Source organism: Panthera tigris, chromosome B1 (assembly GCF_018350195.1).
Source record: "Panthera tigris isolate Pti1 chromosome B1, P.tigris_Pti1_mat1.1, whole genome shotgun sequence".
NCBI lineage: Eukaryota > Metazoa > Chordata > Mammalia > Carnivora > Felidae > Panthera > Panthera tigris.
The window spans coordinates 164,462,706-164,895,898 of NC_056663.1; the positions used below are offsets into that span (position 1 = coordinate 164,462,706).

Consider the following 433,193-nt stretch of genomic DNA (forward strand, 5'->3'; position numbering starts at 1 on the left):
TTCCAGTGACCCTCAGTTTGTTTTCTGTACCAAATCTCTTCTTTGAATAATAGCCTCCCCTTATCTGCGGGGGGATATGTTCTGGGCTCCCCAGGAAATGCCTGGAAGGGCAGATAGTATTGAACCCTATATATACTATGTTTTTTCCAATATATACAGTCCTACAATAAAGCTTAATTTATAACATAGGAACAGTAAGAGGTTAACAACCATAACTAATAATAAAAATAGAATTATACTGTAAAACAAGTTATGTGAACGTGGTCTCTCTCTCTCATAATATCATTGCACTGTACTCACCCTTCTTCTTCCTGTGTTGATGTAAGATGACAAAATGTCTATGTGATGAGATGAAGTGAGGTGAATGACAGAGGCACTATGACATAGCGTTAGGCTACTAGTGACCTTCTGACCATACATCAGAAGGAGGAGCTTCTGCTACCGGACCATGGTTGACTGCAGGTAACTGACACCATGGAAAGCAAATCTCAGTTAAGGGGTAATTATTGTGCCAGGAAACAAATCACAATAGAAAGTCAGCATGACCAGAGAGGAGCACACAGTGGACTTCAAAGGTGCTGGGGATGTTTATTATCAAGCTCTATGGTGGTATAATATAGTCAGGATTCTACAGAGAACAGAACCAATATGATGGTATAAATATATATTGGGAGAGAGAAATTTTAAGGAAACAGCTCACACAATTGGGGGTGGGGGGTGGGGTGGTGGTGGAGATCCAAAACCTGCAGCAGCAGGCTGGAGACCAATGGAAGAATTGATTTTGCAGTGTGAGTGCAAAGGTTATCTGCTGCCAGAATTCTCCCTCAGTCTTTTTCTGTTAAGGCTTTCAGCTGATTGAATGAGATCCACCTTCATTTCTTTGAATCAAGATCTGCTGATTTAAAGTTAACCTTATTTTAAAAATACTTTTGCAGAAACATGTAGAATAATGCTTGACCAAATATCTGGGTGCTGTGGCCTAGTCAGATTGGCACATAAAATTAGCCATCACAACTTCCTTTTATCATTGTTTTTAAACTGTTAAGATACATTAAAAATTAAAAAAAAAAAGATCAATGTCTTCATCTTGGAAGCTGAGAGTACAATTTGGAATATAAGATCCCAAGGTCAGCTAAAACAGTTGTGAAAGCTCTGGTAAGCAAATAATAATAAAATAGACTTAAAAAAAAAAAAAAAAAAAAACAAACAAACCCCAGCCAAACCAGGGCCCTTTGGAATCCAAGGGAATCATCTTTGTTAACAAGGACTACCAAAACAGAAGGGCAAGGTATAGGCAGGCCTTTCCTGTTCTCACTTACTTGGTCCCAGGCCACATTAAAAATCTCCCACTGATTTGGAAGCTTCCAATTGGAAATTCAGGGCATTTGCTGAATCATTAGTTGAGACCTGAAGGGAAGAATCTAGAAAATATCTTGCCCTTGTCAATCAGATAGAATTGAGAGGTGGGAAAGAGGGCTGGTTAGACCTCCAACGAGCTGAGTCCCTTGCTGTGCCCAAAACTGTTTCTGCTACCACATGCTGGCATTGACTATTCCTCTGAAAACTGTTATTGCTTAAATCTACCCAGGGTATAATGTTTAATGTTCAGATTAATTGGGACCATCTGTCATCTAGGAGACACATTTACTCAACCCACAGTGAGTATGGAGCAAGATAAATATTTATTTCTCTGTTTACCAAAGTGATGTTCCTCTTTTTTAATTATTTTTTAATAAATGTTTATTTATTTTTGAGAGAGAGAGACACACACACACAGCATGAGCAGGGGAGGGGTAGAGAGAGAGGGAGACACAGAATCTGAAGCAGGCTCCAGGCTCTGGCTGTCAGCACAGAACCCAACGCAGGGCTCCAACTCATAAACTGCAAGATCATGACTGAGCTGAAGTCAGAGGCTTTACCGACTGAACCACCCAGGTGCCCTCAAAGTGATGTTTCCTAAACATTATGTCTTTGTCAAAGTTCCATAAATCAAATTTTATTTCAAATGCCCTAGAGAAATTCTTTATTAAAGGAGTCTGGTAGAGCATCCTTTTATAATTTCAAATTTTGTTATGTTTGTTTTTCTTGAAAGAGGGCACTAATGATGTTTAATGTTCTATGCAGTCCTGCTAGTTTCTGAGTGGTCCTTCACGAGGCCCCTCAATATTAATGGTTGCATAAAACTGACTTGCTATCATTGCCATAGGGATTTTATAAGAATTCTTAACAATATTTTTTGTGTGTATACATTCCGTTAAGCCAGCTTTTACAGATGCTAAGACAGAGGTCTTATGCTATTCTTTTATATGCTCTCAATTTACATAGTTTAATCCATGCTAAAATTTCTTTGGTTTTTTAAAATAATCTTTATTTGCATAAAAGTAGATTAAAATAAAACAGATTTAACAAAAGTGAATTTAGGAAAGTATCAGCTTTACCTGTAAATTTTAAAAACACTGTCTAGAGCAGACATTATAATTTCTATGTATCATTCTTCTTACATTTCAGCATGTGAAGTAGATAAATGTTTTACTACAGTAGAAAAACAAGACATGACTAGTATTATTGAATTGTGTTCTGATGACATTGGCATTATAGTCAGAGTCTGGATTGGATTTGACCAATGGTGACTTTAACTTCTGGGCCTCCATTTCCTCTTTTGTAAGAGGAAGTTAGATTAGATGCTTTCTAAGTTTGGCTTCTACCATGGTAACTATCTGACCGAGTTCTTGTTTCCTCTTGCTCTGTTACATAACAATACCAACAGAAGAGCTATCTTAGAGAAATATACTCACTTCACTATGATCTGAATATTGCTCACAATGCTATATATAGAAATTTCTTCATTCTTGGCCTCAGATTTTGATTTAAAAATGTACTTATTTTGGATATATTCTGACATTGAATTTTATTATCTGCCTTTTTGGTTTGTGTGATTCCTTCCAATTAAATTGCTATGCTCATTCATTTCTGCCTATGAATATTCAACCCAACTCCCAAATCCTTCTTATTCCCTTAATAGAATGACTCTGATCACCCTGATAGTTCTCTTTCTTCTTAACTCCTGGCTTGTACCTGTCATGGACCTTATTATTGCTTTGTTTTTGTAATTTTAAATGATCTAGACAAGTAAAAAGAACATAAAACAAACTTACAATATTCTATTTTTCAGAATTATAGTTATCATTTTGGATTATGGGCCTCTAATTTCTTATTTTTTAATGAAATATTAAAGATATCACTAAAGTCACCTTCAATACTACTCCAAGTCCTGCTTCTAGAAGCTATATGTTTATGTTGTATAACCTTCCAAGATCCTTTCATAAAAAATACACATTTATATGATGCTCTGCTACTTTTTGTATTTTAACTAATGTACACGACTATTATATGGTGTGCCAATATTTAGTTCCACATCTTGTTTTTTAACTGAACATTATGTGTATATTTTTATTTTAATTCCAGTATAATTAACATACAGTATTATATTAATTTCAGGGGTACCATATAGTGATTCAACAGTTCCATATATTATTCAATGCTCATCAAGATAAGTATGCTCTTTTTTTTTAATGTTTATTTATTTATTTGGAGAAAGAGAGAGGGAGAGCCTGAGATGGGGAGGGGCAGAGAAAGAGCAAGATAAAGAATTCCAAGCAGGCTCTGCACTGTCAGCATAAAGCCCAACACAGGGCTTGATCTCTGTTCCTGAGATCATGACCTGAGCCTAAATCAAGAGTTGGACGCTTAACTGACTGGGCCACCCAGATGCCCCAAGATAAGTGTACTCTTAATCCCCTTCCCCTATTTCACCCACCTCCCCTCTGGTAAGCATCTATTCCTTCTCTATAGTTAAGAGTATGTTTCTTGGTTTGTCTCTCTCTTTTTTTCCCTTTGTTCATTTGTTTTGTTTCTTAAAGTTCACTTATAAGTGAAATAATCTGGTACTTGTCTTTCTCTGGCTTATTTCACTTACCATCATGCTCTCTAGATCCATCCATGTTGTTGCAAATGGAAATATTTTGTTCTTCCAAATATTTTGGAAATATTTGTTCTTTTATTTCTTTGTGCACATATGCCATATCTTCTTTATCCATTCATCAGTTGATGGATACTTGGGCTGCTTCCACAGTTTAGCTATTGTAAATAATGTTGGAATAAACATCAGGGTGCATAAATCCCTTTGAATTATTGTTTTTGTATTCTTCGGATAAACACCCAGTAGTGCAGCTACGGATCACAGGATAGTTCTACTTTAACTTTTTGAGGAAGCTCCATACTGTCTGCCTCACCAGTTTGCATTCCCACCAACAGTGCACAAGGGGTCCCCTTTCTCTGGCCAACACTGTTGTTTCTTTGAACATTATATTTTTAAGATCTAGTTCTATTCTCACTGATATAGTAAGTAAGTTCATTTAAAAGCAGCGTTTTATAGTGTTCCATTACATGACCGTACCTTATTTCATTTATAATTCTTTTATTGATGGAATGCTATCATATGGATGCCCTTCATATTGTGGTAACTGGTTCACAAAATATATCTCCCCTATGACATTATAATTCCTTGAGTTTCAAAGATATTTTTAAAATGACTTTTGCCCAGGAAGAACCACAAAAATAGAATAAATACAATGAGAAAATATCTTTAAATGCCAATGAAAAGAATGGTAAATTGGCAGAAACCGGAAAATATATACCTGAAGACACAGATCTGAGGTTAAGACTTGCTGAGTCAAGCTGATTAAAGGTAAAAACTCAAGTGCTGAAGCAGAAAGAGTGGAAACCATGAGGGAGGGGAAGCTGCCAGATAGAAGGTGGAAAAGAACCATAATATGCAGAAAAGAAAAAAGTACTCCTGTGATTCCAGGGCAAAACCAAAAGAAACCTCCCCCAATTCCAGCAAGTTGTAACTCACACTCCTTGCTGGAACCAGCGCAGGGTAAATGTCTCTGTGCCTTCCTCTACTGTTGTAACAGGCTTGGGATGATAATACATTCACAGGGTAGAGAGCCAGAAGTTGCATTCAAATGGACCTCCCCCAATAGACGGATCAGGGGGTTAAAAGGACCTTTTCAGGCCAGTTGGGGATTGCAGCTGCGGGCATTTTCCTCAGTCGCTGAAGGGTAGGGTGGTATACGGACCTGAGCGTTCCTTCAGGAAGAAGAGTGTGCTGAAGGATGCACTTCCATCTCATTTGCTGGATACCAACCAGGCTATGCAGGGAAAGCTGCAAAATATTCTACTCATCTCCAGAAATTCCTCAAGCCCTTTGCTGGCTTTCCTCTTTGGTTCTTCTGCATATCCAATCCCCTTATGCTAAACTTCGCTACTGAATGAAAACTCTTTGCTGAGGCATTTCTTTGGCAGCTCTTCTGGACCTGACTTTATTTACCAGTCTCAGGGGTTCAAAGTTATCTATTTATTTTGACTTTGACCATGACTATTTTAACATTTTCCAGCTTGACTAAACGTTATAGAGAGGCTTCTTCCTGACTGAACTCCTGACTTCCACTTTCCTAGAACATTCTCTTTGGGAAAACTTGTAATTATAATTACTTTTCCCCTTTGAGATGGAAATCTTTTGAAAAGTCTCTTGCCAGTTTTACACTTTAGGAATATCTTTCTCAAGAATTTGTGATTTATGTTTCTGAAATGTAATCACCAAAGGATAGCCCTATCTCTGTTTCCATGAAAGGGTAGATGCAGGGCCCGGACTCACAAACTGTGAGATCCTGACCTGAAGTCGGACCCTTAGCAGATTGAGCCACCCAGGTGCCCCCTCATTCTTGAGACTCTTAAGGGCTTTGTAATATTTTAAACAGATATTTGTTAAGCCACATGTATTTCTGAGCTCTTTTCAGTCAATGTAACAGCAAATAATTTATATATTTTAGACAATGGGGCAGAGATATTTTTGGTCAAAGAGGTAATTTTGGACCATCCTCTAAGGCTTTAAGCTCATGGTTCTCAAGTTCAGCTACACATTGGAAAAAAAAATATTGCTGGGTTCTATCCCTGGAAATTCTGACTTCATTGTTCTAGGTGTGATTTGATCGGTTGTAGGGATTCTGCAAAACTCCTCAGTTGACTCTAATTTGTAGTCAAGGTTGTGAACCATTACCTATGCTCCCTACAGTGTTTTTTGTTTTTTTTTTTAATTACTTTCTTCTTTTCTGAACTCAATAAACAGTTATGGGGAACCTCCTTCCTGCCAGATGCTGTCCAGAATACTAAAATGAATGTGTCATGGCCTCTGCTTTTCAAGGAGGTCTCAGAAAAATGGGAGAGGCAGAATATAAACCAATAGCTGCCATGCAATGCAATAAGGACTGTGATAGTTTGTTCAGAGTTATGGAAACACAAGTGAGGCAGTAATGAAAATTCTCTGAGGGATGCGTTTGAATTCATTAGGCCAACTAAGTGTACATGGAGCAAGCTGCAGGAGAAAGGAGAGCAGATTCTACTCAAAGTTAGAAAAATCTATTCTAAACAATAGGAATAGCAGAGTGATCAAAAACCCACCATTCTCTAAATGTGCTAAAGGTCTTTCTTATCGTGCTGTTGTTGTGACAACATTGGTCTAGACTGACCAGATCTCTTGGTTACTAAGGGTTTACATCTTCACTTTCCAAATCTTCACCTTTTCTACAAAATTTTTTTCCAAATCAGTGGATCTCAATACTGGTTTACATTAAATCACACGGGATGTTTTGTCAAACAAAATAATACTGTGCTTTACCTGCAGTAACATTCTTTTATTATTGGCAGAAGGGGTGAGGTCTGGATATTATTTTTTTTAAAGCTCCCACATGATTGTCTACAGACAGACACAATGGACATTTTGCAGGACCATGGTAGTTTCTCAAGCTAAATTGTGGGAATGGTCGTACAGCTGTATAAATTCAGTAAACCTTCCTGAACTGTTCTTCAAATGGTGGGGCTTTTTGGTATGTAAGTTACAAGCTATTTCAAAAACAAAACAAAATAAAATTGGACACATTTTAAGTGAAAAATCAATCACTCAAAAATTCCCTGGAGTGACCCTAATGTGCTATCTTGATTAAGAAGCACTGGCTAAAATTCTAAGAGCTCACAGACGTGGAGAATTTTCGTACAGTGATTAAAGGAGGTGCCAACTGAGAAATGAGAGGTCTTATAGGCATAGAATCTTCATCAGAAAGACTAATTGAGCACTTGACATGCCATTCTAAAAGACTGCCACTCCTAAGGATGTAGTGTGGATTACAATGCATTCCATCTGAGGTCCAAAATTGCAGTTCAACCAGGTATTTCACTTTCACAGAGCAATTTCAGAGCTTTTAATATATTGTATCTTTTAGTGCTATACTGAAATAACTTATGTATGATCTCTATTGCCCTTTTTAAATCAAAATGTCTATTTGTTTCAAAGATCATTTTAATGGAGAACTCAGATACCTTAAGCTACAAGAATATTTTTTGATAAAGAATAATGGAATAAGGAGATATTAAAAGCATTTCTTAACTATGTACAAAGCTCAAAAAACTAAAGACCTTCAGTTCATTATGTTTATTCACCAGGATGGGGCATTTATCCAGTGACCTCTAAGACACTGTTTCTCTAGGCAGCCAAATCTGAGTTGATACAGACAAGACTGAACCCAGACCCCCCCAAATCTTTACAAATTAGCTATTCATAACTTTTTCTAATGCAATAGAATCAATGCCAATATAACATTTAAATATTTCCTGTACAGTTATAATAATTAAAGTCATTTAAACTTGGAAGGCCCTTTCCTCTCAACAATTTATGGACAGGAATAATTTTAAATAGATTGCAATGCAAATCACTAAGCACATCTGCATTGCAACACATCTAATTATGATGAACAAATTAGTCAACTTCAAGTCAGAGGATAACTGGAAAAGCAGGTTTGAACTGGGAAAATAGATATGGAAAGCTACAGACAATTTTTTTTTTATTATTAAAGGGTGCCATAAATTCTGAATAATGAGTTAATAGCTTTTGATTCCTAGAACATTTGTCAGAAATTGTACTTACTGAAGCTAATGTTGTCAGTTCATGGGTAGTAAAAGTAGGGAGCCCCAGAATTTAGGGACAATGAAAAAGTAATCATTTGAAATTAACTAGGAAGACAACCCACAATGATGGGGAATAGGAATTCCCAGGGTAACCCTCTGGAACAGAAGTATTTCTTAAATCTTGGACAAGAGTCTGTATAAAGCAACTACAAGGGTACGGTATCTAGTCAAAGAAACAAGTTTTTTCTTTAGTCAAGAGGAAAGGATGCTTTGTTTTCACCCTACCCATTCCTGGAATGAAAAAAGACTAGAGTTCATTACAATTTTAAGGAAGTATTTTAGATGTATTCCATTTTCATTCATTTAGTCTTACATTCACTAAGCATCTTTCTAATCCACGATTTGGTTAAAGAACTTGTGGGTCAAGAAAGAGTGCCCTAAGGAGAAACAATTCTTATCCCGGGACATTCTGGTTTATCAGTCTCTTGGGATGGGGGGCTTAAACAAGAGATTTATTCTCACAGATCTAAAGACTAGAAATTAAGGGGTGCCTGGGTGGCTCAGTCAGTTAAGTGTCCGACTTCAGCTCAGGTCATGATCTCGCGGTCCATGAGTGCGAGCCCCGTGTCAGGCTCTGTTCTGACAGCTCAGAGCCTGGAGCCTGTTTCAGATTCTGTGTCTCTCTCTCTCTCTCTGACCCTCCCCCCATTCATGCTCTGTCTCTCTGTCTCAAAAATAAATAAACATTAAAAAATTTAAAGACTAGAAATTAAAAATTCAAGTGTTCGCAGGGTTGGTTCATTCTAACAGCTGTTAGAGAAGGATCTGTCCAGCCCTCTCTCCTCAGCTTGGAGAACCAAGCTATCTCCCTGTGTCTCTTCACATAGCCTTCCCTCGATTTGTATCTGTGTCCAAATTTCCCCTTTTCATAAGGCATTAGTCATATTGGATTGTGATGCACCATAACAACCTCAGTTTAACTTGATTATCTCTATAGAGACCTATCTCCAAATAGTCACATTCTGAGATGGGTCTTACGACTTCAACAGATGAATTTTAAGGGGGACAATTTAACTCATAAAAGAGAAGATACATACTGGGGGGAAAGCAGCAGTCTCTGCCATAATGCCTACCTTGTGTCTGAATGATCGGCACAATCTATGTCCACCCTTGCCAGAGTCAGTTACTTATGGGAATTCACAGGATGAATCAACTCCAGTTTTCTCTGGAACTTTCCTTATCTGGGCCCCTCACCAGACCCATTAGCACAGGGCATGTGTGTACATGTGTGAATGTATCTCACTTTGTTCCCAGGACTGCATACTACTTGCACTCCAAGTAACACTAGTATTGGCAAAAGATAATAGGTAATCTTTACTATGGGTGAACTACATTCTACATGCTATGCTAAACACATTGTATGCATTATTTCATTAAAAATTTTTTAAACGTGTATTTGTTTTTGAAAGGGGGGGAGAGAAGAGACAGAGTGCAAGCAGGGGAGGGGCAGAGAGATGGAGACACAGAATCTGAAGCAGGCTCCAGGCTCTGAGCTGTCAGCACAGAAGCGACGCGGGGCTCGAATTCACGGACCGCGAGATTGGGGCCTGAGCCGAAGTTGGACGCTTAAGCGACTGAGCCACACAGGCACCCCTGCATTATTTCATTGTAAATTCACAGACACTTTATTATGTGGGTAGTAGTTTTATTCCTATCTTCAGTCAAGGAAACTGAGGTACAGAGAATTTAAGCACTTTACGCAAAGTCATGCAGCTGTTAAGTGACAGGGATATAAATGGACTCTGACTCTAGAGCCACTGTTCCACACCGTTCCTCAAAAAGTTTCACTAACACAGTAGCTATAGCTTATGACTCTATCTCTTGGTCAGAGCCCCCAGCCTCCAGCTGGCTGAGAGGACAGATGCTTTACCCTGTCATATAGTTTGCATTTTACTTCTACATCCTCTTTCTCTTTCCAAAGCATCCAGCCCACCATAAATTCCATAGATCTTAGTTCCAAAAATATCTTTTTTTTTTGAGATTTTAAATGTTTCTTTTTTTTTCTTGTTTTAGTGAAGTGTAATTAACATTCTGTTATATTAGTCTGAGGTGTACAATACAAGGATTCAACAATTCTATGCATTACCCAAAATATCTTTTGAGTCTTTCCATTTGTATGTGGTTCCTACCACTCATCATCGAAGCCCCTAGATTTCTATAGTCTGTGCGTGCAAATTAGGTCATATCAACTTAAATGCCTACATTAGTTAGGATTAGTCTGGAGGCACCCAGGTGGCTCAGTTGGTTGAGTGTCTGACTCTTGATTTTGGCTCAGGTCATTCATGATCTCATTGTTTGTTCGTGGGATAGAGCCCCACGTTAGGCTCTGTGCTGACGGTGTGGGATTCCCTCTCTCTGCCCCTACCCATCTCATGCTCTCTCTGTCTCAAAGTACATAAATAAACATCAAAAAAAAAAAAGGAATATCCTCCGAACTGATTCTCCTGCTTTCACTCTTGCACCCGAGAGCTGGTTTTCCAAAGTCTAAATGCTTTCCAGAGTATAACCATTTAAAAACGCAGACTAGTTCACGTCAATTTGCTGATTAAAAATCTCTGACATCATCTCCATTACGCTCCCCTTGCTTACTGCGTATGGTCTGGCTATACAGGCTTTGGTTATTATCTTTTTATTTTAATTAATTTATTTATTTTGGGAGAGAGAGAGAGAGAGAGAGAGAGAGAGAGAGAGAGAGAGAAAGTGTCAGCAAGGGAGGGGCAGAGAAAGAGGGAGAGAGAATCCCAAGCAGACCCCTCACTATCAGCGCAAGGCCTGATGTGGGGCTTGAACTCCTGAACCATGAGATCGCGACCTGAGCCAAAGTCAGACACTTAACCAACTGAACCACCCAGGCACCCCTGTTTATTATCTTAAATAAGGCAGGTTTTCTCCTGCTTCAGGGCCTCTACATTGTAATAGCAACTCTCATTTCCCAGATGTTTGCCTTCATGTCTCCTCCTCTTTTATGCCTGCATGTACATGCCACTTCTTGGCAACGTACTCCTTGACCAATGGAAAGTGTATTTCCACCATCCCTCTCTGTTACATCACTCTGTTTCATTTTCTTTAAGATGCTTCTCCAGGGCACCTGGGTGGCTCAGGTGGTTGACTGACGCTTGGTTTCGGCTCAGGTCATGATCCCAGGGTGGAGGGATCGGGCCCCACATGGGGCTCTACACCGACAGCACAGAGCCTGCTTGGGATTCTCTCTCTTTCTTGAAATAAATAAATACACATTTTAAAAAAGAGAGAGAGAGATGCTTCTCCATAGCTCACATGATCTTATTTGCTTACTTGTTCAGTATCTGAGGTCCCGCCATACACAACTAGAAGGTAAGTTATTGTTCACACTGCCTGCAATACCAGAGCCATTAGAATATCTAATGCATGGTATGTGTTTAACCAATAATTGTTAGAGTGAGTGAATGAATAAATATCCCAGGGCATGGTGCACAAAATTCTTTCTTGCTCCTTCCACTTCAAAATGAAAAGATCCCAATTACAAATAACCTCTAGCAACAAATTAACTCTTCGATAAACAGCTTGAATTCCAATTTCAGGTCAGTAAGCACACCCAGTGAGGTTTATCTGAGATCTTTAGATCTTTTTTTTATATGTGTCCGAGCTGTGACCACTGACCTGCACTGCCTATACTGCACTATATAACAGCCTAGGTGGGTTTTAGACGCAGATCACATTCCCAAGGCAGAGACTCTCCAACACTATATCTAGGAGGGTAAAGAAGAGGGAGATACACCCTGCTTTCTGGAACCCACTAAACTTTGGCTAGATAACAGGGGAGAAAAGAAGGCCACTTATAAGGGAATCTAATAATGTTTTTTATGTTCCAGGCTAGACCTCATTTCAAGAACTTTACATATATGAACTTATGACTCTATAAATTCTGTGCTAACATAACCAATTACAGATGAAGAACCATAAACACAGGTAAGTGAACGCTACTTGCCTAATATTCCACAGACTAATTTGCCGAATTGGGGTTTAAATTTAAGAAGTTTAACTCCAGAGTCCCATGTGTCTAACTATCACTACAAGTAAGATTTGTAAATTTAGAACTAGAGCACAGTTAGTAAAAATGGGACTGTAAGAAACAGAAATGTTTTGAAAACCTCCTGGATTATACATATAAGAACATCCTCTTATCAAAAGGCAAATATTAAGTACTCTAACTGAATTTTGGGCCCTGTTCTATGTGCCTCTTTCCCTTATTTATTAATCTGTTATATGGCCTTGGGAAGTCATATCACCTCAGAATGCCTTTCTTTCCTCTTTAGGGCCAGTGAAACACACAGACAGCCCAGTGACTTTGCAACTAACCATGACCTTGGACAAAGTTGATACTTCACCAAATTTGTTTTTCCTCACCTTGGAAAGTTGGGGTAACTCCCACAACACAATGTTATAGGGAAGATTAGTAAGACAAAATATAGAAACTGGCATATAGTAGATGCTTAATAAATATTTTTACCCCAACTTTTACCATATACAAAATCTAGCCTTTTCTTAGAAAACAGTCTCTACCCTCAGTAGACTTACTAAACACGCACATATTAGGTAGGAGATTTCCAGACTCCTTGTTCATTAACTGTTAGTTGAGGGGCTCTTCTGCACAAAGTCGAAGTGTCTTAAGATAATTATGTTTCAGTTGGGGCAATGATTGTTGTACATAACTATGTATATTAAGAACTGGAAAGCGCTAAATATTTTAAGTGAGGGAGAGTCATGAAAATTTAGAGGAGGAGGAAATTGCTTTTACCTCCAAGAGATGGGGCACAGAGTAGAGAAAGGGCATCCCAGCTAAACATCGAAGGGTGTCACTAATATGTAGTTTTTCTTTGCATAGCCCACAGAATAAAATAATTTCTTTCTCCTCTGTGGTATGCTTCATCACTTTTCACTACTTTTATTATTAAATTTATATTAGACTGTCATTTCTGTTTCTGTCTCCCACTTACTGTGTACTTCTAGTTACCAGGAACTGTCTTATCCTTCGAAATTCTCCAGCATCTGATTAAAGTAACAGCTATAGTGAGAGAAATCACGGAAAATGTTTTTTGGTTAGTTCGACGTTAACCGTGTGGCTGTAGGGTCTGACGTTGCTTAACTTTAGGCTGTGCCTCCTAGCTCTTGTGACTTTTACGGTTGCTGTAAAACACGGAATGCCCAGTTGACTTTGACTTACAGATAAACTGGGAATAATTTTTGGTATAAGTACGCCCCATGCAATATTTAGAGCAGACTTAAAAGAACACATTGTTCATTGCTTATCTGAAATTCCAGATTTAACCAGGCACTCTATTTTTATTTGCTAAATCTGACTATCCTAGTGACTGATCTTATTTGTTATTTGGAAATGGGGATGAAAATAGTACCGGATAATCTATATAAAGTATCTTGCACACAGGTAAACCCTCACTTAACCTTCCAATTAGAATACTTTAGTAAAAAGAGACACATGCCAAGCCTCGGGGACAATGGCCCTGAGCTCAAAACAGGGTTACTCTTATTAGACGGCTTTCTAAGGAGTGCAGAGAAAGTTCGACAGAACTCTGAACAAAGTTGCAACGTGCTTGCGAGATTTGCAAATTTGCTTTCAATATAATAAGTGTGTTTAGCAAACTTACTCCAGGCGGAAAAGGGATTTTCCTTAGTTACAGGGAAAGCGCCGGCTGTGTCTCTGCGCACGCGCACGAGAGCCCCTGCGTCTCCACGCTCGGCCCCCGCCCACCCGAGAGAGTCACGTGGCTGAGCAGTCGCTCGTGAGGCGCGACCGGGCCTTGTCATGTGACCTAGGTTCCTACTTGGTACTGGGATGGAGCCGGAAGAGGGGACGCCCTTGTGGCAGCTGCAGAAGCTTCCAGCCGAGCTGGGCCCGCAGGTGAGGAGAGCGCGGGCGGCGTGGCAGGCGGGGCCCCGGGACGCCCCGGGGTGCAGGTCTGGCCCGGTCTGATCGAGACGCGCTGGCTGGGCTCGCCCGGGCTGCCCAGGGCTGGGACTGGGAAGGGGCGTCAAGTCGGGTGCACGGCCCCCTGCTGCCCCTGGAGAGCTGAGACGGCCGACGCTTTGGGCGCCACCTCCACGCCCCCGCTTGAAGCTGCCCCTCGAGGGGCTTTGCGAGCTGACTCCTCGGCTTTGCTCGCACCTGGGTGGGGGTGGCCCGTCAGCTCCCCGGCGCGGCCCAGGACCCGCTGACTCTGGGCTGGGGAGCGGAGTCCCCACCGTAGTGTTTGAAAAACTTACAACGTGGAGCCGGTGGTGTGCAGCATCTCATTTCATTCATTTGTACACCACGCACGCCGGAATGCTGCCTGTGCACCAGGCACAGTGCTAGGTGCCGAGGATAGGCTGGGGACTTGGGGACGTAGAGAAGCACACCCTGCCCCCTGGAGGGCTGCACAAAACAAATTGGTAAGTACTCCCAATAACTGGGCAACTTACTTTCGGTAGGGTGGTCCAAGGTGGCCTTTCTCTCAGGAGGTGACATATACAGTGAAACGTTGGGCCTGAGAAGTAACCTGGCTGTAAGGGATCTGGCAAGAGCCTCGTTCGTTTGTTCGGCCAGCTTTTCACTTAAGTGGGCCTTGTGCTGAGTGCCCAAATGGGATAAGGTAAAACGGTGAGTGAGATACAGCCCGTACTCTGCTGGAGCTTGTATCTAACAAGGAAACCAAACTGAATTATCCAGTAACCAGCTTGTGGGACAGGTAGCAACCCAGATTTGAAGGGGCAAGAAGAGGCGTTCCGGAAAAGGAACGTGTCAATTTCTAGGTTGAGTTCCAGAGGACGAGTCGGACTAGACAGGCTAGAAGGGAGAGAATGCTTTAGGCAGAGGAATAGCAGCTACAAGGCTAGAAAAAGGAAACCAGCCTCTGCGGGCTTTGAGGACCTGCTCGAATTCTTGGAGGCTGAAATTCAGAGTGAGAAGCAGGGCAGGGAGACTAAGGCTAGGCAGGCGAGTAGAAAGTCAGGTGGCTCGAGTCTATATGCCACGCTTGTTATTTAGCCTTAATACCAAAGGCATTGGCAGTTTTGAGTGTGAAAAATGAAATGTGGAGGCAGTAATTGCATTTATGTAATTACTGTGAGCTGTGAAAGGAAGAGAAAACCCAGTGGTTGCTGTAAGAGGAAAATCTGACTGAGAAGTGAGACTTTCCCCCTTGATCTTTCAAGCAGAAAAACTTAGACCTGAAGGAAATTTGCCCATCCCTGAAAGAAAGCAATATATGCAGAATTGAGCTGCAGCATCTGGGAGCGGAGGTTGTTTGTCCTCAGAAGTCAACCAATTAAGGGGCGCCTGGGTGGCTCAGTCGGTTGAGCAGCCGACTTCGGCTGAGGTCATGATCTCGCGGTCCGTGAGTTCGAGCCCTGTGTCGGGCTCTGTGCTGACAGCTCGGAGCCTGGAGCCTGTTTCAGATTCTGTGTCTCCTTCTCTCTCTGACCCTCCCCCATTCATGCTCTGTCTCTCTCTGTCCCAAAAATAAACTTAAAAAAAAAATTAAAAAAAGAAGTCAAACAATTAATACATTGAATTGTAATCAATATATAAGTATGTTTATTTCCATCTCCTCTGTCGCCCAACAATTCGGGCACTTACACAACTTCTTGACCAGTTGGCTTGACTCTGGTCTCTCTTATTCTGAACTCCTTCAGGGTAGATAACTTTCTTTTACATTCCCAGTTCTTCAGATTTGTGTTCTGGCTCAAGGTGGGTTCTTGATCAGTGTCCGCTGAGGGAAGGAATTAATGCATACTGAACTCTGCTTAATCATGGGGGGCAGTTGTCTGGATTCCAAGCTTTGATGGACTGGCCTTAAGTGTAAATGATTGGCAATTCGGAGTAAGTCCCTATTGTGTTCCATTTATAATGGGTGACGGGTGGGAGTGGGGGCTTACCCTACGTAGTGTGATAGAGGCGTGTGGGGTAGGCAGCCTTAAAAGCCCCTCATTTAAGACTTCTTTCTTCCTCTGTTCCATTTGCAATGGGGAAAGTGTGGGGGGGGAGGGGGAGGTGGAAGGGAACAAACTTAATTAATTCTTATCAGGACCAGGAAAAACCATCTTAACTCTCCTGTGATTTTACAAGTGAGGAAACCAAAATGTCAGCAGAGAGAGTTGGAGTACCGTGCCCAAGGTTGTCAAACTAGTAAGTGGCAAAGGTGAAACATATGTTCAGATCTGTTGGTTGTGAGTCTTTGTATTAGCTTCCTGCTCCTATCGTCCTTCTACCTGCTTCTTAGTAAGGCCCATAACCTTTCTCATCATGTAGGTTGATGACGCCCAGATCCCTGCATCCAGCAAAGAATCTCTTCCTTGGGTGTCAGACTCCTGCGTAGACACACCCCAGGTACCTCAAATTCAGTGTGTCCTTGGCTGAACTCCTTGTCTTTCCCCCTGGAACTATTCTTCCTGTGATTATAGCCTCATTTTTGGTTTGGAGCACCACTGTTTACCCAGTCACTCAGCCTAAAATTCTGAGTATCATCTTTGGTCCTTCCTCCTTTTCAGTCTCTTTTACCTAGTACTGCCCCCATTTTGAGTGTCCTCAACTATTTAGCCGTCCGCTCTTCCCTCCCCCCCATCTAATTTCTTCCTGGTAAAGAGAAGGCAAGGGGCCTTTGGTCTCACCATCTCTCTTTTCCTTTTCTCTCCTTGCATCTCCCAACTTGTTGGGAAATTTATGGAAACATAATGCAAATATGTGAACAGGTTGCTTCCCTGTTGAGACAATTAAAGTCTGGACCTTGTATACAAGGCCCTTTATGATTTGGCCTCCACTCACCTCTCCAGCCCTGTATCCTTTTTTCAAATTGAACATGTGATTGTTCACTTTATTCTATTATGCATATGCAGTTGCTGGTGACTAGAAATGCCCTTCTCTCCCCTTAAATGGCCAAGTACTACAACAACATAATGTGGGTAGGTGATATCCTCATTTTATTCTTTTAAAAGCAGCCCTTTCTCTTCTTCTCTGTGCTTCTTTGTACTTTCTATAAATTTATAATACAGTTCCTCTCATTCTAAATTGCATTTATGTATTTATGTTTGTCTTTCTCTAATGGACTAAAGATCTGATATGGTAGCACCTTAATCTTGTTTATCCTCAGTTTTTTCATTTGCAAAACGGGGATAATAACAAGACTTACCCCCTGTATAGGGTTGTAGTGAGGATGAACGCAATGCTTGGTACTCAGTCAGGGCTCCATATGTGGTATCCATTACAGTTATATTTGCTTTGTATTTCCATTAACTTGTTTAACAAATGGAGTGAAGTGCTCATTACCTGTTTTGTACATGTGAATACAAAACATGAATGAATGAATGACTAGAAACATTTATATTCCAAAAGATAGTACTTTATCAGTTTGAGCTCTGTGTTTTGCTTTAGCGTGGGGGCAGTTTGGGATAACATGGGATATGTGTAGAGAATTTGGAATGAATTTCAAATTGAGACTGTTGGTGGATGTATGGTAAATAAAAGGTCTGTTCATAGAGGGCATTAGCCATCATTTGGAAGTGGAGTTACCAGTTGCTCATTTCTGTTCTGATATGTGTGGTGTTACAAGGGGAAGAGTTACTGCTTAAAATGAAGTGGACTATGGTCCAGGGGAAAAGATTTGGAAGACTTGTTTAAAATAATTTTCCAGATTATTTGGGTTCAGATACTCTTAACAAGACACAAATATCCCCTGGGAAAGAAAGCCATGTTAATCATTTATCTCGAATAGTGCTGACATAGTAGGCAATCAGTTAATGTATGTTAAAGACGTGGAACGTAATACCGGTAGTGGTGGGGGTGGTGGTAGTAATAGTGATAATAACAATAATAAGAAGAATGGTAACAATGGCTAGCAGTGTGTAAGTGTTTTATACATGCTAGGAATGTGCCAAGTAATTTGCATGTACTCCTTACAACAGCATAATGTAGCTACGTGATCTCCTCATTTTACACACGGAACAGGCACAGAACATCGAAATGACTTGATAAGACTAGTTAAGTAGTGGAACTAGGATTGAAACTAGACAGTTTTATTCAAAAATTCAGTCTTAGTCACTATGTTCAGTTATATATATGTTAGGATTTCTATTGCTGATACTAAGGTAGGGTACAGGGAGAGGAATGTAAAAAAAGAAGATAAAGGCACTGACGACTTTCTTGGAGTGGACCAAAACAAGTGAGTGTGAATGCTGTGAAAATGGAGGCAAGGGGAAATGAAATTTATAGATCTACAGTAAAAAACTTTGATCTAAAAGTCATACTCTATTATTATTATTGGTATAAATACAATGTCTAAGGAATCCCAAGGTGAAACTTTTATATTCACCATCATCCTTTCAGGATTATTGGAGAAACAACAATGTGTCTATGAAATTACTTCAGCTTCTGAAGGTGGACAGAATTCTAGATAGTCTGGGATTTTTATTGGAGCTTCAATTTTTAATAAGAGTAATGTTAAAAATAGTTACATTTCAATCTTCAGCTGCTCTTGCGGGTAACATGAGCTGCTCCCAACAGCATTTGTTTCCTACAAGGAAGATAAGTCTGTTTTGTAAGTTTACTTATAATTCACTTTCTTTCTTTTCTCTCTAGCTGCTTCATAAAATAATTGATGGCATTTGTGGCCGAGCTTATCCTCTCTACCAGGATTATCACAGTGTTTGGGATTCGACAGAATGGAAGAATGTTCTAGAAGATATTACCAAATTTTTCAAAGCTGTAGTTGGTAAAAATTTACCTGATGAAGAGGTAACTTCACTCCAAATTTCTATATCTCATGATAAATAATAAGTACTGTTAACGTTTTTCTCAAGTTGGTTTTAGGGCACTATATCATACAGGAGCCATCATCAGTAAGTATATGTTATATTAACAAAAACATCATAATTTTGAGTAGGCAAATCTGATTGTGGAAGTTCTGGTTCTCTTGTTTTGGTTGTTTATGTTTTTAGAATTGTGATACATTTAAATCATGTAGAAGAAAACCAGAAGTTAGGTAACTGACACCTACATTCGCATTATCACAATTAAACAGTTGTTAACATTTTACTTTATGTATTACAGGTTTGTGTGTTTGTTTTAGAAACAAGGTATTATAAATATACCCAAATACCACCTGGCATGCCACCCTTCCCCAAGAGATCACAGCTTGTTGGTATACATGTTTTGTATTCCATGTTGTAGGAATGTTTATGTCTTTAAACAATGTATACAATTATTTGAGCTGTTTGAATGTGTAACTTGTAAATGATAACATATGTATCCATTTGTAATTTTTTTATGGGATATTGTTTTAGACTTGTCAGTATTGGTAAATGTAGATCTGGTTCTTATATTTTAATTTCTTATAGTATTTGATGATAGGATTAGCAGGACTTCTTTTTCCGGCCTCCTGATGAACCATTAGATCCTTGCCTCTTTCATTATTATGTATAGTGCTTCTACTGATATCTTGTGTGTGTCTCCTTATACACATACTGTTTACCCAAGGGATACAGGAGTGCTGATGCATAAGGGCACTTGTACCCCAATGTTTATAGCAGCACTTTCAACAATAGCCAAATTATGGAAAGAGCCTAAATGTCCATCAACTGACAAATGGATAAAGAAGATGTGGTTTATATATACAATGGAATACTACTTGGCAAAGAGAAAGAATGAAATCTGGCCACTTGTAGCAATGTGGATGGAACTGGAGAGAGTTATGCTAAGTGAAATAAGTCAGGCAGAGAAAGACAGATACCATGTTTTCACTCACATGTGGATTCTGAGAAACTCAATGGAAGATCAGGGGGGAGGGGAAGGGGGAAAAAAAAGTTACAGAGAGGGAAGGAGTCAAACCATAAGAGACTCTTAAATACTGAGGGTTGATGGGGGGTGGGGGAGAGGGGAAAGTGGGTGATGGGCATTGAAGAGGGCACCTGTTGGGATGAGCACTGGGTGTTGTATGGAAACCAATTTGACAATAAATTTCATATTTAAAAAAAAATGTAAAAAAAAATAGCATATTGGCCACCTTTTCTAGGATAGATATCTTGAAGTGAAATTAATGGGGTGTCCTTCCATTGAATGGCTTTTGTACTTGGTAAAAAGTTATTTTGGCATGTTTGTGTAGGTTGCTCGCTTATAAAAAATGTAGTTTATGTATATTCATTTTGATTTGGATGAGATATTCTGGGTGGGAGTTCTTTGTTAGAGCTATGTATTTTAAACATCTTCTTCCATTATGTGGCTTGCCTTTTCACTCTTAATGGTGTCTTTTTGTCAACAGAAGTTCTGAATTTTAATCAAGTCCAGTTTTGTCAACATTTCTTTTGATTGTTAGTGCTATTAAAGTCCTGTTTAACAAATACTTGTGCCAAGTCATGAAGATTTTTTTGTTAGTTTTCTTGTAGAAGTTCTCACATTTATGTTACTGGTGCATTTTGAATTAATATTTGTGTGTGGGTTAAGGGTCGAGTTCGCATTTTTTCATATCAATAGCCAATTGACCCAGTACCATTTATTGAAATGACCATCCTTGCCCCATAGAGTTTCTGTGCAGCCTTTGTTGTAAATCAGGTAGCTGTATATGTGTTGGTCTGTATCTGGACTCTTTATTCTACTCCATTAGTCTAGTCTATATTTCCCAATACTACACTGTCTTAATTACTGTAGAATTAAAGCTATGTTACATAGTCTTGATAATAGAAGACTTTCAATTTCATGCTTCTTCAAGATTGCTTTGGCTCTTCTAGGTCCTCTGTATTTTCATGTACATTTTAAAGTCAGTTTGTCAATTTCAACAACAACAAAAAAAACCCTGGGATTTTGATGAATATTAGTCAACTTGGGCTGCCATAACAAAATACCATAGACTGAGTAACTTAAACAACAAGAATTTATTTCTCACAATTCTAGAGTCTGGTAAGTTAGTCCAAAGTAAAGGTGCTGGCTGATTTGATTCCCTGTCAAGAACCCTTTTCCTGGCTGCAGACTGCCTTCTTGCTGTGTTTCTCATATAGCAAAGGGAGAGGGAAGCATTCTTTCTTATGTTTCTTTTTATAAGGGCACTAACCCCATCATGAAGGCCCTACCCTTATGACCTATTAAACCTAATTACCTCTCAGAAGGCCCCATCTTTGAATATCATCACAGTGAAGGTTTGAATTTCAACATAAGAATTTTGAAGTGACATCATTCGGTTTGCAGCATGGAGATTGCACTGAATCTCTAAAATCATTTGGGAAAGAATTTATGTCTTAATATTAATCTTCCCAATCCACGAACATGGAATAACATTCCATTTATTTGGAGTACTTCAATTTCTCTATTATTTTGCAGTTTTCAGTATAGAGATCTTGCAAATATTTTTTTAGATTTATTTTTAAGTAATTGATACTTTTGGTGTTAATTTTGTTCTCCACTTGTTTATTGCTGGTATATAGAAGCAATTTTTATATCTTTACCCCATATCCAACAATTTAAAAAAATTTAATGGCTTATAAAACATTTTTCTGGATTTATTTCTTTTGTGTGTACAATCCTTTTCTTTTTAGATTTTAATACCCATTTTTTTTCTTACCTTATTGCAGTGCCTAACACCTTTAAGACAGTGTTGAAACAAAAAGCAGTGTCTTATTCCTGATCTTAGGGATTCACAATTTTATCATTTATTGTGTTAGCTGTGTGGTTTTATAGATGTATACTATAAGATTAAAGAAGTTTCCTACAGTTCCTACTTTGCTGAGAATTGTTATCATTAATGGGTATTGAATTTTATTTAATTTTTTTTTCCTAAATTTGTTATTTTTTTCTTCTTTATTTTGCTGATGTGGTGTCTTTCATTGGATATTTAAATGCTAGATTAACCTTGCATTGCCAAAATAAACACCACTTGGTCATCACGTATTATGTTTTTATGTATTTCTTGATTTGATTTGCCAATATCTTATTTAGGACTTTTGAATCTGTTTTTGAGTGATATTGGCCCATAGTTTTTCTCTTTGTAATGTCCTTGTCAGGGTGTCAAGTTTTATTCTGGTCTAATAAAATGAATTAGGAAGTATTTTTTCTCTTTTCTTATTCTCTGAAAGAGTTTATGCAAGATTGACTTTCTATCTTCCTTAGTACTGTGTTACTATGTTGTATAATTTTCAAGTATTTGGAGATTTTTTGTAATCAGTTATGATTTAATTATACCATGGTAAAAAATATATATATAATTTGATTGCAGTCCTTTGAAATCTGTTGTGATTTGCTACATGTCTTGTCTTATGGTTCCTTTTGGTGAATGTTCCACATATATTTGAAAATAGTATGTTCTGTAGTTGTTGAGTAATGTTCTGAGTGTCAATTAGGTTAAAGAAGATAGTATTTTTTTGATTCTAATCTTTATGATTGTTTTGTGTGTTTTCCTGTCAGTTACTGGGAGATGTGTTAACATTCTAATTATAAATCTAATAAATCTAATTAGACTTACCGATTTCTCTTTTTAGTTCTGCCCAGTTTTGCTACTTTATATATTTTGAAGCTCTTTTATTGGGTGCACACAAATTTATGATTGTTCTTTCTGTTGAATGGTCCTTTTGCCATTCTTTATTTCTTGTAATACTTCTTAAAGGCTACATTGTCTGATATTAATCTAGCTATGCCAGCGTTTGTGGTCTTTGCTTTCATGCTACTTCATCAGTCAGCCCTTTACCTTTTTGTTTTGCAAAAATCTCGTTTGTCAGTTACACATTCTCATCTTATTCTAGGTACAGAAGTCTTTTTTTTTTTTTTTTTTTCCTTTTACTATCATTTTAAAGGGGTTGTGAAAGGGGAGTGGAGCTATATGTTTACATTTTAAACAGAAAGGCCCTTTCACTTACTTTCTGTTTATTTTCATAGATATTTCAGCAGTTGAATCAGTTGAATTCATTTCATCAAGAAGCTATCATGAAATGCTTGAAAAGTAGGAAAGAGGAAATCAAGAAGGCTCTGTTAGAAGAAATAGTTGATATTTCTTCTGCACAGCTACAGGATTTTGACTGGCAGTTGAAGGTGAGAATCTGTTTATAGGCATGTATTTTTTTATCTCATTTTTTGAATGGAAAGAAATATTTATTCTTTTTCATAATATATATCTAAAATTTCTGTTATTTTAAGAATACAGTGTCAAAAATTACATTTTTTTTACATTATTTATGCATAAGTACAGTACAGACATCCAAAAATATGTAATAAAATTACATTGATAATAAATTTAATTAACTAGAGCTGTGAATCATTAAATATCTTAAATAGTGGAGTAGTATGTATTCAACGTATATTTTTGGCTAGAACTTTCTAGCCTTTATTATAGTCTTCCTGAGATTGGTAAATGTGATTCTGTCTCCAGAGGAAAATCTATGTATTATTAAAAGTTAACTTTAATGAACATTTTGAAAAAGAGACTCATGATCAGTAGGATTCATAAAAATTTCAGACTAACTTTCCATGCTGTATAGGATACGTAGACCTCAATGAGGAGGTTGTGTTGAAACACGTTGTGTTGAAACATACTGCATTTCCTCATTTCAGCATGATCCTGGATAAAGTGTCTCATACTGTCTTTGTGGATAAAGTGGAGAAAAATGTGGAACAATTACATAGTTACTTGGGTCATAGCTGGATAAACAACCAAAGCCAGATGTATTTGTGTTATCCAGGGAGGAGGTCTCTGTGATTCTGGTTTTGGCCCAGTCTTTTATGAATATTATGCTTATCAAATCTAAGATACATTATATTAATATAATACAAAGTTTAAAATTATTTTGTAGCAAATTACAGCGATGGGCCAAATGAAGCACAATAAATTAAGCAGAGATAACCTAGATAGAGGATTTTTATATAAATAAAACCAACTTAATATAAAAGATATGAGAGGTAGACCAAAAGTAATATGTATGAGAATATTTAGTTGTTTTGATTTACCAAATGTGGCTTGAGTCAGCAGTATGATGATTCAGTCTTATGTTTTGTTGATAGAAATGCAGTGTTTCAAGCAGTGGGTAGTTCTAATTCTGTTTTTATTCATTTCACTTTTTAGTTAATTTAGTTATTAATGCTTTTAGTTCTGGTTGCCAAATTTAAGAGATACTTAAACAAATTAGTGCCAAACCAGAAAAGAATGAACAGGAACTTAAAATCATGAAGGTTTTTTCAAACATTTGGGGAAAGGAGAAAACTTAGTAGAAAAATGATAGTTCTCTTTAGAGGACTAAAAATCATCTCTATGGATGAGGGACTTGATATACGCTCTGTGGCTACAGTGGCTAAGACAAGGGTTAAGGTTTAAGGTACATAGTTTGAAATAAGATGAGTTCACATTCAACCTAAGGAAAATGTTTTAACACCTATCAGTATCTAAAGATTATTTTAACCTCTTGAGGTAGCACGTTCATCATTGGTGGTATTCAAGCATAGACTGAGAAACCACTTATTGGACACACTGAAGAAGACAATTATCTATAATGTAGACCATCTTTGATACTTCTAAATTAAAAAAAATTTTTTTTAACGTTTATTTATTACTGAGAGACAGAGAGACACAGAGTGTGAGCAGGGGAGGGGTAGAGAGAGGGGGAGACACAGAATCTGAAGTAGGATCCAGGCTCTGAGCTGTCAGCACAGAGCCCGACGTGGGGTCGAACTCACGAACTGTGAGATCATGACCTGAGCTGAAGTCGGTCGCCTAACCGACTGAGCCACCCAGGCGCCTCATCTTTGATACTTCTAAATCTCAGATATAATGAGCCCTGGTTTTTGAAGAGAAAACGGAGGAGGTATGTGAGGATTCAATTCTACAGTGTGTGCATGCCGAGGGTGGACTTAGAGGTTGTTCGTTAGGGAAGTAGTTCCTTACCATTCATTGCATAAGTAAATTTTTGCAAGTAGTAGCACTTCAAAGATTCACTTATTGTGGGGTTTTCTAGTGCAGATTCCAGGAAAATTTGATTTTTCCTTTGCCATCTGCCAATGAAGCCATGGCACTTGTTTCAAAAAGTATTAGTATCATAAATATTTGGTTCTTCTGTTTCTTCTAGGATTCTCTGTAGACAGAAAATAAGAAGTAGGGAAAATGAGTGTTTTTGCTGAGTGACTAATTGAAAGTGGTATCTTGATAATGTGTTTAACAATAATTTGGTAGAGAATTGGCTGATTGTGAATCAAGTGTCTTAATTTCACAGGCTTTTACCAGTGTTTTTGGTTGTATCCTTGTACATGGGCTTTCATCCTCTTGGTTTCTTCACACGTCTTTAAGAATTCTCAGTTTCTTGGGGCGCCTGGGTGGCTTGGTCGGTTAAGCGTCTGACTTCGGCTCAGGTCATAATCTCATGGTCCGTGAGTTCGAGCCCCGTGTCGGGCTCTGTGCTGACCGCTCAGAGCCTGCAGCCTGTTTCAGATTCTGTGTCTCCCTCTCTCTCTGCCCCTCCCCTGTTCATGCTCTGTCTCTCTCTATCTCAAAAATAAATAAACATTAAAAAAAAAATTTAAAAAAAAAAAGAATTCTCAGTTTCTTGATGCATTGGACCCATTCAGTCCTTCCTGGCCATAACTCTGCGCTGGATTGCTGCTTATGCTACAAAATTCGGACTGGTTGTCCTTTTTTCCCAGTCCGCATCCTCTCTATTCATCCTCCTTTCTCTTTCTGTTCTTCATGTATGTGTTGGTTTGGCGGGGGTTTCTTTGTTTCTTCCTCCTTTTCCTGTATTTGATAGCAAACAGGAGTGTTCTTGTATTGTTAATAAGCTCTGATGTATATTTAATATATTCTTTTTTTTACTACTTATTAATTACTATTTTCCTCATTTTAAACAGCTTGCACTGTCTAGTGACAAGATTGCTACGTTACAAATGCCACTTTTAAACCTTACTCTAGACGTAAAAGAAAATGGTGAAGTCAAACCGTATTCTGTCGAAATGAGTAAAGAAGAGCTGCAGAATCTAATAAATTCCTTGGAAGCAGCTAATAAGGTATTTGTTTTAATTGTGCTGTGTGGTTTAAAATGTTTAAGTGTTGACTGATAGATACCCTTAGAGCAATAGAAGAAAAACTCATAATTGACTTTTAATATTTCTTTTGTTTCTGATCTTTTATGTCAAGCACAGAAAATACCTTGTTGATCTGTTCTGCATCTCTAGTTTTAGACATTAAACAAATTACAACTTGTAATTTTGACTGCTTAGTTTTGAGCCTAACTTATCAAGTAGTCATTTTTGATAGAATAGTAGTGCTATTCTCACAGCTAGATTTTTTTTGCCGTGCTCAGTAATGATAAAAATAAATTTTTACCTTGGGGCTGTGATTCTAAAGAGTTTTTATGATTTTAAATAGCTGTGATCCTAAAGAAAAGAGTGTCTTATTTAACTGGACAAATAAAATTGCTTTTATAATCCTCTAAGAGACAAAATATGGCTTGTAGTTATTATGACAAAATCAGGTAGGGATAAGGTATGACTAATGAATGAGTAAAAATTTTGCATTTACAAAGGGTTGGCTAAATTACAGGAACAATTCCCAGTGTTTATTTAATGAGAAAAATACTTAAACAGTACAAACTGCTGCTGTCAGAAAATGTCTTTGTATATGTATGTTCCTTTCATTATTGCTCAGCTTTTTCTGTGTGATCTGAAATCCATGATTAATGTCAGATACTCTAACCACCTTTTCTTGCCACTGACTAGCCTTCTTAGCCTTACCTCTTTTAAACTCTGCTATCCTCAGTTTTCCTCTATACTCTGCAGATGCCGATTTTAGTGCCATGGTGACTGGTCCACATGCCCAGTAACCACACTGGCAGCCTGGCTTGCTTTCGTATGGGGCTGTCTGAAAGGGTGTGTGGTGCAGCCCAATGTAAATGTTAATTGATTCAGAGCCATGAATCCTGGCAGGCGTGCACCGTCTGCTCCTGTGCATTGTGCTTGCTTGTTATCAGTTCTCCAGGCCCTTCTTCAGAGATTTCAAAGCATTTCATTAAGCAGAGATTGGCATCATTTTGGAATAACCTGATTTTTCCCCCCTGACTTTGTGTTTTAAGGTGGTCCTGCAGTTGAAATAACTGGAAATGATGAATACCAACACTATCAGATTTCACTGCTACACCTGATAACAGCCGAGTGAATACTGTGTGTTCAGAAAACCTGCAATATACGGACTCTTACGCTGTGCTGAGAAAGCAACAGTGTTGAGATTGCAAAGATAAAAATTTATCAGCTTCCCTAAAGAACAGGAAATGACATGGTTGACTGGAAATGCATAAAAATGATAGATGAAAAAGCTATAATAGCAGTTTATATTTTCGTAATGGCTGTTTTGCCCCATTTATTAAATATTTGAGAAATCTTTATAGATATACAGTTTTATTGAAAGTTGAAAATAGGTTCTAAAGTAATGTAAACATACAAAGCACAAATATACTTGAATGTTGCTTAAAGGAATATATGAATAGCAAGGATGTGTATTATGGATATATATGATTAATTTGTAATATTTTAAAAAATAACTTTTAAAGAATGTATAAGCTGCATATATAACTCAGGAGATTCCATATCTTTCTTATATTTCAAAGGAAAGATTATAAAATGTAAATTTCTTAGAGAAAGAAGCTCTTCAGACATGAACAAGAAAAAGTAATTAAAATTGTGTGAACAGTTTTGAGTTTATGAATTATTAAAATATTACTAGAATAGGAAAAAATGAAAATAACACTGTTACTTCTGCATTTCTGTGTCTGGGAGGGTGTGCTGTGATAAAGAGAGTAGATGTCATTGTATAGTGTGTATATAACTATTCAAATATTAGCTAATATTAAATATAAGTCCATTTTTGTTATAAACCCTTAATATTGAAGTTAATAGTTTTCACTGGAAAACAAGCCATTTTTAATTTCAGTTAACTTTAAAAACAAGCATTCTGGGGGCGCCTGGATAGCTCAGTCAGTTAATCATCCAGCTGTTTATTTCAGCTCAGGTCATGATCTCAGTCTGTGGGATGGAGCCCCCTGCGTTGGGCTCCATGCTGGCAGTGCGGAGCCTGCTTGGGATTCTCTCTTTCCCTTTCTCTCTGCCCCTACCTCACTCTTGCGCGCATGCGCTCTCTCTCTCAAAATAAATATTAAAAAACAACACAAGTGTTCCGAACAAATAAAATGACATTTCATTTTTACATATGGCTTTATTTCAAAACACTGTCTACATAAAGCAGTGGCCCATAATTGATCAGAACCTGCTATCTGCAAGCTTTGTAGCTCATCAGAGCAGTTATCTCATCATACAGATGAAGATAGGCTTAGAGAGGTTAAAAGAACATCTGTGTGTGACCTAGGCAGCGCTACTCAAAATGTGTCCCTAAACTAATGCCAGTCTGTGGACTATTTGTTACAGGTCAGTGATTACATGAGGAGCTTAAGCTAGAGCGTTCATCAGCATATTGCTTTTTTCATTGAGAAACGTTAATTTTGGAAAAAAATCAGCTGAACTAAACAGTGTGCTTGGGAGGTAGGTGACTTCCTTCCTGTGCAAGTTCCTTGTGTCGTTAAGGACCAGAGGCAGTTTGCAGGCTAGCACTTTAAATAGTACAGATGGTCCCTGATATACGATCATTTGACTTAAGATTTTTCGACTTGACTGTGGTGCGAAAGCAATATGCATTTGGTAGAAATCATACTTTGATTTTTTTTTTTTCATTTTGAATTTTGATTTTTTCCTGGCCTAGTAATATCCAGGACACCATTCTTTCCTGACGTTGGGCAGTGGCTGTGCTGCAGCTACCAGGGAACCATGCAGTCATGAGAATAAACAACCGATACACTGACAGCCATCCTGTACCCATATAATCATTGTTTTTCACTTTGAGTACAGTATTCAGTAAATTGCATGAGGTGTTCAACACTTTATTAAAGAATAGGCTTTGTGTTAAGATGATTTTGCCTAACTGTAGGCTAGCATAAGTGTTCTGAGCACACTGAAGGTAGGCTAGGCTAAGTTATGATGTTTGCTAGGTGAGGTGTATTAAATGCATTTTTGACTTACGGTATTTCCGGTTTATGGTGGGTTTTTTGGGATGTAAGCCCATCATCAGTTGAGGAAGATGTGTACTTATCTAAGGGCCTTCTGAATTTCAGCCCTCCATGCAGTATTTCCATTGAGAAGCAGAAAATCTTGCTCTACTTATTCCTCTCACTACCTTATTTATCACTCCATTAGTATGTTTAACTACCTTATTGAGATCTGACTGATATACTATAAACTCATTTATTTAAAGTGTACAGTCAGGTAAATTTTGACATACATACACCATGAAAGAATCACCTCTATCAAGATTGTGAACATGGCAATCCTGAAAGTTTCCTCCTATTCCTTTGTAATCCCTACTCTTCCACTCCCCCACCCCCGCCGCAACCTCTGATCTGCTTCCTGCCACTTGTAGAGTACTTCACACTTTCAAGAGTTTAATATCAGTGGAATCATATAGTATGTACCTTTTCTTTTAATCTGGCTTCCTTCAGTATTGGGTTCATCCATGTTGTTGCATATATCAATAGTTCATTTCTTTGTATTGTTGAGAAGTAGTCAATTGTAGAGTTTTACCATATGTTTTTATTCACGTGTTAAAGGATATTTTGGTTGTTTAAAACTTTACGTATATTACATAACACAGAATCCTGTGAACATTCTTATGTATACCTTGGTATGGATATATGCTTCCTTTAGAGTGAATACTTAGAGGAATGAGATATTTCCAAAGTCTGGAAGAGTTCATTCACCTCCATTTGCTTCCTAACACATACTTTGGTCAATCTTAATTCCAGCTACTGTAATACATGTGCAGTGGTATCTCATTGTGGTTTTAATAATTTTTATTTCTGTAATGACATGATGTTCATTGTCACATGTGCTGTTGGCCATCTGTATATCTTCTTTGGTGAAGTGTCTATTCAGATCTGTTGCCCATTTCTAAATTGGGTTGTTTCCTTAGTGTTGAGTTTTGGGAGTTCTTGGTAGCCTGGATACAAGTCTTTATCACATATATGCCCTGCAGGTATTTTCTCCCAAACTGTGACTCTTTTTTCTTCTCTAAATGGACCTTTTTTTTTTTTTTTTTAGTTTAGTTTTAGTTCTAGATTCACATAAAAATTGGATAGAAAGATCCCATATACCCCACATCCAGTTTCCCCTGTTATTAACATATTAGTATGTACATTTGTTATAACTAATGAACTGATGCCAATACATTGTTATCAACTAAATTCCATAGTTTATTCAGATTTCCTAAGTTTTCACCTGATGTCCTTTTTCTGTTCTAGGATTCCATATTTAGTTGTCATGTCTCCTTAGCTTCTCTTGCTGTGATAGTTTCCCATCCTTTCTTTGTTTTTGATGACCTTTACAGTTTGAGAAGTGTGGGTGAAGTATTTTGTAGGGTGGCCCTCTGTTGGAATTTAATGTTTTTCTCATGCTTAAGCTGGGGTTATGGGTTTGGGGGAGAAAAATCACAGAGGTAAAGTGCCATTTGCAACACACCATATTGAGGGTACATACTATTAACAGGATTTGTGACTTGACATTGACTTTACTTACCTAGCTGAGGTAGTTTGTCAGGTTTCTTACTGTAAAGTTACTCTTTATTTCTATTTTTCCATATTGTACTCTTTGGAAGGAAGTCACTATGTGTGGCTCATATTTAAGAAATGGGAAGTTGTGCACTCCCTTCTTAAGGTCAGAGCACTTACATAAACCTTTTGGAGATCTGCACAGATTTGTCTCTTCTATTAATTTAATCCTTTATTTATATAATATGGACTCATGGGTATTTATACTTATGGTTATAATCCAATACTATTTACTATTCAAATTGTTCCAGGTTTGGCCATTGGGAGCTCTTTCAGTTGGCTCTTTTATATTATTTCCTTAACTTTCTGGCAGTATGTTCCAGGCTCATTTTGCCTATTTCCTGCCCAGTCCTAGAATCAACCATTTCTCCAAGAATCCCTGGTTCATTTTATTGAGGAATGGTAATAGAAATCAAGCTAGATGTGCTCATTGTTATTGGGGTATTGTTTACCCTCAGTTGACAACAAAGAAATATGTGTATGTAAACTAAGCTGTGTATATATACCTATCTGTAAATATTTCTTTACATAATCAACTATATATTAAGCTACACAAGTTCATCCTGATGTCTTCAACTCTAATCCATTACCACAAGGATCACATTCTCACCTGCTACCCTTCCTTATCTGTAAATTCACAGTACAGCTGTAAGAAACCTGACTCCCAAGTGCCTGGGTGGCTCAGTCAGTTAAGCGTCCGACTCTTGATTTCAGCTCAGGTCATTATCTCACAGTTTGTGAGTTCGAGCCCTGCATTGATGCTTGGAATTCTCTCCCTCTTTCTCTCCACCCCTCTTTATGTCCCCCCTCCCCCCCCCCGGCCAAATAAATAAACACTAAAAAAAAAAAGAAACCTTACTCTTACCATTCACTATACATTTGCTTAATTGTTCAATTCTAGTGTGTGTGTGTGTGTACATATATATACATACATTTACATATATATCTATATATATATAATTGTTAATATATGGGAAACAACATTATCTTCCTGGAAGGAATCATATGCAGTTCTTTTTGCCTTTAGTCTTACTTCACACATTTCCAGAGTTACTTAGGTCAGTACCAGCTGCTCCCCACCCCCCCTTCGGTGAGGTGGTTTCATACATTTGTAATACAGTTTAATCTTTTTGCCATAGTCTGTATTCCTTGCTGGGATTTCTTGACTACCTAAGTGATTTTTAAATTTGCATACATTTTTACTTAGTTGAATAGCTCTGTTTTGTCAAACACCTACTGTCATGAATCCACTTTACAGAATAGTTCACCCTGAAAATCCTTTGTGCTTTACTAATTCTTTCCTCCACCTTCCTCTGGACCCCACCATCAGTGATTTTTTCATAATGTGTTTATAGTTTTGCCTTTTCCAGAATGTTATATAATTAGGATCATACAATATGAGTCTCTCCAGACTGGGTTCTTGCACTTGGTAATATGCATTTAAGGTTCTTCCATGTCTTTTTGTGGCTTGATAAGTTATTTTTTTTATCCCTGAATAATATTTCATTGAGTAGATACATCAGTTTGTCCATTCACCTATTGAAGGAAATTGGTGATGCCTAGGAGTGTGATTGCTGGATCATTTTATATGACAAGTTTAACTTTGTAAGAAACTACCACATTTTTTCAAAGTGGCTATACCACTTGATATCTTTTTTCTTCTATCAATTATGGCAAAAAACACATGACTTGAAATCTCTCCTCTTGACAATTTTTGAAGTGTGTAGCACAGATTTGTTAATTCACTGCACATTGTTGGGCAGCAGATCTCTGGAACTTTTTCATCTTCTATCACTGAAACTCTACCCATTGAACAGCAATTCCTCATTTCCTTATCCTCCAGTTCCTGGCAGTTACCATTGTGCTTTCTTCTTCAAGTTTGACTGCTTTAGATACTTCATAGAAGTGGAATCATGCAGTATTTGTCCTTCTGTGACTAGCTTGTTTCGCTTTGCCATAATGTCCTCAAGGTTCATTCATGTCTTAACATATGACAGTTTCCTTTTGGGGGGCTGAATAATATTCCATTGCATGTATATGCCACATTTTCTTTGTCCATTAATCCATCAATGGACATTCAGGTTGTTTCCGCCTCTTGGCCATTGTGGTTAATGCTGCAATGAACATCGGAGTGCAAATATCTCTTCAAGATCCTGCTTTCAGTTCTTTTGGTTAAATACCTGGAAGTGGGGTTGCTGGATCATATGGCAATTCTATTTTTAATGTTTTTGAGGAGCTCTATACTGTTTTCCATAGCGACTACACCATTTGAGTCCCACCAACAGTGCACGGGGTTCCAATTTCTCCATGTCCTTGGCTGATACCAGTTACATCACAGATACACAAATACCTATCTTGTGTTGGCTTCATCTATAGTTCTTATAGCAAATCCTAAACATGTTATATATATGGTTGTTATTTTTCTAAAAAAGCTGGTTGTCCATTTATTTTTTCCATTCCATAACATAGTCTTCTGGAAATAGTAACCAGGGTAGGATGTCTCTACAATTCTTGGCAGCTCTGCAGGCCAAAGGTCTGCTGATGAAGAGCTGATCCCAAGTATTTTGCTGGATGGGTGTTAATGTCGTCTCTAGGCTGGAATTTAGACTCTCGCTGAAAAGCTATTCTGCTAACCAATTAATGGATATATGAACTTCACACCTTCAGTCTGTTCATTATTTTATTATCAACATATTATTTCTGAAGGGACACAATGAGTTTGGAGGTTGGAGGTCTTCAAATTAGGAAAGACTGACAAATCGGCCAACTCTAATATTCATATTTACAGTGGAGGTTTTAAAAGAAATTTGACATAATGCACCTCACAAATGGATGCTATTAAAGTCCATTTTAGGCATCGCTTTTGAATACAAGAAGATTTAATTTCTTCTTTTTTTCCTAATGTATAAACACTCCATGTGTCCAAATGTTTGTAAGGTATGTCATCTTAAAGAATTTTTTTTCCCCCCAAAATCAAAGTGGTACAGAAATAAGCTTCTGGAAAAGTGCTGGTATTTTTCCCCCAATTGTTGGATAATACTGCAAAGAATTTCTTCCAAATAAAGGGATTTTGCTTTGTATTAAATTTTACAATGAAGACTCTCAAATGGTAGATTCAGAATTCTAAACTTTTTTAAGGATTATAAAAAGATATGCCTGAAATCTTGCATGTTTTTGAACATAGTACAAACTAAGCTTTTTATATGTAGGCATTTTTAATAAAAAAAAGTTTTATTTGTGTTTTAGGAATAAACAAGCTAACATAAATTGTACATATTTACAGCATTCAACCACATTTCAGAAGCTGCACAACGGCTTTTGTGAGTAGAGCTGGTGGTTTTTGACACCAACCTTCAAATGTGTTTTCTTTCACTTGCTGAAACATTTAAAATCCTGTAGTACCAGAACAAAGAAAACAGCAACTTATTTTGTAGCAGAGCCACACTACTAACAAAAAATACTGAGTGAACTACAGTCCTGTGACTGCTAGAGTATCTGTGAGTCCTGATATTGAGAGCACAAGCGTTTCTTGTGTCCGTACCTGATTGTATGTAAGTTGATTTTCTATTTTACAAGAATACATGATTACTCAATGAATGATTAGGGATAGAAAAAAGGCCATGAAAGGTAAAAGGGTCAGGAATCAGAGGACACTGAACAGTTTCTTATTCACTGATTCACTGCTTAGAGGGAACTCTGCTGCTTTCATGTGTATAAATCACAGTCTACAGGCTTCATGGATTTTTGTCCACAGATAGTTTTTGAGATAGCAAAGTCATAACATCACATACTTTAAGCACTTAAAAAGGAATTAATGAGATGGTTAGGATATTTTAATCAAATCCCTAACAAAAAGATTACAGTCAAACACTGTATGAAAGTTTGATTTCAAATGTAAAAAGCAACCACAGAAAATCTCGTTTCAATAAACACAACAGTAGTTTCAGTCAGAAAATGCAGCATATATTGATACAAAATAGAAACTGGAATTATAAAAGCAAGGAGTCCACCTTTCTTTTCTTGGCATTTTTAAAACCTATCCCATTTCATTAAAATGTATTTGGTTTCCAGAAATACTTATTCTTGCCATATAGCTTTTCTAGTGGTCTGGTAGGTATACAAAAGTATTATCTGCTTATGTAAGAAAGCAAATGCTTATGTCGAAAGAACAAAAGAACATTAATATGTTGTAATTTATGTCTCTTTCCAATTAAAGAAGTTCTGCCTGCTGAAAAATAGGGAGAAAGGGATTATTTTATTTACAAGAACTGTGTACTACCAGTCAGGACATAAATTAGCTAACTCATGTTTGGTAGGAGGGTAAATAGACGATTCAGCAAACTGATTAGTGGGGACTTAAAAACACAAGGAGTAAAACATTTAACATATTGTAACATATTTGGTGAGTTAAGCATAACAGGTTTTGAGAGGCAACATAAGGTATGAATTTTTGTGTGTATGTAGCACCTGCTTTTGAAAGCCCCGGCTATTTAGGACAGGGTGCTATGAATTAAAATAGCAGGAGACTGGTTTGGAAAGTGTAGCTAATTTTTGGATTCAGTCAGGTTTTAGGTGAGGTGGTGCCGAAGAGGTGTTCCATTGCTGGCAGGAATGGAGATTTTCCCATTCTTTAACCTAATGAGCCCTGCTTTCCCAAACCTCATGAATCACTGTGAAAAGATCTTTGCCTCAGGTTGAGTGTCCTTGGGTAAAGTCACAGGAGATGATGGACAGCCAAGAGAATTTTTCAAGCAAGCCACCCTAACCCAGATGTGTTTCTCTCAAAAACAGTTTTATTTGTATTTACACAATGTTAAAGTTTCCCGTTTACATTTTCATTACCCTTTTAAATGACACAACAACATTATTTCACATTAGCCAGTAGGTTCCCATCACAATGGCACAAAATGCTGCCTGGTGGTCAAAAATAAAAAGCTTCTTTAAAGATGTCAAAAAATTTTTAGTCCTTGTAAACATTTAGAATTTCTGAAAACCTCATGCAATCTTCACTTTGGAATAATGCCGCATGGTAGTTTGTATCAAGAGGGTTCATGGCCCTCTCTAAAATAAGGAGTTGAAACAACACAGTCAATAAATATATGCATATCTAATCACGAGCATTCCCTACCTAGTAGTGGATGTTCTGAATATGAAATATCACTGTATTTAATAATTCTGCTTTCCATGACACTGCAGTGAGTTAGAATAATCAAGGGGCTTCCCTAAAAATGTCTCAGGAGCATTGTCGCAAAATATAAAATATTTCAAGCTTTATCCAGTGAGTATTTTAAAAAGATGTAGGAAACAGATTAACATGAATTGATTTAGCTTAAAAAAAGAAAAAGCAGGTACACTGCAATTCAATGTATTTGGGGGAATATCAAGTAGAAAAATACGTTATCTCATAAAACTGGGGTGGCTGGTTGCCACTCTGAGGTAAGGCTTGCAAACGATATATTTCTTTTATGCAAATTTGTAAATAATATATAGAACAGGAGAACAGGAAAGTTAACAATTGAAAGAAGGGCTGCAGAAAAGGTATTTCTCTGCACATCTATCTTATGCAGTCTTGAGGGACCGTGAAGAACTGCCCATCTCTCTTAGTTCTAAACCTTCTGTTCATTTCTTGGCAGAAGTGAAATCTGGTGTGCAGTACCCTCTGGAAATGTCCTCTTATAATTCATGCTGCAGTGTTCCAATTAGGCAATACAGTCCCTACTTTGAGAGTAAACACCCCATACAACCTAGATGCAGAAGGCTTTGAATAAGGCAAAGGGGAGTATATGGGGGGGAAAAATGAAACTTCCAGTGAAGAATTTCCTGTTTCCATAAAGTTAAAGCAGTCGGAATCAGCATGGAAAGTTCAGTTATGCCAGCACTGGTAGAATTTAGAATGGTGTTATTAAGATTCAGCCTGTTTAAGTCCTAAGCAATGAGGAAAATCTCAATGGCCACTTTGCACAGACCCAAGCCTGGTTTCAACTGTAAGTTTGACTGTATTTTTTATCTGTTTAGAGATTGTAGACCTAGGCTCTATGGAAGTAAAATAAGTTGGGGGAGGGTGTGGGTGGCTCCTGTTTCACAAGTTATTATCTGTAATCCTGAAGTACTGTCCCTAGGAAATCTTTCTTTTCCCACATTTACCAGTGTAGGTCATTCAATCAGTACTTACAGACTCTCTACCAGGGACAGAACAGCAAATGCTTTGGGCAATAGAAAAGAATTAGAAAATGGGGCATTTACCCTTAAGGACCTTATTTCGGGAAGCAGAGAGTGTATTTTTCAAAACTACCAGAAGATATACAAATTCAATATCTATTATTATTGATTAAGTGGCCACAAGAACCGAGGGGGTGCTAGCAGGAGAGTAAACAGAATGAGGAAAGGTTGGCTGCTCATGGATGGCTTTTTGGATGATGTTGCCTTGATTTTTAATCCAGCGTTGGGGAGGGGCAAGGGAAGAGGAGAATCTGGGCAGTGGAAAAGAAATGTAAAACTTCCAACAGCAGCGAGCACACTTTGGGATGATATGTGGCTGTTTCTGCAGTAGATATGTGAGGATTAGTTTGCTTGAAGCTGGGTAAGGGGAACAATGAGAAATAAAGTGAGTGTGAGTAATGGAGAGACTGAGGTTGGGTTTAAATGATTCACAGGGAGCCAAGGCATATATTTTCTCCAAGGTGTTAATATTAGCTTATTAATATTTCCCATACCCGCCAGGGATGAGAATTATGAGACTCATAACTAGTGTGACTATATAATCGTTATCTAAATGGACAGATTTGAGAGTGAATTGTGGTTGTCTTGGGGAAACTGGGGCATGTGGTCCCCTAACAGTAATGTTATCAAAAAAGAACTGGACACACCTCAGGCTATTCAATTGTTGCTGGAGCTATTCCTTCTACACTTTCCCTCAAGAGAATAATGAAAGGCTTTTGTACGTCTTAGCTGGGGGTGGGGGGGGTGGTGGGGGGGGTGCGGTTGCCGGGGAGGGAGTGTGCAAGATGAAGGAGAAGGATAAAAAAAGAACAAGAGTATTTGGAAATTGTTCTCTTTCTTCCTACTCTCCTCTTATCTTTGAACCACCCAAAACCTGGATCATCAAAGTACAAAGCATTAGATCTAGGCAGTGTGGTTAGAATAGACATAGCTTTGCCTTTACAGTCAGGAAAAAGAAAAAAAAAATCTCAGATTGAATAGTAACTCTGTCACTAACTAATTATCATTATCAGATTTGGGGTAAATCATTTAACCTATTTAGCCTCCATTACCAGATATTGGTAGTGTCATCATAATTTTCATAGGGTTGTAGGGTAATGATTTCAAGATCAAATCATGAAATTATGTGTGACAAAGTCTTTTCTGATACCTTAGACCAATGTGTGACAGTCGTGTTTGGATATCTACCCCAAAGCCATTCTTCCTTCTTTTTGTTAACATATTCCATCTTTTATTCCCCCTGGGCAACTCACTGGATCAATGTTGTAAACCCATCATGATAATTTCATTCCTTTTATCAGTGACTGGTTCAGGAATGGTTGTGTAATCCAACCTTGGCCAATGGAACAAGAAAGATGGCTGGGAGAGTTTTGTGGGGAAAGATTTCCTTGCTTTTAAAAAGAGACCTAAGGCAGGACTTTCCCTTGTTTCTGCCACTTGATACGAGTATGTGAGTGTAGCCATCTTGCAACCACAATGCGTGCTGATAACATACAGAGTTAGGAAGAACTGGCCCTGGGAGGGATCTCAGGTCCTGGATGACATCATTGTGCTATTGAAATAACCCAGGAACCACCCTGCTTCTGCGCTTACTGTTACATAAGCTATCATTTTGGTTAAAGTTACTTTTAGTTGCATCTTTTGTTACTTATACCTGAATGAATCCTAGTGGATATATATATTAATAAGTATTAATCTCAATTTGGTGAGAATTTGAAGACTTATAAATGCTTCCTCTGTTTTTAAAAAGATGACATTAGCTATGAATGCATCTCAAAAGTGTAAAGTATGAAAACCTGAAAAAGAGAACTATTAGTTCTCTACTTTAAGAGCACACCTGCATATAGGAACGTTGGAACTGTGAGAGGTCAAGCAGCAGAATATTAGGCTAACTTTACAAAAAAGAGGCCATCTCATTCGTAGACTGACCCAAAATGGAAGGGAGGAATTTTTAGGCACTCTCCTAACAATTCTGAACGGTCAGGGGGCTCTCAGGAGAATCATGGGAGCTTAGAGTTGGAAGGTATCTTCTGAAAAGGGGGAAAAGTTAAGAATATCTGTGTGCAGGAATCACACTGGGGGTCATGTTCAGAGATTGGAGTGGGGACGGTGCATGCTTTAAAAATATGAATAGCTAGAAATGTTAATCAAAATTTAATAAGTAAACTTTCAGTTTTGTCACGGTTGTGCCTAAAACAATTGGCAGATTGAACTAGTTAAGAGGGGAATAGGAGGGTGGTTGGGAAAGTGGGGCAGGGAGAGCAGATAACAGAGATTCTGAAGACCTGGGATCTTTTCCAACTAGATGGGAGGGCTCCCCTTGTCTGAGAGCTCAACCCTATCTGGCTACTCCGCCTACAGAACCCAGACAGTGACGCGGTCTCACACTGGGGAGAACACTGAAGGGGACTGTGGCAGCATTTCTGCTCAGATGCTGCCTCGAGATAGGCTCTTCCACTATGGAGGGGGCATTTCAGGGCTTTTCCTGACCGAGTTGCAGAGAATGGCCTAAGGGATCTACATCTTCCAGAGATCTAAAAACAGGGACCACACTGATTTATGTTATCTGAGACTCTCCGGTGCTCTTGAAGGGAAATATTTGTAGTGTAGACCATTATTAAAATTGTTTAAAAAAAAAATTTTTTTTTTTTTTTTTGCCATCTGCCTGTAAATTTAAACTTCTAAACATTTTAGCTTCAATGTAATTTTAAAGGAATATGGACAGGTGTAGGATTTGATTCACTTGACACCAGATGGCCTACCCTGATGACTTACTCCCAAAGATATACAACAAAGAATATTTATGGGACTGTTTTAGCAGAAACTACCGTGCTCCTATATCTTTCTGGTAACTTCCTGCACAAACCTGTCTAAAATGCCCTTTGAAATTTTTTGGGCAATTTGGTTTCCAACTAGTTGAAGTTTGGAAGGGAATGTGGAAGTCATCGGATGGCCGGTCTTCAGTCATACGACCAGGCAGTGGTAGAGGCAACATAAAGGCCAGGTCATGCAATTCTAAGTCCGGGTGTTTTCCGCCCACTGTCATCTCCCTCTCTCCAGCACGCAGCTCATTTACTGTTAACTTTTTAAGTTATTCTGTACATTGCTTGGTATATGTTTGGAGAACTCTCTGTTCTCCAAGTATAGGAATGCTGTTTGGAGGCAAAAGATGTTCTACATACTTGGGAAGGGCAATTTGGACAAGTTTGCATTATAACTTGTCTTAACTACATTTCATGTCTGCTAGAAGGCTCAGGGGGAGTCGGTGGGAGATGCATGGACGTGGAATCTGTAACAGGAATAAGCAACTGAAAAGGTAGTGGGTCAGGTTCCCAGAGGATGGTCTGTAACCAGTGGTGTACTCCATGAATGAGAAACCATTCTGGAAGGAATAAAGGTTTATAAAAGGTGTGCAATTAAGGCTAAAGGAGGGCATGAGAAAACAAGTTTGATGGAAAAGAGCTGATACAGTGTGAACTCACCATATTGCAACTAGAATGTACAGGGCCGTTCTTATCATCAAACTTTGGTGTAGATAATGTGAATTTTCCTAGGTTTGAGCTAAAGACTTTTATTTCCACTTGATTTTAAATTAGGCCGGGAGAGACAAGGTTTATGTAAACAGGTACTCTTTCCAGAAAGGACAGAAAAGCAGAAAAGAAAAATAACCCAAGGCAGTTTCAGAGGAGGCTACCATGACGACACAAGCTACCTCCGAAGACCTGCTAAAGGCAATAGGAATAAGAATTTGGGGAAATTATTAAAGTTCGTTGTTTTCACGAATTCAATTGAAGATACGCAAGGTAAGTTCAAAGCTGGAGCTTTCAGCTACGCATGGGCAAGATAACTTAGGAGGTCTGAATGAGAAAGAGGAAAAATGAATTGGTTTCATTGGGTTAAGGCATAAGGTTGGATGGCATACAGCACTGGGAAGGAACGAACACAAGAGAGGTAATCTGTTTTACACGGCCACACGCACACAATGCACACACATAACACATTTTAATGATTTTCACCTATAAAAAAGTTATATTGGAAAATGTCCCCCCTTTTCTGTTTCTCTTCAAAAGGAAACCCAGGGAGAGATGAAAGCCAGACAGCAATACTGATTGCTTTTATTCATCCTTTGGCTTCTAACATGAGCTGTTTTAAGCAAGTGAATCTGTGACCCTGTGTACCTAAGGCAAATGCATCATGTTATTTGGCCTCTCTTTTTATTGATTTATGTTTCTATTGTCTTCAGAACAGGAGATGCAGGTAGAATCATTCATGAGAATGGTTTTATTTCCAGCTGGTTAAAAAATATACTTATTTCCCCCACACTGAATTCCTACTGAAGTCTGTGATGAGTGCTGGTTGCTCCAGGACCTGCAAGGTCTCTAGGGGCCAGTCAGGAATGACCGTGAGACCCTTAATATACCAAAGACTTTTTGATTAGGAAAAACGAAACAAAACAAACAACTGTTAGGCCTCTACAGTTGAAATAAGGAAGTTCTTGCTATCAGGTAAAAATAAACTCAAAACTCTTTATCCTTACCCTTCTAGGAACTTAGCATTTTCTGGTTTGCAATTCTTCTATTAAAAAGGATTTCCTTGCAAACGTTGCTTGTGAAATTACAACCTTTAACAATTAGGTTTCTGTCAGTTTAGTTGATTTCAGTTATATAGAAAAAGCATGATTCACGTAAAAGCACAATGGGTTCTAGACCTAGAAATTGACTAACCTTGTTAGTTCCATCGCTGGTGGACACTGATTGGGACATTTTGGAGCCAGAATAAGTCTCCAAGCACATAGAATCTTTACACAAAAAACTCTGCCTTGCTAAATTCCTAACTCCAAGAAAGATGCTGTGTACCCTAAAATGTTACTAAGAAACCAATCTATGTCCCAGCTTGCTAGGCTATTCCAAATTTCTGCAGACACTATCACCATCTCTGGGACTGCCAGCTTGCATGGAAACACATGTTATGGCTGAATATCCCACCATTCTGAAGTCTTTTTCAAGAATACTAGGACTTGGGAGACATATATATGAAAATATTTAATCACCAGATTCTAAGTTTAACTAGCACATATCAAACACATCCCGGACTCCCAGTTGAAAAATACTTGCTTTAATTCCCAATATTTCTCTTTACCTTTTAGAAATGTGACATGGTTACTTCTGAATCTTTGCAGGATGAATCGGCCAGTTGGTGTTATCAGTGTCATTCACTGTCTCTTCCTTTTTTCCTTCCCATCATTTGGACATTTCACTGTTTGTTTACCCTGGTCAAACCCATCCATTCACTTCCTGTCTTATTCAAAGTTCTGGGAAACATCGTGGAAGGAAAAAAGGTAGAAACTAAAGCTATTGGTGCAAATGATGCTTTGGATTGCCTGTGGATTTTGAACATCCCTTCCATTCCTGACGCCTCAACAAGCATGGATGATTTGGTATTTCACTATATGAGTAGCCACGAATGACTGATAGAAACACCCCTGATTTTTCATGATACAGTTCCAGGAGCAGCTCGCTACAGTTCCTGTCTCTGCTGGTGTGCCGTCCCTAAGCCCCAAGGGAGTACAGCCTTCTCCTCAGCTACCGTCCCTTTCTGTGGGGGTGGGGCATGAGGCAGAGTGACGCAACTGCGCACGCACAATGGCAGAGAGAGAGCAAGAGCTAAAAAGATTCTGGTTTGGGCCCACATCACTAGTTGCTTCACTTCGTGAATAAAAGCAAGTGCCTCATAAGCTTATGTTATTTACAATGCTCGGATTGTTCAAACATCCACCCAAAGCCGAGGACCACCACACAACAAGGAACAATTCAATGAACTATGTACAGAATTTACAAGGAAGTTTACATAATATTCTACATTCCGTTAACAAGTTTACCTTTGTTTGCTTTCCTGAAACTGAGATATTTGTTCGTTTTTCTGTCTTTTTCATCCCAGTAATTGCTGATTGAACCAACACGAACAAACGCTTGCACATTCCTTTTTCCTCCCTCCTGGGATATAGGATTACATTTAGTTTAGGAAAAAAAAAAAAAAAAGTGGCTCATCACCCTTTGGTGAGATACTATTCAAAACTGTCCGTATGAGAATTCGTGGAGGTCGTTTCCTTCTAGCATGATAAATATATTTTGCTTGTTTGTTTAACTTGGCGAATTTCAATTGAGCTCTTTCTTAAAGAAGTATTCGTGAAGGAGTCAACTGATTTTGGAAAGATGGCATTTACTCAACATTTCTGTAGATTGTACATAATGTTTGTTGGCTATCCTTGGATCCATAAACCAAACTTTATTCTCTGCACCACATTTTTCTCTTTGCATTTTCAAGATCTTTCATTGATTGTAATGCACAATGAAGATGGTATATATGATATGAAAACACATATCATTTAATCAGCAGAATTACCAACCAGTCTGCTGTTCCTGTTTGGCAATATAGAGGATTGAGGCAATAATCCTGGATAATTTAAGCCAAAAATGTGTCTTTATCTGGGTCTGCCTCACAAAGCTGGTAAGCGTAACACACGTGTCACCTCTATTTTAAGCCAAGGAACATGAGTAGAAAAAAATGTGTAGTCGTCATTGTCAAATGAAAGATGAGGTTCTGCTGGGTCTACACAGGTTAAATCTATGACACAGTTTATGAACTGCGAGCATGGGGTCCCCTGAATATGACTGTGGCAAAGGAGAGTGAGTCTGTGCAATTTTCTGTCTCTGCTGCCACTTCAGTAATGCAGGAGATTATGGCTATTTTCATGGCAAAGATAAAACAACCCAGTAATAGCAGGAGAGTAACCCCTCGATAATGTACTGATCTGAATCTTTCAGAAGTGGGGACCGGTTTGAGGGCACTTAGGAATGTCTAACAATTTTTATGTATTATGTACATCATTTAGAGCAAGACAAGGGAGAGAGGCAGAGAAGGAAGCAGTTTTTTTTCCCTGCACTGTTAAGCCTGGAGGGAGTTTGGGTGGGGGCCACAGAGGAGGGGATTTGGCTGAGAGGTGTCCTAAAGAAGGAAGTGGGGACAAAGGTCATTAACCAGAAATACATCAGCTTCTCCATTTTTCAGGCTACCATTACCTCTAAGTCAGAGCTATTAACAGAATTTGCACAATCCTGTGGCTGTGCCCTCTCTAAGCCTACGAAGACATACAATGATACCATTTTGTGCCTGATGGTAGATTCAGGCTTACTAATTTTGCAATTTACAAAGGCTAAGATATAAGATTTAAAAATGTTCTATTTTTTCTCAGAGATGCTTTACATCTGAACTACAAGCATCAAATTCTTTAGACTTTTAAGGCAAGATAAAAAAATTAGTAAAGATATAAATTACCTCAATCTTTTCCAAGGAGAATGATCTAAACAGGTGAATAAGGAAAAATTGTTTTGTTAAGGAACATAGATCATAGATACTTCCTTTCTAATTTAGCATTTCATCCTTAAAAGCTTTTTTAAAAACTTTGACATCAGATGATTCATTCCTGTTGAGCATCAGCCCAAAGTCTACCTTCCTGTGTTTAAAATACACAGTATTTCCTGAGTGGTCATTGGGAATATTAACCTTACAGTCACCGGCATGGGCACCTTCCATTCTATTTGGGCATTTCATGATGGCAAAGCCTCTTTCCATGCCAAGAAGTAGTCAGTTTCAAAATGGATCCCTTCATCCCCAGAGGCTGGAGATTTCCTTGACCATGGAACTGTGATTATGCAATTGAAAATCTAAATGAGAATTTGGCCCCCATACCCTACTAATTGGTTATGAAACCATTGAGATAATTTTTCCAGTAAAAGCACAGTTTTTATATTCTTACTAACGTATATTGTCTTTGGCTATAACCATTCATTTATTTTAGGTTTCTCTTTTCTTTTTGCTTTCTAAAAAGAGTATCTCAAAACTCTGTCCCCTTGGGCTCATCAGCAGGAATTTGGCCTTATCTTTCCAATTAAGACTATAATTTCTAGCAGCTGATGCTACTGTCAACACGGACCCTCATCACAGCCTTAGGGAGAAAGCCAGATCATCAAATGATGCAATCGTCCTTATTATTACCTAAACCCATATTTGACAGCGAGGGGTCAGATCCCCAATTGCCTCCATCACTGGTTGGTTGTTTTAGGGTTTCGCTCAACCTTGTGAATGAACATACAGAATTCTTAAGATACTCAGGGTGAAAAAAAATTAATGAGGCTTTCATGACATAAAATGGGATAAACCTCAACTGTAGCTGGTTAGACGTGTTTAGAATTGTGTGTTGGGCTACTGAGGGATGCCCCTTCTATGACGATCATGACCACAGTAATCCGTGAGCAGAGATAAGGCAGAGCAGTAATGACTGCTGATTAATGATTAATGAGTGCAGATGTGTTCTATGCTTTAGGGGCTGGTATAAATGTTTGAAGGCCCAGTGATTTTGTCACGGTTGTTGTTGATATCTGTGGTTTTCCTATTTTGAGATTTTTCTTTAAAAAGGTAATCTGGCCTCAGATGAGAGTGACAGCAAAATGGGTGTATGTGCATTTCCGGAAGCATTCATTTCCTACTTTGGAATGCAGAGCTCAGAGAGGTGAGCGCTAAGGTTATTAGCCGGGGCCTGTGCAACAAGGCCTGTCACCATTAGGTGCTCTCTGGAAGGCTAAGAAATATATACTATTTGATTTAAGATTTGGCAGTTTAGGTAACTGCCCAGGCACCCTTTTCACAGCACATAAGTCTTGCCTTCCTCGTGGAAAGGGCAATGTGTTTTACATGCAAAAAATGCTCACCAGCCCATTATTAAAGCCCTCCTCCCCCATTCCCTTCCTCTCACTCTCTCTGGAGCAGGAACTAAGGAGATGTGAAGGCATGGCTTCAGGGCACAGAGGCAAGTGATTCCAGGGTAATAAAATGAGTTCAGGGCTGCTCATTTGAGATAGTCCGTTAAATAAATCTCCATTGCCCTGAGACTCCTTATTCTCAACAAGAAGAGAGAAATGTTCTCAATGGCCACCAGGATGGATTTGAGTGTTAATTTTAAATCTGCCTGCAAGTCTGAGAAAGAAGCGGGTTTTTTTTGTTTGTTTGTTTTGTTCTGTTGTTGTTTTTCAGAATATCCAGCTTAATGGTGAGGTGAAGATGGCAGGTTTGGTTTGCACAACCTCCATCAGCCCTTGTCCATCCCTCCCTCCTCGCCCGTGGAGCTGGGACCCCTTCTGCAAGGGCGCTGGGGGGGCTTGAGGTTGGAGGGGAGACTTCCTTCCTCTTCTAGGCTCCTCTTATCCCCCCTTCTTCCTGGAAATCTGTAACTTGTCAATGGCTTTGTTTTTTCTTCTGAGATCCTGGAAATTGTGTTGGTTTTTTTTTGTTTTGTTTTTTGTTTTTTGTTTTTTTTTTTTGGCAGCATGAGATTGTTACAGTTTACCAGGAAGCAGTTCGCGCGGAGAGCTAGGTCCTGTTTTCCTTCTCATTTTAAAAAACAGATAAAAAAAATCCAGGGCCAAAAGATAGGACTGCTAAAGATCTACCTATATAACTTCTCTCTTCGTGTGTGTTTGTTCTTTGTTTGTAAACACGGCAATTAATAGAGCTCTGACAGAGCTGATAACCTGGACCACAGTAGACTGGAAAAAAACAGAGTTTTCTTTGTGGCGTGTGTGTGTGTGTGTGTGTGTGTGTGTGTGTGTGTGTGTTGTTTTTGGAAGTAAACATGGTGCAGTAATAAAATTGATATGCAAGACCTCAAACCAATCGGATGGCTGAATCTCTTACCTCAAAAAAGCACAGCAGTGGCGCTGCGGGGGGCCTGTGGGGTCAAAAATCAAAAGAGGAAAGTAGTCGTTTACGAACCCTTAGGACAGACCTTAGTGTACATAGTAAAGCCAATAAACGACGTTAAAAAGAGAAAAGGTGATGGGGAAGAACATTCGGGACCACTTGTCTATGGAGTTCACATCAGTCAAGTCGGGGATCTTGACTTTGAGCTGCGAGGCGCGCCTGCGGATGCGCCCCTTGCTGTGCGCGCCGTGCCGCTCGAGCGCTCGCCCGTACGCCTCCCCGCGGCTGCTCAGGGGCTTGCGGTACTGGATGCTGGCGCTGTCGTACGAGTACATGCTGCTGGCCTTGGGCTCGCTCACGCCCGTGAGCACTTCCGAGCCGCTCGTCTCGTTCTTGATCTCCAGGGTGCTGAGGAGGATGTTGCCGTGGACGTCCACCTGACGGGAAAGGACACGCTCAGGCCCAACTGCCGGGGCACGGTCTGTGCTCGTGACCCTGTAACTGATGACACCGCAGCCCACTCTTTAAAGACTGTCGCTGGACGTCCGGCTCTGCGTGCCTCCTGCAACCGGATCTGGCATCTATGTATCTATCCTTGGCTGTTTACCTAACCTACCGCTGTCTAATCCATCATCTGTCTGTGTCTGTTTGTGTATGTATCTAGTCCATCACCCATCTATATCCGTCTCTGTCTCATCCGTCATGTAGCTGTCTAATCTGTCTGCCTATTTAATCCACCATCTTTTTGTCTGGCTAATTCTACCACCTACCTAATCCTATCTATATCTTTCTATCTAATCCTTCATCTATCCGTCTACCACTTATCTAGTCTCCTTATCCAAACTGCCACCTATTTATCTATCATCTATTTCTTTATTTATCGTCTATCGAATTACCATCTGTCTAATCTACCGTCTATATAATCTACAATCATCTATCAATCCATACATCATTTTTATGTATATGTATATGGCATTTTTTCGTGTTACAAAAGTGGCACATGGAAATATGTAAAACTAGAAACAAACAGGAAACAAACAAATAAGAAATAGAAATTTGTAATTTCACTCTTAGAGTTCATTATTTTTAGTATCCTGCTAGCCGCCTTCTGTTTTTTCTACTTACAGACATGGACTCACCTGGTATGTTTTGGTCTACAATACACTTTGTCACTTAATAGTGTAGCATGGTCCTATTTCCATGTTCATAATTATTCCTCTGTGATATCACTTATTAACAGCTTATATGGATAGAGCATAACTGGGTTGATCTATTGTGAGATGTGAAGGCTTGTTTTACTTTTGCGGTATTATATAAACAAGGGACATCTTTTACGTAAATCTTTGTCCATCTCCCCAATTATTTCCTCAGGCTAAATTGCCAAAAGTAGGATTCAGGGCTCAAAAGGATATGACTAGCTGTACTTTGACTTTTGCGTCTCCCCCATTATTTCTTGTTGCTTCGTGCCGTTCCAGTAGTACCTATCTCAGATTTCCTGGTTTTTGTCTGTGCTATGCCCACACACATTTACGGAACTCCATACGTGAGCACATTTGGCCTATAAAGTGGCTTTGTTTAACTTCAAGCTGATGCACTTTGCAAACTGATTTACCTTGAGAGGACATGATCCTTCATACAAAGGAGTTTGAAATACTTCCAAGGTCAGTACAGGCAGCTGTGTTTAACTCCAGTGTTATTAACACAAGTGCCTGAGTTACAGTAAGTGGTCTATAAATGCTTTCAAACGAAATTAATCTCAGTAAACACTTTTGAGTGTCAAAGGTATAGGTAAGGAGACAAAAAAAATGGGTAACAAAGAAAGAGTAAAGTGTAGGAGGAGGCAAAGACAGACAAGGAAGGAAAATAGAAGGAAAGGTGCAGAGAGTGGTGGGGTGTGAGGCTGGTACATGACAGATGAGAGAAGTAAGATTTATTGAGTGTCCACCCAAAGCCTAGCATTATGGTAGCTGCTTTGTATACCTTGTTTATCACTTGCAACAGGAAACTGCCTCAAGTTTACTCCACTGGGAGAGCTGAGATTACAACCTGTGTCTTGTCTGTTTCAAAGCTTATGTGCTTTTTACTGAGAAAGGACCGCTTCATAGTCCTTGGCCTTCACCACATCCCGCAGTGAACTTAATGATGCATTTGATAGCTTTAAGCTCAGAGGTAGTTGGAGAGAGAGAGAGAGAGAGAGAGAGAGAGAGAGACTCAATCTAGCCTCTCCCTCCACTCCCATCAATCATTTCTTTCTGTAAAGTATTTGGCTCTAGCCTAATTGAGCTACCTATTATGCCCTCACTGGCACCTTTACTGGCTTATTTATTCGGGGAGTTATTATTAATTTTGTTGTTAAAAACTACTCTTTATTGAATCCTACTACATAATTTATCTCACTTATTTCTTATAACAACCCTGTGGAATATATAATATTATTCTAGTTCAACAGATAGGGAAATAGAGACCCAGAGAGCTTAATGGCCTGCAATTAAACAAGGAATAAGTGCCTAATATGGGATTAAAATACAGGATATTCTTTGTCTCAAATATATAACTTTCCCTCCTATTTGCGTGTTAATCAATGTATTTTCTTTAAGGCTCAATTTAATCCTAATCCTTGTGTGTACCTGTGTACCTTCCCTGATTATAGTAACTTCAAAAATCAACTTCCTCTCCCTCTCTCAGGAAAGCATTGTTGAGTACTTACTCTGTGCCAGGCACAGTGCAAGGTGTCAGGTGTGTGTGTGTGTGTGTGCGTGTGTGTATGTCTATAGATGAAAAGTCATGCATATGAAAGTTTACTTTATGAAAGAGGATGGTGGGGTTGAAGTGACATGGAACAAAGTGTTGAATCCATTAGAAAAGGGACTAGAACCTTAGAAGATAATCATGGTGTCCATAATTCTGTTAGGTACTATGGTGTTTCAGTCAAGAGTATCATAAAACATGGATTTTGTCCTTGAGATAATAATCTCCTTTGAGGGGTGCCCGGGTGGTTCAGTCAGTTAAGCATCTGACTCTTGATTTCGGCTCAGGTCATGATCTCACAGTTTCGTGAGTTTGAGCCCTGCATCCGACCCTGTGCTGACAGGATGGAGCCTGCTTGGGATTCTCCCTCTCTTTCTGTCCCTCCCCCACTTGTACTTTCTCTCTCTCAAAATAAATAAACTTAAAAAAAAGTCTCCTGAGAGATACAAGAGTATCTTGTAATACAAGATAAAATATACAAGAGTAAGTTATACGAGAGTAAGATATAATTTTGGGAGTGATAAATGGTACAGTATAGACCATGATTAGGGGTTCATAAAAGTCTGAAGGTCAAGGAAGGCTTCATGAAGGAGATGCAACTTATACTAGGCCTTAAAGACAGAACAAAGGATTGAGAGGTGAAAACTGTATTCTTATCCTGGGTTTGTTATTAAATCCATTTCTTCATCTATAAATAAAAGGTTTTCACTAGGTAATCTCAAGGGTTTGCTTCTGATTTTTGGCAGTCTTTGATTACAAATAATATTCCAGGCAGAAGACACAGCATACTAAAAACCAAACCAAACAAACAAAAAAAACTTATAAAATTGAATCACTTCTTCTGTACTGTATGCATCATTAAGTTCCATTATTATGAAATCTCCCTAAGTAAACAAGTTGCTAGAATTTAGAATCTGCCAGTGAAACATAGAGATGCTCCTCATTAAACAGAGGTCATGCAAAACTACATTTTATTAAGATATTTTGGTTAACTTTGGTACAGATTCTAATGCACCTATAAATTGCATGATGCTTATTTACTGGTTTGTTCAAATCCCTCAAAATATTTTGTCATTGGGCTAGAAATCAGAGCTGTAAGTGATTTGACATATAAAGTAATGAATCTGGTTCTATAACTACCCATGAAAGCTGACTGCATTACTGTATAGTTGAATCAACATTACTGTGTCCCTTATTAGGAAAATTTAAGAGGTTTCATATAACGCTTATGACCTATCTCCAGTCTTTCTCCTACACAGTCTAGAACTTATCCTAAAAGCCAGTGTTACAAACTGTGTGTGTGTGTGTGTGTGTGTGTGTGTGTGTGTGTGATGGGTGCTTGTGCATTTCTCCTGAAGTGCATTTTCATTCCCTACCTTTTAAGCTTTTTGCTTCTCAGTAAAGTGATTATGTGGTCAGAATACCACTGGTGACACCAGCAGGTTTCTGGTTGGCTCTGGCCTAACCCCTGTCCTTTGGAGAAGAGTGGCTTTCATTTTACCTCAACAGTATAAAAACACTCAAGGTATCTTTATATCCACAGCTGACACAGCTTTCCAAAAATAATGTCCAGGGGGAAAGTGGTCTTTTCACATCCTCAGAAACAATAAGGAGCCATGTCATAGATCACCTCAACATTTGCAATGGTTAAATGCTGCCTAGTTAATAAGAGATCAGATCAACATCTGCATTGGGCATGGTCTAAGCATCAAGGATTTTTAAACCTTGAAACAGAAGGAAGTGAGGCAAATGAAAATGTCATTACAGTGGATTTCCAGGGCATATACAGACAGATTTCCTAAAGCATTCATTGCTAATGTTGAAATAGCTGTTCGTTTGGATAATCACTCCTCATGCCTCATGATGCCATAAAGGAAGAGACTTTCCACTCCAGTCCCTGGGAAAGAAACTAAGGGGTCAGTACTTCCAGCTTATTTTCCCTTTCTCCTCTCCCACTGCTCCCCACTGGGCATATTTGGGAGAAGGAGGCAGGCATACTTGGCTCCTTGTCTTCTGAATATTGTTCCCCTTCTGATCTGCTTGCAGAGAAGGTACAGTCCAGTTAGGGATGTGCGTGTTGAACTTGCTGCATTGGTGAGTAAGGCCTGTAATTGTCAGGTGGTTCCAGTGATTGGGGAGATAAACCTAATAGTGGGGTGAATTACTTACTGCATTATATTAACTATATATTCCTCAGACCAACATCACTGATTTTTTTTAAGTTTAGATCTATCATTAAGCCTAAACTTAGAGCAAATGAATAAAGTCATAATTAAGACTTCAGGAGGACCGGGGCGCCTGGGTGGCTCAGTCGGTTGAGTGTCTGACTTCAGCTCAGGTCATGATTGTAACTTAGAAATTCTGCCTGAACTTCCAGCCTGCCCTGCAGATTTCACACACAAGTGTATGAGCTAAGTCCTTAAAATAAAGTCTGTTCTGTTCCTATTGGTTCTGTTTCTCTGGAGAACTCTGGCTGATAGAAAGGGTATGACAAAAATCATGAGAGTCGTTTTTAAATGACTCAAGTCCGGAACACATTGATGTGATGGCTGTATTTCTTCCCTCAATAGAACCCTGAGCAAATGTACAAATTCATATTCTAGCTTGGGGCTAGCCTTTCTCCCACCCTTTCCAACTCACTCCCTCTCTCCTCTCATTCCCAACATACGCAAACAGTGCCGTAGGCTGTGAAAAATGTTCCCACTCACTGAATCGAACTGTTCTGGATATTTTCAATATGTAAATAGAGCAGAACTCATTGCAGTGTAATTGGAATAAAATATAATCTTGTTTCCAGTGGCAGTTTTAAAGCCCTGTTGAGAAATACCTTCCGGGCTCAATCTACTTTGCAAACAGGAAGTTATTTCCTTCTTGCTAGCTAATTCAATCGGATTCACATTTACTGAGTGGTTCTGAAGTACAGTGCAGGAAGCCAAGTGAAGTGGTGCTCGCCACATAAGGAGCTGCCTTCCAGAAGCCTACAGTCTATTTAACTGAGTTTGTCCAGTGCGAATGGCTGCCTTCACCTGTAGGGAGCAGAGAGCCACATAGCCACATGTCACGTCTGCCCATCCTGCTCCTAGAATGTACCACATCCGGGCTGTTGCTGTCAGTCATTAGCTCTCACCAGGGCTGTGCTGAACGCCAATTCCCTAGGTCTCAAATTCCTGAAACCTTTTGGTTTAGGGGGTGGGGTGGGGGGTGGGGTGTGTGGGGGTGGAAATAGGAGGCTTTGCTGGAGGTGATTTGCATGTCTCTTTGCAAACTTCCTGACAACTTGTTTCAAGACGCTATAGAAGGTTGAGTACAAACCTACATAAATCTAAACAAATCCACACTCTGTTATTTAAGAAATAGAAATGGAAGAATGACAAATGAAACAACTGGCAATTTTCCAGCGTGTTACTCAGGTAGATAAATTTATCCTGGACCCCTTTCTTTGCCTTCTTTCTCCCATACATTGGTATGGGCAGATCCTAATGGCTTTACTTTTGAATAAATCTTGATTCTGACCAGCTTTCCCCCACCATCATGTCTTGCTGCATAATTGGTCTTCCTCTTTCCAGGAAGGAACTCTGGTCTTTTCTCTACATAGCAGCTGGAGTGACGCTTAAAAAATGTAAAACAGACCAATGTCTCCTCTGTTTAAATCAAATGACTTCCTAAGACATAGAATAAAATCCAGATTTCTCATCCAAATCCACAGAGTACCATGTGATTTAGCTCCTACAAGGACCTCTGCCCTCACTCTGCCCCTTGAGCTCTCTGCTCCAGCCACACTTGTCATTTGTTGACTGTCTCCCCTGATGCTCCTAAGTCCTCAGGACATTGTCAACTGCTGTTCCTCTCTCTTGGAATGATCTTGCTCAGATGGTTACCTGACTAGCTCCTCACCATTTTCTTCACCATAATTATCATCATCTGCCATTATAGCGTATATTTATTTACACACTTGTTTTATTTTATTATTATTATTTTTAATGTTTATTTTTGAGAGAGAGACAGAGAGAGCACAAATGGCAGAGGAGCAGAGAGAGGGACACAGAATCCAAAGCAGGCTCCAGGTTCTGAGCTGTCAGCACAGAGCCCCACGCGGGGCTGGAACCCAGGAACCATGAGATCATGACCTGAGCTGAAGTCAGACACAATTGGCTGAGCCACCCAGGTGCCCTTATTTACATATTGTTAATTATTCAACTGAAATGTAAGCTCCAGGAGCACAGCTGCTCTGATGTTACTGTGTTTTTCATCACTGTATATCCCCCTTGCTCTTCCAGAAAAGAGACTGATACTCCTAAGGAGGGGCTGAGTAAATGTCTATAGAATGAGGAACTCTGAAACTCTGACGGAGTCATCTCTCTAAGCTCTGTTTGAGTTTCAATGGCTAAGGGACACATAAGTGGCTAGACTCTAGAGTGGTGGTTCTCAGACATTATTGTGCATCTGAATCTATTGGGAAGCTTGTTAAAAATACAGGTTTGAGCTCATTTCATACTAGATTCAGGTCTTCCCAGTCTGCATTTTACACAAGCTTTCCAAGGGTCCTAGCTGATTTTGGTGTACCTAAAATGCACAAAGTGGTTAGCTTATTTCAGAGAGCTAAGAATTAATTACAAATATGCACTGTTCAAGCCTGAGATACGTGACATGAAGGTTAGGGAGTAATTTCTTAAGTTGATGTTAGTGGGAATTTATTGAGCTTTGAACAGAGAATGATAGAAACAAGAAACCAGAAACTATCTTATGCATAGGAGCATTTTATACATAGACTTAGGGAGACCCAATATGTGAGATGAGTGCTTTTTACAATTAAATATAACATGCATTATAACCAGCAAATTCACTGAATTCTAAATGATGCAAATAAGGGTCAGTTTTCAGATTCATCTTCAGTGAATCCCCTTAAAAAGTCATCCAAAAACTCTTCAGTAATGTTTTGCTCTTCAGGAAAATAAAAAAGTGATTTTGGTCAAAGTAACCATTACTTTTTGGATGTTTGAAAAGGAGGTATTCAAAGTGTGTGATGTCGGGGCACTTGGGTGGCCGAGTCGGTTAAGCGTCTGACTCTTGATTTCTGCTCAGGTCATGGTCTCAGGCTCCATGATGGACATGGAGCCTGCTTAAGGTTCTCTCTCCCTCTGCCCCTCTCCTAAGGTAATCAACAAAGCACTTCTACACTTTCTTCCTCCCCACTGGAGAATATCATGAAGTAACGGCAGAGTAGAGTTATCAATCACTTTAGATTCTAACATAGAGATTTCAGGAGAAGGAATTGCTGAGAAAAGAAAAGTATCAACACCGTTTGAAAGCAGTCTAGGGGCACCTGGGTGGCTCAGTTGGTTAAGCGTCTGACTCTTGATTGTGGCTCAGGTCATGATCTCACAGTTTGTGAGATCGAGCCTGGCATCAGACTCTGCTCTGACAGCACAGAGCCTGCTTGGGATTCTCTCTCTGCCTCTCTCTCTGCCCTTTCCCTGCTTATGCTCTCTCTCTCAAAAAACAAACAAACAAACAAAAAAAAACAACCTGAAAGCAATCTATTAATAGCACACATCTATTATTACCATCGACTGTCCCTAATCAAAATATATGTCCTTCATTAGGAAAGATTTATTATATATATATATATATATATATATATATATATATATATATGTTTTAAATTTGGACAGGTACCAAACAGTTTTCACTGTAGGAGAGGCTTAAAAAAAAAAAAAAAAAGAGAGAGACTTAAATATTTTATTTTTGTAACAATAGAAATATAATAGAAAAAAAGTTTCCAATTATACATGAATTTAAAGAGCATTCTGCTTGGTTTTGTAATTAATTCATTAGTTCACTTATTGTTTTAAAAGTCATTTAAGTGCCTGATTTGTGCCGGGCTCTTTGGCAGGCATTGGAAAACCCAAAGTGGAAGATAAAGTGTTTGCATTCAAGTCCTACTCTGTTTTTCTTTACAGTGTATATTATTGCCTGGCATTATATGTGTGTTTGTGGGTGTCATTTTGATTGTGTGTGATGTATTTATATGTATAATGTTCATCTTTCTCTCCCATCCAAATGAAAGGTTTTTTTTTTTTTATTCATTGCTGACTATACCTAGTGCATACAGAGTATTTTTATAGTATACCCTCATTAAATATTTGTTAAAGTTAAATATTAAATATTAAACAAAATTTGTTTATGTTTATTCATTTTTGAAAGACAGAGAGAGACAGAGCACAAGCAGGGGTGGGGCTGAGAGAGGGCGGGGGCGGACACAGAATCTGAAGCAGGCTCCAGGCTCTGAGCTGTCAGCACAGAGCCCCACGCGGGGCTCGAACTCACAAACCGCGAGATCATGACCTCAGCCGAAGTCGGATGCTCAACCGACTGAGCCACCCAGGTGCCCCAATATTAAATATTTTTAAGTGACTTTTATTTTTTGAGAGAGAGAAAGAGAGAGTGCAAGTAAGGGAGGGGCAGAGGAAGAGGAAGAGAGAGAATCTTAAGCAGACTCCATGCTCAGCATGGGGCCTGACACTGGGCTCAATCTTACAACTGTGAGATCATGACCTGAGCCAAAATCAAGAATTGGACACTTAACTGACTGAGCCACCCAGGCACCCCTTAAATATTTTTTAAGTTAAAAAAAAAAAACGGTAAGCATAGTGTGCAATGGAGAGCTCTAGGAGAAGCACCTGATGAGTGAGGGCAGACATCAGGCAAGAGGTGAATTTTGGGGAACAAGCCAAGCTAAGTTAGCAAAGAGTGAAACCATGGCAAATTTGGGAAAACTGTGAGTTGAACTTCTAGAGCAAAGTGTGTGTCGGTGAAGGGGAGAGGGAGGAGGAATGAGGCAGAAGAGGAAAGCAGCATGAGATCACAGTGGGTGCTGGATGTAGCATTAAAGATTCTTCTAGGCAGAGTCTAGGGTGAGTTTTGGTGGATGCCTATTGGTTTGACCTGTCTGATTCCATTCCACCTTCTTCTGATAACATTACCTGACTTTCCTTGGTGCACGTGGTAGAAGTGGACCTACTTGCATCTTTAAGGCTCCAGGGACAGGCATGTGATGCAGACCTGTGCATTTATTGTTTCCCAACTTCCTAGTCAGAGAGATTGATTTCTGCGTGAGAATATGACTCAAGCTGATCCAGAAGACTCAATCCTAAGACTTTTTTTGTTGTAACTATTGGTGATAAGAAAGTACTTTTGGGTTAAGGTTGCAGAGCTTGGAACATATAAACTTCGGCGTTTTGGAACACCATGAAGGAAGGGTTTAATGAACGTAAAGCCATTATAAAGGAAAGCAGAGTTAACAGATGAAGAGAGATGCTTTCTGATGACAATGTTTAAATATATGGATATAGCCACATAGGAAATTAGAACCACTCATGGACCGTCTAGTTGTGTGTGCCAAAATATATCCCCCACCTTTTTCTTAAGCCTGTTAAGTGAATTTGATTTCTTCCTCATTTACAAAAGAATCCTAGATGTTTGGGTATAGAAGGAAATGAGAGGGAGAGAGGGAAGGAGGGAGGAGGGAGGCAGAGAGAGAGGAAGAGAGAGAGAGAGAGGGAAAAAGAGCTGTTGAAGCATCTGGAGATTAGCTACATTAAGCCAAGACTAGAGAACAAAGCATGAACCGAGCCAGATTTGGGCACGGATTTAAGGGCTAAAGAAGTCCATGAATTGCTAACACAGGCTATCCACAGAAATCAAAGGTCCTGCCTGAATTTCTCCAGAATCCAAGATGCTAAGTCATAAAGGTTAAAATTTCATCAAAGGCTGAGAGAAGTGTCTTAGTTGGCCCGATGACAAGGCAGTGATGTGGGGTACGTCCTAGGCTCAAAGGCTCATGTAGGTATCCATCTGTTTCAAGCTAGTTTTAAGGAAAAGCTGTTGACTGTTAGGATGCCTGCTTTCACATGCATTATGGATCCTGGAATTAATCACAGTACAGAGCTGATTTCCATTTAGCAAGTTGTCTGAAAGTGTAGATGTCTAAAAGTGTCTGAAAATGTAGATAACACACCGCAGAGAATAGGAATGAGAGGAAAGAGGCCAGATTACAGCATCAATATCTGAATCTGAATGGAAATTCTATGTCTTAATTGTTGGGGTTGCAAGGTGTCCCGCATGACTTCAAGTGATTTCAAATCAGTACCTGACTATAGACTGCCCATGCGACCAATCCATCCTAGGTGGATCTATTTGCAAGTGGGCAGGCATGTGGCCAACAGACACAACCACGTATATTCCAGGTTAGTGTAAAAGGGGCCCAGAAGTAGCATACTTACAGCCTACTAGTACTGTGAAATCTATCTTTCAAAACTCTAAATACCATCTCTAGTTTCAAATGATGCCTGAGGGGTACATGAATCTACAGTCTTTATCACCTCAGAGGTTGAAACTCTCCTAATGTCTGGATTCAGCATCTGTACTCCTACAGAAGAGATGCTTCACTGCAGCTGGTGGTAATATAAATCAAGACAAAGCAAGCACTTCTAACTTCGGTACAAATGACCCTTGACATGACTGCCCAGCCAAGGCTATCAAGAGTAATGTGTAATAAATGAATGATGCCATGCTATGCTCTAGGGTACCAAGGCAAATATTAGGGTCCCTCAAATGAAAATTGTCTGGGACCACAGCACATGTATCATTTGAATTCAACTGTTTACAAGGATCTAAAAGGAAAGGGGAAGACCACCCAAACTTTTATATGAAAGGAAAAAATCTGATATTATTTTCTATTTTTTAAATTTCACCAGGGGATAGCATTTTTAAATACCACACAGGTTGCATTATTATCTTAACTGCTGGAGATAATACACTGAAAAGACGAAGTAATACACTTGCTTTGTTATTGAAGATTGTATCTATCTGTTGTTATATGACACTGTGATTCGGAGAGAATAGCAGGGGTTGATATAAATCATGCTTTAGAAAATATTAAAAATCAAAGTGATAGTAAGAAAATTTGGAGCAAAAACTGAAGTGGACTACAGTCTCTTTTTCTTACTTATTATGAATGTATATGAGTTTTATAAAACATGATGTAGCATTCAGGACCTTGGGTTATGGTAGCTAAGAACTCAACCTGAATGGAGAAGTCCTCTCTAAATTTATTCATTCGGCAAATACTTATTTGTTTTTTCCTCTGTTCTAGCCACTGATGAACAATAAACATAATAGACGAGGACCTTGATCCCAATCCTTGGGAAACTTATAGTTTAGTAGAGAGATAGACATTAAAAAAAAATTACTTAAGTAAACATATATTCACTATTGTGGTAAATCCTATGGTGGAAAAGCACAGAAAGCCATGAGAACAAATAACAATGGTACAAAATACAATCCACCGTTGGGGGTGTCAGTTAAGCCTTCTTTGAGGTAGTAACATTTATGATAAGAACCAGTGTAATGGAAAAATTGAGAGATGGCCAATATTAACTTTAATTTCACTAACCCTTTCTTATGTTTTATAAAATCTGATGCTGATTCATCTAATGCATTTTTCTTTTTTTTAAATATATAAGCAATTTTTATTCAAAAGGATATATGTAATATATAATGGATATTCTTTCATCTATCTGAAAGGGGGGGGCAGGGGATCTGATTTATGCATTGCTTTGCTAAGGATGCAGTAATCTAAATAGAAAAATTGAAGTGTATGTAATCTTTTTAAAAAATTAATTTATTTAAATTGAAGTTAGTCAACATACATCATAGTATTGGCTTCAGGAGTAGAACCCAGTGATGCATCACTTACATATAATACCCAGTCTAATGAATTTTTCAATTCTATGATTTCCATTGGTTCTTTTTCAGTTTCAAGTCTTTTTTTGAAACTCCCCATCTCTACCTATATTAATCTGTTCCTATGGACATTATTTAAAAATTTTTCTTTTGAAATTATTGTAGATTCCTAGAAAGTTGCAAAGATAGCACAGAGAGCTCTCATGTACCCTTCACCCAGTTTCTCCTATTGACATCTTACTTAACTACTGTACAATATCACCCAGGAAAGTGACATTGGTATAAAGTATGTGTAGTTCTATGTAGTTTTATTACATGTGATGATTCACATAACCACCACTGCAAGCTACAGAATTATTCCACCACTAGTGCTACCTTGTGCTACCCCTTTCTAATTAATCACACTCAATCCCTCCACCCATCACTGACTCCTGGTAACCACTGGTCTGTTCTTTAATCTTTATAATTTTATTATTTCAGGTATATTATATAACTGGAATCAGACAATGTATAATCTTTTAAGATGGACTTTTTTCCCATTCATCATAATGCCTTGAGATCCATTCAAGTTGTTGTATGTATCAATAGTTCATTACTTTTTATTGGACTGGTATTCCATGGTATGAACCTACCATGGTTTGTTTCACCATTTGCCTATTACAGGATATTTCAGCTCCTTTTAGTTTTGGGCTATTTTCTACGAACTTCTACATATATTAATTACTGTTATTATTTTTAATTATTGTCCTTATCTTTTAAGCCAACATGTGAGACTTTTGCAGTTCTGTTTCTAGTGACTTTTCTCTTTTTAAGTCTTTTCTCTTAAGTATGGGTATGTTTTCCTGCTTTTTTCTCATGTCTAGTGATTTTTTTATTATATAGTAGCTGTTGATGCTGCTCTGTAGAGACTTTGGATTCTGTTATTTTCCCTAACAAATGTTGGGTTTTGTTTTAATAGGCAGTTAAGGGGCACCTGGGAGGCTTAGTTGGTTGAGTGTCTGACTCTTGATTTCGACTTAGGTCGTGATCTCAGAGTGATTTGATCAAGTCCTGTTTTGGGCTCTGTGCTGACAGTGGAGCCTACTTAAGATTCTCTCTCTCTCTCTCTCTCTCTCTCTCTCTCTCTCTCCCTCTCTTCCTCTGTCCCTTTCCCTTGCTCTCTCTCTCTTTCCAAAATAAAAAAAAATTAATAATAATAAAAGGCAGTTAAATTACTAATAGGTCACCTAGAATGGGTAGTGAGTGGGTTTTATGTGTAGTTACGGTGAATCTATTTTAATTTTTCCCTTAACTCAAGGAGAATCCCTTATTTTTGTTCTTTTTTTTTCAGTCTTTCAGCTGTTTCCCCCTTCCAGATTTCCTAGCATTTTATACTTTTGTAGTTCAGAGGTCAACCAAGGATTTGTGGGAAGTTTATATTCAGGTTTTTTTTTTTTAAAGCTTCCTTTTTTAAAAAAGAAATGTATATTTTTGAGAGAGAGGAGAGAGACACACAGACAGAGACAGAGTATGAGCAGGATAGGGACAGAGAGAGAGGGTGAGACAAAATCTGAAGCAGGCTCCAGGCTCTGAGCTGTCAGTATAGAGCCCGATGAATGGCTCAAACTCACAGATCGGGAGATCATGACCTGAGCTGAAGTCAGATGCTTAACTGACTGAGCCACCCAGGCGCCCCAAATTCAGATTTTGCATTTCTCTTGTGACTCACTTCTTTCTAGGATTTCTTGAAACTCTGGAAGTATCAAACTCCATGTTCTGACTCATCAGACTGATAAAACTGCAGGTTTTTTGGCTGAAGTTCTGCAGACTGGGGAGTGGCCTCGGGACAAAGCTATATAAATACTGATTTAAGAGAATGTCATTCCCTTCATTTGAGGGTTGATTCTCCTTTAGTTTTTGTTTGTTTTCAGTTAGTCTCATGTCTTCAAGCAGATTTAAAATTTTTTTTTGCTCAGGAGGCACCTGAATGGCTCAGTCGGTTGAGTGTCTGACTCTTGATTTTGGCTCAGGTCATGATCTCACAGAGATCAAGCCCCACCTTGGGCTCCATGCTGAGTGTGGAGGCTGCTTAAGATTCTTTCTCTCTCCCTCTGCCTCTTTCCCCTGCTCAAGCTGTCTCTCTCTCAAATATATATATATATATATATATATATATATATATATATTTTTTTTTTTTTTTTTTTTTTTTTTTTTTTTTTGCTCGGGGTTTATAATTTTTAATCCATAAGAGAGTTAGTCCAACATAAACTACTCTTTCATGTCTTAACATGATTTTTAAATTAATTTGGGCATGATTTTGTCTGTGTTTTTCTGAAAAGCATTTGTGAAGTTTCTAATCTAACTTTCCATGGATAAAAGCACATTTTTATCTTCTTTAAAAATCCCTGGATGAGCACTGGGTGTTGTGTGGAAACCAATTTGACAATAAATTTCATAAGAAAAAAAAAAACCCTGATAATTGAGGGATTTTTCTATCCTATCTACTGGAATTCAAATTTAAAACATCAATTCATCTGGCATAAAAAGTTCCTGATTTGAGATCCAGTGAAACCTTACTATGTTTGAGCCCAATGTTACTCAAACACAAAGATCAGTTAGATAGAAACATTTTACTTATTTATTAGTCACTAAGCCCTCTTGAGGGCAATATGTATTATACATCTAGATATGATGTGGCATACAAGGCTTTCATTTGGCCTTTATTTGTCCCTTAACATCTTAGAAAAATTCTCTGATATCCTGGGGTGGAATCAAGGTAAATGACCAAAGAGTGTGGTTAAAGTTTGTTTTATGATGTTTTTAAGTTATCTGAATGCATTGATTTCAGTTTGCTGAAGGTGTGACAGTTCCATTTAATTACCTTTCTAGAGAACACTGCTTTTCTAGCCAATTCAGAGGCCCTATTTTCTCCTTTACCTTTCCAAATTCTACTTATCTTTGACATCCATCCAGTCCATGGCTTCAGATTTTCCTACCAGTGAACCTATGCCATTTTATTTATGTAGGGCTTTCCCTCATGATACATCCATTAATACACATTCCAAGCTATGCAGAGGCTTAGAAGGCAACTGAGATGAGAGTGGGAACAGAAAAGAGGTGGCCTTAAAATCTGCTAACGTACTTTTAAAGCTAGTAGGTCAGAATCAGCCTTTTCCTTTCAGAAACACTCCTCAAGGTAGGTGCTGTCCTGTTTCATTTTATAACCTAATCACCTCATCTGAATATAATCTTCTTTCCCACAAAGATCGGAAGATTATTCAGGGCGAGTATCATGCTTCCTCCTAGAATCCAGCATAATATTTCACATAAGAGTGAAAATTTCCTGGGGCACCTGGGTCGGTCAGTTGGTTAAGCTTCCAACTCTTGATTTCAGCTCAAGTCATGATCTCACGGTTCGTGAGATCGAGCCCTGCATCAGGCCAGAGATGACAGCATGGAGCCTGCTCGGGATTCTCTCCCTTTCTTTCTGCTGCTCCCTCACGCGTGCTCATCCTCTCTCTCTTTCTCTCTTTCTCTCTCTCAAAAAAAAATTAAACTTAAAAGAAGGAACTTTAAAAAAAAGAGTAAAATATTATTTGAATGAGTTACTTTGAATTTTGACCATTTGGCTGAATCTGTTTGGTATTTTGCTTATAATTTTCTAATTACCTGACAGTGTTTGGTTTTGATATCCCACCAAAGAGCATGAAGATACATACACTGAAGATTTATAGTTTGGCTTCTGCCTGATTCTCCAGCCACCTCTAATACTACATATTCTCCCTCACTTGCTATGGTCTTGCCACATTGGTGTCCTCTTAGTACTTTCATACCTCAAGCAATTCCTTCCTCCGAGCCACTGCACTGTCGTGTCCTCTGCCTCGAATGGGCATGGTGTGGTTAGTGCTTCTCATCACTTAGGTCTCAGATCAAATGGTCATGTCTCAGAGAAGTCTTCCTGATCTACCTTCCTTGTTCCCTTGAAGCTGATCCAAATCATTCTCTTACCCATCGCTCTGTTTTACTTTCTTCAGAACTTACTACAACCTGAAATTATCCTCTTAATCCGTGCTTACATGTTTATGGTCTGTCTTCCCGCATTAGAGTCTAAACTCTATGAGAGCCAGGAGCTTTGTCTCCTTCAGGGAAGTATCCCTAATGCTCAGAATGGTGGCTAAATGAGCGAATCTTTTGAGCTGTCACCCTGGGTGCCATCTGAAAACAATTTATAGTGGATGCAGTATTTCAATGTTCACAACTTTAATTTGATTTCAGTGAAACATGGCATAGAAGTAGAGGCTAAAGAGATGTTCTTAAAGAATAAAGAAAGCACTAGTGAAAGCACAAGTCATAAGATCTACCAACGAAAAGCAAAAGAAAAATAGTGACAGTGTCTTACATCCAAGGGTAATAGCTAGCTAGCTATAATGATAATGAGTACCTATCATGCTCCAGGTATTGTTACAAATATTAGACTTAAAAAAAAAACCTTATTTAGTCCTTATAACAACTCTATAAGTATACATGATGACATTGAGAACAGAGACTAGATGAGACGTTGTGTAGGTTGATATGTCTGGGGTTATAAAGCCAGTAAGTAGCAGAGCTGGGACTCAAACCCGAGCAGTTTAATTCCAGTCTGTGGTTGTAGCTACTGGGCCATATCTTTTCATTTCCACCGAGTACAGAACTGATTTATTTTAGTTGTCTCATTCATTTATCAAGCAAATCTGGCATTATTCTTCTGCCTATAGTTTTACAACTATTTGGTTTAGAATAAAGAATAATGGATTTAGGGTTGAGTTTTAGGTCCAGGTATATTACTAATCTATGGTAACTTCAACCTAACTTCTTCAATCCCCAATTCTCAAATATGTAAAAGGGAGGTGTGTTTGAGCCATATTAAAGATAAACTAATATACTTTTTTTCCCCCCTGTTATGGGGGCCCTGAGCACCATGCTGCTGATACATTTTGGAAGAATATTGTAAGGAATATTTAATACGTTACCTGAACTTTATTCATCTCCAGTTTGTTCTTCTCATTGGCACTCTGGTCTTGTTTGCTAGCTCCCTTTTTCTGAGGGCCTTTTCCAAAGAAGATGTAATTTACAAAGGCATATTCCAGGAGAGCCAGGAACACAAACACAAAGCAACCCATCAGGTAAATATCAATCGCTTTGACATAAGGGATCTTCGGCAAAGTCTCCCTGAGGTGAGTGCTGATGGTTGTCATTGTCAGCACGGTGGTGATTCCTATGAAACAGAAAGACACATCTTAGCTGAACGCACTTGTTAAGCTGCCCTTGAAAGACTAAGACAGATGCTATTTCCTTATTGGTGTCCCAGAATGATGGCAGCAATGTGATAAACCACTAGGCAAAAGGAGCAGATATTTGGAAGGACAAAGCTTCAGACTCCCCATACAGGCCATGAACAAATCGTAAAACAGGATGTACCATTAATGGAGGGTTGGAAACCATTTTTTAAAAAATAATACACATAGAAGAAAGAAAAACAAATGGGCCTGCATATCAAAATCCCATTGATATGCTCACTGTTCCTACTAAATCTGTCCTTGTGACACTAACGCCCACAACAGCCACTACCAAACTGAAAGTTGGTAACCATCGTGAGGAGACCTACTTCATTCCATAAGTCTATAATATATACAAGGTCAGTATTACACGTTAAAATAGTAATGCATCATTCATAGTGAAACAACACTAAAAGAAGATATACGTAAGAAAGTTCGCGATTTGCATCAAACATTTGATTTATGTATTTTTTAAATAAAACCTTGTTGCTTTGATTTTTCAAATATTACCTCTGGTTCTTGATTCCAGAGCTTAGAATGAATTAGTTCCCTAGAGTCAAGAGAAGATTTCCTGAAAAATTCAACTTGGATTTGTTAAAGAAGGTTAAGACTGTAAACTCTTAAAAGGAAAATTATGTTTTGTCTATTTTGTTAAGCACAAGCTTTCTTAACCATATAATCTTTGCATGAGTGTAATAAATATTTGGTGTTGATGATGGCAATGATGAAATGTAATTGGGAAAAACAAAACTGAAGAGGAAATTGGAATCTTACATAGATAATTTGTGCTATAATACTAATATTACATATTTATATAGCATATTACAGTTTTATTTTATTTTTTAAGTTTGTTTATTTATTTTTGAGAGAGAGAGAGAGACTGGGTTAGGGACAGAGAGAGAGAGAGAGACAGGGAGAGAGAAAGAATCCCAGGCAGGCTCCAACATGGGGCTTGATCTCACGAATAGTGAAATCATGACCTGAGCCAAAATCAAGAGTCCGATGCTTAACTGACTGAGCCACCCAGGTGCCCCAATATTACAGTTTAAACACAGTTATGAATTATCTTATATGACTGCCATAACAGCTTGCTGAGTATGATAAGGCAGCTTTATGATTTCTGTTTTATGGATGCATAAACAGAAATTCTGAGATTAGTTATTTTCCATAGATCACCCAGCTAGGGGCAAAAAAGCAAGGAAGTGTTAAACAAAAGGCACTTAAAATGAAAACAGAAAGATGAGAAGATAAAACTTGAAACTTGATGACAGTCCTTAAAAATAAAGACAGGAAATGTTAAAATGGGTGTTAAAAACAAAGGACATCCGGCAAAGAGAATAGAAGGTAGAAACTGAAAAGGGGGAACAATAGTTTAGCACTCATTTGCCCATGAGATTATTCTGGATAAATTCCCTGATTTGACTATTCAACTTTAAGAGAACAGATAAAATAGGAAGTCGGAGTTAGCATATAAAAAGTTAAAATGGTTCAGATCAGTGATGAATTCAAAAGTGCTGCACTGATCTGAAATGCCATCATGAACTTATTTCTTTGAATAAAATTTTAAAGTTCACCCAATATAATTCTAGCTAATATCCTCAGCAGAAATAAACAGTTCATTTACAAATCCACTAATTACTTTTTGGTTTCTACTCGTTGATTTAAATTTTTAAGCAAGAAGGGTTAGTAAACAAATGCCTTTTTTACTTAGTTAAGTTTTAAAATGTCACAGATTTTACATTTCAAAGAGAAGATTAAGTCAGCATTTTATGTGCTAACATCTTTAATCAAAATACCGTTAGCTTTGGGGATAGATGGGTAAGGAGAACCACAATTTATGACCTTGATAGTTGTATTCCCTGCTGTTGACATCATCCACTGTTTTTTCCTTAACCATAGTATACACATACTCATGTTCACATTCATATAATATATGCAGATTCATACCTATGATGTGATCAACTATTTGTTGCCTTTCCTTAGTTTTGGAATGTTCAAAGGTTGATAAGGGGCTACCAGCATTTGACGGTGAGCCATTAGAAATTAGTCATTAGAAATAAGTTATAGGGATGACAATTACTTTGAGTGTGAAGGGGATGCTGAACATCTAACCCAGTTGAGCAATCTCAAAAGAAGTGATGTGTATGTCAGCTTAACTGGAAATGATGCTGTTACATATTTGGTGTGTGTGTGTGAGAGTGTGTGTGTGTGTGCGTGTGCACGCACACATGTGCACACATGTATGAGAATAAGCCCCAGAATATGATAACTGAAAGGGGTCTAGGATCAAATAATGAGGCACACCCATACATGCTCAGATTCATCAAAAGGACCTTATATATTCTAACTTTCCAAAGAATCCTTTAAAGTCTCAAATATAGCCTTTCAGCTTGCTGCAATTACTCAACCATGGCAAGATTAATTTTGAATTTTGTTCCTCCAGGAAGGAAACCATTTTTATTCTGTGCTGATCACAGGTCATTAATATAGCTGATGAATGTCTGTGCCCTATTCAAATGCGATGGGCTTCATTTAAGGAAAACTCAGATCGATACAACTTAACTTTAGTTAATGTTCGAAAAATAGTATTTTTTAACAATTGACATATCTTGTTAACAGTCACAAGGTTTAGCTTTCTCCAAATCCATTTGAGAATAATGCATTGTATGAGAAAGAATGAAATAATGCCATTCACAGCAACGTAAATGGAACCAGAAGGTATTATGCTGAGTGAAATAAATCAGTCAGAGAAGGACAGGTATCATATGTTTCCACTCATATGTGGATCTTGAGAAACTTAACAGAAGACCATGGGGGAAGGGAAAAATAATTACAAAGGGAGGGAGGCAAACCATAAAAGACTCTTAAGTACAGAGAACAAACTGAGGGTGGATGAGGGGTGGGGGAGAAGGGAAAATGGGTGATGAGCATTGAGGAGGGCACTTGCTGGGATGAGCACTGGGGGTTGTATGTAAGCCAATTTGACAATAAATTATATTACAAAAAAAAAGAATACAACATACAAAAAAAAAGAGAATAATGCATTGTAAATGTTCTTCACTGTAAAAAGCAGAGACCAAAGAGGAAATCATCACAAAGTTAGTAAAAATTAGTGTAATGAAAATTTAAAAATAGACTCTAAGAAGCACTAATATAGCTAGTATTAATTATATTTCAAGATTATTTTGGTAAAATGCTAAGAAGATATTGCATTGTAAAACATTCATCCTGAAAATGCTTACCCTTTGATATTTTACTATAAGGACTCTTATGGTAATCTCATTCTTTGACTTGCTCTGAGAGAAAGCCATTGCTTATAATTTCTAACAATGGTTGGTTGGTTGAAGCTAAATCCTACCAGCTCTTTTCAGTGCTGGGAATGCCTTACCTAGTGCAACTCTGGCTGCAGATGCATCATAGTTGATCCAAAAAGACACCCAGGACAGAATTGTAATCAATGTGGAAGGCATGTAGGTTTGCAAAATGAAGTAGCCAATATTTCTCTTTAGACGAAAACTTAGTGACAGTCGTGGATATGCCCCTGAATTAAAAAAGAAAAATAGAAAAAAAAAAAATCAGATCTCCATTTGGTAGGAATCATCTTCTTTCTTTCACAGTGCCCCGAGTTCATTTGGAGGGAAATAACCTCACCAGTTGTGAACTCCACTTTCTTGGAGACCATCTTGTAGTCGACAATTGAAAACTGAGGAAGCTCAATTTTATTAACTCCAGTTACCGCTCCCTCTCCTCCATTCCAGTAAAACTCAATGTCATCAGTGGTATAGCCATCTGAAACCAAGAAATACAGCATGGTTAAATAGAGTTAGGTTGGTCTAGAAATTCATTTTGAAGAGTCTTGGAACTGGAGAGAAAATTCCCAGCAAGTGGTGGTAAGACAACAATGCTTTAAATAGGATGGCATATAGGTCTCATGATGAGCACTATTCTTGCATTGAGAAGGCGGATGCATCTGCTTTAGTGGACATAAACTCTGTGCTCATTCAGTGATGTCTGATATCACTGCTCCTTATTTATTTTCTTTGCATCTACTAATGGGAATTCTTTGGTTAGATAAGGCAATAGCGGGATTCTAGTACCTGAACATAGATTTTTACTATGCATCCTTTAACAATAATACATAATAATAATTGAACGCGTATTTGTTAAAAGGGATATGGAAAAGATAAAATGGTGGAGTATAATGAAAACCAAATTTGTACATACTGATTATATGATCAAGACATTTAAAAAAGAAATACACATTTATTTTAGAAAATAGGTAAACTTCCATTCATATGTACATATATATTTATTATTCATTTATTTTGGGGAAAGCCCAAGTGGAGCAGGGGCAGAGAGAGAGAGACAGAAGATCCGAAGGGGGCTCCATGCTGACAGGCTGACATCAGTGAGCCCTATGTGAGGCTTGAACCCATGAACTGTGAGATCATGACCTGAGCTGAAGTCAGATGCTCAACTGACTGAGCCACCCAGGTCCCCCTCATATATTTTTATTATATCTAATATACAGGTGAAAAATTAAGGACTATATGAATTTTTAAATTAAAATTTTAAATTGAAGTATAATTACATGTAACATTATATTAGTTTCAGGTATACAGCATAGTGATCAATAATTCTATACCTTATGCTTGCTCCCTGTGATAAGTGTAAAGAACTTTATGAATTTTTGTTTAACGTTTATTTATTTTTGAGAGACAGAGAGAGAAAGAGAGACAGACCATGAGTGGGGGAGGGGAAGAGAGAGAGGGAGACATAGAATCAAAAGCAGGCTCCAGGCTCTGAGCTGTCAACACAGAGTCCAATGTGGGGCTTGAACCCACAGACAGCGAGATCATGAGCTGAGCTGAAGTCAGATGCTTAACCAACCGAGCCACCCAGGTGCCCCCTATGAATTCTTGATAATACATTTATAGCTTAATATTCATGAGGGTGAGCTTTTGTTAATTTAAGAGTAATGTATAGAGGATTGTAGATTGCATTATTAGGGTCTACCCTGAAGTCTATTGTCTTCTCTTTTCTACTTCTGATTCCCCTTATCAGTGGTCTAGCTGGGTTATAGTCGCATAAAAAATTAACTTCTATAAAAACAATGTATGGGTATATTTAAAAATCTAAAAATCAGTTCCGGCATATAGAAGGCTATAGTTGTCTCTTTCTACCTGGTAGACATAAAGAAGATATTTCTGAGTTCATTTTGTCTTTATATTCATCTCAGATAAAAAAAAAACCCATCAAATCCTTTATTTCCATTAGAATTACTAAGGCTTGTGTTTCGAAGATAACCATATAATATAGTAGATATGATGCTGACCTACTTTTGATTAAAGCCAGTAATATTTTCCAAGAGATTAAAAAAAAGAATATATTTAAAATTTAGAAGAGTGCCAAGTCTTCAGTCAGGCTCACTGAAAACATACCAGTGCAAGGATGTAGGAAATTTTAATCTATTCTTTTTTTTTTTTTTTTGAGGGGAAATAAACCTGTCTCAATTTTATTGCTTTACACATTTCTAACTTATCTTCACAAAGAGCTCTTTTTTGAATTCTTATTCTTAAACTCATTGAACCCACAACCTTTTTATGTTTGTTACTTTTGCCCCTCTATAGAGGTTATTATTTACTGTGTGATAGGTTTCAATTTAGCTTATTTTATTTCTCTTTAAACCATTTCCTTCTAGGTCTAAGAACTTGCCTTTTCTTCAAAGGGTAATCTTCCATATTCAGTAACCCATTTTACAATGACTCAAGTGTAGCCATAGAAACAGAAGATATTTATTTTAGCTATGATCCCTGGTGTCCAAGAAGCTGTGAGACCCTCTTTACCTATTGGATTTAGAGTGATCTACATCTTCTTGGCTTATTGACTTACTGGCCTATTGGGGATTTATGATGTGTCCATGTAGGTTCAGCAGTTGTAACAAACGTACTACTCTGGTGGGGGATGTTGATAACAGAGGAGTCCATGTATGTGGAAGCTTGTAGCATATTGGAAATCTCTGTATCTTCCTCTCAATTTTGCTGTGAACATAAAACTGCTCTAAAAAAGTAAAATTCTTTAAAAAATAACTTCTAGGGGCACCTGGGTGGCTCAGTTGGTTGAGCGTCCAACCTGACTTCAGCTCAGGTCATGAACTCGTAGTCAGTGAGTTCCAGCCCTGTATTGAGCTCTGTGCTGACAGCTCGGAACCTGGAGCCTGCTTCGGATTTTGTGTCTCCCTCTCTCTCTGCCCCTCCTCCACTCACACACTGTCTCTTTCTCTCAAAAACAAATAAACATTAAAAAAAGTTAAAAATTAAAAAATAACTTCTAAAAAAACTCCACAGAAACATATTCATGCGTATACATATATAGATAAATGAATGAATGAATGAATGAGTGAATAAATAAATACATAAATAAATAAAATTTGATGGTAATTTCAGAGGATCATGGATCCCTGTGGAGCCTATTTATGGTTCTAGAATGAGAAAATGGCTAGTGGCACTATGATAGCTTAAATTCAACCCTGATGCTCTCCCCTCCATTTTCAATTCAGCTATGAACTATTTCAAAGCCCAGCATGAAGTACCATCTGGGGAATGTGAGGTCTCGGCTCTGTCTGGATCTAGGGGACAATTGTGTCGTGGGTTTTTTCCCCCACTCTGGGGAGTAGTGGCATGGAGTTCTTGAATGGGGATTGGGACAGTGAGATTGATGAAGAAAGCTGAATGCAGGGGCTTTTTGGACCCGCTAAATAAAGGGCACGAACACTTGGGTAACTGGAGGAATTGTTTTGAGTGGTGGGAGAGTTGAAAAGGTAGGCTGCCTCAGAGACAGAGACTACCTCCTGGTCTACCAGCAGGAGAATGACATTTTACCAGGAACTCGTACTTTTCACCATAAAACATTGTTTCCATTTTCAGTGGTCTGGCAGCTGGGTCCAAACCACAAGGTATATGTAAGAAAAAAACAACAATGCTTATAAGAGAATCCAATAGTCCTAGAGAAGAAAAGCAAGCAGAACATCCAGAGTATATGGCCCCTTGTGAAAATAACTAGTGGAAGAGGAAGACAATAGTTTGAACTCTTCAATTCCCATCCTTATTAAAAATATAGGAAAACCTAAAATATATATATATATATGTGTACATATATATATGTACATATATATATACACATATATATATATATGTACATATATATATATGTACATATATATAGGAACACTTAAGTATATTTGATTAGAGCACAGAAATCTTCCTTCTACTAAAACCCATAGATTTTAATAAAAGATGTTTTAAATAAATTGAGGAGATGGTCACTGGTGAGGCCAGATTAACATTTTAAGAGACAGCTTGAAAGAAATATCTCAAAAGAAAACAAAATTACAGAGATTTGGAAAGTATGAAGAAAACATAATGGCTTTGAAGGACTCATCTAAAAGATCTAATATATAAATAAATAGTAGGCAGTCTTGAAAGAAGATGAACCATAATAAGTAAAAAGAAAACACAAGTTCTCTTGAGCTTAGTAAATATTTTGCAAATTGAAAGGCTCATTATATTAGGTAATTGTGATAGCATTCCTGAACTCCAAGAGTAAAAGGATAATCTTAGGATTTCCTAGACAGAAAGTATAAGGTATTTTCAAAGGAAAACATATTGGACTTCTTGTATGGAAAGGAAAAGCTTATGGAATAATATCCACAGAATATCTAGAGTATAGGCAAAAAGGACAGCAAATCTGAGACCCAAGGGTCCCATTCCCTGCCAAAATATTGCTTCTTTCCAGAGATGATATACAAAGCTACAAAGATTAGAGAACATATCACCCAGGGACCTATTTGAGGAAACTATTCTACAGAGAAGTCTAATCAAATAAATGAATCAGGACGGATAATTAACACATAAAAAGGGAAATCACCTTGGAAACAGGGGGCTTGTAAAGAATCATAAGACTACTTTGTTCAAATCTATGCAAACAAATTAGAAAATCTGAATGAAATGGATAATTTTTTCATAAGAAAAGCATTTGTCCAAATCAGGAGAGATAGGATATCAAACAGCTTGATTTCATTTCCTATAAACAAACACCCACGGGACTCAAATATTTAAGAACTTATAAGTCTATTACTAGTTAAACAGTTCCAAAGTAAAGGCTAAAATTGAACACTTCCAAATTATTTTCATTAAGTAAGTAGAACATATTAGTGAACAAATTCCAGCAGTACACTAATTAATAAGGAATAACTAGTGGAGTTTATTCAGAGTGTGAATTGTTCAATATTAGAAAAATGTAGTAATATAATCTAATATATTAATAGATTTAAAGAGAAGGAAAGCATATGATTATTTACAGAGGTGCCAAAGGGGCATTTGACAAAATGTAATAGCCATTTAGTCTTTTGACAAAACAATACCCAATAAATATGAATAGATACTTCCTTACATAGCAAGATATAGCTGAGTCTCAAAGCCAGCATCATATTTATTGTGGAAACACTAAAACATTCCTACAAAGTTAACCAGGTAAAGGTGTTCACTACCATTGCTCTTATTTAACAGTGGTCTGGAAATACTAACCAATGAATTAGGCAAGGGAAAGAAAATTGAAGTATAAAGTTGTAAAGCTGCTGGTTAAGCTAATTTACAAATCATACAATTGCATACTCAGTGAACCCCAAACGGTGAACTTAATAACAATTAGAAATAATAGGATTAGACATGATAATGGGGTACAAAATTACTGTATAGAAATGGGTAGTTTCAGATGTAAAGACAACAATTTATAATGTGTAATGGAAGAATATTTAAAAATAGATACAAAAATATATAGCAATAAACTGAAAAATATGCAAGACATATGCAGCATTGAAAACATTCTTGAAAGGCACAAAAGAAGCCTTAAATAAACAAAAAGGCATCTCATGTTTTTGAGTAGAAAGACTCAACATCATAGGTTCATTTGTAAATTAACATGAATAGTACACCAATAGGTTTTTATTTTGGAAACTGAACAAAATAATCCCAAAATGAAAATAAACAAATTAGAAGTTCCAAGAAAACTCCAAAATATAAGAGAGATAAAGGATACCTATTTTTATTAGGTAGTAAAATGTACTAAAAATCTTCAATAACGACAAGTGTTGTTCTAATGCTGGTATAGACAGAGAGCTTAATGGGCCGCACTTGAAAATTCAGAACTAGAGCCAAAAGAACAGAGGAATTTAGTATATAATAGAATTGGCACCTGGAAAAATTGGGAAGAAGACAGTTTCATAAATTATGTAGAAAAAATTGGGGAGCTACTGGAAAAAATTTGTTTGGACCTATATGTCATTCCGTGTATTATTATAAACGTCAAATTAATTGTAGTTTTATCTAGAAAATAAAACTATGTATGTACTAGAAGAAAACAAGGGAGAGTTCTTTTATAATTTTGGCATCAAGGAGACTTTTGTTGTTGTTGTTTATTTATTTATTTTGAGGGAATGAGAAAGTACAATGGGGTGGGGGGCGTGCCTGGGTGGCTCAGTCAGTTAGCCTCTGACTTTTGCTCAGGTCATGATCTCGCAGTTTGTGAGTTCAAGCCCCACGTCGGGATCTGTGCTGACAGCTCAGAGCCTGGAGCCTGCTTCAGATTCTGTGTCTCCCTCTCTCTGCTCCTCCCCTGCTCATGCTCTGTCTCTCTCTTTCTCAAAAATAAATAAACATTAAAAAAATTAAAAAAAAAAAAAAGAAGAAGAAAGTACAAATGGGGAAGGGGCAGAGAGAAGGAGATACAGAACTCCAAGCAGGCTCTGCACTGTCAGCACAGAGCCTGATGCGTGACTCAAACTCATGAACTGTGAGATCATGACCTGAGCTGAGATCAGGGGTTGTACACTTAACTAACTGAGCTACGCCGGCGCCCCCTTGAGGAGCCTTTCTAACTGTAATACAAAAAGCAGAAGTCACTTAAAAAAATGACAGATTTGTGCATATTAAAAAAAAAAAAAGGTGTGGCATAACCCCATAAACAACATCAAAAAAAAATAATAAACAAAAAATAATTATAGTGCATATTGCAGGTAATAACTACATTTCTTAATATATAGACTTTTCTACAAACAACAATAAAAGAAAATAACCAAAAACCTAATAACAAAATGGAAAAACGATATTCAAAAGCAGTTCATTAAAAAGGGAAAAATACCCAATTCAATCATAATAAAAAGAGATACAAATTAAAATTAAGACTATATCAAAATACCTTTTTTTTTTTTTTAAACCTGACAATCTGGTAAGAATCCACAAATTGATAACACAGTATGTTGCTGAGCATGTGGAGAAGCAGACACTGTTATGTGGTGCTGGTGTGAGTGTAGTTTGATGTAACCCGTACAGGATGCAGTTTGGCTTTATCTAGCAAAAATACAAATGTATATATCCTTTGACTCAGAAATTCCTATTCTAGAAATTCGTCCCATAGATTGAAGAGGGTATGCATAGGATTATTCATTGCAGCACTTTTTCTAATAACAAAATATTTGAAACAATATAAATGTCTCTCAATAGAGGAGTGGTTGACTAAATTATGGTACATTAATGCACTATTATAAAGCTGTAAAAAAGAATGAGGAAATTCTTACATGTAATATGAAAAACTCTCCAAAACTTTTTTTTTAATGTTTATTTTTGAGACAGAGAGAGACAGAGCATGAACAGGGGAGGGGCAGAGAGAGAGGGAGACACAGAATCTGAAGCAGGCTCCAGGCTCTGAGCTGTCAGCACAGAGCCTGACGTGGGGCTCGAACTCACGGACCGCGAGATCATGACCTGAGCCGAAGTCCAACGCTTAACTGACCGAGCCACCCAGGCGCCCCTCTCCAAAACTACTTTTAATGAAAAGAAACCCCCACAAAGTTCAGCTATAACATTGTAATATGTGTGAGAAAAATATGGGAAAAGCAACAACATAATTGTCTATACTTTTATATGTATAAAAGAACCTTGGGGGGGGTCAGATAACAAATTGGTAATTATTTCCTTTGGGGGGGACTAAGTAGATGGGCGATAGGGATGGGAGGGAAAATTGCACTATATTTATCTTAATATTTTTTGATTTTTGAATCCTGTGTATCTGTTAAAACATGAAAACACTGAATTAAAAAAAAAGATGTCCTAGAATCCTGTATATTTTCAACATGTGAGCAATATGGTTTCAAATACACATGACCAGTGTGACCTGGAAAAGATACAGAATGGGGTTGAGTTTCAAAATCTATCCAGCAGAGATATAGTGGAGTGCAAATTTCCCCAAATTCCTTTGCTCTTAGGCTCATCAGAGGTAGACTGAGGGCCCTGTAGCCAAGATTCCGGTAGAGAGGAGCCCTGCCTTGTAACGCTGTACTTTTTAAAGGACTGGCTGGACATTTGTATATGACTACGTGACTGTGTGACAATGGCGGGTCCCAGTGGTGGAGGTGGATCGGTCATAAAGGCATAGCCTTAGGAACTTGGCAGCTGGGACCAGCCCTTGCTTGTCAAGTTCACTTAGATCTGCTGAGTCTGCTGTCCGCCAGGAAGGAGGAAATGAGCTTCCAGGATCATCCAGACCTGTATCTCTTCAGAGCCATAAAAGTGCCTTCCATCAACACAAAATCAGACCAGTTTAAAAATTCACAATGCCCCTGAGATGAAAACAAACCAATTGGCTTGGAAAAAAACAAAGTGCTGATGCTAGGCCTGGGGAAAATTTCTCCCATGCACCTTTTTTATGTGATGATAAATACCTCAGCCACATCCATTCAGGAAGATGGTGTGAAAGGTAAACTTTTCCAAAATGATAGATGGAATCAAAATAAATACAATTTAGTTTAAAAATCCTTTAAAGAAGCCAAGACAATATACTTCACATTTAAAGCTGCCTTCTTGTCACACTTGAACGGAGTGTGGGGTTTAGACTAGCATGTCTCATACCCTTTGCTCACCTTTATATGGGGTTGGAGTGGTTTTCATCCAGGCAGGCTCTTGTTTGTCTCGTCACGTTTCACAAAGAGATACTGTCCTATTCTAAGCTAGATTACACATGATTTTGCTTTTAGCTGGCAACATAGAGTATTTAAACTGTAAGTATTTGTTAGGGAGGAAGTTCTAAAACCTAGTATCTAGAGACTCTCTGTGGAGAGACATAGTATTTATAGACCAAAGCCTGAGTACAAACCCTTGACCTTGTCCCAGTTTGGGGATGGTTTCACCTACAGCTTTTGACCTCATTAAGCCTCTATCATTACTTTGTGGCCCTGGGTGGCCTGTTTCTAGTAGGCGGTAAAAACAGGGATGATCAAGCACAGCTTCTACGTTAGCTTCTATGTGCTGCTTATCAGGGGCACCTGCTTGCTCACTTCCCCTTCCCGAGTGCTCTAATACAAGGTCTTTGCTGACTCTTCTCCCCTGCCATGGGCAACTCTGGATTCACCCTCTCATCTTCCTGGATACCCATCAGGACCTCTGCTGAAGCACAAATACCAACTACCTCTAAATTGGCAAAGACAGATCAATGGAAATTATATTTAACATTCTAATACACATATTTTGAGTGCCTACTATGTATCGAACACTATGCCGGGAACTAAGGATATACAGTGGGTCACACATGACACTGCTTTTCAGGATCTAATGGTCTAATAACAGGTTGAGCAAATTGGCCAGAGTGGTGGAGCATCTATTATTACTTCCAGAGAGAATAATATGTACAGTGAATAAACATATAGAGGGGATAACATAAGATTAGGAAGATGTCGGCGGGAGACTGTGGTTTACTTCATAGAAGTTACCCAGTAAGCAACCCAATTTTATCAGGAAAACTGAAATTTAAGGGGCAAAGTTAAATACATACAAACATTATAAAATCTTCAAAGATTCCAGTATGCGAAGGTAAGAGTGGGCTGACAAGGGGACAGTGGTTGGTAGCCATGACTGAGTGTAGGAAGAAGTATAGGCAGATACCTAAGGCACTTGTCACAGCTCTTCTGCCCCCAAGTGACTTTTATCAACTCAACTATGCGCTTGCCTTGAACAAAGCACAAAACAATGTTGAATTTTACTTGGCTTCTTTGTCTTCCACCGGGCTCTGAGCCCTTGAGGTCAGGAACCAGTTTTCCTTCCTTTTGGTACCTCAGGAGCATATGTATCAAGCTCCTAGCATACAATCAGTATCCAATAAAAGTTTGTAGAATATTGAATTTTTGCTCCTTGTCATTAGGACTCCTGGTTCTGTGTTACCAACCTTAACCTGACAACCAGGCACGAACCTGTGTACGTGTCTCTACTCATTTATTGTGTAGATATTTATTGAGTGCTGACTATATGCCAGGTGGTGGAAAAGTACTGGAGGTATAATGGTAAATAAAGTTGACATGGCTCTTGTCCTCTGGGAGCTTGTAAATGTCATCTAAAATGCTACATCTTTCACCATAGAATTCCTTCTATGTCAGGTATTACGTGTATTGGCTTTCTTTAGCATGTGTTCTAATCTCCTTCAGGAAAGACAACTACATTTCCCAGATTTCCTTGCAACCAAGGGTGTGGATATGATTTAGGCTCCCTGGATTAGATGGAGTTAAGTGATGTCAGAGATGGTATTTGAGGTACTCATTTTTTTTTTTTTTTTTACACAGCTCATAGAGTATAGATGGCTGTGGAACCAGAAATTCTGGTTTTAGCTCGAATCAACATGGTGGTGGAAGCTACCTGATGACCAGCTTCCTGATTGTGGTGGTGCTATCAGTTCCCTTGAAGGGCCAGTTTGCACTGTCACTCTGGGAGTCATGTCCAGTGGCTCAGCCTAGAGCCCACACTTTCAATCCTTTAATTTTGTAAGCACCACTTTCCTCTATTAAATCTCTTTCTGCTTAAGCTAGCCAAATGGGCCTCTGTTGTCTGCAATAGAAACTGGATTGATACATTCTCTTTCTCTTCTAGGGCAGAATTATTTGCTCCAGGTTTGGGATTACCAGCGCTTTTCATTAGAACCTCCCTTGTGGGGGTGCCTGGGTGGCTTAGTCAGTTGGGCATCTGACTCTTGATCTCAGCTCGGGTGTTGATCTTGGGGTCCATGAGTTCAGGCCCTGTGTTGGGCTCCACTCTGGGAGTGAAGCCTACTTGAAAAAAAATAATAAAAACAAACCTCTGTTATGGCTCGTGCCAGCCTTTCATTTGGTGTTTCTGTGCCTCATGTCCCGCTTTCTACACACTGTACTGCTGAGGCTGGGTTCCCTGTCTCTTTGGCTTCATGTTAGATGCTGCCCCTCAGAAGAACTGGCTGAAGCTTAGAAGATAGAAGGGGAGGGAAAGTTCTGGATTCTGGCTCTAGCAGTGTAGTTGTGTTGCAGTTGCTGGTGATTGCTCCTGGAGCAGTAGGGTGATGCCAGATCTTTGAAGATGAGCAAGAGGCAGCATCTCTTTGGGCAACTCTACACTTCGAACACCATCTCTGACAGGATCTCAGCAGATTCAGACTCATGGGCTCCATCCAGCACAGGAGTATTAGCCATTTCTGTCTTTTGCTCCTTCAGCATCCCATCCTCCTTCTCCCTTTCGCTTTTCCAGCCCTTCCAGTTTCTATAACCAATTCTCTCTATTGAATTACCTTTTTGAACAAACTTGAGCAGTTTCTGCTTTCCTGATGGAATCCTGTCAGTTACATAGTACATCGTATCATGTAAATATTTCATCTGTTTATGTAGCTTTGTGTTTATCTCTGCCATTTGTGTCCTTTGTCCCTCTCTATATACCTTATGAAAGCAAGACCTTCTTTGATTCATTTTTTAAAAATTCCTGATGCTTAGAACAGATTCTGTCTACAGTCAGCATCCAATACATATTTTTGAATAAATGGATTAGTGAATATTGTTTGCAGCTTAGAGTTCTAAATTTATTGTCTCAGCCAGGTAACTTGATATAGGTAATTGTATGGTAGTATTCTTGAGCTGGATTTACTCCTTGATTCAGATGATTCTGGTCATCAGGGACTTGCAGGTGGGTCCGGGCATCAAGGATGTGGAAAACCCTGCTTGTTAATTTTAGACATACTGAGTAATGAGGTGATAAGTTACAACCTCAAGCCAGTTTTTGAATAATAGGATCTTATGGGAGAAATGGTAGCAATAATTAGAATTGTGAGACCGGAGACAGTCTGCAGCTTGGGGTTGAGAGAGGAGAAGGCAGTGAATGAGTCAAAACAACACCTCTCATTGTCTCCTACTTCTGAAGTCTCCCACTCCTGAAGTAGAACACTTCAATGCCATACACAGAAAAAGGGCTGGAATATGGCCATCAACCAATACAGATTTTAATAGTATTCAACTGCTCATACGCTCAGTGGTCTGGGTCTTTATTTCCAAGCTCACTTATGCTTTGTTTAACTAAAACCCATTAGACTTAGCGTTCAAGGCACTGAGATAATTACACATGATTTGGGGGAAAAAGAAAATGCTCACTCCATTTCAGGTAGAAGTTTGAGTTCTCCTGAGAGCAATAATGGCAGCTGGATCCAAAGGAAAGAATAGAGGCTTAGAAATACACTATTATTCAAAGGTTACACAAGAACATTTTGCCACAGAGAGCGAACAGCAATTTACTCACACCTCAACAACCTATTTACCAAAGGCTTTCCTTTATGAACCAGTGACTTCACACCGTGCCTCAAAGCCTGAACACTTGGATACCAAGGATATTGTTTCCTAGCAACAATAACTACACAGAAGCTCTCAAAATTTCCTCTCTGTCCCTGGGGACTTCTTGGTGCAGAAAGTACAGATAAAATTAAGTTGATGTCAATGGATAAAGATGCATGGGACTAGTACAAATGTAGAAGTATCTGGATGTTAGTGTTTCTCTTTATTATTTGAAACACTCTGTTTTGGATCCATTTTCTAATCTGAAAATAAAAATCACTCCCCACTGTGCTTAATAGACCCAAGAGGATGGTCTAAAATTGTATTTAAATTGTGTCTTAGATCCTGTAGATATTTAAGCTTCTAACCCATGAGTGGGCAGAAGTAAATGTATTTCCCTTTGTGGAGCAGCCATAGCCTCATCTTAAGTTTCACAGTGTGGAGCTTGATTGGCTTAGGTCACTTGCTAAAATATCACCCCCTTTGCTGTAGTGACTGGCTCAGGATTAGGCAATAATCTAGGTTTAAAACAATCAGCTCATTGTAATCCCTCGGTCAGATTATTTCTTGGAAATAAGCAGGTGATCCAAGTTCACTCCTAGAGAAACCTGGGACTTTTGTTCGAAAGTTGGAGGAGAGATTTCCCTTTTTTTTAGCTGTCAGCAAACAAAAAGTGTTTAGTGGAAAGTGGCTGGTCCAGTTACAAGAGCCAATATGTTCCCTTCCTATTTTCATCAGTTCCTACTTGCCTTTGTTTGAAGGGTCCTAAATCACACTCATGATCAGCATTTCAACTGTTGTTAGAAAACGATCTATTGAAATACACTTAGTAGTCCACCACTCCCCGGTTCTTCCTTCTCCTTCCACACGAGGGCAGAAATATTGGGAGTTTATCAGTATCTCTGTTCTTATAACTGTGTAGATACTTCATGTTACAAGATTATCGGGTATTTGTAATCGTGCATCTCAGCAGCAGCTAAGGAAGCCAACGGGGCGTAATCCTTCCAGTGGCTCCAAATGTGTTACAACATTTATTCTAAGAGCTACTTTGGATTCCTTTCTCACTCACATCTGTATCTCTGTGATATCCCAAGAAGCAGTAAACAAACTATGGAAGGCATATTTTTAAAGTATTGTCACAGTATTAAAAAGCCTTAAGTACAGATCCGTGCGGTGATCCACTTAGTGTTTGACTCCTATCTGATAAGGTACTGTTTGAGTGGTCATCCAGTCCCTAGGGATGGCTGTCATTTTTTTTTTCTCAGTCAACTCAATTGTTAATTAGGTTTATAAGTAAACATTAGAAAATATGTCCTTATAATAAGTAAAAATTCATCTTCTTAGAGAGTATTCATTATCTAATCCTTGTCTACCTGTCGTGTTAGTAGGAAGACAAACCCAGTACCTTTTCTACGTGAGAGCACCTCCCATTTTTTGAGTATACCTCTCAGGATCCCTTTCAGTCTTTCATTCTCCCAGCTCTGATCTTTCCCAGGATATCCTGTCTGTGAAACTTTTCTCTGCTCAGTAGTATCCAGTTTGCTGGTATGCCCCTTGAAGCGTGGAATCCCAAACTGAGAGGTGGCTATAACACCCTTGTCTCTTCCACCTCTCTGAGTTATCTGGCTCCTTTCCCTGACTCCCAAGGTTAATTCTGTCCTGGTCATTGAGCCACTCCTGACGGATTTAGGAATTAGGCAGTGGCAGATCTGGAATTATATCATGTCCTTCAGGTTTGGAATCTTACAGCCCAGGCATGTTTTCTAGTTTCTACCCACTCCAGTCAAGCCTTGGCATCTCCTATGTTTGCCCAATATGTAAATTCCCAGAATGACTTTTCAAGAGTCTTGCTCCTCCATATCTGATTGCTTAATACTGCCTAGTCTATTAATCCTTGTATGCACTAGATTATCTCCATTTAAAGATTTTTAGACCCCAGGCACTTCTGCTTTTAGAGACAACTTCTCGCATTATATTAACTACATTAAAATGCATTAACATCCCATGTTAAACATAATTTACATGTCACTATAAAAGCACTGAATTTTAGCTGACTTGTTAACGCTATATTTGTTTTAAGATTATAGTTCTCTTTATGTATCTTCGAGCCAATAATTTAAGACCCTTGAGAAACTCATAGCATATAAGACATTTTGCCTATAGTGCTTGATGGCAAAATGGCTTGGCTGGATCCCAGATACCAATAGGGCTTTAGTGTATTGCCTAACATCTCCCAAGGTTTCTTTATTTGGAATACATCCAGTTCCTCTTAAATCTCCCACTGATGGGAATCCTGCTATGATCATCAGATCTCCTGACCCTAATCGTTGGCCCTTCCTGAATTCTAAATTAGCTAGCCACCCGTAATTTCCCAGGATGAAGTTGCCTGCCAGGTTGGACTGCTTGCAATCACTCTACCCTTGGGCTGTCCAGGTGCAGTCTCGGAGACCGAAAGTCTGTCTGACTCTGTTCTGCCCTTCTCTATCATTTTTCTGGCCCCATGCTGATGAGATTCTTACATGCTTTATGCCATGCCTGTCTAACTCATGATACTCTCAGTGTGGGTGGCTAACAAAGAACACGACTTTTAAATATATACACATATATATGTATATTTTATATATCTATATATTTATTATGTATTTATATATTTAATACTTCTTAACATATCTATAATATATGTATATATTATATGTATATATTATATGTATATATAATATACGTGTATATATTATATGTATATATTATATGTATATATATAAATATATATGCATTTAAGTAGTGTGTAGCTCAAAGCAGGGCCTTGAACTCACGACCCTGAGACCAAGACTTGAGCTGAGATCAAGAGTCAGGTGCTTAATTGACGGAGCCACCAGGTGCCTCAGAGCAAGACTTTTAAGTTCTAGTTGCTAGTCTTACTGGTCTTCTATTACAGGAGCACAAGTTCAAATTAGCATTTTGACAGTCACATTTTTCCCCTCTTCAGACTCAAATATAGGATTTATATTGTCCCCTTAAATGTTATCTAATTCAATGTGACTTGCCTTTCTAGCCTGTTGAGGGTTTTTTTTTTTTTAATCCTTATTTGCTCACCCTCTTAGTTTCATGTTATCTTCAAATTTGATAAACATGCCTTTTATCATTATTCCCTTGATTGAGACAAATGTGGAATGGCATAGACAAAAATAGAGCCCTGTAACATTCTCTTGGCAATATCCCTCTAGGTTGCTATCAAAAGTCTTTGATCAGCACTTTACGGGGTGGCGCCATCATTTATCCACTTAATATTTGCCTAACTGTTTTAGCTTTGAGCCTTTATCTCTGTATTTATCGCATTTTCCTGATTTGCTGATTTTGCAATCCTATCAAATCAGAAAGTGAGGTCTGTTTTGACTTGTGTTTAGAGAAATCAAGCTGCCTCCATAGTTTACAGATTCCCCTTTTATGGGATCCAGGGCTGGAATCTCACTCGGACTTATCAGTCTTATCAGCTTCAGCGTCTTACTATTTTCCTTTCTTGCCCTCTGGAACAATGGAATGGGGTATTCCATTCTATTCCCACCAATAACCATTTGGTGTACTAATGTAAGTCTATAGGCTCATGATAATAACGTTCCCTTCACAATATCTAGTTTCTTGTAATAAGTGCTAAATAATTTATGTAGGTGCATATGTTTTAGGAGACATTATTGGTCACAGATAAGAACTATTGCCAAAATCAGTGATGGGGTAAAAGATAATCACATCTGGAAATCCTAAAATCTTATTATGAAATGTTTGTCTTACATGTTTGTTACCAATAAAATTTTGTCAAAACAAATAGCCACCAGCTATATTTCATTTGCCTTAATAGTCAAAGGGAGAATATTTTATGCCTCAGGAAAAAATTCTTATCCATCTCCTTCCAATTTACATTAACAATCACAAAATAGATTTTTCTGGGATAATTATGGTCAATGTTTTTATAGTCTTAAAACGCTCTTACACTGTGTATATATTTAATGAACATCCCAACTTTGTGCACACTCTCTTAAAAAATGATTTGGGCAAAAGATGAAAATAAATTGTGATTATTAATTCTTGTTTCTAAGTTCTGCCAAGATCTAGGTGCACCTTGTCTTAAAGATGAATTTCACAGCAACCAAATAAAACTTGTACTCTTTGTAAAGTTCTGTGAGAACTCTCTGTTCCAAAATTGAGACAGTTTGCTTAATACTGCTGTCACAGAATGGAGAGGGCCTTGCTTGTTCAACTCACCTCATAGGAGGTCTTAGAGTTATTGTGATTAGATGTCACCACCTCTGCCAGCAATTTCTGCTCTGGATAAAAAAGAAGATTAAAACCTCTCTGCTTTGAAACAGTTGTTTGGTTGTGGTCCTAATGCTCATGGAATGACCACATTCACTTGAACATGTGAAAAAAGACCTTAAGCAGAGACTCTAATAGGTTAATATCAGAATGTCATTTAAAATTGTTTTGAAATCCTATTTAAGATTGTTTAAGAATGCCTGATCTAGGGGCGCCTGTGTGGCTCAGTGGGTTAAGCATCCAACTCTTGCTTTCAGCTCAGGTCCTGATCTCATAGCTGTGGGATCAAGCCCCACGTTGGGCTCTGTGCACAGTGCAGATCCTGCTTGGGATTCTCTCTGTTCCTCTCTCTTTTCTCCTCCCCCCTGCCCCCCTCTCAAAAGAAAAACAAAGAAAGAAAGAAAAGGAAAGAAAAGAAAAAAAAGAATACCTGATCTATTTGGCATCCTTAATAGTGTACATTATTGTTTTATTTAAAAGAAAAAAATTAAAATCATGCCTAGAGAAAGAAGTCACCTCTGATTTTGATAAGCACCCAATATGATACATGTAGCTTTATTTCTGAAGTGTAAACTATCTTTGAAGATAAGAGCGGGAACAAGTAAAGTAGAAACCAGGGCAATTACCCAGCTAATCTAACTGCAGTATTACCTTAACCTTACTTCTCTGCCAATGTTACTGCTGGCACTGGCCTAAAGCCCTCGATTAATAGTTGAGATGATAACCCCAGTTACGTAGTTTAATTTTTATGACCACTTTATATCCAAAATGTGGAAAATTATTCAGAATATCTTTATGGCACTTTTATTTTGAAGATTCATATGCATCCTAGTTTTATTGCTTGCGAACCCACCCTTGAATGGTTGCTGAAAAATTCTTTCCTTTTTTTATGGAGTGTCACTTTTCACTGAGAAATTCTGACCATACGAAATGGTGATTTGTCAATAAAACACATTTTGGGAGAATCCATTAAATATTACATTTATACAACTAAAAAACTTGTGGTAAATTTATAAAACCTAAACAACTTATAGTAAAATATTTGCAGCATGCTATTAAGAGAAGAAAAACATCATAAAAACGTACACACATGTGTATATATAATCAAGAATAAGTATAGAAATAGTTAATACTGGTTATTTACAGATGTTAGGATTATGGGTGATTTTTTTTTAATTCCAAAAATTTTATGTGGTAAACATTTAATACTTTTAAAAATAAAACCCCAATATATTGTTTTTGTGTTCTGAAATTGCCCAAATATATTATTTTGGGACAGTGAACTTCAAATCTGTGACTATTATTTAAGTAACCTGTAGAGGGCACTCAAGACCTTCCAAATTCATAGGCAGAGCAGGGATAGTCTCTGAAAATTTTATTTTCTTGTTGCAGGAGTTTTAGGTATTTTCCTGATGGTTTCAGCTTTGGATCACTGATTCTTACGAGGTTTTATTTTAAAATTCATTTATGTTAAATAACACTAGAAAAATGGTGATTAATATATCTTGTCACAAATTCAGATTTTCAGCTAGAAATATCTGTTTACATTTAAATACATGCAACTCTAATTGATTGCTATAGTAACTATAATAAATTACCTGTTTTGCTATATTTAATGCTTAAGTTATAATCTTTTTAGTACTGTTTTGAAAAGGATAGTCTATACTATTTTAGCTATGCATATGAGTTAACAAATATCTATGTGCAGCAAATGATATGGACTTATTTTTCATATCTCTCAATTATTATGCTTTTGTAGCTGGTAGCAATAAAGCACAGTAAATTAAAAATTACCATTCCAGGAGGTCAGAGTTTATTTTCAATTTATACTAATTATTTGCCTTGTTCTTGATTTCCTTTAGGTATGTTTTTAGTCTCATATCTTTTTCTCATTCACACTCTGATGATATTTACTGAGACTCACTCAATTTAATTTCTAAATTAATTTCCAAATTTCTAAATTTCCCCATTTGTGGACGTGAAGTATGTAATCTGTGCCCTGGGTTTTCACAGATGTATTGCACACAGCCTATCATAGTCATATAGTGGCAAGCTCTTGTATCCAAGTCAAGTAAATTGTTTCCAACAAGATAGATTTCTCCTGCAATTCCCAGCCATCTTCAAATACCTCATATTTTTTTGGCTTCCCTCCAGGATCAGGTTGGCAACCAGGAAGCCATGTATTTTTGCGTTTCTTGTGTAATTTCTTGGCTTTGGAAATCCATGTAAACAGAATGTTGTAGAGCTGACAGTTCACAGTTGCTTGTATCTATAGTTTATCTGCACTCATTTCCAAGTGCTGGATTGGTGTCACGGAGGTTATTGTGGTAGGCATGTTGGGCACATTAATATCTGTGTTTTAAAAATTGCATTGTGTCTGGGCATGACAGAAAAAAACCCAATCTGATTATGACTGGTTTTGCTGGAATGGAATTGATTTTTTACTCCGTGTAGTTTGGCAGTTACAGTGATGAAACATGTGGCTTGCTGCCATTTTATTTATGTTGAGGGCTCTATTTCTGATGCCCACGAAATAGAAGGACAGGCAAACGTAAATTTATCTTTGAAGCTGCTTGGTGTGGAGGTTTGGGAACAGTAGTTAGGGAAGGGCGTTGCTCTGTGGTTATTGCCTGATCTCAGGCTGGGAAGAAAAGCGGTGATTACCCTTTTCACTTTTCAGAGGGGGAAAATGAAAGTACAGACTTCCATGACCTGATTGGGAAAGCTGAATGCTTCCAAGTTTCTAACTGTGGAAACGGGGCCAGTAATCTGTGCTACCTGACTCATAGGGAGGATAAAAAAGGTCATTTTGCAAAGTTACAGCTACAGAGTGCTTCTTAGAAGCATTCTATCATCAGAATACTTGGAAACATTACACAGGCATCTCCAAGATCAGTCTATAGCAGCAGTTCTCAAATGAGAGTCGTTTACCCTGCCCAGGGGACATTTGGCAACATCTGGAGACATTTTTCGTTGTCACAATTTGGGATGGATGCTACCAGTTTCTAGTGAGTAGAGGCCCTGCGGAATGTCCTGTTATGATCAGGATAGTCTTCCACCAGAATTATCCATCTCAACATGTCAATAGTGCCAATGTTGAAAAACCCTGGCTATAGAAAGCTGTGGTTGGTAAAAGTGTTCATGTTAAAAGTATTTGTATTGGTGATATGATAAATGGTTCCTAATGATACCTAGGTCTTATTCTAAGCAGACAGAACTTGTAGGAAAGGAAGATTCAGAATTATTATGTAATCAAATCCCAAACAGAATTTCTTCACTTAAAATCCAAGAACCTCATCCCCACTGCTGGTCTAGACAATAAAATTGTGATCATACACTACTGGAGAGGGATAGAAGGGGAAGGGGTTCTTGGGGAACCTGAGCAATAAACATGGCAAGTTCTTGGTTCTTCAGTTTGAAAGATCCTGAAAGTCAGCTGGATGTCTACACATGCAAACTCTTTGAAGAATTCTCTTCATCCTGAACTCCCCCAGTGCATGCAATAATTTAAGGCTTCAAGGGAAGGGTGAGGGGGAAGAGCAGTAGAGAGGAAAGAGTCAGATGGGAATTGGGGAAGCCCTGTGCTTGCCTCTGCCTCTTCAAGCTGGATTCTGGGGGACTCTAGAGAGCCTCTTCAATGTCCAGGATATGAGCTGAGCCTCTGCCTTATGCTGAAGATGATTGTAGAGGCTTTTTGTTTTACCATTTGGGAGAATGGGAAGTATACACAGCCAGAGACAGCTGTGTCTGAGTTTCTTGTGGATTCACAACAGTGAGGGAGGAGTCCAGAAGGTTTCTGGTTGCAGACACACACTGGGAGAGAACTCATGGTCCTCTAAGAGCTCTCAGGCTTGCTTCATTGAAAGGATGCAGCATGCACAGGGATCAAAAACCCAGTTCCGTCTTGGGCATATTACTAGTGCTAGAGAGTGGCAGCTGAGTGAACACCCACAGAATGTCTAATCACCATGGGAGCAAGATCTGATTTCGCCTGTGCTGGGCCCCAGACAGGACAAGTTCTCTCTGAGGTCACTTGAGGCCAGTCAGACTCCCAGGACCCAACAGACTGAGCAGGAAAGGTGAGTATCCCTTCCCTGCCCCAAGGGTGATGTGTCTATAAGCACCTCCAGAGTTTAGAATCAACCCTAGAGGAAGAAGTGTCACAATTGAAGTATGAATTGACTAAAGTATATCCTGTCTGCTGTCCTGATGCCATTTACCCCTGTGTCCTCTGAGCTTACTGTCAATACCAGGCATAAGAGCAGGAAGAAAAGGGCAGTCCTGGTGCTCCTGCATTTACACCTAAAGTGTCCGAGCAATGGCTGTATTTAAAAGAGTATATGGAAGTTACTAGACTGATCCATACATATAAAATTAAATTGTAGAAAATAAAGAATGTGGGGCGCCTGGGTGGCTTGGTCGGTTAAGCGTCCGACTTCAGCTCAGGTCATGATCTCACGGTCCGTGAGTTCAAGCCCCGCGTCGGGCTCTGTGCTGACAGCTCAGAGCCTGGAGCCTGTTTCAGATTCTGTGTCTCCCTCTCTCTCTGCCCCTCCCCTGTTCATGCTCTGTCTCTCTCTGTCTCAAAAATAAATAAATGTTAAAAAAAAAAATTAAAAAAAAAAAAAAGAAAATAAAGAATGTATTTTGACATATTTTAGTTTGTAGACTGAAATTCTTACCCATTTTGCTATATCTATGGGAAAAAGTTAAAGAGATTATAGTCTAGTGTCTCATACCCAATTTCCATAGAATATCCAAAGACCGTATTATAATTTCATCAAGAAGATATACAGTTAGATTCCCATGAAACAACATGGCTGGGACTTTAAGAGTAGATTGAATTACTTTCTCTCCCTGAAGAATCTCTAATTTGATCTTTCAGTTATATAGATGGGTGCTCAATTTCCAGAAGTTCGTGTTACTAAAATATGGATTTTAATTTTTTAAATGTTTTATTTATTTTGAGGAAAAGAGAGGGAGTGGGTGTGTGGAGGGGCAGAGAGAGAGGGAGACAGAAAATCCCAAGCAGGCTCCATGCTATCATCAGAGGTCAATGCGAGGTTCGATCTCATGAATCTCAAGATCATGACTTGAGCCAAAATCAAGAGTTGGATGCTTAACTGACTGAACCACCCAGACACCCCTAAAATGTGGAATTTCAAATAAAATTCTGCTAAAAGAGTCCTATTGCATAGTCTTTTTGTGGTATATTTTCAGACTTTTTCAGAATAATTTGGTTAATCCACATACTGCCGACCAAAAGACCCTGGAAGTGAAGATAATACTAGCCATTTTTCTAGAACGTTTTTGGAACAACCACTTCTCATCATTAATTTTCATTTCAAAAACAAGATTATGACTGGATTACTTTTCTAGAGCTTAGAATAGCCAATGTTTCCAAGAATTCTTTGAGAAACTCCATATAAATATTTATCTTAAAAAACCTACTGTTGGGCTACATCTTCCCTGTTGAAGATTGCCTTTTATTAAAAGGTATTACTTTACTGGGATCTCATCAAAATAAAAAGCTTCTGCACAGTGAAGGAAACAATCAGCAAAATTAAAAGGCAATCAACAGAATGGGAGAAGATATTTGCAAATGACATATCAGATAAAAGGTTAGTATCCAAAACCTATGAAGAACTTATAAAACTCAACGCCCAAAAAGCAAATAATCTGATGAAGAAATGGGCCAAAGACATGAATAGACACTTCTCCAAAGAAGACATCCAGATGGCCAACTGACCCATGAAAAAATGCTCAACATCACTCATCATCAGGGAAGTAAAACTACAATGAGATACCACCTTACACCTGTCAGATGGTTCACATTAACAACTCAGACAAAAACATGTTGGCGAGGATGCGGAGAAAGAGGATCTCTTTTGCACTGCTGGAGGGAATGCAAACTGGTATAGCCACTCTGGAAAAAAGTATGGAGGTTCCTCAAAAAACTAAAAATAGAACTACCCTACAACCCAGCAATTGCACTACTAGGCATTTATCCTAGGGATACAGGTGTGCTGTTTTGAAGGGACACATGCACCCCCATGTTTATAGCAGCACTATCAACAATAGCCAAAGTATGGAAAGAGCCCAAATATGCATCGATGGATGAATGGATAAAGAAGACGTGGTATATATATACAGTGGAGAATTACTTGGCAATCAAAAAGAATGAAATCTTGCCATTTGCAACTACGTGGATGGAACTGGAGGGTATTATACTAAGTGAAATTAGTCAGAGAAAGACAAAAATCATTTGACTTCACTCATACAAGGATTTTAAGAGACAAAACAGATGAACATAAGGGAAGGGAAGCAAAAACAATATAAAAACATGGAGGGGGACAAAACATAAGAGACTCATAAATATGGAGAATAAACAGAGGGTTACTGAAGGGGTTGTGGGAGGGGGATCGGCTAAATGGGTAAGGGGCACTAAGGAATCTACTCCTGAAATCATTGTTGCACCATATGCTAACTAACTTGGAAGTAAACTAAAAAAAAAATTAGGGGTGCCTGGGTGGCTCAGTTGGTTAAGCGTCTGACTTCAGCTCAGGTCATGATCTCACAGATCATGAGTTTGAGCCGTGCGTCAGGACCCGTGCTGACAGCTCAGAGCCCGGAGCCTCCTTCGGATTCTGTGTCTCCCTCTCCCTCTGCCCTCTCCCACTCGTGCTCTGTGTCTGTCTCTGTCTCTCTCTCTCAAAAATAAATAAACATTTAAAAAAATTAATAAAAATAAAATTAAAAGGTATTACTTGGCAGACAACTGTTTGTGACACCTGGTTAGACTCCATATAGTGGACTTTTCAATACTAAGGCAAGTGATACGCATTATCACAAGAAATTCCAAAGAAGTTATATACAAAATATGTCCAGCAAGTTAGAAATTGTGCTCCGGAATAAATTCTGGAAATAAATAAACACCCTATAGCAAAAGCATCCACGTGCTTTTGTGATCATAATTTTAGCTGCCATTGATTTAACGCCCTTAATGGGTCATGTCTAGAGCTAGATATTTTACATACATGACCACGTCATTCAATTTTTATAACAGTCATTTTGGGAAGAAATAATCTTCATTTGAATGATTGAAAACCAGAGGTTTAGAAAGTTTAAGTAACATGGTTATAAACCTTGTTAGACGGTTTCTAAAATCACACTGCCTACTTTCATACTAATGAATTTATACTGCTACTTCATACTTTTAGTTTCATACCATAGAAGGAATTACTCTATATCCTATTAGGTTGAACGATATGACAGTGCTGATATTCGACCCTTTTTGAACCTAAAACAGCAATTTCATATGGTTACTCCTACTATATAGTATGGTATGCAGTGACCCAGCTCAGTCATGACTATGGGTTTGGGCACTATGGGAATCCACAGACTGGTTTTGATCTATTGAGCTACCCCCACCTCAGATTGCATTGTTAATCTGTAATCTTGAATACAATGAACTATTTGAAAAGCAATGCAGAAGTCCTTTTGAATCCATCACCCTCAACACCCTCAGAGAAAAGATGTCAAAGCAATTCTGGTGTGATGGAGTAGCAGACATGGAATCAAAAGCTTGGATTCTGGTTTCAGCTCTGCCACTTACTGCTTGTGACTTCTGGTAATTTGTAGCTGCCCCAAGTCTCAGCTAGCTCTTCTGGGGAATGAAGCTAATGATAACCGCCGCCTTCTGTGTGAGGATTAAATAATTTAATTTAAAAAATTTATTCCATGCCCAGACATTGTGATGAGCTTTCGGTATAAACAGATCAATAAAATCTTTACCCTGTCTTTATCCTGAAGGAGCTCATTGTCTTAAGAAATACAATATACTGTTAAAAGTGCTAAAGTAAAGGAATCTACAAAATGTTACAGGAACAGCAAGGGGGAAATACAGTATACAGCCACTAGAGCAGAATATTAAGAGCAGAAAACTCATGTGTCATGTTTATATTCTAATAAGGCTTTACTAAGTATTGGTAAATAAATAAGTGATTCATGGGGTTGAAGAATAAAACTTCACTTTCTTTGTCTCTTCCACTTCCTCATTGCTCTCTCACTATCCAAATCATAACTTGTGCCTTGACTCTTCTCATAAACGTTTTTCTGTAATAGCTTCTTCTCCTTCTCCTCCTCCTCCTCCTTCTTCTTTGCAATTCAACAAAGAAGAAAACATATTTCTGGTGTGATTTTAAACTGGCAAGACTAATAATCAGACACAAAAAAGAAAAGAAAAGAAATAAAATGCTTCCAAATTGGTAAGGAAGAAGTAAACCTTTCACTATTTGCAGACAAGATAATAATACATATAGAAAACCCTAAAGACTCCAACAAAAAACTACTAGAACTGATAAATGAATTCAGTCTGGTCACAGGATACAGAATTGATGTACAGAAATCTGTTGCATTTCTATACACTAATAATGAAGTAGCAGAAAGGGAAATTAAGGAAATAGTCTCATTTACAATTGCACCAAAATAATAAAATCCTGAGGAATACGGTTAACCAAGGAGGTGAGAGACCCCTACTCTGAAAACTATAAAACACTGATAAAAGAAATTGAAGATGGTACAAATAGAAAGATATTCCATGCTCATGGATTGATACAACAAATATTGTTTAAATGTCCATACTACCCAAAGTAATCAACAGATTCCATGAAATCCCTATCAAAATACCAATAGCATTTTTCACAGAACTGGAACAAATAATCCATACAATATGGAACCACAAAAGTCCCCGAATAGCCAAAGCAATTGGAAAAAGAACAAAACTGGAGGTATCATAATCCCAGATTTCAAGATATGCTACAAAGCTGTAGCAATAAAAATGGTATGGTACTGGCACAAAAATAGACATAGATTAGCGAAACAGAATAGAGAGCCCAGAAATAAACCCACAATTACATACTCAATTAATCTTTAGCAAAGGAGGAAAGAATATATAACGGGAAAAAAGACAGTCTCTTCAACAAATGGTGTTAGGAAAACTAGACATCTACATGCGAAAGAATTAAAATGGACCACTTTCTTACACTATACACAAAAATAAACTCGAAATAGATTAAAGACCTAAGTGTGAGACCTGAATCCATAAGAAACCTAGCAGAGAGCAGGCAGTAATTTCTCTGACATTGGCTCCAGCAATACCTTTCTAGATCTGTCTCCTAAGGCAAGGAAACAAAAGCAAAAATAAACTGTTGGGATAACATCAAAATAAAAAGCTACTGCACAGCAAAGTAAACAATCAACAAAACTAAAAGACAGGGTACAGAATGGGAGAAGATATTTGCAAATGACATATCTGATAAAGGGTTAGTATCCAAAATCTGTATAATATATAATCTACATAAATAACTTACACAACCTAACACCAAAAAACCAAATAACCTAATTGCAAAATGGACAGAAGACATGAACAGACATTTCCCCAAAGAAGACATACAGATGGACAACAGACACATGAAAAGATGCTCAGCATCACTCATTATCAGGGAAACAAAAATCAAAACCATGATGAGATATCACCCCACACCTGTCAGATGGCTAAAATAAAAACACACAAGCAACAGTAAGTGTTGGTTAGGATGTGGAGAACAAGAAACCCTTGTCACTGTTGGTAGGAAAGCAAACTGGTGCAGCCACAGTGGAAAAGAGTATGGAGAGTCCTCAAAAAGTTAAAAATAGAACCACCCTATGATCCAGTAATTCCACTACTGGGTATTTACCCAAATAATATGAAGACAGTAATCTGAAAAGATATATACACCCATATGCTTTCTGAAGCATTATTTACAGTAGCCAAATTATGGAAGCAGCCCAAGTGTCTATCAATAGATAAATGGATAAAGAAGATGTGGAATATATATATATATGTATATATATATATATATATATATATACATATATATATATATTATTTATCCAAAAAAAGAATGAAATCTTGCCATTTGCAACAACATGGATGGATCTGGAGAGTATAAATCAGTCAGAGAAAGTCAAATGCCATTTGATTTCACTCATACATGGAATTAACGAAACAAAATAAGTGAACAAAGAAAAAAAAGATAAACCAAAAAACAGACACTTAACTCTAGAGAACTAACTGATGGTTACCAGAGGGGAGGTAGATAGAGGTATGGGTGAAATAGATGAAGAGATTAAGAGTACGCTTACCACAGTGACCACTGAATAATGTATAGAATTGTTGAATGACTATATTGTACCTGAAACTAATATAACACTGTATATTAACTATACTGGGATCAAAATTTAAAGAAAAGGGAAGACTAAGAAATATTTCAAGTGTACAAAAAATTGAATGGGAGAAAACATTTGCAAACCATACATCTGAAAATGGGTTAATATCCAAAATATACAAGGAACTCCTAAAACTCAAGAGCAAAAAACCAAATAACCCAATTAAAGAATGTACAAAGGGCCTAATTACACTTTTTCCCAAAGAAGATATAGAAATGACAAACAGGTAAGTGAAAAGGTGCTGAACATCACTGATTATGAATCAGGGAAACATCAAGGAAATGCACATTAAAACCACAATGAGATTATCACTTAATACCTACTAGAATGGCTATCCTCAAAAAGACAAAAGATAAGTTGCTGGTGAGGGTGTGGACAAAAAGGAATCCTTGTGCATCGCTAAATGGGAATGTAAATTGGTACAGCCACTATGGAAAACAGTGTGGAGGTTCCTCCAAAAATTAAAAAGAGAAATACTTTATGATTTAGCAATTGCACTTCTGGGTATATATCCAAAGGAAATGAAATCAAGATTTTAAAGAGATATTAGCAGTCCCACGTTTGTTGCAGCATTATTCACAATCGCCAAGATATGAAAACAGCCTACATGTTTGTTGATCATTGAATGGATAAAGACAATGAATGGATAAAATGTCTTTATCCATTCAATGTCATATATATTATATGACATAAATATGACATATATATTATATGTCATAAATATATAATATATATGACATTGAATGGATAAAGACAATGATTATACACACACACACATACACACACACACATATATATACATATATAATGCACACATACACACACACATGCTGGAATATTATTCAGCTTGAAAGATGAAGGAAATCCTTCCATATGTGACAACATGAATGAGCCTGGAAGACATTATACTAAATGAAATAAGTCAGACACAGAGAGACAAATAGTGCATGATCTCACTTACATGTAAAATCAATGGCTTCTTAACTCCCAAATCAACTGGGCCCTTTTTAGCCTCCCTATCACCTGATCTTTTAGTTCTGTTTGTTGTTGCTGATTACTTTCTCTCATAAACCCTCACCACCTTTCACTTTTTTGAAATGACACTTCTGGGTTTTCTCCTTGTCTGCCTTTGACAGCTTTTTTCTCTTTTTCTTCAGGTTTTCTCTCAAATCAAAAACTCTGATGGTCCTTAGGGAACATCTTACTCTCCTTAGATAGTACTTCCACTCTTGGTTTCAATGACTGATGATGATTCCTAAATCTTATTTCCAGTATTTAACTCTCCTTTGACAGTTAGACTTTAAATTTCTGACAGTCTATCTGTCATCCTCAAAGGAAAATTCCTTCAGCACATAAAATTCAAAATGCTCAGAGTGGGAGTTCTCACCTATTTCATTTCCCTAACATTTCATCTCTCTTGTGGTACCCTCACGCTCCCAGTTCAGGGCATTATCATTTACCTTGTTATCAGTGGGAGGCATCCTTGAATCTTTCTTCCTCACTTACTGTGAATGGTTATTACCTATACCTGGTTTTTATACCATCCCTGGGCACATGGGCCATCACATTTCCCAGGTCCATTGCAATTAGTCTGAGCCCTGTGACTAATCACTTGGCTGTAACCAAAAGTGACAGGTGTTACTTGAGGCCAGAGCCAAAGTATGAATGTCTATGTTCTTTCCCCTTTTTAGAATGACTCAAGGAGCTCTCTTTTCCAGATGGTGCTGCTATCTGAGTGTGGAATCTTTATCAATTGGATCCCTGAATGATTCTGTGGAGCAGGACCCCCTCCCTGTATCAACTTATGATAGGCATTTAGTGTAAACAGGGTTGAAACCTTTGTTATGGAAAGTCATTGAGATTTTGGCGTGTATTTCTGACTGTAGGATGACCTAACTCTCCCACTGATACATAAACTTCATTTAATAATAAAAGCTTCTTTCGAATTTCACTTTTTCTTGTCCCTACTATCTTACTTCTATTCATGATTGCTTTCCTGGATTGCTTCCACGGCCTCCTGGCTGGGATCACTAAATACTCTTTTATCCTTTCAGATTCATCTTCTACACATGTACCAGAATGCTTAATTTAAAATACAAACATGACAATGTCACTCCCAGCTTGAATCTTTTAATGATCCCTTGTTACCTATAACAGTAATTGTTAAACTTTGTTCTTTGGAACAGTTAATTGGTGTTCTGGAAAAAAAAATTCCTAAAAGACTAATGTCCTCAGGTTCAAGAAGATTGTGCAGTAATGCACACTGTCTTGGAGAATTACAAATGTATATTGGTAGAATATTCATGCGGTAGAGAAATTAGTAACTTGTTTTAAATAACCCTTCTTCCAATTATTGGACTTCTAACCATTTTTAGAAGAATTCTTTTAACATCAGCATATCAGAGAATTGTCTAAGCTCCTTGCCTGGCCTCAAGGCTCTTTATACACCTTCTTTATAGACCTGCTGTCTATTCTTCCAGCTTCTACCATATTCTACTTCACAGTTTATGCTTCAGTAACATTAAATGTGTACAGATCTTACATAGGTTGTGCAGGAAGAATTTAGCTTTCGGCAGTGGAATTTACTTCAGCTGGAATGTCATGACCCCAACCCATATCAGTCACTCATATAACATATGGTTAATCTTTCAGACCAAGTTCAGATGGTGTTTGCTGCAGGACGCTGTTGTAAGACCTAACACTAAAGCTCAATAGTACGTGCTAAATTGATGTCTGGTGAGATCAGGAGGGCCGTCAATGACCTGCAAGATCCCCTGTCTACTCTGCTTCTGTCCCTTAGATATACATCCCTTAGCATGAGGACCAGACACAGGTTCTACTTATCCCTGAGTTATGGGTTTCATTTCTCTGTCAGCCTGTGGAGTTATTCAAATAAGCCAATCATACCACCCCCCGACCTTGGGAACCAGGGGAACCTGCCTCACATAGCCCCTGATTATTCACTCTATTCCTGAGTACAACCCTCCTCCTCTATGTGACTAATAAACTGCTCTGATGTGTTCTGTCCACTGTCAGGTGTTACATGTTCAGCCATCCCAGAACCCAGGCAGGAATCCCTCTCTTGCCAACAGGATGAAGAGAAGGCAATTAAAACCGAGATCTTCCTAGCCCCCTTGCCTCACGGTTCCCCTGGTTCATTCTGACCCCATAAGCACTCGAGATGTATCTTTCTTTGAACCCGCCACATTTTATTGTAGTGATGTCTTTATGTGTCAATCTCTGTGTTAGATTGTGAACCCCTTGATATCACCCTTACTTAGAGAGTTTCTTGCACATTCTTGTCACAATGTTGCTTGTCAATCTGATGGAAATATTAAATAGTGTGTCTTATTGAGCACTTTTATAAATCAGAGCCCAAGGTTCCACAGGGTTGATGTTGTTCCTATTCTAGAGATGAGGAACTTGAGCCCCAATTGAGCAATTTGCCTTAACGCGACATTAAGAGGCAGAGCTGGATCTGGAGCCCAGGTATGTCTCTTAAGACTTGCCATTTGCAACTACGTGGATGGAACTGGAAGGTATTATGCTAAGTGAACTCAGTCAGTCAGGGAAAGACAAAAATCATATGACTTCACTCATATGAGGATTTTAAGAGACAAAACAGATGAACATAAGTGAAGGGAAACAAAAATAATACAAAAACAGGGAGGGGGAAGAACAGAAGAGACTCATAAATATGGGGAACAAACTGAGGGTTACTGGAGAGGTTGTGGGCGGGGGGACGGGCTAAATGGGTAAGGGGCACTAAGGACTATAGTCCTGAAATCATTGTTTCACCATCTAATTTGGATGTAAATTAAAAAAAAAAAGACTGTCATTTTTATATGGGATGGAGGTACTGCTCTCAGTCATTGAGCCTTGATGTACCGGATGACTTGGTGACAGGAGAGTGAAATTCATGCAGGTGTCACTTTCCCTTTTTCCCCAGATTGGGTGGAATCCACAACAGGGGCGAATGAGGTACAAGGTACCTCACGCTCTGAAGATCACCACAAACGGGTGGGACTAGCTGTCCCTTCCTGGGCGAATTGAGAGGCAGCAGACACTGTCATTTGAATCACCATTCCCACCCTAGTCCAAATAAAAGTAATGGAAAGACGAAGAGAGAAAAGGGGATATGGAGTGAGAGAGAATAAGAAAGAGCGCATTGAGAAAATTGCCAGGGTGCGATTTATCAGCTAGTAGAGCATGTTATGGCTTTCTCTTCAACTCTTCCCAGGGAGAAAGGGACAAACCACTTGAAGATTGGGAATACCCGCAGGAAAGAGACACTTGGTACCTCATTCCTGCAGCGATTGTTTACTTAGGCACAGACTTCTGACATGTCCCTGTCCCCACAGGGACAAGGATGTGAGACACTACTATGCAGGGCAGAAAGAAAGAGAGGCAGCAGGGGGCACGTGCTATGTGGCAAGATTCAGTTTCCGGTGGCTCCAGTTACAGGATCAGGGCATGAGTGTGTGTATGGGGACAGTGGGTGGGATAGGGTGGTACCTAGTGGTGAAGGCTGTTTATTTTCATATGAGGTAAGTGTGTAGCCAGGAGGCCCCACACCTCCCCGGAACTCATTCAGATACTCAAAGAGACGTCTAGGCGGTTTTTTGAAGCCTGTTGTACAGAGGTCGTGTTTGGCCAGATGGGGTTAGCTACAGGAGCTTCAACACCTGACAACACTTAGTTATTAAGCGAACACTATTGTCTTCCTTTATGTACATTCCTTCTCCCAGTATCTATTCTCAGAGGCAAGATGACAGAACAGACCTTCTCCCTTCCCTTCTTATTGTAGTTTCTGGAACTGCAGGGTAGGGAGGAGTGGTAGATAGGAGGAGATTGGGATACTTACTTTCTTTTAAGTTTTATTTATTTATTTATTAAAAATTTTAATTTTATTTATTTTGAGAGAGAGAGAGAGAGAGTGAGAGTGCAGGGGAAGGGCAGAGAGAGAGGGAGGGAATCCCAAGCAGGCTCCTCATTGTCAGGGCAGAGCCTGACGCGGGCTTGAACCCGTGAAATGTGAGATCGTGACCTGAGCCGAAACCAAGTAACTGACTGAGCCACCCAGGCGCCCCAAGACTAGGATTTTAAACAGGACTGAGATTTTTGTTCTTTGGCTTTCAGGGTTTTTTTGGGTAAATAACTGAAGGTGGTCACAAAGATATGGAACTTGCTTGAGATGTTTGCAAAGATGACAAAGAGATTCATTGGTGCATCAGGAGCCATGATTGGGAAAAAAAATCAAACCTCTGCCTGTTTGTATCGAACCAGTTCTGACTGTTCAGTTCACCAGTCATCAAAGCAGATTGTTAAAAGTAATAGCCTCGATTTCTTCACACAAGAGAATTTAATTCAGGCAGTAGAAGGTGAAGAAAGCTTTCTCCTCTTCTTAGGGGAATGCCTGAGTACTCATTCCTGTTCAGTAGTTGTGACCCACTTTCAAGCAGTTTTCTCGTATCCCTGGGATGTCAAACCTCAGGGTTTAGAGGCAACTACTTGCTTCTACTGGAAGGGAGACCCTGGAAAGACAAGCAGCTAGGTACTGTTCTCTGCCTCTAATGTTCCAGATCGTTAGCTGCATTGGAAAACAGGACCCATCTGCCCATCATCTGGTGCACAGAGCAACTTCCCAGACACCCAGAAGTCACAAATATTGTGACTTTTTCATCATGAACTTTAACTTTAGCCACTCGAAACTTAGCTTGATCAATATCCTAATCCTGTTCCCATGATATATCCTTAAACTAAAGGTGAATTGCCAGGATGCAGAAAGATGTACTTACCAAATTCTAAATAGTCTTTTTTTGCAACGTTTGGGACAAAAATAAAATTGTATGTGTACCTTTTTTTTTTTAATGATATAGAAAATCAGGTTGGGCAAGTTACTTAGGAAATTGAAGAGAAGCATCTCGCTGATATGTCTATATTTAAACTTGATGTTTTGCTCTGTCTTTTAGTTTGGGCTGTAAAATACAGTAAAAAAAAAAAAAGAAAACACTGTATGAAGTCATAAAATAACCACCCTTTTTTGTATGTTCATGGTCAGTCATGATTCTAAACATTTTTCCTACTGCCATTTTAGGAACGTTGATGTCTTCACTTATAAGTGTTACTGTATTTTCATGATACCAATCATCACACAGGCTTAGGGGGTGTAAGGTTAGGTTAGAGAAGGTTCTGGGTAGGCATAGTGTATCAGAACTGGAAGGGAATTGAGAAATTAACTCTTACTTTGCCAAGTGGAAGCTAAGACCCAGAGAGATTAAGGCTTGGACGAGCTCACACATTCAAGTTGAGAAGTGGTAAGTTTGAAATTAGAAAAAATAATTAGATGGGAATATAGAAAGATTTGCCTGTTGGCTTAATAATAGTTATTGCAAACTACTACTGGTTTAATTCTAGGAAATATAAACTTAACTGAGGAAATCACCTCTTTTACAGAAATGTGTATGTATGTGTGCGCACGTCGGGGGTGGATGTGTGTGTTTGTGTAAACAAATTAAAAAAAAAGAGATGTGAAGAGGTAATTATTGCAACTGGGGACCAGACACAACAAGAATGATTTAGCGACTAAATGAGTCCCACTGTTCATTTCACTGAAAGGGAAAACTACAGCTCACAAGGACTATAATTTGCTCACGATCAAGGTCAAGAACCTGTTCCCTGGGCCTACGCTCTTCCCACTAAGCTAAGTGCCTGTGTTCATTCTTTGTTAGAACTGAGAACAAATCTTTAATGCTCCCTAAAAGATAATAAAGTTTTATTTCACTAGAAAAGACTGACTTCAACAATGTTAGTGGTCACAGACTACTGAGACTATTAGTTTTTAAGGAACCTAGATCAAGGGTCTGAAACAATGGATAGTGAGAAAGCAGGCCAAAGCATGGGTAAAAAGCACAGTGCCAATCATAAGAATCTACTGTGCTAAGAGCTCGACCCTGGATCCTTGTTAAGATTTCTGAGAGGAAGCAGAGCTGTCCAAGAGAAAGGTTTCTCAGAATTGCTAATATTCTATTTTGTGCTGGATACTTGCTTGTCATAGAGGACTATCCTGTGTATGGTGGGAGGGTTAGCAGCACCCCTGGCCTCTGCCCACTGGATACTTGTAGTACCTCAGGCCCCCTTCAGTTATGGCAACCACAAATGTCTTCAGACATTACCAAATATTCCCAGGGGGGCCAGGAGGAAGTGACTGAGTTGAAGAATCGTTGGCTTAGATGTTAGGCCTGAGCTCATGGATGCTGGGGAGTAGACAATACTAGTCAGGTGCAGGAATGGGAGACTGGAGAAAGGAAGCATGGCGGTTCTTGATCCCCTTCGATTACAGAGTCTTTATTTATTAACTCACATGTAGGCTGCATATACATTCATGCTGGGGATGAGATGCTAATCATGGGACACACTTTTGGGTGTCTACAACCAAAGGCTTCAGGTTTCTGGGTAGTGGTAGTAGTATGACATGGGGCTTGAAGCCTCCACTCCCAGAACACGACTTACCTCCCCAGTGCCAATATGTAATTATGGCTGGCAACCTAGGGCTTTAGGGTCTTAGTTAAGACAAGAGCCTTACGTGGTGGGACAGAGACTGCCCAAAGGAAATTGGTTGCCCTCTGCTTCCTTTTGCCCACTTCCTGTGAGCTAGAATGTGGATATGATCAGCCAGCCTTGACCATGTGGACATGGGCAAGTGCTCAGGGGCTGGCATAGCCAAAAGATGAGAGGTCTTTAGACATGCTTTTGGAGCAGAGCTACTTACTCATCCTGGACCACCACCTACCTCTGGACAGATAACCAAGAGAGAAGCAAATGTCTTGTTTGAGCCAGTAAATTGCAGGGTTTATTTGTTCTTGAAAGCTAGTTTGTGTCCTACCTAATACACAGCAACATGACTGAGGAGATAAAGGATGAAGACAGGATGGAGACTATAATGAGTCACCCAATGAGACAGCAAAGGGATTCGTTGGAAAGAAGAGTCCACAAAAAATTCTAGGGAACACATAATGTTTGCCTGATTTAAAAAAAAATTTTTTTAAAACATTTTTTCATTTTTGAAAGGCAGAGAGAGAGCACGGACAGGGGAGGGGCAGAGAGAGAGGGAGACACAGAAACAGAAGCAGGCTCCAGGCTCCGAGCTGTCAGCACAGAGCCCAACGCAGGGCTTGAACTCACGGACCGTGAGATCACAACCTGAGCTGAATTCGGCCCCTTAACCGACTGAGCCACCCAGGTGCCCCACGTTTGCCTGATTAAACTTTTCCTGGAATCATTGACTCTGTTCAGGTAGAGGGTCAGTTATCAATACTTTCCTTTTGGGGATAGTTTAAGGTCTATATGAGAACATAAAAGAAGTAAAGTAAAATTTCCCTTTTCTGTCAGGTTGTCTCCCTCCTTAGATCTGCCTTTGGTAGATAAAATAAGCTTTGACTTCAGCTAGACATGTTTTTTCTTCTCTTTTCTTTCAATTCCTGGGATGGTGTGCTAATGTGGGTACAAAGATATGGGAGCTTCCTAAAGGTACTTACAGTCTAATCGGGGAGACCTGACCTATATTAAGAGACACATGCTATAAAGAAGCATATGACAAATTCACTGGTAAACAATGAGGTCTCTTCAGAATAGTGCTTGAAATGAATTTTGAGTGGCAGGGTAATAATAATGGTAAGGCCTACTAATTAGTTAGCACAGGACATGTGCCAGCAGTATTTGGATAACCAGAGAGGAAGATAAAAGACATTTCAGGTAAGGGAATAATGAAGCTTGGAAGGAAGTCAGAATGTACATGATGGGTATGTCCAGGTTTTGCTGAAGGAAGGCTTTATGCACCATTGGGAATGGAAGGCACCACATACCCTCGATACCTCAAGTTAGAACCTACTTACAATCTTGCAACCTAATGTCACAAAATCTCAGAACACATTTTAATAGTCTAAAAAGCAACAGAAGTTGAAGCTCAAGAGCACATGAAGTCAGTTAAGTACATTGTGAAGCATAAGTCACGGTACGATTTTTGTATGGCTGGGTAAACTTTGCCACTTTTCATCATGACAGAAACTAAAGTCAAGGAAAAATTATGAGCTGCTCTCTCATGGAGGAGTCCACCCCTGCCTCATGACGTTGTTCTTCTGTTATTGAAGAATACAAGAAGAAAATATTTTTGGAAAATCGGAGTGGTGTTGAGATTATTTCCCCTTTCCACCTTATGCTAGTCCCCTAATGCTAGACTTATATGCCACTTGGAGCCAGACTGTGGATCTTAAATGGCTGAATTTATCCCATGGACAGTGAGAAGCAACTGAGGCTTTTAAAATCTGTGGGTAGCATAATGAGAATGTATTTATAGAGAAATTAATCTGGTTGCAGTACTTCGAATATATGGGTGGAGAACAAAACTGGAGGAAGAGATGCTAGTAAGATTTTTTTCTTTCTGCAATAATTCATGCTGTTGTTATTTGAAGGCCATTAGGAAACATTTTCCGACCTGCATGAGAGACAATTCATTTCCTGGCAGAGATTGGTTATGGGAATTCACTTCCATGCACATTGAAGAGACCTGCATCTTGGGAAAATGGCTTACTATGCAGATAAGTTTAGATGGAAAAGGAAGCCAGACACATTCTAGATAACCATGGCTTTATGAATCCTAGAGGTATGTCAAAATGGGGATCTACAGGCAGCCCATGGGCAGGATGAGGGTACTGCATGTTAGGGTGGAGAATGCCAAAGTTAAATTTGCCTACGACATACTTTTACCTACTGTGTCAATCAAGGTCCTGGCAGGAAACAGATGGCACACTCAATATTGAGGAGTTAATGAAAGGGCTATTTACAACGCTGAAGACAAGGCTAGGAGAAACTAACAAGGGATGGCTAAATGTCCCAGAACTATCTACTTCCAGGGAGCTAGATATCAACCACTCCCAGGATTGAAGGGACAGGAGGAGAAAGCAGACTATCTGTGCTCACAGTCTAGAGGGAATAGCTACAGGAGAAGTCCATCAGACAGGAGCTATGGCCTTGATAAAGAGATGGAGTCAATCTATAGCAGTGAGGGAACCCAGATATAAATACCTTAGTCTCACTCTCCTCTTATTCTCTGATATCCTGCCCATGTTTCCAACTGGTAAAATCAACCAGAAGACTGTGAGTAAGCAGGCCCATGGACACAGTCTATAAATCAACCTCCCAAAACACAGACAGGGTGGACAAGGGTGGAACGGTATGGTTGGGGGTGGAGCAAAGGGATGACATCTAACGTGAATCTTCCTGGTGTTGCTAATTACTAAAACCCAGGGAGGGAAGAAATGATCTCTATCCAAAATACCTCTCCAATGGACTTCCTTTTAAAAGGAAAGTTACTCTGGAAATGGTAGAATTAGATTAATTCAAACTAAGTGGTAATTAACTAATGAATGAATAAGAGATTAAATGGTAGAAGCATATTGGAAGGACAAGCAAACGGATTTAAAAAATGAAACAAACTCTGTATCATTTGCAATTTTACACTTGTACCTAAGGCTCATTGTACCTAAGCTGTGGAAGTCTGTTCCTTACTGTAAGCAGTTGTGGAGGTTGGCCTGGGATGAGAGAAAAATAGTATTTTATTTATTTTATTTTTTCCAGATGAGGACTGGAGAGGTGGGAGAATGGACAGACACCAAGGATGCATTTTCAGAGTGTGGCTTACTAGGAGCTCATCTCTTTCTCCTCTTTGGCCTATTGTTGTTTCCTTATTGCATCGAGAACATATGCTGGGGTACAAATCAGCATCTCAGCATTATGTTAGAATTTCTTGTTGCCGTGGTGTATGTTGACTACTTAAATTTTCCCTATTTCTATTTCAGTTTGTTCTGCTTAATTCTTTAGGATTCTTGTTTCTTCCTTGTCTTCACTTTCTATCTCAAATTCCCTCTTTCTATTCTATTTTAAGGAAAGAGTGAATTTTAAACAGTTTTTTAAAATAATTTCATGCTCAACTTCTAAGTATTGCTTTTAGCTTGGATTTTCTTGTTTTAGCTTTTATCTTTTATCCCTCTGACTTTCATGTTTCCAGCTTTTTATCTCACTGGTTATAGCACTTTTATATTTTTTATTTATCCTGGTTTAATCTTTCATCCCTCTTATTTTCATGTTTTAATTTTTTTAAAATTTCACTTGTTTTTCCTTCTCTTTTCTGCTATTCTTTAGGTTTTGCCTTTATTAAACATTATAGTTTTTAGGCTAAAAGTTTACTGTATTTTATTATCTTTTATTTTCATCCTTAGTCTTAGTTTTATGCTTTGATTTTCCCTTAAATTTCTTCTCTGCCTTTATCATTTGACATAAGTTTCTTGCCTCTCTCCTGTCTCTTCTTCCTCTCCTTCCTTCTCTCTCCCTCCTCCTCTGACTTCTCCGTTTCCACCTGCTCTGATTCCTTTTCTTATTTCTCTTCCACTTCCACCTCCACTTCCACTTCTGCATCTACTTCTCCTATTTCTTTATTTTGTAATTTGTTTTTGTCATTACAAGAAGGTAAGGAACTTGGCAACATGAAAAAAAAAAACCCATCAAGTCGATTGAACAGTTTGGAAGCCTTCTTCTGCCCACTTATCCCTGCAGCTACTTTTCTACTAGCACCTTAATGACCTCTCAGTTCATGGAAGGGCAATCTTCCCCCAAATCCTTACACCAAAATTCTTAAAATAGTCTATAGCAATACCAGCTTCTTCTAGTCCCTCCTTTCTTGGTTGAGGTCTTGTCTCAGTCTGTCCAGATAGCTGTAAGAGAACACCATAGAATGGGAAGGTTATGAACAACAGAAATTTATTGCTCATCATTTTGGAGGCTGGGAAGTCCAAGGTCAGGGTACTAGCAGATTTGGTATCTGGTAAGAGCATTCTTCCCAGTTCATAGACAGCCATCTTCTTGCTGGTTATTCACATGGAAAAAGAGGCAAGGAAATTCTCTGGGCTCTCTTTTAAAAGGACACTAATCTCATTTGTGAGGTCTCTGCCCTGATGACCTAATCACCTCCCTAAGTCTCCACCTCCAAATACCATCATATTGGGGATTAGATTTCAATATATGAATTTGGGGGGACATAAATACCAGTCTTTGCAGGTTCTAAGGATAAATCTTTCCTTATGTTGCTTTTCTGATGCAGGCAGTTTGTACTGCGTGATTGTAGACCATCTCTATTCTCAGTGGTTAGATAAGAGTATCGTTGGTGAGAAGTCAATTAGCCTCTTTCTTCCCTTGATCTCACTACTGTTGCTGGGGTCCCCAGTTCATAAGACAAAATTTTCTTCTGTCCTGATACAGTGTTCTGGAAGCTAGCCATGATTAATCCTAAAGTCCATCTGCCCCTGTCAAGGTTAAACTGTTTCTCCTTTAAGATCTGTTTGTTCTTTATAGCCCAGAGTGGAATCAATCACCAATGGTTTCCTAAGTGCCACAACTGCCAGGTGGTGTGATGGAGCCTAACTTGAGCCATTTTTTTTTTTTCAAATGAACTTATTAACTTAAATAGAAACTTGTCCTCCAGGTCATCCTTACTAAATTTTACTTTAAAATGGACAGAACCTGTTATTAATTCTATTTCTATTCTATATTGGTAACTTGGGGACCAGAATCTAGACAATCTTACAATAAGCTCCTTTCTGCTTACTGATGTCCTAACCTGGGAAAGTGGCTATGCCTCCTCTTTTTACTCCTGGGATAAAACATCCTACAGCCAGACTGAGATTAGAAAACAAAGAAAAATAAGATGGACTAATTTTCAGGCCTGGGATGTGCCCTTCCTGCCCCAATTACCAACATGTACAAAGCTTGCCTAATGTCTAATTGTCTGTCATGGTATATGGTGGTTCCTGGTATATGGTATGTAACATGGCAGTCCAGAAGACTGGCTCTGGGGGGAGACTGGGTTTGGATCCCAACCCTAACACTTGATTATGCTGCCATGGACAAGCTACTTAAACTCCTTCTACCTCTATTTCTTTATTTCTATAATGGGTGTAATAAATTGGTTAAGATATAAATTGCTTACCACTTTATAATTTCTTAATAAACAATTTCTTAATAAATGATTCTTAATAAGAAATAAATAATTTCTTAATAAATAATTTCTTAATTATAATTTCTTAATAAATATAAACTATCAATATTATTTAAGACTCAGTTCAGGGGTTCCTGTCTCCATGAAACATTCCATGATTGAGCCCCATGGTTGTGTGTGTGTTTGTGTGTGTGTGTGTGTGTGTGCGTGTGTAGGTTCATGTGCCTAGACACATACCCTCTTTGTTCAATCTGGCACTTCATATACCCCTTCTATGTAGCATCCTGTGAATATTTTTTTATGGCATTTTACAATGTCCTAGTGGTATCTGTTTACATGTACATTTTCTGTTGTTATTTGATAAACATCTTAAGCTCAGGTATTATGTCTTAGACACCTTTGTATTCTCAACATCTAACATAATAGCTGGTATGCAGTACGTGTTTAATAAGTATTTGATAAAAATGATGATGAATAGTGGATGCCTAAGGACTTTTAATGACTACATCTTTGAAGCTTTAAGGGAAAGGGTCTTCCTTTTACATCTGTGCAACAGATGGACAATCACGTAAACATCTACATGTCCCCTGTTCTGTTCTCTGAGTCTAGATGGATAAGGCTTCTCTGTAGTTAAAATTGTGACAAGGTTAATGGATCACTACAGAAAGAAAAAGAACTCTTAGGACTCAATAAAAATTTATGGTCAATTATAAACTACTCATTCTTTTGAAAATGTTCAAATATTACAATCTTCTGTGTGTTTAATAGTCTAGAAATGTGGGCAGATTCTGAGATACTATCATCGGAGATTTGAATTTTATGGCTGAGGTCATTTTCTTCATCTCATTTTGTCTCTCTTGCTGCCACTTTAATCCCTCTCCCCAATTCATAGCCAACTTTCTACTGAGTTGTCCACAGTGGTTGTGTTCCTTCACTACCCATTTATGCTGCTCTCGTCTACTTTCACTCCCATCACCTCCAAACAGTTTATGCCAATATGGCCATTTTGCTATATTCAGCTTTTCAGTCCTCATTTTACTTGACCTGTCAGCAGCATTTGACTCTATTATCTTTGCCTTCCTTCTTGAAACTCTACTCCTTTGGCCTCACTGACACCATTTTCTTTTTGTCATGCTCCTACTTACCTGGAAGCTCTGTTTTATAATTTTTGGCAAGCTTATGTTCTCCCCAGCTGGGTCTCAGGCCTTCCTCTCTTCTTACTCATTTTCTCCCTAGGTAAGTTGTGCATGCTGTTGGCTTTTACAACTATCTCTACCTTGGTAACTTCTGAATGTATATATATGTCCAGCCTAGACCTGTCTTTTGAGCTTTAGATTCACAGTCACACCGTGAACTTGACAACTTCAGTTGACAGCTAGAGCCACTTCAAGTTCAATATCTTCAACATGACCTCTTGATTTCCTCATCTAAACCTATCATCTCTAGTTGCACTAGTCAGAAATTGAAGAATCATCTTTGACACCTTCTTCCTTATCTCCAATATCTAATTTGTCATCACTTAAAAAATTTCAACACTGGAGTATCTCTTGAATCTGTTCAGTTTTCTCCATCTCCACTGATATAATTGCTTTCATGATTTTTGGGTAATGCTACTGCAATATTTTCTAAACTGGTGTAATGGTTTTCACAATGTACCTCTCAAAATTGTTTTTGGTTTTACAGAGTGGCAGCCAGGTGATAAATTTGTTCATGTATTTTTTCCCCTTCCCCCTGACCCCCTCCCCCACCAATTCTCTTAATGTTTTCCCATTTCTCTTAGGACACAGATCAAGACCTTTAACACAGCTCACGAAGCCCTGAGTGGAATGCTCCCTTTCTTCTCTAACTTCTTCTCCCTCAGTCAGACTCCACTCACTCTGATTCTAGATACTCCGGCTTTAACTTTAGTCTCTCAAACACCCATGTTTCTTTTTGCCACAGGTCCTTTGCATATGCTGTTGTTTTTGCCTGAATCTGGAATAATTTAAAAAAATTTTTTTTAAGTTTATTTATTTTTTAAAGAGAGAGAGAGCATGCACAAGTCGGGGAGGGGCAGAGATGATTAACTGACTGAACAACCCAGGTGCCCTGGAGTACTTTTTACCCCTGTTCCTTTGACTACTTTACTATCAGTCTGTAAGATATTTTCATAAGCATGTTTTCAATTAAGTCCCCAGGAAAAATTTCTTTGGATATTAAGACCAAAAAAAAATCATTGGAGTTCTCTTGACCTCTTTATTTTATTTCATTTTGTTTTAATCTGACAGACACAATAAGCCATTTAAAATGTACCATTTTTCCTTCTTGTCACTAGCTTCTCAAGTGTCCACACTGTATAATAGTTACTGGCCTGGGCTCTAGAGCCAAATTAATTGGATTTGAATTCTAGCTCCTATATTCATTAGCCGTTTGATCTTTGTCAAGCTACTTAACATTTCTGTGACTTCATTTTCTCATTTATAAAACTGAAATAGTAATAATAATTATTCTCTAAGTGTTGTGAAAAGAAAATGAATTAACATGCACAAAAACATTTAGAACCGTGTCTGGGGCATAACAAGTACTTAATAAAAATTGGCATTATTATTATTTCTTATCTCATCAAAGTCTAAATTGCCAGGGTGCTTCATGTTAAGTTACTTCTGGATCTTAGTTGTGTGGATTCTTGACCCAATGCTCCATTTTACTTTGCATGTAATAACGTAGTATTTGAAGAATAGTTTTGATTATTCAAAATCAGATTATATAGAAATGGAGACTCTCCATTGTAATGATAGACATTTTATATTAAAATAGGAAAGACATTATTTGTAAGACTAACTGTAAGGGCATTGTGATTTGCTCCATAGAACTGTATAATCAAATCAACAGCAGAAAGTATCTTTGAAGCAAGGTTTTATCTAAACTCCCACCTCAACAGAAATATGGCTGCACACCATAATTAGAACCCAGGATTAGAGGCATGTTATATTATCAACACAGGCAATACCTTCCACACTTGTTGTATGAAATTAGCTATTTCCTTACATGGTTTAGGAGGTTGGATTCCATTTTTATTTTCTAACACCAAATAAATGGGGAAAAAATCAACTCTGAATCGCAGTGATCCTGCAATCAATCATTTAAAAAACATATGGGCAAAGAATAAGGTTATTCCTTAGGTTTTAAATCCTAAAAGTGATCTTTCTACTTGCTGTACCCTTTGTATTTCAGAAAAGCGATCTTCCTTATCCCACATCACAGATGTCTCCGTAGCTACAGACTCCACCAGCAGAATAACAAGAGGATTCTCAAGATTATGCTGCGTCTGTTCATTTTTTTTTTTTTTTAAAGCTTGCCTGCAGAGAGTTGAAACAGCCAATGCCTTTGTTGTACAGCGTGTGATTATACTTGGACAAATTAGGTGATTCTCCCCCTCCCCCCAACAATGTTGGTCAATGTAACAGGCTCCCAGAGTGAAACAAAATAAAAATTCATTTTTAATTCATGTCTGATGCAGAAGGCACACAGGCAGAAACACAGATCACTATTTTGTTTAAAAAAGAAATCACCATCTGCTTTGTGTAGGGAGAAATATTCAGGCCCTATCTAATTACAGCAAGTATTTTCAGTTTAGGATCTTTTGACCACAAATTACCCTCAGTTTTCCTTTAAAGGGAATGTGTAGGTTTGCCTATTAACAGAATAGAAAAATGGTAATAGAGGCGTGTTTTTGTCTAAAATTTTTAATAAGGTAAAATTGGATTTAAGAGCTAGCCCTACAGAAAATGTTGTTAAAAACAAAGTAAATAGTAAAGGACTGAAAATCTTTGCATAATCCCCACAATTCCCTTAAGGGTTTAACTCAGTAGCTTTACTATTTGTGAATTTGTATAATAATGGTGCCTTGATTTTACAGAACGATTTCAGAGAAATTTCCTTACTTTGGGTCATGTTTTTTTGGCTCATAAAGTGCTCTCTAAGATTGTTAGACACATTGGGAAGGCAGATCTAACTTTTAGGCCAATCAAGGACCATTGAGATGAAATGAACTAATGGCGTGTGCAAGCACTTTGAAAAGTATAAAGCACTCCACAAATGCAAAAAGGTTTTGCTGCTATTAAATAACTGATGGAAGAGTTAAGGTAGCTTTTCCAAACACTTACCTTCACTTGCAACCACTGAATAAGAAATCTCTAGACGAAAAACATGACAAATGTTCCTATCATGATGTTCATTGCTAAGAGGTGTACTTCAGACTTCACAAAGCTGTCTGACCCCCTCACGGTTTGAAACCTTTGCAAGAACTATGAAATTACAGCTAAAAGCGATCAGTCCTTGAACAACAGGATATTTTGAGTAGCTGTTTAACTGTGCCATAATGCAGTTTATTTCATTTGATTCTCCCAATGGGTTTAAGTACTAGGAAACTAGTGCAACTCGTTTTTGTACTTCTCGGGGAAAACACAATCTAAAACTCCCATATAGCTGGGTATTATCATCCCTAAGGAACTAAATTAGAACATAGGAGACCTTGGTTACTAATAATATTAAGGTTAACATTTTGCTAATGGCTATGGGCAGGACTGGTCTTTTAAAAACTGAGGGGACCTATAAACAAACTGCAGATGTATCACTCAAACTCAGAAAATCTGTGAGGTTACATTTATATTAAATGCTATCCAAAATGTCGCATTGAAATTTACTACAGTTATAGGATGAATTGTGTCCCCTCCAAAATTCATATGTTGCGGTCCTAACCCCAGTACCTCGGCATGTGACCGTGTTTGGAGATAGGGTCTTAACCGAGATAATCAAGTTAAAATGAAGTCATTAGTGTGGATCCTAATCCAATATGACTGATGTCCTTATAAGAAGAGTGAATTTGACATATATCACTGATGAGGCGGGGGTGGAGAGGAAAATGGGTGATGGGCATTGAGGAGGGCACTTGCTGGGATGAGCACTGGGTGTTGTATGTAAGTGATGAATCGTGGTAATTTACTCCCGAAGCCAAGAGCACACTGTATACACTCTATGTTAGCTAACTTGACAAAAAATTATACTTAAACCATTAAAAAAAAAGGAAGAGGGAATTTGGATATAGACACCTACAGAGGGAATTCTGCCCTCAGACTGCTTCTGGACTTGAGCTGTAACATTAATTCTTCCCTGGGTCTCTGGCCTGCTCTCCTGTCCTGCAGAGTTGAGACTTGCCAGCCGTTGAAATTTTGTAAGCTCACTCTTTAAGATGAATCTCTCTGTATATACATAAACACACACCCTATTCTGCTTCTCTGGAGAAGCTTGGCCAATACAATTACCTATAGCCACTTACACCCCCAAAACTATGAATACAAACTACCCCTAAATTATATATTCAAAGTTAGTGGCTGAGTGAATAGTTTTGGAGTCAAAATGATGGTTCAAAATTTGCCTCTGCCACTTTCTGGCAATATGTCTTTCAGCATGCCATTTAACCTCTCAGTTTCCTCATTTGTAAAATGGAAACAATTGGGTTGCAGTGAGAATTTAATGAATAAAATGCTGTTAAAGCATTTATCAGAATATTTTATCAAGTCATAGGCTCTCAAGATATGCTGGTTATAATGATCATTATTGCTATTATTTATATATCGTGACAGTCATGATTCTTAGTTATGGGCCATAGACTTGACTGAAGTTAGTTTAAATAGAAAGGAATTTATTAAAAGGTATTAGGAAGCTCACAGGTTGCTTGAGACTACCAGAGGACCAGGCTGTGAGGTGGCAAAGCCAGGAACCATTGCCAAAATAGATGCCATAGAACTGGTCCCATGACACCCTATTGCTACTGCCCTGGATGTTGCTTCTATCAACACCATTGAAGCTGGAGACCAGAGAAAGCCACTAAAACCATTCTAGAAGCTGCTGTGATGAGGTCATTCCTGTCATGGTGGCTTCTCTGTGCTCCTTTCCTCTTTATGTCAAGAACTTCTGATTTGATATTTGCAACGAGTATGAGTGAATGATAGTACCTAGGTCTGTCTCGTGCCCATATGCAGGGTGGCTGGAACAATTAATATCATGGATTTTCAGGTTTTATAGTTAGAGACAAGTTTTGCCTTACAGGATGTGGGAGGTGGATGGGGGTGGGCATACAAGATAGAAATGTTGAGTATTCAAAAAGTGGCCAGCATTTACCATATATATGAAACTCACAGAAACTCTTCTCTTTACTAGTATTTTATTTTATTTTTTACAATTCTTTTCTTCTTTCCTTCTCTGGCATTGCTTATGATAACTCCCAAACTCCTATACCTAAACTTCTTAACCTTTTTGTAAATGTTGAGTTGGTTTAGGAAATTTAGTGTGACAAGTGTCACATGATGGGTCTAACATTATTTCATTGTCTATGAAGATACCTCATTGTGATTTCTAGGAAAAACATCTCATTACAAGAGAGAAAGGTATTGAGAAACATGAATTTTGGAATCTGAAAGAACATGGTTTGTATCCTGCCTTTCTGCTTAACATTCTAGTGATCATTGACATATTTTTTTATGTGGGGTCTCCATTTCTCCATTTGTAAAATAGGAATAACAATAAATTGATGACCCTGAAGAATATTTGTGAGAACTGGATGTAACGTATGTCCTGTAGTGTGGGACTAGGCAAAAATGGGACCTATTGTAATCATTTCTCAGCCTTCATGGGCATCGAAAAGATCAAAGAAACTATTTTAAATCTCATCTTATCAGATTTTTATTCACAAAGCAACAACAAATAAATGTAAATTGTTTTGAATGGTTCCTTTTTTTCTGGGTGACATTATTAATGTCCATTACATGATGGAGATTTTTGGATAAAAAACCTAGAGTTTTAAAAAATGCCTCTTCCAAGGCATTTTTACTAAGGTCTATGACCTATTCTGTTCTGCTAAATCAAACCAGCACCCTCATCACACAAGGAGCACAAACACCATCTTACCTGTGACAAATGCTTTTCAAATACTAAACACAGAATTTTCCCATTTCTCCTTTAGTCTTTAGTACAAGTGCGGCTAGAGAGGGCACTGCAGACAAGACTGAGTGAGTACCTGATTGCTCACGGTTGGTCAAGAAATCTTTGTCTAAAATTTGCACCTTGGAAGAGTGTTTGGAGCCTCAAATTTGAATAATAGAGGATATTCCTTTAATAACAAATTGACTTTCCTAAATACATGTACCCAATAATTTTCTTAAAAAAATTTTTGTTTTTGCATCCTGAAAATTAATGTAGGTAAAACATATCTATTTGCTCCTTCCTTTATTGGAAGATTCATTTGTCAGTTTCTGCTGTGAGCCAGGCAGTGGTTTATAGGCTAGCCAAGCAGCTAGCCTTAGATACTTCTCTGGTATATTTGGTCTTTCCAAAGTGACTGGTTCACAGCTCCCAAACCATTGGAATTTCCTGAGAGATAAGAACAATGGGAGTATCTTTTGTCATGATATTTGGTCTTTTGTCCTCAGTTCCTAAAATTCTTCAGAGCCATAAAGGTGAAATGGGTGTCCTGTTATTCATAACAAACCCCTTTCCAACACTACTAGGTTTCTGTTGAGGTGACTTTGGGAAAGCACCTAAGGATGGGGGCTGGTTGCCAGTGGAGCCAACCATGTGATTAGAGGTTTGGAACTTTCACTCCTACCCCTTAACCTCTAGGGAGAGGAGAATGGCTACAGGTTGATTTGTTCACCAGCGGCCAGTGATTTAATCAACCATGCCTATGTAATGAAGACTCTATAAAATCACAAAATGATGAGGTCCAGAGAGCTTCTGGATTGGTGAACAGGTGGAGATTCAGGGAGGTTGGCACCCTCTGAAGCCATGAAACCTATATGCCCTTTTCCCATACTGTGCTCTATGAATCTCTTCCATCTGGCTGTTTCTGAGTTATATCCTTTTATAATAAACTGGTCATCTCGCAAGCAAAATATTTCTCTGAGTAATGTGAGCTGTTCTAGCAAATTAAAACTCAAGGGGCAGGGGATCATTGGAACCTCTTTTTTATAGCTGGCTAATTAGAAGTGCAGATGATAATCTGAACTCGTGACTGGCATCTGAAGTGGGGTGGGGTGCAGTCTTGTGGGACTGAGCCCTTCACCTGTGGAGTCTGACATTATCTCCACGTAGTGTCAGAACCGAGTTGATTGTAGGACGCCCAGCAGGTGACGGAGAATTGTTGACTGGGGAGAGGAGGAGGAGATTTGCCACCCCCACCCCCACCCCCGTGCCCCAGAACACACACACTGGAACTGGTGAGCTGAACCTTTTACACACTTTAATCGGATTCAGTATTTTTGTTAAAAGGAAGTGTTCATTCCTCCATTCAGTTATCCATTCAACAATTATTTCTCAAATGCCTACTAGGTACCAAGTAGTTTGCTATGGGCTAGTCAATAATAGCCACATTCATCGCATGCTGATTATATCCCAGGCCCTGTACTAGTTGCTTTACATGTATTTAATCTTCACACAAACCTATGAGGAGTACGTTATTTTGTAGATAGGGAAAACACAGGTTTAGAGGGGTTAAGTAACTTGCTTAAGGTGACATAACTAGAAAGTGGGAGAGCTGTGGGATCTGTCTGACTGCAGGGCCCAAACTCAACTGCTGCTCTATAACCTCTCAGGAGAGGTCCATCTTGTGACTTACACAGTTGATGAGCCAAATGACTATATCAATTTAAGTGTACAGCAGGAGAATTACTGCTCCCTCAGGGCCTTTGATATATCTGCAGTAATGGTGCTAACAATTTCTATAAATTAGGAAAACAGTAATTAGACCTACTGAGTTGAAATCCAGGGACAGAAATGGTACTGTAATAGTTACAGCCACAGATAGGGAGGCAAAAGCCATAGAAAGCAATTTATTGGCTTGCCGAATGACCCTAGGAAGTCTTTGGAACATACTGTTTCTTTGTTTTAGTCTCTAAAAAAGTAAACAATTTCCTCCCCTACCTTTGAATTCTCTCTAAGGTTATTTTCATTTGTGAAAACTGAGTCTCTTCCTTCTGAAAGGATGTGATCAAAGTCTGGAAAAGTACAGTGAGTGGAAATATACAAGATAAGAACAAACTTAGTCACATACATCTAGACAATCAAGGATATATTCCTTGAGTTTGAAGATGATTCTGATATGCTATGAAGTGTTGCACTAAAGAAACTCTGGAAGCTAGAAAGCAGATGGTCAAGTGGAAACTGTCTTAGCACATTTAAGCAAACCAGAATCTAAGCTGGCAATGGGGGAAAGCTAAGAAGCACCCAATTTTCATTATGGAGACTCAGAAAATCTCAGCAATTTCTGAGTACCAGGTACCTTTGAAAGTCAGGGTGATAAATGTTCAGCCACAGGGAAGTTCTTAATTTAACTATGGTACATCCCCACAATGGAACATGATGTAGCTATATAAAACAATGGGGAAGATCACTATGCTTGATATGGAGGGATGCCCAAGAAATGTTACGTGGAAAAGCAAAGTGTGGAATGATATATATAGGCTTTCACTCTTGTTAATAAGTGGGAAAAATAAAAATATATATTTGTATACATTTGTATTTGCATAAAGAGACAGTAGAAAGAGTAATAAAAAACTAATACAAATGGTGAAGAATGAGTGAATTTGGCAGGGAGTGTGGGTGAGGCTTCCCAATATTTGCCTTTTAATTTTGTTTTTTTTTTAAATATTTTAGTTTTGTAAATGCATTGCTATTAAAACAATTTAAAAATAAGGTGGCAAAAAGCATCTATCTGAAAGAGGACTGGTACCCAAAATATATAAGGAACTCTTAAAAACTCAACACTATGATGACAAATAACCCAATTGAAAATTAGGCAAAAGATCTGCACAGACACCTCACCAAAGTAAAAACATAAGTGGCTTTATATCATGCCATTAAGGAATTGTAAAATAAAACAACAATGAATTACACTTATATACCTATTGAAATGGCTAACATCCAAAACACTGACAACACTCCAATTCTAGCAAGGATGTGGAGCAAAGGAACGCTCATTCATTGCTGGTGAGAATCCAAAATGGCACAGCCACTTTGGAAGACAGTTTGGCAGTTTCTTACAAAACTAAACATATTCTTATCATACTGTCCAGCAATAGTGCTCTTTGGTATTTACTGAAATGAGTATAAAACTAATGTCTACACAAAAACTTGCACATGAATGTTTATAGTGGCTTTATTTGTAATTGCCAAAACATGGAAGAAACCAAGATGTCCTTCAATATTTAAATGGCACGAATGGAGTATTGTTCAGTGCCAAAAAGAAATGAACAATCAAGCCATGAAAAGACATAGAAACCTTTAAATGAATATTGGTAAGTGAAAGAAGCCAATTTGAAAAGCCTACTTGCCATACTGCTATAGGCTGAATTTTAGTGTGCCCACCCAATCCATATGTTGAAACCCTAATGCTCAATATGATGGTACCAGAAGGTGGAGCCTTTGTTAAGTGATTAGACCATGAGAGCAGAGCTCTCATAAATGGGATTAGTGCCCTTACAGAAAACCCTAGAAAGATTCCTTACCTTCAGCCATGTGAGAACACAATGAGAGGATGACCATCTATGAACCAGGAAGCAGGTGCTCACTAGAAGCCAAATCAGCTGGTGTTATGATCTTGGACTTCTTTGCTTTGAGAACTGCGAGAAATTTCTGCTGTTTATAAGCTATCCAATCTATGGTATTTTGTTAAAGCAGTCCAAATGGACTAAGACACTTAAGATTCCAACTATATGTCATTATAGGTGTTTCCAGATTAGAAGACCAATCTGATCCTTACCATGATCACATAGCTTCCCAAAGTCCTCATCATTATGAAATTTAGAATATTCAAAAACAAAGGAAATATCCTAAAATGCTGCAGAGGAAAAATCTATCCATATACAAAGATTCCAGAATCAGAATGGCATTGACGTTCTTAATAGAATATTGGAAGGTAGACACTGGAATATTGCCTTAAAAATCTGAGGGAAATTGATCTCTTACATAGGAGTCTATATACATAAAAATTCAATCAATTGTCAGGAGAGAATAAAGGCATTGCCAGACACACAAATTCTCAAAAAGTTAATCTTCCCTCAGCTACTCTCAGGAAGCTACAGGGAAAAGATCCACCAGGATGTAAATTAAGGAAGAAGATGACGTGGAAGTTGGGAAACAGACTCCCATACAAAAGACAGACAAAAAATCCCTAGGATGATGGGAAAGAAGATTGTAATATGGTAAAAGTGCAGGGAGGTCTGGAGAGCAATTAGTTCAGATGCAAGCAAGAGAACACAGAGTTCTAGGAGAGATGTCTCTAGGAAGATTAATTTGATAGATCACTTGTGTGTTTGAGAAGAGATGTACACGTAGAGCAAAGAGTTTACAGATGGTTTAATAATGGAAAAGAGGCTAAATAGTACAAGACAGTGAGTTTAGTCATAGTATAGTCATAATCATAGTATACTATGTTCACATTATTACAATTCTGTGAGCATTATTTACTCAGCTGTAAATAATACTCACAGAATTGTAATAATGTGAACATTGAATATCAGTATAACTAAAATTATAATATAGCCAGGGATAATATATTAAAACTATTAAGTATTTACCAACTTGTCTGGTATGAACCACAAACTGAGGTATAATGGACACTGGGTAATGCTGAGGGAAGCTGCTGGGCCAGGCATCACTCCCTTCACTGTTAGATTTTAGGTGGGGAAGATCTAGGAGGGGTCTATGCATAAGGCTGGGTTAATAGAGTGGAGGTGGGTCACTTGATAGTTACAGAGCAGTAGCTATTTTTCAACCTATAAGAAGCATTTCAATATTTTGCTATTAGTGGATCATCAGACATTAATATTAGGGAGATAAAGGGAAATGTGTGTATCAGTGCTGGGTGAGGCTATGGGAATGTACAAAAAAGGTATGTATAAAAAAAAGTGAGAAGCCAAGAACTCACAGCACAAGTGATGTTATTTAGAAATCTGAAGGAAAATTAAAAAAAAAAAATTAAAATGCGGACGTCCACTATTGCTGGTTAATGGAAAGGGGGAAGGTGGTGTGCAGATGGGGACAGAGGACTGCTGCTTTTATAATAGGTCTTGGAAAAGTTATTGAAATCTTAAACCACTTACATGTGTTACTGACAAAAACAAAAATAGAAAACGAATACCTACTGTGTATCAGGCCCAGTGATATTGCAAGACAGATGCGATCATACCCATTTTTATAAGGAACTGGTAGAGTTGGTGTCTTTTCTCCTATACCATTTAATCTATCAAGTTGGGAGAGGGAATTTTTTTTTATATATTAGAAAACAAATTCAAGGAATTTATGTCAAGAAGACTTCCATACCATTAACTTAAATGAATTAAAAATTGATCTTGATTCGCCTTAAAAATAAGTTAGCAATAATTATGGACCTGTGATGGAAATATCAAAGGAATTACTTAGCATGAATTCCCCCCAAAGATGGCTTGACCTCACTGTCAGAGAAAATACTATAGTGGAAGGACCTTTGATGGAATTCATTATTACATTTTTATGTTTTTAGTATTCTTTGCTTAATTAAAAAACATTGCAAAGCTACTGGATTTAGAAGTATACCAGGAAACATCTCTGAGACTTCTATACTTTCTTCTCATGAAACCTGCATTGCTATGAGGAAATAAAATATCCAAAATAAGCAAATCCAAATGTTTAATTTTTTTAAAAATTTTTTTTAACGTTTATTTATTTTTGAGACAGAGAGAGACAGAGCATGAATGGGGGAGGGACAGAGAGAGGGAGACACAGAATCTGAAACAGGCTCCAGGCTCTGAGCTGCCAGCACAGAGCCCGACGCGGGACTCAAACTCACAGACCGCGAGATCATGACCTGAGCCCAAGTCGGCAGCTCAACCGACTGAGCCACCCAGGCGCCCCCCAAATGTTTAATTTTTAAACTAAAAAGATGTGGCTGTTAAAATATCAATCAGGCAATAGGCCAATTAGAATACACCTCTATGCTCAGGATCAGAAGGAAACAATATCCTAAAGAAGACAAAATTGTAGCATGAAGTTAAAAGAAACAATGTCATCGATTTATCTTGGCTTTTGGTTTGGTTAGACTGGATATTGTTTTGTTGGGGGAAACAAGATAGACACACTTGGCCTAACGTGGAAAGATTAGATGAAAATTAGATGAGAGGGCTACTCTATTTGGCTGGCTTTGGAATAATCTTGTGATTACCTGGTCCATGATTTTCCTATCTGACACAAGGGCAGAGACCTACTGATGTGATTCTTTTTTTGACCGTCATGGAACCTAATAGAGTAGCAACATGGTAGAGCACCATATCTGTTGAGTAAATGAATGACTAAAGAACCCAGCACAGCACTCACTAATTTTTCTACAGAGCGCTAAGTCTGCAAAACTAGTGTAATCTCTAATTTCTATACATTTCATAGAATATGCATATAAACTTTTATCTCATTCCCTTTCCCTTTAGTCATTCACTCAGCAAATCATTATCGAAGAAATTCTCTTCAATAAGAGCCCATAAAAGATGGGCACCTTTTAGTGAAAACTAGTACAGGAGAAACCATCACTTTCTTCTCTCACATCATAGGGAAGTTAAGTGTCCATACTGTCCAGGACCATGAAACATTTCAATTCATAGACTATGAGATGACCTTAAACCCAGAGTTGGTCTGTTATCATCATGTCATCAGGGTTCATAGCACCCTGAATATATTCACGTGATTATCTTTCTGTAAGACATGAATGCTAGAATACAGTCATAATTTTTCAGGTGTCAATTCTTGCTCTTTCTGGAGGCTGCTATCCTGATGTAGTATCATTGTGATGTCAAGCCGATGTTTAATGAATGCTTATATGTGGTAGGCATTTCCTTGGAGCAACCCCATGGGGTAAGCATTATTGTACCTATCTCACAGGTGAAGCAAATGAGGCACAATGTGGTGTAATGGAGATCTGCACAGGTAGCGAATCTGGCATCAAACCCAGAGATGCTTGAGTTCACACCATTCCTTCCCTATTACGCTACAGAGGAGTTGGCCAGTAGGGCTTGTTATCTTCATAATGAATTAAGGCCAACTATATTAACATGATATACATAAGTTCAAATTTCTCAAGAAAATGTATATTGAAAATCCAGTCTTTAATAGATTTAGATATATATTCACTAATGAATACCTTTAAATCTCATTATATATGTATGTATGTGTATATATATATATGTATATATATATATGTATATATATATTTTTAAATAATGAGAAAATAAGAACCGATGTAACGTTCTTTTAATCAAGTGAAATCTATTTTTTTCAGACATTAAGTTAGATGAGACCAAGAGAGCATATTAAAGTCATCTTGCAAAAGAGCGTCTTGAGCTCTGAAAAGTGTAGATTATGATATTCCATGCTTAGCATTTTCATGTGCACAAAGTCAGAAAGTATTTTTCTTTCTTACTTTTTTTTTTTCCCCAGAAAGTATTTCTAAAATGGAGAAACAACTAACAGAAGCAAATACCACTACATGTGAGAGGGCTCTAACCTGTGTGTATGTGTAAATATATTTTGACATATTTTCATAATTTTGATGAGAGAAATATATCACAAAGACTGAACTGCCTAAGATCTGAGAATTAGTATTAGAACCAGGATTCAAAATACATGATCTTTCCTCTGTTCCATTTTGAACTTGAACTTTTTTTTTGTTGTTGTTAGGAATATAGATGTTCACTTTTTTTTTTTAATGTTTACTTATTTTTGAAAGAAAAAGAGACCGAGAGAAAGCAGGGGAAGGTCGGAGAGAGGGAGACACAGAATCTGAAGCAGGCTCCAGGCTCTGAGCTGTCAGCACAGAGCCTGGTGCAGGGCTCAAACTCATGAGCTGTAAGATCATGGCCTGAACCAAAGTTCGACACTTAACTAAATGATCCACCCAGGCACCCCAGGATGTTCACTTTTATATTAGAAAAAAATTACATGACTCCCTATCTCAAAATTTAGCACCTTTCCATTAAACATCACACAGTTCTTAACATCACACAATTCTCATCTTTGTTTTGCCCTACAAACACCCTAAATGGTGTGGAGTTTCTAATGATATTCAACAACAACAGGGTCTATAAATTTTAACTAAGAAACAGCTGCAGAAATGTGTGGTGGGCAATAATCTGTGTGTGCCACAAGAACCCGGGCTGACACATGGCTGCAATTCTGCCTCCATGGCCTGGACTCTCCCCCACACAGTCAGATGAGTAGGGTTCCTGTAGACCTTAAAATCTGCATTAACAAGCAACTCCTTTCCAGATGGAGGCTTCCAAGAGGTGAAGAAAGCAGCAGCCACTGAGGATGGAATGCCCCGCTTTTGACTAGAAGGATGTTCAATCTTACACATGAGACAAAGCTATAACTATAAATTAATATAAATATAAATATAAATATAAATATAAATATAAATATAAATATAAATATAAATATAAATCTTCAGTTAAGAGCCCACGATTTCCTTTCCTTTCCTTCCTTGGTTACTCCAACTCCATACTCTGTAATTTTCTTCTATTTCTCTGGCTATTCCTTCCTTGTCTCCTTTCCAGTCTAATTTCTATTCTGTCCTGTCATTAAATACTGCAGTTCCTTGAGCCTCCTGAACACTCTTCATTCCTCATACTGCATCCTCTCCACAGGGAAACTCACCTATGCCTACAGCTATACTTATCAAAACATTCAGATGATTCACAAATTTATATCTTCAGGGTAGATGTCTTTCTGTGCTGCAGACTTGTACCACACCCCAAGAAACCCCAAACTATACCTGTGATCTCTTCCTTGTTCCCTACTCAGAATTTAAAACATCATTCTTCTCATTTTTGTTCATCCACTAATCACTGTTCTTCCACTAATACAAACAACCCCCCAGATATTGTAGGAGTCGTTATTTATTCCTCCGTCTCTCTCTCTCTCTCTCTCTCTCTCTGTCTCTCTCAAATTAACTTCTTCACCAAGTCCCATCTGTGTTTCCCTTATTTTTTTAAAAAAATTTTAATGTCTATTTATTTTTGAGAGAGAGAGCGAGCGAGCGAGCAGGGGGAGGGGCAGAGAGAAAGGAACACACAGAATCTGAAGCAGACTACAGGCTCCGAGCTGTCAGCACAGAGCTTGACGTGGGGCTCGAACCCATGAACCATGAGATCATGACCTGAGCTGATCTAGGGGGCTTAACCGACTGAGCCACCCAGGCAACTCTGTTTTTCCCTTTTAACTCTCCTTGCATCCATCTACTCCTTCCATTGCCATCCTGGTCCAAGCTAGCATATCTCTGTGGTCCATTCTGATAGTCTCCAAAATGGTTATTTTGCCTTCTTTACCTGCATCAGTCTGTTTTCAATACTATAGCTACAGTGACTTTTCAAATACAAATTTTATCATGTTAGCCTCCTTCCCGCAGCTCAGAAATCCTCCATTGATGTACTGCTCTTAGGATAAAGACAAAATTCCTACAAGATCCTCCAGGGTAGGTTCTCTGCCTACATTTCCAGCTTTAACTCACACAATGGTCTTTTTTCTCTTGTTGCTACAACCACATTAGATTTGCTTCTGCTTCTCATGTTTGTCAAGATCCTTCCTGCCACACACAGACTCTTGAATTTGATGTTTTCTCTGCCTGGGCTGTGCTTTATTCTCCTTTTTGCCTAGTTAAATTCCTTACTCAATCTTTAGATCTCCAAACAACAAAGACACATTCTCAAGGAAATTCCGTTGCCTCCATAAGTCCAATCTTCACTGATTTGCTCTTTAATAGCATGAAGTGCCACTATTTCATAGCAGTGTTTGCCTTTATTGGTGCAAGTCTTTGATAAATGCCTGTCTCCCTCCCCTGCCTGGAAGCTCCAATAGGGAAGGTAGGTACCTTCTCTACTTTTTTTTTAAATTTTATTTTTTATTTTTTTAAAATTTACATCCAAATTAGTTAGCATATAGTGCAACAATGATTTCAGGAGTAGAGTCCTTAGTGCCCCTTACCCATTTAGCCCATCCCCCCTCCCACAACCCCTCCAGTAACCCTCAGTTTGTTCTCCATATTTGAGTCTCTTCTGTTTTGCCCCCCTCCCTGTTTTTATATTGTTTTCATTTCCCTTCCCTTATGTTCATCTGTTTTGTCTCTTAAAGTCCTCATATGAGTGAAGTCAAATGATTTTTGTCTTTCTCTGACTAATTTCACTTAGCATAATACCCTCCAGTTCCATCCACGTAGTTGCAAATGGCAAGATTTCATTCTTTTTGATTGCCGAGTAATACTCCATTGTATATATATACCACATCTTCTTTATCCATTCATCCATTGATGGACATTTGGGCTCTTTTTTTTTTTTTAATTAATTTTATTATTTATTTATTTGTTTTTTAAGTTTTTCTCCCACAAATCTTCTTTATTATTTTTTTCAATATATGAAATTTATTGTCAAATTGGTTTCCATACAACACCCTGTCCTCATCCCAAAAGGTGCCATCCTCCCTACCTATCACCCACCCTCCCCTCCCTTCCACCCCCTAACAACCCTCAGTTTGTTCTCAGTTTTTAAGAGTCTCTTATGCTTTGGCTCTCTCTCACTCTAACCTCTTTTTTTTTTTTTTTCCTTCCCCTCCCCCATGAGTTTCTGTTAAGTTTCTCAGGATCCACATAAGAGTGAAAACATATGGTATCTGTCTTTCTCTGTATGGCTTATTTCACTTAGCATCACACTCTCCAGTTCCATCCACGTTGCTACAAAGGGCCATATTGCATTCTTTCTCATTGCCACGTAGTACTCCATTGTGTATATAAACCACAATTTCTTTATCCATTCATCAGTTGATGGACATTTAGGCTCTTTCCATAATTTGGCTATTGTTGAGAGTGCTGCTATAAACATTGGGGTACAAGTGCTCCTATGCATCAGGACTCCTGTATCCCTTGGGTAAATTCCTAGCAGTGCTATTGCTGGGTCATAGGGTAGGTCTATTTTTAATTTTTTGAGGAACCTCCACACTGTTTTCCAGAGTGGCTGCACCAATTTGCATTCCCACCAACAGTGCAAGAGGGTTCCCATTTCTCCACATCCTCTCCAGCATCTATAGTCTCCTGATTTGTTCATTTTGGCCACTCTGACCGGAGTGAGGTGATATCTGAGTGTGGTTTTGATTTGTATTTCCCTGATGAGGAGCGACGTTGAGCATCTTTTCATGTGCCTGTTGGCCATCTGGATGTCTTCTTTAGAGAAGTGTCTATTCATGCTTTCTGCCCATTTCTTCCCTGGATGTTCTTTCCTGCTTTGTCAAAGACGAGTTGGCCATACGTTTGTGGGTCTAGTTCTGGGGTTTCTATTCTATTCCATTGGTCTGTGTGTCTGTTTTTGTGCCCATTTGGGCTCTTTCCATTCTTTGGCTATTGTTGATAGTGTGGCTATAAACATGGGAGTGCATGTGTCCCTTGGAAACAGCACACCTGTATCCCATGGATAAATGCCTAGTAGTGCAATTTCTGGGTCATAGGGTAGTTCTATTTTTAGTTTTTTGAGGAACCTCCATACTGTTTTCCACCGTGGCTGCACCAGCTTGCATTCCCACCAGCAGTGCAAAAGAGATCCTCTTTCTCTGCATCCTCGCCAACATCTGTTGTCTGAGTTGTTAATGTTAGCCATTCTGACAGGTGTAAGGTGGTATCTCATTGCGGTTTTGATTTGTATTTCCCTGATGATGAGTGATGTGGAGCTTTTTCTCACGTGTCGGTTGGCCATCTAGATATCTTCTCTGGAGAAGTGTCTATTCATGTGTTTTCCCCATTTCTTTACTGCATTATTTGTTTTTTGGGTGTTGAGTTTGGTGAGTTCTTTATAGATTTTGGATACTAGCCCTCTGTCCAATATGTCATTTGCAAATATCTTTTCCCATTCTGTCGGTTGTCTTTTAGTTTTGCTGATTGTTTCCTTCGCTGTGCAGAAGCTTTTTATTTTGATGAGGTCCCAGTTGTTCGTTTTTGCTTTTGTTTCCCTTGCCTCTGGAGACGTGTTGAGTAAGAAGTTGCCGCAGCCAAGATCAGAGAGGTTTTTGCCTGCTTTCTCCTCGAGGATTTTGATGGCTTCCTGTCTTACATTGAGGTCTTTCATCCATTTTGAGTTTATTTTTGTGTATGGTGTAAGAAAGTGGTCCAGGTTCATTCTTCTGCATGTCACTGTCCAGTTTTCCCAGCACCACTTGCTGAAGAGACTGTCTTTATTCCATTGGATAGTCTTTCCTGCTTTGTCAAGGATTAGTTGGCCATAGGTTTTTGGGTCCATTTCTGGGTTCTCTATTCTGTTCCATTGATCTGAGTGTCTGTTCTTGTCCCTCTCTACTTTTGGTTACCACTGTTACCTAGGAGAGTGTCAGGCACTACCCAGGCTACAATGAATGCTTGCTGGATGGATTACGGAAATAATTAACTAGTCAACCAAACATTTTTGATTCTTTGATGCCGATTCTAGAAACAGTTTATGTTTTCAAGAGAGAATATTCAATTATTCAGCGAAGGGAGGAAATCACATATTTTGGTAAGATCAGATATAAATTTTAATAGTGTAGATAAATGTTTCACTAGGCACTGAAAAGCACCATATAGATGGAGGGTCACACTCGTGATAATGCTGAGTGACAGTAATAGGCTGGAGATACCCTACTGATCCTCAAGAAGATTTCAAGAAATTTTTAATCCAACTGTGAAAATTAGCAGTTGTGCTCATATCCATTGCTAACCTCAAGGAGATGGCAGCCTGAAACAGACCATTAACTTCGATTTTAACCAGAGTTGCGTATGACTCTGTATATTCTTTGATTTTTTTCCTCTCCAAATTATCAACAATCACCTTTTAATATTCTCTGAGTCCTCAGGATATTTTCGTTAAAAAAGAAGACATCCATCTTCTGGTACTCTGACCATGTAATACCATGGTAGCACCTGATTAATTTAGTTTGCCTTTTAAACATCCAGGCTCAGTTCTTTTCTCATTCCACAACTAATTGTTGACCTGTCCCAGAGCAGACATAAGGGCAGCAGGAGTGTCAAAACACACAGTATTGTCAACTGGATGGCCTGATTCGCCTTCAACCAGCTGCAGGGCTCTCAACAGCTCAGTTTGGCATTCCTCTTTCGTATCTCATACCCAGAAGTAGAGGAGCGGGTTACTGATTCTGCAACCTTTAGTTCACCTTCAAACTCTACGGTTCTTGCAGGAATTCCCTTTTTAAATTGTGTCTCATAATAGAAACCAAAATGCTTTAGTTTCATAATTTAAAGCAACCGCCCCTAAGAGACAGAGAATCTGTATTACATAAAGGTGAAAAACATTAGCTTTTGGGTCCCAAAGATCTGGTTTCAAAGCCTGTGGTATTAACTAACTGTAACTTCGAGAAAGTCACTTAAATTTTCTGAGCCTTGGTCACCCCACCTACAGGCTAGTGATACTTCTTCCTTCACAGAGAAGTTGTGAGGATAATATGAAAAAATAATACATGTAGTGTAAAGCACAACACCTGACACATAGCCTACAATTAAATACTCATGTAATTACAATTTTTATTTATAATAAGAGATAGTCCTTACTGTTCCCTCTGACCCTATGTATGCTTTCTAGTGAAGTACAGACATCATTTCCTGGTATGTACAAGACGGGTCAGGTTGCAAATCTCTCAGCCTCATTGGGAACCGGAGTCCATCAGCCATTCGCAGCCATTCTCTGAATCAGAACAGCTGACGGAATCTTCAGTGAGGTCATTATTTTTAGCTTTGGAACTGTTAGAAAGTCTGCAGGGGATTTTCACAGCATTCAACAAATTAGCAAAGGTCATCAAAACAAATCTACTTACTGAATTCATTGGCTTGAAATTCTATCAAACCAGTGCTGTCATATTAAATTAGAGAACTTTCTACTGGCAATATTTCCATAAAAAGGATCAAGCTGAATTGTGTTTAGACATGCTCCATTGTTACTTCATTTTAAAGTCATAAATTTTGATGGCAAACTGACTTGTCTTCTATTTGCAACGCCCCCACCATTTGGTCATGTGATTTTCTGCTAGTCTAAAATTCCTCATTTCTCCTCCTTGCCTGTACAAGTTCAGGTCCCATCTCCTTCCAGAAGCCCTTCCTAAATTCCTAAGTGATTTTGACCCTATTCATCCCTGTGCAAAGATGTTAAATACGACTCAGTTAGGCTCCTACATTTTCACAGATTCCCTTAATGACACACATCTCTGCTTGGTTGATTATCCAAGCTTGTAGAACAGCCATCAATCAGCATGACAGACCATCTACACCATAGGTTCTTGCCAGATATTATGTTGAGCTCCTTGCTTCACATATTTCCATAAAAGTTTTGGAAGAAACACTTGAGAGTCAAGTAATTATCCATTTCTCTACATACTCTGCATAATGCCTTTGAATCAAGCCATATCACAAGGTTGCTGGATCCTTCAGTAACATCATTTTGGATCTAATATGATTGCTTTACTGAATTGTACTTTGGTGTTATGCCAAGGGAGCACACTGACGGATTGTGTTAAGAAAGAACTGGATGAAACTCAGGGCCCTCTTTCTAAATACCTACTGAAGAATACCACTGAACAGTAAGTTAGGTTTTGTTTTGTGGACAATATGAATATTATAAATTGATTGTGTTTACTTTGCTTGGCCATTAGAAAACTAGTGATAAATCTGGGGTCCATTTATTTCAACTGTATGGTTCACCCCTAATAGCAGATCTGGCTTTACCATTTTTATGCCTATAATTTCCCTTCACCATGGTCACCACAACTGCTTAATTTAATTCTTTTGTATTGAAAGGATTTTTATGAGGTGCCTCACATCTTTTGTAGAATGAGGCAGAAATTAAAAAAAAATTCTTAATCTATTTTTTTCAGCGAATTACAGCAATTATAGCTTATGGACCATTATTTAGGAATTATTTCTTGGCTTGTGTGCTTCTTTCATTGTTGCACGTCTTCACAACTTGATTTTAAGCCTGAGAATATTCTTTACGTTTTATGATACCCCCCACATACTGGCAGTTCCCAAGAATCTTCAAACCAGACTTCTGTTCACAGGTCTGTTTCTAAGTGATTGGCCATGTGATTTTTGACCTCAAGGTCAAAAAAATCCAAACTTCGGGGTGCCTGGGTGGCTCAGTCAGTTAAGCATCTGACTTTGACTCAGGTCATGATCTCACACTCTGTGAATTCGAGCCCCACGTCGGGCTCTGTGCTGACAGCTCAGAGCCTGGAGCCTGCTTCGGATTCCTTCTCTCTCTGCCCCTTCACCTCTCATGCTCTGTCTCTCTCTCTCTCTCAAAAATAAATAAACATTAAAAAAAAAGAAAAAAGAAAAAAGTACAAGCTCCACAGGATTTCACTCTTTTCCGTGTGAGAGAATTGGTCTAAGTAATCTTCAGTGTCCTCTCTGGTTTTAAAATTCTGTCATAAGTGCTTGTGTTCTCTAAAAGTATTTTTGCCAGATACGGATATTATAGGACAGAACTGACTTAGTAAATTCCTTAAAGATATGAATGTGACCAGGTGACCTATTTATTGCACAGAATGTTCATGAAAGAAAGAGCTCTGTCCAAGAGGCATTCGCTCATTTTTCCATTAAACAAAGAAGAGGACACTTCTAGATACTTCGAGACAATTCAGTTCAGAATTTAAACTGGAAGAACAATTACAAGTGGGCAATAAAAATGATGTAGAAGGGCAAGGCCTTCTTAATTCTATAACATCACATATAACAAGTGCTGATTCGAGTTTATTTAGTACAAAAGAGACAGTGGGATACTGTTGAAGGGCCCTAAGTTGAGAGTTAAGACCTAATTTCAAGTCTTACATTGATCATTAATTAATAAACAATTTATTGCCCTTATCTATGTTCTTGGTTTTTCATTAGTTAAAAAGAAAATTATCTGCCCATACCTGTTTTGTGAGGGTCAAACAAGTCAATGCTAGAGAATACCTTTCAATAAGTACAAAGTGCTATGCAAATGTTGAAGATTACTTTGATAATTCCCTGAGAGCATGGCCATGAATCAAGAAATGACATCTGATGACTCAGTGGGTATTTTGGACTGCTTTTATGATTAAACTGGATGATTTCTCAAAGTTGGTCATTAAGATGGCTGAAGCAATCTTAGACTCTTGATGCTCTTCAAGTCTGTGAAGACCCAACAACGTATAAATTCTCCCCCAACTTCAAATTCAATGGATTTGAAGACAAAGCCTTATCAAGAGGTAGGCACTAGAAGGGATGGAACCATGTCTGTTTTGTATCAAATATTTGTTGAATATACGGAGGGAATTTAATCATGAGGTGTTCTCCCTGGCTATGTGGCTTGCTCCTTTACTATGCCAGTTAGGATATAGGATTCCAGGGTGTGCTTCAGAAAACTTAAAGATAATAACATGGAATTCTGAGATCACTTTGTCATGCCTGTGTTAGATTGCTTGTTGTCAACTTGGAATCACCTCCCCAAATATCAATGGAAAGAAGTTGGATACAGTTTTGCCAGAATCTGCTTCCCCAGATTATGGTTTTCCAAAGAGAGGCATTGGCACCAGATTTGGATGATAGAGGAGGAGAGGCCATTATTTTCTGGGGGCAATTGCTGCCAGATGCATGGGCAGATTTTCCAATCTTTGGATATGCTCTTATTTCTCTATATTAAAACCTTTAATATCTTGAATACACTGAGTGGCTCTTCTGTTTTCTTGACAGAACCTTGATTGGCAATAGAATCACAAATGTTAAATTTGTGAATCTGTTTTTTTTTTAATGTTTTTTAAAATTCATTTTTGAGACAGAGACAGAGCATGAGCAGGGGAGGGGCAGAGAGAGAAGGGAGATGCAGAATCTGAAGCAGGCTCTAGGCTCTGAGCTGTCAGCACAGAGCCTGACGCGGGGCTTGAACTCAAGGACTGTGAAATCATGACCTGAGCTGAAGTCGGATGCCCAACCGACTGAGCCCCCCAGGTGCCCCATGTGAATCTAAGTTTTAACTAAATGCATTTATATACACAGAGTTATAATTAGCACTTTGGGAGAAACCATAGGATTGTTTTAAGCCATTTAGATTTTATTTAGCAAACTATTGCTTTTCAGCATTCAGAAATACCTTTGAGACTTAAGAAAGTCAAATGAAGTTTTCCAAAGTGTCCCATTTTGTTCTCTTAGAAGAACTAGGTTCAACAGGGCAAAGTTTCCTGTTAGTTTGGGCTATTAGTTTGGGCTATTAGTTTGGGCTCTGCCATGTTTTCACACTGTGTATTTGGCAAATTCATTTAACTTCTCTCAGGCTTGGTGACTGTATCAGCATGATGGGAGTCATGACAGCTATTTTACTTTTCCTATAGGTTGTTGTTGGACTCAAAAGAAAATGTATGAAAATATTTCATGATATGTATTTGTATATGCACATGTATACGTATGCTATTATTCTCTGGTCTTACACTCATACTTGGTCAAATGCAAATAATAATGGGGATTGATAAGGATTCAATAAAAGTAACTTCCAGAGCACTGCAGCATTTCTACTACCTTTGAGGGTAACCATGTGATTACGTGCACACTTACCTCCATGAAATCTAGCCCAGTGGGCCCTGTGGATATAAAGGGCAGTGGCTGAGAAAGACATTATGTCTCAGGGCTGAAACTCCATGGTCAAGAGTGGAAAACTTTGTTGCTCCAGTATGGACAGTTCTCCAACTGCTTGAGGCATACATAGGTCAGACCACACTGCATGGAGTTGTAAACTGCTCTCTACTTCGAAGGTCACTGTTGCAATCACATTTTACTTTGTGGTATTTGGTCAGGGATACATTAAACAAGTTTCTCAAGCCACTGAGATACCTTCTAATTCTACATACTCGTTGGCAGTGATACTATCCTTAAGTTATTGAATAAACATGGTTAGGATTTCACACATGCCATTTATTTAAAGCAAACCCTTTTTATTCATTGCACGGAGGCAAGATAGGGCTATGAACTAGAACAAGGGAAAAAGACATAAACCAGCAGTTCAGAATTGCTGACTGTCTTGGTAGCATTGAATAGATCTTTTAACACTTCAGTGCTCTGTTTCATAACTATGAAATGTAGACGTACACTGGCTTGTCCTTCCTTCAGTAGTGTTAAAATTACTGACTCTTCATAACTTTCTGATCCAAAACAGCATTACATACACTCTACACCTACTCTCTCTCTTTCTCTCTTTCTCTCTTTTTCACACACACACACACACACACACACACACACACACACACTTCTCCATCCCTCTACCCAGTTTTTCTCTTCTTCAACACATTTGTCACAGCATATCATACTCCTGCAAGAATTCTATTTTATATCAGTGACTTTGTTTTATTTTCTAATTCCCTGTAACAGATTGTAAGGTATATCTAGTTAGGGGTTTTGCTTTGTATAGAACAGTTCATGATACCTCATAAGGACTATAGACAGAATATGAGTGAATGAATAAAGTTATGTGTGTTTAAATTAATTAACCAAGATTTTAAAATATCCTGCTTCGGGGGCGCCTGGGTGGCTCAGTCGGTTGAGTGTCCGACTTCAGCTCAGGTCACGATCTCACGGTCTGTGAGTTCGAGCCCCGCGTCGGGCTCTGGGCTGATGGCCCAGAGCCTGGAGCCTGCTTCCGATTCTGTGTCTCCCTCTCTCTCTGCTCCTCCCCCGTTCATGCTCTGTCTCTCTCTGTCTCAAAAATAAATAAACGTTAAAAAAAAAATTTAAAATATCCTGCTTTGTTCTCGAAACTCTTAGGGAGAGACTGGACTGATAAATCCACAAAGTGATATTTTTTGAAAGTGTGCCGATGGATGAGCCACCCATTTTCCTTTCTTAAGGAAATGGAGGCTTTATCTATAATTGTGTAGGGGGCCATAGTTGTTCAAATGCAACAAATGGAGATTTCCTTCCTGAGAATTAGGGAAAGAAACTGTGGGCCAAATTCTTTGTCACATCACTTTCTTGCCTATAAAGTAGGCTGAACAATCATTTGTATGGTGCTTCACAGAACACACAAAAAAATGTTGAAAAGTAGTCCACTTGGCAGTGAGATACACAGGAATATGATGCAACCAGTAGCTGTATTTCAGCAGCCAAAGATAAGAGAAGTGCCTATAGAGTCTTTTCAAGTGATCCCAAGTTAATCTAAAAGGAATTGAGTCACTGGTCTGTGATCCTGACCAAATATACATATATATATGTGTGTATATATATATATATATATGTAGACTTTTTTCTATATATTTTATATATTTGTGCAAATATATAAATTTATGCAAATATATAAATTTATGCAAATATATATTTATGCAAATATATATATATATGCATTGGTCTTGAATGCCATGTTAAAATATCAATGGAATGTTTCTCTAGTTGTTGATCAATGATCTAATTTCTAATAATCTAAAACTTTTGGGAATGGCATTTGTGCATCCAGACACGTGCTACCTTAAGAATGTAGTCTTTGGGGGACTATGATATAGTCATCTTGTCATCCTAGAAGTACTGACAGTGTTGGGAATGAGATGTGCACAATAATCGCTTGTATGTGATAAAAGAATCAGAAACCTCTGGGAACCCAGAAATAGACAAAGAGAGCCAGGAAGAGTGAAACAAGTACTTGCTCCTGGCACTCTGTCATCAGTCAGCTCAAGAGTGGAGAAGAAGAGGGCGTTGATTGGATGGTGATGTCCAGAAAGATCAGCTTTTTAGGAAAAAGCTAAGAGAGATGGGAGAAAATGGTTAGAAATGAAGAGGGGAGAGCAATGATGACATTGCAGCAATAGTGGCAACAATCAGGGTGAGGACAGGTATGACAAAACTGAGGAAAAGGAGCACTCACAACTGATGTGAAAGTTGAAACTTCAGGATTCTGGGGGAGCAAACATCTGATTGCTCTGTACATCAGTGATGGTTGTGATTACCACTTACTTTACCTTAAACACTGTACCGGGCACTTTAGCTTTGTCTTAATGAGGTCTCTTAAGGACTTATACACTCTCTATTCTGCTTCTATCTTCCAAACCTCCACAATTTCCCAAATTCCTCCTCCAGTGCCCAGTGGAACGCAGTCCAGCATAAGCAAAATCTCCTCTGTCCTCAATGTCCTTGTCTTTACCACTTGCTCCCACCAAAGCCTTGCAAACACAGCTTACCCAGTAGCCCTCTCAATGTACTGGCTGTTTTTTCTGTGACATCTCTGATATTAGACTTGGGAGTTGCACTAAGTGCCTTTTTGTTCCTCATCGTCTCCTCCAGGCTATTCTCCATTCCTCCTTTCTAAAAACCTCTAACTTAGAATTTCATGTCATCTTACCATCATGGGCCAATCCAAGGTTAATTCTTTTCCTTTCTCTGTATGTTTAGCTTTTTTTCACCCACACGATCCTGTTTTAATTCTTTGGGAATCCAATATACATGTAGACTTTTTTTCTATACACCAGACTTTAAGTTTTTGATCTCTTTTGCTACACCAATAATTTCTTCCATAAGTCCTAAGAAAGAACTTACCACAGATAAGAGGCTTCCTATGTGACTTCTTTTGGACTGGTGTATAAGGCTCAGAGCTGGTGTCGTGTGTATATGCAGTCTGCATATAAATATGCATATAAATAATTAGTATTATTTTCACTGTGGGTTTAAAAGTACTAATGAATGACATACCATATCTGGGAATCTTTCACATATAAAATGGTAGACCACAAATGTTCCATACGTGGGGTACTTTACAAAATCTAAGCTGTTCCGGTTCCAGTGTTTGGAAGTTATTCAGGTCACTTGAAAATGACTTTTCTGCCTCAGTTAATTTAAAACCCGAAACTCTCTTGAATCAAGTGCTGACCCACCAGTGTGGCAAAGGCTTTTAGCTAATTATGTAAATCTCAGTAGGAAGCAAACAGGCTGGTAATGTAGATCGAGGAACACAGGTGAAACAGGGTGTTTGTTTTTTGTTTTTACTTCAGTTCTTACTACTCAGTGTGGTCCATGCACAAATAGCATAGGTATCACCAGGTAGCATGTTAAAAGTTCAGACTCTCAGACCCCAGCCTAACTCATGAAACCAGAATGCATTCTAACAAGATCCCCATATGCACATTAACGTTTGACAAGCCCCTCAGGGAGCATCAGACAGGTGAAGGGTTTCCACTCTGACAGTTTTTAAGGTAAAAGCAGAAATGCTTGGGCTCTATTCAGTGGAATTTTCTTTGTCAGAATTTCAGGTCTATGTAATCTAAGCACAGGGAATACAATCTATTTGAAGTCAATGCAGTCACCTAGTGGGAGCTCTGTGACAAATCTGCCCTTCTACACAATCAAATGAGTTCAGTTAGTGCCTATAGGACAGGTTGCAGGGAAATGAAGATAAATATAGAAATTATTATTATATTATTTTTTGTGGCTGAAACAAATAAACTATACTTGATTTCGGTTTGATAAACTATTCCCATTAAAGCCTGTTGCTGTGTGTTCAATTCAAATATAAATTTTGACTAGCTTTTTTCTTTTTTTAAAATGAAAGAAAATGTTACTAAAGCAGCCAATGTGCATACCTCTCTTTCCCAAGTAGATAACCCCATTCACCACAGAATTATTATACAAATTAATGTGTCATTGATTGCATTCATATTAATATGTGGTATATATATTGGGGCTTTAAAGATAGAGTAGCATCTTGTAACAACTTGACTTATTATTACATGGATTTGAATGTCTGGTTCAAGCACTTAATTCCAATGAAAGGCAGGGTCCATTGGTCTATCTATTTATTTCAAGGCATCCACTTTTAAGGAAAAAAAAAAAGAGCCTTCTGCCAGAGGGGATAAAGAAAAGAATAGCTTAAATTTTCTCCTTTGATCATTTCAATAATTTCTTTCTTTGAATTTCATGCTCTTTTGTGTTCTTTGCTATACTTTCTTCTCTCAGTTCTGTTTCCATTCTGTTTCCCATTTAGGGAACTGGGTCTATTAGAAAGAGAGGAGCAGAAATTCGAAGCATTATAGCCTTAATGCAGTGCCTGTCAAACTTGGCTGCATATCGAAATCATCGGGGAGCTAAATAAATGTGCAAAGGCCCACCTTCCACAAATTCTGATGTTATTGTCCAGGGTGGGGTCATGGTATCAATATTTCGCAAGCTCCCTTAACAATTTTTTTTTAGTGTTTATTTTTGAAAGAGAGAGAGTGCGAGAGGGGGAGAGGCAGAGAGAGGGAGACACAAAATCGGAAGCAGGCTCCAGGCTCTGAGCTGTCAGCACAGCACAGAGCCTGAACCGGGGCTCAAACCCACGAACCGAGATTGTGACCAGAGTCAAAGTTGGACACTTAATAGATCCAGGCGTCCCTAGCTCCTTTTTAAAATCTTTGATCTTAAAGATAAGAATAAAGCAATTTAAATGTGGAAACTGACACCTAAATAAAAACTGAATCATACATACTGTCACACAGTTTTTATATGGATGTGGTTCACAGAACAATACAAGTCCAGACCTCTCAAGAGAATATGTGCATTTCCAAGATTACAGGTGCTTGTGCATCAGAATTATGAGTAATGAATAGATTTTGAAACTATAGAACCACCGCAATCTGTCAGACCTAACACTATATGAAAATGATTTGGGAACTAGTATCTGTAGCCATTTAGAAGAGAAAGGATTTCTGACCATTGTGGGATCTGTTGCAATTATAGAAGTGACCTGGTAAAATAATGGCTATTCTTTAAATTATATCAATATTTGGTTTAGTTGGCAAGAATGTCAGAAAATAAATGCCCAAATAGGAACTCAACTGAGACAGATTCAGGAAAAAGGAAGACCAATTAAAACCTGCTTTGTTCTCAGGGGTCTACTTTGCATTCAGATATATCAGACCTAAGAACCATGCAATTCACACCCAGTGGGGAAGCTAGAGAGAAGAGTTTTCTTAAGAGGCTACAAAGAAGGGTCAAATCTCTACTTTCAAGTCAGATTTCTTGATTTCAAATCCCATTTGGACCACTATCATTTTGTGACTTGAGTCAAATTACTACCATGATGTTTTGATTCCCTCCTCTACAAAATGGGATAGAACAGTAGGGTTTTGGTGAAGATTCAATGGGAAATCTTTGTTAAGTGTGTGGCCCACAGTATAGAATGAAGAAATATTAGCTATCATTATTATTAAGTTTGGATCCCAAGTGAACCAAAGCCCTCAGTTTAGCAGGGGTATCAAGTTCTAGATCAAAGTTACATTATAAAATATGTCTCTAAGTGTTTGGTTAATACCTAAATCATTTAGGCAAAGTAATAATCTTTATTTTGACTCCCTTTTTGGAAGCTGATAGCAAAATGGTCATCCCTCACAGCAGCAAGGAAAGAGGAAATTTCTAGGAATCTAAATCTGTAAATCAGAGATATCCCCATCAATCTCCATAGCTACTCATCCAAGTATGGAAAATAAACTTAAACTGTCTCTAGGATTGAAATGAACAGTTATAAGGCTAACTTTATAGTCAGGTTGATTGCAAAACTAATTTTCATGAAAAGAACTCCATTCCTCCACTGGCTTTTATTTTATAACTTTAAAGGATCAGAGACTTTTCACAAAGAGTGCTTTTTCACAGTTTCAAAGAAGCAGCCTGGAAAAAGGAATAAATTAATTCAGAAATATTCCCTTCTTCCCTACACCCACCCCTCTGCTCATCAAAAAAGCTACAGGCACTAAAATTCATTAACATTTCTATGAACATAAATGTGAAATATTCATTTTCATTAAGTAGTCTACTGAATATGGCAAAATCAAATTTATCTAAGGAGATATCCAATGCTGCTAATTTCCTTGACAATGGGGACATAAAGCAAGGGAAGCCATGAATCATTCATGAAGTTCAATTTACTTCTGTTATTTTTGGTGTTTAGCATCCATGAATAGAAAGTGTGCGGCATGTTGTAGATGTTATTTTTAAATTATTTCAGATCAGAATTAATGATCTGGCAGGCAGCAATAAAGTAAGAGTGATTCAAAGGCTTTGCTTGTAATTATCCTATATTTCATATTTTTCTTGTGAGTATGTGTTCATGTATTCATAACATTTTTTCTATATTCTAATATCCTTTACATATCAGAATCACTTTAGAACCAATATTTTAGGAAAGCACATAAAGTAATTTACTGGTGATGTGACTAAATTAAATACACTCTCAGAGTCCTAGATTTTAGGGCTTAAAGACATCTTTAAGTTTATATAATTAACTGACCTCTCAAAGAGGAATGTCTTTTACATTAATACTGGTAAGTAGCCATTTCCAATTAATTGAAAACTCTGTGTGGGATGGGAAGTCTTTCTTTAGCAAAGACTTATTTCGTGAACGGGCACATTTGCTCATTGGAAGTATTTCTCTCAAATTCTGCATCTGCCTTCTTATAACTTTTGCCTCTCTGTGTGCTTGGTTGCTGCTATATCACCAGCATTTACTTTATACATAGAGCCACATGTGGTCACCACTTAAGAAAGGCTAGTTGAATTGAATTGAATTGAATGGGTTCAAATCTTGCATTCTGGTTGTGATAGTTTTGTGTCAACTTGAGTTGGTCAAACATTATTCTGCATGCTCTTATGAAGCTGTATTTGCATGAGAATAACATTTTAATTGGCAGACTAGGTAAAGTAGATTGCAATCCCTAATGTGGGCGGGCTACACCCAATCCATGGAAGGTCCAAAGAAAACAAAAAGACTGACCTTCCCCAGAATAAGAAAGAGTTCTTTTGGCCTATCCTTGAATGGGGACAATCAGTTTTTTCTTGTTTTCAGACTCAAATTGAAACACTGGCTCTTCCTGGGTCTCAAGCCTACTGGCCCTCAGGCTAGAACTATACCATCAGCTCTCCAGTTTGCTGACTCACCCTACAGATCTTGAGCTTATTAGCTTTCATAATTGCATGAACCAATTCTTTATAATAAATCTCTATCATCTATCTATCTATCTATCTATCTATTTGTTATGTTTCTCTAGAGAATCCTGACTAATACACTGGACAATACCAAGGATAATGTTGCTGTTCTATATGGTAGCATTTAAAACATTTGGAAATAGCTGTTATGCCTCCCTAAAATTTTCTTACCTGATATCTTGGTCTCTTCCTCTGAAGGAAATTATCTTAATATGGCATTAAGAACTGGATACATGTGGTTTTACCAGGACAGACTTTTGTAGAACTGCTTCTGTCTCATGTCTGGATACCACACTTACTTTGATTTTATTTATAGGTGTTAAATAAATCTTAGCATTTCACTTCGCAAACATCACATTTTCTCAGGGAATTTTCCATCGCTGAGTTGGGCCGCCTTATTGGGTAGACACATTTTTCTTATCACTTGCTATTTTTTGGACAAGGAAACAATTTTATTTTGGAAATAATCCAATATGACTATGGCTTGACATTCTGTGTATATGGTGTTACTACCAAGACTTTTAAATCAACACAATGACAATATTCCTAGACTAAAAGATAGATTGATAGTTCACTAAATTGAATACATTAAAGCAATGCCTAAATTAAAAGTTTCCAAATCATTTTTTAAAAAGAAACAGGTATAAAAATAACCCAGTGTCATTACATGGTACCTTTGCTTGATAAATTGATTGTGGTTTAAGTAGGAGGGACATAGTTAATGACTCAAGTCAAGCCCCACCCCCTCCACCCCACAATTGATAGTAATTGATCACATTTAGCAGCCTATCAAAGTTCCTCAAGTAAAATGTTGTCTTTCCCTAACTGGCTCTTGACTGACACATTTACAATTTAAAATTTTTAAGTTAGTCTTAAAGCATGAACATAAAAATTGTACAAATGAAAGAATATTTTATTGCACATAAAAAATCCCTGCCTTAAATTTTATCTAAGAAAATTAGAGCTAGACTTATCTTCTAAGACTCAAAAGACTTGAAAAGTTTGGACCCAAAATATTTAGCATACATACACTCCACAGATACTGTCAGGTAGGAGACTAGGTTTTAATTATTGTGTTGTGAACAAAACAATGCTCCTTTCCCTTCTGGAGTTTATAGTCCACAGAGGGGAAAAAACAATAAAGATGGAAACAAATACTACAATACTAAGTGCCATTTGGGAAACTAAGAGAGTTTTGAAAGAGAATAAGTAGGGTTTCCTAATTTAGATTGGATTCTCAGGAAAGCCTCTGATTGGAGGTGGCATCTTAGGTGGGAACTATAGGATGAGAAGAGGAAATCACCAAAATGGGGAAAAGCATTTTCAGACCGAAGGAATAAGGTGGTGAAGATAATGAGATAGAAGAAAGCTTAGTCTGCAAGACACAAAGAATCTAGGGTGTTGGAGTTAATGTAGTAAAAGAAGGGAAAGATAACTATAGATAAGAGTGGAGATATCAAGGGAGGGCAGGTCACACAGAGCTTGAAGATTAAATTAAGAAGCATGGAGAGTCTGGTGCAATGGGAAACCTTTGAATATTGTTATTCATTTTATTTTTTATTTTTTTAATGTTTATTTTTGAGAAAGAGAGAGAGAGAGAGAGAGAGAGAGAGAGAGAGAGAGAGAGAAAGTGCATGCAGGAGAGGGGTAGGGGCAGAGAGAGAGGGAGACGTGGGTTCCAAATCAGGCTCCAGGCTCTGAGCTGTCAGCACAGAACCCAATGCAGGGCTCATACCCACGTACCGTGAGATCGTGACCTGAGCCGAAGTCAAACACTTAACCAACTGAGCCCCTCAGGTGCCCCAGAATATTTTTAAAGCATTGAAGTAATATGACTTGATTTATACCATGCAAAGATCACTTTGGCTGCTGGGTATAGAATGGGCTGGAGTCAAGAGTGAAAGCAAGAAGACCAATGGAAACATGGCTACAATGATTCAGGTAAGAAGTAATGGTGGTGGCAGTAGGGCTGAAAAGAGTGAAAGAACTTGATAAATACCTTGCAAGTAGAATGGACGGTACTTGAAAATAGATTGAATAGGAGGAGTGTGAGGGAGATGTCAACAATTAATCCTAGGATGGTGGTTGGATAGTGAGATGAAGGAGACTAAAAAGGAAACTCATTTGGGAGGGAAAAATTGATAAGTTTTGAGCAAATTAAATTTAAGATGTCTTTGCAACACCAAAATAGATATGTCAAGAACAGTGCTATGTATCGATCTGGGACCTTGAAGAGATCTGAGCTGGAGTTACAAATTTGGGGATCATTGGAATAAAGATGGAATGTAAAGAGATTGTAACCTTTCTGAAAACATTGTCAGTGAAGGTGGGAGTTGGGTGGCCAGATTACAGTAGGTTAAGAAGTTGAGACAATAGACAAGAAATATAAACCAATCTTTCAAGCAGTTTGTAGAAATAGAAAGCAGAGAGATTAGGAAATGTTTAAGGAGAGATGTGGGCATAGAGTAGAGATGTTTATGATAAGAAGAGTTTTCAGCTAGTTTTTAGGCTGTGAAGAGAGATAGTAGACTGGGTGAGATTGAGGATCTAGGGAATCAGGGGTAGAAGTGTGTGTTAACTTGGGAAAATCAATTAGAGGAGAAAGCGATGGAATCCCGAACACTGGGATCAGGTCAGTGTATTCAAGGAATAGAAGCATCTCTTCCTTTGAAATACAGGGGGCTAAGTCAGAATGATGAAGACATAATGATCAGACCACTGAGAGATTCCAGGCCTGAAATGGCTTCTACTTTTTGGGGTATAGTGAGAGGTGACACTATCTGCTGATAGTCAGAGGGTAAGATTAGGATGGAGATTTTCCTCAATTGTTGCTTCTGGGAATGGGAAAAGACACCTGAAACCTCCACGACTGTTACCCCAAACCCTTTTCGTATCTTTATGAAGCTTGTGGCTATCAAGCCTTCACATGATAGCTTTATTGATTTCAAATTCCAAGTGCTCTTAATACTAAACTCCTTGATTGAATTTTCTATGTGCCATTAACTCATTTTATAGCATCCCAGGGGCAAGAAGCTATTAATGTGCTCCAAGTTCAAGTAAATTTTCAATTTAATAAGGCTTTATGGCCTTTCCAATTTTACTTGACTAGATGACATTAAAGTGAAGCAAAACACCTTTAATTTGTCTCAAAGGACCTAACCAAGGAAAACATTTCCCCATCCTTGGGACTGTGATGGGAGAGAACATAAGCCAGTAAATTTTGTAAGGTAGGTAAAGTTTCTACTCCACTGGTCACAAAAGTGTGATTGGTGCAATCTTACCTTGGCAGAATCTCTACTTTATCATTCTTATCTCCCAACTAATACTGGAGCTTCTCATTTATAATCACTTTAAAGCTCAGTTACAGTCTTCATAAATTGTCAGTTCAGGGAGAGCTGTTTCAGCAAATAATGCAACACATGTCTCTCCATGTAGAGTTAAAAAATAGATGACTGACAGATTCAGTATTTATTGATACTTAGCAACGCATCAATTATGTACTTAGGCAAGAACAAGCAAAGCTCATTCAAACTCCATATTATTGCCATATGTTACTTAGTTACTTGAAGTTTTTACTCTTAAGATTTAAAATCTCGAGGGGCGCCTGGGTGGCTCAGTTGGCTGAGCGTCCGACTTCGGCTCAGGTCATGATCTCATGGTTCTGAGTTTGAGCCCCCCATCGGGCTCTGTGCTGACACAGAGCCTGGAGCCTGCTTTGGATTCTGTGTCTCCCTCTCTCTCTGCCCCTCTCCTGCTCATGCTTTGTCTCTCTCTGTCCTCAACAATAAATAAATGTAAAAAAATAAAGATTTAAAATCTCAGGGCGCCTGGTGGCTTAGTCGGTTGAGCATCTGACTTCAGCTCGCATGCTTCATGATCTCGCAGTTCGAGAGTCTGAGCCCTGCGTCGGGCTCTGTGCTAACAGCTCGGAGCCTGGAGCCTGCTCCAGATTCTGTCTCCCTCTCTCTTGCCCTTTCCAGCTCATGCTCTCTCTGTCTCTCAAAAATGAATAAACATTAAAAAAAAAAAAATTAACAAAGATTTAAAATCTCTTTACACTGATTAATCTCTTGTTTAAAAGGGACACATTTTTAAGTAAAATAATGTTGATTTAGTAAGCAGTGTTGAGGCTTTTAATTTTTTTTTAGGTTAACGTCAATGGAATCAAGGACTACTCAGTTTCCTGCCTCCACAGACTATCCTCTCTTTCCACAGTTGCAATCATTTGACCTTTAACCTAAATGCAAAATTTTGCTTCAGCTTCTGAGATCTATTCTAACCTTTATGAGGGATAATTTTAGGAACTACAGATGAGTCTTTGGTTGACTCAGCAATCTTAGCCCAGCTGAGAGTGATTCCAATTGGTGTTATACTTTTTTTTTAACTTTTTTTTTTTTTTTAATTCTAGAGAGAGAAAGAGAGAGAGTGTGCACATGAGAGGCGGAGGGGGCAGGAGGAGAGAGAGAATCATAAGCGGGCTCCATGTTCATTGCGGAGCCGAAGCAGGGCTCGATCCTGTAACCCTGGGGTCATGACCTGAGCTGAAATCAAGAGTTGGGCCCTCTACCAACTGTGTCACCCAGGCACCCCTTTTTTTTCTTTATTTTTTTTATTAGGTGTTACACCCCTAATGATGGGTGCTCTTTGCTTCTTTGCTCACCTATTGATTGGAGGATTCTGTGAAGGAAAGTACATTACCTGGGTTTGAATCCTCTTTACCACTATCCTTGCCTGTGGTTCTGGGTTAATTATTTTACTTTTCTAAGCCTCAGGTACATACTCTCAAATGTTATTAGAAATACTTATGTTATAGAGGTGTTGTTTGGTGAGTAGAAGACAGTTTCATTCCCGCTCCTGTCCCCTTTCTCCCATGTTCCTACCTTCATAGACTCCTCATTGCACAAATTCTCCCGGCTTGAGTTTTGCTTTGCTTTAGGTAAATGCCTTTAGGGACCAGATTTCTGTGAACTGCTATTGGATCACTTTGATGATGGTTACCATCTTCCTGCATTCATACATATTAGCTGATTTTAGGGTCCTAGCTACTAGGCCTTCCACCTGTCCAGATATCTGGTTGTATTTTACTGAATGCCTCAATGATTATGACATACTTGGGTCACCACCTATTGCTTGATATCATATTTTATGATAACTTTGGACTATCAGGATGCTTGGGCTTCCCCCCATACCTGTCCCACAAAAATTGTGTTTAACTTAATACCTCATTTACAGTTTTTGTTTGAGTCATTATATGGTATGATAAATGGACCTAAAAGTCATATATTTTTTAAATATGAACAAAGAGAATCTCTGTTTAAAGAGGAGTATAAACCTATGATAACAGAAAAACTTGATGTGAATTATAAAATATATATTTTGTGAGAAAAATGCTGCTAATTTCAGGACTTGCAATTTATAACACAGAAACAATTCAAATACTTGTCAAAATTCATTGCTTCTTTAAATGAACGGTGTAAACCAGAAGATCTTGTAATTTCAAGAGCTTGTCATACCTTAATGCCAGCATAGAAGCAAAGATAACAAATCAGTAGAATCAATGGAAGAGAGGTCAAGGGTAAAAGCCAACCCATACGAATAAGCTATTCATCCTGCTCTTTCCATATCAGTTCTAAAAGCTAAGGTTTACTTGCTTAGCTAAAGTTCAGCCTTATTTATAAAACCTCATTAGCCATTAATAAACAGTTGGGTTCATATTTCATTTCTATGGTTTAATTTTGGTTGTCATTGGCATTTAAGCCAAAGTCACCATCAATACTTTTGTATATTAACATTCTTCAACCAACTTATTTATACATTGTATTTTAAAGTTAGAATATTAATTAAGGAATAACTCATGAATGTTCTTGTTCATTCCAGGTTCTAGTGGTAGTAGATCAATGTGCATGTCTAAATATATAGCTATATCTGCATAAGCATTTTTATTTATTTCCAAGCCTATATACAACAAACTAGAAAACTAATGTAATTGCTTAATAATCAGACACTGGTGAATACATTTGCTCTTTAATAATAATATAGGGTCATCTGGAATGTTCCTTTGGTATTTTGATATCTAGATCTGGGAGTATTTTAGGTTATCTAAATAAATAGCTCTCTATTTCTCACATTACATTAAGCAGTTTTAGAATGCTCTGAATTACCTCCTGCACCCATCTGTGCCTCTAAAAACCAGGAAATCACCTAGGCCTGGTATTCACAATTGATGGGCTCAACTGCCTGCATGTTGATGGCTGAGAAACTACGAAACAGAGTCAATCAGATTAAATATTAGTGACTAAGATATTCTAATTGTCAAGAAAGCAATCAATGAAACACAATCCCAGAAGACAAACAAAAGCAGTTACTAGACTTGAAAAATATCAACTCTTTGGCCCAGAGCACAAGCCTCATGAATACTATCATCCTGTTCTTCCCATGAAGAAAGCCAAATGTGCACAAGACTCTAACATAGTGTTGTTCTAAAAGACAACAATTTACAGTCATTCACATGTCCAGACTACAGAACCGAAAACAATCTCACAAGGTCTTTTCATGTTAAAATGTTTTGCCTCTCTTATTAATGCAGCTTGGGGATTAGAAGGCTTTGGGAGAAACTCTACCCTAAGGAGAAAGCATGAGTTCATACATTGTCCAGCCAAAATAAGTGGACTTTCTCTAATGGTTCAAAAGTATAACTGCATTGAAATGACCCTTGAGCCACTGATATGAGGGAAATGTCACTGGACTGTGAATCTCTTGAAAAATTGGCAGGAAAGTGTAGCTAAAAGTATCCCAGTTCCAATTACTCAGGGCAAGGTTGAATTTAATTGGGTCAAGCAAACGTCCCTCTCTCTCATTCCCCTGTCCAAGTAACTCACAACTTTCAATCTCCAGAGTGCAGTTTTGCTCATCCAGAGGATATCTTCTTAGATCCATCATACATGCAGCTGTGGTTGTGATCCTGCCGGGAGGAGAGAGAGAAAAGACAGCATCATAAAGATGATGACTTTCATTTCCAGGCTTCCCAGCCCCCAATCGTGTTTACCAGTTGGCATCAAAATTTTGTGATTACAATTTAAAAAAAAAATTTTTTTTTTAACGTTTATTTATTTTTGAGATAGAGAGAGAGACAGAGCATGAACGGGGGAGGAGCAGAGAGAGAGGGAGACACAGAATCTGAAACAGGCTCCAGGCTCTGAGCTGTCAGCACAGAGCCCGACACGGGGCTCGAACCCACGGACCATGAGATCATGACCTGAGCCGAAGTCGGACGCTCAACCGACTGAGCCACCCAGGCGCCCCTGTGATTACAATTTTTGAAGGTGGGCAGATTAAGTTCAAGTCTTTCTTTGCTGCCCACTAGCTGTGTGAGTTTGATCTAGTTTTATTTATCTCCGTAAGACTAGGCCCCCCTCATCAATCAAAATACCTCCTTCAAAGGACGGCCGTGAGGATGAAGAGAGATAATGTGTGGAAAGCTCCTAGCCTGGTGCCTCCTAGTTGGTAAGTGCTCCACAAATGATGGTCATTTTACAGCTGTTACTATCCCATGGTCCTTCCTATACTTTCTAGCATCTAGCAATGTCTGTGACAGTATCTACAGTGGGTCTGGCCTTATGAGTAAGAGGAGATCAACATTATGCATCAAAACCTATCTCCCTCTCCTGCTATAGACTAATAATAAAACAACAACAAAAATGACAAGAACAATAAAACCCGCCTTCTATGACAGTTGGGTCCTCACATTCCTCACTATTAGAAAGAGTTGTTGGATTCATCTGAGATCCTCTTCTACCTATACTCAGCAGGTAGCATATAACCAGTAAAGAAACACTATCCTAGGATTGGTGTTCAGAGAGTATTTACCAGTTTCCGCTCTCCATTGACTTTATTTGTTTATGCAAATCCCAGGACCTTGACTCTAGATATCCTACTGGGATTTCCATTATCTCTCCTTTTTCTCTTGCCTCTAAAGTTTCCTGGAATGTGGAGTGTGAGAGTACCTTAAATTCCTTTGGCTAGTCCATGCCTTCAAACATTTGGTATCACTTTGTAATTGACAAAGTACTTTTCTTTAAAAAAATTACATAATCCTTCTATACAAAGTAATGTATAATCATATTTTAATGAATTTGAAAGATTCAAATTTAGTAATATTTTCTTTCTAGCTTAATCCATAGGAGGTACAACACTGGACATTTTCCATAAATACTCTGAATGCCAAAGAAGTCAGGTATGTCTTCTTAGGGGGAAAATTCTTAGATAGCATCCTACCACGTCTCCTGTTCTGAATCTTGCTTGTTTTCATTAACAGTACATCTTGGATTTGGTCCCATGTGGTAAATAAGCTGTCTTAAAAAATTTACTACAATAGGTTCAGTTATATGGAAATATCATAATTTATTTTTCCAATCACACTTCAGTGGACATTTACATTGTTTTCTTTTTTTTTACTTTTATAAATGAAGATGCTCTGAATATACTGGTATACTCTACTATGGCTAACTGTATGTTGGTCATTTCTAGAAAGAGAATTATTAGAAAGAATGGTATGTATATTTGAAATTTTGCCACATTGCTCTTCATAGAGGTTGTGCCAACTTATACTCCCATCAACAGTGTGTTTAAATTTGACAAGGTATTTCACAAACCTATGTGTTTTGTGGCTTCTAAGATGAGTTATTGTTTTGGTCATTTGTGTTAACCTAACAGAACCTTCTTCTTAAAAACATTATTAGGAAAAATACTGGCCATTTCCAATTTCTCTTTGGTTTTCCTTATGAAAAATTAGTTTACTGAGGTGAACATTTGCATATTCCCTTTGAAACCTTCCTTAGGATGTAGGTCAATTTAATCAGATTTATTTGAGCATTAAGCAGGGGCAAAAAGAATTTTAAAATTCAATTAAAAAAATTTCTTCAAAATACTTTACAAAAAAATATGAAGACTAGTTGTATTCCAGAATTTAGCATATAAAAGGATTTTACTACATTCCTTATTGCTTCCCACTCCCATTAGCATATGAATTAATTTTTTCACTTAATAATATATCATGAAGATCTTTTGTTGCCTGAAAAGATAATTCCACAACATTATTTTTATGGCCTGTGTAGTATCTCAAATGCCCCCAATAAGGCAGCACAATGAATATTTTAAAATGCTTTAAAAATCATCTATCTACATTACTGTATTCTTGTTTAACAGCTGTTTATGAATTAAAAATTCAGGAGGATGTGAACATTCCTTAGAAATTACTAGTGTGGCCAGCCCTCTGATCCTATGACTTTATCCAGTAATTCTCAACCTGAGATAACTCTTCCATACAGGAGACATTTGGCAATATCTGGAGATGTTTTTGATCATCAGTCTGGGGGGTAGAGGCTAGATAGCAGCATCTAGTGGGTGGAGGCCAGCGATGCTGTTAAACATCCTACAATGCCCAGGATGCTGGTCACCAATAGAGAATTATCTGTCCCCAAATGTCAGTAGTGCCAAGGTTGAGTGACCTTGCCACAATGGTGGTTTTCAAACATTTTTCCTCTGAGGATATCTTTAATAAAGTGAAATCTACAGAACTTCAGCATATAAAATGCAAATGAAATGAAAGCTATATATATTTTGTTAATATGAAATTCTCTTATAAATTAACATGTTGACGTCTATTTTAATAAGCATAGAAATTTGAAAGCAGGGGTTATGATTAGAATTATGGTCTTAAATCTCTCAGCACCAATTATTTTTGTCTTGTGTTTTATTTGTATAATATCAAAAAGTCCTAGTAAGTAAGGAAACACTTGCTTCTAAAATCATACATGACTGGCCATGGGCTACCTTGAACTGGCAGGGGGATCCCCCAGGTGATCAAGTAACCTCCTCTATAGTCAATCACACCTTTGCAAATGGTTCAGATACACCCCTAGGTGGATGGACTCTAGTTGTTGTTTAATGATGGATTAAAGGGAAGCTTTATTTGGTGCTTCATGCTCTGCATAAGTTAATCTGGCAACAAAAGTTAATACTATGATGGTCTTGAATGCATTAAAATGTGGCATAAGACACATTGCAATGCACATGCTTTTTATAGTTTAAAATGGTTATAATACTTAAACTCAAATTAAAATAAAATATTTGTGGAGCTATTGAAAAACTTTAGGGATATTTGAGAGCATCATTTGAGTGTTGGTCAGCATATCTCATTTAATTGACCTCATTTTCAGAAATGTGTCATCTAGTAAGCAAACCACATCATCTCAGAGTAAGGACATGCACTGAAAGCTTATGCTGAACCACTGATTCACATATTGTGAGGCTCTGGAATTTTTACAAAGCAATTTGAAAAACCAACAAAGCACCGTCTATAAATGATTAACAAATGCTTCGAATGTATGGGTCCTAGAATTGTGAGTGTTAAAAAAAAATCTTTGTAAAGCATAACTGCATTTACTGCTGCTATTTGTTATGATCAATTCATTCAGCAATCAACAGATATAATTTTTTTTAACGTTTATTTATTTTTGAGACAGAGAGACAGAGCATGAACGGGGGAGGGTCAGAGAGAGAGAGGGAGACACAGAATCTGAAACAGGCTCCAGGTTCTGAGCTGTCAGCACAGAGCCTGACGGGGGCTTGAACTCACGAACTGTGAGATCATGACCTGAGCCAAAGTCAGACGCTTAACCGACTGAGCCACCCAGGCACCCCCCAACAGATATAATTTAATTGATAATCACCTTGGGAAACTATACATCACATCAGAGGCTTGCCCATGACCTGATGATTTTTCAACTAGTATCACCTGGACCAGTTTACTTTTGCCTCAAGTACCATTATGAACCCAAGCAGAGTTAAGTAATCACAACTCAGAAAGGGAAAGAATCAGGGCAGCTCCAGGAATCTGAGCTGTGAAAAGTGCCTGACTTTCTCTGAGGAAGACGGACATTAGTGAAATAACTTCCTTCTTGGGATCTCTCTGTTCCAAATTTCAACTTCTCAAGAGGATCTCATTGGCTCCACTTGGGTTAGGTGCCAAATCTTCCAAAATTATTTTGTAAGAGCAGGAAGGAAAGTTGCACTCATACAAATATTGTCACTGCCCCCCCCCCCCCAAGGGTCTCTTATCTAAGAAGGGAGGAATCATTGAGGCTCAGACAGGGACCTCTATGCAAGCAGTTACTCATAAATTTAGGTTGTGATCTGTAGAAATGTATGCAACCGAGTGTTGGTCTCCTCTAACTTAAGGGTTTGGCATTTCCAGATTTTGTAATACTTATGGCTAAGTGAGCTGAGGCTGAGTGCCCTTAGCCCTTTGTAAGAAAAAAATTGCTGAGCAAGAATTCCCAGGATCATCAATAAAAAGAGAGATGTCCCTGGGCAGATTTCTGCTCAGCCGTTCTGTCTTCTGGGTGCAAAGCAGCAATGAGAGTCTCTAAGAATGACTGCTCCCTATGTTTCCATTTGTTTACTTTGCTGAATGTAATTGCTCAGTAGTGGTTAGTCACCTCCACAAGTGATTAACACGTCCACACGGAAGTGGACTCACACTGTGGCTCAAGCAGCCTGATAGTCTAAATCTTCCATGGAATCAAAGGTGTCAAAGATCACGAAACTGGATGGGTTGAGGGCTTCAACATTGAAGTGTTTTTTTGAATTTTGTTTTTCACTTTTAACACCCAGGTTATTCATTCTGAATATGTGAAAACATTATTATTCCTTGATAGTAAATGAAAGTACAATAGAGTAGAACCAGCTAAACGTAAAAGCATCAACTTTTTCTGAACACAGACTTCCCAGAGGTACAGTCATGACAGCTTAACATTTACCTGTCTTTTTTCAAAGACATTTGGAGTGGCTTACATTATAATCCAATTTATTGACATTTTGAAGGTTAGGTCAGAACACTATAACAGGCTGTTAGTTAGAAACTATGGTCCCATGAGACTTTAGAGTGAATGGAAATCACGTTGCTGTAGTATTCATTTATTAAGGTGTATACTGCATGGTCACTGACCTTAAGAGTCACTGTAATTGCAAATCATGTATATTTGATATCTAAGAGCTGTATGGCTCTCATTGCTGACAAAACACAACCCAGTAAGTCCTGGCCTATAAATACGTTAAAATCCAGTCATACACACACACACACACACACACACACACACACACACAAGTGCCCACGTATACATATGAAGAGGGCACTTCTGCAAATAACAAATCAATGAACAAATTGTACATATGTACATATGATTGAGATTTTCCTGTAATCTTCAGTTCTATAGGGATGAGCTCCCAAGTTTTGAGTGTGATCTCTGTAGAGCAAAATTCTACTATTTAATAGATTCTACATGAAAAAAAAATACGAGGAAAGAGAGGGAAAAGGCAGCCTGAAAATGCTAAGTCTAAATGGTGGCCCTTAGGGTGTCTGGATGGCTCAGTGGGTTTAGTGTCCAACTCTTGATTTCAGCTCAGGTCATGATTCCAGGGATTGAGTCCTGTATCAGGCTCTGACTGGGCTCTTTCTCTCTCTCTTTCTGCCCCTCCCTTGCTCACACTCTCTTTCTTTCTCCCACAAAGGAAAAAAAAAGTCAGCCTTAAGATTGGTGAGATTGGTGGTGAGTAGCAGATATAAGGTTGATATCACTATCACTTAGTGAAGCTGGTTTGAGGAATGGTCTTTGTGATCTCTGGGCTACACCTTAATCCATGTTAGGTATATCACCCGAAGAAACTGATGAGGGAAGATGGGTGGGTTAGTCTGAGTCATGACCAGGTAGTATATAGATTTGTTTCCTTGGCTAACACTGAGTGGTGAAAAGAATATGTATTATCTTCACAGCTGGCACCAAGTTTTATTTTAGGTAGACTACCATGTTTAAGAAAATGCTTTGGTATTTGAAAATGAAATTCTGAGGGTGTGAGATATGAATGGTGAGAAAATAAAAAGAGATAAACTGCTATGTGAGATTTGAGAGTAATTTAAGCATGGGGAAGAAAAATGATGGAGTAGCAAAGTTTTAAAAAACAGTTATGTTTAATATTCAATTAAAACAGTTTTGCATTACCGAGATAATTTTTCTCTATTTACCTAAACCAATACTAACACACACACACACACACAAACACAGTAAAGTTTTATGTAAATGTTTTATTTTTATTCTTGGAAAGGGGCTGAATTCATATCTTGACAGCATTCATGGAACAGTACTCTATAAATTGAACCAATTCAGTGAGAGCCAAGATTCCAAGCCCTAGATGCTCAAATCGTGTAAAACCCTTTGAGAAGATTCAGCAATCCTGGGAAGGCACTGGACTCCCACAAATAATAGATTGTAGACTTAAGCTACTCTTACCTAGATCAAGAGGCAGGCTGATCTTAGCTAATATTATGCTGGAATCTTACATAATGGACACTGTGCTAAGCATCATGCATACTGTATTAGTTTCTGATGCATACTCTATTATTTCCTCATTACCAAACATTTAGTGGCTTAAAACAACAACAGATTTATTATTTTACAATTCTGGAGGTCAGAAGTCTTAAAATCAAGGTTTCAGCAGGGCTTTGTTCCTTCTAGAGGCTTTAGAGGAGGACCATTTTCTTGTCTTTTTCAGCTTCTAGAGGCTGCTTACACTCCTTGCCTGATGACACCTTCCTCCATCTTCAAAGACCATCATTCCAACATCTGCTTCTAGCTTCACATCCCCTCACCCTCTAACTCTCCTGCCTTCCTTTTATAAGAACCCTTCTGTGGATTACACTGTGCCCATTCGGATAATCCAGAATAATGTCATCTCAAACCCTTAAATTAATCACACCAGCAAAGTCTCCTTGACTCGTAAGGTAACATATTCACAGGTTCTGAGAATTAGGACATGGCCATCTTTGGAGAGCCATTATTTTGACTACAACACACGCATTATTTGATTTATTATTTACAATTGTCTTATTATGTTGATGTAATTCTTATGCTATTTTCAGAGATAAAGAAATGGATACCTGATGGAGTTAAGAAGTAATTCCAAGTTTGCATGATCTAAATTGTAACAGTGGGATTCACATTCAGATATGCCAGACTTAAGACCTGAGGTTTATTTTCTCTTTAGTTACTATATTCAGGGCAGATAAGTCTAAGCAGAAAACTATTGGTTCAGTGTAGGAATTATTTATTTCTTTTATAGGCAGTAAGATAAGTGTAAAAAAATATTAAGATCTGATCTTACCGTATATATGTAGTATTCATTAATTATCAGTAATTCAAGACATACTTTACCAATCAATGAGTATAAAAATGAAAGAGGATGCACAGGAATCAGGCAATCCTGTGAGCATTGAGGCTATAGCAGTTAAAAATATCCAGCTACACTTTCATCCTGTCATAATTTTTTTTTATTTTTGGAGGGTTGTTTTTAGTATACTGTCAGGTCTCAGAAGATAGAAGATAGAGCCAGTCAATTGGTTTCACAAAATAGCCATGTATGGTATGCTCACTTCTCTTTTTTTTTTTTTTTTAAATTTTTTTTTAACGTTTATTTATTTTTGAGACAGAGAGAGACAGAGCATAAATGGGGGACTGTCAGAGAGAGAGAGAGGGAGACACAGAATCTGAAACAGGCTCCAGGCTCTGAGCTGTCAGCACAGAGCCCGACGCGGGGCTTGAACTCACGAATTGCGAGATCATGACCTGAGCCGAAGTCGGACGCTTAACCGACTGAGCCACCCAGGCGCCCCAAGGTATGCTCACTTCTCATTTGGGTAAGCCATCTTCACCATTTTTCTAGAAATCCGAATAACTTACATCAGAGAAATGTTTATATTATCAAGAAAGCATGAAAATCATTCACAAGGAATAGAGCTCAATCCTATGCTTATTTTGTTGGTGGCCATTTGGACAAAAGATGCTTTAACCTGGATTTGTGACGTTCCAAGAATGGAGGTGTTATGGAAGCGGATGTGGTGTGAAACAAGGAAAGAGAAGGGGGTTATTATATGCGCATACAAGTTCAGTGATTGATACATAGTAGTCACTCAGTTAACTCTAGCTATTACTTTTAAACTGTATGCTTCTAAATAAATAAATAAATAAATACATGTAAGTTTACTGATACAAAAATATTGTATGAGTAATGTGTGGTCATAATAAAACATCTGGGAAATATAGAAAAATACAGATAAAAGAATGCAAATGACCTATAATCTTATTACCACAATCTTATTAATTTCCTTTCTTCTAAGTATATTGTTTAGCAAAGTGAAATTACACTGTATTTAAAAATTTCATTTGCGGGGCGCCTGGGTGGCTCAGTCGGTTAAGTGTCCGACTTCGGCTCAGGTCACGATCTCGCGGTCCGTGAGTTCGAGCCCCGCGTCGGGCTCTGTGCTGACAGCTCAGAGCCTGGAGCCTGTTTCCGATTCTGTGTCTCCCTCTCTCTCTGACCCTCCCCCGTTCATGCTCTGTCTCTCTCTGTCTCAAAAATAAATAAATGTTAAAAAAAAAATTTCATTTGCTGTTTTTTGGTTAACCTAAAGGTAAGAATTTTCATAATACATTTATAGTCTTCATGAACACATTTTTAATGCGTATTCAAGATTTTGAAATGTAGATATCTTGTTATAGTACTTAACCATTCCTCTTGGATGACCTCATTAAGTACTCTTTGGTTACATTTTTAAAAATCCACACTAATTAAATAGCATTCTCATTGTTACTTCTACATTTTTACTTTTTATTTTTTGATTCCAGGTTTTTGCTTTCTTTTCTCCCTTTGTTTTTTACTTTTACTGCTGAATGTTAACGACACTTTTCTCAGTGCAATCCCAAGCAGTTGTTTTTTGGTAATTAGCTATATACCAAATGTTGTGTAAATGGGTTCATTTTTATTCATTTCTGTTGGGCCAGGGTGATTCATGAACCATTTTGTGAATATGAAAAGCTGTTCATAAATCAGAGAGTCTTAGGGCAGGGGAGAAAAAAAAAAAGGTAAAAATAGGGCAATAGTGATTAATAGACCCTTGCCAAGGATGCTATGCCGACCTCAGTCTTCTTTTACTTTAGGTATCTGGCTGAGTTTAAGTCAGACTGTTTTTCCCAATTATATCACTATATGCATATAACTGTGAAGTGTAAGAGCATCTTTTAAATTTCTATTATATTTAGTATTCCTCAGCAACAATTATCTGACATCTGTGTTAAGGTGTTGAAAAAATATGGCTACCTCCCCCAAATCAGAGCATTTTTATTATCATTTTGATCATCAGGAAGTTCTGTGGTGGACAAACTGTGAAGAATTAAGATGATAACGAGCCCTTAAACAATGAGAAGGAACTTAAAAATTGAAGTCAAAGTCAGATGTTTACCTTGACTGGAATGCCATGACTTGGTAATCAGAAAGTGCACGTTAGTTAAACAAGGAGTCAGACAGAATTAGGAGGTAAAGCAAAGTTATAGATCTTCTTTTACAATTATTAATTTTTTGACTTATTTGCAAATCTGCTCTGTCACTTTGCCTCATGATGATTTCTACCAAAACAAAGGACTCAGACATTTACTGAAAGGTAATCCGAGTAATCTTGAAATGGTATTCCTGAAGGAGTGAAAGAAAGTTCAGGAGTGATAAAGCATTAAAATACTGCAGTGTCCTAGGACAATGGCTTTCTGTTGAAAAAAATACAAAAAAAAGCAAAACCAAAAATGAATATAAATAAGACAGGAGTGTAAATTATGCAAAGTTTCCAGCTCCCTATCTCAAAAGAAAAGCAGGGCTTGGGACACCATTCTTTTCCTTTTTAAATACATAATACATTTTCTAAAATATTCCGAAGTTAGTGGGTAACTATTACTTCTACCATGACAACTATAAACATTATGGTTATTTAGTTTTATCCCCCCACCACCCCCGCAATGTCCTTGGGCTTTTTGCATTCTTGTAAAACCATGTTTAGAATTCCCTTTTCTTCCCTTCAATCTTAATATTACAAACATTTTCCTCCTTGGCATCAGGACTGCAAATTTTTCATTAGGAAACAATACACTTTATGTTGGACATTTAGGTGGTTTTTAATCTAGTGAGTTTAAAATAAAGCTAAAATAAACACATGAATATATGGCTTTTCCAGATTTTGAATTATTTCTTTGGGATAGAGATACAGTAAGTAGGATTACTCTATCCAAAGATATGAAAATTTTTATGGCTTCTCACAATATATACGGCCAAAATACTTTCTTAAAGAATTGTCCTAAGTTGTAGTGCAAGAAAGTATCAATTTCCCTATACTACTGCTCAAATGGATATCGTATTCTTTTTGTTAACAGATGGAAAGTGGTACTTTAAATTTTATTTTAATTTTTTGATTACTAGCACAGTAAAATCTTTTTATATTTATTTAAAGATGTATTTGGACACATTCTTTCTTTAGAAACTAAAGTCATTAGTGTTATAGAAATTTGTGATTAAAAGAAGACCAATAATGGAATTTTACCAAATATCAAGCAGGAGTGAACAATCTGCTTATAGAGTAACTTCGCTGCTGTCTTGTTCAATTAACTAGATGAAAAAATATATGTGGAACTTAATATCTTTGTTGACATGTATTTTTATGGTTTTACTATGCACAGTTTTTGAGGGGCAAATGTAAATTATAGAAATAAAAATCTAAAATAAAGCCATGCTGCTTTTGTTGGTTCATAATTAACACCATGAAAATTAAGCTAATCGATTCTTAAGTTCCACATATGAGTGAAATCATATGGTATTGTCTTTTGCTGACTGGCCTATTTCGCTTAGCATAGTACTTTCTAGCTCTATCCATGTCTGACGAACATGGTAAGAGAAAAAAAAAGGGAGGAAAACCAAGAAACAGACTCTAAATTATAGAGAACAAACTGATGGTTACCAGAGGGAAGGTGGGTGAGGGGGGTATGGGTTAAATAGGTGATGGAGGTGAAGGAAGTCACTTACTGTGATGAGCACTGGGTATTGCATGGAAGTGTTGGATCACTCAATTCTACACCTGAAACTAATATTACACTGTTTATTAACTAACTGAAATTTAAATAAAAACGTGAAAAACAAAATAAGCTAATTGAGAGGTGATTGTATATTCTAAAAGACAAAAATAGAAAGAGGATTTAATGTTTCCAAGTTAATGATGAAGCATTCCAGATAGTGCAATCATAAAATATAATAAATAAAATAATATTATTTGTGTCCCTGTGCTTCTTTATTTTTAAAAATTTTTTTTAATGCTTATTTATTTTTGGGACTGAGAGAGACAGAGCATGAATGGGGGAGGGGCAGAGAGAGAGGGAAACACAGAATCAGAAGCAGGCTCCAGGCTCTGAGCCATCAGCCCAGAGCCCGACACGGGGCTCGAACTCACGGACCGTGAGATCGTGACCTGAACTGAAGTCGGACGCTTAACTGACTGAGCCACCCAGGCGCTCCTATGTCCCTGTGCTTCTATAAGCATAAATTCCCAAAATGGAACTATAGAATAAAATAAGGTTTCTTTCTTTTTAATTTTATTGTGAGTACAATGTTAAAGAGTTAAATTCTGGAGAGTTTAGTAAGACCCAGTCATTCTGCTTTTAGATGTCTACTCATTTGCACACAAGAGAACAAAAGTAGGGATGTTTATCAAGGACTCCGTGTAATAGCAAAAACAGGTAAACACCAAAACTGTCCGGCAAAGCAAAATGGATACACAACTCAGGTGTCTATGCTGTAGATTACCTGAGAGCAGTTGATGAATGAACTAGATCTACATGTATAAACATGGGTATATGTCACATAATGTGAAACCAGAACAGGTGCCTACAAAAAGGTACGTATGCAATGGAATATTATTCAGCCAAAGAAAGGAGTGAAATCTTGCCATTTGTAATGACATGGATGGAGAGTGTTATGTTAAGCCAAATAAGTCAGTCAGAAAAAGACAAATACCATATGATTTCACTCATATGTGGAATTTAAGAAACAAAATAAATGAACATAGGGGGAAAAAAAGAGAGGGGGGTGGAAACCAAGAAACGGACTCTGGTGGTTATCCGAAGGGAGGTGGGTGGGGGATGGGCTAAATAGGTGATGGGGACTAAGGGGTGCATGTGTTGTAATTGGCACCAAGTATTGTATGGGAGGGTCGAATCACTATATTGTATACCTGAAACTAATATTATACTGTAGGTCAACCAACTAGAATTTCAATAAAAACTTAAAATACGATTTTTCAAGAACAAATTATATGCCTTAGGAAATCACATGTGTGTACATATGTAGTAAAATTAAAAAATGTATACCTTGGATTAATAAATAGCAATTTTGGCATAGTAGGGTCTCAGCAGGGAGAGGTAGGGGAAGGAGGAGATAGGATGGGATGGAGATGGTCTTGTAGCAATCTCTGAAAGTTTGCCTACCCTTCCTCCATCTTTTCTCCTCTCCCTTCTTCCTTCCTCCCCCCCTCCCCTCCCTTTCCCTCCTTTGTCTATATACCTGAACAGATAAATCTTCAAATAACCCACTTATGCTCTTATTTTAAATGTTATTTTGAACTAGCTATGGCCACCTTCTTCTCCCTATCCTAGAATTACCATTAAAAAAGTAAAGGAACACAAAGTTTACCTTTCCCTCAACATTCTCTATACCTAACTGGCATTTAGTAGTGAATGATGATTATAATCTGAAATGAGTCCTTTCATTTAAGAGATCTATCAACTTGTACAGATTTCCTCGTGTATATATACATGAAATATATATATATACATGAAATATATATATATGTATATATACATGTATATACATGAAACATATATATACATGAAATATATATATACATGAAATATATATATATATATTTCTTCAAATTTTCATCACAATTTGCAATTATATGTCTGTTGGTTTGATTACTGGTTTTTTGTGTGTAGCTGCTTGAATAGATAGATGGTAAGTGCCACAAGAGAACTCACCTCTTAATGATTCGTTTACCAGTGTCCAGCCCAGTGTCTGGCACAGAATTGAGGGGTAAATTAATGGAATTAATATGTAACTTCAGGAAACACGCAAATCATTGCTTCTCTAGAGAAGAGGGAAAAAGACCACCATGCTGTCTTTATTAAAAGGCTGCACCAATACAGATTTGGTATACCTTGGAATACAGATTTAAAATGAAGATCCATTTCCCCTCTATTGGTTCAATTTCTTATTGAAAAATCATTTGGGTGCCTTTGCTAAGTAAACATCCAGAGGCTGTTGTCAGTTGGATAATTTCTAGGGCCACGAAGCTGCTTTGATGTATCCTTAAATTGAACCCCGTATCATAGGATGTCTCATCTGTTAGGGTTTTTAGAGGTCATGTGAGCAAAGAGTGGCCATAACATTAGTATTTGCATTAAATAGTCCAAACGTAAACATAGGTTCCCATAAGCCCCCTTCCCTTGCTACTAAGAGAACTTATGCACACTAGGGCCTCAGCAAAAAGTTGGATTTCTTTCTAGGCACAGCATAGGGACTGTCGTTATTAAATGGCTGAATGGAAGGGGACTTCCGTGGTTAATCTGTGTCAGATTTCTCTCTCGTGATTGGTGAGTGGATTAGGGGCTGGACTTTGCTATGTGAAAAGGAAGAATTTACTTGGCATGAGAAGGTTTTTGCTTTTAATCATTAAAATATTAAATTTTCATCTGTTTCATTAGAATGCCAACTTCCTAGGCAATTAATAATTAGTAAGTTTTGTTGTCTGGCTTATTTTTCAATTTAAAAACTGAAGAAAAATGAAGGAATATTTGGACAATCTAGAAGTGAAGTGTACATGGACATAAAGAAAGAAACTTAAAAATATTTTGTAACAAGAACTAACACGATGTTATTCTTATGTATGTAAATTATGTATAAATAGCATATCTGTAATTCTACTACCATCATTATTCTCCATTGAATACTGGCAATGCACATTTTACTATGTTTCTATCTATTTACACTGGAATCCTTAATTATTAGTTATACCTAGAGAAGGCTGTGATTAATTTCTTAAAGCACAAGTGCAGTCAAATTACATAATTCACAGAAGTACTTTTTCAGAGTTATCCTTTCTTTTATTTTTTTAACACTTATTTATTTTTGAGGTGGGAGACGGGCAGAGAGAGGGAGACATAGGATCCCAAGTAGGCTTCGTGCTGTGAGCACAGAGTCCCATGTGGGGCTTGAACTTATGAACTGTGAGATCATGACCTGAGCCAAAATCTACAGTCAGCTGCTTAATCGACTGAGACATCCAGGTGCCCTGCAGAGTAGTCCTTCCTTTAAAAAAAATTTTTTTTAATGTTTATTTTTGAGAGAGTGAGAGAGAGCTACAGAGCGTGAGAAGGGGAGGGGCAGAGAGAGAGAGAGAGACACACAGGATCTGAAGCAGGTTCCAGGCTCTGAGCCATCAGCACAGAGCCTGACGCAGGGCTCGAACCCATGAACCATGACATCATGACCTGAGTCAAAGCTGGGCACTCAACCGACTGAGCCACCCAGGCACCCCAGTAGTCCTTCTTTTTTAAACAAAGGAAGTATTAGTTGCTGGAAATTCAGAGTAAATAAATGTACATTTCTTCTAGTATACCGTCTCTCACCACCACCCCTCAAACTAAAAAATTAAAAAACCCCAAAACCTCTAGATATACTGGACTCAAAAAGGATACCTGCTTACATATACGGATTTTGAAGTCAAAATATTTTCTCCTAAACAAGGGAAATTATACATATAGCTTTGCTTATGTTACATTAAACATAAAGAGATTTCTCTCACCATTAACCCCAAGAGTAATAAGATTCATTAATATCATTTTTAGGTTTATGGAAACCTGAATGTTCCAGTGAAGCCTGATAACTAATTACTGTGACAAAAGACTGTTTTAGTACCTTTATTGTTTAAATGGTTCAGTCCTATAGTCGAACAACTGCCTAAATTAGAACTACATTTTAGTAGAGACCATTAGCCTGCTAGGTAAATTCAAAACGCTGTACCCAATAAATCTTATTCTTAAACTGTACGCTCAACATAGAACTAGAACTCATGACCCTGAGACCAAGAGTCGCATGCCTTTTGGACTGAGCCAGCCAGGTGCGTCACCAATAAATCGTTCTTAAATTATAATTACTTATTAAGAAAATATTTCACAATAAACATATAGAACCTAATTTTGAATATTCCACATATGTAATAATTTGAGTTTAAATAGCTTGATGCCTCATAGTAAAGGAGTCTTGAGTTTTACATATTTTAAAATATTTGAATGTAGTTTATTAGTTTAGTATTTATGAACCTTGGGCTAATAATTGCCAATAATATTATAATAAATGGTACATTGGAAATATTCATATATGAAACATTTAGGACTTATATAATATTATATATAATAATATAATATTATTAATCCTATAATTAATAATATAGTGATATATTAGCAGAAAGTGTAATTAACATCTCCCCCTTAAGAATCATTTCTCAATATTTCAAATTCAAATCTTATACAAAGAAATTGCTTTATTTAATAGAGAAATTTACATGTTGTATTTAATACTGTGCATAGAAATATGAGAAGGAAAAGCAGTATGCATTTTGCTCATATTATCTCCCCAAATCTTCATAGTATCCCTCTATGTTGGGAATTGTTTTTGGGTCAGAAGAGAAAACTCTCTTATTAGAGGAGGAACTCATATGATGACCATAGTTTTGCATTTCTTTGTTGACTCTGGACCTGTGGCAAAAGCATATATCTGAATTTACAAACATGTGTAAATTATGTGCATTTGTATATGTAATTCAAAAAGCCCTTTACCTCTTACTGTGTAGGGAAACTTATGAAAGATTTTTAAATGAATCAGAAAGATTATTAGATGTTTTGTCTAATGGTGAGGATTATCTCACTTTTCATTACCTAACAGCTATTTTGCAACTCTGTATGCTGTAGAGAAATAACAATGTGAAGAATTCTTATCCATGGAGAAACAGGAACCCTCTTGCACTGTTGGTGGGAATGCAAATTGGTGCAGCCGCTCTGGAAAGCAGTGTGGAGGTTCCTCAGAAAATTAAAAATAGACCTACCCTATGACCCAGCAATAGCACTGCTAGGAATTTATCCAAGGGATACAGGAGTACTGATGCATAGGGGCACTTGTACCCCAATGTTTATAGCAGCACTCTCAACAATAGCCAAATTATGGAAAGAGCCTAAATGTCCATCAACTGATGAATGGATAAAGAAATTGTGGTTTATATACACAATGGAATACTACGTGGCAATGAGAAAAAATGAAATATGGCCTTTTGTAGCAACATGGATGGAACTGGAGAGTGTGATGCTAAGTGAAATAAGCCATACAGAGAAAGACAGATACCATATGGTTTCACTCTTGTGTGGATCCTGAGAAACTTAACAGAAACCCATGGGGGAGGGGAAGGAAAAAAAAAAAAAAAAAGAGGTTAAAGTGGGAGAGAGCCAAAGCATAAGAGACTGTTAAAAACTGAGAACAAACTGAGGGTTGATGGGGGGTGGGAGGGAGGGCAGGGTGGGTGATGGGTATTGAGGAGGGCACCTTTTGGGATGAGCACTGGGTGTTGTATGGAAACCAATTTGACAGTAAATTTCGTATATTAAAAAATAAAAAAATTAAAAAAAAAAGAATTCTTATCCATTGAAGTGCAGTGGTAATTAATTATTGCCTGGATAATTGGCTAATTTTGCCAGTTTGCGTCTATCTGTAAATTCTTTTCAGTATGATATGTCTTTTCAGTATATTTTCTCCTTGGATTCCCCTTTGAACTACATGTAATATCTTACTAGTTCTCTCATTAATTGAGTTGTCGAAATGTTTGACACTTTTGTTTCATATTCTTATATGATTTTTTATTTTTGAAATTATTTTCCTTTAACAGTTTTGGAGGTAATCTATCAAGATGACCAGTGGATTTACCTAACAGAGCCAGGTAAAATGTGTTACCAGAAAAGTGTTATCTTATAGGTGACTTAAGCTCAGGTATGTATATTTCTTGACTAGCAGTGGTGAAATATATATTTATTGATTCATTTTAAGGTGAAATCCAAAAATTTAACTTTGCTGACTCTGATTCTCTTTTTATCCTCCATACTGGTTTTTTGTTTGTTTTTGTTTCTGGTTTGCTTACTGCCAGTTATGTTATTCCCTTGGTGATAGCAGCGATTGAGAATTTGGTTTCACAGTCTGACCTTTTAATGATTTCTGTAAATAGGTTAATGGATTATAGAGTTAGAGTTCTATACTCTGTTGGATGAGAGACACCAGAGAGTCTGGTTTATTAGCCTTTTTGTTTGTTTTATCTATTTGCCCATTTTGAGCTCAAGTTAATTAAGAATCTTGTGCCCAGTGCAACGGAAAGGAGTCTGGACCATGAATTTCTGTGTTTCTATATTCCTTATTGACCTGTGGCAAATGTATAGATCTAAATTTATAATCATCTTTGTGTTTTTGTAGGTATAATTCAGAAGGGCCTTTACCTTTTATTATAGGAAAGTATTAATAAATTAGATTATAAAGCCTTTAATATGTCCTGATTGGTTTATTTAAATAAGTGCTAATAAAAATCAAATATTCCTAAATTGCTAAAAAATAAGGAAAATGGTAATTTTACTATTTTAAATTTTAATATTTTAAATTTAATATTTTAAATTTTAGTATTTTAATATTTTAAAGATATTCATTAAATATCTTTAAATGAAATATTTTCTTTAGTAAAAAGGCAAAAGATATATACTATCTGAAGATAAACCTGAGTATAAACAAAATATATTTTTATAGACACAAACACAGGGGTGCCTGAGTGACTCAGTAAGCTGAATGTCTGACTCTTGATTTTGGCTCAGGTCAGGATCTCACGGTTGGAGAATTTGAGTCCTGCATCAGGCTCTGCACTGACAGTGTGGAGCCTACTTGAAATTCTCCCTCTCTTACTCTCTCTGCTTCTCCCACATGCTCTCTTTCTCTTTCTCAAAATAAATAAATCAACACTTTTTTAAAAAAAAAAGAAGCAAGCACAGAAACATTTTAAGGATCTAAGTTCATCTAATTAAGATAAATCTTTGGTAAATGGATTTAGCTTAATAATTTCAGTTTAATATAAAACAGCTATGCCTTTTCTGCTTTATCAATGTTAAGTAAAATGAAAGCATACTTTTTTTGTACTTTGGTTTGCTTTCCCTAAACTCATACAGGTTAACTGATCAAATATGCTAACATTCATGTTATATAATATTTAAGATTATGAAAAAAATGTAAATTTGTGCTCAAATAAATTGGATCATAATTCTGGCAAACTTTAACAGCAATTATGTTTTGTAACACGTCAGTATAAAGATAATTTTCATGATATCTGCTGTAAAGTCTTATATATTAAATTAACTAATGGATAATCATTATCAATAATTTCTAAGTAAGTAGAATACTTAAACATTGATTACTGAGCATAATTTTAAATTTATATACCTTTGCTTCTTACTTTTTTATGCTATGAACTGGCCAGAGCTTTGAGGATGTTAATGATAGTGTTTATTTTCGCGACTTTAGAAAAATATTAAAAGGATGTGTATGTCTGCAAAAATTTGTGTTATGTGTGTTCATGAGCTCTGCTACTCTGCTGAAATACTTATGTCAGATAGATAGTTTTCAATTTTCCATAGCCTAGTTTTTTTTTTCAATAAAGTACATTAGTATTTATTTATTTATTTATTTATTTTTTCAATTAATAGAGATTTTATTTGGACCAATCTTTAATATAGCTGGATTATATACACTGAGAGCAGGTTTTTTTTTTTTTTTTAATTTCTGTCTCTCTTTGTTCTCATTTTTATTTATTTATTTTTTCAATATATGAAGTTTTTTGTCAAATTGGTTTCCATACAACACCCAGTGCTCATCCCAAAAGGTGCCCTCCTTAATACCCATCACCCATCCCCCCCACACCCCATCAACCCTCAGTTTGTTCTCAGTTTTTAAGAGTCTCTTATGCTTTGAGTACATTAGTATTTTTTTATTTTTTTTATTTTTATTTTTTTATTTTTTTCAATATATGAAATTTATTGTCAAATTGGTTTCCAGTATTTTTTTTAAATAAAGTACTAGCTGAGACTATTCTGGGAGTAATAGTGGCAAAGAAATACACCTGTATTTGTGTCTTCACTATCCAAGAAAAAAAAAAAAGATAGTTTTAGCCTAAAGCCTTAAGTGATTCTCAAATATTTTGGTCTTCTGATACATTTATGCTGTTAAATGTCAATGTTTACCACATTTGAAATTAAAACTGAAAAACGATTTACTATATATTTATTGATTTATTTTAATAGAGCAATGATGAATGCATTTTAGCATCTTTTTTTTTTTAACGTTTATTTATTTTTGAGACAGAGAGACAGAGCATGAACAGGGGAGGGTCAGAGAGAGGAAGACACAGAATCTGAAACAGGCTCCAGGCTCTGAGCCATTAGCACAGAGCCTGACGCAGAGCTCGAACTCACAAACGGCGAGATCAGGGCCTGAGCCGAAGTAGGCGGCTTAACCGACTGAGCCACTCAGGCGCCCCAGCATCTTAATGTTATTATAAAAATAGTTCTGACTGCATAGACCCCCTGATAAAAAAGCATTGTACTAAAGTGAAGAGAATGTATGTTCCAAAATATGACAGAGAACCACTCGGGAAATGAATTATATTGCCTTGAGTTATAATACCTGGGTCTGACAAAGCTATGAAATGCATTAAAATTTTAGCAAAGTTTAACTAACGTACATGGGTTTGCTTATTGATTTACTGTAATGCCTTTTCCTCCAATGTGAAGATTATTCTTTGTCTTCTATGTATGTGGCTTCTTAGATAGCAAACATAATGTCTCCTCTTTTTCTGTGCTTTATATTTACTTTAATACATCCTTGATTATTTAAGAAAGAAAATAAAAACAAAGCTGGCACCCATGACCCAATCTTAATCAAACGTTCAAATCTCTGACAACTCTTTTGACTTGTTATTATTTTCTTTAAATTTTTAAAAAATGTTTATTTATATTTGAGAAAGAGAGAGACACCGTGCGAGTGGGGGAGGGGCAGAGAGAGAGAGAGAGAGAGAAGGAGACACAGAGTCCAAAGTAGGCTCCAGGGTCTGAGCTGTCAGCACGGAACCCAACATGGGGCTTGAACCCACAAACTGTGAGACCAGACCTGTGTTGAAGTCAGATGCTTAACTGAGCCACCCAGGCTCCCTTGACCTACTATTCTGAAATCAGATCACATATATTTGCATCCATATCGACACCTACACCAACACCAACACCTTTACATCTATATCTATTGTACCTTTTACATGTAAAACTATCTCTTGGTTTTCCGAGACAGCCCTTGAAAACAATCACAAAGTAATTTGTAAGAATTGCATGTGAGGAGTTATCAAGAAGATGTGCTCATTCTGCCCCAAGTAAATTTGTATAGGTAAAATGTTATTAATTTAAATATTTCAGATAGTGTGGGCTTTATGAAAAGTCTCTGGAAACTTGTAAGTGCTCTTGTTTTCCATCACATATATGAACATTAGGAAAAACACCGACTCTTACCAAGTAACTTTCTGTAGTTTTCCTATTTTATCAGAGTCCTGATTGTGCTTTACCTGGAGATATTAAGCACTAACAATAATACTATTTTCAGTCATAATTTCATTTATTATTTGAAGTGTTTACTTCCCCACAACCTCACTTCATGAATATTAATCCAGCAGCTTCTAGACAGTAAGGTCCTATTCTGGCCCCATGTGTGCTACTGAGACCTACTTCTCAGACAATACTGCAAAGTAGAGATAACAACGTTTCAGCATTTCCAACTGCTTTTGAAGACCATATACATCATTTGCTAGATTTTGCTAATCTCAGCACAGCTGAGTCCTAGTCTCTGAGCCCCATTCCCTTAAGAAGTAACATTACTTGATCTCATTCCCTAAGCTCCATTCCATGAAAACCATGCCTTGAGCCCCTTTCCCCTAGTCCCATTCTTGATCCCCATTTCCTGTGCCCTGTTCCCTGAGTCTCATTCCCTGTCACCATTCTCTGAGCCCCATTTCCTGAGTCCTGTTCCCTGAGTCCCATTCTTGTGTCCCGTTGCCTGAGTCTCATTCCTTGAGCCCCATTCCCTGAACCCTATTCCCTGAGCCCCATTCCCTGAGCCCAATTTTCTTTACCTCATTCCCTGAGCTCCATTCCCTGAGTGCCAGACCCTGAAGTTCCTTTCCCCGAGTCCCACCTCCTGGAGACCATCAATATTCATTGTTATCTCATTTCTTCTTCTGGGTAGTACAAAACTATAAAATAACTTAAATGTAGGGCCCTACAAAAGTGCCAAGGCTAGAAATAATTGAGGCAGTGGTAGGGTCAGGTGTTTGGATAGTTTGTGTCTTGTTATGATTAAACTTACCAACCTCTTCTATATAGAGAGGCAATGAGGCTAGCAAACTGTAAGGTAGCACACTTGGACTTCCACTGCTTAGCTAGTATTCATCCAGAATTTTGACAGCTGAATCTATCCATTGATAGACTAAACTCCTAAAAATAAGGCATATACTGTTTTAGGCAGAGGCCAATCTACCTTAGTGAGCATGGATAAAAGAACAATAGATAAAAGAGTTCTGGGCGGTGAAATAATTTTCCCAGAATGCAGGCTGAAGGTTGAAAGCAGAATGTGTAGGTTGTTCACCTCTATTTGGTCTGTTATAATGCATGAGAAATCTCCCCCCACCTATCACAACAATATAGCAGCAGAGTCTTTGATTTGGGATTACCATTTTGGATTTGAATTATAACTATGATGTAATAAGACTGTTGTATGTCAGTTGGATCTTATTTCAGAGAGAGGACTTTTTTTGTCCTGAATGAGCTCATTTAAAATAATAGTTTCAAAACGAAAACAAACACTGGCAGAAATAAAGGCCCTCCACAATGTGGCATTTCTCCAGTTTTCACTCAGACAGAATGGGGAATTGAAAGGGTCTCTGCGGACTGATGGTGTCGGTTTCACATCATCACAGATGATAATGGATCCTCAGGGAAGAGTCAAAGAATTCCTCCATTGCAGATGTGCATGTCCCCTTAGCTCAGAAGATAAAAACTCAGCCAGAAAAAAAAAAAAAAATCTCTGGTGTTGATTCCTTCGCTCACTCATTTACTCATTCATATTTATCGATCCTTTCTATGCAAGGTACTGTGTTTGTGCATGTGAAAAAAAAACATGTAATATGTATATAAGTTGAATATAATATTAGAAATATGAGATATGGATGTAATCTTTGTGTAAGAATGTAAGCTCTAGGTAGTTTGCTCCTGTTCATAGCCAGCCTCCTTTAGTTATTGATGTTGGGCAAGTTACCTGACTTCTCTGTGACTCAGTTTTCTCCTTCCTAGGATTGAATAAAATAATAGCTGTAAGCATTTAGAAAATTGCCTGGAGGGTCAAGGGTTCAATAATGCTTGGAATTATTATAAAGATTTAATTGATTACTACAAGGAGCTTCCAAATCACTAAACATCTTAGTCATGGAACTACTACATTCCAAGAGCTTCCAGACTCTTGGAAAACATCACTGAGATAGAAGTTCTTTTGTTTTTAATTTTTAAAAGATGTTTATTTATTTGTGAGAGAGACAGAGAAAGACACACACAGAATGCTAACAGGGGAGGGGCAGAGACAAAGGGAGACACAGAATCTGAAACAGGCTCCAGGCTCTGAGCTGTCAGCACAGAGCCTGATGAGGGGGCTCGAACCCACGAACTGTGAGATCGTGACCTGAGCCAAAGTTGGGTGCTCAACCTACTGAGCCACCCAGGTGCCCCACTAAGATAGAAGTTCTGTCTCTAAGGTGCAAACAATCTCATGGATCGTATAGACCTATTACATCAGTGCTCTGTGATTAGTACTAATATAGATGTGTGTGCAAGAAATGTACTAGCTATCTATTGCTGCACCCCACATTTAGCAGCTTAAAACAACAAACCTTTGTTATCTCATAGATTTTGTGGACCCTGATGTATTTGGTGCCTGTGCCTCAGGGCCTTTTACAAGGTTGCCGTCAAGGTGTTGGGACTATGGTCTTATCTGAAAGCTCTCGAGCTCACTCACGTGGTTGCTAATAGGATTTGGTTCCATACATGCTGCTGGACTGGTGCCACATTGCTGGCTGTTATTTGGAGCTCTCCCTCTATTCTTTGCCAAATAGGCATTTCCATAGGGCAACTTTCAAATGGCTTCCATTAGAACAAATGAGAAATAGCCAAAAAAGCCAAAAAGCAAAAGCAAAAAAGAAATAGCCAGATAAATGGAAGCAAGAGTCTTTTTGAAACCTAATCTCAGAAGTGACATCGTATCATGTTTGCTTCCATTCTATACCTTTAAAGTGAGTGTCCGGGTACAGACGCACTCAAGGGAAGAGAATTACACATGATGGGAATACCAGAAGGTAGGAATCATTGGCATCCATTTAGAAGCTACTTAACAAAGGGCACAGATAGAAAGACTTTAAGAGCAGGACAAGGGGCACCTGGGTGGCTCAGTCAGTTAAGTGTTCGACTCCGGCTCAGGTCATGATCTCATGGTTCGTGATTTGAGCTCCCCATTGGGCTCTGTGCTGACAGCTCAGAGCCTGGAGCCTGCTTCTGATTCTGTGTGTGTGTCTCTCTCCCTGCCTCTCCTAACTGGCACTCTATCTCTCTCTCAAAAATAAATAAACATCAAACAAAATTAAGAAAAATAAAAGTAGGACTAGTGTGATCTGGGTTTTAAGGCATAAGCAGTTATTCAAAGGAAAGATGTAGAGAAGTGGCATTTTAGGTATGGAGAATAAAATATATGCAAAAAGCTATGATAACTAACTTGAATGTAGATTAAAAAAATAAATTAAAAGAATAGAAATGCAAAAAAATACGTGCAAAAAACATGTGAAAGAACCTGATGTGTTTAAGTGTCATGTGAGAAATCTTGCTTCTTTGGTACATTCTAAACACACAAATAAACAAACTTCCCAGAGGTCATGGAACACAAGGTTTCACAGACCAAATCAAAATACTTAAATACTTGACATATTAAGTCAAGGTACGGTAAGGCAGTAAGGCAAAACAAATGGGGCAACCTACACTTAGAATAGGGTACAATTAAGTATAAGAATCTCATCACCTAAATTCTGGGACACACAGCGTTCATATGCCCTCTTATTTCTTTGCCGATTCAGACTTTCCAGTAACGGTGTGATTATCAGGGCTAGAGTTGAGGTTTAAGCAAGGTAGCCCACAGAAGGTACTCTGAGCCACTGAAATGTAGGGAGAGATATAAAAACAATTAGATCTAACCATAGCTGAGTCTTGATAATTAGCTCCTTGAACAGCCATGTATTTTATTTGTATTTCTTGAATAGAACATGTGTGGGGCCAGAACTGGGGCTCTTGGGTGTCACTAATGTGTGGCCAGAATTGGGGTTGTCATATATGGTTGTCAGTTGATGACCAAGACTTTGATCTTTCCCTATTTCTCTCTGTAAGTAAACATTCTTGTTTGTTCCATCATATTTTTCTATTTATTTTTTCTTTGGTTCATCATACGTGTTATTAATTTACTGTCCATATTAAGCACATCTTATGAATTCTGCCTATGTTTCACAAGCTCCTTCCTTTCTCAACACTTCCTCTGGGTTTCATATATATTGTTTGTTTTCTTGTTTTCATAGTACAATTGAATACAGTATATGCAGATTGTATCAGGGAACTTGAAAAGTTCTGCTTCAGCCAGAAGCCAAACAAGGGTAAGAGATAAATATAAAGAGAACTTTGTGTGGAAACATGGAATTTATTTTGCAGGCAATGGGAAGTTGCTGAAGGATATAAGCAGAAATAAAATTTTATTGGAAATGTCACATATGTATGTGAATAAATAAAATGAGTGCAATATATGACAATTTCCCAATGAGTGTATCAAATAAGATGATGCATATACTGCAAGGGAGGCAAAATGATGTCCCTCTGCTGTAAACTTTAAGGAAGATGCAGTGTGTTTGTTTAGTCTGTGTAGGAAGGGAATGACTAGTTGAGGATAGAACTGTCTAGGCTGAGAGAAGGATATCAATAAATGGATCTGTTCCCTGAGCCTTCTATTGATATAACCAATAGGTCAAAAAAATAAGATTACCCTCTATGCTTCATGATCAAGGTTTTCACGGATTTCATAACTTAATTTGGCTCATTTCCAGTAATGACAAGGGTTCATTTCAGCTGTTCATTTGTAATTGAGCTGAAGCACAAATTTAAATCACCTATGTTGGAAATTAAGTAGTGACGAAGACTAGTTGATTTATTTCTTCCCTTTCTCCTAGCAAATGAATCTCAGTGCAAAGTACTATTTTTTTTAATGTTTATTTATGTTTTTGAGACAGAGAGAGAGAGAGAGAACGAGAGCATGAGCAAGAGAGGGGCAGAGAGAGAGGGAGACACAGAATCTGAAGCAGGCTCCAGGCTCTGGGCTGTCAGCACAGAGCCTGATGCGGGGCTCGAACTCATGAGCTGTGAGATCATGACCTGAGCCAAAGTCGGATGCCCAACCGACTGAGCCATCCAGGCGCCCCACAAAATACTATTTTAACAGAAGTAAAGGAAAACTGTTTTGGGGGTGGGTGGGTGAAATATGGGCCTCCAAAGAAATCACACAATTATTAACTATGTATTAGGCATGTTATAATGTTGTACCTCTCATTTAGTCCTCACAACCAGCCTAAAATGTAGATTTTTTCAGACATCAGGAATTCAGGATGAATGAAAAGAGTGAACCTGCTCAGGTCACACAGTTGGGAAATGCTGGTATAGGAATTTGGACTTAGAGTTAGACTTGGAGTCCAGCCCCAAACCCCTATGCAAGCCAACCTTCCTCTGTTGGTGCTGATGAAGGAAACAAAGAGAAAGTGAGGAGGTATAAGAAGGTAATATTTTGTACCTAGAGAGTATACACTTTGGGGTTCTTTTTGTTTGTGTTTTGTTTGTATGTTTGTTTGTTTTTTGATAGTATATACTTTGGATAAACTAAAAGAGAAAAGTAGAATTAATCAGATGCTTGTAATAAGTTGTGAAATAATCTATCATATACTACATATGGAAATGTACCCATTGGTTTTAAAACCATTTTAGTGAGTTCCTAGTCAATTAAAAAAAATTGCTGCCTGAATAAAAAATAAAGCTGTTACACTCATGTTATGCATAGTAAACATGAGACTCTCATGGGAATGTGTTCTGGGGAAAAACAAGCTTCTATCTTTCCAAGAACTGGGGACCATATGCCCCTCATGAAAGTCAAGGGTCTGTGATAGTAGTGAGCATAGCATACAGGTCAGCTACAACCCTTACTCTGTACGTGTTCCCAAGTTTTACGGTACATCATTTATTTCCATAACCTCAATTTTTAAAAATTAGGCCTGTTATTTCAGAAACTAGAATGAAACCTTCTCTGTAGCTACTCTCACATTGTGTTGGAAACTATATGAGACATTCCCAGAAAAAGGCAGACCTACATGCTGACGGTAGAGACCTTTTTTTCACAGAATGTGGACTTCCAACCTCTGCCGTCCATTCTAAAATGTTACTATGTGACACATCTTACAAAGTACTGTTGTGTTACATTTTTTTGTTAATGTATTTTTGAAACCAATTATCTCTTTTCTTCACAACAGGATTAAAGTTTTATTTTGCCTCTGCTTGCTCTGAGAATACCTTTATTTAATTATGAAACTGTTTTGTACTTTTACAGTCCAATCTTTAGGACATTGAGATTCAAAGAACTGACAAGAACCAAGAGGAAATACCAAGCATGGGTTGCCCTTTAGCTTTGGTTATAGCATCTTGATGAGAGAACACAGCTAGGAAACCACTTTAGCTCTGGTCTTTAGGATTTCTTAGAAAAAACAATCTTAATGCTGCATGAAAAATTAATATACGTAACTCAGGATTATATAACACAAACTCTATTTAAAGAGAAAAATGAAAATAATTTCCTGATTAGAAGAAGGGAAATAAAAATTACAGATATTATTGCCCACATAGTAAGGTGTTGAGGACTAGTATGAATTTTGTGGACTGAATAGTTAGAAATGACTAGTGTGTAGGACACAACACCACTAAACTGAAGTTCATAAAGATATGCATTGGGTGCAGAGTTCAGCTAATAAGAAAAAAATAAATAAGTAAGAAAAAATATTTGGCCACAATAAAAGATAAAGAGTTTGTATAATACGGTGCCATTCAGAAGCTGTGTCTCCTTTTCTAAACTTTTACTCTTTTTTTTTCCCAAACATTTTTTTAATGTTTATTAATTCTTTAGAGACAGAGAGAGACAGAGCACAAGGTGAGGAGGGGCAGAGAGAGAGGGAGACACAGAATCTGAAACAGGATCCAGGCTCTGAGCTGTTAGCACAGAGCCAGACAGGGGGCTCAAACTCATGAGCCATGAGATCATGACCTGAGACAAAGTCAGACACTTAACCGAATGAGCCACCCAGGTGCCCCTCTAATCTTTTACTCTGAATTGATTCCTAGGCTTGACCCCTTATTCATAATCACTAAGATCTGCTGCATAACCATCTTCTTGTCTTAGGATCTGCCATCAAGTTCAATGTTCTCCATGAACAGATATGTATTCTATTGCTGCTGTAACAAATTGCCATAAACTTAGTGGCTTAAAACAATACATATTTGTTATCTTGTAGTTCTGGAGGCCAGAAATCTAAAATCCAATCATTGACAGAGCTGCATTCCTTCTGTGGTCTTCAAGGAACAATCTGTTCTCTTGATTTTTCTAGCTTCTAGAGATATCCTATATGTCTTGGCTCATGACCCATCCTGTGTTACTCTGACCTCTGCTTCCTTAGTCATATCTCCTACTCTTAGTCTCCTGCCTCCCTTACTAGAACACTTATGATTACATTGGGCCCATATGAATAACAGGTTATTAGTCCCATTTTAAGACTTTTAATTTAACCACATATGTAAAGTCACTATTGTCATGTAAGGCAACTTATTCATAGGTTGGAGGGATTAGGGCATGGGTAGCTTTGGGAAGGTTATAATTCAGGCTGCCACAGATGTATGACTGTCTAACCCTTCAGCTTCACAGCTGGGACCTCATAAATAATAATTGCCAACAGTCATGGAGCACTTGCTATAATATAACCCTGACACTATTTTAAGTACTCTATAGAGCTTACTTCATTTAGTTTGCAAACAACCTTTAAGTTAGGTGCTATTGTCACCTTATTTCACAAATGAAGAAATTGATGAACTTGCTCAAGACCACATAGTGAGTTGTCAAGCCGAAATTTGAACCCAAGAGATATGGCCCTAGAGTCCAGGTTTTTAAACACTATGCTAAAATACACTTCATATAAATGTCCTAGATATCATCCCTCCTCCACTCTCGTCTTACTGGATCAACTGCGAATGTGATCAAAAAACAGAAAGAGTTACAGAGAGATTGGTCATATTACCTTCATTGAGTTGTTCAGTCAGTGTCCATAGCCATCTACCTTTAGACTTCATTGTGTGAGAAATTTAGACCTCATTCAGTTTTTCTATTTCTTGCAAGCAGAATGCATCCTAACCGATCAACTGACTCCATCACAGTGAAGAACACTAATCTTGGAGTGACCAACTTGAAAATCCATCTTTATACTAAGATCAAATACTGAAGGACACTGAAGCACAATTGTCCAGGATAGTTTCACTCCAAATTCATGGTCACCAACCCCAGTCAGGCTTTGAATTCAACTTTACATTTCTTTCCATTATCTTTGGTGAATTATCTCTCCCATTAAACTCAAGCACTATTCCAAATCTTTTTTTATATTCTTTTTTTTTTTAAGTTTATTTATTTATTTTGAGAGAGACAGAGACAGCGTGGGGGGTGGGGGGAGACAGAGAGAGAGAATCCCAAGCAGGCTGTGCACTGCCATCAGCACAGAGCCTGATGTGGGCCTCAAACCCATGAAACCGTGAAATCATGACCTGAGCCAAAACCAAGAGTCAGACGCTTAGCCAACTGAGCCACCCGGGTGCCCCTCTTTTTTATTCTTCTTAAGTTCCCTAGATAATAGCAACCACGTCTGGGACATCGCTTAGCAGATAACCTCAATAAGACGGGTCACTCCTCTTCCCTTCATCTACAGTGCTTACATGTCCATCCTTAGCCTTCTGGTTGAGGAAAAACCTCAACTGTTCCTGCATCTCTATCCCTTTCCACCAAAGCCAGAATCTTAATCAGTCAATTACTTATCCTATGTTTTTTTTTTTTTTTTTTTTATGTTTTATTAGTCCTTTTCTGAAGTAGTATAGCTCAGGACATTATAGCTCATAAACATATTCCAAGCTTTGCAATACAGATACACAAACAAAAAGAACTCCACAAATAACAATAATAGCACTCTTCTCTTGGCCATGCCTCCTGCTCTGGCTGCTACCTTCTCTCTTTCCTTCCCTTCTTGGGAATGTTTACATGCTCCTCCTAGCATACAGCTCAATAACTGCACTTAGACCTTTGCGCTCAGAGGTCACCACTGACTGTCATACTGCCAGATCCAATGGCCACCCTTCAGTGCTTACCTTATGAGTATCTCTGAAGCACAGGACAGAGTTCACTTTCTGCTTTATAAAGTTCTCAGGTCTCCATTCTACCACTTTCTGGATTTCTTCCCATTTCCTCCCTTTAATGGACACCCTTTGTTTTGTTTATCCCTTTGATGACATCATTTCATTCAGTATCCTCTTTGGGCCACTTCTTTTTCCTCTATACATCTGTTCTCTAGGTAATGGTGGATTCAGCTCTGTACTTGCTCTCGCTTGCTCTGCGTTTGGTTATTCTTCCTGACTACTAGCTATATGCCACAATGGCCACAATCCCACCTCTAGATGCTTGGTCGAGGACCTGCAGAACTGATAGCTTGGCAGAGGTAATATATGTTAATAGACTTTTTCACCAGCTCCTGTTCATTGTCTCACACTGGCTGTTGAAAGCATCTACATTTTCAGATCCCCTTGTAATCTCCAATTTATCTCCTCACCATAGTGCTTCATGAGACCTCATTAGAGATTTTCATGCTCCAGCATCCCCTTCTGGACCCTAACTTCCACAGGTTCTCCCCCAAATGAGAAAGTTTGTAGTCTTTAATAAATTCCTTTAATAAATCATTCATGTTTGTACTCTGACACCACCACTTATCTGGATATTTATGTGTGAGAGAAATAAACTTGGCTTTTATTTAAGGCAGTGTGTTTTTGAGTTTATTTGATACATTAATCTGTATCTTTACTAAGTCAGAGAGGATCATTAAGTGTTCTTGTTTGGACATACTGATTTTGGGATGCCTACTGGCACTGAAGCAGAAGTTTTAAATAAGCAGGTGAGTTGTCAAATCTGGGGCTCAGGAAGAGGTCACGGTTAGAGATAGAAATTTGGGAATGACCAGAAATTGGGGGAAGAGATGATATTTCAAGCCATGGAACTGGTTGTAGGATTGAGAACAATGTTTAGGACTGAAGGGAAATCCAATATTCACATATGTGATAGAGGATGAAGAATTGGTAAAGAAAATTGAGAAAAAGCAATCAGTCAGTTAAGAAGGCATGATTAAAGGTTAGAGGCTGTGACATCCTTCGAGCAAGAGACTGTGTTTCAAGAAAAAGTTTGAGTCAACGTTTTGACTCAAGAGGTCTAGTAAGATGAATATTGATAGCTTTCCACTGAAATTAACAAGATGGAGGTTCATTGATGACCTGTAAGTTGGAATGGCAGGGAGGATATTCTACAGAAGTGGAGACAACGTCGCCTTTCAGTGACTTTGACTATAACATATGGGTGCTAGCTGGAGTTTGCAGGGGGTCAAAAAGGATAATACAGCATGTTTGTGTGCTGTAGGCCATAGTCCAATAAAAGAAAAGGATTGTAGGAACAAAGTCCTTGAGTAGTCAGACAGAATGGGAGCCAGTGCATAGGTAGAGTCCTTGGTCTTAGATAACTGAAACTGATACAGTTCATCCATTGTAACTAATGGGTGTCAGTCTGAGTGGGGATATTTTCAGAGACCTGGTAGATTTGCTGGTGGATAGATGTAGCTCTCTTCTGATTGTTCTCATTTCTTTAATTTTTAAAATATTTTTAAGCTTATTTATTTTTGAGGGTGAGGGAGAGAGCATGCACACAAGTGGGGGAGGGGCAGAGAGAGCGAGGGAGACACAGAATTGGAAGCAAGCTCCAGGCTCCAAGCTGTCAGCACAGAGCCCAACACAGGCTCCAACCCACAAACCGTGAGATCTGACCTGAGCCGAAGTTGGATGCTTAACCAACTAAGCCACCCAGGTGCCCTTGATTGTTGTAATTTCTTAACGAAATAGAGGAAAGAATGATTGCTGTAAATGGGATGGGCATTGAAGACTTGAGGAGATAAGAAAAGGTGTAAATAGTAGTCTCGGGGATCGGAAAATCAATTGTTTAAGGAAATGTAATAGGATTGGTGGACAGTGCTGAGAACTCCGTAAAGTTTGGATATAAATTCATAATTTAATTAGTTATCATTGTTAGGTTTTTCCTCTTTATCATGTTCTTCCATTCATACAGGCATAGGGCAATTGTATTTAATTAGGGTTGGAGATTTTCTAGGCAAATATTATATGACAAGAATAAGGGAGTTGAGTACATATGTAAATGAATGATCACAGTGATGGAAAATGGATTCTAAGCTCAGTAAGGAAAGAATTGAGCTTATTGTTGGGAGGAAGGTCAATGGATTTGAAGGTCAATGGGACTGATATATTACCGAAGGGTCTTGAAAAACTGAGAGGAATTACAGAGATATAAGGTAACAGATTCTGAGCTAGCAGAAAGAAACTATTGATGCCTTTCAGAAACCCTCTCAGGTAGTGGCAACTAAAAGAGAAAATCTTATTAGCTGTTTGTTGGTATAGATGCCAGTGTTTTCCAAACTATAGTTGTCTGAATACTGTCTTCACAATTTTCATCATATAATAAAAAGAATAATAATGATAATTAATATGTATTGGGTATTTGCTATATGCAGATACTATTGGAAGCATTAAATAATTGTCACAATAACACTATGAGGTAGATATTATTATTATGTCCATTTTACAGATAAAGTAACTGAGGCATAGAGAGATTAAGAGATTAAGTAATTTATCTTAAGTCACTCGATCCCAGAGAAGCTGGCTCTAAGTGTCTGTTCTAACCAGTGTACAAATGGTTTCCTAATATTTGTAACTGTGTTGTGATTTTCTCATTATTTTCCTTTAACAGACTCATCATATTAATATATTTCAAAAAATTCATACGACTACCATGAATAAAATTGACTTATTGGAAATAATGAAACCTAAGTGTGAGGTGATCACAATGAAAGTAAAATGATATTTTAAAATTCCAGCTAGTCATTGCTACATGCCAGAGGCTCAGAGAGGGTGACATGCTCTCTGTTACAAAGATTAGCAATTATTGGAAGGGGATGAAAGATTTGTGCCAGTTGGAAAAAATTAAGAAAGATTTTTAAATGAACCAAAAAAGAACTCTTCTATGTTATCTTAGCTCTTCATTGTTCCTTGAATTATTTTACAACTTGATAAGTTGTAGAAAATGATGATAATGCAAAGGATTCTTATCCTTAGAAACAGAAATTCATTGCGTCAGGTGAATTGAAACTGATCATTGCCTTGTGGATAGACCCATTTTGCATCTATGTGTAATTTCATTTCAGTATTCTTTATTTGTCTATGTGCATAGGGCCCTTTGAACCTTCCTTTGATCTCATTGCAAAATCTTACCGGTTCCCTTATTGATCAATGAGTTAAATCTTTAGTGTGTCATGTTATATTGGTATGAAAGTCATAATTTTACCTGAAAAAATTTTATCCTTTAACACACCCTAAAAATCTTTCTTCCTTTTGGAATCAGTGGGATGGGTGCGATTTGTAAGGGAATAATTTCCTCACTGTGTGATTCAATACTATTTAATGTTTTTATCATTTAATGTTCCTTAGAACTCAGTCTCCAGGTGAAAGTCGGCCAGTGTACCACTACCATCAAGAAGCATCTCACACTTTGACACTATTGAACTAGATTATTGTTTTTCAGGCTTGGCTGCTCTTCACAGTCACCTGTGGAAGTTAAAAGGTGTGGCTACAACAACCAATTATACACAGTCGTGATCTTCAAGAGCATATAGTTGAAAACATGAAAGACAAGTACACATCGGTTAAAAGGTATGTATGTGCTAGGATGCATGAGGGGCTTGTGATCTTCTAGAAGGAGACTCAACCCATACATGCAGTACACCCCCAGGTTGATGGGGTGGGTGGGAGAGTGTTCCTGGAGAAGGCTAGAAGGGGACAAAGAGCCGTGAGGCAGGCACTGGTGGAAGCGCGTGTTGTGTAAAAGGTCTAGAGCCACAGAGCTATGTGCTTTTAGAGACCAGTGCAGCATGATCAGAAAACGAATTTTGATGTGGCATTTAGAGACAGGACTGGGAGATGGGTGAAAGGTCCTTCACTGCCAGTGGCTTTCAAACTTTTTCTTCACTCCACTTTTGAACAGGAAATACATTTTACCTTTCAACTCAATACAACACACATAAAAATATTTAAGTAGTTTCACGAAGCATCATTTACCCTTAGTATTTAGAAATTACTTTGCTCTACTCTGTTCTATTCTATTCATTTATAAAAATTTGTCACTAACCACTAAATTGATTTCACCTGTTAATGAGTGGCTGTGGTTTGAACCTCACTGGATTTTATTTATTTACTAACCTAAGAAACTTGGACTTTATCCTGAAATTGACCTGATAATCAAACACTCGATATTTGTTTGTTGACTAACTGACTAAATGATTGAATCCACCCATCTATTCATCCCATCTAAACATCTCAGAGACAGAGGATGGAATAAAGACTTTTCTGTGCTCAGATCACACTTCAATGTGGTTCCCCAAGTGATTCAGAAGGGAAGATGGAAATGAGAACAATGAAAATGAGCAGTACAGTACCCAGAGCTCTGGCTCCAGGAATACAAGTACAGCTTGTGCTTGCTGACCCCCAGAGGCCATCTTTAATGAGCAGTGAGACAGTTCATCTAAGTCACGAATTGTCACTATAGCTTCTGTTTCCTTAGAAACAGGGCAACTGGTGAAGCTCTTGGCTCTAAAAACCACAGTAAAATATCCAGTAGGCAGATGGTCTGGCAATTGAAATCGTCATGCCTATGTGAGCATTTATCATGAATTGGCATCATATGAGAAAAGAAATTCTTTCAAGTCGGAATTGAGCAAGGATGGGAAGTGTGATCAGCAGGGGTCTGTTGGTAATTGGCATTGAGGGGCAGGCAAAAGGCAGAAACCTGGGGCTTGAGGCTCCACCCAGTCCACCAATTCCCCGTTCACTTCTGTTGTCATTGTTCCTCCTGCCTCTCAACCACTGAGCACAGCACTGTGAAATAAATATTGTTTCTATCCTCACAGGGTCTAGGAACAAATGGAATTTTGAGCGCTTTCAAATCCTTCTTCAAGGAAATGAATTTCTTGTATATCCCCTATAAATGGAAAATGCTAACCAGGACTAGCCAGGAGAGAGACTAATGTAAGCATTTTATATTCCCTGGCATATGTTTCAGAGATTTCTATGCATTGTCAGTGCCACTGCTATTGGCAAAATACTTACTAGACAATTACATCTGAACAGAGGCCATATTATAAAACACTAAAGCAGTAAAAATAGTAACTTCCAGTTATGAAGTGCTTAGTACGTGTCAGGTACTGTATTAAATACTTAACCTTATGAAATCCTGTATGAGCCTTGTGCTAATATTATTCTCATTTTAGAGATGAAGAAACTGAGGTTTAGAAAATTATTTAATCCGGTTAAGTAATTTGAGTGCAGGTGGAAAGGAGCCACTATACAACTTTACCACTTGTCTCCCAAAGGATAATGAGGTAAGATGAAGAAGCTTTAGAATAGAGTTTTGTAGACTTCTTGCATCATGGACCCCTTCCACAGTCAAGTTAAACTTACAGACATCTTCTCAGAAACTGTACAGATGCAAAAAAAAAAAAAAAAAAAAAAAAAAAGGATTACACAGGAAAGCAATTATTTTTGGAATAGAGTTAATGAAATTTAAGAAATATACTATAGTACTTTTGTATACTTTGGGTAAATATCTAGTAGCACAATTTCTGGATTATATGGTAGTTCTATTTTTAACTTTTTGAGGAACCTCCACACTGTTTTCCAGAGTGACTGTACCAGTTTGCATTTCCACCAATAGTGTAAGAGGGTTCCCATTTCTCCATATCCATTTCCAACATCTGTTGTTTCCTGTGTTGCTCATTTTAGCCATTCTGACAGTGAGGTGGTATCTCATTATAGTTTTGATTTGTATTTCTCTAATGTAGGTGATATTGAGCTTTTTTTCTTCTGTCTGTCAGTATGACTTATTTGGAAAAATGTCTATTCATATCTTCTGTCCATTTATTAACTGGATTATTTGTTTTCTGGGTGTTGGTTTTATAAGTTCTTTATATATATTGGATATTAACCTTTTATCCGATATGTCACTTGCAAATATCTTCTCCCCTTCCAAAGGTTGCCTTCTAGCTATAGAAATACTGATCTGAAGGGATACATGTACCTCGATGCTTATAACAGCATTATCAACAATAGCCAAATTATGGAAAAAGCACAAATGTTCATCAACTGATGAATGGATAAAGAAGATGTGGTATATATACAATGAAATATTACTCAGCCACCAGAAAGAATTAAATCTTGCCATTTTCAATGACTTGAATGGAACTAGAGGGTATGATGCTAAGCAAAATAAGTCATTCAGAGAAAGACAAATATCATATGATTTCACTCATATGTGGAATATAAGAAATAAAACAGATAAACATGCTGAGGGGGAGGGGAAAGAGAGGCAAACCAGAAAACAGACTCTTAACTATAGAGAACAAACTGAGGGTTGCTGGAAGGAAGTTTCATGGGGGGGATGGGTTAAATGGGTGATGGGTATTAAGGAGGGCACATGTTGCTATTAGCATTGGGTATTGTATATAAATGATGAATCACTAAATTCTGTGCCAGAAACTAATATTACACTGTATGTTAACTAACTGGAATTTAAATAAACACTTGAACCTACAAAAAAACCCCCATAATCATATGTATAGAAGCCTAAAAAATATAATATAGTAATATATACATACCTCTTTAGTAATGTCTTGAAGATTGGACAGTGTGTTAAGTAGCTACCATAATTTTGAAGTAGTAATTAGAGTCATTTGTTCTATTTTTCAATGATATTTTGAAGTACCTGCAATAACTGAAACTAGAAAATTTGGTACATTGATACTTTCTATTGGTTATCGGTCACAAGTACCGATAATTCTACTAAGGTCTATGGCCTACATTTATCATAGAAAGAAAGGTTCATGTTCTAACAGAGGTTAGTAAAAATAAAGATGTAAATCTTTCCCATCCAAGTTCAAGGATCAGTAGAATTCTATCCAAGGGCCCTTTTGGGGATCCACCAATACCAGATTAAGAGCCCTGATTTTAGAACTCTGGTTCTCCACCCATGGCCATTCTGTCCCCCATCCCACTCCATTGGACCTTTGGTACTGTCTAGAAACAATTTTTATTGTCATTACAGGGGTGGCATCCTACTTGCTTCTAGTAAGTGGAGGCTGAAGATGGTGTTAAACATCCTATGATCTGCAGGATAGCTCCACAGAACAAATGATTATTCATCTGAAAATATCAGTAGTGCCAAATTAAGAAACGCTGCTTTACTTCTGTTGATGAAAAAGAGTGAAATCTTGCCATTTGCAACAATGTGGATAGAACTAAAGGACATTATGCTGAGCAAAATAATTTGGTCAGAGAAAGATAAATATCATGATTTCACTCATATGTGGAATTTAAGAAACATAACAGATGAGCATAGGGGAAGGGAAGGAAAAATAAGACGAAACCAGAGGGAGGCAAATCATAAGAGACTCTTAAATACAGAGAATAAACTGAGGGCTCTTGGAGGGGAGTTGGGTGAGGGGATGGGCTAAATGGGTGATGGGTATTAAGGAGGGCACTTGTTGTGATGAGTACTGGGTGTCATATGTAAGAAATGAATCACTGGGTTCTTCTCCTGAAACCAAGACTACACTGTATGTTGACTAACTTGAGTTTAAATAAAGAAAAAAAAGACTGTTTTAGAGCAAGAAGATTTGGGTTTCGCTTCAAATACGAGCACTCATAAACTGAGTGATATTGGAAATGTTTTTCCTTCTGAATCTTGGTTTCTTGACCTGTAAAATGAAGGTGTTAAGATCTACATTACAGGACGTTTGTGAGAATAAAATAAAATAGTGTGAAAGTGTATAAAAAAGAGTAATGCATCAAAGGAATGGTTTTTAAGCTATGTTCTTTTGAGTTTTTGGATTACACAGGGTCATTAGTGGTTATTTCTGGGGACTGATGAGGAGGACACAAGGTCAGAATTTTAGACATCTAACCCACACTTTAACCAGAGAATCTCTGTTTTTTATTTGTCTTATATATTGAGCTTCTGTGAAAGATATTATTGAAACAGATAAACTCTTTGCTGTTCAATATAATGCTAGACATAATTATTATTTTAAGTATATCATGATAATCAAATATTAAAAAAGGATTCTGATCCTTTAATTTCTTAGCATTTAATCACCTGGATGCCCATATTGCAGGAGTTATGTTAACCGGCATTACTTTTGGTCAAAATTTGAACACAGCAGCTTGAAAAGAAAAATACACACTCAATTTGCTTCTACGTGTCATGTTTTGGCAATTATTTTCTCTATACGAGCATTGAAAACACATCAAATAAAAGTAGCAAGACATTCATATTTCAAAACCACCTTTCCTCCTCCTGCTGACACAGAACAGAACTTTCTCTTTCTCGGTTTCATGCATATGGTAATCAGTTTGCTTTCCTTTGAACTAGATAATTGTAAGAATCACAGAATACCCCAAGCCTGTCTATGTATATTTATGTTCACTAACACAGTTACACAAGGGATCAGCAGAAATATTACTGGTTCTGTTGGTTTAAATTAAATTCCTTAATCAATCCCCTGAGAAGTGTTATCCAGGAGGTAACCGCTGAATGTGCATGAATCTTTTATGTGCTTCATTCTACAACAGTTTCTGGGAGGCCTGCAAATGTGAATTTTGCACAACAAAAATGAGTTGCTAACATCAGACAAGGCACCTAGTGGTTTCCTGATCTTGGAAACCTAATAACACAGGCTTGGCACAGCAGAAGACAGATATGATAAAGTTTTCTTGACTTCTACTGCTCTCCATCCATCTCCCTTAAGAGTAGCAGAAACTAACATCTACTGAGTGCTTTCTTATGCCAAGACTTTATCATTATTTATTTTCCCAAAAGAACCCTGTAAAGTCAAAACTGTCATCATCATCTACTTTACCAACTAAGGAAGTCATGGCTCAGAGAGGTTGAGTAGTTTGCCTAAAGTTACTAAGCTTGTAAGTGGCTGAGGGAGGATAGGAACCTAGGTCTTTTTGATTCCACGGTCTATGGTCTTAGCCATTGCTAGAGTCTGTCTTTCCTAATCTAATCCTTTATTTCTTCCCTGCCCCAACAATAAGGTGATTATTTAAGCATTGTGTTTACAGTTGGACTGGGGGTGGGATAGGTTACAAAGAGCTAGAACACTCTGAAGTGCTCTTTTACCAAGGCAAAGATGCAGCGATGTTGGCTATAGATGTAGAGAGGAAATAAATGTAAGTTGGGGCCTATAAAGTTTTCTTTCTTCTGTGTTTCATTGAATTGTACCCTGAAGTCCTCCCTCACTCCTTTGCCAAGGTATCTGGATGTGTACCACTCAGAGGCTTAAAAGGAAGTTGTCAAAATAGATTCGGTAGAACGGCTGTCAACATTTCAGCTCTTGGACTTTTCAAAGGCTTTGTTTCAAGTATGACATGAAAATGATTTGAAAACAGACTTAACCCAACTGCTGACCAATTTCCCTAAACTGAAAAAGGGATCTCCTTCCGCTGAATGGGCACAGTCATTTGGACAGAAGCTAAGTCTGAAAGGAAGGATCTCCAAGTACTGTTGGCCAACAGCACTGGGGAGGAGATACCATAGATCTTGTCAATAGGCATAAACAAAGCCCATGCTTTCAGTTTTCCTTCTCATGGCCTATTGGTGAAAATTTCACTTGCCTATGTGCCTAAGACATTGCTCAGCTCTACATTTGGCTTACTTGTATGGGCAGCACAATTCTCTTCATGCTGGAATTGAGCACTGGGGTCATGTGACACTTATAGGGGTGGGGAATGTGTGTGGAAAAAGGAATGCTTAACCAGACAACACATGGTAATTGGAATCAGCCTGCTATATCTAACGGTTCATATATAGCCATTGAAAATAATCCCTTCCATGTGTAGATAATTTTATATTCTCTATAAGTGTTCAATAAATGTTCTCTAATAATTATAAGGTACCAGAGGGAAGGGAATAATAATGAGCTCCAAGTCTGTGGATGATTCTTATATTGACTGAGTGCTAATTGTAAAAGCAGCCAACATTAATTGAATTCTTAACTATGTACCTGGCACTATGTTGAACATTTTGTATACACTATTGTTTACAATCTGCATGAAATCCCTATGCGATTATATGGTTTTTAATTTTCATTAAGATAACCTGAGGTTTAGTGAGACTAAGTAATTTTGGAGAAGGGAAAAAAAAGGACAAGAAGTAGAATTTGGATTTGAGTCATGTAGCTTTAGTTAAGCAAGGGAAAAAAGTTATGAAGAAGAGGGCTGTAGAGTAGAGGAGAGTAGAGAAAGCCTCCCTTCATTTTTCCTAAAGGAAAAATATGTGTAGGTATGTATGTAAATGTGTATATGTATGTGTAGGGAGAGTCTATCTTCAGTGTATGTGTGCACATATATATACATATATGTGTATATGTATACCTATATATGTATCTATATCTGTATTTATCTATGAGAGAGAGAAAATCTACCTTCAGTGTGTGTGTGTGTGTGTGTGTGTGTGTGTGTGTGTCAGTGGTCTACCTTCAAAGATATTTAATCTTTTATGGGAGGTAACATGATCAATCTCATAATAATATAATAATAACTGACAGATATTCTGAGGCTGGGTGGGATGTCCTGATCTGTGTTCTTTTACATAATGATTGTTTTAATTATCTGACTCTCTCTAAACCGTAAATTTCCATGAGTACAGGGACTATAATTTGTTTATTCTTTTATCACAGAACCCAGTTCAGCCACTGACTAGCCCAGGGTCACCCAACCAGCCACTGGAATTCAAACTCAGGCAGTCTGGCACTAGAGCCAAACTCATACCACGGCTTTGCCTTGTCTCTCGCAGAACAATCCTCTCCCAAATATACTGCATTGTGATTTTAGGGCAGAGCTGCTTCCTCCTGTGTGGGTGTAAATCAAATTCTCCTTATATTCTGCACGCAGTTTGGTAGGAAGTAAACTACCCAGAGAAATATTGTCTGACTCTAAGCTTAAGAACAAAGCTGAATATCCATAGCCCCTTGCATCATCTTGCCAATTTCTTATTTAGCATGTGCATTGGAACATGAATAAATATAGCAGATTAGGGTGCCCCAGATGACGAGGAGCTGCCTGGGAGGATTTTATTCTGCAAAGCTTCTGCGTAACATGTTAGATGGAAATGTTCAAGAATACTGCACATAAATAATAGATGCATATAAAAAAAGGGGAGATTCTTAAGGCTTTTTAAAGACAATGCGCCATAAGATTTTTTTTAAATTTTTATTTTTATGAGGATGTTGTAGGTAGGTCATATAAATTATGGATACTCTGGATAATTAACTATTGAATAAGCTACAGTTCACTGCAGTGATGATTCACACCATCTAGTTTGTGGATAATCAATTGCGATGCTCTCGTCCAGTTTTTTTGGCACTGTTTTTTGCCTAAAAGCAGTCCCATAAAATTAGACTGAGACAAAGTCAGAAAGTAGGAATAAAATGTGTACAGAGGTATCATCTAGCCCTGTTTATAATAACAAAACCTGGAAACAAGCTAATCGTCCAATAACAGATTAAGAGTTAAATAGATTTTGGTGTCTCTGGATAAAGGAATATTATTATAGTAGAATAGTTTACAATGAGAAGTTAATATTATTAGATGCTTAAAATATGGTAGACAATGGAATATCTAGAGTAGTTGACATCTGGAATGAATCATTTTAAATACCCTTTCCTCCTGTATAGGACAAAATTATTTTCAGTAATAATCATGAAATGTAACAAACAGTAAGGTACACCTGGGTGGCTCAGTGGATTAAGTGACCGACTTTGGCTCAGGTCATGATCTCACGGTTCGTGGGTTCAAGCCCCGTGATGGGCTCTGCTGACAGCTTGGATCTTGGAGCCTGCTTCAGATTCTGTATTTCCCTCTCTCTCTGCCCCTCCCCTGATCACGCTCTGTCTGTCTCTCTCTCTCTCTCAAAAATAAACATTAAAAAAATAAAAAAAAAAGAAATGTAACAAACAGTAACAATAGTCAGAAAAAAAACCATGGATAGTAAAATTCTAGTCTTGAACTTTTTTATATGATTTTATGCCAAAAAAGAAAATAGACTAAAGTATATTTTAAAAATAAATATTTATGGTATAAAAAAGGAAAAATGAGTAAATTAATATTTTAAAGTACTTTTTTTTTTGTAAAGAAGGAAGAGCACAGGGAGAAATACTTTCAAAAGACTGAATTCCCCATTTCCAAAAATGATTTGTGCATAGAATGATTGAATTGAAGTAACTGAAGTTCTGTTCATTTATCTTTACAACCACTATGCTACCATTGTTTATGTCAAATTTACTGGCTAAGTCCAGAAATGTACAGGACATAGGAGCTGAATAAATGAACTGGGCCCAAAGTGAGCTTGAATAATTCTGAACCCTATGGAACTTGCTTTTGAGAAGAGAGGAACATTAATCCTCTTTGTCATGGGCCACACAGGGAGTCCTTTGAATTAACTCCCACATAGATTACAAGGTTGATTATAGTGTAAGTAATTAAGATGTGCTAATTTGAAGCTTAAATATATATTATTTTAGTAAAACCCATCAGTGTCTTCACTGATTGTTTAGAAATTAGAACAACAAAAAATATTTTGGGGAAGGAGTATTTTATTCCCAATGTTTAGACTTGCTGAAACATTGTGATACTACAAAGCACCCTGAATTTCCATTGTTTTTATTTATTAGTTATTGCTTTTACTTTCTCTAAAATGCTGTCTCTCCTCCCACCACCATCGCTTGCACCTCGGTTCAACCATTTCTACTCTCCCACTTTTGAAATAGATGATGACTCTCAGGGGGAAAGTAAATATAGAATTGTGTATAAGATATACCAATAAGGAGACTTTGAGACTGCCTTCTACTCAAGGAACGCTAAAATGGCCCAGTTAAGTTTCTGGGGTTCTGCCATTCGTGATACATGAAACTAAACTTGCAACCTGGGCGAGGATTAATAGAAAAATAGATGTTCCATGCTGGATGAAGGCCAACAGACCAATCAGAACCTCTCTCTGGGAAAATATGAACGCCAAAGCACAAATGAGGTAGGTTAATTATCTTGAATACTTGTTAAGCTATTGTTTTGGATCCTCATGAAGTTGGTCTTAGAGGCACTGCCACCCCAGTGATTATCTACTATGTATCTTCTTGTTTCTGTCTTTTTTTGCAATAAACCCTCCATTATCCAAGCTTATCTCTGTGGGTGGGTCAAGCTTAAGGAATGATTCAGTTTAAAAAATGAACTAATGAAACAGAGATATGATATAAACACTAGAAGAGGATATATAAAAATTTCAACAATGGTCAGGCTCTCTGGTTTGTGAGATAATGGATCCTTTTTTTTTTTTTTTCTTATCATTTTCTGTGAGTCCTATATTATCTACCATGAGCACGTGTTGCTGGCATTTCAGGGGCAAAATTTCATAAGAGATAACTATATTTTCTATTTTCGACTTGATTGGCTTTAAAAGGAGAGAAGAAACAACCTTTAAATCTGTAATTCCTTGCATAGAAGTAAGTTCTCTTTTCTCCAGAAAAACTAATGAGTGCACAAAGTGAATGGGCTAAAACATGCTGAGATTAAACACAGTTTATACTGGGCTAGTCATCTGAATTTTTATTCCTACACTGTAGAATAAACAGACCATTTGAAGTTTTTCCAGGGTAGTAAGAGACCAACATAATGGTCAGGTAGTTACCTTGGACTGGAGAGGTGAAGTGGGTTAGTGCTTTTAACAATCTCTTGCCTATACGGAAAGGTTATTTTTGAAGACAAGAGTACTGAATGTTCCAAGTTCCCACAGTTGTCATGGAAACCTTTTAGCTAGCTGAATAGGTTAGCAGGATTTTATGTTCTCCATTTTGACAAATACAAGAAGACATGATCCCAGCTTTGCATTACTAATCAGAAAACTTCTGTTTTCAAGTCTTCCAGCACTTGATTAGTCAAATTTTCTTATTTATTTTTTTTCTTCTCCACAACATAAAGCAACAGGCAAGGTCTCTTTCAAAAATTATTCCCACTTCAGAAGCAGAGCCAAAATCGTGACTGGGCTGACCTTGCTGTGCTTGGGAGTAATACTGCTTGCAGCTTCGAAAGGCCCCTGCAGGTTAATTTAGGCCCCTGCGGAAACTCTTCTGATTTGTACCTACTTTCAATGGTTTCCTGGAGGCAAACTCACTTGCTAATGGGCAGGAATTATTCCTCATTTTAGGAGCAACAGTCTGCCCACACCATCTTATAAAGCACAGGTAAGCTTTAGGAAAAAGGCTCCCTAAGGCTAAAACCAAAACAGTTCATGTCACATGGGTAAATTCAGATTCAGAAAATCTGACATTTTCCTTTTATTTGTCTGTAACAACACTCCACATTGCTTTGGAAGATAGATGTGGTCTAAGAATCCAAACGCAAATTGGAAAACGAACAACTGCATTGCAGGCAACAGTCTGACTGATTTGGGTGAACTAGTTGAAGCTGGAATTTTGGGGGCTTCTTTAAGAATCACTAGATGCAGAAAGCCTTGTGTATACTTGGGGGAAGGCGTTGACAAGGGCTCCTTAGAGCATCTGGCTTCTTAAGCAGTGTATCAGTAATAATTAAGAATGTAAGATTTTGTAGGTATGTGAATTTGGGGAGTTCATCTTGTGTCTCGGTTTCTTCATCAGTATGATGGCAATATTAATAACACCTATCCCATAGGGTTGTAGGGAGGATTAGAGAGTTTTCATGTATACGCTGCATATCAGCTCTGACACATAATACATGATAAAAGGGAATATTTGGAGGATAAAGGCATGGGGGAAAACAGGAGTGTTGGGAAATAAGGAAGAATAAAATGATACAAGGCAAAGAAAGAGGGAGAAAGGACCCTGAAAGAATGACGTGCATCTGGCTGTATTGGGTTAATGGCATTACCAGTTTCTCAACTGTCAAATGTTGCCGCAATTCCCACCCCAGCCCTAGACCTCACCGGGCCCCATCTCACTGGATGCAACTACCTGAGATGATTTTACAGAATTCACTGCGTTAATATACTGGTTTCATCATCTGATTATGTCCCGATGAAATTCTGCTTTCTGTTGTTAAATGTCTCAGTGTGTGTCTACGCTGATGTAGTGATGTTTGCCTGAGAAACCTCAAGTTAATAAAGAAGTGCATAATGAAAACCACTGTTTCAATGGGGAAGGAGGGGGTTTGGGATTAGGAGGTTCCAGCCCCGCCAAGGCAGAGTTATGTCTCTTCTGGGAATTTAAACAGAGAAGAAAATGCATTTGAAATTCGTTTTGCAAGCTAAAAATAATAAATTGACATTCAAATGTATAACAAAGAAACCGGCCTAAATTTCATTGAGTAAATCTTGAACAGTATGTAAGATCAAGCCAAAATCAATGATTTTGGAGACCATCAAAACGAACTGTGGCACAGATTACAACTCCAATATTAAACTAAAAAGTGATTGCCAAACGAGAAGCTAGGCACGAAGATAAAGCGTCTTGAGTTCATATTCTGTATAAAACATGCATTTCCCCATGATACATACTCACAGACTGATTTTCCACACATACTATGTAATTTTTTAGTAGTTTGATAATTTTTATGACTTTGGTATAATAATTACTGATAATATGTACAATGAAAATTGCATCCTATATTTAGTTAATCATGTTATGCCAATGTATATTATGAAAATATGCCCAGTCAAAAATGCCTATTTCTACCAGTTGATAATAATATTGATAATGAGTTTTTAAAAAATATTGTAGTACTTATTCTCTGCATTTATCCTCATGTTTTTCATGTAGCTCTTCCCAATCAAAATATGCATTCCAAAAGTATTTTTATTCCCTGCTGGGCACAGAATGTCAGATATTTAATAAAGAGGGGACAAATCAAGGTGCTAATTAATGATCACGTAATGGGCATCATAATTTGGAGAGCTTAGTGAATAATAAAATCAAATGATACTTTCACTTCCTAGAAATGAATTCATTCTTACTTAATAAAATTAATTTATGTCAATGTAATACATGAAAATGATAAAAAAAATCTAAAAGATTTTAAGGAGATAAAGCAGCACCTGCCCACTCATTTCTGCCCTTCAATTCAGCTCTCTAGAGAAAATAACTGAACCATTTTACCTTTCTTCCGGTACTAATTTTCATATTTCTGAACATTTTGTTTGACCACTGCGCTTGCAACATCCAATTCTCTGACAGCAACTTAGTGTCTCACAAATCCATTAAAGTTTGAGTTAGTACAGACCCCACAGGTTGAGGGGCTCAGTCACCCATGATTTCCTCCATTTCAGATGCCAGTTGCAAATCCTAGATGTCCCCACTCCACCTACACTTCTTCCTGGTTCACTACAAATTTGGAAGTCCTCACAAGCCCCTTTTAGGTTCAAAAGTTTGGTGGGCTACACAACTCACAGAACTTACTCAGAGCACTATACTTAAGTTACAGTTTTATTATGAAGGATACAGCTCAGGAACAGCCAAATGGGAGAGATGTATAGGGCAAGGTCTTGAGGGATGGAAGTGTGGGAAGGACCCGGAGCTTCAATGCCCTCTTCCAGTGGAATCTGGGCATGCCATCTCTCAGCACATTGATGTCACCAACCTGGAAACCCTGAGCCTAGTTGTCCAGAGTTTTTATTCAAGGTTTCCATAGACATGATTGATTACTACCTTTGGCTATATGATTGAACTCAATCTCTGGAGGTTGGGAGATGGGGCTGAAAGTTCCACTGCTCTAGTCACCTGTTTTTTTCTGCTGACCAACTCCCATCCTGAAGTTATTTAGGGTCCCATCTCATTAGTATAAAATAACACGTGTTGGAAACAAACATGTCTTTATGCATAACAAGACATACTCCTATCACTGAGAAAATTTGAAGGGGTTGAAGGTTCATGCCAGGAACCAAGAGCAAACACCAATTATGTTTATTTTTTACTAAACCAAAACCACTATTTTCTACTGCCTTCCTCTTACCATAGTTGAATATTCAGCTTTCTTATACCCACCTCCTTTATTTTACCACAAAACTTATATGTATAGATAAAATTTATATCTATCAATGCAATAATTGTTACATTAATCATATAATTATGCTATTATCATATATGTTATTTATGTAATTATATTATATATATATATATATATATATATATATATATATATATATACCTGTTTCAATTAGGGGTTAGTGTTTGTATTATTACATTTATATAAATACTGCTCACCGTGAGCCAAGTAGTGCACCATATTTGTTATTTCCTTTCTTGTACAAGTTGTGTTCTTTGATTTTATTAATTTCCTCATTTAAAAAATTTATCCTGTTTTGGGACATCTGGGTGGGTCAGTTGGTTAAGTGTCGAACTTCAGCTCAGGTCATGATCTCATGTTTTGTGAGTTTGAGCCCCTCATTGGGGTCTCTTCTGTCAGCACAGAGCCTGCTTTGGATCCTCTGTCCCCCTCTCTGTCTGCCCCTCTCCTGCTCATTCTGTCACTCTCTCTTTCTCTCAAAATAAATTAATAAAAACTTTAAAACTGCTTTCACATGTTTTTCAAATGCTATTGCTCTTTGTCACATGGATATTTGGACTGTCTTTAAATTTTTCAAACAGTGCCCCCACTCCATACCCACAGCCACGTTGTCCCCTCTCACAGCTCTTTTTGTCTCTCTCTGGGCTGGCTGCCTTCCATGTTTGGTGCACATTAGTCATCTGCAGATTTCTCACATGTCACATTTTCTTTCCCATTGGGTTCTCCTATTGTCTTACTTAGATTGCATGTGTCTCTTTATTATTATGATCATTATTGCTATTATTACTTTATTATTTCAGTTTCTTATTTCATTTTGCTGTAGCATATTCTACAGCAATTTTCTAAGAAAGCATATAAATGGTGGGGCGCCTGGGTGGCTCAGTCAGTTAAGCATCGACTTTGGCTCAGGTCACTATCTAGTGGTTTGTGGGTTTGAGCCCTGCATCCGGCTCTGTGCTGACAGCCCAGAACTGGAGCCTGCTTCAGACTCTGTGTCTCCCTCTCTCTCTGTCCCTACCCAACTTTCATTCTGTCTCTCTTTCAAAAATAGATGAGCATTATGAAATATATATATAAAAGAAAGCGTACAAATGGAGGTAAATTTTATTTGGTCTTGAATATCAAAAAATATCATTATTCTCCATGATTTATCATATATAGAATTCTAGGGTGAAATAATTTGTCCTCAGAATTTTGAAGGTACTTTCCCACTAATACCTCTAGATTCTTGTTCTGCTGCTGAGAAATCAGCTGTCATTCTAATTCCTATTCTTCGGATATGACTTACATTTCCTTCCTGGGAGCTTTCATGAATTTCATTTATCTCCTGGAGGTTGTAAATTCTTTGTGATGGTCCTTGGAATGTGTCTCTTTCATTTACTCATCTGGGGAATTTGGGGAACTCTTTCAGCCTGGAAACTTAATTTTTTCAGTCTGTGAAAATTTCCTGAGTTAATTTGAGGATTTCTTCCTTTTAACTTTTTTCATTCTTTTTTTTAAAATTAGTTTTCTTTCTTTCTTTCTTCATTTATTTATTTATTTACTTTGAGAGAAAAAGACAGCATGAGTGGGGGAGAGAAGAGAGAGAGAGAGAGAGAGAGAGAGAGAGAGAGAGAGAGAGAATCCCAAGCAGTCTCCATGTTGTTGGCACAGAGCCCAACATGGGGCTCAAACTCACAAACCGGGAGATCATGACCTGAGCCCAAATCAAGAGTCTGATGCTTAACCCACTGAGCCACCCAGGCACCACTAATTTTTTTCCTTCTTTACAAAACTGTTGCTGTGATGCTTGACCTCTTAACACTTGAATTTCCTAGGTTTTTTTTTTTTCTCTTTCATTGTCCATCTGTTTGCTTTTCATTCCACTTTCTCTGAAGTTTTCTTGCTTATTTGTTCTACTCTTTCATGGACAGTTTTTCCCCAGAGCTATAAAATTTTTACATTTGTGTATACCATTTGCATCCCATTTGTGTGTTTATGGATATAATCTTTTCTTTCTGTTTATGGATATATTTTTAAATTCTTCCCTGTTTGAAATTATTTTTTGTCCTTTGTGCTGGCTCTGTTTCTTCTAAATTCCATTCCCCCTCCTCTATGTCCCACATAGAAGGATTTCTTCAAATTGCTTTATCTTCAAATTGCTGTTGCCCTTACTATTTGCTGTTTGTTCATTTGGAGAGCTAGGCATTTAAAAGCTGTGCCTGGCTTCTCAGCTGATGGACTGAATTTAAGACTAGCTTTTTGCATTCAGGGACCATCATCTATGTTACTAATTGCAAGTTTCCTCTGAAATTTTTTTAGAGACAAATCTTCAAGCAGTAGATATACCCTGGGTTACCAATGGTCTGTGAGCAGATGTGTGGGAATGGGGCTGGGAGTTCCAGTAAGAAACTACTGAGACTTTCATTTAATTGCCTGCTGTCTCTTTAGTAACTCACCATGGCCCCATCACAGGGGGAACGTGAGTCCAAATTCTCTGGTTCATTTTCATAAGAGAATAAAACTCTTCTAGTCTTTGAAAGTTGGGGATGGATAGTTGCCTGGTAGCAAATGTTGCAGGAAGAAATCTGGGTCTAACTTCTTTTTCTTCTTTAAAAAAATTTTTTTTTATGTTTATTTATTTTTGAAAGAGAGAGAGAGAGAGAGAGAGAGACAGAATGTGAGTGGGTTAGTGGCAGAGAGAGAGGGAGACACAGAATCAGAAGCAGGCTCTAGGCCCCAAGCTGTCAGCACAGAGCCCGACGCAGGGCTCAAACTCATGAGCTGTGAGATGGTGACCTGAGCCAAAGTCAGTCACTCAACCAACTGAGCCACCCAGGCACCCCTGGGCCTAACTTCTTTTTATGAAGCCTTTCCACTTACTCTGCTATCTTCAGCCCTAAGCTCCGCCCTGACATTTCATGGAACATTGTGCCCCAAACCCGAGTCTTGAGATATCTGAGGGGTGTATTTTTTGCCTCGTCATTATTTACTATGGCACTTATATAAGAGTTTAGCTTTCTCTTCTCCACTAAGTCAGTGATCTCTCCTTCACCAACTTCCTACCTATAAAATTTTTATCTATATTCTTTCCTTCTTTTCTACCGTTGTCCCCTTTCCATTTTTTTTTTTTTTTGTATGTTTGTTTCTTTCTCTGTTTTACCATTGAGGGTTTATACTACTTTTATTTTTCCTCTTTCATTTTGGTAATGTGAAAAGTCTGGGAAGAAATAGACTTCCCAGTCTGCTATCTTCAGCCCTAAGCTCTGCCCTGACATTTCATGGAACATTGTTATTCCCAGTGTTATCCCAGTGTTTATTCCTCCATATTTAACCAGATCCCCACCTCCCAAGTTCACATTTTTGAAATGAGTTAGTGGTTGAATATTTAAGAAGCCTTCAAAGTGAAGTGCTGAGTCAAACATGCAAGTGATTGGTCTCTGCCCTTTCTGAGATAGTATTAATCACCTGACCTTCATGGTGACTTCTTTTTTTTTTTAACTTGTCTCTGTACTCATATCAGCTGCCTATGTTCCTGAGAAGGTGACTACCAATGGGTCATTTTAAGAGTTCAAAGAAATCCCCCTTGCCTCCCTTAATTAAGTCTTTCTATATGTGCTTCAAATCAGACTTAATTTTGCCTTAAAAACTCAATTCTTGGGGCGCCTGGGTGGCTCAGTTGGTTAAGCGTCCGTCTTCGGCCCAGGTCATTATCTCACAGCTTGTGGGCTCAAGCCCCACATCAGGCTCTGCACTGATAGCATGGAGCCTGGAGCCTGCTTCAGATTCTGTCTCCTGCTCTCTCTGCCCCTTCCCTGCTCACACTCTTGTCTCTCTCTCTCTCAAAAATAAATAAATATTTTAAAAAATTTAAAAACTTCAATTCTTGATAATTTTTTAAGCTCCTTCCCATTTTTAATAATTTGGAATAAATTTCAACCTTTCTGTAAGGTTTAGTAGGAGCTGGGGTTGAGAAAACTAGAAAAATGAGACACAAAGATTGATGTATTTATCACTAGAATGGGAAGTCATTATGACCTTAGCTGTGACTGGAAAAGTTTGTAATACTAAAACCAATTACCCAATGTTACCTTTCAGATGTGAGTTTGAATCCTAACTTAGCCACTTGTCATGTGACTTTATTTAACTTTCCATAGCCTCATTATAAACTGCTGTTAATAATACTTTGTAGGATGTCAAAAGAACTGAATGAAACAATAGGAATAAAAAACAGAACGTGGGATGTTGAGAGGATTGAATGAAACAGTAGATGGGGGAAAAAAAAAAACAACTAACCCACAACACTGCCTTGCTCATACAGGGTACAATACACGTTAACTATTTCTAAAACACAAATAAGCCTTACAAATATTACAGAAGAAAAAGTTAATGGTTTTAGTGACCAGGTTTGGTTTACTCATTACTTTCACAGTTTTGGTCCCCCCCCCCCATCCTCTCATTTGACACAGTTATAATTATAAACTGGTGGATCATTCACATCATTAACCCTGAAATTTTGGACCAACTGCATCATTCTTTCTAGTCTGGGAAAGCTTGCCCAAGGTGAGGGCCAGACTTGTCTGTGGCTAAAAGTAAATCGACAGCAGCATGCTGGGATTGTTAAATGTAGCTGTCTCAAAGATGGATGTCTGTTGCTGCAATGATCAGTTTGGCTGTGGGGACTGAATTGATTACATCAATGGCAGCAATGAAAGTCTCATTTAAAGGTGCAGTCCACTTAAGTCAGCTGCATATGGGTATGACCTTAAGGCCAAGGAACAAGTAGAAAGTTAATTAAAGCCAAGGGAACAAGTTGGGTAGACATATGGGAACTAAGACATTTTATTAATGGTTTCTGTGTAATTTGTTAGAATAGAAATTTACTAGATTGATAATAATCCTGGGCTTAGAGTCAAGAGATCTAGATTTTACAGTGCATTGGTATATCACTCATTTCTAATTTAATAAGATTATTTCTGGGAAAAGAAATTGAACTGTTTTGACCATATATGTATTGAATGTGATTATCACAGTGGTTTTATAGAAAATTGCATGTTATTTTGTGTACATAAATGAAATACATTTAATATTGTAATTCATTAAGAAATCAAGTCTTGATAAGTGTATTTTTCTTTTAAGTTTAAAAATTTTAAACTTCCTTTGTATTATATATATATATATATATATATATATATATATATATATTTGTGCTTTATAACTCCTGGAAAAACTAGGTTTGCTACATCTAATGACTTTTATTTGTTCTAATTTTCTCAAGTCTTTTATTATTTTCTCAGTGGTGGTCACATTACCATGTGACTTTTCACGATCTAACATTTAATTTTATAGCAACATCTCCATAACTTTTGATTTCTGGGCTAAGGAACTTATTTATTTATTTATTTATTTATTTATTTATTTATTTATTTTTAATGCTTATTTTTGCGAGAGCGAGAGAGAGAGCGAGAGAGAGAGAGAGAGAGCATGAGTGAGGGAGGGGCAGAAAGAGAGAGGGAGACACAGAATCTGAAGCAGGCTCCAGGCTCTGGGCTGTCACCACAGAGCCCGATGCGGGGCCTGAACTCACGGACCTTGAGATCTTGGCCTGAGCCAGTCAGACGCTTAACTAACTGACCCACCCAGGTGCCTCAGGAACTAATATATTTAAATGTAAAATGGTAGCTGCATGGTTAAGCTTATCTATGGTTAGGATAGCGATATGGGGCTTGTTAGGATGTTAAGGAAATCATCACAAGCTGATGGAGCTGGTATCTTGGCTATGACTATCTCTTCTCTGAACTCTGATTAACAATTCTAATCAGTTTTGGAAAGTTGAACATCCATCTGTTTTCTGAAGATTTCATGTATATTAACTTTAGTTACATATAACTGTATGTATCACTATATATGACACTCTATAATCAGGAATATGATACCACACACTGCAAGAAAATGAGTTCTTTTAACTAAACAGGATATGAATATGAGAGAATAAAAAGCTAATCTCCAGAATGGTGCTTCTCCTCCGTCACCCATTTAAAAAAAATAGTCACCTACATCATGTACAAGGTTGTTAGTTTAAACAGCCCCTTTAGAAACTTCGCAGAAGCTTTGACTCCATCCTGTCTCATTTTGCTCACCACACTATTTTAATTCCTTGTCTTGCTGATGGAAGGGGCAGGCACTGGAGTGTGATGTGAGATTGAGAAAACCAACGGTTCCCACTTAGTATCTTCATAATGATGCTACTTAAAACCCTATCTATTTTTAAACATCCTGTTGCTGTCATATAAAGATGTTGAGGGCCATGTAGAAACTCTTCTTTTCTTTCCCAATTAGGGTGAACTGGTCAAAAGGACAAGGAATAGATTTTTCACTAATCTTTTTTCGGACTCTTAGCTTTTCTTGATTTGTAGAAATCTATTTAACCAGATGGTTCTTTGCCTTTGTCTAGACTCAGTTCCAAAATACAGGAGAAGAGACACTACTGACCAATCTTTTCTCCTTCCCTCTCCCCAACTTCAGCAGACTCTAGGAACCTGGTGTCTAAAGTCAGACTGTGGGATTTTGAATCCCTGCCTCCTATACCCTTTCCCTATATTCCTTGACTGTTCAATGTGGGATAATTTAGTGATACTGTCATAAAGGGACTCATTTAAAAGTGTAAGCATTTTGCAAGAAAACTACAACAGCTAGTGTGGTACCTTGGCCATAGGAACAGAAGAGGTGTTACTACTCCTAAACCCGAAAGGAAGAGGAGAAAAATTAGTTTCTGGAACCTGGAAGGAGAAAGCTGTGTAGACAGGGCCACATTCAGAGATCTATGGCATTTTGTTGAGGAACATAGCCAGTGTGAGACAACATGTGAGGAGGGAATAAAACCTGACCTCACTCTGTTCCCTACCTCTGGTCTCCTGCCAGGTTCTCCTATTGGCTAAACCCACATGGAAGCTTGTACACACAGGTCAGCTTCCTATGGCAGAAAGCAGATAGAAAAGAATGGAGAGTGGCTTTGGAGGGGCACATGAAAGCTGTCTGAAACAGGAAATGATCTAACTTATGAGCCATGTTTCCACATCTGTAAGGTGGGGCTAATCATAGTGCCCACTCTAGAGTGTGGTGAGAATTAAGTAAAATACTGAGTGTGCAGGAGAGTTCCTAGTGCAAAGCAAGCACTAAATACACATTAACTATCATTGTGTACACACACACACACACACACACACACACACACAATTTATTATCAAATTGGTTTCCAGGCAACACCCAATGCTCATCCCAACAGGTGCCCTCCTCAATGCCCATCACCCACTTTCCCCTCTCCCCCATGCCCCATCAACCCTCAGTTTGTTCTCAGTATTTAAGAGTCTCTTGTGGTTTGCCTCCTTCCCTCTCTGTAACTCTTTTTATCCTCCTTCCCCTTCCCCCTGGCCTTCTGCTAATTTTCTCAGGATCCACATAGGAGTGAAAACATAAGGTATCTGTCTTTTCTCTGCCTGACTTATTTCACTTAGCATAATACTCTCCAGTTCAATCACGTTGCTACAAATGGCCAGATTTCATTCTTTCTCATTGCCAAGTAGTATTCCATTGTGTATATAAACCACAATTTCTTTATCCATTCATCAGTTGATGGACATTTAGGCTCTTTCCATAATTTGGCTATTATTGAAAGTGCTGCTATAAACATAGGAGTACAAGTGCCCCTATGAATCAGCACTCCTGTATCCCTTGGGTAAATTCCTAGCAGTGCTATTGCTGGGTCATAGGGTAGATCTATTTTTAATTTTTTGAGGAAACTCCACACTACTATCATTGTTATACTTTGGTAATCGTTTACTAAATGGATAGAGATTGCTAAAATGGTTGGAACATATTACATTTTTTCAAACCTGTTCTATTTTATTATGGATTTAAATATCTGGAGTAATTAAAACACAATTTCTGACATATAATTAGAACTGTTATAGTTTACATAGTTTATTATGGATTGAGTCCTTGAAGAGCATCTTCAAACCAGGCTCCTTCCATCCTTTTACCACATACATCATCAAGCTCTGTCTGTTTCATCTTTGTTCCCACGTTGACTTAACTCAAGCCCCAGCATCTCTCCCTTGGATGATTACACCAACTTCTCAACTGACCAACTAGGCCTCAGGCTTCCCACTCCCCAATCTATTCCTATAGCAGTGATCCTTCCAAATTGGGCCTTGGACTAAACTTATATCCCTCAGTAGATGTCCAAGTTGCCTCATGATCTGGGTTCTATCTGTCTCTTCTGGTCCATCTCTGGCTATGTGCTCATTGCACCACTTCATCAGCAACAAAGCACAGTCTCTGCAGTCCCCCAGTACATCATCCTATTCCAATGCTTCTCAGAATGTGGCCCCAGGCCGGTGGAATCAGAGTCAACTAGAAATCATTAGAACAATGAGTTCTTGGGCTTTATCTGAAACTTATTTAACCAGGAACTCTGGGGCTGAGGTCCAAAAATTTATGCTTTAACAAAGTCTCCTGGTCATTCTGGGACACATTCAATTTTGAGATCCATTGCTATGCCTCTTCATCTTGGGTTATGCTGGGAGTCTCTTCCTGGAATGGCAATTCTACTTATTTCATCTTCAAGACTCATTTTAAGCGGCAAAGACTCCAGGATTGACTTGCTGATTAGTTGTAACAAATTAAGTTTAGTTCCCCTGAATCTAAATAACTATTTGTTTATATGACCACCATGTTTGAAAAGAATGAAACTAATTCTCATGGTGACTTTTTGGGAAAAGTTTTTCTACAAATATTTATTCAGAAAGGTTGATGAATTTTTTAGGAGAAAGGAAGGAACTTTTATGTAATCAGATTTTTCCTGAAAATGTGCCAGACAATGATGAATAACTACTTCTTCTCCTACTAATAACAGTTAATGATTTGACTCTGTTTAATGGGCTTCATTTTGTAGACGAAGAAACCAAAACTCAAAAGCATTATGTAACTTGTTCAGGATTACAAATCTAGCAAATAGCAGAGCCAGGATTGGAACTCAGGTCTGCCTGACCTCCAAGATCAGATACTTAAACATCATATTGTCTTTGAAACACAGAGAAAGAAATTGCCTCTATTTTTCTCTCAAGGATTCCCTTTTTAATTCAAACAAAGAACAGCGAGAAAGGAGAGCATTTTTGTCTTGTAGGCAATGATGTATAATTTCAATTAGTCACTAGGCAAATGGCAGACTTACTATGACATGGTCCAGTGTCAGTTCTTTCCCACAGTGTCATGACAGACTATTTCTTTCACACTGATTAGGTATGGGTTTGCTACAAATACGGTTTAAAATACCTATAATAGGTTTTATTTATGAATTATCCTTGCATACATTGAGAAGGAATCAAGGTTATCTATATAATAATGTTTCTTTCAGATTTTGGCATTTCATTGTGCTTTGGTAAAGGGAGGAGGGGAAGGTGGGCAATATAGGTTTGGGGCAAGGAATTGTGCAAAAATTACAATCTATTTTGTGCGAATGAGAGCATCTTCCATCACATACATTCCAGCAAGAGAAAAATGTCATGCGCACTTTGTGGGACTGGTGAATGTATGATGGGGTGGGCATAAGGGATATCAGGACTCCTGAGAAAGCCTCTCCTAATTTGATCTCTCACTAAAGGTAGGGAGGTTCTGTGATAGTAGATTGTCTGGCGCAGAAATGGCAAGATTCAATCTTCTTGATCATGGACCTTAGTCACAACTCAGAAAGAAAATGATCTACCACATTTACAAAATCACCACTTTAAAGTTTCAATACTTTCCTTCTTTTTAAAATAAGATGCCCCCCCATTGTCAGTGCTATAGCCTAGATTTTAATTTGCAAGCATTGTTAGCTCATTTGCTACTCTAATCTCAATAAAGTAAGAGATACTATTCATTTTATGGATCACATTAATGATAAGTACTGGCATATTCAATAAAGTACACAATTACCAGTCCATTAGCTATTTCACTAAAGAAATTTCATTATGACATTTCTTTGGAAAACATGACTATTATGGCCTTTTCCTTATGTACTGGAAAATTGTGTCCTAAAAAAGTGAAACTCAAAAATCTCCATTAGTTTTCCTGTATGAACTTCACATAGACTACCCTAATGATTCGTTTTATATGTTTTATTTAATCATCTTAATTTCATCCTTATAGGAGTGATGGGGCCAATCAAATGAAATTGTTACTGTAATAAAGGAGGGTGGATAGTGTTCAAGTTAGTATCCCTTAAGGCATTTGAATATACTTGATCGGTGGAGGGGAACAATTTGTAAATAAGAGTAAGGAAATGGAATTAGAGATGGAGAGATATTAGATTACAAAGAAGACAGTGGTAATGGTGAAGATGGAAAGTTTAATTACTGTAATTACCCTACAGAGATATTTTTAATAATAAAGAAACCCATGTTTTCAAAGTCATCTTCCTGTTTTGCCATTCCAGAGTTTCTTCAACTGAAGTCAAGTTCTTTCAAATACTAAATTTCATTTCTTTCTGCTTTAATTAGAGCTTATGTTTTACGAATGGGGTTCTCTGTGGACCTAAACAACTAACAAACTTCCCTACCTTTTTAAATTTCTCATATGCATACAGATAAAAATCACACTATCTTTCAGCCTTCTTCCTTTAACTTAATTACTTTACGGTGTATTTGTTCAATAGCCCAGAACCTGGAGCTGCACTGCCTTGTTTTAAATCATGGTTTCCATTTGACTTGGGTCAAGTTACTTAGCCTCTTTGTACATCACTTTGCTCATCTGTAAAATGGTATGATAAGGTTATTATGAGAATTAAATGGCCAATCTCTCTCTATATATTTAAAATTCAAAAAAAAAATTTATTATTTATTTTTGAGAGGGAGAGAGACAGAGCATGAGTGGGGGAGGGGCAGAGAGAGAGGGAGACACAGAATTCCAAGCAGGATCCAGGCTCTGAGTGGTCAGTACAGAGCCTAACACAGGGCTCGAACCGTGAGATCATGACCTGAGCCAAAGTCAGACGCTTAACCAACTGAGCCACCCAGGCACCCCAAACAGCCAATCTATGTTAAGTTCTTAGAGCAGTGCCTGGTATATATCAAGCACTACAAAGGTGTTTGGTATTATTATTATTATTTTTGTTATCACCTTTTTGAATTTCTCCAAGTGATTTTAAAAAATCTCTCAATTTTGGGGCACCTGGGTGGCTCAGTCAGTTGAGCGTCCGACTTCAGCTCAGGTCATGATCTCACAGTTTGCGAGTTCAAGCCCTGTGTTGGGCTCTGTGCTGACAGCTCAGAGCCTGGAGCCTACTTTGGATTCTGTGTCTCCCTCTTTCTCTGCCCCTCACCCACTCATGCTCTCTCTCTGTCAAACATAAATAAATCATTAAAAAAAATAAAAAAAATCTCTCAATTTTATTTTTAATAAAGATAGTTTTGTAGACATGGTAAGGAATCTGAACAGTAAATAAATGTATACAATTAAAAGCAAAGGCAACCACTGGTAATAGTCTCTTAGATATTCCTTCAGAGCATTACTGTGCTGACTCGGTCTCTCTGTCTCTCTCTGTCTCTCTCTTTCAATGGAAAGACCAGAGCATGCACAATGCTCTTCATGGTGCCAAATGTAAAAATATGGTGGTGAAAACTCAACATGGTACCCTTGTGGGCCAGCTCAAGTATTTGGGAATTTTGTGCCATCATGTTTTATATCTTATCAACTACTTTCCTTGTTGCACATGTAGCTCTCTGGTCTCACGGAGCCATGTCATATTGTTGGCTATGTGTGTAGACTGCTGTCTATTGCAGCCAGCCCTCACTGCCCCGATTTTCTGGAGGTATATAAATCTTGCTCCCTCTTCTTTTCCAATCCCTTAGTAACATCCAGATTCCCTAAAAAGTTTTCCAGGGAGCAAGGAAAATTCGCAATTCCTTACGTGACTGTTTTAAATGCGGAATAATTGAACATCAGCATCTCCACATCTCTCCCTGAGTAACTGAGAACTTGGAATTAGAAAGCAAAAATGATAGGCTACCTGTAAAATGTTAATACTGGGCACTTGATCCATTTTTTATTACTTGGTTATATTAGAAAATAGTGCACTTTTACACTTTAGCATACTGGATGCGGAAAAAAAAATTAAGTGAAGATAGCCTATGAAATTTCTTACAGAGAATAGTATATTTAAAACTCTCAAAGAGGCAGGCCCATACTTTCTGTATAATCAGCGGAAATAAGATATGTGTTATACAAACATTAAAAAGTGTCTTCGTAATTCATGTTTCCTAGTCTGCAAGGGGAAGTTGGAGGTAAAAGTTTAGGAACCCTTGGGCATTCCTAGGTGGATGAGGAGGTGACCTTTCTGGGAGTTTGATTCCAGCATCTAAGAGATAAGAAGTTAAGCCAACGATTACCAACATTCCAGTAAGGGTGTTGATGGCGAGCAAAGATTGCTGGTGAAAATTTTCTACAGGGTGATGCAAGCTTGGAGCATACAGAGGGTCAAGGTGAGAGCACACCTACAGTGTGCCAGTCTGCTAACTTCACGGTCAGGTAGGCACGTGTGCGATTTTCTCCCACAGAACTGTGGGCAAGACCACATGACCTCGACATTCCTCTCATCAGTCAGTGCTAATGTATAATAATCCCTTAAGCTGGCTAACATTCTCTAACGTGGCAAAAGGAGGGAGGAATGAACATACCAACCTTATCCTACGATATTTTAGCACCTTTCCTCTGAGCCCAAATCACTTTGGAGGAAAAAGAAGAAAAAGTAATTTTCGGTATGAAAGCTGTATTGTTGCCACCCACCATAAGAAGTCACTGTACACAGATTTTCAGTTTCTTTCACTGGAAGGATGACCTGTAAAGCTACAAATGAGGCTGCACAGCTAAAACACAAGAAGCAATAGCTTTTTGAATTGCAAAAGTCTGAAACTGATCTGCAAGGGAAATGGCGAACGCTGAGGTATTACCTACAACAATAACAAAAGAAGGCTAGCGTGTAGACATCTGGGTTTTCTGTGGCTCTTTCTCATCACAGAGCCTAGCTTAATGTACAGTTTGTGGTTCTTTTACCTAGGACTTGGAGGCTGGAGGAGGAAGAACAGGAGGAGGATGAGGGAGAAGGAGAAGAAAGCAAGTACAAGAACAGGCACAATAATGATGAAAGTGGATATTAGCAAATGCCACCAAGTGCTGTGCTCCTGCAAGGCCTGATTCCACTTAATCGCCACCAGAGTCCTTTGAGATTGGTATTGCTGTCATGCTCATTTTACAGGTGAGAAGAATAAGGCATTGAATATGTAAATTACTTAGGTCCCCGGGGTGGCTCAGTCAGTTAAGCATCCGACTCTTGGTTTCAGCTCAGGTCACGATCCTTCAGCTTCATGGGTTTGAGCCCCACATATGGCTCTGCACTGGCAGCGTGGAAGCCTGCTTGGGATTCTCTCTCCCTCTCCCTCTCGGCCCCTCCCCGACTTGTGCGATTTATTTCTTGAAATAAATAAATAAACTTAAAAAAAAAAAAGCCACTGAACTTGTAAATTACTTGCCTAGCCTCTTCATATATGCAGAAGCCAGAAAGAAAAGGTGTCTTTACATTCAAGCTCTTGGTGATTTCAGATGCAGCTCTTTTCAACTGTGGAGCTGCAAAAATATCTCTGGACATGAAAGGAGCAAGGATGGTTGCACACGATTAGATCTTCCCTCCTGTTTAGCTTCCATTTGGTCTAGATGTCCAGAAAGACTGCCTCTTCTCTCGCTGTAGCTGTAGGCCAGTAGAATGCTAATTTCTACCACTCCTGAAAAACTGAATCCTCTGCTTACTAACTATGCATGCACAATGTATAGATACAGTCTACTTGAAATCACAGCTCTTATCGCATGGAGAAATATCCGCTAATCACTTTGTCAAAAATAAAGGCTTCGGGAGGAGTTCTGTGCTCAGTCAAAATTTTGACATTTAAGCCCACTATTAAAAACTTCTACCTTTTATTCTCTTGCTCCCTCTTGCTCTTTTAAAACCAGCTCAGAAAAATTTCGAATCAGGAAATGATCTCCTAGTAGCTGCCTGCAAAAGTGGGAAGAATCACCCCAAATAATAAATAATCACAAACATGCTATTCAGACAGAGCTGCAGGGTCGGATGATGGGAACGCCTAACAAGGCCAGGAACTGAATAAATTGCCTCTTGATCTCTCCACTGAGAATAAATTCATGTAAATCCGAGGAAGCTGAGCGGCTGCTAATCCACCATGTGTAGTGACTAATTTTATTAAGTGAAATACAAGAAAAGGAAAGATCCTTGTAGTAGAAATGTGCTCAAAGATGATTGCCTTGGCCCGAGCGCTGGGCCCTGTGGCCGTACGAAGTGAGCACGGCCAATTAGGCAGCTCATAAGGCAGAGCCCGGGCACAGAGCGCGAGGCTGAAGGCTGAGCGAGGAAGGCTGGAGAGCGTGGGACACTGTATACCCTGCGCGCATCGCCGGGAACGTGAAAAACGACTGCTCTTGACTTTGAAGTAACCTTTCTCCTGAGAGGATGGGTTGACTGTACTTTAACGATTCTGCCTTTCTTTGACTGAAACACTTAAAAGCCATTACCACTGGAAATTTGACGTTTATAATTTCAAATGAATCAGTGTGCTAAGTTCTTCTTCTGGCAGAGGTTGCAAATGAAAAGCCCTTCTGGACCAAGCAACACAGATAAATAAGGCTGCAGAGGTGATAGAGCCCGTTGCTAACTGCACAGGCCCATTGCTAATTCATTTTTCTCCCAAATGTGCCAGAATCTACCGAAGCAAAACACACGCCTAGCCCTCATCTCAGCCATTCTGTTCCTATGTATCTATCCAAGAGGTACAACTGTGTATGTTCACCGAAAGTCATTTAGAAGCAAATTTATTTATAACTACCAAAATCTGGGAAGTAGCGCAAAGAAATCCAGTAGTAGGAAAATGGATAATTAAAACATGGTATATTCATACAACGGAATATTACACAGCCATAAAAATGAAGTACTGATACATTCAATAACATGAATGACCCTCACAGATGTTATGCTGATTTGAAAGAAAACACATGCAAAGGATTAAAGACTGTGTGATTTGGGGCGCCTGGGTGGTTCAGTCGGTTGGGTGCCCAACTTCGGCTCAGGTCATGATCTCACAGTTTGTGAGTTCGAGCCCCACATGGAGCTCTGTACTGACATCCTGGAGCCCGCTTCTGAGTCTGCGTGTCTCTCTCTCTACCCCTCCCCTGCTCATGCTCTGTCTCTCGCTCTCTCAAAAATAAATAAACATTAAAAAAAAAATTTAAAAAGACCATGTGATTTGACTTATGTAAAGTTTGAGAACAAGCAAAACCAATAGATGATGACAGAAGTCAGAATAATGGTTATTTAATGGGCTGGGGTATTGTTTGGAAATGGTTACAAAGAATCATCTAGGATGTTGAAAATGATTCAACATCTTGATCGGGGGTAGATACATGGATGTACAGATTTGTAAAACTGCATCGAACTGAACATTTAATATTGGTTTTACTCTATGTCTGCATTTTACTGTTTTAGTCTATGTCATAATTCAATTCAAAGGTTAAAAATTACGTCATGACAGGACAAAACAAAACAATAACAAATAAAACAAAAGCTGTGCCAGAAAAATAAAATACTCTAAAGCACAATTTGGTCAATGACCGTGAACTTATGTCCCCAACTGATGTTTCTCAATCTCTTCCCACCACAGCTGAGGACTCCATGTCTGCTTAGTTTTTAGCTCATGTTTCCCCTTTTGAGAAAAGAATTAGGACAATCAAAACGTTGGTATCTGTTTGATATTTACATTGAGGCTTCTACCTCTTTAATTTTGGATATTGTTTAATCTCCACATTTTTGTGAATTTTCTAGCTTTCTTTCTGTAACTGATTTCTAGTTTCATACCATTATGGTTTAAAAGGAATGCTTGATATACTTTCAATCTTCTTAAATTTGTTAAGACTTGTGTTGTGGTTTCACGTATAATCTATCCTGGAGAATGTTCCATCTGCAGTTGAGAAAAATCTGTATTGTGTTGCTCTTGGATGGAATGTTCTGTATATGTCTGTTCATTCCGTCTGGTCTAATGAGCCTTTTACTCTTTTTTTTTTTTTTTTAACATTTATTTATTTTTGAGACAGAGAGACAGAGCATGAACGGGGGAGGGTCAGAGAGAGGGAGACACAGAATCTGAAACAGGCTTCAGGCTCTGAGCTGTGAGCACAGAGCCCGACGCGGGGCTCGAAATCATGGACCGCGAGATCATGACCTGAGCCGAAGTCGGCCGCTTAACCGACTGAGCCACCCAGGCGCCCCGAGCCTTTTACTCTTAATATAATTTTATGTTAACATTTCCTAGCACTGTCATAGCTCACATATTGATTACTTTATATGATAGCATTTTATTAATAGACTCTTTACTTAACCACTCCATTATTTTTCAGAACTTATGATGTTTTCAATTTTGCATTCAGAATAAACAAATTATTTTAGTTTTCCATTCTCAGTTTATTTTGCTGAAATGGGGCTATTCAGAGAAAGGCCATAAGTGAATTCTCAGAGCCTATTCTAATGCCATATTACTTTTAAAGGGCTGACATTATTCATTTTCAAATGACATTTATAGGACTACCTTTTCTGTTACGTCTTCACCAACACTAGGGCTTGTTAAAAATCAAAGTACAATGCTTCTAAAATCATTTAATGGAGTTAAAATTTTTTTTTGTTAGAATGGAGGTAGATTTCGCAAATACTAGCTAACTTCCTGTATTTCTCCATTTGTGTATTATTTTTTGATCATTTCTTAAACAGAATCTGTATACTGACCATATCTATTAATCTCAGTTTTCTATATATTTCAAATAGCAAGTGTTTATCTATTATGTTCATCTGTTATATTTTCCTAATTCTGCTATTTTAAGTTTACTGCATTTTGGCTTACAAAAACTTATCTTTGTATGGTCAGGCATATTTTGTCTCTAATAATCTTCATTCTTTGAATGGCCTGAATTTCTCTTTCTTCATATTTAAATGTGCTATTATGCTTCTTTTTATATTTTACATAATGTTATATGTTCTTTGATTCAGTAGTTATTGCAGTGTAAAATGTGAAATATAAGTCCAAATTCATGACTCTTCATAAGAATATCTAATTAGGCAAAAAACTATGAAAAATTACCCACCATTATGTTGTTCTTTGCTCAAATGGTCATAAAGAATAAATATATTTTAAAACCCCAATTTTTATTCCATTGAGTGTTTACTCCTGATTTTTAAAAGTCTAACAACATTTGGAGTTGTTGTGTTAAAACCTTTGTAAAATTAATAAGCAAGTCTATCATCAATCACCTGTGTGTAGCTCTGTCTGTCTGTCTGTCTATTTAGCTCTATCTTCTTCATGCTTCTTGCCTGCTGCTTATGGATTAATATATAAATGGTTTTGAAGATCTTTACCTTTAAAGTGTCTTAGAATATCCCATGAAAACTGGAATTGGTATTTTATTCCATTTATCAAATAAAGTAGTGCAGTTTAATTATATTGACTTTTAAGATAAGATGTTTATCTTCCATTATGTTCAGTCAGAATGAATTGTTCCTTTTTCCATGTTTCCAAAGACCTTACCCATAGTTCTCATTTGCACTTTCTCAATGACTGTTTGCTGCTCAAGAACAAATTGAAAATAGGGAATGTAGCAACACCAATATTTATGCCCAAATCTGGCTATGTTGATAGAATGAAAGGAGAATTTCAATTGTGTGTGTGGCAATATCAAAACCTGTTCAGATCAAAGATGTTACTAAAGGGAGAATTTTTTCTTCCTTTTAAAATGCTCTGAATTAGGTCACAAGTTTAAGCCAGCAATCTGAACATCAACAAAGTCTTACAAAACAAGGAAAGCAATAAAAATTTTTATAAAAGTAGTAGACAATAGAATTTTTTCAAATAATGAAGCCAAGGTAATACAATAGAGCATTTGTTTTTGAACTTGGGGAAGCATAACAAACCCCAAAGTGATGGAGTCCCTGCCATATTTCAGAGTGATGAAACACTGCATTATGTTTTAGAACTTTTAAGTTTTATTAAGGTCTTATGAACAACTGCATAGCTTGCATTCAAAGTAATTCATCACTCTCAAGGAAATCTTCTGTTAAAACCAGTGAAAAGAATGTTCTAGGATCATATTTTTCTTATTACTCTGTCACACCATAGGTTTCAAAAAGTGAATATTCTAAGGAAGAACACAAGACAGTGGAGTTTATTCTTCAACAGTACGTTAGTGATGTTATATGCAGTTTCGTGACTGGCAGTTAAATACTTTTCCCCAAAGTTTATAAGCTATCAATGTCTGGCATGCTTAGCATTTGCACGATTTGAAACTACAGCTTTTTAAAAAGAAAACAAAAAAGAACACCACAATATGTATTTAGCACATAATTGCTAAAATGTACGGCATATTACATTCCATTTTTTGGATTTGTCAAGAATCTTGCACATAAAAATTGATAATATAGTCTAGTGGTGTGAAATGACATAAATTGAAAAAGTATAGTACAGTACATGGTGCTTATATACATAAGATCCAAAGACTCTGAGAACAGGAGCAATTAATCAATCCTCAAAAAATAAGAAATACTTTATTTTTAAAAATATTTATTTATTTTGAGGGAATGAGAGAGACAGCATGGAGGAGAGGCACAGAGAGAGAGAAGGAGAGAGAATCCCAAACAGGCTCCATGCTGTCAGTGCAGAGCTGATGTGGGGCTTGATCTCACGAACTGTGAGATCATGACCTGAGCTGAAATCAAGTGTCAGACGCTTCACAGACTGAGCCACCCAGGTGCCCCAAATAAGAAACTATTTTATTGAGAAGTTACATACATCATGAAAAAACAATATGTTAAAAGAAGTAGAATCTTGAAAAGATTTGGATATGAGAAGGGAGTAAGGAAGCTTAATGCCAGTAGCACTAAGTGTTTGCAAAGAGAAGCAAAAGATGTTGCCAGAAAGGAGTTGGAACAAGATTGTCAACCCATTCATATCAGGGCAGAAGTGAGAATTTTATTTAAAATTATCAAAGGTTCTGGAGGCTCAGCGAAGTTTTCAAGTAAGAGAGAAATACGGTTAGTGTCATTTTGGAGGGAAGGGACTCTGGCAGCAGTATAGAGAATGGTCAAAAGGAGGGAGAGAAACAGTAGGAAGAAGAGTAGAGTTATAAAAGCACACAAAAAAGGTGGTGATAATCTGAGTTATGGCAGAGGAAGCAGGCATGGAGACAAGAAAAGGAATTAGAGAAGCATTTTTCAAAGGGGAATCTGAAGAATTTGATAACTTCTACCTCTAGAAGTAGAGTTAGTCTGATGAAGATGTTGGAATGATGTGGGGGGGAATAGTGGAAGTGCATCATGTTGAAGATGAAGCAGACTTACAAGGGAAGACTACAAGTTCCATCTTGTAGATGGAACTTAAGATCCATCTTGTAGAACTTAAGATGTGAGGTAAATGCAGGGAGTCCAGATGGGAATATGTGTAATTGAGTTTGGGGTCAGATGATGGGTCAAAGTTTTCAGCAAAAAAAAAGAAATGTTTTTTTTTCAAAGTCACAAGAGTAGGGGATCGCTGATGGGCCAAATGAGAAAAGTTGGTATAGGAACCTGGAGAAGATTAAAATTTGAAGGATCGCTAGAGGGTGAAAGACAGTCAATAAAATAAAGAGAAGATGTACGAAAGTTCTATCTCAAAAGCCAAAGAACAGGGAAAATACATAAATATGTAAATATCTAAGATGTGCCTAAATAGAATGAGAATTAAAAATAGTTATCTGAATTTGGTCTTTAGGAGTTCCTGTTGATCTCCATGAAAGAAATATCAGAAGTCAATATTATCATCCTTGAGGACCCAGCTCATGACTGCTGTGTGTGAAGCTGTGAAGAAAAGTTTAGAGTTGGACACTTGTTTAAAGCACCAGGAAGGACCTTGACCCTGACACTGTTGGAACAGGTGATACAGAAGTTAACTCTAATACCCTGGACAAAACCCCAATGTACAGTCATGTTTATAATTTGCTTCCTCTATCTGTAGGCTAGAAGGATAATAACCTACTATTTTGTAGGCAACTGTTGGAAAGAATAAGAAGCTCTACAGGAAGGGTTTAAAGATACTTGGAACTTGGATACAGTATTTTAAAAATACAATGTACTGACTGTAATTATGAGCATCATCAGTTGCCTTGGAAAACCTTTATTGAAACTCCAAGAGAGTTGAACATGGATACAATGCCAAAAATTTATAGGTAATTGTGATTTTCCTCATCATGTCTGTGTCTGGAAATAAAGGCATAACAATAGGCTTTCACAGAGGGCATGAGTACCTACCATTATGTTCCAGGCATGGTGTAAACACAGTTCATGTACTCAAAGAGCTCACAATACCTCTCTGGTCAATACAAAAAGCTAACCTCGTCCCTCAAATTCATTAGATTTGTCTGTCTCCAAGGGTCCCCACTTCCTAGGTAATGGCTGCATTGTTACTTTGTGTTTTCCAATAATAAAAAGCACCATATAATAGACTAATTTCCACTGCTATCCAGTAAATTTTGACTTCCTTCTAAGTACATTTACATCACTAAGGAAGTGATTTATCATCATAGAAGCAGAACATTTCCAGCTTTTAGTGATTGAGTCATAGGTTGCTAGACCATTGGTGATTATGACATGGCTATAATTATTTTTTTCAATCTCCTCCTTTTACAAATGAAAGAACGGAGACCCAAAGAAGTCAGATGACTAACACAGAGCATTACTGTGATTTGAGTTAAGCATATGACATTTCTATTTGCTGACAGCCATGATTCTCTTGAAATAGCTAATTTATTTTAAACTTCTCTTATGGAAAAATCAATTTTACCAAACATCATGCACTGTTGTTTTAATACAAATGCCTTAATTGTTAGTTAATTGCTATGAATTTTCCAGTAGCTTCTAAAGCCTCACCAGTGCCTGTGTGGCTTTAGGAAGGAACAAAGGATTGGGACTCAAGAATTTCTGCTTCTGGTGCAACATTTTGAACCTTATCCCTAGCCCCACAGTTTCTAACTTCAGACTGAATTGGTAGGTATGGAAGACCTTAAAGCCTCTTTACTTTATAATTCCAGCCCTGACAAGAGTCCCAGTCTGACTGAAGCCTGAAATGAGGGTCTATTATACGAAATTGGGCATCTCTTTGGCTGCCTTCCATGGGATATTCAGTATGTGTTCCTAAGACAATGAAGGCCAAATTCCATATAATGGACCCTTCTCCAATGCCATAAATGCCCAAGGTGGGTTTCACTGGAAGTTTATTCTTTCAACAAACAATTGGTGAATACTCACCAAGTTCCAGGCATTGTTTTAGATGCTAGGATTTCTTTTCTTTTCTTTCTTTTCTTTTCTTTTCTTTTCTTTTCTTTTCTTTTCTTTTCTTTTCTCTTCTCTTCTCTCTCTTCTCTTTTCTTTTTTTTGCTTCTCTTCTCTTCTCTTCTTCTCTTTCTTTTCTTTTTTTAGGTAGGATCTACACCCAGTGTAGGGCTTGAACTCATGACTCTGAGATCAAGACTGAGCTGAGATCAAGAGTCAGATGCTCAACTGACTCAGCCACCCAGGTGCCCCTAGACACTGGGATTTTTTTTTTTTTAATTTTTTTCTGTAACTTTTTTTTTTAATTTATTTTTGAGACAGAGAGAGACAGAGCATGAACGGGGGAGGGTCAGAGAGAGGGAGACACAGAATCTGAAACAGGCTCCAGGCTCTGAGCTGTCAGCACAGAGCGCAACGCGGGGCTTGAACTCACGGACCGCGAGATCATGACCTGAGCCGAAGTCGGCCGCTTAACCGACTGAGCCACCCAGGCGCCCCTACACTGGGATTTTTAATCAATGGAATGGACCCCAGTCTTCACATTATTGTGGGAGAACATAGATGCATGAGAGAAAATACACAACAAGTTCGATGTTAGGCATTGGTGTTCATGCCTTCTTTGATTTGACCCATTGAACTGTGATCCTGGTCACTTCCCTCAAAGGATATCTCTCTGGCCTGGAACCAAACCTGTCATAATCACTGAACTCTTTGCTCTTCCAAGGGGTGGGGAGTGCATTAAATATACTCTGTCTCCCCACTACCATATCTGTCAAAAAAAAAACCTGTCACTGAAATGATTAGAGTTCCTTCTTACTTCTGTGCATGGATTTGAGTGGTCTTTTTTTTTTTTTTTCCTTTAAATCATTTTCTGAGGTAATCATGGCATTGTGCTCCAAGTTGTGGTTTATGGGAAGATCCAGTGGGCATCCCCTCCAGCAGCATTTAGCTCCCAGTGACAGTGCCCACTTCCAGACTCAGCTTTCTTCCTTCCTGTCACCTAACCCTCCCCCACACCACACGCTCACATAATTCATTGGCAACACCCTCTCTCTCTTAGCTAGCTTTGAGGCTTTGGGGAAATGAAAAGTAGGTCTTCAACAAAATGTTGGGGTTCCCGTATTTTTATAACAATAATTTTTTTCTGTAGAATTCAGGCTTTATTATAGTGGCAATAATTTATTTTGCCAATTGTTTCCTTTGTTTTTTTTTTTTTTTTAAGTTTTTTTTTTCAACGTTTTTTATTTATTTTTGGGACAGAGAGAGACAGAGCATGAACGGGGGAGGGGCAGAGAGAGAGGGAGACACAGAATCGGAAACAGGCTCCAGGCTCCGAGCCATCAGCCCAGAGCCTGACGCGGGGCTCAAACTCACGGACCGCGAGATCGTGACCTGGCTGAAGTCGGACGCTTAACCGACTGCGCCACCCAGGCGCCCCATCCAATTGTTTCCTTTGAAAGCTAGTATAATCCAATAAAGTATCACTTGTAAGCACATTGTATTCATTTTCTATTGCTGTTGCAACAAATCACCACACATTTGGAGGCTTAAAACAACAGAAATTTATTCCCTACAGTTCTGGAGGCCAAATTCCTAAAACCAAGGTGTTGTGGCAGGGCCACACTCCCTCCAGAAGCCAGTGGAGAATCCCCTCCTTGTCTCTTCCAGTTTCTGGTGACTTCTGAAGATAAGCATTTTTAAACCTATGGCTGCACTGGGGCACCAGGGTGGCTCAGTCACTTGAGCCACCAACTTCAGCTCAGGTCCTGATCTCATGGTTTGCGAGTTCAAGCCCCACATTAGGCTCACTACTCTCAGCACGGTCCCACTTCAGATCCACTGTCTGCCTCTCCCCAACTCTTTCTCTCTCAAAAATAAATAGATATTTAAACTTACGGCTGCATCACTCCAATTATCTGCCCTTGTTTTCACATCACCTTTTTCTCTATGTGTGTCTATCTCAAAGTGTCCTCTGCTTCTCTCTCTTAAGGATACATGTGATTGCATTTGGGCCCACCTCTGTGCCAAGATGAGCAACTCTTATAATTTTAACTTAGTCACATTGTTTGCATTATAAAGTAATATTTACACTTTTGCCACATAAGGTAATGTACACAGGTTCTAAGGATGAGGAAGTGACTTTATCTTTGAGGGGACATTATATTCAGCATACCACAGATATGGTTATTGAAACTCCATTTTTGCTTGGACATTCTCATTTTCTTTCTAGAAATCAATATAGAATTATCTGATACTTGGATGTCACACAAGCCATTCAATAACCTTTGCATATCTAATGCATGTGGTTCAGTCAGTGACAAATATTACTTCTCTCTCTGTCTCCTATCCTTAACATACACTGGGCCTTTCTTATAACATAAACTATAAAAATACCTAGTGGGCATTCAGCATGAATTTCATTCATTTGTTCAACTTCTTTCAGCAAACATGCATTCAGCCTCATATATCTGTCACATTTGAGTCAGACACTCCAAATAATTTAGTTTACTTAATTTCCCAAAAGTCATTTGAACTAGAGTTTGGCATAGTGATTAAGATATAGAGTTCTGAAGTTGGACAGACTAGATTCCAATCCTAGCTCCACCACTTATTAGCTGTGGGAATTATTTCACCTCTCTAAGTGTCAGTTTCTTCATCTGTAAAATGGGTATATGAATAGCCACTGCACCCGCACAATGCCTGGCACTCTACAGACAACTGATGTTGTTATACCCATTTGGAGAAGAAATTGGGCTCATTTGAGGGGTAAAATAATTTGTTCCATCTCACATACATGAATCTGACTTCTAGCCTTTGCCTTGTCAATTCCATTATTCTACAAAAATCTCATTGTGACTCGGCCTCACTGATAAAGAGAGTTTCAGTGGGTTGAATCCAAGGACAGAAAGAACCAATGTTCTATAACATTATGTAATAAATATCTCTGGTCAAGGATAATTCCCTTAAAGAAACACAAGTATCAGATACTTGTTCCTGAATTAAATGCATAGTAACTTCAATTGTCTCCTTATGGGTAACATACAGGAGTTTTAAGAGACTCCTTCTACTTTTCCTTAATATGTCCTCCTTCCTCTTTCTCCACCACGCTATGAATATATACATCTATACTGACAACAAGAGAGTTCTAGTTGTGTTATCTACTTGGGTCAGGCTTGTGAGATCCATTAAACCAAAACTGATGATACCTAAGGCACAGTACAATAGAGTTAGAAAGTGTGTTTGATATTCCCATTTGCCCTTCCAGACCTACTCTCCACCCTTTATCCATTTTCCTCCATGCCCCAGGATGCTATCCTATGTGGACTATACAGAGGGCTTTGTGGTCTTTTGGCTTCCTTTTGGGTCTGGCTAATGGAAGGCAGAAGCAGAAGATTAGACGTAGGAGGATAGTGAAGTCAGGGTACCTGTTACTCCAGCTCCCTCCTGTGGGCTCCCCTTGGTTGTTGATGTCAGATGATCCTCCTATAAATCTACTCTCTCCTTTACCTCTTCTTTTAAGGGACTTCACTATTGGTAGTTCTAGGTAACACACCATGTGTCTGTTGGTTTCCCTAGACTCTATCTCACCTTTTCTGAGTCCCTTGATTAGATTTTATCCAAATAGGCTAGTTGGAATGTGCCATCTGTTTCCTATCTTGAGGGACACAGCAAGTTTGAATAGTATTGTCAGCTCCAAGGGTGGAGCAGAGTGCCTGGATTTGCAAATCACTTTTACACCTGGAGAAAGATCCTAAGATCCCTGGTGTTACATGGCTTGAAAGGCAGCTTAATAAAGCCATGTCCACCATGAGCAAACATGTTAGCTGAGCCTTAACCCTGAAACAAGGTTCTTGAGTTTGAGGTGGGAGGAGACTCTTGTGGAAAGATTCATCATGGTAAGAACACCATTTTATTGAGAATATGTGGAAATTATCCTGTTCATTTGTTTCATTAAATATCTGATACTAATCTGATATTGATTCGTTCCTTGAGAATGTGGATTAATTTCTTTTCTTTTCTTTTCTTTTCTTTTCTTTTCTTTTCTTTTCTTTCTCTCCTTTATAGGTATGATAACATCGTGGTGAGGTCATATGATAGTATGTAATATCAGATCATATGATAGCATGTGCTAATCTCCCTGATTTGATTTCAGCATTGCAACTTATTATTCTTATTGTCTGAGACAAGTTATTCAGCCTTATTTAAAAAAAGTAGTTATCTCATATTTCGTTAGGAATGAAAGCACTAATCCATATGGTAGTGGATTTTATGGTGGATGGCAAAGAACTTCCTTTAGGACCAAAAGACTCATCTACATGTCTCTTTCCAGGAATTGCTCCTCACTGAAGTCAACGGTGTGGCCCAAAGCTATGCCCCCTTACCAGAGGCATCAGATAATTGCTCACAGCTGTGGGAGGGCACAAAGTCAACCCTGAAAGCCTATACAACTCTGATCATCCTGCGGAATTCGCCGAGGCCTCTGTTGTCATTACTACGCAATTCAAATTCTCCATCTGTCCAGTCCTATTTATACCATGTTAATCAGCAATTTGGAGACTTTGGTAAGACAGTCTCCAAAGGGTGAATGGTAGACTGACAAATATCCAGGTAGCTGCTACATGAAGTTTGAAGGATCTCTTAGCCTAGAATGCAAGGGTGTGCCACTCAAAGTTAAAGGGATTGTTGTATCTCACATTTCTCACCACTGAGAAAGAAGGACAATACTTGGTAGGCTGTTTTTGCCTTCTGGAGGTAGCATATTCCACACATGTGGGACCCATGACCCTTTCTTCTTTCCAGATTCTCCTTTTTAGAATGGAAGTCTATCCTGTGCCTGTCCCACCACTGTAATTTAGAAGCAGATAACTTATCTGGCTTCAAAGGTTCACAGCTGGAGAATTTTGCCTTGTGATAAATCATGAGTTTCATCCAAACTTGATTTAGATGATATTTAGAAGAGATTTTAGCTTTAGAGTTGACACTGGGACAGGTTAAATGTTTTAGGTATTAATGTATTTTGCATGAGAGAAGGACATGAATTTCGGGGGTCCACGGGATGGAGTATTATGGACTGAGCTGTGTGACTTCCAAGCTCAAAGTGAATGGAATTAGTTCAATAACAATTCATTTGATAACTATTTATCAAGTATTTATATAATTGGGCAAGGCATCATCACATGTAGGTTGCTGGGGCTGGGGACCAAAATTTGAATACTTGGTTTTATCCTAAATAAGCTCAGAATCTGGTAGAGAAAATAAGGCAGTGGGGAATGTGATTTGGATCACACAGAGGGGAGATGTTCACAAAGTATTAAGGGAGCCCAGAGATGAGAAATGCATTTGGCTGGCAAAATCAGTGCAGCATTCATAGAAGAGACGTTGAAATATGGATGCTATTTTAACAGATAAAGAGGAGGGAAAATGAAATTTCTTTTGTAAGAAAGGAGCATCATGCATAATAGATATGCTGGAGGGGGGAGTGGGAGAAAGTTTTGGACACTGGGAAGTGTATAATGAACGTCTAGTGAAGTGGTTTCATCAAAGCTGGTAAGAGCTACCATACTCTTTAATCATTTCACATGCATGACTTCATCTCACCCTCACTACCATTTTATGAAGTAGAGTACTGATATCATTGTTTCGGAGGTGAAGCCTGAGGCTCAGAGAAACTTGCCTAGAGAGTCACAGTACTCTTCCATCTCGGAGTCCCTTCCTATTTCTCTAACAAGGCCAAGCACATTCTCGCCATTCTCGCCAATGACATTCGCACTTGCTGATCTCTCTGCTAGAATGCTCTCTGCTAGGTCTCAACCCAAGTGTCAGCTCTTGAGACAGGTTAGCCTGAACACCCTATCAAACTTTGATACTAATTATAATAATACATATTGGTATGTGTTTGCGTCATCCATTTATTTATTCATTTACTTGTATGTTTTATTCACAGCTGTATCTCCTGGAACCAGATGGTAGTAGACACTCTTGGCACACTTAACAAATACTAATTTTAAAAATGCATTAAGTTCTGAGAGAGCAGGAACCTCGGACTCTTGTTCACTTGTGTATTTCCAGCCCCCCAAATAATTTCTGGAATGTGTTAAGGTACTTAGTAAGTATTTATGGCAACAATGAAATAGTAGAGCCAAGACAGAAACCACGTTTACAGAATTCCAGAGCTGAGCATGTAACTACTATTCTGTAGTAGTTACAGTTGCATAGAGTCAAGAAAAAAAATTGAATCCTGATCATGATGAGTCTTTAATTCCATATTAAATAACTTAAATTATAATGTCTAGACAACTGATGCTTTCTGAGTGAAAGAAGCAGTCAAATCAGAGCTATGCTTTAGGTCAAAAGTTCTCTTCAGCAGCAGGATTAGATTAACTGGAGAGAGGGAATCACACGAGGGGCAGGGAGAAGAGTTAACATATTATCACAATAGCCAGATAATAGATAAAAGGGACATCAAAATCCAAAAGGAGGGCAATGATTCCACAGATATTGGAGAGATCTAATGCACAGAACTGTGGAACAAGACTAGAATTCAGAAATGAAAGATAAGCATGAGACTCTAAGCTATCTGATTATCAGACTGGTGATGTCATTAACTGAAATTGGAAAGACAGTTTTTGAGAGGAACTCAGGATCTGCTGTGGGCATGTTTATTTTTGTTTCTGGTAGAACCTCTTTGGAGAGGTAACCATAAGGAAGCAGGAAAAACAGAAGAGGCTAAGCTGGCAGTATATACTTGGGAACCATCTGCAGAGAGGTAGTTAATAAACCTGTGATGATAGATAACATTTCCACATTGAGGCAATTGCAGAAGAAGATGGAGAATATAGGTATGAAGAATGCCTTCACTGAACAGAAGGAATCAGGAGAATGCAAAGTGGAGGGATCAGGAGAGACAAGAAGAAGGAGGAAAGTGCCCAGTTGTAATCAACTATCAAGGAAAGGTTGTTTGGATGAGTAGAAGATCCTTGTAAATCATTTTTTAAAAGAAGATTTAAGATACAGAGAAAAAACTGAAGGTTGATGGAGGGAGGTGGGTAAGGGGATGGGCTAAATGGGTGATGGGCATTAAGGAGGGCACTTGTTGGGATGATGACTGGGTGTTATATGTAAGTGATGAATCACTAAATTGTATGCCTGAAATCATTGTTACACTGTATGTTAACTAGCTTGGATTTAAATACATCTTAAAGATTAAAAAAATAAAAGATTCAAGAAATCTTGCAATGGGAGGTCAGATTGAAAGAAGTTGAGGAATATTTAGTGTCTAAAGAAAAAAATGGGATGGTAGCTCAGTTGAAGAAGTTTATTTAGGAGAGGGACCCTTCGGAGCATGCTTTGAAGATGGATTTTGTGATTTGGGACAGAGGAGTTTTGAATAACATAATGGGTCCAATCACAGTTGGGAAGTGGAGGGCTGGCATGGCAAAAAATTAGAATATAAGAATTCTCTGTTCCTGACAAAAGCAATTCTGAAATGATTGACCATGAGATCTAGGCTTCCGTAAGGAAACAAATAATTCTTGAGTGGATGTGGTCCTCTGAAAGAACTGAAAGAGGTCAAGATCAAAGCACGCTGTAGATAAGAAGTAGTAGATTGAGTAAGATCAAGAAGTGAAGAAATAAAAACTATAGCTTGTGGATTGAGTTAGAGAGGAGGCTTTCATAGGTTTTGGTTTTGGAAGGTAGAGTAATTTTAGGCATATTGATATACCTAAATATAAAATAAGATGGAAATGACAGACACTGGAATGAGGAGTGTGAGGAACAGGGTTGATGTTCTCAATGGACTGTTATCAAAGAACAATGACTAAGAGGGAACTGAGAGGAGGGCCACAAAGCAAATATGAACAACATTGAGTCCAAAAGAATTTATAATGGCCCAGTTATAATGAATGAGTTCAGGCATAGTTGCTTACAAGGTTTCTAAGGCAATTAACAGAAGAATGTTAGAATATAAATAATAACAAAAAATTCTTATAGTGCTCTGTAATACATCCGTGGAGTACCTAGCTAGGCACCAGGTACTAGGCTAGGTTCAGTACTTAGCTTCTGTGGGGAGTGTCAGATCTCACATTTAATGCAATGGAAGTCTGGAAGGCAATAGGACTCTTTCATGTTGGTTTAGCTAGCTCTTTACAGAATTATGTTCAGTGAATTGAACTTTAATATTATATCATCAGATTTTGACATGGTCACCACGATTATACAACATGTCATAAGACATTTTAAAGTATATTTTTTATCAACATTTACATATTTGGTTTCATTTAATTCTCATTAGAAACCCACAAATATTAATCTTCTTTTTAAAATGAGGAAATAAGAATCAGAGTAAGAGGTTGTTAAAAGTTTTCCAGAGATCAAATGGCTCATTAATCATACATAGAACCAAGTTTTGAAACCAGTCTATTGACCATAGATTCCACTTTCTTTTAATGTTAATTTTTACAAAAGAAGAGTGCATGGTGATAGAGGTATCTCTATAAGCAGACATTTTAGGTCTATTTTTCTGCCTTTGTCCCAGATGTACAAGCTGGAACATCACTTCAGGAACACTTTGCTCTAGCCTAGCAGGATTTGGCATCTGCATTACATAGCGGGGCATCATTTTATTGTGTATTGTACATAAACTTTAGAATGAAACACACATAAAATACCATTAGCCTTGGAATAAGGAGAAAAGAGAGATTAAAAAATGAATAATACATAACCACTACTTCCTATCAAAGCAAGAGAAGCAGACATGAGAACAAGTAAGCTAGAAAAAGCAACAAGGAAATGAAAAAAGCATGGGAAAAAGTTCCTATGACTTGCTTATGGAAATAATGATTGAGCTTGAGGGCTCAAACACGGAATTTGTTCATGAGTTGCTTCAAAATCATGTTTCTGGGTCAATTCTAGAGGGTGGCATGAGTTGGTAGAAGATATCTATGGCTAGTAGACAGCTCTTCCTTTTCCTGTTGGGAGTTTTTATCTCCCAGGTAAGTGTCAGATTATACCCTGAAGAAACTCAGGCCTCAACAGGGTATAAGCGTCTGATATTAATGCTGTTTCTTGCCTTGCTAGGGTACCACAAATAATATTTATTGTTATTATTATATATAAGAAATGAAAAAAATATAGAGAATAATATAATGAGCATATAGTTACCTCCACTGTAGATCTGTAACACTAAAAATATAGTTGAAAATCCCTGTGTAGCTGTCCTCTATTACTTTGGTATTCTTTATACATTCCTAGACTCAATGGTTTTCATTTCCAAAAATGTCTTCATTCTATAAGTATACATTCATAAACTATAGTATTGCTGTCCATGTTTTAAAATTTATATGAATTGTTCCATCTTGTACGTATTCTTTATAATGAGTTTAAAAAAATATTTATCTGTATTGATGTATGCAAATCTAACTTGTTTATTTCATCTGCAGTATGGTGTTTTGTTGTGTGACTGTATCATGTTTCATTTTTTCATTTTCCTGTTAATGAAGAGTTAGGTTTCTTTCAGTTTTCTTTTACTATTAAAACAATGCTACAATAAACAGTTCTTTGCAATTCTTTTTAAACACATGTGCAAGAATATAAACTTAAGGCTGGAATTCCTGGGTTGAACCATGCACAAATTCAGTTTATTAGATATGATTTAGTTGCTCATCAAAGTGGTTGTCCCAAATGTACATTCCTTTCAGCAATGCATGAGAATTCTTAATGCCAACATATCATTGTCAAACTTTTTTTAAGCTTTGCCAGTCAAATGGATGTGAAGTGTTCTCTCCTCAATTACTAGCAGAGTTGATAATCTTATTATATGTTCATTTGTCATTGAACTTCTCTAATTCTCATTAGAAATCCATGTGTGACTTTTAGCTATTGGCCTAGATACTACTTTGACAATAGTTTTTATTAAAATGAATTATTTATATGACTGAAAATGGCAGCAAAGAGTGTCACATTACAAAGAGCCCTAATGTTGAATGATGCTCAACGTGGTTCTCCTGCAGCTCAACAATAATCCCTGAGGTTAATTCTGGGGAGAACTGCTTAAGAATGTCAGTGATTACTTTCCCATCACCTGTTTTCTATAATCACCATGATTTTTTCTTAATGGAGTATCAAACAATAGTATGGTACTTTATGGCCAAAGATACCCTTTCCTCTTCTAAAATATCAAATATAGTACAATAATATTATCAATAGTTTGAGGAAGTAGAATGAACTTTGAATGAATCAAGAGTGAAAAATGATCAAATCACTCTGAAAAGGCTGGTTTTGAACTGTAAAAAAGAGAAAAGTTTCTCATAAAATCTGGCATATTTTCTCAGCTCTCTTCTGAAAAGGTGATATTTATTCATGGTTCGTTTTTCTTACTTACTTCCATTTTTTAACTTGGAAAGCCTATTCTTTATGACTAATATATTCCACTCCCATTCGTCAATAATAGACAAGCACACTAGCCATTCATTTAAGGTAAAGGGTTTCATAGACTGTGATATCAGGCACTTGAAATAATTTATGCAGCTGCAAATCTCCTGCGTGAATAATTTGAGCAGAGCTGTGTCATCCAATATGAATAAAGAACTTGACTGAGCTGGCTTTTGAAGAGGGTGTATCCAGTCTTACTCCAAGACCATTCTAGAGTGTTTGAATATCCAGTATGAACAAAACTTCTAAAGTGGGCTTATTCCTTGTAGATAAGTTATTTTATTGACCTAAATGGATTCCAATAATTACATTGATCAGTTTATTGAAATATCCAGAGAATAAAAATCAAAATTAGTGATTCTTCTAAGGATATGATAGAATCTTATTATTCTTATTCTTCTTATCATTTATGAGAATAGAGAAACTCAATATCTTATGGTATATCAAAGTATATTAGCATTTGACTGATCCAGGGTATATCTTATTTATTTATTCGTATATTTCTTAAAGGTTTTATTTAAATTCCAGTTAGTTAGCATACAGTGTAATATTAGTTTCAGGTGTAGAATTTAGTGATTTATCACTTACATACATCAGCCAAGGCTCATCATGACAAGTGCCCTCCTTAACTGCCATTGCTCCTTTAACCAATCCCCCCACCTACCTCCCCTCCAGCAACCCCTCAGTGTGTTCTCTATAGTTAAGAGTTTGTTTTCTGGTTTGCCTTTCTCTCTTTCTCTTTTTTCCCCCTTCTCTTGTTTGTTTTATTTCTTAAATTCAAAGTGAATTTGTATGGCATTTGTCTTCCTCTGACTGACTTATTTCACTTAGCGTAACACTCTCTAGCTTCATCCACGTCATTGCAAATGGCAAGATTTCATTCTTTTTTATGGCTGAGTAATATTCCATCATATATATATCCATCTTCTTATGTTCTCCCTTCTCTACCTACCAGTCTTTAGGACTGGTCATTGCTCAGTAAATAAATAAATTTACATAAATAAGTGATGTTTATTGAATACTTCAAATGCAGAATTAGGTTGTCTGCAGGAAAACTTTTAGAATAAATATGAGAGTTCAATAAGGTATAGAGCAAGCCTATGCAAATCAACAGCAATAATAAATATAACTTATAAAATATACTAGATGAATTCATAGGAATTCATTTTCATTTGTATCATTAACTCTAAGATTATCTAAGATCAATCTTACAAAAGATGCATGAGCTTTTTTTAAAGAAATAAAGCTAGAAGAATTTATGGTAGTTATAAGTTAAAGATAATATATCAAGAGTCTTATGATACAAAATCAATTACATCAACAAGAAGATGAAGGAAATTTATATATAATGCAGACATTTCAATGCAAAGATGAAGCAACATTATTGCTGATGATTCAGAATTGAACTATATTTATATGAGCCAAAGGTGATTTTAGCCCCATATTTAGCAGCTACAGTTGATGCAGAAGCAGTTATTTATGTCTGTAGTTATCCCCAATTCCCTGCTTGCTTTTAAAATTAGGTCTGGCTGAGAATGACAGAAAATGTAAAATAACAGAAAATGTAAAATAACAGCAGCTTAAAAACCACAGATACTTGGCTTTCTGTTTTTAAAATACAATATGGATGGGAATGTAAGCTGGTGCAGGCACTCTGGAAAACAGTATGGAGGTTCCTCAAAAAACTAAAAATAAAACTACCCTACGACCCAGCAATTGCACTGCTAAGCATTTATCCAAGGGATACAGGTGTGCTGTTTAGAAGGGACACATGCACCCCCATGTTTATAGCAGCACTATCAACAACAGCAAAAGTATGGAAAGAGCCCAAATGTCCATCAATTGGTGAATGGATAAAGAAGATGTGGTATATATATAAACAATGGAATATTACTCGGCAATCAAAAAGAATGAAATCTTGCCATTTGCAACTACGTGGATGGAACTGGAGGGTATTAGGCTAAGTGAAATTAGTTAGAGAAAGACAAAAATCACATGACTTCACTCATATGAGGACTTTAAGAGACAAAATAGATGAACATAAGGGAAGGGAAACAAAAATAATATAAAAACAGGGAGGGGGACAAAACAGAAAAGACTCATAAATATGGAGAACAAACTGAGGGTTACGGGAGGGGTTGTGGGAGGGGGGATGGGCTAAATGGGTAAGGGGCACTAAAGAATCTACTCCTGAAATCACTGTTGCACTATATGCTAACTAATTTGGATGTAAATTTAAAAAATTAAATATAAATAAGTAATGCGCACACACACATACACACAAAATAAAATACAATATGGAATTCAGCATTCCTGAAATGATATGGTAGCTCCATAGTTATCAGGAACTATTTCTATTTTGTTGCTCTTCCATCTTGAACATGTGGAACTTCCTCCTCCTAGTTTAAGATGACTGAGCTCCAACCATTATGTTGGTATTCCAATCAGCAGAAATGGGAGAAGATAAATAAGGGTATACCCATTTTTTTTTTTAGAGATCCCTACAGAAGTCACAAAATGATAGTTTCGGTTATATATAACTGAACAGTACGTGTTCCATGACCATACTTTTCCGTAAGGAAAGCTAAGAAATGTAATCTTTACTTAGAACAGTTATATGCTTAACTAAAACTTAGGGTTCTGTTCCCAAAGAAGTGAAGAATAGATATTTGGTGACTTCTACTAGTCTTTACACCCAACATTAATCAGCCTTCCTCTATTATAGAGAAATTCTGTTGACTGATGACTTTGGAAATAAAATGAAGGTTAGGGAGAATACTGTTTTCAATGTGGCTGGCAGATCCATTTTGGGAGGAGTTTTATAATTTAATAATAAAAATATGAGTCAATACAATATATGATACTTGAAGACTTCTATAGCCATATTTTGCCTAAGAGAGGCTATCATTTTTTTTCAAAACACCACTGAAATTCTCATTTCCTTCTAAATACAGCTTTTTCTATGCATTCTCTAAAAGAAACCAACACAGATTCACAAGGGGAGCAGAGAAAATCGCAGATAACCTATGCCTATAGCATAACTACAAGACGGTGAACACCACAACTACAATTTGTGTGCAGGTAGAGAAATATTTCCAAACTAATGGAGCCGAGCTGCAGAGCTCATGTCGGAGCTGCAAGTCAAGTGGAAACTATGAGGAAGAGGGAAGGGGGCAGTGGGGGCAGGGGTGATAGAACACAGATAATATTCACTCCAGATAAAAAGAGTCCCACCATAAAAGGGGAAACCTTGAGGACAGGACAAGGAATTGATAGCTCAGAGGGCTGAAGGGAAGGAGATTATCTCATGAAGACACTGTTGCTGCAGATGGAGAACAACCTTGAAGTCTTGGCGATAAAGAAGGAAAAAAAAAAAAAAAGCAGTGAACATTAAGAGTGTCACCAAAACAGAAAATAATCACAGAATAAGGAGATACACCTTCTGCACAGAACAAGGGAAAATGCTTCCTGAGATGAACAGAAGCAGCTCTCTTCAACTAAGAATTGTTTAAGCCACACAAATCACCCCATGCACCTGTTATTGTTGGCCCAGAAGGACAGAAGACATTTCATACTTAACAGAAGATGGCAATCAACGTTAATATAAGATGAAAATAGAAATGATAATCATAGAATGTCGGATGATAAACAGTCTTCCCAAAACATACCACAAAGGAGAGGAAAGCAGTAAGAAAATTCCCCAGTCTTAGTTAAGTATTGTTAAATATTTTCAAATATCAGGGGTACCCGGGTGGCTCAGGTTTTGACTCAGGTCATAATCTCATGGTTCATGAGTTTGAGCCTCAGGTCGGGCTCTGTGCTGACAGTGCAGAGCCTGCTTTGGATTCTCTCTCTCTCTCTCTCTCTCCCTCTCTCTCTCTCTCTCTCCCTCTCTCAAAATAAATAAACAAATTTAAAGGAAAATTTTCAGATATCAAAATGCAGTTGAATTAGAAATTTAAAAATTAGAACATAAATCAACATGAAGAGAGAAAAAGAGAAAAGGAGAAAAAATGGGAGAGGAGAAAAAAAGGAGAGCTACTAAGCTAGAGAAAGAGAGAGAGTGCACAAATGTGCAAATATGTTAAATATTCATGTAATTCCTTGCCATGAACTTTGAACTTTTTCTGTAGATTTGGAATTTGTTTTTTAATTTTATTTTTTATTTTTTAAAATTTATATCCAAATTAGTTAGCATATAGTGCAACAATGATTTCACGAGTAGATTCCTTAGTGCCCCTTACCCATTTAGCCCATCCCCCCTCGCACAACCCGTCCAGTAATCCTCAGTTTGTTCTCCATATTTATGAGTCTCAGGGTACACACATAGACACATAATTCCTTATAGCCAACCACTGTAGTAGGGGCTGAGGATATAGAGGCTATCTGGCCTCCTAGGGCTTAGGTCCAAATCATAAGAATGGGGTATGATATACTCTCAGGATAAACCTGAAAAGGCAGGTTGACTCTGGTGATTTGGGAAAGAAATAATGCCAAAGCCCAGTCAGTGTCAGCTGTTGGTTAACTAATGTCCTAAAGCTCTTAAATGTCCAAGAAACTCATCATTCTGCCCTGCAGGATGGTTTGCTCATGTCTCTGGGCTTTTCACATGCTGTCTTTATCCAGAAAGTCCTCTTTTTTTTTTGTGCTTTGTTTCTAATTCCTACTTGTCACCTCCTCCTAGAAGCCATCCATGACCCACAGGCCGAGGTAAGTGTCCACTCTCAATGTTCCCATAACTCCTGTGGTTGTATCCATCTTTGCTAGTCAAATATTGGAAGTCTGTTTGCTTGTTGATCTCCCACCACGAAACTGAGTTCATTTAGGGAAAAACTATGTCTATTATCTTTCTATGTCTTTACCACCTGGCATAATTTATGGTTCATAGAAAAGTCTTAATAAATAATGAATCTATCATGAGTGAACCAGTGAACAATATACTGTATCTAGAGTTAAATCTACATTGTTATTGTATGAAGACAGCGCTGTTCTTAGTATTAAGTGTTATCCATTCCGGAGTTGAAATTAAAAGTTTTTAATATACCCAGCAGCCCTATTCAAGACTTTAGAACAAAAATAATGCAAGGGTAATGCCACAATATGAAAATAGTTACCTTAAATGGAACAGCCAGATATCAGAATGAAAAAATAATGCTCATATGAAATCAAAAATCCTTAGATTCCTGAGACTTCCCTTCCGCTATCTAAATTTAATGTGGATGGGGCGCCTGGGTGGCTCAGTCGATTGAGTGTCTGACTTTGACTCAGGTCATGATCTCGCAGCTCAGGTCATGATCTTGCAGTTCATGGGTTTGAGCCCTGTGTCGGGCTCTGTGCTGACAGCTCAGAGCCTGGGGCCTGCTTCGGATTCTGTGTTTACCTCTCGCTCCCCCTCCCCCGACTCACCCTCAGTCTCTCTTTCTCTCTCTCAAAAATAAATAAACATTAAAAAAATTTTAAATTTAATGTGGGTAATTTATCACAAGCACATGCCAGCTTTTGTTCATTCATGTGCTTTACAGCCTCTGTGTGCACTTCAGCTGTTGGCTTTAGTGAGTGTACAAGCTATCAGGTTAAATAACTTACATTGATTTTCTTCTGGAATTGAATCAAAAACCTGGAGTGCATATTTAATACATATGATTTCTTAGAAAATAATGACAGTATTGCCATTAACAGCCATTCTACTAGATGTTCTGCATTCTGCCCTTCCTGGTGTATATTTAATGGCACATCAGTTAAGGACAAGTTTAAGTGAGTAAACTGCACTTTGGAACTTGAAAAATGTAGTTAGTCAGATTTTGATACATTTAGGTATCAAATTATACTTATTTTGAAATTATGCTTACTCTAACAGAGCTACAACTCTTGGACTGTGTGTGTATATATATATATATATATAGCCAGTTAGGAAAGGGTATTTGTGACTACTGAGGCCATAGCAGGTGGGAAAGCATATCCACATAGGTGACTGATGACTGGCCCACTGAATATTTGACTACTCACAAAATTGGGCACTTTTTTCACTGAGATGTCTTTTTTTTTTTTTTAAATCAGTAAAGGATTTATTTTATTTACTGGGCTCTTTCAATGCCATTCACTTACTGATTTTTTTCTGTTCATTGATTCATTTAGCAAACATTTTTTCATGCATCTACTACAGGCCAGGCACTCTGGTGGAAGTGAGAAGAAAAATAGCACACGGTGCCTGCCTTTTTGAAGTTCATAGTTTATTGGGGGAGACTGACAAGTATACTAAAAATTGTGCACTGCGGTGAATACTATGAGAATATTATTGTAATTACATGGTATAGAAATATTATGATCAAAGGGAGTAGCAGGAGACGTGGTTTGCTTGGCAACAGCCACGGATTACTGAAACACTTGAGGTATAGAATCAAATCTGAGTCTAAACTTGTGAAATGTGAGATTAGATTTAACAGCTCAGGAATTTTTCCTTCTTTAGTGAAAAGACAATTACTGACTTCTTAGAATATAAAATACCTGGGAGACATGTCAGTTAGGGGGAAATGGAAAGGTCTAAGAATAGTGTAATAATTACTATCGTCAACGTTCTGAGGTGGTGGTCAACCTCATCTGTGATCTAAAGTACTGTCTGAGTAACAAAGGGGAAAGACAGGCAAATTTTAGCAATATTATCTTTGGCTAAGCACAGTCACATCCTCAGGGACAGGAGAGGCCAACATCAAGTCTGTTCCTCAACTCTCAATAACATGTTAGCTACACAGGTGATGCCAAAAGCCGAACAGAGTAGTTGGTTTAAGGAACTTTGGTTCTGTCTGTTTTCTCAGAGTGGACCCATCTCTAGGGAAGAATGAAGATGCTCGAAGCTAGAAAGCATGACCAGAAGGGAAAAGAGACAAGCCCGAGCAATTTACAGGAGCACAGCTCTCACTTGTTTACCACACTGACCTCCCCCTGTGGCCCCGAGTCCTTCCACCCCCTCACCCTTTTAGCTACTGATATCCATCTGTACCTCAGAACAATTTGTTTTTTGTTTGTTTTTAACAGCTTTAATGAGATACAGTTCATATACCATACCATTTCCACATTTACAGTGAACAATGAGTTTTGGTATATAGTATTAAATATTAATTTCTAAACATTGTGATAAAATGTATTAACACAATTTGCCATTTGGGGCATTTTTCAGCATACAAATCAGTGGCTTTAATTGTATTCACAATGTTGTACAACCATCACCACTATATGCTTTCAAAATCCTAAAATTATCCCAAACAGAATCTTTGTACATATTGAGCATTAACTCCCCGTTCTCCTTGCCCAACAGCCCTGGTAACCTCTAATCTACTTTCTATCCCTATGAATTTGCTTAAACTAGATATTTCATATAATTGGAATTATATAATATTTGTCTTTTTGTTACTGGGTTATTTTACTTAATATTATGCTTTGCAGGCTCATCCATGCTGTAGCAAATATCAAAATTTTATTCCTTTTTATGGCTGAGTAATATTTCATTATTTGTGTATACCATATGTTGTTTATCCACTCATTTGTTGATAGACATTGGGTTGTTTCCACATTTTGGCTATTGTGAATAATGCTGCTATGAACACTGGCATACAAATCAGAACAATCCATCTTTATGGTCATTATTCGATTACTCTAAGTAAATCCATAGAGTTAACATTTTAAAAGTTAAGCAATTCTTCCAAAGTCATTGAAGAAGTCATAGCCAGGAGAAGTTTCTAAAGACTGCGTTTCCATCACACTCTATTTTCCAAGATGGATTGACACCTCTAGATTAAATATATAATTACAACTAACCTGGGTACCTTTGGGGCTAAAATGAGTTTGGAGTTCCATGTGCTACAGAGGTGGGACATAGAATGGAACCTGAATAAATGTAATTGAATAGCTGGCCATATAGGTGAGGAGAAAGAACTCTTACATTAGCGTGTATAATAGGCTTCTGTGAGTGCTTTAACAATATTATGTAAAAATAGTGCGCGTTTGAAATCACTGGATGAAAACCTCAGCAATTCTTTAAATACCTACAGTATCCAGATTTTATCACAAAGGTTGACTGCTGTCTAACTTCTAGTCTCTTGTATGCAAAGCCTAGAAAGGTATTTAAGAGTATGAGAATTGTGGAAGCCACATCCAATTGTATGATACTTTCCTGAAAACTCATTTCAAAAGAGAAATCAGCTCTGATTCACCTGCTTTTCTCACTGGCATCAGATGCAGAACCTTGTGGCAAGAGTAAATAACAGGGGCCAGCTTTGGGGAATCCTTAGCATAGTTTTCAATTCCTAGAACCTAGCTAGAGTTCATAGACTAATAAGCAAACAAAATCATAAGTGGGAATTCTAAAGACAAGAGAACCAGAGAGAAGCTCAAGTTGAGTGTAACGCCACGTTAACATAAAGCTGATGGCTCAACGAGGTAGATAAATAAGCTAACCTTATATGGGATTCACACAAGTTGTGGCATGATGCTGCCAGTTTCCACATGCCCTGTCAGAGTCATTGGTATACACTTGTGAATTCTAACCATCTATTTATAAAAAATCTTGTTCCTTCCTTGCCTGTCAGGGAGCTAGGTTTGAGTTCATTTCAGAGTAACACTGATTGCCAGGAAGATGGAAAACCCACTCACAGAAGGCATTGCCACAGTGGCTTAATGTCTTTCAGACTCCTCAATAAGTTTATAAATTCAAATAACTTTTTCTGGTGTAATCTGGGAAGTAATAAACATAATTCAGTAAAATGAAATTATTCTCTAAATGTTGAATATTTGTCCCTGTGTTTATGCTTGGTGTGTGTTTGGTTGTGAGTTAGACAGTGTGGGTCATATGTTTGGCTGTTCTTTGTTAGCCCTCTGACTTTGGAGAAATTACCTCCATCCTGTAGTTTCCTCAGTCAAATGAGAAAAATCATAAATCCTAGATTTTTAATGGTGGGAGTGTTAAGTGAAGTGATAAAACTCAATGCTTGATACATAGTATGTAGTAAACCAATGTTAGCGATTACATTTATTTTTTGATTATGATATTCAATATGTTTGAAAATAAGGATTCAATAAATGTATTTTAGATATTTTATCAGTTATTATTTTGAGACCCAGTTGCAAAAGTTGAACAAGACTAGGGATACCTTTGAAAGAGGTGTGAAGTCATTGTGTATTTAAGGAGATCAAATGCCATCCAGCTCCCATGGAGAGAAATCCATTTCTACCCTTGGCATTCTTTACTAGAATTATTTATAGACTGTGACAGGGTTTAGAGCCACCGTTAATTTTAAAACAAACAATGAACAAAAACCCAGCACGAAACATTTTCACCTTCACTCTTTCACCCCCAGCAGGTTAACTAATCCTTTTTTAAGTATGTTTTTACACCAGAGAATCTGGATAAAAAAAGATGAACAAGGCCCATCCTGGCAGAGGGAAAGCCAACAGCCCTAAGGTCAACTCATGATTTGAAGGCATTCATTTTTTTTTAATCTTGTGACCCTAATGCTCAAATGTGAAGTGTTTTATTAAGAAAATCCCCATGGTTCTTGTGCAGTTAAGCCTGTAAGGTTTTACTAACTCTGGGAATATACTCTGTGCTAGTCTTTTTAAGCATTCACAGATAGTTGAGTAAAAAAAACTGGAGAATGATAAAGATATCTCTGAACAAATGAGTATAATCATTTATCTCCCCCAAATATCTTAACGTATGTTTAGCAGATTTCCTTAAAGATCTCCTTTAGAGGGGTTTGATTTAGTACTACATAGAAGATATTTTCTTCTCTTCCATTACTATTCCTTGATTCAATAATTGCAGGAACTCAAAGAGAAAAGAGGAGATGGGGAATTAAGAACAAAGGAAAATGTTCACCTCTGTTTTAGATGGTAACTGGAATTAGAAAAACTTCGAGAGGCTGTAATACCAACATTTAAGAGCATGGCCTCCAGAACCATCCCTATAAGGCATTAAAATGCCTTATTCTATAAATAGAATTTGAGAAGATATTTCAGAATATACATTCACATAAATCTTAAACTGAATTGTTTTTAAATTTTGAGGTGAAATCAAGATACGTTCAAGGATTTGCTTTGGACAAAATTAATTTAAAGAAAATAAAGTCAAGGAAAAAATGAATACAGCATCAAAGTTGTCCCATAATTCTTACAAGCCAACATATTTTATGAAGATGACATAAACCAAGTCTAGACATGTGACTTGATCATAGTTCCCTTGAACTGAATATTTCCTATAACACCGGAAAATAGACAAATTTATCTGCTCTGCCACATTTTCTCTCCATCCAGTTGTAACACCAATGCCTTTTTAAGTAAAAACAATTCTTATATAAGAATCTGGTATCTGTCAGTGTAAATTTGCATTGACTTTTTCAGGAGTATTTGGAGATTAAGCCTTGGAATTAAAAGTAAAGTCTATGACTTCAGAGATTTCATACACCTGCAGCCTCAGACCGAATTTGTAGGCCTGTGTGTATGAACACATGTGTAACTGTGTGTGGTGAAATGGTAAGTGGAGGAAAGGCAGGAAAGCCGTCTCTGAAACCCCCGACGTACTAATTTACTTCACTTATGTGTAAGGCTGTTGATTTATCAACAGATTAAAGCCCAAGATGAGCCATGAGAGTCGTGTTTGATTAGACAAACAATTTTTTTGATGGGTATGCTTGGGGACTTCTCATGGGAGATGAATGAGAAGAATTAGCTCTCAAGATCCCCATTAATCAGAAGAAAACTACCGAAACGATAATTTCTGACTATTTGACCTGTGGTCTAAAGTCCAAAAATCACTTGGACCAGGCTCCAAGCTTCAGAACCCCTGAAAACATTATGTCCAAATCAGTGCTGTTTGTCGCCATAGTTTCTGCTTGTTCTTCTGATTTTGATCTTCAAATACAGACAGAGAAATCACGATGTGTAGCCAGTTGTGAGCAGAGACACCAGACCACATGTATGCCAAGGATGTAACCACAAATCCCAGGCCCAATGTGTTAGAACATTAATTATGCAAGCATCCAGTCAGATAATGTAATCATCTCATAAAGAAGACCACAGTGATTTACCACTTACATTCAGATGCATCTGCCTCCTTTAAACCTCAAGGCCAGATTCAATTTTCTCTTTCTCAGCATCTTCCAGAGCCACAGTTTTGGAGGAGGAGAGTGCAAAGTGCACAAAAATTATTGAGCTGGTTTTAACCCAGCTGTTTTATTTTTTATTCTTCAGACTTGTCTAAGGTCCTCTGAGGTCCTTGCTTTCATTTTCTCAACCCCAGAAGGAGCAAATGGAAAAGGCTCAGAGAAGCATGGGAGTTGTTCCAAGAGCAGTGCTGTGAGCATACATTTGTCCTGCTCAGGAGCGAGGTTTCGCCTCCACCTACACTCTGAGGGGGCAGCTGTGATGTCTCGATGGGATGAGAGAAAAATCAATATGCATGGCAATCTGGTTCTGTGCCCATGGGACCATGGAGAGAAGATATGCTGTGTGCCATCAGTGTGTCACAAATGAAGGCTGCCACCAACAGCCAGGGCACCTCTGTGTTAAAACAATTACTAAAAGGAAGGAGTGATAGTTGTAACAGCAGAAGCAGATTTTCCCACTCCTTTATGTCTCTTTTTTTTCCACTTGCTTCAAAAATCCCTACTTACCCTTCTGCTCCTATGAGGGAGCATCGGTTATATGATATGTCTGGGTATTCAGCCAAGAAGTGGTTTTTGGGGTGAGAAGCTCAGTTACTGATTGAAATAATAAGAATGATAGGCACCCCTGACTCAGATTTAGGTAGAGGCAGTTGGTGGCATTTGACCACTGAAAGTGAAGCATCACAAAATGCTTTTATACATTGAACAACTCCTTACAAAGTGGAAACACACACATCAATTCCTGAGGAGGGAGGGCAGGTGGTAGATTTTAGAGTCATTGAATGCCCTGGGTGGGGAGGCGGAAGAAATAAGTTCTCATTAGCTGAAAGTGAGCGGGATTGCTTATTTTCTTAACTAACATTGTCAACCAAGGAGTGAATATGGATGACATACCTAGAAAGTCTACAGGACCAGCATTTTTCTTCAGGAAGCCCTGCACAGAGGGTGTCCACATGGGAGGTAGAGGCAGCAGAGGCCTCATTTCTTCCATCTTCCAAGTCTTGAATGCTCACTTCGCAGAGCAATGACACTGTGTCCCTTTTGAGAGTGACTGAGTGCAACAAATCTCTTCTCGGGCCTTGATATTGGATGCTGATGAACACTGTGGGCTTTTCCTGTTCACATGGGCAGACAACGAACCAGGCAGTCAGTGCCTGCTTCTCTTTTTATTTTATAACAGATGGACAATTCAAAGCATTTAAAACTTTAAAAAAAAATTATTTTGCGGGGAGGGGCAGAAGGGGAGAGAAAGAATCTTAAGTAGATTCCATGCTAGGCATGGAGCCTGACACTAGGTTTGATCCCACAATCCTGGGATCATGACCTGAGCCAAAAATCAAGACTGTTAGATGCACAACTGACTGAGTCACCCAGATGGCCCAAGAGATGGGCCACTAGTTCAAAAGAAGTAGTGTTTTTTTAGTGCTGAGAGTTCCTGGGAGATTTCTGAGATAGGATATTTCCATTCCTGGGAAAGAGTTATTCACACTGATTATGGAGGCTGTATCAACCACTCCTTGGGAATTAAGTGTCAGCCCCATACAAAGGAAATACGTCCTTGAGACAGTCATGTCAATTCTGTGCTTGTTTTCCTTTCACTAGCTCTGGTGCCACAGTACATCCCAATTGTCCCCTTTTTCCATAGGAACCAGTGGACTACCCAAAGAGTTTATATATTGGTAAAATTCAAAGTGGATTATTCACATGGGATAGAAGGGACCTCAAAATTCATGATTCCTTACCCATACACAATATTCAAAGTACTTATTAAGTGAATGAAGGCTGTGCCAAGATCTCTACCATGGAAACCAGGATGGTGAGGGTGGAAAGACGAAAGACAGGATATTTCTTGTGGAGTGAAGGTAGTACATGTTGCATTAGGATGGGAGGACCCATGTTGATTCCTTTAAGGCTATGGGGGTACTCTTCTATTCAAGTTCATCTAAAATAGGATGAAGCAACAGATGATAATGTTCTTCCAAAAGATTGGAACACACAGGACAGAAGCGACACTAGAGGCATAACCTGTTTTTATCATGCTTTGCTTTGTTGTACTTCACAGATGCAATTTTGTTTTTGTTTGTTTATTTTGGTGTGGTTTTTTTTTTTTTTACAAGTTAAAGGTTTGTGGCAACCTTGTATTCAGCAAGTCTATTTGGGCCATTTTTCTTTTTAATTAAAAAAAAAAATTTTTTTTTTCTTAACGTTTATTTATTTTTGAGACAGAGAGACAGAGCATGAATGGGGGAGGGTCAGAGAGAGAGAGGGAGACACAGAATCTGAAACAGGCTCCAGGCTCTGAGCTGTCAGCACAGAGCCCAAAGCGGGGCTTGAACTCACGAACCGCGAGGTCATGACCTGAGCCGAAGTCGGACGCTTAACCGACTGAGCCACCCAAGCGCCCTGGGCCATTTTTCTAACAGCATTTTCTCATTTACTGTTTCTGTGTCACTTTGGCAATTCTCATACTATTTCAAGCTTTTAATAATTATTCTACGTGTTATGGTGTTCTGTGATCAGTGATCTTTGACGTCACTATTGCAATTGTTCTGGGAGGCCACAAAATGTGCACATATGGTATGGAATTTAATTGATAAATGTTGTGTGTGTTCTTGCTGCCCCACCAATGACTGTTCACCTGTCTCTCCCTCTCCTTGGGCCTCCCTATTCCCTGAGTCACAACAATATTGAAACGATGCCACTTAGTAAGCTGACAGCGGCCTGTAAGTGTTCAAGTGAAAGAAAAATTTGCATGTTTCTCACTTTAAATCGAAAGTAGAAATTATTGAGCTTAGTGAGGAAGGCATGTCAAAAGCCAAGATAGGCCGAAAGCTAGACCTCTTGCAACAGTTAGCCAAGTTATGAATGCAAAGGGAAAGTTCTTGGAAGAAATTAAGAGTGCCACTCTAGTTGGACACATGAATGATAAGAAGCAAAACAGCTTTATTGCTGACATGCAGAAAGTTTGAGTGGTCTGGACAGGAGCTCAAAGCAGACACAGCAAGTCCCCCAAGCCAAGGACTAATCTGGGGCTAGACCTAAACTCTCTTCAATTCTGTGAAGGCCAAGAGAGGCAAGGAGGCTGCAGGAGAAAACTTTGAAGCTAACAGAGGTCGAGTCATGAGGTTTAAGAAAAGTAGCCATCTCTAGAACAGAAAAGGGCAAAATAAAGCAGCAAGTGCTGATTTAGAAGCTGCAACAAGTTATCCAGAAGATCTAGCTAAATTAATTAATGGAGATGGCTACACAAAACAACACATTCTTTTTTTTTTTTTTTAATTTTTTAAATTTATTTTTGGGAGACAGAGAGACAGAGCATGAATGGGGGAGGAGAAGAGAGAGAGGGAGACAGAATCCAAAGCAGGCCCCAGGGTCTGAGCTGTCAGCACAGAGCCTGACGTGGGGTTTGAACCTATCAACCATGAGATCATGACCTGAGCCGAAGTCGGATGCTTAACTGACTGAGCCACCCAGGCATCTCAACAGATTTTCAGTGTAGACAAAACAGCCATATACTGGAAGATGATACGTCTAAGATTTTCAGAGCTAGAGAAGAGAAGTCAATACCTGGCTTCAAATCTTCAAAGAACATGCTGATTCTCTTGTTACAGGCAAATGCAGCTGGTGACTTTAAGTTGAAGGCAATATACATTTGCCACTTCAAAAATCCTAGGGTCCTTAAGAATTATGCTGAATTCTGCCTGTGCTCTATAAATGTGACAACTAAGTCTAGATAATAGTACATCTGTTTACAAGATGAATATCTTAAGCCCACTATTAAGACCTACTGCTCAGAAAAAATTTCCTTTCAAAATATTGGCAATACACCTGGTCACCCAAGAGCTCTGATGCAAGATGAAATTAATGCTGTTTTCATGCTTATTAACACAACATCTATTCCCCAGCCCATGGATCAAAGAGTAATTTCAACTTTCAAGTCTTATTATTTAAGAAATACATTTCATAAGGCTATAGTTGCCATAGATAGTGATTCTTCTGATGGCAAAGTAAATTGAAAATTTTCTGAAAAAGATTCAACATTGTAGAGGCCAGTTAAGGACATTCATGGGAAAAGGTCAAAATGTCAATATTAACAGGAGTTAGGAAAAAGTTGGTCCCAACCTTCATGGATGACTTTGAGGGGTTCAAGACTTCAATGGAGGGAGTTACTGCAGATATGACAGAAATAACAAGAGAACTAAACTTACAAGTGGAGCCTGAAGATGTGAGTGAATTGCTGAAATCGCATAATAAAACTTTAATGGATGAGGAGTTGCTTCTTATGATGAGCAAAGAATGTGGTTTCTTGAGATGAACACCACTTCTGGTGAAGATGTTGTGAAGATTGTTGAAATGAAAACAAAGAATTGAGAATATTACATAAACTTAGTTGACAAACCAGTGTCAGGGTTTGAGAGGATTGACTCCAATTTGGAAAGTTCTAGTGTGGGTAAAACGTTATCAAACAGTGTTGCATGCTACAGACAAATCATTATGAAAGGAAAAGCCAATCTATGTGGCAAACCTCATTACTGTCTTATTTTAAGAAATTGCCACAGCCACCCCAACCTTCAGGAACGACAACCATGATCAGTCAGCTGCCATCAATAACAAGGCAAGACTCCAAGACCAGCAAAAAGATTATGACTTAATGAAAGCCAGGTGCTGGTTAGCATATTTTTAGCAATATAATATTTTTAAATTAAGGTGTATACTTTTTTTGACATTATGTTATGGCACACTTAATAGACGGCATTGTAGTGTAAATGTAACTTTTAAAGGCACTAGGAAACCAAAAAATTCATTCCACTTTCTTTATTGTGATGTTGACTTTATTGTGGTAATCTGGAACCAAACCCACACTATCTCCAAGGTATGCCTGTATTCCAGTGGGGGGATCATAGCTTTTACATTCTGACATTTTATAATATGCCTCAGAAAGTAGTATCTATGATAGAGTTACGAGCTCAGAGGCTATATTATAGCAATAGCACTATTGATTCTGCCTGGGGAAATGGACAATGTAGCACTATTTGCCTTCAGCAGATTCAGTTGTAAATATTAAAGAAAAGCAACAGTAGTAATGAACCACCCCATTAGGTCAACAAAAATGGGCCAGAAGATGGGGCTTATTTATTGTGCCACATTGCCATTAATGAATTGGGGGCAGAGTGGAGCGATCAGCGCCTGGAAAATGCAGGTTTTATTAATCCAGGAAATATAAAGCCCAATGAACAAATCCTCTCAAATCACACAACGAACTGTAAATTAAGCATACACACAAGAAGTTATGGGCTTTGTAGCAAAAGAAAGCTATGTAGACGATAGCACACAATTTTTCCACATGTGGTAATACCAGATGCCTCAAGGAACTCCAGCAGTTCTCAGTGATGTCTGGCCACCTCCAGAGGACACCTAGTTGTTAGGGCAGCTTATTAGAAGAACCCTGCCCTTTAGAAGAACCCAGAGGTCATGGACTTAGCTCTAATTTTGTTTGTGCCAAGTATTTGTTATCCAACGTAAGTTACTTAAACCTCACTTTGTCTCAGTTTCTTGTCAGTAACTCAACAAGTACACACTGAGAGAGTCTATGTATGAAGGACATAAGGGCCACATGCAAGAAGGAATCATAAACACTGCCCTCAAGGAGCTCACTTTAGTGGCGGTGAAGACAAGTTAACAAGAAATGTTCCATAGTATGCTTAATGTAAAGTGTACGTACCCAATACAGAAAAGAATTCAGAGCATATTTATTCTAGCTACAGCATAATCTGATGGATGAAAAGTACCTACAATTTTACTCTAAAAAAACTGCCTTGCTTATGGCAGTGTTGTTTGTTTGGTTTTTAATACTAATTCCCAGATTTTAACTCATTTGGGCATATATTTTCTGAGAATCTAACAATATGTCTGAACCTTTTTCTAGTCTCTCTATACATACCTTCCACCCCAAAATACCTCTGTCCTCTGAACCATAACTCCAGGTGTCTTTAGGGGAGTGTCTGGGTCTGTTCTAGGAGAGAGTGAAGATCCTTTTGGCTATTCTTTTTGTGCCCATCTTGTCTCCTTGTTTGCACACACACACAGAGCCCTCAATGCTCCCCTCAGTCTGCCTCTGTGGTGCCGTCCAAGATTCTGGACTGGATCTACCTGGTGCTGAATCCCCCTGTTGTTTTCACTATGGGCATGATGACTAGAGAACGAATCCCATGAAGACCCAGCCCAAGTACTTCTGACCGTATTTCCCAACTGTGACAATTCAATTATATTCCATGTATGAGTTGTTCGGGCTGACAAACTACTCTCTGCTCAAGAATTTTCTTTCAGGGGAATATGTGAGAGCTGACTGTCTCACTTCTTTAGATCCATATCCCTTGCTTTCCAAGGTTATGATTTAGCATGCGTGTGGGGACCTCAGGGGGAGGTATTATTTGGTAAATAAATAGCCATTAGTGTCATCAATTCTGTTCTGAAATCTTAAAATATTTACTCCTATTATGTATGTTCTGAGCTTTCCACACTACTAGGAATGTCTATCAACGTTTGCTTTTACTTTCCTTATTCACTCAATACCACAGAAGCAGTGTTGCATGAGGGGCCAGAGAAAAGATAGCTATAGATTTGACTTCAGATAGGCAACGTTTCTTATTGAATCACTGGTAACACTAGGCAATTATAGGTGATTTTAGTCTTAATTTCTCAAAAATAGAAATTTAAAAATCATGTTTCTTTCTGTATTATTGACAGAATTAAGTGAAATTATTCAGTAGACTCTTCAAGACAGTTTCTAGAACCTAGTAAGTGCTTAATGTTAGCGTTTTTGGAAAGAACAACAACAACAACAAAATACAGTTACACTGCATTTGGAGGCCTGTGTTCTTATGGGAATAAAATTCAATGAAAATATTAAGGTCCAGAATTGTAATCCTTATCAAGGACAGTTTAGATAGTTTTAATTTTGAGCATGAAGTGATGGGAGCATTTAAAAGCTAAGAATCATAATTTGGGATACTAATTTATGTAGGTAGGGCACAATCACCACCTGCCTCACCTGCCTCTGCCCACCTGATGTCAAGAGGCAGATTCACTGTACAACTAATGAGTCTTCAACTTCAAGGTTTCTTATTTTCATTGGATCCTTTCCAAGACTCTAGAAGGAGTCTTGCAGTTATATATCAAATTGTACAACTTTTGGGCCCCTAAATCCTAGATATGCCTCTGTTCTGGTCCCTAGCCACTTCCTCTTAGTTCGTGGCCATAGTTATTTAAGGAACTTTATATCCTTTGGATACGAAGTGCACCACATCTTGAAGAATCATGATTCAACCTCTCAATGACACCAACCTTCTCTTTAGAATGCATTCATTGAGTCCTAGAGTGACTCTTGGAAATGTCCTCATTGAGAAGGTCTTCAATAAAATATCTTATTAAATGTTTAAGAATATACTTCTATCTGGTAACTTTTGTGCATTGATGCGCTGCTTTGAATAACACCCACCCGATGATTCATCATGGGAAAAATAGTATTTGCTGTAAGAACATAGAACTCTCTGTATTATTAAAGAAAGTAAAAAGAAAATTAGAAGTTTAATACAACATTTTTGGAATGAGAAGAAGAGATAAAATAACCCCCAAATGGTAATTTTATGTATTTTCACTCATTTTAAATAACAGAAATGACAGATGGGGAAGGCAAAACAAGAAGACTGGCAGAAACAACTACTCATTCTAAATAGAGTTCAGCCAATGAAAAAATGTAAGCTTGTTAAAAAGAGTACGTATATTATTGTGTGGTCCTTAGGCTGGCTAAAGAAACACATTCCAGATTTGGAATACACAGCTCAGGCTGTTTTCTGATTCCAGGCAAGGAGACCGACCATCTGACAAAATGACGTCAATTTTATTCCACGCTGTTGAACTTATGTCCTGGTTTAATCAGTTTGACATGAATTTTGCAAGAAATAAAAGCAGTATATTAATGAGCTTGAGATGTGAGTACCAGAGTCAAAGCACAAGCCATTTTATCGTTAGCGAAACTGGTGAAAATTGAAAGAGAAGCAGAGTATAGTTAATGCTGTCATTTTCAAAATAATCATCTGTTGCATCTCATCCTTGAGTATTGTATCTGAAATAATGCATTTTGTATGGAATTTAGATGATAAAAAGGAGCTGCTGACCTTTTCTTGGCCATAAAAATGGCACCCAGATATCAATCACATTTTTCATAATCTTGCCTTATTGTCGAGTGATGAAGATTCTAACTCTTCAATGAAGAATTGTGGAATGGTGCAATAATTAAATTTAAATCACACACACACACACACACACACACACACACACTTATATAGTTGGCTCTTGAACAACATGGCGGGGTAGGGGCATCAACCCTTGAACAGTTGAAAATCTGAGTATAACTTTTGACACCCCAAAAACTTAACTACTTTTGATCCAGAGCTTTCCTGTTGACACAAGCAGTTGATTAACACATATTTTGTATATGTACTATATACTGTATTCTAATAGTAAAGTAAGCTAGAGAAAAGAAAATGTTATTAGAAAAACATGAGGAAGAGAAAGTACATTTATAATATTGGGCTGTAGTTACATAAAAACATGTACGTGTGAGTAGACTCATGCAGTTCAAACTTGTCAAGGGTCAACTGCATATATGTATACACTTTATCCTATTTCTGCAGCATCCCTTCTGCACAAAATCATTATATTGATAAAATGAGGTTAGATTCAATGCTTTCAAGGTAGACTGTTATTCCATTATGGAAAAAATTTTGATTGATTGACTTTTAAACAGGCAAGAAAGACCTTATTCCAAAACTTTACAGTAAGGGGAGAGAATGAATGTAACTCCACTGAAACCATAGATGGGAGAGTTTTTAAGCTCTTGGATGAGTTAGTAGAAAAATACTAGTGAATCTTACTGGTGAGGTTGCTCAATGTGATAATGCCACCTGTGTTTTGCTGGTTGGTACTTACACTTACCCTACTGTAGAGACTGGGAGAGAGGGCCCTGATCTTCCCTAATGATTACATTTCAAAGGAATGCCTTCCAGGTCCTTGGGAAAGACATTCCTGGGGAGACAGATTTAGGTAACACCTTCAACAAAAAGCCATTTGTGTAGAATCTATTACTTGCCACTTTACAGACATGTTTTAATTGTCCCCCCAAACTCTAAAACACACTTGATGTTAGCTTATACAAATGAGGGAATTGAGTCTTTGAGAGATTAAGTAAATTGTCAATGCTCACAGATATAAGAATCCTGACTCTAAGTCCCAATTTCTTCATTTGTAACATGGATAACACCACATATTTCACAGAGCTGTGGGAAGAATTAAAAGTTCGTGTTTTTTATACAGTGCTGGCTCCATGTGGATTGAAAACTCCCTCCATATGTGGTTAAGCATGTGGACTCTGAATACTGAGCACCTTGGTTTGAATTTCTAGCTTTTCTGCTTCATGGTTATGTAAAATGGGGATGAAAGTAGTGCTCACAGCATATGATTGTTATGATTAAATGAGTTAATACATGTTCCTTAGAACTTTAGTGTCTTAGAACAGAACTTTAATATAGGACCTGAGACCTTCATTCCATAAACATTAGCTATAATTAATATAACTAATATTATTAATGGCTCCTTTGACTACTGAATCCATTATTAGTCTTATATTCCTCAATGTTGATTTTAAAAAAAAATTACAATAAAGAAAATATATTGCAGAAGCTACCATGGGTTATATTAGAACCACTGTGGATTAGTGGGAGAGCATAATCTTTTATTCCAAGGTTTCAACCATTTAGTGGAGGGAGAAACATAACACATTCAATTATAAATGTGTAATTCAACTGCCCTATATTTTAAAAAATGATTTGTTATATTAAGATAGAATCTTTTCTGCTTTAGTTTTATAAAATGTTCAAATTTTAGTTTAATCCAGAAACTCCTTTGAATCTTTTTGGAAATAGGTAGTATGAACATCTTAATCAATGATATAATAATGAAAATACATATAATGACTAATAATTAAATTATAGACTGAAATGTATTTTTGAAATATTCTTTTCATCATTTTTACTTTATTCAAATTTGACTGGAACTAAGTCAGGTGATTGAAATGCCTTGAAGAATGGTTGCATTGGCTTTCAAAAGCTCATATAGAGGGATGATCATCAAATCATTTATGCATTTCACAAATATTTGTAAATCTTACCATGCATTTCACTCATCATGGACAGTGATGGAAATTGGTGAATAAGGAGGAAGTGGGTCCCTGCATTTGTAGAGGTAATGGGAAATTTTGGGGGAGAAATAAAGGCGGGGGATCTATTTTAGATAAGGTGGTCATTTCTGAGGGGGCGACATTGAGCTGAAAACTGACAGATGAAAACCACCATGTGATTTGGGGAAAGAATATTCCAGAAAAGGGACAGTAAACGAGGCCCTGAGGTACCAAAAAGCAGGCGTTTTAGAGGAACTGCAAGGAAAAAAAAAACTTTGGGGGGAATTTGCCTTCCTTATCCTGTTACATCTTAACATGGGTTTAGTGATGGAGCTTTCTGTGGGTCCTCTGACTCTTTGATCATCCCTTCTTTATCTCTAACTTGTCTTTTATGCGGGCATTTTCTTTCCAGGTGAGGGGACAAACATAAAGTGGATCATAAATACTTTTCTGGGAGTTTAATGTCTCAAAACAACCTGAATTTGTTCTTAAAAATCTGAAAATTCAAGTAATTAGATATATAATGCCAGGTCAAGGAAGAATGCCATGTGCCGGTTAGACCCGAGTCCAGCCCTCGCAGAGCTAAATCAGATATCTATCACAGTCATTGGCATGGACTGAGTTTTCTGTGCTCACAGTCCAGTGCAGTGGTTTACAACCATAGTGGCTGAGTATTTATACTCAAGGTATGGTCCCTGGAATCTCAGTCCCCACCTTTGACACATAACACTACTGAATCAAAATATGGGTTTTCACAAGATCCCAAGGTGATTCAAATGCACAAAAACCAGACTCTTAGAAAGAGAGAACAGATTGGTCGTTGTCAGAGGTGGAGGTGGTGGTGGGTAAGGGAAATAGGTGAAGGTGGTCAAAAAGTAGAAGCTTCCAGTTATAAAATAAAACTGTCCTGGAGATGTAATGTACAGCATGATGACTATAATTAACAATACTGCTTTGTGCAGTCGAAAGTTGCTAAAAGAGTCTATCTTAAATGTTCTCATCACTAGAAAAAAATTATAACTATATGAGGTGATGGATGCTAACCAAAGTAATTATGGTAATCATCTCACAATACATACATGTATCAAATCATTATGTTGGGTGCCTTAAACTAATACAATGTTATATGCCAATTATATCTCAATAAAACTGGGAGGGGGGAGTAAAATTTGAGAACCAAGGGGATTGGGAGTCAGAATTTAAATCCTGGTCCCACTACTTATTACCTATGTTTCCCAGCTTAACCTCTCAGAATTTTAGCTCCATATCCTTTCTCTCAAAATAATAGCTTCATTATGTTTTGGATTCAAGAGATTTAGAAGCTTTTCAACATGTTTGTGATGGCTTTCAAAAGCACATATGGCGTTAACCATGATCCGTTTTTTGGGGAAGATTAAAAAAATTGTATACAGCTATTAGCACATACTGTATGCTGATTTTCAGTGTGTGTACACAACATGGTAGTTAAACTTCTCTTGTTTGCCAAATCAGTTAAAAAAGAACCATCAATTAAACTAATTTAGATAGAGTGTGAATAGGGTTGGAAGGGAATGGGTGGGCTGTACTTATTATTACCTCAGCTATTGAGCAAGCTGCCAGAAGATGGGCCATATGACACATACAATTATTTTCTTAACTAAATTTTCCCAGTGATGGCTCCAGCCCCCTTTTCGGAGAAATCTTGTTACATTCCTTTACACTACTCACTGAACCTAGTAGAGGTAGAGGATTAAGGGAATCGGATCAAATAGGAAATCCAAGTTGCTTCTAATTGAACTGTCTGTTCTGGCTTTATCGTGCCAAGGAGGGAGAGCAAACTGAGGTGGTATGAAGTGCTTTCTTGAATTTTTCAGTGCGGTTGTCTCGGAGAGTAAATGCAAGCATAGCTGCTTCTTAGCAAAGATGGACCAGTGGATACCTGTAAAGGCTTAATAAGGATGTTTCTATCTTTGTGTTATAGTGTGTTGTACAACAGAGCCTGGAAACTCACGGCATTTAGAAAACAATGTAACGGTCTGAGTCAATTATTTATTGAGTCCCTATGGTCCCAGGAACTCTGCTAGACCCCAGGGAAAGAAAGATGATTAAGACCATGTATTCTACCTTTAGGAACTCATAATCCAGTGTGGCATAGAGTCAGATCTTTGAATATGAGCATAAAATTACCTACCTTCCTGTTACCTTCAAAATTAAGACTAGGATTATCATATGATCCAGTAATTTCACTACCGAGTATTAGCCAAAGAAAATAAAAACACTAATTCGAAAAGATATATGTACCTCTATGTTTATTGCAGTGTTATTGACAATAGCTAGGATATAGAAGCAGTCCAAATTGCTACTGATAGATGAATATATAAAGATGAATGGATATATACAATAGAATATTACTCAACCATAAAAAATAATGAAATTTTGCTGTTTGCAACAACATGGATGGACCTGAAGGGTATAATGTTGAGTGAAATCAGTCAAAGACAGACAAAGACCATATGATTGCACTGATATGTGGAAATTAAGAAACAAAACAAATGAATAAACAGAGAAAAAAGAGACATGCAAACAAACAAACAAACAAAAAGAACACCACTCTTAAATACAAAGAATAAACTGATAGTTGCCAGAGGGGCAGTGGGTGAGGGGATGGATGAAATAAAGAGGATTAAAAGTACAGCTGTCTTGATGAGCACTGAGAAATGTACAGAATTGGTGAATCATTATCATTATATTATACACCTGAAACTAATATAACAGTGCATGTTAATTATAGTTGAGTAAAAAAATAAAAAATAAAACAAACAAACAAAATACCTAGCTCCTTTTAGAAATTCACATTGGCTACCAGGAGGCCTGGGTGGCTCAGTCGGTTAAGCATCCAACTCTTGGTTTCAGCTCAGGTCATGATCTCACGGTTCCTGGGTTCAATCACTAACAGTGCAGAGCCTGCTTGGGGTTCTCTCTCTCCCTCTCTCTCTGCCTCTCCCCTGCTCTTGTTCTTTCTTACTTTCTCTCTCAAAATAAATAAATAAACTAAAAAAAAAAAAAAGAAATTCAAGTTGGCTACTAAAAATCCAACACAGCCTCACCTTCCCTGTATTTCAACCTACACATTGCTCCTAGAAAGGGACTTGCTAAAAAATAATTCCTAAATAGTCACTATCCTATTTTCTAAATTCAGGATTGATGATCTCTGCTGTAATACTCTGTATAAGGACCCCACATACCCTTCCATGCTTGACTCCTATGCTTACCCACTCAGTGTATTCTCCATCCACTCAAAGCCTTTCCAACAATTTCCACTGCCCTGATAGCTGTTTCCTTCCCCTGACCTCTTCTCTTTAACTTTTTTAGCATCCCTCACAACTGAGCGCAATTATCTCCTTCTTCATAAGTATCTACTCTTTTCATTTTTCTTTGAAGACTTAGGCTTCTGTTCCTTTGTGATCCTATTCCATTTTGGACATTTTCACTCAGGATACTTTGTACATTGTGCAGCTGCTTTTCCTTTCCCAGATTCTCTCTCTCTCTAAACTATATGTACGACTCAACTTTGTATCTCCAGAAACTTTCTGTCCTCCTGGAACATAGTTGGTGCTCCAGAAAAGTTTGTTGAATGGATAACTAGAGATCAATGACATAGGGTATTTGCCTGATATAGATTGACATTTATTGTAACCCCCCAAATCCAAAACACATTGAATTTGTATAAGCAAGGAAGTTACATACGAACTTTAGCACAAAGGAAGATTGAATATTTTATTTGGGTTCTATCAGCGATCTTCAAACATGTTAATTGATGAAATGTTATTATTTAATTAAGTCTACCTTAGTGTGAGAACATACTTTCTTTACACCTTTTAAAGACTGTTTTGGCCCAGTATTCAACGTCACACATCAAAAAGGAGGGAACAGAGGGAATGGTTTCTTGATTTTCCTACTAAAGCATATTGGATTTCTGACAAACCAGTGAACTCCTAGAGTAACAATATATTTTTTTGATATATAAGAAATTTCAGAGCGGACTATTGATTGCAGTTCAACAAGCACAGCATCATTTAACTTGGCACCCAAAATACAATTTTCCCTTTTAAAGGTCAATTAGATTTGGGGTGAAAAATCAACCATCAACACATCTGGTAAATGAAATGGGTTATTCATCTAAAAATATACCATCTTGCACTTAAAAAAAGTTCTAAAGTAACTCTAGAATAATGAAATTAACCTCATTCTGAAATAACTTTGAAGACAAATAAGGCAAGAATAATGAATATTATTCTAGAATAATGAAATTAACCTCATTCTGAACAACTTTGAAGACAAATAAGTTAGGGTGTTTGTTGTTTGTTTGTTTGTTTGTTTGTTTTAAGTGGTTAATTTGACTGGGAAGACACTCATTTAGATTTGTATTTTGTGTCATATTTACTCATTAAGTCCTTTATCTAGTTCATGCTTTTATCCAACAAATACTGTATGAGTGTGCCAACCATGATCTTGTCACTGGGATTACAGCAGTTAACAAAACAAAGCTTGTGTACTCAGGGAACAGAGAATCTGATGTTTAGAGACAGGAATCAAAGTACAAGGAAGTACATAATTTGAAAATAGTTATAATTGCTAAGGCAGTAAACAAATCAAGGCAAGAGGAGAGAATGTGATAGAGGACCTCTCTGGTCAGGTGGCACTGTGGGATCTGGGTGAAGGAGCGAACTGTGTGGCCTTCTGGAGGGGGAGGTTTCTCGGCAGAGGGAATATAAGAACAAGGGCCAGAGGCAGGAGTCAGTTTGTTGTTTACGAGCAAGAAGGCTTTTGTGACCAGAATAAATGATTGAAGGGATGAGGTAGGAAACAAGGTGCAAGAGGGTACCCTGGGGTCAGATTGTGTGGTACCTCAGGTTGGATACTTTTCTGACTGAAATGAGAAGTCTTCGGAGGGTTTTTGGTAGAGAAGTGAACTGATTTCTGTTTTAAGCATCACCAGGGCCGCTGTGCATCTAATCGACTTGGAGGAGAGGCTAAAAACTCAGAGACGGAATCTCGACTAAGGAGAGTCCATGAAATTTCATGCTCAGTTATGCATATGTCTGTATGTGTGAATATGCATGAACATTTATTTTCATGGAGGGTGATGTTCATTTCTTATACCAACTCCTCAGAAATATTCGTGATCCCATGAGCTGCAGCTGTAAAGGAACGAGAGCAGGCACGTTCAGGTAAGAAATAATGGTGGTTCCAACTAGAGAGACACAATGTTCATGACAAAATGTAGTTGGATCCAAGATTTACTGAGGATATAATTAGTTTATAGTCACCCTTCATGTATATACACAGTGGGTCCCACTAAAAGAAACATTTATTTGCCAATGTGGATTTAGTTTAATTTCTTAATAATTTTGAGTGACTTGAAGTGAAAGCCAGGCTTGGGCTCCAAGTTGTGTCACAGCAAGCTTTGTGACCTTAACACTTCTTGCCATAAACTTGCTTATCTACAAAGTAGTTTATTATGAAGATCATATGTTACCTGTAGGTTTGCATGCTTTGTAGATTAGAGAATTTGTTTAGACAGAAGCTAAATGTAGTTCTAAAAGCATGGAACCATAGATCCTACTTCTTCATAATAGTGCTTCTAATATTTACTACATGTGCAATCTTTTGAAAGTTATTTGACCATCCTTGGGCCTTTATTTCCTCATCTAAAATAAGGATATTAGTTTACCTCAGAGAGATTTTGTGAGATTGCCATAAAATAATCCATGCAAACTGGTTTTAATAGTGCCTGGCATATAGCAAGGACTCAGTAAAATCTAGCATTTTATTCAACTGTTATCTACCATGACTTCCAAGCATCTCTAAAAGCTAACCAACAACAAAGCCAAAATTGTCTCTCAGACAAGGGGACCTACTATAAATAATATGACGGAATTAATATTGTCCTGTTTAGTGGAAGGTATCATTGCTTAGTAGGATGTTATTTTTTTAATCTTCTTTATTTATTTTGAGTGCACGCATGTGCACGTGCATACGCATGCGTGTGTGTGTGCGTGCACACGCATGTGAGTGGAGGAGGGGCCGAGTGAGAGGAAGAGAGAAAATCTCAAGCAGGCTCTATGCTGTCAGCACAGAGCCTAACGTGAGGCTCGATCTCAGGACCCTGAGATCATAACCTGCATGAAAATCAAGAGATCAAGAGTCGGTCGCTTAACCGACTGAGCCACCCAGGGCCCCAATAGGATGTTATTTTTAACTTATTTTTCATGAGAGATAATTTCTGAGTTCCATGGTTATTGTCTGTGCGTGACAGCCAATTTGTGATAGGTGGAGTCCTTTGAAGATTCAGAAAAGTAAATTGGTTAAAAATATGTATAATTTCATGAGACCTCCAAATGCATGGACCATTTTCACCAATGTGTCTTGCATTGAGACACTAGATGCTCTAAACTGTTAGGCATTTTTTAATGTACATTTGAGAACAGCTAAAAGTGTTTGGACAAGTTTCCTCTACAAATTCATGTTTACACCTGCTTTTCTAACTCTAGCCAAATTAAAAATATTACAAATAGGGACCTTTTGTTTTGATTTGGGGCCCATGATCTGATGCTTAGTATGTGAGCCGGTGTGCTTAGCACACAGTTCCTGATTTTCTGACGAACAACTGAAAGACATTTAAACACAATGATTTTAAGAGCGAGCTCAGGACTGACTCCCCAGATTTGCTTTAGTGGTACTTGGAAACGTTCCTCCCACCAATTAGTTCCTTGGTTTTGTAAAATCAAAGGTGCATCCAGGAAATGTTGATCAAAAATCCTACCATTAGAATGGAATTTAATGTGTTTAAGACATTTTGAGACACATGCTTGATGTCAGAGCAATTATTAGGGATTCATGCAGTATGTGAAAAGACATTTGATTAAGCACTTTGGGGACCTTCTGGAAAAAGCTATATATAGGCCAGTCATGACCAGTTTTGAACATTGCTTGATGTTTTCACTTGATTAAGTAGAGCACAGCCATGCATGGTGCTCCGCCATGAGGCATCTGAACAAGAGGAGAGCAGCAATCTGTTGCGGTTAGCTTCAAGGGATTCTGCTCCAGCGCTTGGAGCAGAGATCTGCAGGCCAATTTTTGATCAATGTTTTCATCACAGTGGGTCCATAATTACCATTTATTGAACCCTTATTGTGCCCGTTACTTTGCACACAGTGATACCTAATATGAAAATCTTGTGAGATGTTATCAGCATCTTCAGATGAGGAAACTGAAGTGCTGGGAGATTGAATACTCCAAAGTTTCACAGCTAATAGAAAGGACTAGAAACTGAACACAGTTTTGTATGATTCCATCACTCTGCCTGACAATACAGAACACTATCTTTTACAACAAGAAGAGTGAGCAGTGGACGGTTCCATATATTTTCTGTCAGGAAGTTTTAATGTTGACCTTTAGATTTGAGGCTGAAATTTAATTCATTTTTTCATATGACTGATTTCATGTAAGCCATGACCTTTTCCTCCATGGTGGGGAGGTGGTTCGAGCAACTCCCCAAAAGCAGTAGTACTGATTTCTTCTAGGAATTTATTATGGAGGAAGGAAGGAAAAGAACTAAGAGCAGGAAGATCACCTGTTTCTGGAATAACTGGAGGAGCTTTGCAATGATCCAATTGCCTGTGAATAATCTTGAGGGACAGTGTGTCCAGTGAAAGAATTGAAGGGCTTTGTTAACCTTTATGTTCCAAAGACTGGTCATCTTTAGAAAAGCACAGAGATAAGCACAGAGAAAATGACTCATTGGCAAAGGAAAATGAAAAGAATCTAGAAAACATAAGCAGAACTTTTTTTAAAGACATGATGGAAATAAGTTAAAAAGAAGTCTAATGCCTATTTTAGAGGAGGAAAGGCAGGTATGTCAAGATTGCTGCCCTGTAACCCAAATCATGGCTCAGGAAGAAATAACAACTGAGACACATCATCTTGGTATAGCAATGTAATCATTTTGTGGTAAGAAGGTGGATCTCTAACTCCTGACCTGTTCTTCCACTACTCTGCCTAAGATATTCAGTACTCAAAAATCCTGCATTTCTGGCACTCTCTGATCTTAGGATTCCCTCCTGTGGCAAGGACCATTGAAGTCACCAAAGTTTAGTAGGTGTATCTTTGTGAATGATGAGGGAGGTGAGACCTGGGAGCCATGGCCACTTAGGCCATCTTGTTGTCCTTAAGTTTTGCTGATTGAAGAACAAACCAAGTTAAATTAACCTCAGCTGAGTGCAATTTACCATTTTACCTGAATTTTGACCTTGGATTGGCTTCTGTCGTCTGACCCAGCTCATGGGAGTACAACCAAAGTTGTTAAAAGGAAATAATTAAATTGGGGGAAAGATTGACATGAGCAGGACTTTCCATTGCTTTAGTGTAGTGCTAAAGCCACTCTACCACTGTTGTGCATAAGTTACAGTGATGTGAAGTAAGGTAAGGTGGAGCATAATAGGCTTTATTGTTTTTTGGGGGAATTCCAATCATTCCCCTATCCATGAGGCCACTCATTCATCCATCTAGTCATTCACTCATTCAAAAATTACATGTTTTCAATAAACCAATGTTTAAGGAAATAGAGAAATGTATAAAAGAGAATCTGTTCCCTTAATTTGATAATCTGGTTGGAGACACAATACATACTCACAAGGCAGATGAAAGGTCATGGAGTGTGGTGGTTATAAGATGACTAATGACTTAAAGGGTGGCTGTTTTGGTATAGCGGTGGGGTTATACAAAGAATGGATGAAAAACAGTGGCTTTCTCCCATGTTGTTCTGGTGCCCACAGATGGGAACAAAGAAAGTGGATTATGAGAGTAACCAAGGGTGGCCACTAGCTTCCTAGAGAGGGTGGATGGCTTTAAAGTATAGTGAGGAGCCACATTATACTAGCCAACCATGGTATCCTGACTGAACAGGATTCTAATGTGAGTAAATTGGGAAGGGACCATGAATTGGAGTAACTATCAGGGCAGAACCTTCAGTTGAGGGCTTTTGGAAGACTGGGTGAAGAGATTAAAGTAAAAAAGCATATAGATCAAGTGCAGACTTTCTGCCAATTTTTTTGATAAGAATGAAGCTGGAGGTAAATCCACTGAGAAGTGAAGTGGTCCATAATTTGATCTATTTGGATATAGCATGCATTGAGTTAAAGATGGAATAGGATGGAAAAGCAAAAACAAAACTGTGAGTTATGTGAGTTATATAAGAAAATAGCTATAACCTCATGTGGATGCAAAGCAACACTAGTGGGGGTTGGAAGAGGGGGGTATAGACGAATATGGAAAAAGGGGAGTGATTTAATTGTTTAGAAGCAGCATCTGAGAAGAATGAAGATATCTACGTGGCATTTCATTTCCAGAGTTCGGTAGAATGAGGAAAGGTGGGAGGTTCCATGGAAGAAATGAGTGGACTGGTCACGCTTTAAGAGTAGCAGATCACAGATCCAGCAGAGAGAGAAAGGTGCTGGTTATCCTATGTTATTCATGGAATTACCAGATATGAATTAAGAAAGGAGAACTGAGCCTAAAAAGAAAGGTGCTAAATCAGTTATATACAACAAGGCAGAAGAGCCGATAGTGTGCCAGTTAATGTGTTGGCACCGCTCTTGTAAATGTCAGCAGTTCTCTCACCATCGCAGATAGTCCTGAAGTGCTTGAGGGTCATAGAGATGTCACAGAAGCATATGATTGACACTGCTTCACCTCTTTAATACCAACGCCATGTGTTTTGGTACCTTCAATGAACCACTCGGCTGAACTACAATCACAGATGTAACTTGAGCTTTGACAAATAAGCTAATACATCCACTAGCAACAGTGGCATTGGTCCACGTGAAAGGAAAATCAGTACATAGGAGGCCTGTAATTTTCACAGCAAAAGGAAGCACCTGAGTAAATGAATAAATAAATAATTGGCATAAGAGTATCTTCAGACATAATAAAAATCGTAGATTCTTTGGAATTTATTTTTTGGTTTGCTATATAAGCTGAGGTTTTACTCCTAAAAGCAATATGTAAAAATCTCTGAACTGTAATACGAGTTTGCACCTGCTATAGCACTGGCAGAGGAGTCCTTTCATAAATATAAACTTAGATGTTATTTTACAGATATTAAGGCAACATATTTACTTTTATTTAATCATCATTATTTAATCACTCCCTATTCCTGACTTAAATCTGGTCAGGGAATATAGACGAAAAGAATCAACTTAATTCTTTGTGTCAATTTTTATATCGTGTACAAGGTAGAACATTAAAAGTTTAACAAACAAGGACCAGAGAATTATAACAAAATTCCACATTACATCTATTCACTGTGCCATGAAATAAGATTTTATCCTCTTAAAAAATTTTTTTAATGTTTATTTATTTTTGAGAGGAAGAGGGACAGAATGCAAGCAGGGGAGGGGCAGAGACAGAGAAAGACACAGAATCTGAAGCAGGCTCCAGGCTGTGAGCTGTCGGCACAGAGCCCGACACAGGGCTCGAACCCACGAACTGTGAGATCATGACCTGAGCCGAAGTAGGATGCTTAACCGACTGAGCCACCCAGGCGCCCCTAAGATTTTGTCTTCTGAGTCAAATAATGTTCCCATGCACTTAAGAAGCAAAATGTCTTCCTTTCTAAACATCAAGGGAACGATATAAAACATGATTATTACCCCTCAGTAAACAAGATTCTACAGAATATTTGCACATCAATTAAAAACATTAGGAAATATTTCTGGGGCGTACCTTGGTGGCTCAGTCAGTTGTGTCTGACTCTTGATTTCGGCTCAGGTTATGATCTCAAAGTTTGTGGGATTGAGCCCAGCTCCAGGCTCTGCACTGACAGCATGAAGCCTGCTTGGGATTCTCTCCTTCTCTCTCTCTCTCTCTGACCCTTCCCTGCTTGCACTCTCTTTCTTTCTATCTCTCTCAAAGTAAATAAATAAATTTAGAAAAACTATTAAAGAAAATATTTCTAATTCTTTATGTGAAAAATCTGAATGTCATGCTTTATTTTCTGTCGTGTGAAACCACAACATGCTTTGCTGCATCATATCATCCTGGAGTTGAAAAAGTATTGCATTAATAGTAATCAATAGCATATATGATTATGATTTCCCCTCCAACACACACACACACACACACACACACACACACACAAAATAAACAAAAACGTATTCTAGAAATCTCCCTTGCAATTTCTGTGATATCCTATGAAATTTCTCACATGTTGCCATGAACAAGTCCTTTTAGCTACTAACACAAGATCACTCACTTTTGGGGTCAAAATGACCAGTGCCTCTACTCATATGGTCTGAGCAAGTATGGGGGCTCAAACTACTACTGAGAAACAGGGTGGAACACTGGCCATACTATCAGAGTCAGACCTCTGAACTAAGTAGTCTGAGGCAACATATGGGTATAGTCACTTTCCTCTATAAATTTGGGGCTGAAGCTTTCACAAGGCAGCCTTACTGTGAGGTCACTAAAACCCAGGATGCTTGCAGGAGTAATCTCCCTTGGAAGATGAGATAATAAGTAAAATTTACCTGATACGCAGAGGAGATAAATACTCTGAAATCTTACACTTGGGCAAATAGTAATTATAATCATAATAACAGCAACCACAATAGCAGCTATTCATGAACACTAATTAGGTACCAAGCACTATACTAAATGCTTTACATATATATCCCATTATTGGTCTAAAAACACTATGAGATAGATACTGGTATTTTCCACCTCTTGTGGGTGAGGAAAGTGAAAGATGGGGATATTAAGTAACTGCTCAAGAGCGGGAAGGTAAGAAGTTATGGAGCCAGAATTACAACTCCCGCATCCAACTGCAATGTTCCTATTCCCAGCCACTGGGTTCTACTGCAATGTGAAAGGACTTCAGTTTACGTGTAATTAATATTCCTAAGTAGATAAAAGAGTAAAAAGCATAAATAAAATTATAAAATTATAAAATTATTTAGGTGGTTATAAAAAATCCATTAGAAAACATGGAAATTAAACATATGCCCGTTGAAATAAAAGTCCCAAATGATAAGCCAAGTGGTACCCTGGACACAACTGAAGACTGGAGTATTGAATTAAAAAGTTAATGATGTAATGCCCTAGAATTCAGTATATAATATTAAAATTATAAAAAATATTAAGAAAGATGAATAGAATAGAACCAGAAGCTCCAACATAAGCCTAATAGGAGCTATAAAAGGAAAGAATATGGAGGGGTGGCTGGGTGGCTCCATAGATTAAGCTCCCACTCCTGTTTTTGGCTCAGGTCATGATCTTACAGTTTGAGATTGAGCCCTGCATTAGGCTCTGTGCAGACAGCGTGGAACCTACTTGGTCTTCTCTCTGTCCCTCTCTCTGCTCCTCTCCTGCTCATGCTCACTCTCTCTCTCAAAATTAAATAGCTAAAAAATTTTTTTAAAAGGAGAGAATATGAAGAATGGTGGTAAATTAATATTTGAAGATATGATAGATGGGAACTTACCAGAATTAATAAAATATATGAGTTTTCAATTTGAATAAAATATCCCAGAATGCTGAATAAACTTTAAAAAGAAAAAAAAATCATCAAAAAAACCCCATATCAAAGGACATTATAGTCAAATCAGGTATAGGATCAATGACAGAAATTCTAAAATGAAATAGAAAGACTGAGGGTTTTTAAATTTGTAATGTAATTCAAAAGACAGTGGAGATGAACCTTCAAAGTGCTGAGTAAAAATATCTTTAAAAGTAGAATTCTATACCCAAAATCTAACTCATGAACCCAGATGAAACAAATACATTTTCTGATGTATGAACCAGACTCTTGCTGCTTAACATTTGGGCAAGAAGAAAAATAAAATAAAAAGGAAGTTGGGGAGTGTAAGAAACAAGAATGAGTAACAACAAAAATTGTTAATTCCTGCTGATAAATGCCAATGGTATTGATTCTTAAAATACCAAAGCAATAACAATAGATTTGTGTGTTCAAAAATAAGCTGTAATTAAAATTCTTGACAATAAAAATTGGAAGAAATGCAGAGGATAGTTAAAGCAGAGGATCTTGTCATATTTGTGAAGGGATTAGAGATATGGGTTTACTTTAGACTTTTCTAGAAGAAGACAAATTTAAGTATTATGTTCAAGCAGCATTTGTATAACTGTAAAATATAAATTTGTGTATATCCAGAAACTAAAAGAATATCATTTCTCAATATTTTTTAATTCTTCATAAAATTAAAAAGAAAGCTAAAGTAAAAATAAATAAATAAATAAATAAATACATAAATACATAAATACATAAAATAACACACCAGTAATCTGGATACAATCTTTAGGTGTGAAACCAGGCCAAATTTAGCATTTCAAATACGGATTATATAAAATTTGGAGGTATTCATGTCATATCTGACTTGCTCAGACTCCTATTCAGGCTAAGGACAGTATTAACTTCCTAAAAAAAAAAAAAAAAAAAAAAAAAAAAAAAAAAAAAAAGCAAAATGCTAGTTTAGAGACAATGTCTGTTAATTAATTTATCTTCAGATAAAAGGTAAATTATATTTGACTTTTTTTTCAGTTTCAGGTATAGGATTTAGTGATTCATTACTAACATACAACATCCAGTGCTCACTACAAGTACCCATCACCCATGTAGTTCATTCCCCTGACCACCACCCCTCCAGCAATCCTCAGTTTGTTCTCAGTAGTTAAGAGTCTGCTTTATGGTTTGTTCTTTCTCTCCCCCCATCATGTTCATCTGTTTTGTTTCTTAAATTCCACATATGAGTGAACTCATATGGTGTTTGTCTTTCTCTGACTTCTTTCTCTTAGCATAATCTTTGACTTAAATATCCAGGAAGTATCTATTATCTATTGATGTAGAAATATCCAGGATCCAGGAAAAACTGACTACTTCCCTTAACTGATTGACTAAATGTTTGTTTTGTTTTGTTTTCTTGAATGATTTATTTTTTGTAAGTTTCGTTTTTTATCGTCGTCATTCCTGCTGGGTTTGGAAAGAAATAAGATTCTAAGCATATAGTGAACCTGTGCTATGAACATTGTTGGCAGGTCATTCTGGATGAGCTGATCAAATAAATGAAGTTGGCTTCATTCTAGGAGGCTATTTTGGGGGTCTTGGATGGAGAGATCACACATTTAATTGGAACTTTTCTAACCTAGTAGATCCTTAACATTAAACACCTATTTTCTCCCTGGATTACTGAAAACCATCATGTCTATTTTTATCTAAGGTTTGTATACAAATTAAATAGAGTACAATGATACAAAATTACAGTGATATTTTAGATCGTGGTAGCTGCCATGCTAATGTCTCATTCACAGACATTTATAAAGTGGACTTTAGAAAATACTATTTTCATGTAGTTTCCTAAAATCAGAAAGACTTTTGATTGTCAGAGGTATTGACAGTTTGACCTATAACATATAAACTGCCTGTTGGGACACTGTTTCTTAGTTTTAGATTACATAAATCAGGATTATGAATTAAAGGGATAAGCTGAAGAAATTGCCACATGCATATATGACCAGACTCATTTTGAGTTATTGACTGCAGACAAATTCTACAAGCTGGCTAATGTCCCTCAATGAAAAGAGCTTTGCCAAAAGGGTGATAAATAATATGTAAAATCCTAATGACCTCTAATGAAAATTCTAGTCAATAGTTAAATAATCTAATAAACTAGAAACAGAAGAGCTGATATAGACACAATAAAATTATTTGTTTCTGGTCTTTCAGGCAGATACCAGCTGATTGCCAGGGAATGATGCTTCCACAGACAATGGGGAGAACTTCCAATACAAAGCCTAATACTATTCTGGTAAAGTTCATGGACTTAGTAGTAAAGTTCCCATGGGTAACTTATCTAACATCTCTGAACTCTAGTTTCCTCACTTGTTGCAAGAGAAAGTATAATGCTCTCTCCTGGAACTGATGGAAGAATTAACTAAAATTACATTTGTGCTTGGCAGTTAATATCACCTGATAAATAGTAGCGGTTATTATTGCAATAATTATTAGCTTCCATCCAAAACTATGCAAGACTTAGTAAGATACTTAGAAAGAAATCAGAAAATTCAAGTGAAGAGAAATCCCAAAAGGATAAATACATGTAACTGTCAATTTACAAATGCTAAGTTGATTCAAAGAGAATTTTCAAAAGCAGGCAAATAACTGTCTAGAGGTTTGCCTTCTCTAAATAGGAGTGGTATGAAAAGCATTTTAAGGCAAGTGATTATGTTTTATAGAGTGCTTCATATCATTTTTGCCTTGTGATGTGAGTACCTTATATTTTTATCATTGTTTTAATGTTAATATTATTTTATCAAAAATATTATTCTCCATTCAAACACATAGCATCTTTATGTGTTGCTTCAATTTTAATGTAACTCTTAACTACATCCAAAGAATAAACAATTCTAGCTAAGTAACTCAATGGGAAAATACTATGCACAGTACACATTCACTTTGGAGCAGATTTTGCTGGAATACATTTCCTCCACTAGGTGAGTGGCATCTGTGATCACATGAGCATGTCATGCAGCCTCCTTCTCTGTATAAGGAGCTTTAGACAGAAAAAGAGACTGTGGCTTATGCCTGTGCTACTGGGCTATCACCGTGTGCATCTGTGCAAAGAGCACGCTCTTAAAATGTATGTTGACCATGCTGGATCAGCAGCTGAACCCTCAGGAGAATATAAAACACCACATGGGGAGGAGTGGATTGCTCAGAGCATCAGAGTGGTTAGTGCCAGTATGAGGGTTGCTATTCATTTGCTGCATTGACAAGAGGTGATTTAGTCGCCAGGAACATGTCCCCTATGCTGCCCGGTGATGGATAGAGCTGACACTCGAAACAAGAGGCTTCACTCTTTCCCAGGTAGCAGCAGCTTTCTTTTCTTTTGTTTGGTGATCTTGAAAGGGTTTGAAATCAGGGCGCTTAGAACAGCACCTTGGGTGTAGTGGCTTCTCAACAGGATCTGTAGTGACGTAGCGAATGAATGCATGAGCTAATTGATAAGCTAATGGTTAAACTATAGCTTTAATTTCTACCGAAGAATCTTCGGATGGAGATAATCGGCCAGCTAATAAGAATGGCAATACGTATTTGTTGAATCTCTGCTAATGTGCTAGGCTCTATACTGTTTAACCTTTAATTCTCACCCTAAACTTTAAATTTCACCTTTAATTCTCAGGGAAAAAAAAAAACCCATGAAGTAGCTACTATTTTCATTTCGAAGGAAAAACTGAGATTTATAATTTGAGAACGTTGCCCAAGGACATCTAGCTGATCATCTGAACCTTGTGTCTTACTTCTGAGTGAGTGTTATCACCAGGGCCTAATGCCCCTCCCAGCTCTCGAGAGCCGGCGCATGCCAGTAGCAGGGACTTGGTGACCTCAGAGGCCCAGATAATTTCATTAGAATTGCCACAGACATTTGCCTGGCATACTGATTGACTTGGACTGGTATTCTAGTTCCAGAAGGAGTCATAGTGCCACTTTTGTTACCCTCTGATTCCTGTGATTTTGTTCCTAAAGCCCTGCTAAAACAAAGAGGACTTTCCACTCTGTTCCTACAATATTTGGAACGGAGGGAAAATACAAGATCCACAGCAGGGAGGGAATGCCTTTGCTGTGTTCCAGATGCTCATCAGTGACTCTGGCTTAGACCAGACGACTAATATCCCCTTAAATTCCAAACTTTATCTTAAATGCATGATCTTATCTTAATGTACTAATCCCAGAGTCCTAGTGGATGCATTATGATTCAGAGTGTAGGCTTGTTTGATTCCCAATCCCAATTCTTGATTCTCCCAGTAGAAGGAGGAAAAGGGAGGATGTCCAGGGAATAGAGTCAGTGCATAGAGTAGTGAACATTTAGGTGGCCCTTCTCAAATTTGTTCTTCCAGCTGCTGAAGGTCATGGGCAAAAGATTTCTCCAGCACTATTTCAGACTCTGGGGTATCCCAGAGATGACCCTGGTAGCACCACACCTGTCTGACTGGACATTAGTTTTGTATTTTCTTTAGAATATACCATATAGGCTAAATATTTTACTATTATTTCCTTTCCAGTCTTTCCCAACATTGGAAGCAAGTAAAACATCCATTTTGGAAAACGTAAATGACTTAAGAGTATGGCCCATGATTCTCACAGGCCTGAAATAGTAACATTTTAAATTCCTTGACAATAAAGATGGGGATAAAAACAGAACATGAAAGTCAAACCTGTAACAAAGAAACTCATTATACCATATTTTTTCTCTATATTAAACCATAAACGCTACACACAACTGTAGCCTTTAATTTTATTAAGCCTCTTAGCAGAAATGAAATCTCTTGGCATCTCATTTGGCATGTGTATTTCCAGCTGAAAGACACAAAGGAGGCTTATCTTCAAAGACTTTTCATCTTTATCTAAAAATGGCATTCCTCATTGCCCCTTTTATATGGGGTGAATAAAAATGACTCCATATTTTCAGCACATATGGTTTCCTTGGTACAGAATTATCCTGCGACCCAAAAGATGAAAGTACATAACACTTGAAAATAATGAGCAATAACAGAATTCCCTGCACAAAGATAATGACTTCATTCTTTTCTGGCCTCACTAATCCGATGACTCAAAAATCTAATGACTGAAAATCTAAGAATGATAGTCCTCTTCTTTGTCCAGTTTGAACAAACCTACCGAGATTCTAAAAGGTTAAGAACAGATACCATCAAAGGTAATCCAAATGATTCTATAAGGGCCATGAAAGAGACTTCCATTCAATCTTGAAAACAGCAGGACGTCCCAAGGAAGCGGAGTCACACTTTAGAGAGACAGGCTCTTAACTCACAGAGCAGCCCCTACGAATAGGAATAGCTACCATTTACTGAGTGCTTACTACCTGACAGGCACTTTGCTATACATTTTAGATGTATTTCTCATTTAATTGTCTCAACAATGAATCCCACTGGCATATCATGATCCCATTAAAGAAACTGTGGCACAGACAGGTTAATTAACATGTGCAAGGTCATAGAGCTGACATACTGGAGAATTATCTGATTATATCCAAGGACTGTCTGCCTCTAACATCCATGCTTTTCATCTCTGTGAATAAGGTTTCTGTTAGGTCTATAACAATATGGAGTTACCGTGCACCTGTTAACCCACTTAATCAACCTCACACTCAGGGCTGGGAACCCTATTTGTCGCATCTTTGACATAAATTTGTACTTATCGAAGCTCTGTCTAAGCATTGCTGGCAATGGAAAGGTCAGTGTGAGAGAAGGGTAAGAAAAAAACAAGCAAAAAAATGTTTTTCTTTTCACTTCACACACATTAGTTCTTATGAAAACCTGAAAGAAAGATGGATATCACTACAGACATTTTATGAGCAAGGAAACTGAGGTTCAGCAAATTTGAGTCAGTGATTCCTAAGACGTGCAACCAGTACATGGTGTGGCTGGTTTTTCTGATTCTAAAGCTTAACTTCTTTTTTCCACCAGCCTACCCACCTCTGGACAGACACTCGTAACAAGGCATTAATTCCACTTTTGAATGTAGGATCGATGTTTATAGTGTACTTTTTTCACCTTAGGCCCACAAAAGCAGACAAATGGAATGACATATTTTTTGAAAATCTCACATGTTGATCCTCTGTTAAAGAGCAACACAGAGTAAGTCTAAGCTTTCTTTGAAATGGCAGACTTTCAAAAATTTTAGGCGAAGCATAAGAGACTGTTAAAAACTGAGAACAAACTGAGGGTTGATGGGGGGTGGGAGGGAGGGCAGGGTGGGAGGGAGGGCAGGGTGGGTGATGGGTATTGAGGAGGGCACCTTTTGGGATGAGCACTGGGTGTTGTATGGAAACCAATTTGACAGTAAATTTCATATATTAAAAAATAAATAAATAAAAAAAATAAATAAAAAAAATTTTAGGCAAGTTATCATATGTCTCCAGCAACTAGGCTTATTTTCAGCCTAGGTAAAATGAGTTCCTTCCCTAATTCCCTCTACATTTTCCTCCTGTTTCCTTCAAATATTGCTTAAAACCATAGTTTCTGTTTTGCTTACATTTTAAAAAAAATAATCAACTACAGTGGCATCTCCTCTGCTTTGAAGATAAAAAGATCTGGGAATGTTAATCTTCAGAGCTTCTTAAGAAATTTACTTTCCGCATAGGGACAGACTTCCTTGTTCTTTGCCATCCCACCCGTGTTTCTCTGGATTGTCAATGTTGTTCTCAAGTTGTGTCATCCAGGACTGAGAAAAATAGTCTAGCCAGGACCAGACATTGCGCTAAGCTCTGTATTTCTAATAGAATAGTGGTTAAGCATTTAGGCCATGAAGTCAGATTGCTTGATTGCAAATACTGGCTCAGTCACTTTCCAGCGATATGATTTTAAATTAGCTTTTTAACTTGTTGATGCCTCAGTTTTCCTCAGAGAAAATGGGATGATTAAATACCACCACTGCATTGAGCTCTCCATCTGAGTTCATCCCCTAACTCTGCTTTCTCTCCTGTAACAATAAAAGAACTGCTCATGCTTCTATTAAAGGCTAAGCCTCCACTTTGGCAGTAGCTCCCATACCTTTTTGACTATTCAAGGACATTGCCCCAGTATCTCTTTACTCTCTTCCGAATCATGAAATTTCCCTTCTTAAATGTATTTTTCTCAACAGCACTCTTATATGCCCGTTGTTTACAATTCCAATCCTCCCTCCCTCTCTTGAATCTACTCGTTAGACTGTTTCCTCTACCACTGCAGTCAATTGGATCATGTCAAAGTCTCCAATACCCTCACGTTATTCTGCTGATCAGCAACACTTTATTATTCTCACCTTCTTGAAGGACTCTGTTTACTTGGCCTCCAGGAATCCACACGCTCTTGGCTTCCCTCTATTTTCACTAGCTGGTTCTTTTTGGTTTCCCTCCCGCTCTTTCTAACTCTGAATATTGGAGTACTTCTGTTTTTTCCTGATGTGGGTCTCATCTCCATTCGGTCTATGTTCATTCCCTCGGTGACATCATCCAGTTACATAGTTCTAAAGGCCATCTATATACTAATGATTCTGAATTCAGATCTCCCTCCTGGATCTCAAGCTTTTGCATTGAACTGCCAACCAATCTCTCCACTGGCGAGTCTGCAGGCACGTCAAATATGATATCCCCCAAAACAGAGCTTAGGTTCTCCCCAAAAGTATTTTGTCTACAGTTTCCCCAACTCTGTTCTTCCAGTTCCTCAGTTCAAAAATCTTAGAGTCATCCTTAACTACTCTATTTCTTTTACGACATGGATCCAAACTATGAGCAAATCTATCAGTGCACTGATTTAAATAAATGTCCTTTGAATAGTTAACCTCCCTCCTGTAATTTGCTAATAATCTTATTTTCAATAATTTCTAAACCGTGTTTGTTTTTAACAATGCCAGCTGGAAAATACTTCTCCTTACCCGATAGGATGGAGGTCAGATAGTAGTTGGTTGGATAGTTCTACTGACTCTGGTCTATGAACAATAGGTTATAATAAATATAGATGTGTTCACGTTCTTTAAAGTGATCCCATTGAAGATATATGAAATTATTTGATTTGTATGCTTCCTCAGCTAAAAGCATCTTTCTACTTTAATTTGGACTATGCGTTTATAGTTATTTAGCAACCTATACAGGAAAACTTGTGTGCGTGGGAGTGTCGCAATCGGTTTTTGACCAAAAATATTGTTCACAAGTTTATTTCCTACTCTTATTTTTTTCTCCCCCCACCAAGTTTTAATTTAAATTCCATTAACATACAGTGTAATATTAGTTTCAGGTGTAGAATTTAGTGGTTCATCACTTACATACAACAGCCAGCATTCATCACAGCAAGTGCCCTCCTTAATCCCTATCACTTATTTAACCCATTCCCTACCCACCTCCCCTCTGGTAACTATCAGTTGGTTCTCTATAATTAAGGTCTGTCTCTTGGTTTTCCTCTTTTTCTGCCCCATGTTCATTTGACTATGTTTCTTAAATTCCACGTGTGAGTGAAAACATGTTATTTGTCTTTCTCTGACTTATTTCGCTTAGTGTAATAGTCTCTAGCTCCATCCATGTTGTTGCAAATGGCAAGATTTCATTATTCTTGATGGCTGAGTAATATTCATACACACACACACACACACACATACATACATACAACATCTTTATCCATTCATCAGTTGTTAGACACTGGGCTGTTTCCATAGTTTGGCTGTTGTTGGTAATGTTACTATAAACATCAGGGTGCATGTAACCCTGGGAATTAGTATTTTTGTTTCCTCTGGGTAAATACCTCGTAGTAGTAGTAGCTCGGTGAGGATTTGGAGAAAGGGGCACCCTTTACACTGTTGGTGGGAATGCAAACTGGTGCAGCCACTCTTAAAAAACTGTATGGCGTTTCCTCAAAAAGTTAAACATAGAACTACCCTATGATCCAGCAACTTCACTCTTATTTATTTCTAATCATCACCTTCAAGGTAACAATTTCCAACACCTTGAATATTTAAACATGTGACCCAGGGTTTAAATGAAATTTCTAAAGAGAAGTTGTAAAGATACTTTGAAGAATAAGGACATAGTTTTCTGAAGGAGCTACTTTGAAGAGAAAGCACTTATGCACATATTTATGCATCGATAAAAATAGAAGAACTTGATCCATAACACTGTATATATTCCTCATATCTTAAAATGATTTATACTCTTAGGAAAAAGCTCCCCTGCCCATAAGCTACAGCAGAATGTTATGCATTAGAATTAACAATTTTCATTTAAGGGTTCCATTTTCATATCAGATTTATTTTCATAAAATGCATTAGCTTTCTCCTTAAAATTTAGTAAATCTGCACAAAACTCATAGTCATGGAGATATAGTTAAAACCAAGATTGAGTTTTAAAAGTAATAAGTAAAATGGCAAGCATACCATTTGCTTAGTATATGCTGAGTGTGGTATGCACTGTGGGAAAAGAAGTATGAAAAATAGACTCTATTCTCAAAAGAGGCTACAGTGTTTGGGGAGATGAGAATAACATAGTGAACAGTAGTTAACCGGAGAAGACATTTCATAATTAAATGCTATACTTGTAAGTGGTTCCAGGTTCTGTACAACGAAGGAGGGGGAGACTTATAAGGTTTAAGGTAGTTAGTTATAGGAGATCTTTAAATTGGGTCTTGGAACCTGAGAAAGGAAAAATAATTTTCATCGATGAGTTAAAAAAAAAGGGAACCACTGACAGAAGCTAGGAAATAAGAATCAGTCTAGTAATTAGGAAAAGTAAAAAGAAACCTGCACATGCAGTGTAAGGCTTCATGGTTTTGGGACAAATCTTAAATGAGGCTGTGTAACAAGGGTAGGTCTAATTGTGAAGTGTTATGAATGTCTGGAGAAAAGCTTTGACTTGATGTGGTAGGTAATTGGGAATCAATAGGTTCCTTAGCAAGAGAACGGTGTGATGAAATGGTGCTTTATTAAAACAAATCTGCTGGCAGGCTGCAGGATAGAACAAAAAGAGAAGTAAGAGAACTGGTAGAAAACCCCAAAGTAAAGAGAGCAGGAATTGGGTCTTTTTGAGCATTCTTTTAGCCTAAGGCATTCTTGAGCAAATGCAGCAAAAATAATATGAAAAATAACTTTTATGATCTTGAGTTTTATGATTTTTTTAAATCTGTGAGTGACTTGTAGATACAATGTCATATTTTGAGGCACTTAATCAATAATTCTAATTTTTATCTCACAGTTTTCTAGTTTGAAGCCGTTAAGCCTCGCTTTTCATGTCTCATTCAAAAAACATTGAAATGCTGGCAGGTCTTGGGACCTGAGACTATCAGGCTTGAGAATAAAATATTCTCGAAGAGATGAAGTTCCTTTTTCCTGGTATTGGCCATTCTTTAATTGAAAAGGTAGAAATATTCAAATCGCATAGGTATGGTCATGACACCTTAAGCAGTGCTCACAAATCTTCAGGATTTCACTTTAGTTGTCAAAGCATAATGACCTGGGTTTTCAAAGCAAACAGTTGTTTGGATTCTAGGGCAATATATTCCTCTATCTTCAGTAATCCTTTGATGTGTAGGAAGAGCAAAGAATTCTGCTTTAAGCTACTTTTTTCCAAGTTTCAAAAAACAGGGGTAAGAATGTGAGGATTTAATAAAAAATAAAACCTGTGTTTACATTATTTGTTATTGTTCTTGTTGTCAAAGTGTCTACCCCTGCTTTGCAATTAGAAGGAAATAGATCAGCAGCTCTATAAGCTTCAGCTCTTTGTGGTTTCATTACAGGCTGGCTTTACCCCACTATCTCTGTATATATTAAAGAGAAGAAAACAAGGTTTAGGAACAATAAGCCAAAATTTTTCCTAAAAGACATTGAAAAGTGAATATTAATTCATTGGACAACAAGCTGCTTCTTTGATATAACGTTTATGTCCTGGGAAGAACAAAGCATGCTCGACTTGGACTAACAGTACTTGTGAGCACTGCTTAAGGTGTCATGACCATATCTATGCAATCTGAATATTTCTATCTTTTCAATTAAAGAATGGCCAATACCAGGAAAAAGGAACTTCATCTCTTCAAGAATATTTTATTCCTGTTTCCAAACAGGAGGGAAATTGGGTCATGCAGGAAAACATTTTCCCCAAAATATGTTTTGTGGTTTGTGACACTCTGAAGGATGATGCATTAATTCTAGGAAATATGGTATTCATTGTTCCATTACTCCTTTTAGATGTAATTAAGCAATATTAGGTTTATCACAAATATGTGTCATTAACACCAGTGAGATTGCTTACATTGGTATAAAAAATAAGTTAATATTTTTCTAAAAGATCTCTCCTTAAAGACAATGTTTTCTCTTGTATTTTAATGGAATATAGTCTTCCAGAAATTCTCTAGACATTTCCGTTCTGGTCTAGGGTAGGCTACTTCTTTCATAATGGTACGGAATGCTGCATAATCTATAAGCATCGTGTTGCATTGGTCACTCCACATCTGGAAAGTTATAATATCATAATACTTAAAAATAAGAAGTGATTTGGGATGCCTGGGTGGCTCAGTTGGTTGGGTTTCCAACACTCTTGATTTCAACTCAGAGCATGATCCCAGGGTCATGGGATTGAGCCCCACGTCGGGCTCTGTGCTGAACATGCTTAAGATTCTCTGTCTCCCTCCCTCTGCTCCTTTTCCTTGCTCATGCTCTTTCTTTCTCTCTCAAATTAAGAAAAAGAAAAAAAAAAAGAAGTGACATATCAGGCATAGTATTACCTGTGATAGACAAACCAAGGTGGGATTTTAGGTTTGAGAACATCCTCTGGCTTCCCTTTGGTATTCAAAATGAGAAGCTGAATTGCAATATAGCCAGCTGGTGCTTCTGGGCTGGACATTTCATAATCTGAGACACAAACCCTGAAAGGGAAGCTAGCTTTAACTTGGTACCTCAAAAGGTTAGTAGAAAAACTTAGGCCTTTATTTTGATAATGATCATTATTATGTCAACAATATATGTTTATTATCCATGTGTACATGTGCCAAAACTTTTGAACAAGTCAGTGCTCATTAGGCCTTTACTGTGTGTCAGAGAATGTGGTAAGTTCTTTACTGTATTGACTTATTTAACCATAATAATATCCCATTAGATAAGTAATATTGTTATCTCAATTCTATAAATGAGGGAAGATCATTGTAGGTGGAATATGGATAAGAATTTTTATATTTTAATAAAATTTCCAGCTTAGATGTACTTTAATGTCTATTTTAAAATAATAGCTTTCTACATACAGACGCCATAAAAGTTTCCTTTAAAATATATATGGGGGTGCCTGGGTGACTCAGTCGGTTGAGTGTCTGACTTTGGCTCAAGTCATGATCTCCCGGCTTGTGAGTTTGAGCCCCGCGTCGGGCTCTGTGCTGACAGCTCAGAGCTGGAGCCTGCTTCAGATTCTGTGTCTCCTTCTCTCTCTCTCTCTGCCCCTCTCCCATTCGCTCTGTCTTTCTCTCAAAAGTAAATAAAAACACTAAAAAAAATAAATGTATATGCATTTATGTATATATGATATACATATATACATATGCAAAAAATGAGTCAATAATTTCAGGTGATATGGCAGAATTCATGCAAGTGGTACTAAGATACTGAAGATGGAAATGATGGCTTAATGGAATCAACTGAGGGTGCCGGAGAAGATTACTTTTAAAATTTCGCAAATTTTATTAGGTTGTCAAAACCTAATACATCTTCTTGGAAACTGTGTGTGGTGTTTTTAATACCATAACTAGGATCTAAAATTCAGAACACATCTTTAACATATTTGGTTTTCCTTTCCTTTTTTGTTCTCCCCTTCCTTCCTTCTTTCCCTTCTTTTCTTCCTTCCTTCCTGCCTTCCTGCCTTCCATCCCTCTTCTTTCCTTCTTTCTTCTTCTTACATTTTTCTCTCTCATTCTTTTCTTCTTTGCTAAGAGTTCAGATTTTGGATTATACCATAAGAGACTCAATCAAGGAGAAGAATTTCAGAAGATGCTGTTCTTTTTTAAGATATTTATGGTCACCGTTTTTACTTAATCATCTACATTAATTTCATTAAGGAGGTTTAATCATAATGACACATCCACAGATCACATGGCCAAACAATCGTTATAGTAATTGCATAATGATTTAAATTGGTCTTTTAGTACTTGAATTAGTCACATCTCCATATTTATCAAAAAAGAGACTCTGACAAACATTTAATCATAAAGAGTTTCACATGTAGATAAAGAACATTAAAAATAAAAATAAAAACTTTGAAAAGAAAAAAATAGCGGCCCTTTCACTGGAGAACATTTCAGATTGCTTTCTCTGTATGCCGCTGATGAAACTCTAAAATATGTCAACTACAGTGTGAGAGGAATACCAATACTGTGCTCTTTGGTTGGAATTGCAAAGAAGGTCTCCAGGCATTCTTCCTAATAGAGTGAACTACCTATTCTTTATGCATGGCCTCTTTTTTCTCTCTTCCATTTGAAGTAAGAAGTTTCTTTCTCTTAACAGGATGCATTTGTCAATATCAGCCAGCCTTCCTCTGCAAACACTGCGTCAGCCCACATATTTATTCTCTGCAATCAACTCAACAATATCTTTGCCCAGCATATCTCACAGTAAGCCCTGTGTGATCTGCCCAGGACTCCTGAATGTAATCATAACTGCTTCTATACACAGAAAGTCCTTAGGAGAGAGAAATAATTTTTTCAGGGTGTACAATCAGTGTAGAGAGCTAATATGAAACGGTTAGGACCCCAAACTGCTTTAAAAATCAATAGTGGTGGGGTTTTTTTTGGATCAGTATTTTCAAAATAATTGCCTCTACGTTTTACTTTACTTTATCATGAAGATGAAATGATCCTCCAAGAAATAGTGGGAAACTGTTTTTCTTTTGCATTCAATAAATGTAGCCATTCATTTTATTCTCATGCACAACTCACGGCCAAGCACTATCAAGAACATCAAAAAATCGATTCAGAGTAGAGCTAGGTAAGCAAATACGGCAAGGGAGTTCTCAAAATCCCTATCAGGCCACAGGTTTCTGGTTAACATTAAGTTCATTTCTGAAACCTAAAACTTAGAAGCGTCTCTTGCAATTTTGAGTCATTACTGTGCGTTAGAAAACCTGACAAAGTTGTGTACATTTTATAAAGCTCACACACTTGGCAGAACTATTCCCATTTATGCTGGGTACCCTCTCCAAGTATTTTCATTCCGATAATGGTGAGCAATGAAAGCATCAGACAGAGAAGACTGTCTTCTCGGAAATAACCCGCAGGGAAAGACAAGCTTAAACGGGACGGTGAAACGTTGCTCTGTGTAGGAGCTAAGAATATAGGCTGAAATGAGGAAACTTGGGTTAAAATCTGCTTTCAAAATTATGATGGCTTTGCAAAATCACTTCCCAAGGTAAAGAGTAGCAGGTACACTGTGCTGTATTCAGGCAAAGGTGGTGACAATACGTGTGTGTCTAATAGAAGGAAAATATTAAAGAAAATTAAAGTGTTACAGGGGAAGAAAATGGGAAAGCGTTGAGACCACAATGGAAGTAATACTTCTTTTGTTTCATTGTTTGACTTTAGAACTATGTCAATGTTTTATATAATTATGAAATAGAATTAAATCAAATTTATTTATTTATTTAGTTTTTAATTTTTTTTTTAACATTTATTTATTTTTGAGACAGAGAGAGACAGAGCATGAACGGGGGAGGGGCAGAGAGAGAGGGAGACACAGAATCGGAAGCAGGCTCCAGGCTCTGAGCCATCAGCCCAGAGCCTGACGTGGGGCTCAAACTCACAGACCGCGAGATCATGACCTGAGCCGAAGTCGGAGGCTTAACCGACTGAGCCACCCAGGCGCCCCAAGAATTAAATCAAATTTAAAAAATCTAAACCAAAAGCAAAATGCATTTTAAGTGGTGGCTTAACCATATAGTGCAGAACTATTCCTAAACTGAAGCTTAAAATGTAACTTTCAAAATAGTAATTCTACTCTATGTCCCTAATAGGATATGCCCTAAAGGCAAAATCACTGCAAAGAACTCTTAACCTGTTTCTAGTAATCCTATCATTAGTAACAATGATGTTGGTAGTTTTATTAAAAAATATTATTATTGTTGGTTTTAAAATGTTATATATATAAATATAATTTTTATATATAAAACAGGATAAACTAAATAAATAATCATGTTTATACATTAGGAATCAATATTTATAATAAAGATGAAAGAAACAAACATAAAATCAAAGAAGTTGAATAAAAGCCCTATAATTTTAATTTTTTTTAACGTTTATTTATTTTTGAGACAGAGAGAGACAGAGCATGGACGGGGGAGGGTCAGAGAGAGGGAGACACAGAATCCAAAACAGGCTCCAGGCTCCGAGCCATCAGCCCAGAGCCCGACGCGGGGCTCGAACTCACAGACCGCGAGATCGAGACCTGAGCTGACGTCGGACGCTTAACCGACTGAGCCACCCAGGCGCCCCTTAAAGTCTTTTTTTTTAAATTTTTTTAAAAGCCCTATAATTTTAAATTTGAATTAGAAATGTCCAAATGAACTTGTGATGTGTCTCCTCTACTTGTAGGACAGACGACGGACAAGCTGAGGTATCAGAAGACAAGGAAGCTGTCAATGACTACTGAGATCATATGTTGAAAGAACTCAGGAGCCAACTTAAAGGGATTGCCAGGCCAGTGGCCAAAGACCAGACAAAGTGAGGGTCAAACGTAACAACAGGTGGAGTGGACTGCAACAGACATACCTGTCACAACCCATGATCTCATGATAAACACACACAAAAAAACCAACAAAACGTCAAACCTCAGTGGTCACGTTTGGGAGATTCTAGGGAAACAAGTAGTTATTTTTAAAACTGCTAAATAAAGGGAAACAATCAAGCATTTATCCTGTCTTCCCTGCAACAAGTTTATTTCAGGATTACCAAACAGTTGATCAGGGGAAGTTCTTGTTTAGAGAAAAATCTAGATAAGAAATTAAGAAGGAATGATGGAATATCACCAGTTTGCAAAGTCTAAATAGGCGTAGGCAAAGATTATCAGTAGCTGCTAAACTTGTCATGGGCTGAACTGTGTTTCCCTACATTAATATGTTGAAGTTCTAACATCCAGTACCTCAGAGTGTGACCTTATTTGGAGGTAGGTTCTTAATGGAGGTAATCAATTTAAAGTGAGGTCGTTGGGGTAGGTCCTAATCCAATATGACCAGTGTCCTTTAAAAAAGAGGACACAGAGATACACATGGAAAGAAGGCAATGTGAAGAGACACAGGGAGAAACCGGTCATGCCAACATGCCAAGGAGAGAGGTCTAGAACAGATCCTTTCCTCACAGCCCCCAGTAGGAACCAACCTTGCTGACTCCAGAACTGTCAGACTACAGACTTCTGTTGTCACCCATGTTGTGGTATTTTCTTACAGCAGCCTTAGCAAACTAATATGATTACATACAAAATTAACAGGATTATTATACCATTATTACACCATTATAAGATCAAGTTGTCAATGGCTAAATCTGCTCACCAGTCTTCACCTCACAAACACAGAGACAAGCAGGCATTCTGTGTCTCCTGATAGAGGTGTACGATATGACTTACAAAGCAGTGTTGCCAAAGCACAACAAAATAATCTAAATCTGATCAAGCTTCAAATACAGGGCATAGAGAAACACATTTACAATAAGTGGATGTAATCATAAAAGATTCATGTTTTTTTTTTTAGAGCAATTTACAGGGAGGGAAATATAGGAACAGGAAGTAAAGGAGATTTTGGTATTTAGATAGTTTATTAGTTAAATGTAATGTGTGTACCTGTTTGACCTGTTTCACCTTGACAAATAATAAATTATGAGGGAAGAAAAGTTACTTTGGATTCTCTTAGTGTTGTCCTACAGTATAATAATAGTAAACAATTCATAGTGTTGTGGTAAAGATTAAATATGGAAATAGAGGTAGAGCACTTAGCATAGTATAGTTTTAACTATTTACATAGTTGGGTATTGGTTAGCACGCTTACATACTTGGGTAGTAGAATAGCACTTGTGCATAGTATAGTTGCAATTATTTATATGCTTGGTTATTTAGCTAAATCCCTTGACTTCATCGCTATAGATATTCATTTAAGTGATGTGGTATGTGTGACTTACTCTGTATGTGCTTATATGTGCACACAAGCCCACATAAACACTCAACATACTTACAAGGTCCAATGTGAGCAGTATTGGGCCAGAAAGATTTTCACTATTCAGTCCACTCCCCATTCTCACATAGCTCCTCAAAACCACCTGTCCCCATGCTCACCTTTGCTAGAAAATGCAGGAAAGAAGCATTATGAACTTTTGAAAGAAAAACCAAGGCAAGGGTTAGGAGGGAAAGGCAAAAGGAAGGGCAGTTTTAAGAAGGTTAAACATCCCACTAAATACGTCCCCAGAATTAAGTCATCCATTTCTGCCATTTTCGGGGAAAGATAAACACAGTTTTTCAGCATCCACAGGGTCAGGCCTTGGAGAGAATCAGTGTTTGCAGCCAGCTGGATCATGTTTGGACAAGAGGCAGAACACATCTGGTCATTAATAGTGATAATCGCTCTTTGGTTAAGAGCCATAATTTAGTTATAGGAAATGTTGCAGCTGACATCTATTGTGAGTCAGGTGACCACATCCTACAAATTTTCATTTCAATTTTCAAACATATATTTGGTTTGAGAGAGGAGATCAAAGGTTAAAGAAATACAGTTCACATTTTCAGTGGATATACAATCTTGTTTGTATCACAGGAAAATAACTCTAAGACAGAGAAAGATATAACATCAAAAGAGTATTACAAATCCCATGGGCTTACATGAGATTAAAGCAAAGTAAGGTATCAAATCAGAGAGAGTTTTTATCTGGTTAAAAAGATTGTGAAAGTCCTCCTAGAGAAAGTGGAATTTGAGAGAGGCTTGTAAGAAAAAGGGATAAAATGGGAGACAGTGATAGAGTGAGGGAAAGGGGGTTTGGGGATAGAGAGGGGAAGGGCATCTCAGCAGGGCTGTAAGGTTGTCAGATAAAATACAGGATACCTAGTGAAATTTGAATTTCAGGTAAATAGCAAATCATTCTTTAGTATCAATATAATCTATTTGGGTCATATATTTGGGTCATACTTGAGTTTGAAACACCCTGCATGTGTTTAGAGAAAACAAGTAAGTTGTTTTATAAAAGTTTAGGTTTCAGAGAGGAAGAAAATGGCTGATTATGTGGGCAAGTTGTTTGGTGACATATAGACAGTCTTAGATTATAGACAGAAGAATGAAAATGTAATTTTATAGGGACTGTGGAGACATTTTTTTTTCATGTGGGAGTGATTTGATCTGACGTGGGCTGTAGGAATAAGATGGCAGTGATGAGAACAAGAAAAACTGTGACAGGAAATTGGCCAGGAAGTGACAGACAGTGAGGATGTTAAGTGAGATGATGGAAATGGTTTGCAAATGGACATAGCTGAGATACAGCAGAGTGGAAGCAACAGATTGGACCTCGGGACAAAAGAGATGTACAGGCAAAACTGCCTACAAGTATATCCCTATTGACTTGGAGAATGATGGCTTTTGTTAACAGCTGTGTAAGGAGGAGAACCTGGTTTTAGGAAAAACAGATAATAGGGAAATAAGGGCCATGTCAGGAGTATCTGGCCGGGTGGGCATCCAGATACAAATGCTCAGTAAGTAATTACAAATATTTTTCTGAGCTCAATAAATTGGGATTTTAGATATCTAAGCTGTCACATCAGTGAGTTGGTCAAAACTCAAGGAATCTTTCTAGCTCACTAGAAGCAAGAGAGCAACTGGTGAGGGAATAGCAAAAAGACCAAAAGAAGAGCAATAATTAAAAACTTGGGGGCAGGTCTTGGAAGTCCTGAAGTCGAGGTCCGTCACCACTTTTAAATCATGCAGAGAAGTCAGGAGTATAGATTGAGAACCAGCAACAGTGCTGTTAATTTTGGACAGAGCTGTTTTAGGAAAGCACCATGGGCGGCAGCCAGGGTTTTGGAGACCAAGGTGTAAATGGTGAGGGAGTAGAGGAAACCAAAGAGGTGAAGTGTGAGAGGACCGATTTGAGGACAAAACCAAGGGGAAGGAACCCATGGAGAGGGAAGACTGAAGATTCGCTAAAAGCAGGGATCAAAGTCTGAAAAGAGTGTGCAGCAATAAAATTAAATGCATACGTGGAGAGACTGGCCTTCAAAAGAGGAGAAAATCTCCCTCAGAGTTAAATGGAAGGTAGGAAGACAGAAGCTTAAGGATTCGATGCATGACACTGAGGAATTTGGTTGTTTGGTCTCCACTTTTGAGTAAGAAAGGAAATGACATCATAATTTGGCTATTGTTGAAAGTGTTGCTATAAACATTGGGGTACAGGTGCCCCTATCCACCAGCACTCCTGTATCCCTTGGGTAAATTTCTAGCAGTGCTATTGCTGGGTCATAGGGTAGATCTATTTTTAACTTTTTGGGGAACCTCCACACTGTTTTCCAAAGCGGCCAAATTATGGAAAGAGCCTAAATGTCCATCAACTGATGAATGGATAAAGAAATTGTGGCTTATATACACAATGGAGTACTACGTGGCAATGAGAAAGAATGAAATATGGCCCTTTGTAGCAACATGGATGGAACTGGAGAGTGTTATGGTAAGTGAAATAAGTCATACAGAGAAAGACAGATACCATATGTTTTCACTCTTATGTGGATCCTGAGAAACTTAACAGAAGACTATGGGGGCGGGGAAGGAAAAAAAAAAGTTTGAGAGGGAGGGAGACAAACCATAAAAGACTCTTAAAAACTGAGAACACAAAATTGCACCAGCATTCTTCTCAAAGCTAGAACAAGCAGTCCTAAAATTTGTATGGAACCACAAAAGGCCCCGAATAGCCAAAGTAATTTTGAAGAAGAAGACCAAAGCAGGAGGCATCACAATCCCAGACTTTAGCCTCAACTACAAAGCTGTAATCATCAAGACAGCATGGTATTGGCACAAAAACAGACACATAGACCAATGGAACAGAATAGAAACTCCAGAATTAGATCCACATAAGTATGGCCAACTAATCTTTGACAAAGCAGGAAAGAACATTCTATGGAAAAAAGACAGTCTCTTTAACAAATGGTGCTGGGAGAACTGGACAGCAACATGCAGAAGATTGAAACTAGACCACTTTCTTACACCATTCAGAAAAACACACTCAAAATGGATAAAGGACCTGAATGTGAGACAGGAAACCATCAAAACTCTAGAGGATAAAGCAGGAAAAAACCTCTCTGACCTCAGCTGCAGCAATTTCTTACTTGACACATCTCCAAAGGCAAGGGAATTAAAAGCAAAAATGAACTATTGGGACCTCATGAAGATAAAAAGCTTCTGCACAGCAAAGGAAACAATCAACAAAACTAAAAGGCAACCAACAGAATGGGAAAAGATATTTGCAAATGACATATCGGACAAAGGGCTAGTATCCAAAAATCTATAAAGAGCTCACCAAACTCCACACCCAAAAAACAAATAATCCAGTGAAGAAATGGGCAGAAAACATGAATAGACACTTCTCTAATGAAGACATCCAGATGGCCAAGAGGCACATGAAAAGATGCTCAATGTCGCTCCTCATCAGGGAAATACAAATCAAAACCACACTCAGATATCACCTCACGCTGGTCAGAGTGGCCAAAATGAACAAATCAGGAGACTATAGATGCTGGAGAGAATGTGGAGAAACGGGAACCCTCTTGCACTGTTGGTGGGAATGCAAATTGGTGCAGCCGCTCTTGGAAAACAGTGTGGAGGTTCCTCAAAAAATTAAAAATAGACCTACCCTATGACCCAGCAGTAGCACTGCTAGGAATTTACCCAAAGGATACAGGAGTACTGATGCATAGGGGCACTTGTACCCCAATATTTATAGCAGCTCTCTCAACAACAGCCAAATTATGGAAAGAGCCTAAATGTCCATCAACTGACAAATGGATAAAAAATTGTGGTTCATATACACAATGGAATACTACGTGGCAATGAGAAAGAATGAAATATGGCCTTTTGTAGCAACGTGGATGGAACTGGAGAGTGTTATTCTAAGTGAAATAAGTCATACAGAGAAAGACAGATACCATATGTTTTCACTCTTATGTGGATCCTGAGAAACTTAACAGAAGTCCATGGGTGAGGGGAAGAAAAAAAAAAAAGAGGTTAGAGAGGGAGAGAGCCAAAGCATAAGAGACTCTTAAAAAACTGAGAACAAACTGAGGGTTGATGAGGGGTTAGGAGGGAGGGGAGGGTGGGTGATGGGTATTGAGGAGGGCACCTTTTGGGATGAGCACTGAGTGTTGTATGGAAACCAACTTGACAATAAACATATTATAAAAAAGAAAGGAAATGACATAATGTGCTTTGAAAGGAGCAGGGTGGTGATCATGGGACATAGTCATAAATTCCGGTCTCCTGCCACATCTCACAGCACATCACAGACCTCTTTTATTTAGACCCCTAGCAAAATGGAAGAGGAAGCAATAGTGACGATGGGGCTGTTGCTTGGTGTAATGCATTTTGTCACTGCAGAGGTAACCTGAGAGCAAAAAACATGAGGAATGGAGTCTCTTCAATTTGCTGAATGCCTGTTGCACTGCAGTCTGGTTCCTCCAAAAGCACTAGACTTACATCAGACACCACCCTGTTATTTTAGAGTGTTAACGCAACTGTGTGTCATTCCCTGTGTATAAAATCTGATTTGACATAGTTCACAAAAATAGAAAACAACCAACTCTATTCTTGCGGCTTCAAATACATTAAGTTTTAACATCTCATACTGAGTTTGAATATAGAAAAAATTTTATTTAGCTTAATGATATAGTCTTATGATTATGGAATACCTGGTTAAAGGGGCTTTCAGGGACATTCAGAAAATCCCATTGATCCCATCATTGCTAAAAACAACCCATTAGTATATGGTCTCATTTCATAATGACTATTAGCTGGACTTATGAAAAGGGATAAGGCAAGAAATTTCATTCTCCTGAATACCCGTATCTAAAATAAGTACAGCTATAAATATGCCAATACATATGTTGTATGATAAGGATTTTCTAGTACATGTGCTAGGGAGTGATATATGGCAGTTATTCTTGAAAAGTCAATTACAAAGAAAAAAAATACAGGTTGTCATTTCTAAGACTAGAAAATGTTATATCAGAGGGATTAAAATAAACATTCCTTAATATATAGGATAAGAGAAGCAATGGAAGTTAGATTTGGAAGGGAATTTAGGTATAATTTTATGCAATCTCTTCCCTTTAAAACTGAGGGATCCAAAGCCCAGAGGAGGAAATAGCTTACTTAAGGGCACAATCTAGTTCAGCCACAAGTCTCTTGACTCATAGTCGCTGGTGATTTCCCCTTTGCCATAATGACAAATTTCTATCAGGCTTCTGGGGAATCATTTCCAGGGCCAGAACAGTGAGTATATGAACATATACAGGTACTCAATGATTTTTTTTAATTGGATAACTGTATCTCTGTTCTGGTCACTGATATTCTTGAGAGTTAGAAAACCACCCTCCAGCACCTAATATAGCTATATAAGGCACAATGACTTTAGAAAAATACAATTTAGAATTCACCATATATTAACATATTCATTATTTAATAAGAATTTCCCAACAATGAATAAGGGGTTATTAGCCCATTATTGTAGATTCAGTAAATTTGTATAACTTGTGCAAGGTTAAACAATCAGAAATGCTGGAATTTGAGCCCGCTTTTGGTCCTCTGACTCCAGAAGTCATGCTTTCTTTGCTAGAGCTTATGGTTTCTCCAGGATGTTTATAACCTCCAGAAAAAGAAAAATAAACCTGTGAGGCAAGAAGTAGGGAAGAAGACAGGGAGGAGAAGGAGATCAGAAGTGGTGTGAGGTTCTTATGGAGAATGCTGGTGCCTAAAAGAAATCAGGGTCCGCATAATAGACAAAGGGTTTGTGTTTTCCCTTGGTAGATCTGTTTGCGGGCTCCAAGTCTGGGTTGGCTCCCAAGAGGAAAGAGCAAGGTTGGACAACTAGGAAGGAGGTGTTTTCTTCTAAGTGTGTTTGAAAGGCAGTGAAAGAGCACAACTATGGGAGTCAGGACGCCTACATTTTAGTCCCAATCCCTTAGATAGACAAGGTGCTTAGAAACGGTCCTTGCCATTTTGTGCCTCAGTTTTATTTGTTTAAAATGAGGTGTGTTCAATTTCAAGATTCTCAAATGTTTTTCTTCCTTTACATCAATTCCCATTGGTAGAGGCTGCCAATAATTTGAGAAATGCCTGAAGTGAGATTCTGTAAACTGAGATTGCAACCCACTTTCTTGCCTGTAAACACCTGATTGCCTTTTTTTAAAATCAAAAACAACTTTTTATGCATTCTTGACTAATCACATAAAGTGATCATACGTGTGATTGATTAGCTTACTAAGTTGGGTTGTGAAATTATTCTCCCAGAATACTTTAGAAGAGTGATTTGTCCCTTTTACACCTTGGCTATATCTGATAGAAGTTTCATAGGTGGCAAAAAATTACAACTGATTTCTAGGGTATATACCTTTATTAACATCACCACTGATCTTGGATTAGTAGATTTCATCAGGAGTCACTATCAATACACTCAAGGGAATTGTTGGTTTATTTTGCCATTTTTCTCAGAGACTTTTAGGCCAGAGATTAAAAAAATTTTTTTTAATGTTTATTTGTTTTTGATACAGAGAGAGAGAGAAAACATGAGTGTGGGAGGGGCAGAGAGAGAGGGAGACACAGAATCTGAAGCAGACACCAGGCTCTGAGCTGTCAGCACAGAGCCTGACGTGGGGTTTGAACTCACTAACTGTAAGATCATGACCTGAGCTGAAGTCGGACACTCAACCAACTGAGCCACCCAGGCGCCCCTAGGTCAGAGATTTTTAAACTAGAGTCAAAAGATTTTGGGGGTACTGAAAGAGTGAAGAAATTCCAAACATTATTTTTATCTGAATCTATTTTACTATGTAAATAAAGTCCAAATCTATCAACTACATAGTCAACCACTGGGTTAAGTTCAGAAGTTTTATCACACATCTAGTTTTTTTTTTTTCACTTGCATAGTGTTCTGGGGTATTTGTGAATGTACAGAAATTAGTTGTATGATTTTATCCTTTACCTAGAGTTTTAGCTTAGTGTTGGCGGTGTGTGAAGAATTTTAGGGGGCTTATAAAGACTCTAAAATAATAGGAAAATTTGGGGCATACATGAGTTTGTGGATATAGCTATCAACAGTTTCCCAAAAGGATAAGGTGACAACAAAGGTTTGTTTTCTTTTTTTTAAAGGTGACAACAAAGGTTAAAGAACCACCACTCTACATATCTTACAATAATGTCACAATTCAGGTATTTCTTTGGTAAAATGGGAAGTTGATTTGAATTTTAGTCTTAAAATTTTTAATAAACCCATAACCAAATGAGGGTTAATAATAAGTATATGATACCTCTTTTATACTTGATTCTTAAAAACAAACAAAACAAAATCCACTATGGTGCAAGTTATTGTTGATATAAATTAAAGGTAACCTAAAGAAGTGAAGATATATCATGTTCACGGATTAGAGTGTTAGATCATTTTAAGATACTGATTCTCCCCAAATTGATCTATAGAGTCAATGCAATCTCAATTATAATTCCAGCAGATGCTTTCAGGTAGAAATCAACAAGTTGATTCTACAAGTTATAGGTAGAAGCAAATGGTCTAGAATATCTATAGCAGTCTTAAAGAATAAATACAAAGTTGGAGGACTTACACTACTTCATGATTTATCATATTGTAATTAAAATAGTGTGATACTGCTGGTGAATCAACAAATAGAACAATGGAATAGAATAAAGCCTAGAATTAGACCCCCCCCCCCCCACTTATCCAGTCAAAGGCAACAACACAATCTGGTGTGAGAAGAAAAATATTTTCAATAAATTATAAAATTGGATATTCATATGGAAAAAAATTAAATCTCAACCTCTACCTTACATGAAACACAAAAATTAATTCCATATGGATCATATACCTAAATACAAACACTGAAAGAGAGACTTAAGGGAATGAAAACAGTATGAATCTTCTCAAAGTCACTACAAAATATTTTCCTCCTTCTTCAAAGTATTGTTCCCAATTCTCTTTCATAATTAAGTAGCTATACCCAATACTTAGAACACATTTCAGTTCAGCCTGTGTGGCTCTGAGGTAATCAAGCAATTTGCTAAAAAAGGATATAACTTCTACAGTAAGTTAGATATAAAATCTGGCAAACATACATTTTCTTATTCCTATGTTTATTATTTGAAGTTTAGGGCAAATAATTCACTTACCTTGATGAACAAAGTTGCCTAGACTTAGTTCAAATGATTCCAAAAGAGTTTTTTCTGGTCTTTAATATAACTTTGTTACATAGATGAAAGTGTCTATATATTCTCCTACTTGCTTATCTTCCCTCTGCCCATTTCCAAAAGTAAAAAATAAAACATAACAACAATAACAACAGCAGCAGCAACAGTGAATCATACAACACAAAGTCATTTACCGGAGTCCGTAGAGAACTGTTCCATCAGGATGCAGTCGGATCATTCGATTCTTCACTGTAACCCCATGCACAAATGATTTCTTGTCATTCAGAAAGTAGGTGTCTGGCACCCAGAGTTGGTCAGCTACCCTGTTGTCTAGCGTGAGATTTAGTGGGATTCCAGAATAAGAAAGCCTTTTGTCTTTCCAAGATTGCTGGAAATACATGGTGAGTGTATAATCCTGTGAAATAAAGGAAACAAAAAATTGGACTCTCATCGCCGTCATCAAAGGCCTTCTGTATGAAAGTGATAATACGTAGTATTGTGAAATCCCAGAGATCCACTGTCCTGCTGTCCCTGAGGAAGTTACACTTGAATACACTGAAATTTTCACCTCCAAGTATGGGACAACCAGTAGGTTACAAGTGTTGGAGTAATAATTGAATGTGTGGACAAGAATTCCCTCCAATGTAGGGTAAATCCATTTAAATGAATTTTAAGGTTTGGAGTTAAGGTCATGATCACGAGGAGGGTCACAAAGGAAAGTTGTACTGAAAGATCCATGTTCACAAAAATTAACATCTGGATATTATAGTTATGGTACCGTTTTGGAGGGGAATGTGTGCTCAATAATAACTTAAAAATGTATGCACTTAAAAGGAGAGGGTGTTTTCTAAATTGTCTCTTGAATGAATACTGCTGTTTGTCTTATAAGGGTCATCAATTACCATTATCTGGATCTTTCTAGCAAATTACAACTTGTCTATTGATACTAAAAATCACCTTTGGATGGAGACAATCATTTTGGCCTGAGAACTGAAATCAGCTGTGGAACTGCTCAGCCATTTCTCTCTTACCTCACTCTTGCTTTGCTTTAGAAATTGGGATCGCTTCTCAGCCTTTTGGCTAAGATCAAGTGTAGAAATTGGTTTGACGTCAGAGTTGGGTTTGTATTTGAGTTTGTTTCCAAACCTCTTGTACAAGATAACACTAAGGACTTCCCTTTGTGCATTTTTTTTCTGCCCAAGTTTCCCCTGGCAGTGAGAGTCAGGAAGATTTGGGTTCAATAAATAGATCAAGCTACTGGAAAGGGACTGTGATGATTATCTTAGAGTTTTAGTTGTTGTCTGTTTTTAAAGAACTTCATTACTATAAAGTGTAATTGTCCATTAAAAAATGGTAGCAGTAAAATCATGAAGTCTTTAAGATGTGAGTCTCAATATAATAAAAAGAGTTCCCTTTTTCTTTTAAAGGATATTTATCTGTCAGTAGTGATTGTGAATATTTTAGCGACAGTTAAGAAAACACTACATAACTCCTGAACAATGTCTGTGTCCTGCCATTGTTGCATATACCACTAATTGAGAAACATTGATTCACATCGGGCCTTACATCTGGGCAAACCGCACTTTATATAGATCCCTTTATGGATCTGTATGCCATTTCTGAAATATCCCAAAATATAAGACAATATTCATTCTGGATAATGAGCTCCAATGTCCTTTAACCATTATACTCAAGAACACTCACACTGTTTACTCAAGTGGCATCTTGCAATAATTCAAAGCCATTCTTTCTTGTTCAATGACAAGGACATTAGCTCTTCACTATTAATCACACAATATCCCTTAAAGCTCTAAAATCTCCTTCTACTTTACCTTCATTTAACAGAAAAGAAAATCCACAGGGTTACATACACTTCCTTTCTCAACCGCTACTATTCGCATTTGCATTCTCTTCAATTTTTTACCATAGCACCTTTTTGGAGGAAAAATGAATTGAACAGATTCTGGGCCTTAGATTTCAAAATACCTTGATTCCAAAGCCTATGACATGTGGACCTATGTAACATGAGTAACTAACTTAACCCCTTGTATCTCTGATGCCTCGTTCTTTAAAATTAATTAATTAATTAATCTTAATTTTGTTTAACATCTATTTATTTTTGAGAGACAGAGAGAGACAGAGCACAAGTGGGGGTGGGGCAGATAGAGAATGAGACAGAATCCAAAGCAGGCTCCAGGCTCCGAGCTGTCAGCACAGAGCCCGACACCGGGCTCAGAACCACAAACCATGAGATCATGACCTGAGCCGAAGTCTGATGCTTAAATGACTGAGCCACCCAGATGCCCAATCAGATGCCTCATTTTAAAGATGAAAATAATATCATTTACTAGCACTCACAATGTATTGTGAACATTACTTGGGAAATTATGGTGAAAGCTCTTTAGAAACTGTAATGTGCTAAACAAATATATGATCTTCAAAATTATTGCTATTTAAAGATTGATATCATACTTCCAAATTACTTTGAGTGTGCATATTCATTTTCATAAGCATTTCTATTTTTAAAGAGATGTTTATGAAAAAAAACTTACAGGCAGAAGGACCCCAATGACCACAAAAATAAGCAATTTTATGTGATCAATTGTAAGTCTGGGTGTTCGGTTCTTATTTGTAATTCAGCCAATGTAAGAAAAGTAATAACTATCCAAAGACATGTTATTGTAAACTTTGCCATGATGATCAGCAGAGTCAGCAGTGGAAAACATGTTTTAGTACTCATGCTGAATAGCCATTAGCTTCCAGACCTTCACAGGTGATACAAAGGATTTCCTCACAATTAGAACATGGGGCAAAATCCTTACACCAACTTTCCCTCAATAAAGTTTTAATATGTGATGGGGGAAAACTTATAAAGGATTATAATGATAATAAATGCTATAATTAAAATATGAGTTTGTGGTAAGTAAACAACGGAGAGTAGAAAGGAGAAAATAATGTAAACATGAGTAATCTCTGCATAGATTTGAGTGTGCGTGTGTGTGTATGTGTGTGTGTGTGTGAGTGTGTGTGTGTGTGTGTGTGTGTGTGTGTGTGTGTGTGCATTTGCATAGACTTTTCCCTTTCCCTTTCTGGAAACTGTTTTGTTTCCCGTAAAGAGAGAATTCTACACATGCAGTGAGATCTTTGCTCTCCACAACTCGCTCTTTTTTTTTTTTTTACTAAATAAGGACTAAACTTCACATCATGCTTCTAAATTAGAGCAGTAATTTACCCTATTTTCCAGAAGAAGTAATTCAGTGAAAATGTACTTATGCTTGTATGTTACATTTGGAAGTGGGTGATGTGGCACAAGTAGTTTTCTGCCCTTGTCTTATGTATGTCTAGCATTATTATCTTAATCCATGACATTCCCATGATAAGTGAAAATATGGACATATGAGATTGATATCCTTAATGAAAACTTTTGGAAGAGAATGGTAGTTTGGTTGTGGTGATAATGATGATTATGGAAAGACCGAAAATACAGCCGTGTCTCTTTTGTACTATCTGTATGATGGTACGAGCATCACAATAATCTCTTTCTCCTGGAGGAGGCTCTGTGGTTTTTGTAGTCTTTCCAACCCCATCACATTTTGTTCTTACAACCTCGCGAGACAGGCCAATTCTCTCTGAGAGAATTTATTATTTACAGGTCAGAGAAACGATGTACTGTATTTTAAAGAAATTATTCTTTCTATCTGCATCTTAATAGTAATATTAACAATGACATCTGAATATAGTAAAAGTCTATGACTTGTTTTTGTATACTACGTTTTTAGACAGAAAAGGAAGGCTTAAAATTGCTGCATTTTGTTGTCTTGTACACCAGATTTTCTATTATTTCTTTATGAATCAAGGTGTAAGCACTCAAGGGAGAATGGAAAATCTTGCAGAAAGAAATTAAAGGTAGCAATACGTTGAACAAGAACACTAAAGCCTTTTTTCTTCTGGGTGTATTTACAAGTGTTCAACCAGATTTCTCAAGTATGCAAGCTACTCTGAGAGAGGAAGAAGAGCAACGGATTTAAAAACTATGGGCCATCAGGGATTCTCTGACACTGAAGCAAATTAATGGGATTAACAGGTTTGAGTTGGCTAATGAAATTGGTCAGGCTAATTCAGGCATGAGAGAATGTGATTCATTGAGGAAAAGCAAGACAGATGATACCAAATCAGTAGTGCTCCATTAGACTCCAAAAGGACATATTTTTCATAAATCTAAAAACGTTAAGGGAATAAGAAATTATTTATCATAAAAAAAAACCATGGGGGAGGGGAAGGAAAAAAAAAGAGATGGAGGGAGCCAAACCATAAGAGACTCTTAAAAACTGAGAACAAACTGAGGGTTGATGGGGGGTGGGAGGGAGGGGTGGGTGGGTGATGGGTATTGAGGAGGGCACCTGTTGGGATGAGCACTGGGTGTTGTATGGAAACCAATTTGACAATAAATTTCATATTAAATAAATAAATAAATAAATAAATAAATAATTCTTGTGGAGAACAAAGGTTAAATCAGTGGTTTCAAACTCAAGGCAATGTTGCTCCCAGAGGACATATAGCAATGTCTGGAGATGGTTTTGGTTGTCACAACTGGGAGTGATGATATGTGCTACTGGCCTCTGTGGGCGGAGGCCAGGGGTGCTCCCTCTCAACACACATGTAATGCACTACCCAGCACAGACCCCACAACAAAGAATTATCTGGCTCAAAATGTTAATAGTGCCAAAGCTAAGAAACCCTTCCTTAGATGAAAATATCCTTCCTTTTAATATCAATAAAATATTTCAAAATCCTCTACCATTATTTACCATGAAAATTGTGTATATTCACTGGTCTACTTGGGCTTTTAACATATTCCTCAAAACTTTGTGCTAGGTAATTCTGACATTGGATGGTTTATAATTTGCCACTTTACCATAAGAAATCATTTGGTTAAAATGCATTATCTTGCATTGGATTAGGGAAAAAGAGTTGTGTGTTTTATTGGGGTATGCCTGTGACCAGAATGAGCTCTTAGATGTTATGCTGGGCTAAAAAAAGTGGTCTTTTATGAGCTGCCTCCACAACCAGCACATCTCAGGCTGGTTGACTTGTTAGTGAAGAGACAAAATATTGCTTTAACGTCTAGTAATATTGCATCCACACAGAAGGATCATACGAACAATCCCTTCTTTTCAAACTGTTCTCAGGAAAGGGGATGTGTATGTGTGTGTGTGTGTGTGTGTGTGTGTGTGTGTTCGTGTGTATAAAAGAACCAGTGCTCTCGCACACATTTATATTTTATCTTTCACAAGTTCGAACATACATTATAAAGCATCCCAACCACAAATCCATGTTCCCTGTAAAATATTCATGCCAGTTTAGTTGAACTCTAATATGTGCTCTTTCCAAAGCTAAGGCTGCTTTTCCTAAGAGCTGATTGTGGTAGAGCTGTGCATCATTGCCTGCCAGTTCTGTGGTCCCTTCTAGGATGGAAACTGCCCTGCCTGCTGACCGAACAAGGCCACAATGAAATCTCATGATCCTGTCCCGCCCACCACCACCCCCACCTTGGGAACAGAGAGTAGATACCTAATTTAAAAGCAGCTGATCCACAGGCAGGAAATAAACCTGTGCCTGGATCAAAAAGATGAGATGAACCAATCGGAGCCCTCTCCCAGAAATTAGCTCTTGCATAAAGAATCTGACGGGAGCTGTGGGACTAAGTGCAAAAGTCATGACATAGAACTAGGGCTGCACTGCTATTATGAGGTTATGAGAGAAGAGAGACTACGAAAAAAAGAGGAAGCCAGCCTACACATAAAGCGACCGGAGAAAGGGAAATACAGCCGTAAGAGGAAGAGTCTGACATTGTGAGAGAATGAACAACTGAGTTCATGAAGGCTTTTTACTTCTTATTTCTAGTTCTCATGAGGTCTGGACATGTGGACATGTTTAATACTTTAATCTCTTAGGAGCCCTCTTTATATCATTGCAATAAACTCTGCTTTCTTTGTGCTGGTTAACTTCATTTTTATTTTCTCCAATCAGAAAAAAGCCATAATAATGATGCTGATCAACATCCATATCAGAATATAATTAAGAAAAAATTACACATATTAAGGAAACCCAACAAAAACCTCAGTCATCTGGCCTATCTTCCTGTTTTCAAAAAAGGGAGGTATTATGAGAAATTTGAGACCCAGAGATGGAAAATGACCGAAAAACAAAAAGAGAGACATATTTGGCTTTGTTTAACTGGAAGAGCAAAGAGAGAGGAGGAAAAGATATTTAACTTTAATCAAGACGATTCCCTATCAAACGCAATGACAATTCTGAAGAAAAGTTAACCTGGAAATTTATTCAAAGGATACAGGAGTGCTTATTCATAGAGACACATGTACCCCAATGTCTATAGCAGTGATTTCAACAATAGCCAAATTATGGAAAGAGTCTAAATGTCCATCAACTGATGAATGTATAAAGAGATGTGGCTTATATATACGATGGAATACTACTTGGCAATGAGAAAGAATGAAATCATGCCATTTGCAGCAATGTGGATGGAACTGGAAGGTATTATGCTAAGTGAAATAAGTCACTCAGAGAAAGACAGATATCATATGTTTTCACTCATATGTGGATCTTGAGAAATTTAACAGAAGACCATGGGGGAAGGGAAGGGGAAAAATAGTTACAAACAGAGAGGGAGGGAGGCAAACCATAAAAGAGTCTTAAATACAGAGAACAAACTAAGGGTGGATGGGGGGTGGGGGAAGAGGAGAAAATGGGTGATGAGTATTAAGGAGGGCACTTGTTGGGATGAGCACTGGGTGTTGTATGTAAGCGATGAACCACGGAATCTACCCCCGAAACCAAGAGCATACTGTACATATTGTATATTAGCCAATTTGACAATAAATTAGATTTTAAAAAAGTAACCTGGAGACTAGGTGTGTATGCTGGCAACAAGTAGTATAGCTTATAAAGATAGGGGGAAACAACCCACACAACTTGCATCTCATGCAAACAAAATTTAGTGAAAAATGGTCTGATAAATAAACCAATTTAAGTTGTAATTGAAATGAACCGCACAACATCTGTTTCTAATGCAACCTCCTGCTTAAATGAATGTTTCTGTATCAGTGTCACCGTTAAATACATTCTGCCATGGAAATTCGTTATTGTATCTCCAGGTTTGCCGTTAATTTATAATCTTTTATCTTAACATCGTCTACTATTAAGTTAACTATTTATATATGTTTGTTGTGCTTACTCCTTAGCCATGTTTTGCTACAGTACCTTTAAAATACATGCACTGTCATTGTTTCCAAAGCCCATATTCTCATTTATTATTGATTTTTTGCCCACGCACTGGAGCCTTGCACTATGCCTCAGAGAACATAGTCTTCTTTACCTTTGCCTTATCCTAAATAGCCCCATTTGGTTTATCCATCTGGGCAGTCAGGCTTTTTGTCAGTCTTGAGTTTTGTTCTGAACAATTCTAGAGTCAATCAACCTCGTGGGAAAACAGAAACAGTGAGTTACAGCCTTGTACCAAATCAGAGGCACCTAAGAAAATCACACAGGCCGTTGTGATCATTGTGATACATGAACACACAGATGACATGGGATGTGACAGCTAGAGAATGCACTTGGGTTCTGATGCAATGAACTACGAGACTATTGGAAGTACTATTGGAGACTGAGACTGTACAATATAAGAATTTCAGCATTTGTAATCTAAATTTTTTTTAATGTTTATTTATTTTTGAGAGACAGACAGAGACAGAACATGAATGGGGGAGGGGCAGAGAAAGAGGGAAACACAGAATCCGAAGCAGGCTCCAGGCTCTGAGTTGTCAGCACAGAGCCCAACTTGGGGCTCGAACCCACAAACCGTGAGATCATGACCTGAGCCAAAGTCAGATGTGTAACCGACTAAGCCACCCAGGCACCCCTCAGCATTTGTAACTTAATATCTACTGTAGAAGGTACAAAGACATATTGCCTTTAAAAATATAAAAACATTTTTCTACACAACAAATCCAATTTCTTCAAATGGATGTGATAAAATTAATGTTTCATCCAGTGTCAGTTTAAATGTCTTTATGTTCTAAAGTTTAAATAATCAGAAGCTCAAATGGTTAGAGTTGTTTCCATGGTAAGATATATTGAAATGTTGGGCCTGCAGCAGGGATGATTTTCTAGAAACTTCTGAGGCAAAAAGATCTTAGGGTATTAGAATGACTGAGTCACTGTGTCAACATTTAATGGTTTTTTTACTATGCTTAATGAGTTGTATTATGCCAAATGCTGAGGAGAAAAAGTTGAGTAACACATTTTTCCTGCCTGCCTCCAGGAACTCATAGGTCAGTGGGCGAGACTCAGCACTATTAGTCCCAAGCTGTCCTGCTGTTCTCTGTAGTCTTCTCAGCTCTTCCTTTACCTGTGTAACCAGATTCCTGCATGAAATTCCCTCCACTTCAAATACTCTGAAGCAGAGTAGTTCCTCCCATCTTCATTGGTAGCTGCCTACTCAAGGAGACAAGATTATTGAGTAGGAGGGTGTCGGTTTAACAAGCTCTGGCATTCACCTAGGGAATAGATAGATAAGTCAGAGTTGACTTAACACAGCACTGAAGGAGAAGAGGGGAAGAGGAAAAACGTGTGCAGCAGTGAAGTTAGAAGAGAGCATCGGCTATGACCACTGGGTTTCTGACGTAAGTGAGTAAAGAGGTAACAATAAGAATTGAAGATTTGGGGCTGAGGATGACTAATGGTTTTCAGGCTGGTGTGTGTTGTGGGTGTCAGTGGCATTTGCACATTGAGATGCCAAGTAAGTAGTTATGGGCCAGAATACAGGAAGATAGGGCTCAGGGGGAAACAGAGCCATGTGAGTCATGAGTGATAGATGAAGTCATGAGAATGAATTGGCTCACCATGGAGACAGTAGAAGGTGAGAAGATAGAACCCCTGGGAAATTTGATTCTGTGATTAGTCACTCACTCCTTTGAGCTCCCACAACACTGTTCTCCCACTTTGATTGTAGCACTTGCAATTCTTTCTCAGTCCCACTGGATTTGGAGCTCCCCAAGGGCAAAAGATTTTTATTTTGTTTTTAATTTTTAGGCCCTGGCATAGTGTGCAGTGGAGAGCACAAACATGCTGGCTGAACGTGAATTAAGTAGTGTTGTGTGTCTGTAGCACTGGATATAAGCACTAAGTGTGTCAGTACAAATTCATCTTGCCACGTTCCAATTTTCTGAAAAAAAACTTGTCATCCTTAGATAACATACATGGGGACTTACAGTTAACTAAAATAATTTCTAATCCGGAGTATTTTTGCTCTAACTGTTCAAGATTAATGGGTCTATAACTCCCACTAACATACGTAACTGATAAATCTCTGGGAAATGAGAAAAGCACATGGAGTTTAAAACAAACTTACTTTTTAGGGCTGAAGTCACGGTGACTTTCTACAAAATACTAAGAGACATATTTTGAAATATATCAAATGAAATTTCATTGATAGTTTCAGTAGTAACTTCTCATTTTGGAAGCATAAGGCTATTTACACCAAAGCTTTAAAAATGGACCGTATTCAGTGAAACTTTTGAGCTCATTCACAAATTAGTCAATATTGAAAATTATCAGTAAAATACTAGATTGGTGATTCATTCATCAAGAGAATCATAAATGTTACTGATGTGTAAAACCACATAAGTAATTACATATATATGACACGCTAAGTTTTTTCAAACTTCCTTAGTTGCAGAGATCCCTAGGAAACCAGTGTTTCCATTTTCTCTAATATCTCAGTAAGAGCAGAAGTAAAAACATATGCATGGAGTGGAACATTCAGAATGTGGTAGTTTTGGCTGACTATCCTGAGTTGAACTATGATTATATGACCAGGATGGTAACCATTATGTGGTATGCCTGGCAATTCAAGAAAACTAAACTATAAAGTGATGTAAGCTTGGGAAAAAACCATGAGAATCAGAATCAAACTAAAGTTCTGTTAAAACACACACTACTTAGAAGAGATGGAAAAAACTTTGCCATCATTTTCTATCCCAGGAAGGTAGTCTTCTTTCGTGAATTGTGATCTTTTAATGTGAATAGAGCTTAAAAGGGAACAGTCAGTATAAAGTAAGGAGGGGAATTGAGGAGGGCATTTGTTGGGATGAGCACTGGGTGTTGTATGGAAAACGATTTGACAGTAAATTATATTAAAAAGATACATGTATGTATGTATATAAAGTAAGGATTCTATTATGTTTTGTGGGAGGAGAATTAGATATTAGGAACTTTTCCCCCCAAGTCAGATGGTGCATACATATTTATTTATTTATATTTAAATTCAAGTTAGTTAATTTTTTTAATGTTTATTTATTTTTTTTCTGGAGGAGGGGACAGAGAGAAAGGGAGACACAGAATCTGAAGCAGTCTCTAGACTCTGAGCTGTCATTAGAGCGTGACACAGGGCTCAAACTCATGAACCCCAAGATCATGACCTGAGCTGAAGTCGGAGGCTTAACAGATTGAGTCACCCAGGTGCTCCTCAATTCAAGTTAGTTAACATAGAGTGTAGCATTGATTTCAGGAGCAGAATTTAGTGATTCATCACTTACATATCACACCCAGTGCTCATCTCGACAAGTGCCCTCCTTAATGCCCATCACCCATTTAGCCCACCCCCCCCCACCTCCACACCAGCAACCTTCAATTTGTTCTCTGTATTTAGGAGTCCCTTATGGTTTGCCTCCCTCTCTGTTTTTATCTCATTTTATTTTTCCTTCCTTTCCCCTATGTTCCTCTGTTTTGTTTCTTAAATTCTGTATATATTGAAATCATATGATATTTGTCTTTCCCTGACTGACTTATTTCACTTAGTATAATACACTCTAATTCCATCCATGTTGTTGCAATTGGCAAGATTTCATTCTTTTTGATAACCGAGTAAGGAACTCTTAACTTTTTTTTTAATGTTTATTTATTTTTGAGAGAGAGACAGTGTGTGAGCAAGGGAGGAGCAGAGACACACACACACACACACACACACACACACACACACACACACACAGAATCTGAAGCAGGTTCCAGACTCCCAGCTGTCAGCACAGAACTCAACGCAGGGCTCAAACTCATGAATTGTGAGATCAAGACTTAGGCTGCAGTCAGATGCTCAACCGACTGAGCCACCCAGGAGCCCCAGGAACTCTTAACTTAAAACTAATAGGGTGAAAAAGAGAGACTGTTATGGGATACAATGATAGCTCTCTCAAGAGCCAAGTATTTCTGATATCTCTGAGAGCTGTCACTTACCCTTCCAGGAAGGAATCCTATAGAAACTCTCAGGAACTTTATTTTCAGACTTTCTAACAGGAAGATGGATTTCCATCAAATTATCCATCAGATTGTCATCCTAAAGAGACCATGGATAATGGTCTCTTGGGTGTCCCTGCGGGACTTTCAAAATAGAATGGGTAGCCAAATTAAATGCTCAAATGTCAACTTTATCAAAATGTTTGCCTTCTAGCTCCATTCTCTCTTGTCTGTACCGTCTTCCTTTGCTCAGTTTTCTTTTAATTTTCCTTTTAGAGATAATCACTATCAACATTTTGGTGGCTAGTTTTTCTATCTACTTAAAAAAATAAGATCACTTTATATACACTACCTTTTTATCAAGAAAATTATTACTTCTACACAGCTATTTATGTATTCATTTGCTTGTTTGTTTATTGTTTATCAAGATCTCTTTCTTCCTCTATCCTACTTTCTTTCACTAATTGGTAACTTGGTGAGCAACATTTTATATGTTTGCTCATACTCATACAATTATATAGGAACATATATATGTATAGATGGGAATTTATCATTGTTTTTTCAAAAATAGCATTATATATATTCACTTCTATGAATCTTTCTCTTATTAATGAACAGCACAGAAATTCCTCCAAATCAATGGGTAGAGATATAACATTCCATTTGGTGGTTATACAGTGTACTATAATATAGAAATTAATCATATTCTATTAATGGCCACGAAGAACATTTCAGGGTTTTTTAAACAACTAAAAACAGCATTGAAATAAATATTTTTTGATAGATAGATGATGGATAGATAGGTAGATCACAAGTACTGGTGTTTCAGTGAATCCTTTGCCTTGTGTGATGCTATGCTCTGGAGCTTAATATGGCAACTTGCTAAGACAAATAAAAATAAAACCACAGACTGCTCCTTTAGTACTATAAATTTCTAAATATTAAACTAAATTCAAATTTATAAAAAGCATTAACTAAGTAAGGTATCTTAAAGTCAAGTTTATAGAACTAAAGAGCTACATCAATATCCATACTTGTCATCCTCGGTGGCTCAAACTCGTTGAGCATCTGTTCAAACTTCTCTTGGTCTTTGACTGGATCTGGCTAAAAAGTGACTTGGCAGACCTTGCTGCAGAGAAGGACCTTGGCAATGTTATATCATTTAATGAGAAAAACAAAACAATAACGAAACTTTAAAGTCTAGGAATTTCCTTGGTAGTATAGAAAAAGTGGTTTGTGGATTGTAAAGTTACTAATTCTGATAAACTTAATAGTCCTCTAATACAATTTCATAGTCATTGGTCATATCAAACACGCATATCTAAAGAGATTTGCATTAAGGATATACACTGGACCCAACTAGGAACAAAACCTCCATGCTAACACCATGCTAAAACAAATTGACCCATCAACTAAGTCTTTGGCAAAAATAGAACTAAGATAGTTGGAATCTAGTTAAAGATTATTGCTCACTAGTCCTGTGATCTTAGAGCAAATTTGTCAATTATTCTGAAATTCAATCTCCTTGTCTGTGTGAATGGCAGAAAAACTATGAAGAAGTCTGTTGTAACAGTAAATCAAAATTATGTATGTAATAGTCCTAAAAATATTTAAAAACTATATGTGAATAAATGAGGAAAACAAAGTAGCTTTAAACATGTCACAGGACAATGAAATGCCTAATATATATTTGTACTCTCTTTAGCTGAGTTATCAATGCCCCTCTCTAAATACTTAATAAGAGCTGCCTATTACTGAACGTTTACCTGTAGTAGGTGCTTTCTATATGTTATATCGTTTAAACTTCACAGCACCTTTATGAAGTTGGAATTAGTATTCTCTTTTTATAAATGAGACTCTGAGTTTATGAAATGCCCAAAATGACTCTGCTCAAAAAACGTCAGATTTGCGATTTGAACCCACATCTGTCTGACTTTAAATTCCTAGTTCTTTCCAGTATATAACAAGCAATGGCTTAAGTATGTATCACAAGCACGAAAGGTTTTTCTCCTAGGACATGGTTTTTGTCTCCTGCCTAAGGCTGACTTCTGACTTGCTTTATTATGGATTAATCATTAACAATCAGTTCTAATGTAGACTTTTCAGTCCTCTCTGATGTTTTATCCGTGAAGTCTCCTTCATCGGCTGTTGCTGGTAAGGAACACCACTGCCATGCTCTTATCTGTGTGCAGCTGACATCCCCACAGAATGCTAAATACTATCAATTGTTCATCACTGCCCTGGATGATTCTTCAGATGTTAGCTGAGGGAAAGACAACATTTTCGTTCTACGATATCCTCAAGGAGTATAGGAAGTAGGATAAGTTTCTTTTGGTAGGATGGCTTCCCGTTCAAAAGCCTGCCAAAGTATTTTACTACTTCTAAGTGAAGGCCTTCTTAATCATTGTCTATGGTAGCAACTGTATTTTCCTTGCTGGCAGTTATTTCTAAGTAACAGTAAGATGAAAGGCAAACATGGCAAGTGCCTAGAGGTTAAGGATCTTTTAATTTAGATTATGTGTGTATGATAACACTCTAGGAGAAGAGAGCACATACATTTGTTGAGGGTGGGAGCTATTAGGCTTTACTTCTATGCCTCTGGCACCGGATGATGGAATGCTGAATGAAACAACTATTCATGGCCCCAAACAGAATCATGCCCACCCACACTTAAGTCTGCTTCTCTACCTCCACCCCCATCTCCATTCCCCATGTTGATCAAATCAGAAGCTAAAAATCTTTCTGGACTCTTTTCTCTGTCTCAATTTCCATATTAAATGAGTCAATAAAACCTGACCTTTCCATTTCATGAAAATATCTCTTTATTCCATCCACAGATGCTACGATTTAGTTTGGCATTTATCATTTCTCACCTGATTAACTGTAAGCGGCTTCTAACTAGTCCTCTACTTTTGGTCTTGTTCTTCTTCCCTAATGCATTTTGATATATGGCAGGTAAAGTGGCATTTCCATTTTTAAAAATTGCATGATGAATATGTTGCTCCCAAGGTTAAACTTTGGTGGTCCCTCCAAGTTGTGAAGATAAAAATACAAATTGCCCAAGGGCAAACAATGTGCTTCCTTTGTTCCTATTTCTCTAATTGCACTTCCTTACTCGATTCCTTTTCCACTCTATCATCCAGCCACGCTTGTCTTCTCTCAGTTCCTCAGACACACGGTATTTCCTCTTGCTGTGAAGTCCTCTTGCCCTAGAACCATCATTCTTCTTCTCTCGCCCCTGGCCACGCCCTACTGATCCAGGCCTCAGATTGGAAGCCAAATTGTACCTTTCTATCCCTAATCAGAAAAGAGAAAGTTTGGGTTTGGTCTCTCCTATTGCTCCCCCAGGACCCTCTCTTCATAACCTGTATTTCTCTGCCAGGAAAACTGGCTGGGTGTTCTTCCATTTCCTCCACCAGCCTGTGAGCTCCATGAAGACATATCTATTTTGTTACTCCCTGTGCTGAGGACGAGGCCTGCAGCCCAGAGGGTATCTAACAACTTGTTGAATGAAGCAATAAATTGTTGAGAGGAGGGGTAAATCCAGAGGGAGACAGCCCAGTTAAGATTGTAGCAGAGGTGAAACATACTAGGAATCTGAATGGCGGCAGAGTAGGAGTAGCCTAAGGAGAGGAGTAAGAAACAAAACATTGGAAGGAAAGAGAATGGATTTAAACTGGTTGCTGGGAATATGAGAAATAAAGAAAACAAGGCCATCACTAGAGGAGTACCAGAATTCAGGGAAAAGTTGATGTATTTATGCTGGACATTAACTCAAAGAGCTTGAAGTGGACATATAAGTATTGTAACTGATCATGAGATAAGTAGATAGATATCAGGGGCACATATTTAATAAGCCCTCATCAACTCTATGGGGACAGAATTAAATGAGATTATCAAAGTGAATGTATCAAAGATAGAGGCAAGACAAGGGTGTAGGACAGAAGCTTGGTGCATATCAGTCTTCACCCACCCACCACCTTGCACTGGCTAAATGCCAAAATGTTCTTTCAGTGTGTGAATGCAGGGCAATTGATCAATTATCACTCAAGAGGAGAGATGGGGTATTAGTAACTATGAACAGTCTGAATATCAAAATCTACAGATAGACTCCAAACCCATTTTTACAAAATTCTAATATTTAGCTGAGAAAACTGTTTTCTCATGTAAAGTGAAAGATGTCAAGGACAAATAAGACTCACTTCTTAAACTATATCATTTTGTTTATTTTTAGTGTGTCTTATCCACTCCTAAGGGAGGTGTATGTTTCAAAGTTGGGCATCAGCAACAAAAATGACCCAGAAAAAGAAATTGCCTTGAATAATTTACCACCCAGCCAATCAAGTTTCTAATTAAATTGTGGAGTCACACACCAACATGTTCCTTTTAAGCATATTTAAAATGTATTAATTTAGTCATATGCTAGCCTTTTCCTTGTCATAAAATTTTTCTAGATATATTACTTAAAAAATTCACATGGGGATTTGGTTTGCTAATGAGAATAAACCTAAGGATCTGGAGAAGTGGGTTTTAGATCTTTGACAAAGATGGATAATCTTTGTCAAATCAAATTCCCAGACAGTGAGCAATTTCATCTAGTAAAATGAGGGGGTTGCCCAGATCAATGATTCTCACACTCAGTGTATGTAATTAACGTCAGGACCACTTGGACTACTGAATGTGATTCTAAGGAGCACCATCTTGAAATTTACATTTTTTGGATGAAGGCTTCCAAGAACATTAGTATGCTTATTAAATTCTCGGATCATAATTCAAGAAATGGTGGCCTGGGTATTTTTCTTCAAAATCCTAAAGGATCCATGTCTATGCTTTCATTAGTCCTATAAAATCTGTATCTGTTCCTGTCTCTATCTACTTATTTATTTAGTTAGTGATGAGAGAGAGAGAGAGAGCGCACATGAGTGGGGGAGAGGGGCAGAGGCAGAGGAAGAGAGAGAATCTTAAGCAGGCTCCATGCTCAGTGTGGAGCCCGACAAGGGGATGGATCTCACTACCAAGAGATCATGACCAGAGCTGAAATCAAGAGTTGGAAGCTTAACCAATGAGCCACCCAGGTGCCCCCCTGTCTCCACTTATAATGTCATTCCCTATTTTATCAATTTCCTTTTGTGTTGTCTTTTCACTAAAGCAAAACAAATATAAGCTTTGGAAGCTTCTCTTAGTGTTGCTCTACAAGAAACACATTTTCTTGAATAACAAAAGAGGAAAAGGGAAGGATAGAGAGAAAAAGTAAAGGAGAGAAGGTCCTTTATCTTTACTTTCACGTACTGTGTATTTTCCTGCCCTTCCAACTCACTACTTTCAGCTTAGCACATTTGTTTTATTTTATTTTATTTTTTATTTTTTAAAATTTACATCCAAATTAGTTAGCATATAGTGCAACAATGATTTCAGGAGTAGAGTCTTTAGCGCCCCTCACCCATTTAGCCCACATTTGTTTTTAAAACATGTAACTCAGAAGCATACTGAAATTTGAATCCCTAGCTCAGATGTGAGTGGAAATAAAGGATCAACAAGTAATATGGCCACTGAAACAATATCTGCAAGAATAATGCAGATTTTATTTTTGAAGAGCAGCTTGAGTTCTTTCCAATTCTTCATACCTCATCTGTGGCCGTTTCTCCATCCTGGATATGGAAGAGACTGAAGGACAAGGACAAGGGAGGTCTTGTATAAAAACATCACAGAGAGCCTTAGGAAGAAAAAAACACACACTATGCTGATGTATTTTTTCATCTGCATGGAGCAATGTGTATTTTGGTTCAGTGTTAAAAATCCTCAAGCTATTTCTCTCATGTCACAAGTTTAAGGAGTTATCTATGAATGAGTCAGCCTGACAGTTGCCATGGTAACAATGCTCATCCCTTTGGAGTCTGTCCCCTTGTAACGTTGCCGCAGAAATACCTTAGTTTCAGGAGGATCTGAAGTTCCTCCTAGATTTAAATATTCATTATGTTATATATGCATTCCCTGATTTTTCAAGATTACCTGACTAGAAATCGTTTTTAGAGCTCTATAAATAGACCTGCTACGTCATCCTCCTTTCTTCCACAGATGAAAGACAAGTCCATAAAAATCCTTCCTGTGCTCATAGCACAACCAGTCTCTCTCGCTCCCCTCACCCCTTTCCTGGGCATAAATGTGGGCACATATGTGGGCAACCAGTGTCCTTCATATTTGAAATGTTTGAAGAGACCACTCTAGACAGCAATCATAAGCCCCTATTTTCAGGAGAGTGGTTGAAAATACTTGCAGACTGCCACGCTGCAACTGTGCATGAATGTAAATGATGCTGTCTTTTAGAGTGTAGTCACTATGGGCAACGTTGGTGTGGTTTCTGATTTATATTCTAGGAACAATCTATTTGACAGAATAAAATTGCTTGTAGTTGCTATACCTTCAAACAGAGAAGTCCAGACTTTTCTTTGACAAGCAAGGTTCTCAATAATCTCTCTCCATGTACTTTTCCAACACCTTTTCCTTCTTGACTACCTGCCTACTCAGGCATGTCCTACTGCAGACACAAAGGGCTACTCATTATTTCTTTAACATTTTGTATTTTCCCATACTTCAGTGTTTGGTTATACTTTTTTCTCTTCTTAAAATCAAAATCCTACTTACCTACAAGGTCAAAGATTTTGCCAATCCTCCCTCCGGGCCAAATTAACCTCCCCCCCCTACTCTGCTCTTTGTTACTTTGTCAATGTCTCTATGGAGCATTGACACATTCCACCTAGTGTGGTCATGATGTAGCTATTCAGAGGCCTGTCTCCTCACTCTATGCTTTAGAGGTTGTGCCCCATGTCTCATTCATCTTTGTGTGCCCATAATATTTAGCACATAGACACCAGCTGATGTTCACTAGACTTAAATATGTTGATGTGAATGGAATAAAATATTCACGGAAAACAGCCAAGTGAAGAGCTTTGAGATCCTGGTTGGTCACGGTATAATACAACACTCCTAGTACACATAGGCTGGCGTCTTTGCAATATGGTGTTTATGAGTACCCCATTTCTGAAGTAAGCATGATGGGCTGTTGACTATGATGGTTTCTCTGAAATCCACTGCCAAGCTGCACTTTTAGAAACTGTAGTCATGTGGTATCATGATTAGAGCATAGGCTTTAAAGTAAAAAAGATCTGAATTCAACCTCAGCTTTGTTATTTACTAGCTCTGTTACAAAGTCATTTTGCCTTTCTAAGGTCCAGTTTCCTCACCATTAGATTGGAATTAATTGAGATAATATAATAAAAGTCTTCGTGCAGCGCTTCATATACAATCATGCATTCCATAAATAGTAGTGATTACTACTGCAAGTATAACTCAGAGATACTTCAGGAGGTTAATATATCTCAATTGTTCTCATGGTACCACTGGGAATCCTCTTTGTGATTGTTATACTGCACATGAAGTAGTCTGCTGAGGGTGTACCAGGTCCACAGCTATTATTTCTGATACGAATCTGACCGTACTTTGGTCAAATAACTTTCCCAGACTAGGCGCAACTCTCTGATGCAAATAAAGTACTTCTATAGATTAGGCAGTAGGCTACAAATTGGCCTTAAATATTCACACTACACTTTATGTATGCTCTATACTCAGTGGAGACTCTCTTCCTTCTGAAGGTAAGACACACAGACAAGGACACAGTTAATAGCATGGGGCAGAAACAAAGACACAGCGAGAGGAAGCAATGTATAGAAAAAAAGGGGAGTTTAGCATGAGTTGCTGGGGAAAACAGGGGACTTGGAAGTGCTTACAGAGAAGCAAAGACAACAGGCAGCAGAGTCTCCTTAATGTTATTGCTGAGACTCTCTAGAGCTAATCCGGGATTTTGAGTCAGGTTCTATTTCCCAGTGAAGCCCCACTGTGTGGGTGCTAAGACTATTGTCAGTAATTCTAGACCCCTCCTTGTATCATCACTCAAATAACAGGAACCCCTCTATTCTTTACATCCTGAAAATGCCTACCTGATGATGTCAACAGTTTTGATTTAGAAATGTCTACCATTTGAAATTTATCCCAAGGCCATCACTTAGTCACTTACCAGCTATTTTTTGAGTAGTTACCATGTGTCAAGGACTCTGCTGGGCATTGGAACCCCAGGGAGAGTTACTTTCTCCCTCTTCTCTGCCAGTCCTACACCTTAGCATTAAACTCAGAGTCCAACATTGCATTTGTCTAGAGCTACATGTATGTATCTTTTCCTAGCCTCTTTCTTCCAGGAAGGCAGTATTTATGTGTTCTTTTTTCCCCGTATCTCGCACAAGGTCCAGAACGTAATAGGCATTCGTTAACAGTCTTGGATGTTTACAATCATGAATACATTGATCAAACAGAACTAAGGTTGATTTCATGGTGACACTGATACAAGTTTTTTGAAGAGCAGTATATAATACTGAGACCAATCTTATTTTTAACCATGAGGTTGTGAATGCTCCTCTCAAGCTTATGTTAATTGAGTTGGCATATATATAGACTTTTTCTAAGTCCTTCATTTGGAAATTTCTACATCATGCCTCTTTATTGAAGTCTTTTATCTCACTTATACACGTACTTAATTTTGCTCTAAGCAAAGTCTATTTTGTGAGATTCTTTGCGTTGTCAAAGAGCAACTTAAAAAAAAGGTAACAACTTGAGACAAGCGTTTCTGTTATTTCAGAGAGACTATTTTTTTAACACAATGTCATAGAAGGCACAATGATGTACTTATGATCTGTTTAGTTTTTTCCACTCAGTGGTACAAAGAAACAAGGGCCAAACCCCCTCATTTGTAATTCCCTCCAAATAACCAAGGACAGAAGCCTAGTTTAATTTCTAAAGGTAGTTATATTTAGCTGTAAGACCATATTATTTGATGAATTTAATTATAAAGATTGAAGATTTGTTTGAAAAGTTTGCTGAGAAGATTTCAACAAGAGAAATAGCTACTGAAATACTGTATGAGTTACAACTGGCATTCAGAAGGAAGCCTTGAACTAGGTAAGTACCTTCTCTCAAGGTGTTGACAAAGACAGGAGGAATGGAACTAACATTTCTTGAGCATTGACAGTGGACCAGATACTTTGCTCTTCATTTTGTATACGTGTTCTCGCATGGTGCACTTAGCAATTCATAAGAGCTGGTGTGATATAAAGACTGAGATTGAGAGGGATCGAAAAGGCTGCTTGTAAATGTTATGATCTGGGGTTTGAATCCAGGTATGCCGAAGTCCAAATTTGCACACTTTCTACTATACCTTTCATGCTTGCTATAGTGGGCTGAATGGTAGCCTCCCAAAAGATATGTCCATATTCTAATTCCCAGGACCTGTGAAAGTAACCCTACTTGGAATAAGGGACATTGGAACTGCAATTAAGTTAAGGATCTTGAGATAAGATCATTTGCGGTTATTCAGGTGGGCCCTAAAGCCAATGACATGTGTCTTTATAGACATATACAGAGGAGAGATACAGGGAGAAAAGAAGGTGATGTGAAGATGAAAACCAAGATTGGAGTTACATGGCACAAGTCAAGGAATGCCTGGAGCCACCAGAAGCTGAAAGAAACAAGGACAAAATCTCCCGTACAGCCTTCAGAGGAGCACAGCTCTGCTGACACCTTGATGTCAAACTTCTGGTTTCCAGAACTGAGAGAAAAAAAAAATCTGTTGTTTGAAGCCACCTGGTTGGTGGTAATTTATTACTGCAGGTGTAGGAAACAAACATACCTCCTGAAGTTGTTCTTTCAAATTTGGTATATATTTTTGGATATTCACTAACATAGTCACTCAGCCTTATAAGTAATATTTTAGTACTTTGAATTTTATGTTCTAGAATTTTAAGCCTTACGTGGAATATAAAATGTATCATGTCCCTGCCTTCAGTGTGCTCAGAGAGAAGAGAAAGATGCACATAAAACAATTAATGAGCAATATACTCAGAAATATTTATTCCACTCATATTATGCATCAAAGATAGTTTTAGGTGCTGAGGATTCAACAATGAATAAGACAGAAAACTTCTCCATTCCCAATGAGATTCCAGGGAGAAACAGCAGCTACTCTTGGTCCTACGAAGGGGAACGGGCTTGGATGGTTATGAAAAACAAGCTTGTGGAAGTTAAGAAAAATATGTAGTGGGAAATAAAAAAAAAAACAAAAACAAAAAGGAAAGCTAGCATGTATTAAGCATTTCAATAGAGATGGTCTGCTATTATTATTATTGTTATTATTACTGTTATTATTATTCACCCACTAACATCTAAATAGTATATTTAGAATTTGTTGAGCAAAAGATAATAATAGTGTTTTTTAAAAATATATATATACAAAAACCAACACCCAGCTACAGGGTCAATGGGACCCAGTGGTGATGTAGGTGAAGACTTATGGGTTCTGATAGACAAGCACCTCCAAAACGTTTGCTTCATCTATGTACCATGGAGTATCCACACTCTATCTAGAATTCTAGGGGGAACCACACTAAAAAAAAAAAATGAACATGTCAGTATTCTTGTCCCCAGTGGTTTACTCTAAAATATTTGCCTGAAAGTGTTTACATGTATGCGTGTGCTCCTCCCACAGAGACAGAGCCATCAGTAGAAACCCTTTATATATTAAAACAAGATACCCTAAAAGGTAAGGAAAATAATAAAGGCAAAGAAAATGAGAACTATCATGGAAGATATGTTTCACACAATTCTTATTTTGCCTTCACTGTTGGAAAGGCACTCACTCAACTACCAAGTTAAAAGAAGAGAGAGAAAGTGTGGAATCCTTATTTTGGTGACACCTTCCTAGCTTCCTGTTTTGACCCACCAGCCACTAGGTGGGGGCAGTGTTTTAGCTTGCTGCTCTTTTTTCCATAATAACATAGAAAAATCATAGCAGGGTACTGCTGATGAGAGTATTGGGGCAAACTATCTGAATGCAGTTCACAGCATATTTTTAGTTCATAATGAAAGATATATCTGCAGTTCTGATCCCAGCAGAAAGGTCAAAGAAATCATGCTTTCCATGAAGGCTAGGTAAATATGAAAGAGAGATGATTTTAATAGAAGAAAATTGAAAAGGAAGATATGTATCTATCCTATAATGTATGAACAGATGCTAATAAAGGGAGACTGAAAATCACTGAGTCAAGTGGTAGTTATTTACTTTTCACATCCCAGACACCATCTTGGTTTTCAGTTTATTTAGGTATCATACTTGACTTTGTCTTCTCCTCCTTACCCATGTCCTTCCCCATTCAATCAATTATCCATTTCTTCATTTATAACTTCTAAAGACTTCAAATTTATCCCCCTTTCCTACTTACTGCCATGATCTTAGTTCAGGCCACAGTCGCCTCTCTTCTGAACAACTGTACAATTCTAACTGGTTTCATTGCCTTCAATTCACCTACCCTTCCAAATCCATTTTCATATTATTGTCAGAGTAATTATATTCTAAAATGAGAATCTGATTATATCCTTGTTTTTTGCAAATGGCTCCCATTGCTCTCAGAATTAAATTCAAACTTCCTGACATGATTTCTCAGACGATTGGTGATCTCTTTCTATGCTCAGTGTCATCTCTCATTTTTCTCTCCATCTTGAGTTCTACTCTCTAGTCAGAAAATCGTATTTGTCATTTATTGAATGGACCATGTTTTTTTTTGTGTGTCCTGTCTCATTCTCTCATATCCTTACATTCAGAATATGCCTTTTAGCATTTCTATTTGTCTTTCCTTTATCCCAGCCCTGACTACACTTGCCTATGCTTCCTCTCCATCACCTAATTTCTAGTACTAATTTTATATATTATCTTAGATATACCTTCATCTGGGATCATTTCTTCACCTCATAAGCCTAGAGACACTCATAACCCCCTGTGCTTATCATCTTATTGAAGTGACCTGTTTCCTTAATGTCTTCCCTCTATAGCATAGGCTCCCCAGGGGTGAAATTATATTTTATTCATCTGTTTTTTTCTAGCATCTAGCTGTGCTTAGTTCATACTTATTGTTCTCATGATTTTCTTTGAATTAATTGGTAAATGAGTCACAAAATGGTCATTTCAAGGGGGGTATGGTTATAGAGTCTGCCTCTGTGTTACTTGAGTAATTGGCCCAGGAATATCTTTAATACATTAGTCACTTATTAACACATGGTCTTGGGATGACGCTTGGTGGGATCAGTGTTTATATTTACTTGAATTCACCTTGAAGTTAATGAGGCATGTACATCTATAGAAGAAAAAAACCCCAAGCATACAACACAATACGCCTTTTAGTCATAGATTAAAAGCCATTAATAAGGATTTCAAGTGTTTCTGAGAAATGATTCACAACTTCAGGAAAGTTATATACATATATATATATATAATATATACATATAATATAATATACATATAATATATATAATAAGATTGTATAGGGATAGAATTTAGCTGAATATACTAGTATAGTAATATCAGTTTGTTTACAACTATAATTCATTCAAATTGATTGGCACCTATAATATATTCATTTTTAAGTGTTTTCTATCTTTCAGTCCTGGTCATCCTAAAGCCATTAGTAGTAAAATCTGATTTTTCAAATATCTGTCTTACAAACACTCTGAGGATACACAATCACTGAAGGCCTATTTAAGCTCTTGGCAAAGAAGGTTGTGATTTGGGACTTGTTAAATGGTTTGAATATCACATGTGTCTCCATATCCATTAGAGAAAATATTCTCGCTCTCTCACTCTCTCTCTCTCTCTTTGGATAAGCTAGCTTAAGTTGGTTCTATTTTTTAAGAACCAAAGATCTCTTAAAGAGGAACCCTGTTACACTATTGGTGGGCAGGCAAACTGGTGCAGCCAGTCTGGAAAACAGTGTGGAAGTGTCTCAAAAAGTTAAAATAGAACTACCCAGTGATCCAGTAATTGCACTAGTAGGTATATACCCAAAGCATACACAAATACCAATTCGAAGGGATACGTGCACCCAGAAGTTTATAGCAGCATTATCCACAATAGCCAAATTATGGAAAAAGCCCAAATATCCATTGACTGATGAGTGGCTGAAGAAGATGTGGTATATATAAAATGGAATATTACTCAGCAATTAATAAGCCATGACTTATTAAAGCCATGAAATCTTGCCATTTGTAATGATGTGGATGGAACTAGAGAGTATTATGCTAAGAGAAATAAGTCAGTCAGAGAAAGATAAATGCCAAATGATTTCACTCATATGTGGAATTGAAGTACAAAACAAATGAACATGGGGGGAAAAAAGAGAATCAAGCCAAGAAACAGACTCTTAACTATAGAAAATAAACTGATAGTTACTGGAGAGGAGGTAGGCAGACTGATGGATTAAATATGTGATGGGGATTAAGGAGGGCACTTGTGATGAGCACTGGGTGCTGTATGTAAGTGATGAGTCACTAAACCCTACACCTGAAATTAATATTACACTGTATGTTAACTAATTGGAATTTAAATAAGATTTTGGAAAGAATAAAAAAGAACCAAAGAACTCTTAATTATGAAGGACAGATCAAAGAAATAATGAACAAAAGTATACATGACTCATGGTAGAGAAGGAGAGGGGGGGCTCTTTTCTCTTGGGAGAGTTAAGAAAAAAAAGAACTAGGAGGAAGCGAAGAATGTTTCCGTGATCTGATTACCCATTTTGTTTTGCATGTCATGGCCCACGTACTATTTTTACCTCATACCTGACAAATGTGATCATTGCTAAGACAATTCTGTACTTTTCCTCAAGGTAGGAAAAACATTTTAAGAGCCTTTTGAATTTTCTAAATTTCCCTGGCACTTAACTTGCTTGAAAGTCATTCCCATTCATTTGTCTAGCAATTGCAAAATTTACATTTGTACCAAGCAAAGCCACCAGAGAATTACATATTTTGATCAGAAATTCTTTGGCTCCAAGAAAACTAGTCTTTCTCAATTACATTTCCTTCCTTATTATGACCTCAGGTCTGATATAAGAGATAAAGTAAGAAATTTAGGGAGGAGCCAAGATGGCAGAACAGCATGGAAGTTTTTTGTGTGTCTCCCATCCATGAAATACAGCCAGACCAACACTAAACCATCCTGCACACTTAGAAAACTGATTGGAGGATTAACACAACAATCTGCACAACCTGAACCACAGAATTCAGCAGGTACGTGGCATGGAGAGGTGAACGTGGGCAGTGAGAAGCCGTGGGAAGGGAGTGCTTTTGCGGGTGGAGAGAGGATGGAGACGGGGCGGGGGAGAATACAGGAAAAGCACCCCTCCCCAAAAACAGTTGGAGAGAAAGTGGAAAATTGGAAACAGCCACAGGGACTAAACTAAAAAGGGAGAAAGGAGAAAGGAGAGGGTTTAAAGTCCATTAAGACTGTAAACAAGGGGAGTGCAAAGGCTGCAACTCTGCAGCTCGATACCTGGCAGTGCTCCAGTGGGAAGGGTGAATCCCCAGGAACAGAGTGGGGTCTGGGAGGTTCTTGGGCCACATGGGGAAAAGTAGTTCCACTGATGGAAGGACATTTGGTAGAGACTGTTGAAGCCACCTGGTCCCAGCAGACCCCAGAAAATGGCCACATTCGCTGGTGCTGGAACAAGGTCATTAAGGGTGAAGCCTGGTGCCAGATGTGTGTTGTGATTTTCCATAATCCCTGAAAAGCTGCTGCTACACTATCTTGTGAACTTTTTCTGGGGCGGATTGGGACCTGGCCGCAGTGTTGGGGCACTGGCAGCAGCAGGCGTTACTGCGTGCAGCCGGCATTCGGCCATTGCTTGGTGAGAACCTCCTGCACAGGGGATGAACAGGTCAAAGCTGCAGTCCTTCAGAAGTAAGGCGCCAGGAAAACAGCTGCATCTGAGACAAAACTCAGGAGAGAGGTATTGCCTGGGGCTTCGTCATGGACAGTAAAGAAGCGGGGAGTGGAGGAAAGCTGAAGACAAAGGACGGGTGCTTAATTGCTGATCCGGGAGAACAGAGTTCTGATACTAGAGACTGGCTAGCTGTGTGACGCCGTTTTCACTGCTCCAGCGCATGAGCATACACACCTATGAACGCCACAACACTCCACCCCAGAAGGCGAGCAGCGCCATCTAGTGGAGAATGGAGCCGTTACCCTGAGCCACGCCCAACTGGGCCAACCTTGCTAATCAAGAACACAAGTTTCACTGCCTACTTAGCTTATGGACTATAAAGTGTTTCATAGTCTGACTTCTACAGGAAAACAAAGTAATTTCAGCCCTATTTCAATCTGGTAGCAGGTCCATCTATTCAATTTTTTTTCTTTTTCACTAACTTTCTTTTTCTTGAATACAGAAAGAGAAAAAATTCATTTTTATTTTCAATTTTTGTTAAAAATATTTTCTTTCATTTTTTTACTATATTTTTTACTTTTGTGTAATTTTTTTCAAATTCTATTTTATTTCCATCATTTTATTTTAGTCTACTTAAGTGTATTCACTTCTTCAAATTTTCAAATGATTTCCTTTTTATTTTTCTTTTTTCTTTTTGTTTCTTTTCTTTTTCTTGAATGCAGAAACAGAATAGCTTCCTTTTTACTTTCAATTTTTATTAAAAATATTTTTCTGTAATTCTTTTTACTATATTTTTTGCTTTTATGTAATTTTTTTCAAATTCTACTTTACTTCCATCATTTTATTTTAGTCTACTACAGTGTATTCACTTCTTCAAATTTTCAAATGATTTCCTTTTTTTCTCTTTTTTTCTCTTTTTCATTTCTTTTATTTTTCTTGAATGAGGAAAGAAAAAACTCATTTTTATTTTTAATTTTTATTAAAAATAGTTTTCTTTATTTTTCTACTATATTCTTTACTTTTGTGTCAATTTTTTCAAATTCTATTTTACTCCCATCGTCTCATTTTAGTCTACTTCAGTGTATTCAGGTTTTCAAATTCTCAAACTATTTCCTTTCCCCGCCCCCCCTTTTTTTTCTCTATTCTGTCAAACTACTTTCAACACCCAGGCCAAAACACACCTAGGACCTAGCATCATTTATTTGATTTGTGTGTGTGTGTGTGTGTTTAATTTTTTAATTTTAATATTTTTTAATTTTAATTTTTCTACCTCATTAATTCCTTTTCTCACTTCAAAATGACAAAATGAAGGAATTCACCCCAAAAGAAAGAGCACGAAGAAACGACAGCGAGGGATTTAACCAACACAGATACAAGCAAGATGTCTGAAACAGAATTTAGAATCACAATAATAAGAATACTAGCTGGAGTCGAAAATAGATTAGAATCCCTTTCTGCAGAGATAAAAGAAGTAAAAAAGAGTTAGAATGAAATAAAAAAATGCTATAACTGAGCTGCAATCACAGATGGATGCTGCAGCGGCAAGGATGGATGAGGCAGAACAGACAATCAGAGATATAGAGGACAAATTTATGGAGAATAATGAAGCAGAAAAAAAGAGGGAGATTAGGGCAAAAGAGCACGGTTTACGAATTAGAGAAATCAGTGACTCATTAAAAAGGAACAACATCAGAATCATAGGGGTCTCAGAAGAAGAAGAGAGAGAAATAGGGGTAGAAGGGTTATGTGAGCAAATCATAGTGGAAAACTTTCCTAACCTGGGGAAAGACACAGACATCAAAATCCAGGAAGCACAGAGGACCCCTATTAGATTCAACAAAAACTGACCATCAACAAGGCATATCATAGTCAAATTCACAAAATACTCAGGCAAGGAGAAAATCATGAAAGCAGCAAGGGAAAAAAAAGTCCCTAACCTACAGGGGAAGACAGATCAGGTTTGCAGCAGACCTATCCACAGAAACTTGGCAGGCCAGAAAGGAGTGGCAGGATATATTCAGTGTGCTGAATCAAAAAAAAATGTGCAGCTAAGAATTCTTTATCCAGCAAGGCTGTCATTCAAAATAGAAGGAGAGAAAAAAAGTTTCCCAGACAAATGAAAATTAAAGGAGTTTGTGACCACTAAACCAGCCCTGCAAGAAATTTTAAGGGGGACTCTCTGAGGGGAGAAAAGATGAAAAAATATATATATATATATATTTATATATATATATATTTATAAAATATATATATTTATATATAAAGACCCAAAGCAACAAAGATTAGAAAGGACCAGAGAACACCACCAGAAACTCCAACTCTACAAGGATCATTATGGCAACAAATTCATATCTTTCAGTACCCACTCTAAACATCAATGGACTCAATGCTCCAATCAAAAGACACAGGGTAACAGAATGGATAAGAAAACAAGATCCATCTATATGCTGTTTACAAGAGACCCACTTCAGACCTAAATACACCTTCAGATTGAAGGTAAGGGGCTGGAGAACTATCTATCATGTTAATGGTCAACAAAAGAAAGCCGGGGTAGCCATACTTATATCAGACAATCTAGACTTTGAAATAAAGACTGTATCAAGAGATGCAGAAGGGCATTGTATCATCATTGAGGGGTCTATCCACCAAGAAGACCTGACAATTGTAAACATTTATGTGCCAAATGTGGGACACCCAAATATATAAGTCAATTAATCACAAACATAAAGAAATTCATCGATAGTAACACCATAATAGTAGGAGACTTCAACAACCCACTCACAGCAATGGACAGATCATCTAATCAAAAAATCAACAAGGAAACAATGGCTTTGAATGACACACTGGACCAAATGGACTTAACAGATACATTCAGAACATTTCATCCTAAAGCAGCAGAATATACATTCTTCTCCAGTGCACATGGAATGTTCTCCAGAATAGACCATATACTGGGACACAAATCAGCCCTAAGTAAGTACAAAAAGATCAAGATCATACTGTGCATATTTTCAGACAATATGCTATGAAACTCGAAATCAACCACAAGAAAAAATTTGGAAAGGTAACAAATACTTGGAGACTGAATAACATCCTACTAAGGAATGAATGGGCTAACCAAGAAGTTAAAGAGGAAATTAAAATGTATACGGAAGTCAATGAAAATGATAACACCACAACCCAAAACCTCTGGGATGCAGCAAAGGCGGTCATAAGAGGAAAGTATATAGCAATCTAGGCCTTCTTAAAGAAGAAAGAAAGATCTCAGATACACAACCTAACAGGCCTTAAGGAGCTGGAAAAAGAACAGCAAATAAAACCCAAAACCAGCAGAAGGAAGGAAATAATAAAGATTAGAGCAGAAATTAATGCTATCAAAACCAAAAAACCAGTAGAACAGATCAATGAAACCAGAAGCTGGTTCTTAGAAAGAATTCACAAAATTGATAAACCCCTAGCCAGTTTGATCAAAAAGAAAAAGGAAAGGACCCAAATAAATAAAATCAAGAATGAAAAAAGGAGAGATTACAACCAACACAGCAGAAATAAAAACAATAATAAGAGAATATTATGAGAAATTATATGCCAATAAAATGAGCAATCTGGAAGAAATGGACAAATTCCTAGAAACATATACACTACCAAAACTGAAACAGGAAGAAATAGAAAATTTGAACAGATCCATAACCAGTAAGGAAATTGAATTAGTAATCAAAAGTCTCCCATAAAACAAGAGTCCAAGGCCAGATGGCTTTCCAGGGGAATTCTACCAAACATTTAAGGAAGAGTTAACACCCATTCTCTTGAAACTCTTCCAAAAAATAGAAATGGAAGGAAAACTTCCAAACTTTTTCTATGAAGCTAGCATTACCCTGATTCCAAAACCAGACAGAGACCCCGCTAAGAAGGAGAATTATAGACCAATTTCCCTGATGAACATGGATGCAAAAATCCTCAACAAGATATTAGCCAACCAGATCCAACAATACATTAAAAAAATTATTCACCACGACCACGTGAGATTAATACCTGGGATGCAGGGCTGGTTCAATATCCGCAGAAAAATTAACATCATTCATCACATCACTAAAAGAAAGGACAAGAACCATAGGATCCTCTCAATAGATGCAGAAAAAGCGTTTGACAAAATAGAGCATCCTTTCTTGATAAAAACCCTCAAGAAAGTAGGTATAGAAGGAGCATACCTCAAGATCATAAAAGCCATATATGAATGACCCAATGCCAATATTGTCCTCAATGAGGAAAAACTGAGAGCTTTCCCCCTAAGGTCAGGAACAAGACAGGGATATCCGCTCTTGCCACTGTTATTCAACACAGTATTGGAAGTCTTAGCCTCTGCAATCAGACAACACAAAGAAATAAAAGGCATTCAAATTGGCGAGGAGGAGGCCAAACTTTCACTCTTCGCAGATGACATGATACTCTATATGGAAAACCCAAAGATTCCACCAAAAAACTGCTAGAATTGATTCATGAATTCAGTAAAGTTGCAGGATATAAAATCAATGCACAGAAATCGGTTGCATTCTTATACACCAAAAATGAAACTACAGAAAGAGAAATCAAGGAATCGATCCCATTTACAGTTGCACAAAAAACCATAAAATACCTAGGAATAAATCTAACCAAAGAGGTGAAAAATCTATACACTTAAAGCTATAGAAAGCTTATGAAAGAAATTGAAGAAGACACAAAAAAATGGAAAAAGATTCCATGCTTCTGGATAGAAAGAACAAATATTGTTAAAATGTTGATACTACCCAAAGCAATCTACATATTCAATACAATCCCTATCAAAATAACACTAACATTCTTCACAGAGCTAGAACAAATAATCGTAAAGTTTGTATGGAACCAGAAAAGACCCCGAATAGCCAAAGCAATCTGGAAAGTAAAACCAAAGAAGGAGGCATCACAATCCCAGACCTCAAGCTATACTATAAAGCTGTAATCATCAAGACAGTATGGTACTGGCACAAGAACAGACAGTCAGATCAATGGAACAGAATAGAGAACCCAGATATGGACCCAGAAACGTATGGCCAACTAATCTTTGACCAAGCAGGAAGGAATACCCAATGGAATAAAGACAGTCTGTTCAGCAAGTGGTGCTGGGAAAACTGGACAGCAACAGGTAGAAGAATGAACCTGGACCACTTTCTTACAGCATACAGAAAAATAAACTCAAAATGGATGAAAGACCTAAATGTAAGACAGGAAGCCATCAAAATCCTTGAAGAGAAAGCAGGCAAAAACCTCTTTGACCTTGGCTGCAGCAACTTCTTACTCAACACTTCTCCAGAGGCAAGGGAAACAAAGGCAAAAAAGAACTATTGGGACCTCCTCAAAATAAAATGCTTCTGCACAGCAAAGGAAACAATAAGCAAAACTAAAAGGCAACCAACAGAATAGGAGAAGGTATTTGCAAATGACATATCAGATGAAGGGTTAGTATCCAAAATCTATAAAGAACTTATCAAACTCAACACCCAAAAAACAAATAATCCAGTGAAGAAATGGGGAAAACACATGAATAGACACTTCTCCAGAGAAGACATCCAGATGGCCAATCGACACATGAAAAAATGCTCAACATCACTCATCATCAGGGAAATACAAATCAAAACCACAATGAGATACCACCTCACACCTGTCAGAATGGCTCATTAACAACTCAGGCAACAACAGATGTTGGCGAGGATGCGGAGAAAGAGGATCTCTTTTGCATTGTTGGTGGGAATGCAAGCTGGTGCAGCCACTCTGGAAAACAGTATGGAGGGTCCTCAAAAAACTAAAAATAGAACTACCCTACAACCCAGCAATCGCACTACTAGGTATTTACCCAAGGAATACAGGTGTTTCGAAGGGACACATGCACCCCCATGTTTATAGCAGCACTATCAACAATAGCCAAAGTATGGAAAGAGCCCAAATGTCCATCAATAGATGAATGGATAAAGAAGATGTGGTATATGTGTGTGTGTGTGTGTGTGTATGCAATGGAGTATTACTCAGCAATCAAAAAGAATGAAATCTTGCCATTGGCAACTATGTGGATGGAACTGGAGGGTATTATGCTAAGTCAAATTAGTCAGAGAAAGACAAATATCATATGACTTCACTCATATGAGTAATTTAAGAGAAAAAACAGATGAACATAAGGGAAGGGAAACAAAAATAATATAAAAACAGGGAGGGGGACAAAATAGAAGAGACTCATAAATATGGAGAACAAACTGAGGGTTACTGGAGGGGTTGTGGGAGGGGGGATGAGCTAAATGGGTAAGGGGCACTAAGGAATCTACTCCTGAAATCATTGTTGCACCATATGCTAATTTGGATGTAAATTTAAAAAAAATAAAAAATAAAATTAACAAAAAATTTAGACACATTTATTGTATGATAAAATTACAACAGCTGTTACATCTCATAGTGTTCACAGAATTTGTGCTTCTTCCTAAGACTTAATTTGCTCTTTTCACGTATCTTGGGAACCCTGTAAGAGGGTGCTTTCCCTTACGTGATTTAGTGCCTGGAAAATAGACATGTAGTCTTCCACAACTCTATAGGGTCATGAAACCTGTGCTTCTGTGTGATATTCTTATCTTTGTTGTTCTACCTTTATTTTTTCATAGCCCAGATTTACTACTTACTTACAACTTAGTTTTGTTGAGTTTTTCATATCTTTTGCAAAATGCACTAGAGGTGCCTTAATCAAAGTACGGTCTGTGAACTTATTACCTGGATGCTGATTGGAAATCCAGAATCTCAGGCCATACCTCAGATCTACTGAATGTGCATTTTAACAAGAGTCAGGTGTTTCATATTCACTATGAAGTGAGATAAAACCGGGGCACCTGGGTGGTTCAGTTGGTTAAGTGACTGACTTCAGCTCAGGTCATGATCTCCCCCCCGCATGAGTTCCAGCCCCACGTTGGGCTCTGTGCTGACAGCTCAAAGCCTGGAGCCTGCTTCAGATTCTGTGTGTGTGTGTGTGTCTCTCTCTCTCTCTGCCCTCCCCTGCTCATGTTCTCTCTCTCTCAAAAAATAAACAAACATCAAAAAAAAGTTAGATAAAATTGCCATTAGAGTATTATGAATAAGCTAACACAGGGGAGCTGTGGTGGCTCAGTTGATTGGGCGTCAGACTTCAGCAGGGGTTGTTATGATCTCCGGGTTTGTGGGTTCTAGCCCTGCACTGGGCTCTGCGCTGACAGCTTGGAGTCTGGATCCTGCTTCAGATTCTGTGTCTCTCTCTGTCCGCCCCTCCCCTGCTCATGCTCGCTCGCTCTCTCTCTCTCTGTGTCCCTCCCTCTCAAAACTTAAATATTAAAAAATAAAAATAAAAAAAGAGCAAGCTAAAACAAATTTATTTAAGTTACTGATTAAAATTATGTACTGGTTTCAATTCTGGCCATTTCAAATTATGGACTTAAACCAATTGGAGTGTTGACTAAAAATGAAAGACCTCTCACCTTCAAACTTTAATCCTGCAGGGCCAGAGTGAACCCCTGGAGTCTGTCGTTTGTCAGGTTCCCCAGGTGATTAGGAACATCAAATGACAGGCTTACGCCCTGGAAATCTTCACTTCCTCAAGGATAGGATTTCAAAATATCGGTACCTAATTCAAGCACAATAAACCTTCTTCAGTTGTTCTAAGATGGATAAATAATGTAAATTTATAAGTTGGTGGTGAGTTAAAAGCAAAATGACTGCGATGATATAGACCCTGCAAGTAATAGAGAATATTGTCTGGAGGCTGTCATTACATGTCTGCTTTGCTGAGGTCTAAAGAATATTGTAAATGATGTTTTTATTTACTGTTGGAAGCTGTTTTTGAAGCATTGCTCTCTCGAAGCCTGTCTTTTCCCGGTGTTATACTTCTAGGCCTGCAAGGATTCAGAGTCTGTGGGGAGAATGATAGATTCACAATCGTGATCAAGTTAAAAAGTTAAACTATCTTTGTAGAGAAATCATGTGCACAAGGGAATGCAGGAATAGAAATATTCTGTCAGAATGTGTAAGAAGTGAAGTGGAAGAAGGTTGACCTTTGCATTCTTATAGTTGTACTTTTACCCCAAATGCTTGGGAGCCATTAATTTAAGTCATTCATGGTGAATTACTCAGGCCTCTAATTTCTAAATTTTTTAAAAAATTTATTCATTTTTGAGAGACAGAGCACAAGCAGGGGAGGGACAGAGAGAGAGGGAGACACAGAATCCGAAGCAGGCTCCAGGCCCCGAGCTGTCAGCACAGAGCCCGACGTGGGGCTCGAACCCACGAGCTGTGAGATCATGACCTGAGTTGAAGTCGGACGCTCAACTGACTGAGCCACCCAGGCACCCCTATCAGGCCTCTAATTTCAATGTCAGAAATCCAATTCACACTCATTTAAACTAAAATCAGGGAATTCACCCATTCTCATAGCTCAGAGGGCCAAAATGGTGCATCTTTTCTATTTCGGGCTCAACTATATCCAGGTATTAAATGTCAGACCTCTGCCTTATTCCATCTCTCACCTTTGTTCTACTCTGCTTGTCTTCCTTCTCAAACGACACAGCTTTAGAGGCCTGAAAGATGGCTTCTGGAGTGCAAAGAATATCCAGCTCTTATCACTTGTGATTCCCAAAGAAGGGAATAGTATTTTTCTTGATAACTTTGGTAATAGTCCCCTAGAAGTTTCTCACTGGTCCAGCTTTGGTTATATGCTTATGTCTTAATCATTCTGATTAGGCTGATGAAGAACTCTGGTTGGGCTTGGAACATGCTCGACCTTATCAGTCCTATCAGAACTACGGACACTAAAAAGGATTACTGAGGGAAAGGGGCAGGTGATTCGCCTTGAGCAAGGAATTCTGGGCAAAAAATATGTATGTTAACTGTAGTGGTCAGGTTGAATTGGCTCAATATCTTATGATACTAATAAATAATGGCCATCCACAAGACACTGATTCCAAATTGATCTCAGGTTAACATACTTCTCTTTTACTTTTGAAACATCCATATCATTCCGGTGGCCCGAATCAGTAAATTTACTACTTCCTTTAAATGCCCAGAAGAGACTGTCTCAAAAACTGAAGACTGTAGAACCTCACCAGTTTTAGTTTGTTTCATGAAGAATCAGTGGTAAGTTGTGATATGCTGTCCATGCAGCTTTCAATACCTTCTGATCAGACACACTTTCAATATTTTTTTCTGGGCAGCTTACCTCAATACAATGGAAACAATCAATTTAATCATGACTGTTTTGATATATACGGGTATTTCTATCCCTCTAGTTCCCTGGGTCAAATTAGTTTTTGCATTCATTTGTTTATATATACATATATTGAATTGAAACAGATTGAATTAATTTTACTTGAAAAGTTCCCTAAAGGTTAACTTGCTTTACTGTTACATATTACTGCATTTTAGGAGAATTTGCAAGAAACACATGGTCGAATAACCAAATGCCTTAAATTCCTGTCATTAAGTAAGAATTGTTGACAAGCATTTGGCAGATGTCAGTCTATATTAGCCTATGTTTTGGAGTTGGGATATAAATGTTGTGGTTGCTCATTACTAGCAGTGAAAATTTTTTGTTTTGCAAACAGAAATAAATATTTCACACTAGAGAGGCAATCGTCTTTATGGCTACTTCCTGCTAATGGTACTCACTTTGTGTTTAATGGTACCCACTAATGGTAATCATCTCAACAGGACACAGGCATCTATATTAGATGAACAGATTGGTGAACAATGATAAACACCGCATTTTATTTCATCTGACAAAAACTACTACTTCTAAAATTTTTCTTAAAATATCTTACCTCCTATCTGCTCTATTCTCAGTCTTCAAGTGGTCCAGTCAGCCCACATACCGTCATACTAGAAACCCAGCAGAGGCCTGACATGAGCAATCATGAGAATCTCTGGTGCTCATCAGTCTACCTCCAAACCCCTCTTTCTTGCTGTTCCTTCTTCTCCCCTGGATCTCTTATCCACCTGAAACCTCCCCTTCCTTCATCATTTTAAAGACCATTTGAGAATGGCTTCTCAAGTTTTGACTTTCCAATTTAACTCCAGGGGAGAAGTTGGTTATAAATCAACCTTCAGGGCAAGTTAATCTCCTACATCCCCTTTCCTCCATTCTTGTGTCGGTAAAGTTAGTCCTACTCTACCTGTAATTATACTCTTTGTATAATGATTTTGGGTAACTTTTTTGTAAGTGCTTGATACGTGCAAAATTTTGTTGGAAATTTGTCCTCTACACCGTAGGCTTTGCTGTCATGGTGTCGTTCTTCGTTATATTTTGTTAGTTTCCAATTCTATAATAAAATTAAAGACCAGATATATACAATAACTCTGATATTTTAGTTTGGAGAGATAGAGCAGGTATATCTGGGTCTATAGATATCCATTTGGCTACCATGTGGATACTTAGAAGCTGTCATATTATTAACAGAATAGAAGAATCTATGCATTAAGCAACAAGATTTTGTGATGTGGCCCTATCAGAGCGATGGGGCATACTCTTATTTCCCTAGAATATGCAAACCTTTCCATTTCAGTGAAACTATTATGGTCTCCCCTGAGCCTCTAGGTGAATTCAGCAGTCATTTTGACTTGTTCTTTGCTTTTATAAGTTTTCTGTATTTTTTAGGTCTCTGTAGCATAGTTGCTTTTTGTTCATAAGCCTCCCAAGGATTGTCTTCATCCATTCTTTTTTTGTTGTTGTTTTTCTTGCTTCTTTCATTCAACAAAGTCTGCTGAGTACTATTACTTTTCAGGCTGTACAAATCACTCAAAGTGATTGTAATGTGACTGAAGTTATGACAGAAGAAAGCACATAGGAAAGACACCTGTTTCCAGGGAAAGAAAGTCTTCCTAGAGGTGGCATTTGATCTAAGTTTTTAAGAATGGGTAGGAATTATCAGGCGAGGAAGAGAGGAGTCTGTTTCAAGCAAAGTATATAACCTTTTTTAGAAGGACCATCATGTGTAATAACATAGAGGACTTGGGAATTTTGAGTAGTAAATATGTCAGTATCATAATTTAGATTTAAATATAAAGACATGAGGAATCCAGTAAAAAGAATGATCAAGAGAATGCTTTGGTTAGTTGAATATTTTATAAAGATCACTCTGATCACACAGCAGTTCAGAAAATAAATTGGGAAAGGGAGGCCAAGGAACCTAGAAGCAGAGACCACTAGCTGGCTGATTAAAGCTTGCACCCAGAAATAGGCAGTGGAGATGGAGAAAAGAGATTGAAGAGATACTAAGAAGGGAGAATCATTAGGACTTTGGTGACATATTTGTGAATGGTGCTTTTACTTATTTTTCTTCCACCCACTGAAAATCTCCAGTGCGTTTTCTTCTTTTTCTACACTTTGAATAAGCTGTGCCAAAACTGAAACCCCTGGTGCTGTGTCCCATCTCTGATTCTCCTGGGAGGCATCTGCCATATGTTCATCTGTTGAATGATGATAGCGTTAATAGCTCTGATCTCTCTGTCCCTTTAACCAATTGCTGGTAGGCTATCTTCCATGCGTATGCTGCCAATTTTTGAAGCTTACCATATTATTATGGAGCTCAACATCTTCCTCCTAAAACTAACATCTCACCATTATCATTAAAAAGTCTCCAATAGTCATTCTGTAGATTTCCCAGAATGGCAATATTTTATTGTTTTTATTATTCTCTACTTTACTTATTGTATCTATTAAGTAGTCTAGTCTTTCGCTTGTTTGTTTTATTATATAAGTTTCGGGTATACAATATTATAATTTGATATCTGAATACACTACAAAGTGATCACCCCCAAAGTATAGTTACCATCCATCACCCTACAATTGATTCCTTTTAGCTGTTTTGCCCACTCGAACCTCCTTCCCTTCTGGTAACCACCAATCTATTCCCTGCATCTATGAGTTTATTTGTTCATTTGTTCATTTGTTTTTCGATTCCATATATGAGTGAAATCATATGGAATTTGTCTTTATGCTTCTGACTTATTTCATTTAGCATAATACCCTCCAGATCCATCTATGTTGTTGTAAATGGCAAGATTTCATTCCTTTTTATGGCTGAGTAATGTTCCACTGTGTGTGTGTGTGTGTGTGTGTGTGTGTGTGTGTGTATACCACATCTTCTTTATTCATTCATCCATTGTAGACATTTATGTTATTTCCATATCTTGATATTATAAATAATGCTGAATGAACAGAGGGGTGCATGGATCATTCCAAATTTGTGTTTTCATATTTGGCAGATAAATAACCAGTAGTGGAATAGATGGATCATATGGTATTTCTACTCTTTAGTTTTTCCACTATTTTCCATAGTGGCTGCACCAGTTTGCATTCCCACCAGCAATGTATGAGGGTTCCCTTTTCTTTACGTCCTTTCCAACCCTTGTTATTTCTTGCCTATTTTGACAATAAGCATTCTAGTCTTACTTGTCCTTCATTGCATTTCCAGCCGAAGCTTTTTGCTAATGTCCCTTCCTGCCCTTTTTAACGTAGTGTGACATACATTTAGAAAACAGAAATCTTTCCTTTTTATCACTAACTACTTCAAGACTAAACTCAAATTTTCTGGTAATGTAAAGTCATACTTATTGATAAATTTGGCAGAAAATTTTTTTGTTATTGGTAATACTTTTAAGTTGGTAGTTTATTTACCTATTAAAAGAATCTAATACATTCAAGTATGCAAAATAAATCAATTTTTATATCTAGATAGATAGATAGACAGATAATATATTTTTTTGGTTCTTTTCCCAAGGTCATTTATCATTGCATTGTCACTAGTATTTGAAAATTTTATTTGTTTTGTTTTTTTCAACTTTACACATTGGTGACATTAGTTGTCTTGTTTTTATTTTCCTCCTTTTTCAACTCAAGCTAATTATGGGTGGTTTTATTGTGTATATTTCCTATGATATAACCCCACATCTAATTGTTAGCAAATAGAGGGTAAAATTATCTAGTACTTGTAGTGATAGGATAAAAAGTACTAATCCTTTCCAATGCACAGATGAAGACTGTAGCATCACCTCTATTTTCAGCTTCATAGTGAATCAGTGGAGTATGATTAGAAACAACTGATTATTAATCTATTGTTAGAAATGACCTAAATTACTAAATGTAAAAGAGGTAGCTTTTTACAAATCACAAATAGTAAAACACGTATGAATGAAATCAGCACTGCTGGTTCTAAATCTCCCTATAATTATTTTAAAGTGGTGAAATATTGACTGAAAGTTCTTTGAATACTGACATAAAAATGAAAGATTATTATTCCCTAAAACTTTCTCTCACCTTCTTACCATGTAAAATACTATATTTCCACACTAAAGTCAGTGGATAAAAATTTGATGAGAAAGAAGATATTTGTATAGTGTCAAAGAACTCTCTAGTAATTACAGAGGAAAATTCTAATTTATAATGAAAATATCTGAAGGCCTCTACCTCAACCAAATGATCAAAGATAATGTCAGAAATATTGGAACAAACCAACATGACGTGCTTCTGATGGAATGCAGTGAGAACACAGTCTTATTTCTGTGAGATCCCTGCCAAAAATGCATAACCTGAATTTAATCATGAGGAAACATCAAACAAACTCAAATTGAGAGATGGTCTATAAAACAGCTTGTCTGCCTCTTAAAAAATGTCAAGATCATGAAAGACAAAGAAAGACTGATGAACTGTTTCATGTTAAAGAGACATCATCACTAACTACAATCTGTGCTCCTGGATTGGATAGTGGAACTGGAAAAAAAAAAAATATAGCTAGCTCTAAAAGACCACTGAACTGAGGAAAAATTTAGATAACTGAAGAAATTTGAATGTGAACTTTGGAACAGATAGCAAAGTGTCAATGATATAGGTCCTGATTTTGATAATTATACTGTGATTGTATAAGGGAATGTCCTTGTTCTTAAAAAATATACACTCAAATATTTAGGGGTAAAATAACATAAAGTCTGCGATTTATTCTCAAATAATTCTGTAAAAAAAAAAGTGTGTGTGTGTGTGTGTGTGTGTGTGTGTGTGTGTGTGTGTGTTTGGAAGACAGGAGAAGAAACCATATTCCCAATGTCTTCTGACTCATGATTGGAATTCATTCTTTTTCTTTTTTTTTTGAAAAACACTGATTTTAACTTTATTTTTCTTCTTAAGGTTTTAGTTTTCTTTATTTTTATTTATATTCTACTCTTTTGACCTAATCTTAAATTCTTTCTAACTTTCAACCTTGTTTTCTTTTTTGTGACACACTCCACACCATCTCCCCAGAACACTTCTTTCCTGGAGTCCTCCATCAGCTTGATCCTATGTGGGTTGGCTCCCTTTCAGATTGCTTACAGAAATGTCTTTATAGGGTTTTGTTTTAGAGAGAAAGAGAGAACACACTAAGTGGAGAGAGGGGTACTGGGGGAGGGAGAGAATCCTAAGCAGGCTCCATGCTCAATCTGAAGCCAAAAATCATGGGCTTCATGGGTCATGGAATCATGACCTGAGCCAAAATCAAGAGTCAGTCACTCAAGTGACTGAACCACCCAGGCACCCCCCCGAATACTTATTTCTTTTTAAAATTTACTCCCTAAAGTTTCTGATAAATATCCTCAAGTGATTTTCTAAGTAAGAGTTTACCATAGATAAATTTAAGCTATTGCAAATCTTGAAATGCCTGTACTTTGCCCTTTTAATTTACTGATAGTATTTCTGGCCATTGGATTTTAGATTTCAAACTATTTCTCTCAAGACTTGAACTTAAATATCTATGTATATTAGCATTTGGTATTGCTGAAATTTATGGAAGTATGATTCTCATTCTTTAGTGGTGACCAGTTTTTTTTTAAGTTTTTATTCACATTCCAGTTGGTTAACATGTACTGTTATTGTTCCTTTGTTTTTCCACTTCACTGGGGATTTTAAGGTCTTTTCTTTATCCTCAGTGGCATATAGTTTAACGATGATATTCCTATGTGTGCTACTTTTGTCCTTTATTCTTCTTTATATTTACTAGGACTTTTGAATTTAAAGATCCATGCTTTTCTTCATTTCTAGGAAATGTTACTTTTTTTATTGAGAATCTCCGCTTCTATAATTTTTTTTTTCTTTCTGGACTTCCTAATAGTTGAAACTTGAACTTCCTAGACTGAGCCTCTTTATATCTTATTCTCTACATTGCGGGGAATTCCTTCACTTTTATTTTTTCCTTCTTTTGGCTTTCTTTTTAATTTTTACCTGGTATATTTTTAATTACTAAGGGCTCTTCATAGCATCTTGTTCTAGTGTTGAGGATGCAATATCTTCTCAAAACTCTCTAAGAATATGAATTAGATTTTGTTTAAAGTTTTCTGTTTTTAAATCATTTTCTTTGTTTTTCTAGAGTAAGGTGTTTCTGTTTGTCCTGCTTGATCTTTGTCATCCCACATGCTTTCTTCAAATGTGTGGCAAATCTTGACCGATCATTATGTTTAAGAATGAAGCAAATATGTTGACTGGAAGTTTGTGGACTTCGATGAATTAATGGGACCCCAGCCAATATACTGCCCAAAGTACCAACATCTATTCTAGCTGCTATAGTTTGCTTTTGACCCTTCATTCATTTTAGAAAAATCTACTCCTTTTCCTTACCCTTCCAAATTGGGAGAAATGTCTGGCTACTAGATATTGTAAATATTGTATTGAGGAAGTGTGAAGATGGGGTGAAGGTAACATACCCAGGTTCATATTTACATTTCAACCATTCATTCACTTATTAAGTTCACAAAATGTTGGGGCACCTGGTTGGCTCAGTGGGTTAAGCGTCTGACTTCGGCTCAGGTCATGATCTCACAATTTGTGGGTTCGAGCCCTGCATTGGGCTTTGTGCTGATAGCTCAGAGCGTGGAGCCTGCTTGAGATTCTGTGTCTCCCTCTCTCTGCCCCTCCTCTGCTCACACACACACACACACACACACACACACACACAAACACACACTCTCTCTCTCTCTCAAAAATAAACATCAAAAAAAATCCACAAATTTTTATTGATAGTCCACAAATTAGTTAACTAAACAGATAAATTTTATGCTCTTTTGAAGGTTACTTTCTTTTGCAAGAGACACATTGAACAAATTAAAGCATAAAGATATAATATGCTAGGTATAATGAAAAAAATGAAAGCAGGGTAGAATAGATATAGAGTGATGGGTTTGAGGGAAAAAGGAGAGACAGTTCTTGCCTAATAAAATGGTTCAGGAGTATCTCTTTGATAGAGTGGTATTTGAATAGGGACTTGAAAGAAATAAGGAAGAAAAACAGAGGTATTAAAAGGAAGCATGCTGGGGGCGCCTGGATGGCTCAGTTGGTTAAGTGTCTGCCTTCAGCTCGGGTCATGATCTCGCAATTCGTGAATTTGAGCCCCATATGGGCTCTGCACTGACAGTGCGGAGCCTGCTTAGGATTTTCTCTCACTCTCTTCCCCTACCCGACTTGTTTTCTCTCTCGCTCTCTCTCAAAATAAATGTAAAAAAACTTAAGGAAAAAAAAAAAGGAAGCATGCTGTAAGCAGAGGGATCAGGAATGCAAGGCAAGATGCGATTTTTCCTGAAGTAATTATAAATACTTCTCTTTCTTGCCTTCGAGACTGTCTGGGGTTCTGCAGAAATGCTGACTTCCTACCTTGCAGCAAGGTCCTCAGAACATAATCTATATAGTGTCTATTTCCATCCAGCTCCATCACACCACACTTATTCATGTACTTCCCTTCATCAAGGAAATTCATTGAGATTTCTAGTTCATTAATGACTTCATCCTTTGTTGATTGCCAGGAAAGTTTAGCTTATAACTATGAACTTCAATGAGTAGGTTCAGGTTGTTATCTTGAACAAAAAGATTTTTTAAAACCATCTTTCGAAAATGAACTCGTATGCCTTTTTAAAAGTAATTTCAATACAAACCAAAAACGGATAACTTTTTCACAGAGGTTCTAAACCAGCCTAAGAACATTGGAGTATTTTAACAGTAATGCTAACATGAGGATCTGTGTCATTATGCTATCTCGCACGTCAACAGGAAAATATCAAGACAGAAAGCTGGCACATAACAGATAAACAGTGATTCATATTGCCAAAAAGGAAACAAAATAAAACTGTAAAAAAAGGGAAAAATTAAAACTGATTGGCAGCTTCCCAATACAATCAGCCCAATGCAATGTTTTATAAATTTTTACTCGCCTTCAATATCACCATAGTTAAATATTCAAAAAATATTCAATAAACCAAAGCAAATAAAATAAACTTAAGTCCTAAATATATGAAAACTCATGAAACTTCTTCTCTTTTTGAGGCAGTAGGCAAGAGGCTGTTTGTCAAATTAAATTATAAATTTAAAAAAAAAAGGAAAGGAGAAAACATAACTAAATATGGAACTAATTCTATGAGCTATAAAAAATTGTTTTCCTTGCCAGAGAAATCAGTAATGGTTCTCATGCAGACAACCATGTCTCTTGTCATGCAGAAGACATCCAGAGTCCTTAAATCCCTTCTCAGAGTCAACCTTACCTAAGAGTTCAGTCGTTTGCACAAATTAATGGTGAGTTGGCAGCATAATAGAAATATAAACTGGGCCACCAAACTCCAGGTATTAGTCCTTTCATTGTATCATAACACGGCATGGCTCATTTGAAAATAAATAAATATTCCCTCTACTCTGGCAAATTTGACTTCTGCAATGCTAGGGAAGCAGGCAATGATAAAATCTGAAACAATGGCTACATTATATAAAACTGACTTGCACTCAGAAATAACAGGCCTCTCACAAAGGAACACTGGACTTCAGCAATCAGAAAATAGTTACTTCAGTTTTCTTCCGGAGTGAAAGACAATACAGAATGTATGTGTGAATGTGGGCATACAGAAGCTTTGAATCCTGGCGGTGTGTTATAAGTGGAAATAGTTTTGCAAATGCATAGACAGACCTTCAGTTTTGGTTTATGCCACCTGTCAGTCTGATCAGCAGTCAGTCTTCAGGAGGCCTGTTTCCTGCACTTGCATTTCAAGGACATGAAAAACTTGACTTGCAATCAGCTTTCCTGAACATAACACTGACTCTTTCAGTCCAGAAAGACCTGTTAAGCCCTACTATGTCCCAAACACAGTGCTGAGAGCTGGGGATACAGTAATGGAAAAAACACAAAAGAGTCCCTGTCCTCTTGGCCCTAAGAACATATAGGGTACCTGCGCCCATTATGTACATGACCTACGGCAGGAGACAGGCTCTATTTAACAATTATACAATTAAATATAAAAATAAAACAGTAACTACCCGTGTCATAAAAGAGGGTGGATGTCTCTAGAAAAGCATGGAACAGGAGGATTTGAGCATTCCTGGTTTGGGGTGGGGTATGTGTGTGAAAGAAAAGCCATGGTAGCTGGAGCCAGATGTCATGGGGTAGTGTGCAGTGACAAGGCTGCAGAGATGAGCAGGGCCAGCAACCCCCAGGGCTGGTTAAGGTTTGTGCTCTTTATCCTGAGGGCAGTGGGAAAACATTAAAGAGGTTAAACAGGGAAGTGACATGATCCAATTTGCATTTTGGAAAGATAATCCTTGGTTTGGTGAGGGGGAGACGTTGTGGGGGGAGGAAGAGGAGTGGAGATCAGTTGGGAGATTATGCAGGAAACAATCAACCAGGCAAGATAATTGAGGACACGCGATTTCCTGGGACATTTTTAGCAGAATTTTCAATATACGTTTCAAAAAACAGATGTTTAAAAATGAGACAATGATTTATATACTGAAAAAGGAAAGCCAGACTATATCTACCTATCCATCTATCTATTTATACATTTATCTTCCTGCTTTAATTTTTCTTCTTCTATGCTGACCTATTTTCCATTCCTGGATGGTTGGTTATCTCTTCTTGCCTGGTGTCTTTGAACACTTGACATATCCTCTTTCAGGGAATGCTCTTGCCTTCTAATCATGCTTTGGACTTAGTTAAGTATGTCTTTCTCCAGGAAGCCTTAAATTGACTCTTTAAGTCAGGGGTTGCTACATTCATGGTGGCTCCCATTGGACAAGATAGGCCATGGGCCTTAATTGACTATTCATAACTGCTAATCTAATTCTGTTTCTCTCACTCAACTATAAGTGCCTTGAAGGTAGAAACTATGTTTATCATGACATCATTTTATGTCACATACCTACAGAACCTGGAACATCATACGAACTGAGTAAGTATTTGTCAGTTAACTGAATGCAATACAATATAATTTATTTGACAAGATCAAATCCAGGTATTTTGAAATATCTGTATGTGTGTGTGTTTTAGGGTGACAGTCCATGTTGGTATTTGGTTTATGTTATTTTCTGAGGAGGGGCATCTAATTTATATCAGTTTTGGATCTGCTTTGCTAGTGGTTATCCATCGTGCCTCTCTTATGATGAATACTCTTGAGAGCAGACTCTGGTATGGACCAACAGTTAATTGAAGAAGATATCTAATTTCTGTAACTTTGGGTGGGAGAGGAGAGAGAAAGGTAGGTGGATAGGTGGGAAGGAATGATATATTTGGAAATAAATGATGTTGGAATTTCACTCCTTACTGGAATCATTTTGACATTGTGTACCTGCAAGCTGCCTTTTGGCAAAGATAGTCTCATGGCAAATTCAATCACTACTAAGAATTCTGCTTAAGACTCAACGTTTATGCAACATATCAGCTCATCTAGAGAGATTCCACCTTTAATCATCACACTCTAGGGCTGTTGCTATGCCCTGGTCACTTTGCAGCAACTGATTGTGCTAAGAGTTGAAATTTAGTTTCAGAGCCCCCAGGGTCACCCTCTTTTGAAGTGAGATGGATTTCATTCATATGAATATGACTTTCCTCTCAAAAATACAAGAAACCAGTTTCTCTCTCTCTCTCTTTTTTTTTTTTTTTTTTTGGCTATAAAAGCCATCACAACACTGAATAAATATTTATGAGAAATGAGAGAAATAGCCTATGATATTTTAGCTACCCATTAAAGCATATCCTATGCCTGGGGGAATCCATGACCAACGTCAAGAAATCATTAATTCTATGGATAGTCTACATAGGGTTGCTCCAATCTCTTTTCCCCAAAGGAAAACATTCACAGCAGCAAATCTGTGGTGCATTAGTACAATTAGTACGTATATTTTATATTGATGATACTATTTTATTTTTCTTTAACTTCTTTATCTTTTGCCCAAGACATAGGTTGCCAGTAGGTTACTATTATTTACCAATATACAGCTTTGTACTTAAGCAATTTCCCTAAACTTAAACAAGTTTCGGTAATTTATGAAAGCAATGCTGGTATAATACAGACTGAAAGCAATAGAAGAAAAGACCAGTGCCTGGCGAGATCCATGGCTCTCTCCTTTTTCCTGGGTAATAAAGTCCTTTGCCCCATTAGCAGTTATGTCTAAACATTCCAGAAGGGGGAATACTCTCAAATATGGTAGCTCTCTGAAAGACGATAAAATAAGAAACTTATATATGAAATCATCTGCATGATATGCTTTTTGTATCTAGGTTGGACTTACTTATTCTAGAATTTCATGTAAGTGGAATTATACAACACACAGTTTTTGTATCTACCTTCTTATGTTCAACATGTTTTTGAGATGAAATAACAGCTTTCTTTTATTAAATGATATTATTAAATTGTATCTTATCTTTTTATTTTCTTAGTTTAGGTCTAGGTAGAAGTCTTTCTGTTTTGCTGATTTTCTCTTTTTTTCTTTATTATTTCCTTTCCTAAACTTAATTTGATTTAATTTTCCCTCCTCTTCCTAGCTTCTTAGGATGAAGCCTAGATGGTTGATGGGAGATCTTTCTTCTTTTTTTAAATTTATTTTTATTTTTAAAAAAATTTTTTAATGCTTTTATTTATTTTTGAGACAGAGAGAGACAGAGCATGAGCAGGGGAGGGGCAGAGAGAGGGGGAGACACAGAATCTGAAGCAGGGTCCAGACTCTGAACTGGAAGCACAGAGCCCGACGTGGGGCCTGAACTCACGGACCGCGAGATCATGACCTGAGCTGAAGTCAGACGCTTAACCGACTCAGCCACCCAGGCACCCCGTCTTTATTTTTAATATAAGCATTACAAGCTTTATATTTTCTTGTCAGCACTACTTTAGCTACATTCCATAATTTTGATCTATAGAATCATCATTTTAATTTAGTCCAAAATATAACTACTTTGGTTTTCTTTTTTTTTTTTTTTAATTTTTTAACGTTTATTTTATTTTTGAGAGAGAGAGAGAGGGAGAGAGAGAGAGCAAGCGGGGAGAGGAGAAGAAAGAGAGGGAGACACAGAATCCAAAGCAGGCTCCAGGCTCTGAGCTGTCATCACAGAGCCCGACTCGGGGCTCCAACTCAAGAACCACGAGATCATGACCTGAGTCGAAGTCGGACACTTAACCTACTAAGCCAACTGGGTGCCCCACTACTTTGGTTTTCTTATGACTAATGCTCAAATGTTGCATCTTTTCATATTACTCTACTTTAGCCTATCTGCATCTTTGTATCTGAAATGGATTTCTTATAGACATTATTCTGACTGTGCCTTTTCATTGGAGTGTTTACATATGATTTACATTTAAGATAATGAATGATACAGTTATGTTTATTATCTTATGTATCTTACTGCTATTTGTTTTCTATTTATCTTTTTATTTGTTTTTTTTTTCTTTTCCTGCCTTCTTTTAGATGAATTAAATTTTTAGTATCCTATTTTCTGCCCACTATTGGGTTACTATCTACTCATCTACATTTAACTTTCTTTAGTGGTTGCTCTATGTTTACAATATGCATCTATAATTGATCACAGTGGGAGGCAATATTTTAAATCTCATTTTACAGATGAAATAACTAGAAGCACAGAAAGCTTTATATACTTGCCCGAGATCATACAGCTTGTAAGAGGCAAAGAAAATATTGAAAGGGAAACACAGAGTTTAGCCCAGATGGAGGAGCTCATGTGCAGAATAGCATGTGAGCAATGATATGTGAGAAAACATTAATGACAGACAGTAAAAGAAAGATACGAAAAAAAAAAAAAAAAAAGAGAGAGAGAAAGAGACCAGATACTGAAGTACTTTGATAGCTAATGAATTAATTTATGAAGAAAACAATAAGGTCCTAGAAACTGGTAGCAATGGAGAAAAGAAGGAATAATTTCCATAAAAATAATTTCCTAAAAATAATTTTCTTAAAACTTTCTATTTATTTCCCTGGACATTGTTGGCTATGGAAACTAGTTGAGGCTAATTTAATTTGTACTTCCAAATGTTCTAATGATAAATGAGTACATGTGTGTGTGTGTGTGTGTGTGTGTGTGTGTGTGTGTGTATGCATATATATCTATATGTGTGTATGTATCTGATTATGTTTGGGTTAGTCTTTCTTTTTATAATCCTAGTGCTTTATAAATTATGAACATATTGATATCATTCCTATATGTCTGATCTAAATAAAGTTCTTCAGCTGATTATTCTCATAATTAATATTGTAAGTATTTGATCCATAAAAGATACTATAATAAAAATATGAGGCTTAAGGCCTGGGTAGCTCAGTTGGTTAAGTGTCCGACTTCAGCCCAGGTCATGATCTCACAGTTTGTGAATTCAACCCCTACATCGGGCTCTGTCCTGATAGCTCAGAGCCTGGAGCTTGCTTCAGATTCTGTGTCTCCCTCTCTCTGTCCCCCTGCTCACGCTCTGTCTCTCTGTCTCTTTCAAAAATAAATAAACATTTTTTAAAAATATGAGGCTTAATATAAGGAGGCATTCTAATTTTTTTTTTTACTCAAACTGTATCTGATTTTGCCCTATTTTTATAATTCTTAAAAATAACATGGACAGGGACAGCTGTATTACGAACGTGGAAGCAGAGGCTAACCACCTACATAAAAAACATTTTTAGCACCTCATCTAGCTTATGCAGAATGGAGGCTCACTGTAGAAAAAAAAAATAGATGGAAATATATATTTTGTTGAAGTCCTTTATTCCTTCTTTTCTACTGGTTCAGCTTCATTACTGATTTCCCTGTATTATTTGCCAGTGTGTTCTTTCTCTTATGACTCAACCTGTACACAGCCATTAGCCTGACTCTGTGAAGCTTTTTACCTATTTGTGTAAAAATTTCCAGTAGCTTATCCACTAAATAAATAACAAATTTCCTAGCATAGCATTAAAAGGCTTCATAGTCTGATTTTTAATTTCATCCTCAGACTTCTCTCTCATTATCCTTACATCAACATCATAGTTAGTGTAAATCCAATGCTTTTTTGCCATTAAAAATTTTTTTTTCTTTTCCTGTAAGCCCAGATTTAACATGCCAGTCTCTTTGTCTGTAAAGACTTTCCTAATGCCAATATCCAATTTTAAAATCCTACCCATTTTCAAAAGCTTGCAGTCTCTCCAAGAAAGTCTTTTATTTTATTTTTTTAACATTTATTTATTTATTTATTTGGCTGAGGGGAGTGCATGCCTAAGGGAGGGGTAGAGAGAATCCCAAGCCGGGCTCAAACTCAGGAACTGCGAGATCATGACCTGGGCTGAAATCAAGAGTTGGACGCTTAACCGACTGAGACACCCAGATACTCCTCCTATAAAGTCTTTTATAAATGATCCCTCAGTCTTTTGATCCCTTTATCAGTTAAAGAATTAATACACATATCTGGAGCTCTATGACCTTAGGATGTATAGTTAGGTTGTACAGATTTTATTCTCTTATTAATTTAAATATAGAATATATATTGATGCATATATGAATAAATATATGTATATATACATATAGATATATGTATATATACATAGATATATGTGTTTTCATTATTGAAGTATAACTGGCATACAATGTTATATTAGCTCCGGGAGATTTGACAATTCTATACATTACTCAGCGCTTACCATGGTAATTGTAGTCAGCATCCATCATCATACACCATTCTTGTAGTATTATTGACTATATTTCCTATGCTGTACTTTGCATCTCTGTGACTGACTTATTTTATAACTGGAAGTCTGTATCTCTTAATCCTCTTTGTCTATTTCGTCCATTCCTCCACCCATCTCTCCCCTCTAGCAACCACCATTTTGTTCCCTGTATTTAAAAGTCTGGTGTTGGTTCATTTGTTTTGTTTTTTTAGATATATGTATTATATATATATATATATATATATGTATATATTCTTACATATATTTATATTTTTATATATTCAGATTATATATTATCTCAGTTTTAGGTTTCACATAATACATATTTTATATATATACAGATAATATATATGTGTATATATATGTGTGTGTGTGTATATATATATATATATATATATATATATATAAAATCTCATTTTTAGGTTTTCAATTCTTTGAAGAGAGGAACTGAGTTTATGTCATCTTAGCCCAGAATAGCACTTCTTGTAAAGTGGATATGAATACATTTTATTTAAAATAGTGAATAAAGAAATACTGGATTTATTGAATGAACATTCCCAAGAGACATTTATGATGTCAAAGGTTAGAGCATTTGAAGAGATCAGGAGAGTTCTGGCTTGCCCATCTATCTGCTTTCAGATCATGTAGAATGACAGCCTCCTGCTTTGTATGTTGAAACAGACAGCATGACAGCTCTAAGTTACTGTGTCTCAGTTCCAACCCCAACTTACTTTACTGGGACCGTGATTCCACTAAATTCAAGTGTGGCCAGCTCCTGAGTCTTAGTCTCCGCCAGTGGAGAGAGCTAGAGGGAGTCTGCAAGTCTAGAGAAAGGACTGTGCTCTTCCCCGTGGGTTTCTTGTGAGCTGCCTGTCTACATGGTTTCTGTGAGCCTCCCCTCAGGAAGGCTTCTTCACCCTCGTGGTGACAGTTTGCCCTGCAACAGAAGCTGTTGCACTTTTCCCAACACTGGCAGAACATCTCCATCTTGCTGCCCCTCAGAGGCACCAGCTCCTGCTGAGCTTGGCCATTTCTCAGGGACCTGACTTTTCTACTCCATGGGGCCCCTTCCCCAAGTGTCTGTTTTAATAATTCCAACCTCTTTCCTTGTTTCACCAGCCATGGGGGTGGTAGCTGCTTTCAGAATGATTATTTCCATGATGTCTTTGAATTCTCTTTTTACTCTTTCAGTTGCCTACTACATCAAATGCAAAAAGAATAGTTTTCCTGTAAAAAATGAAGAACCAAATGGTCTGAAAGTTATTTCACCCAGAATGAATTCAGCAAATTGAGATTCAACATTGTCAACTAAAATTCTAAACCTCTCTGCGGAAAAAGTGTTTCCTTGACCACTGATGATTCCAAGTTTTCAAGCATAAATCCAGTTATATGATTTTGGAAGTACAGCTCTGGGCAATATTACAGTGACAGGATGATCACATTAAATGCTGACAGGGTTTCCCCAGAAGCTCTGCTCTAGGCTGTTTGTGGAGTCGGAGAGCCTGAACAGTAAGCGGGAGAGGAATTAAAGATATAGACATCATGGAAGTGGATTACAAAACGAGACAATAGAAATATCTATTTTTTTAATTCACAAGATCAAACCTAACAAATTTATATTAATTATTAAAAATTAAATCATTAAGAAATTAAATATTTTGAGATGTATTCAAATCAAAGGACATGGATTATACATATTTGGTGTTTATTTACCACAATTATTTATAAGTCTCTACTATAAGGAAACCACCTCAAAATTCCCAAACAAGTATTTTCTTTTCTTTTTTTTTTCTTTTTTTAATGTTTATTTATTTTTGAGATAAAGACAGAGCACTACTGGGGAGGGGCAGAGAGCAAGGGAGACACAGAATCTGAAGCAAGCTCCAGGCTCTGAGCTGTCAGCACAGAGCCTGATGTGGGGATTGAACCCATGAACCGTGAGATCATGACCTGAGCTGAAGTCGGACGCCCAACTGACTGAGCTACCCAGGTTCTCCTCTTTTTTTTTTTTTATTAATTTTTTAATGTTTATTCATTTTTGAGAGAGAGAGGAAGAGCTCCAGCAGGGCAGTGGAAGAGAGAGAGGGAGACAGAGGATCTCAAGCGGGCTCTGTGCTGACAGCAGAGAGCCAGATGTGGGGCTCGAACTCATGAAATGCAAGACCGTGACCTGAAGTCCAACACTTAACTGACTGAGCCACCCAGGCGCCCCCTGCCCCAAATAAGTATTTTCTTTCCCTTATATAAAATAATTTAAATATGACGGCACTATATGAAATTGGTTTGTCTATATCCTTTGATATAGAATCCATTTCTATATGCAAAATATATCTTCACAGATATACTTTGTAACTGTGAATATCTAAGTACAGCTCATCTCAGTGTAATGGTATTTATGTGTTTTTATATGTTATATACATTTATGTATATAAATTTTGAAAATAAAACTTTTTATTATTATTGTTTTTATTTATTTATTTTGAGAGAGAGAGAGAGTGCACACAAGCTGGGAAGGGGCAGAGAGAGAGGAAGAGAATTCCAAGCAGGCTCTATGCTGTCAGTGCAGAGCCCAATGCAGGGCTCCATCCCACCAACTGAGAGATCACAGACTGAGCGATATCAAGAGTCAGACGTTTAATCGACTGAGTCACCCAAGCACCCCAAAAAACAAAACTCTTTTTTAAACCATCTAGGAGACATTAATATTTAAGGGGCACACAATAGGCTCTTTTGTAAAGAAGACACATTTTTAATTATGAACTATTTTTAAGGCTACAGAAAATAGGAGTGGATAACGCACTGAGAACTTACTTAATTTTATTAAATCTTAACAGTTTGCTAGATTTGATTTTGAATATTTATAGTAAATAATTACCCATTTAATTGAAGAATATTGCATGCCCCAAAAATCCTTTCCCAAATTTCATTGCCAAAGTAACTCTAAGCTGATTTTGATGTTTTTCTTTTTTTTTTAATTTTTTTTTTAACGTTTATTTATTTTTGAGACAGAGAGAGACAGAGCATGAATGGGGGAGGGTCAGAGAGAGGGAGACACAGAATCCAAAACAGGCTCCAAGCTCCAAGCTGTCAGCACAGAGCCCGACGCGGGGCTCGAACTCACAGACTGTGAGATCATGACCTGAGCCGAAGTCAGAGGCTTAACCGACTGAGCCACCCAGGCGCCCCTTGATGTCTTTCTTTTACATCTGTGTTTTATACTATTAGTTCATGTATATGTATTCTCAAAGTATATATAATTCTCTTGTAACTTCTCAAATGTTATATAAGTTATATATGACATATCGTTCCGCCATATATGTTCTGCTCAAAATTAAATTCCCGAGATTTATATATGTTGACGTGTGGTAGCACTAGTTCATCCATTCTGGCTTTAAGTATTTCATTATAAGTGTGCTACAATTCACTTATATATGTTTCCATAATGAATAGTAAATTTGTTTCCAGTATTTTCTTAAATAAACAATGCTGCCATGAACATTATAGTGCATATCTCCTCACGTTTATGAGTTCTGGTTCTCTTGGGTACACAGCCAGAAGTGGGGTCCTTTGGGTTGAATGTTAAACACATCTTCAACCATACTATATAGGGTCAATACAAGGCTTGCACCAATGAACACTCCTTCCTACAGAACCAGAGTGTACCTGTTTCTCCAGCCCCTCACTACCATCGGTTCACACCTTCATTTGTATCTCCATGATGAATATTTCATGATGTCTGATTGCTTTATTTTGCATGTCCTTGATTACTAGTTACAGTGAACTAGTGTAGGTGCTTATTGGCCTCATGGGGTTTCTTTTCTGCTACCCTTTAAAATCTGTTACCTAATTTTCTACTGGGTAGTTTTATGTATTACAGATAGTAATGCTATGTGTTTGTACACACTTTGTAAATCTTCCCTCAGCTTGGAGCATTGTGTTTGAACTTTATTCCTGGTGTCTTAGGTTGAGGTTAATGGCTTAATTTTGATGTGGTCAATTTTACCAAATTTTTATTTTGTGTCTCGTCTTTTTGGTAATTTGTTTAAAAACGATTTTCTCTCCTGAAGTCATATATATCTGCCTCTATTTTCTTGTAAATTTGAATGCTTTCCTTTTGGTTGTATGTATATCTGAAATTTACTTAAGGTTAAGTGTGAATAAAAATAGAATTTGGGGATGTCTGGGTGGCTCCGTTCGTTAGGCGTCCGACTTCAGCTCAGGTCATGATCTCGCAGTGTGTGAGTTCCAGTCTTGAGTTGGGCTCTGTGCTGACAGCTCAGAGCCTGGAGCCTACTTTGGATTCTGTGTCTCCCTCTCTCTCTGCCCCTCCTCCGCTTGTGCTCTGTCTCTTTCTATCTCTAAAAAATAAACATCATAAAAATAATTAAAAATAGAATTCTGTATTATTTCATATTTACAATCAATTTTCCAGCATGTTTTTATTGAATAGTCAATCTTTTCTCCCCTGATTTGTAAAGCTATTCCTATTTTATACCAAATTTTCTTGTATGTATAGATAGATACATTTACATATACATGTATTTTTGTTCCTTTATTCATTTCTTCCCATATCAATATCACACTGTCTTAACTACAGTAACTTTATAAGTTTTAAAATCTGGTAGAGCATATTTTCATATGCATGTACAGATTGCAAGTATTACTACAAAAACAGTCTTATGTACTATAAATAATTTTCTCCCAGTGTAGTTCATAATCAAACCTTATTATGGGATATTATATGGAATTTCATAACCAAAATAGAAGAATTTTTCGATTGATTCTTTAACAGAGATGTTTTCTGGAGCCAAACACCAAAAAGTAGCCCTATGGCTACTAAATGTTAGTGCTATTAAGTGGTCAAACCAGAGATATTGCAAAACCATTGCCATTACCTAAGTTCCAAGATGATGTTAACTAGACTATTGGGGAGGAGTTTGAGAGTTGGAATGTGTCGATGATAAACAGCTATTGTTCTCAAAGAGGATTTTACAGGGGAGAATGTATCTGAACTGAATCTTGACAAATGGCCCTTCCCAGCGGAAAGCAGCATCCTCCCCAACAATCAGAAAGGCCGAAGAAGGTATCTAGAGCACAAAGTCTTCCTCATGCAAAGATCTGGAGGTCTGATGGCACATGTCACATGGCTTTATCATGGATGTTAGAGGTGGTTGAACTTCATCTGTATGTGCGTACTTTGAGGTCCGTGGACTTCAAAAACAACTGAAATATTTCTCTAAAAAACTCAGAGGGCTGCTTCTCTCATAATATAAAAATACGGCATAAAATACTATTTAAAAATATAGTGACCCCTCCATTATACACAAACGTGGTAGTTTCTGAGCTTTCTAACAGCTTGTGTTTTGTTCTTCTTGCCCAAAGAAAAGTTCCAGAGCGTGATCATTATGACAGTAAGAAATATGGAACCAATAAACCATAAAATCTAACCAGAAGCCCCAAAGAAAAATTAGTAAATGTATACCTTTTACTCTCCCACCTAGTTTAACAGCCAAACTAATTTACCATTACATGTTCCAAAATATTTAGCTGTGACAATTCTGCTGACTTAGGAGACCAGATAAGTAGAGATAGTGAATGAAGACAAACCATAGCACTGAACATGATAGTATAGTGATATTCACCGTGTGTCCGAAGACATAATTTGAAACGGTTTTACACATCTTTGCCGCCAGGTTGAGCACTGGCAGATGTCTGTGGCAACTATTTTGTAAGTGAATAATATTCCATATTAAGGGTTATCTGCAGGGAGCCAATTCAAATAATTGAGATGAATGTCTTTGGCTAGAAATGAACTTGCAAATACTTCACTAGCAGGACAGAAAAATAATTCTTAAGAAAACAAAACAAACCTTTCTCTTTCTGAAGCCCATAAACACTGCATTAAGTAACTAGCTGTAGAGTATACCAACCTTAGCAATTTATTTTGTTATAAAATGTTCAAATAAAAGCAACAGCTAAAAATCAGAGGCTACCTGCAAAAATATTTTTAAACGTTGAAGCTTGCTTTCCCTCAAATTAGCAAGATAGAACACCAATGCTATAAGTGGCTTATATTGGTTAAATGTATAAAATGTTCCAAAGTTATCCTTGGCAAAATGACATGGCCCAACTAACACGGTCATTAACAGTAAGAATAAAATGAAGTTAACAAATGGGAAGCTACAAAGTACAATACAAAGAAAAGCATGGTACCATGTGGTTTGTTTTACATTAATGCAACATGGACTCAAAATTATGAGTTGGGAAATGATATCCTTACGTTTAAAAATCAGAGGGGCGCCTGGGTGGCTCAGTCAGTTGGGCATCCGACTTCGGCTCAGGTCAGGATCTCACGGTTCATGGGTTCGAGCCCCGCGTGTGGCTCTGTGCTGACAGCTCAGAGCCTGGAGCCTGCTTCAGATTCTGTGCCTCCCTCTCTCTCTGCCCCTCCCCCACTCGCACCCTGTCTCTCTCTCTGTCTCAAAAATAAATAAACATTAAAAAAAATTTAAAAATCAGAGAAAATTCTGATTTAAAACTTTGTTTTACGATATTTTGTTCACACAGTATCTTTGATTCAATGATCTTGATATTTCAAAAAAAGTCTTTTCCACTTCAATATTTATACACTATAAAAGTTATGCTTTTTTTCCTTTTACACACATCAAAATATATGAAAACAATTTTTAGTTGATTCTTTAGCAGGGATGCTTCCTACAATTTAACACCAAAGGTGAAAATCAAGGGGGTGCCTGGGTGACTCAGTGGTTGAGCAACCAACCCTTGGTTTTGGCTTGGGTCATGGTCCCAGGGTCATGGGGTTGAGACCCACATTATGCTCTACCCTGAACATGGAGCCTGCTTAGGATTCTCTCTCTCTGCCCCTCTCCCCGCTCATGCATTCTCTCTCTCAAATTAAAATAATAATAATAATAACAATAATAGTAATAATAATAATTGAAAACCAAGTATATCACCCAAGATTTAAAGATGATATAAGTTGAACATATCTTAAAAAAAAAAGTATTTTTGATGTTTTCATCTATGTGCCCAAACTCGTTTTTGTCAAGATCTTATTTATTTTACTAAATCTTAATCTCTGCCCCCACCCAAAAAAATAGATTTATTTATTTTATTTATTTATTTTTAACACTTTATTTAAAATATTTTTTTTAATCTTTACTTATTTTTGAGAGAGAGGGAGAGTGTGAACAGGAGAGGGGCAGAGTGGGAGAGAAAGAGAGAGAGAGAGAGAATCTGAAGGGGGCTCTGCGCTGACAGCAAGAGCCCAATGTGGGGCTGGAACTCAAAAACCATGAGATCATGACCTGAGCCGAAGTGGGACATTTAATGACTGAGGCACCCAGGCGCCCCCCAAAATAGATTTAAAGTACTGGGGTGTCGGGTGGCTCAGTCAGTTAATGTCTGACTCTTGGTTTGGGCTCAGGTCATGATCTCACAGTTCTTGAGTTCCAACCCTGCATCGGGCTCTGTGCTGACAGTGTGGAGCCTGCTTGTGATTCTCTCTCTCTCTCTCTCTCTCTCTCTCTCTCTCTCTCTCTCCCTCTATTTCTGCCCTTCCCCTGCTCACTCTGTATCCTCTCTCAAAATAAATAAACTTTAAAAAATATATTTAAAGTACTTAAAACACTCAGAGAACGTGACAAAATAGAACAAACTGAAACAAAACAAAAAAAAAAAAAAAAACAGAAAAATACTGAGTTAGTACTCCCAATTAAAAAAAAAGATCAAAGGTTGATTGTTACTTAGATTTGTGAATCCAGGGAGAGACAATATTCAAAGAGTCAGCGAAAAGAAAATTCATGTGAAAGAATGAGGTTAATAAAGGATAAGACGAAGGATTCCACTATAGGTGTTTCAGCTGTCAGTGCACATGTCTCTTTGTAATTAGAAATTTGTACTTCATACTTAGGGGAACCAGTAAAGCTGGAGGTAGTGAGTTTAGAGCCATCCTCAGAGAGGAGTGATTGAGATCATTAAACTAGTTGGCATTTCTGAGAATTACATGGTAGAAAAATAATGTGAGGAAACTGAAGGTGTAATCTCGGGTCCACTTGTACTTAGGGGTTTTAAGAAGAAGAATGAAGTCAGTTAAGGCATGGAGAAGCTCTAGGAGAAAGAAAGAGAACACCGGGAGACAGCAAAGGCATCAGGGCCGAAGATGGAGACAGTTTTCAGCTGGGCCAGCTTTGCGGGCAGATGCCCAGGATCCAGCACTGAGGTTGCAATGTTTGTTGAGCACTCTGTTTTTGTGGGCCCTTAGGAAGAGTTTTTAAACAAAAGACCCCACATTTTCACTTTGCACCAGGCCACACAAATTATGTAGCTGGTCCTGATTTCAAAAATGGAAGAGAAACTTTCCAGTCAGCATGGGGGTGAACTGATAAATGACTCTCAGGATTCTTATTAAAATACCTGTGACTGTATGAAAACAGACAAAAAACTGGCAATGACACCACAAACGAATAAATTAGAAAAGCCACATGCCAAAAATCTGGGAAGAAATTCAATGATCTGCCTCCTTGATGAAGATGAATGGAAAAACACATTCTTGGACAACATACCTAATACTGGATGCCCAGAATTACAGGCAGATGGCCACAAAAAATCTAGGCAGGGATGGGGACGAACCCTGTGATTCACTGCCACTTTTCGTACCTAATCTTGGTATGGAGGGACTGCCAAGACCAGAGAGAAAAAGGCCTACTTCCCCCAAATATTTAGGAACTAACTTTGAAAGGAACCAAGGTGAGAGTCCCATACCTGAGCCAACTAGTTCTCAACTGCTGCACGCATTGTGAAAGCACTTGGAGAATGGCCCATGAAGGAAGTAAAGGGTGGCAAGAGAGGTTTCCACCCCTCTCTTCCTACACCCTGGAATGCTTAGCTGCCCAAGAAAACCACTGTACGCAGGGGTGAAGACAGTAAGGGCATGAACAGTGAATGCTGCTGATGAGCTGTGGCAGAGTATTTCAGAGCCAGAGGACTGCAAACTGCGCATGCATCTCTAACTCGGGTGGATAACCCTAACCATCAATGTAGAATGAACTGAGCCTTGTCAGTCATAACAAATTGCCAACAGGCTGTGGACACATACCTTGTCTTCTGGCCTCCGTAGTAGGGGGTGGACCCTACTTGACCATAGACAGTCTAAGGACACTGTATGTATTCTGTTATTTAAAAGCAAAACTGTAAGGATCTTTCTCATTTATAGCTGGATAAATTGAATGATCAAAAACGATACCTGGGAAATTTGGATTTATTGAGGAAGCCAACGAAAATCTTTAGTTTGTTTCCAGGTTGTGCTTTGCTAAATTGACAAGGTGTTTTATCAATCTGAAATCTAGCACAACTAGAGTAATGATACTAATTAAGAACCTGGGCATTAGGAGCTGAGAGGAAAAAAAAAACTTACCCTTTCATGATTGTTCTTCCTTTCTCCATGTCTCTAAAATTTACTAATTCTTTAACGGCTTAAACTCCACTTCTTTTTTGAAGTTTATTTGGCAAATTCCATTGACTTATATTTATCTCTTCTCTGAATGTGCATTGGCTATATTGATATTTATCATTTAATGTGTGATTATGTTTTATAATGTGATTTGAGCTATTATTCATAATTATATGTTTTCTTTCTTTGCTGTGACATTCAGCTTCTTGAAGTCAGGGATTTACACTTTTGTATACCCTCATCACCCAACCCTCTAACTCATTTCAAGTTTAAGTGTAAAGTTTGAAGGGAAAACAGAAAGGGCTAAAAGAAAGGAAGTAAGAGAAAAAAGAAAGATGGATTTAGAAATAGGAATATTTTAGCTTAAATAATTTTATAATTATATGTTTATAACTTCAGAAGCAAGCATGTGATTAACTTTCTTAATAAGAATGCAGTAGGGGCACCTGGGTGGCTCAGTCGGTTAAGCGTCTAACTTTGGCTCAGGTCATGATCTCTGGTCTGCGAGTTTGAGCCCTGCGTCAGGCCCTCGGCTGACAGCTCAGACCCTGGAGCCTGCTTCAGATTCTGTGTCTCCCTCTCTCTCTCTACCACTCCCCCTCTGGTGCTCTGTCTCTCTCAAAAATAAACATTAAAAAAATATTTTAAAAAAAGGATCGTAGTAACATCTCACAAATAAGGATATAAGCTCCTTAAGGGCAAGGCATTTTTATTTCACTGCCGCTTCCCCAGTGTTTAATGCAATGTCTGGCATAGGGTAGATGCTCAATGTTCACGGATTTAATTGAATTAACTGGTTAAATGAATAATTGAAAGGATGAATTATGGACACCAAGTATCCAGCACAAAAAGGGAAAGAAACTGACAGGCACTGTGTACATTCTATGCATTATTTCCATTTTCATCCCCAGACTTAATAAATAAAGGAGGCTCCCAAAGTTTAAATAACTGGACTAAGACGATATAAAGCAGTACAGGGAGGATCAGATAATCAAACCAAGACCTGCTTGGCTCCCTCCAAAAGTCATTTACTTTCTGCTCTACAGTAACAAAATAGTAGTTTACTACTTTTTATTCACTGGGGGAAGCAAGAGAAAATAGGACATCTGATATACCAAATAATTTTTCAAATTGGACATAGGTAAAAAACTCCCTAAGGCTTATTGGATTTCTTGTAAGGATCTCTTTGACAGGCAATGGCATCAGCCTAGGCACCAATTTCAAGTTTATAATTCTACTACCCTCCACCTTCTAACACGACATTAAGAAAGATCAATCTTAATTTGAAATTAATTCTGATATATATCCTTAGAAGCATGAGTTTATGTCTCTAAGAAATTTATAGTTCAGTTTTGAACTATAACAGCTTTTTTATTTTTATAGTTTATTTACTTTGAGAGAGAGAGAGAGAGTGCACATGAGCACCAACTGGGGAGGTGCAGAGAAAGAGAGGCAGAGAAGATCCCAAGCAGGCTCCACGCGGAGCCTGATGTGGGGCTCAAACCCACGTATCATGAGATCATGACCTGAGCCAAAATCCAAAGCAGATGCTTAAGCGACTGAGCCACCCAGGTGACCCATCACAGTTTATTTCTTAGTTGGATGCAGATCTCACTTAAGACTGTCCTTATCCCCTCATAAGCTTAATAATACCAGATACTTGTGAGAAGTTGTGAAAAATATTCTCTAACTATAGTTGTACCCCCTACATTTTAAGTCATAGAGCAATACAATGACATACCAAACTGAAACTAATTTTTACCTAGAAATTCTTCTGATTTAGTGCTCAGAGATACAGTCTTCTGAAGAGCAACTGAAAACGAATACATCATTTTTTCCCCCCAAACAATAGTGAGAGGTATCACTGACTAGATCCAATTCAATTCAGTTCTTATAGGAATAAAAGATTCCAGCTTCGTGTTATAATATCTTTTTATTATTTGCCCTTGTAATCTGAATTCACTTGCCTCATAGTTGAAATTCACCCAGCTTCTTCAGAGAAATATAGGTTAAAAGTCCCTGGCATATGGTAAGAGCTCACTAAATATTTGTTGAATGAATTGAAACTCACATACTTCCACATTTTGGCAACTGGTTTTCTGAATAAGGAATCAGTGTTGCTCCATCTTTTAGTTTCCACTGGCAGAACTGATGGTGTTTAATGAACCATCATTCTACCAGTATCAAAGCAGGTATGATTTCCCAAACTTGTCTTTCATTAATATTTTAAAATGTTTTGATTGAGTGAAAATCAGACCCAATCTTATATACCATCAATAAAAATGTTTCTCACTTATAAAATTGATTCCCTTCAATGCCTTTGGAACAAAATATCTCTATGGTTTATTGGAACTGACTATAATAAACTTATTTAATTAACACCATGATTTTTAAAATTTTTGTTAGAAAAAAATTTGACAAAGGTATATTAAACAGCTTTATCCAAGAGATAAATACACTTATGGCTTTCGCATCTCTTTTTGTTATGTTATAATGCAGTTAACAAAAGAAAAGATAGCATTGCATGTATTGAGGAAATGAAGTTACTGCTGCTTATGGAAGAAAGCTTTATTTAATGATAAGAGTAGGTAAGGTTAGCAGTGAATCTTGAGATTTGTACATAGTTAGAAAGGGAGACATTGATGGAAAACATAGTGAAGATGGAGAATGGGCTGATTATCTTGGTAAGTCTGTCCTACAATCAGACTTGGCCCAATATCTTTAAAAAGAGACTCCCCACAACCTGCTGTGTTCTCAGAAATAGCCCCAAACCATTAACCTCAATCTACTGATTCCTTAGGTTCCCATCTATTCCTGAACTAATTAATTTCATTTTTATGCCTTCACTAATCATGGCTTCTTTTGTGATGTTTAGTATCACTCTTTTGGTCCTTAACCTCTGATTTCTGGCTTCCTTCTTCTACTGCAGTGCTCTCCTCTTATTGCTTCTGGCTGATCCGTTTCAGCTCACAGGGACTTACACAATGACACTAGCTTTGCAGATGAGTGCTTCAGTAATGATAAGGACCTAGAAATGCACACCCAAAGCCCTGGTTTAATCCTTGGTATTGAAAAAAAAAATAGAATTTTCAAAGGTCAGAAATGAACTACTCCAGAAGTTTTCAGTATTCCCAACATTCATCTTCCGTATGCAGACAACCCCAAAAGTAAGAGTTAACTCTCTAAATTGACCATGCTCATGAGCATCAAGACCCCAAGTAATATGCCTAATACATATTTCCCTTTGTATATCCTTTTAGCCTCTAAAATTAAAAACACCCCAAGAATCTTATCTGTCATATCTTTCCTATCTTAACCCCCAAGCTTTTTGCAAGACATCACCTGCAAGTTCCTCTTGCTGTTCTTATTTTTATTGAGATGCCATCATTCTTCCAAATCAACCTGCAACCAAACATCTGGGTTATGTAGCATTTCCCTCTCTCTCACACTCTATAAGAAGTTTAAGTATTTGCAGGTTTTAGAGAGAATCATATAAAATTGTGTGTAATGTATGGCAAGGCATAGTTGTGTGTGTGTGTGTGTGTGTGTGTGTGTTTATCAGATTCTAATGAAGAATGTCAATATTAAAGGAACTTTAATGATCACTGAAGTTACCCACTTCCATAGTGTTTGTCCTGCCCGTTCTTGTCCCAGTGATTCATTCACAAGCCAATAATCTAACCTGTAATCTCTCCCCACTGTAGGCCATCCTTCAAACTATATTCACATAGTTTAATCATCCTGAAATAAATTTGATTATATCTGTACTCTGCTATAAATATTAATGATATACCATAGTGTACCAAAACATATCACACTTGCAGAATGCTTTAATGTTTCAAAGAATTTTCACATAATTTCACTTGAATTCTCATAACAATATTTTGTAAATTTTTTTTATGTTTTATTTATTTCTGAGACAGAGAGACACAGCATGAGCAGGGGAGGGGCAGAGAGAGAGGGAGACACAGAATCCAAAGCAGGCTCCAGGCGCTGAGCTGTCAGCAACAGAGCCTGATGTGGGGCTCAAACAAACTGTGAGATCATGACTCAAGCCAAAGTCAGATGCTTAACTGACTGAGTCACCCAGGCGCCCCTAATTCTCATCACAATCTTAATATTCAAAGTAGTTCAGAGTGAAAAGCATTTTCCTCATCCCTGACACTTCGGTAAACAAACCATTTTTTTTAAGTTATTTATTTATTTTGAGAGAGAGAGAAAGAGAGTGTGCACATGCACATGGTCGGGGGGGGGGGGTTGCAGAGAGAGAGAGAGAGAGGAAGAAAGAGAGAATCTCAAGCAGGCTCCGTGTTGTCAGCACAAAGCTTTATACAGGGCTCTCAGGAACTGGGAGATCATGAGCTGTGCTGAAATCAAGAGTCAAGAGACTTAACCAACTGAGCCACCAGGGTGCCCCAGGAAGCAAACGACTTTAAATAAGTTCACCAAGCTTTACTTCAGCAGCTGAGTTAATGTCTCAATAATAAATAAGGTAGATAATTTGAAGTCCATGGAAAATGATGTTTATTTTCTCCATGATCCACCTCGTGTTCTGGCTATTAAGGATTCATTCATTTTGTCAGAAATTTGTCAAAAAAAGAAGACTGTTTAGGTAACACCTGTAGTGAAATTATGCCATTGTTTGACAATTTCCTAGAATAACAACGAATACTCATTGAAGAGGCCCTCATACAAGCCAAAAGCAATAGGCACAATGATTAGAACACATAATTCTAAACTCATTAATATGACAGTATGGCTCAAGTGCAATAGATGATTTATTAAAACATGACTAGTTGGAAAATTCTTTTTGTTTTTGCTTTGTAATTAATAGTTATTACTGTGTATGAACCTCTGAAATTTAGAGCCAGAAATTTATGCATTTTTATTAAAGAAGTAATGAAATATTGAAAATCCATAACATACTATTGATATCAATGTGTTTCTTACTAGATTTGTATTTACCTGATGGCTTTAGGATTATTTCAGAATAAAATCATGAAGCATCTACTCCAGAAGGTTTTTCAAAATTTCCTCTCCATTGATCCTTTCCCATTTCCTTTATGGATATACTTATTATTCAAAAAGTGGAAGATAAGCCTGGATATATTAATTCAGATGACTACTGAGATCTGAGCCGAAAGTGTTCTCTAAAAAATTCAATGGCCTCCTCAACCTTTCGCAGGATTAATTTGCAAGGGTCTGCGAAATTCATCTGAGGGGATTCTGATTGTCAGTGGTGGCAAGGCAAGTTCAGAGAAGATGAATAGCACGTCGCGAATATAAAATTATAAAACCATGCCTCTGAAGTGGATTCAAAGTGGGTTCATTTAAATTGGAAAGGAGAGGAGATTTGGGTTATTGTAAACACAATTGCTGGCTTCCAGAAAATGGAAAATAAGAACAAAAACAAAATATGACTGATAAAAAAAACCCTCAATCTTTAGCAGTTTTTATTAATTTCTTTTGGGTTACTCTGTCATTCTTAAAGATAAAATAATACTATCTAAAAGTTACTCCCTTATGAGATTTTGTCTATCTTTAAGTTTATCTGAAAATTCTGTTTTAAGAAAACCCGCAGACATTTGGGATTATTAATAAGCAGCTACTTTTGTTTCTTCTCCAGATTGATTTTCCTCCCAACGCACAAATTAGTAGCTGAATCTTATTATGTGCCAAACACGATTCTAATGGTGTTATTCATATTAACTCATTTACTTTTTATAATCCCTAAAAGGTTATTTATAGAAGTTAATATCATTGGCTCCATTTTACAGATGAGCACACAGAGGTGAAGAGAGATTAACTTCCAATATGATGCAACTAGAAAGTAGTATAGTCAAGGTATCATTATTATTTTGCTAAAAGCAGTGATACCCAATGAAAATATTATTCCTTATTAATTGTCCCAATTCTAGTAGGTGAAGTCAATATTGTAAAAATCTCAATAGGACACAAAAACTAGAATTTGTCCAGAGGAAAGTAATTAGGTTGCTGAGTAGTTGAGAGAGGCATTAGGTAGAAGCCGGATATCAACCCATGAGAAATAGTGTAGGAAGGGTCCCAGAGGCTCTATCCAATCCTAAGAATTTAGAATTCTAAATACATCACTACACATTGATGATGGAAGTCATAATAAGCCAAAGGACTAGGGAATATGCTATATTTCTGTCGAACCAAATTTTGTAGAGTCCATTCAATGGTTGCCTTGAGAGGTTTACAACCCTTCAGATGCTCTTTAGCTGGTAAATGACAATATTTCAGAGAGGGAGTTAGATCAACTTTATTTCCCTGCCCCAAAGAAAATAACATTCCATTGGGAAAGTCTTCTAAAGAGTTTACTAAGAAGGCACCCAATCGCCATGATGTGATAGAGAATACAGAACAGAATAAGAAACAGCTACCCAGAAAACAAAGGTTGCTCAGAATAGAGCCAGGCAGTGAAGAGAAGATCACTCAAAGAAAGTGAACCCACATCTGAGAGATAAACAAAAACAGTTATTCATTTTTGTAGGTTTATTTTAGGACAGTCAGGCCTGCTTAACACCAGTAAGTGAAGACTACACATTAAGAAACTGGAAAGATGCGGCACCAGGGTGGCTTAGTTGGTTAGGCATTGGACTCTTGATTTTGGCTCAATTCATGATCTCATGGTTATGGGATTAAGCCCCACATTAAGCTCCATGCTGGACGTGGAGCCTGCTTAAGATTCTCTCTCAAAAAAAGGGGGGTGTCTGGGTGACTTAGTTGGTTAAACTTTTGACTCTTGATTTTATCTCAGGTCATGATCTAATGGTTTGAGAGATTGAGCCCCACATTGGGCTCTGCGCTGACAGCGTGGAACCTGCTTGGGATTCTCTCCCTCTCTCTGTGCCCCTCCCTGCCTCCCTCAAAATAAATAAACTTAAAAAAAATTATCTTTCTCTCTTGCTCTGCCTTTCCCCTGCTTGCACTCTCATGCATGCTCGATCTCTCTCTCTCTGTCTCTCAAAAAAAAGAAACTAAAAAGATGGAAGTCTTCTTATTATACAAAACCTTATTTAAAAAGAAAGAAATAAAGAAAAAGAAAAAAGCAAGAAAGAATATAGTGAAGTAAATATATAGACTGAGGTCATTATAAAGCACAGAAGAGTTAGTAGGGTTTTCAGAACCTGAAAGAAAATCTGACTGAATTCAACATGAAATGGTATCCTGCAGGATCTGCTTAGTCTTTATAGGAACTAGTTACAATTCATTACCAAAAAAAGAAGGAATCATACATTTTTTTCATTACATTCAGAAGAACAAAGATAAGAATTATAGTTCATTTCCCATTCAAAACCACACAAATTAGAAGAAGATGGAGTGATACCTTTAAAGTGCTGGGGGTGGGGGTACTGTCATCATCTCAGAATTCTATATCCAGTGAAAATACCGTTCAAAAATAGAGGGGAAATAGATCCTTTCATATAAATATAAACTGAGAATTTATTACCAGAATTCTTGCACTAAAGGAAAATTTAAAAGACATTTTTCATACAGAAAGAATATAATATAACCAAACTTAAAATTACATCAGGGAATAGCCAAAGCAATGTTGAAAAATAAAACCAAAGCTGGAGGCATCGCAATCCTAGACTTCAAGCTGTGTTACAAAGCTGTAATCATCAACACAGTATGGTACTGGAACAGTACACATAGATCAATGGAACAGACACATAGATCAATGGAACAGAACAGAGAATCCAGATATGGACCCACAAATGTATGGCCAACAAATTTTCAACACAGAAGGAAAAAATATCCAATGGAAAAAGATAGTCTTTTTAGCAAATGGTGTTGGGAAAACTGGACAGTGACATGCAGAAGAATGAACCTGGACCACTTTCTTACACATACATAAAAATAAACTAAAAATGGATGAAAGAACTAAATGTAAGACAGGAAACCATCAAAACCCTAGAGGAGAAAACAGGCAACAACTCTTTGCCTTGGCCACAGCAACTTCTTACTGGACATGTCTGTGGAGGCAAGGGGAACAAAAGCAAAAATGAACTTTTGGAACCTCATCAAGATAAAAAGCTTCTTCACAGCAAAGGAAACAATCAGCAAAACTAACAGGCAACCGACAGAATGGGAGAAGACATTTGCAAATGACCTATCAGATAAAAGGTTAGTATCTAAAATCTATAAAGAACTTATCAAACCCAACCCTCCAAAACCAATAATCCAGTAAAGAAATGGGCAAAAGACATGAACAGACACTTTTCTAAAGAAGACATCCAGATGACTAGAATTAAAGATGCTCAACATGAAAAGATGCTCAACATCACTCATCATTAGGAAAATACAAATCAAAGCCACAATGAGATACCACTTCATACCTGCCAGAATGGCAAATTAACAACTCAGAAAACAACAGATGTTGGGAAGGACGTAGAGAAAGGGGAACACTTTTGCGCCTCTGGTGGGAATGCAAACTGGTGCAGCCACTCTGGAGAATAGTATGGACCCAGCAATTGCACTACTAGGTATTTATCCAAAGGATACAAAAATGCTGATTCAAAGGGGCACATGCATCCCAATGTTTATAGCAGCACTATCAACAATAGCCAAATTATGGAAAGAAAAATATCCATTGACTGACATGTGTATATATATACACAATGAGATATTACTTAGTGATCAAAAAGAATGAAATCTTGCCATTTGCAACAACATGGATGGAATTAGAGTGCATTACGCTAAGCAAAGTAAGTCAGAGAAAAATAAACATCATATAATTTCACTTATATGTGGAATTTAAGAAACAAAACAGATGAACATAGGGTAAGGAAAGGAAAAATAAGATAAAAAGAGAGAGGGAGATAAATCATAAGAGACTCTAAAAGACAGAGAACAAACTGAAGGTTGCTGGAGGGTAGGTGGGTGGGGGGATGGGCTAAATGTGTGATGGGCATTTTGATAGCACTTGTTGGGACGAGCACTGGGTGTTATATGTAAGTGGTGAATCATTAAACTCTGCTCCTGAAACCATTATGACACTATATGTTAACTAAGTGAATTTGAAATAAAACAATTTTATTTTATAAATTTTATTTAAATAAAAATATTGCATCGGGAAATAGAGTTCTAGATAAGGCATAAGTGAAAGCAAATGCAAAATTTATTTTTTCTTATTTTTGATTGCTCTTGTTTTTGATTTTCTTATTTTTAACTGACCAAAATACATGGACAATTCCAAGAGTGTTGTCAAGAAAGCAAGCCAGTGGAACTCTCATAGATTGGTGATGGTAATACAAAATTGCATAGCCACTTTAGAAACTTATTTTCACACTATTCCATATGTGAATGTTTATTTGTAAACACCAAAAAATAATCCAAATATCTCCTTACGGAATGGTAAATCACAATGCATCTATACAATGGAACAACACTCAACAATAAAAAAGAACAAAGTAACAACATACACAACAATGTGGATGGATCTCAAATACATTATGCTGGTGAAAGAAGCCAGACTTAAAACACTGCATACTATATGCTTCCATTTATATAGAAAAATTATAAAGCCAGAAAACAGACCAGAGGTGGTTAAGGGTTGGGAGAAAACTTGACTGTAAAATGGCACAGGATTGGGCTTTTGAATGATGAGCTTTGTTTTCTGTCTTGATTGTGTAAGTTAAGTAACTGTACGTACATTTAAAAACTTACAACTAAACAGTGTAAAGGGGAATTTTATTGTATATAAATTATACATTTATCAAAAATTCAACTATTTTTGTATCACATAAACTATAGCAAAAAAATTAATAAAGAAGGGCAGGATAAACTTTTCCCATGATCCTCAGCACGTAGTTCATATTTGACAGATGTTACCTCATAGTTTTTTCAAAATGTTGGCTTTCAGAGTAGGATGATCACTAGCCAGGAGTTTGCCTGATTTATTTTCCTATAGGTGTATTACATGTTATGGTTGCAAAGGTAATTTTGTATAATTCTTTCAAACTTTCTGTTATACCCCAAACAAATTATATTTTAAAATATTTTATTGTTTTTCCAACTTAATCCATATGATTAATTCAATCTTGGCTATCTATTGACTAGTTTCTATGTAGAGATATAAAATGCAATTTGAATTTCACCAGAAACAACTTGAACAATCTAAACTTTCTTGTGTTGAACAAAAACAATATTGTGGAAAGGTAATTCTTTTAATGATAAACACAATGATATAGTTAAATAGAATAGTACAATAAGTAATCTAATAATAAAATTACTTCTAAGTATCAAACTTACTACACAGTAATTTTGACACCAAAAACTATGAGTTCAATAAAATAACTTGGGTTGCAATAGGGTTTACTTTATGGCCTTTCAAGATGCATATAGAAAAGTACTATTTTGGAAAAGATTTCCAGCCAGAGACTATAAAATATCTCTTCAATATTTCTAGAGGCCACAGGTATGTTTTTCACATTTGACACTGAAAGATACGTAATAATGGTAACTCAAGGATATAAAGAACAGAAGCTTTTCCCTTATTTTGCTTTTATATATTCAGAGTCTTATATAAATTACTTACTTTAAGTTCAGTGTTTTGAATTTTTTTCATTGGATATCCTGCAAATTCTGCAGCCATTGTTTATCCCTTCCCTCCTCATCTTTCTTCACCCCGGGAGACCAGCCTCCATGCTTATCCTCTGTGTTCTAGATCTCAAAGAATGTGCAACCACCTCCCTAGTTGTCCACATGGGGAAATGGAAATCATCCTTTCCTTCTCCCCATTATCCCTCTGTAATTATTAAGAACTGTTAATTCCACCTCCCTTACATTTTTTTTTGGATCTCTCTGCCATGGATGTGACAGAGATTTATCATTCTTTGCTAAACTACTTTTAATTTTTTAAATGTGGCTAACAGAACATTATTTATTTATTTATTTATTTATTTATTTATTGTCAACATCTATATTTATTTCTTTTTTTTAACTTGTTTTATTTTTTTAAATTGACATCCAAATTAGCATACAGTGCAATAATGATTTCAGAAATAGATTCCTTAGTGCCCCTTACCCATTTAGCCCACCCCCCCTCCCACAACCCCTCCAGTAACCCTCAGTTTGTTCTCTATATTTATGAGTCTCTTCTGTTTTGTTCCCCTCCCTGCTTTTATATGATTTTTGTTTCCCTTCCCTTATGTTCATCTGTTTTGTCTCTTAAAGTCCTCATATGAGTGAAGTCATATGTTAAACTATTGAAATAACATCATGACTTTCCCTCATTCCAGTCTTAGTCTTTTTCAGCCTATGTAGCTAAAGTACAAATCTGTTTATCCTACCCTGATGGTTTAAGTTCCCTGTTCTTCATACACTCTACCCTGCTTTTTCCTCTATCCTTATCTCTCTGTCCCTTGTGGCCTTTATATTCTGGTCACATTATATAGTTTAAAGCTCTCAAAGCTTCTATTTTCTTGCTCATCTCTGACATTTTGTTTCTCCCTTCCTTCAAATGGATAGCTCCTACCAGTCTTCAGGACTCAGCTTAGACTTCACTTCTCTGGTATCTTACCTTGACTCCTTACTCCCAGATCGGTGAGGGGACTCAACTCTTCATACCTACTCCTACTGTTCTCCATAATCTTCCTTTTTAATATACATTCATGCTATCCAATTTGCCTATGTACTTGTTTGCCTCAACAATCCCTTAAATTTCTTGAGACTCGGTGAAAGATTATATTCATTCTTAGATCCACATCTGTTAGAAGAGTGTCCTTGAGGGTAGGTAGGCACCACGTGGTTATTTGTTGTTAATGGTTTCTGGCTGAATCACACACAACCAAAGCAAAACATCTTACCTTGATTTTAAATTCCAACTTAAAACTTCCCTCCCTATTTGGTTACTTAAACAGTCAACCCTGTTTATAAAGGCAGATTACTAAGACCTGTGAAACTGTGGGGTTCCTTCACCCTGTACCTTCATAGTCAAGTCCTTATAACAACTGGCCAAATGTTGGTTGAGTCCTGATCATTTCATTTTTCAATTTCTGCAGTAGAAGTCAGGTTCTCTGCTAATTACGATGGCAGAGTGTTTATTTGCTGTTCCTACAAAGAATAGCCCTCTCCCTCTTCCTATCTAGAGATACACTTCAGAGGTGAAGGAAGTGCTTTTATAAAAATGCCTAAGTTCAGGGGCGCCTGGGTGGCTCAACTGGTTAAGCGTCCGACTTCGGCTCAGGTCATGATCTCACGGTCCGTGAGTTCGAGCCCCGCGTCGGGCTCTGTGCTGACCGCTAGGAGCCTGGAGCCTGTTTCAGATTCTGCGTCTCCCTCTCTCTCTGACTCTCCCCCGTTTGTGCTCTGTCTCTCTCTGTCTCAAAAATAAATAAACGTTAAAAAAAATAAAAATAAAAAAATAAAAATGCCCAAGTTCAAAGAAAAAAACAAAAACGAGCACCCATCTGTCACTTCATTGTCTTTCTGAAATAAGCATTTCACATCTCAGGACCAAGTTTTCAAAATCAGATTAGAAAATACTCTATACCTGAACATTTCTCCATCATTTGATCGGTTCTGGCACTCAAAATAGAAATGTGTTTTCAGCTTGCTGCCATGTAATCTGCATGTTTTTTCACATACAAGCACTTAGAACCAAACATAAACAATGGTTGCAAACCATCACGGGAGGCGGGTCGGCAGAGATGATCTCAGGGAGAAGTGATATTTTTTCTTCTCTTCAGTTCTACTGTCAAAAGGAGCTGTAGGTTAGAGTGGCAGTAAGGAATCTGGCTCAAATAAAGGAGGTTAAAATAAAGATACTGTGCATCTTAATTAAATTCAGCTTCAAGAAATTGCATATTGTATATATTCTGGAAAAATGGAACAAAGTAATGAAAATTTCTAAAGTCCTCTTTTTTTTCACACTTAAAAATCATTTACAAGGCAAAGTTGCTTTTAACTCTACATTTCTGTTCCTCTTGTTTTGAGGCTATTAAGTGACATGTTCCTCTCCCACACCAGAGCTTTTAATTTTACGGAAATAATCTGGTTTCACGCATGATTCATGCACTTATGCATTCATTCAACAAATATTTACAATTCTAGTATGCTATGCATTGAGGTATATGCTGGGGCATGGAGTCTAGCTTACTCACATGTTTTATGTGAGTGCAGACAGACCCTGTTCTAAGGCAGTCTACTCTAGTGAGGGTGACTGTCATCTAAAACCTCCAATATATGCAAAGACTAAGTCCAACCTTCTTAGCATGGCATTTGAAATTGTTCACAATTTCACTACGACCTAACTTTCCAGCCTCACTTAAGTCCATACGCCATATATACCCTGTGTAACAGACACAGTACCTGATTTTCAGATAACCCTCATATGTATACCCATTCCACACATTCTTGACTTCACACAAGCTGACCTGTCCTTAGAAATACCTTCAAGTTCCTGCTGTTATTGTCTTAGTTTTTTCTTCTTTAAGCCTAATACTTGGGTAGAGTTGGCCTCTGATGGTTATTTCTATAGCTTTCTACTTTTTACTTTTGCTATAAGTACTTTGTTATACATATATTTGTTATTCTTTTCCTTATCCTTCCCATCCCTATTCTCCACAACGCATGGTGACAAGCTACATGCAGAGCTAACTAAAATGTTATTTAAGCCAAGGAAATTTGGTGGGAGAAGAGGAAGGAATGATTAATTCTAGATGAAGAATCAGGAAAGACTTCCAGAAAGAAGGGGCCCGTTTCACTTAAAATTACACCAAAATTTACCATGGAATACTACTCAGTGATGAAAAAGAATGAAATCTTGCCATTTGCAACAACATGGATGGAACTAGACGGTATTATGCTAAGCGAAATAAGTCAGTCAGAGAAAGATAGATATCACATGATTTCACTCATATGTGGAATTTGAGAAGCTCAACAGATGAACACAGGGAAAGGGAAGGAAAAATAAGGTAAAAACAGAGAGGGACACAAACCATAAGAGACTCTTAAATACAGAGAATAAACTGAAGGCTGCTGGAGAGTGTGTGGGTTGGGGGGATGGGTTAAGTGGGGAATGGGCATTAAGGAGGGCATTTTAAAAAAAAGATCATGTTTCATTTACTTACTGCTTCATAATAAATTATTCCAAAAAATTTTAAAAATAAACCCAAAATTAGTTGCACATAAAAATAATCGAAATATTTCAGACTCACTTATAATACTACTCAAAAAGCTGGGAAAATATTATACTGCTCCTTTTCCTTAAGAAAGTCTAATCAGCTTTTCTTTGTTGAATTTTTCTTGCCCAGACCCTGTATCCTAAAAAGTCAAAAAGTCTCCTGAAGGAAAAGCAATTTTGAAATTTGTATCAGCAATTTTAGGCTCTTAGATATAATTTTATAAATGAGTAATATACAATAAACATGATCCTGCATGAGTTATTATCCTTAAAATGTTATTAAATAAACATTTACCTTAACAAAATTTCTCCAGAAATAATTTTCTTGTGATTCGCTTTTTATTGCCCTTTAATTAAAAATAGGTCCCATTCTCTGAAAACATAAAATGAAATAGCATTCTCTTAAACTGTCTCTTAAGTATTTGAAACTCGGAGCATTTAACTTTAATGTAAAAGACTTAAGTAAGTATATGCAATCTGTTTGCTTTATTATATTCCTCTTTGGATAATGTCTCGATGTAGTTTCCAGAGTAAAATAGAATATAAATATTCTTAAATCAAATCATGTAGGCGAGTTTACAACTAAATGCCTTTTCTGCAATCACTAAATAAGGCATTTAACTGAGAAGCTTGTTTACAGAAAATTGGTGGGCTGTTTCAAAGTTAAGTTCATGCTCATTAAGGCAGAACGCTAACAACACTAGGCACTTCCAATCTTCACGCATTTGCGGAAACATCCACATGAATTCCTTCATGGGGGAGTGACTCCTCCTAACTTTCTTGCTCAACAACCACCCAGCATCCCCAGAGAGACTTCTCTGCAGGTGTGGTGAGTAAAAAAAAAAAAAAAAAAAAAAAAAAAATTTAAAGTTAAATTCTAGCTCTGAAATATTTTTTGCTTCTATAGCTTTAAAGGACAAGCATGGGGTTCTGCACGCAGCAGACAACAAGCCGCCATGAACTTTATTTGTATTTAGGAGGAGAGCTAGAGTTTTACTGCTCACTGTGAACTTTCATCAGCAGGTGGACATATCTGTCTAGCTTAAAGAAAAAGCAAGGAACCTGGAAGAGCTACTTTGCCACTGGGGGCGCTCATAACTATCTAGCGAAGCTCAACAGTGGCGTCATAATACGGTCATTGGAGAGATGGAAATCACTCCCTGTAGCAGCAAATTTCAATCTTTTTTCTGGTTAATATACATGAGGAATATGACCAAACTCCTATATCCCATGAAGTACAGTGGTTCCTGGAAGTCATGATGTTAGTATGTTCCTCCTATTTATTTGAGAAACACTGTTCTGTAACTTATTTGCATGTTTTCTTCCATAATGGAATTGTCACACCTAAGACAGAGTTTCTTTATCAAGGCTATACCTATACCATGTTGTTACCTATACTGTCAAATGTAGACGAGAATAGAAAGTACTTTGTGTTTTCCCAGAAACCAGCACTTTATGTTCCAACCAATGGATAAAAATCACTTAGCTATTTTTCCCCTTGAGTATAAGAGCTGCCTTACATATGATAGGCTGAAAATAGAATGGTTTACTTTTAAAGAGTTGCACTTTATTTCAATGAAAATTTACAAGGACTAGGTGGTGTCTACCTGGGGTTATCATAGAAAATGAACATGGCTCATTGGGAACACTCCAGATCAGCATCTCAATACTGGGCATCACAATATAATACAACACCACAGTGCCTCAGCTCCCTCACCATCACCTCAAATTCCTTAATAATTGCTTAACTTTAGGCTTTATTTAAACCTAAGTAATAGTCAAGTTTTATCCTACATAGGCTTTATACTGTGGTGAGATTCCTGTGAGATAACAGATATCAGTGGTATGAAATATAAAGCACCGTTAGCCTTCTGTGATAAATTAGCCTCAATACCCTGCCCAATCAGGACTCTCATTTGTAAAAAAAAAAAATTGTTTTTAAATAACATTTGGTAGAAACCCGAATTGGGGAAATAAACAGTTCCAAATGGCAGACAGCAGAAGAGTTTAGAGCTATTCCTCTGTGAAAATGACAGCATTCACTGACAAAGTTTCATGATAAAATGCCAACCCAGTAATGAGCTCTTTAACCTATGTACAGTGAATCAATAAACCCTCAAAGTAAATGATACTTGTATTGATTTGGAGTGAGAAAGGGAGACCTAACTCTAAGGAAGGCTTAGCGAATTTTACTGAAGTTGAAATGGAAATAAAGGGAGAAGGAAGAAAGAAATTCGATCAGGAAATAACTTTTGTGTGTGTGGCCAAACTACATTCCAGGTTACCATGCTAACTGTTAGTGATAGAGAAATGAGTTACAGCTGTTGTGCCCAATGAACTCTATTTAAGAAGAGGTGTGGAAAGATAGCACATATGTGGTTAAGTATATGCCAACCTGATAAGACCAAATGAGTGAAACAAACAGGACCCCAAGGCAAAATTCATAATCACAGATTCTCATACATTGTATCGATGCTAAGTTTTTGAGAAATAAGTTCAAGAGACATCTTGAACTAGAGAAAGACTAATTGTGAGTCTAAGTAAACCAACCTAATTCCTGATTTGTGGATTTCTGTAGAGAGGCATATGTTTTTAAAATGCTTATACCTGGGTTGCATTGAATATAAATGTCATTATAGCATCAAAGACAGAATAAACAAAAAGAGGTAATTTCCTCTTTTTAATTCCAATATCATCTTCATTCAATGTATTAAAAAATATGTATTCAGCATCCACTATGTCCCAGGAAACATTCTAGATACTGGAGAATCAGCAATGAGTAAAATAGAAAAAAAAAATCCATGCCCTAATAGGCCTTACATTCTCATGGAGGAAGAAAGATAATGAACAATATAAGTAAGTTAAATATATGTAAAATGGTGTTGCATATTATATGTAAAAGTGTTGTGACAAAAAACAAAGGAGTATATTATTCTGGGGGTGAAAATAGGAGGTTTAAATTCCAATTTATTTGTGGTCATGAAAGATTTGTTTGATGGGTATCATTGGGACAAAGACCTAAAAAAGATACAGAAGCATGTCAGGCAGGTAACAAGAGAAAGAGGTTTTCAGTCACAGAGACACTAAACACCAAGTCCTAAGGCAGAAGCATGCCAGATGTGGTCTAGAAAGAACAAGGCGACCAGTGGGGCTGGATCAGAGGGAGTCAGGATGAGAGGAGTAGGGGAAAAGTCGGAAGCAGTGAAGAGACAGATGGTGTAGGGCCTTAGAGGCCACCATGAGGATTTTTGTTATTATTCTAACATGGGAAGCCACTAGAGAATTTTGAGAAGCAAAGAGACATAGTCTGTCTTTTGTTTTAATAGGATCACTTCAGATGTTATTTTAAGGGTAAAATGTAGGGAGTCAAGGGCAGAAGAAGGAAGATCTAACCACATTCGTTTTCTACTGCTACTATAAAATAGGACCAGAAACTTAGAGGCTTAAAACAGTATGACTTTGTTATCTTACAGCTGTGTTGGTTAGAAGTCTGCACATGTCTCACTGGGCTAACCTCAAGGTGTCTGTAAGGCTAGTTCCTTTCCAGCAACTCTAGGGAAGAACGGATTTCCTTGCTTTTTTCCAGTTTTAAGTGACTGCCCACATTCCTAGGCTCGTGGGCCTTTCCTCCACCTTCAAAGCCTGCAGCATTGCTTCTCTGTTGATGTTATTCCATAAGCATATCTCACTCTGACTCAACATTCTTCCTTCCTATCACATCTGGAAAAGATTCTCCATGTTTAAGGAGTCATGTGATTAGATTGTACCTACCTGGATAATCCAGGATAATCTCCTCATCTCAAGGACCTTAACGTAATTATATCTGCAAAGTCCCTGTTGCTATATAAATTAATACATTCATAGGTCCTAAGGATTGGGGCACTATTATTGATTGTGGGGAGGGGGGAGGTATTATTCTGTCTACCACACAAACTTAACCACAATCTTTCTTTTACCTATATTATTCTTATTTGTGCCTGTGTCCCGTTCCCTTTACAAACCACTAATTCTCTGCAGGGATAGACTCACCTCAGTAGCCATGTTTTATTTCCACCATCTCGTCCCTCCTAGTCTGACCTGTTTCCTACCTATTTAGCTTGAAGTATCCATTCTAATCAGTAAGAAGGCAAAACACAAAAATAATGGAATGCCAAAAAGACTTCTAGGATCTAAAAGCAATATAAGAGGCTGTATTTTCTCTCCATGAATAGGGGTTTTAATATTCACACTGGCATGAGCTCAGAAAAAGGGATCCCTGAAGATATATTAAAGTGTGCTAGACCACCATCTGTGTGGCAGGAGAATAGACTATAAACTATATGACATGTGGAGGTATGTTTCCAGCTTTATGACTCCATGACAAAAGTCCTTTACATAGAATAAAAACGGGCTCAATAAAAGAAAAGTGAAATATTTGTCATTATCCTACTCTAAGCATTTTATAATTGAAAAGATTTTGCATTGTTCTTCAAACATATGGTTAGTCTGTCAGATGTTTCTTCCTGCCCACCTCGCGTCAAGATAAAGTTTAAGTTAATTAAGTAATCATTCTCATTTAAATTCTAGGTAAAGGTTGACCCATGGCTTATGGAATCTGATGCATGTGACTGATTTGTGGAATAAAAGTCCTCATTAAATGATTGAAGATAATACTTCCACTGAAGAATAAGCACAATTTGCAAAGAATACATTGATATCCACATCTGTGATATTTTGAAAGAGACCAACTCAGCACTGACAGCTCATGAAAGCGACAGAAGAATGTGAAGATTAAAAGATCAGTACGAATCAAGAACTGAGTTATGAGTTTCATGAGTCATAAGTGTCCCCAGTCTTTCCCCCAGGCCTCACCAGTCTTTTGGTACAAACGGTAGGCATTCAGAATAGTTACCATGTTCCAGTGGCTCTTGGTCCCCCTTTGCATACGCAAGATGCACAACACCACCTCTTGATAAACTTCTTACCTGTGCACATGAACCAGACCCTCAAGTATAGCCATTATTTAATTGCCAAACACAGTCCTTTTCTTCATTTCTTGTTCTGGTCCTCTTTTCTGAGAACTTGAGAATCATTCGCATGTTGCCATAGACTGCTATTGCCCTTGCCAGCTACCACTACCTCTGCCAGGTGCCGGTGATGCTTCTGCCATGTTTGTTTGCCCCTCCTAGTACCCCATAGGCATCTAAGTTCCCAGAGTTGTTTGGAGTTCCATCAAAAAATTCATAATTGCATTTCTCTCTCATTCTTATGTAAATTCTGTTTGATACTCTGTTAAAAGGGTGTCAAAGCATTGTGCCCCATGTCTTACTACATTTTCGTGGAATGACTTTTAAGTTTGCATTTAGCAGCCACATTCTTCGCTAAATCCTCAGACAAACGCTGTGCTGTATTGGAGATTTTTTGCCCTAAGCCAAGCTTTTCTACTGGAATTTTTTCTCTTGAAGCATCTTCTCAAATTCTAGTTCAGGTTGACATACAGTAGAATATTGCTTGGTGATCAGAAAGAATGAAATCTTGCCATTTGCAACAACGTGGATGGAACTAGAGGGTATCATGCGAAGTGAAATAGGTCAGGGAAAGACAAATATCATATGATTTCACTCACATGTGGAATTTAAAAAACAAAACAGATCAACACAGGGGAAGGGAAGGAAAAATAAGATAAAAACAGAGAGGTAAGCAAATGATAAGAGACTCTTAAAGACAGAACAAACTGCGATTGCTGGAGGGGAGGTGGGTGGGGGATGGGCTAAGTGGATAATGGGCATTAAGGAGGGCACTTGTTTCAAAGAGCACTGGGTGTTATGTGGAAGTGATGAATCACTAAATTCTACTTCTGCAACCATTATTACACCATATGTTAACTAACTTGAATTTAAATTAAAAAATAAATGAATAAAACATACGTCCTTACTCCAAAACAAAACACTGTGAATGATGTCAGGAACTGGTTTTGCCAACTGATATCTGTAACATGACCTCAGATTCACAAATTCCTTCCTTCCTTTATTTATTCATTCATTCAACAAAAAGTGTTTAATGAATTCTAAAGATGAGCTGGGCCCTTTAGAATTGCTAGAGATTAATGGTGAGCAAAAGCAAATGTGATCACACAAATTAAGGCATAATTTCAATGACAAATGCTGTGAAGAAAGGGGCTAGGAGGGTATGGGGAGAGCACAGACCCAGTGTGTGAGCAGAGAAAGTATCTCTGAGGAAGAAAAAATTGAAGACAGATGAATCAGATTTAACCAGGAAAACAAAGGAAAGGAAACAGAACTCAGAGGTAATAGTGTGTAGGAAGGCCCAGCAATGGGAAATAGCCCAAGAACCTGAAAGGAAGCTTATATCATTGGAAAGCAGAAAACAAGAGGTCAGGGAAGGGCATAATGTGTGATGATGCTAGGGGAGTAGCAGAGAAACAAAGTGAAAAGCCTTGGAAGAATTTAGTCTTTATCCTAACAGTAGCTAAAGGTCAGTGGAAAATTTTAATCTACATCTAGCAGGTGGGATGGAGTAGGTAACATCTGAAGGACTTGGTAATCAACTGGAAATAGGAGATAAGAGACCACAGAGACTCCTGGTCTTGAGGAGCAGAGTGATTGAATGAACAGTTGTGCTATCCATTCAGCCAAGAGCCTGGTCATCTGGGAGAGTCACAAGAATGGTTTCTCCTTGAACAACATCATCACTTTAATATGGGGAGAGAGAGATAGCCATATAAACAAATAAGTTGACCCTGTTAACTTACTATTTTTCTCTTTCTTCTGAACCTAGCACAGGCTCTGATACTTACTGAGAGTTTTAAAATGAGCAGTTACAGGGTTTCCCAACCCCATCACAACTGGTTTTTGAGCAAGACAACTGTTTGTAGTGGGGGGATGTCCTGTGCATTGCAGGATGTTTAGCAGTATCCCTGGCCTCTATCTAATAGATGTTGGTAGCAAGCCACCTTCTCCATAGATGTCATGACCAAGGATATTTCCAGACACAGCCCAGTGTCCCCCAGGGGACAAAATTGCCCAATGGTATAAATGGACTGATCATATTAAAATGTGATTAGTGCCAATACTGAGTTATACACATGGGACCAGAGTATAAGAAACCTTTACTTGTTGAGGAGACATCCTTTGGAAAAGTTTCATAGAAGACATGATACTTGGGGTGGCTCATGAAGAAGCAGTAGAAAAGTGGTAGGCCAGGTAAGTATATCTCAAATTGTACAGCTTGTTCAAGATTGACAACTCTTCTTATGCTACAGTGGTCCATACTTTCTGGTCCACCCACACTCGCCTTTCTGAGGTCACTGGGTAAGGTGCTTATATCCACACTTTAATTTTAGTAAGTTCTCTAATCTTCAGCAACTGGTGAGGTAGAATTTCTTTTTATGTCCCTAATGCCATGAGATCAGTAGAAACAGTCAGCATAAGGTCCTGTCCTTAATTCTTGAGAGATAGAAAATATAATCAGGGTAAGACCATGCAAATTTCAAATTATTCCAATATTCTCTTGTTAACACCTCAAGATTTATCCAAGACTGTGTCTGTCTAGGTCAGTTGCCAGAGAAATATCCACCAGTTTGACTGATTTTTCGTGCCATGACAAATTTTGTGCAATTTTATAATCTAAAATAGATGGGATTGTGTAAGTCTATCATAGGAAAGCCTGGTTACCATTGATTGTACTAGACATTTTCTATTTCATGAAATTAATAGCATGCCATTCAAAACTCTTTGCTAACAGGATATAAAAGTAAACAACTTATTTCCAATTTCTTATCCCTCAGATGGGTCACGTATGGCATTAATATCCTCCCCAATCACAGCAGTAATTGTTTGTATATTTAACTAAAAGTCTGATAACATTAGCAGTTTCTTGATGAGAAAATCTACTGAAGGAAGAAGAGTCACAAATGTGATAAAACTAAGATGACATTAGACAGAAATTATTCTCTAGAATTATCAAAAGAAGAAGTATGGCTTCTGCCCTAAATATGCTACTTGCAAATAATGTGGTAACAACTGGGATATTTTCAACTGTTCTTTTTTATTAAGTTTATTTATTTTGAGAGAAAGAGAGCACAGGAGGGGCAGAGAGAAAGAGGGAGAGAGAGAGAATCCCAAGCTCAGCACTGCCAGCACAGAGCCCGATGTGGGACTCTAACCCATGAACCGTGAGATCGTGACCTGAACCAAAAAGAAGAGTCAGACACTTAACCAAGTGAGCCACCCAGCTGCCCCTCAACTATTCTTATTATGGTTAAAAAGATCCTATAATTTATTTTAAAAACATAATTACTAACACAGCCTTATTTCTATAATACCTACTTCCATATATAGTTTCTGTTATCCTCCCAGATTTGAATAGAATAGAATAATGATCATATATTTGATTATTGATTATCTGATTATGTGATTATAAGCATATTGAAATTCTTAAATAATTGATTTTCTTCTCCTTTATTTGTAAAATACAGTATGCTTCATACCTTCTATTTAAAGCCTCTTGATTCTGCGTGTTTTTTTTTTTTTAACATACAGATATTTTTTCATATGTTCTCCACCCAAATTCTGTGAAGGGGTAGAGATTACTCTTCTCACTTCCTAATGAGAAAACAGTCTCAAATGTTTAGCCACAGCACACTTCAGACTGGCACCTTGAGGTGAAGCTACGTTAGAGCACAGTGCCTTTGGTTCCCAAAGTCAAGGCTTTTCCCGTAGGCCCATGTGCTATTGAGAAAAGGCAGATTGTGAAAGAAGGAAAGGGAAAATGATAAGCTCTCCTCTCAGGAATAAAATCTAAGGACACAATCCACTGAATCATCTCTGAACCTCCAAAGTACAAAAGCAGCTAGAGACCAGACATCTCCAAAGAGGACAACATCTCAGTTTTAAAGATCTTTCCTCTACCCCTTCCTTCTCTCCAGTGTTAGTCAATCATTGTGACTGGCAGTGAGTCACATGAAAACTTCTTTGTTTCAAAAAGAGAAGATGGAATGATCAAATCATACCCATCATCTAGGCTTGAGGTGAAAGATTACCCCCCATTTTTTTTTTAAAGTTTAATTGGCAACTTGAAGAAGATAAGAAAACTAGATGGAGTCCTTGCTTTTCACACAAAGCAAAGAGGTCAACTTTGGTCATGGATAGAATTCTGAACGGTTTGTGTGTTTTGCAGGGACAGCCATATTGCCCTCTCTTTCACAAAATACAATATTTCTTATTTTTGCAAGCAAAAGCAGGTCCTGTAACACTGACTATAGCTAGGGGAGATTATAGTTAACTGGTCTTTTGCAAAATCAAGCAGGCAGACAGAATGATGGTCAGTAGCTCATTCTTTGCATAAGGAATAGCAGTTGGTAGTTCAGTGGTTAATAATATATCATTTGTTAAATACTGAATACAATAAGAATTTCAAACATTTGGATCCTTGTGATATTAGCTGGCCTTCTCAATGACACAGCTATAAAAGAAAGAAAGAACCCTTTCTTCAGGGCTTAAGGCTCAGAACCCCATGGTTCTACCTTACCTTGCTTCCTGCTTCTCGAACCTCATTCCTACCACATTTCTCCCTTTCTGTAAGCCTGGCCATGAAAACATACCAGGCTCTTTCTCCTGGGATTTTGCTTTGGCTCTTCCCCAGACTAGTACCCCCAGTCTCTATATTGCTAGATGCTTCTCCTTCTTCAGGTCTCCATTTGGATGTCTTTTCCTTAGAGAGATGCCCCCACCTCACCACTGAAAATTATTTTCTTTGACTCAAATATTCCTTTCTCATCCTCCTATGTATAATATAGCATTTGTTTATTGTCTGCCTCTCTTTCATGAGGGCAGGGATTACACATGTCTCCTTCTGCACTCTATCCTCAGCATCCTGGACTGTATTCCTCCCTATCTAGTGTTCAATAAATGTCTGCTGCATGAATTCTAATGCCTCATATCTTTCTAAAAGTAGAAAAAGTAGTACTTACTACTTTTTTTCTTGAGAGAGAGATAAAGAGCAGGTGGGGGAGGGGCAGAGAGAGAGGGAGAAAGTATCCCAACAGGCTCTGCACTGGTTAGCGCAGAGCACAATGCAGGGCTAGAACTCACGAACCGTGAGATCATGGCGTGAGCCAAAGTCAAGTCGCATGCCTAACCGACTGAGTCATCCGGGTGCCCCAATATTTCTACTTTTTAAAAAAAAATGTTTATTTTTTCTTTATTTTTTCTTTTTTTTTAAATGTTTATTTATTTTTGAGACAGAGAGAGACAGAGCATGAACGGGGGAGGGGCAGAGAGAGAGGGAGACACAGAATCGGAGGCAGGCTCCAGGCTCTGAGCCGTCAGCCCAGAGCCCCTCGGGGCTTGAACTCACGGACCGCGAGATCGTGACCTGAGCTGAAGTCGGAGGCTTAACCGACTGAGCCACCCAGGTGCCCCAAAAATGTTTATTTTTTAGAGAGAGAGAGAGTGGCAGAGGGGCAGAGAGAGAGGGGGGGACAGAGGAGGATCCCAAGCAGGTTCTGTGCTGACAGCAGAGAGTCTGATGTGGGGCTCCAACTAACAAACCCCGAGATCATGACCTGAGCTGAAGCCAGCCTCTTACCCAACTGAACCACCCAGGCACCCCTCTACTTTTAAAGTGCTGTCATAGTAGGGATGTCTTATACTATTTCATATCTCTTCTCTATCATCACTCTTCTCTAATAACAATACTAAGAATTAATATACAAATTATCATTTCCATATAATATTATGATATATAGAAATTACTGTTTTAATATATACATAATCAAGAAGGTAATAATTTCTCTCAGGTTTGAAGTAAGTTGCTGGATTGCAAAAACAATGCTAGCTTCTTTGTATCAAAAGGCTGTTACCTCTTATTAAATAGCGTGCTAGAAGCTTTACACACATGTTCTTCTTTAATCCCTGAAATAATCCTACATTAAGTTTTATTATCCTTATTTTCCATATGAGGAAAACATGCCTTAAAAACATGATTCTAATTTGAGAGAGAGCTAGTTTACCAAGATCTGTCTGACTCCAAACTCTTTTCACCATACTATGCTGTTTTCTCAATGTGTTTTCAAAAAGTTTATTCAAAGGAAAGTCCCATAATACTATGGAAAATTTTAGGGTTACCTGTCACATGATTTGACACTATATATTCTAGAATTTGACTTTCCTGCCTGAGAAACCCTGAAAATTAAGTATTAATGTCATGACTTAACATATTTGTTAAGTTAGATGCCCGAAATCTTAGCTGAGTCTAGACTGAACTTCAGGTATGTCTTCAGATGTCTCATGAACTGATGAAATCGACAGATGGTCATCTTTCCCCAGTGTCTATTTGCTTGTGGAGAACTGTACCTGCCTATTTTCAGTGGGGAAAGTTGCCTAGGGGATGAGGGGGTGAATCTTCCTGTGCTTGTTTAAACAGAGAGAAAAGTGGTCAATGGGAAAAATAGCCTGGGTCATTGCTGTGATGGTTAATTTTTGTGTTAACTTGACAGAAATAATGGATGCCCAAAGGGCTGGTTAAACATTATTTCTGGGTGTGTCTGTAAGGGTATATGTGGGAGAGATTAACATTTGCTTCAGTAGACTGAGTAAAGACACCTATAGTCACAAATGTGGGTTGGCATCATCTACGCCATTGACGGTCCCAAGGAAACTAAAAAGCTAAGGAAGGACGAATTCTCTCTCTTCTTGAGTTGGGGCATCCACCTCCTGCCCTGAGACATTTGAGCTCCTGGTTCTTGGGGCTTTGGACTTGGAGTTACACCATTTCCCACCCCTGGTTTTCATGCCTTTAGACTGGGACTAAATTATACTACTCCTGGCTTTCCTGTTTCTCCAGTTTGCAGAGGGAAGATTGTGGGATTTCTTTGCCTCTACAACCAAGTGAGCTGATTCCTACAATAAATCTTCTCTAATATATATTTGCATATATCCTCTTGGTTCTGTTTTTCTAACCCTGACTACTACAATTACCCTATGCCATCCTCATTGACTAAGTATAAACACTCTGGAGAAAATGCAGGCAGAGGTTGACTGGACTTCTCAAATTCCTGAAGTACTTTGTGAGACATAGGAGTATAAGCAGTAGAGCCTAGGGCCACAGGTAAAAAAAAATGTGGTACACAATGGGGAAGCCAACATTGCCCTCAGTTCTACACAGGATAGAGTATGATCACAGCACTACGAGAACAAAAAGAAATCTAGTAACATTTTAGCACCATGAATATGTCAGGATTAGGAGAACCAGAGTGATCACTCCCTTGGAGGTGTCAGAGGCAGTACGGAAGCGTCACACAATAGTAGCCCCCCAGACACTGAACACCAGCAAGAGGACTGTCTTGCAAGAACTATGAGCCCTATTGGAGTGATCACATGAGGCACCTCTGTGGACTCCAAGCCATCCTGTGACACAGGTAGGGGTTAATGAGCCAATGAATTGAGAGTGGTATAATCTGACAGGTACAGGAGCATTTGTATTCACTCCACAGACCATGCTAGGGGTTTCTGTTCTAGTTTTCGGCTTGGCTTACCATGCCCATTATTGATACTTCGGTGACTTCTGACTTCTTCATTAATGAAGTTCTGAGTTCAGATGAGCCGAATGCTCATAATTTCCTTTTTTATATCAATAATTTGCAATAATACTGTCCTTTCTCCAGCTTTTGCCTTTTTCATATTTATTTAAAAAGCCTCTAAACAAAAGAATGTATCAAAGACTTCGTTTGGGTGGGTTGCTTTAGATAAAATATCTTAAGAATTATGTAGCCAATGGCTTTCTTAAAGAAAAATAAAAAGATTTTTTGGCAAGGAAATTCCATTTCAAATTCAGAAGAACCATTAACCATTTCCCATAGACTAAAAATTTATTATTAAACAGTTGAATGTTTGACTAGGAATCCTCAACATCTGGAAAGCTGTCATCTTTAGAAATTCTCTATGTTATTCTCTGAATACTTTGAGCTAATTGTAAGAATTACAATTCTTTGGGTAACATAGTATTTAAAATCAAGAATAGTAAGACCATGAGGATAAAAGAGCTCTTTCTAAATTGTCTTTATGGAAACAGTATATCGGCATGACAGATTGTTATAATAAATCACTCCTCCCTGTATCCACTCCCTTTTGCGATGTGAGTTGGCTACTCCTATCAAAAGCTGGAGTCTACTTCATCTATCTAGGATGGCCTCATGACTTGCCATGTGGCAAGAAATGGCACTGTAAACTCTCTCTAGGTCTTAAGAGGCCTTGCAGCTCTGTTCTTGCCTTCCTGGAACCTTGAACTACCATGCTGTGGAAGTGAGACGCCAGCGAAGGTGACAGGTAGAGCCAGCCCGAATTGCCAGGTGGTAATAAAGCTGTTTGCAATTGACTTGTCAGATAATTGCAGACACATGAGTGACTCCAGATTAGACTAGCAGAGCACTGCTCAGATAACAACCCAGATAATCATGAGATTTTTTTTTTGAAAGAGAGAGCGAGCAAGAGTACAAGCAGGGGAGGGGCAGAGGGAGAGAGAATCTTACAGGCTCTACATTATCAACGTGAAGCCCCACGAGGGGTTCCATCTCACCGCCATAAGACCATGACCTGAGCTGAAATCAAGAGTCCCATGTTTAACCAACAGACCACCCAGGCACCCCATGAGGATGTAAACACTGTGAAAGAGAGAGCCTATAAGTCCTGCATCAAAGATGCTCTGGTACTTTACATTTATTTTCATTAGGCTGATGTTGAAGTACAGGGATGAGTAATCCTGGTTTGAAGGCATATGTGAAGGTCGAAAATAATTAGGTTTAACCAATTCAGTAGTGATAGGTTATACTGATTACCATTGAAGATCTGAAAGACAAAATACAGCTTCTCCTGTGTTTGCCTTGCAAAGCCAAAACCACATATTGGCAGAAGCATTCCCAGAGAAGGCTGAAATAGAAATGGAGTGACATTTCAGTCCAACACATTCTATTTATTTAAGCTGTTATTGATGTTTGTCCTTGAGACTTTTAATTTAATTTATCCTCCATGAAAGAAACCACAGCTACTTTACATTTATATTGATGACTTACTCTAAGAATTCCTTTGATTAAAAAATAATCAGTTTTAATTTAAAGGAATCAAATTGTATTTTTTTTCTTGTCTTCCCTCTCCCTGCCCGCCCCCCCCCCCTGCCCCTTTACAGCTGAGAGTTTTCCATGTGAGGCAACACAATGCTATAACCCATACACATGCGCTGGGGGACTGGGGTTAGGTGACAGAGTGAGATCTCTGGGGGCCTAATTGTGGCTGAGTCTAGTGAGGTAGGTCTTTGATCAGAAGATGAAAATAGATGAGTAGAGTTTAGGAGAAATCCAGAACAATTAATGAGTGGTGTGTAATAAAGGTAAGTTTGGGGCATCATCAACAGATCTAAGGTTTTCAGGGTAAGGACTGCAATTCCAAAGGAGAGGTAAGTCAGGTACTGGTAGACATTGGTGTGGGGCATGAAGAGTCTTGGAGTGGGGATAAGTAGCTAATGATTGATTAGCTACGTTGACAAGCAATTGTGTACCTGACAGAAGACTTAGGGAAGATCTGAGGGAGGACTGCCCCACTTTAATCACTGATCAGTTCCCCTAAGCAAGCCTCTCATCCCAGTCCTTAAATACGAAGCTCTTGGTATACATTTGTCACTTTACTATGATAATCATATGATATGATAATTGACTTTATGAGAGCATATATTTAATAAAATAAGACATTAAGAAAAGCTGGTTACCAAAAATTTTAAAAAGGCAAATAAGCTTTGCCCTACCTTGTGCTAATACATAATATATGACAGGTGTGTGTGTGTACATGTGTAATGACAGTCTCAAGAAAGCTAAAGTATAAAACATCCAATAGGAAGCATAGGTCAGTGTCACTCACCAATTTAAATGAACTTATTTGCAGAATTGAGGACATTATCAAAGGCCCGAGTTTCAAATCATCATTAAATCATTCAGAACCCATCGACACAAAACTAATGGTCCCCCAAATTCATCTAGTGCTGTATTGATTCAGGTGTGCTTGCAAAGCAGGGTAATCTATCCTTTTTACTTTTCTGTTGTAAAAGCATACTATCAATCAAGACTTTTCTGTAGCACTCTAGCAGGAGAGGTCAAGGGAGCCTATTTCTCATGAATACCTGATAATTTCACATACTTGATGGTATATAATCCTCCACTGCAGGCAGTATTAAAGTGAATTCCATGATTTCCCCCATAAACTTGGCCATCTCTTGAATGGGTGATGTCAAAAGAAGTTCAGAATTACCTTATTTACAAAGATAGAACATTATGATGAACAAGATCATTCTTCTAAAAGTGAAAATCTAGACGTTCTCAGATAGTTACTAAATGAAGTATTTTTCATGCATAAATAAAATACCCTGCAGAGTATTACAGGGAAGAGAGACCTTAGAGATACTATATCTTAACACCCTTATTTGAAGTTGAGGAACTAAGGCTCATGGATATTAGTGACATGTCAAGGTCTGAGGCAGAACATATACTTCCAGCCTAATACACTTCCTGTGGCACCAATTCCCCTACAAATGGGGATATGACCTACAGAAGGTAGGCAAGATAATTTGAAGTCATTTAAGAAAGAGCCAGAAAAATGATACAGTGAGAATGATACCCCTTTTAAATATTTTTCAGTACTTCTGACTTACATCTAGTGGAAAGCCTTGGTGTAAAACTAGCGTAATGGTTAATGCCTCTCGTAACATCTACTAATTTCTGATTTTAACAAATGGAGCAGGTCAGGGTCACAGAAGACAGCAGCATCTACCTAGAATTCAATGGCATTTATTAATTGCATTCATTTTTAAAGTTATCTACTATTTTTCAAAGTGACACTTGTTTTCCATTTAAAACAGTGATAGGTTTCTTTTTAAAAGCAAATTAATTTTGGTAACAAGATAGTGTTGATACAAAATATTATGTAAGTAAAAGCTCTGGTGATCCCTGGCTGCTACAGAAATTGTAAAAGTGGTATCAGGGGACTAAAGTTGAGTGAAACCCAATATGGCAGAATTATTTATACCACTAATTGTAATATCATCAAGTGTTATATTTTTATAACTTCATATCTCTTCATATCTTATCTAGAGTCATCTGCAGCTATTTAACAATTTTGTGAAATTAGGCAAGCCAGCTTTACTGTCCTTATTTCATAATGGAGGATAATGAAGTTCAGAGAAATGAAACAATTTCTATATGATCACAAAATAAACAAATGGCAGAGTCCCAAGAAAAGTTAAAATCATTTTCTACAGAGGTTAATCTGCCTGTTACACAGCCCACTTTTCTAGCAAGAAACATTCTTGCCCCACCAGTTAATGGGAATGGAAAGTCTGCTGCACAAAATAGCTGGTAAGATATCGGTTAGATATTTTATGGGTTTTAACACCTAATACTATGGAAAAGCTATTGCAGTCTCTCCTATCTAAAACTTTCAATGCATGATAATTGGATAAATTAATATACATTAGTCATCGTGTATAAGGAAGATGGAAGTGATAGATGTTTTTAAATTGATATGCATTAGTCATCGTGTATAAGGAAGATGGAAGTGATAGATGTTTTTAAAGTATAATACTGTGATTCCTAAACACAAAAATCCTATACTTTATTTGAATATGGTGTATAAAATTCAGAGAATAAAAAGACAGATATAATACTAAATGTGTGGACTGGACTAATCACCTGAATTGGGTCAAGTTTATATGTGCTACTTCAACACGCATCATTTCATTGAACCTTCAAAACAACCAAGTAAGTGGTTTAGGTTATCTTAATTCTATATATGAAGAAACTGAGGCTCCAACAACCTAAATGCCAGGGCTCAGGCTTGTTGAATAGTGCCCTGATATTTGGACAAATACGCCTCCATTGCCATATCCACATAATGATTTGGGAAAAGAAAAATCTGACTTTGTGGCTGTGGCTGATCCATTAAATACCGTGGGTCTTAGTTTTGGACAGTTTTTCAGAGGTATCAAAGGCTGTATTATATCATCTTAAACTGGGATTATTTTTAATTCACAATCTTCCGTTCCTCAGGATGACTATTCATTGTAAAACATAATCTTACAGGATTTGACTTAAATCCCCTTCCTTTTCATCCCAGCTTCTGCATACTATTCAAACTATAAACATAGATCCACCTGATGCGCTGAGCTTGCATATTGAGAAGGCTTCACAATACTGTTAAGTATAGTTAGAACAGTTTGACCCATAAAGACATAAATCTAAACAAATCCCCTTTGTGTTTACCCACAAAATTGTCAATTGGAGTATGACTAGAGAGTTGCCATATGCATCTCCCCCCACCAGATCGGCAGACCGTTCACAAGACCTTCAGGGTCATTGTTTTTGATTAAGAAATTTGTCTCTTGAAGGTCTTATTAGAAAGAACAGGAGTTACCTAGGAGAGACTACACAGCAGTCCATGCTAATGTGTCCATTTATCATAATACACTGCATTTCTGACAAGACTTCACACTCACTTCTCTCTCATTCTTCTAACTCTTAACATCTCAAAACTTACAGAATGCTATTATTAGTTCCGTTTCACCCATGAGGAGCAGGAAGTGCCTGTCATTCGTCATGTGTGTAGAGCTAATTAGTGGTAAAACAGGGCCCTAGTTCTTTGTTGAATGGCCAAGGGTCTTTCTATGCAGAGAGTAAAATTCTGAAGGAACAGGACACAGGATGGAAAGATGAATTGGAGGATAAAAGACAAGGTCTAGGGGCTCCTGGGTAGCTCATTCGGTTAAGTCCGACTCAATTTCGGCTCAGGTCATGATCTCACTGTCCTGAGATAGAGCCCCTGCTAAAGAGTCTCTCTCTCCCTCTGTCCCTGACCCCCTCCCTCTGTTTGTATGGGTTCTCTCTCCCTCTCTCTCCCTCTCTCTCTCTCTCTCTCAAAAAAACAAAAGTCTAAGGAGTAGCTCTGTGTCCAGGAGCAGTGGCCAATAATAAGTCATTGCTGTAAGAAAAGCTGGAAATAGGATGACAGGGAAAAGACACCCAGAAATAGATTACAGTCTTCTAGGGTGTTACTGTTGAAGGATATCTTCAGGTTCAGTGTTCTCACACTTTTATTTTACAGATGATCAACATGAGAGCTGTAAGAAAGACTAGGAAACGAACAGGACAACACACACAGAAAGGGGAAAAAAAGCAGAGCTGAAATAAGTCAGGCTTCCTGACTTCATATAAGGTGCTTCTATTCGCCTTGCAATTGGCTGAAGGATGGTTTAGACAGAATTTTAACTAGATTAAGATTATTTCAGTAAATAGTGAAAAGTTGTGGCATGGAAGTGGCAGTTTTTATGGAAAGGGTAAGAATGTGGGATAAAAAACAATTGTGAAAGAGGGGGGAAAAAGAAAGAATAGCCTATACCTGCAATTAGCCATGCATCCACTAAATTTTTCTAGTGACTGATAATACAGCAATATTTCTAATCATTAATAAAAACATGAGCTAATGAAGCCTTTGGAAAACTTCTCTGCAGGTTGTGGATAAGCTAATTTTTAGCAAAGGGTGAAAGTGGAACCAAGTATCTCATGTGGTTTCCCTAAAACTTTATTTAGAAGGGTGTGATATTCTGTAGGCAAACTCTTCCTTGAGTTATTGTGTATTTCTTAGCATGATTGAGAGAATGTGAAGTATTTTTAGGGAATGTTTTGACAGGATATACTTAGCAATTTGTAAATAATAGAAAACTTGCTGATTGTATATTCTACTCAAAATACACTTGCCTCAAAGGCATTTTTAAGGAACATAATACAGATGACAAGGAATAAGAAAAATAGCTAGTCTATGGAGATTTCATGTTTCACTTCAGTTCATTATTTTTGTTCCATGCTCCAGGTGGATGGTAAGGAGGTCATCCTTTCCACGTGGGTTGCTTAATGCATATTGCGTGCAAAACTTAAAATAGTTTGTGGCCTAAAGTCTGTAAAGGACCGCTCTATTCAAAAAGGAAGTCCAGATCCCAACAAACTAAGAAATAAGGGAGTACATAATAACCTTCTATAGAAACTAACATCTTTAAGTCAAGATCCAGTGATACCCTTAGTAAGATACATTGATTTGGGGGACTCAGATACATTTCAGTTTCCGATAGAGTTCCATTGTATTTCCAGGCTTATGCGACAAGCTTTGTGCCCTGCCAAAGTTCCTTTGGGGAGGGGTAAAGAGGAGGTGATATTTAGGGTCTGTGGGGGTTAGGGAGAAAAATAAGGTTGAGTATAGCCTTGGCTGGTTTGGCAGATGGTATGCCACGCTGAGATGATTTTATAGCCTAACTTATGGCATGAGAGACGGTTAATTCATGATTGGGTCTCAAGCCTGGGATCCTAGCAGTGGGCCAAGGAGGAAAGAAAGTTGTCTTCAGTCAGCTTCTTTAAAAGCAGAGCCTAGAAGGGGGATTCTTGGAAAAGCCAATTATATAAGGGGATTCATTCAAAAAGGTAGCAAGAGATATGGGGATCTGATGAGGAAAACAGTTAAGCAAGTGTGGGGAAAAGCTTGGTCTGTCCCTCACCCTGGAACACAAACTGTACCACAGAGTCGGTCCTACCTTGAGACCAGGATGCTTCCTTTTTTATATCATTGACTGCTGGCTGCTGAGAAGAGTGTAGGTAAGTTATCAAGCAAGAATATCATTGAAACAAAGGCATTCTCCAAAAAAGGGAGTCACTGGGATCCTTCACAGGTCTGCTCACAGCTGTTGAGAACAAATTCATCAGACCCTTCTCGGGAGTCTAGGCCGGCCCCCAACGCTCTAGACTGGGGTTAGTAGACCAATTCGGCTGTAGGGATGACTCACAAAAGAAATGGCCAGAAGCCCATGTTTAAAATAACATATGGAACTCTTATTGGGCCTAAACAGGTGTGTATTCAAGGGGCATGTGGCTGGTCTGGTTATGAGACAAAGCAGAGGTACCTTAGGCTAGTGGACCATTGAATCAAGAGCTTCATGGGAGCAAGACTTCCCCCAGTGACTGAAGGAACAGTAACAGAGACCAGCTTTTGCTGAGGAAAAGATGGACCAGGCCTAGACAGGAGGTCAGGGCCCTAGCCAAGATTGCTGAAGACAGAAAAGAGAGACAGTCCAACCTGGGGAACTGGAACGGAAGCCAAGAAACAAGGCACCTGCTTGGGAAGCTGCATCTGACTGGGAAAATAGAGTGAAGATTAGGGCGTGTTTATGGCTTGGTGAACACTCCAAGACAAGGAGTCCCCCATCCATGCAAAGGTTACACAAGTCAAACTCATTCCAGACTCCACTGGCTGGTAGATTTTCATCTCTGGCTATAACTGAATAATCATTTCTGGATTGATTCAGGCAGGTTCCAAGGGGGCCTAGGTTTCCAGGCCTCAGTGACTCTCACATTTTTGGAAAAGGAAGAGGAGAGTTAAAGTCCTGGAAGCGCTAATCTTAATGGTCTTAAATATCCACTGCCAGGAGCTGCCCCCATCGATGTGCTGCATCTCTTGTTTTCCCTTTACGTTGTTTCCACCTGCGTTCTATTTCATATGACCCCATATTGGTGTGAAAACCAGCAATTTCCATAAAGAACAAATATCTTTGAAAGGACCAAATCTCTTGTTAAGGAAAGAGACAGAAACACACAATATCAAGAAGAATTCTCCAGATACCACAAACACGCTGGTTGGAAGCTGGGGTACAAATTTCAGTCCTTTTTTCATTATTTTTGGAGAGAAAGTTTAACATTTGATTCACTTGCTTGATTCGCCTGCTGGGAGAGACAGGAAGACCAAGCATAGATGGCCTATTCAACCCCAGCATTCATGAAAACAACTCAACTTGGTCTGCAGGCTTTATTTCTAATTGCGTCAGTACATTAATAACTGATAGCATCATGTATGTGTCTCCAATTTGTGTGTATTTCAGAGTAAGTTTAAATTCTCATAACATTTGCAAAAGCTAATTTCGCTGGTACCAGTGGGATTGTTCGAGCGTCACTCTTGTGGGGCCAGAAGCTGCATGGAAGAAAAAAAAAATCACAGGATGCTTCTGATTTGCTGCTGCAGCAGGAACATTCCCAGCAGTAGCCCTGCTCTCCGATTTCGGCTGATTTAATTCTAAGTGTTAGTGGCTCCTGCATGAAACAGAAACGACTTACACAGCCTCATATTGGCAGTGAAAATCCTCATGGAAGCCATTTTTAATTTTGGAAGAAACTTGCTCTAAAAACAGCTCTTCCTCACCAGACCTTGGCAAGAAAGGAAGGAAATTCCTCCATTTCAGTAACATAGATATTTTAAGTGATTTGCCCTTAAATGCTGAGATAATCCTAAGATTTTCCTAGTACCACATCTGCCATTTAGTTACTTTTGGTACTGTGCAGAGAAAAGATAAGTGGTCTGAAATTCAATTAACAGTTGCAACCTCACTGATAATTATAATTCTTTTAGTGGGAGCCCCGTTCGATCTTTGCATGACAGCTGTATACTCATATTCTAGATAAGGCTCAGGTGGCACATCTTCTGAACCCTTCCTTCTGTGACTCCTGCCCCTGAACTTTTAGCATGTTGTGTATGCCCTAAAAATATAGTAATAATTCTGTAACAATAGCAAACATTGAATGAGCAATTTTTATGCATCAAGTACCATGATAAGCACTTCATAGCCATGATATCATTAAAACTTGCAAGAATTCTACGAGAGATGTAAAATTAGTATCCCCATTTCATGGGTAAAAATGCCCTGCCTCTCGCATCTCTGCCAGGCAGTCCCCCTGCTTCCTTACTTAGTGCATTTTAGAAAGTATTTTATCAAATTTAACCAGACAGTAGCTTTACATGCTACAAGGAGGATCTATTTCTGAAGAGCTGCAAAATACTTTAAACTCTTGAATTGTATGCTACTTGTAGACAGAGGCTTCAACGGTGCGATTGAGCACATTGTACATGTTCTTTAATTTCATTCCTTTTTATACAGGCATTTTTAAAATATGCAGTCTTTCAGCATATTTGTTTGTAAGGATGTTCTTTATATATATATAATGAGCGTTCACCATCCCATTTTTCCCTAGGAAAACTACTGTTAAAATATCATTACAAACTCTTTGACAAGAGCAATGTTGTTTATGAAATTCTATCAGAAGAAATTTGTATTTATCTTATACATATTCTATGTACTTTAAAAATGATCCAATGACACCTTGAAATTAGTGATATTCCCCAATAAAAAAATGGGAGTGAGAGATACCTAGTAATCTATATTTTAGCCATCAACTCACAATAAACTCTCATCCCATGGTGTTCTATGACATCTCTGTATTCTGGCTGCTTACTGACCTCATATCAGATAAAGAGTTCCCTTAAGTCACTTATTTTTAAGTAACGGAAAGATAACTTTCCTATCTCTGTAGCAAGCGGCCTCCAGTTCACTAACATGACACTCTAGATGGTGCCTAAGTAAGAGAAAATGTTGAATCCTTCCTCTGAGCACCAAACTTTTATATTTATAATTGTTGGTTGTTTAAAAGCAGGAGAGGGACGCCTGGGTGGCTCAGTCGGTTAAGTGTCCAACTTCAGCTCAGGTCATTATCTCACAGTCCGAGAGTTCGAGCCCCGCATCGGGCTCTGTGCTGACAGTGCGGAGCCTGGAGCCTGCTTCGGATTCTGTGTCTCCCTCTCTCTCTCTGCCCCTCCCCTGCTCATGCTCTGTCTCTCTCTGTCTCAAAAATAAATTTAAAAAAAAATTTAAAAATTTTAAAAATAAAAAAATAATAATAAAAAAATAAAAGCAGGAGAATGTGGCTCAACAGAAAGGCCAAAGTAATTTCAGGAAACAAAGAGTTTCTTCAAAGTATAAATAAAAGGCCAGTGTTTCTAGCTTTTCCAGTTTTGAGTCATCCTAAAATCTGCTTTTTACTCTTTTGGCCTTCTCTTATTGGGTTCACATCCACTTTAGTCACTTTCCCATATAGATCTGAGCTTTGTACCCACTTAGAATACTGTATTACCTGGTGTATGTTTGCAGTTTCAACGTAACATCGAAGATGCTTAACTGAAAGTATTTTCTCAAACACTTTGAGAGTATGGAAGAAACAGGAAAGAATTATATCAAATTAAGGAAAATAACTTGCCTTTATATGCTTGTGATAGAATATATCCATTTTTTATAAAGACTGTTGTAAATACTTTCACACCTCTGAATGGTGGCAGAGGGATGATATTATTTTCCCTCCTAGCATGTCATTGATGAGTTTACTCTCCTCATCCTTTCATAATTTCCAAAGCAGATAAGGAGAGAAGCAGCCAGGGCCGTTAAGAGTCTGTATTTAATTCAATTCTGGACACATTTTCAGATTAACTCTATGTAGTGCTTTAATATCCTTTCTGATAAGTGACAGTATATAGGTCTTTAATAAGAACTATCTACATGAAAAAGACAAAACATTGTAAGGGTGCTAAATGGCAGAAATATTCAGCAAATACTCGATAATGGTGACGCTATCAGTGTTTCAAATCACATTAACAATTCCAGATAAATTGTTACATTAATTTAAAGCACTGCCAAATGGGCTGTATAATTTCTGAATGTTAATTAAATTAATGGCAACAAATAAATAACAGTTTTCAAGAAATTTATCACAGGAGAAAATAGAAACCAGCTTATTAAATCCATTTGTAGCCATGATATCATTGTAACAGTATGTACAGTATATAACTAAGTGCCACGGAAATGTCACTCTTAGGAACAAAACATATATGAGTAGATTAAAATTTACATCACGGCCTGATCATTATGCAAACTCATGTTTTCCGTCAGACAGAGAAATATTATCAAACATGGTTCCACGTAGTGAAAATTGTATTTAGCTAAATATAGAAATAAACCAGTAGATTCCTTTATAATGCTGCTTATACAGTATGGACTCCACTGGGAGTCATAGTAGCAAACTAACATTTCCTTTTTCTCTAGGAGCAATGCCCTTTTGTAGCTTGAAGAATTGCTACTAAAATATGTTTAGCTTGAATATGTAACCTGCTGTGAGTTATAAAATATTAAACTCTAACCTTCTTCCTTTGACTGTGATACCAAAAGAAAACCTCAACAATGTATTCTACCAAACTGTAATCCATGTGTAATCTCTATGGTAAATGTCATCACTTGCTTAAAATCGTAAAGCCACAGGAAGCCACTACTCCTAAGCACTGCAATGTAATAATAATCTTCTTGATTGAATAAATATACTTGAGAGTCAAAGTTTACTTGAGAGGGCACAACTTAAAAAAAGAAATCTGAAGCTTTTCCAAAGCATGAAAATATCCAGTCAAAATGACTTTTTGCCTTGCATCGTCTCTACTTGTTTTTTTTACTGATGACTAAGAGATTACAATGACTTCATTTCCTCTGTAAAAGAGCTGTTTCAGGTAATTTACAATCACATAATAGTTCTCAAGATATTCTAACCTCAGCTTCATCATCCCCATCACCTTCACCACCCAATTGAAATAGAACAGGAATTCTATGCTTTACTGAAAAATAGGTTATATGTACTATGTTTCCACTAGTTGACTTGAGAATAAGGAATCTAAAAATAGAATAAAGTTTATTCAATATGTATCTATTGAATGTCTTCCATATGCTTGACACTTCTAGTTCTGGGAATACACTGAAGAACTAGATAGAAGCCCCCATCCTCTTGCAGTTAGCATTGTCTGTTGCAAAGAGATGGGAAAAGAAAACACATACATAAGAAAATATGTGCTATTTTGGTTGTTGGTAAGTCCTATTGATAAAGTAAAAATAAGGCAATGAGAATAAAGATTGCAAGGTGGGGGCTGATTAGAGGGTGTGTAGGTAGGGTATTCAGGGAAATCCTCACTGAGGAAATGATATTGGAGCAGAAACCTGAAAGAAGGGAGAGAGAAAAATCATTCAGGGATCTAGATAAACACATTCCTGGCAGAGGAACCTATTGCAAGGACCTTGCGAAGGCAATGCAGGGAATGCTTGAGGAAAGGAATGGAGGCAGGCGTGGCTGGGGCTGTAGGAGTACAGGGGAGAGTGGGAAAAAGTCCAATCAGAAAGGTAGCTAGGGCCAGAATGACTTTATAGGCCAACTTAAGGCATGGAATTTTATTTTGAGTGAAAAAGAGAAACCACTGAAATGTGGAAGCAAAGGAGGAACATGGTCTGACTTGGGGTTTAGGAGCATCAGTATTGCTCTGGCTGCTCTGTTTCCTATAGATTGTAGGGGCTTAGCACAGAAGCAGAAAAATTAGATCAAAAGCTTTTGCCACCATCCAGTACTCCCAATGGCAGCAGATATGAGAAGTGATCAGACTCTGAACGTAGTAGGAAGTCAGAGCATTTGGGCCTAGCTGAGGGATCTAGTAGAGGATGTGAGAGTCATTAAGGGTGACGCTCTTAAACGGATGATCTCAGCAGTTAGAAGGACAGTATTCTGTCTTGTTGAGTTAGAAAAATTATGGGCGAAGCCTAGGTCAGAACGGGGATAAGGGAATCAGGCTTTGTTTTTGGGCATGTTAACTTTGATATGCACATTAGACATCTAGATGGAGATGTCAAATAGGTAGTTGGATAAGGAGTCTGGAATTCATGCTTGAGATAGCTGACTTTGAAAGTCCCTAGAGTAAAGCTGATATGTAAAGCCATTACACTGGATAAAATCACCACTCAGGGACCAGGCTGAAAAGAGCAAATCTAGGAAAAAATGAAGTCTGGGGTTACTACAAAGTTTAGAAGTTGGGAGACAATGAATAACTAGCAAGGGGAACTGAGAAGGAGTGGTTGGCAAGGTAGGGAGAAATGTACACTCAGTTGTATCCTGGAAGCCAAATGGACAAAATATTTCAAGAAAGAGGGCAAATGCAATATCCTCCCTGAGTAAGGTGTCTGAGAATTGGCCATTAGGTATAGTAACAGAGAGGGTATAGTAACAACTCAGATGTGAGTTGTCTTGGTGGAGTAATAGAAATGAAAATCTAATTTCAATAGGTTCAAAAGGAAATATGAAGAGAAAAATTGGAGATACTCGTATAGTCAACACTTCTTCTAATGTTTTTGTTATAGAGAGAAAAATTGGACTATATTAAAAATAAAATATACCATGGAAAATAGGAAAAGGGAAGGTTTTTTTGTTTTGTTTTGTTTTTTTTCCTGGAGGGGGAAATGGAAGGCCCTAAAGGGGTGGCAATTAAAGGATTTTGATGAACAGGGGTGGGAAGAAGACCGTTCTAGTCAGAAGAGCATATATAAAGCACAGAATTATTTTAGGAATAGCAGTGAGAGATGTGGCTTGAGAATATGGCTCCTGGGAGCATAAACTGGAGTGAAGAAAATGCAACCAGGAAAGTAGGTGAGGGTCAAATTGTGGAAACTACTGCACATTGACTGAGAAGTTTAGAATTTACGTAATGTAACACAGAACAGCAGAGATGTTTCAACAGATGTGTATTTTTAATGGTACCTCTGGCAGAATGTTTGAGTTGGAGAGTAAATTGAAGGATTGCGTGGAATGGATGGAGATAATTAGAAAATATCTTTATTTTTTAGAGGAGGGGTGGAGGCCTCAACCAGGAGGTAGAAATAGGACAAATTTGAGAAATATTTCCAAAGTAGATAATCAGTGACTGAGCAGAAAAGGAGTCTGGTGACAGCACCAAGGTTTCTGGAGGGTTTGGGAAGATTGGTGATGCTTTTCATGTGGGTAAGAGAAGAGGAAAATATTGGTTTGGGGAAGTAGATTTCCTTTTTACACCAGATTTCCTGATCCAATGCTGATCTAAATTAATCCTATGTAGGGCGATTCTGAGTCCTGCAAAACTGGGGATGGGAAGGTAAAATTCAGAGAAGAGATTCGATTGCAATAAAAGCTCAAAGTGATAACAAACAAACATGGAGAAATCATCACTTTCTGGAGGAAGTCCGGTCTTGGCTCTCTTTCTGTTGTTGTTCATTGTCTCCCCTTCCTGAAGCCAGGGCTTTTCTGTTCCAGGCATCTAAGCAACTGCTCTCAGGGCCTTGAAAGCTGATCCACACATCTTACGGCTAATTTATTAAGTTGGTTGACTCAAAATGGAAGACACTTTGATGAGTTACAGGTCTCCCGCTTAACATTTATCCCCTAACTGAGTAAGGACATATAACAAACACTAACACATAATTTGGAACCTATTGTGTCTCCCTCCTCCACCAAAAAAATTTTTCAATAATAATTAAATAAGTGCTGTTTTCCCATCATCAATTTTTATTAAGGTTAACCTAGTTTTTTTCAGGCTTAAGAAATTCTGTGACCCCAGGTTTATCAATGGTTTCATTCTTTTCTGTACTTCAGATGGAGGCCATCTTTTCATCCCACATTTCGTAGCCTATGGGTACGAAAGCAGAACAACCATCATTGTTCAATTTGCGGGACTTGTTCACAGTGCTTGGCTAATCTGAAGACTGGCAAGCTGTGATTGCACCCAATGATTTGGAGTTCTCATATCAAGAGGAATTTAAAACAGAGAAATTTCAAGGCATTGCCACTCACTGCTCATTGGGATTGTATTCTGAAGTATCCAAAGGGTTTATTTTTTCTCTTGTCTTAAAGTTCTTTACATGATACTTTCTTTATCTTCCTTCGTGTTTTTAGGATGTCAGTTTGTGAATGGAGCTATCATTGTGAGTGACTAGCTAACCTGGGAGAGCTGAGAAATTGCATGGCTTCAACAACAAGGCAGCTTTCCAACTTACGCTAAAGGGGAGAAAAATATCACATGTCTGCACAAAATAGACAATGCACATTTGGGTTGAAGGGAAGAAACCTTTATTATGCAAGGGATGAGACACTGTTTTTATTAAGAAGGGTTGTAATTGGTTTGAGGCAGCATTACATACTGGTGTGTGGGTTTTAATATGCCATTTGTCTTTCCAACATCTATTGCCATTTAAAATGTCACCAGTTTTTCCCAGTGGTGAGGTAAAACCATGGGAACGGCATTCAAACCACTTCACAGAGTACAAGCCAATTTTAACAAATTCATAATTAAAACCCAGCCAAATCTCTCCTTGCACTGCCAACGTCCTTCCTGTGTATTTCCCAATTAAATATCCTTTCTATGAGGAAGCAGGCTTCTGGAGATGCCAAAACTGAATCACTAATGTCTTTATAACAATGAAACCTTTCTGTTCTCATATCATTTTCAAATGCCTTAATCCCATTGGCTTTCACAAACATTTTGAGGGATAATACACCCATTACCTCATTCAGTAGATATTTATTGAACACGTACTACATACGAAAAACTGTTCTAGACCCTGGGGAGCAAAACAATGTCCTTGCAGTCAGGGTGCTGCCATTCTAGCAGAGGAAGTAAATAATAAGTAAATAAATAAGTAGACAGATTCAATAATATTAGGCTGATAAATGCTGTGAAGAAAAATAAGGAAGAGGAAGGGAGAAGAAGTGTTTCCATTAGAATAGTTTTAGTTAGAATAGTCAAGAGGACTATTTGAAGAGTTGTCCTGTTTTTGTTAGAATAGTCAAGAAAGGTCTCATTGAAAGGGGGACATTTAAGTAGAGAACCATATGGGACATAGCATTCAGGAAGGTAACTCCAGGCTACAGGTAGACTCATCTTGAAGCTAAAGAGGCTGAAGCTTTCAAAGTCCCTCAGTTAAACAGACTTCTGCCAAGGCCCTGGAAAGGGTCCTAGCTATGTGTTCACAGGGTCATATATTTTTTGTAAAGTTTGCACAATAAGGAATTTTAACCACAATTGGTTATATGTTTGCTGCCTCTTTCCATTCCAGCTCATTTCTCTCCTTCCTATCAGGTGGTATTGGTGTGGCCAGGGCATTGTTGGGATCACTAGGAGACTCATTTATTTTGGTTTTCATGGGTTTATGTGGTTTGTAGTCACTGTTTACTTAAGCTATTACCACCTTCCCAGTTGTAGGTGAATCCAAGTATATGCCTACATCCACCGTGCCAAGGCAAAAAATATATAATTAATTAATAAAAATATCATTATGCTGTTTGCCAGCTTATTCAAATTTGTAAAGTACTGCCATTTATTCGGTTAAATATTCACTTTTATATCTAATGTTTGTATTTTTATTGCCTGAAAACAATTCTCAAAATTGAATAAGCATTAGGCTTGTAGAACCTTTTAGGCAGCACCTAGGGAGTGTGCTTGGCATGTTCTTTTTTTAAAATATAACTTATTGTCAAATTGGCTTACACACAACACCCAATGCTCATCCCAACAAGTGCCCTCCTCAATGCCCATCACCCATTTTCCCCTCTCCCTCACCTCCCTGTCCACCCTCAGTTTGTTCTCTGTATTTAAGAGTCTCTTATGGTTTGCTTCTCTCCCTCTCTGTTTGTAACTATTTTTTCCCCTTTCCTTCCCCATGGTCTTCTGTTAAGTTTCTCAAGATCCACATATGAATGAAAATATATGATATCTGTCCTTCTCTGACTGACTTATTTCACTCAGCATAATACTTCCCAGTTCCATCCATGTTGCTGCAAATGGCATGTTCAATACCTGCATGGGGGGAGGCCAGTAGAACTTGAGCAAAGTGAGTACCAGGGAGAAAGATGGGAGACAAGCTTGGAAAGTTCCAGGGAGATTGCCTAGGGCCTTAGAAGCTAGAACAAGGTTCACAGGTTTTATTCTAATGAAGAGGAGAAGCCACTAGAGGGTTTTAAAAAGAGAAGTGATATAACCTGAACAGTGTTTTAGAAATATTTCTCTTGCTTCTATATGGAGAATGGATTCATTAGTGGCAAGATTGGAAACTGGGAAATCAGTTAGGAACTACTGCAGTGATTCAGGGAGGAGATGATATGGCTTGGATTTGGGTGGTGCTCATGAACCTGGTAAGAGTGGTCAAATTTGGAATAGATTCCAAGTGTATATTTGAATATATAGGATTTCAAATTTGTTTTGGATTTGTTGATGGGTTGGATGTGAAGTGTGAGAGAATTATAGGTGATTTTAAAATTTTTGGCCTAGGTAACTGAGTCAATGGTGGTGCCATTTTGAAATGGAAAACACTAAGGGAAGAACAGGTTTGGAGTAAATTCTACACTTTGTATGTATAAAATCTGAGATGTTTTCCACAAATCCAATCAGAGATATTGGTCACATAAATTTCAGTTATCAAAGCACTACTGTTGGTGTTTAAGGACAAGGACTGGATAAGACCACCAGTAGGTGAAGAAACCACGACAGAAAGAAGTTTAAAAAACTCATTGCTTGCCGTGAGAGCACTAGGTCTCCTGACATTGATAACAGTTCTCTTTCCATTGCAATCTTTTTATGAGAATCAGAAGACCAGTAAGACAATCTTCTGAATGTTATGGAAAGTTAGAAAATTCTGTTTGTGAGGAAGAAAAATAAAATATTGTGTCTTTCTAGAATAAACTTAAATGTTCAAATCAAGTTATGTCAATATAACCAATTTAAAACAAACTGCCTTATCTGTCTCGCTGGCATTTAAAACATACACATCCTCAAAGAACATTCTAGCTAGGCCAAATTATCCAGGGAAAGGTATAATATTTTTCTGGTGGAAACAAGTTTCTATTGAGTCAGCAAAAGAACCAAGCAATAAATTAATCTCTGCCTTGTCAAAAAAAAAAAGACATTGCTTCAAGCTTGACCTGAAGGAGTCACTAGAAATCTAACGAGAATAGCTCAGGACTGGAAAAATCCTTTTGAGAAAATGACCCTGTCTGGTTTTTGCTCTGTTCTTAGTGGAATTTGATAGAAATGGCTTACAAGTGCCCCTTAATGTGATGCAGTTCAAATGCTATCAGCGGTGTGACATCAGATGGGAAGCAGGCTCACCAGGACCTCGGGACCCAACAAGGTGCACAGCGGCATAAATGAAAAGACCTCATAATAGTAAATAATGCAAGAAGGTCTCCAAGGAGAAGGTAAATATGACTCTGATCTACCTTGGCAGCATCATATCTGTCGCTATTACAGAATGCAGAATTCAATGTGAGGATGAAAAGTAAGAATGGCTATTACCATTTGGAAGTTGAGAGGGGATAAATCGAAATAAGGCTCATGTGACAAATTCACCCGAGGAAAAGCAGGGCGCACCACAAGATGAATCAAAAGAAAGTATTAACAAGGTAGTCACACAGTGATGAGCATTTGGGGGAGAAACCGTGGGTTGATAAATGTGATTCTAAAAAGACCACTCCCCCAGAGGAATTGCTTTGAAGATGAGACATTTTCCTGCATTGACCTAAATGCTTTCCGTGTACCTTCTGCGTGAAGCAAAGGCATCGTGGAATTTGCCTTGCTCACGAACATGACTTATTTCTTTTAGTTCAGTTTATTCTTCAAAACACTAGGTATTTCTGCAGGTATTCCTGCAGAAAAGCAGGTTATTTTCTTGGGAGGGTTCCCAAGGAAGCCCAACTTCCTTACTTCCAACAACCTGCTTTTTTTTCTCTCTCACTGAGTCCAGTAAAGGAAAAATAACAATTTTATTCAATTTTATGACTCCTCAAACCTCTAATTGAATTATCTTCATAGAGGAGACCAATAATGCAATAGAAAAAAGTACCATACGTGTAGTTCACCTCTGTTAGCATCTTTAGAATGTATGCAGTGGGGAAAAACAAGCAAAAAGTCATTTTATTTTTCAGAATCAAGTTTTGCCTTGGGAGAGTTGACGGTCCAATTACTGATATACAGATTTCCGACCCAAAGAGAAATTCAAATCACACATCAAAGCCATTTGAAAAGTGGGAGCACAGGAAGCATCATTATATTCTTAGGAAAACATTTTTAAATAGATGGATTTGATAACTATTTTGTAGTAATTGTGTGGCTCACAATGATGGGATAGAAGATTAAATATGTTTATTGTAGATTCACCACGGGACATTAATTCTTCAATTGAAACCATTAAATCTTGGAATTAGACACTTACTTTTAACAGCAGAATGCTTTAAGATGAATAATAGTACGATTTGTCCAACCAACTCTGAATAACATAATGGAGAACGAATAGGGAAATGGGGTGGATCAACACTGCACATTGACCTTCAAGTGCCATCTTTTTTGGGCAGCTTACATGACTCATCCTAAGGCCATTTCTATACTGGAAATTAACTGAAGCTTCTGAATCCACTAAGATCTGCCTGCCAATCTGCACCTTGTAGAGAGAAGTGTTAAAGTGGGAAACTCTCAGAGGTACCAAACATGCCACTAGCCTGAGGAGACACCATAACAAGTTTTTTAACCACATGTAAAGTCGAAGGAGAAATTTCTTGTATGCTTTCTACTCAACTGCAAACTCTGTAATTCTTTACTTACATTTCTATGACTAAAAATGACATACGAAGGTTAATTCCACAAATAATCCTCACCAACGCAAATGCAGAATTGGTGAAAGGGCTGCCTTCATTCTTCAGTTATAAGGTAAACCTCTGGAAAGCTGAGATATTTCTGTTGGGGTCCCCCCCTCCCCACTCACACACACACTGATAAATGACAAAGCCACTGTTTACTTTCTCTGGGATTCAACAGGTGATGATGACCTTACAGTGGCCTTACAGTTACAGTCTGGCAGGCCTGTATTTATATTCTAGTTCCCTTACTTATATTCTACTTCCCTTATATTCTAGTTCTACTTCCCTTATACAGCATGATGCTGTATATGGGTTACAGCTTATCACCCATGTGAAATATATGTTAGAAAGTTCACCACTGGAGGTCATATTTAGTCCTTGAAGCCTGTTCTGACAAATGAAATCCATGAATTATAAAGCATGGGAAGAGCTTGTGAACTCTTTCCTAAGGGGCTGCTCTCAGAGAGTGGTCATTCAAGTATACTTATCTGGGTACAGTATAAGGTAGTAGAAAGAACACAGGTGAGGAGCAAAGATGACTCCCTAGTTTGATGCTTGTGTAGTCCCATTAACAGAAATTGAGAATACTGGAAATGCTAATTTGGGAGAAAAAGGTTACAGTATGTCCATTTTGGAAATACTGTATTTGAGAATTGCTCATTTTTATAACTGGAAATTATATGACTAGCAAGCAATTGAATAAGGGACTAAATATATGGAGGACAGATTGGGGACTGGAGCTATGTATTTGGAAGTCAACAGCATACAGATTATATTGAAAGTAATAAAATTGGATGTGATCTCTAAAATGCGTATTTTAGAGAGATGACTTGGCCCTCTACAACTCATCTTTGACTATCAGGGACAGAACCCTGGTGTCCATGTATTCTAGATTTTATTCAGCATGGAATTGCTTATATATTTTTTTCCTTTGGCCTTTATGTTGTACTAAGAAAATATCTTGAGAACTATACAAAAATCTATGCTATTAAATAGTCTTTAGATCTAATACATTCATTATTCCTCAAACACTAGGAAACGACATTAATTAAAGTAACATCCATGAACTGGCCATATGAAACAGAGAAGTCATGGGGCCTAGTCTTACCATAGGATGTCACATACTACAAAGAAAACTTAGGGTTGAACAGTATGCTTCTCAACCCAGTCAGCTACCGGTGAGCAAAACTGGACTGTGAAAGGACTAGGAAGTGACTCCTATTTAGAGTATCCTAAATCTTCCATAGCGTAGAGAACTTTCTCTAAGATTGAATTAGCTCATAGCATTCCTTCTCGATTTTACCTAGCATGAACATTAAGGTGATATTTGTGCCAAGTGAACTGACATTTTTCTCCAAGATAAATTAGACTCAACTGCAAAATTGGGTATTGCAATCTCGCTAAATACACGTTAATTAATTAATTAATCAATTAATTAGATGAACCTCAGCATTGATCCTTAGTAGGCACTGCCATTCTATTTTTTTCACTAGAAGATATTCCATTTGTCACTATGCTTTATATCCTGCTTTAAATCCAGTTTTCTGTTTCAAAAAATTATCCAAGTCCCTTAGTAAATAAGGGGTAGAGAAAAATGACAGTTTATATATATTAAAGTAGACAAGAATGACAATTACAGGTTCGTCATACAAGTAGAAGGGATTTCAGAGGTACTCTAATACAACTGTTTTCAAGCCCTTTGTATGAAACCCTACAAGGAGTGCAATATGTAAAACAAATCTGGAACTGCCCCAATGATGCAAAGTCCACCATTAGCTTCTCTGGGCATGCATGGCTTTCAGGGCACGTATGTGTAAGTCCAAGAGACACAGTTGGAACATTCCTGAGCAATCCAGCTCCCCACTGGATGTGAATCATCTTTCCAAACGTGGATGCATGAATATCCAGGGTTTGGAAAGTTCCTCTAGTTACATATCTTATGAGGTATACCTTGCCAAAGGTTCTCTGCATGTCTAAATTACTTCTACTAGTAATTCCTTGTCTACAAGGCATTCGTTTATTTTTTTAAAAAGATCTATTTATGCCTGAGAGAATTCAGGTTGTTCAGTCAGGCATGATTTCCACTTATAGAAACCATATAGACCTTTTCCCGATAGATTCTATTTGCGTATTTGTTCAATGACCTGCCTCTGTATACAGGTCAGTGACTAATGAGAGCTTCTTGAATGATGATGGACCCTTCTGCACAGAAATGAAAGCTTGTTCTCTAAATAGAAATTCTAGATACTATCAGCATATCTAAAGAAGTCTTGGCCTTCTTTAACCTTACAGACTATATAAAACTATCTTCCAAATGAATCATTTGCCCGTTACAACTACAGCTCTGGGTATCTTTTGCAGGTGGTCGTTTTTACTATTGCATATTGTCATGGAACATCCATGCTGTACGTTGTGTGTTCTCCAGGTTCCATCTCTTGGTCAGAGCTTTTCCCTTTACCATAGCTATAATCACTTCCTTTTAGGAACCTACTTAATCCCACTTCTGTCAATATTCTGTATAAGATCTCTATACTAGGGTAAGAAAGACTTGCCTAGCTTCAATACTAGTGACTATTCCATGTTGATGATTGTGTCTTTCTGGGACAGGCCAATGCCAAACTGCTGTCTGTATTTGCACAAAGTATACACACTCCTCTCAGGAGTTGTATCAGATCCACAGCTCATCTTATGAGTTGAGGGGGAAAAGTGAATCAATTCTGGAAAGTTTATTATGATGTACGTAGTTAGCCAAGGTGGATGTGCAAGACGGTGACATATTACATAACTAAGCTTATTCGTTGGACGTTAGTTGTTGTGGGTGTGCACTGTATAAACTAGTTTCTCAGAAAACAATTCCAATTGTGTTACTACATAAAGGAAGTCATCTTTATTCTAGGCATTAAATGTGCTAGAATTGTCCTATCTAGGTTCTCTTCTGATGGTTTCTAATTTTATTTAAGATTTTCATAGTTAATCTTTTATTTTGCGTCTAATGTCAACACTATGGAGAAATTACATCTATTTTTTTGATAAAGAGAGAGCTAGCAGGGGAGAATGGAGAGAGAGAGAAAGAGAGAATCTCAAGCAGGCTTCATGCTAGCATGGAGCCCAATGCAGGGCTCGATCCCATGACCCCGGGATCATGACCTGATCCTGGAGAAATTAGTTTTAAATAATGAGAATCATCATCTTAGTAACAATTCGTTGGATCACATGACATTAAAAAAATCACAAATGGCTGCTATTTACTAGAAAATTTTCACCAGGATCATTAAAGAAATCATGTCCTTTCTTACCAGATTGAAGGCTCAATCAGAGACACAACGATAGAGACCTAGCTTCCTTAGTTCATTTGTCTCCTCCTTATTGTTATTGGTGGTGTAAAAGTAGAATGAAGAACTATATGTTGGACCATGACTTATGGTCTTATAAATCACTTCTCAGTCTCTTTCCCTTTCTCTCTCTTTTCCTCCCACTCATTTCAAACAGCGTGGTAAAGACTGTGTCAGGACACCAGTTCCTAGACACCCTGCCCTACCTCATTCATCCCCTGACGAGTTAGGGCCTTAGGAGTCCTTGCACAAACCCAGGCGTAAAAGGTGGGAAATCAGTATTTATTAGTCCAGGCAAACTCAAGTGAAGCAGAAACACTGATTTTGAAAAAAAAAAAAAAAAACACATATCTTTTTTTTTTTTAATGTTTACTTATTTTGGAGAGAGAGAGAGAGACAGAGTGCAAGCGGGGGCGGGGGGGGCAGAGAGAGAGGAAGACACAGAATCCAGAGCAGGCTCCAGGCTCCCAGCTGTCAGCACAGAGCCAGATGTGGGGCTTGAACCCACGAACCATGAGATCATGACCTGAGCTGAAGTCAGACATTTAACCAACCGAACCACTCAGGCACCCCTGAGAAAATGCTTTCTAAGCTGAATTAGAGAAGTTGGCTTCTCAAAAGGACACAGTGAAAATAATTGATTTTAATTTTTCTTCACCAAAGAAAATGGAGACAAATTTAAAGACCTCTGAGAGAATAGTTCTTCCTATGTTTCTATGGTTTTGTTTTTAATCAATTTAAGCTCTATTTTTCAATAAGGGTAGGAATTAAGTGCTCTAGAAAGGATGCAGACTGGATCATAGATAGAATAAGAGTTGGAATCTAGATGTATCAATAGAACATAACTGATACCATCGCATGGAAGATACTTAATAGGTGTTCATTGATGATTTGAATATCTTGGCCTAGGATTTACCAATCCCAGAACTTTCACTAATAAAAACCCATTCGTGAACTTAAGCCTTTGTATTCTGTAAGAGCAAAATGCCCCCAAGCACATTTGTGGCGTAAGCCTTTTCAGTGGATTGAATATGATTATAAATAGGTGTCGTACCTAATCGTGAAGATAGGCTTTTTTTCTTTAATAGAGGACTAGGTATAAAATATCTGAAAGCAACAGGTACCCATGGAAGCCTGGGAAAGGCCAAACATAGATATGAAAAAGTAGGAGCAAAAAGACAGCTTTGCTCAAGGGTGTCCTGTTCCATGGCTGGTGACTCCCCGAACACTTGTTTGCTTGGCAAACAAGCAGTGTCTGTTTGGGTGCTAACAATAATGCTTAACTCTGTCACCATTTCACCTTTCACCCAGCATCTCTGCCTCTGCTATAGGAGGACCTGTTTAACTTAAGATCAGCAAAAAAAAAAAAAAAAAAAAAAAAAAAAAAAAAAGTCATTCCATTTGGGGAATGTAATTAGAATTCTGAACAATATTTAGACAAAGTGCTTGCCCATGTAAATGGTGTCTGCTTGGTTACCAGTTGAGCACCTTCTACACCAAAACAGGTAATTAAAAAGCCCACTACTGAGCTCCTTCAATCTCAACTCAATGGATAACTGCATTAAGGGAGAACATTTAATTCCAACCCATAATTAGGTTTGGCAGTCTGAAATTATTTGAGGTTAACCTTTCTTCCCTGGGCATTTTGAAATTCTTCTAAACTCTCTCCCAGATTCTATGCTACATACACATCCACAGTACCATTCTTCCCTCGAACAAGTAACTTTATTAACCACACAAGAAGCATCAATGTCTCATTTCCCCTGGTTGATGGGAATGTTGGTGTGGAAGATGCATGTTTATGAAGTTTAGAAACCATATCTATCTATCTATCTATCTATCTATCTATCTATCTATCTATGAGACCATCTAACTTACCTCACTGTTCACTTCAAAAATGAGGAATCTAGAAGCCCATGTAACAATTCATGTCCTACCATCATGAATGAAGTATATTTCTTCTATTACATTTACCGATTTAAAAAAAAGCCTAAATGACGTTTTTGTTACTCTATACAATATAACAAGTGGGAAAAAAATTTAGAAACTTGGGGTGCCTGAGTGGCTCAGTCAGTTAAGCGTCCAACTTTGGCTCAGGTCCTGATTTCATAGTTCGTGGGTTGGAGCCCTGCTTCAGGCTCTGTGCTGATGGCTCGAGAGTCTGGAGCCTGCTTCAGATTTCATCTCCCCTTCTCTCTACCCCTCCCCCACTCACACTCTGTCTCTGTCTCTCAAAAACGAATAAAAGTTAAAAAAAAATTAAAAATTTTAGAAACTCCATTCATAAACTGATAATAATAATAAAACTTCTCCTGAACTGCATTTTAGACATCACACAGATTAGACAATCATCTATTGATCCTTATCACAATCCTTCAGCCCAACCCCCACTGCTACTCAAGAAGATAAAGCAGACAAACATGATGCCTGATCACTACAGGAGAAAAGAAGGCAGTCTCAGAGAGTTCAGCTGATTTTCTCAAGATCCTGTGGTAAGAAACAGAACAGCAAGAAACACAAGCTGGTCTTCAGATTCTGGTCAAGTGTTCTTTCCACTGAAGAACACAGACTCTCACTTTCACACCTACATTCTCCTGGTCTCCCTTACCTTTCCCTTTGAGTTTTCAAGATACAGAGCTGCCTGTAACTGCTACAGAGTTTCATAACCTGTTCAGTCAGGAACCATTTACATGCATGCATGGTAGGAAAGACAAAACTTGGTAAATGAGAGATCATTTATACCTTCTCAAAATATGGAGAAAGAATTTTTAAATATTTCAGCATCATATTACCACAGGCAATGGGCTTGCTTTCCTGTTGATTTTAGATTGGGCCAATTACTCTGTTAAAGGAATTATTGAGACAGAAAATTATATGACATGAGATACTGGTACTCAATGGGTTTAGAGCTTAGGTAAAAAGCAAGACCAATGCACATGAAACAATCGGTGTGGATGATGCTAGACTAAGTTCCATAGAGCTTCTCAGGGAAATTCACTCTAAGTCGTCTGTGTTCTGTCTCTAGGGGTGTGAGGGAGATGCTATGAGGCCCAGCCCATACCTCGCAGCCCTTTCAAGATTGAAACACTCATTTCTCCAGCTCTTGGGAGTGGTGGCTGATATCTTTGCTGAGTCCCTCTCCAGGAATGCCCTGGCTGGAGAATGTCCCCATCACAGTCACTCACATCTCCTTTCCAGGAGCTGGTGATGGTGGAGTGGGGGTGCAAAGGTGAGAATGTAAAGACCCAGGCCATATGCCTCAATTCCAAGTAATTTGATGTCATTCTGGCTCCAAATTTCCCCTTGGGGTTAGTTATGCATTTGTGGCAATGGCATCTTGACTCAATTTCACTGCATCATGTACTATTAAAGTCCAAAGTTTCACCTCTCCTTTTGCCTTGTGTTGTGCTCTCACTGTCCCACAGCAGTTGTTCCTGAGAGCATCCTCCAATACGTCCTGATAAACAGAAAAGCCCAACCTGCAACACGTCCCTTCCTACTCCTCTCTTTTTCCTCATATTTGAATTTCCTCTCTGATTTCCATCAGTTAACTGTACCTGCTGAGTTCACCCTAGCCCTAGCTGGTGCTCTCTCTCTCTCTCTCTCTCTCTCTCTCCTCTGGACATCTCAGCTTTGTTCACAAATGGAAGTGTTCTGCCTGGATCTCTAATTTACCTCCTTGTATCTGCCTTAACGTTAGGCGTCTTCCTGTCAACATGCCTATCTCCTTTATGGACTCTGCAGTTGTTTTATCCCCAAGTTTGCCCAATAGCGTATGCCCAGCTAGGGGCCTCATCTGTTTCCATAGGGACAGCAGGTTCAAATCACCTGGTATGTAAGTCCACTGAATATTTTGGAAGCTAATCCACAAAAGAATAGGTACATTGACAGGAAGAATCATAATGCTAAGATAAAGCCAGGGAGGAAAATGGAAGAACTGAACAGGAAGTTAGAAAGCATGGGATACAAACAGAAAGATCAGCAGAACCAGCAATAGCCAGGAACAGGGTACATGTCTCTGATGAGTTTAAGGCACTGGTTCAGAATTCTTGGGCTTCACTACCTCTGGTACTTAAAAGGGGGCAGCACAAACTAGGTCTTAAGGCACATTGTGACTATGGCAGCTTCATGCTTTTGAGTCTGTGTGCAAAACAACTTTAAATTGGTGGCCATGTTCTTTTAAGTAATTATGCATGTGTTACAGGGACTGAATTGCCAGAAAGCCCTCTCCCCACACTTTCGGTCTATGTCTGAAAATGCACATCAGTATTCACACATGAGTTTTCAGCCTCCATGGGAGGTCCCACAGGAAATCAGGAAAGAAAACACTGATCATGCCTTACTGCCATGCTCTTGACTTCCTATGTACTCAAGTCTTCCCATAATCCTTTCCTGTAGTGGCACAGTGGCCTCCATATTATTTCTGTGAAATGAGGGGCCCCAAGTTTATTCAGCACCTACTAGGCACCAGGCTCTCTGCTTCCTACATGGTGGCTTTGATCATACTTTATACATAACCAGATGTCAGCTGACATCCTCTGAGACTGAAATCAATTAACCCAAGCCCTTCATCATGTACTACTAAAACTCCAGTGTTTTCCCTGGGATTTTTGTGCATGTCCAGACATGTCACAGTCACCTCTGGCTCTGATTTCCTATTTCTTCTGCATTCTTATTATCATTCTGGTCTTAAGTACATGGCTGTTGTCTTCCCTATATTCCAAGCTGACCCAGATGTGGAACTCACTCCTCAAAAACATTCCAACAAAGCATTTCTAAAATCACAGACTTTTTTGGAAATGTAGAGAAGCAATGGTGGTTTATATGACAGCAATGAAAAATAACATAACATCAAACAGTTAAAACCCCAGTTTTAAAGTCCTTCAGCCACTCTGGTGCTGGGAATTATTTGGTGAGAATTTCAACTTCTTGACTAGTTTCCCCAGCTCTTTTTGTCTCCAGTCTTCCTTTTCACCCTGGTCCTCCATTTTCTATTCTGCCCTCAACTCCTCTTGGATTATAGCTCAGAGAATTTTCGCTCTTCTCCCCTTCCTAACTCTAGACATAATTTATATTTCCAAAAGCTCACTAACATTTCCCCTACCCAAACGGCCAGTTATTCTGGGTCTTGCCCTTTAGCTCCACGGAATACTGGTAGAGCCTTTGAAATCTCAATATTCTTTTCCTTCCTTCCTGCTTTCCTCAGTAAGCAGAAGGGGCAACCTAAATATGTATCTTCTTACTGACATAATCTGTGCCTGCCTGCCTGCCTGAGAAAGAAGAAGCAGACTCAGTGAGTCTGAATGGCATTTTTTCCCTTGCTCCAACATTCAGAGACAAGGAAATTAACAGAGAGAGCATTCACAAAAACAGCGCCAGAACCCAGGGTGGGCTAAATAACAACCCATACGTTTTCTACCATGTTGTTTTTTCAGAACAGATGGTGGTCAGATGAGTCTCCATTAATTACTAAATTAAGGAAACATGGGGGGAAAGAGCAGGAGAGTGAAGGAAAGGTGGAAGAAGACAGAGGAATTGTCAATGACACTGAAATTGAGTTTGTGATTGAAGTTTTTCTTTGCATTCATGTAGAGTAAGGGGCGGGGGGATGTGAGGAGTCAGGAGACAGAACTGAACATTTGCTGTTAATTTGTTTCTCAATGCAAAGGAGGCAATTTGAGGGAAAATAGTCTTTCTCCCAATGCTGAATGTATGCTTATAGCAAGCCATGTGCAAAGGAGCTGTTCAACAAAAATGATAGGCAGGTATCTATAAACTCTAATTTATCAAAATAAGTCTCTGCTTCCCTGAACTGTTTGCCCTGGCCTTTATTTTCCCCTTTGTATCTGAAATCTCTCAAAAAAGCAAAAACAAATGCCTTCTTTGGAATTCCTAGCTGCAAACTCTTAAAAATACATATATTTATTGGCTGACACGGGCTTTTCCCCCCTATTAACTCTCTAATACAATCAGAAGTTAAAGGAATTTAGAGGTTATAAAATAATGTGCTAGTCTGATGATGTGAATTATGAACATTATTCCAAAATTACATATTTTCATACCTCAGTAAAACCCACAATGCATCACGCCGAAAATTATAACTTTTCTTGAAGCCACTTTGTGCTGCACCCACCCTTTAGCCCGGGAACTTGGCAAAATCCTGGAACCAAAGATAATAAAGTTCTGACGTGACCTGATCCAGGTGTGCCTGGACCTGTGTGGGACTTCAGTCTGTGGCAAAAGCACATGCATAGTTAAGCATGTCCTTGCTAAACTCCCCACTGAGACGTAAGAGCACATATTATTCCTCAGCTGCGAGGAATCAACAAATGCAGCAAGATCTATGCTAGCGAGTATCAGTACTATGCCTTATTTAGTACCCCAAGAAAGAAAGCGTGAAAGCCTGTAATGGCTTCAGCAGAATTTAGTGGTCTCTCGAATAGGCTAACTCTGCATTTTTGAAATACAGGAACAACAGTTTATTTCAAGCAAGTTGTTTTTCCCCCAAACTGTGTTCCATGACTGTATTCTACTTTCGAAATAGATATCGAATATATATAGAAGTCAGAAATATATACAGAAATCCTTTCGGTTTATTATTGCGGTGGAGGTAAGCGAAGTAATTGTTATATCTCCATTGCCATCATTCTGATGAAGCCAAAGAAACACAGGTTTTCACATGTTTTAGCATCTGTATTTAATTTTTAAAATAAATACATTTTAAGGGGCTCCTGGGAGGCTCAGTCGGTTAAGCGTCCAACTTCGGCTCAGGTCATGATCTCACGGTTCGTGGGTTCGAGCTCCACATCGGGCTCTGTGCTGACAGCTCAGAGCCTGAAGCCTGTTTCAGATTCTGTGTCTCCCTCTCTCCCTCTGCCCCTCCCCCACTCGCGCTCTGTCTCCCTCAGTCTCAAAAATAAATAAACATTAAAAAAAAGTAAAACAAATGTATTTTGAATGTATCTTCCTCCATGAGGCGGAAAAGTGAAAAATATCCCCTGTAAGCTTTGTGGTATAATAACTTGCTATTTTAACCTCAAGATGCCATCCGCGTTTCATAATGTAATTTCCCATTTCTAAAAGGACAGTGATGAGATGATCTGACCTTTACATATTCCTGTCTGATTTCTCTCTCAGTGTCAGTGGGAAAAATAAGAAGAGCTAAATATACCTGAGCCTTTTCTGTCTTCTCTACCCAGAAATGGGTTGTCTAATTAGCTTCCCTACTCTCCCCACCAAGAAACAGTTGGCATGCTGCCCCCCTCCTGTTTGTTGCCGCCTGCCCCCATTAGAGAATCCTGGAGTGGAGAGCAATTCTTTCTTTCCGCTTGCAGGAAATCTTGTGAATTGAAAAATAACAGATTTTAGATTTTCTGGGTCTTCGTCTTGAACTCAAACAAAGAAATCACCCTTGCAGGCAAACCTGACAGGAAAAATGTTGTGTTGCCTGCTTTATGGACCATGACAAGGATGTCAATGGAGGGAGAAGCAAGAAACTGGGCTCCCACCAAACGACACTCTCCTCTGGTGTGAGTCATTTTTTTTTTTTTTAAGTCTTTGAACATGCAAAGATTAAGAGGTAAGGCTCTGTCCAGGGAAATACAGACAGTCTCTGACTTATGATGGTTCTACTTATGATTTTTTTTTTTTTTTTACTTTTGGAGGGTGCAAAAACGATAGGCATTCAGCAGAAACCACGCTTGGAATCTTGAATTTGGATGTTTTCCCAGGCTAGTGACACGCAGTGTGATACTCTCGTAACGCTGGGCTGCAACAGCGACAGCAGTCCCAGCTCCCAGTCAGCCGGAAGATCAGGAACAATCGTCAGCAGCCCATACACTGACTCCCATCCTGTACCCAGACAACCATTCTGCTTCTCACTGTCAATACCATCTTCAATAAATTACATGAGATATTCAGCACTCTCTTATAAAATTGGCTTTGGAGATGATTTTACCCAACAGTAGGCAAATAGGAGAATTCTGAGATGAGTAAGATACACTATGCCAAGCTACGATGTCCGGGAAGCTGCGAATATTAAATACATTTCTATCTAAGGATACTTTCAACTTACAATGGGTCAATGAGATGTAACTCCATCCTCAGGTCGAGAAAGATCTGTAATCCTGCTGAACCGGATCAGGAATGCCAACTACTCCTATGCATATGCTTATTTTGAGCCCTGAAAGTCAAAACTTGATCCTTTCTTTAAATTTTTTAAAGTTTATTTATTTATTTTGAGAGAGACAGACACAGTACAAGTGAGGAAGGGGCAGATAGAGAGGAAGAGAAAATCCTAAGCAGGCTCTCCACTGGCAGTGCAGAGCCCCACACAGGGCTCGAACTCACGAAACCAGAAAATCATGACGTGAGCTGAAAACAAGAGTCAGAGGCTCAACCGACTGAACCACCCAGGAACCCCAAAACTTGATCCTTTTGAGTAGGATTCTGCCTGACCCTTCATGTAGAGGGAAAAAAAAGATCTGTTTTTATAACACAATTCAGACCTGAGTGAACTCTAAAACAGAAAGAATTGATGGCTGGATAATATGAGAAGGGGCATATGATATTGTGATTTAGAATAAGAAATACATATTTGGCCTCCCCTCACCCACCCTTGCCCCCGTATTTTCTGCCACAGAGCTCCTCAGATGGAGTTCGGAGAGATTCCCACTTGGCGAGCACATTGGAGGTGCTGGGACAACACTATTCCTGGAGAGGACATAGAAGCCTTTCCTTATATCTTGTCTCATGCATCTGTTTCATCTGGTTATTTCTGAGAAAATATTTCTTTTATAATAAACTGTCATCTATAAGTAAAATGTTTCTCTGAGTTCTATCAGCCACTACAGCAAAAAAGAATCAAACCCAAGGAGGAGATCATGGGAACCTCTGATTTAATGCCAGTCAGTCAGAAGTACAGGGAAAAACGAGGGTTTGAGACTAGAATCTGAAGTGGGAGACAGTCTTGTAGGGTTGAACTTTAACCTGGAGAACCTGATGATATCTCAAGATAGATAGTGTCAGAATTAAGTTGAACTATAGGACACCCAGCTAGTTTCCAGAGAATTGCTTGTTGTATGTGTGCAGAATCACTCCCTGCCCCAATACACACACATTGGATTTGGGTCCCAGAACCAAAGAGAGGGGGTTAGATGTATGACTCTGAAGTCAAACAGGCCTGAACTTTAAACACAACTCCATCTCAAATGTCCCAGAGCCTTACTATTCTCAGTTCTTTCTCTGTGGAAGAGAGATATTAAATATTCCTATCTCAGGTGGCTCTTGTAAAAACTGATTTCAAATACTTATTCTGATACCCAATACATGGTATGTATTCATTATATTTTAATAACTTTCTATTCTTAACATTAAGAGTTGCCCTTTTTCCCAGGACTAAATACTGATGTAATAATGTGTACACAGACTTGAATTGAATGCATTATATTTCAATTTAATTCAACATAATTTTTTATTCAGCCTGCCCTGTGCAGAAGGCATTTATTAGGCACAATCTTTAAGAAGCTCTCATTACAGGAAACTCTTGGCATTTGAGGATTTAATATCTCCTGCATCTCTCTTCTTCATTAACTACCCCGAAAGTTAGTGACATGGCAACTTTTTCTGAGATAGAAGTTTGAGTAACATGCACTATAAGGTCAATAAGTTAGCTGTTCCAGAAAGAGCCACTGAATTAATGACAGCCCAGCCAAGTGCCCTGTTCACATGCTCTGAGTGTGTGGTTGTAATCCTCTTAACTAAGTATATACTGCAAAAGTAATCAAAATGTGGGGATTTTTGAAGATCTTACAATAGTTTGTAACTATCAAGTAAAAATCTTCGAAGTTCAAATTTCTCAATTGGGAAGGGTCTTAGAGAAATGGTCTTTCTTATGTCGCCCTCTTGCCTTTAGACAGAAGAGCCATATAAGCCAACTGGGACAGATATAATTAACTTTTCTTGTTCTGAGGCTTTCTAAGGATGGACACTTCCCAGATACTCTTCATAGCTCCTTCCAGCATCTTCTTACTCATTACAGTCAAGATGTTCTTCCTTATGTCCAATCTAAACTTTGCTTCTTTTTTCAAGTTGAGTTCTCTCAGCGACAGCATCAAATCCATTTTCTCTTTCTATTTCCAGTAAGTACCTTACACAGCACTTTAAGTGACACCTTGCATTAAATCGTCCAATGTGACTTAAATCCGTGAATGGATCAAACATTTTCATAACCTAAAGACGTTAATCAAGGTACTCTTTAATCTTTTTTAAAGTTTAACTTTGGGCTAAGTAATATCAATTGCTAATGCATTTCATTGTAGGACACATTTTGCTAACTATTAATCGTGTTTCCTAATCTTTGAAACCTACGTTTAAATGTTATTAGAGGGGTGCCTGGGTGGTTCAGTTGGTTAAGTGTTTGACTCTTGATTGGCTCAGGTCATGATCTTAGGGATTCATGAGTTCAAGCCCACATTGGGCTCTGCACTAGAGCCTGCTTAGGAGTCTCTCTCTTTCTCTCTCTCTCTCTCTCTGACCTTCCCCCTCAAGATAAATAAATCAACTTAAAAATGTTATTGGAAATAATGATGCTTTATGACCTGATTTCATGACAAAACTACCACACACAGACTATGAAGGCATCTTCAGATCTGGCATGCAGATCACAGACTTGAGTGCAAATCACAGCTCTATCACTTACTAGTTGTGTAACTTTGGGGAAGTTACTTAACTTTATTATGTCTCAGTTCCCTTACCCATAAGATAGAAATAATAATGAGGGGCACGTGGGTGACTTGGTCAGTTAAGCATCTGACTCTTGGTTTTGGCTCAGATCATGGTCTCCTGCTTTGTGGGTTCAAGCCCCATGTAGGGCTCCATGCTGCCAGTGTGGAGCCTGCTTAGGATTATCTCTCTTCCTCTCTCTTTGCCCCTCCTCTCCTCTCTCCTTCAAAATAAATAAACATTTAAAATGAATGTTTTATAACATAACAAATAAAATAAACATTTAAAAAAATGAAAAAATAAAATACTTCTCCCTTAAAAAAAAAAGAAACAATAGTGACATACTTCATATGGCTGCATGATGGATTAAATGGGTTAATAATTATAAAGTACTTAAATGGTACCTGTTTTGTAGAAGTGCTCAATAAGTATCAATTTTCATTATTAAGATGCAGGAATGGTTTTCCAAGCCTTAAAATTCAAATATTGTTAGTGAATTTCTCTCTTCTTGAGTATTCTTAGTATTCTTATCTCTCTACAGTCTTTTTAGTTCTATTTTCTCTGCCCGAAATACTCATCACCTTCCTACCTACATGATCTCATCTTGAACATCTCAGCGTGTTTGCATTTTCTCTGTGATGTCCTGAGTTGTGATCTCATCTTCAGGGCACTTTTTTTTTAGTGCTACTTATGGTCAATTATGACCTCATGAAGACAGTTACTTTTTCTTAACTTACCTTCTCCATGAGATTTTTGGATGTTCCTTGAAGGAATAAAGTAAATGCTACAATTTTTAATAACCTTTCACAATTCTTAGCTCTTATGAAGTTCTTGGTAAGCAAAAGTAAGTTGATAGATGATATTTTAATTTGATTATCTCAAACTTTAGGATAAAAACTCTTATTATCTTATCTCATCCACATAATTCTATGTTGATATTGACATATAAAGCACTCATAACATGCCTCATACACAGTAAGTGCCCAATAAAGAAGAAGCATCAGTTTAAAAAATAACCAATATTTTCCCCAAGCCTGGGAACACATTATCTTATTTTGCTTTTAATGACCTAAGAAGAAAGTAGCACTTATCCTCATCTTAAAGACCAAAAAATTCAGGCTTTCAGTGTCACAAAATGGTCATAGTCTTGACTTTCCCAGCATTGTGTTGGTTACACTTCCTGTCCCAGGTAATATTAACAGTGTTCCCTTTTATTCTCAAAAGTGCATGCTTAGAAAACAAATTATACAAGGTAACAGATCCTGCAGGTGGAGGGTCTGTAATTGAAGAAATCAACTCCAGAGCCCTAATTCCTAGGCTAAGCCTATGGAAAACCACATTACCAGGGAGTAATACAAAATATGAAATTTAGAGAGGTATGGGAGGACCCTACACAGACTGAAACTTTAAGTTTGAGAAGTGAGAACCAAGAGAAAGTCAACGAAATTTTCCATTTCTTTCTCTCAGATCTCACAGAATAGTTTCACAATTAGAAGTACTATAAATTTCAACTGCATGATGAAAACCCCAATATTAAACAAAAATACTATATTTGATTATTCATGTTGTGAATCAATGTTACTCTTGATGTCCTGACATTAAAGACAGAGAAATTCGTTATAAGCTTTGGAGACGATGGCAAAATAATGAAAAAACCAGCATTTAATATTTATATAGTAATTTGCAATTTATATATCACATATACAGACCATATATTTGTATATGATTTATTTCTTTTGATTCTCACAGCTCCCTGAAATAGGTGAAGCAGAAATTATTATTTCCATTTTACATGAAACTGAGAATCAAGGGGCTTAAGTCACAAGATTTATGCTTGAGAGTATAAATGAGGATACAACATCATCCTGACATTTTAAAGTGATTTAAAATTATTCAAATATAACTTGACAGAAGCACATTCAAGGGGAATGTACTTCAGGAGAAAAACCAAAATTATATACGCCAGATGGGGAGTGTCTGGACTTAAAAAGTTGCCAGTATGCTGCCCACTAGACACTGATTTTAACTATAAGATTCATTGTCTACAAAGTTATTAAAACTACAAGATATTATCCTATAATTAAAACTGCCAGATATTATCATCACCTTGCCCATCAGTATGGATGGTACATCTCCAGAGAATGGAGGTGAGTTTGTTGATTTCACATCTCAGGTTACAAAATATCAGGCATTGCTGTCAGATCAAGCAAAATACATTTTGAGGGCAGAGGATCAGTGTGGACCACACAAATGCTGTCTCAGCACACCTCAGTCACTTTTTCTAGCTGTTTCATATCAGCTCGCAAAGTCAGGAAACCGCTGATTCTAAGAAAAGTATGAAATAACTCCTGTTTCCTTCCTCTCTTCATATCCTTTTCTAATCTTTGTCTCTTAAGCAAACCTATTCCCTCACTAAACCACTCCTTCATACTCTGATGTAAATACAGGAACTAAACTCTGGCATTACTGTTGCCTCTCTCTGGGGTTATTTGCAATTCAGCAGTAATCAAAACTGAGGGTATCGGGAACAAATGATGGCATTTGAAGCTGTTAGCTTCCCACTGGTACTCCCAACCTAAATACCGACAGAATCCCATATTTTGCCTCAATAACAAACCTCCAGTCAGTGAGACCTAACAGTATTGGAAAAGAATAATAGCAACTGCTTTGTTTGAGTTTGGGTTCACGTATCTCTGTCTGTTTTGCAGAACCAAAGGTGCAAATCCTTCAAAATGTGGAAAAACTTCATTATGACTATTCAAACACATGATTCATCAAGACACGCTTATGTTCTATGGTAGTGATGTTGAACACAGTAGGGCAGGTGTCACCTGTGATATCCTTCCATAATTTCAGAGCCCCTGGTTATAAAGTCCCCTTCAAACTTCATGGCAACAGAGCACATAGGAGCATATCTAAAACTGGTGGTAGCATGACATAGGAGATATGGACCAATAACCCACAAGGACTGAATATAATTTTCCAGTTTTGTGAGTACTTTCTACTCTACAAATTTTTCAGCCAGGCTTCCTCTTCCAATTTCCAACTTCAAAACTTCTAAAAAGCAGTTCCTATCACATTAAGCCAAGAGTTTCAATTATATTGAATTCACAAATTGAATATATTCAATTATATTTCAACTAAGCTTTATAGAGAATTTTCTCTGTCTGCTCTCACCAGCCTCAACTCAGCAGTCAGTTTGAACTGGGAATCTGTTCTCTCAGTTGTTTCTTTGGGATGTGCTGAAGTGTGTGTGTGTGTGAGGGGTGGGCACAGAGGTGGTGATGTCAGTTGAAAGAATCTTTCATCATGGGGCACCTGGGTGGCTCAGTCGGTTGAGCATCCGACTTCGGCTCAGGTCATGATCTCGCGGTCCGTGAGTTCGAGCCCCACATCAGGCTCTGTGCTGACAGCTCAGAGCCTGGAGTCTGCTTCGGATTCTGTGTCTCCCTCTCTCTCTCACCCTCCCCCATTCATGCTCTGTCTCTCTCTGTCTCAAAAATAAATAAACATCTAAAAAATTTTTAAAAAAGAATCTTTTATCACCATTTAGTGTGGCAGTTGAATAAACACATTTACTAGTTATGACCAATTACTCTGTGGATCTGGAAGTTTCAGACAAAAGTTGACATTTGAAAGCAAACTTAGCATGTAGCAGCAAGGATACAATTAGAGCAAAAATAACTACATGGATAGATAGATTATAAACACATACATTAAATATGTATATTTCTCAATTAGACATGTTTTTTAGTTTATATTTTGAAACTTAATAAAGTTATTGGGTTATCTCTTAAAATCTACTTATTCATAACCTCTCCAGATTGGCTGAGGAATCGCTTTTCATATGCTACCTGTTAAGTTTGATTTTCCTTCTTTTTAAATGTCACTCGGCTTACAGTCATCAATCAAGTGGTTCTTTAACAATTTCTTAAATATTTCCAGAAATAGTGATAGTCCAGGTGCCGGTATGGAAATGACATTTTGAAGAATGAAAAGCAGTCATTACTTTTTAATGCTGAAGAAAAGTTAGGTGGTTGCATGCGTGTGTGTGTGTGTGTGTGTGTGTACATTGCACTGATATTTGTCATGAAGTAGTTTTGTGTGTGTGAAACTGACTGTGCCATGTGATAAAATTGTTTCTATAAAAACGGCTCCTGATTCATGATCAACCTAAAAGAAAATTACAGATTCAGGCATAAGGTAGACCTGACAGAGAACCTATTAATTTCTGAATTAATAAATTCAAATGACATTATTACTAACACTTCTTTATGACCAGAAAAATTATGTTATAATCCTAATAAATGTTATTATTAAGTTCCCATAATATGCTAGGAGCTACACAGAGAGCATAAAGAATATAATCCTAAACTTCCTGGAGCTTACATAGTGCAGGCTAAAAAGACAAGGTCAATAAAAACCTTATTGGGACTAAAAGAGGATCGTTATATTATATTGGGTCTTTTGCCTCTTTGGAGTCTTGATTTGTTTATATGCCCTGTATACTCTTTCTCCAGCATAATTCTCTCTGGTGTGGCTACAGAAAAGGCTCCACAGAAGAAAGACGACTTCCTGTGGGCTTTAAAGTAGATCTAGATGGATTTGGGTGGGAGAGGGATTGCAGGTGGTAGGAGGGAGAAATGAAGGCCTCTGACATGAGAAATATTCTAGGTAGGATTTCAACTAAATGTCATTGAAATGTCTCTATGGAAACCACAAAGCTGTTCCTCTTGACTAGAGAATTGTGTATCATTCTCTTGAAAATAATAGATCAGAAGAAAAGAGAGAAAGAAAAAAAATCTCACCATGAGTCACAGAGGGTTAGAGTAGGCAGGGAACCTGAGCTTTCAACAAATCTATTCCCCCGCTTTCAGGAAGGATCCCAAATAACCCTCTCATTCAAGCAGGATTCACTTCTAGCAACTTCCCTGATTAATCCATTCAGCAACAAGAGCGAGGCATCTAGCTTCTAACTTTCCTGTTGTATCTGAAGTGCCTTAACCCATACTCTAGTATGGGTTAGCTGATTGCTAATAGCTACCTAAGATTCCTTTTCTATTTGGATCTATTTCTCCAGCTACATCTCTGCCTTTTTTCTCTAAACCAAATATTACAATGTATGAATACACCTCTGCTTAAATAGCTATCCCTTTTCCAGGAGAACATTTGTGAGGGGCAGGGCTCTGTTGAATTCTCGTTTAAAATCATTCCCATCAGGCCATTCAGATGTTTCAGTTCTTCAGCAAAGCTGGGAATTACTTTTTAATTTCCTGGCAGCTAAGATTCACTTCTCGAGGCATGCTATTGGCCTCACTTGTGTTCTGTTGGTCTCATGTCATCACCAAATACACTTTCTGCAAGAACTCACAGTGCTTGCACATGACTTCACATGGAAACACAGTGTTCCAGAAGGGCTCTGAATCATTTTGGGGACGTGGTAGAGAAGAGAGCAGATGCTGCGTAAGTGAGTTCTCCACACATCTTTTTCCCCCACCTATTTGGTTTTATAAAGGCAACTAAAACAGAGTACAAAGATTACATCCCTGGACGAATTTGCGAAGTATGTTTTACATACTATCAGGGTCTAGGTCCTCACAGAGAAAGACCAATATTGCTAGAGACTAAAGTTGACTACACTCTATTCTGTCTCTGGCCAACACCCTTTCTCCTTATCTCTAATCAGCTCATTTGAGCCACCACATTGATGCACCCCAGGATTTCTCCCTGTAGAGCTTGCCTTATTTGTGAACAGAATTAGAAAACTCATCCAAGAACTAGTCTTCTTCAGGACAGTTTCAGTCTCCAATATTCTACCCCAGTGTCCCCACAAGTAAGCTTATTTTAACATGCTCTGGCAATTTTGTTTTTTAAATTCTGATAACATACCCACTTCAGTGGTGAATAAGATGGTTGGAGCTTCTTTTCCTGTGTTCCATCCTTGGGCAGATCGTACCACATGTGCCGATCATTTGACATGGAACCTCATAGGGCATTCTAGGATCATCTTCTCTCTAATCTCCATTAAATAACCAGTCACATGGGGCGCCTGGGTGGCTCAGTCAGTTAAGTGCCCAACTCAGTGTCCAACTCTTGGTTTCGGCTCAGGTCATGATCTCATGGATTCTCCAGTTTGAGCCAGGTCTGGTTCTGTGCTGGCAGTATGGAGTCTCCCTGGGATTCTCTCACTCCTTCTCTCTCTGTCCCTCCCCCACTTAGGCTGTCTCTCTCAAAATAAATAAATAAACTTAAAAAATTTAAAAAAAATAGCCAGTCATAAAGTCCCTCCAATTTGCCTCTGTTTGATTATCTCTTCTACTTTTTTACTTCCAATTCCTAAGGTCATTCTTCTTCTACTTTAGGCATTTATCCCCTCTCACCTGGATTTTGAACCACCCTCTTAGCTTCTTAACTAGGAATGCTGCCCCCAATTTTATCCTCCTCTACCTCATCCTCCACATCACTTCCAGAATGATCTCTCTGACATGTAAAACATAGCACCTGTTAAAACCTTTAGCACGTTTTCTGTATTTCAGGATTAGTATTCATTTTCTTAGCATACATATTCCAGCATCATTTCTTTCCGTGTGCGTTTGTGTGTGTCTTTTTAGAGTGAAAGCTTAAAACATGTGTAAGATTTTTGTTTAATCAAACAACTCAAGCAGGTATGTAAAATACAATGAGTATCCCTTCAGGCCATACTCCTAGTTCCACTTCCAAGAGACAACCATTCATTTTTTGTATATTCTTCCAGAAATGGTCAGTGCATATACTGTGTGTGTGTGTTCTGTAAATATGTATGTGTATATATATATATATGTATATATATATATATATACATATATATATACATATATATGTATATATATATATACACATATATATATATACATATATATATGTATATATATATATGTATACACACACACACACACACACACATATATATATATGGAGAGAGAGAGAGTGAGAGAGAGACAGACAGACAGAGACAGAGACAGACAGCCTTCTTTTTATACACAGGAGAACATTCAATAACACTGTCCTACACCTTGCTTTTAATATCATCTTATCTCTTGACAATCTTCCCCGTGCTCTTTAAGTTCTCACAAGAGTGACTAACCTGTGGTTTCTGGAACACTCAGGCTATTTTCATACACACCTGCCAATGCTTATGCCCTTATTTTTTGCTTGAAAGATTCTTCTTTTCATTTGTAGCCTATACATGGTGCTAACTACTATTCCTCTTTAAGATTCTCCTCAGGGTTAACCCTTTACTACACCTTGGAAACCACTCTTCCATGTTCCCATAGAATCCTGGACATACATGTCTCCATCATAGCACCTAACACATCATTTTAAAATATCTTCAACCAATTTGACAACAAATTTCATATTAAAAAATAATTGTTAATAGCTAACATTTATTTAGTGCTTACTATGTGATAGACACAATTTGAAACAATTTACATGCATTTAATGAAGAAATTATATTTGTGGGGTGGCTGGGTGGCTCAGTCAGTTGAGCATCTGACTTCGGCTCAGGTCATGACTTCATGGTTCATGGGTTCAAGCAGCCCCTCCCAAATAAATAAATAAAATAACTTGAGGTATACATTGTCTTGTATACTGTAAAATATTTGAAGGTTTGGAGCATATGTTAGTCATATTTCCATCCCTAGGACCCATTTCAAAACATTTTTTTTAAAAAAGAATTGTTCTATAAGTATGTGTTGAACCAAAACACCCCGAGAACAAAATATCTATAAATGTTTCCAAATCTCTCAAAGGGGAAGAATCTTCATTCTGCCAAATAAAGTTTTAAATAATTTTTTTGAGAAGAATGTAAATTCTACGAGGACAGAGACTAGTAGAGTAGTTGAATGAATGCTCTTGGAAAAAAAGCCTTTTAATCTTAAATATGCAATACAATGACAAGTTTTACTGGGCTGAAAGAGGGGGCATACATTAAGTGCTTAACAGAGGGGTAGCAGAAAAAAACTTCTAGTAGAAAAACAATGAGGACTAAAGATTCTAAAACAGGATAACAGGGCTCACAAAAAAGAAAACCCACACATCTTTTACTCTTTGGCCAACCTTTTCTCTAATGTATAACCACTTATAGGAATTAATTGTAAATCCTTTCTTGAACATTTCTGTCAAGGGCTGAGTAATATGTTGTTGTATGTAATATAAGTTGTTATATGTCACAGACTATTAACTTCCTTCGGTGGATAGTCAAAAGATTTCATGAAATGTACAATCTGCTGAAAACAAGTATTCTAAAATACAGAATGGTATTCTGGTATTATAAAAAAAAATAGGATTTAGTGCTCTGAAAAAGTTCATGAGGAAGCTCTGTACTAACATTTAATCAATATTAGCATATATCCATTTATCCTCCTATTATCTTCAAGTGTGGTAATGTCATTTGAGTTATTAAAACTCAAGTCAGTTGGAAACACTTACAATCATTATTTTTCTTTTGAAATTTTTTACCTTCCTTGATAATAGCAAGATTTCATTCCTCTGTGTTTTGAGGGTGCTATTGAGACTTTGGGGGTCTGCCAAGACAAAAAGTATCAAACATTTAGAGAATTGATATCAAGTAATATTCAGCTGAGATAAACACTTTAGCTTTACTGTTGCCACCAGACCACCTGATGGAAAGGTTTTAAGTGGTTTGGGTAAATCTTTGGGATACCCAGATCCTGGAGAGTAATGGTTTCTTACTGTTTCACGTTAAGTGTTGAAAAATTTATTAATTTAGAGTGGAGTGATGTTCCCAGTTTGAACACAGTGGACAGAATTGGATAGAAATATTTCCGTCTAGGTGCTGGCTCCAACATTTGGTACAATGTAAACCAGGAATCAGTCAAGTCTCATTTTGAAGACCATTGATCCACTGTTTCTTATTGCTGTCTTTGGAAATGTGCTTAGGGAAAAAAAAAAAGGACAATAATGCCATGACCAATGAAAATGGTGATTTAAGAGGCCCCAGATGACACACAATCATTGCTGTGCTGTTCCCAGGAGACCACCATAGTTTGTACTCCATAAGAATTCAATAAATGTTTGTTGATTGACATATCTAACAGGAGAACTAAATGGAAGAAGATAGACTATAACAGAAGAATAAGATGGAATGGAAGAATCTTATTTTGGGCAGAGTCTAAAATCTTTAAAGGTCTAAGTTTATGTCATAGAATATTTGAACTGAAAACAGGTTTAGCAATAGCCATTTGTAAAAGCCATTTACTCTCATTTTACAGAGGGGAAACCTGAGGCCCAGAGAAGTCAAATGACTCACTCAAGGTTCCAAAGCTACATACTGGGAATATATTTCTGTTTGCGTGGCAGATAGGAGCCAGGCCCTGGAGTCAGGTTGCCTGGTTTCAGACTTGGGCCATGCCATTTACTAGCTCTGTAACATCTGAGCAAACATTTAATCACTATAGCCTAAGTTTCTCCATCTATAATGCAGGATAATAACCCCATAACCTTAAATCTAGGATTAAATGAGCTAGTGATATAAAGCACCCCATAAACATAACTCATGCACAGGATGTATTCAATAAGTGTTACTATTTATTTTCATCGTATTGCACACTTTAATACCCAGGGCCTTATGATTCCAAGAACATAGGCTTTCAAATGTGAACCCAAACATTCAAAAAATTTGGATAGCCTTGCTTTGATGTGGCTTAGGGTACAAAAAGATCTTTCTGTTATCTCGAAACAGAATGGCAAAGGGACATTTTTCCTCTCTCAGCTTCTCAAGATGGTGTAATATTGTAACCCAGCACCTAAAAGTGAGACCTGGTTGATTACTCATATAAGAGAAAAATGCATTTCTATCTTTATTTAACTGCTGATAGCTGTTCCTACTTTTAAATGATACTGACCTATTTGCTCTATTTGCAAAGTGATTTTGTTATAACCTCAGAGAATTTCCTGACAGCAACAAGGGTATGTTTAGGCTATTTTACAAAGCTATTGCAAGCTCTTTAGTGGCGGGGGGTGGGGAGGGGACAGTTTGCAATGTTCTCTATTCTGACTAAGAAAAGTCACTGGTGTTCTGTAAAGCAGCAGGATAGTATTGTCGGAGTTACTGTGCTTGGAAACACTTTCATAGCCCTCATGTAAGGTTGGCTGACTCATGAGTATTGACACATTTAGGAGAAGTGCTTATTAGTTAAAGTCAAGCCCCATCATCCAGGCTCTTGTCTTTGTCCTATTGCTTAATCATCAATTACTAAACTAATGTTCCCCTTTGAGCACAGCTACCTGGTTATCTAGAAATTAACTTAAAACTCAATTTGGAACCTTGAAATAATAGCATTCCTCAGGAAATTTAAGAGAAAAAAGTGCTCATTTCTCAATAATGCAAGATCTCAGAATAACGCACTACAACCTTGCAGCACAGAGTGCCGTCCACACGCTAGTAAGGGGTGTCACCTAGGAAATGCAGAATGCCAACCGCATCCCACACCTCTGATTCAGAACTTGCATTTTATCATTTTAAGATCTCAGAGCAATTCAGGTATGCAGTATAGATTGAAAAACACTGACTTAAAGAAATGGGCAGGGGGATACTGAAAGTAGTGACTGTTTTGTGTCACCAAGATGATGATAATTGGACATAACTAAAGTATGCACCAGAAACCTCTGCAATCAAATATTAAAATCACAACAGCAACAACAGGGCAATTTAACAACAGTGGATACTTGGTAAATTATATTTGTTTATCTTTTAGGTATTATTTATGTAACTGGCTCATTTGAGGCTTTTGTAAGGTTTTTTTTTTTTTTTTTTTTTACTCTTTTCATTGTTATTTCCAATGCCTGTAAGAGCATTCACTATTGCATCCACCCATGCATGAAGGAAGAAAAGAAACCATGAATGCATGGTGCTATCTATTACTAGGAATGGCTACTTGGGTCAGGACTCAATAGATGTAAAGTCTTCTGGGAGTGCCCACTTGGAACATTGTTCTCTAGGTCAGGGAAAGAGAGTTTTATGCTTGGAACTCCTACCTGATCATCAGAAGCCACCTCCTTAATAAGAAGGAACAACTAGTTATTGGAATCTAAAATACAAGAATTCAACTCTTGTTTGCAGGTAGTTAATATCATGCTTCCCCAGTCTTCTGCTCAAAGAGAAGATCTGCTTATTATCATTTGTGTTTCACTGAATTTATATTGAGAGATATTAGTGTTACTTAAAGGCAATTTATGGGGTCTATTGTCTCCTTTTTGCCCCAACTGCCTTCTGTTTATCTTTAGTCTACAGAGAGAGAGAAAGAGACAGAGACAGAGAGAGACAGAGTAGGTTTATGGCTTGGCAGAAACTAAGGGGAGGTTTGAAGTGTTTAATAAAACAACAAATGGAAATCACAGTAGTTTTTAAAATATAACTGTTCAAAAAATAACAGTGTATAATCACTATCGCATGCATAGTATATCCCATGTTGCCATAAGAAAAATTCTTCCTAATTTAATCAATAATATTAATTCCTGAAAAGTCTTGCTCCTCAGTATAGTTTTCTTTTTTTCTGCATTGGAATTCCTCCTCAGAGGAATGCTGCTCAGAATTCACTGCTCAGAGTCAATAATTTTGGATTGTATAGGTTCTTGACCATAAAAGCTAGCTTTTATTTTCTTAATTTGGGAATAGCATTCTATGTCCTGAAGAACATGAATCAGAAAATACTCAATGTTATGTTAGTCTTGAAAACAGATAATGCTATAAACCGACATAGAATTATATTTCACATAGGGTAGCATAAGAAAAGAACAAAACCTAACAAAGCCTCATTTTCCAACCCATTAATGTAATGTACAATTATCATGTCATTTTCCCAGCTATGGAATGGGTGGGTAATAATGCTAATGAATAAAAATATAAAAATGAACTGTGTTTTAGGAATGGACTTTAGTCTGAAGTTTCTTTAGAGCTATTTTTTATTATATTCTTTGTCCATTCTTAATTTTTGTCAATTTTGGTAAAAAAAATTCCTTTTAAATAACCTCAAAAGTTACTGCCTATTAGGGTACTAAAACATGTTTAATATAAAAATCATTGAGCCTTATTTCCCACTGACATTTCAGCCCTACTTATATTATCTAAAACTCAAAGCATATTGTAGACAATGCTCTTAACCAGAACTAACTATTGAGGTTGTGGTGATAACCCTTGATCTTAAAAGTCCTCTTTGTTTCCATTTTTCTTGGTGTTTTTTCCAACCTATTTATCTCAATGCTTTGTCATATATTAGAGAAGGTAAAATAGACCTTGGATCTTGTTGGTAGCTCTCATTTAAAAGGAGAAACAAGGAACAGTAAGTAAATCAAGGTTTACTATTTTTCAATGTTTAGTGTTTTCTATTTTCCCACCATGTTTCTAACACCCCAGTGGAAAGGTAATTGGTATTTTAGTACAATATATTTTTCAAAGGCTTATCTGTTGGGGGAGTATTTTTAAAAACTCAAGTACATATATACATAGTACAGTAAGTAAGTAGGCTGTATTATTCCATCATTAGGAGCTTTTTCCTGGGGTACTGCAATTAAACTCAATCCTCTTTGTCTGGGCTACGTATGAATTCAGCAGAACAACTAGTTACACAGAGCTTTTTTTGTGGAAATGGTTGTTTTGGTTAATAGCAACTTCCCTATTCAATTCAGTTTCTTTTTGTAGCCCCAAAGTTGTTTGTAAATATAGTCAACAGAATTATACATTTTTAAAAATTCTGTAAAGCATAGTACCCTATACAGAAAATAGACCACCAGCAAAGGCACTGTTTACCTTTTAAGCTGTCTGAATCTTCTCCCATTTTATAAATTATCTATGTTGGTACTTACAAGATGCCAAAATAAATGACTTGGAAAGGAAAATATTATCATCATTTATCTACATGATATAGACTACTTTGTAATTCATTATCTAATTTATCCAGTTGCAATGGCATAGATTAGGTATGATTTGTGTATGTGCACGTTACTACGTTCTCCAGTGTTTGTAAATAGTGTGTTTTGGGTTGCTTTGTGGTAGTGAGATGTATGCGAACAGAATATGATTAATAAGCCAGTCTGTTAAAAAACCTTCCTTGAGTCAGGAAATATTCACCATGCATTCATTTTTAAAAATTGTTTTTCTTTTTCCAATACAACCACCAGAGACACCTTATTTTAAATAAGCTATTTAAAGCAGGAAAAGTTACAACTATAAAATACAGAAATTTAATAGACTTCTTCTAATCCTTTTCAATAGATTATAAACACATTTATTTTTCCTCGACACAAGCTAAAAAAAGAAAGAATTCTTAAATCTTAGCATGTTAAGATAACACGGCACACTCGTAATGAAATGACAATTCAATAGCCTTTACAGCTATAGAGTGACAAAATCCCAGAGGGTTTTAGTCTTTAAATTATTCAGGCTGTCTAAAATTTCTGCTGCCACAATATTTTTTCGCAAATGAAATAAAAATGGCATTTTGCTCACGTAGATCTAGCTATTCCCTGGATGGTTGGTTCTAGAAAAGCAACAGGCTTTTTTTCCCCCTACCTTACGAGAAGCAACAGTTAGAAACTCTAACAACTAGAAAACTGCTACCCCGCAGTGGTTGGAAACAGCCAATAGAGAAGATGACGGCTATGATTTCAGTCTACTGTGCAACAGCTTCAGAAAGGGAGAAGAAAATGTGGAAATAAAAGAATGCTAACCTTTTGAAAGGAGGGCGCTATGTTACTACCGCCCTCTTCCCCCCCCCCCCCCCCAATTTCCACGGTCCCTTTAATCATCAGGCTTTTCCGGCCTGCTTAAGTTTCTAGGATAAAGCAAAGCAGTAACTCGACCCATTCGGTTTCCACTTAAATTTGCGAGATGCTGGAAGACAAATTCATCAACCCTCACAAGGGAACAATACAAGCCTCCCCAGAAACTGTCTTGAGCACTTTCCTATTAACAAGCATGGACTGTTGTCTCAGCCTGTTGCTCCTGCCACAAGGTGTGCCAGAGCCTGGAACGAGGGAGGGGACAGTCTGAAACCCTGAAGGAGTGCTTGGGCGTTCGGTGGCGGGACCTGGGCGGGCTGGGGGGCTTGGGCCACCGCTCCCGGAGCGGAGGCGGCGGCGAACCGCGGTCCGGGGACCCTGCTGCAGGCCGCCAGGCCGCCGGCAGGTGGTGCCCTCCTCATCGGAACATCAAAGGAAATCCTGCTAAAGTAACGCTCAGACTCCGCCCCACCCGATCCTCCAGCACCACAGTCACCCGTCCTTCCCCAAATAGTGCCGAGCACGTTTCCTCCGGAACACTGCAGTAGCTTGTGTGTGTGTGTGTGTGTGTGTGTGTGTGTGTGTGTGTGTGTGTGTTGGAAATACAAACCAGGGGCAACGGGGAGTGGGGAGTGGGGAGTGTGTGCCAGTGTGGGGAGCGCGCGGAGTGGGACTCCCGGGGCCGGGGCGAGGTGACCGCCAATGAAACACAGAGGGCGCGGGGACCGGTCCATTTCACATCTGCGTAAGCCCGGCCGCGGGCGCGTCGGGAGGCCACTCACCATGTTCACTTCGGAGACCATGTCTATGCTGGCGACATCGATCCGCATCCCTACGTCCACAGGGGGCCCTGCGGGGAGGTGGGACACATTATGGACACATTCTCAGAGTGGCGACAGGATGGGGAGAGGCGGGGGGCTTCCCTGTGCCTTCTACGTCTGAATGGGCTTCCTCCATCCCCCACTCCCCTTTGCAGGGGACAGCCTGGGAAAACAGGTGTGGGCACACGCGTGATGCAGTGACTATGCAGAGGGTGTGTCGGGCCGGGGAAGGTCGGCTCTGCCTGGGGCTTCATCCACCTGAGACTGAGGGTCCGGGGTGTGTGTGTGTGTGTGTGTGTGTGTCCAGGGCGTTGGGCGTAGCGCACACTTGCGGAAATGACATGCTTTTTTTTTTTTTTTTTTTGACATTTATCTTTGACAGGAAAGGAGAACTAGATATGGGTTACAGGTTGAAAAAAGATGAAGCATTACCTCCAAAGTCCGGCCGCAAGCGAATGTCATATCCTTTGAGCAATCTGTCCACTGTCTCTTTCACGTATGACATGTTGCTGGGCTCATTGGCGCTGAAGGGAAGAAGTAGGGACCGTATTCAGAATGAACACAAACTGCGAGCAGACATAAATATAGACAAGCACACCTACCCCCAAATAACAAGCTACATGATCCAGCAAGCATGTAAAAAAGAAAAACACCAAGGAAAAAAAGAGACGTTCAAGATCAGCAGCTCACCTGTGTGCACAACAGACCATGGCAATCATCACAGGGAAAGAGAGAAGCCCCAAACTCTCTCGATTTTGTACTGTCCACATTACTAACTCTGATTAAAGAATTGTCTTTTCTGCGAAGATTCAAGGAATGCAACTTAGTCGGCGGCAGGGCAGTAATTCCCGAATGGACCTGCGCATGCGCAGAGGGTGCTCACTACCAAAAGACACCTTGTGCCTTGCAAACAATATTCCTAGTGGAACAGGCAACAGATTTCAATCCCTTTAAAGTTCCTGTTTGTGGTGCTGCACGTCCTCTGGGTAGTCGGAGATATCCTGCTCTTTCCTTGCTCGGGATCCTGTAGGCATTTGCATACTGAGATTTCTTCGTGCTTTGGAGGTTGCTATGTGCATTTCCTTTCTGTCCTCAACCTGATTTTTTTTTCTTTTTTTCTTTTTTTTTTTTTTACTCAACTCCCAGGGATCTGGCTACTGGCTTCCTTCATTGGCAGCCACGGTGGTCCTAGAACTGAGAGTCTGGAGGCGGGAGGTTTTCTGGTCTCCAGTGTGTGCCTCTGTTCGTGTGATAGGGGGATGAGGGGGTCGGGGCGGGGAGGGGGTTGATAAGTGGAGAAGAAGAGCCACAGAAGAAGGGAAGGGGCAGAGGGAACTCAGAACGTATTTGAGGACTCCAACCAAGAACCAGGTCCCCTTTGGTGGCGTCTTAGGACATCTGCCTGAGTGTAGTCCTTCTCTATGGGAGGGGGAGGAGAAGAGGCGGGCCAACTTTTTCACTCGCTCTCCCACTTTTCTTCCCTCCCCCTCTCGTGTCTCTCCAGGCACGGGATTTAAGGGAAACAAGCGATGAGGCAGCATCTCTGGGCAGGCAACCCTTTTTCTGGTGCCATCTGCCGCAAGTCCCACTTTTTTTGTAAGGTTCTGGTAAGGAAAACCTCTTTCTTAAAATTGCCGGCATGTTAAGTCGCATTAGTAGCCCAGAACAGAACTGTGAAACACCCGGAGGGTCTAATCTCTGTTCGAAAATAGATTGGGGTTCTGAAGGAGCAAGAGTTGTTTGAATTATATTAAATTCAGTCAATGCAATTCAGTAAATGCCATTGAGCACATGTTATGCGGGAGGCCCTGGGCTAGGAGTTCGTTCGTTTGTTTAATGGTATATATTAAATCTTTACTATGTTTTAGGCATTCTGGAACTTAGAATAGACTTAAAGAGGGTTCCCCACCTAAAGAAGTTCACAGGCTCTCTGTCAGGACGACGGACACAAATAGAAACAAATTCAGTATATCTCTAGGTAGTTTACAAAGTGACAGGGGGCTCGTTAGTAAGACCAGAGAGAGGTAGATAATGGTGTCCAGAGAAGGAGAAAGCTTTTTGTCAGAGCAGAAAGGGAAGGGTATTCCAGAAGGTGAAAACAGCCAAATCTTGTTCTGCCAAATCTTGGAGACTTAAAAGGCTATTGTCTGCTGGGAGAGCTGAACCCAGAAATAATTGGTTAGAATATAAAAGGAGAGGGGTAGGGATGGTGGTGAAGAGGGTGCAAAGGGAAGCTGAAGCCAGACTGTACCGGAAGTTACATCCTCTACTTTGCCAATTTAGGCCTCTAGAAATCACTGAAAGATTTAAGTAGGGATGGTCAGGGTCAGATGTCGGTTTCAGGCAGAATGTTTTGGTAGAATAATCATGATGAGAATAATTAGAATTTATCGCTTGCTGACTATTTGCTGGTTATTGTGCACATTACGTAGGTAATCATATTTGAGCCTTCATAACAATTCAAATATGATAGATATTAATATTATTCTCATTTTATAGATGATACTGAGAATGAATCAGAGTGATGTAACTAGTTCAATATCAAACAGCTTATAAATGGTCGAATCAGCATTTCAACCCAGAATCCACAGACCTGACTACTCTATGCCATGAAGTATTGACCCCAAGAGGAGGAACCAGAGACACGGAAAACAAGGAGAAGGGAGAAGGGTTATTACAATGCCCCAGGCAAAAGGAACTAAAGTCAGATAGTGTTTAGCATGGAGAAGAGGTGACCCACTAGTGCAAATTTTCAGAAGTGTAATGGAGACATCAGATAGCTGGAAAGGTCAGCCCATGGAGACATGTGGACGGTAACTAAAGAATTGTACAAACATGTACACATGTGTACATCTTGACATTCTTCATATATTAACTTCATTTTCTCATTTGAGCCTCATAACATCCTTAAACACTGAGGCCATTTCTTCCGGGGACAATGATACCTAACTCCTAATCAGGTTTCTTAATTTTCTGAGAAGTATGTCAAGGCTACCTCTTTTTAATTCATATGTATCTGCTTCTAATGAGCAAAAGAAAAGAGTTATTTGTGCTTCCGGTCCTTGCTGAAGCATAGAACCTCTCATGTGGCAGAACTCTGCAAAAGCTGCATTGTAGAAAATGAAATTTGTGGAGGTTTATTTCATTCATTTGTCCATCCATTTATTTCTCCAAATATTCATTGACCACTTACTAAGTGTCAGACTTACTGCTAAAACCGGGTGATACAACAGTAAAAAAAAAAAAAAAATAGCAAACAGGGTCCCTTTCCACATGAAATTTGTCAGTTTACCCATATTTTGGAGGTTGCAGGTTTTAGCCTTGCTAACAGAATTCAATTCATAAAAGAAGTATTGAGTTAAGTGTTAAGTTTTGCCAGTTAATATAGCTTTTATTGGGATACATGTTTTCCACTTGCGCATAAACCCCCAAAATTCCTTTTTGAATAACAGCCAGGATTGTATTTACCAGCGTCTGTAAAAGAGCCAAGATTTTATCCTGGAATTGAGGAGGATTATGGGGTCATTTCATATAATTGAATCCTAATGTTTAGTTTACCTTAATTTGGGTCAGTTTCAATGAATATGGCTTTTAAATTATGTCTCCATTTATATGGAAGGACACTGCAAAAAGTCATTAGATACTTATAATAGCATCTAATATTGGGCTGCTATTGGGTCAGTTTCAATGAATATGGCTTTTAAATTATGTCTCCATTTATATGGAAGGACACTACAAAAAGTCATTAGATACTTATAATAGCATCTAATATTGGGGTGCTATTGGGGATGGAACCCACTGCATTACTCAGTATCTTATGTATGAGGAGTTGTGGAAGAAAATTTTTACCAGACCCTACTTTGTGAAAAGCAATAGGAATCCTAAAATTCATTAATTTCCTTATTTGCTTCGGTCACTGGGAATCTCTGAGTTATAAGTACAGTTCAGCTTTCGTCATTATGTAAGGTCTTAATGACCTGCATTTTGTTATGTTACATTTCTCCCTGATGCCTTCCAATCCTAAATTAATTTTTCTGTGTCACATTTTACTAATTTAAAAACAGATATGCTGCACTGATTATATATAGTGTGTAAACTGTCTTGAATAAATTTTGGAACTAATGGGAATAAATTCAAAATAATAAAAAAGAATAAGTAAATAATTGAAACATGCTAAAAATCATCAGACCCAGACCCACTGTAGGATTTTTTTTTATGGCTTCAAATGTCGACAGTTACTTCCTCTGTGAAGTTGCTTATTTCTTTTCTAAACTAATCCTCTTAATTAGGACCTTCCCCCTTCAAGATTCAACTCAATTTCCATTTTTGTTTTTTAATTAAAGCTGTCCCTGAAAGCCATTGGCCATCTCCACTCTTATTATCTTCTACTGATAGACTCCTAGGGGGATCCTAAAAATTATCATCCACGCAGCAAATTTAACTGTGAACTTGTGAACGGATTAGTATGACTATTTACCAAAAAAGAAAAATTTCCTATAAGTAAATAAGAGAGAAAGAAAAAAAGACAAAGAACCACTGTAAATGAGGAACTGCAAATTAAAACAATGCACACCATTTCAAACTTATTACATATGCAAAATGTAAGAATGCCAAATATTGGTTAGAAACTTTGATATACTTTCAGTAGGCATACAAATTGATCTGAGCACTTTGTAAAGCAATTTGGGCACAGCTGGTAAAGTTGAAGATGCACATGTCCTTTGGCACAGAATTTCCACCACTAGGAATATGCCCTTGAGATACACTCATGTGGTCTAAGAATGCCCATTGCAATGTGGCTTTTAATGGTGTAAAATTGACAACAGCCTAAATGTTTTATCTATTGGGAATAAATAAATATTGACATAGTTACACAATGGAATCCAACAATAAAATATACAAATATCACATGCTTTACATAGATAGATCACAATATAAAATATTAAGTACAAACAATCCAAACAAAGAGGTTGGTGCAGAATGACTATGATAGCATTAAGTAAAGTTAAAAACATTTAAGTGCAAAAACCAAAACATATATTATTATATATAGAGAAAGATAGGTTTTAGATGGATATGTATCTATTGTAAAAATAAACAAAGACAGGAAAGATACTAGATTTTAGGATATAAGACAGGCTTCAACTGAATCTATAATACTTTATCCAAGAAAAAAACCCTCAAGCAAATTAATTAAAACATGATATGTGGATGTTCATTATTCTACTCTTTATTTCCAGGTATTTGAAATATTTTATAAAAATCGATTAAAACTAGTAAGTGACAAATTGGGAAGATATATTCGAAACTTATATTTTTTAAATGTTGATACATATCAATAAGAGAAAAAAATAAACCTAATATATAAGTAGGAAAATGATTAGAACAAGCATTTCACCAAAGAAAGTGACCAATAGATATATTACAAATTTTCAACCTCAGCGGCAATACAATGAATAGAATTTTTTAAAAATATGAAGTACCATTTTTATTTATTAGTTTTCTATTTTAAAAAGGTTTATAACATCAAATATCATGAGGGCTGCAAAGAAATATAATTTTATACACTTTTGGGGTAGTATAAATTACCACAATCTATTAAGGACAATTTGTAATACTAATAGCCATACAATGCTACTTTGTGAATCTATTTGTAGACTTCCATTCCTTTTAGTTGATCAGGTTTTCTGATTTAAACTATATTCTATATATATAAATATAATGACAATTTGATAGACATATGCATTGTGGTATGCCTACCACAACCTAGTTGATTAACACATCCACTATCTCACATAGTTACCAATTTTTGTATGTGATGAAAACTCTTAAGATCTACTTGCAGCAACTTTTGAGTATACAATACATGATTAAATATAATCACTGTGCTGTACATTAGATCCCCAGAACTAATTCATCTTATAACTGGTCAAAGAGTACAAACTTTCACTTATTATATGATATGTTTGTATCAAACCACTGTTAGGAAGATTTGAATTTTGGTAAGATAGCCACACTATCACTACTTTAAAAAATATTTATATGTTTTTTTGTTATGCTTTCATCTTTTTTCTTTTTTTAGTAGATTAAGTTCTGCATTAATTTATTAAAATTATAAATTTTGTATAACTTTGATATTACATTAAGTCTACTAATTAATTTAAATACTACTTTTATCTGTCTTAATGGAAATAGCCTTACTTTATTTTTTGCATATGAATTTATTCTCTAAGTGCTTATTATTTTCAGGCTATATTAATATTCAGGTAGTTAACAAATTTTTAGCTGCTAATATAAAAAAATGCCTTTTTTTACTTTGTATTTTTCAGTTCTTCCTATTCAAATTTTATAATGTGGACTTTTGAAGATAAAAATTATGTCATGTAATAGAGCCAAGTATATTTTTACCTCCTTTTACTCTTATTTTTTCATCTTAATGCTATAGCAATTTTATAATTATCTTTAATAAATAAATCCATGTTTTATTCTTTCCCTATATTTATTTTTGTTTTGAATTTCTTTTGAAATTACTATTTATAGTATTTCTACCCTTTCCAGTGTTTGGAGTGATTATAAGAATATTCTTTTCTTGTTTTAAGGAGAAGTCTACCCAAATAAATATATGATTTCATGTTTTTTGTTTCATTTTTAAGTTTTTATTTAAATTCCAGTTAATTGACATACAGTGTAATATTAGTTTCAGATATACAATTTAGTGATTCAACACTTACATGCAACACTGTATTTTCTATCTTATTAATAAAGACATTCCAAGTTGTTAAAAATATTAAAAATAGTAATTTATGTTAGTAAGAATAGTTAACACTTTTATAGGCTTATTATTTACCAATACAATTTTAAACACTTGATATATTTAGTGCTTATAATACCTTATTAGGTGGTCATACTATGTTTTACAGATAAAGTAATTGGGACACAGAAAGTTCATTAATTTATCCAAGGTTATCCGATTAAATGATAGAGACAGAATTTAAATTCAGGCAGTCTAATGGCAGTCTATACTTTTTACCCGTACACTACTAAATATGAAAAAATGTTGCCACCATAAAACACTCCTTTAACCTTTATTGAGTTAATTATATGATTTTTGTAAATTCTCCTGTGTAATTACAAGCATTTAGAGTTTACCCTATGCTATGAGTGACTTACATTTTTAGAACAAGCCAAAATTCGAGATTTTTTTCCAGAAACTCAGCAGACCTATGTTCCCCAAGTGGAACCTGTAAAGGGTCACTCTGAAAACTGGAAGTACACATAGTGTCTTGACCTTCAGCTGACCTTCATTTGACCAGTGGGATGCTGTGGGTATGCATTCAAAGAGAATGACTATTAAGGTTGTTACCAGTGAGCTACTGCTTGAAACTGTCTTTTAGAAGTGTTGCCATTTGTACTTCTGTTAATGTGCAGATATTTTCCTGTTATTTTTTTAGTAGAAACTGCTTATACTTTTCATTTCACTTGTTTCATAGACTAAATTTTTGGTACCTGAGATTATCTAAGTAACAAAAGTATTACAACTAGCCAGGTGATTAGCCAGGTGAACACTTTTCTGTCTAAACCTATGGCCCTAGGGCTTATTCATTTATTTACTCAAAAATATTTTTAGAGCTATGCAACAATAAAAGATAAAAACTATCAGGGTAAACACTTCTAAATAACCAGTATATAATGCAAACAATACTAAAAATGAGAAAAGAACATTCCATCATATTAATAAAAAAAAGAAAATTTAACTGAAGAAATTTGAAAATCTAATTGGTTTTATTAAGCCCATCATAAATCAGGGAACATTCCACCCAGCAAGTAGAAAGGAGTTCCAGAAGTTGTACAAAATTAAAGTTTTTTATAGGAAAGAGGGTGGGGGGGGGCTTTTATTAGCAAAAGAAAAGAAAAGATGGCTTCAGGCAAAGTCTTCTCCCCTGAGGGGAAGGAGAGAGGGGGTCTTATTAGGTGGATTACTTCATCTTCCTTTGGGGGATGGAAAGGGCTCCTGTGACAGTTTACCTATCCTGAAGGTGCTGACATACCAGCTAAGACTACATTTGGAACTGCAGTTAAGGTAGGTATCAAACTCTGGTTTGGTGACTCCATTTTGGACTTTGGTTTTCTTTCTAACACAACCTTGAAATATCAGGAAAAACACCTCAAAAAGTTGAAACCTTCTGCTAGACCTTCAGTTCATGGAATTAAGAAGTTGGGAGAAGTTGGGGCAGGTGACAAACACAAGCAAAACCTTTGGGTTGCACAGTCCATCTGATGAAAGAAATGGTAGTATTACAGGGAGAATGGAGCATAGATGGTGTTTGCAGTGGTGAGAGAACTGGAGGGACTCCAGAGAAGAGGGAGGGAGGAAGCCAAGGAGAGGGAGATGTTCCAACTTTTAGCTAACCAGGAACAAGACTAGAAAAAGAAAATAGGAGATTTGGTTGGAAAATAAAACTGTTTTTTTTCCCCTGCCCATTGCTAAATGGAGATTAAAACACGACTGACCTATCATTTTTATTTTGTTGTCATTATAATTCTTTCAATTATTTTAAGAGGTATTTGAAGGCAAAACTGGAAGATCTAGATATTTGGACTGATCACAGATAAGACATTGTAACAGAGTAATTAGTTATTTTCAAAATTGCTGTTATCATTTTTGAGTAAAGAAATGAAACTTATAAAACCATCCTCCTTCTTAAAGTTAAAACCTAAATCTTCTCACATTTTAAACGACAAAATATATTCTTTGGTCATAAGTCACTTCTATTATATAGTAACGCTGAATAAATATGGGGTAAAATATTTGAAAGTTGCAGGCCTCCTTCACTTCCTGGAATCAGAAATGTACGGACCACAGGCATGGAATGGTTCTAATTTGGGTCCAAGAAATCAAATACTGTAATATGGACCTTCATATACAAATAGAGACAAGTAGTCAAAAGTCAGCACATTTAAGGAAAAACAACATCATGAAGAAGAGGAATAAATTCCATAAGAAGAAAACCAAATCCTGTTGGGAAAGAGAACTCTTAAAGTAAGCGTAAATAGCTTGAGAAAGAGTTAAGTAGATACATAATAGCCAGTAAAAACAACAAACTGTTAGGCGAAAACAGAAGTCAACAAGGACACAAATTAAAAGCTGGGATTCTAGGAAATTAAAATGTAATTGCAAATTTTAAAAGAAAATTCAGTAGATGAATTGAAAGACACAACTGATGATTTTGTTAGTGAGCCAAATAATAGAATCAAATAGTTACCAAGATTACATTGCAGAAGACAAAATAAAATGTCACTGAAAAGAGATCCAGAAGTTACATAAGGAAAGAATAGAAGACAAAAAGAGGAGCAAATAATAGAAGAAATAGTAATGTCCCAGAAACGACAAAAGTTATTCATTTTGTGATTGAACAAGTTCATTGGAAGTTAAACAGCATTAATTAGTCATATTCTGATGAATTTTCAAAACATCTTGGATAAAGAAAAAAATTGTAGAATTCTCCTGGGGGTGCGGGGGGAATCATATTAACAACATAGAAAAGAGAATAATTTGTCATTATTATCAGCAAATTTAGTACCAGAAATTCCTGTTTATAAATGAGAGAAAAACAGGGGCGCCTGGGTGGCGCAGTCGGTTAAGCGTCCGACTTCAGCCAGGTCACGATCTCGCGGTCCGTGAGTTCGAGCCCCGCGTCAGGCTCTGGGCTGATGGCTCGGAGCCTGGAGCCTGTTTCCGATTCTGTGTCTCCCTCTCTCTGCCCCTCCCCCGTTCATGCTCTGTCTCTTTCTGTCCCAAAAATAAATAAAAAACGTTGAAAATAAAATTTAAAAAAAAAATGAGAGAAAAACAGAAATTTATTAACCCCATGCATCAGAAATTCTTATCAACAAATTTAGTACCAGAAATCATAGAAGCAATGTTTTTAAAATTCTGAGTGAACATGACTTTGAAGTGCGAATTCTTTACTCTTACAAATTAGCACTGAGTTGTGTTGGCAACTTAAAGTCAGTTTGGGACATAAAAGGACTGAAAGTTTTGCCCCCACAAACCCTTTCAGCAGGAATTACTTAAGTATAACTACAGCAAAACAAAACATCAGTAAAAGAAAGAGGAAATTAAGACACAAAATGAACTGATAAGCAAATAAATGGGTAAAGAATTATTCTTCAATTTTTAGGTTAAATGCAGTGAGATCAAAAGCAAATGTTAAGAAATTATTCTGCAGCTATAGGCAAAAGTATAGAAGTTAAACATTTATGAGTTAGAGAAGGTGCCATGAAGTTGACGGGCTGCAGTGAAATAGGAAGGAACAGATATTTTGAATAAGCCATGCTTTTTAAGTAGAAATAATGAAATAAAAACAAAAACTATCATTTATTTAATGCTTACTATGTGCCACACACTATTTTAAGTCTTTTAAAATATTATCCCATGCATATCTAACATTTCTAGATTCTAGTAACATTGCCTTGATTTTTCAGTTTTTTTAAAAGAAGAAGAGATGGGTAAAGCAAATTGCTGTTGGTGGCACAGCTCAGATGAGACAGAGCCAGGGTTCAAGCTCACAAAGTTAAAATCCAAAGCCAGTATTATGAACTACTATGTACCCTCCTTCTTGGAGAAAAAGTGGAGTACAGAGAGTGAGATATCCAAATGCTGGTGAAGGGATAATGGAAAATTCCCCTTAGAAAATGAAAAGTCCCTGAGACAGTAGTTGAGCAGCAGTAAGAGTAAAACGCTTGAGAAAAGACCACACATGACTGAAAATCTCCACACCTTCTGAGAAGCCGAGAGTACAGCCACACTTGTGGGCTGCTGTGACTGCCTTCTATCTTCATGTCCAAAGCCATCATGGCAACTGCTATTCCTAATGGCTCAGGATTTCCTACGTCCTTATGTGACCAAGTATTGTGGCTAAGATTTCTCTGTTCTTTACTATCACATACATTCTTACAATAAAACTACTAAATTGAAGCTCTATGAGGGAAAGAAGCATTTTCTTTAACTCACCCAAGTATATCCCTGGTCTAGAACTGTGTCTGGCACAAAATAGATATGCAATAAACATTTGTTGCATGAGTGGACAAATAAATAAAGTTAGCCACATTTATTGAATGTCTAATGTGAACCAGGCGCTATTCTAAATAGTACACAGCTGTGAACAAAACAGAAGAAAATCCACCCTTGCCATCATGGAGTTTATATTGTAGCGAGGGAAATGGACCATAAGCAAAGTATACTGTATATTTAGACAGTGATGAGAGAAAGAAAGAAAAATACAAAGCAAACCAGGGAATAGAAATAGGAATCTGGGGAGAGGTGAGTTTGTTGAAACTTTAGAAACAATGGTCAGGGAAGGCCTCATTGACTTTTGAGTAAAAGGCCATAGATAGTGAGGGAGTGAGCCTTGTAGATGGAGTGAGGAAGAACATTGCCAACAGAGAACAGCAAGTATAGAGATATGGAGGTGGGGATGTGTTGGTGTGTTTAAGAGGGGCCAGTGCTGCGAGAGCAGAGGGAGAGGCAGAAAAGGTAACAGGAGAGGTGTTAGAGCTAAGAGTTTTGTTCTGAGTAAGAGGGAAAATCAGCAGAAGGATTTGATGTGGACAATCCAGGATTTGATCTGACTTGCTTTTTCATAGAATCACTCTAGCTGCTAGGTTATAGACTGCTAGAGGGCAAGTGTAGAAGGAGTTATGTCACAAGTCCAGGTGGAAAACTCAGAATAGTAATGGTGGTGATGACAAGGGGTAGTATTCTGGATGTATTTTGAAGCTAGAGTTATCAGGGCATCCTGACAGACTGGAAGTGGTGTGTGAGGGGAGGAGAGGAATTAGGGGTGGCTTCAAAGTCGACAAGCTGAGTAGATGCCAGAGTTGGGGAAGATGCGGAGAAATCATTTGGGAAAGGGACTTTGTGTCCTGAGTCTGTTCAGGACTTTCTAAACTGGATGTACAGATGACCCTTGGACAATGGGAAGATTAGGGGCTCTGAACCCTACACAGTAAAAAATCCCTATGTAACTTTTGACTCCCTCAAAACTTAACTACTAATAGCCTACTGATGACCAAAAAAAAAACCTTACTGATAACACAAAGTGCCATTTAATACATATTTTGTATGTTATATGTATTATATACTGTATTCTTACAATAGAGTAAGCTAGAGGAAAGAAAATGTTATTAGGAAAGTTAAAAGGAAGAGAAAATACATTTATAGTACTGGACTCTTTATCAACATAAATCTGCTTATAAGTGGACCTCTGCAGTTCAAAATCATGTTGGTCAAGGGTCAACTATATTTTGATAATTCCATTTAAAGGAAGAGATCTTGACTGGAGATATAAATTTGAAAAACATTGGCCTTACCTAAAATTTACCTACTCCTAAAATTCATATGTTAAAGCCCTACCCTCAATGTAACTTTATTTGGAGATGGGCCCTTTAAAGAGATAATTAAAGTTCAATGAGGTTATAAGGGTATGGCACTAATTCCAATATGACTAATGTCTTAGGAGAAGAAAAAAGAGACACCAGGGCTACTTGAAAACAGTGAGCCTTGTGAGGACGCAGCAAGAACAGAGCCATTTCCGAGGAGACAGGCCTCAGCAGAAACCAAACCTGCCCCCACCTTGATCTTGGACTTCCAGCCTCTAGAATCATGAGAAAATAAATTTCTATTTAAGCCACCTAATCTGTGGTAGTTTGTTAAAGCAGCCCTAGCACACAAATATCAGTATTTAATGCCATGGACTATGTAACCTCACCAATATTGTGGGCATAGATAGAAAAGAAGAAATTCTGGGTGCCCTGGGGCTTTACAATCTTTTGAGGTTGGGGTAGATGGAAAGGACCTAGAAAAAGAGACTGAGAAGGGACATAAGCAGGAAGAAAACCAGGAGAGTAGGGCGTCCTGAAAGCAGAGAGAAGGAAGTATGCAAAGGAAAAGGAAATGATCATTTATGGTACCAATTACTTCTGATAGATCAATCAATAGGAGGACACAGTGAATCTTCCATTAGGCAGATGATAAATGTATTATTTTTTCCAAAATTAGTGAATTTGAGGTGTTTCAGTTTCAAGTGACTTTAACTCCATCTCATGAAGATTTTTAAGCTATACCAAATATCAGAATGGAAGATCTTGAAAGCTTATTTTCAGAGAAAATCAATTTTCCTTTTTAGTGCTGAGTGATGCATATAAATTTCATAAATTATCAGGAATGAGCCAAAAGATGAAGAAGAATATATTATAAATTTTAGCTCTCCAGTGTTACCACATTGTTTTCTTGGGCATTCATTTTATTGCTAAGAGCTACAAACATTAAAATTCAACAATTGAGTAGCTGAAAAGGGATTCTCTGTTAAAAAGAAAAGGGCTACTAATATTTATAAAAGGAAAAATTAAATAAAGACATGGGTAACCATTAGGGAAAGTGGTAAGAGATTGAAGTTTGGAAAAGTCAATAATTGAAACTGGGACTTAACAAATTAATTACCTGAGTTCTGGGAGAAAATAACCTGTTATTTCAACTAATGTTGGACTCCCTTAGGAATCTGGATAGATACTCACAGGGCTCCAAAGCAGTGTTCATGTAGCAGTGTGCAAAATTTTGATTGGGAGATTAGCCAGCCGCTAGTCAAAAAATAATCACGA

At 37.7% G+C, this 433,193-nt stretch overlaps 2 protein-coding genes, 4 long non-coding RNA genes and 1 other non-coding gene across 10 annotated transcripts; 5 read left to right on the forward strand and 2 right to left on the reverse strand.

Annotated features, from left to right (window-relative positions):
- Nucleotides 1-433: 433 nt before the first annotated feature.
- COMMD8 (COMM domain containing 8) lies at nucleotides 434-27,939 on the forward strand. 3 transcript variants are annotated; one of them, XM_042984592.1, is made up of 6 exons: nucleotides 434-462; nucleotides 1,589-1,658; nucleotides 18,692-18,847; nucleotides 22,970-23,122; nucleotides 25,922-26,077; nucleotides 27,142-27,939. In XM_042984592.1, exons 2-6 carry the CDS (start codon nucleotides 1,602-1,604, stop codon nucleotides 27,160-27,162), a joined length of 543 nt encoding a protein of 180 aa, XP_042840526.1. In that variant the 5' UTR covers nucleotides 434-462; nucleotides 1,589-1,601; the 3' UTR covers nucleotides 27,163-27,939. The 3 variants fall into 3 exon arrangements, with proteins under 3 accessions (XP_042840526.1, XP_042840525.1, XP_042840524.1); XM_042984591.1 differs by lacking the exon at nucleotides 434-462 and adding an exon at nucleotides 13,897-13,981 and having other exon boundaries at nucleotides 1,621-1,658; XM_042984590.1 differs by lacking the exons at nucleotides 434-462; nucleotides 1,589-1,658 and adding exons at nucleotides 11,917-12,030; nucleotides 13,897-13,981.
- Nucleotides 27,940-46,748: 18,809 nt separating this feature from the next.
- Nucleotides 46,749-420,304, reverse strand: GABRB1 (gamma-aminobutyric acid type A receptor subunit beta1). Of its 2 annotated transcripts, none has more exons than XM_042984593.1 (9): nucleotides 420,225-420,304; nucleotides 419,967-420,058; nucleotides 419,496-419,563; nucleotides 284,950-285,170; nucleotides 146,660-146,742; nucleotides 68,127-68,264; nucleotides 67,864-68,016; nucleotides 64,176-64,414; nucleotides 46,749-47,126 (listed from the first exon to the last, which is right to left on the reverse strand). In XM_042984593.1, the coding sequence occupies exons 1-9, from the start codon at nucleotides 420,302-420,304 to the stop codon at nucleotides 46,776-46,778; spliced, it is 1,425 nt and encodes a 474-aa protein (XP_042840527.1). In that variant the 3' UTR covers nucleotides 46,749-46,775. The 2 variants fall into 2 exon arrangements, with proteins under 2 accessions (XP_042840527.1, XP_015390247.2); XM_015534761.2 differs by having other exon boundaries at nucleotides 64,170-64,414.
- Nucleotides 51,212-64,311, forward strand: LOC122238047. The gene is made up of 3 exons (XR_006217025.1): nucleotides 51,212-51,353; nucleotides 51,484-51,531; nucleotides 64,229-64,311. It is a non-coding gene; the product is annotated as an uncharacterized LOC122238047 (long non-coding RNA).
- Nucleotides 271,363-275,217, forward strand: LOC122238045. Its single transcript, XR_006217023.1, has 3 exons — nucleotides 271,363-271,403; nucleotides 272,845-272,951; nucleotides 274,923-275,217. It is a non-coding gene; the product is annotated as an uncharacterized LOC122238045 (long non-coding RNA).
- Nucleotides 285,816-285,999, forward strand: LOC122238304. Its single transcript, XR_006217231.1, has one exon. It is a non-coding gene; the product is annotated as a U2 spliceosomal RNA (small nuclear RNA).
- LOC122238048 lies at nucleotides 359,632-363,265 on the forward strand. The gene is made up of 2 exons (XR_006217026.1): nucleotides 359,632-359,734; nucleotides 363,040-363,265. It is a non-coding gene; the product is annotated as an uncharacterized LOC122238048 (long non-coding RNA).
- Nucleotides 372,187-405,530, reverse strand: LOC122238046. The gene is made up of 3 exons (XR_006217024.1): nucleotides 405,339-405,530; nucleotides 373,656-373,766; nucleotides 372,187-372,398 (listed from the first exon to the last, which is right to left on the reverse strand). It is a non-coding gene; the product is annotated as an uncharacterized LOC122238046 (long non-coding RNA).
- Nucleotides 420,305-433,193: the final 12,889 nt, after the last annotated feature.

What these genes read in the sequence shown, in the direction of transcription:
- GABRB1 (XM_015534761.2), bottom strand. Translation starts at nt 420,304, where the DNA reads ATGTGGACAGTACAAAATCGAGAGAGTTTGGGGCTTCTCTCTTTCCCT. An exon ending in ACAGTTCTCTACGGACTCCG is followed by an intron (nt 146,743 to 284,949) that starts GTAAATGACTTT and finishes TCCTCCCGGCAG; the next exon opens with GATCACAACCACAGCTGCAT. An exon ending in TGGAGATGAATAAAGTTCAG is followed by an intron (nt 47,127 to 64,169) that starts GTAACGTATTAA and finishes CTTTCCCGTCAG; the next exon opens with GTGGACGTCCACGGCAACAT.
- COMMD8 (XM_042984590.1), top strand. Translation starts at nt 12,011, where the DNA reads ATGAAGAACCATAAACACAG. An exon ending in CAGCCGAGCTGGGCCCGCAG is followed by an intron (nt 13,982 to 18,691) that starts GTGAGGAGAGCG and finishes TTTTCTCTCTAG; the next exon opens with CTGCTTCATAAAATAATTGA. An exon ending in CCTTGGAAGCAGCTAATAAG is followed by an intron (nt 26,078 to 27,141) that starts GTATTTGTTTTA and finishes TTGTGTTTTAAG; the next exon opens with GTGGTCCTGCAGTTGAAATA.